Below are 576,716 nucleotides of genomic sequence, written 5' to 3'. Positions count from 1 at the left end.
TTATGAACAGTGAAAGTTTTACAAGCGACTGGGGGATATCAGCAGTTGCTTCTGATCTACGAGGTCATCGAGATTTCAGTTCTACAAATTTAATATTCTTTCTAGGTTAAAATCTTATCGCCCGACGTTTTTTGACGAAGACTGAATGACATATGCTCATCTTCTGTAAGACGGTGGAGGTACAATAAGAACAGCAATTCGTACTCTGGTAACTGAGACTTTCAGTCATTTGCGATTGGGTTTTTGCTTATTCACGACACGAACTTTCTCAGAATAGAGCAGTAGACACAGTTTCAGACGTTGGTGCATCTCTATTAAGTTCAAGTTATGATTACTTCAATTTTAATTGTTTGCTTTTCACGATTAATTACACCTTCAGTGCAATATATCCGCACATACACACAACAATATACACAAACATATAAGGGATACATTGTAATACTTAATTTTATCCTAAACAGTGCTGTCTCTCATCAGCATAACTATTTCCGCTAAAAAAAATAATAATAATAACACTAGTCAAAAGGCATTTTGCATCTGGGATGTGATACGTCCACTAGTATGTATTTTGGTGTGTAGAGTCCGAATATACCTTTCAAAATGTTCTAGCACGTACCATTTTTGAGTTTTTAAAGGTTTTTTATTTTTCGTATCCAGTATTCCGCTTTTTGCTGTTCTTCTGTTTTGATGTTTAATTGTTTGTTTTTGATTTGCAGAGGAGAGCTAGAAGATCTTCAGATCGTCTGTAAATGGTTGGTCTGGTAATGAAGGGGTGTGAAAGAGATCCTCACTGAGTGTTCCCTGTAAAAGACAGTGCAAAATTTTTGTGTTTAAAACTTACACCAAGAAAAATGGCAACTAGTAAATCTTGTTGCTGTCTTAACCACCCTGACAACTTTTGTTATGTGCATGGGAAATTCACTCCAAAAGCCCAAAGAAAATCAATTATTGATTTGGCTAAGAAGGCATATAAATTGTATTTTGATTGTCCTGTTGGTGATCAAGATAAAATTATTGCATCTCATATTGCCTGCATAGCCTGTACTGCAAGGGAAAACGCTGAGCCATGGCATTCGCTGCTCCGATGGTGTGGTGTGAGCCTAGAGACCATTATTCTTACAAATATTTCGGGATATTGAAGCAAAACTAGACTTAAAAGAAAGTATCCAAATGTATCTTCAGTGCAACTTGAAAGCAGTACTACTGCATAAATGGCAATGCATTTCCATCAATACCTCTTTTGTGTGTGTGTGTGTGTGTGTGTGTGTGTGTGTGTGTGTGTGTGTTGTGCGATGGCTAGGGCTCTACCTCCGGAGGAGGTTGGTCCCTCAAGTGTGCTGGGTAGGGTAGCTGGGGACACCAGTTATTTGAAAAAATGGGGCACCTTATTTTGCGATTGGGAGCCTTTGGGCACGGTTTTTTGGTCCTTGAGACCCACAGTCTTGGTATTTTGATATATTCTATGTTGTTGCATCTGGTACGTTGTTGTATGTTCTGATATTGCCAGTTTTTGACTTGCTTCTAGGTTCTTAATCGTACTGTAAGATGGATAACGGAACACGTATTTTATGCCAATGGGCTGGTTCTACTGTTGCCAATTCTTGGAGTTGTTGTCAAGTAGGTCTGAGCCGTTCTATTTTATCAAAGAGTCTTCTTGCAGTGGTGTTGATCTGGCTGTCTACCGTCGGCATGTTGAGTTCTTCGCGAATTTGATTTGTACTGGTCCACCATGGGGCGTTAAGAATGAGTTTGAAGCATCTGTTTTGTAAAGTTTGTAGTGGTTTTCTGTTGGATTTGCTAGTTATGTCCCACGACGAGCAGCCGTAGAGCATCATTGGTTGGACTATTGCTTTATAGATGTTTAGTTTTGTTCTTTGGTACATTTCTTTACTGGCCAGAAGAGGGTAAATTGAGTGGATGGTTCTTGATTTGCGTTGTCGTTTCTCTTCTATGTGTTGCTTGAATATCATTTTGTTATCTATTGTTACTCCAAGGTACTTTATGATGTGGTCCATGGGAGTTCCGTGCCGTTCAGTTCTATTTGGTCGTGAAGTTGTGGTCGGCGGCGTGTGAATATGATGGCGACTGTCTTTTCTGGGTTTATTTTTAACTTGTTGAGTTTGGCCCATTTTTCTGTACAGTCAACTAGTTTTTGTAACCTATTTATTGTGGTTGAGAGTCGTCTGTGCGTTGCCAGAAGTGCTGTGTCGTCTGCAAATTGCGCAATTATCGAGGTTTCTGTAGTCGGAATGTCGTTTACATACACGGTAAAAAGGGTAGGTGAGAGTACCGAACCTTGTGGGATTCCTTCTTGCAGTAGTTTGTGTGCTGATAGTTTGCCATCTAATTGTACGAAGCATCTCCGGTCATGTAAAAAGCTGTCAATAATTCTGATATAGCAGTCAGGTATGTCGGTATGGTCTCGTAGTTTCGTGACAAGGTTGTCTTTCCAGACTTTATGATACGCTTTTTCCACGTCTAGAAAAACTGCGGCAGTATATTTGGAGAGATTCATGTTGTGAGTGATATATTCTGTTATACGGAGTACCTGGAGTTCTGCTGACAGTGTTTCTTGGAAGGCGAACAGTTCTTGTCGGATGATGTTGCCGTCAAGTAATGGTTGTCGAATTCTTGGGAGCAGGATGCGATCCAGCAGCTTTGACGTGGTTGGAAGTAGGCTAATTGATATATAGTTTTGTGGTTTTTTTAGATCCTTTCCAGGTTTAGGAATAGGTACGAATTTGGAAATTTTCCATGCTTGTGGAAAGTAATGGTTAATTAAACAGGCGTTGATGATTCTGGTCAGTAATACTATGGGCTTCCTAGGCAGGTTCTGGAGTTGAGTATTGGAGATCAGGTCCGGTCCAGGAGCGGAGTTTGTGCCAAGTCGGTTAATGATTGCTTTTACTTCCGCAGGAGTGGTTAGTTCTGGTAGGTCGCGAGGTGGTGTCTGACGTATATTCTGGGCTGTAGCTGTCACGTGTTGTTGATATTGGAATATGTTCAAACAACTTACGGGTTTGCTGCCGGGTGACATCGTCGACCACCTCCGATATTTCGACAGGAGCACACCCTGCCATTCTTAAGGCACAAATGGAGGAGGAAGAAATGTGCAAGGAAATTTAATACCTCGGTTCACAGAAGAGAAACAAGGAAGCTACCACACACAGAACAAGTGTCAACACAAACAAAGATGACTAACACCAGAAATATCGATAGTGACTAATCAACAGGTGAGGTAGCACTAATTCTGTCCCTCTATTTTTTGATGAGAGACAGAGCCGGATTCCAAGCAGCATTTAAACAAAATCCACCATCTCTGTTAATAAGGTTGCTAGATAGTTTGATTTCAACAGCTTCCTTAATAACACTATCCCAATAGATGGACGTGCAAGCCAGAATCTCCGTGTTGTTGTATTCCATAGGATGACCGGTGTCAAGGCAGTGTTCTGCAATAGCGGATTTGCTCGGCTGTTGTAAGCGTGTGTGACGCTTATGTTCAGTACACCGGTCTTCCACAGTCCTGATTGTCTGACCAATATATGACATGCCACAACCTGCAAGGAATACGATAGACCCCAGCCTTACGCAAACCAAGATCATCTTTTACGGACACCAACAGGGCCTTAATCTTAGAAGGTGGTCGGAAAACACATTTCACAACATATTTCCGCAAAATACGGATAATCCTGTTGGAAATGCTTCCTGTGTAAGGCAAAAAGGCCATAGACTTAGCTGCCATTTCGTTGCTATCGTCACTCACCCGTTGCACCAAAGGCTGATATCGCAACGAACGTTTGATCTGCCTCTCACTATAACCATTCTGACGAAAGGTGACTTCGAGATGTGATAGCTCAGCTGCCAAACTTTCAGGGTCTGAGATAACGTGGGCCCTGTGAACCAAGGTACGAAGTACTCCTTCACGCTGAGCTGGATGGTGACAACTATCAGCTCGCAGATACAAGTCAGTGTGAATAGGCTTCCTATAAACAGAATGTCCCAACGTACCACCAGTCTTCCTTTTGACCAACACATCAAGGAAGGGAAGGCATCCATTCTTTTCCACCTCCATAGTGAACTAAATATTAGTGTAGACTGAATTCAGGTGTTCCAAAAACCGATTTAAAATCTCATTGCCATGAGGCCATACAACAAAAGTATCGTCTTCATATCTGAAAAAATAGGCAGGTTTCAAAGTCGCTGACTCCAATGCAGGTCCCTCAAAGTCCTCCATATACCCCAGGTTCGAATCCTGCCTCGGGCATGGATGTGTGTGATGTCCTTAGGTTAGTTAGGTTTAAGTAGTTTTAAGTTCTAGGGGACTGATGGCTTCAGATGTTAAGTCCCATAGTGCTCAGAGCCATTTGAACCATTTTTGAACCTCCATAAACAAATTGGCCACAATAGGTGACAACGGGCTTCCCATTGCAACTCCATCAGTCTGTTCGAAGTACTGACCATTGAATAAAAAGTAGGTGGAAGTCAGCACATGTCGAAAAAAATTTGTTAACTCGACACCAAACTTAACCTCAATTAGCTGCAACGAATCAGAGAGAGGAACGCGAGTGAAAAGAGAAACCACATCATGAGTGACTAAAATATCAGAGTCATTCAAACATAATTCCTAAAATCGACGTAAGAAATCTGCAGAGTTCTTAATGTGGTGTTCACACCTACCTACTAGTGGGCTCAACAAACTAGCAAGATGTTTAGCTACACGATAAGTCAGAGCACCAATATTAGAAACAATAGGCCTCAACGGGACAGGCACTTTATGGACCTTAGGGAGGCCAATAATCTAGGTGGTGCACCAAAGTAAGAATTAAGAATCTTGAAAGTCTCCTGTGACAAAGAACTTTTCTTCAGGAGGTTATTAGTCTTTCTCTCAACACTCTTAGTAGGGTCAGCACCGATTTTGCGATAAGCCGAATCAGAAGGTAGATACTTCATTTCATGAATGTAATCGTGCTTGTTCAACAAAACCGTGGCGTTTCCCTTGTCCGCAGGTAAAATAACAATATCAGGATCCATTCTGAGTGAACGTAAAGCAGCCGCCTCAGCTGCTGCAATGTTACACTTGGGTGGACGGGCCCCAGTCAACACACGACAAGCTTCCCTCCTAACCTCTTCCGCAGCCTCGGAAGGTAGCTTATAAACAGCCTGTTCGATAGAACTAATAAAATCAACGACTAGCAAACTCTTAGGCGTCGGTGCGAAGTTCAAAACTTTCCCCAGCACAGACAAAGCTACGTCGTCAAACGTTTTCTCCGTGAGATTGATCACAGAACGTCGAGAATTAAAATTGGAATTAGACACTGAGCCAAGGAAACGTTCAAACTTCGCCGAATGACGAGCAGTTACAGATTGAAATTCCCAGTCAGACTGCGACCAAGAGGCACCATCCACCCTATCCCAAGAAAATGCAGAGACATTTGACGCCATCATTAAATAAAGCTGAAATAATTCCTTAGAAACAAAATCTAATTGACGGCGAGTATAGTGGATCCTTTCACGAACAAGAGATAAACCAGCACGTTGCTTGAAGCGATTGGCGGTAGGAGAATTAATATGATGCATAACTTTAGCAAACGTTGGAACCACACTATGATTTCGACACTTCAGTAAAAACGATAATGCACATTTCAACCTTACTCTACTGATGCGAAGTTTACCCAACCTCCGCAAACAACGATACATTTCCTCCCCGTAGAAGTAAACAATGTGAGACCTTAACTTTTCCCGGCGAATAGAATGTTCAAACAACATATGGGTTTGCTGCCGGGTGACGTCATCGACCACCGCCGATATTTCGACAGGAGCACACCCTGCCATTCTCAAGGCACAAATGGAGGAGGAAGAAATGTGCAAGGAAATTTAATACCTCGGTTCACAGAGGAGAAACAAGGAAGATGCTACACACAGAACAAGTGTCAACACTAACAAAGATGACCAACACCAGAAATATCGATAGTGACAGTTAAGGTCTCATATTGAAATATGTCTTGCTGTTGGTGTTCTTGAGGTTCTATTGCATTTTGTTGTTCGTAGGTAGCTGCAAACAGTTCCGTCTGGCTGAAATCGTCGAAGATGAGGTTGTTGTGGAGTAAGGCCGGTTTATCGTTGGGCGTGGTAGATGCGTATTGCTTTCTGGAATTCTTCACAGCCGCGGAAGGACGCGGGGTGGTCATCTTGTCTGCAGTGTTCACAGGCAGGCTGCATTCTCTTGCTTTATGGTCGGCACCGCAGCGGACACAGCGGGTCGGCATAGAGCGATAGTTTGCGGTGTGCAAAAACCCCTGACATTTTTTACACTGTGGTGGACCGTCTTTATTGTGGTATGATTCTATTATCACCTTTGTGTCTAGGATGTAGCGGACGTGGTAAATGGCATCGTTTTCTGGTTTTCTGTCGAGTGTGACACAGAAGACATGCATGGGTCGCAGTTGTTTTGTGTTATTGTGTGTCGCCAAGTTGGTGTCCTGTTGTATATGTTGTAACATCTGGATTTGCTGTCTCAGTGCATGTTCGACGTCTGTTTCATGTGAGGTGGTGGTGTTCGGCTCAGAGATACTCGCGAGATCTATCTCAGCCCTGTTGCATGTCCTTTGCCTAGAAGACCGCGGACGTACAGCGCGCGGGAGGCCGGTCTGCTCTCGGTCGGGCCCCTGCGTCTGAGGCCCTGGATCTTCGTCGTTCCCTTCACTATCCATCTACCCCCAGTTATTCTGGGGAGGCTCTCCTGAGTCCTATTACGCCATGGCAACCTATCAACACGACAATTCTGCCGTACGTTCACACAGATGCGAAGTAAAAACGCCACCCCTTGTGACCGTCACACAGCTTGGGCTGCTCGGCGCCCGATGTCGATACCTTTGGCTTACGCAGTGGACATGGAAGAAACTTATTAAACCATGGCTTTGCTGCTAGAGACAATCAAATATAAGTATCATGAATGGCAGCTTTGCTGTGATTTAAAAGATGTTGCACTTCTTACAGGCTTACCGGCTGGATTCACAAAATACTGCTGCTTTCTGTGCCTTTGGGACAGCAATGGCACCAAGAACCACTATACAGTCAAGAAATGGCTTATAAAGAAGTTCCTGGGAACGTAAATGTGTACAATACCCCATTGGTTGAGCCAGATAAAATCATTTTGCCTCCCCTTCATATCAAGTTGGGCCTTATCAAGAACTCTGTAAAAGCTCTGGGTAAAGAAGGTGAGGCCTTCAATCACTTAAAATAAAAGTTTCCCAAATTAAGTGAGGCAAAGCTGAAAGAGGATATATTTATTGAACCACAAATAACAACATTTCTGAAAGATCCAACCTTTGATACCAAACTCACAGATATCCAATTAGTTGCTTGGTCTTCTTTTAAGGCAATTGTGGAGGTCTTTTTGGGTAACAGAAAAGACAAAAACAACGTTACCATTTTGAATGATCTGCTGGACAACTATAAGAAAATGGGGTGTAGAATATCGCTTAAAATTCACTTTTTACATTCTCACCTTGATTTCTTCCTGGAAAATTTGGGAGCCCTAAGCGATGAGCTTGGTGAACGCTTTCACCAAGACATTCTTACCGTGGAACACCGTTACCCAGGCCATTGGAACCCTTCAATGATGGGTGACTACTGCTGGGTTCTTGTTAGAGAGAGTGATGTAACGGTAAACAATAGAAGAGCTCCGTCATCACATTTTTTCAAAAACCAAAGACGATTAAAGGTGAAAATATCTTCTGAACTAATTTGGGTCTTTTATTGGCATCATGCGCATATATACATACAAAATAGCATTGATTCCAAACGTTCTGAATGTGTATTTTTGTTTGACTTAATTGTGTCAATTTTCGCTATTACCATTTTTTATCCTGCTGTGTATCTAGGAAATGTGACGTCATAGGGAAAAACTGATTATACGAGTGTATTCAGCACCACAAAATTAGGTAAATGCATCAGTCTACAAACCAGATGCAGAACAATAGTTTCAACTTGTTAACTAGTGTAATAATAAAAACTCTACACTTACAGCCAGATTTATGTCTACCGCTGTTATGATAACTTCAGTTTTTGTATGTCATATTCCACAATGCACACCATCGATCCCTGGTCCATCGGCATGTACTGCCGGTTCCTTGGACGCTTGGAGGGCGTTATGACTGTTATTTGCCTCTTCCATTGCTTGGTGGCTCCCTCATTGCTGGAAAGCATCCCTTGTTCCAAGAGGCATAGCTATTGCTAGTGACGAGCGCAGCCACACGCCTGCTCACCGTCACCGCGATTCTGGTTCCTCAGTTGGCGAGACGCAGCCCACGGCTGCCTTTGTCTCTGGTGATAATACAGTGGCTGTGCATACGGTGTTGGCAGTTCTTCTGTCTCAACTGTTGATAGCAGCTGCCTTCGCTGCCTTGCTTCTCGACCTTCTGTCGAAACCTCTCGCAGTGCAGTGGCTGGCGAGATAACGTGCTACCCAAGCCATCACCGGTTTTGTCCAAAATCTGCTATTATTTTTCGCAATGCAGTATCTCTCTGACATCGAGTCCTCCTCTCTGATTCAGTTGCATGTCGTTGAGTATCAGCTACATCGGCATATGTCGAACATCCCCAGATGGTTTACTCGGGCGTATCTTCTTCACTACTGGTAAACTCGGAGGTCTCTCTTCAACCAAATCGTCGCAAGTAGGGGGCGTAGGGCCCACGACGAGTCAAGAAGTGAGTCAGGCATGTTGAGGGAATCAGGTGCTTCATTCCCGGTTGCGCTTTTATATTTGGCAAGAAACAGTAGGTACGCTTCGCTGTTTCGGCACTATCCCATCGTTCCTCCCATAGGTGGAGGATCTGATTTTGAAATTTCTGGTTCGTTGTGACCCATATCCCTATTACGTTCAGAACTTCATGATGTGTTCCTCGTTGAGCCAACACATCACCATTTTTTCCATATCTGGAGACTGACTGGACACATTCCAAGTATTAATGGCAATCTCGCAATTAATACAGTGCGAAAAGCTCCCGTCAACCGTCCGCGTTGCACTATCCGTGCTCGCGTAATGAGCAAAAGCCTGTGGGCCCCACCATTCGCATAGTCTCCCATGATCGCAGTTAAGACAGCCTTATAATACGTTCTAATCGTTTGCATTGGCAGCTTATAATCGTAACTGGCGAAACTAATAATTTCGTTCACCGTGTTCCTGGCTCTCTTCATCGTTTTCTCAATCTGTGCAACATAATTTGTCGTTCGTCCAAGAAGACGCCCAAGTAACTGGTGATCAACTTTCTCTTTATGAAACCTGTCGCTTAATTTCATGAAGAGATCTTATAGAAGATTCTCTTTTAACGGCATGCACGTGGTATTTTCAGGCGCAAGAAACAACTTGATTCCTTGGCACCACTAATTTAACTGTTGAACGGCTACGGTACATACCTCTTCCAGGTTGTTCAGGAGCTTCCTCTCACAAGGATCATCAGGTCGTCGGCATATGACACTACTCTTACGACCTCTTCATTACCCTGTTGCTTTCCTGATACCGGGTCTAGTACTAGATCCTAGAAAACATATCCGCTTAGGGATCCCTCTGGGCAGCCGTTTGAAATTTCATTTACTAGGGTCTCTCCTGGGCACAACAGTCTTGCTCCTCTTTTCACAGCAGTCCTTAAAGCAATTGTATAACGCTTGTGAGCAGTCCAAGTTCCTCAGGCGGTCAAAAATTGTTGGCCACCACAAGTGATGGAACACTCCGACGATGTCCACCATCACTCGCCTCGTAGATTTGGGTGCATTGTAGGGTTTTCGTAGTGCTTTTCTGTATTTTCTCCTTCACAGTATGAGCCTCTTTATTACCTTAGCACCTCCATTTCATTTCCACATTTCTCCACAGATTGTTACATTACTGGTTAATTATTAATAAATTACTTTTTTAATACAGAAGAAACACTTAAGGTCCTATTGAAAGTCAAGTGGTAAATCTCGAACATGCTTGCTTACTATATTTCACGCGATCAGTCCCAGAGGACCGCACGCTACTACAAGACGTCTCTTTCACAGGATTTCCTTTTGCGCCTTCTTTTGCCAGTCACCCTCTTGGCCAGTCTATATCAAGTACTTACGAATTCCATTCCTCCTTCTTAGGGTCTTCTTCCGCAGGAAATAAAATTAATTCCATAGGCCATCGGCATTTATCTATATAAGCGACGTGTTATGCCCATACTAGCCGGTTGCTTTTCATCTGGCGTACAATGTTTGGTCTGTTGTAGATTTCATGCATCTCACAATTGTGTTGTATTCTCCATTCTCCAGTGATCTCGTCTTCTACCGGAACACAGATATTCCTTAAGACTTTTCGCTCGAAAACGAGAAGATTAAGTCGTTTTCTGGACGCTCAAAGTTCCGCAACCCTACAGCCCTACAGGTTGGGCGAATGTTTTCCTCAGGTGGAGTCTGAAATTCCTTGGGAGTCGGTGAGATTTAAAAAACTGTCTCAGACTGAAGTATATTCACTTTTCGGCTTAGATACTCGCTTTGATTTTTGTCTCACACGATGCTTACCCTGCAAAGATTACCTCCCTCGCCCTCCCCCAATATTTAAATTTATGAAACCGTTAGTATGATCAGGTTCCGTCTACCAGAGTCTGGAGTGGGTCTCTTGGATAGGCATGACTGCTCTCTTCACCAGGTACTCGGTCTTCGCTTGATTCACAAGGAGATAGATTCTGTTCGCTGCCACCACCTCGTTGTCGCTCATCCGCATCAGTTCTTCCTTAGATATGGACAACAGAACCACAACCTCGACAAAGGCGAAGTGTGTGATTCTCTCACCCTCTACCTAATCCCCTCCATGTTCTTGTGGAAAGCTTGCCAAACTATTTTTCGAGCACCAGGTTGAACAATACTGGTGACACACCACAGAGAAATCTCTTTTATAAAAAAAGCTCTCCTTGGCTTGGTTCCCGAGGTTCACTTTGCCTTTGCAATCAGTGAGATAAACTGGAACCAGGCTGAAAAGTTTCTTCGTTATTCCTAACTCTGTCAGGTAGTTCATAAAGCTTTCCCATTGTAGACAGTTATATATCTTCTTGACATCTGCGAAGAGCCGATGTAGGTCCTTACCATATCCCCACACCCGTTCGATGACCTGTCGCAGTACATGGATGTTGTCAATAACGGAAGGGCCATTTCTGAAACAGCTTTGATATTCACCAGGCACTTCTTCTGAAAATGGCTGGGATTCTATCCCGTATATAGTTGGACAAGATCTTATAGTCGGCGTTCAGGAGGTCGAGTCCTCTGTAGTTGGTGCAATTTATTTTGTGTGAGTTTTTTGACTTTATTACCGCTCAATGGAGAGGTTATCAGCGTCCTGGCACATGTTTAAAGGAACGAGTCTGGATAAAATGGCTAAAATTGTTGCACACAGTGAGGACGAAACCTAGAAACGACACTTATGCACTCACTCGCACCTCACCCGCATTCACTCACTCAGTCACTCTGTCACACACGACTAAAGATAACAGAAAGGGCGAAAGTTGCTATCCTTGGGACTAAAACAGAGGAGGAAAACCTCTTCTCAATCCATTTTAGCAATCATATCGCCCAATAGGACTTTACAACTGTAGTTGGGGACGGCATCCATGAAAATCTCCAATACCGCATAGAATTCGTTTTTCACTTGGCATGTGCTTTCTTGTCTAGCTGCATGACAGTTCACGAACAACATTTCACATGTCTTCATATCTGTTGCTAATACCGCTATTCACGAAGTCTCAGACTTGAACATAGGTACATTACCAACTACATGCTTACTCAGACAAAATCCCATACACAGTTTGGGTTCCTGCCTCACAGTTTCTATTACAGATTCTATACTTTTAGCCGTCAAGGGTCCTGTGTGCTCCCGACGAACTTCCTGTAAAGTAACTAAGTCCATTCTATAGCTTTGGTCTCCTTGACTATAATGATTGAGGGGCCAGTTTTATATAAACTACGAATATTTACTGGTCCAAATCGAATACCGTGTTCTGGCACTTATGAAATTGCGAGGCTTCCTTGTAGGTTTTTTTGTCGTTAACACATTTTCTGTGATGAGGTAGTAACACATCGCCAAACCCGAAGCTGGAGGACCAGGGTTTTTGATTTTGGGGTAACCTTCCTCTAGATGAATTGTTTTCTCTACAGCTGTCGAGGCTAATCTCATCGTTTCTTAAAAATATGAAAGGATGAAGGACAAGGAGTGGCAAGATAGGGAGTTGAGAGACGCACTTCATCTGGTTCACGGAATAAGACCGGTCCAACTTGGGAGACCCTGCCAGTAGCTATGCTACAGCCGGCATAATCCTTAGTGCCATATGAACGGGCAGACGTCTCCGACCGCACGGACAGTAATACTTTAAGGTGGTGTCTCATGAATATGATAAAAGTAAATTAGATATTTAATCACAGGATCGCCACTTGCTATTACATCTAGAAAAGAAAGAAGTAAGTTTTGCTGCTCTTCATGTCTGTGTCAGAGCAGCGACTTATAATGTAAACTGGCGTAATTACGAATTGTGATGACACTTTCATAACATGAAGCACAGTAAGATTCATCGAAATATAATTTAAATTAATCTATTGCCACGTACTGACAAAAAAAAATCACCATAGATATAAAGCAGGAGGTAGACAAATCACAGAAAACTGTCTACGCAGCTAATTATAGAGACTCGTTCTTGTGCCATCGCATTTCCATGTAAGTTTTCTGCAGTTAGTTACTTGTAGCATCTTGGGCCAGTTCCCAATCAGATAGTAGCCAAGAATGAGGTCGGCAGGAAAGAGTGCGCCCATTCTGTAACGGCACCTTCCAGGGACAAAACGCGTCTTCATTTCTGGAATGTAATGGACCATCTCCCTCCCTGTCCCCCGTCGCCTTCTCGACAGCTGACAAGACCAGTTTTGCCCTGGTCCGTCACGGTTACAAACTCGTAAAAAAATGAAGTCCCAGTGAACTACTCCAAAACATAAAAGACGTCAAAGCTCAGCTCTAAATGGCCAACCACAAAATTCGGTGTCAACTTAACCAACATATACACGTAAAGCATTATTGCAAAATCCTTTAAGCAGCACACACAGCCATTTATTGTTTTTGGTTTAAAAGAACGTAAAGCTCCTTAATTATTATAGACCAGCGTTTTACTTGTTGCCTCACAAGCATGGGATATCGCACATACAAAAGCAGCACGAACGGGAAACCTTCTAGGTGAAAAAGAGGAATCAGAAGGTGACCCTATATACTCTGGTGAACATTTTGGATATTTTCACAATAGGTATTTGTGAATTCTCATCATGAATTACTTTAATCGCAGTTTGTAGCATTTCACATTTTCGATGATATATGTACCCTTATCTCACAAACGACTAAAGGTATGAAATTCAAATTTTCAGAAATTCTATAAAATATTTAAAGGGTGCCAATGAACTAGAAACATGACATGAACTGGCTTATTCTCTTAATCAGGGAGATTTATATGAACTTTTTCCCAAATAAAATAACTTCAGAGTTAAAAATTCATAAATATTACACAAACCAGAAAGAAGCATTGATTATACTGCCGTTAGCTTACAATACATGCTGAAAGCAGCAGCAAAACTTCAAAGCTCTACGTACAACAGTTCCAAAGAGAAAAGGTACATAAAGTTAGCAAATTTAACAGGGTGCTATTATCTGAACATTAATTTCAGCCGAGTTAAAATCTTTTGCAACAGGAATGAATCAATTCGCAACAATTTGGCTACGTTCCAGCTCCAGTTCGTCATTTAAACGTTGCTTAATATACCGTAAAACAGCTATAGTAAGCCAGATGTCCGAATAGCTATACAAACGACCGCTGCTCTGGAGTAAACAAAAAGCTTTTTACCCCATGTTCCAGGCTCAAAGAGGAACAGAATGCTCCATATGTTATTCAATTTCAGGCCCTCCTTCTTCCATTGAAATTTGTAGGCTGTTTAACAATTTCCAATGCTTCTCTGTGTAATGTTACATTATATCTGCTTCCGGCGCCAGTAATTGAGTCCTATGTGCGTCTGTGGTGATCTCCTGCCATTTCTGAAACAGCTTACTTGCCAGTCTCTCGCCTTCTGCAGTTGCTCCTCTAGTCGTTTTTTGACTGTTGTTTTTACAGTAGCCGCACACATATCGCCCTCAGGGGCTCACCATTCGTTTGTTGACTATAGGATTGTCAACCCTGGAGTTCCTGGTCTGGGGATTCGTAGGGGCCGCAGTTCCCCGTCACCGTAAGCTCTGGGAATGCTTCAGTGACCACTGCATGGCGAGGCAGTGGAACGTTGTGTGTCACAGGCAATGGAGATCTTGGCTTAACCCCCGGATTGTGAGGATGGCAAAAACTTCTATTAAAAAAAAAAAAAAGAACACTCAGTCTCAAGGTGTGCTGCGCAACAATGAGATGCATGCTGATGAGGTGGAACAGTCGTTATCAGGCAACCTCTGGGAAACCTGCAGCAGCCCAGTTGTACGAGGCTTACCTAGGCAAGCAGGACTCTGTCTAGGCGGCCTTTTATTTCTCTAGCTGCTCGTGGGATCTAAATGGACTTTTCGAAATTTTCTTATCCTCCTCCCCATGGAAAGGGTGGGCTGCTGGAAGGTACCAAGGCCCAGTCCAGTAAAATGGCTTGTGAAGCTAGTCCACCAAACTTAGAAGTCTCACACAATATGGCACTTATAGTAACAGATCACATCTTGCAAGTAAAATGTATTTTTAATATATAATATGAAATGGCGGAGATTTGAGAAAGTGTCACCATTTTACTTACAAAAAGGGTTGGAGACATTCGATTAAAGTTTAAAATCTGTCAGTCGCTTGAAAATCGAGACCTTGTTGGTAGAAACATCTAATTCTCAACAGGTGAAGAACATCCAGAAAGCTCAATGCCTCGGGGACTACAGAATAGAAAATTAACTGCACAACACCTTGAACTGTAGCAAAGGTGTTGTGACTTACAGGGATTTGATTGATCTTCCCCGAGAATAACTGAAAGCAGAATGGCCCCAGGAGTGTATCTTTGATGTGCAAAACATAATAAAAAGGGTGGATGGCGATATCGTAAAATAAGACTCATTTACATTAACTTTCAGTAGCACAAAACTTCCAGAGGACTTTGACGCTGATTTCCTTTGCCTCAGCGTGTGCCTTGATTTTGCTAATCTAATGCGCTGTTTCACATGCCAGAGCTTTGAACACACAGCCTTAAGTTGTAAGGGAAAAGCCACTTGTGGCAGATGTGGTAATGCCGCCGATGAAGGTGTTTGTTGTCCATCTCCCCCAAAGTGTGTAACCAGCTCTGGGGATCACAAAGTCTGGAGTAGCAACTGCAGGGTCTTCCTTGAAAAAAGGGAGATACAGGAGATCAGAACAACTAAGCGTCTCTCCTATAATGAGGCCAAAAGGTCTGTAAGGCCATGCAGCCTTGTGTCTGTTCTCAAACAGCCAATTCAGAAGACCGATGTTGCTACACAAACAGTAGTTGCTAGCGTCAGCACTAGTACCCACGTTTGCCAGTGCACTTACGTTGCTGCAGTTACTTTAAAGTCTATATATCCTCCCAGAACTTCAGAATAGGCCCGTCCCTAACACTGTGGGGTCCCTGCCCCTGTAAAGGATCAGTGTTGTCCACCGTCCAATCCTGCTACTACTGCTGCCCCAGTTATGGCTCCGAAAGCTACCCAGGGCAAAAAATCAAAAGCCAGTCATCTACCACCAAGGGAGTCGCGACGTAAGCAGTCCGACCATGTCGACGTCTCTCTCCATTATTCTCTGGAGTTAATGAACCTTGTGTCAGACTGGGACAATCGTCTCGCCTCAAGACTGAGCCTCTCCCCATTATGGGATCCCTTCCTCAGAGGAAAGACAGGGTGAAAGTGCAACCCCATTGATATATGACTCCCATATTACAGTGAAGCATTAATGGGTTCAGAACACATGGAGGAACTGAAACTGATAGCACAGGAACACTCCCTGTGCCTGTGTTTACAAGAAACACATTTTAAATCCTTTGATGTTACTACGATAAGAGGATATACCCTTCATGGAAAGGTTAACCTGACTGGGGAAAGAGCCAAGGGAGAGGCTGCTGTGTTTCTCAGTAACCCACACCACTCCTCTGCTCTCCCCCTGGCTACTGATCTGCAAGCATGTGCCACTGAAATGTTTATCAGAGGATCAATCTTTGCTGACTGTCTCTCCCTCCACAAGACGCAGTAGACTATGAGGCTCTCAAAGATTTTATGGAACAACTCCCCGGAGCATTTCGCCTACTTCGAGACTTCAATGTACATCATGCCTTGTGCAGCTCGACTTCTACTTACTGTTGGGTTTGGGGTTTGGAGAGCCTCACGGTGTCTCAAGAGCTGTGCGTCGTCAACACAGGCATTCACATTCACATCTGTGCTATTACTGGGTCATTTTCAACAACTGGTCTCTCTTTCTGCTCTCAAAACCTCGCCGACTCTGTTCAATGGAGGTTATTGACGATCGCCAGTCCAGTGACCACTTCCCATTCCACATTCGCTTACTGGATGGAGCATTCCCTGGAGAGAAGCCGTCGGAATGAATGGTCAGCAGAGTTAACTGGACGCTGTTCAGCCATCTGGATAATTTTCAACATTTCAGCAGAGTCCAATAATGGATGGACCACATTACACAAGTGATCCAGCATGCCGTTGACTTTTCCATCCCAAAGTCCGCAGGTCACCTTAGGAGGCGACCTGTATCTTGATGGACAGATAGTGCCATTCAGCAATCTGGGACAGGCGCGCGGCTCATTTATGGTTTGAATGCCGCTATAGTCGTGAGAGCCAAGGCTCAATACGTAATTAAGGAGAGAAAAAAAGGTCATGGCAAGCGTTCCTGGACTCTTGCAAGCGTTGCACTTGTTTTACGAATGTATGAGGAACCACCCAGAGGATTTCCGGTAAATACAGTCGTTTCCCAATAGCAGCAGTGGGAGCTCCAGATACAACAGTTCTGAATCCTATAACTCCCCTTTGTCCACGTTTAAGCTGGAATTGGCCCTGTCTGAGACTTAAGACACTGCACATGGTCACTATCAAATCCGGTACTGGATGCTTCGACATTTGCCAAAGGAGATCCTCTTCGAATGTATTAATTTGGTATGGCAGATAGGTCACTTCCTGACGTATGGAGAGAGGCAATTCTGATACCTCTCCTCAACCCAGGAAAGAAGCGCATGTGTCCGAGTAGTTACTGGATTATCGCCTTAACGAGCTGTATAGGGAAGTCTCTGGAGCGAATGGTTACCTGTCGTCTCGTCTGGTTGTTAGAGACAAGGCAACTCGTGACCCTCTCTTGTTGGCGTCAGGAGATTTCAGTCCACTGTCGACAACCTGTGGATGCCGCTATTCAACAGTCTTTCCTACGTAAATATCACTGTATTGGTATATTCTTTTTTATCAGTGAGGCATGTGACACTATTTGGAGATACAGTATTTTCGCACAACCACATCGATGGCGCTTTTGTGGACACCTCCCCGTTTCCATGCGGTCTTTCCTGTCTCTGCGGTTTTTTAGGACCCGAGTTGGTGACACGCTGTCAGGTCGTTTTGATCAGGAGAATAGTGTACCTCAGGGTACTGTTTTAAATATTACCCTCCATAGCCATAAAAACTATCACGTCTCCTTTAAGAAGTCTTGTACAATGCTCCTGATTCGTGGACGTTTTTGTTGTTTTCCGTTTCTCCTCCAGTGTTGCAACAGCTAATCGTGAGTTGGAGCTTACAGTGCAGAGGTTACAGGAGTGGGCTGTAAAGACGGATTTCCAATTTTCTGCAGAAAAGTGTGTGTGTGTTCATTTTAATCGCTCTCATCATATTTTTAATTTGCCTGATTAGCGTATGAGGGACACCATTCTATATTTTAGAGACTCTGTGAGCTTTCTGGACCTTATTTATGACTCCAAACTGTCGAAGTTACACGCCTGAAAGCCAGGACCGTGAAGGCACTGAGTATCACATAGTGGCCCAACCACAAGTCTTGGGGAGAGGACAGGGCACGTCTGCTCCAGCTTTATAGGGCTTTCGTGCGTTCGCGTCTAGACAATGAGTGCACGACGTATGGATCGGCAAGGCCTTCTTATTTCAAGATCATTGATACTGTGCACCGTGAAGTAATTAGGCTCGCTACGATTGCTTATAGAATTAGCCCCTTACCCAATCTATACGCTGAGGTTGGTGAACTGCCACTTACAGTCCGACGATAACTTCTCGTAGTGCATCAGGCATGTAAGTTCCTCGCAGCTCCAAATTCCAAATTCATCTGCATACCATACTGTTGCTAGTCCTCCTCTGAAACGCATTTTTTCCAATTGTCCACGACCAACAAGGCCATTTTGATCCGCGTGAGATATGTGCTGGGGCCAGTGGAGCAGGTACAACCTCAGCTCCAGGGTTTTAATCGTCTGCCATGATTACTGCAGAGACCAGGAGTACAGAAGAGATTGCTCATCTGCATATGTCTTTAATACATTATTCTACGACATTTACATGAGCACCACAACTCCGCTGTTGTTTTTACGGATGGGTCAAGAAAGGAGGACTACGTTGGATACTGTGTGGTTTTCCCTAATCGTGTATTCAAGTCCGACTGCTTTAGGACTTTACTGTCTTTAACACGGAATTATATACGATCTTGTGGGCGCTGGAGCAGATGAGATGTGCTTCGACTGTTAAATTCCTTGTCTGTCCCGATTCTCTGAGTGCCCTCTACTCTGTCCAACGCTTGTACTCAGCAGATACGGTAGTCCAGACTATCCAAGTCGCCCTCCTCCAGCTATAACGATTGGGGAAGGAGGTACCTTTCTGCCGGGTAACAGGGCACATGAGTATTGCGGGGAATAAACGGGCGGATGTAGCAGCCAAGGAGGCTTGTCGTGTTTCTCAGTTATTTCAGTGGGCCATCCTTCTGCATGCTATCATCTCGATGTTGAACTCAAGAGTCTTGCGCCAGTGAGAGGATGAGTGGCTGGCAGTGACTGATAATAACCTGCGTCTCTTTAAGACCACTACGCGGCCACGGCGTATCTCCTTTCAGCCATGAAGACGGGACAAGGTTCTCATCACTCGTCTTGGCATTGGCCACAGTCCTCTGACGTGTGGCTTCTTGCTCCGGCGAGAGGACAGTCCAGTGTGTGGTGCTTGGTCCTCTGACGCAAGGTTTTTTGCTCCAGCGAGAGGATCCCTCAATGAATGGTGCTTGCGGCGGACAGATCTCTGTGCACCACATTTTACTGGGCTGTGTCTTATGTTCGGAGAGAGGGCAGTCGAGTGCTATGCGGCTTTTAAAGTTTTTTGATTTGTCCAACACGTTTCCAAAAATTTTAGGGAGATGTTTCTAACTGTTAACAGGGTGACTGGTTCATAAGTGGTCATCCAGTTACATTTTTCGATGCCTTTATTTACCTGTTCTATGGTTTAACATCAGTTTTTATCCCTACTTTAGGACATTCCACCCTTCTCAATGATGACATTACGACATCACTGCATAATAATGAAATAAGTGCCTTCTATAAATGTAGTTCAAAATCTGACGGCATACAATTATTTATTCACATGGCTCTTAACATTCAGATGTGGAACAGTTTCAGTAATATTATACAGGTTAATTTTCTAAGCATGTTTCGACTGCCATGAACGCTAAAAGGATAGTGTTTAAAAATGGCCCATATGCAGACGAAGTCAAAAATCGTTACCAGGTTTTACTGATAATTAATGTATGAATTTTCTGTCTTTTCATATAAATAATATTGTCTCAGGAGAAGCTGAGTAGCACCGTGGTGTAGTGGTTATGATACTTAACAGTTGCATGGAGCGTCGTGAGTTATAAACTAACCTGGACTGTGTAATTTTAATTTCTATATTAGGTTCGAGTACATTCTAGAAGTATCCACAAATCTACTGGAATGTTCTGTTTCTGTATATGTACTGTATGTGTTCTGGCCGGAGGCAGTTCGCTCCGCGCCCTTGTATGTGCAAGTGCTGAATAAACCTTCTTTAAGTGAAGATAGTGTTCGTCATTCATCTAATTACTCCTTCTACGTGACAAAATAAAGATTTTTCGCCTCTGAGGACCAAAACGTTAAAGGGGTGCACCCCATACGCATCCCCCTGAAACTCACCACTGAATGTAACGTAAATGTAGATGTGTTTGTACTTACTGGGGGAAGTAAGTGGTTCACAAATTTTATTTTCTGTTAGCAAAATCTAAACTTAAAATTCCCGTTCCTATAAGCAATCTCAAATAATTCATATAAAATATGTCGTTCCCAAGTAACATGCTGTGCTTTGTACTTCTCAACAAAACCACCATAGTGGAAAACAAGGTCTTCATCAGAATGAAAACCCTTACATAATATGAGACCTTGTCATTGTAAATACGTCCAGTATTTCGACTAGACATTAATAACGTAAGTCGCCATACGCTAAACTTTGTACGGAATGAGGGAGGGTAGTGGTGCCGAAACAAATGGATCAGGTAGCATTATGTATGTTGCTGCTTGTTGACAGATAAATCTATACAATGTAACTTTATCGTGATACGTGTATATATGAAAGTTTCATGTAAGCAGGACTTCCAAGCGGACCATTATTAATATTCGTTTGTAAAGTGTTTAATTCCCGAAAAGGACTCAACACACACTAACAAACAGATGATTTGTGAGAAAGAAAAATCATTTTTATTACAATAATACAAGAAAATCACACATAACATGTGATTTATAGAATGTAAGTCACTCAACGACTCCACAGTGACTAAGGTCAATAGTGGCAGCCACACTGCTCATAAAGAGCTCTAATATCCCAAATACGCCATCTCTGTATCTCAGGATTAATTGTGCTCAGTATGGTTTGACGAAGAAATTAAATTCTTTAGTCTTTACAGTTTAACTGAAAAGTATCTCATCTGTTTGAAATTAAGGTTTTCCAAAGAAATCACATTTCAGGCTAATGAAATGTACATGTAACTCGAATGCACCAGATGATGGAAGCATGCAGTCGAAACACCTCGTGTTAATTAAATACTACTAAAATGTGACTGAAGCAGAAGAAGTTATTTCATACAGAAACAGTTTTTCTTTCTTTAATGTCGTTGGGAATTATTTGTACACTCTAGGGTGAATTAATGGTATGCTGATGGTGAAAAGTTATTTATGCTGAACTGTAACAGTTTGTTGCACATCAGTTAATTTTTTTTTTGTAGTAAAACAATCTGAACTCTTTCATTTTTTATGTAATTTCCGGAGACCAACAAGAAAACAAATCACACTTATTGGCAAGATGTCTACACAAGTGGAAATAGCGTCCAGCGTAACTGCAAACAATACATACGAACTATGGTGACAGGTCACGCTCGAAGCTTTCTGATGATGTTCGTGGGTGACGCAGTCGACTTCGATAGACAACAGCTACAAGAAGCAGTGAAACATATACATAGTCGATACTGAGACCGAGATTTGCAACTGACCATCAAGATAAGTATGCCCGATTATGGAAAAGGAAAGATGTATCTTTACACTACATGATCGGTGATGAGACACTGAAACTAGTAACAGTCGTGGGAAGTGCTTTCTGAACTTGGCCGTGGATGTGACAGGTACCAGAGTTTTAACAAAAAATAGAGAACAAAGTGTAACTTGCGTCTGAATTATTGATAATCTATTTTTCTTTATTCTTGAACCCTTAACTTAACGTTCAACATAAAGGATAGAGAATATTCGAAGAAGAGTTGGTCGAATCTTCATAGGTTTGTGTGTTCATTGCCAGGGCGACAATAAAGTTCTCAACACTCTGTACTCAGAAAGGCGTTGTGCATTATAGAGGACCTTATTCCCAAATGTCGAGATCTCACTTTTCACCAACTTTCAAGCAACAGTCGTCCTACATAAAAATGACCAAATGTATAAAATTAAAGAAATTCCATATTCACAATTAACACAAGGACCCAGGAAAGCTTATGTTGTACTTCTGTTAGTAGCGGACCACAATAGTTTCACCAGGTTACAAATTTCGGTCTATGGTGACCACCTCCAGCCGTAGAAAACAATAAGTAGAGGTATGTTGCCGTACAAAATGATTTAAACTAACAAGTAAAGGATTTTTGTTTCTCTTTGTCTTTATTGTTATTTCAGTTCCGCCTCAAGGGACAAGCTGACTGCTGATAATGACGTTCTTCACCAAACGGCGACACAATTAAAAAAAAAAAAAACACGTTGGAGAAAGACATCTTTGATTATTAAGAAATTTCAGGAGACTTTGGATTACAGTTATAATATAAATTTATGATAATACCAGTGATACTATGATGTAGTGACGATGCTATGGGTGCATGAAAGTCATCATAATGGGGATGGACTGATGGGTACATAACTACAGAGCCCTTCCCAACTGCAGGGGGGGACAAAAGGTCATGGAGGTAGGTAGAATAATGGGGAGTGTGGAAAATAGAGAGATGGAGTGGCGTGAAGTGTTGTATCTAGGAGTGAAGGGAGTAAAAATAGCTGACAAGCAAAAATAACTAATAAGAAAAGAAGGGAATAAAAAAGAGAGTGGAGGGGGCAGAGAAAATGAGAGAGAGAGAGAGACAGTCACAAACAGAGAGAGAGAGACAACAGAGAGATGGAGATAGAGAGAGAGAGAGACAGAGAGAGAGAGTGAGAAAGAGAGAGTGGGAGGGGGGGTGACTAAATACATGATTAATGAGCATGCTTGCACCTTAATCGTATATATATGGAATTGTTATCGTGCACTTCTGAGATAATCAGGCAGTCAGTGACTTAACACAGTTACTGAATTAGTTTCCTGGATCTTTGTAAAGTTCAGCGATTTATTTTTGCCTGGGATGCTGTGCTTGTTTGGGTAAAAGCAGCACACATTTCATTTTCCTGCATACAAAAATTCGTTGCATATCCTTTCCCCCGAGTTAACGCTTCTAGCTTCACTTTCTTGCTTTGCATAGTTCCCATTCAGAAAGTCTTTGCTTACCACACAAAACTCGACGAGAGGGCGGAATCAGCACGGAAAGGAGGAACCTTATCCGGTCGTTCCAGCTTCCAATTTCATGGCGAATTGCATTTCATTGGCTTAAACGGTTACACCATTGGCATTCCGCCTTCATCAAAGGGTAGCTGATGTAGGCAGCGAGCCTTCCTTTATCCCCGGCTGCGACGTCTTCTGTCGGAACACCCGCTCCTCCGGCTGCGCCTCCGCCTCCAGTTCTTGGCGCCACGAGCGGCCATTCAGGGAACTACTGTGAGAGCCTGCCGTCCGTCCTGTCGACTTCACTCGCTGTAAAGCTTTCTGTTATTCCAGCTGATTACCATGTTTACAAGGAATCTGAAGTCATAGATAGTTACCGTTATGTCTTTTACAAAATGTGGATCGGCTTTAATTTTTTAGCTTTAGTATTACTTTAGAGATAATAACGTATCGATGAATTAGATAATACCAGGGACTTCTTTCTGCAGGCGCAGTGGGAGTAGATTTTCATGCTGTGGCGTAAACAGAACTTTTCATTAAGGTAAGCAGAAACAAAAGAATGAAACGTCGTTATTAAATATGAAATTACCTTACTAGCGAATTCGTTGATCACCGGGTCGTAAAACTTAAACATCGGCTGCCACAGATCCTTTTCATTTGGTAGTGGAGCTACATTTGTAAGCAGTTTTTGAGTTTGATTTTGCGAACGACATAAATAGTTTTTTTCTACATTTGACAATAAGCTTCAAAACAAATCATCAGCACTTTATGACGCATTTCTCCAGGAATATACGCAACAACCAGCTGTGATCTTAAACAGGAAAAACAAAAACTAATCCATAGCAAACTTTTAGCAACTGTAGTGTAATTTCAGGGTAATACTGTTTACCTTCTTGCATCGACTCTGCCATTGAGCAATTACTCAGAGGAATTGTTCTTTCGAAAAAGGTTCTTATTTTCTCTCTACTTTCTCATTCCGTCGCTCTGCTGTTGTTTTTGCTCTTGGATCAAGATTCTTCCCCATATATTCTCTTCTTCTCGAAAACCTTTAAAGCTTTACATCTTTCTTCTAAATATTTCTCTTTTTTAAAATATGTTATTCTGTTACGTTGATCTCTCCTAAGTCTTTTTAGGTGTCTTTCATCTATTCTTTTTTCAATTTTTTATTGAATATTATAATGTTGTTTTAGTTAATCTGTTGTCTCCCATTCTTTTCATTACGGCTAAGGAAACCCACCCACCTCCTTTGCATTGTGTCTAAGAGTGTGGGAGTTCTTTGACAGAGTTCTTTTATTGTGACGCTTTGCCAGGCACTGTTATAGAAATACGACTACTATGCGAGAAGCGATAACTGTGTTTTGTTTCCGAATACTAGTGTTCAGTACGACAAAACGCCTCTGATGTGGCGGCAGCTAGTGTTGGATAAGCTTTCTAATTATTGTAAACTAGAACCTGAATAATCTGAATGTTTAGATTTGACTGCAGCTTAGTCGATCAGAAAATAAAAACTAGACTGCATAACGACTTTGAAACTCTAACATTCCATGAAACTAGTACCTACGTTTTATTAACCACGGTAGAATTACTATTAGTATTTCTTACGTACTTCGGTAAATAATTCTCTGGTACACACTGATCACCAGAACGTTACGACCACCTACCTAATAGCTGGAATGTCCAAGTTTGTTTGACACGGATAACAGCGGCGACGCGTCGTGACATGGAAGCAATGAGTCCTTGGTAGGTTAGTGGAGGAAGTTGGCACCACATTTGCACACAAGGGTCACCTAATTCCCGTAAACTCCAGGGAGGGGGAGATGAGCTCTGACGCCACATTCAGGCACATCCCGGATGTTTTCTATTGGGTTCAGATCTGGCCAGCACTTCAGTTGGGAGTCCCCAGTTTTCCTCGAACGACTCCATCACGCTCTTGGTCTTGTGACGTGGTGCATTTGAAAAAATGCCACTGCTGTCTGGAAACAAAATAGCCACGGAGGGGTGTACGTGGTCTGGTCTGCAACCAGTGTACCATACTCCTTGGTCATCATGGCGCCTTGCACGAGCTCGACTAGACCCATGGATGCCCGCGTCAATGTTCCCCAGGGCATAGTAGAGCCGCCTCCAGCGTGTCTCCGTCCCGCAGTCCAGGCGCCAACGAGCTGTTCACCTAGAAGACGACAGATTCGCGCCCTCCAACAGCCACGATGAGGAAGGTATGGGGATTTGTCAAACCATGCAACGCTCAGCCACTGCGCCAAAGTCCAACGCTGATGGTCATGTACTCATTTCCTTCGTAGTTACTGATGGTGTTGTGTTAACGTTTGCATATCCATGGGTCGTTGGTTGCGAACGCCCATCGTTACAAGTGTTCTCTGAACTGTGTTTTCAGACACACCTGTACTCTGCCCAGCATTCAAGTCCGATGTCTGTTCTGCCACAGCTCGCCGTCTGTATTGTTTTGCCAGTCTGTCCAGCCTACGACGTTCGACGTCTGTTATGAGGTGTGGCTGCCCAACCCCACAACGTTTGGACGTGATTTCACCTTGGTTTTGCCACGTGATGAATACACTCACCACAGCACTCCTCGAATGCTCGACAAGTCGTGCACTTTCCGAAGTGCTCGAGCCTAGCCTCCGGGCCATGAGAATTTGTCCTCGCTCCAACAGATAGATAAAGCGCCTTCCCCATTCCACACACGGACAGCACGCTCACTGATACTATACGCACCGTGCGTGTGTCTGACTAGCAGTCATTCCTTGCCAGAAGACTCTGCTATTACCTGGACGGGTTTATATCGATAGAGCTCGGTGGTAATAACTTTCTGGCTGATCAGTGTAGATAAGTTCGCACAGTGGATCCTTTTATTGATTTCACAGTTACATTACTTTAACATACGTTCCGCATAACTATGTTCAGAATCGGAGGTTGAACCTTTGTCATGAAATAATTCTCATTTGTTCTAATTAGTCGACTCAGCAAACGCTAAAAGTTTACTTAAACTTAAGCAACACTTGTCGCATAAATGGGCCATCAGAAGTAGGGTTCATAAAACGGCCCTTGTGTCTTTTGTAATTCCTAATTGCGAATAGAACGCAAACGATGACAGAGGTGTTTGAACTATATGTGCAAGTGTCTCTGAAATCTAAGTCGTTCGACAGTCAAAGATATGGAAATCGCGAAAAAAACGGTCGAAATAAGATGATGTGTTATACTTACTTACCGCTTAATTTGCACCGGCTGTTTTAACCCATTGTCCGTCCCAGAACTTTTCCAAGATTTCTTCTCACTTTTCATCTCAACTTTTTTCTACTTCTGCTACTTTAACCGTAGGAATACACTCGGTCACATCGAGTGCTTTGCGTCTGCGATTTATATTAACCAAAATTATATACATTTAAAAGTTCCAATGAGACCGAGAGCAGAAGAAGCTTTATCTATCTTGTAACTGCCCCGTCACAGGGTCAAAAATTTTATAAAAGATTTTTCCTAAATTTTTTTTTCCAACTTCATTACAGCATCATACCTATGACGTTTAGTTACTCGTTCAACCGCGTGTTGATCATGAATGTCTCTTTACGATATCTTTTCAACCCTGTCAAGCTTGGTCTCCAACATTTGATGGATTTCATTAATTTTCGTTAGTCATTAGCCAATGTCCTGAGGTGTTGCTTGCAATATATCAAATAACGCGCCTGTGAGAGCGAAAATATCTGTAAAAGTATGTAGACAGAAATTCTAACTGACAGATTCCATCATGATTCCAAATCCATGAGCAGAAGCATAAGGTTTCTTCGTTCCACTTAAATATGTCCAATACGTTTTAAAAAGTGAAATCAGTAGACTGTGATACAAGGTTGCCACAAAACGAGATGAGAATTATAGGACACTGTAGGCACCTCAGGCAACAGTTCCTTTACTCCCTCATCTGGTTCTTTTGGCTGTCTTGGGAAAAGAGTAGCAAGAATATTCAAAGAGAGGGCAAAAACTCTGCCTTATTTCATCTTGGATGCAGCTTATGATGAGCTATAATTCAATCGATGTTAGTAACTGTGAAGTAATGTTGCAGGAGAAAACGTGTTTATCAATCCTACTTTCGACCTATTTAAATAACCAGCCATAACTACAGCTCCACTCTAACTCTCAACACGTCCATGAATTTTGAAAACCTTTCAGGGATTTCACCAACAGCTCTGTCATAGCGAAAAACTGAGGAGATGTGCAAAATAACATACATCAGTTGCTTCATCCAGAAAATCTGAGAAAAATTTCGATTCACTTATCTTCTTTCCTATTTTGTTCATGAGCGTGTTTAAAAAGAAGCAGTGTAGTCATTCTGTATTGGATTTGAGAGTACTGTAAACACAGAAGAATGTTCTAAATGGTTTTCAGCTTATGTCATATTCAGTTAGTATAAATCAGTGAGTATGTATCAATATACGCGTACATAATTGTGTTTATATAGCTTTTGAATATTAACACATCCTGACAGCTACTCATTGCTGTTGTGAAGTTGCATACAGAAACGTCGTATGCAAATTTTCTATTTAAAATGCACTATTCGGTTGTAGGTCTACCAAATGTAAACATGTCCTTCTTCTATTGGAACTTGGTGCCAGGAACGTTGTGCAGTAGAGTGACGTTTACACTGGTACTGCCCTACTTTGATTTCAACGATTTCGCCTCTCAGTGGTACGATGCGCAATGATTTTGGCTGCTTACTTCCCCATCAACAGCAGTATACATAAGCGATGCTTGCGATTTCAAGAAGCTTCCCACCTTACGTTACTGATATTTCTTTCTTAGCCATCAGTTTTCTTATGGTCTCATGCCATCCTCTTTCCGTTTCTCTTTTTCTTAGACCTTTAATATACTTGTACTTAATATACGTGACGTTTTTAAAATAAGTCAAAGTGTCTCAGGTAGCTTGTGACAAGTGTTCTCGGCAATCTTGTTTTCAGATGATATATTTACAAAAGTATCTGTGATATTTACATGACAGATTAGGCATTTTGGACAGGCTTTTCGTTAACAAATCTGTACTCTCTGATTTTAATGTTTTGATTGAGCAACTGTTTGTAATTGAAGTATTAGTCAGGTATATTCGGTACTGCCGACCGGTGTGGCCGTGCGGCTCTAGGCTCTTCAGTCTGGAACCGCGTGACCGATACGGTCGCAGGTTCGAATCCTGCCTCGGGCATGGATGTGTGTGATGTCCTTAGGTTAGTTAGGTTTAAGTAGTTCTTAGTTCTAGGGGACTGATGACAACAGATGTTAAGTCCCATAGTGCTCAGAGCCATTTGAACCATTTTTATATTAGGTACTCTTCGTTTTGTAAATTTCATACTTATTTCTAAATCTCTACTTATTTTCAGATGTTATGGAATTTTCATTCATATTTACCTGCTTCATGAAGTACTTTATGTTGCAATACTTCTCACATGTGTTTTAGTGATTGTCTTTTTTACGTACGGAACTAAGTGTTGCCTCATAATACAGTCAGAAAGATACCAGATCGAAAGGACCTGTAACTAAACCGGGACTAATTCATACTCTGTTGACTTCACACACGTTAGTCAGAAGGGCATCACGCGTAACTTGGAATGAAACCGCCACTGGCTCTTCTGAGAGTCTTATCACAAACAGAAATAATCGTGCTATAGACAGAAGCTGTAGTTCTTACAACAGTGTGCAAAAAACTATAGCTGAGCAGACCAGATCTGAACTGATGGCTGCCTGTTTTACCTTTCAGTTCCCAGTTGTATGGGTACTGATTTTATATTATCATATTATAATAGTGCACTACTACCATTTTCAGTTGATGATGGGACAGTTCATCAGCTATTTATAACATGATTCACTGTCTCCAACATTTTTATTTCGTATTTTTCCATCGGTGGCTCTACAGGTAATCTTGAATGTCAGGTTCTGTCATGGTGGCCTGGTTTCTTGTTCCACTATTATGTCCTTTTATTTTATAGATGAGTACCTTTCATATTTTCTAACTATTTTTCATTCTTACAATGTAACCTTGATAATCGGTTTTATGGTCATAAGCTAGATTAGTTAATAGTTCCTAAGAAAATTAATCTGGTTTGTAGGAATGCAGTCGTGACTGTGGAAGCGAAGACAATTTTGATCTTTGCGTTGCCTACATAAAAGGTAATGAGGAAACATATGGCCTCACCAGGCACCATCTCTCTCAAGCCACTACCACCACCCCACACCCCCTTGACTCACCACTGACTTCTTCTGAGCCATGCTCCTGCCCCTCCCTGTACTGTCCATCTCCCCCCTCCACTCCTCCAATCACGGCCCAGTTAAAACGAAATAGCCATTTCTTAGTATGTACCTCATAGCTATAATCTTTCAGCACTCACTGAAACGACACAGCTTTGTCGGCAAGCAGAAAACACACACGTTTTGTTCTCTCAGTAACATCCTTAATTTACCAACTATTAAAATAAAACACCCAATCCCAACGTACCCCAGGTCCATCCATCTTGTTCTCTGAACTGCACTTGACGGTGATCAAAGTTTGTTCTTCGTACCCCAATTTATTCAAGACAGAATGGACTCTTACATTTAAAATCATAATGTATGTCCATGTCTAAATTGTCTTTATTATTGTTCAATAACAGTACAAAACACACTGGGTTCTCTTTATTTACACTAGTGTACATTGCAGGTTAATCTCCAGTTGATGTCTAAAACAAGACGATGGATCCCAAATTAAGTGTCACAATCTTAATTACACATCTAAATTATAGTTAACATTTACCAGAATATGTATATATTACATTTCCATTTTAATTTTACTTGAGTCTTCGTTGCAGGTAGTTTATCACCTGACAGCTATAGAAGTTGTTCAGTATTGCTCCACTTCACCAAGTACCACATTACAGGAGAAGAAGATATTGCACCATCTGGTACACTAAAAATTACTATAGACATTATTGACTGCCTAATATGGCTTCTGAATATTTGTGATCTAAGTTCTACTTGAGAATATTTTTCACTAGGAGTGCAAAATCGAATTTTCATCACCTGACCAAGCAGCATTTCAAAAGGGGAAGAAGCAATACAGCACCGAACAATAACTAACAGTCATACAACAATGAAATGTTCAACAGTTACACATTAAACACAGTCATGTGCAGGTATGCTAACCGTGTTTCGCTCCGACACACAATTGGCGCGAAATTACGAATGTTCCAGAACTTTTCTTTCTTGTTGTACTGTAATTATGCACATTATTGTTCCTTTGAGGTTCAGTGGATTATTTACAATAATCGTCATTAGGGAATAAATACACTGTGAGGCAGTAGTTGAAATGCCTATTTGCTCTAACAAGTGTCTACGTGATGGTCATGGGTGTGCACCCATGTTATTCTTATAGTACGTTTTTGAACAATGAATGCTCTCTTTCTTAGTGATGAGTTCAAATTGTTCAAATGGCTCTGAGCACTATGGGGCTTGACTTCTGAGGTCATCAATCCCCTAGAACTTAGAACTACTTAAACCTCACTAACCCAAGGACATCACACACACCCATGCCCGAGGTTGGATTCGAACCTGCGACCGTAGCGGTCGCGCGGTTCCAGACTGTAGCACCTAGAACCGCTCGGCCACCTTGGCCGGACAAGTGATGAGTTACCCCAGATCATTATTAAGTATAATATCATTGAGTGAAAATACACAAAGTATGTCAGCTTATTGATTTGTCTCCCCCCAACGTTTGCAATGATCTGTAGTGCAAGACTTTCGACGTTAGCGAGGATCAAACCCGGAGCCATTCACCCTGGTGGGTCCTCGTTTGTGACTACTCGAAGAAGAGTTTCGGAATTCACGTGATACTCTTGATTCCTTAAAAATATAGTACTACACAGTGTACTCCCTGCCGCCATTGGATAAGCAGCTGCAGCAGCAAGTCGTAATCTCATAGCTCACTCATTTGTTACATAGTTTAATTCTTAACTTCTTTGCGTGTTTTTGGTACTTGCATTGTTTAATTCATAAATTTCGGGCGTATTATAGTATTTGAGAGTTGTAGCATCGCATTTTAGTACCTGAATAGTGTAAAATCGCGTAGTCTCCTTCCGCCGCCGAGCAGTGTGTCAGCAGTGCGCAAGTAGCAGCATTACTGCATTTACTAGGCAATCTTGTATTTTAATAACCGTTTAAATTTTGTGTCGATTTGTTTGCGCTCTCTGTAGATTAGTTCAGACGTTCTTTGCACAACAGTTTTTAGCATGGATAGGGACTGCAACTGCTGTGTTCGGATGCAGGCTGAGTTGGCATCCCTTCGCTCCCAGCTTCAGGCAGTGTTGGCTTCGGTCACACAGCTTGAGGCTGTTGCCAATAGGCATCACTGTGGGGGTCCGGATGGGGGTTTGTCGGGGATGGCCAGCTCGTCCCACACATCCCCCGATCGGACTACGACTGTGGCTGCCCGGGATACTGCCCGCATTGAGGCTGATCCCTCACCTGTGGTGGAGTGGGAGTTCGTCTCAAGGTGTGGCAGGGGACGAAAGACATTCCGGAGGGCTGAACGGAAGGCCTCTCCAGTTTGTCTGACGAACCGGTTTCAGGCTCTGTCTCAGGCTGATACTGATCTTCGGCCTGACATGGCTGCTTGTCCTGTTCCAGAGGTTGCCCTTCAGTCTGCAAGATCCGGGCTGCAGAGGGTGGGCTTACTGGTAGTTGGGAGCTCCAACGTCAGGCGCGTAATGGGGCCCCTTAGGGATATGGCAGCAAGAGAGGGGAAGAAAACCAATGTGCACTCCGTGTGCATACCGGGGGGAGTCATTCCAGATGTGGAAAGGGTCCTTCCGGATGCCATGAAGGGTACGGGGTGCACCCATCTGCAGGTGGTCACTCATGTCGGCACCAATGATGTGTGTCGCTATGGATCGGAGGAAATCCTCTCTGGCTTCCGGCGGCTATCTGATTTGGTGAAGACTGCCAGTCTCGCTAGCGGGATGAAAGCAGAGCTCACCATCTGCAGCATCGTCGACAGGACTGACTGCGGACCTTTGGTACAGAGCCGAGTGGAGGGTCTGAATCAGGGACCAAGCAGCAATCGGTATTGTAATTGTAAAATGTCGAAGCTGCGTTGGTAAAGTACCGGAACTTCAAGCGCTGATAGAAAGCACCGAAGCTGAAATCGTTATAGGTACAGAAAGCTGGCTGAAGCCAGAGATAAGTTCTGCCGAAATTTTTACAAAGGTACAGACGGTGTTTAGAAAGGATAGATTGCATGCAACCGGTGGTGGAGTGTTCGTCGCTGTTAGTAGTAGTTTATCCTGTAGTGAAGTAGAAGTGGATAGTTCCTGTGAATTATTATGGGTGGAGGTTACACTGAACAACCGAGCTAGGTCAATAATTGGCTCCTTTTACTGACCTCCCGACTCAGCAGCATTAGTGGCAGAACAACTGAGAGAAAATTTGGAATACATTTAACATAAATTTTCTCAGCATGTTATAGTCTTAGGTGGAGATTTCAATTTACCAGATATAGACTGGGACACTCAGATGTTTAGGACGGGTGGTAGGGACAGAGCATCGAGTGACATTATACTGAGTGCACTATCCGAAAATTACCTCGAGCAATTAAACAGAGAACCGACTCGTGGAGATAACATCTTGGACCTACTGATAACAAACAGACCCGAACTTTTCGACTCTGTATGTGCAGAACAGGGAATCAGTGATCATAAGGCCGTTGCAGCATCCCTGAATATGGAAGTTAATAGGAATATAAAAAAAGGAAGGAAGGTTTATCTGTTTAGCAAGAGTAATAGAAGGCAGATTTCAGGCTCCCAGGTGGATGCTATTTTTCTTGACTTCCGGAAGGCGTTCGATACAGTTCCGCACTGTCGCCTGATAGACAAAGTAAGAGCCTACGGAATATCAGACCAGCTGTGTGGCTGGATTGAAGAGTTTTTTGCAAACAGAACACAGCATGTTGTTATCAATGGAGAGACGTCTACAGACGTTAAAGTAACCTCTGGCGTGCCACAGGGGAGTGTTATGGGACCATTGCTTTTCACAATATATATAAATGACCTAGTAGATAGTATCGGAAGTTCCATGAGGCTTTTCGCGGATGATGCTGTAGTATACAGAGAAGTTGCAGCATTAGAAAATTGTAGCGAAATGCAGGAAGATCTGCAGCGGATAGGCACTTGGTGCAGGGAGTGGTAACTGACCCTTAACATAGACAAATGTAATGTATTGCGAATACATAGAAAGAAGGATCCTTTATTGTATGATTATATGATAGCGGAACAAACACTGGTAGCAGTTACTTTTGTAAAATATCTGGGAGTATGCGTGCGGAACGATTTGAAGTGGAATGATCATATAAAATTAATTGTTGGTAAGGCGGGTACCAGGTTGAGATTCATTGGGAGAGTCCTTAGAAAATGTAGTCCATCAACAAAGGAGGTGGCTTACAAAACACTCGTTCGACCCATACTTGAGTATTGCTCATCAGTGTGGGATCCGTACCAGATCGGGTTGACGGAGGAGATAGAGAAGATCCAAAGAAGAGCGGCGCGTTTCGTCACAGGGTTATTTGGTAACCGTGATAGCGTTACGGAGATGTTTAATAAACTCAAGTGGCAGACTCTGCAAGAGAGGCGCTCTGCATCGCGGTGTAGCTTGCTCGCCAGGTTTCGAGAGGGTGCGTTTCTGGATGAGGTATCGAATATATTGCTTCCCCCTACTTATACCTCCCGAGGAGCTCCCGAATGTATAATTAGAGAGATTAGAGCGCGCACGGAGGCTTTCAGACAGTCGTTCTTCCCGCGAACCATACGCGACTGGAACAGGAAAGGGAGGTAATGACAGTGTCACGTAAAGTGCCCTCCGCCACACACCGTTGGGTGGCTTGCGGAGTATAAATGTAGATGTAGATGTAGTGTAACGGCAGCCGCCGATCCGAGAGGACGCTCAGCAGAACAGTAGCAGCAACACTTTTGTGGTAAACTGTAAATTGATTTAGTCTTTGTTTTTTGTTCACGTGCTTCTGCAAAGAAGTGAACTGTACGTGTGTATTTTACTGTGTAGATTAGTGGTTATAAAATTAATCGTAGTTTTTGTTTTTGCGTAAGTCTTGTGTATATCGTTGTGGAGAGAGACTTCCTAGTGTAATTTTTCCGTGTAGAGAAATTTATTTCTGTTTAATAGCTTGCGATCTCAGAGTTCATTGAGAAATCTGCACACCAACTCTTACTGTTTCTTCATTCTCCTTTGGTATATTTTCAAACTCGGTAGCGCCATTTGAGAACTAATATCTATTTTATACACAGTACGATTTGGCTAGGGACTGTGCTTGTTGTAAGCGGACACAAGGAGAGTTGGCTGCTGTCCGTAAACAGATGGAAGCTGCGTTGGGTACCGTCGACATGCTTCTAGCTAATGCTCGAAGTTGCGGTGACGTCGGGGCGCCAGTAACGAGCCTGCGACGACTTTGGTGTCACTGGAATCCCCTGGTGGCCCAGACGTCTCTGCGGCTTCCGATACGCAACATCTGACCGGTCCGTCCTCACTCCAGAGTGGGTGGCAGACAGTGGTGGGTTCGCGTGTCACTGGGCGGAAGGCGAAAGAGGGAGCAGGCCGTGCGGCTGATTCCCCACGTCTTAGCAACAGGTGCGAGGTGCTTCCCAGAGCTGACGATAACTCCGAGCCAGCACGGGATGCATCTCCTGTTGGGCCAGCGGTCGGTATTCCTGCCTGGTCCAAACAACTACAGACGGTGGGTATGCTAGTAATTGGGAGCTCCAATGTTAAGTGGGTGACGGAGCCCTGAGAGAGATAGCAGGCAAGGCGAGAAAGAGTTCCAGTGTGCATTCGATACTTTTGCCGGGAGGTCTCATCCGTGATATGGAGGAGGTCCTGCCGGCGGCTATCGAGCGCACTGGCTGCAACCGGCTGCATGTAATGGCACAAGTCGGCACGAATGACGCCTGCCGCTTGGGTTCTGAAGCCATCCTCGGCTCCTTTCCCCGGCTTTCTGATTTGTTGAAGGCAACTAGCAATGCACGCGGGTGCAATCTAAGCTGTCTATTTGTAGCATCGTACCCAGGGTTGTTCGCGGTCCTCTGGTTTGGACCAGAGTGGAAGGTCTAACCCAGAGGCTCAGACGGCTCTGCGATGGTATCGGATGCGAATCTCTCCACCTCCGCTATCGGGTACAGAATTGTAGGGTTCCCCTTAATAGGTCAGGCGTGCACTACACGCAGAAAGCGGCTAATAGGGTAGCGGAGTACGTGTGGCGTGCACATGGGGCTTTTTTAGGTTAGAGGACCCCTCCCTTGGGATCAAACACGATTTGCCTGTTAAATCAGCTACAGCAACCTCAGAGAATCTTGGTCCTCACAGACCAGAGATAAAAAAGATTAATATGATTTTAGTAAACTGCAGGAGCATCCAAGGAAAAGTCCCAGAATTAGTATCGCTTATTGAAGGTTATAATGCACAGATAGTATTGGGATCAGAAAGCTGGTTGAAGCCAGACGTCAATGACAACGAAATCCTAAGTTCAGACTGGAATGTTTATCGTAAGGATAGGCTGGTCGCCAATGGTGGCGGCGTGTTTATTTGCAGTAAAAAATTTGATGAAATCTTGAGTTTATCATGGATTGCGAATATGAATGAATCTGCGTGAAACTGAGTATCAAAGAACGGTCAAAAATGGTGATCGGATGCTTTTATAGACCACCTGGGTCAGGATCTGTAGTTGTAGAGCACTTCAGACAGAGCTTGCAGAATATTATTAGTAATTTTCCTGATCATGCCGTTGTAATAGGGGGTGACTTCAACTTGCTGGTATTGGAAGTGTTATGCCATCAAAACTGGTGCCAGAGACAGGAAATCGTGTGGCATTGTTCTGGATGTCTTGTCCGAAAATTACCTTGAGCAGATAGTTAGAGAACCAACTCGTGAGGGTAATGTCTTAAACCTCCTGGCAACAAACAGACCTAAACCTATCGAATCAGTTAACGTAGAGGAAGGTATTAGTGATGATAAGGCTGTGACAGCATCTATGACGGCGGGTCCTACAAGGAATGTTAAGAAAGGTGGGAAGATATATTTTCTGAGCAAGAGTGACAGGATACAAATTTCTGAATATCTCAGCAATCACTATCGAATATTCGGTGATGAGGACGAAGATGTGGAGAACAAATCGAAAAAATTCTAAGGTGTCGTTCAATATGCCCTAGACAAGTATGTTCCGAGTTCAGATTCAAGAGAAGTAAAAACCTAGCCGACAAACAAAAACTGAACGAAGCGAAAAAGAGCGTCAGGAGACCAATGAGAGAAGCGTTCAATGATTTAGAAACTAAGATGTTGTCAACCGATCTGAGTAAAATCCCTAAGAAACTTTGATCGTATGTAAAATCAGTAAGTGGGTCAAAATCATTTATTCATTCTCTCAGCGACCACACCGGCACCGAAACGGAAGATAATAGAGAGAACGCCGCAATAATGAATTCGGTGTTCCGAAGTTACTTCACTGTGGAAGATGGTAACACTGTCGATTAGATTAGATTAGATTAGATTAGATTAGATTTTCGTTCCATAGATCCGTGCTGAGGAGATCCTCGTGGATGTTGAACATGTCAAGTTTTTTTTTAAGCTGAAATAACAATACTAATAGTATGAATATATACAATACATCATTTGTTTCTATTAAAAAATTCGTCAATGGAGTAGAAGGAGTTGGCCACTAGTAAGTCTTTCAGGCTCCTTTTAAACTGATCTTTATTTGTAACTAAATTTTTTATGTTTACTGGCAAATTATTGAAGATGAGTGTTCCTGAGTAGTGGACCCCTTTTTGAACTAAAGTACGTGCTTTTAAGTTCTTGTGCAGATCATTTTTGTTCCTGGTATTGTCTATATGAACTGAGCTGTTTGTTGGAAAAAGAGATATATTATTTAGGACAAATTTCATTATTGAGTAAATATACTGAGAGGCAGTAGTTAGTATACCCAGTTCTTTGAAGAAGTTTGTACAGGACGTCCGTGAATTTACTCTACAAATAATACGTATTACATGCTTTTGGACTCTGAAAACTTTTGTTTGACTTGAAGAGCTACCCCAAAATATTATACCATATGACATTATGGAATGAAAGTAGGCGAAGTATGCAAGCTTTTTCATTTTTATGTCGCCTATGTCTGCTAACACTCAAATTGCAAATACAGATTTGTTAAGGCGTTTCTGCAGTTCTGTGGTGTGCTCTTCCCAACTGAATTTATTATCAAGTTGTAATCCCAGGAATTTAAGACTGTCAACCTCTTCTATCTGCTCTTCTTCGTATTTTATGCATATGCTGGGTGGAAACCTCTTACAGGTTCTGAATTGCATATAGTAAGTCTTTTCGAAGTTTTAATGTCAGTGAGTTGGCTTTAAACCATTTATTAATATCCATGAAAATATCATTAGCAGATCTTTCTAGAACTACACTTGACATACTATTTATTGCAATACTTGTGTCATCTGCAAACAAAACGAACTATGCTTCTGGCAGTGTAACTGATGAGAGATCATTAATGTACACAAGAAAAAGCAATGGCCCTAAGATGGATCCTTGTGGGACACCACATGTAATTTCTTCCCATTCTGATGATGACTGATGACTTAATTCACTAGTCCCTTGCACTGACACCCTTTGTTTCCTGTTAGTGAGGTATGACTTGAACCATTTTGCAGCACTGCCCATGACAGCACAGAATTCTAATTTACTTAAAAGGATGTTGTGGTTCACACAATCAAATGCCTTTGACAAATCACAGAAAATACCTGCTGCTTGTAATTTGTTATTTAATGAATTAAGTACATTTTCACTGTAGGTGTAAATAGCCTTCACGATATCAGAACCCTTCAGAAATCCAAACTGTGTTCTTGATAATATGTTATTTGTGGTCAGATGGTTGAGCAGCTGCCTGTACATTACTTTTTTCTAAAATTTTTGAGAATGCTGGCAAAAGTTAAATCGGTCTGTAGTTTGATGGTATCTCTTTATCCCCTTTCTTGAATAGAGGCTTAACATCTGCATTATTGCAAATGGTAGCGAGCGAACGGTAGTTGAGAGTAGTCGGACGCAGTCTGGTGTGAATAGAAGCCACGTGTCAGGATAGGTTGCAGCCTGCCCTGACAGTGCTAATGGCACCAGAGGAGAGTTTTGTATTAATCGAGGATTTTTTTAATTTGCCTTTTTTGCTGTGTGTAGCTGTTGCTTGCTTTCCACTGGAGAGATTTTGTCAGATTTGTGTATGTATACATTGAAATTAATATTCGTATCTTTGTTGTGACCAGGTATGCGATTACTGATTAAAGGCAATTTTGTATAATTAAAGTTTTCAATCAAACTGTTCAAGGAAAAGAAATGTCTGAGTGGAGTTTGTCAGTGTGTGAATCGTCAATTTTCAGGATACAGTAAATTAAAAGCTTTTACTGATTCCTTTCCTTTTTTTATACCGCTTAAGGCCTGTTGACGAGCCCCTCCTGATCCTTTACTTTCTATAAAGAAGAAAAAGGGGAACAGTTGCATTAGTACAGTGACAATGAATTGCACTCTACATGGATCCCAGTACTTCTTTTCAATTATTTTAGCATGTTGCTGGAAGCAGAATACTCATACATGTGCAGTGGCAAGACGATTTAAGTTGTCTGTTGTGTGCGGAGGCATTATAGCATAATTCTTAGAGGTTGTTAGAGAGTATTTTAAAACTACTTACAGATACAAGAGAATTGATTTTTCGGGATTCGTAGAAATAGTAATCAGTTTCTGGTGTTTTTGGTCTCTATCAGATTACTGACAAAAAAATTGGCTCTGATCACTATGCGACTTAACTTCTGAGGTCATCAGTCACCTAGAACTTAGAACTAATAAACCTAACTAACCTAAGGACTTTACACACATCCATGCCCGAGGCAGGATTCGAACCCGCGACCATAGCGGTCGCTCGGTTCCAGACTGTAGCGCCTAGAACCGCACTGCCACTCCAGCCGGCGATTACTGACATATCCGATAGTAGGATGGTCCAGAAAATGTTTGATTACTGACATGTCGGGTTTTCTATAATACAAGTAAACAAGTTGTACGTTTACATATCAGATTTCATGATAACGATAATAAAGTTTCACTAGATAGCTTAGCAGTTTTTAGGAAAAAAGTATAAATAAGGGTAATATTCTCAGAGGCAGAGTTACACATTTACATACTTCTGTTGCCATAATAATAATTTTTGGTAGAAAAATTTTCACCAGGATACTAATAATAATAATTTTGATAAGATAACTTTCAAGGTAGATGAGGTGCCACCAGGACAGAGCGACTGGTATAGAAATGGACGGACAGAATGGGAGTCTTCCCTTTGGCTAACAGTGTGCTTACTAGCTTAACGGTGAACCCAAGACCAGGAGAGGACAGGACAGCATTTTGTGTGGACGGCCGGATAGCCACCAATCTGGTGCCACGCCATAGACCGCCAGAGCAGAGGACAATACACAGGGACACGACGGTCGTCTTAAGGCACAACAAACATACCAAAAACACCACTGACGGTGATGTAATTGTGTGGCTGATGGCCCTCCGAGCTGACATTAAGACAGTAGGACGTTTTTTATTCTTTTCAGTGTTTTCCCATGGTGGCGAAAACGCGCCAGTGGGAAAAACTTGGTCAGGTGTTGGTAGGTGGTCTGTGACGTAGGTTCCGAGTCCCTCTTTTCAGACTGAGAGTGGCATTAAAGAAATTGATTGGGAGGATATTTTTATGGAGCGCACAGCAAATGGCTGCCAGGCTGGGAAGAGTGCGTTTTTGAACTTTCAGCGACCAACGGTCGAAGGGAGGCTTATCGGAAACAGACTTTGGTGGGTCTTGATTGGTGGAGACAGAGCAATTTAGAGAAGGCACACTCGACTGCTGAAGACGAAGGGCCCCTCAAGTTACGTTGCTGTGGTTCGACGCTGACTGCCTCCGCTTACGGCAGGGCTTAACAACTGGCCGGTTTTGAGCGCGAGTACTCGCGTCTGCTCAGGCACGTGCTTGCGAGCAGGTGCAAGGTCGTGGAGTGGGGAGGGAGGGGAAATTCGCGCGCACGTTTGAAAAGGGCCGCAGCATGCCTATTGAATTCGCGCCGACTGTGTAACGTTTAAAGTACTACGAGCAGCTCTAACAGTCACGTCGCTGGTTAAGAATCATGTCAAGTCGCCGTTGTGTAACCGCAACCATGCTTTCGCAGTGCAACCCTCATTGGGAGGAATTGTGTCTGTTTACAGAAAAAGATGGTGTTGCAAAATGTTTAGTATGTCACAAAACGCTGAATTCTTTTAGGAAATTTAATTTGCAGCGACATTATATGTCGTACCACGCGAAAGACTACGGAAGTGGAAAATATGATGAACCAGATCGTGCACAGGAAGTTATTAAACTTAAAAGGAAGCTATCCGAAGAAGATCTGGACGACGAAGAAAAATCAACTGGGGCAGCTCTCAGAGTGAGTTACAAAATTGCTTTGCTTTTAGCCTGCGCCCCTTCACTGATGGCGATTTAATAAAAGGATGTTTGGTAGTTGCAGCGGAACACTTGTGTCCATCTCAAGTTGAACAGTTTCGGATTGAGCCATTATCTAACATGACCATTATGCGTCGCATACAGGACATGGCAGACGACGTCCAGAGCCAGCTTTCAAATATCTGTAAAGATTTTATGGCGTATTCTCTAGCTCTGAACGAAAGTGTTGATATCACTGGAACAGCACAGGTTGCCATATTTATTAGAGGTGTTAATAGAGATCTTCAGGTGAGGGAGGAGCTCCTCGATGTAGTAGCCATGAAGAACACTACAACCGGAGGTGATATTTTAAGTTTGTTGAAGAAAGTGTTGAAAATATAGGATTGTCGTGGAATTCTTTAGTTTCAGTGTCTACAGATGGTGCACCACCGATGACAGGGAAAAAATAAGGTTTCGTTGCGCTGTTAAAGGAGAAAATGAAAAAACTGACCGTGCCGAATGAAATAAGGGGCGTTCACTGTGTGATCCACCAGGAAAACTTATGTGCAAAGAGTATCACTCTAAAAAATGTGATGAGTGTTGTTCGTACAACCAATTATATAAGGAAGCATGGGCCACAACACACGCAATTTAAAGGCTTTCTTGAGGATGTAGAAAGCCAGTATGGTAGCTTGCCTTATTACAGCGAGGTCCGCTGGCTTAGTCGTGGCGAATTATTAAATCGGTTTTTTTGCCTATTAGATGAGATAAATATGTTCATGGAAATAAATAACATGTGCGTTCCTGAATCGAAAGAGCCTTCATGGAAATGTGATCTCGCGTTCTTAGCAGATTTAACTAGCCATCTGAATGCTTTGAACATTTCACTACAAGGTAAAGATCAGCTAGTTACTCATTTCAAAGATCGAATACGAGCTTTTAAAATGAAATTGACACTTCGGGTGAGTCAGCTGGAAACAGGAAATCTAGCTCATTTTCCTAAATTATCATCCATGCAAGATGTTCACAAAGACTGTGAACGTTATTCACATAGCTTAGTTGCCCTTAAGAAAGAATTTGATCAACGCTTTCAAGATCTGACAGCACTAGACAGTGATTTTGATCTGTTCTCCTCTCCATATTCAGCGAATAATGAAGAGATTTGTCCTGAGCTGCAACTACAAATTATTGACCTTCAGTGTGATAGAGGATACAGAGACAAATTTCAGAACAAGAAAAACATTTTGGAATTCTACAGACACTTCCCTCAGGATAGATTTCCTCGTTTGCACCACCTGGCGGCTACAATAATATCAGTGTTCTGTTCCACGTATGTTTGTGAACAACTGTTCTCTGCAATGAAATGAAACAAGACGCGCCTGAGAAACGCATTGTCTGATCGAAATTTAAACTGTACGCTGCGCCTACAATGCACAAGAACAATTACTCCGAACATAGACGAAATTGTAAAGGGCAAAAAGTACAAGATAGCCGAGAATCCCACACTTCAGTGACACCTTTTATTGTGTAACAGTTCACAAATTAATACGAATGTAGAGGCATACACTAAGCTAATAAAATTATGTGGCACGTGTACATTCTCCTTTATTTGTTTCACTTGTCGCAGTAATAATTCGTGAGTGATATCCCTGCAAGTGGCCGCGGATTTACATTGACTGGCGGCAGCTATTGTGTGCCCCACGTGACTCTCCCCACTCTCCGCTCTGGTCCGGTAGTGGGGGTAGCGTGCTCGCGCTGCTCTGTGCTCGCGCCTTGCTGCTCATTAGAGATGGGTCGAACTCGTTCATTCCCGTGAAGTATTTCATTCATTTCACTCTTTGCCGTGAAGCGTTCAAATAAATTAGTTCATTCATGAAGTACGGAAGCCTGGCGAAGTTGCCCAGTTCGCCGTTCAGCCGCGGCTGCGCTCGCTTCGCCTTGCTCGTACAATAAAGCTTTGTAATACTTCATATTTTTACCAACAGATGGCCGAACTATGCAGTAACGTGCACGCAACGTTTTCGTCTTACAGCGTCTGAGTTAACTTAAATACAGGATGGTCGAAGGGGACAAAGGAAAGATAAACAGAGAAGCCTGCCACATATAAAGAAGGTATTACGTTTAATCTTGCTCGATATTTTCTCATGAAGCGCCAAAAAGAGTCTTCATCTGCCAAGTGAAACCTTATTTGTTGTACAGGGTGTTTCAAAAATGACCGGTATATTTGAAACGGCAATAAAAACTAAACGAGCAGCGATAGAAATACACCGTTTGTTGCAATATGCTTGGGACAACAGTACATTTTCAGGCAGACAAACTTTCGAAATTACAGTAGTTACAATTTTCAACAACAGATGGCGCTGCGGTATGGGAAACTCTACAGTACGATATTTTCCACATATCCACCATGCGTAGCAATAATATGGCGTAGTCTCTGAATGAAATTACCCGAAACCTTTGACAACGTGTCTGGCGGAATGGCTTCACCTGCAGATGAGATGTACTGCTTCAGCTGTTCAATTGTTTCTGGATTCTGGCGGTACACCTGGTCTTTCAAGTGTCCCCACAGAAAGAAGTCACAGGGGTTCATGTCTGGCGAATAGGGAGGCCAATCCACGCCGCCTCCTGTATGTTTCGGATAGCCCAAAGCAATCACACGATCATCGAAATATTCATTCAGGAAATTAAAGACGTCGGCCATGCGATGTGGCCGGGCACCATCTTGCATAAACCATGAGGTGTTCGCAGTGTCATCTAAGGCAGTTTGTACCGCCACAAATTCACGAAGAATGTCCAGATAGCGTCATGCAGTAATCATTTCTGATCTGAAAAATGGGCCAATGATTCCTTTGGAAGAAATGGCGGCCCAGACCAGTACTTTTTGAGGATGCAGGGACGATGGGACTGCAACATGGGGCTTTTCGGTTTCCCATATGCGCCAGTTCTGTTTATTGACGAAGCCGTCCAGGTAAAAATAAGCTTCATCAGTAAACCAAATGCTGCCCACATGCATATCGCCGTCATCAATCCTGTCACTATATCGTTAGCGAATGTCTCTCGTGCAGCAATGGTAGCGGTGCTGAGGGGTCGCCGCGTTTGAATTTTGTATGGATAGAGGTGTAAACTCTGGCGCATGAGACGATACGTGGACGTTGGCGTCATTTGGACCGCAGCTGCAACACGGCGAACGGAAACCCGAGGCCGCTGTTGGATCACCTGTTGCACTAGCTGCGCGTTGCCCTCTGTGGTTGCCGTATGCGGTCGCCCTACCTTTCCAGCACGTTCATCCGTCACGTTCCCAGTCCGTTGAAATTTTTCAAACAGATCCTTTATTGTATCGCTTTTCGGTCCTTTGGTTACATTAAACCTCCGTTGAAAACTTCGTCTTGTTGCAACAACACTGTGTTCTAGGCGGTGGAATTCCAACACCAGAAAAATCCTCTGTTCTAAGGAATAAACCATGTTGTCTACAACACACTTGCACGTTGTGAACAGCACACGCTTACAGCAGAAAGACGACGTACAGAATGGCGCACCCACAGACTGCGTTGTCTTCTATATCTTTCACATCACTTGCAGCGCCATCTGTTGTTGAAAATTGTAACTACCGTAATTTCGAAAGTTTGTCCGCCTGAAAATGTACTGTTGTCCCAAGCATATTGCAACAAACGGTGTATTTCTATCGCTGCTCGTTTAGTTTTTATTGCCGTCTCAAATATACCGGTCATTTTTGAAACACCCTGTATTTATGGACTGAAAACTAGGGCTACCAACGAAATGCAGTCCAAGTTTACGTTCCTTTTAAAATTTAATCCAAAATAGAATGAGTATGTTTACCACTGTCACAAAGTCTATATACCTACGTTAAGTAATTATTCAGAAGTTTTCCTGGAGATTTTATTTTTATTGAGAATAATAACCCTCTAAATTCAAAACGTAAACTGTCACCTGTAGTCATTGGTACGATTTCAGGTAAAATCCCTCTTTATTTTATTCGAAAGCAGTTTTTGTGTCTGTTCACGCTTATACAATGGCTAGCAACACGCGATCGCGTAAAAGTAGTGAAATTTGGGGTTTCTTCGCCGATTTAGGTTATGTGAAAACAAAGTGCAACTGTTGTTCTAAGTGTATTTCACCGCGCGATTCGTCGACAGGCAGTACAGGGAGGATAGAAGTGAAGGGAGAATGAGTGACGTAGCGCCAATGTAGTGGGAGAGGGAGAGGGGAAGAGAGTGAGTGAACGAACTAGAAAAAAAGTGTGGAGCGTACTATCTGTGGACAGTTTGAAGTACCAGTTCATTGAAATTGAGTGGTTAGTTCACACTTCACTGGAGTGAAGCGTTCATTTAAACGACTCATTCACGACCTCAACATCACTACTGCTCATAGCTTGCTCCGCGATAGTGGTGGGCAGGAAATCGCGTATCTGTTAGAAATCACAGTGACTGAGAAGTCACAGATATCACAGTAGCAACTTTACAGAATCTAACTGCGATTTCAGTCACAGTTAGCAGTCGCAAGTAGTATTTCACATTCAAAGACGTGAGCCATCTATTGGTCGAATTTAGCACTGCTTTCTGCGATTTCAGTGACAAGTCGCAAGTAGCAACTAAAAAGCGCGGTTAACAGTGGCATCTGTTGGCCAAAGTTCGTACTACGTCCATCTCTGCGGTACGCTATGGAGTCCAACTGCGATTTCCGTGACAAGTCGCAACTAAGAGTCGCAAGTAGCAACTAAAAAGCGCAGTTAGCACTGCCATCTGTTGAGAAAAGTTCATACTACGCTATTCGCTACCGAGTCAAACTGCGATTTCTGTGACAAATCGCAATTAACAGTCGCAAGTAGCAACTAAAAAGCGCAGTTAACGTACTTTTCCTAGTGTCATCTGTTGACCGACGTACGTACTTCGTTATGAGATCCTTGTGCCTCACGAGATCGATGTGCTGTGTGTGCATATGAAGGGCTTATTTCAATAGTGGTACAAGTCCATTTTTGTTCATTTTGAGATACAGAGTCGTAAAGTTAAATGAGCGCTGAAAAATCTGCAGTTGAGATACCAGAAATATTCAAGCATATGGCTTCTTGCTAGAGATGAACCTTTATTTATGTTTGTTTGGATCACTAATTTCAGAAGCATTATAGACAGAAAAGTGGAGGTAATGGACTTGTACCACTATTGAAATAAGCCCTTCATATTATATGACGACATGCACATTCAGAATCAGTTATGGTTGGTCAAATACTGCTGTGACTCTGAATGTATTATATTAATAAGAAGCAACATTGCCTTTTTCTCCTGAAAATCTCAAGTAACGTAACAAATGTGTTTGATTATGCTTCCAATATGACAGTTTTGGTTAATACTCCACATGCCTACAGGACTTTGCAATGTCAACACAGCAGAACTCAGACATCTGTATAAGTGTAGAGAAATGAAAACAGTCATATGAATGCCTCACTTTTGTTCCGACACAGTTCAAGACTCGGGAGAAAAGTTTTACACCTGGTGTTCTACATGGCAACTTCACACACAAGAACTTTTTGCCGACACTACTACCACCTACATAAGTAAGCTTTTCCTGTGTTACTTTCAAGTAATGCACTTAAGCTATTCCTGATTTAACTGGAAGATCTGTACTTCCCACTTTCATATCAACAGCCTCAAAATGCATATTGTAGACTTCGGGATATGTTACAGGTCAGTGTCACACCAAGATTGTGGAGAAAGGGGGGGGGGGGCGGCATGTCACTCTCCAACAAGTGTTTACCAATAAGTAAGTGGCGGAAAATTATGGGTATAGGACGGCTTAAACATGTGGAAAATAGATTTTTATTATTCACTCACTGTATTTGACATTTATTATTCCTTTAAAATCGCACAACAACTTCAATAAAACACAGTTTAATCATTCACACACTTATTTCACAATTATTTCACTTTTAAACTGCAAATCCTCTAAGAGCTGTCTTGAATCTTCACGAGTCTCTCTCAACAGCCTTGATGTGGATAGATACGTACAGCAACCAGTAATCAGAGTCAGAACTGTGTCTGCAAAAACACAAGGATTATTAAACAATTTTTGCTGTCATTAATTACTAGCAATATAATTGACAGAGTAGATTGCTAATATTTGCTATAATGAATATCACATTTGCAAGAACGATCTCACTGAAGTAATTAAGTCCATCGAAACGCTTAGAAACTAACCTCTAGTCTGACGAAAACGGTCTAAAGATGCAGTGGCAATTTCTTCAGATCTGTTGACAATGATATTTTGAGTTATCACTTTACTGAGTGACTGAAATGTAGTTCAGGTACCTGTGAACATAACAATATGTTAGAATTCATTTTCTAAATACGAACTATTACGGTACTGTACGGCTACTTACATATTAATTACACTATTAATATTTTCACAGTTGTTTCTTTAATACAAAATTAAAGCCAACGGAAGAAAAAACGTAAAACATACTTGCCAATGACAGGTTTGTTGGGATGCAATTTTCTGTGTTGACAGATGTAACTTTTTCATACGGTGGTAAGTCGCAGAAATCGCAGGAATCACAGAAATCGCAGAAGTAGCAGAAGTCACAGAAATCGCAGAAGTAGCAGAAATCGCAGAAATAGCAGAAATAGCAGTGGCGGAGGGATACACGACCTATGTTCCTTAACTGCGAGTCTTAACTGCGACAAATCACAGTTAAGAATAACAGATACTGAAAAGTAGCATTCACAGAAATCACTGATATCGGAAAATCGCAGTTTAGCCCATCACTACTCTGCGAGCACGTATGTTGTGAAGCCCTGGCTTACGGTAAGAGCACTTTGGAGTGAGAGCATGACAGGGGTGAACAGCTGTGCGAACTTGATAAATTTTCTGTTAGTGGTGTACCATCTATCGATCGCTCCGTCACATTATATACTTGTCTTCACTTGCTGTTATCCTCACACCTTGCAATCACTGCATACTTGTCACCTAACTTCGCGATGTAATAACCGTGCTAGCGAATCGCACCCATCCATCTCAGATTGTGGCCAAATATTGTTACTGTCATTAATCTATGTAATACTTGATTCTAAACTGTCTATAACGAATGTTTAACCCCCTTCAAGACTTAATATGCCAATTGTGGAATCCGTTATAAATGTTGTTGTTCACTGATTTTGTGGTGTCACTGCCACACACCACACTTGCTAGGTGGTAGCTTAAATCGGCCGCGGTCCATTAGTACATGTCGGACCCGTGTGTCGCCACTGTGTGATCGCAGACCGAGCACCACCACACGGCAGGTCTCGAGAGACGTACGAGAACTCACCCCAGTTGTACGACGACGTTGCTAGCGACTATACGGACGAAGACTTTGCTCTCATTTGCCGAGAGACAGAATAGCCTTCAGCTAAGTTAATGGCTACGACTTAGCAAGGCGCCAATTGTCACAGTGCATGTATCTAAAGAGTCTCACTTGTATCGCCACAATCTCCAGATGTCACATCAAGAACGATGTATACAAGGACGGATTAAAAGTTAAGTAGTCCAGAAGCTACGTATTTTCTTTATAGCATTCATTAAGTCTCCTGTTTCAGACCTCACTCCATCCTTCATGAGTTAGCGCGTGCATCTTGGCCGCCTCTCTCAATTAGTGTGCGTAGTGTTGGCAAGTCTGCCGACACTACAGATTTTCCTTTCTTAGCTAATGAAACTCATGTGCATATGTAGTAGTCACAGAACGTTAATCAAGACCCGCTCAAGATACTGTAATCAGGTCCCAAAAACTAATCGCAATTTATTAAATTTCATTGCACAGCTTACTTAATCAGCACGGGTTCCTGAGGAATGGTGTGTTTACTTATCTGTATTGGTCAGATCAATCAAGGGAAAAATCAGGCGACTCAAGTGGTCCCGCAACAAAAAGATGAGCTGTTCTGTTTCCTTCGTCACAGACGGTTTTAACAGTAAACCTTTATAACAGGAAAGTTGTATTTATGTGTTATCGTATTATGACTGGAAGAGCCCGCCCGGCTAGCCGTGCCGTCTAACGCGCTGCTTCCCTAGCGGGAAGGCGTGCCGGTCCCAGGCACGAATCCGCCCGGCAGATTACTGTCGACGTTCGGAGTGCCGCCCAGCTTGTGGATGGTTTTTAAGGCGATTTTCCATCTACCTTGCCGAATGCGGGCTGGTTCCCCTTATTCTGCCTCGGTTACACTATTTCGGCAATTGCTGTGCAAACACTGTCTCGTCGTACGCGTACACCATAATTACTCAACAATGCAAACATCCGGGGTTTCACTCGTCTGGTATGAGACGTTCACGGAGGGAGGGTGGGGGGTGTTACTGTTAAGTTCTCACTTAAGCATAATAACACAAAACACACATTTGCAGTAAATGTTGTGGACGGACAAGAGCAGCCAGTCCACAATAAAGTAGCCGATAGGGCACGCGTAAACTCACGCCGTCTTGCGTTAAATCTGAAACAGGATATGTGGTAAAAGCTATAAGAAAAGAACGGAGCTTCTCATATACTTAACTTTAATTTCTTCTTGTACATCTCTATGGTGAATACAAGTGAGACTCTCTCCAGATATGGATAACTGGGCCTTGCTAGGTCGTCCGTACAACTGGGGCGAGTTCGAGTCAGTCTCTCGAGACCTGCCATGTGGTGGCGCTCGGTCTGCGATAACACAGTGGCGACACGCGGGTCCGACATGTACTAAAGGACCGCGGCCAATTTAAGCTACCACCTAGCAAGTGTGCTGTCTGACGGTGACACCACATTCCTCCCCCGCAAATCGACGAACGGTCGTGTTATAAGGCTTCCGTCCGCCGTGGGGAGGACCCCATGTTGACGTAGGCGATGAGGTGGGGAGCCTAACAACAGGCGAGGCTGTGCCACCCGCACCCTGCCATTCGGTCCGAGGGGAGCTAGGAAACGCCTGAAAACCTAGTCCAGGGTTCACGTCAACATGCAGTGTATGCGCCCGTAATGAGACAGGAGGGGCCGAAGGGTCGACCTCCATGGCGTCGGGGAATCCGACGCGCGATGACGACATCTGGTACAGAGCGGGCAAGAGGTCCATGGCAGAGGACGGCTGGTCACGGGAAGCGAGCGGCGGCGCGTGACCCAGGGAGGCGCGTGGCGGTTGCAGCGACGCGTCCACTGCGGGCGGCGCCGGCGGAAGAACAGGTGGTGGCGGCGGCGGCGGCGACGGCGGCGGCTCGTCGCCATGAGGCAAAATGGAAGGCAGCGTCGGTAACACCTGGGGATGAGGCGAGCCAGTAGATGGGTCTCCAGGGCGCTGATCGGACGGCACCGTCGCTGAAAGCAGACGGGGAGCGGCAGAACCCAGGCGACGACAGAGGCGCAGCTGATTGAGATGCCGACGCACCTCACCAGAGGCCCCCAAAACCAAACACATCGCGCGGCCGAGGCAGCGAAGAATGCGCCCTGCGAGCCAACGCCGTGAACTGTGATAGTTGCGATAGAAGACAACGTCGCCAGGAGCAAAAGCAGGAGTCTGCCGCTGCACGGGAACCTGATGCGGCAGATGCAGCAAAGACATCAAGGTTCGATGAGGACGACCATGGAGCAACTCAGCCGGCGAGCGACCATCGCGGGGCTGAGAGCGATACGAGGACAAAAAGAGCAATAACGCGTCCTCCCGAGAATGCGACTCTTTCAACTTCAACATCTGTGACTTGAAAGTCCGGACCAATCGTTCAGCGGCACCGTTTGACTGAGGCGAAAACGGCGCGGATGTCAGATGTTGAATACCATTGGCCTTGCAGAATGACTGAAATTCCGCGGACATGAATTGTGGGCCATTGTCGGAAACAATAGTCTGCGGAAGACCTTCAATGCAAAAGATAGCAGACAATGCATGGATTGTGGCAGAAGACGTCGTGGAAGACATCCGGACAACAAAAGGAAAATTACTGAAAGCATCGACCACAACCAACCATCGAGCATTCCAGAATGGACCAGCAAAATCGATGTGCAAGCGTTGCCAAGGGGAAGTGGCTTTCGGCCATGCAAAGAATTTCCGCGGCGGTGCGGATTGCTGTGCGGCACACGCCGTGCAAGAAGAGCACATATTCGTAATCGCAGCATCGATCCCGAACCAAGTACAGTGCTGACGAGCAAGTTGTTTCGTGCGCACTATACCCCAATGTCCTTGGTGAAGAAGCCGTAAGACAGCGGACTGTAACGAACGTGGGACCACGACTCTGGATTGATCATTATCCGAACGCAACAACAAAACACCACGTCGTACAAAAAGTCTCTCCTTGTGAGCAAAAAATCGGCGAACCAACGGATCCTCGATCCGTGACTTTGACAAGGGCCATTGCGTAGCAACAAAACGCAAAACAGTAGCAAGGACAGGGTCAGCAGCTGTGGCCGTAGCTACACGACGAAAATCAATCGGAAACGATTCGACCACGTCATCGGTTTCCGCATCAATGAACATGCAAGCAAGTTCGGAAGAATCGAATGCTTTATCCTTGGCAACAGGCAAACGGGACAACGCATCAGCGTTTCAGTGCTTAGCAGTGGACCGATACAAGATATCGTAGCGGTACTGCGAGAGGAAAAGAGACCAGCGAATGAATTTCCGCGCTGTACGTGGAGGTACAGGCTTGTTCGGATGAAAAAGCGATGTCAAAGGTTTGTGGTCTGTGATGATGGTAAAGGGACGACCATACAAGAAATCATGGAACTTAGTAACACCAAACACGAGAGCTAACGCTTCTTTCTCTATCTGTGAATAATTGCGTTGCGCAGACGAGAGCAATTTGGACGCAAAGGCAATAGGACGATCATGCGATCCATATTTGTGCACAAGCACAGCATCGATCCCGAAATCCGATTCAACTACCATCAACAAAAGGGGTTTTCGGGGATCGAATGGCGTAAGGCAAGTATTTGAAAGCAACGCCGATTTCAACTGGCGAAAGGCGCGTTCGCATTCCGGCGTCCAGACGAACGGAACACCTTTACGGCGTAAGCGATGAAGCGGAGCTGAAATGGAAGAGGCATGGGGAACATATTTATGGTAGTAATTAATTTTCCCCAACACACTCTGCAGCTGTTTCAAGTTCTGCGGTGACGGCAAATCCTGGATGGCACGGAGGTGCTCTGGACTCGGATGTATTCCTTGGGCATTGAGTACATGGCCCAGGTAGGGTAAGTCCCGAGCAAAAAACACACATTTGTCCTTCCTCAAGCGAAGACCATTTTGTCGCAAGACCTGAAATAACGTTCGGAGATTTTGCAAATGTTCGGCTTCTGTCTTTCCGGAGATCACAATATCGTCCAGATAGTTCGCAGCAGTAGGGACCGACGCACAAACAGTTTGTAAATATTGCTGAAACAATGCAGGTGCGGATGCACACCCGAATGGCAGTCTTTTGAAGCGATACAAACCAAGATGCGTGTTTACAACCAAGACGCGCTGGGATGCTTCGTCCACCGGTATTTGCAAGTACGCATCTGCTAGGTCCAATTTCGAAAAATATTTTCCCGGGCACAGTTTGTCAAAAAGATCTTCCGGGTGGGGCAAAGGAAAAGTTGCAGTCACAAGTTGTGGATTCACAGTTGCCTTGAAGTCCACACAAAGTCTCAGTTTTCCGGAAGGTTTTGGCAAAATTACTAAGGGTGAGGCCCAGAGAGAAGCCTGCACACGTTCAATTACACCTTGAGATTCTAAATCGTGTAATGTTCTTGCGACCTCATCACGCAATGCGTGGGGAACATTGCGCGCTCTGAAAGCTTCAGTTGCGCGTTTGCTTTCAGTTCCAAATGTGCTGCATAATTCTTAGCGCAACCAAGGCCCGGTGCAAAAATGTCTGCAAATTCTTCACATAGACTAGAAACACTGGCGGAAGGCACAGTCTGATTCACTGATAGGACCTGATTTACGATAGACAAATTAAACAACTGAAATAAATCTAAACCAAACAAGTTCACTGCAGAAGAAGAACGAAGAACGTAAAATGACACAAGTTTCGTTTGTCCCTTGTAAGTGGCAAGAAGGCTGCACTGTCCTAACACAGGTATATCCTCTCCTAAGTAACTATGTAACTGAACATTTGCGGCACGCAACGGAGGTGCACCCAGTTGTTTGTACGTGGCGTGATTGAGCAATGAAACTGCAGCTCCGGTATCGAGCTGGAATGGTATCACGTTGCCTTCAAAGTCTAAGTCTACAAAAAGTTTATTGTCCCGCTGACCACAAGAGCGACTGTCACGTGCAATTGGAACTGATACCGGTACAGAAGCACTTGCGACTTTACGGGATTTCCGGCGACGTCGACGCACACGTTTTGTGGGACGAACCCTGTCACTGTTAGAGAAAGTGGCACTGGACGGGGTGGAATGAACTACATGAATGTCCATGGGCGAAGGTCCACGACCCTGAGTGTCCTCGGTTCGATTCCGGCGCGAAGCAAAGGGCTTGGAATTGTTGTGATTGTCTGATCCAAGCCTTTTCTGGCAAACACGTTGTACATGTCCTTTCTTATGACAGTAAAAGCAAATAGCTTGGTGGGATGGGCAATTTTCACGCGAATGTCTAGTTGCACACTGCGGGCATGATTTTAGAACTGCGTTTGCGTGCTTACGCGGCGCACGTGTTTGCGAGCTAGGCTGCCGCTGCGCTGACGGGCGCGAGGGCCGCTTAGCGTCCCGTGCAGCGGGCCTGGCGGGCCGGTTAATGTGACACACTGCTGGCGAAGTTTCAAATGATTCCTGAGCAAAGTCAAGTGTGTCTTGCCTGTCCAATATGTCTATCACTTATTGAAGGGAGGGATTAACTAGTTTCAAAATCTGTTCCCGTATGCGAACATCAGGAACTTCTGTGCTATTGCATCACGCACCATAGTATCTGAATAAGGGAGGCCACATTCACACTGAAATTCACAATCCCTAGTAAGTCCTTGCAATGTTGCAACCCACTCCCTATTAGTCTGACCGGCCATACGTTTTGTACGAAAGAACGTATACCGTTTTGCAACTACATTGACTGTTTCTTTGAAATAGGCCTCTAACGCCGACAAAATTTCTTCGTAGGACAGAGTTGCTACATCGCGTCGGGGAAACAACTTCACTATCACACGGTAGGTGGACACACCGACACAAGAAAGCAAAAACGGCTGCCGCTCATTACCTTGAATTCTGTAGGCGGCTAGATGAAAGCTGAACTGGCGGGACCATTCCGGCCACGTCTCCACGGTTGAGTCAAAATTACGGAAGGGCGGTGCAACGGCGTGTTGTGGCTGCGGTAGCGATGAAGCGGCGGCTGCCGCATCGTGTTGCAGCACACGTTGACCCTGGACGAGCTGTCCAAGGGCATCCAATAACGCCTGCGTCTGCTGATTCTGCAAGCGAAAAAATTCGGACAGTACATCTGGAGATTGTGGCGAAGCCATGACACAAGCAATTCAGAGCAAAGCATGGGAAAAAAGAACAATCCTTCAATCCTAGTCGCCAATGTTGTGGACGGACAAGAGCAGCCTGTCCACAATAATGTAGCCGATAGGGCACGCGTAAACTCACGCCGTTTTGCGTTAAATCTGAAACAGGATATGTGGTAAAAGCTATAAGAAAAGAACGGAGCTTCTCATATACTTAACTTTAATTTCTTCTTGTACATCTCTATGGTGAATACAAGTGAGACTCTCTCCAGATATGGATAACTGCGCCTTGCTAGGTCGTCCGTACAACTGGCGCGAGTTCGAGTCAGTCTCTCGAGACCTGCCATGTGGTGGCGCTCGGTCTGCGATAACACAGTGGCGACACGCGGGTCCGACATGTACTAAAGGACCGCGGCCGATTTAAGCTACCACCTAGCAAGTGTGGTGTCTGACGGTGACACCACAGTAAATACATGGTGTCAGCTTGAAAATGAGTTCAACACAGTCCGAATACTAGTCTGTCGCACCTGTCCGCACAGGGCACATTTCTTGCTGTTCAGTGATAGATAATACTTCGTAAAAATTCAAATTAATATTTGAGCTTGAATTTGGACTTAACTGAGATCATTTTTAAGGACCTGCCACTGTGGATAATGTAGTTGGAAACGTACATGAGTATTTAAACAGTAATTAATGAAAAAAATTATAAGTTTGACTCCATGCCAAGCAATGAAATCACCTCTTGACACAGTTCCTACTCACACCTTCAATCTCACCCTTTATGACCATCTGTTGTTTTGTGGGATGGCGAGTGCTATCAATATTTACTGTTTGCTGTATTACATCAGTGTGAACCATTCTATTCTGTATGATGAAATATCACCAAATGTGGGCTGACATGAGTGAAAATTCACACTACTATGCAATCTGAATAGCCCAGTACTATGAAATTGTACCCGTTTACAGATTAAACTTATGCGATATAGTGTCATTGTAGCTACTGTACTCCGAGATCCAGCAAGTGTGGAGGTCCCTCTCATAATCTATATACTAATGATCCCAATCGATTGAACCATTCAGTTTAAGCGAATCAAGGTTTTGTTTGTAGAAACAACGACGAAGGCTCAAAATCGGCATTCAGATACGTTGGAATGAGACTGTTTCTTACCATGGACAGTTGTATATCCCCTATCACAGGTAGTTTAGAAGCCCAGTTCATCACCTTACCACTAGGTATCCAAGAAACCAACAATGTTGTAATTTCTGATCTTTTGTTATTTTATTACATACAAAAATTTTTAAGAAAACCTTAAAACAGTAAAAAACAAAGGCGTCTTTATCATTTATATTCTATATGATTTAGTAAAGTTTGGAGTTACGTACCTTCAGTGTGGGCGAAGACTCAACAAGTAGCCCAAATACGCGCTCTGACACAATTTCCAAAGGTACCCGAAATTGAGATATACATGCAACTCCCATATATACTTGTCAACTGCGAAGCATTGCCAGATACAGCAGTATATTATATTTGTTTTATTAATTGTGAAACAAATTAAAATATATGGTGTCCAGTTAGTTCATTTCATTACACAATACACACTATCAGTTCTGATACCGTGAAAGGGAGAGATGCAACGGAAATGCGAGAACCCACAATTGAATTTCCGAAAATAAAGTGGAATGTGTAACATAGAAATGACGGTGAATGGTAGGAAAACGATTTTACGGGCAAGAGCATATGGGGCAGCTCTGTAACGCTTAGTGACTGTTTCGGAAATTCGAGAATACAGGAATTCGTCTTTAGCCACTTACATTTCATTTCACATACACGATGCAGCCCATTTATAAGTTCTTAACGACAGTGTATTATCATTTGTTGAACAGGCCAGTTCTCACTCGTCCTCTTACTCATTTTCTGGTTAGTTAGCAGATGATACAATTATGAGTAAAATACTTACCTACTTAAAAATAAATAAAAAAAACATTGTTGGTTAAAGAGCCGTTTCACACACTTGAGGTAAATATTATTTTATATTCATGATTACGTTACTAATGTTACATTATTGTATTTGCACTTGTTAATTATTTCAGTACCTTTAGACATTGTTGTCCACAAAGATATTAAATCATCTATTACATTACGACACTAGTATTTGCTAGTTAAATGTATCACGGAGCTTTCTGCCGGATGTTGAGTACTTGTTCTACATACTGACATATTTTCTTATTTTTCGTTAGAATTATCTCTGTAAGGCTAGTGAAAGAAACTGGAGAGATTACTTTCATTTTGATTAAACAAAACAGATCCAGGAGCTAATGATTTATTAGTTTTACAAAGTTTTTTTTCAGTTCTTCAGCACCCGGGACGTCCTCATGACAAATCTGTCTGACTCAGCACAGTACCTCTGAACCGCGAGACGCCTTGATTCGTAGAGAGAACACTCAGTCTTGGTTTTAGCAATTAATAACCTCTGATGGTCAGAACAGGGCTGTCTCGAGGCCCTTCACCCGGAGTATTGCTATCCTACCGACGTGTACACCGCAATAGCCATAGGTAGGTTACAGGGCAACTGCTTCTTCAGATTGAAAATGGGCAGCTGTTTCCCATTGAAAAAGAAATCGAGGATCGGAATTAAACGTTGAGTGACCTCTTGGTATTTCCTTAACTTGGTGCAACAATATATTTAGTGAATAAAACATATTTCGGGCTCCATTTCAACTTCTTTATTTTTATTTCAAAGTCTAGGAGAGTTTTCCAATATTGCATCAGCTTTGAACTGTCACAACTGAAGAAACAAATATGTGAATAATACTGCTTCATTGCATCTGAGCGCTAACATATACGGTTAGATAAAATTATGTACGGCCTATTATACATCCAGAGAAATAGGACTAAGCACAAAAAACAGCGTACATGGTCCTATTTCTCTGGTGCTGGTAAAACTAGAAAAATATGCAATGAGCACTGAAATTACTCACCTTCGCTATCCAACCACATGTGCCTGTGTTTTGTCCATTAAACTGCACAGCCATAGAAAGCTTCATTTGAACGTACTCCAGAAGTTGTGACAGTTTCTTCTTACAGTCAAATGGATACAAGTGCTCCATACCCTCAGCACGAATTTTTATTTTGGGAAGAAGAAAATGTCACATGCCGTATGGTGTCCAAAGGATATTTATCCGATGTTAACACGAAACACGAAACTCTGGTTTGTGGGTGTGACGTCACGGCGACGGTTTTCACAACCGTGGTCTCTTCTAACGTATTTTCACGCACGGTGGCCGCCAACTAAAAAAATTGTAAGCATCGATTTTGCATTAGATGAAAACTGTCGTACCTTCTACAGACATGGAGATTCTTCACTGTTCCTCTGCGACGCTTAAACTTTTGTCTCGATGACGTAATGGTCCTATGGTTGTCTTCTGGACACACATGCATCGGCAGTTTGTTGGAGTTCTGAGGAAATGTCCATTCAGTGTTGTTTCTGGTCATCTATTATCAAATGAACCATAAACGTTTTTTTAGCTAGATACACGTTAAATTTTTCTGATAAAATCAAATCGCAGGATTCTCCGTTGCTACATAAAAAGTAAGTGCTCCGAAACGCATCTTACAACGTGTGGTGGAGAATGCGTCGTGTTTCACTGTCTTTCCTTCTTCTCTCGACCTCCTCCCTCCGCTTCTCATAGCGCATTCGAGATGTTGAAGGACAAGAACGACATTTGATAGGCCTATGTATAAACTTCAACTTATCTTATTTTACCATGATAGCTGCCTGGTGAAGTTGGTGCAGTAAGATATGATATGTGGTTTGACTCTTCTTTTGTCCTGCGCTAATAGTAAGCCCTCTCTTCTATGGTAGAATCTGTCAGTTCAATTGGAAGGGCAACTCGGTAATATTCTTACGCTAAGTAAACCATCCTGTGACTTAATCTTTGAGAAATCTTTGTCAACCATCTCAGAATGCGGAACAGTACCAAATACATAACCGAACAAGGCTGTTGTAGTGTACCTCCAGCATGTATCCCTTAAAATAAACAAAGACACTCTCTGCTCTTAACGTGCTATCCGTTACCGCCTAGGATCTTAACTCCACATTACTTGAGGAACTCAAGTTTACACAATCATCGTTGTGGCGCGTGGTGAGTCGAAGTTCTTGAATAGTTTAAGTCCATAGGACAAAGCTTTACACAGTCTCTTTCGGTTAGTTGGTTGACCGTACGTAGCTATGTAGTAGGCCTATTGCCACTGTTGTGTACATAGTTCCGCGTAGTCAGCGCGTAGACAACTTTCCCAATAGAGCGTGCCCCGCTAAGCACAACAGCGCAGGCGCAGCGCTCGTCCGTCTCCGCATAACGAGATGGCGCTGTCTTAGAGACGGACCAAATTCTGCTTCCGCCGATCCGCGTATTAATATGTAACGCAGCCAATGAGATTGCTGCTAACGTAGAACCTTTTCTCCTCGCAGATCACACTCACGCAGTGATACCTGAATGCTCGAGGTATTATAACGAGTGTACAGACCTCCGATTAGTCAGTCTGCATTTGTCTGCATTAGTCTGTACCAGTCTGCATTAGTCTGTACCAGTCTATAGTCAAGTTTCAGTCTGCACCTAATAAGATTACTATATTCCTGTACATAGCCATGAAGAGAAATGTATAGACACTTTGTCAAGTATCAGAGACATGTGACAATAAGATTAACGTACCAACACCAAAGGAACTTCAGATTGTCAATTGTAAATAGCATCCAGAACCAAGTTAAGTTATTTTTATGCTGACACTCGGCTTCTTTGTTAGAGCGACAAGTCAAATAATCTGATGGTGTGTGTACCAAAGGTCTTACAGTACGCACACCACAGCCACATACAAGATATTTATGCAATTATAGCTTCCTGTTGCAGATTATTATCACGTTATTTATTTCTTCTAAGCGAATTTAATACACTTGCAGGTCATTTTTCTGAATGAGAAGAGGTCTGAATCTAACTTCATAACTTTTCTATCAATGTTCAACTCAGATTTTGCCGAAAAATGAGAGCAGACTCAAACATCATTCTGCTAAAGTCGATACATGCACATTCGATAGCTTTTACTGTTATTAGTTATTGAGGCTCCTCTTTACAACATTTCTTCTTCTTCTTTTCTCCTTCTTCTTCGTCATCCTTTTTTCCGTGGCGAAAGCCTGTTTTCTTCACTACTCCTCACCCTTCCCTGAGGTTGTCGCGCCATCTTTTCCTTGGAGGGCCAATATCTCTTTTACCAACAGATAATTTATTTTGTACTAACTTCACAATCTTCCGTTCTTCCTCCCTGTTTTTTCTTCATTCCATTCATGCTCTCTCTTATATACCCACTCATTAATGGAGTACACTTTACATCCATTTCTAATCCTTTCACTTGTCTCGCAGCGTCTTCCCTGTAATCCTTTCCCCAATTTTCGTTTCTGTGGTTTCCAAAAGTCTTTTTATTTTTGATGTTTCTGGTCTTGGCCCAGCGCTGTATGTCATAATTGGTTTCACTATTGTTTTGTATATTCTTATCTTTGCGTCTTTTCCACTATGTTTGATTTTCCAAATAGTATCACTTAAACACCCTGTCACGTTATTTGCTTTTGCTACTTCTTCTCTAACTTCCTTTTCGACATTTCCACTGCTAGAAATACTTAAATGACGTTACCAGCTGAATAAAATTTCCATCGGCTTCCAGTTTACATCTAACTGGTTCTACATATGTGGTCATACAAGTCGTTTTTTGAGTGGATACGACCATATTTAGGTTTTTGGCTGCCACGTTAAATATATACAAAAGTTTCTGGAGGTTATCTTCATTGTTTGCCAACAGAATAGCATCGTCAGCGTAATAAACGATTTTTATTTCTTCGTCCCGCACTGTATAACCACTACCAACCAATACCTTTTTTATCACCTCATTAATGGCTATATTAAAGAGTAGAGGGTTCAAAGAGTCACCTTCTCTAATACCACTATTAACTGCTATGCAGCTAGTTACCCTGGAACCAATTTTCGGCTGGGTTTAGTTGTTGGAATAACTGTATTCAATTGTTTTTATTAAGTTAGAAGGAATACCTCGATTTCAGAGCAGGTTTATATCTATTAACTGAATATTTCTGCTTGCAGTAAATTTAACTGAGTGCATGATATCGATCTCAAAAAGAAGTGATATTTCTGTCTCTCATTCTTTTCCCATCAAATAAGACGGATTGTATGTTACTCAACTCCTGTATATTGGAATCCAAGCGTAATAATGCTCACCACACTACTCTAGAGTAAAAGTTTAAATGTCATCATTTTCATTCACTCATAAATACCGTTCACAAAACAATACTTATTCCTGTTTCATGTCATATTCAATTCAAATAGCCGTCCTGAATGATAATCTCTCGTGTAACTAACGCTGCCTTCTAGTATTTAATCTCACATTCAATGTTGCAATACGTCGTTACTGAACACATTTATAAGTGAGATACACGACACCAAATACATTATACACACTTTTCAATGAACACACTAGTGATCTTAACGAGATCTAATAAGAAAATGATACAAAATTAAATTTTTTTTTTTATTTCATGATACAATAATGTCAAAATGTGTTTAATCACAATGTCGCACAGTAACTCTCCCTCTAGCTGGCCGTCTTCCGTCTTCGTATACTGATCTGCACTTACACTCACTTTGTCAGGAGATCATCTCTGGACCACTTCGTCAGGAACTCTTTATCTTGACATGCACCAGACAAAAGGAAGCACAAGAATTGTACATAACAATTTACAGTACAATGCTGTACTGAGCAAGAAATAATTTCAGCTCATGTGACGTCGGTCAGGTTAAAAAAAAGGGCCTAGTGTAGCAGTCAATAAAATTTAAACACCATTCCACCATTGTGTGGTCACAGGACGAGCAACTCATATTTGATCGTTATTTATTCAGGTTTCTGTCACAGTTGCGTACAATTTATAGATGGCGACTGGTTTAGAACATTAACATACGGTCTCAAACGACAGCCCGCATTTCAAGTGTTTCTGAAAGCGCAGTTCCAACTTAGATAGTTACGAGATATCTTCGCAAAATAAATCTCCATGTTAAACGCCGTATAACCCTAAAGCAGAAGTGTTACACTGAGGTGACAAAAGTCATGGGATACCTTCAAATGGTTCAAATGGCTCTGAGCACTATGGGACTTAACATCTGAGGTCATCAGTCCCCTAGAACTTAGAACTACTTAAACCTAACTAACCTAAGGACAGCACACACATCCTTGCCCGAGGCAGGATTCGAACCTGTGACCGTAGCAGTCGCGTTGTTCCAGACTGAAGCGCCTAGAACCGCTCGGCCACACCGGCCGGCAGGGTACCTTCCTAATAGCGTGTCGGACCTCCTTTTGCTCGTCGTAGTGCAGTAACTCGACGTGGTATGGACTCGACAAGTAGTTGGAAGTCCCCTGCAGAAATACTGAGCCGTGCGAAACTGTTGCCGGTGCAGGATTCTGTGCACGATCTGACCCCCCGATTTTGTCCCATAAATGTTCGATGGGATTCATGTTAGGCAGTCTGGCTTACCAGACCATTCACTCGAGTTGTCCAGAATGTTCTTCAAACCAGTCGCGAACATTTGTGGGCCTGTGACATGGCCCGTCATTGTTACGGAATATGAAATACACGAACGGTTCAGTCCGACTAGAGTACCCAGTCCACTCCACGTAAACACAGCTCACACCATTCTGGAGGTCCACCCACATAGCTGAGTGGTCAGCGCTACGGAATGCCGTGCAAAGGGGCCCGGGTTTGATTCCCGGCTGCATCGGAGATTTTCTCCGCTCATAGACTGGGTGTTGTGTTGTCCTCATCATTATCATCATCTCATCCCCATCGACGCGCAAGTCGCCGACGTGGCGTAACTCAATGGACTTGCACCAAGCGACCGGTGCACCCGACGGGAGGCCGTAGCCACATAACATTTGCATTTTACCATTATGGAGCCACTACCAATTTGGGCAATACCTTATTGACAACTTGAATCCATGGCTTCATGGTGACTGTGCCACACTCAAACCCTACCATTAGGTCTTACCAACTGAAATAGGGACTCCTCTGACCAGGCCACGGTTCTCCAGTTGTTTAGGGTCCAACCAGTACGATCACGAGCCGAGGAGAGGCGCTGCAACCGCCGTCGTGCTGCTAGCAAAGACACCCGCGTCGGTCGTCAGGTTCCGTAGTCCATTAACATCAAATTTCATCGCACTGTCCTAACGGATACGTTTTTCGTACACCCCATATCGATTAATGCAGTTGTCACACGCAGTGTTGCTTGTCTGTTAGCACTGACAACCCTACGCTAATTCCGCCTCCCTCGGTCGTTATGTGAAGGCTATCGACCACTCCGTTGTCCATGGTGATAGGTAATATCTGAAATTTTGTATTCTCGGTTGATTCTTGTCACTGTGGATCTTGAATTACTGAATACCCTAACGATTTCCAAAACGGGATGTCCCATACGTCTAACTGCAACTACCATTCCTCGTTCAGATTCTGTTGATTCCCGTCATCCGGCCGCAATCACGTCGGAAGTCATTTCACGTGCGTGGCGGAGCTGTCATTCCCACTCAGGGAATGACAGCTCCGCCACGCACGGCCCTTTTGTATCTTTAAACTGTCGCCATTTTCATATGTACATATTGCTGTCGCATGAGATTGGTCACATCAGTGATTATTCAAAGGTAGTGCTGACCTTTAGTATAAGTTAGTCTGTTGAATGTACCACTTTTGTATGAAGGTCATGCAACATTTGTCATGCATATCTGTTTTATGAAGATGTCTCGTAAGTGTATCGGTGGAACAGCGGTCTAACAAACATTTGAAACGAAGGTTCTGGATTGAAAGTAAATGTTCGAAATTAATCACAATCAGGGTTGCAATTGTGACAGAAGCTTGAATAAATAATAAACTCAAGTTTCCTTCATGGATAAATTTCGGTACTTCCTTAACGTGTGTGTAGACGAAAAACTGCTCAGTGCTATGTCGTCGGAAATTTTCTCATAGCAACCACGACAGTAATGTGTGAGCCTGAGAAATTAAAAGAAGAAACAAAAATTGTGTGTGTCCCAGACACGTTACAAAGACCCTCTGCTGCAACAGATTAGTATCAGGGGATTCTCTACGGACGATCGCATTTAAATGGTAGGACGAATATAATATTCTCTTCGATTTACTATTTAAGCAATGCCGCAAATAATTCTGAAAAGGATTGGGTGAATACAAAGCGACAATAAATAATTGGTATAGAAAAGCCACTGTGTGTTCAGACTGAACAAAAACAGAAAATGAAAACTCTAGCAGTTTCTGTGAAGATAAAAGTAATGGTCTTACCATCCAGAGTACAAATCCTAAACAGAAACATGTAAAGTGGACACAGAAAAGCTATACGTAAGACAGGATTTGTTTGTTTACATGACAGCGGGAACGCGTAGCGTGCTGCTTTGAGAGACAGTGAGTTAAGTGAGAAGTTGATGGAATACCCGCGTACCATTAATGATCATTAGTCGGAGATTGGTGAGTGTGAATATGGTTGTAGGGGGTTTCTCACATTCGTTTGGGCAAAGTCTAATCTAGTCCTCGGTCTCAACGGTAAAAAATACGATGTACAAGTCAAGTTAAACGTCAGAGGTGTGATGGGGGGGGGGGGGGGGGGGCGATGGAGGATGGGAGGTTGAGTTCGATGACTCCGTCTTGGGCGTGACACGAAATTAAAAAATAAGTTGATGTGGAAGTGAATCGATTGCTCCTTTTTCAAGGAAAGCGTACCGGCATTCACCTACTTTGGATCAGCAAAATTATAGAAAACCTTAATCTAGACGCCTAGAGTGGGATTTCAACCACGCGTCTTCTGAACGCATGTCTAGTGCTCTGCCACTGCACCACCATGCTTGATTTAGCAAGACAACGAGAAGATTTAATTTTCGAAGTATTAAGCCTGAGGTGCAGTCATTTGAGTAAAATATCCAACTTTTTACTCAGAAGCGAATTAAACTATCATGTTTCCCATTAAGATACTTAACTAGCCTTGGGAGATGACTTTTTTTGTGGATAAACAAGTACGTTTCGCATTGTAGTTTCATACAATAACTTTATTAAGTTTTGTAATTTGAAGACAGTGAGTGGTACTATGAATGCCAGAAAATAGAGTGCCAAGTACAGAAATCGGAACATTTCAGATAATCCTTCTGTTTGAGGTCTATAGAGGGGTGACAGCAGCGGAGGGAGCCAGAAAAGTTTATACCTTGTTTGGGAATAATGCCACAGGACAGAAGACGGCAAGAAAATGATTTTCTCGTTTTTAAGGAGGATCATTCTGACATTTGTGACTCTCCACGTTCAGGAAGGCCTTCAGGGTCATCAGATTGTTTAAACATATTAATCTACAGTGATCCACATCAGTTTATTCGAGAACTGGCAAATGTGGTGAACTGTGACTATTCCACCATCGTGCAATATTTTCAAGCAACGGGGAAGGTTCAAAAAATGGGTTCATAAATAGGGTGTGTGGGTGCCGCACGCTCTTAGCGAAAATCACAAAAAATCAGCTGGTGGCCATGCATCTCTGTTTGTTCGTATCAGTTGGCTTGTGAACAGCACCGACCATTCCTATTCTGAATCATTACTGGTGATGAGAAATGGTGCCTTTATTCTAACATAAGGAAACGACAGTAGCAGTTGAATTAAAAAAAAAAGCAGCTGTTTCCCGCACAAATACCTGCTTACATCTACAAAATATGTTATGCATCTGGTGGAACAGCGACGGTGAGGTGTAGTGCGAATTATTTCCTTTACGTGTAGCCTTCGCTGCTGACATTTATTGCCAACAACTGAGACGTCTTGCAGACGCGGTCCAGGAACAACGACCAGGAAGACTGCGTGAAGTGATTCTACTCCACGATAACGTTCGCCCACATCCTGCTAGATTGAAAGAAGGAAACTATGTAGGAGCTGGGCACAGACTTCATTCCGCATCCGCCTTATTCACCTGATTTTGTGCCCTCAGATTTTCAACTCTCCTGCTATCTACGGAACATCCTTTAAGGAACTTCTGTTTCGGTTGCAAATGCGCTCCGAACATGACTCGATGAGTTCTTCGCCTTAAAACCACATGAGTTCTACAATCGCGGAATCGAAGCGTTACCCCAGTGCTGGCAAGTTGTTGTAAATAGTGAAGAAGAATGTATTATTGATGACAAAAATCTCTATTATTTGTATCTGTTGTGTTTACTGAACCTATGGAAAAATGAAACGAATCCATACACCAGCTCAACAATTGAGGCCGTAGGTTGCAAATGCTACTCTGAGATGAAAAGGTAAAATAGACAATACGCCTTTTCTATTGTGTATGTCGGTACTTTGAATACTAACTCCAGCGATGGACAAAGGCGACTTTCCACTGTTTCACTATTGGCAATCTAAACTGTGAGAGTTAAGCTTTCGACCTACTTATGAGTTTCTGAAATGAAGTCATTACGGTAATCAAGGGAATACTTTTCTTTGTGTCTCGTTCATTTAGAATTGCCCTATACTCAAATGAGACAGCCATTTGCATAAAAATGGCATCATGTTCGAAAATACACAGTGAAAAATTACGTAGCCTTTACATGAATAGAAGCCAACGTCAAACATAAGCATCATTTCTCCGGAAGTCAAGAATATTTGTATACATATATACACCTCTGTATTTAAGCAGTGTAACATCAAAGTGATGGGTGAAATAGTGTGAGGTTGCATTATTTCTATGAAAGTCAAATATATTTTCGTAAAATTACGTTCTGAATTTCGCACACACACACACACACACACACACACACACACATTGCTGAGTGAAGGCGATGATCATTTATTCAGTGGATAATACTGAGTGGAACACTGATGATCATTTTACAGAGCGACCATCACTCACCTGCATACTGTTTGGTTCGACAGTTAACAGGGTGAGTGCCACGACGATGACAACTCTTCTGACACCTACTTAGTCACGGCAGCGAGTCTTCGTGCTTTTAAAACGTACCACCATGCTGAATCTGCAGCCAGAATGAGATTACTAATAACACAGGTCTGAGACTAAAAAACTACATAGGATTTTTTAACATTTTCTTATAGATTTTGATATCCCAAAATCAGGAAAAATATTCAAAAAGTACTATCACATAGGTTTTTATGTATATTTCAGTATTTATGTTCATTAGTAATAAACGTTTGTGTTTTTTGATTTAATAATTATCAAAAATTTTATCAATTATAATTGATAAAATAAACTTAAATTTTAAAAAATTACAATGTTAACTATTCTTTGTTACTGCTTGCAGGTTTTACCGTGAACTCCTGGGCGTCAGAAGTAAATGCAAACAATGGTATTGTTCAGTTTTATCGTGTTGCGACAAGTCAAATGACGATTTGTATCTCGCATGAAATGAAGAGGAACTCTCAGTAGACATATTGCTATTCAGGTGAACAGTGCTGTTGTTTCTGTATAGTCATGGCTACAAGAAGTTGTGTTATTTCTCCAAACAGGTTTTGTTATATCTGTGGTGAATACACTATTAAAAGTCAACAGAGAAACATAAGTGATTTTGTGAGCAAAGTTTAATTTGCTTACTTTAAATTAAAACTTGATGATCAAGGTGTGTAGAAAATGTGAAGAAGATCTTCGTTCGTGGTTTAAGGGTAAGAAGAATTCATTCTGATTTGTAATTCCTATAATACTGCGTGAGCGGAAAAACCATACCACTGATTGCTACTTCTGTTCAGTTGACGTGAAGGGATTCAATTCAAAAAACAAAAGAAGCATAAGTTATCATAACACTGACTCAGATATGCGTCCAGTGCCCCATAGCTCTGAAATACCTATCCCACAGTCACCTTCCAGTTTGGAGGACGAAGTTACACTACCTCCTCAGGGTGAATCAAGATGAGATTTTTCTTCAGACGAAGATGAAAGGCATCAACTATTTTCTCAAAGTCAGCTCAATGATCTAGTAAGAGATTTAGGTCTTTCAAAAGATGCAGCCGAAATGTTAGGTTCCTGATTAGGAAATAAAAACCTTTTATCATCTGGCACATCATTTTCATGGTACAGACACCGAGAAAAATAATTTACCCATTTTTTCTCAAAAGGAGGAAATTTAGTTTTTGCAGTGATTTGGAAGGACTCGCACATTGCTTTGATATGCAGTATGAGTCATCTGAATGGCGCCTATTCACTGATTCATCCAAAACTCGTCTCAAAATAGTATTATTGCACAATGGAAATAAACTTGCATCGCTTCTGATGGGACATTCTGCGCATATGGAAGAAAACTATAACGATTTGGCCATTATTCTAGAAAAAATCAAATATCAGGACCATCAATAGATGGTTTGTGGGGACTTCAAAATACTCACGATGATTTTGGGTCAGAAGGCACGCTATACTAAATACCCATGCTTCTTATGCTTGTGGGATAGTAGTGCCAGAGAACAGCACTGGACTAAAAGTGATTTGCCACCCCGAGAACCTTTAGAGCATGGAGAGAAAATTTTTATCAATACTACTTTGGTACCACCAGAAAAGGTTTTGTTGCCCCCTCTCCATATCAAATTGGGGTTGATGAAACAATTTGTAAAATCGCTGCAAAAGGATGGGGACTGTTTTAAATATCTATGTACAAAAATCTCGAAGCAGTCAGAAGCAAAGTTGAAAGAGTGAATTTTCACTGGCCCCGACATAAGAAAACTTTTAACCGACACTCTCTTTGTGGAAAGTATGAATGAGAAGAAAAAGAAGCTTGGGTATCGTTCAAGGATGTAGTGCGAAAGTTTTTGGGAAACACTAAAGATCCTGACTACAAAACCATTGTTCAACGGATGCTAGCAGCATACGAAGCTCAAGGTTACAAGATGAGCTTGGATGTCCAGTTTTTACACTCCCATATACACAGCTTCCCGGAAAACCTGGGAGTTTACAGTGAAGGACAGGGGGAGCGGTTTCACCAGGATGCCCGCGAAATCGAGAGTAGATACCAAGGAAGATGGGATGTCACTACGCTTGCAGACTACTATTGGATGCTTAAGCGGGAAACTAAAGATGGAATTCGGAAAAGGACTCGGCGAAATATCAAGGAAAAAAGGAAAGGTTTCATAAAAAAACATGAATGAGTATAATATTGTTATTTTATGTCTCAAAATAATGTTTCATTGGGTGTAAGAAAATATTATGTTTGATAATTTTGAATAAACGAGTGCTTTTACCAGTTTTTTATGTGATAGAAAAAATGGACATCACTTCTGAAATCAGCGGATTCTGAAACATACAATTCATAAAAATATCTCATGCACCTAGCAAAAAAAAATAATTTTTGCAGACCTGTGTAATTAGCAAGTTTGCTATCTTGTTCTTGTTTCAGAGTTTCTCACACTCGCAAAGGACGTGATCTTTGAGGAAGACGTGAGTGTTGAATCGCTGCAGACAGTGGAAAAGTAACCAGAATTCATATCTTTATGTCACAATTTTTTTCTTCTATTTAAGGCGTGCTTAACAATAATTCATGGCATCGTAGTTATTAAAATAAGGCAACACTAGATTAGCAGTTGCTTGCTGCCTGCTGTAGTATGACAGGCCACCTTGTTAGGCACGTTTGCTTACATGCAACGTTTTGTAGATGTAATGCTGGCTTAGCCGATATTTTCAGTTCTTCTACAGAATAAAATACGATACTTTGCCCAGGACTCAATACATGCTGCAAAATCTTATGCAATAACAGCGTGAACTTTCTCCAAATCAGAGAAATGCACTTTTAGCAAATGTCTCCCAAATGATGAAATGCTCTCATACATAACTGCAATTATGCACTCATAAACTTCAAGCAATAATCGATGCCTGGCAAAGTTAACTCTTCTACTGACATTCAGTCTGGCTTACACCAAGGGGCGGACATTTCACTACCATTCGCTTGTACAAGTGTTTACACTAAAAGGAGAGGAAAAGAACACGAGCATACCTTATGAAAACTATATTACACTTCTTTGATGCAAATAATTGACACATTACATACACTCCTGGAAATTGAAATAAGAACACCGTGAATTCATTATCCCAGGAAGGGGAAACTTTATTGACACATTCCTGGGGTCAGATACATCACATGATCACACTGACAGAACCACAGGCACATAGACACAGGCAACAGAGCATGCACAATGTCGGCACTAGTACAGTGTATATCCAGCTTTCGCAGCAATGCAGGCTGCTATTCTCCCATGGAGACGATCGTAGAGATGCTGGATGTAGTCCTGTGGAACGGCTTGCCATGCCATTTCCACCTGGCGCCTCAGTTGGACCAGCGTTCGTGCTGGACGTGCAGACCGCGTGAGACGACGCTTCATCCAGTCCCAAACATGCTCAATGGGGGACAGATCCGGAGATCTTGCTGGCCAGGGTAGTTGACTTACACCTTCTAGAGCACGTTGGGTGGCACGGGATACATGCGGACGTGCATTGTCCTGTTGGAACAGCAAGTTCCCTTGCCGGTCTAGGAATGGTAGAACGATGGGTTCGATGACGGTTTGGATGTACCGTGCACTATTCAGTGTCCCCTCGACGATCACCAGTGGTGTACGGCCAGTGTAGGAGATCGCTCCCCACACCATGATGCCGGGTGTTGGCCCTGTGTGCCTCGGTCGTATGCAGTCCTGATTGTGGCGCTCACCTGCACGGCGCCAAACACGCATACGACCATCATTGGCACCAAGGCAGAAGCGACTCTCATCGCTGAAGACGACACGTCTCCATTCGTCCCTCCACTCACGCCTGTCGCGACACCACTGGAGGCGGGCTGCACGATGTTGGGGCGTGAGCGGAAGACGGCCTAACGGTGTGCGGGACCGTAGCCCAGCTTCATGGAGACGGTTGCGAATGGTCCTCGCCGATACCCCAGGAGCAACAGTGTCCCTAATTTGCTGGGAAGTGGCGGTGCGGTCCCCTACGGCACTGCGTAGGATCCTACGGTCTTGGTGTGCATCCGTGCGTCGCTGCGGTCCGGTCCCAGGTCGACGGGCACGTGCACCTTCCGCCGACCACTGGCGACAACATCGATGTACTGTGGAGACCTCACGCCCCACGTGTTGAGCAATTCGGCGGTACGTCCACCCGGCCTCCCGCATGCCCACTATACGCCCTCGCTCAAAGTCCGTCAACTGCACAAACGGTTCACGTCCACGCTGTCGCGGCATGCTACCAGTGTTAAAGACTGCGATGGAGCTCCGTATGCCACGTCAAACTGGCTGGCACTGACGGCGGCGGTGCACAAATGCTGCGCAGCTAGCGCCATTCGACGGCCAACACTGCGGTTCCTGGTGTGTCCGCTGTGCCGTGCGTGTGATCACTGCTTGTACAGCCCTCTCGCAGTGTCCGGAGCAAGTATGGTGGGTCTGACACACCGGTGTCAATGTGTTCTTTATTCCATTTCCAGGAGTATAGTTAGCACCATGATGAAAGATTGTAAGGATTGTTTTGTACGATACTGTTTTTGACCAAGTAAGCAAAGGGGAACAGGGCAAGAAGAACTTACGATATACGTGGATAGAGTGCACTTAACATTGAATTTGAACTCTAGTTTTCTTTAGCATTAGTCCTAAAGTTTCAACATGTGTTGGTACATGTTTTTCATTACAGGTGAAAAATAAAGTAAAAATCAGAACATTAGCATTTACACTCTGAGTACTAGCCACTTTATTCATTTATGTTAGTGATGGTTTCGCATTCCGGTAGCTGTTTTATCTCAGGTGGTTTCTGGTGTTGCACTTGAATAATTTTACATAAAAGGAAGATAACGTCAGAAAAATTAAAACCAAGCACATATACAACTTGTCACATTGGCTACTTGATAAAATCTGCTTTATAGTTTATTAGAAGGCAAGCTGCATGGTCCCCAGTAACCCACCATCAAATAATCTGTAACATTACAATGAAACATCAACTGTGGCATTATAGCTAGTATGAATGTAAGAATGATTAGGTCTTTTGCATGTTTTCAGTCAGAATAGCAAATACGTATGCCCAATTGTCTCCTTTCAAGGGCAGTTAATTTCCTTTTTTTCTTTTTAATAAATAGAAATAGTAGGGTTGTGCTTATTCCCACCTGATGCAGGCATCTCGTCTTTCTCACATCTCTGGTTGGATCTTTGAGTGACTGGGAAGTTTCCTATTTCTTTTCCTTCGGCATTTTTGCTGATCTTCTCATGGATACCAGAAGCACCCATGTTATCTACATCCTTCCATCAACAATATTACATTTTCTCCATGAATCACGATACTCGTGGCAACAGCAGAAATAGAAAAGGTAGCAGACAAATAACTTCTGTACTGCTACGTCGTGACATTCCTTTAAAGACTGACAACCAGCGGAACACAACCAAACAAGAACCAAATGCACTTTTGCTCGCGCTCGCCTACTGAGAGAATTCCCATTTGATGATACCCATTCGCCTATATAAACCAGGGTCTGTAGAATCCGGAATTTGAGTGAGTCTTGCCCTCTAGAATTATGTCTGGCAGCCCTACCCATAAGGATTTCGTGTGGTTAGTATATAATACAATTAAATGTCTTTGTTTTGATCCAGCATGCCACAACTATGTCTTCATAACTTAAAATTTAACCCAGAACACCACATCCGCTCATAGCTGGAGGGTGCAATTGGCTTGTAAGCAGCAGCTTGGTATGATAAAACCGCAACACTCTGGTTCAGAGTTGTGAGGTCCACTTACCTGTTTCCTGTTGCTTGAGAAAAGTGAAGCAAGTGTAAAAAACTCCTCCACATCTTAATTTAGGGACTGGTAGAGTCTGCTGCAAATTAAAACGTAACAGTATGAATATCACTGTCTGCCTCCTAATTTTTCGACTGGATTCAAACACTAGCCTCGCCTGCCACTGTTCTTAACTGGTGTAATTCCAGCTATTGCTCAAGACTTTCTTTCAGCTGGAGGTCATTGGTACTTACAGTTTTTACTTTGAGCATGTCAAAAGCTTACATCTTTGGTGAATTTACTCCAACACTATACCCTTCTGTAAAACTGGGCCTGTACTTGTCTGCAGATATTGGCTCATAGGACATATCGTTGCGAAAGAAATTCGTATAAAGCTGGTCATTGAGTTGTTGACAAAATATCGATATGTCGACACTTTGACCACAAGTTAGATATATATCGGTTGTACTTTTCACCCAATATACAGATATATCGATATTAAAATGGGTGTCGATTTTTTATTTATTTTAATTTTTTTTTTTTTTTTTTTTTTACATTCGTGTTGACCCTCTAGGATCACGTTAACAACTTCAGTTCCTCTTCTTCCTTTGTTGTTGTTTCCTATTTTACCAGTATTCCCTCATTTTCTCCCCATGAAGTCTCTTCCTTTCTTCTGTCCATGTTGTTCCCGATTTTATATTTCTTCTGCTTTGAAAGCCTTCCCAACTTAGTATTTTGTTTTTAAAACGGTTTCTTTCTGCTATTTCTGATTCTTTGATGTTGTTTGTTCACAGATGATGCTGTAATTTACCATCTAGTAAGGTCATCCGAAGACCAGTATCAGTTGCAAAGCGATTTAGAAAAGATTTCTGAATGGTGTGGCAGGTGGCAGTTGACGCTAAATAACGAAATTGTGAGGTGATCCACATGAGTTCCAAAAGAAATCCGTTGAAATTCGATTACTCGATAAATAGTACAATTCTCAAGGCTGTCAATTCAACTAAGTACCTGGGTGTTAAAATTACGAACAACTTCAGTTTGAAAATCGACATAGATAATATTGTGGGGAAGGCGAGCCAAAGATTGCGTTTCATTGGCAGGACACTTGAAGATGCAACAAGTACACTAAAGAGACAGCTTACACTACACTCATTCGTCCTCTGTTAGAATATTGCTGCGCGGTGTGGGATCCTTACCAGCTGGGATTGACGGAGGACATCGAAAGGGTGCAAAAAAGGGCAGCTCGTTTTGTATTATCACGTAATAGGGGAGAGAGTGTGGCAGATATGATAAGCAGGTTGGGATGGAAGTCATTAAAGCAAAGACGTTTCTCGTCGTGGCGAGATCTATTTACGAAATTTCAGTCACTAACTTTCTCTTCCGAATGCGAAAATATTTTGTTGAGCCAAACCTACATAGGTAGGAATGATCATCAAAATAAAATAAGAGAAATCAGAGCTCGAACAGAAAGGTTTAGGTGTTCGTTTTTCCCGCGCGCTGTTCGGGAGTGGAATGGTAGAGAGATAGTATGATTGTGGTTCGATGAACCCTCTGCCAAGCACTTAAATGTGAATTGCAGATTAATCATGTAGATGTAGATTAAATATGCAGAGTAGGAAGTAGATTGCAGCAACACTAGTTGCAGGAGAGTACAGATGTTATGTCTTAGAAAATACAACACATCACATTTATATTCTTCTGGACCGACTGCATAGTATATGTCTCTTAAGGACATTGTATGATTATAATTCCGTGTATGCTGCCAAGTTTGATTGCTTAAATTTTACAACAGGCGTATTTCAGCTGAATTTCCATCATCAAGCTATGCCTGACAGTTTTGGCCTCTGTGTGACTTTTGGTGGTTCTGTCACCATCTATTTGCTTGTCAGTTCCGTTCCGTTGGTGTTATGCAGTGATAACGGTTAGTTATCACCTTATCTGAGTTATTCGTGACAGCTTCTTTGACAGACAATTGCAGGATTATCAGACTTAGCAGCGTACGTGGAATTATAACTATACAATGTCCTTACGACACATCTGTTGCAACACTGCAAGTGAGCTTGCCTGATGAGGTGTGAAAACAGCTGACACAGCAGTACCTAAGTGGAAGATGGTGGCAGAAGCGTTTCTACATCAGCAGACACTGGCGTGTTTAGGCACAGCAAAGCTCAAGCAACCACAGCCCAAAAGTGCATAAATACCTAGCCATTTATACCAATATCAGTTTGTATCACAGTTTTATTACCAGAGGGCTTTGAAGCTTTGGATGCCAGCCAGAATGCTGTTCATGGAGCACAGTTTGGCTCTGCAGCAGAGCAGTTTGTCCTGAAATCACAGAAGCTGCAACCACCGCCACTTCAGGCCAGCATTAGCCTTGGGAAGCACTTTTTTTCATCTAATGACTTCTACAGTATATCAGGCTGGCGGCTGCTGATTCTGTATGTTTATCCTTTCTGAAACCACACTGCGATGGTATAAAAATTTTGTTTTTGTCCAGATAAACAGCAAGTCTGTTACACATAAGCAGTTCAAGGAACCTCATATCAGTGAAACTGGCCTGTAGTTGTTGGGGTCATCCTCACCCTCCCTTTATTGTACACTGGCACAATGCAGGCTACATTCAGCTTTTCTGGAAAAATTCCATCTTTGAAAGATTTATTTGCTATGTCCAGCAGTGGTATGATTATTGATTTACTATAATGTAATTTGATACTTCATTACCAACAGCTGATTTCTTGACCTTTGGTTTCAATATAGTTTTCCTCACTTCATTTTTTGCGACTGGTTTCAACGAACATGGTGCTGTAATTTTTTTAATACCCTTCTTTTTTGGGCTGTTTCTTTCCAGTTTTACGGCACCTATCAAATCAATATAATCATCAGTGAGTATGTTTGCTATTTCTCTACAATAAGTAACATTGTAGTTTCATTTACCTGATTTCTATTTCTTTGTTTGATCCATCCTTTTGAAGTGTTTCAGGTTGGCATGGGCTGTGTGGTGGTTTGTTATACTTCACATCATGCACCAAACACTTAAAAAGTTGACACCTTAACACTTCTTTTATGTACAATGAATGTTATTTGCTGAATATTTGGTCACCGTTAAGTGTTATTAATCTGGGTCAAGCTAGTCTGTGCCCTGAATGAATGTGCCTACTTCCTGTAACTTGGTTCAGACTTTGCCTCCCTAAGGGCTGCAGATAAAGCTGCTTAAAATTAACATATAAATAAGAAGTGAGATTCAATTCACCTTCTTATATTATCTTAAAAATTACAACTCAATTCATGATAAATGAGGACAACTACCAATTTGTATACTGCCTCTCTGTACTACACATGATAGGTCTAATATTCAACTTATAACTAACAATTACAATATATTTATTATCTTTAACATTTTGCATACTTTGATTTCACGAAGCTCTTTATTCCACACCACTTGTCCCATGGAACTCGTATCTCAACCTCAGCAGATAGGGTTGTCTAACTGCTACCCACTTTCATACAGATACTGGATCGTTAACTCTCGTAACAGCACCTACGATTTAAAATACCTCCCATGTGTGGTGTGCTCACCACTTATCGACTACTCTGTCACAAGTTCAAAATAGTTCAAATGGCTCTGAGCACTATGGGACTTAACTTCTGAGGTCATCAGTCCCCTAGAACCTAGAACTACTTAAACCTAACTAACCTAAGGACATCACACTCATCCTTGCCCAAGGCAAGATTCGAAGCTGCGACCGTAGTGGTCAGGCGGTTTCAAACGGTAGCACCTAGAACCGTTCGGCCACTCTGGCCGGCTCTCTCACAAGTATCTTTTCTTTCATATACGTATTTAGGGATTTGATACCTCTCATTCAAGGAATGGAATGTATCACTACATATCCGTCCACTACGAGAAAGGTGTGACCACACATACAACTTTATTTACTGTACAAGCGTTACACAAACAGACACAATAGCTTCACTATCACTTTTAGTTTTTCTTTAAGTTTATTGTGACAGTAAGCATTTCTTTGTGTTTGGTTTTATCATGAAAATCTCTTTCTTGGAGAAGGTAAATATTATCTATAATTCTAGGATCAAACATCAAAGTACTCTGAGATTACATTGTGTCCTCAGAAACAGGTAAATTGGTTAACTTTAATAATTTCATTTAATCAGCTGGAGGAAATGCACCCTTATTCATGGTCTCTGCCCTTGTGCAAATAATAATACGTGTAAACATTTGTCAACACTGCCCTTCTGGTGTTTAAGTACTCTTTCCTCTAACTTCGAACCCTCGCTAACAGGATGTACTACTTTTCCCATAAAGTGGTTGCGGTCCTTCCTTCCTTGGGTCCACCCAAACCTGGTATAAGTTCCCTTCTCTGTGGCAACTTACCCACAAACTCCTACAAGGTGGTTGGGGTCCTCCCTTCCTTGGGTCCACACGAACCTGGTAGAAGTTATCTTCTCTGGTGTAACTTAGTCATAAACTCCCATAAGGTGCATCACATAGCTACTTTACTATTGTTGTGAGTACTCCAGTGCTTCTCCCTTCCGTTTTTTATTTTCTAATCCCTACATCCACTACCAGACTGTTGGTTTGCTCCGGACAGCTTTCCTGCTCGACTATTCTTCCTATCGCTACTCTTCTCCAAAACCCTTTTCCTTCTACATGTTAGCTTGTCACTCTTATAATTGGGTTATTCTGACACCTGGCCCCTTTATTCCTCCCCTATTTTTCTACAATGTTTCCCACAATGAGTGAGAAGTAAGAGAGTGAAAAGATGGAATTAGAATGTTGGACCCGATGAAGGAAAATAGACTGCTAAGACAGAATCCCTTCCCAACCCCCTACCCCAGGGCGCCCTCTCTGCCAGGTTCTTCATCGAGATGCTGGAGGACGCAGAGTGTTCGATGTGGCCTATAAACTGGTAATGTCCTGACTTCACTCAAACAGACGCCGAACAGTGAGTCCAACACCCTGCTGTGGACGGCCTGCAGTGAGTAAACAATAGCATTGTGTTAATTATGTGCAAATCCCACACCTCCCCTATAAAATGAGCACAAACACATCCACAATACAATCATTACATAAAAAAATTAAAAAGAATTGCTTTATTCACATTGTTCAGAGTAAAAAACAGTGCTCGGTTTGTTTCCAGTTGGATATGCTATTGTTTTAATCACGTTACCGTCTCTGCATTGTATAGCCCTTTTTCTTTTCCTGCAGTTGGTTCTAGTAGAAATAATGCTTTTGGATGGGGAACTCCCTCAACTCTGTAGGGTCCAACATACTTAGTGTTGTAACCACGACCGGAACGGCCACAAGGTTGCCATGAAGGAAAGTGCGGCAGGACCCACAGAGTGGCCCGCAAACAACAACACAAATGGGAGAGGACGGACATGAACAATGAAGGACATTACGAACAACAACAAGATAGAAACAACAGAGTCACACGAAAACCTAACTAATCAACAACGACCACTCGTACACAGAGCAAAGAACGTAATTACACTGTCTGTGGCGAGATGTCGATAGATGCACGCCAAGTTTAGACTGACCAGCTGAGCAAGAGGCAGCCGGTTAAATACATGATCAGGGACGCCGCGATTGGCTGCTGAGACCACGTGTTCCACTGTGGCACCCTCACATTAAACGTGGCCCAGGAGGCGTGCGCCGCCATGACTTACGCCATGATGGTGCAGAAACCTCTAGGGGTCTTTAACGTTCATGCCATCTGGCGCGGATTCAAATCCCGCGGTGTGCGGTACCAGATCCCTCCCCCTTGAAACTTGCACATAGGGGTGAAAACGCCCCGGATGGTGAGCGACAGTGGGAGGAAGAGCTTGGCTCATCAACCACCGTTGGTGGGGAGGAAGGGACGCCCGAGGTATCCACGACGTCCAACCCAGAGTCCACAGTGCGGGAGGGAGCTGCTGATCCATCCAGGGGGGGGAAGGGGGGGAGGCCTGGTGGCAGGCCCGCAGGGAGACGACAAGTGTGGGTGGGGGTGGCAACTCGAGGACCATGTTTGTACCCAAAGAAGGTAGAGGAGGAGGAGGCGGCGCCAGAGCTGGCATCAGCCCCGCGAGGACACACGAGTGGAGCTGATTATGATGCTGGCACTCCAACCCTTTCGACATCTGCACTGACGTCACACCCCGCCCATGGGTCACAATGACCCATACTCGCAGACCCACACAGCCGTACTGGGGGCGTAACACTGAGAGGGCTACAAGTGGGGGCGGGAGGGGTATGACATCAGCAAACGGAGCAGGGTGCGGGACTGTTGTCCATGAAGGAGCTCTGCCGGACTACATCCATCAAGTGGCGTAGTGCGAGAGGTGCTCAAAAACAGGGTGAGGGCCAATGTCGACCACCTTATTCAACTGTTGTTTAAAAGTATGGACAAGCCTCTCCGCCACGCCATTGGATGAAGGGTGGAAAGGCAGGGTACGGATACGTTTGATACCGTTGGCCCGACAGAAGTCGTGGAAGGAGGACACCGTGAATTGGGTGCCATTATCGGAGACCAATGTGTGTGGCAGACCTTCAATGGCGAGAACCTGGGCCAGGGCTGTGAGTGTAGCCTCTGTGGTGGTGGATGCCATGCGGATGACATATGGGTGTTTGGCGTAGGCATCAAGAATAAGTAACCACATGGACACCAAAAACAGGCCCACAAAATGGAGATAGATGCAATGCCAGGCCAGCGAGGGACAGGCTAGGGTGCAAACGACTGAGGGGGCTTGCCTGGTGACACGCACACACAGTGCACCCACGGACCAGGTGGTCAATATCACCATCAATGCTAGGCCAAAACACATGCCGGCTCCCAAAACTTTCATATGGGACATACCCCAGTGCCCACCATGTAACAAACTGAGCACCTGAAGCTGCAAATCCAGAGGGATGACTACACAAAGGGCATCCGACTCCATGGCCAGCACAAGGACATCATCGACCATGGAGAGCCTGTGGGACAGGTGGCACCAGGGGCTGAAATCGGACTGCATCCAATGATTAACAGAGGAGGACCACTCGTGGATCACGTAGTGGAGAAGCTATCCCAAGATAGGGACACGGCGGTCAGCTGCAGCAATGTGAGCAGCCATAAGAGGCAGACTGTCCAGCACAACCCGGCAAGCGGAATCAATGTGAAAGCAGAGGACCTCCTGTTGGTCAAAGGCAGGATTGGGGCCAGCTGGGAGACGTGACAAAGTGTCCACGTTAGCATGGTGGGCGGTGTGTTTATACTGGATGGTGTAAGCATAATTTCGTAAAAATAACGCCCAGCACCTCCACCATGAACCATGGACCTTGCCGTTGGTGGGGAGGCTTGCATGCCTCAACAATACAGATAGCCGTACCGTAGGTGATCACAATGGAGGGGTATCTGTTGAGAGGCCAGACAAACGTGTGGTTCCTGAAGAGGGGCAGCAGCCTTTTCAGTAATTGCAGGGGCAACATTCTGGATGATTGACTGATCTGCCCTTGTAGCACTAACCAAAACGGCCTTGTTGTTCCGGTACTGCGAACAGCTGAAAGCAAGGGGAAACTACATCCGTAAATTTTCCCGAGGGCATGCAGCTTTACTGTGTGATTAAATGATGATGGCGTCCTCTTGGGTAAAATATTCCGGAGGTAAAATAGTCCCCCATTCGGATCTCCGGGCGGGGACTGCTCAGGAGGACATTGTTATCAGGAGAAAGAAAACTGCTGTTCTACGGATCGGAGCGTGGAATGTCAGATCCCTTAATCGGGCAGGTAGGTTAGAAAATTTGAAAAGGGAAATGGATAGGTTGAATTTAGATATAGTGGGAATTAGTGAAGTTCGGTGGCAGGAGGAACAAGACTTCTGGTCAGGTGACTACAGGGTTATAAACACAAAGTCAAATAGGGGTAATGCAGGAGTAGGTTTAATAATGAATAGGAAAATAGGAATGCGGGTAAGCTACTACAAACAGCATAGTGAACGCATTATTGTGGCCAAGATAGATACGACGCCCACACCTACTACAGTAGTACAAGTTTATATGCCAACTAGCTCAGCAGATGACGAAGAAATTGAAGAAATGTATGATGAAATAAAAGAAATTAATCAGATAGTGAAGGGAGACGAAAATTTAATAGTCATGGATGACTGGAATTCGAGTGTAGGAAAAGGGAGAGAAGGAAACGTAGCAGGTGAATATGGATTGGGGCTAAGAAATGAAAGAGGAAGCCGCCTGGTAGAATTTTGCACAGAGCACAACTTAATCATAGCTAACACTTGGTTTAAGAATCATAATAGAAGGTTGTATACATGGAAGAACCCTGGAGATACTAAAAGGTATCAGATATATTATATACTGGTAAGACAGAGATTTAGGAACCAGGTTTTAAATTGTAAGACATTTCCAGGGGCAGATGTGGACTCTGACCACAATCTATTGGTTATGAACCGTAGATTAAAACTGAAGAAACTGCAAAAAGGTGGGAATTTAAGGAGATGGGACCTGGATAAACTGAAAGAACCAGAGGTTGTACAGAGTTTCAGGGAGAGCATAAGGGAACAATTGACAGGAATGGGGGAAAGAAATACAGTAGAAGAAGAATGGGTAGCTTTGAGGGTTGAAATAGTGAAGGCAGCAAAGGATCAAACAGGTAAAAAGACGACGGCTAGTAGAAACCCTTGGGTAACAGAAGAAATATTGAATTTAATTGATGAAAGGAGAAAATATAAAAATGCAGTAAATGAAGCAGGTAAAAAGGACTACGAACGACTCAAAAATGAGATCGACAGGAAGTGCAAAATGGCTAAGCAGGGATGGCTAGAGGACAAATGTAAGGATGTAGAGACTTATCTCGCTAGGGGTAAAATAGATACTGCTTACAGGAAAATTAAAGAGACCTTTGGAGAAAAGAGAACCACTTGCATGAATATCAAGAGCTTTGATGGAAACCCAGTTCTGAGCAAAGAAGGGAAAGCAGAAAGGTGGAAGGGGTATATAGAGAGTCTATACAAGGGCGACGTACTTGAGGACAATATTATGGAAATGGAAGAGGATGTAGATGAAGATGAAATGGGAGATATGACACTGCGTAAAGAGTTTGACAGAGCACTGAAAGACCTGAGTCGAAACAAGGCCCCCGGAGTAGACAACATTCCAGAACTACTGACAGCCTTGGGAGAGCCAGTCTTGACAAAACTCTACTATCTGGTGAGCAAGATGTATGAGACAGGCGAAATACCCTCAGACTTCAAGAAGAATATAATAATTCCAATCCCAAAGAAAGCAGGTGTTGACAGATGTGAAAATTACCAAACTATCAGTTTAATAAGTCACAGCGGCAAAACACTAACGCGAATTCTTTACAGTCGAATAGAAAAACTGATAGAAGCCGACCTCGGGAAAGATCAGTTTGGATTCCGTAGAAATGTGGAACACGTGAGGCAATACTGACCCTACGACTTATCTTAGAAGAAAGATTAAGGAAAGGCAAACCTACGTTTCTAGCATTTGTAGACTTAGAGGAAGCTTTTGACAATGTTGATTGAATACTCTCTTTCAAATTCTGAAGGTGGCAGGGGTAAAATACAGGGAGTGAAAGGCTATTTACAATTTGTACAGAAACCAGATGGCAGTTATAAGAGTCGAGGGGCATGAAAGAGAAGCAGTGGTTGGGAAGGGAGTGAGACTGGGTAGTAGCCTCTCCCCGATGTTATTCAATCTGTATATTGAGCAAGCAGTAAAGGAAACAAAAGAAAATTCGGAGTAGGTATTAAAATCCATGGAGAAGAAATAAAGACGTTGAGGTTCGCCGATGACATTGTAATTCTATCAGAGACAGCAAAGGACTTGAAGAGCAATTGAACGGAATGGACAGTGTCTTGAAAGGAGGATATAAGATGAACATCAACAAAAGCAAAACAAGAATAATGGAATGTAGTCGAATTAAGTCGGGTGATGCTGAGGGAATTAGATTAGGAAATGAGACACATAAAGTAGTAAAGGAGTTTTGCTATTTGGGGAGCAAAATAACTGACGATGGTCGAAGTAGAGAGGATATAAAATGTAGACTGACAATGGCAAGGAAAGCGTATCTGAAAAAGAAAAATTTGTTAACATCGAGTATAGATTTAAATGTCAGGAAGTCGTTTCTGAAAGTATTTGTATGGAGTGTACCCATGTATGGAAGTGAAACATGGACGATAAATAGTGTAGACAAGAAGAGAGTAGAAGCTTTCGAAATGTGGTGCTACAGAAGAATGCTGAAGATTAGATGGGTAGATCACATAACTAATGAGGAGATATTGAATAGAATTGGGGAGAAGAGGAGCTTGTGGCACAACTTGACTAGAAGAAGGGATCGGTTGGTAGGACATGTTCTGAGACATCGAGGGATCACCAATTTAGTATTGGAGGGCAGCGTGGAGGGTAAAAATCGTAGAGGGAGACCAAGAGATGAATACACTAAGCAGATTCAGAAGGATGTAGGCTGCAGTAGGTACTGGGAGATGAAGAAGCTTGCACAGGGTAGAGTAGCATGGAGAGCTGCATCAAACCAGTCTCAGGACTGAAGACCACAACAACAACAACAACAACGCCCAGCACTGGAGATGTTGAGCTGTCCACTCTCGAAGGTGAGAGTGGGGTCTGAAAAGCGTAACCAAGGGTGTATGGTCCGTCAGGAGTGTGAACTTCGCCCCAAAGAGATAGGTGTGAAATTTTTGGACGGCAAACACGATCGCCAGGGCCTCCTTTTCAATCTGGGAGGAGTTCCGTTGTGCTGGGGTCAACGTCTTAGAGGCATAAGCAATGGGCTGTTCAGAGCCATCGGCATCTCGATGCACGAGGACGGCCCCAATGCCATTTGCTGATGCACCAGCCGCCACAACCAAGGGGCGGTCCAGAGAGAAGGGAGTAAGGCAAGGGGGGGCGGACTTCAGCATTGCCTTTAAACGGAGAAAAGCCTGGTAACAGGCAGGAGTCCAATAAAAAGGCACCCCTTTGCGACGCAAGTTATTGAGAGGTTGAACAATGGAGGCAGCCTGGGGCAAGAACTTTAAGTAATAAGTAACCTCGCCCAAAAACACCTGGTGATCAGACAAGTTCTTTGGATGAGGAAGGGCCTCAATGGCCGCGATATTGTGACCCAAAGAACGAATGCCATCTTTGCTAAGCAAGTGGCCTGAGTATTCCACTTCCGTTTGAAAAAAACAACACTTGTCCAGCCGACAGCATAAACCGGCAGATTGCAGAGTGTAAAATAAGGCACTGAGGTTTTGCAAATTTTCCTGGTGGGAACGCCTGGTGACCGAGAAGTCATCCAGATAATTCACACAGGCGGGGATAGGCTGCGTAAGCTGATCCAGGAACTGTTGGAAAATGGCTGGCGCCGAAGAGACACCAAAGGGGAGGGGCTTGTACTTGTATAACCCGAAAGGCATGTTGATAACCATGGTGTTCTGGGACTGGACCATGGATAACTGGTGGTATGCCTCAGCCAGGTCAATCTTGGAAAAGTACTCACCCACGACAAGCTTGGCGAGAAGGTCTTCCTGTCGGGGAATGAGGTAAGTGCCGATGAGAGACTGAGCATTGACAGTAGCACTGAAATCCCCACACAGCCGAAGGGACCCAGTGGGTTTCCATATGACCAACAATGGTGTTTGCCAGGCACTGTATGTCACAGGCTCCAGAACGCCAGCGGCCTGGGGCTGATCAAGCTTGACCGCTGGGCCCAAAAAAACCGAAGTTACACACCCGGCCGAAGTGTGATGTGCACCTGAAAATTGGAAGCACATCTGAGATCCGTAGCAAACAACGACGCTAAAGCAGAGCACAGATCGTCCAAGTCCTGAAAAGGAACAGCCATGGAAACAACCTTAACTTCATCGGAAATTGAAAAGCCAAACAGTTGAAACATATCCAGGCCAAAAATATTCGAAGCTGACTGATGGTCGACGACAAATAGGGTAAGGAGCCAGGGAAGATGTTTGTACATTGCCTGGATGATGAACTGCCCTTGAAGGGGAATGGAACCACCTCCATAGGAGACCAAACGCCAAGAGGGAGGTGAAAACTCAGGAGAGCCCAGGCAAGCATATGTCGCCATATCAATCAGAGAGACAGTGGCCCCAGTGTCGACCTGAAAACTGACATCCTCAGTGAAAAGGCGGAGCGTGAGGAAAAGTTCTACGCGGACTGGTCATCCCTTGGGACGACTGAGTGCAGAGCATGGAAGGTATCTTGAGGCCCAGGAGGGGCAGGACCGGAACAAGTCGAGCGACTACGACAAACCAATCGGATGTGGCCCTCCTTGCGACACAGCATGCACATTTTTCAGGATGGAGACAATCTGCTCGAGAATGTGCGGTAAAGCACAGTGGGCAAGAGGGAAGGGGGTCGGGCGACAAGCGACAAGGGGCGACCGGAGGCACCGACACCATTGAGACGTCGGACAAAGAGTCTCCCCGATGGTGCTGGCCGCTGTCGGCCGGGCCATGGCGACGGCGCGAAGGCAGAAACCGCCGGGACGCATCGATCGCCGCCACTTGCGACCATGCCATAAGACGCTCGTTGGCTGCTTGAGCAATTAATGCCGCAGTGAGGACCTCAGGATCAGGAGCGAGCTGAACCACCACATCGCGGATCTGGGAGTCCACATACGAAGCCTTACACTGCTCACTGGTGCATGTAAAATCGCATCGACGGCTGAGACCCTGCATTTCCATGACCTAGGAACGATACGATTGACCAGGCTGTTTATGGTACTGGTGGAACTCCAGTCGAGAGGCAACCACATGGTAGCGTTGGGAATAATAGTTCGTCAGCAAAAGGCATATCTCCTGGAAAGAGAGTCACAGGAGCAGACAACAGTGCTAACTTGTGGAGCAGAAAGAACGTGTCTGGGGACGCCCAAGACAAGCACAACGACCACTGCAAGGAGTCATCCGTGACTTGAAAAGCCGTGAAATGTTGTTTCAGTTGCTGTAAGTACGTTTCCCAGTCTTCTTTAGCGTCATTAAAAGGAGGGAACAGCGGACGTGGGAAAGCATCCAACCCCCGAGGACTCGGAATCTGTTGTGGCAGTGCGTCCCTAGCATCAACTCTATCTGTAAGCAATCACAGTGACTGCTGTTAGATGTCTACCTGGAGCTGCTGCTGCTGCATGAGCTGCTGCTGTTGCTCCAGCAGACAGACCAACTTCACCTCCATGCGAACAATGACCACCAGTTACCTCGCCGCCAAAAATGTTGTAACCGCGACTGGAACGGTCGTGGGGTTGCCGTAAAGGAAATCGCGGCGGGACCCATGGAGCGGCCTGCGAACAGCAACACAAACTGGAGAGGACGGACACAAACAACGAAGGATCTTACAAACAACAACAAGATAGAAACAACAGAATCACACGAAACCCTAACTAATCAACCACGTCCACTCGTACATGGAACAAAGAATGTAAATACACTGTCTGAGGCGAGATGTCGATAGATGCACGCCAAGGTTAGTCTGACGCAGATTCAAAATCCGCGGCGCGCGGTACCAGACTTAGGAAAAAATTTACTGCTCTCTTTCTTAATAGTTGCACTTACGTGATGATTATTGATTAACACCAGGTCTCCAGTATTAAGCTGTAGGTATTTGCACTTGTTAATTGTACCGCTGTACTTGTATATTTGTGCTGTCTATTAGGTTTTTTGTTACTTGTCACTATATTTCTTCTATTGGCAATGTTTCGTGTTTGGGCCAACTAAAGAATTTTAATGAAGGTTCTATCAACTGTATGTCAAATAATGATTCTGATACAACGGAAATTTCATTTCCCGAGTCTATGTATGCGTTTACTTCACAACTGTTTATCATACCTATAACTATTTGTTTTGTAATTTCGGAACATCTCTGTCGCTCACCGTCTACTAATAGCCAATTTTTAATGGTGTTATTTCGCTAAAAGCTATAAATTTTTTCCCATATGGGCCTATATACAATATGATACATCGTGGATCCAACCATTTGACAGGAAATAAATCGTTTCCCATCCCTAAAATTGTTTAGGTTCATGTAAAGGGTTGTACAGTTGTAGCCCCTACTTTGTTATCATTATTATCATGTTTGCATTTCTTAAGTCATGTCGTTGTTGTTTCGACTTTCCTCTTGGATATTCGATCACATGGCAATAATTTAGTTCTCATTTCTTTTGAATCTTCTGGTTAAACTTGTTATTCTCATGGCCCGTGTCTTCCTGATTTGTGTTATTCTTTTCATTGTTGCTGGTGTTCAGATTTTCCACAAACGATAATAACTTGTTTACAGTAGCCCAACCACAGTACACAATAGGGTAGCCATCCCACTAATATTTCAGCTAAGTGAACTTCAGCCAGTAGGTTGTCTAAATATTTAGTTCGTGTTAAATGCCAGTCAATATACTTTTTAAAACTTTCCCCATGAACTATTTTAGTGCTTCGGATTGAGTAAGATTAAGATAAGTTTTCTTGTATCGTTAGTGACCAGTATTTATGTCCACATTTCTCTTGAAAATCCTTCAGCTCGTGGTCGTGCGGTAGCGTTCTCGCTTCCCACGCCCGGGTTCCCGGGTTCGATTCCCGGCGGGGTCAGGGATTTTCTCTGCCTCGTGATGACTGGGTGTTGTGTGATGTCCTTAGGTTAGTTAGGTTTAAGTAGTTCTAAGTTCTAGGGGACTGATGACCATAGATGTTAAGTCCCATAGTGCTCAGAGCCATTTGAACCATTTGAAAATCCTTTTCTGAAGAAAATTCGTCTGACTGAACATTGCCTCGCTCAGCAGCATCCTTTATTAGATAACTTATTGCAAAATCTGGTTTCCGAGAATCACCCAATTTTTGAGGTAAGTATCTTAAAAAATCTTGTAAGAAATATGTTTGGTGTACATCTTTGTCAGCTTTAAACTTTGGGATATTCTTGTATAGGTTCATGCTACTGCCTAATTGTAGTTCTTCTAATGAAGTATTCGTATCTAAAGATTTCCCTCTACAGTGGTTTTCTGTTATCTTTTTTCTTGTTTTAGTTAACTCATTCTACATCTGTTTAAATTCATTATTTGGATGAGTTACTTCATCCCCAGAAAGCTGTATGCTATTTAAAGTTTGTGTACTCTCTTGAAATTTTTGATCTACTAAGGCCTCTACTTTTTCCTCCAAACCCGTACACCTATCACCGTGAAGAAATGGAATCTCCGTTCACACTCCTTTGCTCAATATTGGTTTGCATATCTGAGATCTGATCTTTTACGATTTTACACTCCTTTACTACAAATTCTTTCAAACTATCTACATCAGTATGAGTTTCCCTAATATGTTCTTGAATTTCGTTACGTACAAGGTTGCATTGATGAAGCATTTCAGTATGAATTTCATTTTCTAAGACGTTTAATTTATGATCTAGAGTATTTGCGCAATGCTCAAGTTTCGCCTCAGTGTGCCCTCTTTGGGCATAAACTAAAATCGTACAAATCCTAAGAATACACTGGTGCCCTCTCTTTGGGTTTACAGTACAAGCATGTGGAATAAAACAGCATAGTATGTTGAAAGGTATGAATCTAGACAGCGGCTTATAAAAACATTTTAACATTATTTATCAAATTGTACATGGCTCTTCTCCCTTTAGCTTGTAATGCAAAAATACTATCCTGTAGTTACTGTCATTGAGAGGCGTACACCTACGGCTCAGCATAAGTGATTTGCCTTCCACGTTTTAACTATTACTTGTGGTTTGTTGTTCAGTACAGTAAAAAGAACTATTTTTCAAAATTATGTAGCTTTTCTATTACACTCCTGGAAATTGAAATAAGAACACCGTGAATTCATTGTCCCAGGAAGGGGAAACTTTATTGACACATTCCTGGGGTCAGATACATCACATGATCACAATGACAGAACCACAGGCACATAGACACAGGCAACAGAGCATGCACAATGTCGGCACTAGTACAGTGTATATCCACCTTTCGCAGCAATGCAGGCTGCTATTCTCCCATGGAGACGATCGTAGAGATGCTGGATGTAGTCCTGTGGAACGGCTTGCCATGCCATTTCCACCTGGCGCCTCAGTTGGACCAGCGTTCGTGCTGGACGTGCAGACCGCGTGAGACGACGCTTCATCCAGTCCCAAACATGCTCAATGAGGGACAGATCCGGAGATCTTGCTGGCCAGGGTAGTTGACTTACACCTTCTAGAGCACGTTGGGTGGCACGGGATACATGCGGACGTGCATTGTCCTGTTGGAACAGCAAGTTCCCTTGCCGGTCTAGGAATGGTAGAACGATGGGTTCGATGACGGTTTGGATGTACCGTGCACTATTCAGTGTCCCCTCGACGATCACCAGTGGTGTACGGCCAGTGTAGGAGATCGCTCCCCACACCATGATGCCGGGTGTTGGCCCTGTGTGCCTCGGTCGTATGCAGTCCTGATTGTGGCGCTCACCTGCACGGCGCCAAACACGCATACGACCATCATTGGCACCAAGGCAGAAGCGACTCTCATCGCTGAAGACGACACGTCTCCATTCGTCCCTCCATTCACGCCTGTCGCGACACCACTGGAGGCGGGCTGCACGATGTTGGGGCGTGAGCGGAAGACGGCCTAACGGTGTGCGGGACCGTAGCCCAGCTTCATGGAGACGGTTGCGAATGGTCCTCGCCGATACCCCAGGAGCAACAGTGTCCCTAATTTGCTGGGAAGTGGCGGTGCGGTCCCCTACGGCACTGCGTAGGATCCTACGGTCTTGGCGTGCATCCGTGCGTCGCTGCGGTCCGGTCCCAGGTCGACGGGCACGTGCACCTTCCGCCGACCACTGGCGACAACATCGATGTACTGTGGAGACCTCACGCCCCACGTGTTGAGCAATGCGGCGGTACGTCCACCCGGCCTCCCGCATGCCCACTATACGCCCTCGCTCAAAGTCCGTCAACTGCACATACGGTTCACGTCCACGCTGTCGCGGCATGCTACCAGTGTTAAAGACTGCGATGGAGCTCCGTATGCCACGGCAAACTGGCTGACACTGATGGCGGCGGTGCACAAATGCTGCGCAGCTAGCGCCATTCGACGGCCAACACCGCGGTTCCTGGTGTGTCCGCTGTGCCGTGCGTGTGATCATTGCTTGTACAGCCCTCTCGCAGTGTCCGGAGCAAGTATGGTGGGTCTGACACACCGGTGTCAATGTGTTCTTTTTTCCATTTCCAGGAGTGTATTTAACTATTCACCAAAACCTCGATACAAAGTACCACATGATTGTGACGTCACATTTTCTTCCTGTTTATCCATGTAAGCAAAGTTAACATTAGACTCCTGCATGCTCTACAACAACCAATATTGTCTATTACGTGAAACTTCGGGCTACTGCCACCTGTTGTTTTACGGTATGTAGCTGTATGGTGCGTATGTCTGCACTTACGGTATGTTGTCGACTGTTTCATATTTGTTTCTGACTCTCTTCTTTTGTAATTTTTAACAGTGAATATGACTATGCAATAGCTGACATCTAGATCCGCTGTAAGAAAAAGACGGATTTCGGGATCGGTTACTGTTCTCTTCTCCATTTCTTTTCTCCGTTGCCTATATTCAACGATCGCTGGCCCGAGGGAATCATATGGCTTCCAATCTTATTATTTAGGAGTATATTAGCCGCAGGTCTTGGGGAGCGAAAAGGGCACGTCTGCTCCAGTTCACTGTATTCGATGTCGAATTAACCGCGATCTTGAAGGCGCTGGAGCATATCAAATGTGCTATGCCTGCTAAGATCCACGTCTGTCCCTAATCGGTCTCTGCAACGCTTGTATCCAACCGAAAAAGTAGATAAGGATATCGAGGACGCAATACTCCACTTACAAAAGTTGGCAAAGAAGGTGTATTTCTGTTGAGTGCCAGGGCACGTGGGTACTGGTGGGAACGAAAAGGGGGGGGGGGGGGGTGGCTAGTAGCAGCCAAGGAGGCATGTCGAGATCCTCAGTTAGCGCAGTGTGTCATTCCCTTGCATGCTATCACTTCACTGTTGAGGTACAGAGTCATGTGTCGATGGGAGGAGTTGCGGCTGGAAGTGACAGACAATAAGCTCCGTCTAGGATGCCCACTACGCGGCTTTGCCATGCCATTCCATCCACGCAGGCGTGATGAGATCCTTTTTGCTTCCCTTCACAGCCCTATGGTGCCGGCGAGAGGATTATCCTGTTTGTGGTGCTTATGGAGTACAGACCTATGATGCATGGCTTCTCGCTCTGGCGAGAAGATTCTCCAATGTGTGGTGCTTGTGGAGTATAGATCAGTGTGAGCCACATTTTATTAGACTGCATTTTATTTCAGACCAGAAAACTGTGGCATACTTGCCGACGGATCTGCCTTGTACTTTGCCGGCCGGTGTGGCCATGCGGTTCTAGGCGCTTCAGTCCGTACGACCGCTACGGTCGTAGGTTCGTATCCTGCCTTGGGCATGGATGTGTGTGATGTCCTTAGGTTAGTTAGGTTTAAGTAGTTCAAAGTTCTAGGGGACTGATGACCTCAGATGTTAAGTCCCATAGTGCTCAGAGCCATTTTTTGCTTTGTACTTCAACTGACGTTCAAACTGTTGTGATGGGAGTTCTAAGATTTTAAGATGTCTAACCTGTTTTCTAAAATTATAGGGAACGTTCTTAACGTGTGACCTGGGTGACTGGCTCATACTTGGTTTTAGAACTGCTCAGACAGTCACGTTTCCCTGTGCCGTTATCTTAGCTCCTCTGTCGTTTTACTTATGTTCTAATCCCTTATTTAGTGCCTTTCACCCATCTGCATTGATTCATGGGGCGTGGCATAGGGTGATTCTGTAGATCAACAAAACTGAGGTGGGAGTGAGAGAGAGTCAATTTTTAGGTTTTGATAAAAAAAAAGGTTTTTATCACCACAGTTCCCAGAACTCCAGAAGATAGACGTCGACTGCGGATGTTGTACGACAGATACAGTCCCTTTGACTGTTCAGAGATGTCAGTAAACTCTCCCAAAGATGTAAACAAACATGCATGAGCAGCGCCTATTAGACAGAGTGGGTCCGACAGCTGGTCACTTCCAGTCATTGCACCAGGAACGAGGTACACGGCTCGTGTTGTCTATAGTTCAACGATACCTAAACGGTCAGTACTGCGGTTCGATCGCGTCCGAATCGTTACTTTGTGCCAGGAAGGGCTCTGAACAAGGGAAGTGTCCAGGCATCTCCCAGTGATCAAAGCGATGTTGTTCTGACATGGAGGAGACACAGAGAGATAGGAAATGTAGATGACATGCCTCGCTCAGGCTGCCCAAGGGCTACTACTGCAGTGGATGACCATTACCTACGGATTATGGCTCGGAAGAACCCTGACAGCAACGCCACCATGTTGAGTAATGCTTTTTGTGCAGCCACAGGACGTCGTGTTACGACTCAAACTGTGCGCAATAGGCTGCATGATGCGCAACTTCACTCCCGACGTCCTCTTTGCAAACACGACACTATACATCGCGGTACAGATGGGCCCAACAACATGCCGAATGGACCGCTCAGGATTGGCATCACGTTCTCTTCACCGAAGAGTGTCACATATGCCTTCAACCAGACAATTGTCGGAGACGCGTTTGGAGGAACCCGGTCAGGTTGAACGCCTTAGACACACTGTCCAGCGAGTGGAGAAAGGTGGAGGTTCCCTGCTGTTTTGGGGTGATATTACGTGGGGCCGACATACGCCGCTGGTGATCATGGAAGGCGCCGTAAGGGCTGTATGATATGTGAATGTCATCCTCCGACCGATAGTGCAACCATATCTGCAGCATGTTGGCGAGGCATTCGTCTTCATGGACGACAATTCGCGCCCCCATCGTGCACATCTTGTGAATGACTCTCTTCAGGATATCGACATCGCTCGACTAGAGTAACCAGCATGTTCTCCAGACATGAACCGATTCGAACATTCCAGGGATAGATTGAAAAAGGCTGTTTATGGACGACATGACACACCAACCACTCTGAGGGAACTACGCCGAATTGCCGTTGAGGAGTGGGACAACCTGAATGAACAGTGCGTTGATGAACTTGTGGATAGTATGCCACGAGGAGTAGAGGCATGCATCAATGCAAGAGGACGTGCTACTGGCTATTAGAGGTACCGGTGTATACAGCAATCTGGACCACTACCTATGTATGGTGGTGCAACACGCAATGTGTGGTTTTCATGAGCAATAAAAATGGCGGAAATGATGTTTATGTTGATCTCTTTTCCAGTTTTATGTACTGGTTCCCGAGCTCTCGGAATCGAGGTCATGCAAAACTTTTGATGTGTGTATTTGTTAAGCTGCTGAGCACCTCGGCGATGGGCGCCCGTAAACTCCAAAAACACACACACTCACTCACTCACTCACAGCCTTACCATTGGTCTTTCTCGGTGTACCCAAACTGTACTGTTTGTCAGCCGAGCTCGTTTATGGGGGAATGCTACGACTGCTTGGCAAGTTTATTGATTCAACTGCTTACAAGGTGAATGACAGCAAAAAATCAGATTTTATTTCTCACCTGAGGGAATGGATGACTCAAATCCGGCCTCATCAAACACCACAGTATGGAACTTCACACACACCACACTGAGTGAAACCTGCGCTGACAAGTCTGTACTTTGGTCATCTTTGCGTCGTTAGCAGAGGTGGAAGAACCATAGAAATTTTGATTAACAGCATACCCAATACTGTCGATTGGGTTCAGCCAGCCATACATCGGCACATATCGTCAACATGCCGTCAGCTGACGTGTCGTCATACCAGTTCTTGCGCCGGCAGCCAGGAACGCTGTGTTTATTCTCTCTCTGCTGCAGTGTGACGCTTCGTGACTGTTGATTTCTCGATAAAGAACTTCAGTTAGTTACCGTTCGAAAATGGTCTTCTATAGCAATTGTACCTGCCATTGTTTCAATTCATGTGAAGATTACAGCTCAACACGACTGTTTATCGAGTCTGTATAAGTTTCTGTGCTTCGTACTAAATTAACGTTGTAATCACAGTATACCGGAACTGATATTTCGTGTCTGTGTCTGGCTGAGTTTTTGAACGATAATAACAATCGAAATAGGAATCCAATCCTCTAGTCTCGCGGCAAACTACCTAACGTCACAGCACCACTTTCAAGTAAACTGAATTATTTCTTTAAGAAGACAAAAGTAAAACTAGCAATTCGTACCGGAATACAGTCAAGAAAGTCCAAAATTCTTATTTTCTCAAATACAGGAATTTACAAATTCTCTTGCAATGACTGCAACGAATTTTTACGTCAGACAACAAGGTAGAAATTTCAGAATAGCGTTTGCGGAACACACCCGGCAATGTGAGCGTAATCAATTTACATTTTACATGCACCTAGAAGACCAAAAACACAAAGCGGGGAATGGAGATATTGTAAATAGAGGGCATACCTACAAGTAATATTTGAAGAAATTTAAATCTACAACCACACAGAAGTGTAAGCAAACGAAATTCTTAATAAACAAACAGAACTAAAAAATAAAAAAATCTGAAAATTTGAATTGATATTCTAACAGAAAAGAGATAATTTTTCTTTTCACGAAATATAAAAAACAATGGAATAGTCAACACAAATACCTTTGTACGAGAAGCGAAAGTATTATAGTTACACAATCACTGTAATGTACCGTTTCGCTGATTTTTCGCAAATAATATTTGTTGTAAACGTTTAAGCATCATTGGAGAAAGCAATCAAATATTTGTAAGTGTTGTTGTAAACGTTTTCGCATACAAAAACTTACTATTATCACAAAAACTGAGAGATAATCTATAGGACGCTCCAGGATGCACAATTGTAGAATACATTGTAACATCTGAGACGTAAAGCAAACAACTACAGTCACACATGTAAGTCATTTCCTATTATGTTATACCGTATTCAAACACAAACGAAGCAACCTTAGAGCTATAATGTAGCATACGCTGTAAAGCTAGCAGCTACCAATATAGACGTAAGCAACATATGCGAAACGTACCATCATTGCATTATCACTTGAAAATGGAAAAACAGTTGAAAAGAGCTCCTTGTGACGTAGATATGACAAATTAATAAAACGTGAATTGCAGCAAACACTTGGATGAAAATATACGAGTATATAATATGTCGTTCTTCGACTTAATACACCCTAAGAGTCTCAATATGTGCCCTGAAGTGACGTCGTGATCACGTGGCCAACTTACAGACATGAAGCGATCCAGCATTACGATCTTAAGCTATTTCTCATCCAAGATATAATACAATGTTTCTCACTGTCATAATCTTACCCACACTTGGCTCAGTTTGCATCTTAGTTGGGATCCAACTGCAGTAAGATTGCTGCTGAATCATAAATAGCTTGGGAGTATGTGTAATCGTTTTCCAAATAGTTTACTACTCTACCAAGGTAAATATAATGATTCCATCGATGTAAAACACAAAACAGCAGTGTTCTTAAAAAGCAGTAGCCAGTGAACCAAATGTTAGCCATAATTTCCCAGATTTCCATGGTGTGAGAAGTGTGGTGGAGGAATTAATATGTTGCATCTGTACATACGGTTGCTTCTGGCTACAATCCATGCTTGTGTTGTCCAGCACAGCTAAACATCTGCACACTAAAGCAAGCTCTTGTAGTGAAATCTACAAGCTGAGTTGTATACTTCTGTCACTCCTCCATTTTCTTAAGCAGAGAATTTCTAGGTATGGTACCACTGCAGCCATTAACAAAAAACTGTTCCAGGAAAATTGGAGCTTAAAGGATACAGTTTCAGTAAGTTGGTTGATGAATTGCAAATAGTGGTGGAACCTGTGTAATTGATTTCCATGTAATTGCAAAGAAAAATACTCATTAAATGTAATTATTCCTCAGGCTCTAAAAACCTAAGCGACGTACGTAAAAAGGGATTGATGGTAAACCTACGTATAGGCTCTAATTAGCGGGATTTTCCCATTGCGAGACTTATGTGAGAGGAATTAATATATTGCAGCTGTAAAGACACATTGCTTCCTGCTATTATCCATGCTTAAGTTGTCTAGCGCAGCTAAATTACGAGCAACTAACAAACCCTTATTCCATCGGGCCCAAAATTATCCACACTAACGGGAACCAAGCTCTCACTGTCTATATCGTGTGTGTGAGTGTGTGTGTGTGTGTGTGTGTGTGTGTGTGTGTGTGTGTGTACTTCTACGTATAGACCGTGGTAGAGCGTACTTACCTACCAGTGGGTCTACTTTATAATTTGAATGGAGGCCTAAAACCTACAGCAAATAAAACTCTTCCAAATTGAGGACATGAAGTTTAGTTGTGTCGAAAAGCCATTACTTCAGCAGGGCAATAACATAGGATGTGTTACATTTCCACTTGTTAGTACCTAGAAGCAGTAAACAGAGTATTGACTACTATCTTCCCACAGTTCATGATTGTCTAGGAAGCGTGTACTTTCGGGTGTTCTTATTACTGCAGAATCACATTAGTGCTACAAACATAGTTTTTTTATACTCAAAAGCAACTAATCGTAATTCATTAATATCCAAATGTTAGACAGTATTGTTCCAGGCAAGTGACCGATTTTAATGTCAGCCAATCCCACTTTGCAGCAAGAGTGTATTCATATATTTAAACAATGCACTACAGCAGTTATTAGATAATGGGACACTAACAGCCTGGCACTGATTGGCTGTCAAATATCTTCGTTGCTCTGGTGTAAGCCTCAGGCACATGACTGCTACGACAACAGCCCTGACCATCTGCGGTGTGCTGTGACTTCGTGGTCACAGTAACAAGTCACACGTTACAGCAGTCTCGGACGAACTACGAACGTGCATCTCTAAAGCAATGCAAACTATCCAGAATATAAAAACCACCCACACATCTCTTATGCACTCCATGTCTGAAGTACCATGAAAATTAATGTGCACATAGTTAAACCACGCCAAATGTCCACTCAGAAAAGAAACTTTCGCCAAGACAGAGTGGTGACTGACGAAGATAACACTTACTGACATGAAATATCACATACATATGGCCTGTGAATAACATCACTGCTTCCCTGGTAGTCTTCCTTTTGTAATCAGAAGCCATGCTGGGTGTAAGGTTGTCACACATCTCCATTTTGATAAAAGAGATCCCGAATAAAATATTGCATAATAGTATTGGCCAGTTGCACTTGACAAGGCATAGCCGTAGGTTTTTATACTTCCTGTAAACGGTTTCCGGAACTTCCCTGCTAAATTGTGTAAGAGAATAAGGCACTTATGTCTTGACACCAAGGCCCTAGAATGTCGTGTCTTTCCACTATTAAATCATATACATGTTGTGTCATCCCTGTCCTATATATAGTGGTTATTTTAAAGTTCTGTACTTAACTACAGTGCTGTCTGTAACTAATCTGGATCTTGTGTTTACCTGGATGAGACTTCATTTGGCTTTCAAACTTGTTCTGAAGTGTTTAGTACACAAACTACTGGGCTGTTGTATTTAGCAACAAAGTATTTCTCACGCTGCCCTGTTCATCTTCATTTCGGTTTACTAGTAAAATTAGTGACTGCATCCACCACTGGTACAGGAACTGTGACTAAACGAACCTTGAGAAATTCCTCGCGCTATTGAATACTTCTGTTTACTATTACAGCCACCACGTTCTGAAGGAACAAATATTGAAAGCTGAATCTGTTCATTCAACTTGGAACAGTTATACAAGTTAATTTTTAATACCAGAATGACCCTGATATGATATTCGTTGACTTCCCTTCAGTACTTAAGACTGTTCACAATTCAGTTAAAGTTAATGCGTATCACTAAACCCTAGCAATACCAACGCATTTTCTATGAAGTGTATTACCAAGGAGAGGCAGGGTAGTGTACCATATGACCACCACAAAATTAAAATTTCTCGTTAATTGTTGTTAACTGTTGTTAAAAACATATTTTTAACAAGACATTAATGTAGAAATAGATCCATAACCTGCTGAAAATATCTTTTAACACAATTTTAATAAAACCGACGCAATTTCCATAATGTATATACTGAGGGGAGGGATACTGTATGGCCACCACAGTTAAAATTTAAAAAAACAGAAATTTCATTATTTCTCGTTGACTTTCGTTCACAACATACTGTTTAATGATATACAGATGTGTAAGAAGGTTCCTGAACCTAAAGATATGAATTTGAAATTTATTGCAAGAAGTCATATTCACGACTAAGATTTAAATTTTTGTGTTAAGTTTGATGTAACAATTTAAAAAGTTACGAAGTCTGGTATAAGAAATCACTAAAGCAATAACTATTTTTTCAAAATTTCAAATATAGTGTACGTGATTACATTACAATATTTTCAAAAGGTGAACATAATGTAGCCCTCCCCCCTCCTTGGTATAACGAGTGTTGATTAAAGAAAATATACTCTTCAAACATTTTAGAAAATGTCTTTATGAAAAAAATTGCATAGCTACCCTCAAAACTACAAAATATTAAGATTCATTAAGAAAACACTAAAGCTAGTGTGGCTGCTGTTACAATCATCATCGTTACTTTTGAACGTAAGAATTAAGAGGAATGAAGCAGATTTTTAAATGAAACAATAACACTCTGTTGATATAAACGACAATATATTGAGCGAAACATGCTTCATCACAGAACGAATTAAATTCAGTCTTATCCTCCTTTACATTAGTGACAATTCAAAAAGTTCGTACCTTGCCTTATTAATTGCAGTACAGTTAATGGTGTGGTGCCAAAACACACATCCGCAAATTCTTCACGTCTGTGGTTAACGCAATATGAGAACGCGGTCGCCAAGGCTGTACATAAGGCGCCGAGAAGCAAATTGTGGTAAATCAACGTTTTCTCGAAAATTGAGGGGCTGCCACCAATTTCTTCTCTTTACTGCCGTTTATGCATTGCGCCTGCAAAACACGATTACAGCTTGTGTCTACCTTAAAACGTACCTTCAAAACAGCCCACAAATGCAAAAGATGGTATGCTCACTTATGATTGCAAAGTAAAAGTGAGTAAACCCATGGTATGATAAAGCAGCAGAACCTGGTATATGCTTGGCAAGCGCCTTTGAGCATGAAGATCTGGAGATGCACAACCCGCTTTGTATTTGTTGTGTTTTTTGTCTGCATAATGGTGTTTTCCAAGCTTATTACTTAAAGGAAGCTAATTTTGAGCCTACGTGTGTCAATTTCGTCAGGTTGTCCCCCTACCACACGCTACCATGAAACAAAAAACTGACTGTTACCTGGCGCATTTTTCTTGGCTTATCTCGCTTGCGAATGAATGGAGAACATTTATAGTATTTTCCTTTTGTCTTTTGATTAAATACCAAGAGTATTTAAACTGGGTCACAAGCCTTGAACATCTGGCTTGGCTCATTATGGACTCAGCTAAGCTACAGAAAAAAATCACATACAAATCCTCTACCAGTAAAAGAGAGGATTAATATATTCGTATACAGCTTGCTCTAACGGTTTCTGATGTTACAGATCACAGTCATTAAACAGGAGTTAAATTCAGATAGTAATGATTATAAATCACATTATGATTGGGTCAATGACATGCGCAAACCTGTTAATCGACTGTCGTGTACCACTGTTATCAAATATAAATTGTTTCTCATTCCAGAGATGAATCTCAAATCATTGGCGTCGATACATGAAGAAGTGCTTGACGGACTCATGTTTGTGGCGTTCGCTGTTGTGTTACGTAAGTCACCAGTAGATTACCCAACGCCCACTTGCTTATTTGCACTGACGAAACTGAAAAGTATTGCACACGAACGCTTGGATCGAACGATACCGGACTACAGCTGCAGTATTTTCGTCCCCTCGGCATGCGTTGTTTAAAATTTCATCATTATGCGAGCTTAGTTTCATTAAAGAAAAACGCTACTATTATAGATGAGAGTGGTGTGAAAACATGACGGCCATTGGGTGTGTTTAACGTTACTAGAACTTTTCAGATAGTGGTCACAGCACTGTCTGAGAACGTACATGTTTAGCTTATTGAATTTTGAGAAAAGTCGAATCATTGACTTCAGAGACATGGGAGCATCGTGCCGACAGACTTCACAAACAGCTGGCTATTCTATAATAACGGTAGAACGACTGGTGACGAGATAGAGTCAGGACAATAACGGAAGGAAGAGTAGGCAGTGGTATTTCAAGAAGAATTTGAACGTGAGAATATCTTTGGACTTGAAAGTTTTCTAAATAAATGAAAATATGTGGCATCTCTGTTTATGATAGTAAGATATTAGCTGTAATAATAAATCAACTTTCGTAATCAAACTTCTACTGTCGTAATGTGAAAGCAAAACTCCATTGTAATAATAATTAATTGTCGTAATGCAAAGGAATGTCTTTCGTACTGTAGAAGTTAACAATCTGACTGCAAAAATTCTGAACAGTTTAAACTGCCTGAATAATGAACTGTGACATAAAACCTAAGATAATTAGTTTTGCAAAACTGATCCCAGATCCCAGAACTAAAAGTGGTACACAACAAAGGAAATCTGTCTGTGAATGACATAAATTGGCCCTGCGTGCATAAAAAAAAATATTTAGTTGTTACCTCTATTCTGCGCAAATCTGGATAACGCGTTTCAATACTGCTCTATCTTGCGCGCCGCTATGCTACAGGTGCAGATTACTACATCTGCACAGAGACAATCGTGAGGTGCAATGAATTCTCTGTTAGTTGTAAATCGAGGTTGTTGTTGTTGTTGTGGTCTTCAGTCCTGAGACTGGTTTGATGCAGCTCTCCATGCTACTCTATCCTGTGCAAGCTTCTTCATCTCCCAGTACCTACTGCAACCTACATCCTTCTGAATCTGCTTAATGTATTCATCTCTTGGTCTCCCTCTACGATTTTTACCCTCCACACTGCCCTCCAATACTAAATTTGTGATCCCTTGATGCCTCAGAACATGTCCTACCAACCGATCCCTTCTTCTGGTCAAGTTGTGCCACAAACTTCTCTTCTCCCCAATCCTGTCCAATACTTCCTCATTAGCTATGTGATCTAGCCATCTAATCTTCAGCATTCTTCTGTAGCACCACATCTCGAAAGCTTCTATTCTCTTCCTGTCCAAACTATTTATCGTCCATGTTTCACTTCCATACATGGCTACACTCCATACAAATACTTTCAGAAATGACTTCCTGACACTTAAATCTATACTCGATGTTAACAAATTTCTCTTCTTCAGAAACGCTTTCCTTGCCATTGCCAGTCTACATTTTATATCCTCTCTACTTCGACCATCATCAGTTATTTTGCTTCCCAAATAGCAAAACTCCTTTACTATTTTAAGTGTCTCATTTCCTAATCTAATTCCCTCAGCATCACCCGACTTAATTCGACTACATTCCATTATTCTTGTTTTGCTTTTGTTGATGTTCATCTTATATCCTCCTTTCAAGACACTGTCCATTCCGTTCAATTGCTCTTCCAAGTCCTTTGCTGTCTCTGATAGAATTACAATATCATCGGCGAACCTCAACGTCTTTATTTCTTCTCCATGGATTTTAATACCTACTCCGAATTTTTCTTTTGTTTCCTTTACTGCTTGCTCAATATACAGATTGAATAACATCGGGGAGAGGCTACAACCCTGTCTCACTCCCTCCCCAACCACTGCTTCCCTTTCATACCCCTCGACTCTTATAACTGCCATCTGTTTTCTGTACAAATTGTAAATAGCCTTTCGCTCTCTGTATTTTACCCCTGCCACCTTCAGAATTTGAAAGAGAGTATTCCAGTCAACATTGTCAAAAGCTTTCTCTATGTCTAGAAATGCTAGATACGTAGGTTTGCCTTTCCTTAATCTTTCTTCTAAGATAAGTCGTAAGGTCAGTATTGCCTCACGTGTTCCAGTATTTCTACGGAACCCAAACTGATCTTCCCCGAGGTCGGCTTCTACCAGTTTTTCCATTTGTCTGTAAAGAATACGTGTTAGTATTTTGCAGCTGTGGCTTATTAAACTGATTGTTCGGTAATTTTCACATCTGTCAACACCTGCTTTCTTTGGGATTGGGATTATTATATTCTTCTTGAAGTCTGAGGGTATTTCACCTGTTTCATACATCTTGCTCACCAGATGGTAGAGTTTTGTCAGGACTGGCTCTCCCAAGGCCGTCAGTAGTTCCAATGGAATGTTGTCTACTCCGGGGGCCTTGTTTCGACTCAGATCTTTCAGTGCTCTGTCAAACTCTTCACGCAGTATCGTATCTCCCATTTCATCTTCATCTACATCCTCTTCCATTTCCATAATATTGTCCTCAAGTACATCGCCGTTGTATAGACCCTCTATATACTCCTTCCACCTTTCTGCTTTCCCTTCTTTGCTTAGAACTGGGTTTCCATCTGAGCTCTTGGTGTTCATACCAGTGGTTCTCTTATCTCCAAAGGTCTCTTTAATTTTCCTGTAGGCAATATCTATCTTACCCCTAGTGAGATAAGCCTCTACATCCTTACATTTGTCCTCTAGCCATCCCTGCTTAGCCATTTTGCACTTCCTGTCGATCTCATTTTTGAGACGTTTGTATTCCTTTTTGCCTGCTTCATTTACTGCATTTTTATAGTTTCTCCTTTCGTCAATTAAATTCAATATTTCTTCTGTTACCCAAGGATTTCTACTAGCCCTCGTCTTTTTACCTACTTGATCCTCTGCTGCCTTCACTACTTTATCCCTCAAAGCTACCTATTCTTCTTCTACTGTATTTCTTTCCCCCATTCCTGTCAATTGTTCCCTAATGCTCTCCCTGAAACTCTGTACAACCTCTGGTTCTTTCAGTTTATCCAGGTCCCATCTCCTTAAGTTCCCACCTTTTTGCAGTTTCTTCAGTTTTAATCCACAGGTCATAACCAATAGATTGTGGTCAGAGTCCACATCTGCCCCTGGAAATGTCTTACAATTTAAAACCTGGTTCCTAAATCTCTGTCTTACCATTATATAATCTATCTGATACCTTTTAGTATCTCCAGGGTTCTTCCATGTGTACAACCTTCTTTCATGATTCTTAAACCAAGTGTTAGCTATGATTAAGTTGTGCTCTGTGCAAAATTCTACCAGGCGGCTTCCTCTTTCATTTCTTAGCCCCAATCCATATTCACCTACTACGTTTCCTTCTCTCCCTTTTCCTACGCTTGAATTCCAGTCACCCATGACTATTAAATTTTCGTCACCCTTCACTATCTGAATAATTTCTTTTATTTCATCATACATTTCTTCAATTTCTTCGTCATCTGCTGAGCTAGTTGGCATATAAACTTGTACTACTGTAGTAGGTGTGGGCTTCGTATCTATCTTGGCCACGAAAATGCGTTCACTATGCTGTTTGTAGTAGCTTACTCGCATTCTTATTTTCCTATTCATTATTAAACCTACTCCTGCATTACCCCTATTTGATTTTGTGTTTATAACCCCTGTAGTCACCTGACCAGAAGTCTTGTTCCTCCTGCCACCGAACTTCACTAATTTCCACTATATCTATCTTTAACCTATCCATTTCCCTTTTTAAATTTTCTAACCTACCTGCCCGATTAAGGGATCTGACATTCCACGCTCCGATCCGTAGAACAGCAGTTTTCTTTCTCCTGATAACAATGTCCTCCTGAGAAGTCCCCGCCCGGAGATCCGAATGGGGGACTATTTTACCTCCGGAATATTTTACCCAAGAGGACGCCATCATCATTTAATCATACAGTAAAGCTGCATGCCCTCGGGAAAAAATACGGCCGTAGTTTCCCCTTGCTTTCAGCCGTTCGCAGTACCAGCACAGCAGGGCCGTTTTGGTTATTGTTACAAGGCCAGATCAGTCAATCATGCAGACTGTTGCCCTTGCAACTACTGAAAAGGCTGCTGCCCCTCTTCAGGAACCACACGTTTGTCTGGCCTCTCAACAGATACCCCTCCGTTGTGGTTGCACCTACGGTACGGCTATCTGTATCGCTGAGGCACGCAAGCCTCCCCACCAACGGCAAGGTCCATGGTTCATGGGGGGAGGAAAAAATCGAGGTATACTTTTGGAAAAATCATAATCAATTAAAAATTATAATGAAAAATGAAATATGTGCATAAATGACAGCACAAAGTTTTTTTTTTTTTGCGTACTGTGAAAAACTGCTCAAGGCTGATGGTAAATTTAATGAACGTCTTAACATACAATCTAGCAACTCTCAGTACAAGAACCAAGTTAGTCCAATGGCCCTGTAATAATGAAAAATGTAACATCAACATAATATATACCTCTCACATTCCACTTCTGGTATACACATAGTTCCATTGAGGTTTCTCCTTCACAAATCAGTTTACGTTACAATCTAGATATAATCATGTTCATTAAACGCATTGGTAAACTGAGACTTTACATTTGAAACATAACCTTACAATTGCTTCCTCACTCTAACACAGCTTAACATTATCTGGTCACTGCGCCCTCACGCATACCAAAGATAAAACCCTAACTTCTGCGAATACAGATTTACAGCATCACTGCTCGCTCACAGTCGATTCAGATACCGAAAGTATACATGAGACCTACCGGACAGTTCGACAGTCTAGTGAATAATCGGATGGCGACAACTGGGATCCGAGCAGAGAGGCAGTATCACAACATGCCTTCTGCAACAGACACGGGAACTGCCATGCGTCGTTTGCCAAAGCGACCATACCACAGACAACAGAGAGTGGTATGGTGGAGGGCCAGAGTCAACTTGCACACTGAATAGCATTCTGCGGTCTTTAGCGATGGTTCTCGCTTCCGTTTGTGACGGTAGGATCGACATGTCTGTTGGCGACCTGGTGAGATATCACATGAAGCAGAGATTTACGAGACCCATGGCTCTGCAATCCTGTGATTACAGTGTGGAAAGTTATTCCATATGACAATTTCTTTGTTAATTGCTTAAGCAACCCTGATTGTTTACTTGAATGCCTCGAGAACGTTAAACCAGTTGTCATAACCCTCAAGAGCAGGGTACATAGTGGCACAGAAACTCCTCAGCATGACATTCTGAGTCATAACGCTGCAAGGAACACAAACGTGTATTCATACACGTTGTGCACACTACTCAAACTGCTGTTGATGATGGACATCATTTCTGAAGAGAACTAATGTTCACTTTGTAACTCTTACATTTTTGTGAGGATAATACACTACTGGCCATTAAAATTGCTACACCACGAAGATGACGTGTTACAGACGCGAAATTTAACCGACAGGAAGAAGATGCCGTGATATGCAAATGATAAGCTTTTCAGAGCATTCACACAAGGTTGGCGCCGGTGGCGACGCGTAGAACGTGCTGACATGAGGAAAGTATCCAACCGATTTCTCATACACAAACAGCAGTTAACCGGCATTTCCTGGTGAAACGTTATTGTGATGCCTCGTGTAAGGAGGAAAAATGCGTACCATCACGTTTCCGACTTTCATAAAGGTCGGATTGTAGCCTATCGCGATTGCGGTTTATCGTATAGCGAAATTGCTGCTTGCGTTGGTCGGGATCCAATGACTGTTAGCAGAATATGGAATCGGTGGGTTCAGGAGGGTAATACGGAACACCGTGCTGGATCCCAACTGCCTCACTAGCAGTCGAGATGACAGGCATCTTATCCGCATGGCTGTAACGGAATGTGCAGCCACGTCTCGAACCCTGAGTCAACAGATGGGGACGTTTGCAAGACAACAACCATCTGCACGAACAGTTCAACAACGTTTAGAGCAGCATGGACTATCAGTTCGGAGACCATGGCTGCGGTCACCCTTGACGCTGCATCACAGACAGGAGCGCCTGCGATGGTGTACTCAACGACGAACCTGCGTGCACGAATGGCAAAACGTCATCTTTTGGATGAATCCAGGTTATGTTTACAGCATCATGATGGTCGCATCCGTGTTTGGTGACATCGTGGTGAACGCACATTGGAAGTGTGTATTCGTCATCGCCATACTGGCTATCAGCCGGCGCGATAGTATGGGGTGCCATTGGTTACACGTCTCAGGCATCTCTAGTTCGCACTTTGAACAGTGGACGTTACATTTCAGATATGTTACGATCCGTGGCTCTACTCTTCATTCGATCCCTGCGAAACCCTACATTTCAGCAGGATAATGCACAACCGCATGTTACGGTTCTGGATACAGAAAATGTTCGACTGCTGCCCTGGCCAGCACATTCTCCAGATCTCTCACCAATTGAAAATGTCTGGTCAATGGTGGCCGAGCAACTGGCTCGTCACAACACGCCACTCACTACTCTTGATGAACTATGGTATTGTGTTGAAGCTGCATGGGCAGCTGTACCCGTACACGCCATCCGAGCTCTGTTTGACTCAATGCCCAGGCGTATGAAGGCCGTTATTACGGCCAGAGGTGGTAGTTCTGGGTACTGATTTCTCAGGGGTTGGGTTGGGTCGGGTTGTTTGGGGGGAGAGACCAAACAGCGAGGTCATCGGTCTCATGGGATTAGGGAAGGATGGGGAAGGAAGTCGGCCGTGCCCTTTCAAAGGAACCATTCCTGCATTTTCCTGGAGCGATTTAGGGGAATCACGGAAAACCTAAATGAGGATGCCCGGCCGCGGGATTGAGCCGTCGTCCTCCCGAATACGAGTCCAGTGTGCTGACCACTGCGGATTTCTCAGGATCTATGCACCCAAATTGCCTGAAAATGTAATCACATGTCAGTTCTAGTATAATATATTTGTCCAATGAATACCCGTTTATCATCTGCATTTCTTCTTGGTGTAGCAATTTTAATGGCCAGTGGTGTATGTAAACTGACACACCGCAGCATGTGGGGCATCTACAGATAGCATACGTAACTGCTCTCTGACATTTGGAAAACATCGTGAAATAACTGAACAAAAAATTAAATCTTGAAACAATATTATCAGAAAGCTGACTGTCACAAGCTAGGGGGCGTAATCAGACACTTTACACATGGTGTCACAATTGATTACGTATTCTGTTGCTGAATACTGCATACTTGCTTGGGTTGGACAGAATCGTTCAACAACATTGGTGTCCAGTTAAAAAACACAGTGAGAATTGTTATTGGCATCAAATCAAGATTAGTTCCCCGGCTTCATATTTTACCTAGTATGTCACCACCAGAACTTGGCCAACAGGCAATGGAAAGAGAATGCAATAAAATATACAAGGAATCAGTTCTTACAATCTCTCCAATCGACAAGATTCTTTCTTGTCTTCTGACATTGCATGCTTGGATTTAGAAAGCCTGTATGGTAACTTGGCAGCCTCCACTGACCTACTCTTTGTGATTTAGAAGAGCACTGTTAAGCTAACTGGACACTGGGTACTTGACAAGGTCTGGCTAAACACACTGCCCCAACTATACCACCAACAGGCTTGCAGCTGCCAAGAAAGATTCGGAACGGCATCAAGCAATCAGAACCTGGTTGCAATATTCAAAGCATCTCTTTATAAAAGGTAGGGTGTACACAGCCCAGAAAAAGAGTATGGAGCAAAATATCAAACAATATACAGTATTATTAGTGAATTCCCATATAAGAAGAATTCAAGGGACTTGAATGACCTCATGAAGTGTTTTCCAAAGGCTGTTGTGTGGTTTACCTTCCTGTACATAGATCTCTGCCATATTAACAACATTTTTGAATGAAACTTCCTGGCAGATTAAAACTGTGTGCCCGACCGAGACTCGAACTCGGGACCTTTGCCTTTCGCGGGCAAGTGCACTTGCCCGCGAAAGGCAAAGGTCCCGAGTTCGAGTCTCGGTCGCGCACACAATTTTAATCGGCCAGGAAGTTTCATATCAGCGCACACTCCGCTGCAGAGTGAAAATCTCATTCTGGGAACATTTCTGAATGTTAAAACGCTGTAATTTTTTGCTAGTTCATTAGTATTCGTACGTTTATTCTATATCTTTCTTCTCTGTTTTACTTCTCACATTTTTCTGTAGTTTCGCCATCACTAATTAAGTACTAGCTACCATATAGGGCAGTAACACAATAGGTAAAAGTATTTAATGCAGGGTGATGCTAGTTACCCAGTATGGCTTATAAGCAATTGATATTTAAGAGGAGTTGACGGCAAAGAAAAATTTCCTTGAAATGGATCAGTGCTGGACTGAATAGGAAAAAGAATCCCGTAATGTTTGAATACTCCATTAGTAGTGCAGCGCTTGACACAGTCATGTCGATTAAATATTTGAGCGTAACATTGCAGAGCGATATGAAGTGGGACAAGCATGTAATGGCAGTTGTGGGGAAGGCGGTTCATTGGTAGAATTTTGGGAAGATGTGGTTCGTCTGTAAAGGGGATCACTTATAAAACACTAATACGACCTACTCTTGAGTAGGGCTCAAGCGTTTGGGATCCCTATCAGTTCGGATTGAGGGAGGACATAGAGGAAATTTAGAGTCGGGCTGCTAGACTTGTTACTGGTATGTTTTATCATCACGCGAGTGTTACGGAAATGCTTCAGGAACTCAAATGGGAGTCTCTGGAGGAAAGGAGGTGTTCTTTTCGTGAATCGCTACTGAGGAAATTTAGAGAACAAGCATTTGAGGCTGACTGCAGTACAATTTTACCGCCGCCAACTTACATTTCGAGGAAAGACCACAAAGATAAGATAAGAGAGATTAGGGCTCGTACAGGGGCATATAGGCACGTCATTTTTCCCTCATTCTGTTTTGGAGTGGAATAGGGAGAGAAGATGCCAGTTGTGGTACGAAGTACCCTCCGCCACGCACCTTATGGTGGATTGCGCAGTATGTATGTAGATGTAGATGTAGATCGCCGTTCATGTGGCAGTTGACGAAGTGACTCTGTCGTGTGTGTGTGAGTTGCGTTTGCGTGAGTGTGTATGTGTTGGTTTGTCGTCTAATTTTGACCGAAAGCTAGATTTGTGACAGTCTTTTCGTAGTGCATTTCTGCGACTAAGCACGTCTGCTATATGATGAGTAGCAACTCTCCTTTTCACAATATTGTTACTTATCAAAAATACAACATACTGTAAAGATTTGTAATTTGTTGTAGTAGTAATAATCAGTAAGACCCCATAATTGTGCATTCCAGTTGTAATTTGTTGTAGTACTAATAATTAGTAAGGCCCCATTACAGTGCATTCCAGTAGAAAACGTAATTCTCGTTAGCACGTAAACACCCAGTTGCAAATTAAGAGGTTTAGAAACGCATTTCGTCTGCTGAGCTGAGCGAGCTAGAGGAATCAGACTTGCCGCCGTCATGTACGCGTTGCGGCCTCTCGGTCCCGCGGGCCTCGTTGCTGCGTGTTTCTTAATTTATTTCTCTGTGGGGTCGTTCACTTTCATGTTTCCACTGGCTACGGATGTATAGTTTTTATATGTCTTTTGTGTATTACAAAAAAGTATTATACAACCTCTTTGGACTTAATTCCAAGATTTTGGAGAGTTATCCGTAACTGTGGAGAGAGACCAAACCTTAACAATAGTAAGTAAATGTAATTTTCAGTACTTACTCAGAGGTGAAGAGGTTGCCCGGTATAGACGAGCGTGGAGAGCTGCATCAAACGAGTCTTCAGATTAACCAGCTCAACAATGACAATCGCGAAGTGCTAAAAACTCAGATCGGCTGCCGTATCCGCGGAAACTCACAACAATGAAGAGCACGTTATAAATAGCGGTTTCCGCGGAAACTGGGTGTTATTTCTGAAACTCTGACTATCTGTGCACAAAGACGCTATGTTTGAGTATTTCAGAAATTTCATTAGTGGAGAGGTTTACGAGGAGGCCCTGCGGCCGCTGGGGAGCCATGTGAGTGGGCTGGCTGAGGGGATGGGCTGGAACGTGTTTTTGCTCTGGAAAGACTCTGATGAGCCTAAGGTGCGGCGGTACGGGCAGCGCGCTGCCCAGATGGCCTTAGAGGGATTCGGGGGGAAGGGAGTGCCGCGCCAGCGGGGGCTGGCCGTCCCCGATGACGCGCCACTCGTGGTGCGAGCAGCTGCCGCGGGTTACCGCGGGGCTACTGACACCGGCCCTTACGGACTCCCTTATAGGTCACTCGCCAGCACCGCCAGGGCCACGTACCAGCAGACGCAGTTTCGGAAGCAGCTGTGAGTGACGTCTTCAGCTGCATTCCGGCACTGCGACACCGAAACCGGACGCCAAGCACCGCGCAGATCGCTCACCAGCACCGCACGGCTATCGGGGCCCACTCCACCTATTGCCCGTGCAACCTAAGTTGACAGCGGAGCTGTGGCGGGTGAGAGCGACCGTAAATGGGGAAAAGCCTTCACAATCGCTCCCATCAGCCATAAAAAAAACGCACCGGGTCTCGACTTAGTTTGCACGGACAATGGCCCTTTTAAACTCTGATGGGTTCATTTTTTTGTGTTGACTGCTATGGGAGTGAGCACCGACAGAAACAAGGAAGGAGAGAAGTTTCAATGGCTGGTGGCAGGAATCCAAAATGCACACTGGCAAACAGCGGGCAGAGCAGCAGTGACAGAAGAGCCAATGACCGTGAAGTCAGCATGTTCCGGAAAAGCCATCGCCCTCCCAACATAAGCGGAAGCTGTCAATTGAGCAGTCAGGGCATCGCCCAACCGGCTCACGTGTTTCTCAATTGTCACATGTGATCACAGGCGCTCTCCTACATTCCAAGAGCCAATGACCGACGTTAAGAAGATTCTTCGAGAAGCTTTCCAACGTGACAGAAGAGGCAATGACCGTGAAGTCGTTCACCTCCAGCAAACTGAACTGAAGATATATGCGAGACGCAGTGGGCCCGACTAAAGAAGAGTAGTTTTCAGTTCAGTTTCGGAGCTGAAGACCGTCATGCAAGAAGAGACTACATCATACACAGACGCACCAAGTCCGCCGCTGTAATGGAATAGCAAGCAGCAGCCTCGGCGCCAGAAGACAGAAGTTAAAAGGTATTTGAAAACTGATTTTTACGTACCCGGGTGACTAGTGAGGACGGGAAGGATACGGCCTCACATCACCAGTCACCTGTGAGTTGGGATGAAGATCTGACAGCCGAAGACTGGCAAGCTGCAGTCCTTTGTTCGAGTCCGGGACACTGGCCGTCCCCCGCCGCGCTGCTCCGCTGGCCGACGCACAACACTGACACACGCGGCCGCTCAGAGAAGAGAAACACTGGGACGCCACATCCAAGGTATCACCATCCGATGCACGACTTCGTTCTCAATAATTAAACGGGACACCGCACGAGGCGCGTCTCCAGTCAACTGGGCGATACGGCGACACGAGATACACACCGCCAGGCGTTATCAGACGCCGCCGCTGCCGCAGCAGAAGGCTTCGCAAACGACACAGCTGCCGCTCTACCCAGCCAGGACAATCCAGTAAGAAAACCGTTGTACAAATCTTCAATAAAAGTTATCTTAGGTAAAAATGCTGTTTCATTCTACCTCATACCCGAGCCAAGGAAGAACCCACCCTGCCCACATGTTAAGAGAGAAAAATTTATTTAGTAGTTTCACCCTGACGTAATGCTTTAGAATCAAATGCCCTTTGCAGTAATGCTCATCCTGACAATTGACTAGCATCAAAAAGAGAAAACCCAGTTACATTTAGTAGCAGAAGTGTTACACTGTATATAACACTTCCAAATTAACAGAATTCTTTATTTCTAAGAAGGGAAGAAACGTAACTTAAATCCTCGTTATGAAGTGGCTTCCTGTGCTTCGTGTGCCTCCTACGTACAATTACTTGTTACTATTCCAACTCGCAGAACGCAGGCTAAGTATCAGCTTCCTATTACTCAGTATTGATGCTCCCTAAGTCTGCTTACCGAACTGGGCCGACCACCGATGGGCGGCTGGTTAAATAAACTCTTCATTAATATACCATTGATTTATGTGTGTTCCGTAATTTATGATAATAAGATAACAGCGTAATTGTTTCCGACAGCTCGTTTAGGGGGCCCTGTAAGTGTGTTGCTGCTCGCTGTTTCCACTTGTGCGCGAGTCAGCGTCGTGTTGATGCCGTTTCTCGGCGCTGCGCTGGTCGGTGTGCAGTCGATGCTTTACGACTCACGTTTATTATAGGCCAGATGCACCAAAACACTCTACATTGAATCGTTGATGTGATCAAGAGCACAGAGTTTGAATTGCTAAACTTTTGTTGCTTTCTGGGTGACCACAGTTTCTTTAAATAAGGTGACCAGGTTCAATCGCACATAGCTCTCACTTTCAGGCTACATAAACATTACTGCTATCAGTATAGCGAAGTTTCATTCAAGGTGTAATATGAACAGATCTACTTCTTTTAGAGTACAGAAAAAGAATAACTCAGTTTATTTCTCCCTCAAAGGTACACACATAATAAAACTCTCTGAAATAGCTATTCACTGAAACACTGAGTTTGAGGCAAAACATTTTTTATCATAGCTGTCAGCCTGTGCACTCAAGAAATGTCTTCAGGAATTGACTTGTAACCCTACATTTCCTTTGACACATTCAAACCTACAGCTGTTCCATCTCCAGACCTACAAAACCTACTGCACAATTCTTTGTATATTAAGGGAACCTGAAAGTAATGTCGTTTATTTGCACTAAATTCCAAACGATAAACTGTTTTTATTTTTAATCGATAATGCAGTCGACCTTCTCATCAGCAATATTTTGTCACTCGGTGTGCAAATTTCCACTGCCGTATTAAAAAAAAAAAAAATAAATCTGTTGGTTTTTGAGCAACATATCTGGAGATGGAGTTTAGGACATCATCTCAATTTTCTTTTTGCTACGTAGAAAGTGATGTAGCGATCTGAATAAATGGTAATCCGCTGGCTCGATATCAGGCGAGAACGGGGGATGAGACAATATCCCCATCTCATTTCATTAATTTTTGTCCAGGGTTCGTCTCGTGCGGAGCAATCTTGCATTATCGTGTTGCAGAATAACGTATTTTCTCTTGAATATCGGTGGGCACTTATCAAGTAAAGATTGATCTGCTTGATCCAGCTGTTCACAGTAAAAGTCTGCATTCACATTTTGTGTAGGTTTCATCATTTCAAAATGAACGAGCCTGCGAATACTCCAACAAACACCCAAAAGCGGCTTGTTGTGTGGTACGATCCTGGCTTAGCTGTGCTTCGTGACAATTCATTTTGAGAGAGACTCTCTTTAACGTTCTGGATTCTCATAGAGGACCCATTTCTCATGTTCTATGATGAAGCTATCGATAAACGGATCTGTATCCTGTCGCTGAAGCAATAAGTTGCATGTGAAGAATCAGTTACCTATCTTTCTCTTTACCAAAATGCTGCAAATATTCTTGGATAGTCGATGTGTGGCATGACGTATTGATACCTTCCCACTGGCGTTCTACAGCGGGTAACGGAATTGCAAGTTTCTGTTACACACCGATAGTTGGTTGGCTGGTTTTGGGGAAGGAGACCAGACAGCGAGGTCATCGGTCTCATCGGATTAGGGAAGGACGGGGAAGGAAGTCGGCCGTGCCCTTTGAAAGGAACCATCCCGGCATTTGCCTGGAGCGATTTAGGGAAATCACGGAAAACCTAAATCAGGTTGGCCGGACGCGGGATTGAACCGTCGTCCTCCCGAATGCGAGTCCAGTGTCTAACCACTGCGCCACCTCGCTCGGTCACACACCGATAGTGTTCGCGCGGGATCTGGCGGACCCAGTGGTGAATGTCCGCTGGACAACGCCTCCAGCGGTCTGGACTTGGAGCGCCCTCTGCCATCGCAGTACAGGATGGTCAGGGGCAGCGGCAGCTTCTCATCATCGCACTCGGAGCTATTCTGCTACAGGATACTTCGCAGACGCCACCTAGTCGCAGTTCCGACTCCATCGTTCGTGCTATGGTCCAGAGAACCTTTTCCTTGTTGTCACTGATAGCTGGACTTTATTTCCTTTCTATATTATTTGTAATGAGTCTTGATACGCTTGGAGAAATACAAGTAAACCGGTTTATTGTGATAGTTTGTTCACTATCCATTTCTACTCCTGTTTAGCTTTCCTACGACGACAGTTGCCCCACCACTCCGTAGCCCATGTCCACATACGAAGTCATACACAACTAAACTAGTTGCGAGTACTGAAACCTACAAGTGGTAGTCTTCAAGTGTAATTCTTCCCATTCTGTCTTTTTTTTTTTTTTTTTTAAGCCTTCGGCGGTGTTCTCAGTGTTCCGCTTTCTTGTGGTCGATTTCTAGGTTCAACAGTTGCTGCTTTCGCAACCCTTTGGTCTCTCTGTGCTATTGTTGCTTTTCGCTGTTTGCGCATTGCTTAATTGTCTAGTTATTTTGCGCATTGCTTAATTACTATGGATACCAAGCCACAATCGTCTTTTGCGCTGCCTTCAAATGATGTAATTGATCTAACTCAGTTTATTCGGTTTCAGAGTCAACAAATGGCGCTACTATTTGAAGTAATGAATCGTTTCGTGAGTTCGACGAGGCGAAGGAAGACTGGACAGAGTATCTCACACATTCAACGCGCACCTCGCAGCATATCACCATACAAGGTACTGACAAACTTTCTTATTTCTTGGCAATGGCGGAAGTCATCATGCACCTCTTATAAGTCATTTCCCGTGTCCCGCTCTGAACTAGTACCATACGAGGACCTATTAGAGTGCGAGCCGGCCGCTGTGGCCTTGCGGTTCTAGGCGCTTCAGTTCGGAACCGCGCTGCTGCTACGGTCGTAGGTTCGAATCCTGCCTCGGGCATGGATGTGTGTGATGGCCTTTGGTAAGTTAGGTTTAAGTAGTTCTACGTCTGGGGGACTGATGACCTCAGATGTTAAGTCCCATACTGCTTAGAGCCAATTGAACCATTTGTACCATCTGCTACTCCTCCACTCAAATTTAAGTCACAAACAGTGTATAGTGTGTTTTCCAAACACCGCAGTGGCGTTAGTGCAAAGAAATAGCCTAATAGTCGTTCTGGAAAGGCTCGCAACTCGTCTGCAGTGCTACTTGAAAACAACTTCTGTGTCTCTATTGCTCGACATTCTGTCCGTCTGCCACTTGACACTGGAGCTTCAATGACTTTGCTCAGTTGTAGCGCTTTCGAGTCATCCACGAAGATGGGATGAGGTCCTCACTCGTCTTTACATAGGCCATAGCCCTCTGACGTACGGTTTCTCGCTCTGGCGAGAGGACCCTCCAATGTGTGGTGCTTGTGGCGTACATATCACTGCACGCCGCATTTTACTAGACTGTGTTTCGTTTTCGGACAAGAAGACAGCGGTACATTTGCCAGCAGATCTGCCCTCTATTTTAAGTGACCTCCAAATGAATGTTGTGTGGGTTTCAAGGTTTTGTGATGTTTCCAATTTGTTTTCGAAAATTTTAGGGAAATGTTTTTAATTCTTTTTTATAAGCGGTCAGTCAGTCACATTTCCCTGTGCCTTTCTTTTTGCTCTTCTATGGTTTTGTCAGTCGTCTTCTGGTGTGTAACACAGATTTATTGTGTGGCTCAATGCTGCAGAGGTGGGAGTGAGTGAATGAGTGTCATTTTACAGAGTTCCTGCTCACTATGTGCAACACATTTAGCGATTTTATCCACTTTCGTGTGCTTTAATGAATGTAATGGAGCTACAACCTCGCTGTTGAGCGTCCATAAGCTACAAACACACACACACGCTCGTTTTTTAGCACTTGAAACATATCATTAACATCCAGGGTATCCACCCAATGCAATCACATTTGCTTGCTCTCTGTGACTCCCCACTCCCACGCATTGTGAGAGAATTGCAGGCTGATTAATTCCTTCGCCGCTCATATCGTGGCTTCACTGGATCACTTGCTCAGGAAGAATGTTCCATTTGTTTACTCGCAAGCGTTCCAGAAGTTGATAGACCCGTTGCTTGGTGATCGATGCCTTGATCATTTTGTTTCAGCCAAACCTGTGGTCTCAGTTGTTGATGCTTCCTCTTATGCGTCGGTGCAGATTTAGAGTAAATTTGGAGGTTTTCACAGATCGACTGCCTTTGCTTCGAAGCTGTGAACAAAGTTCAACGTAATTATTCACTGATAATGGTGTCACTAAGTATCACTAGTATCTTTTTGGCAGAAAATTGTACTTGATGACTGACCACAAACATCTATAACCTTCAACTCGCCAGTGCAAATTCTGTAACAGTGGGCTCCTATTTTTTCAAATTACCAATATGAGATTGTGTGGTGTCACAGCCAGACACCACACTTGCTAGGTGGTAGCTTTAAATCGGCCGCGGTCCCTTAGTACATGTCGGACCCGCGTGTCGCCACTGTCAGTGATCGCAGACCGGTAGGTCTCGAGAGACTTACTAGCACTCGCCCCAGTTGTACGGACGACTCCTTGGCCGAGCAGATAGTTAGACTAGCCTTCAGCTAAGTCCATGGCTAAGACCTAGCAAGGCGCCATTAGAATACCTTGCATGTATCTAAAGAGTCTCACTTGTATCGTCAAGAGCGATGTACAACAATGATGGATTAAAGTTAAGTATTCCAGAAGCTACGTACTTTTCTTTATAGCATTCATCACGTATCCTGTTTCAGACCTCACGCCATCCTACGTGAGCTTATAGCGAGCATTTCGGTCTCCTCAAACCACACTGTGTCGGCACTTCTGTCGACACATCAGATTGTGTATTGGCGGATTTATAGTGTACCAACGTAGATGCTCCTTGTCGCCTCCGTGCTGGTCCAGATTCTTGCTTCTCGCTGCTGCATTGCTGCACAAGACATAGAAGCTGTGCATAGCTATCTGATATATCACCAGAAAATTGCCCAGGCCACAGATGCGGCTTGTGGTTTGTAGATTCTGTTGTACTACATCTGCACTGGTTGACCTCATTCACCCTGACAGATTCGTAGCCCTGTGGCTCGCCGATATTTTCCCTGTCAGCACGAGCTTGGAGTTCACCAGTGTGTCATTTTGCTTCACACCGATAATGATCAGTCATGTGTTGTGGTACCCAGGGCTCTCCAGCCTGACGTACTACATTTGTTACACGAATGTCACTGTGCTGAACATAAGTCAGCACCACCTATGTGGCTCCTTGAATGGCTCAAACATTGAGCACCTTGTCAGTATTTGCACTTGGATTTCACAGGTCTCCCTGGAATACACGGTGACTCACAGTCATTGACACTTTCAGCAGTTTTTCTTTCGTGGTTCCTGTGCACTCAGCTATGGCTCGATTCACAGTCCTGGTCTTGAAATCGATCTTTTGCTTCAAAGGCAGCCTTGTGACGGACCATCACTGGTGGAGTTGTTACATGGATTGCACCACTGCACCTTGCTTCAGTTACTGCACTCGCCACAGCAGAAGACGCCCGCACTGCTCAGACTGGCGTGGCATCAAACTAAAGATTCACTCTTTCACGGATAGTATGATGGAGACTCAGAGGATTGTTGATGCTGTTGTTGTTGTGGTCTTCAGTCCTGAGACAGGTTTGATGCAGCTCTCCATGCTACTCTACCCTGTGCAAGCTTCTTCATCTCCCAGTACCTACTGCAGCCTGCATCCTTCTGAATCTGCTTAGTGTATTCATCTCTTGGTCTCCCTCTACGATTTTACCCTCCACGCTGCCCTCCAATACTAAATTTGTGATCCCTTGATGCCTCAGAACATGTCCTACCAACCGATCCCTTCTTCTCGTCAAGTTGTGCCACAAACTCCTCTTCGACCCCAATTCTATTCAATACTTCCTCATTAGTTATGTGATCTACCCATTTAATCTTCACCATTCATCTATAGCACCACATTTCGAAAGCTTCTATTCTCTTCCTGTCCAAACTATTTATTGTCCATGTTTCACTTCCATACATGGCTGCACTCCATACAAATACTTTCAGAAACGACTTCCTGACACTTAAATCTATACTCGATGTTAACAAATTTCTCTTCTTCAGAAACGCTTTCCTTGCCATTGCCAGTCTACATTTTATATCTTCTCTACTTCGACCATCATCAGTTATTTTGCTCCCCAAATAGCAAAACTCCTTTACTATTTTAAGTGTCTCATTTCCTAATCTAATTCCCTCAGCATCACCCGACTTAATTCGACTACATTCCATTATCCTCGTTTCGCTTTTGTTGATGTTCATCTTATATACTCCTTTCAAGACACTGTCCATTCCGTTCAACTGCTCTTCCAAGTCCTTTGCTGTCTCTGACAGAATTACAATGTCATCAGCGAACCTCAAAGTTTTAATTTCCTCTCCATGGATTTTAATACCTACTCCGAATTTTTCTTTTGTTTCCTTTACTGCTTGCTCAATATACAGATTGAATAACATTGGGGAGAGGCTACAACGCTGTCTCACTCCCTTCCCAACCCAATGTGACAATTACCGAACTATCAGTTTAATAAGTCACAGCTGCAAAATACTAACGCGAATTCTTTACAGACGAATGGAAAAACTGGTAGAAGCCGACCTCGGGGAAGATCAGTTTGGATTCCGTAGAAATATTGGAACACGTGAGGCAATACTGACGCTACGACTTATCTTAGAAGATAGTTTAAGGAAAGGCGAGCCTACGTTTCTAGCATTTGTAGACTTAGAGAAAGCTTTTGACAATGTTGACTGGAACACTCTCTTTCAAATTCTAAAGGTGGCAGGGGTAAAATACAGGGAGCGAAAGGCTATTTACAGGATTTTTGATAAGCCACCAGAATCAAATTAGTTCGTGTAAACTGCATGATTTCGCCCTAGGCCTTGTGCTTTCAGATTCTGTGCCTGCCTACATGCAGCATCCCTCGCTGCGTCCAGCTCCTGAGCTCAACACCATCGGTGTCAGTCCAAGAGACAATGGAAGTCTCGATATCCACGGTCGTCTGGGGATGGGCCCTCCTTCCTGGTGGCTACCCCGTGCAGGGCCTTGGGCCCCTCTACTGTCATCGAAATGCCTCCATCTTAATTTGCTGCCCCATCTCTGGATGTACATGCATGCCTTCTGCCCCATTTGTTGGCTGGTGTCCCAGGTCGGCTCAGAGTGTTTGTCGGGGTGCAGGCAGAATCTCAGCACCAGCATAAATTTCGGCTCTCAACTCATTGCCAGCTGCATCCAGCCCTAACCGCCCCATTTTGATTCACTCATCTTCATTACAGGACGCTGGTGAGGAGGTTTGTTGGGATAGGAATGTGGTATCATGTACTGATACCACCCCACTCGCGTTCTACGGTTGGTAATGGAATTTAAGTTTCCGTTAGATGCTGACAGCAGTCACGCGGAATTTGGCGGACCGAATGGTTTACGCCTTTATGCCTTGCCTCCAGTGACAATGGACTATGAGTGCCCCCTGCTGCAGCAATATAGCCTCTCTCCCGCCAAGTTCGAAGCGTGTGCTGTCTTTCGGGCGATACCACAGTTTGGCAGGGGTACAGAAACTTTGAAGCAGGACATACAGACACTCATGATAAAGGCTGTTAGATAAGCAAGCGTGTATCCCTGAGTATAGCATACGTTTGCTGGATATGGTCTTGGTGACGCCACGTTTTCTGAGCAGGAGACTGGCAAGTGCCACTAGTCCTCTGTAAGCTCTGTGGGCGCTTCAACAACCAACGTGGGGTGTGGCTGTGGAAACCTCTGTGTCACATGGAAGGGGACCTTGGCTTGAGCACCCAGGTCGTGGGGCTGGTATAAACATCTATAAAGAAAGATCTCAGTCTCAAGGTGTGCTGTGTGCTGATGAGATGCATGGCTGTTGAGGTTGAACACTCTTTAGCGGGCATTCTATGGGGAACCTGCCGCACCTCCGTTGTACAAGACTTACCTAGGTGAGTGGGGTTATGTCTAGGTGGATTTTTATTTCCCTAGCTACTCTTCAGGCAGAGGAGGAACCATCTAAATTTCCTCCCCTTACTCCTCGTGGAATGGATGGTTCGCTGACAGGCACCAATAAGCAGTCTCACAAGAGAGATCATGTAGCCAGTCCTCCAGGCTCAGGACTGACACAAAGCTCTTCATTCAACAGTAAGAGAATGCACGCTGCTCGTCAGATCGTGTTTTTGATTGTGAACATAAGGGGTTTGGTTTTGAAAAGTTTTCGCCTTTTTATATTCAAGAAGATTCAGATGGCATTTTAGGTACTATGAAATCAGTCAAGACAGACAAGGCCATGATACAGCCTCCCATATTTGCTACATCTTTTGCTTTGGCCCTTCAAAAGCCTATTTCGACAGCCAACGCTTCTACATAAAAAGAGTTTTCTAGTGTCAGCAGTAATATCTGTGTTTGCCAGTACACTCATCAAGTCGTTGTTTCAGAGCCCATAGCCCTTCTGAGAACATCACATACAGCTGCAGTTAGCACTGTTGTTGAGCATCTGTTTCCACCAAAGGCAGAGCCAGGCAAAAATTCCAGCACTGCCTCCAGTGCTGCTGCTGTTTATCGCACAAAGCCCTCCCAGACCAACCTCCCACTACAGGCGAAAACAGGCGGCAGACCAGATCAGGCCATGTTGATGTCATTGGACTTGACAATTCTACAGCTTCTGCTTTATAGCTGATGGACTGCGAAGTCTACCTGGGGCAACCATGCTATCCCAAGGTTGAAACTTCGTCTGTTACAGGCTCCCCACCCCGGAAGAGAGACAAGGTGAATGTGGCTCCCTTACTAAGTGGAACATAGGTCAGTTCAGGACTCATGTGGAGGAAATGAAACTCCTAGCAGAGGCTCACCGAGTGTGCTTGTGTTTATCTTCCACCAAAACGAAAACCTGACTGCGGCACGCCCCCTGTGCTTGTGTTACCTTCCACAAAAAGCATGACTCGGCTGTGGAAAGGGGCAAGTGAGGGGTTTCTACGTTTGTCACTAACACATACCGCTCCTCTGCTCTCTCTTTGGTTACTAACCTACAATCCATAGCCATTGCTGTTCTTGTGAGCCACAAGATCATTCTCTGCTCACTGTATTTACCTCCACAGGATACAATAGAATTTGAGGCTCTCATTGGTCTTACTCTACAACTACACGCCCATTTCTCCTGCTGGATTGTGGGTCTTAAACTATTCTTGCCCCAGGGATCGAGTCTCGGAGAATATCATGACATCTCAGGAGCTATGCATCTTCAATACTGGCAGTCCCACACTCTACTTACCTGATACTGGGTCGTCCTCAGCCAACGACCCCTGTTTCTGCTCTCCAGTCCTTGGAGAATCGGCACCGTGGAAAGCAACTGATGACCTTCATTCCAGCGATCACATCTCAATGTGGATCACTTAGTGGATGGACGATTGCTTGAACAGAATCACCAAAATGGAGGGTCGTCAGGGATAGCTGCATGCTGTTGAACCAGCTCGCTGTGTTAGAACACCGCAACAGCGTCCAGGAATGGATGGACCACATCACACAACTGATCCATCAAGTCAATGACTTATTCATCCAAAGACTTAAGGTCATCTTAGGAGGCAACCTGTACCTTGATGGGCTCGTGAGTGCCATCCAGTAATCTGGGACAGGTTTGCAGCTCTTCGACTGTTTATATCCGGCCCAGCAGCAGACAACCTTGCAGCCTTTCAAGTCGTGAGAGCCAAGGTACACCGCGTAATTTAGAAGAGAAAGAAGTTCATGCCATGCTTTCCTGCACTCTGTCAACTGTCCCACTTGTCTACAAAAATATGTGTAGCTGTCAGGAGGGTTTCCAGCAAAAACATTCGTCTACCAACAGCAGCAGTCCTGAAACACGTGTGTCTCCGTACAACACCTGGAGACATCTCTCAGTCGATGGCAGAGTATTGTGGAGAAAGTATTGCCAGTGCCAGCTAGGATCCAGCAATTCGTCACTACCTTGTAACTGCAGAGAGGGGCAAGTTGGACTTCAGATGCCACAATTCTGAGTCTTACAACTTCCCTTCCTTCATGTTGGCTCTGGAATCAGCGCTGTCTGACACTCGTGATACTGCAGCCAGTCATGACGAAATCCAGTACAGCATGCTTCGACATTTTCCAACGGCGTCAAAGGAAATCCTGCTCGAATGCCCCGGTAGCTGAGTGGTCAGCGTGACAGGCTGTCAAACCTAAGGGCCCGGGTTCGATTCCCGGCTGGATCGGAGATTTTCTCCGCTCAGGGACTGGGTGTTGTGTTGTCCTGATCATCATCATTTCATCCCCATCGACGCGCAGGTCGCCGAAGTGGCGTCAAATCGAAAGACCTGCGCCAGGCGAACGGTCTACCCGACGGGAGGCCCTAGCCACACGACATTTCCTGCTCGAATGTTTCATCTGATAAGGCAGACAGGCCACTTCCGCAATACTCGGAGAGAGGCGATACTGATGGCTCTCCTCAAACCCGGAAAGAATCACATATGTCACAGTTGTTATCGGAATATCGCCTCGTCGAGCTGTCTCGGAAAGTCCGTGGAGTGAATTGTTAACCAATCGTCTTGTTGTTAGAGACCAGGCATCTCCTTAGCCGCTCCCAGTGTGGATTCAGGAGATTTAGGTCCATTGTCGACAGCCTGACCCTGCTAGAAGCTGCTATTCAGCAGGGTTTTGTACGCAAGCATCCCTGATTAGCTACCTTCTTTGAGGTCTGTAAGGCATATGTCACTTCTTGGAGACGTAGTATCCTAAAGCTACTTCATCAACGAGACCTTTGTGGCCACTTCCCCATCTTCATACGGACCTTCCAGTCTAACCGATTTCTTGGGTCACGAGTTAGTACATGATGTCGGGTTGTCCAGAGCAGGAGAATGGCGACCCTCAGGCCAGTGTATTAAGTCTTACCCTCTTTGCCTTAGCCACAAACAGTATCACGTTCCATCAGTTGCAACTTACATTGGAGAGATAAGAGGCGTGGTCTGAAAATATGGGTTTTCAGTTTTGTGCAGATAAGTGTGATTGTGTGTTCATTTTTATCGTTCTCGTCTATTTTCAGTTTACTTGACTTGTTTATGAGGACTTCATTTTTTATTCCAAATTGTCGTGTTTGCTACACCTGAGAGACCTGAAAACCAGGACCCAAAAGGCACTGAACAGCACTAAGTTCCTTAGACACAGGTCTTGGGAAACAAGACAGGGCGCGTTTGCTCCAGTTTTGTAGGGCTTACTTCCATTCACGTGAGCACATTGTGTGGATCGACGAGGTCTTCTTATCTGAAGGTCACTGATGCTATACACCATGAGGAGATCAGGCTGGCGACGGATGCTTATAGGTCCATCCCCATACCTAGTCTCTTTGCTGAGGATGGTGAACCGCCACTTACAATCCGACAGGAACTCCTCATGGTGCATGAGGCATGTAAGATCCTAGCAGCTCCGAAATCATCTGTATACCATAAAATTGCCTGTCTGGCTCTGGAACGCCTTTGCTCCAATCATCCTTGAGCAACAAATCCGTTTTGTATACGAGTGTGGCGTATGCTAGAGCCACTTGGTGTGGAGCAAGTACAACCCACAGATCCAGGGCTTAAAGCATCTGCAACCCTGGTTACTGCAGGGGCCCAGCGTAATTTCACATTTAATGCAGTACAGGAGAAAGTGCACTGCCGTATATGTTTTTAATACGAGAGTTAAGGATATTTCAACTGAGCACCGCAATTATTTAGCTGTCATTATGGATGGGTCGAAAGAGGGAACTCTGTTGATTGGTTTGACGTTTTCCATGATCGTGTCCGATTGTCTCAAGACTTTACTGTCTTTGACTCGGAATTAAATGCGATCTTGCTGACACTAGAACAAATGAGACATGATTTCGGTACTCGATTCCTTGTCTGTACCGACCTGTGAGTGTCCTTCATTTTATACAAGGCAGATAAAGCAGTCCAGAATATAAGGGATGCCCTCCTCCAGCTACAATGGCTAGGGAGGGAGGTATCTTTTTGCTTTGTGCCAGAGCACATGGGCATTGCGGGAAATGAAAGGGCGGATGTAGCAGCCAAGGAGCTACGACGCGATCCTCAGTTATTTCAGTATGCCAACCCCATGCACGCTATCACCTCGCTGTTGAGGTACAGAGTCAAGTGACGATGGGAAAATGAGTGGCTAGAAGTGACAGACAATAAGCTCCGTCTAATAAAGCCCACAACGCGGCCGTAGCGTACCTCCCCCCAGCCACGTTGACCCGACGAAGTTCTCTTTAGCCGTCCTCTAATAGCCCACAGCATCATGAAGCAGTGGAGCAATGTGTGTTGCTTTCTGGTGTACAGATTACTGTGCCGCACATTTTATTTGTCTGCATTTTATTTTCTGACCAGAAGGTAGCAACAGATTTTCCGTCTTTTAAGTAACGTTCAAACTAATGTGGTGAGAGGTTTAAGGTTCTGTGATTTGTTCAGGTAGTTTCGAAAAATTTTTGGGGAGAAGATTGTAACATGTTAGGGGGTGACAAGCTAACCCATGTTTTTTTATGTTTTGTCACCCAGTCACATTTTCCTATGACTTTCTTTTAGCTCTTCTGTCGTTTTACTTCTGTTTTAATCCAAGGTGTAAAAAATTTCATCATATCTCCGTTGTCTTATGGCGTGTGAGATAGAGTGATTGTATAGGTGAAAACGAATGAGGTGGGCGTGAGAGCAAGAATGTCGTTTGATATCCTTCCTCCTGACTGTGTGACAACTAGTTTCGTAATTTTGTCCACATTGATTTTTTTAAATGTATGAAAGGCGCTGATAACCTCGCCATTGAGCGCCAATTAGCTCCAAACGCACGCACGCGCGCACACACACACACACACACACACACACACACACACTTATTCCCTCGTTATATGATTCTTTTCAGCAAGTGGAATTATCTTTCATCATGACAATACTTGGCCGCACACTGCTGCTGCAACAAAGACGCTCCTGCAGTGTTTTCGATGGGGGAGTGTCAGATCACCCACCATATCGCCCGGAGTTGGCTCCCTGTGATTTTCATCTCTTTGCTCACGTAAGCCGCTGGATATGGTGACAGCACTTTGATACAGACAACGACCTGCAGACCGCAGCAAAGAATTGCCGGAGAGCGCAGGCGACTGCACTCCGTGGCGAGGATATCGGAAATTTAGTACCACGCAAAGACAGTTGTCTCAGTCAGTGCGGCGAATATGTAGAGCGGTATCTAGAAGCACAACTACTTGTTGCAAATAAAACGTTTTTTTAACTGTTTTTTTTTTCTATTTCGCGGCCGATCTGACTTTGAAACAGATGAAAGAAAACGCAAATAGAAGTGCTGTGACGTAAATTGAGCGCTACTCTCATCACAGCAACCACAATATTAACTCGATTTAAAGGTACTTTTTTTACAAACAATCGTATGATAGTTATCCATACGGAATATGTTCAGACGCGGGTGAGTGGTTTGGAAATTAATTGACTAATAGGTCTCAGCGAGTTACAATACGTTTGAGGATGAATACAAGGACTGTTATATTGTCAGTATACGTAATCTAATTATCAAATAAGATCTCGAAGAAATGCTTGAAGACTTGGACAGTGTTTGTACTTCATGGAATGAATGGCGTCTCTGTTCAAATGCGAATAAATGCAAGATGTATCCTATAACTAATGTAGATAACACGATTATATCTAATTACAAGATTAGTAGTAAATATCTTGAGCACGTGACATCGAATATTGAGAGACAACACTAGAAGCGATATTAAACGGGACGATCACGTGAAATAAGAGTTAGGAACGGCGAATGAAGTACATACCGTAGATTCCCGCAGGCGTTAATATATGAGCTGCGTGATCATCCACCTTATAACTCTGACCTTGCTACCAACTTTTTCCATCCCGAAAAAAGATTCTGGTGACACACACATTTTGCTTCCAATTCCATGCCACTGGTATCTAAGATATACGTTAACAGGAAAAGATCCCATGATATTCCAGGTGTCTCAGTTCCAGTGACTTTATATTTTCAAATACTTTACTGGTTGCCGTATTTGTTACTGCAAATATTGCCTAGCGACTGTGATCGCGATTCGCTTAAGCGCTGAAAAAAACCCGGGATTTCAGATGAGTTTAGTATTTACATATAAATTTCCACTTTTATCGTAATACTGCATGATAGTCCAACATTGCACTTCTGTCTGATACGTCACATCGTAGCAACACGTCTATGTGCTTTAGCCGTATTTGCGGTAAGATAGGATCAATGAGTCTGAGATGTCCACTGCCCTGTCTCTCTTGGTTCAGCCGGTACTGGCTTAGATCGCAAGAGGTTCGACTTATTATACTGCAGATTACACGTATAGCTTGAGGTATCCTAAGAGGATACACAGAGATCGCAAACGTTGGATCTCCGCTGACGTTATGCTATACACATTTACAGGATGTAGTAAGTTTTTCGTAAGTAAAAAAAAAAAGTTCATGATAGAGTTAGTGTTGTTGTTTAAGCCGATACAATGAATGATAAACATAATAATACAAGTACTTCTGCCTTTCGTTTTAAAATTGAAAATATTCGTTTCCAGTCATATGTTGCTCATAAAGGCTCCAGTTGGTGAACGCAGAAACTGAAATATATGTAACAGAAATCAATATTATTCGGGCTTTTTACGTTATAACAAAAATCTGCATACACTAATGAGCCAAAACGTGACCACCTCGTTAGTAACCTTTTGGTCTAGCTTTGGAACTCAGTAATGCACTGATTCTGGGTGGCGTGAATCGGACTGCCCTTGGTAGGTTTACCTAGGTATATGACACCGTACGACCACATGCAGTTCACGAAGTTGCCGTAAACTACAGGCCAGTCGTTTGTCGGTACAGAACTGGCGCCTTATAGCGTCCCTTATTGATTTATTTAGCGTATGGCTCATAACATCACAGTAAAAATTACAGAAACAACACGATTTAAAAAAAAAAAAGATCACATATGTATAAACAGAGCAATAAATAACAGTTTGTATATAAGGACACCGCCAATTGTAAATTTACACTCACAGAAGAGCAATCACAAACAAACGTCCAGCTTAGATAATATATAGTCGATTCCCTCTTGGGTCGCCATTAGGAAACCCTGTGGGTCACCCTCATATGCCCTTAGTGGGCATTCCTGCACGACGTGTTTGACCGTCTGTCTCTTAGCGCCACAGTCGCAAGCGGCCGAAGGAAGTTTACCCCATCTGTGTAAGGAGTCGGCGCATCTCCCACAGTTGGTTCTGATGCGATTAAGAGTTGACCAAATGTTGCGAGGGTAATCAAATCCTTTTAGTTTACTGAAGATGCATGGCATACTGTGGCAGTTTACTGCTGTTCTGCCCTCCCATTCCTCTTTCCATCGGTCATTTATTTTAAAGTTGGTTTGGTGCAGCGCCTGTGCGGTCTTTAATGGAGGATGCCTAGACCGGAGTCGGTTTCCTTGGATGTCGTGAGTATCTTCATGGATTTGTAATTGAGGGTTGGTCATGATTTTTTGAAATTCTCTAACCAGAGCGTGTTCTCGGCGCAGGTTAGGAGGGGCTATGTTACTGAGAACGGGCAGCCACGCTGTAGGAGTTGGCCTGATTGTGCCTGAGATAATACGCATTGTTGCATTAAGTTGGCTATCTACCATGTGTGTATGTTTTCTGTTGAGCCACACTGGGGCACAATATTCTACCACTGGATACACCAAGCCCAGTGCGGATGTTCTTAAGGTAGATGCTGTGGAGCCCCAAGTGGTGCCACAGAGCTTCTGCAATATGTTGTTGCGTGTTTTAAGTTTCGCTGCAGTTTTCGTCAGGTGTACTTTTAATGTTAGTGTCCAATCTAGGGTAACCCCAAGGCACTTTGAGTGTTTGTTGTGATTTAGTATTTTCCCGTCTAGATATACATTGGTTCTCTGTTGGCCATTTTGTTGTTCAAATGGAAGGCAGGTACTTCCGTCTTTGTAGCACTAGGTTGTAGCCTCCATTTTCTGAAGTACTCGCTGAGAATCCATAGGTCACTCGTAAGGATATCTTCGGCAGTTTCTGTATTTCTGTGGGCTGCTGCCAGAGCCCAGTCCATTTTACGGGTCCTTTTTAATGTTTTTAAGTCCTTCTTCACTTTTGTTGTGTGCTTTCTATGTCGTGCGGCTCTAGACGCAGAAACTATGCGGGATGCAACCTTGTTGGGAGATATTTCGTCCTTTCTATTTGATCTTTTGGGTTCAGATCAGATGAATTTAGCGGGGAAGGCATCAACATGAGTTCACTATTACGCTCCCCAAACGGCTGTAGCACGATTCTGGCCATGTGGTAGTTATTCTGCTGCGAGGTGTCACCGCCAGCGGAGAAGACATCGAGAATGGCGGGATGTCGGTCAACTGCGATAATGTTCACGTAATCCATATCTGTCCTGATACCGTCTATGCGCAGTGTATATTTCGAGCAACCATTCGCCTGGACGATGGCGTATCCCACACAGCATCGGCCTAACGTGACAAGAAACGTGATTCATCAGCTCATTTGACACGTTTCCATCGATCGACGGGCCATCCTCGACGATTCTGTGGTCGACGCAATCTTAAATGGCGATATCGATGGGTCAAATTGGGAACACGCGGGGGTCACGCGCTGCAGAGTCCCATCTTTAAACTGTGCGCTGATCTGTGTGTTCCTAAGCCCTGCATCAGCGTTGCACTCTGTTGCCAAATTTATCACAGCTCTCCTTTGGCCCCCAAGTTCTGTGATGAGACATGGACTTCCCTCAACTTGTGACCTAATCGTGGTTTGACCCTCCTTCAACGGCTTTCTACGCATGCTCATGATAGTGGCGTTTTACAGCCGACCATCCTCGGCTTTTCTAACAGGCTCGTCCCCAGTCCCCAGTCAGTAGTGATGCTCTGTTCCCTGATTGCGTCAAGTGTTTGCAACGCCACTGGATCTCATCCAGTCTTGCGTGGAGGGGTGGGGGGGAGAGGGCAGTTAATGCGATGTTTTGTCTCATCAGTGCACATGTATCCATTACTGAGTATCGTAGACTCCACCACAGATACATAACTAAACCTTAGTTTCAGCTCCAATTATTTTACTACAAATAATTTTGTTTTTAATTCCTGCTATGTATCATGGGACTTTCTTCAACTTGAGATCATATTTTGCGACTTTGATTCGACCTTTCTCCACGCAGGACGAGGAGTGTGCCGCAGTGAGTTGGCCACGCCTGGAGACGCGCAGGTGAAGGTGCGGGAAGCTGCCGTAGCCTACCGCGGCGCCACCCTCATCACTGACAACGGAGCTCTGTGCCAGTCACCAGGCAGCGCCGCCAGGGCTGCGTACCAGGCCACGCCGTTACTGTGGAATCTGCGAGCGACGTTCCCGGCCGCCAACTTCACCCAGGCCTTTTTTTTTTTTTTGTTAATTAATAATTTCTAGATCGCTACACTTTCTTTAAATAGGGACTTTCAAAAACACTTCTACTAACTTTGGGGACAGGTTCCTTGCAACAAAGCAAGAAAAAGTTCATATGAACATTTGTTCGAAAATCCGTTGTTTTAGAGTTATTACTGAAAGCTGACCTTCAACGGCTTCCCATGTACAAACCAACAAAGTCAGTTACCTGTGGACCGTTTCCACTCATTGTATACTAGACGGCGTGGTGTTCCACGGGAGACTTGTTCCTCTGTCTTTAACGTATCCACTACGTGCCTGTACTACATGTAGTGAATATTCCATTCAGACGTGGGAGGATATTCATTTCGTGAGTAGGCAGACATGATTTTTATGTACGGTCTAGTGAAAGTTAATGGGCATGTATCAGACGATGTTTCCAGACCTAAGACAGCAGAGTCATCGAACATTTGGTGCTGTGTGTGGTTTCGTTGCCCAGACAGGACCCAGAAATCGAGGAAAACTACTTGTTACTCGTACGTCCGACCAGAAACAGATGTTCTACGTGCAGTCGAAAACGTGGTATCAGAGCGAGAGAAGCGGCCCTGGCATGTGATACATCTTCAAGTTCAGCGTGCAGAATACCTCACGAGGAACTCATGTATCCGTATCGACTTCCGCGTGAGCAGGGTCTTAACTCTGTTGGTCACACACCACGGAAGAAATTTGCTGATATGTTTCTTTAAACACAGCCGGTCCGTTGTTTTGTCTTCAGTTTTGTTTACAGACGAGATAGCGTTTGGAAGAGACGGAATAACAAATTTCCACACCAATACATATGGGATGATCGCAATCCTTGTGCTATAGTACAGGCTAGACATCAGGATCAGTTTAAGAATAACATGTAGTTGGAAATTGTAGGTGACTATCTGGCAGAGCAGCACCTGCAACCTACGTCCTCTACTATTTGATGGATGTAATCCAATCTCTGTCTTCCTCTATAGTTTTTGCCCTGTAGTATCATAGAAGCCATTCCCTGATGTCTTAACGGATGTCGTATCACCCTGTCCCTTCTCCTTGTCGGTGTTGTTCACATATTCCTTTCCTCTCCGATTCTGCCCAGAATATCCTCATTCTCTACCTTATCACACCACCAGGTGCTCTTTACAGGGGCTTTATTCATAACAACCTCCAAGACCCTTCAGAAGATGCTCTGCAAATACTCACTGTTCGGACTGGTATCTACCAGGGATAGGTAGAGGAGATCCAGTTCCATGGGCTGTCCATTCCCCCAACCTCATTCCTTTGTATCTTTATCTATGGGAGCATCTTAAGCTTTTGATGCATACATCAGACCACCTAGATGCGGAAACTCTACATTGACGTATCGTGGAAGTCTGCGAAAAATTTCGAAACTTTATTCGAAAGGGCGCGACAATCCATGATTCGACGAATGCGTGTGTATTTAGAAGCAAGAGGACATTTCAGGAATTTATTATGAGTTTATGAGTTGGTGAGCTGCCGTCGCCTAAATTGTAAACTTCATGAATAAGTCGAAAATGAAGTGCTGTATAATGGCTCTTGTTTCACCCACACATCGCGGTTACTTTCTGGCCGTACATTCGCTACCGCAGTAGCCCGTCAGCTTACTGTTCACAGTTCGGCAAGTTGTGATTCAGTGAACTGACTATTTTGTCTTTCCGTTTGTGTTTGAATGTCAGTCGACGTGGTACCCAAAGAGCACAAACTTTGCGTATTTTAGAGATTCATCGACTTTTGTGAAGGTCAGTCAGGTGGCTGCACTCATAATGCACATGAACTTACTCTTTTCAGATCAATTTTTTCTCTTGTAAATGTGGACAAATCATCATCCACAGTAAAATATTCTGAAATCACTACGAATAGAGCTATTCTCCGAAACAACACAGCTAATGCACAAGAAAAAAGTCAGGTAAGGCATCTCTTTCTTGAGTCAGTGCTGTGAATCTGTGGACACAACGAGTGCCTTCGCGGTTTGAAATGTAGATGTAGATGTAGACTAGTCTTCTTGCATACAGACCCTCAGCTGTCGGACCTCCAGGCTTCAAAATCTACTGGGCATTAAAATTCTTTGTGCATTTCCATTCACCTCATTTTGAAAAGAAGAATCTTGAGAACAGGTACTAATAAATAACTTTCTTCTCTTTATGCTGGATGTCGAGACTCGCTGTAGTGTTGCGCTCAATGGGGCATCACATCTTCGCGATCAAGCAGGACTGAGATGAAGATGCATGACTGGCTGCTTCTTTTGACACTGAACTACTGATTGAGATGTAAGTACCTTACAGCGTCCGGCTGTGTCTTGCCATGCCTATCATAGAGTTATTCTAAACTGTACTGGAGGCAGAGATTCTATTGCAGGAAGAATCAATACACTTACGAGCAGCTGAATTATGTCTCCGACTCTGGTATAAAGAGAGCGTTACTGTCACCGCATGGAATAGGATACGGGTTCAGTTTACTTTCTTTTTTGTTAATAATCGTATGATGGTTATTTTTACTGAATATATTCAGAGATACGTCAGTGTCTTATAGATTAACTGACACACAGACCTCGATATGACACAATTTGTCTGAGGAAGTGAAATGGGACCGTTATTATTCTTAACATACGTAATAGAATTATCAGATAGCACCGGCAACACAGTAAGATCAATCGCTGACCCTTCTTTTGCCTATAGGAAAGTACCATGGCAGGACGATCGTAAAGAAATCCATAAAAACTTGGACAATATTTGTCGCTCATGTAATGAATGTCGTCTCTTTTAAAATGTGGATAAATGCAAGATAAGTACTACAACAAGATAAAGAACTAGGTGGATGAATGCAAGATAAAAGTGTGGTGTCACCGCCAGACACCACACTTGCTAGGTGGTAGCTTTAAATCGGCCGCGGTCCATTAGTACATGTCGGACCCGCGTGTCGCCACTGTTAGTGATCGCAGACCGAGCGCCACCACACGGCAGGTCTCGAGAGACGGACTAGCACTCGCCCCAGTTGTACGGACGCCTTTGCTAGCGACCACACTGACGAAGCCTCGCTCATTGGCCGAGCAGATAGAATAGCCTTCAGCTAAGTCAATGGCTACGACCTAGCAAGGCGCCATTAGTAACATTGCATGTATCTAAAGAGTCTAACTTGTATCGTCAAGAGCGATGTACCACAAGGATGGATTAAAGTTAAGTATTTCAGTAGCTACGTACTTTTCTTTATAGCATTCATTACGTATCCTGTTTCAGACCTATCTCTAGCCTGCGTGAGCTTAGCGCGTGCCTTTCGGCTACTTCAGAGTGGCGTGGCTGTCTTGTTACGCTACAACAAAAAGCTTCGACGAAGACAAAGAATCCGATTCTATAAGACTATTAGTGAACACCTTGAGCCATTCACACTGAATATTTAAGGGTAATGTTGAGAAGCGTTATGATCTGCCAACGAATTTCCTTGCGCGTTAGTACGCTGTTTCGGAATTCGGTGCGACACGCCTGCCCCGAAAGGAATACGCACAGCGGAATAACGACGAGAGCCGATGTGCCGGCCACCTTAGATGTTGTTTTTACGCGGTTAAGTAAATACCAGCCTGGTACCCATCTCGCGCATCACTTACACAGTTCGCAAACATTTAGAAAACGCTATCACACTTTCACATGGATAAGGGCCACGAAAACAGGAAGACTAAGAAGCGCTATCAAGTTGGACAATAACGCAAGATCACTATTAGGAAATGTGAATGATGTACTTGCATCTCCTGGACGGTTTCTGGGAAAGTGCAGCTCTTCTATTAATCGTATTGGCGCAAACGATTATGCGGGCGGTAAGATTGAAATAGGAATCACAATGGGCCTCGAATGGATTCTGTGACACATTGATACGATCTTAAAGACGGTTTAGCCCTTCTGTTGAAAGGTTCTGAAAACTTTAATGATTTTTCTTGGAAGAAATCCAATATAGTTGTCGTGAAATTCAGATTTTGATTTAAAGCACCCGCATTTGAGCCAAACAGTGAGATTACAGGTATGTAGCTACCACTGTTGTGCTTGTCGTGCAGAGACCTTGAGAATTGGTCGTGTAAAGACCCATACAGCTGTTTTCCCCTGGATTAATACGGGACTAGTATGGTGTCACTGCCAGACACCACACTTGCTAGGTGGTAGCTTAAATCGGCCGCGGTCCATTAGTACATGTCGGACCCGCGTGTCGCCACTGTGTGATCGCAGACCGAGCGCCACCACACGGCCGGTCTCGAGAGACGTACGAGAACTCGCCCCAGTTGTACGACGACGTTGCTAGCGACTATACTGACGAAGCCTTTGCTCTCATTTGCCGAGAGACAGTTAGAATAGCCTTCAGCTAAGTTAATGGCTACGACTTAGCAAGGCGCCAATTGTCACAGTGCATGTATCTTACGAGTCTCATTTGTATAGTCAAGAGAGATGTATCACAAGGATTGATTAAAAGTTAAGTATATTCCAAAGCTACCTATTTTCTTTATAGTATTCAATACGTATCCTGTTCCAGACTTCAAGCCATCCTGCTGTAGCTTAGCGCGTGCCTTTCGGCTTCCTTCCCAGTGTGGCGTAGCTAGCTTGTTACGCCACAACAACTAGAATAATCGCTAATATTGGTACAAGGAACACTGCTCCATGCTCCAAGCTCTACAGGATGTTCCAAAGTATTTGCGACATAAAGGTAGGGGAAATGGTTCACGGCATGTGCAACAACGTTTGTTAGCACCAAAACGTTTACTTACACATCACTGTGACTCGAGGCTCCTTTTATACGAGTACTTGATCATGCACAAGATAGAAGTAATCTCGCCAGAAGCACATGGTAGGTGAAACACTGTTGAAGTAAGAGCTTGTATGAAAGAGATACAAGACGTGATACTTACTAATCCCTAGCGGTATTGCCAATGCGGTAACTGGAAATGGCGGTGGTGTTTTTTCTCCTTTTTTTAATACGTTGCAAATAACGTCTTTGAGTCGCCGATCGAAAGATTTGAGTCAACTCCCTGCAGATCATTCAAACTTAGAACGGACCACTCGGAACCAGCGACATGCGTCTGTCAGTGCAGGCATTGTAAAGTTCATGGGAATGGTCACCCTCATACGGATCAGCGCAGGACACAGTAGTTTCAATCTGTGAGATGTACGGACATAGCCTTGATCTTCTTACCATGTCTTCCACTTGAACAAAACTTACACAAAGAGGAAAAGGTCAAATGAATACATCACATTGTTTCCACATCCACAAGGCAGACGATGCTATAATACTGCAGGTTCTTCACTCCCAGTGAGCATCATACTGAGAAATAGTTTGTTGATTCTCGTATATATTACAATAAATATTGCCTAGCAACTGTGTTTGCCTCCTGCTCGTGCCCTAAGAAAAAATTCCTTAGTGTAAGTAAAATTTCTACAGAAATATCTGCTTTTATCGCAATACAGAGTGTTAATTCAAGATTTCTATTCTGCCTGACACATCACGCTTTAGTGTCACGTCTATATAAAGCGTACAGTGTGCAGGACTGGCGCAGAGAGGGCTCATACACGTACTGTGACAACTGCCTACAGTGAGATTGTAAGCCATTTAACTTGGAAAGTTAAGTAAAGCAGAGGCATAGATAGAATTCTACAGATGGTACCGACAGCACGTACGAAATTCATTGATATAAGCGACTCTGGCATAGGAAATATTGTTATAGCCTAGCGTCTGGCGCCTTGGTAGAATAATTTCCGAGACAGTGAAACTGGTCGGGTGTTCGCATGTTACTGTCGCAACCACCTATGGACTGTGGTTGAAGGACGCTAAAATTCTGAGTCGGTGGAAAAGTGTCTAATGTTCACACGTCTTTTCAGAACAGGGGCAACTGTTAGCCTGTCCTGTGAAGCAGGATAGGTGGCGATCTATAGAAGATTTGTGGACGGATAAAAACACTGATACAGGCGAAGTGTTTCGGAACTCAGTTTGACATGCTCTGTCGAACATGTTGAACCTATACCGCCTATAACATTAACCTCATTGTATTCCAAAGGCGGACAGAAACGCAGTTGTGGTGATATTGTTTCTGCCCAGCAATGTACGTATACAGCTTGAGGAATTCCACACGCACATGTATCGAAAATATCTCCATCCCAGATGCTATTCCATGCTTTTCTACAGGAGGAAGTAAGTTTTTCTAACGTATAAAGGACGAGGGACGCGAAGAAAGATCTATAAAATACGCCATAGAGAAACGGAGGTTCAGAACTTAAATTTAAATGGTCTTCGCCATATTGCTACGACGGATAAAAAGTAAAACACGGTCGACAGTCCGCTCGTCGTTTGCTAAAACGGCCGATAACTCGGGCGGCAAACCTAAGCGAGAACGTAAACGGTTAAGAAATGGACATCCGTCAGAAATGGCGGACAGTTAAAAGTTGGGGGCAATGTGTACGATGTGGTGGGGGAGTGTCACTTAACAAAAGACGATGGCTAAAAAGGGAGTGCCCAGTATGAGACCTAGTCAAAATGACCTTCTCGCGGTGGGAGGGCCGAGAGGAGGTTGTCCAAGTCGATGGGAGAGGCTGAATAACGTGGAGCTCATTCCCATGAAGGAAGGGCCAGTAGTGATGCCTAGGTGACACCAATTCCTGACAGACGTCAACACAGAGATCACCGGAGGGAATATAAGAACTAGCGAGACGAGGTATATGGACAGCAGCCTTGGTAACAGCGTCAGCGGCCTCGATTCTTGTCAGACCGTCATGACCAGGAACTCACATAAACAGCACAGTGGCTCCATCAAGAGTGAGCAAGTCACAGATTTCCTGGACCCGTTGTACTAAGGGATGGGCGGCGTACAGCGCACAGAGGCATGGAGGGGCGCTGAGAGAGTCTGAGCAGATGACACAATTGAAAAGGCTGTTCGCTGGATGTATTCCGTGGTCTGATACAGGGCGAAGAACTCTGCTGTAAATATTGAGCAGTGTGCCGGAAGCCGATACCGAAAAACGTCGGCGCACCCGACACCACGGTCAGTCCGAGACCATCGGTGTACATAAAGGTACTACCGCGAAGATCCATACAAAGGTCGTGAAACTGAAGGCGATAGAGCGAGGCAGCACTAGCGTCCTTAGGAAGCGAATGAAGGCCAAGGTGAACTCGGGCCGCCGCGCGAAGCCAAGACCGCGTAAGTTGTAGGTAGAGTACAGTTAAGCTGCCGGAGCAAGAGCCTAAAGCAGACCCCAGGAAGTAACAGGGAAGAGGGACACGCCCCATACTGGCGATCAAAGGCGTCATCGAAGAAGGAGGCGTAGGACGGGTGGCCACGCATAGCAGACAAACGGCATGAATACCTGCTGAGGAGAAAGTCCAGGGTAGGACAACGGTAGTTCAGCAGCTTCTGGACTCTCATCCAGGCTAGAGTACAAGGCTCGAGTGGCCAAACTGATGCCACGATGGTGGAGAATATTGAGACGGAGTAAAAGGGACGTACGTGCAAAAAATGGTTCAAATGGCCCTGAGCACTATGGGACTTAACATCTGGGGTCGTCAATCCCCTAGAACTTAGAACCACTTAAACCTAACTAACCTAAAGACATCATACACAACCATGTCCGAGGCAGTATTCGAACCTGCGACTGTAGCGGACGTGCAGAGGCGTAAACAAAGCACCCACAGTCTGTGTAATGTCCTGCACGACGGCTCCATGCACGTGCGATATGGATGGACATGTGGTCAGCATGCCACTCTCCCACGCATTTTTCTGACTTTCCAGACCGTGGAGCCGCTACTGCTCGTTCAGGTAGCTCCTCAGTTAGTATCACGATGTTGAGTGCACTCCGTACAACTCCTCTCACCACTGAGAACTCCTTGCCAGTGTCAGGAGTCGAACCAACTCCATCGGCATAGTAGACGTGTACGCTGACCACTGAGCTACTTATCAATAAAAATCTGTCTAGTGCCTTTTTGACATCATCTTTACTTCATCGATGCACATTTCAGTACACCACTTGATAATCAAAGCTCCAGTTGGTTGGCGAACGACCATCATTCACAATAGAAAACACTGGTCTACTGGTATTTTAACAACAAACTGTACCATATATGTTCTCTGCAATGCTGACGTTTAAATTTTCCTTTCAGGTAGTAATGAAGTAAAGCACGATGTTAGGTCAGTACCTACAGTGAAAACAACACCTGACACTTATTTACCATTCAAGGTATTTGTTATGAATTCCTGTACTGCTCCGAATGACACAGCATGAGAAGTAGACTTCAAAAGAGAATCGAGAATTGACACAGGAAAAGTTCTCAAATAACGTTAGTAGACTGATTTCGGAGCCGGCCGCTGTGGCTCGAGACTGGATGTGTATTGGTAGTCGAGATGATGTGGGCTCTCTGTCGGCTAATGCTCTACCCTGAGTAATGTTGTATGCAAAAAAGGGGTAAAGTAAAATGTTAGAAAGAACAGAATAGTGTAAGTGAAGGAAGAGCTGTGGCCGAGCGGTTCTAGGAGCTCAGTCCGGAACCGCGGGACTGCTACGGTCGCAGGTTCGAATCCTGCCTCGGGCATGGATGTGTGTGATGTCTTTAGGTTAGTTAGGTTTAAGTAGTTCTACGTTATGTAGGACTGATGACCACAGATGTTAAGTCCCATAGTGCTCAGAGCCATTTAAACCATCTTTTGAAGGAAGTACTCGTTGGTAGAAAACAATGGCACAGAACAAGAAAGGCGAATGTATTACAGATATGTTTTGTAATACAGCAATGTATTGTAGCAGCACATGAGCCAGACGTAGAATAAAAAAGGCCTGTGTCTTACAGATAAGTTTTGTAACACAGCACTGTACTGCAGTGGCACCTCACGCAGCTCCGCCTTCAGCCGGGAACGCCAGCCTCGCAGTGTTACCGCACTCTAGGGCCCCGCTGAGCCGCGTCCACTGCAGGCGAGGGTACGACAACGCCTCGTCCCCTGCGCGCCGTGGGTTCGGCGTCCTCTCCTCCGTCTCACCGTCTACTGGAGTTGGACATTGGATCTCTGATGTGTGGTGAACCTAAGAAATAAATCTACTGTTGGAATTTGAGTGTTCTTTATTAGCTCCTGCTGTTACTAGAGAACCCGCATGCCTGATTTGAATAAATCTTATCAACCGCCCAGACAAATCTGCTGCTGGTTTTCCCACCCTCCAACGGCGTATATGCTGCACAGCACTTGGGAGTCAAAAGACAGGCCGTATTCCCTCTAAAATACTGAGAATTTCTTGAGCATCAAATGTTCTACGCAACCCACGAGCAGCTCGTGCCACACGCGTGACAGTCGTGTGATCACGTTACTGTGACGTCATAGACGCCGTGGATTTCATTTTATCATGGTTGTAGTCTTTGACCTCTGCGGCATTTGAGTGCTCTAATCGGCTTGTAACGACATGAACAGTGCGATCAGCTCTTATCGACTCGGAAGCTTTCCCCGCTAAACTCGATTTGTGGTTTCTAGCTTGTTATGTTGATTCAGAAATGAAGGATGAAATTTTAGTTATTGTACACATACCGTACGGTAGGGAGAATTAATAATGAAATTCGTTGGTGATTTGGGGTGCGAGAAAAATGCAAAATCTGCATTTAATGTTAATGGCTGTCACATCTGAAAACAGCAGGTCCAGCCTGTATGGGAATCGAGGCAAACTGAGCCTGGATTGCAGACGTGGATGTATTACTCCACGATGCCTGAAATCAGCGCAAGAGAACATCATTTATAGTGGTTAGTGACTCGTGGTCCGCCAGTGTCTTGGCAGTCCATGATCAGACGTGCGTCAGAGATCTGTAGAACATGTTGCCCACAACAAAAGTGGAACATCGTCTGTGTGCAGAAACTTGCTGCCTGTCTAGTTGGAAGATAACCTTAAGCAGACCTCGAACATAGGGCGCGACCATTGAACTTAACGCACCAGAAATGTAACGTCTGCTGTCCAAATTACGAGGTATATGAACAAGAGATGAGTGTGTTGTGCACGAAATTGTACACAATACCATCACACTAGATGCTAGTTCTGTATAACGATGAAAATCACTGTCTGGTGACAATCGTTCTCTTAGGAGCCTCCACACATTGGTTCGTGCTTTGTGATACTGTACATAGAACAGGGATTCGCCTGAAAAGACGACGTCGTGTAATTTCTGTCTTCAGTGTGTTCCTCTGTGATCCTGCTTCAAGGGAAGCCACAAAATTGTCTCCAAGCGGACAGTCCCTATCGCTTCAGACGTCGTGGCACTCTTCGAGTGAAAATTCGTCTGCTACAAAAAGAAGACACATATCCAGGTTCAAGGTATGTGAAGTAACTCTACGATGATGCACGGGTCAGCGCTCAACGTATGTCCTTCGGACGTAAGTCACGAGCGGCTGATAAGATACTGCATGGTATTGATTAAGGCCCTCATAAACTTTTATTTTGAGCCGTCATTCTGTTTACTGATTTGACAAGACCTGCCACGAATCCCTCTCCTGCGCCAGCCTCTTCATACCAGAGGATCACTTGAAATATACGTCCTCAATTACTTGCTGCATATATTCAAATCTCTGTCTTTTTCTGCTGGTCTGGCCTTCTAAAGCCCCTTACTACCATATATGTTATTTCCTGATGCCCTAACGCATGTTATATCAATATGTCCCTTCTTCTTTTCAATGTTTTCCTATGTTCCTTTGTTCGCTGATTCTGTGGGAAACATGCTCATTTCTTACCTGGTAAGTCCTCTTTAATTTTCAACATTCTTCTCTTGCATATCACGTCAAAGGATTCAATTACCATCTATTTCGGTTTTTCCTCAGTCAATATTTCATTGTCATACCATGCTGTGATCTATACGTTCATTCTCAGAAATTTCTTCCACAAATTTAGGCCTATATTTGGTATTAGTAGAGTTCTCTCGCCCATGAATGCACTTGCTAGGTTGCTTTTTACGTTCTCCTTGCTCTGTCCATCATATGCTATCTTGGCACCTAGGTAGCTGAACCCTACTTCGTCATCGTCAATGCAGATGTTGAGTTTCTCGCTGTTCTTATTTCTGCTACTTCTATTACTTTCGTCTTTCTTCAGTTTAGTCTCAATCAGTATTCTGTAATACTTCTTTAAATTTACTGAGTATAGAAGTGTCATCAGCGAATGAATTTCAGATCCACTCGGGAAAAATTATTCTATTTCCGTCATTGAAAGAAGGGGCGAGAGACTACATCACTGTCTTAGGCCTTTTTAACTCGAGCACTTCGTTCTTGGTCATCCAGTTTTAATGTTCTTTCTTGGTTCTTATATATATATTGGTTATTATCCGTCTTTCCCTATAGTTTATCACTATTTTCTTAGGAATTTCGAGCATCTTACACCATTTCCAAATTTACATTTTGTCATTTGACTTTGTCGAGCGCTTTTTCCAGGTCGACAAATCCTATGGCATTCCTTTACTTATCAACCGCACGTCAGAACAGCCTCCAGGTGCCTTTACCTTTCCTAAAGGTGAACTGAAAGTCGTCCAACGAGTCCTCAATTTTCTTTTCTTCTGTTCTGTATATTATTCTTGTCATCGACTTGGATGGATGTGCTATTAAGCTGATTGTCCGATAGTTCTCGCACTTCACGTTTCTCGCTATCTTCGTGTTGTATATACGATGTTTTTTCGAAAGTTTGGTGGTATGTCGCCAGTCTCACAGACGCCAGCTTGAATAGTTGTTTATTTGTCACTACCACCAGTGATTTTGGAAATTTAGATGGAATGTTATTTCTTCCGAGTTCTTTGATCGCAAGTTTTTGAAAGCTCTTTTAAATTCTGACTCTCGATCCCTGTCTTGCGAAGTACTTTTGAATAAGTTTTCTGAGAGTTGTCTTGAGCAGCTAGTTTGGCAGCCCACTCGCAGCGGAAATATCTTAGATCTCGTAGCTGCAAACAGGCCGAGCCTTAATGATGGCGTCAGTATAGAGACGGGGATTAGTGATCATGATGTTATCGTAGCGACGAAGGTTAAGACGTTTAATAAATCAGCCATGAAGGCTTGGAGAGTGTTTCTGCTAAGAAAAGCAGATAAACAGTTCTTTGTATCTCATTTAGATAGCGAATTCCAATCATTTATTTCCGGTAAGGTGGACATAGAGGAATTATGGGCAAAGTTTAAATACCCTGCAAATAGTTCTCTGGATAAATACATGGGCAGTAAACGGAGTAATGACAGAAAAGACCCACCACGGTTTAATAGCGAAAGTCGGAAGATGCTGCGGAAGCAGAGGCTATTGCACTGACGGTTTAAAACAGAACGAGCAAATGACGACAGGCAAAGGTCAGCAGAGATTCGTGCGTCTATGCAACGATCTGCGTACGAAGCATAGAACTACTACCACTGACATGGCTTAGCAAAAGATCTGGCGGAGAACCCGAGAAAACTCTGGTCCTATGTAAACTTGCTAACCAGATTGAAAGCTTCCATCCGGTCACTTGTTGACCAATCTAGTGAGACAGTTTAAGATGGCAAAATAAGAACCGAAGTTTTAAATTGTACGTTTAAGAAACCGTTCACTCAGGAGAATCTTACAAACATCGATCAGAGCCCCGTATGGATGACATAGTAATAAACATTTCTGCCGTAGAGAAACAACTGAAAGAAACGAAAACAAACAAGTCGCCAAGTCCGGTTAGAATCTTAGTTCGATTTTAGAGCGAGTGCTCTACAGAACTGACCGCTAATTTAACTTGCATTTATCGTGAATCTCTCGCTCAGTTAAGTCCTAAGCGACAGGAAAAGCACAGGTGATTCCTGTATATGAAAGGATCAGGAAACGGATCCGCAAACTTACAGACCAGTATCCCGAATATAGGTTTGTTGCAAAATCCTTGACCATATTCTCAGATCGAATATAATAAATTTTCTTGAGACCGAGAACTTTATGTCCACGAATCAGCATGGTTTTAGAAAGCATTTCTCGTATGAAATTCAGCGTGCCCTTTTCTCGCAAAATACACTCCTGGAAATGGAAAAAAGAACACATTGACACCGGTGTGTCAGACCCACCATACTTGCTCCGGACACTGCGAGAGGGCTGTACAAGCAATGATCACACGCACGGCACAGCGGACACACCAGGAACCGCGGTGTTGGCCGTCGAATGGCGCTAGCTGCGCAGCATTTGTGCACCGCCGCCGTCAGTGTCAGCCAGTTTGCCGTGGCATACGGAGCTCCATCGCAGTCTTTAACACTGGTAGCATGCCGCGACAGCGTGGACGTGAACCGTATGTGCAGTTGACGGACTTTGAGCGAGGGCGTATAGTGGGCATGCGGGAGGCCGGGTGGACGTACCGCCGAATTGCTCAACACATGGGGCGTGAGGTCTCCACAGTACATCGATGTTGTCGCCAGTGGTCGGCGGAAGGTGCACGTGCCCGTCGACCTGGGACCGGACCGCAGCGACGCACGGATGCACGCCAAGACCGTAGGATCCTACGCAGTGCCGTAGGGGACCGCACCGCCACTTCCCAGAAAATTAGGGACACTGTTGCTCCTGGGGTATCGGCGAGGACCATTCGCAACCGTCTCCATGAAGCTGGGCTATGGTCCCGCACACCGTTAGGCCGTCTTCCGCTCACGCCCCAACATCGTGCAGCCTGCCTCCAGTGGTGTCGCGACAGGCGTGAATGGAGGGACGAATGGAGACGTGTCGTCTTCAGCGATGAGAGTCGCTTCTGCCTTGGTGCCAATGATGGTCGTATGCGTGTTTGGCGCCGTGCAGGTGAGCGCCACAATCAGGACTGCATACGACCGAGGCACACAGGGCCAACACCCGGCATCATGGTGTGGGGAGCGATCTCCTACACTGGCCGTACACCACTGGTGATCGTCGAGGGGACACTGAATAGTGCACGGTACATCCAAACCGTCATCGAACCCATCGTTCTACCATTCCTAGACCGGCAAGGGAACTTGCTGTTCCAACAGGACAATGCACGTCCGCATGTATCCCCTGCCACCCAACGTGCTCTAGAAGGTGTAAGTCAACTACCCTGGCCAGCAAGATCTCCGGATCTGTCCCCCATTGAGCATGTTTGGGACTGGATGAAGCGTCGTCTCACGCGGTCTGCACGTCCAGCACGAACGCTGGTCCAACTGAGGCGCCAGGTGGAAATGGCATGGCAAGCCGTTCCACAGGACTACATCCAGCATCTCTACGATCGTCTCCATGGGAGAATAGCAGCCTGCATTGCTGCGAAAGGTGGATATACACTGTACTAGTGCCGACATTGTGCATGCTCTGTTGCCTGTGTCTATGTGCCTGTGGTTCTGTCATTGTGATCATGTGATGTATCTGACCCCAGGAATGTGTCAATAAAGTTTCCCCTTCCTGGGACAATGAATTCACGGTGTTCTTATTTCAATTTCCAGGAGTGTATGTTGCGAACTATGGATGAAAGACAACACGCAGATACCATATTTCTAGATTGCCGGAAAGCATTTTATATGGTGTATTGCAGATTGTTTAAGAAGGTACGAGCATATGGAATAGGTTCACAGGTATGTGATTAGCTCGAACTCTTCTTAAGCAATAGGACACAGTGCGTTGTCCTGGACGGCGAGTGTTCATCTAAGACAGAGTATCGTCAGGACTGCCTCAGGGATGTGTGATAAGACCACTGCTGTTTTCTATATATATAAATGATCTGATCGACAGGGCGAGCAACTACCTGCTGGTGTGTGCTGATGATGCTGCGGTGTACGGGAAGGTGTCGAAGACGAATGTCTATAGGATGATAAAAGATGAAGTAGAAAAAAATTTTTTTTTGTTCTGATGAATAGCAGCTGGCTCTAAATGTAGACAAATGTAAATTGATGCGGATGAATAGGAAAGACAAACCCATACTTTCGGATAAAGCATTAGTAGTGTCCTGCTTGACGCAGTCAAGTAGTTTAAATATCTTGGCGTAACGCTGGAAAGCGATACAAAATGGTACGAGCATATGAGGATTGTAAGGAAGGTGAATGGTCGACTCCTGTTTATTGAGAGAATTTTAGGAAAGTGTGGTTCATATATAAAGCAGACCGCATATAGGACCCTAGTGCGGTCTGCTAGTTTTGTTAAAGGAAGATTCAAACAACAGGCAAGCATTTCGGAGATGCTTCGAAAACTGAAATGGGAATCCGGGGACGGAGGGCGACTTTCTTCTCTAGGAACGCTACTGAGAAAATTTAGAGAACCGGCATTTGAAAGTGACGGCAGAAGGCTCCTGCTGTAGTCAAAATACATTTCGCTTAAGGACCGTGAAGTCAACATACAAGAAATTAGGGCCCTTATGGAGGCAGATAATCATTTCTCCCTCGGTCTATCAGCGAATGGAACAGGAAAAGAAATGATTAGTAATGGTACATGGTACCCTCCACGGCGCAATTTAAAGTGGATTGCAGAGTATAATATAGATGCAGATGTAGATATCTTTTTCATTCTCGATTCCAATTACTTCTTCTATCATGTCATCAGGTAATTCCTTCTCCTTACAAAGGTCTTCAGTGTAATCTTTCCAACTTCCGCTCTCTCTCTCTCTCTATCTATCTATCTCTCTCTCTCTCGCTCTCTTTACGTTTAACAGTAGAACTCCTGTTGCACTTGCACCACAGGAGTGCGCGAAACGGGAGAGCAGGAAACGCATAAATACCATTTTCTGCATCGGCTATTCCCCTGAGGCCTTTTCGTGTTAGTTCTGAGCTGCGGTGTGTGTGGAACGTTTTAGTCGTTCATCCACAGAAAAATGCGTGATTTCATCGCTGGTCGTTGCGGTTCTGACCTCCATCGCTGAGACATCAAGGGAAGGGTGAAATGAGGGTAACGGGTGGTATGATTACGTTCCCATCCCGTGGCACGTCCACAGTGGTACTGGTCAGAAATTTGGTGTCCATGTGATATCATCGCTTACATTCACATGAACTTCTGAACTCTGGTCTTTTTTTCCCATGTGCCGACGACATTTTGCCTTGTGAAGCGTCGCCAGTCCAAATTTGTAACCTCTGCTTCTTAATGGAAGACAATTACGATTTTCGAAAAAGCGACCCTTTAACTGTGTTGCGCAGCGTAGACTGACCGAGGAGAGGTATGGGTTTGCTGCAGAGAAAACGTAGCTTGAAGTACTTATAGCATTTCACGTAACTCTCGTGAAATGTAAATTATTGCTCTTTATTTATTCATTTTGGTTTTGTTTTTGTTATTGCTCGCGTAGTAACGCATGTAGGAAAAGAGTTACGTGAAATACTTTTATTAATGCTGTGCTTTGAAATTCTTTATCGTCATTACCTTTAAATATATATATATATATATATATATATATATATATATATATATATATATATATATATATATATATATATATATATACACTCCTGGAAATTGAAATAAGAACACCGTGAATTCATTGTCCCAGGAAGGGGAAACTTTATTGACACATTCCTGGGGTCAGATACATCACATGATCACACTGACAGAACCACAGGCACATAGACACAGGCAACAGAGCATGCACAATGTCGGCACTAGTACAGTGTATATCCACCTTTCGCAGCAATGCAGGCTGCTATTCTCCCACGGAGACGATCGTAGAGATGCTGGATGTAGTCCTGTGGAACGGCCTGCCATGCCATTTCCACCTGGCGCCTCAGTTGGACCAGCGTTCGTGCTGGACGTGCAGACCGCGTGAGACGACGCTTCATCCAGTCCCAAACATGCTCAATGGGGGACAGATCCGGAGATCTTGCTGGCCAGGGTAGTTGACTTACACCTTCTAGAGCACGTTGTGTGGCACGGGATACATGCGGACGTGCATTGTCCTGTTGGAACAGCAAGTTCCCTTGCCGGTCTAGGAATGGTAGAACGATGGGTTCGATGACGGTTTGGATGTACCGTGCACTATTCAGTGTCCCCTCGACGATCACCAGTGGTGTACGGCCAGTGTAGGAGATCGCTCCCCACACCATGATGCCGGGTGTTGGCCCTGTGTGCCTCGGTCGTATGCAGTCCTGATTGTGGCGCTCACCTGCACGGCGCCAAACACGCATACGACCATCATTGGCACCAAGGCAGAAGCGACTCTCATCGCTGAAGACGACACGTCTCCATTCGTCCCTCCATTCACGCCTGTCGCGACACCACTGGAGGCGGGCTGCACGATGTTGGGGCGTGAGCGGAAGACGGCCTAACGGTGTGCGGGACCGTAGCCCAGCTTCATGGAGACGGTTGCGAATGGTCCTCGCCGATACCCCAGGAGCAACAGTGTCCCTAATTTGCTGGGAAGTGGCGGTGCGGTCCCCTACGGCACTGCGTAGGATCCTACGGTCTTGGCGTGCATCCGTGCGTCGCTGCGGTCCGGTCCCAGGTCGACGGGCACGTGCACCTTCCGCCGACCACTGGCGACAACATCGATGTACTGTGGAGACCTCACGCCCCACGTGTTGAGCAATTCGGCGGTACGTCCACCCGGCCTCCCGCATGCCCACTATACGCCCTCGCTCAAAGTCCGTCAACTGCACATACGGTTCACGTCCACGCTGTCGCGGCATGCTACCAGTGTTAAAGACTGCGATGGAGCTCCGTATGCCACGGCAAACTGGCTGACACTGACGGCGGCGGTGCACAAATGCTGCGCAGCTAGCGCCAATCGACGGCCAACACCGCGGTTCCTGGTGTGTCCGCTGTGCCGTGCGTGTGATCATTGCTTGTACAGCCCTCTCGCAGTGTCCGGAGCAAGTATGGTGGGTCTGACACACCGGTGTCAATGTGTTCTTTTTTCCATTTCCAGTAGTGTATATATATATATTGAGATCTTATTGTTCTGTATCTGGCCTACACTTAAAAGAACGTTTTTTCGTAACTGTAACTCATGCTAAAACTCAATATATCTTCCCTACTTTATAGCTATTGAAAATTGAAATTACTTTGTCATGAACACTGATGTTACATTCGTATGATCGTTCAACAACAAAATTTTGCAGTGGATTTTGTTTCTCGGTAAAACACCATTCAATACCACGACTAGCACAAGAACATGAGACTCTTATTAAAATAATACGTTTTCACTGTAAAGTTTGCCAGACCAGAACAGAGCACAGCAAAATTCTTATTAAATTTTGGAGGTACATTAACTTATTTGTACTGTGAATTATATACTATCAGCAGCCCGCGTCAACCTGCAACACATCATAAAATCTGCTGATCTTCACTGCAAGTCTGGAAGCTAAAAGAAATAATATTGGAAGTAGTTTGAATACGCCGCGGCAGCGGCTCTTTCGTTCGTCGCGCAGCTCAGCACCACAGATAATATTTATATATAACTGAAAAATGTCTCAACAGGATGGGATAATAAGCAAGCAAGCTTTAACAATTAATAATGCAAGTTTTCATTTAAACAACTCTATTAAAACATTTAAATATCTCAATGATTACAGACCTTTATGAATTCACACGTAATGGCGTACATCTCTTAGCCTCGACAAAAGAAAGCTACATTAGCGTTCGCTACTACAATACAGGAGATCTTACTCGCACGACTCTCAGATTAAGAAGACAAAGAAATTAATGTTTATCACGTATTATATACTAGATACTTTTTTAATCTTTGTTCAACATTTATTGTCTGTGGCGTTTTCATTATTCGCCGACGCAGATATTCTCAAATATAAATAATAAAAAAAATACATACTTTTATACAATGACACAATATGATACATCTAATTTTCTAATTCCTACATAATATGTTGTTTTTCTACTAGACGTTACAATGCCCCCTGGCAGCAATTGACTATCGTTAAAATGTTCGGCAATATGCTGCCACTAACGTCTGTTTGGTTATTGTCTGTTACCTTGGTTGGAACATTCACTTTACACTTCTTAGTCCTTTTACACTGTAGGTTTAATTACACTTTTTATACTGTTCTTACACTTTGCGAGGTGACCGTAAACCTAGTCCCAGGGTTATTACATTTATCTGGCTCCCCCATTCGGGCTACGTGCGATCAGAAAACCTGGGAAAACTGCGCCGGAGCCGTGGTCATCTCGCCTGGTTTGTTTTAATACCCAGTTTGATCACAAAAAGTTCAGACTCTATCCAATGTTCACATATAACAAAGGCTTTTGTGAGAGCATGTTAAACCTTTAGTCTCTTTATTACCAATATACTTTCTACCCTTTTTCATACTTGTGTTCTGTATTGTAATGAAAGTCACTTATTACACATTTTTACAGTAGTATAATGAATCGTCTCTGCACTTACTCACGACAATTGTTTTAAAATGTTCTAGCATTCGTGCAAGTATACTTCATTAACATGACGGAAACATATTATATCTATACATCACTGAACCAATGAATACTTTGAGTCTGCATTGAGTAACTCAAGAAAAAAAAACAAATGTTTGTCACGTTATTTCGTGTCCAATAAACCCTATTCATATTAGTGCATTAAACACATAGTTGATAGTTCATTTGAATGACAACAATGTTGTACGGAGCTGGCGGCGCGAAGCAATTGTTGAGTAGCGTCGTCTGGAACGCGGCTTGCCGACGGCCGCTGGGTTCGACGACCGACTCTCAGTAACAGCGACGTAGTGCTGACGTGGCGCCCAAGCAGTCGCGAACCGCGCCGACCCATTCGCTGGTGTCGGCGAGTTGCAGTGGTTTACCGCGACCGGCTGACTTGCGGCACTGCACTCGTCTCTGCTTCTCCGCATGGCTCCCCGTCGTAGTGCATGAAACAAACATTCCACACCGGTGTACTGTCTTTATGGACACAGATTACTCGCTGTGGAAGAAAGTGCAGTTTGTTAAAAGCGTTTATTGTTCAGTAAGCCGTCGCTTCACTGGTATGCACAGGATGTTTTGGCGTGATAACAGGTTTCTTGTGGCATTGTGACACTGGTATACAGGGTTCGTCACACGCACATTGTACTACACTTTTTCACTCACTCTCACGGTTGATACACTGCCATAGCGTCTTTCAACCCGCGAAAATGTTTCGGTACACACATACTAAATGTCTCCGTCGAGCGATGTTTATTTGAATCGACTCCGAACGGATCAATAACTACTGTTTTTATACACTGTCTATTGTTCGTTGAGCACTGCACTAGGACAGTCTGTCACTCAACACTTGACTTATCGACGTACATATTGGTGCAGATACAACAGTCATTTTCTGTCCCTACTACACACAATATTCCGTCCTTTCCTCAATTATTTATGCACACAGTTTATTGTTCATACCTTTTAACTGTTCTTCGCATAATCACTCTCATCTCCATTGCGTCTATTTGTTTTTACCTTGTCACAACACACTTTTAATATTGTTACTAGGCGTATATGGCCCTTTTGTAAATTTTTTAAGGTGTGTGATTTTTTTGTACATAGTTTTCCTTTCCTTCTTTCTGTGTAGCTTGCCTGGTTATCACCCATCTAGCAAACAGATTTTACCATGTGCATGACAGTTTGACTTGGGCATATTGCTCAATAAATACTTTATTTAGCACTAGCTGTATTTTTAATGATTTTTCCTACATGACTACAGTGTAGGTTCCGCATTGGTTGACTTAATTCGCGTATCGCGTAATGAATATTCAAGGGCGTGTACCAAGTACACAGGCTTCAATTGAAGCATTGCTACATACAAAGCGGAGTTTACTCGGAACAGGCTTGTTTTTAATTAGCTTCTGCTCCAGTGTCGTTCTCAAATCACTACTGGCAGCAAACATCATATCACATAATTGTTCCATATTACAAAGTCAATTTTTGGCTAGTAAAGACTCTCTCTCTCAGGGTTCCTTATTCTAATACAATTACAACTGTTACCTTACACTATAAGATTGCATCATTAATTGTACTCACATACTACACATAGAAAATGATTCAAGAAAATAATCCTTTGTAAAATGATTCAAGAAATTAATCCTCACTTTATCAACAAGAAGATTGTTCGTTGCTTGATGAGCATATAATATTTTAATGGCTCTAATTGTCTTTAAACAAAATCTTTCCTGTGTAAGCTATTGTTCACTTTCTGATTCCACTTCCTCCAAGTTTAATTACACACAAATTTCTTTCTTAATACTAGCATACTTATACTCTAAAACATAATTAACATCTTCTTACAACTATTGCTCTTTATATGTGAGATGTCACTGAATAAATAACTTCACATCTTTACGTGGATACAATCCTTTTATCTTCCCCGTATGGGGATGTGCTAACAAATAGCTACATTCATGTGGCACGCTTATTACTTCAAAGGGCCCTGAATATAGCAATTGCCACTTACTATTCTGTTTTAAGGTGGCTGAGGATTTAGGGTGGTTCCGAATAAGTACTAGGTCTCCTACATTATATTTCTGTTCGTTATTATACCTCGATCGTACATCTTTTTTCTCTTTGGCCACTACTTCTCTCCTCGACCAAGGGATGGAGTAAGTTGCGCGACAGTATGTTTTGTGGGGCATCACCTCTATGTGATAGTGGTACCCTTTGACTATTCCTGGTCGGTCGGTAAATGTTGTTGTTGTTGTAGTCTTCAGTCCTGAGACTGGTTTGATGCAGCTCTCCATGCTACTCTATCCTGTGCAAGCTTCTTCATCTCCCAGTACCTACTGCAACCTACATCCTTCTGAATCTGCTTCGTGTATTGATCTCTTGGTCTCCCTCTACGATTTTTACCCTCCACGCTGCCCTCCAATGCTAAATTTGTGATCCCTTGATGCCTCAAAACATGTCCTACCAACCGATCCCTTCTTCTAGTCAAGTTGTGCCACAAACTTCTCTTCTCCCCAATCTTATTCAATACCTCCTCATTAGTTACGTGATCTACCCACCTTATCTTCAGCATTCTTCTGTAGCACCACATTTCGAAAGCTTCTATTCTTTTCTTGTCCAAACTGGTTATCGTCCATGTTTCACTTCCATACATGGCTACACTCCATACAAACACTTTCAGAAACGACTTCCTAACACTTAAATCTATACTCGATGTTAACAAATTTCTCTTCTTCAGAAACGATTTCCTTGCCATTGCCAGTCTACATTTTATATCCTCTCTACTTCGACCATCATCAGTTATTTTACTCCCTAAATAGCAAAACTCCTTTACTACTTTAAGTGTCTCACTTCCTAATCTAATCCCCTCAGCGTCACCCGATTTAATTAGACTACATTCCATTATCCTCGTTTTGCTTTTGTTGATGTTCATCTTATATCCTCCTTTCAAGACACTGTCCATTCCGTTCAACTGCTCTTCCAAGTCCTTTGCTGTCTCTGACAGAATTACAATGTCATCGGCGAACCTCAAAGTTTTTACTTCTTCGCCATGAATTTTAATACCTACTCCGAATTTTTCTTTTGTTTCCTTTACTGCTTGCTCAATATACAGATTGAATAACATCGGGGAGAGGCTACAACCCTGTCTCACTCCTTTCCCAACCACAGCTTCCCTTTCATGCCCCTCGACTCTTATAACTGCCATCTGGTTTCTGTACAAATTGTAAATAGCCTTTCGCTCCCTGTATTTTACCCCTGCCACCTTCAGAATTTGAAAGAGAGTATTCCAGTTAACGTTGTCAAAAGCTTTCTCTACGTCTACAAATGCTAGAAACGTAGGTTTGCCTTTTCTTAATCTTTCTTCTAAGATAAGTCGTAAGGTTAGTATTGCCTCACGTGTTCCAACATTTCTACGGAATCCAAACTGATCTTCCCCGAGGTCCGCTTCTACCAGTTTTTCAATTCGTCTGTAAAGAATTCGCGTTAGTATTTTGCAGCTGTGACTTATTAAACTGATAGTTCGATAATTTTCACATCTGTCAACACCTGCTTTCTTTGGTATTGGAATTATTATATTCTTCTTGAAGTCTGTGGGTATTTCCCCTGTCTCATACATCTTGCTCACCAGATGGTAGAGTTTTGTCATGACTGGCTCTCCCAAGGCCATCAGTAGTTCTAATGGAATGTTGTCTATTCCCGGGGCCTTGTTTCGACTCAGGTCTTTCAGTGCTCTGTCAAACTCTTCACGCAGTATCTTATCTCCCATTTCATCTTCATCTACATCCTCTTCCATTTCCATAATATTGTCCTCAAGTATATCGCCCTTGTATAAACCCTCTATATACTCCTTCCACCTTTCTGCCTTCCCTTCTTTGCTTAGAACTGGGTTGCCATCTGAGCTCTTGATATTCATACAAGTGGTTCTCTTCTCTCCAAAGGTCTCTTTAATTTTCCTGTAGGCAGTATCTATCTTACCCCTAGTGAGACAAGCCTCTACATCCTTACATTTGTCCTCTAGCCATCCCTGCTTAGCCATTTTGCACTTTCTGTCGATCTCATTTTTGAGACGTTTGTATTCCTTTTTGCCTGCTTCATTTACTGCATTTTTATATTTTCTCCTTTCATCAATTAAATTCAATATTTCTTCTGTTACCCAAGGATTTCTATTAGCCCTCGTCTTTTTACCTACTTGATCCTCTGCTGCCTTCACTACTTCATCCCTCAGAGCTACCCATTCTTCTTCTACTGTATTTCTTTCCCCCATTCCTGTCAATTGTTCCCTTATGCTCTCCCTGAAACTCTCTACAACCTCTGGTTCTTTCAGTTTATCCAGGTCCCATCTCCTTAAATTCCCACCTTTTTGCAGTTTCTTCAGTTTCAATCTGCAGTTCATAACCAATAGATTGTGGTCAGAATCCACATCTGCCCCTGGAAATGTCTTACAATTTAAAACCTGGTTCCTAAATCTCTGTCTTACCATTATATAATCTATCTGATACCTATTAGTATCTCCAGGATTCTTCCAGGTATACAACCTTCTTTCATGATTCTTGAACCAAGTGTTAGCTATGATTAAGTTATGCTCTGTGCAAAATTCTACAAGGCGGCTTCCTCTTTCATTTCTTCCCCCCAATCCATATTCACCTACTATGTTTCCTTCTCTCCCTTTTCCTACTGACGAATTCCAGTCACCCATGACTATTAAATTTTCGTCTCCCTTCACTACCTGAATAATTTCTTTTATCTCGTCATACATTTCATCAATTTCTTCATCATCTGCAGAGCTAGTTGGCATATAAACTTGTACTACTGTAGTAGGCATGGGCTTTGTGTCTATCTTGGCCACAATAATGCGTTCACTATGCTGTTTGTAGTAGCTAACCCGCACTCCTATTTTTTTATTCATTATTAAACCTACTCCTGCATTACCCCTATTTGATTTTGTATTTATAACCCTGTAATCACCTGACCAAAAGTCTTGTTCCTCCTGCCACCGAACTTCACTAATTCCCACTATATCTAACTTTAACCTATCCATTTCCCTTTTTAAATTTTCTAACCTACCTGCCCGATTAAGGGATCTGACATTCCACGCTCCGATCCGTAGAATGCCAGTTTTCTTTCTCCTGATAACGACGTCCTCTTGAGTAGTCCCCGCCCGGAGATCCGAATGGGGGACTATTTTACCTCCGGAATATTTTACCCAAGAGGACGCCATCATCATTTAATCATACAGTAAAGCTGCATGTCCTCGGGAAAAATTACGGCTGTAGTTTCCCCTTGCTTTCAGCCGTTCGCAGTACCAGCACAGCAAGGCCGTTTTGGTTAATGTTACAAGGCCAGATCAGTCAATCATCCAGACTGTTGCCCCTGCAACTACTGAAAAGGCTGCTGCCCCTCTTCAGGAACCACATGTTTGTCTGGCCTCTCAACAGATACCCCTCCGTTGTGGTTGCACCTACGGTACGGCCATCTGTATCGCTGAGGCACGCAAGCCTCCCCAGCAACGGCAAGGTCCATGGTTCATGGGGGGGGTCGGTAAATACCATAGTATATTCCGATAGCAGCTGCGTCAACTGTTGCTTTTGTGTATCGTTTAAACCTTCGGATTCCTGCACTTTGGTTTGAAATGCCTGAACATTTGTTTCAAAATTTCGATCCTCTAAATTCGGGTAATAGAGGTCTGCTACATGTGAAAAATCATCGAGTTGTAGTACCCAAGGGTTCCTACCTTTGATATTAATTCGATTACAACACGGCACAAGTACCTCCTTCGATTTCATCATAGATAACTCAATCCTCCTACCTCTATTAACTATGCTTAATTTCCCCACGGAGAGGTCGATCACTGCGTCCCTCTCACGGAGAAAATCTACTCCCAGAATGCAGGCCACCTTTAATCCCTTGACAACGAGGAACGAGCTCACTATGGCTTCGCCCTCCTTACAAATCTCCACCTGCACCTGGTACCTAACTAATTGGCTCTGTGCACTAATGGCTCCAGACACCTTACAATTATTAACCGGGAAAGTCGGAATGCTACGTCCTTTCCCCAGTGCTTTAAACAACTCCATACTCATTACACTTACTGAGGCACCTGTGTCGATGATTATATTCACTGCAACATCATTGATTTTCGCTTCTATTAAGGCTTGCACATTTTCGTTATTATCTTTCTTACATTCGTGCGGTTCGTTCAGTAGATCTTTATCCATACTGACACCGTCGTTGTATCGCAGCATACATATTCCAGGTACATTATCACTCGTGTTGCTCTCACTCCACCCCTCGGCCATCGATGGAGAGCGTATCGAGGCCGATTCTAGTTTGTTGAATTGCTTACTTGTGAGGTACTTGGACGGCTATTGTCCGCGACCTCCACTATATGTACACTCTGATTTGTAGGCCGCCACGGCTGCGCAATAGGCGCGTTTTGCGGTGGTGGTCTATTGTTGTCATACCGGTCATTACCCTGTCGCTCTGGGCTTGTTCGCTGATTCTGGTGCCAATTTGATTACTATCGCTATAATTGCTATGCCACTGACCTCACGCATTTTTCCAGCGGTTGGTCCCTGACATTCCAGATTCGTACCGGTCGTCAAATCGACGCTTTTTGTTATAAGTTGGTTGTCCATACCCGTTCTGGTTTCAACCATTACTACAATTTTGTGAATGTTCTTGCCGCTTGTTACCACCCCCACCATTTCCATGGTTGTGGTTTTGTGCACTATTGTTTCTGTCATGTTTACACCCTGATCCATTATTCCGCGAGTGATCGCACGCTGATTTTGCGTCTTCCTGGATCAAGTCTATTGAATCTAGCACAGACAGGAAGTTTTCCATGTCGCTTTCTGGTACGTGTATTAATTTTTCTTTGATATGAAGGGGTAAATGTGATTTTAGTAGTCTTATTATGTCTCTTGGTGATATAGGCTCGTCCCAGTAGCGCGTTTTGTTTATATACTTTTCAAAATACCGTCTCAAATTCCCAAGACGGGGTGAGTACGGTTCGGGATTATATACTTCTTTTCTTAGCCGCTCTTGTATACAAGGCGACCAATATTTCAACAGAAATGCCCTTTCAAATTGTTCATATGTCATGCAGCTGTCTGCTACTTCTGTAGCCCACAACGCTGCGTCACCTTGAATGTATGACATGACGTATTGAATTTTCTGTGTTTCATTCCACACACTAGGCAAGATATTTTTAAAGCTCTTTATGAATACTACTGGGTGTACTGACTTCCGTTCAGTAGTAAACGTTTGGAACTGCCTATTTTTGATTAGACTTTCTTCAACTAATATTTTTGAACTACATGGGTTTGCTCCTGGGACATATGCTGTGTGCTCCGAACCGAAGCTACAGCTCTTCGCATTATCGACTACCGATTCCCCATTGTTGTATCGGGTATAAGTTTGTGTGTTGCCAAAACCATGGGCTGTTGGCGACATAGGTTCCTGTTCCACATGTTTTCTGCCTTGTGCTAAACCTTTCTCCAGGTCGGATATCCGTTTGTTAATATTCACTTGCCACTGCGGAATATCCTCACTGAGTATTTGTTTGATGGTTTGCACGTCGTTCTGTACCTGACTATTTACTGCGGCACTGAACGATTCGGCATCTCTATTTGCTATGGCTGCTTCTACTTTAGAATTAATATTTTTGTCAATCTCACTCTCCTTCACTTCTAGCCATGAGTTGAATTCGGTTTCGATTTTAGTTGCTTGTTCGTTCCACTTCTGCTCTACAAGCTGTGTGGAATCTATTTCTAGCTTTTCTACTCGGTTGGCTAATACACCTATTTCGTCTACCCTGTTAGCGTTTGCTACTTGCAGGTTGTTGACCTGTACCGTCAACTCCTGCACGGCCTTAGGTATCGACTCATAATTCTGTTTCATATCTGCAATCTCTTTTTTCATATTTTCTAACGATTGCACAAGTTGCTGGTCCCTCTCAGCTTGCTGGCGATCTCGCTCAGCTTGCTGGCGATCTCGCTCGGCTTGCTGGGCAAGTAAATTTTCCTCTAGCCTGCGATCTCGCTCAGCTTGCTGTGCGAGAAAAATCTCAATTTTCTCGTCCTTTTCAGCTTGTTGTTGTGCAAATTTTGCCTGGTAATCTAACACACGCTCTAATATAGCCTGAAGTGAATACCCACCAGGCAGATTACCACTCTCTGGTTCCTGCTTTTCTGGTGGTGGTACAATTTCTTTATCTACATCTCCTCGATCACTAGTGGGTGGTGGCACCACTTCCTGTGCCACTGCCCCCACATTCTCACATGTTATATCCTCAAAGAGAGTACTTGTACTGCTTAAAGTACTCGGTTCTACATTTCCTGCACTAACTAATTGTTGTTCCTCAGTATCCATATTGCTCGGACGTTGACTACGCAACTTAACCATATTCCTAAATTGCTTACTTGAACACAAAATCTGACAGTTTTGCCACTTGCACACAAAATACGTTAATTTATCTACACTACACTGCACACTAAAAATTACTATCTACCATTCAACTTTGTCCTGTCACAAACACTAACATCAAACTACGCACAATATGCACACCACTAGCGATATGAGATCACTTCACTGGAGCTCAGCTTCTACAGACAGGACAACTACACTGTAGTCTTACCTTTATTTTATCTGATCTCGGGGTTCGGCTGCCCCCGGATTACGTAGTCGTTACAGTTTCTCAGTACTATCAGGATCGTCTTCTCTGATTCGCTTGCAGTAGTACGTTTTTCATGAAAGAGTGGTTGCACATTCATTAATACATGGCATTAATCATGATATACATACATACATTTATCACTAAATACATATATATATATATATATATATATATATATATATATATATATATATATATATAACAATCAACACTGAAAGAAAAATACATAAAGTTTTATATTTGTGGCCACTGCAAATTCGGGCTCCGCGTTTTTGGGCGACAGTTTCACGTAACTCTCGTGAATTGTAAATTATTGCTCTTTATTTATTCATTTTGGTTTTGTTTTTGTTATTGCTCGCGTAGTAACGCATGTAGGAAAAGAGTTACGTGAAATACTTTTATTAATGCTGTGCTTTGAAATTCTTTATCGTCATTACCTTTAAAAAAAAAATTATATATATATTGAGATCTTATTGTTCTGTATCTGGCCTACACTTAAAAGAACGTTTTTTCGTAACTGTAACTCATGCTAAAACTCAATATATCTTCCCTACTTTATAGCTATTGAAAATTGAAATTACTTTGTCATGAACACTGATGTTACAGTTCGTATGATCGTTCAACAACAAAATTTTGCAGTGGATTTTGTTTCTCGGTAAAACACCATTCAATACCACGACTAGCACAAGAACATGAGACTCTTATTAAAATAATACGTTTTCACTGTAAAGTTTGCCAGACCAGAACAGAGCACAGCAAAATTCTTATTAAATTTTGGAGGTACATTAACTTATTTGTACTGTGAATTATATACTATCAGCAGCCCGCGTCAACCTGCAACACATCATAAAATCTGCTGATCTTCACTGCAAGTCTGGAAGCTAAAAGAAATAATATTGGAAGTAGTTTGAATACGCCGCGGCAGCGGCTCTTTCGTTCGTCGCGCAGCTCAGCACCACAGATAATATTTATATATAACTGAAAAATGTCTCAACAGGATGGGATAATAAGCAAGCAAGCTTTAACAATTAATAATGCAAGTTTTCATTTAAACAACTCTATTAAAACATTTAAATATCTCAATGATTACAGACCTTTATGAATTCACACGTAATGGCGTACATCTCTTAGCCTCGACAAAAGAAAGCTACATTAGCGTTCGCTACTACAATACAGGAGATCTTACTCGCACGACTCTCAGATTAAGAAGACAAAGAAATTAATGTTTATCACGTATTATATACTAGATACTTTTTTAATCTTAGTTCAATATTTATTGTCTATGGCGTTTTCATTATTCGCCGACGCAGATATTCTCAAATATAAATAATAAAAAAAATACATACTTTTATACAATGACACAATATGATACATCTAATTTTCTAATTCCTACATAATATGTTGTTTTTCTACTAGACGTTACAATGCCCCCTGGCAGCAATTGACTAACGTTAAAATGTTCGGCAATATGCTGCCACTAACGTCTGTTTGGTTATTGTCTGTTACCTTGGTTGGAACATTCACTTTACACTTCTTAGTCCTTTTACACTGTAGGTTTAATTACACTTTTTATACTGTTCTTACACTTTGCAAGGTGACCGTAAACCTAGTCCCAGGGTCATTACATTTATCTGGCTCCCCCATTCGGGCTACGTGCGATCAGAAAACCTGGGAAAACTGCGCCGGAGCCATGGTCATCTCGCCTGGTTTGTTTTAATACCCAGTTTGATCACAAAAAGTTCAGACTCTATCCAATGTTCACATATAACAAAGGCTTTTGTGAGAGCATGTTAAACCTTTAGTCTCTTTATTACCAATATACTTTCTACCCTTTTTCATACTTGTGTTCTGTATTGTAATGAAAGTCACTTATTACACATTTTTACAGTAGTATAATGAATCGTCTCTGCACTTACTCACGACAATTGTTTTAAAATGTTCTAGCATTCGTGCAAGTATACTTCATTAACATGACGGAAACATATTATATCTATACATCACTGAACCAATGAATACTTTGAGTCTGCATTGAGTAACTCAAGAAAAAAAAACAAATGTTTGTCACGTCATTTCGTGTCCAATAAACCCTATTCATATTAGTGCATTAAACACATAGTTGATAGTTCATTTGAATGACAACAATGTTGTACGGAGCTGGCGGCGCGAAGCAATTGTTGAGTAGCGTCGTCTGGAACGCGGCTTGCCGACGGCCGCTGGGTTCGACGACCGACTCTCAGTAACAGCGACGTAGTGCTGACGTGGCGCCCAAGCAGTCGCGAACCGCGCCGACCCATTCGCTGGTGTCGGCGAGTTGCAGTGGTTTACCGCGACCGGCTGACTTGCGGCACTGCACTCGTCTCTGCTTCTCCGCATGGCTCCCCGTCGTAGTGCATGAAACAAACATTCCACACCGGTGTACTGTCTTTATGGACACAGATTACTCGCTGTGGAAGAAAGTGCAGTTTGTTAAAAGCGTTTATTGTTCAGTAAGCCGTCGCTTCACTGGTATGCACAGGATGTTTTGGCGTGATAACAGGTTTCTTGTGGCATTGTGACACTGGTATACAGGGTTCGTCACACGCACATTGTACTACACTTTTTCACTCACTCTCACGGTTGATACACTGCCATAGCGTCTTTCAACCCGCGAAAATGTTTCGGTACACTTTCCCGTCCTGACTACTCTTTCGTTAATTGTTTTTATAAATTGTTAGTCTCTTTGGTTCATTTATTTATTTTTTAATTATTATTATTAGCGTAACAACGCATATATGGAAAGAGTGACGAGAAATTCTTTTAACAATGCTGTGCCTTTAATTTCTTTATCATCGTTACCTTTTAGTAAAATAAAATGTATCTATGGAAGTCTTATTGTTCTGGATCTGGCCTACAATTTAAAGAACGATTTTTAGTAACTGCAACTCATGCTAAGGATCAATATATCTTTCCTACTTCATAGTTATTCAAAGTTGAAATTACTGTTTTATGATCACTGATGTTACAGTTCGTACAATCGTTCAAAAACACAAGTTTGCAGTGGATTTTATTTCTTACTAGAATGCTGTTTCATACCACGACTAGCCCAAGAACATGAGACTCTCATTAAAGAAAATTACGTTATCACTATAAAATTTAGCCAGATCAGAACGGAGCACAGCAAGATTCCTATCAGATTCGGTAAGTACATTAAATTATTTGCACTGTAATTTATATCCTATCAGCAGCCCGCGTCAACCTGCAACACATCATAAAATCTGCTGATCTTCACTGCCAGTCTGGGAGCTAAAAGAAATAATATTATTCTACTATTATTTTACCGCTTCCTTGCGGTATACTCGACGATATTGTAAGTCGTTTAAATACGCCGCGGCAGCGGCTCTTCTTTCTCCACACAGCTCAGCTCCACAGATAATAATTTTTTTTATATAACTGAAAAATATCTTAACAGGATGGGATAATAGGCAAGCAAGCTTTAACAATTAAATAATACACGTTTTCATTTAAACAACTCTATTGAAACATTTAAATATCCCAACAATTACAGACCTGTGTAAATGCACACGTAATGGCGTACAATTCCCAATCTCGACAAAAGAATGCTACCTTCTCGCTCTCTACGACAACAACAGGAGATCTTTCTCTCACAGCTTCCAGATTAAGAAGACAAAGACTTTACTTTACATCATGCATTATATACTAATTCATTTTGTGATCTCTGTACAACATTTATCTTCTGTGTCGGTCTTATTACTCGCCGACGCAGACGTTCTCAGAAATAAATAATAAAGAAAAAATACATAATTTTACACAATGACACAATATGACACATCTAATATTCTCATTATTACACAATATATTGTCTTTGTTTATTACTAGACGTTACAACACACATACTAAATGTCTCCGTCGAGCGATGTTTATTTGAATCGACTCCGAACGGATCAATAACTACTGTTTTTATACACTGTCTATTGTTCGTTGAGCACTGCACTAGGACAGTCTGTCACTCAACACTTGACTTATCGACGTACATATTGGTGCAGATACAACAGTCATTTTCTGTCCCTACTACACACAATATTCCGTCCTTTCCTCAATTATTTATGCACACAGTTTATTGTTCATACCTTTTAACTGTTCTTCGCATAATCACTCTCATCTCCATTGCGTCTATTTGTTTTTACCTTGTCACAACACACTTTTAATATTGTTACTAGGCGTATATGGCCCTTTTGTAAATTTTTTAAGGTGTGTGATTTTTTTGTACATAGTTTTCCTTTCCTTCTTTCTGTGTAGCTTGCCTGGTTATCACCCATCTAGCAAACAGATTTTACCATGTGCATGACAGTTTGACTTGGGCATATTGCTCAATAAATACTTTATTTAGCACTAGCTGTATTTTTAATGATTTTTCCTACATGACTACAGTGTAGGTTCCGCATTGGTTGACTTAATTCGCGTATCGCGTAATGAATATTCAAGGGCGTGTACCAAGTACACAGGCTTCAATTGAAGCATTGCTACATACAAAGCGGAGTTTACTCGGAACAGGCTTGTTTTTAATTAGCTTCTGCTCCAGTGTCGTTCTCAAATCACTACTGGCAGCAAACATCACATCACATAATTGTTCCATATTACAAAGTCAATTTTTGGCTAGTAAAGACTCTCTCTCTCAGGGTTCCTTATTCTAATACAATTACAACTGTTACCTTACACTATAAGATTGCATCATTAATTGAACTCACATACTACACATAGAAAATGATTCAAGAAATTAATCCTTTGTAAAATGATTCAAGAAATTAATCCTCACTTTATCAACAAGAAGATTGTTCGTTGCTTGATGAGCATATAATATTTTAATGGCTCTAATTGTCTTTAAACAAAATCTTTCCTGTGTAAGCTATTGTTCACTTTCTGATTCCACTTCCTCCAAGTTTAATTACACACAAATTTCTTTCTTAATACTAGCATACTTATACTCTAAAACATAATTAACATCTTCTTACAACTATTGCTCTTTATATGTGAGATGTCACTGAATAAATAACTTCACATCTTTACGTGGATACAATCCTTTTATCTTCCCCGTATGGGGATGTGCTAACAAATAGATACATTCGTGTGGCACGCTTATTACTTCAAAGGGCCCTGAATATAGCAATTGCCACTTACTATTCTGTTTTAAGGTGGCTGAGGATTTAGGGTGGTTCCGAATAAGTACTAGGTCTCCTACATTATATTTCTGTTCGTTATTATACCTCGATCGTACATCTTTTTTCTCTTTGGCCACTACTTCTCTCCTCGACCAAGGGATGGAGTAAGTTGCGCGACAGTATGTTTTGTGGGGCATCACCTCTATGTGATAGTGGTACCCTTTGACTATTCCTGGTCGGTCGGTAAATACCATAGTATATTCCGATAGCAGCTGCGTCAACTGTTGCTTTTGTGTATCGTTTAAACCTTCGGATTCCTGCACTTTGGTTTGAAATACCTGAACATTTGTTTCAAAATTTCGATCCTCTAAATTCGGGTAATAGAGGTCTGCTACATGTGAAAAATCATCGAGTTGTAGTACCCAAGGGTTCCTACCTTTGATATTAATTCGATTACAACACGGCACAAGTACCTCCTTCGATTTCATCATAGATAACTCAATCCTCCTACCTCTATTAACTATGCTTAATTTCCCCACGGAGAGGTCGATCACTGCGTCCCTCTCACGGAGAAAATCTACTCCCAGAATGCAGGCCACCTTTAATCCCTTGACAACGAGGAACGAGCTCACTATGGCTTCGCCCTCCTTACAAATCTCCACCTGCACCTGGTACCTAACTAATTGGCTCTGTGCACTAATGGCTCCAGACACCTTACAATTATTAACCGGGAAAGTCGGAATGCTACGTCCTTTCCCCAGTGCTTTAAACAACTCCATACTCATTACACTTACTGAGGCACCTGTGTCGATGATTATATTCACTGCAACATCATTGATTTTCGCTTCTATTAAGGCTTGCACATTTTCGTTATTATCTTTCTTACATTCGTGCGGTTCGTTCAGTAGATCTTTATCCATACTGACACCGTCGTTGTATCGCAGCATACATATTCCAGGTACATTATCACTCGTGTTGCTCTCACTCCACCCCTCGGCCATCGATGGAGAGCGTATCGAGGCCGATTCTAGTTTGTTGAATTGCTTACTTGTGAGGTACTTGGACGGCTATTGTCCGCGACCTCCACTATATGTACACTCTGATTTGTAGGCCGCCACGGCTGCGCAATAGGCGCGTTTTGCGGTGGTGGTCTATTGTTGTCATACCGGTCATTACCCTGTCGCTCTGGGCTTGTTCGCTGATTCTGGTGCCAATTTCGATTACTATCGCTATAATTGCTATGCCACTGACCTCACGCATTTTTCCAGCGGTTGGTCCCTGACATTCCAGATTCGTACCGGTCGTCAAATCGACGCTTTTTGTTATAAGTTGGTTGTCCATACCCGTTCTGGTTTCAACCATTACTACAATTTTGTGAATGTTCTTGCCGCTTGTTACCACCCCCACCATTTCCATGGTTGTGGTTTTGTGCACTATTGTTTCTGTCATGTTTACACCCTGATCCATTATTCCGCGAGTGATCGCACGCTGATTTTGCGTCTTCCTGGATCAAGTCTATTGAATCTAGCACAGACAGGAAGTTTTCCATGTCGCTTTCTGGTACGTGTATTAATTTTTCTTTGATATGAAGGGGTAAATGTGATTTTAGTAGTCTTATTATGTCTCTTGGTGATATAGGCTCGTCCCAGTAGCGCGTTTTGTTTATATACTTTTCAAAATACTGTCTCAAATTCCCAAGACGGGGTGAGTACGGTTCGGGATTATATACTTCTTTTCTTAGCCGCTCTTGTATACAAGGCGACCAATATTTCAACAGAAATGCCCTTTCAAATTGTTCATATGTCATGCAGCTGTCTGCTACTTCTGTAGCCCACAACGCTGCGTCACCTTGAATGTATGACATGACGTATTGAATTTTCTGTGTTTCATTCCACACACTAGGCAAGATATTTTTAAAGCTCTTTATGAATACTACTGGGTGTACTGACTTCCGTTCAGTAGTAAACGTTTGGAACTGCCTATTTTTGATTAGACTTTCTTCAACTAATATTTTTGAACTACATGGGTTTGCTCCTGGGACATATGCTGTGTGCTCCGAACCGAAGCTACAGCTCTTCGCATTATCGACTACCGATTCCCCATTGTTGTATCGGGTATAAGTTTGTGTGTTGCCAAAACCATGGGCTGTTGGCGACATAGGTTCCTGTTCCACATGTTTTCTGCCTTGTGCTAAACCTTTCTCCAGGTCGGATATCCGTTTGTTAATATTCACTTGCCACTGCGGAATATCCTCACTGAGTATTTGTTTGATGGTTTGCACGTCGTTCTGTACCTGACTATTTACTGCGGCACTGAACGATTCGGCATCTCTATTTGCTATGGCTGCTTCTACTTTAGAATTAATATTTTTGTCAATCTCACTCTCCTTCACTTCTAGCCATGAGTTGAATTCGGTTTCGATTTTAGTTGCTTGTTCGTTCCACTTCTGCTCTACAAGCTGTGTGGAATCTATTTCTAGCTTTTCTACTCGGTTGGCTAATACACCTATTTCGTCTACCCTGTTAGCGTTTGCTACTTGCAGGTTGTTGACCTGTACCGTCAACTCCTGCACGGCCTTAGGTATCGACTCATAATTCTGTTTCATATCTGCAATCTCTTTTTTCATATTTTCTAACGATTGCACAAGTTGCTGGTCCCTCTCAGCTTGCTGGCGATCTCGCTCAGCTTGCTGGCGATCTCGCTCGGCTTGCTGGGCAAGTAAATTTTCCTCTAGCCTGCGATCTCGCTCAGCTTGCTGTGCGAGAAAAATCTCAATTTTCTCGTCCTTTTCAGCTTGTTGTTGTGCAAATTTTGCCTGGTAATCTAACACACGCTCTAATATAGCCTGAAGTGAATACCCACCAGGCAGATTACCACTCTCTGGTTCCTGCTTTTCTGGTGGTGGTACAATTTCTTTATCTACATCTCCTTGATCACTAGTGGGCGGTGGCACCACTTCCTGTGCCACTGCCCCCACATTCTCACATGTTATATCCTCAAAGAGAGTACTTGTACTGCTTAAAGTACTCGGTTCTACATTTCCTGCACTAACTAATTGTTGTTCCTCAGTATCCATATTGCTCGGACGTTGACTACGCAACTTAACCATATTCCTAAATTGCTTACTTGAACACAAAATCTGACAGTTTTGCCACTTGCACACAAAATACGTTAATTTATCTACACTACACTGCACACTAAAAATTACTATCTACCATTCAACTTTGTCCTGTCACAAACACTAACATCAAACTACGCACAATATGCACACCACTAGCGATATGAGATCACTTCACTGGAGCTCAGCTTCTACAGACAGGACAACTACACTGTAGTCTTACCTTTATTTTATCTGATCTCGGGGTTCGGCTGCCCCCGGATTACGTAGTCGTTACAGTTTCTCAGTACTATCAGGATCGTCTTCTCTGATTCGCTTGCAGTAGTACGTTTTTCATGAAAGAGTGGTTGCACATTCATTAATACATGGCATTAATCATGATATACATACATACATTTATCACTAAATACATATATATATATATATATATATATATATATATATATATATATATATAACAATCAACACTGAAAGAAAAATACATAAAGTTTTATATTTGTGGCCACTGCAAATTCGGGCTCCGCGTTTTTGGGCGACAGTTTCACGTAACTCTCGTGAATTGTAAATTATTGCTCTTTATTTATTCATTTTGGTTTTGTTTTTGTTATTGCTCGCGTAGTAACGCATGTAGGAAAAGAGTTACGTGAAATACTTTTATTAATGCTGTGCTTTGAAATTCTTTATCGTCATTACCTTTAAAAAAAAAATTATATATATATTGAGATCTTATTGTTCTGTATCTGGCCTACACTTAAAAGAACGTTTTTTCGTAACTGTAACTCATGCTAAAACTCAATATATCTTCCCTACTTTATAGCTATTGAAAATTGAAATTACTTTGTCATGAACACTGATGTTACAGTTCGTATGATCGTTCAACAACAAAATTTTGCAGTGGATTTTGTTTCTCGGTAAAACACCATTCAATACCACGACTAGCACGAGAACATGAGACTCTTATTAAAATAATACGTTTTCACTGTAAAGTTTGCCAGACCAGAACAGAGCACAGCAAAATTCTTATTAAATTTTGGAGGTACATTAACTTATTTGTACTGTGAATTATATACTATCAGCAGCCCGCGTCAACCTGCAACACATCATAAAATCTGCTGATCTTCACTGCAAGTCTGGAAGCTAAAAGAAATAATATTGGAAGTAGTTTGAATACGCCGCGGCAGCGGCTCTTTCGTTCGTCGCGCAGCTCAGCACCACAGATAATATTTATATATAACTGAAAAATGTCTCAACAGGATGGGATAATAAGCAAGCAAGCTTTAACAATTAATAATGCAAGTTTTCATTTAAACAACTCTATTAAAACATTTAAATATCTCAATGATTACAGACCTTTATGAATTCACACGTAATGGCGTACATCTCTTAGCCTCGACAAAAGAAAGCTACATTAGCGTTCGCTACTACAATACAGGAGATCTTACTCGCACGACTCTCAGATTAAGAAGACAAAGAAATTAATGTTTATCACGTATTATATACTAGATACTTTTTTAATCTTTGTTCAACATTTATTGTCTGTGGCGTTTTCATTATTCGCCGACGCAGATATTCTCAAATATAAATAATAAAAAAATACATACTTTTATACAATGACACAATATGATACATCTAATTTTCTAATTCCTACATAATATGTTGTTTTTCTACTAGACGTTACAATGCCCCCTGGCAGCAATTGACTAACGTTAAAATGTTCGGCAATATGCTGCCACTAACGTCTGTTTGGTTATTGTCTGTTACCTTGGTTGGAACATTCACTTTACACTTCTTAGTCCTTTTACACTGTAGGTTTAATTACACTTTTTATACTGTTCTTACACTTTGCAAGGTGACCGTAAACCTAGTCCCAGGGTCATTACATTTATCTGGCTCCCCCATTCGGGCTACGTGCGATCAGAAAACCTGGGAAAACTGCGCCGGAGCCATGGTCATCTCGCCTGGTTTGTTTTAATACCCAGTTTGATCACAAAAAGTTCAGACTCTATCCAATGTTCACATATAACAAAGGCTTTTGTGAGAGCATGTTAAACCTTTAGTCTCTTTATTACCAATATACTTTCTACCCTTTTTCATACTTGTGTTCTGTATTGTAATGAAAGTCACTTATTACACATTTTTACAGTAGTATAATGAATCGTCTCTGCACTTACTCACGACAATTGTTTTAAAATGTTCTAGCATTCGTGCAAGTATACTTCATTAACATGACGGAAACATATTATATCTATACATCACTGAACCAATGAATACTTTGAGTCTGCATTGAGTAACTCAAGAAAAAAAAACAAATGTTTGTCACGTCATTTCGTGTCCAATAAACCCTATTCATATTAGTGCATTAAACACATAGTTGATAGTTCATTTGAATGACAACAATGTTGTACGGAGCTGGCGGCGCGAAGCAATTGTTGAGTAGCGTCGTCTGGAACGCGGCTTGCCGACGGCCGCTGGGTTCGACGACCGACTCTCAGTAACAGCGACGTAGTGCTGACGTGGCGCCCAAGCAGTCGCGAACCGCGCCGACCCATTCGCTGGTGTCGGCGAGTTGCAGTGGTTTACCGCGACCGGCTGACTTGCGGCACTGCACTCGTCTCTGCTTCTCCGCATGGCTCCCCGTCGTAGTGCATGAAACAAACATTCCACACCGGTGTACTGTCTTTATGGACACAGATTACTCGCTGTGGAAGAAAGTGCAGTTTGTTAAAAGCGTTTATTGTTCAGTAAGCCGTCGCTTCACTGGTATGCACAGGATGTTTTGGCGTGATAACAGGTTTCTTGTGGCATTGTGACACTGGTATACAGGGTTCGTCACACGCACATTGTACTACACTTTTTCACTCACTCTCACGGTTGATACACTGCCATAGCGTCTTTCAACCCGCGAAAATGTTTCGGTACACACATACTAAATGTCTCCGTCGAGCGATGTTTATTTGAATCGACTCCGAACGGATCAATAACTACTGTTTTTATACACTGTCTATTGTTCGTTGAGCACTGCACTAGGACAGTCTGTCACTCAACACTTGACTTATCGACGTACATATTGGTGCAGATACAACAGTCATTTTCTGTCCCTACTACACACAATATTCTGTCCTTTCCTCAATTATTTATGCACACAGTTTATTGTTCATACCTTTAAACTGTTCTTCGCATAATCACTCTCATCTCCATTGCGTCTATTTGTTTTTACCTTGTCACAACACACTTTTAATATTGTTACTAGGCGTATATGGCCCTTTTGTAAATTTTTTAAGGTGTGTGATTTTTTTGTACATAGTTTTCCTTTCCTTCTTTCTGTGTAGCTTGCCTGGTTATCACCCATCTAGCAAACAGATTTTACCATGTGCATGACAGTTTGACTTGGGCATATTGCTCAATAAATACTTTATTTAGCACTAGCTGTATTTTTAATGATTTTTCCTACATGACTACAGTGTAGGTTCCGCATTGGTTGACTTAATTCGCGTATCGCGTAATGAATATTCAAGGGCGTGTACCAAGTACACAGGCTTCAATTGAAGCATTGCTACATACAAAGCGGAGTTTACTCGGAACAGGCTTGTTTTTAATTAGCTTCTGCTCCAGTGTCGTTCTCAAATCACTACTGGCAGCAAACATCACATCACATAATTGTTCCATATTACAAAGTCAATTTTTGGCTAGTAAAGACTCTCTCTCTCAGGGTTCCTTATTCTAATACAATTACAACTGTTACCTTACACTATAAGATTGCATCATTAATTGAACTCACATACTACACATAGAAAATGATTCAAGAAATTAATCCTTTGTAAAATGATTCAAGAAATTAATCCTCACTTTATCAACAAGAAGATTGTTCGTTGCTTGATGAGCATATAATATTTTAATGGCTCTAATTGTCTTTAAACAAAATCTTTCCTGTGTAAGCTATTGTTCACTTTCTGATTCCACTTCCTCCAAGTTTAATTACACACAAATTTCTTTCTTAATACTAGCATACTTATACTCTAAAACATAATTAACATCTTCTTACAACTATTGCTCTTTATATGTGAGATGTCACTGAATAAATAACTTCACATCTTTACGTGGATACAATCCTTTTATCTTCCCCGTATGGGGATGTGCTAACAAATAGATACATTCGTGTGGCACGCTTATTACTTCAAAGGGCCCTGAATATAGCAATTGCCACTTACTATTCTGTTTTAAGGTGGCTGAGGATTTAGGGTGGTTCCGAATAAGTACTAGGTCTCCTACATTATATTTCTGTTCGTTATTATACCTCGATCGTACATCTTTTTTCTCTTTGGCCACTACTTCTCTCCTCGACCAAGGGATGGAGTAAGTTGCGCGACAGTATGTTTTGTGGGGCATCACCTCTATGTGATAGTGGTACCCTTTGACTATTCCTGGTCGGTCGGTAAATACCATAGTATATTCCGATAGCAGCTGCGTCAACTGTTGCTTTTGTGTATCGTTTAAACCTTCGGATTCCTGCACTTTGGTTTGAAATGCCTGAACATTTGTTTCAAAATTTCGATCCTCTAAATTCGGGTAATAGAGGTCTGCTACATGTGAAAAATCATCGAGTTGTAGTACCCAAGGGTTCCTACCTTTGATATTAATTCGATTACAACACGGCACAAGTACCTCCTTCGATTTCATCATAGATAACTCAATCCTCCTACCTCTATTAACTATGCTTAATTTCCCCACGGAGAGGTCGATCACTGCGTCCCTCTCACGGAGAAAATCTACTCCCAGAATGCAGGCCACCTTTAATCCCTTGACAACGAGGAACGAGCTCACTATGGCTTCGCCCTCCTTACAAATCTCCACCTGCACCTGGTACCTAACTAATTGGCTCTGTGCACTAATGGCTCCAGACACCTTACAATTATTAACCGGGAAAGTCGGAATGCTACGTCCTTTCCCCAGTGCTTTAAACAACTCCATACTCATTACACTTACTGAGGCACCTGTGTCGATGATTATATTCACTGCAACATCATTGATTTTCGCTTCTATTAAGGCTTGCACATTTTCGTTATTATCTTTCTTACATTCGTGCGGTTCGTTCAGTAGATCTTTATCCATACTGACACCGTCGTTGTATCGCAGCATACATATTCCAGGTACATTATCACTCGTGTTGCTCTCACTCCACCCCTCGGCCATCGATGGAGAGCGTATCGAGGCCGATTCTAGTTTGTTGAATTGCTTACTTGTGAGGTACTTGGACGGCTATTGTCCGCGACCTCCACTATATGTACACTCTGATTTGTAGGCCGCCACGGCTGCGCAATAGGCGCGTTTTGCGGTGGTGGTCTATTGTTGTCATACCGGTCATTACCCTGTCGCTCTGGGCTTGTTCGCTGATTCTGGTGCCAATTTCGATTACTATCGCTATAATTGCTATGCCACTGACCTCACGCATTTTTCCAGCGGTTGGTCCCTGACATTCCAGATTCGTACCGGTCGTCAAATCGACGCTTTTTGTTATAAGTTGGTTGTCCATACCCGTTCTGGTTTCAACCATTACTACAATTTTGTGAATGTTCTTGCCGCTTGTTACCACCCCCACCATTTCCATGGTTGTGGTTTTGTGCACTATTGTTTCTGTCATGTTTACACCCTGATCCATTATTCCGCGAGTGATCGCACGCTGATTTTGCGTCTTCCTGGATCAAGTCTATTGAATCTAGCACAGACAGGAAGTTTTCCATGTCGCTTTCTGGTACGTGTATTAATTTTTCTTTGATATGAAGGGGTAAATGTGATTTTAGTAGTCTTATTATGTCTCTTGGTGATATAGGCTCGTCCCAGTAGCGCGTTTTGTTTATATACTTTTCAAAATACCGTCTCAAATTCCCAAGACGGGGTGAGTACGGTTCGGGATTATATACTTCTTTTCTTAGCCGCTCTTGTATACAAGGCGACCAATATTTCAACAGAAATGCCCTTTCAAATTGTTCATATGTCATGCAGCTGTCTGCTACTTCTGTAGCCCACAACGCTGCGTCACCTTGAATGTATGACATGACGTATTGAATTTTCTGTGTTTCATTCCACACACTAGGCAAGATATTTTTAAAGCTCTTTATGAATACTACTGGGTGTACTGACTTCCGTTCAGTAGTAAACGTTTGGAACTGCCTATTTTTGATTAGACTTTCTTCAACTAATATTTTTGAACTACATGGGTTTGCTCCTGGGACATATGCTGTGTGCTCCGAACCGAAGCTACAGCTCTTCGCATTATCGACTACCGATTCCCCATTGTTGTATCGGGTATAAGTTTGTGTGTTGCCAAAACCATGGGCTGTTGGCGACATAGGTTCCTGTTCCACATGTTTTCTGCCTTGTGCTAAACCTTTCTCCAGGTCGGATATCCGTTTGTTAATATTCACTTGCCACTGCGGAATATCCTCACTGAGTATTTGTTTGATGGTTTGCACGTCGTTCTGTACCTGACTATTTACTGCGGCACTGAACGATTCGGCATCTCTATTTGCTATGGCTGCTTCTACTTTAGAATTAATATTTTTGTCAATCTCACTCTCCTTCACTTCTAGCCATGAGTTGAATTCGGTTTCGATTTTAGTTGCTTGTTCGTTCCACTTCTGCTCTACAAGCTGTGTGGAATCTATTTCTAGCTTTTCTACTCGGTTGGCTAATACACCTATTTCGTCTACCCTGTTAGCGTTTGCTACTTGCAGGTTGTTGACCTGTACCGTCAACTCCTGCACGGCCTTAGGTATCGACTCATAATTCTGTTTCATATCTGCAATCTCTTTTTTCATATTTTCTAACGATTGCACAAGTTGCTGGTCCCTCTCAGCTTGCTGGCGATCTCGCTCAGCTTGCTGGCGATCTCGCTCGGCTTGCTGGGCAAGTAAATTTTCCTCTAGCCTGCGATCTCGCTCAGCTTGCTGTGCGAGAAAAATCTCAATTTTCTCGTCCTTTTCAGCTTGTTGTTGCGCAAATTTTGCCTGGTAATCTAACACACGCTCTAATATAGCCTGAAGTGAATACCCACCAGGCAGATTACCACTCTCTGGTTCCTGCTTTTCTGGTGGTGGTACAATTTCTTTATCTACATCTCCTTGATCACTAGTGGGCGGTGGCACCACTTCCTGTGCCACTGCCCCCACATTCTCACATGTTATATCCTCAAAGAGAGTACTTGTACTGCTTAAAGTACTCGGTTCTACATTTCCTGCACTAACTAATTGTTGTTCCTCAGTATCCATATTGCTCGGACGTTGACTACGCAACTTAACCATATTCCTAAATTGCTTACTTGAACACAAAATCTGACAGTTTTGCCACTTGCACACAAAATACGTTAATTTATCTACACTACACTGCACACTAAAAATTACTATCTACCATTCAACTTTGTCCTGTCACAAACACTAACATCAAACTACGCACAATATGCACACCACTAGCGATATGAGATCACTTCACTGGAGCTCAGCTTCTACAGACAGGACAACTACACTGTAGTCTTACCTTTATTTTATCTGATCTCGGGGTTCGGCTGCCCCCGGATTACGTAGTCGTTACAGTTTCTCAGTACTATCAGGATCGTCTTCTCTGATTCGCTTGCAGTAGTACGTTTTTCATGAAAGAGTGGTTGCACATTCATTAATACATGGCATTAATCATGATATACATACATACATTTATCACTAAATATATATATATATATATATATATATATATAACAACCAACACTGAAAGAAAAATACATAAAGTTTTATATTTGTGGCCACTGCAAATTCGGGCTCCGCGTTTTTGGGCGACAGTTTCACGTAACTCTCGTGAATTGTAAATTATTGCTCTTTATTTATTCATTTTGGTTTTGTTTTTGTTATTGCTCGCGTAGTAACGCATGTAGGAAAAGAGTTACGTGAAATACTTTTATTAATGCTGTGCTTTGAAATTCTTTATCGTCATTACCTTTAAAAAAAAAATTATATATATATTGAGATCTTATTGTTCTGTATCTGGCCTACACTTAAAAGAACGTTTTTTCGTAACTGTAACTCATGCTAAAACTCAATATATCTTCCCTACTTTATAGCTATTGAAAATTGAAATTACTTTGTCATGAACACTGATGTTACAGTTCGTATGATCGTTCAACAACAAAATTTTGCAGTGGATTTTGTTTCTCGGTAAAACACCATTCAATACCACGACTAGCACAAGAACATGAGACTCTTATTAAAATAATACGTTTTCACTGTAAAGTTTGCCAGACCAGAACAGAGCACAGCAAAATTCTTATTAAATTTTGGAGGTACATTAACTTATTTGTACTGTGAATTATATACTATCAGCAGCCCGCGTCAACCTGCAACACATCATAAAATCTGCTGATCTTCACTGCAAGTCTGGAAGCTAAAAGAAATAATATTGGAAGTAGTTTGAATACGCCGCGGCAGCGGCTCTTTCGTTCGTCGCGCAGCTCAGCACCACAGATAATATTTATATATAACTGAAAAATGTCTCAACAGGATGGGATAATAAGCAAGCAAGCTTTAACAATTAATAATGCAAGTTTTCATTTAAACAACTCTATTAAAACATTTAAATATCTCAATGATTACAGACCTTTATGAATTCACACGTAATGGCGTACATCTCTAAGCCTCGACAAAAGAAAGCTACATTAGCGTTCGCTATTACAATACAGGAGATCTTACTCGCACGACTCTCAGATTAAGAAGACAAAGAAATTAATGTTTATCACGTATTATATACTAGATACTTTTTTAATCTTTGTTCAACATTTATTGTCTGTGGCGTTTTCATTATTCGCCGACGCAGATATTCTCAAATATAAATAATAAAAAAAATACATACTTTTATACAATGACACAATATGATACATCTAATTTTCTAATTCCTACATAATATGTTGTTTTTCTACTAGACGTTACAAGCATTACAAATATATTATTTAATATTTGCGGAACTGATAAGAAATTGCTTTCAGAAGCTTTAAACATTTTTGGAGGGTAACTATCAACAGCCGTCAAGTAATGTGTAAAACGCATGTTTGACCATCAGCTGCTTTTTTACTTAAAATCCAGTATTTCGTCCGGTTTCACTCATAGACCACCTTCACGGATTAGGGTTAAAGCAGTTTATACAACAGCATAACGTGTGTCATTACTTAAGTAATGGCAACGTCTCATATGTAGAGTATGAATTACAGTACCACGCAGGACATTTGAAGGCAAACATAAGCTTAGCAGTATTGAAAAGAAGATCAGAGGTACCTGTAGCGGCTCTGGTCTCGTAAACTGACATACGGCCGGGAGAACGGTGTGATGACTACTTGCCTCTCCATATTCGCATCCAGTGACGCCTGTGAACTGAGGATGACACGGCGGCCGGTCGGTACCGTTTGGTCTTCATGGCCTGTTCGGGCTGTGTTCAATTTTATATTTGTTGTATACATACACATACAACTTTGAATTGTTTTCACAGTCACATCTAGGACAAAATTTTTCATTTATCTTTATCAGATTTTTTTTATCTATCTATTCCATCCTTTGTAGCCTATCATCTGTAATTTAAACACAGGTTGTATTGACTCTTACAGAAGTTATGCAATATACATTGATAGTATAATATCCCGGCCAAATATGCGCTAGTCCGCGACATTTTACTCGTTTATCGTTTTAAAGCTGGTCCGATCAGCTGACGGATGCGTTTACTCCGAGAAATATAGTTGCTCCATGGTGTGCGGTCGGTTATGGTAAAAACTTTGCTGTCGGAAAAATGGACTCGATATACTACTACTACTCCTTGGCGGTACAGCCCTTGTAGGGCCTTAGCCTCCTGGACAACCTCCGCCCCCTCTTCTCTGCTGGCTGCCTTGGCTCTCCATCTTCTCACTCCCATCCTTCTCAAGTTCTCTTCCACGCTGTCTAGCTATCTGGTCCTTGGTCTGCCCCTTATACGACATCCACCGGGTTTTCCTTTGAAAACTTTCTTGACTGTGCTGTTCTCCACCATTCTTTCTACGTGTCCCAGCCAACGTAGTCTACTACTCTTTATTTTAGTCACGATATCTGGTTTGTTGTACAACTCTCTGATGTCCTTACTGTTTCTGATTCTCCAAAAATCCCTGTCATTCACTGGCCCGTAGATTTTCCTAAGTATCTTCCTTTCCCATCTCAGCAACAGCTCATCGTTTTGTTTCATAGTCCAGGTCTCCGAAACAGACATCACCTCAGGTGTAACTACTGTACGATACACCGTCAGCTTCAGATTCCTACTAAGGCTCCTTGGTTTAAACACATTAACGAGTGCAAAGTAGCTCCTGTTATCAGCTGCAATCCTTACATGTATTTCTTCTCTCATATCATTATTCTCAGTTACCAGTGACCCAATATATTTAAAACTCTCGCAGCGTCCATATTCTTTTCCGTTCAAAGTCATGCTTCTTTCTCCTTCACTGTGTTTTTCCTAGATGTGAACATATACTTGGTCTTAGATTGATTAATGGTCAGCCTTATCTCCACACCATACCTTTCTGCTGTTTCAAACTTTTCTTCCAGGTCCTGTTTCCTTCTGGATAACAAGTCAATATCATCCGCACATGCAAGCTCCTGAGTCACTCTATTAAACAGTGTTCCTCCAGGGTTGTTGCTTTAAAAACAATAAAGCTCCGGGAGAAGACAATATTACAGCAGAAATGATAAAATATGGTGGAGAAAAACTAGTAAGCGTATTGCATGGGATTATAGTGGAAATATGGCGGAAAGAAAATATGCCGAAACAGAGCAGAGCAGCAATACTCTGCCCTATACACAAGAAACATGACAGAGCTGACTGCTGGAATTCAGAGAAATTGTACTACTCTGTATAGTATATAAAGTATTAGGAAAAATCATAGCTGGCCGGTTAAGAACAAACGTAGAAGAGTATATAGGAGACTAGCAGTGTGGTTTCAGAGCTAATACATCCACTACAGACCAGATTTTCAGTATCAGACAGATCCTTAAAAAATGTTATGAGTACAACATCGATATCCACCAGCCAAAAGGGATCAACTTTGGAAGGAAATGCAAGAGGCAGGAGTCCCTAAAAAACTAATAAGACTGGTTCAAATGACTTTGAGAAGAACAGTATTCAAAATAAAGACCGAGGGCACTTTATGAAACGCATTTGAAGTTAACCAAGGTCTGCGGCAGGGTGATGTGCTCCCACTATTCTGTTTAATGTATCACTGTAAAGTGGAATGCGAATGACACAAAGCAACAACCCTGGGGGACTCGATATAGAGAAGTGTTAATGTTACCCAGATGCGTATAAATGTCGGTTGTTGAGCACCATTTTGTAAAAAATAAACTGGGGCAGAGTTGTACAAAGAAAATAGAGAGAGCTGAGATTTTATCATTGTAAGTCGATGAGACAATGTATGGAAATTCTATAATAAAAGGTAATTCAATCGATCTCAACTACTTTATGAAGTGAATTTTGAAGTAGTTAATTGTGCTAAACGTCTATAGGAACGTCGGACGTTTGGTTTATGATGTTTGCTGGTGGATGTGCTAGCACGGTCAAGGGCATTTAGAAGTCTTTTCCTGTTATTAACACAAATACGCGAACAGCTACGCGCCATATGACCAAATGTAGACTTAGTCGCACAGAATTAGTATCCGAGGATCCTATACAAGTTCCCATTTATGAACAGTGAAAGTTTTACAAGCGACTGGGGGATATCAGCAGTTGCTTCTGATCTACGAGGTCATCGAGATTTCAGTTCTACAAATTTAATATTCTTTCTAGGTTAAAATCTTATCGCCCGACGTTTTTTGACGAAGACTGAATGACATATGCTCATCTTCTGTAAGACGGTGGAGGTACAATAAGAACAGCAATTCGTGCTCTGGTAACTGAGACTTTCAAGCATTTGGGAGAGGGTTTTTGCTTATTCACGACACGAACTTTCTCAGCATAGAGCAGTAGACACAGTTTCAGACGTTGTTGCATCTCTATTAAGTTCAAGTTATGATTACTTCAATTTTAATTGTTTGCTTTTCACGATTAATTACACCTTCAGTGCAATATATCCGCACATACACACAACAATATACACAAACATATAACGGATACATTGTAATACTTAATTTTATCCTAAACAGTGCTGTCTCTCATCAGCATAACTATTTCCGCTAAAAAAAATTATAATAATAACACTAGTCAAAAGGCATTTTGCATCTGGGATGTGATACGTCCACTAGTATGTATTTTGGTGTGTAGAGTCCGAATATACCTTTCAAAATGTTCTAGCACGTACCATTTTTGAGTTTTTAAAGGATTTTTTATTTTTCGTATCCAGTATTCCGCTTTTTGTTGTTCTTCTGTTTTGATGTTTAATTGTTTGTTTTTGATTTGCAGAGGAGAGCTAGAAGATCTTCAGATCGTCTGTAAGTGGTTGGTCTGGTAATGAAGTGGTGTGAAAGAGATCGTCACTGAGTGTTCCCTGTGAAAGACAGTGCAAACTTTTTGTGTTTAAAACTTACACTAAGAAAAATGGCAACCAGTAAATCTTGTTGCTGTCTCAACCACCCTGACAACTTTTGTTATGTGCATGGTAAATTCACTCTATAAGTCCAAAGACAACAAATTATTGATTTGGCTAAGAAGGCATATTAATTGTATTTTGATTGTCCTGTTGGTGATCAAGATAAAATTTTTGCACCTCATATTGCCTGCATAATCTGTACTACAACCTTAACCGACTGGTTGCAAGAAAAACGCTGAGCCATGGCATTCGCTGCTCCGATGGTGTGGTGTGAACCTAGAGACCATTATTTAGACTGTTACTTCTGTCTTACAAATATTTCGGGACATTCAAGCAAAACTAGACTTAAAAGAAAGTATCCAAATATATCTTCAGTGCATTTGTCTGTGCCCCATGATGAGGGGTTGCCTGTTGCTGTCTGTAACTTGAAAGCCTCGGAATCAGACACTATGTCAAGTGCATTACAAAGAATTGAACATACAAAAGAGTACTGCTCTCATTATCATGACCCTTCGCCTCAGCTGTTTCATCAAAAGGAATTGAACGATTTGGTTCGCGATATAAAACTTTCGAAACAGCAAGCTGAACTCTTGGGGTCGAGACTGTAACAACGTAACTTTCTAGCTCTAGGGAAAAAGATTTCCTGCTTCAGATCAAGAGGTGTTTCCCTCGCTCAGTATTTCGATATGCAGAATTCAATGTGTGTTTGTAGAGATGTCAAAGGTCTGATGATGCAGCTGTGTGTGCAACATAATCCACAGGAGTGGCGACTATTTATTGACTCCAGTAAAACCAACTTGAAAGCAGTACTACTGCATAAATGGCAATGCATTTCCATCAATACCTCTTTTGTGTGTGTGTGTGTGTGTGTGTGTGTCGTGCGATGGCTAGGGCTCTACCTCCGGAGGAGGTTGGTCCCTCAAGTGTGCTGGGTAGGGTAGCTTATTGGGGATACTATTTATTTGAAAAAATGGGGCACCTTATTTTGCGATTGGGAGCCTTTGGGCACGGTTTTTTGGTCCTTGAGACCCACAGTCTTGGTATTTTGATATATTCTATGTTGTTGCATCTGGTACGTTGTTGTATGTTCTGATATTGCCAGTTTTTGACTTGCTTCTTGGTTCTTAATCGTACTGTAAGATGGATAACGGAACACGTATTTTATGCCAATGGGCTGGTTCTACTGTTGCCAATTCTTGGAGTTGTTGTCAAGTAGGTCTGAGCCGTTCTATTTTATCAAAGAGTCTTCTTGCAGTGGTGTTGATCTGGCTGTCTACTGTCGGCATGTTGAGTTCTTCGCGAATTTGATTTGTGCTGGTCCACCATGGGGAGTTAAGAATGAGTTTGAAGCATCTGTTTTGTAAAGTTTGTAGTGGTTTTCTGTTGGATTTGCTGGTTATGCACCACGACGAGCAGCCGTAGAGCATCATTGGTTGGACTATTGATTTATAGATGTTTAGTTTTGTTCTTTGGTACATTTCTTTACTGGCCAGAAGAGGGTAAATTGAGTGGATGGTTCTTGATATGCGTTGTCGTTTTTCTTCTATGTGTTGCTTGAATATCATTTTGTTATCTATTGTTACTCCAAGGTACTTTACTGATGTGGTCCATGGGAGTTCCGTGCCGTTCAGTTCTATTTGGTCGTCGAGTTGTGGTCGGTGGCGTGTGAATATGATGGCGACTGTCTTTTCTGGGTTTATTTTTATCTTGTTGAGTTTGGACCATTTTTCTGTACAGTCAACTAGTTTTTGTAACCTTTTTATTGTGGTTGAGAGTCGTTTGTGCGTTGCCAGAAGTGCTTTGACGTCTGCAAATTGCGCAGTGATCGAGGTTTCTGTAGTCGGAATGTCGTTTACATACACGGTAGAAAGGGTTTGTGAGAGTACCGAACCTTGTGGGATTCCTTCTTGCAGTACTTTGTGTGCTGATCGTTTGCCATCTATTTGTACGAAGCATCTCCGGTCATGTAAAAAGCTGTCAATAATTCTGATATAGCAGTCAGGTATGTCGGTCTGGTCTCGTAGTTTCGTGACAAGGTTGTCTTTCCAGACTTTATGATACGCTTTTTCCACGTCTAGAAAAACTGCGGCAGTATATTTGGAGAGATTCATGTTGTGAGTGATGTATTCTGTTATACGGAGTACCTGGAGTTCTGCTGACAGTGTTTCTTGGAAGGCGAACAGTTCTTGTCGGATGATGTTGCCGTCAAGTAATGGTTGTCGAATTCTTGGGAGCAGGATGCGGTCCAGCAGCTTTGACGTGGTTGGAAGTAGGCTAATTGATCTATAGTTTTGTGGTTTTTTTAGATCCTTTCCAGGTTTAGGAATAGGTACAAATTTGGAAATTTTCCATGCTTGTGGAAAGTAATGGTTAATTAAACAGGCGTTGATGATTCTGGTCAGTAATACTATGGGCTTCCTAGGCAGGTTCTGGAGTTGAGTATTGGAGATCAGGTCCGGTCCCGGAGCGGAGTTTGTGCCAATTCGGTTAATGATTGCTTTTACTTCCGCAGGAGTGCTTAGTTCTGGTAGGTCGCGAGGTGGTGTCTGACGTATATTCTAGGCTGTAGCTGTCACGTGTTGTTGATATTGGAATATGTTCAAACAACGTACGGGTTTGCTGTCGAGTAACGTCGTCGACCACCTCCGATATTGCGACAGGACCACACCCTGCCATTCTCAAGGCACAAATGGAGGAGGGCGAAATGTGCAAGGAAATTTAATACCTCGGTTCACAGAAGAGAAACAAGGAAGCTACCACACACAGAACAAGTGTCAACACAAACAAAGATGACCAACACCAGAAATATCGATAGTGACTAATCAACAGGTGAGGTAGCACTAATTCTGTCCCTCTATTTTTTGATGAGAGACAGAGCCGGATTCCAAGCAGCATTTAAACAAAATCCACCATCTCTGTTAATAAGGTTGCTAGATAGTTTGATTTCAACAGCTTCCTTAATAACACTATCCCAATAGATGGACGTGCAAGCCAGAATCTCCGTGTTGTTGTATTCCATAGGATGACCGGTGTCAAGGCAGTGTTCTGCAATAGCAGATTTGCTCGGCTGTTGTAAGCGTGTGTGACGCTTATGTTCAATACACCGGTCTTCCACAGTCCTGATTGTCTGACCAATATATGACATGCCACAACCTGCAAGGAATACGATAGACCCCAGCCTTACGCAAACCAAGATCATCTTTTACGGACGCCAACAGGGCCTTAATCTTAGAAGGTAGTTGGAAAACACATTTCACAACATATTTCCGTAAAATACGGACAATCCTGTTGGAAATGCTTCCTGCGTAAGGCAAAAAGGCCATAGACTTAGCTGCCATTTCGTTGCTGTCGTCATTCACCCATTGCACCGAAGGCTGATATCGCAACGAACGTTTGATCAGCCTCTCACTATAACCATTCTGACGAAAGGTGACTTCGAGATGTGATAGCTCAGCTGCCAAACTTTCAGGGTCTGAGATAACGTGGGCCCTGTGAACCAAGGTACGAAGTACTCCTTCACGCTGAGCTGGATGGTGACAACTATCAGCTCGCAGATACAAGTCAGTGTGAATAGGCTTCCTATAAACAGAATGTCCCAACCTACCACCAGTCTTCCTTTTGACCAACACATCAAGGAAGGGAAGGCATCCATTCTTTTCCACCTCCATAGTGAACTGAATATTAATGTGGACTGAATTCAGGTGTTCCAAAAACCGATTTAAATTCTCACTGCCATGAGGCCATACAACAAAAGTATCGTCTACATATCTGAAAAAATACGCAGGTTTCAAAGTCGCTGACTCCAATGCACGTTCCTCAAAGTCCTCCATATACCCCAGGTTCGAATCCTGCCTCGGGCATGGATGTGTGTGATGTCCTTAGGTTAGTTAGGTTTAAGTAGTTTTAAGTTCTAGGGGACTGATGACCTCAGATGTTAAGTCCCATAGTGCTCAGAGCCATTTGAACCATTTTTGAACCTCCATAAACAAATTGGCCACAATAGGTGACAACGGGCTTCCCATTGCAACTCCATCAGTCTGTTCGAAGTACTGACCATTGAATAAAAAGTAGGTGGAAGTCAGCACATGTCGAAACAAATTTTTTAACTCGACACCAAACTTAACCTCAATTAGCTGCAACGAATCATAGAGAGGAACGCGAGTGAAAAGAGAAACCACATCAAGACTGACTAAAATATCAGAGTCATTCAAACATAATTCCTGCAATCGACGTAAGAAATCTGCAGAGTTCTTAATGTGGTGTTCACACCTACCTACTAGTGAGCTCAACAAACTAGCAAGATGTTTAGCTACACGATAAGTCAGAGCACCAATATTAGAAACAATAGGCCTCAACGGGACAGCCACTTTATGGACCTTAGGGAGGCCAATAATCTAGGTGGTGCAGCAAAGTAAGAATTAAGACTCTTGAAAGTCTCCTGTGACAAATAACTTTTGTTCAGGAGGTTATTAGTCTTTCTCTCAACACTCTTAGTAGGGTCAGCACCGATTTTGCGATAAGCCGAATCAGAAGGTAGATACTTCATTTCTTGAATGTAATCGTGCTTGTTCAACAAAACCGTGGCGTTTCCCTTGTCCGCAGGTAAAATAACAATATCAGGATCCATTCTGAGTGAACGTAAAGCAGCCGCCTCAGCTGCTGCAATGTTACACTTGGGTGGACGGGCCCCAGTCAACACACGACAAGCTTCCCTCCTAACCTCTTCCGCAGCCTCGGAAGGTAGTTTATAAACAGCCTGTTCGATAGAACTAATAAAATCAACGACTAGCAAACTCTTAGGCGTCGGTGCGTAGTTCAAACCTTTCCCCAGCACAGACAAAGCTACGTCGTCAAACGTTTTCTCCGTGAGATTGATCACAGAACGTCGAGAATTAAAATTAGAATTAGACACTGAGCCAAGGAAACGTTCAAACTTCGCCGAATGACGAGCAGTTACAGATTGAAATTCCCAGTCAGACTGCGACCAAGAGGCACCGTCCACCCTATCCCAAGAAAATGCAGAGACATTTGACGCCATCATTAAATGAAGCTGAAATAATTCCTTAGAAACAAAATCTAATTGACGGCGAGTATAGTGGATCCTTTCACGAACAATAGATAAACCAGCACGTTGCTTGAAGCGATTGGCGGTAGGAGAATTAATATGATGCACAACTTTAGCAAACGTTGGAACCACACTATGATTTCGACACTTCAGTAAAAACGATAATGCACATTCCAACCTTACTCTACTGATGTGAAGTTTATCCAACCTCCGCAAACAACGATACATTTCCTCCCCGTAGAAGTAAACAATGTGAGACCTTAACTTTTCCCTGGCGAATAGAATGTTCAAACAACTTATGGGTTTGCTGCCAGGTGACGTCGTCGACCACCGCCGATATTTCGACAGGAGCACACCCTGCCATTCTCAAGGCACAAATGCAAGGAGGAAGAAATGTGCAAGGAAATTTAATACCTCGGTTCACAGAGGAGAAACAAGGAAGATGCCACTCACAGAACAAGTGTCAACACAAACAAAGATGACCAACACCAGAAATATCGATAGTGACAGTTAAGGTCTCATATTGAAATATGTCTTGCTGTTGGTGTTCTTGAGGTTCTATTGCATTTTGTTGTTCGTAGGTAGCTGCAAACAGTTCCGTCTGGCTGAAATCGTCGAAGATGAGGTTGTTGTGGAGTAAGGCCGGTTTATGGGTTTTTGTGCGTCGGAGGTTTTTAATGAGTTTCCAGTCGTCTTTGTTTCGAAGTTGCAGGGTGCTCATTCGGTCTTCCCTCACTTCGGCTCTCCATTCTTGCACACGGCGATGTATATGTTTTTTTTAAGTCGGTATAATTGTCTTCTGTCTTCTGGGTTTCGTGTTTGGAGCATTCGGCGTCTAGCTGCGTTTTTGAGATACTTGAGATCTTGTATAAGCGGTGGGAGAGTGTGAAGGTTTGTTTCAGGAAATATGGTTGTTGTAGATGCTTTCTTGTAGGCCGTTTTGATTTTGTCTGTTAGAGTGCCGATGGCTTCTTCTATTTTTTGAGTAGTGGTTAGGTCTGGTGTGGGGCGAATGTTATTGTTTAGCCATCTCTGGTATTGCTCCCAGTTGATTGTGGTTTTATGTCGTGGGTGAGGCGGTCTATTGCGTTACCGATATGGCCAATTACAGGTAAATGATCAGAGGTGAGATTTTGAAGGGTTCGGAGGTGCAGGTCGGGATCGAGGTTCTTGGTGATGAATATGTCAAGGACGTCCGGCTGATGGCGATGGTTGAATGGAATGTGGGTGACATCTTCAGGAGCGGAAATTGCTCCATTCAGTCGTCCTTGTAAATTATATAATGTGTTCCCGCGTGCATTGTTCCGTCGGGCATTCCACGTCGTGTTTTTTGCATTTAGGCCGCCGACAAGTAAGATTCGGTTGTTCTTGTCAAATACACTCCTGGAAATGGAAAAAAGAACACATTGACACCGGTGTGTCAGACCCACCATACTTGCTCCGGACACTGCGAGAGGGCTGTACAAGCAATGATCACACGCACGGCACAGCGGACACACCAGGAACCGCGGTGTTGGCCGTCGAATGGCGCTAGCTGCGCAGCATTTGTGCACCGCCGCCGTCAGTGTCAGCCAGTTTGCCGTGGCATACGGAGCTCCATCGCAGTCTTTAACACTGGTAGCATGCCGCGACAGCGTGGACGTGAACCGTATGTGCAGTTGACGGACTTTGAGCGAGGGCGTATAGTGGGCATGCAGGAGGCCGGGTGGACGTACCGCCGAATTGCTCAACACGTGGGGCGTGAGGTCTCCACAGTACATCGATGTTGTCGCCAGTGGTCGGCGGAAGGTGCACGTGCCCGTCGACCTGGGACCGGACCGCAGCGACGCACGGATGCACGCCAAGACCGTAGGATCCTACGCAGTGCCGTAGGGGACCGCACCGCCACTTCCCAGCAAATTAGGGACACTGTTGCTCCTGGGGTATCGGCGAGGACCATTCGCAACCGTCTCCATGAAGCTGGGCTACGGTCCCGCACACCGTTAGGCCGTCTTCCGCTCACGCCCCAACATCGTGCAGCCCGCCTCCAGTGGTGTCGCGACAGGCGTGAATGGAGGGACGAATGGAGACGTGTCGTCTTCAGCGATGAGAGTCGCTTCTGCCTTGGTGCCAATGATGGTCGCATGCGTGTTTGGCGCCGTGCAGGTGAGCGCCACAATCAGGACTGCATACGACCGAGGCACACAGGGCCAACACCCGGCATCATGGTGTGGGGAGCGATCTCCTACACTGGCCGTACACCACTGGTGATCGTCGAGGGGACACTGAATAGTGCACGGTACATCCAAACCGTCATCGAACCCATCGTTCTACCATTCCTAGACTGGCAAGGGAACTTGCTGTTCCAACAGGACAATGCACGTCCGCATGTATCCCGTGCCACCCAACGTGCTCTAGAAGGTGTAAGTCAACTACCCTGGCCAGCAAGATCTCCGGATCTGTCCCCCATTGAGCATGTTTGGGACTGGATGAAGCGTCGTCTCACGCGGTCTGCACGTCCAGCACGAACGCTGGTCCAACTGAGGCGCCAGGTGGAAATGGCATGGCAAGCCGTTCCACAGGACTACATCCAGCATCTCTACGATCGTCTCCATGGGAGAATAGCAGCCTGCATTGCTGCGAAAGGTGGATATACACTGTACTAGTGCCGACATTGTGCATGCTCTGTTGCCTGTGTCTATGTGCCTGTGGTTCTGTCAGTGTGATCATGTGATGTATCTGACCCCAGGAATATGTCAATAAAGTTTCCCCTTCCTGGGACAATGAATTCACGGTGTTCTTATTTCAATTTCCAGGAGTGTATTTGTAGCAAGTCATTTTCTTAATATACTGCTCTGGGGCTAAGATATTCGGCCACCAGGGTTATTTTTCCTTGTACTGTTTCTATTGTTACTATTGTAGCTTCTAATGATGTCATTGGTGGACTAATTCAGGATTGTGTCGTATGTGTGAACGAATGAAAATAGCCATTCCGCCTCCCATTCGATTGATTCGGTGGTAAACCATGTTCCGGGGTTTGAAGGATTGTGTCGGACGTGAGTGCGTGTCAGTGACAAATAGTATGTCGATTTTGTTATCTTCTACGAATTCATTAGTAGGTATTTTTTGTTATGTGTACCCGAGGCATTGAAGTTACAAAAACGTAGGTTGTGTTTCCTGGTAGGTCTAATTTCCATTGTCTGTACCAAAGAATTTCATAACTACACCGACAATTGCCATTATTTTTGATACTATGTCTTGCGCAGTCATAAATTGTTGAAATGTGGTAGTGATGATTGATATGATGTTCGTCCACTGAGTATTCTCGCAGAAGTTTTTGATGTGGTTGAGGAAGTCGAGGAAGGAAGCAGGTCGAGTTGTTTGGTTCGAGGTTGAATTTGGTGGTGATTGTGTCTGGGAAGTTGAAGATGATTCCTGATTTGTTTGGAGATTTGCTCATGTTTTACGTCCTCTGCGGCTGGCTTCAGCTGGAGTTGGCATTGGTGTGTTCTTTATGCTTGGTTGTATTGTTGCTACTGTTGGAGTGGTGGTATTTGGTCGTTGGGCGTGGTAGATGCGTATTGCTTTCTGGAATTCTTCACAGCCGCGGAAGGACGCGGGGTGGTCATCTTGTCTGCAGTGTTCACTGGCAGGCTGCATTCTCTTGCTTTATGGTCGGCACCGCAGCGGACACAGCGGGTCGGCATAGAGCGATAGTTTGCGGTATGCAAAAACCCCTGGCATTTTTTACACTGTGGTGGACCGTCTTTATTGTGGTATGATTCTATTATCACCTTTGTGTCTAGGATGTAGCGGACGTGGTAAATGGCATCGTTTTCTGGTTTTCTGTCGAGTGTGACACAGAAGACATCCATGGGTCGCAGTTGTTTTGTGTTATTGTGTGTCGCCAAGTTGGTGTCCTGTTGTATATGTTGTAACATCTGGATTTGCTGTCTCAGTGCATGTTCGACGTCTGTTTCCTGTGAGGTTGTGGTGTTCGGCCCAGACCTACTAGCGAGATCTATCTCAGCCCTATTGCATGTCCTTTGCCTAGAAGACCGCGGACGTACAGCGCGGCCTGCTCTCGGTCGGGCCCCTGCGTCTGAGGCCATGGATCTTCGTCGTTCCCTTCACTATCCATCTATCCCCAGCTATTCTGGGGAGGCTCTCCTGAGTCCTATTACGCCCTGGCAACCTATCAACACGACAATTCTGCCGTACGTTCACACAGATGCGAAGTAAAAACGCCACCACTTGTGACCGTCACACAGCTTGGGCTGCTCGGCGCCCGATGTCGATACCTTTGGCTTACGCAGTGGGCATGGAAGAAACTTATTAAACCATGGCTTTGCTGCTAGAGACAATCAAATATAAGGATCATGAATGGCAGCTTTGCTGTGATTTAAAAGATGTTGCACTTCTTACAGGCTTACCGGCTGGATTCACAAAATACTGCTGCTTTCTGTGCCTTTGGGACAGCAATGGCACCAAGAACCACTATACAGTCAAGAAACGGCTTATAAAGAAGTCATACGTTCCTGGGAACGTAAATGTGTACAATACCCCATTGGATGAGCCCGATAAAATCATTTTGCCTCCCCTTCATATCAAGTTGGGCCTTATCAAGAACTCTGTAAAAGCTCTGGGTAAAGAAGGTGAGGCCTTCAATCACTTAAAATAAAAGTTTCCCAAATTAAGTGAGGCAAAGCTGAAAGAGGATATATTTATTGAACCACAAATAACAACATTTCTGAAAGATCCAACCTTTGATACCAAACTCACAGATATCCAATTAGTTGCTTGGTCTTCTTTTAAGGCAATTGTGGAGGTCTTTTTGGGTAACAGAAAAGACAAAAACAATGTTACCATTTTGAATGATCTGCTGGACAACTATAAGAAAATGGGGTGTAGAATATCGCTTAAAATTCACTTTTTACATTCTCACCTTGATTTCTTCCTGGAAAATTTGGGAGCCCTAAGCAATGAGCATGGTGAACGCTTTCACCAAGACATTCTTACCGTGGAACACCGTTACCCAGGCCATTGGAACCCTTCGATGATGGGTGACTACTGCTGGGTTCTTGTTAGGGAGAGTGATGAAACGGTAAACAATAGAAGAGCTCCGTCGTCACATTTTTTCAAAAACCAAAGACGATTAAAGGTGAAAATATCTTCTGAACTGATTTGGGTCTTTTATTGGCATCATGCGCATATATACATACAAAATAGCATTGATTCCAAACGTTCTGAATGTGTATTTTTTTTTGACTTAATTGTGTCAATTTTCGCTATTACCATTTTTTATTCTGCTGTGTATCTAGGAAATGTGACGTCATAGGGGAAAACTGATTATACGAGTGTATTCAGCACCCCAAAATTAGGTGAATGCATCAGTCTACAAACCAGATGCAGAACAATAGTTTAAATTTGTTAACTAGTGTAATAATAAAAAACTCTACACTTACAGCCAGATTTATGTCTACTGCTGTTATGATAACTTCAGTTTTTGTCTGTCATATTCCACAATGCCCAACATCGCTCCCTGGTCCATCGGCATGTACTGCCGGTTCCTTGGACGCTTGGAGGGCGTTATGACTGTTATTTGCCTCTTCCATTGCTTGGTGGCTCCCTCATTGCTGGGAAGAATCCCTTGTTCCAAGAGGCATAGCTATTGCTAGTGACGAGCGCAGCCACTCGCCTGCCCACCGTCACCGCGATTCTGGTTCCTCAGTTGGCGAGACGCAGCCCACGCCTGCGTTTGTCTCTGGTGATAATACAGTGGCTGTGCATACGGTGTTGGCAGTTCTTCTGTCTCAACTGTTGATAGCAGCTGCCTTCGCTGCCTTGCTTCTCGACCTTCTGTCGAAACCTCTCGCAGTGCAGTGGCTGGCAAGATAACGTGCTACCCAAGCCATCACCGGTTTTGTCCAAAATCTGCTATTATTTTTCGCAATGCAGTATCTCTCTGACATCGAGTCCTCCTCTCTGATTCAGTTGCATGTCGTTGAGTATCAGCTACATCGGCATATGTCGAACATCCCCAGATGGTTTACTCGGGCGTATCTTCTTCACTACTGGTAAACTCGGAGGTCTCTCTTCAACCAAATCGTCGCAACTAGGGGGCGTAGGGCCCACGACGAGTCAAGAAGTGAGTCAGGCAAGTTGAGGGAATCAGGTGCTTCATTCCCGGTTGCGCTTTTATATTTGGCAAGAAACAGTAGGTACGCTTCGCTGTTTCGGCACTATCCCATCGTTCCTCCCATAGGTGGAGGATCTGATTTTGAAATTTCTGGTTCGTTGTGACCCATATCCCTATTACGTTCACAACTTCATGATGTGTTCCTTGTTGAGCCAACACATCACCATTTTTTTCCATATCTGGAGAGTGAGTGGACACATTCCAAGTATTAATGGCAATCTCGCAATTAATACAGTGCGAAAAGCTCCCGTCAACCGTCTGCGTTGCACCCTGTTAACTATCCGTGCTGGTGTAATGAGCAAAAGCCTGTGGGCCCCACCATTCGCATAGTCTCCCATGATCGCAGTTAAGACAGCCTTATAATACGTTCTTATCATTTGCATTGGCAGCTTATAATCGTAACTGGCGAGACTAATAATTTCGTTCACCGTGTTCCTGGCTCTCTTCATCGTTTTCTCAATCTGTGCAACATAATTTGTCGTTCGTCCAAGAAGACGCCCAAGTAACTGGTGATCAACTTTCTCTTTATGAAACCTGTCACTTAATTTCATGAAGAGATCTTATAGAAGATTCTCTTTTAACGGCATGCACGTGGTATTTTCACGCGCAAGAAACAACTTGATTCCTTGGCACCACTAATTTAACTGTTGAACGGCTACGGTACATTCCTCTTCCAGGTTGTTCAGGAGCTTCCTCTCACAAAGATCATCAGGTCGTCGGCATATGGCACTACTCTTACGACCTCTTCATTACCCTGTTGCTTTCCTTATACCGGGTCTAGTACTAGATCCTAGAAAACATGTCCGCTTAGGGATCCCTCTGGGCAGCCGTTTGAAATTTCCTTTACTAGGATCTCTCCTGGGCACAACAGTCTTGCTCCTCTTTTCACAGCAGTCCTTAAAGCAACTGTATAACGCTCGTGAGCAGTCCAAGTTCCTCAGGCGGTCAAAAATTGTTGGCCACCACAAGTGATGGAACACCCCGGCGATGTCCACCATCACTCGCCTCGTAGATTTGGGTGCGTTGTAGGGTTTTCGTAGTGCTTTTTTGTATTTTCTCCTTCACAGTATGAGCCTCTTTATTACCTTAGCACCTCCATTTCATTTCCACATTTCTCCACAGATTGTTACATTACTGGTTAATTATTAATAAATTACTTTTTTAATAAAGAAGAAACACCTAAGGTCCTATTGAAAGTCAAGTGGTAAATCTCGAACATGCTTGCTTACTATATTTCACGCGATCAGTCCCAGAGGACCGCACGCTACTACAAGACGTCTCTTTCACAGGATTTCCTTTAGCGCCTTCTTTCGCCAGTCACCCTCTTGGCCAGTCTATAACAAGTACTCACGAATTCCATTCCTCCTTCTTAGGGTCTTCTTCCGCAGGGAATAAAATTAATTCCATAGGCCATCGGCATTTATCTATATAAGCGACATGTTATGCCCATACTAGCCGGTTGCTTTTCATCTGTCGTACAATGTTTGGTCTGTTGTAGATTTCATCCAGCTCACAATTGTGTTGTATCGTCCATTCTCCAGTGATCTCGTCTTCTACCGGAACACAGATGTTCCTTAAGACTTTTCGCTCGAAAACGAGAAGATTAAGTCGTTTTGTGGACGCTCAAAGTTCCGCAACCCTACAGACCTACAGGTTGGGTGAATGTTTTGCTCAGGTGGAGTCTGAAATTCCTTGGGAGTCGGCGAGATTTAAAAAACTGACTCAGACTGAAGTGTATTCACTTTTCGGCTTAGATACTCGCTTTGATTTTTGTCTCACACGATGCTTACCCTGCAAAGATTACCTCCATCGCCCTCCCCTAATATTTAAAATTAAGAAACCGTTAGTATGATCAGGTTCCGTCTACCAGAGTCTGGAGTCGGTCTCTTGGATAGGCATGACTGCTCTCTTCACCAGGTACTCGGTCGTCGCTTGATTCACAAGGAGATAGATTCTGTTCGCTGCCACCACCTCGTTGTCGCTCATCCGCATCAGTTCTTCCTTAGATATGGACAACAGAACCACAACCTCAACAAAGGCGAAGTGTGTGATTCTCTCACCCTCTACCCAATCATCTCGGTGTTCTTGTAGAAACCTTGCCACATTATTTTTCGAGCACCAGGTTGAACAATACTGGTGACACACCACTGCGAAATCTCTTTTATAAAAAAAGCTCTCCTTGGCTTGGTTCCCGAGGTTCACTTTGCCTTTGCAATCAGTGAGATAAACTCGAACCAGGCTGAAAAGTTTCTTCGTTATTCCTAACTCTGTCAGGTAGTTCATAAAGCTTTCCCATTGTAGACAGTCATATATCTTCTTAACATCTGCGAAGAGCCGATGTAGGTCCTTACCATATCCCCACACCCGTTCGATGACCTGTCGCAGTACATGGATGTTGTCAATAACGGAAGGGCCATTTCTGGAACAGCTTTGATATTCACCAGGCACTTCTTCTGAAAATGGCTGGGATTCTATCCCGTATATAGTTGGACAAGATCTTATAGTCGGCGTTCAGGAGGTCGAGTCCTCTGTAGTTGGTGCAATTTATTTTGTGTGTGTGTGTTTTGACTTTATTAGCGCTCAATGGAGAGGTTATCAGCGTCCTGGCACATGTTTAAAGGAAAGAGTCTGGATAAAATGGCTAAAATTGTTGCACACAGTGAGGACGAAACCTAGAAACGACACTTATGCACTCACTCGCACCTCACCCGCATTCACTTACTCAGTCACTCTGTCACACACGACTTAAGATAACAGAAAGGGCGGAAGTTGCTATCCTTGGGACTAAAACAGAGGAGGAATACCTCTTCTCAACCCATTTTAGCAATCATATCGCCCAATAGGACTTTACAACTGTTGTTGGGGACGGCATCCATGGAAATCTCCAATACCGCATAGAATTCGTTTTTCACTTGGCATGTGGTATCTTGTCTAGCTGCATGACAGTTCACGAACAACATTTCACATATCTTCATATCTGTTGCTAATACCGCTATTCACGAAGTCACAGACTTGAACCTAGGTACATTACCAACTACATGCTTACTCACACAAAATCCCATACACAGTTTGTGTTCCTGCCTCACAGTTTCTATTACAGATTGTATACTTTTCGCCGTCAAGGGTACCGTGTTCTCCCGACGAACTTCCTGTAAAGTAACTAAGTCCATTCTATAGCTTTCGTCTCCTTGACTATAATGATTGAGGGACCAGTTTTATATAAACCACGAATATTCAGTGGTCCAAATCGAATACCTGTGTTCTGGCACTTATGAAATTACGAGGCTTCCTTGTAGGTTTTTTAGTCGTTAACACATTTTCTGTGATGAGGTGGTAACCCATCGCCAAACCCGAAGATGGAGGACCAGGGTTTTTGATTTTGGGGTAACCTTCCTCTAGATGAATTGTTTTCTCTACAGCTGTCGAGGTTAATCTCATCGTTTCTTAAAAATATGAGAGAATGAAGGACAAGGAGTGGCAGGATTGGGAGTTGAGAGACGCACTTCATCTGGTTCACGGAATAAGACCGGTCCAACTTGGGAGACCCTGCCAGTAGCTATGCTACAGCCGGCATAATCCTTAGTGTCATATGAACAGGCAGACGTCTCCGACCGCACGGACAGTAGTACTTTAAGGTGGTGTCTCATGAATGTGATAAAAGTAAATTAGATATTTAATCTCAGGATCGCCACTTGCTATTAACATCTAGAAAAGAAAGAAGTAAGTTTTGCTGCTCTTCATGTCTATGTCAGAGTAGCGACTTATAATGTAAACTGGCGTAATTACGAATTGTGATGACACTTTCATAACATGAAGCACAGTATGATTCATCGAAATATAATTTCCACCGAACTGTATGATTTGGGACTGAGCGAATGCCTTCGCCAGATACCCCACTACGGGACAAGCCACTTCTTCTTGTTACAGATACTGCCTTATTAAGTAATACTTATGAAATATGCTTCTCCTTTGTAGCAGTTTGCTTATTTTTGAAACTGCTTATTATTTCAAGTCACTCACTGTGTCAAAGAAACTATAATTTAGTGTTTACAAATACTGCCTTATTAAGTAATATTTATGAAACATACTTCTGCTTTGTAGCAGTTTTATTATTTTTGAAACTGCTTATTATTTCAATTCGCTCACGGTGCCATAGTCTCTTCACACAGTTTCATTGTTCATTAAGAATCTCCCAGTTCCTGAGGTCGGGAGGAAAGAGTGCGCCCATTCTGTAACGGCCCCTTCCAGGGACAAAACGCGTCTTCATTTCTGGAATGTGATGGACGCTCCCTCTCCCTGTCCCCCGTCGCCTTCTCGACAGCTGACAAGACCAGTTTTGCCCTGGTCCGTCACGGTCACAAACTCGTAAAAAAATTAAGTCGCAGTGAACTACTCCAAAACATAAAAGGCGTCAAAGCTCAGCTCTAAATGGCCACACACCGTTGGGTGGCTTGCGGAGTATGAATGTAGATGTAGATGTAGATGTAGAACCACAAAATTCGGTGCCAACTTAACCAACATAAAAACGTAAAGGATTATTGCAAAATCCTTTAAGCACCACACACAGCCATTAATTGTTTTTGGTATAAAAGAACGTAAAGCTTCCTTAATTATTACAGACAAGCGTTTTACTAGTTGCCTCACAAGCATGGGATATCGCACATACAAGAGCAGCACGAACGAGAAATCATCTAGGTGAAAAAGAGGAATCAGAAGGTGACCCTATATACTCTGGTGGACATTTAGGATATTTTCACAATAGTTATTTGTGAATTCTCATCATGAATTACTTTAATCGCATTTTTTAGCATTTCACATTTTCAGTGATATATGTACCCTTATCTCACAAACGACTGAAGGTATGAAATTCAAATTTTCAGAAATTCTATAAAATATTTAAAGGGTGCCAATGAACTAGAAACATGCCATGAACTAGCTTATTCTCTTAATCAGGGAGATTTATATGAAATTTTTCACAAATAAAATGACTTCAGAGATAAAAATTCATAAATATTACACAAACAAAAAAGAAGCATTGATTATACTGCAGTTAGCTTACAATACATGCTGAAAGCAGCAGCAAAACTTCAAATTTCTACGTATAACAGTTCCAAAGAGAAAAGGTACATAAAGTTAGCAAATTTAACAGGGTGCTATTATCTGAACATTAATTTCAGCCGAGTTAAAATCTTTTGCAACAGGAATTAATCAATTCGCAACAATTTGGCTACGTTCCAGCTCCAGTTCGTCATTTAAACGTTGCTTAATGTACCGTAAAATAGCTACGGTAAGACAGATGTTCGAATGGCTATACAAACGACCGCTGCTCTGGACTAAACAAAAAGCTTTTCACCCCATGTTTCAGACTCAAAGAGGAACAGAATGCTCCATATGTTATTCAATTTCAGGCCCTCCTTCTTCCCACTGAAATTTGTGGGATGTTTATCAATTGCCATTGCTTCTCTGTGTAATGTTACATTATATCCGCTTCCGGCGCCAGTAATTGAGTCCTATGTGCGTCTGTGGTGATCTGCCATTTCTGAAACAGCTTACTTGCCAGTCTCTCGCCTTCTGCAGTTGCTCCTCTAGTCGTTTTTTGACTGTTGTTTTTACAGTAGCCGCACACATATCGCCCTCAGGGGCTCACCATTCGTTTGTTGACTGTAGGATTGTCAACCCTGAAGTTCCTGGTCTGGGGTTTCGTAAGGGCCGCAGTTCCCCGTCACCGTAAGTCTGGGCATGCTTCAGTGACCACTGCATGGCGAGGCAGTGGAACGTTGTGTGTCACAGGCAATGGAGATCTTGGCTTAACCCCTGGATTGTGAGGATGGCAAAAACTTCTATTTAAAAAAAAAAAAAAAACCACTCAGTTGAACTGTAGCAAAGGTGTTGTGACTTACAGGGATTTGATTGATCTTCCCCGAGAATATCTGAAAGCAGAATGGCCCCAGGAGTGTATCTTTGATGTGCAAAACATAATAAAAGGGTGGATGGCGATATCGTAAAATAAGACTCATTTACATTAACTTTCAGTAGCACAAAACTTCCAGAGGACTTTGACGCTGATTTCCTTTGCCTCAGCGTGTGCATTGATTTTGCTAATCTAATGCGCTGTTTCACATGCCAGAGCTTTGAACACGCAGCCTTAAGTTGTAAGGGAAAAGCCACTTGTGGCAGATGTGGTAATGCCACCGATGAAGGTGTTTGTTGTCCATCTCCTCCAAAGTGTGTAACCTGCTCTGGGGATCACAAAGTCTGGAGCAGCAACTGCAGGGTCTTCCTTGAAAAAAGGGAGATACAAGAGATCAGAACAACTAAGCGTCTCTCCTATAATGAGGCCAAAAGGTCTATAAGGCCATGCAGCCTTGTGTCTGTTCTCAAACAGCCCATTCAGAAGACCGATGTTGCTAGACAAACAGTAGTTGCTAGTGTCAGCACTAGTACCCACGTTTGCCAGTGCACTTACGTTGCTGCAGTTACTTTAAAGTCTATATATCCTCCCAGAACATCAGAATAGGCCCGCCCCTACACTGTGGGGTCCCTGCCCCCGTAAAGGATCAGTGTTGTCCACCGTCCAATCCTGCTACTACTGCTGCCCCAGTTATGGCTCCAAAGGCTACCCAGGGCAAAAAATCAAAAGCCAGTCATCTACCACCAAGGGAGTCGGGACGTAAGCAGTGAGACCATGTCGACGTCATCCTACTGTTCAATAGGAAGACGTCTCTCTCGATTATTCTCTGGAGTTAATGAACCTTGTGTCAGACTGGGACCATCGTCTCCCCTCAAGACTGAGCCGCCACCCATTATGGGTTCCCTTCCTCAGAGGAAAGACAGGGTGAAAGTGCAACCCCATTGCTAGATGACTCACATATTACAGTGGAACATTAATGGGTTCACTACACATGGAGGAACTGTAACTGATAGCACAGGAACACTCTCTGTGCCTGTGTTTACAAGAAACACATTTTAAATACTTTGATGTCACTACGATAAGAGGATATGCCCTTCATGGAAAGGTTAACCTGACTCGAGAAAGAGCCAAGGGAGAGGCTGCTGTGTTTCTCAGTAACCCACATCACTCCTCTGTTCTCCCCCTGGCTACGGATCTGCAAGCATGTGCCACTGAAATGTTTATCAGAGGATCAATGTTTGCTGACTGTCTCTCCCTCCACAAGACGCAGTAGACTATGAGGCTCTCAAAGATTTTATGGAACAACTCCCCGGAGCATTTCGCCTACTTCGAGATGTCAATGTCCATCATGCCTTGTGCAGCTTGACTTCTACTGACCGATGGGTTTGGAGTTTGGAGAGCCGCACGGTGTCTCAAGAGCTGTGCATCGTCAACACAGGTATTCACATTCACATCTGTGCTATTGCTGGGTCATTTTCAGCAATTGGCCTCTCTTTCTGCTCTCAAAACCTCGCCGACTCTGTTCAATGGAGGTTATTGACGACCGCCAATCCAGTGACCACTTCCCATTCCACATTCGCTTACTGGATGGAGCATTCCCTGGAGAGAAGCCGTCGGAATGAATGGTCAGCAGAGTTAACTGGACGCTGTTCAGCCATCTGGATGTTTTTCAACATTTCAGCAGAGTCCAATAATGGATGGACCACATTACACAAGTGATCCAGCATACCGTTGACTTTTCCATCCCAAAGTCCGCAGGTCACCTTAGGAGGCGACCTGTATCTTGATGGACAGATAGTGCCATTCAGCAATCTGGGACAGGCGCGCGGCTCATTTATGGTTTGAATGCCGCTATAGTCGTGAGAGCCAAGGCTCAATACGTAATTAAGGAGAGAAAAAAATGTCATGGCAAGCGTTCCTGGACTCTTGCAAGCGTTGCACTTGTTTTACGAATGTATGAGGAACCACCCAGAGGATTTCCGGTAAATACAGTCGTTTCCCAATAGCAGCAGTGGGAGCTCCAGATCCAACAGTTCTGAATCCTATAACTCCCCTTTGTCCACGTTTAAGCTGGAATTGGCCCTGTCTGAGACTTAAGACACTGCACATGGTCACTATCAAATCCGGTACTGGATGCTTCGACATTTGCCAAAGGAAATCCTCTTCGAATGTATTAATTTGATATGGCAGATAGATCACTTCCCGACGTATGGAGAGAGGCAATTCTGATACCTCTCCTCAACCCAGGAAAGAAGCGCATGTGTCCGAGTAGTTACTGGATTATCGCCTTAACGAGCTGTATAGGGAAGTCTCTGGAGCGAATGGTTACCTGTCGTCTCGTCTGGTTGTTAGAGACAAGGCAACTCGTGACCCTCTCTTGTTGGCGTCAGGAGATTTCAGTCCACTGTCGACAACCTGTGGATGCCGCTATTCAACAGTCTTTCCTACGTAAATATCACTGTATTGGTATATTCTTTTTTATCAGTGAGGCATGTGACACTATTTGGAGATACAGTATTTTCGCACAACCACATCGATGGCGCTTTTGTGGACACCTCCCCGTTTCCATGCGGTCTTTCCTGTCTCTGCGGTTTTTTAGGACCCGAGTTGGTGACACGCTGTCAGGTCGTTTTGATCAGGAGAATAGTGTACCTCGGGGTACTGTTTTAAATATTACCTTCCATAGCCATAAAAACTATCACGTCTCCTTTAACAAGTCCTGTACAATGCTCCTGATTCGTGGACGTTTTTGTTGTTTTCCGTTTCTCCTCCAGTGTTGCAACAGCTAATCGTGAGTTGGAGCTTACAGTGCAGAGGTTACAGGAGTGGGCTGTAAAGACGGATTTCCAATTTTCTGCAGAAAAGTGTGTGTGTGTTCATTTTAATCGCTCTCATCATATTTTTAATTTGCCTGATTAGCGTATGAGGGACACCTTTCTATATTTTAGAGACTCTGTGAGCTTTCTGGACCTTATTTATGACTCCAAACTGTCGAAGTTACACGCCTGAAAGCCAGGACCGTGAAGGCACTGAGTATCACATAGTGGCCCAACCACAAGTCTTGGGGAGAGGACAGGGCACGTCTGCTCCAGCTTTATAGGGCTTTCGTGCGTTCGCGTCTACACAATGAGTGCACGACGTATGGATCGGCAAGGCCTTCTTATTTCAAGATCATTGATACTGTGCACCGTGAAGTAATTAGGCTTGCTACGATTGCTTATAGAATTAGCCCCTTACCCAATCTATACGCTGAGGTTGGTGAACTGCCACTTACAGTCCGACGATAACTTCTCGTAGTGCATCAGGCATGTAAGTTCCTCGCAGCTCCAAATTCCAAATTCATCTGCATACCATACTGTTGCTAGTCCTCCTCTGAAACGCATTTTTTCCAATTGTCCACGACCAACAAGGCCATTTTGATCCGCGTGAGATATGTGCTGGGGTCAGTGGAGCAGGTACAACCTCAGCTCCAGGGTTTTAATCGTCTGCCATGATTACTGCAGAGACCAGGAGTACAGAAGAGATTGCTCATCTGCATTTGTCTTTAATACATTATTCTACGACATTTACATGAGCACCACAACTCCGCTGCTGTTTTTACGGATGGGTCAAGAAAGGAGGACTACGTTGGATACTGTGTGGTTTTCCCTAATCGTGTATTCAAGTCCGACTGCTTTAGGACTTTACTGTCTTTAACACGGAATTATATACGATCTTGTGGGCGCTGGAGCAGATGAGATGTGCTTCGACTGTTAAATTCCTTGTCTGTCCCGATTCTCTGAGTGCCCTCTACTCTGTCCGACGCTTGTACTCAGCAGATACGGTAGTCCAGACTATCCAAGTCGCCCTCCTCCAGCTATAACGATTGGGGAAGGAGGTACCTTTCTGCCGGGTAACAGGGCACATGAGTATTGCGGGGAATAAACGGGCGGATGTAGCAGCCAAGGAGGCTTGTCGTGTTTCTCAGTTATTTCAGTGGGCCATCCTTCTGCATGCTATCATCTCGATGTTGAACTCAAGAGTCTTGCGCCAGTGAGAGGATGAGTGGCTGGCAGTGACTGATAATAACCTGCGTCTCTTTAAGACCACTACGCGGCCACGGCGTATCTCCTTTCAGCCATGAAGACGGGACAAGGTTCTCATCACTCGTCTTGGCATTGGCCACAGTCCTCTGACGTGTGGCTTCTTGCTCCGGCGAGAGGACAGTCCAGTGTGTGGTGCTTGGTCCTCTGACGCAAGGTTTTTTGCTCCGGCGAGAGGATCCCTCAATGAATGGTGCTTGCGGCGGACAGATCTCTGTGCACCACATTTTACTGGGCTGTGTCTTATGTTCGGAGAGAGGGCAGTCGAGTGCTATGCGGCTTTTAAAGTTTTTTGATTTGTCCAACACGTTTCCAAAAATTTTAGGGAGATGTTTCTAACTGTTAACAGGGTGACTGGTTCATAAGTGGTCATCCAGTTACATTTTTCGATGCCTTTATTTACCTGTTCTATGGTTTAACATCAGTTTTTATCCCTACTTTAGGACATTCCACCCTTCTCAATGATGACATTACGACATCACTGCATAATAATGAAATAAGTGCCTTCTATAAATGTAGTTCAAACTCTGACGGCATACAATTATTTATTCACATGGCTCTTAACATTCAGATGTGGAACAGTTTCAGTAATATTATACAGGTTAATTTTCTAAGCATGTTTCGACTGCCATGAACGCTAAAAGGATAGTGTTTAAAAATGGCCCATATGCAGACGAAGTCAAAAATCGTTACCAGGTTTTACTGATAATTAATGTATGAATTTTCTGTCTTTTCATATAAATAATATTGTCTCAGGAGAAGCTGAGTCGCACCGTGGTGTAGTGGTTATGATACTTAACTGTTGTATGGAGCGTCGTGAGTTAAAAACTAACCTGGACTGTGTAATTTTAATTTCTATATTCGGTTCGAGTACATTCTAGAAGTATCCACAAATGTACTGGAATGTTCTGTTTCTGTATATGTACTGTATGTGTTCTGGCCGGAGGCAGTTCGCTCCGCGCCCTTGTATGTGCAAGTGCTGAATAAACCTTCGTTAAGTGAAGATAGTGTTCGTCATTCATCTAATTACTCCTTCTACGTGACAAAATAAAGATTTTTCGCCTCTGAGGACCAAAACGTTAAAGGGGTGCACCCCATACGCATCCCCCTGAAACTCACCACTGAATGTAACGTAAATGTAGATGTGTTTGTACTTACTGGGGGAAGTAAGTGGTTCACAAATTTTATTTTCTGTTAGCAAAATCTAAACTTAAAATTCCCGTTCCTATAAGCAATCTCAAATAATTCATATAAAATATGTCGTTCCCAAGTAACATGCTGTGCTTCGTACTTCTCAACAAAACCACCATAGTGGAAAACAAGGTCTTCATCAGAATGAAAACCCTTACATAATATGAGACCTTGTCATTGTAAATACGTCCAGTATTTCGACTAGACATTAATAACGTAAGTCGCCATACGCTAAAATTTGTACGGAATGAGGGAGGGTAGTGGTGCCGAAACAAATGGATCAGGTAGCATTATGTATGTTGCTGCTTGTTGACAGATAAATCTATACAATGTAACTTTATCGTGATACGTGTATATATGAAAGTTTCATGTAAGCAGGACTTCCAAGCGGACCATTATTAATATTCGTTTGTAAAGTGTTTAATTCCCGAAAAGGACTCAACACACACTAACAAACAGATGATTTGTGAGAAAGAAAAATCATTTTTATTACAATAATACAAGAAAATCACACATAACATGTGATTTATAGAATGTAAGTCACTCAACGACTCCACAGTGACTAAGGTCAATAGTGGCAGCCACACTGCTCATAAAGAGCTCTAATATCCCAAATACGCCATCTCTGTATCTCAGGATTAATTGTGCTCAGTATGGTTTGACGAAGAAATTAAATTCTTTAGTCTTTACAGTTTAACTGAAAAGTATCTCATCTGTTTGAAATTAAGGTTTTCCAAAGAAATCACATTTCAGGCTAATGAAATGTACATGTAACTCGAATGCACCAGATGATGGAAGCATGCAGTCGAAACACCTCGTGTTAATTAAATACTACTAAAATGTGACTGAAGCAGAAGAAGTTATTTCATACAGAAACAGTTTTTCTTTCTTTAACGTCGTTGGGAATTATTTGTACACTCTAGGGTGAATTAATGGTATGCTGATGGTGAAAAGTTATTTATGCTGAACTGTAACAGTTTGTTGCACATCAGTTAATTTTTTTTTGTAGTAAAACAATCTGAACTCTTTCATTTTTTATGTAATTTCCGGAGACCAACAAGAAAACAAATCACACTTATTGGCAAGATGTCTACACAAGTGGAAATAGCGTCCAGCGTACCTGCAAACAATACATACGAACTATGGTGACAGGTCACGCTCGAAGCTTTCTGATGATGTTCGCGGGTGACGCAGTCGACTCCGATAGACAACAGCTACAAGAAGCAGTGAAACACATACATAGTCGATACTGAGACCGAGATTTGCAACTGACCATCAAGATAAGTATGCCCGATTATGGAAAAGGAAAGATGTATCTTTACACTACATGATCGGTGATGAGACACTGAAACTAGTAACAGTCGTGGGAAGTGCTTTCCGAACTTGGCCGTGGATGTGACAGGTACCAGAGTTTTAACAAAAAATAGAGAACAAAGTGTAACTTGCGTCTTAATTATTGATAATCTATTTTCCTTTATTCTTGAACCCTTAACTTAACGTTCAACATAAAGGATAGAGAATATTCGAAGAAGAGTTGGTCGAATCTTCATAGGTTTGTGTGTTCATTGCCAGGGCGACAATAAAGTTCTCAACACTCTGTACTCAGAAAGGCGTTGTGCATTATAGAGGACCTTATTCCCAAATGTCGAGATCTCACTTTTCACCAACTTTCAAGCAACAGTCGTCCTACATAAAAATGACCAAATGTATAAAATTAAAGAAATTCCATATTCACAATTAACACAAGGACCCAGGAAAGCTTATGTTGTACTTCTGTTAGTAGCGGACCACAATAGTTTCACCAGGTTACAAATTTCGGTCTATGGTGACCACCTCCAGCCGTAGAAAACAATAAGTAGAGGTATGTTGCCGTACAAAATGATTTAAACTAACAAGTAAAGGATTTTTGTTTCTCTTTGTCTTTATTGTTATTTCAGTTCCGCCTCAAGGGACAAGCTGACTGCTGATAATGACGTTCTTCACCAAACGGCGACACAATTAAAAAAAAAAAACACGTTGGAGAAAGACATCTTTGATTATTAAGAAATTTCAGGAGATTTTGGATTACAGTTATAATATAAATTTATGATAATACCAGTGATACTATGATGTAGTGACGATGCTATGGGTGCATGAAAGTCATCATAATGGGGATGGACTGATGGGTACATAACTACAGAGCCCTTCCCAACTGCAGGGGGGGACAAAAGGTCATGGAGGTAGGTAGAATAATGGGGAGTGTGGAAAATAGAAAGATGGAGTGGCGTGAAGTGTTGTATCTAGGAGTGAAGGGAGTAAAAATAGCTGACAAGCAAAAATAACTAATAAGAAAAGAAGGGAATAAAAAAGAGAGTGGAGGGGGCAGAGAAAATGAGAGAGAGAGAGACAGTCACAAACAGAGAGAGAGAGACAACAGAGAGATGGAGATAGAGAGAGAGAGAGACAGAGAGAGAGAGTGAGAAAGAGAGAGTGGGAGGGGGGGTGACTAAATACATGATTAATGAGCATGCTTGCACCTTAATCGTATATATATGGAATTGTTATCGTGCACTTCTGAGATAATCAGGCAGTCAGTGACTTAACACAGTTACTGAATTAGTTTCCTGGATCTTTGTAAAGTTCAGCGATTTATTTTTGCCTGGGATGCTGTGCTTGTTTGGGTAAAAGCAGCACACATTTCATTTTCCTGCATACAAAAATTCGTTGCATATCCTTTCCCCCGAGTTAACGCTTCTAGCTTCACTTTCTTGCTTTGCGTAGTTCCCATTCAGGAAGTCTTTGCTTACCACACAAAACTCGACGAGAGGGCGGAATCAGCACGGAAAGGAGGAACCTTATCCGGTCGTTCCAGCTTCCAATTTCATGGCGAATTGCATTTCATTGGCTTAAACGGTTACACCATTGGCATTCCGCCGTCATCAAAGGGTAGCTGATGTAGGCAGCGAGCCTTCCTTTATCCCCGGCTGCGACGTCTTCTGTCGGAACACCCGCTCCTCCGGCTGCGCCTCCGCCTCCAGTTCTTGGCGCCACGAGCGGCCATTCAGGGAACTACTGTGAGAGCCTGCCGTCCGTCCTGTCGACTTCACTCGCTGTAAAGCTTTCTGTTATTCCAGCTGATTACCATGTTTATCAAGGAATCTGAAGTCATAGATAGTTACCGTTATGTCTTTTACAAAATGTGGATCGGCTTTAATTTTTTAGCTTTAGTATTACTTTAGAGATAATAACGTATCGATGAATTAGATAATACCAGGGACTTCTTTCTGCAGGCGCAGTGGGAGTAGATTTTCATGCTGTGGCGTAAACAGAACTTTTCATTAAGGTAAGCAGAAACAAAAGAATGAAACGTCGTTATTAAATATGAAATTACCTTACTAGCGAATTCGTTGATCACCGGGTCGTAAAACTTAAACATCGGCTGCCACAGATCCTTTTCATCTGGTAGTGGAGCTACGTTTGTAAGCAGTTTTTGAGTTTGATTTTGCGAACGACATAAATAGTTTTTTTCTACATTTGACAATAAGCTTCAAAACAAATCATCAGCACTTTATGACGCATTTCTCCAGGAATATACGCAACAACCAGCTGTGATCTTAAACAGGAAAAACAAAAACTAATCCATAGCAAACTTTTAGCAACTGTAGTGTAATTTCAGGGTAATACTGTTTACCTTCTTGCATCGACTCTGCCATTGAGCAATTACTCAGAGGAATTGTTCTTTCGAAAAAGGTTCTTATTTTCTCTCTACTTTCTCATTCCGTCGCTCTGCTGTTGTTTTTGCTCTTGGATCAAGATTCTTCCCCATATATTCTCTTCTTCTCGAAAACCTTTAAAGCTTTACATCTTTCTTCTAAATATTTCTCTTTTTTAAAATATCTTATTCTGTTACGTTGATCTCTCCTAAGTCTTTTTAGGTGTCTTTCATCTATTCTTTTTTCAATTTTTTATTGAATATTATAATGTTGTTTTAGTTAATCTGTTGTCTCCCATTCTTTTCATTACGGCTAAGGAAACCCACCCACCTCCTTTGCATTGTGTCTAAGAGTGTGGGAGTTCTTTGACAGAGTTCTTTTATTGTGACGCTTTGCCAGGCACTGTTATAGAAATACGACTACTATGCGAGAAGCGATAACTGTGTTTTGTTTCCGAATACTAGTGTTCAGTACGACAAAACGCCTCTGATGTGGCGGCAGCTAGTGTTGGATAAGCTTTCTAATTATTGTAAACTAGAACCTGAATAATCTGAATGTTTAGATTTGACTGCAGCTTAGTCGATCAGAAAATAAAAACTAGACTGCATAACGACTTTGAAACTCTAACATTCCATGAAACTAGTACCTATGTTTTATTAACCACGGTAGAATTACTATTAGTATTTCTTACGTACTTCGGTAAATAATTCTCTGGTACACACTGATCACCAGAACGTTACGACCACCTACCTAATAGCTGGAATGTCCAAGTTTGTTTGACACGGACAACAGCGGCGACGCGACGTGACATGGAAGCAATGAGACCTTGGTAGGTTAGTGGAGGAAGTTGGCACCACATTTGCACACAAGGGTCACCTAATTCCCGTAAACTCCAGGGGGGGGGGGGGGGGGGAGATGAGCTCTGACGCCACATTCACGCACATCCCGGATGTTTTCTATTGGGTTCAGATCTGGCCAGCACTTCAGTTGGGAGTCCCCAGTTTTCCTCGAACGACTCCATCACGCTCTTGGTCTTGTGACGTGGTGCATTTGAAAAAATGCCACTGCTGTCTGGAAACAAAATAGTCATGGAGGGGTGTACGTGGTCTGGTCTGCAACCAGTGTACCATACTCCTTGGTCATCATGGCGCCTTGCACGAGCTCAACTAGACCCATGGATGCCCGCGTCAATGTTCCCCAGGGCATAATAGAGCCGCCTCCAGCGTGTCTCCGTCCCGCAGTCCAGGCGCCAACGGGCTGTTCACCTAGAAGATGACAGATTCGCACCCTCCAACAGCCACGATGAGGAAGGTATGGGGATTTGTCAAACCATGCAACGCTCAGCCACTGCGCCAAAGTCCAGCGCCGATGGTCACGTACTCATTTCCTTCGTAGTTACTGATGGTGTTGTATTAACGTTTGCATATGCATGGGTCGTTGGCTGCGAATGCCCATCGTTAGAAGTGTTTGGTGAACTGTGTTTTCAGACACACCTGTACTCTGCCCAGCATTCAAGTCCGATGTCTGTTCTGCCGCAGCTCGCCGTCTGTATTGTTTTGCCAGTCTGCCCAGCCTACGACGTCCGACGTCTGTTATGAGGTGTGGCTGCCCAACCCCACAACGTTTGGACGTGATTTCACCTTGGTTTTGCCACGTGTTGAATATACTCACCACAGCACTTCTCGAATGCTCGACAAGTCGTGCACTTTCCGAAGTGCTCGAGTCTAACCTCCGCGCCATGAGAATTTGTCCTCGCTCAAACAGACAGATAAAGCGCCTTCCCCATTCCACACACGGACAGCACGCACACTGATACTATACGCACCGTGCGTGTGTCTGACTAGCAGTCATTCCTTGCCAGAGGACTCTGCTATTACCTGGACGGGTTTATATCGATAGAGCTCGGTGGTACTAACTTTCTGGCTGATCAGTGTAGATAAGCTCGCACAGTGGATCCTTTTGTTGATTTCACAGTTACGTTACTTTAACATCCATTCCGCATAACTATGTTCGGAATCGGAGGTTGAACCTTTGTCATGAAATCTAATTCTCATTTGTTCTAATTAGTCGACTCAACAAACGCTAAAGGTTTAGTTAAACTTAAGCAACACTTGTCGCATAAATGGGCCATCAGAAATAGGGTTCATAAAACGGCCCTTGTGTCTTTTGTAATTCCTAATTGCGAATAGAACGCAAACGATGACAGAGGTGTTTGAACTATATGTGCAAGTGTCTCTGAAATCTAAGTCGTTCGACAGTCAAAGATATGGAAATCGCGAAAAAAACGGTCGAAATAAGATGATGTGTTATACTTACTTACCGCTTAATTTGCACCGGCTGTTTTAACCCATTGTCCGTCCCAGAACTTTTCCAAGATTTCTTCTCACTTTTCATCTCAACTTTTTTCTACTTCTGCTACTTTAAGTGTAGGAATACACTCTGTCACGTCGAGTGCTTTGCGTCTGCGATTTATATTAACCAAAATTATATACATTTAAAAGTTCCAATGAGACCGAGAGCATAAGAAGCTTTATCTATCTTGTAACTGCCCTGTCACATGGTCAAAAATTTTATAAAAGATTTTTCTAATTTTTTTTTTCCAACTTCATAACAGCATCATACCTATGACGTTTAGTTACTCGTTCAACCGCGTGTTGATCATGAATGTCTCTTTACGATATCTTTTCAACCCTGTCAAGCTTGGTCTCCAACATTTGATGGATTTCATTAATTTTCGTTAGTCATTAGCCAATGTCCTGAGGTGTTGCTTGCAATATATCAAATAACGGGCCAGTGAGAGCGAAAATATCTGTAAAAGTATGTAGACAGAAATTCTAACTGATAGCTTCCATCGTGATTTCAAATCCATGAGCAGAAGCATAAGGTTTCTTCGTCCCACTTAACTGTGTCCAATACGTTTTGAAAAGTGAAATCAGTAGACTGTGATACAAGGTTGCCACAAAACGAGATGAGAATTATAGGACACTGTAGGCACCTCAGGCAACAGTTCCTTTACTCCCTCATCCGGTTCTTTTGGCTGTCTTTGGAAAAGAGTAGCAAGAAAATTCAAAGTGAGGGAAAAAACTCTGCCTTATTTCATCTTGGATGCAGCTTATGCTTAGCTATAATTCAATCGATGTTAGTAACTGTGAAGTAACGTTGCGGGAGAAAACGTGTTTATCAATCTTACTTTCGACCTATTTAAATGACCAGCCGTAACTGCAGCTCCACTGTAACTCTCAACACGTCCATGAATTTTGAAAACCTTTCAGGGATTTCACCAACAGCTCTGTCATAGCGAAAAACTGAGGAGACCTGCAAAATAACATACATCAGTTGCTTCATCCAGAAAATCTGAGAAAAATTTCGATTCACTTATCTTCTTTCCTGTTTTGTTCATGAGCGTGTTTAAAAAGAAGCAGTGTAGTCATTCTGTATTGGATTTGAGAGTACTGTAAACACAGAAGAATGTTCTAAATGGTTTTCAGCTTATGTCATATTCAGTTAGTATAAATCAGTGAGTATGTATCAATATACGCGTACATAATTGCGTTTATATAGCTTTTGAATATTAACACATCCTGACAGCTACTCATTGCTGTTGTGAAGTTGCATACAGAACCGTCGTATGCAAATTTTCTATTTAAAATGCGCTATTCGGTTGTAAGTCTACCAAATGTAAACATGTTCTTCTTCTATTGGAACTTGGGGCCAGCAGCGTTGTGCAGTAGAGTGTCGTTTACACTGGTACTGTCCTACTTATATTTCAACGATTTCGCCTCTCAGTGGTACGATGCGCAATGATTTTGGCTGCTTACTTCCCCATCAACAGCAGTATACATAAGCGATGCTTGCGATTTCAAGAAGCTTCCCACCTTACGTTACTGATCTTTATTTCTTAACCATCAGTTTTCTTATTGTCTCATGCCATCCTCTTTCCGTTTCTCTTTTTCTTAGACCTTTAATATACTTGTACTTAATATACGTGACGTTTTTAAAATAAGTCAAAGTGTCTCATGTACCTTGTGACAAGTGTTCTCGGCAATCTTGTTTTCAGATGATATATTTACAAACGTATCTGTGATATTTACATGACAGATTAGGCATTTTGGACAGGCTTTCCGTTAACAAATCTGTACTCTCTGATTTTAATGTTTTGATTGAGCAACTGTTTGTAATTGAAGTATTAGTCAGGTATATTCGGTACTGCCGGCCGGTGTGGCCGTGCGGTTCTAGGCTCTTCAGTATGGAACCGCGTGACCGATACGGTCGCAGGTTCGAATCCTGCCTCGGGCATGGATGTGTGTGATGTCCTTAGGTTAGTTAGGTTTAAGTTGTTCTTAGTTCTAGGGGACTGATGACAACAGATGTTAAGTCTCATAGTGTTCAGAGCCATTTGAACCATTTTTATATTCGGTACTCTTCGTTTTGTAAATTTCATACTTATTTCTAAATCTCTACTTATTTTCAGATGTTATGGAATTTTCATTCATATTTACCTGCTTCATGAAGTACTTTATGTTGAAATACTTCTCACATGTGTTTTAGTGATTGTCTTTTTTACGTACGGAACTAAGTGTTGCCTCATAATACAGTCAGAAAGATACCAGATCGAAAGGACCTGTAACTAAACCGGGACTAATTCATACTCTGTTGACTTCACACACGTTAGTCAGAAGGGTATCACGCGTAACTTGGAATGAAACCGCCACTGGCTCTTCTGAGACTCTTATCACAAACAGAAATAATCGTGCTATAGACAGAATCTGTAGTTCTTACAACAGTGTGCAAAAAACTATAACTGAGCAGACCAGATCTGAACTGATGGCTGCCTGTTTTACCTTTCAGTTCCTAATTGTATGGGTACTGATTTTATATTATCATATTATAATAGTGCACTACTACCATTTTCAGTTGATGATGGGACAGTTCATCAGCTATTTATAACGTGATTCACTGTCTCCAACATTTTTATTTCGTATTTTTCCATCGGTGGCTCTACAGGTAATCTTGAATGTCAGGTTCTGTCATGGTGGCCTGGTTTCTTGTTCCACTATTATGTCCTTTTATTTTATAGATGAGTACCTTTCACATTTTGTAACTATTTTTCATTCTTACAATGTAACCTTGATAATCGGTTTTATGGTCATAAGCTAGATTAGTTAATAGTTCCTAAGAAAATTAATCTGGTTTGTAGGAATGCAGTCGTGACTCTGTGGAAGCGAAGACAATTTTGATCTTTGCGTTGCCTACATAAAAGGAAATGGGGAAACATATGGCCTCACCAGGCACCATCTCTCTCAAGCCACCACCACCTCCCCACACCCCCTTGACTCACCACTGACTTCTTCTGAGCCATGCTCCTGCCCCTCCCTGTACTGTCCATCTCCCCACTCCACTCCTCCAATCACGGCCCAGTATTTCACTAGCCATTAAAACGAAATAGCCAGTTCTTAGTATGTACCTTATAGCTATCATCTTGTCAGCACTCGCTGAAACGACACAGCTTTGTCGGCAAACACAAAACACACACGTTTTGTTCTGTCAGTAAAATCCGTAATTTACCAACTATTAAAATGAAACACCCAATCCCAACGTACCCCAGGTCCATCCATCTCGTTCTCTGAACTGCACTTGACGGGGATCAAAGTTTGTACTTCGTACCCCACTTGATTCGAGACAAAATGGACTCTTAGATTTAAAATCATAATGTCGTTCCATGTCTAAATTGTCTTTATTATTGTTCAATAACAGTACAAAACACATTGGGTTCTCTTTATTTACACCAGTGTAAATTGCAGGTTAATGTCCAGTTGATGTCTAAAACAAGACGGTGGATCCCAAATTAAGTGTCACAATCTTAGTTACACATCTAAGTTATAGGTAACATTTACCAGAATATGTGTATATCACATTTCCATTTTAATTGCACTTGAGTCTTCGTTGCTGGTAGTTTATCACCTGACAGCTATAGAAGTTGTTCAGTATTGCTCCACTTCACCAAGTACCACTTTACAGGAGAGGAAGATATTGCACCATCTGGTACACTAAAAATTACTATAGACATTATTGACTGCCTACTATGGCTTTTGAATATTTGTGATATAAGTTCTACTTGAGAATATTTTTCACTAGAAGTGCAAAATCGAATTTTCATCACCTGACCAAGCAACATTTCAAAAGGGGAAGAAGCAATACAGCTCCGAACAATAACTAACAGCCATACAACAATGAAACGTTCAACAGGTACACATTAAACACAGACATGTGCAGGTATGCAAACCGTATTTCGCTCCGACACACAATTGGCGCGAAATTACGAATGTTGCGGAACTTTTTTTCTTGTTGTACTGTAATTATGCACATTATTGTTCCTTTGAAGTTCAGTGGATTATTTACAATAAACGTCTTTAGGGAATAAATACACTGTGAGGCAGTAGTTGAAATGTCTATTTGCTCTAACAAGTGTCTACGTGATGATCATGGGTGTGCACCCATGTTATTCTTATGGTACGTTTTTGAACAATGAATGCTCTCTTTCTTAGTGATGAGTTCAAATGGTTCAAATGGCTCTGAGCACTATGGGGTTTGACTTCTGAGGTCATCAATCCCCTAGAACTTAGAACTACTTAAACCTCACTAACCAAAGGACATCACACACAGCCATGCCCGAGGCTGAATTCGAACCTGCGACCGTAGCGGTCGCGCGGTTCCAGACTGTAGCGCCTAGAACCGCTCGGCCACCTTGGCCGGCCTAGTGATGAGTTACCCCAGATCATTGAGTGAAAATACACAAAGTATGTCTGCTTATTGATTTGTCTCTCCCCAACGTTTGCAATGATCTGTAGTGCAAATGTGGCTGAACTAAGTTGTCTAAGAAATTTCAAAATGTTGTTTTCTTTATTTTAAATTCGTGTCGATATAGACACATAAGGCTTTTGAAGTTTACACTCCATTCATTATTTCCTCATTAATTTAAAAACCTAAACTGCTTTAAGTACAGTGGGTATGAGGCTTTGAAGGTCTACGGAAAAGAGAAAATTCTGTGGTAAAAAAGGGGAAGCATCTTGAAACATATAATTCCCACTGATTATATGGAAATCGTTCTTTACGTGGAGACACTGGCCGAAGAATCGGTCGAACGTAATATGTCGTACGGTAAGAGGTAAACACAACCATTACAGTGATCTATGCGGATAACTATCGCCGATAGGACAAGTTTCCTTCCTGCGAAGTACGTAACCGTAAATACTGCATCTGCAAATGTCTCGTCGCATCATAAAGCAAGCTTTATGTTCTACAATCGTAAAGGGGAACTCTTTGTTTTCAAGATAGCTACCTGTTCCTATTAATTACAAAACTAATAAGCAACGCACATTTTCTGCCCTGATTTCGTCAATCTGCATAAATAAACGTTCCCTTACCTAGGCGCTATTTAGGTTCTCTTTGCTGTCTGCTATACGACTCTTTTAGAGAGCCGGTTCTCGTTTTAAAGTTATTGAGGCCATGCTTTTGTACATTATTTCACCGCCCTGATCTTTTCTGAAGGAACGAAACAAAAATCTACATCTACATCTACATCATACTCCATAAGCCACCTAATGGTGTGTGGCGGAGGGTACTTTCGGTACCACTATCTGATCCCTCCAACCAAGTTCCACTCGCGAATAGTGAATGGGAAGAACGATTGTCGGTAAACCTCTGTATTGGCTCTAATTTCTCGAATTTTCTCCTTGTGGTCAATACGCGAGATGTATGTGGGGGGAAGTAATATGTTGTCCGACTCATCGTGAAAACTGCTGTCCCGAAATTTCAGTAGTAAATCTCTCCGTGACGCACAACGCCCCTCTTGTAGCGTCTGCCAGTGGAGTTTGTTTAGTATCTCCGTAACGCTGTCTCGCCAGCTGAACGATCCCGTGACGAAACGCGCCATCTTCGTTGGATCTTCTCTATCTCCTCTATTAGTCCTATCTGATAGGGATTCCAGATACATGAACAATACTCAAGACTGGGGCGAACAAGTGTCTTATAAGCCGCTTCCTTCCTGGATGAGTTACATTTTCCTTAAAATTCTTCCGATGAATCTGACTCTTGTGTCTGCTTTTCCCACTATCTGTTTTATATGGTCATTCCACTTAAGGTTGCTCCAGATATTTATGCCTAGATATTTTACGGCAGTCGCTGCCTCCAGACGTTTGTCGTCAATAGTGTAGCTGTAGAGTAGTAAGTATAGTTTTTATCGCTAACGTAACTCTACAGTTATATTGTCTCTATCTTTTTGAATTTACATTTTACCATGTAACAGAAACGAAGCATAAAGTACCGCGAATGTCATCTAAGAAAAAACTTGTTGCTGACGTAATGTAGTACTGCATAATGTCAAGCAATTGAAAATGTGAGTAAGGTATTTAAACGTCTTCAGCGTACTGTATTTCGATAAACACATACACCAAACACAGGGTCTAGAGATCGCTGTTCCTAGCGCAGACCTGAAAACCCACTTTTTAAGAACGCGTCCTTCTGGAGACAATTCGAAACGTACGAGATAGCTGCATTCTTTATATTTCCTTGTCCTTCTTAAATGCTAGTAACTGTGCGGCTGCAGTCGTCTTTCGCAGCAATCTTTCGTGCCATTAGCCATGGGTTCAGGTTGGGATCCTCCATCACCACTGGTCTTACAAAGCACAAAACTAATGCGCATAGACAACATAGAGAATGCATCTGTGGAAGGTCTATTCACAAAACAAATTTATATTAATATACAAAGGTAAAAAAGTCTTCCCAAAAATCTCGAAAAGTTGTTGACCTATTTAATTCATTGTTGTTGTTGTTGTTGTGGTCTTCAGTCCTGAGACTGGCTTGATGCAGCTCTCCATGCTACTCTATCCTGTGCAAGCCTCTTCATCTCCCAGTACCTACTGCAACCTACATCCTTCTGAATCTGCTTAGTGTATTCATCTCTTGGTCTCCCTCTACGATTTTTACCCTCCACGCTGCCCTCCAATACTAAATTGTGATCCCTTGATGCCTCAGAACATGTCCTACCAACCGATCCCTTCTTCTGGTCAAGTTGTGCCACAAACTTCTCTTCTCCCCAATCCTATTCAATACTTCCTCATTAGTTATGTGGTCTACCCATCTAATCTTCAGCATTCTTCTGTAGCACCACATTTCGAAAGCTTCTATTCTCTTCTTGTCCAAACTATTTATCGTCCATGTTTCACTTCCATACATGGCTACACTCCATACAAATACTTTCAGAAATGACTTCCTGATACTTAAATCTATACTCGATGTTAACAAATTTCTCTTCTTCAGAAACGCTTTCCTTGCCATTGCCAGTCTACATTTTATATCCTCTCTACTTCGACCATCATCAGTTATTTTGCTCCCCAAATAGCAAAACTCCTTTACTACTTTAAGTGTCTCATTTCCTAATCTAATTCCCTCAGCATCACCCGACTTAATTCGACTACATTCCATTATCCTCGTTTTGCTTTTGTTGATGTTCATCTTATACCCTCCTTTCAAGACACTGTCCATTCCATTCAAATGCTCTTCCAAGTTCTTTGCTGTCTCTGACAGAATCACAATGTCATCGGCGAACCTAAAGTTTTTATTTCTTCTCCATGAATTTTAATACCTACTCCGAATTTTTCTTTTGTTTCCTTTACTGCTTGCTCAATATACAGATTGAATAACATCGGGGAGAGGCTACAACCCTGTCTTACTCCCTTCCCAACCACAGCTTCCCTTTCATGTCCCTCGACTCTTTATAACTGCCATCTGCTTTCTGTACAAATTGTAAATAGCCTGCCGCTCCCTGTATTTTACCCCTGCCACCTTTAGAGTTTGAAAGAGAGTATTCCAGTCAACATTGTCAAAAGCTTTCTCTAAGTCTACAAATGCTAGAAACGTAGGTTTGCCTTTCCTTATTCTTTCTTCTAAGATAAGTCGTAAGGTCAGTATTGCCTCACGTGTTCCAGTGTTTCTGCGGAATCCAAACTGATCTTCCCCGAGGTCGGCTTCTACTAGTTTTTCCATTCGTCTGTAAAGAATTCGTGTTAGTATTTTGCAGCTGTGGCTTATTAAACTGATTGTTCGGTAATTTTCACATCTGTCAACACCTGCTGTCTTTGGGATTGGAATTATTATATTCTTCTTGAAGTCTGAGGGTATTTCGCCTGTTTCATACATCTTGCTCACCAGATGGTAGAATTTTGTCAGGACTGGCTCTCCCAAGGCCGTCAGTAGTTCCAATGGAATGTTGTCTACTCCGGGGGCCTTGTTTCGACTCAGATCTTTCAGAGCTCTGTCAAACTCTTCACGCAGTATCGTTTCTCCCATTTCATCTTCATCTACATTCTCTTCCATTTCCATAATATTGTCCTCAAGTACATCGCCCTTGTATAGACCCTCTATATACTCCTTCCACCTTTCTGCTTTCCCTTCTTTGCTTAGAACTGGGTTTCCATCTGAGCTCTTGATATTCATACAAGTCGTTCTCTTATCTCCAAAGGTCTCTTTAATTTTCCTGTAGGCAGTATCTATCTTACCCCTAGTGAGATAAGCCTCTACATCCTTACATTTGTCCTCTAGCCATCCCTGCTTAGCCATTTTGCACTTCCTGTCGATCTCATTTTTGAGACGTTTGTATTCCTTTTTGCCTGCTTCATTTACTGCATTTTTATATTTTCTCCTTTCATCAATTAAATTCAATATTTCTTTTGTTACCCAAGGATTTCTACTAGTCCTCGTCTTTTTACCTACTTGATCCTCTGCTGCCTTCACTACTTCATCCCTCGAAGCTACCCATTCTTCTTCTACTGTATTTCTTTCCCCCATTTCTGTCAATTGTTCCCTTATGCTCTCCCTGAAACTCTGTACAACCTCTGGTTCTTTCAGTTTATCCAGGTCCCATCACCTTAAATTCCCACCTTTTTGCAGTTTCTTCAGTTTCAATCTGCAGTTCATTACCAATAGATTGTGGTCAGAGTCCACTTATGCCCCTGGAAATGTCTTACAATTTAAAACCTGGTTCCTAAATCTCTGTCTTACCATTATATAATCTATCTGATACCTTTTAGTATCTCCAGGGTTCTTCCATGTATACAACCTTCTTTCATGGTTCTTAAACCAAGTGTTAGCTATGATTAAGTTGTGCTCTGTGCAAAATTCTACCAGGCGGCTTCCTCTTTCATTTCTTAGCCCCAATCCATATTCACCTACTACGTTTCCTTCTCTCCCTTTTCCTACACTCGAATTCCAGTCACCCATGACTATTAAATTTTCGTCTCCCTTCACTATCTGAATAATTTCTTTTATTTCATCATACATTTCTTCAATTTCTTCGTCATCTGCAGCGCTAGTTGGCATATAAACTTGTACTACTGTAGTTGATGTGGGCTTCGTATCTACCTTGGCCACAATAATGCGTTCACTATGCTGTTTGTAGTAGCTTACCCGCATTCCTATTTTCCTAATCATTATTAAACCTACTCCTGCATTACCCCTATTTGATTTTGTGTTTATAACCCTGTAGTCACCTGACCAGAAGTCTTGTTCCTCCTGCCACCGAACTTCACTAATTCCCACTATATCTAACTTTAACCTATCCATTTCCCTTTTTAAATTTTCTAACCTACCTGCCCGATTAAGGGATCTGACATTCCACGCTCCGATCCGTAGAACGCCAGTTTTCTTTCTCCTGATAACGACATCCTCTTGAGTAGTCCCCGCCCGGAGATCCGAATGGGGGACTATTTTACCTCCAGAATATTTTACCCAAGAGGACGCCATCATCATTTAATCATACAGTAAAGCTGCATGCCCTCGGAAAAAATTACGGCTGTAGTTTCCCCTTGCTTTCAGCCGTTCGCAGTACCAGCACAGCAAGGCCGTTTTGGTTATTGTTACAAGGCCAGATCAGTCAATTACCCAGACTGCAACTACTGAAAAGGCTGCTGCCCCTCTTCAGGAACCACCCGTTTGTCTGGCCTCTCAACAGATACCCCTCCGTTGTGGTTGCACCTACGGTACGGCTATCTGTATCGCTGAGGCACGCAAGCCTCCCCACCAACGGCAAGGTCCATGGTTCATGGGGGAATTTTTAATTCATATTCTTACTTAATACTCTCATATACATTCGGACGAACATGGGCTGTATATTTTTTAATATATTTATATGTAATATATAAAGTAAGCCTCTGTCAGCCATAATTTCGAAAAACTGTTGACTGATTTACCTCACATTGTTACACGATAATTCAGTAAACATTTTGACGGACGTAGACCATCTATTTATTTAAACAACATTGTGCAAATTTTCTTTTAAAACCTCACTGTGAAGAAGTAAATGCTGTGCTGTGTTGTGATCGTTTTCTTTCTCGAGCAGTCGCTTTTAACTACGATAGCAAGCCATTTAAAACATTAGACAAATGGTTTCTCCATTATGCAGCGTGGTCAGAAAGAGCAATAAGTGTTTGTAAGTGCATGGTAAGAGAGGTTGTGTTGACAAATAATTGTTAAGAAAAAAGTCGATCGTTGTGCAGTTTCCGAGTCATTTTGCATTGAAGTTAGCCAACCAGGTCGACGCGTGCGCACGTTCAAGCAGGCTACCAGAGGTGGCGTCGCTAAACATGTTCTTCGTTTGGTGAGCAGAAACTGAAAAATAAAAACCTCGGAAAGGCTTTCGACGTTAGCGAGGATCAAACCCGGAGCCATTCACCCTGGTAGGTGCTCGTTTGCGACTACTCGAAGAAGAGTTTCGGAATTCCAAGTGATACTCTGATTCCTTAAAAATATAGTACTGCACAGAGTGTAGTGGCAGCCGCCGATCCGAGAGGACGCCCAGCAGAGCAGCAGCAACAACACTTTTGTGATAAACTGTAAATTGATTTAGTCTTTGTTTTTTGTTCACGTGCTTCTGCAAAGAAGTGAACTGTTCGTGTGTATTCTACTGTGTAGATTAGTGGTTATAAAATTAATCGTAGTTTTTGTTTTTGCGTAAGTCTTGTGTATATCGTTGTGTAGGGCGGCTTCCTAGCGTAACTTTTCCGTGTAGAGAAATTTATTTCTGTTTAATAGCTTGCGATCTCAGAGTTCATTGAGAAATCTGCACACCAACTCTTACTGTTTCTTCATTCTCCTTTGGTATATTTTCAAACTCGGTTGCGCCATTTGAGAACTAATATCTATTTTATACACAGTACGATTTGGCTAGGGACTGTGCTTGTTGTGAGCGGACACAAGGAGAGTTGGCTGCTGTCCGTCAACAGCTGGAATCTGCGTTGGCTACCGTCGACATGCTTCTAGCTAATGCTCGAAGTTGCGGTGACGTCGGGGCGCCAGTGACGAGACCTGCGACGACTTTGGTGTCACTGGAATCCCCTGGTGGCCCAGACGTCTCTGCGGCTTCCGATACGCAACATCTGACCGGTCCGTCCTCACTCCAGAGTGGGTGGCAGACAGTGGTGAGTTGGCGTGTCACTGGGCGGAAGGCGAAAGAGGGAGCAGGCCGAGCGGCTGATTCCCCACGTCTTAGCAACAGGTACGAGGTGCTTCCCAGAGTTGATGATAACTCCGAGCCAGCACGGGATGCATCCCCTTTTGGGCCAGCGGTCGGTATTCCTGCCTGGTCCAAACAACTACAGACGGTGGGTATGCTAGTAATTGGGAGCTCCAATGTTAAGTGGGTGATGGAGCCCTGAGAGAGATAGCAGGCAAGGCGAGAAAGAGTTCCAGTGTGCATTCGATACTTTTGCCGGGAGGTCTCATCCGTGATATGGAGGAGGTCCTGCCGGCGGCTATCGAGCGCACTGGCTGCAACCGGCTGCATGTAATGGCACAAGTCGGCACGAATGACGCCTGCCGCTTGGGTTCTGAAGCCATCCTCGGCTCCTTTCCCCGGCTTTCTGATTTGTTGAAGGCAACTAGCAATGCACGCGGGTGCAATCTAAGCTGTCTATTTGTAGCATCGTACCCAGGGTTGTTCGCGGTCCTCTGGTCTGGAGCAGAGTGGAAGGTCTAACCCAGAGGCTCAGACGGCTCTGCGATGGTATCGGATGCGAATCTCTCCACCTCCGCTATCGGGTGCAGAATTGTAGGGTTCCCCTTAATAGGTCAGGCGTCCACTACACGCAGAAAGCGGCTAATAGGGTAGCGGAGTACGTGTGGCGTGCACATGGGGATTTTTTAGGTTAGAGGACCCCTCCCTTGGGATCAAACACGATTTGCCTGTTAAATCAGCTACAGCAACCTCAGAGAATCTTGGTCCTCGCAGACCAGAGATAAAAAAGATTAATATGATTTTAGTAAACTGCAGGAGCATCCAAGGAAAAGTCCCAGAATTAGTATCGCTTATTGAAGGTTATAATGCACAGATAGTATTGGGATCAGAAAGCTGGTTGAAGCCAGACGTCAATGACAACTAAATCCTAAGTTAAGACTGGAATGTTTATCGTAAGGATAGGCTGATCGCCAATGGTGGCGGCGTGTTTATTTACAGTAAAAAATTTGATGAAATCTCGAGGTTATCATGGATTGCGAATATGAATTAATCTGGGTGAATCTGAGTATCAAAGAACGGCCAAAAATGGTGAGCGGATGCTTTTATAGACCACCTGGTTCAGGATCTGTAGTTGTAGAGCACTTCAGACAGAGCCTGCAGAATATCATTAGTAATTTTCCTGATCATGTCGTTGTAATAGGGGGTGACTTCAACTTGCTGGTATTGGAAGTGTTTTGCCATTAAAACTGGTGCCAGAGACAGGGAATCGTGTGGCATTGTTCTGGATGTCTTGTCAGAAAATTACCTTGAGCAGATAGTTAGAGAACCAACTCGTGAGGGTAATGTCTTAAACCTCCTGGCAACAAACAGACCTAAACCTATCGAATCAGTTAACGTAGAGGAAGGTATCAGTGATGATAAGGCTGTGACAGCATCTATGACGACGGGTCCTACAAGGAATGTTAAGAAAGGTAGGAAGATATATTTTCTGAGCAAGGGTGACAGGATACAAATTTCTGAATATCTCAGCAATCAGTATATTCGGTGATGAGGACGAAGATGTGGAGAACAAATCGAAAAAATTCTAAGGTGTCGTTCAATATGCCCTAGACAAGTATGTTCCGAGTAAGGTTTCAATGGATGGGAAAGATCCAACATGGTTTAATAGCCGTGTTAGAAAAGCGTTACGTAAACAAAGAGCACTTCTCAGATTCAAGAGAAGTAAAAACCTAGCCGACAAACAAAAACTGAACGAAGCGAAAAAGAGCGTCAGGAGACCAATGAGAGAAGCGTTCAATGATTTCGAAACTAAGATGTTGTCAACCGATCTGACTAAAATCCCTAAGAGACTTTGATCGTATGTAAAATCAGTAAGTGGGTCAAAATCATTTATTCATTCTCTCAGCGACCACACCGGCACCGAAACGGAAGATAACAGAGAGAACGCCGCAATAATGAATTCGGTGTTCCGAAGTTACTTCACTGTGGAAGATGGTAACACTGTCGATTAGATTAGATTAGATTTTCGATCCATAGATCCGTGCTGAGGAGATCCTCGTGGATGTGGAACATGTCAATTTATTTTTTTTAAGCTGAAATAACAATACTAATAGTATGAATATATACAATACGTCATTTGTTTCTATTAAAAAATTCGTCAATGGAGTAGAAGGAGTTGGCCACTAGTAAGTCTTTCAGGCTCCTTTTAAACTGATCTTTATTTGTAACTAAATTTTTTATGTTTACGGGCAAATTATTGAAGATGAGTGTTCCTGAGTAGTGGACCCCTTTTTGAACTAAAGTAAGTGCTTTTAAGTCCTTGTGCAGATCATTTTTGTTCCTGGTATTGTATGTATGAACTGAGCTGTTTGTTGGAAAAAGAGATATATTATTTAGGACAAATTTCATTAATGAGTAAATGTACTGAGAGGCAGTAGTTAGTATACCCAGTTCTTTGAAGAGGTTTCTACAGGACGTCCGTGAATTTACTCTACAAATAATACGTATTACACGCTTTTGGACTCTGAAAACTTTTGTTTGACTTGTAGGGTTACCCCAAAATATTATACCATATGACATTATGGAATGAAAGTAGGCGAAGTATGCAAGCTTTTTCATTTTTATGTCGCCTCTGTCTGCTAACACTCGAATTGCAAATACAGATTTGTTAAGGCGTTTCTGCAGTTCTGTGGTGTGCTCTTCCCAACTGAATTTATTATCAAGTTGTAATCCCAGGAATTTAAGACTGTCAACCTCTTCTATCTGCTCTTCTTCGTATTTTATGCATATGGTGGGTGGAAACCTCTTACAGGTTCTGAATTGCATATAGTGAGTCTTTTCGTAGTTTTAATGTCTGTGAGTTGGCTTTAAACCATTTATTAATATCCATGAAAATATCATTAGCAGATCTTTCTAGAACTACACTTGACATACTATTTATTGCAATACTTGTGTCATCTGCAAACAAAACGAACTATGCTTCTGGCAGTGTAACTGATGAGAGATCATTAATGTACACAAGAAAAAGCAATGGCCCTAAGATGGATCCTTGTGGGACACCACATGTAATTTCTTCCCATTCTGATGATGACTGATGACTTAATTCACTAGTCCCTTGCACTGACACCCTTTGTTTCCTGTTAGTGAGGTATGACTTGAACCATTTTGCAGCACTGCCCGTGACACCATAGAATTCTAATTTACTTAAAAGGATGTTGTGGTTCACACAATCAAATGCCTTTGACAAATCACAGAAAATACCTGCTGCTTGTAATTTGTTATTTAATGAATTAAGTACATTTTCACTGTAGGTGTAAATAGCCTTCTCGATATCAGAACCCTTGAGAAATCCAAACTGTGTTCTTGATAATATGTTATTTGTGGTCAGATGGTTGAGCAGCTGCCTGTACATTACTTTTTCTAAAATTTTTGAGAATACTGGCAAAAGTTAAATCGGTCTGTAGTTTGATGGTATCTCTTTATCCCCTTTCTTGAATAGAGGCTTAACATCTGCATTATTGCAAATGGTAGCGAGCGAACAGCAGTTGAGAGTAGTCGGACGCAGTCTGGTGTGAATAGAAGCCACGTGTCAGGATAGGTCGCAGCCTGCCCTGACAGTGCTAATGGCACTAGAGGAGAGTTTTGTATTAATCGAGGATTTTTTTAATTTGCCTTTTTTGCTGTGTGTAGCTGTTGCTTGCTTTCCACTGGAGAGATTTTGTCAGATTTGTGTATGTATACATTCAATTAATATTCGTGTCTTTGTTGTGACCAGGTATGTGATTACTGATTAAAGGCAATTTTGTATAATTAAAGTTTTTAATCAAACTGTTCAAGGAAAAGAAATGTCTGAGTGAAGTTTGTCAGTGTGTGAATCGTCAATTTTCAGGATACAGTAAATTAAAAGCTTTTACTGATTCCTGTCCTTTTTATACCGCTTAAGGCCTGTTGACGAGCCCCTCCCGATCCTTTACTTTCTATAAAGAAGAAAAAGGGGAACAGTTGCATTAGTACAGTGACAATGAATTGCACTCTACATGGATCCCAGTACTTCTTTTCAATTATTTTAGCATGTTGCTGGAAGCAGAATACTCATACATGTGCAGCGGCAAGACGATTTAAGTTGTCTGTTGTGTGCGGAAGCATTATAGCATAATTCTTAGAGGTTGTTAGAGAGTATTTTAAAACTACTTACAGATACAAAAGAATTGATTTTTCGGGATTCGTAGAAATAGTAATCAGTTTCTGGTGTTTTTGGTCTCTATCAGATTACTGACAAAAAAATGGCTCTGAGCACTATGCGACTTAACTTCTGAGGTCATGAGTCGCCTAGAACTTAGAACTAATTAAACCTAACTAACCTAAGGACATCACACACATCCATGCCCGAGGCAGGATTCGAAGCTGCGACCGTAGCGGTCGCTCGGTTCCAGATTGTAGCGCCTAGAACCGCACGGCCACTCCGGCCGGCGATTACTGACATATCCGATAGTAGGATGGTCCAGAAAATGTTTGATTACTGACATGTCGGGTTAAGGGTTTAGGTAATACAAGTAAACAAGTTGTACGTTTACATATCAGATTCCATGATAACGATAATAAAGTTTCACTAGATAGCTTAGCAGTTTTTAGAAAAAAAGTATAAATAAGGGTAATATTCTCAGAGGCAGAGTTACACATTTACATACATCTGTTGCCATAATAATAATTTTTGGTAGAAAAATGTTCACCAGGATACTAATAATAATAATTTTGATAAGATAACTTTCAAGGTAGATGAGGTGCCACCAGGGCAGAGCGACTGGTATAGAAATGGAGGGACAGAACGGGAGTCTTCCCTTTGGCTAACAGTGTGCTTACTAGCTTAACGGTGAACCCAAGACCAGGAGAGGACAGGACAGCATTTTGTATGGACGGCCGGATAGCAACCAATCTGGTGCCACGCCATAGACCGCCAGAGCAGAGGACAATACACAGGGACACGACGGCGGTGTTAAGGCACAACAAACATACCAAAAACACCACTGACGGTGATGTAATTGTGTGGCTGATGGCCCTCCAAGCTGACATTAAGACAGTAGGACGTTTTTTATTCTTTTCAGTGTTTTCCCATGGTGGCGAAAACGCGCCAGTGGGAAAAAACTTGGTCAGGTGTTGGTAGGTGGTCTGTGACGTCGGTTCCGAGTCCCTCTTTTCAGACTGAGAGTGGCATTAAAGAAATTGATTGGGAGGGTATTTTTATGGAGCTGCTGGACATAGGATGAAAAACATTATAAAATTATAACAGTGGTCAGAGTTGGCGGTGAATCTGATGATTAGCTAGAAATATGAGGCGCACAGCAAACGGCTGCCAGGCTGGGAAGAGTGCGTTTTTTTAACTTTCAGCGACCAACGGTCGAAGGGAGGCTTATCGGAAACAGACTTTGGTGGGTCTCGATTGGTGGAGACAGAGCAATTTAGAGAAGGCACACTCGACTGCTGAAGACGAAGGGCCCCTCAAGTTACATTGCTGTGGTTCGACGCTGACTGCCTCCGCTTACGGTAAGAGCACTTTGGAGTGAGAGCATGACAGGGGTGAACAGGTGTGCGAACTTGATAAATTTTAGTGGTGTACCATCTATCGATCGCTCCGCCACATTATATACTTGTCTTCACTTGCTGTTATCCTCACACCTTGCAATCACTGCATACTTATCACCTAACTTCGCGATGTAATAACCGTGCTAGCGAATCGGCGTAACCAAATTGCTGCACCCATCCATCTCAGATTGTGGCCAAATATTGTTACTGTCATTAATCTATGTAATACTTGATTCGAAACTGTCTATAACGAATGTTTAACCCCCTTCAAGACTTAATATGCCAATTGTGGAACCCGTTATAAATGTTGTTGTTCACTGATTTTCCTTTCATAGCTAATGAAACTCATGTGCATATGTAGTAGTCACAGAACGTTAATCAAGACCCGCTCAAGATACTGTAATCAGGTCCCAAAAACTAATCGCATTTTATTAAATTTCATTGCACAGCTTACTGAATCAGCACGGGTTCCTGAGGAATGGTGTGTTTACTTATGTGTATTGATCAGATCAATCAACGGAAAAATCAGGCGACTCATGTGGTCCCGCAACAAAAAGATGAGCTGTTCTGTTTCCTTCTTCACAGACGGTTTTAACAGTAAACCTTTATAACAGGAAAGTTGTATTTATGTGTTATCGTATTATGACTGGAAGAGCCCGCCCGGCTAGCCGTGCCGTCTAACGCGCTGCTTCCCTAGCGGGAAGGCGTGCCGGTCCCAGGCACGAATCCGCCCGGCGGATTACTGTCGACGTTCGGAGTGCCGCCCAGCTTGTGGATGGTTTTTAAGGCGATTTTCCATCTACCTTGCCGAATGCGGGCTGGTTCCCCTTATTCCGCCTCGGTTACACTATTTCGGCAATTGCTGCGCAAACACTGTCTCCTCGTACGCGTACACCATAATTACTCTACAATGCAAACATCCGGGGTTTCACTCGTCTGGTATGAGACGTTCACGGAGGAAGGGTGGGGGGTGTCACTGTTAAGTTCTCACTTAAGCATAATAACACAAAACACACATTTGCAGTAAATACATGGTGTCAGCTTGAAAATGAGTTCAACACAGTCCGAATACCAGTCAAAAACTGCGCTTTCAGCTATCTTCAGTCTGTCGCACTTGCCCGCACAGGGCACATTTCTTGTTGGTCAGTGATAGATAATACTTCGTAAAAATTCAAATTAATGTTTGAGCTTGAATCTGGACTTAACTGAGATCATTTTTAAGGACCTGCTACTGTGGATAATGTAGTTGGAAACGTACATGAGTATTTAAACAGTAATTAATTTAAAAAATTATAAGTTTGACTCCATGCCAAGCAGTGAAATCACCACATGACACAGTTCCTACTCACACCTTCAGTCTCACCCTTTATGACCATCTGTTGTTTTGTGGGATGGCGAGTGCTATCAATATTAACTGTTTGCTGGATTACATCAGCGTGAACCATTCTATTTTGTATGATGAAATATCACCAAATGTGGGCTGACATGAGTGAAAATTCACACTACTATGCAATCTGAATAGCCCAGTACTATGAAATTGTACCCGTTTATAGATTAAACCTATGCGATATAGTGTCATTGTAGTTACTGTACTCCGAGATCCAGCAAGTGTGGAGGTCCCTCTCATAATCTATATACTAATGATCCCAATCGATTTAACCATTCAGTTTAAGCGAATCAAGGTTTTGTTTGCAGCAACAACGAAGAAGGCTCAAAATCGGCATTCAGATACGTTGGAATGAGACTGTTTCTTACCTATCACAGGTAGTTTAGAAGCCCAGTTCATCACCTTACCACTAGGTATCCAAGAAACCAACAATGTTGTAATTTCTGATCTTTTGTTATTTTATTACGTACAAAAAATTTTAAGAAAACCTTAAAACAGTAAAAAACAAAGGCGTCTTTATCATTTATATTCTATGTGATTTAGTACAGTTTGGAGTTACATACCTTCAGTGTGGGCGAAGACTCAACAAGTAGCCCAAATACGCGCTCTGATACAATTTCCAAAGGTACCCGAAATTGAGATATACATGCAATTCCCATATATACTTGTCAACTGCGAAGCATTGCCAGATACAGCAGTATATTATATTTGTTTTATTAATTGTAAAACAAATCAAAATATAGGGTGTCCAGTTAGTTCATTTCATTACACAATACACACTACCAGTTCTGATACCGTGAAAGGGAGAGATGCAACGGAAATGCGAGAACCCACAATTGAATTTCCGAAAATAAAGTGGAATGTGTAACATAGAAATGACGGTGAATGGTAGGAAAACGATTTTACGGGCAAGAGCATATGGGGCAGCTCTGTAACGCTTAGTGACTGTTTCGGAAATTCGAGAATACAGGAATCCGTCTTTAGCCGCTTACATTTCATTTAACATACACGATGCAGCTCATTTATAAGTTCTTAACCTACCTACTTAAAAATAAAAAAAAACATTGGTGGTTATAGAGCCGTTTCACACACTTGAGGTAAATATTATTTTATATTCATGATTACGTTACTAATGTTACATTATTGTATTTGCACTTGTTAATTATTTCAATACCCTTAGACATTGTCCACAAGGATATTAAATCATCTATTACATTACGACACTAGTATTTGCTAGTTAAATGTATCACGGAACTTTCTGCCGGATGTTGGGTACTTGTTCTACATACTGACATATTTTGTTACTTTTCGTTAGAATTATCTCTGTAAGGCTAGTGAAAGAAACTGGAGAGATTACTTTCATTTTGATTAAACAAAACAGATCCAGGAGCTAATGATTTATTAGTTTTACAAAGTTTTTTTTCAGTTCTTCAGCACCCGGGACGTCCTCATGACAAATCTCTCTGACTCAGCACAGTACCTCTGAACCGCGAGACGCCTTGATTCGTAGAGAGAACACTCAGTCTTGGTTTTAGCAATTAATAACCTCTGATGGTCAGAACAGGGCTGTCTCGAGGCCCTTCACCCGGAGTATTGCTATCCTACCGACGTGTACACCGCAATAGCCATAGGTAGGTTACAGGGCAACTGCTTCTTCATATTGTAAATGGGCAGCTGTTTCCCATTGAAAAAGAAGTCGAGGATCGGGAAGTGCTCCATACCCTCAGCACGAATTTTTATTTTGGGAAGAAGAAAATGTCACATGCCGTATGGTCTCCAAAGGATATTTATCCGATGTTAACACGAAACACGAAACTCTGGTTTGTGGGTGTGACGTCACGGCGACGGTTTTCACAACCGTGGTCTCTTCTAACGTATTTTCACGCACGGTGGCCGCCAACTAAAAAAACCGTAAGCATCGATTTTGTATTAGATGAAAACTGTCGTACCTTCTACAGACATGGAGATTCTTCACTGTTCCTCTGCGACGCTTAAACTTTTGTCTCAATGACGTAATGGTCCTATGGTTCTCCTCTGGACACACATGCATCGGCAGTATGTTGAAGTTCTGAGGAAATGTCCATTCAGTGTTGTTTCTGGTCATCTGTTATCAAATGAACCATAAACGTTGTTTTAGCTAGATACACGTTAAATTTTTCTGATAAAATCAAATCGCAGGATTCTCCGTTGCTACATAAAAAGTAAGTGCTCCGAAACGCATCTTACAACGTGTGGTGGAGAATGCGTCGTGTTTCACTGTCTTTCCTTCTTCTCTCGACCTCCTCCCTCCACTTCTCATAGCGCATTCGAGATGTTGAAGGACAAGAACGACATTTGATAGGCCTATGTATAAACTTCAACTTATCTTATTTTACCATGATAGCTGCCTGGTGAAGTTGGTGCAGTAAGATATGATATGTGGTTTGACTCTTCTTTTGTCCTGCGCTAATAGTAAGCCCTCTCTTCTATGGTAGAATCTGTCAGTTCAATTGGAAGGGCAACTCGGTAATATTCTTACGCTAAGTAAACCATCCTGTGACTTAATCTTTGTGAAATCTTTGTCAACCATCTCAGAATGCGGAACAGTACCAAATACATAACCGAACAAGGCTGTTGTAGTGTACCTCCAGCATGTATCCCTTAAAATAAACAAAGACACTCTCTGCTCTTAACGTGCTATCCGTTACTGCCTAGGATCTTAACTCCACATTACTTGCGGAACTCAAGTTTACATAATCTTCGTTGTGGCGCGTGGTGAGTCGAAGTTCTTGAATAGTTTAAGTCCATAGGACAAAGCTTTACACAGTCTCTTTCAGTTAGTTGGTTGACCGTACGTAGCTATGTAGTAGGCCTATTGCCACTGTTGTGTACATAGTTCCGCGTAGTCAGCGCGTACACAACTTTCCCAATAGAGCGCGCCCCGCTAAGCACAACAGCGCAGGCGCAGCGCTCGTCCGTCTCCGCATAACGAGATGGCGCTGTCTTAGAGACGGACCAAATTCTGCTTCCGCCGATCCGCGTATTAATATGTAACGCAGCCAATGAGATTGCTGCTAACGTAGAACCTTTTCTCCTCGCGGATCAGACTCGCGCAGTGATACCTGAATGCTCGAGGTATTATAACGAGTGTACAGACCTCCGATTAGTCAGTCTGCATTTGTCTGCATAAGTCTGTACCAGTCTGCATTAGTCTGTACCAGTCTATAGTCAAGTTTCAGTCTGCACCTAATAAGATTACTATATTCCTGTACATAGCCATGAAGAGATATGTATAGACACTTTGTCAAGTATCAGAGATATGTGACAATAAGATTAACGTACCAAGACCAAAGGAACTTCAGATTGTCAATTGTAAATAGCATCCAGAACCAAGTTATTTTTATGCTGACACTCGGCCCTCTTTGTTAGAGCGACAAGTCAAATAATCTGATGGTGTGTGTACCGAAGGTCTTACAGTACGCACACCACAGCCACATACAAGATATTTATGCAATTATAGCTTCCTGTTGCAGATTATTATCACGTTATTTATTTCTTCTAAGCGAATTTAATACACTTGCAGGTCATTTTTCTTAATGAGAAGAGGTCTGAATCTAACTTCATAACTTTTCTATCAATGTTCAACTCAGATTTTGCCGAAAAATGAGAGAAGACTCGAACATCATTCTGCTAAAGTCGATACATGCACATTCGATAGCTTTTACTGTTATTAGTTATTGAAGCTCCTCTTTACAACATTTCTTCTTCTTCTTTTCTCCTTCTTCTTCGTCATCCTTTTTCCCGTGGCGAAAGCCTGTTTTCTTCACTACTCCTCACCCTTCCCTGAGGTTGTCGCGCCATCTTTTCCTTGGAGGGCCAATATCTCTTTTACCAACAGATAATTTATTTTGTACTAACTTCACAATCTTCCGTTCGTCCTCCCTGTTTTTTCTTCATTCCGTTCATGCTCTCTCTTATATACCCACTCATTAATGGAGTACACTTTACATCCATTTCTAATCCTTTCACTTGTCTCGCAGCGTCTTCCCTGTAATGCTTTCCCCAATTTTCATATCTGTGGTTTCCAAAAGTCTTTTTATTTTTGATGTTTCCGGTCTTGGCCCAGCGCTGTATGTCATAATTGGTTTCACTATTGTTTTGTATATTCTTATCTTTGCGTCTTTTCCACTATGCTTGATTTTCCAAATAGTATCACTTAAACACCCTGCCACGTTATTTGCTTTTGCTACTTCTTCTCTAACTTCCTTTTCGACATTTCCACTGCTAGAAATACTTAAATGACGTTACCAGCTGAATAATATTTCCATCAGCTTCCAGTTTACATCTAACTGGTTCTACATATGTGGTCATACAAGTCGTTTTTTGAGTGGATACGACCATATTTAGGTTTTTGGCTGCCACGTTAAATATATACAAAAGTTTCTGCAGGTTATCTTCATTGTTTGCCAACAGAATAGCATCGTCAGCGTAATAAACGATTTTTATTTCTTCGTCCCGCACTGTATAACCACTACCAACCAATACCTTTTTATCACCTCATTAATGGCTGTATTAAAGAGTAGAGGGTTCAAAGAGTCACCTTCTCTAATACCACTATTAACTGATATGCAGCTAGTTACCCTGGAACCAATTTTCGGCTGGGTTTAGTTGTTGGAATAACTGTATTCAATTGTTTTTATTAAGTTAGAAGGAATACCTCGATTTCAGAGCAGGTTTATATCTGTTAACTGAATATTTCTGCTTGCAGTAAATTTAACTGAGTGCGTGATATCGATCTCAAAAAGAAGTGATATTTCTGTCTCTCATTCTTTTCCCATCAAATAAGACGGATTGTATGCTACTCAACTCCTGTATATTGGAATCCGAGCGTAATAATGCTTACCACACTACTCTAGAGTAAAAGTTTAAATGTTATTATTTTCATTCACTCATAAATACCGTTCACAAAACAATACTTATTCCTGTTTCATGTCATATTCAATTCAAATAGCCGTCCTGAATGATAATCTCTCGTGTAACTAACGCTGCCTTCTAGTATTTAATCTCACATTCAATGTTGCAATACGTCGTTACTGAACACATTTATAAGTGACATACACAACACCAAATACATTATACACACTTTTTAATGAACACACTAGTGATCTTAACGAGATCTAATAAGGAAATGATACAAAATTAACATTTTTTAAATTTTATTTCATGATACAATAATGTCAAAGTGTGTTTAATCACAATGTCGCACAGTAACTCTCCCTCTAGCTGTCCGTCTTCCGTCTTCGTATACTGATCTGCACTTACACTCACTTTGTCAGGAGATCATCTCTGGACCACTTCGTCAGGAACTCTTTATCTTGACATGCACCAGACAAAATAAAGCACACGAATTGTACATAACAATTTACAGTACAATGCTGTACTGAGCAAGAAATAATTTCAGCTCATGTGACGTCGGTCAGGTTAAAAAAAGGCCCTAGTGTAGCAGTCAATAAAATTTAAACACCATTCCACCATTGTGTGGTAACAGGACGAGCAACTCATATTTTATCGTTATTTATTCAGGTTTCTGTCACAGTTGCGTACAATTTATTGATGGCGACTGGTTTAGAACATTAACATACGTTCTCAAACGACAGCCCGCATTTCAAGTGTTTCTGAAAGCGCAGTTCCAACTTAGATAGTTACGAGATATCTTCGCAAAATAAATCTCCATGTTAAACGCCGTATAACCACAAAGCAGAAGTGCTACACTGAGGTGACAAAGTTCAAATGGTTCAAATGGCTCTGAGCACTATGGGACTTAACATCTGAGGTCATCAGTCCCCTAGAACTTAGAACTACTTAAACCTAACTAACCTAAGGACAGCACACACATCCTTGCCCGAGGCAGGATTCGAACCTGTGACCGTAGCAGTCGCGTTGTTCCAGACTGAAGCGCCTAGAACCGCTCGGCCACACCGGCCGGCAGGGTACCTTCCTAATAGCGTGTCGGACCTCCTTTTGCTCGTCGTAGTGCAGTAACCCGACGTGGTATGGACTCGACAAGTAGTTGGAAGTCCCCTGCAGAAATACTGAGCAGTGCGAAACTGTTGCCGGTGCAGGATTCTGTGCACGATCTGACCCCCCGATTTTGTCCCATAAATGTTCGATGGGATTCATGTTAGGCAGTCTGGCTTACCAGACCATTCACTCGAGTTGTCCAGAATGTTCTTCAAACCAGTCGCGAACATTTGTGGCCCAGTGACATGACGCGTCGTTGTTACGGAATATGAAATACACGAACGGTTCAATTCGACTAGAGTACCCAGTCCACTCCACGTAAACACAGCTCACGCCATTCTGGAGGTCCACCCACATAGCTGAGTGGTCAGCGCTACGGAATGCCGTGCAAAGGGGCCCGGGTTTGATTCTCGGCTGCGTCGGAGATTTTCTCCGCTCATAGACTGGGTGTTGTGTTGTCCTCATCATTATCATCATCTCATCCGCATCGACGCGCAAGTCGCCGACGTGGCGTAACTCAATGGACTTGCACCAAGCGACCGGAGTACCCGACGGGAGGCCGTAGCCACATAACATTTGCATTTTACCATTATGGAGCCACTACCAATTTGGGCAATACCTTATTGACAACTTGAATCCATGGCTTCATGGTGACTGTGCCACACTCAGACCCTACCATTAGGTCTTACCAACTGAAATAGGGACTCCTCTGACCAGGCCACGGTTCTTCAGTTGTTTAGGGTCCAACCACTATGATCACGAGCCGAGGAGAGGCGCTGCAAGCGCCGTCGTGCTGCTAGCAAAGACACCCGCGTCGGTCGTCAGGTTCCGTAGTCCATTAACATCAAATTTCATCGCACTGTCCTAACGGATACGTTTTTCGTACACCCCATATTGATTAATGCAGTTATCACACGCAGTGTTGCTTGTCTGTTAGCACTGACAACCCTACGTTAATGCCGCCCCGCTCGGTCGTTATGTGAAGGCTATCGACCACTCCGTTGTCCATGGTGAGAGGTGATATCTGAAATTTTGTATTCTCGGTTCATTCTTGTCACTGTGGATCTTGAATTACTGAATTCCCTAACGATTTCCAAAACGGGATGTCCCATACGTCTAACTGCAACTACCATTCCTCGTTCAGATTCTGTCGATTCCCGTCATGCGGCCGCAATCACGTCGGAAGTCATTTCACGTGAATCACCTGAGTGGGAATGACAGCTCCGCCAACGCACGGCCATTTTGTACCTTTAAACTGTCGCCATCTTCATATGTACATATTGCTATCGCATGAGATCGGTCACCTCAGTGATTATTCAAAGGTAGTGCTGACCTTTAGTGTAAGTTAGTCTGTTGAATGTACCACTTTTGTATTAAGGTCATGCAACATTTGTCGTGCATATCTGTTTTATGAAGATGTCTCGTAAGTGTATCGGTGGAACAGCGATCTAACATTTGAAACGAAAGTTCTGGGTTGAAAGTAAATGTTCGAAATTAATCACAATCAGGATTGCAATTGTGACAGAAGCTTGAATAAATAATAAACTCAAGTTTCCTTCATGGATAAATTTCGGTACTTCCTTAACGTGTGTGTAGATGAAAAACTGCTCAGTGCTATGTCGTCGGAAATTTTCTCATAGCAACCACGACAGTAATGTGTGAGCCTGAGAAATTAAAAGAAGAAACTAAAATTGTGTGTGTCCCAGACACGTTACAAAGACCCTCTGCTGCAACAGATTACTATCAGGGGATTCTCTACGGACGATCGCATTTAAAATGGTAGGACGAATATAATATTCTCTTTGATTTACTATTTAAGCAATGCCGCAAATAATTCTGAAAAGGATTGGGTGAATACAAAGCGACAATAAATAATTGATATAGAAAAGCCACTGTGTGTTAGAGACATAATTATCTTCAGACTGGAATAAACAAAAACAGAAAATGAAAACTCTAGCAGCGGAGACATAATTAATAGGAATGAAAAGTGAACGGTTACGGGCAGAACCGAAGCTGCGCGCAACGAAGTTAACAGCAGTTTCTGTGAAGATAAAAGTAATGGTCTTACCATCCAGAGTACAAATCCTAAACAGAAACATGTAAAGTGGACACAGAAAAGCTATACGTAAGACAGGATTTGTTTGTTTACATGACAGCGGGAACGCGTAGCGTGCTGCTTTGAGAGACAGTGAGTTAAGTGAGAAGTTGATGGAATACCCGCGTACCATTAATGATCATTAGTCGGAGATTGGTGAGAGTGAATATGGTTGTAGGGGGTTTCTCACATTCGTTTGGGCAAAGTCTAATCTATTCCTCGGTCTCAACGGTACAAAATACGATGTACAAGTCAGGTTAAACGTCAGTGGAGAGGGGGGGGGGGGCGATGGAGGATGGGAGGTTGAGTTCGATGACTCCGTCTTGGGCGTGACACGAAATTAAAAAGTAAGTTGATGTGGAAGTGAATCAACTGCTCCTTTTTCAAGGAAAGCGTACCGGCATTCACCTACTCTGGTTCAGCAAAATCATAGAAAACCTTAATCTAGACGCCTAGAGTGGGATTTCAACCACGCGTCTTCTGAACGCATGTCTAGTGCTCTGCCACTGCACCACAATGCTTGATATAGCAAGACAACGAGAAGATATAATTTTCGAAGTATTAAGCCTGAGTTGCAGTCATTTGAGTAAAATATTCAACTTTTTACTCGGAAGCGAATTAAACTATCATGTTTCCCATTAAGATACTTAACTAGCCTTGGGAGATGACTTTTTTTGTGGATAAACAAGTATGTTTCGCATTGTATTTTCATACAATAACTTTATTAAGTACCACCAGTAAAATTCTAACACTTTTATTTCTATATTTTAATTTTTTATATATTTTACGACAGAGTCTGAAAGTGCTTACCGTTTTTCAAAAAATGTTCAAATGTGTGTGTAATGTTATGGGTCTTAACTGCTAAGGTCATCAGTCCCTAAGCTTACACATTACTTAACCTAAATTATCCTAAGGACAAACAAACACACCCATGCCCGAGGGAGGACTCGAACCTCCGCCGGGATCAGTCGCACAGTCCATGACTGCAGCGCCTAAGACCGCCCGGCTAATCCCGCGCGGCGCTGACCCTTTTTGGTCAGCCAGAGATCGTCTTCATTCTGCAGCCGGTTCCGTTGCGTTCTGAACATTAAAAGTAAAGAACAAAATAGTCAGTCACTTAATATCCACAGATAAAAATGTAAATGTAAATGTCGTGTGACTAGGGCCTCCAGTCGCGTAGACCGTTGGCCGGGTGCAAGTCTTTCTATTTGACGCCACTTCGGCGACTTGCGAGTCGATGGGGATGAAATGATGATGATTAGGACAACACAACACTCAGTCCCAGAGCGGAGAAAATCTCCTACCCACCCGGGAATCCTACCCGGGCCCTTAGGAGTGACATTCTGCCGCGTTGACCACTCAGCTACCGGGGGGGGGGGGGGGGCGGACTATCCACAGATAGTACGTTATTTACTACAAATCCCTCTAATGTGTATCTACAGCAGCTACAGCTCACTTTGACCTTGCAACTTTTGCTGAAAGTCATCACAGATCATCATGTGTACACCTATGTCATAACAAACCTTACCCCCTTTTATCAGTGATGTCATCATCCTTAGAAGTGACATCATAATCCTTATCAATGATGTCATCAAGTCATACCATCTTTCCAATCCCCCTTCCATCTCCTCCCCAGCTATGTTTTTCAGCGCCATTAAAATGAAACAGCTGATCAAAATCGAATATAATGGAACTAGATTGGTTCAAATGGCTCGGAGCACTACGGGACTTTACTTCTGAGGTCATCAGTCCCCTAGAACTTAGAACTACTTAAACCTAACTAACCTAAAGACATCACACACATGCATTCCCGAGGCAGGATTTGAAACTGCGACCGTAGCGGTCGCGCGGCTCCAGATTCTAGCGGCTAGAACCGCTCGGTACCCAGGCCGGACGAAACTAGATTCATTTTACTGATGGGATATTTAAAAAAATTTGAATTCAAGATGGCGGAACTAGCCCAGTTGTCCTTGTTCTATTACCTTTCCTTTATACCGTTGGTGCGTAAGTTGGCAGCAATTTCGCTTTCCATGTTGGTAGTCCGGTTGCTATGAGTTTAATTATCGATTGCCATTTTTTATTTGTAGTTCACTGTTGCTATATGAGTTTGCATATTGCCATTTTGTAATTTGAAGACAGTGAGTGGTACTATGAATGCTAGAAAACAGAGTGCCAAGTACAGAAATCGGAACATTTCAGAAAATCCTTCTGTTTGAGGTCTATAGAGGGGTGACAGCAGCGGAGGGAGCCAGAAAAGTTTATACCTTGTTTGAAAATAATGCCACAGTACAGATGACGGCAAGAAAATGATTTTAAGGAGGATCATTCTGACATTAGTGACTCTCCACGTTCAGGAAGGCCTTCAGGGTCTTCGGATTGTTTAAACATATTAATCTACAGTGACCCACATCAGTTTCCTCGAGAACTGGCAAATGTGGTGAACTGTGACTATTCCACCATCGTGCGATATTTTCAAGCAATGGGGAAGGTTCAAAAACTGGGTTCATAAATAGGGTGTGTGGGCGCCGCACGCTCTTAGCGAAAATCACAAAAAATCAGCTGGTGGCCATGCATCTCTGTTTGTTCGTATCAGTTGGCTTGTGAACAGCACCGACCATTCCTATTCTGAATCATTACTGGTGATGAGAAATGGTGCCTTTATTCTAACATAAGGAAACGACAGTAGCAGTTGAATTAAAAAAAAAGCAGCTGTTTCCCGCACAAATACCTGCTTACATCTACAAAATATGTTATGCATCTGGTGGAACAGCGACGGTGAGGTGTAGTGCGAATTATTTCCTTTACGTGTAGCCTTCGCTGCTGACATTTATTGTCAACAACTGAGACGTCTTGCAGACGCGGTCCAGGAACAACGACCAGGAAGATTGCGTGAAGTGATTCTACTCCACGATAACGTTCGCCCACATCCTGCTAGATTGAAAAAGGGAACTATGTAGGAGCTGGGCACAGACTTCATTCCGCATCCGCCTTATTCACCTGATTTTGTGCCCTCAGATTTTCAACTCTCCTGCTATCTACGGAACATCCTTTAAGGAACTTCTGTTTCGGTTGCAAATGCGCTCCGAACATGACTCGATGAGTTCTTCGCCTTAAAACCACACGACTTCTACAATCGCGGAATTGAAACGTTACCCCAGTGCTGGCAGGTTGTTGTAAATAGTGAAGAAGAATGTATTATTGATGACAAAAATCTCTTATGTGTATCTGTTGTGTTTACTGAACCTATGGAAAAATGCTACGAATTAATACACCAGCTCAACAATTGGGGCCGTGGTTTGCAATTGCTACTCTGAGATGAAAAAGTAAAATAGACAATACGCCTTTTCTATTGTGTATGTCAGTACTCTGAATACTAACTCCAGCGATGGACAAAGGCGACTTTCCACTGTTTCACTGTTGCCAATCTAAGCTGTGAGCGTTAAGCTTTCGACCTACTTATGAGTTTCTGAAATGAAATCATTACGGTAATCAAGGGAATACTTTTCTTTGTGTCTCGTTCATTTAGAATCGCCCTATACTCAAATGAGACAGCCATTTGCATAAAAATGGCATCATGTTTGAAAATACACAGTGAAAAATTACATAGCCTTTACATGAATAGAAGCCAAAGTCAAACATAAGCATCATTTCTCTGGAAGCCAAGAATATTTGTATACATATATGCACCTCTGTATTTAAGCAGTGTAACATCAAAGTGATGGGTGAAATAGTGTGAAGTTGCATTATTTCTATGAAAGTCAAATATATTTTCGTAAAATTACGTTCTGTATTTCGTACGCACACACACACACACACACATACACATACACATTGCTTTGTGAAGGCGATGATCATTTATTCAATGGATAATACTGAGTGGAACACTGATGATCATTTTACAGAGCGACCATCACTCACCTGCATACTGTTTGGTTCGACAGTCAACAGGGTGAGTGTCATGACTAGGGGTCTGAAATACCGAGCGGCTTGTTAGGCTCTGCGCCACGTATATGAAAACATTAAACACTTTCCTGGCAGACTACTCATAGTGTTTTATGCATAAATCTGTAAACAAACGCTAATCCTTCTCACTGGAGAATTAAATTGTTCAAATTTCGTAAACTATAGCTCCAAAGGTGAAAAAACTTTTTCGTAATTTCCGTCACTCGCGTTTTGAAAATGCGAATTTCTAATTCCATAACTCTGAAAGCACTATTTTCACCGTGTAAGTCGCCTTGCATAATTTAATTGGAAATTAGGTACCGTAATTGGAAAGACTGACAATGAATCGAAGCAGGTACTCATACTTGTATCTATGTAGACATGGGTCGAACTCGTTCATTCCCGTGAAGTACTTCATTCATTTCACTCTTTGCCGTGAAGCGTTCAAATGAAGTAGTTCATTCATGAAGTACGGAAGCCTGGCGAAGTTGCTCGCTTCGCCTCGCTCGTACAATAAAGCTTCGTAATACTTCATATTTTTACCAACAGATGGCCGAACTATGCGGTAACGTGCACGCAACGTTTTGCGTCTTACAGCGTCTGAGTTAAATACAGGATGGTCGAAGGGGACAAAGGAAAGATAAACAGAGAAGCCTGTCACATATAAAGAAGGTATTACGTTTAATTTTGCTCGACATTTTCTCATGAAGCGCCAAAAAGTCTTCATCTGCCAAGTGAAACCTTATTTGTTGTATTTATGGACTGAAAACTTGGGCTACAAACGAAATGCAGTCCAAGTTTATGTTCCTTTTAAAATTTAATCCAAAATAGAATGAGTATGTTTACCACTGTCACAAAGTCTATATACCTACGTTAAGTAATTATTCAGAAGTTTTCCGGAATTTTATTTTTATTGAGAATAATAACCCTCTAAATTCAAAACGTAAACTGTCACCTGTAGTCATTGGTACGATTTCAGGTAAAATCCCTCTTTATTTTATTCGAAAGCAGTTTTTGTGTCTGTTCACGCTTATACAATGGCTAGCAACACGCGATCGCGTAAAAGTAGTGAAATTTGGGGTTTCTTCGCCGATTTAGGTTATGTGAAAGCAAAGTGCAACTGTTGTTCTAAGTGTATTTCACCGTGTGATTCGTCGACAGGCAGTACAGGGAGGATTGAAGTGAAGGGAGAATGAGTGACGTAGCGCCAATGTAGTGGGAGAGGGAGAGGGGAAGAGAATGAGTGAACGAACTAGAAAAAAAGTGTGGAGTGTACTATCTGTGGAGAGTTTGAAGTGCCAGTTCATTAAAATTGAGTGGTTAGTTCACACTTCACTGGAGTGAAGCCTTCATTTAAACGACTCATTCACGAGCTCCCCATCACTATATCTATGTCAAATTCTAGTTTCGTATGGCGGATACCTCATTTGGCAGTCATCTACAGTTTTATACTTAAGAAAACATTACCGTACGGAAACCTGTGCAAACTTCGCTGAACCTTCTACATACTACTTAGTTTAAGAGATTTGCCAGTAGAAGACTACGTAGTGTTAAGTTATTAGGTATTATAAATTGACATGGGAACCACACATTAGAATTATTACAAACTTGCCCACTGCAAGCCATTGTTTATCAGCTTGAAAATATTAACTGTTATAAACTTGCACATTTACACTGTTCTACTGTATACAAAGAACAGAATACCAGCTTAAGCAGGATTTACACTCTCATGGAACTGGGGTTTAACTGAAGAATGGGACACCACCCATCAACTTCATGTAATGACATATTTTAAGAACCTGTTATTACTTTTTATTGTACAAACTGATCCATTTATATTCACCCATCCACATACTGATCCCCATCTTTTAATTAAAATACTTGTCATTTGATACACTGATCATTGGCAATGGGTATTATAGCATTGTAAAAATTTAAAATGTCATCTATAGGGCCATTTGTGAAAGCAGATGAGTGGTATCCCAATCTTCAGTAATGCCAGAACTAGAAATAGTAGGCATCTTCACATACCTTACTGCAGATTATCTACATCATAGAACAGTAATGTAGTGAGTATGAAGCTGTTTAACAAACTGCCTATAGAATGGCGAGAAGCTTTATTTGATTTATTCAAGCACAAGAAGTACAGTTGGTCATCGGTAAATCCTCCCTACTCACTTTAATGTATGAGTCTAAATATCACAGTGATAACTGCTTGGTGAGTGTACCATAATTTCCTTAATGATTTCTATTTAAGATGTACTACACAAATAGTTTTAGCTTGAATATTTTACTTTATGGAAAATCTGTTGTAACGTTGTTTTTTAATTTGCGAATAGTAATTTTTGTATACATGGTGTATACTTTTTAAACATTTGTAATTTGACTGTCTATTGCTGCAATAGCTAAATGACAATAAAATTCTTTTATTGTTCACTAATGTTGTCCCAGAGGAAAAAAAGCACTGCTATTCCAAACTCCAAAAACATTATCAAATAAAATTGCATAGAATTTCTCTCCAATGAAGAATGGCTAAAGTTATGTATTGTCCTACCCCCCCACCCCCCCACCCCCTCCCCGAAATATTGGTTGTATTGACAGACTGGACCTGTTCTGCAGATTAATTTTTACTTATGATGATGGTAGACTAACATGCTAATAGTAGCAATGAATTGTTCTCCTTGTGAGAATAAATAATTTACTGACTGGACAAAAATATATACAAAAACTTGTCAACCACAGAGCAGGAGCAGCATTAATTACATATTTACTGATGAACAGAAAAGACTATTTCCCTAATTCTATGAGATTGGAGTTTCACAGAGAATTTGTGGTAACAAATTAATCTGTAGCAAAGCCTCATGTTTACGGCTGCACCATATCGAAAAGAGCAGAAGGGGTCTAATACATAACATTTACCGACAAGATGTATGGGATACTGTGCATGAAATAAATACAGGAAATAGAAATAAACATTTATTTCACATCATCTTCCCAAGCCTCAAACAGTGAAAATACACAACCACAGTATAATTTAACATTTTTTCAATCTTTTGTACACAGTTACTTTTTTAACAGTAGTTTCATCATTTCTCCTCTTGGTGTAATTGTTTAGCAAAATATTTGCACAGCAAAACTATGCAATTCATGACTGAATCAATTGAGTGTGTATTTTTACAGTGAAACCCATAAAAAAGATTGCTGGGAATGTTGTGGGATGCTACCTTCACAAGTACATTTCTCTGATTTGCCTGTTCTAAAAATAAAATTCAGAATTTTCTGTAGAGTTAAATAGACATATGTCATACACACTACTACATCATCTGCAGGATATGTCAACCCTCCTCTATCTTTTACCATAATCAAATCACCACCACCCTGCTTAATTTCATCTGTAGTAAGGAATACCTTACGATATTCACAATGGTTTTTTTTAATAGCTTGGTGTGAGCAGTAACCTGCTATGTAATGCAACAGTGGCCAAGTATTCTCATCTATTCCATCATCATTTTCATCTATTGCTACATTTAAAAATTCTGGTATTGATGTTTCTTTTAATCCCTGAATTTCAATATGAGTAGAAAAAATATCAGTGGTCTTAATAACAACATCCCCAACTACTTTCGACCGAAGCAAAAGGGAAAACATAGACTGTGCCCTTAGTTTTTGTTCAGTTTCAACAACTTATCTTAGATAAACATGATAATTTCCCCCACATAGCTGGCGGTGTTTGCCGAACCTTTCTTCTAAACTGTCTGTCTGTACTTTTCCTAACAGCAAATATGATCTGTTTTTCTCAGAAAGCCAGTAGTCATTGAAGTCGATCAAAGCAGCAGTTGTGTGTTTCAAAGCGCTATGTGTCTCTCGAGTAAGTTTTCTTTCATCACTACACTCTTCCCAAGAACATAACCACGAGATGAAGCACTGTAAGAATTCTTGTATGTGATGGGATTTACTAGTCACAGGTTCTTGGAAAATATTTCTTAACCTCTGTCCCTTGAGTAATGTTTTTACATTTACAATATCCCTCCAACGATTTATTATTTTTATCAATGTTTCAGTACTTTCCCAGTTGCTAATTGCTTTCTTTGAACCAAATGTGTCCAAAGCAACAACTGTCGTATCACTGAAAATACGCAACACTAACTTGACATTTTGGCGCTCAATTGAGTTAGGAAATAGAGACTTCAAAGTTAAGGAACTGCCATATTGCAGTAGTTCATCTTTTTCTATCAAGTGCAATTCTTTCAATGCTCCAACAGAAGACAAACCTCCCTTCAAACTGTCACTGAAGTCAGGAAAACACAAGATCTGCTCCTTTTGGTTAAACCAGTTATGGAAGATACACTTCAAAATATGGACAGTGTCCACAAAATAATACAATGGGCGATTTGGAGAAGACTGTACAGGGTGATCATACTTTATTTTCACAGCTGGAGGAGCAGAAAACTTAGACACTGCTTTCTTATTAATTGCATTATTGTCTGCTACTATACCAACCACCTCAAATCCAACTGCACCTAATTTAAGAATGACTGCTTTAATGTAAGAGAACGGAACATCAACCTGAATAGTATGAACTGCCGGAATAGGTACATCCTTGTAAGGTGATTCCATGCTCTGAACCATAAAAACATAGGCGCTGGTTGCACACAAAACATTTTCAGTGTTACAGGCACATCCTACAACATTTCCAGCTTTGTAATCAAGCTGAGACTTCAGATGAATTTCATCCATCAACAGGAGCACAGTTTTATCATCTGAGGATAAAGTACCTACTTTATTTGTGATGTAGCTCATAAACTGATGACCCTGTTGCTCAATGACACGATTTGTTGAGAGTTTACTACAAAGCCTTGAAAGGGTGTTAGGACTAGGCACAGAAAAACTGTCAGTGTTCCTCAAAAATTTGTAAGCATGTGGGCTTATAGAATGTACTAATGACCACATTATCATAGAGTTAGTATCATACCTAAATTGAGTTGAACTTCTGCACTTCAAAAATGGAATCTGTTCCTTCAAAAATGTAATTTTAGTTTCGTTTCCTGGCAACTTTTCTAATAAATTTTGCAATAACTCGTCAATTAAAGACAAAATGTTATCTACAGGAGCCTCAGAACTATTATATAGAAGATAAATGTTCTTAAGAACATCACTTACCACCTGTATGTTGTTTACTTTCATGGGAAATTTCATGTTTCCAATACATTTCACTTCAATATCATGACTGAAGACACTGAGAATAAACTACGTGGCAAAAAATTCATGGGTAAGGATTATGCTTTAGTAATACTAGGCACACAGTCAGATTTGTTTATCACTACCCAGTCACTGTGCTTTTCACATTCACTCAACTTTGTTTTCATTTGTTCTAAACTATCGAACGATATCGCATCAATCATTTTCGCATGTGTGTCCACACTTTCTTGGATAGCAATTTGAAGAGCACGATTTTCTAAACGCCCCCTGCGAATTTCTGGGTCCTCTCGTACTGCAGTTTGATGACTCGACAAGTAAGATGGGCATCCAGGCAACTTCGATGGGATAGCATCTGAAAAATTAATAACGAAGTATGAAACCAATCTCACAGCATACAAGTGAAATAAAGATAGTTGTTATGCCGCTGTACTTTACTAAGAGCGTGTTTCGTAACTCACCTTTTCTCAAGCGTCGACGATCCAACGGTGCTGTCAAGAGTGTACCAGTTTTCGGGTCATACATGCTGGTACTGCTTAAAATATCGTCCTTGTTGAAATGCAGCTCACATATCTAAAAACAAGCATACAGTTCTCTTTAAAACATATAACGAAAATTAATGAGGTATGAGATTATAAATACATTCTTCTGTTTACTGTATTTTGTTCAGCTGGACTACATTTCAAGTAACTACGACACACTAACCAAACAAATACACTGATACTTACAACAGAGTGCTTACTAGGTGTCCAGTCTTGTCTGTGAACAGCCGATAACCATTTTCGTCTTAAATTCTCGTCAGATGGAAAATAAAATACACTGACTTTAGGTCCATTATCGTAATTGCCCCTGCAGTTCGGCATACAACACCTTCGGGGCATCGTAACTGAGTATAGATCAAATAACCACTCACGAACAGCACAAAGTACAATATGGAAACGCTACCAATCACCTGTGTCGGACTGTCGGTACCTAGCTTCTCAGACCCCTACCCGTGACGCCACAGGCTCATTAGACTCACGATGTGAGGCCTTGTTCCTAGGTGGCGTTGGGTGAGTGCCACGACGATGACAACTTTTCTACAAAGTCACAGCACTGCACTGCACTGTAAGTCTCTGGTTCCATCTACCAGGAGGGGGACAGGCTAAGCAGCGAAGCTGCTATTCCTGTGTGGACCTCAAAAACGAGTGGTTGGCCTCACGGTTAGGATTGGCCTATGTGAGCGGCCGCGCGGGGGCGGACGCTGCGTCAAAAGCGTCATAGGGGCTGCGGAGTAAACTACTCCCGCAGCAGGCAAAGTCACGGCAGCGAGTCTTCGTGCTTTTATAACGTACCACCATGCTGATTCAACATGCCAGAATGAGATTGCTAATAACACAGGTCTGAGACTAAAACACTGCATAGGATTTTTTAACATTTTCTTATAGAATTTGATCTCCCAAAAACAGGAGAAATATTCAAAAAGCTCTATCACATAGGTTTTTATGTATATTGTAGTATTTATGTTCATTAGTGTTTTTTAATTTAATAATTATTAAAAATTATATCAATTATAATTGATAAAATAAACTTAAATTTTAAAAAATTACAATGTTAACTATTCTTTGTTTATACTTGAGGTTTTACCGTGAACTCCTGGGCGCCAGAAGCAAATGCAAACAATGTTATTGTTCAGTTTTATCGTGTTGCGACAAGTCAAATGACGATTTTTATCTCGCATGAAATGAAGATGAACTCTCAGTAGACATATTGCTATTCAAATGAACAGTGCTGCTGTTTCTGTATAGTCATGGCTACAAGAAGTTATGTTATTTCTCCAAACAGTTTTTGTTATATCTGTGGTGAATACACTATTAAAAGTCAACAGAGAAACATAACTGATTTGGTGAGGAAAGTTTAATTTGCTTACTTTAAATTAAAACTTAGTGATCAAGGTGTGTAGAAGATGTGAAGAAGATCTTCGTTTGTGGTTTAAGGGTAAGAAGAATGCATTTCGATTTGTAATTCCTATAATACTGCGTGAGCGGAAAAACCATACCACTGATTGCTACTTCTGTTCAGTTGACGTAAAGGGATTCAATTCAAAAAACAAAACAAGCATAAGTTATCCTAACACTGACTCAGATATACGCCCAGTGCCCCATAGCTCTGAAATACCTATCCCACAGCCACCTTCCAGTTTGGAGGACGAAGTTACACTACCTCCTCAGGGTGAATCAAGATGAGATTTTTCTTCAGACGAAGATGAAAGGCATCAACTATTTACTCAAAGTCAACTCAATGATCTAGTAAGAGATTTAGGTCTTTCAAAAGATGCAGCCGAAATGTTAGGTTCCTGATTAAGAAATAAAAACCTTTTATCATCTGGCACATCATTTTCATGGTACAGACATCGAGAAAAATAATTTACCCAGTTATTCTCGAAAGGAGGAAATCTAGTTTTTTTGCAGTGATTTGTAAGGACTCGCACATTGCTTATAAGCAGTATGAGTCATCTGAATGGCGCCTATTCACTGATTCATCCTAAACTAGTCTCAAAATAGTATTATTGCACAATGGAAATAAATTTTCATCGCTTCCGATGGGACATTCTGTGCATATGAAAGAAAACTATAACGATTTGGCCATTATTGTAGAAAAAATCGAATATCAGGACCATCAATGGATGGTTTGTGGGGACTTCAAAATACTCACGATGATTTTGGGTCAGAAGGCACGCTATACTAAATACCCATGCTTCCTATGCTTGTGGGATAGTAGTGCCAGAGAACAGCACTGGACTAAAAGTGATTTGCCACCCCGAGAAACTTTAGAGCATGGAGAGAAAAATTTTATCAATACTACTTTGGTACCACCAGAAAAGGTTTTGTTGCCGCCTCTCCATATCAAATTTTGGTTGATGAAACAATTTGTAAAACCACTGCAAAAGGATGGGGACTGTTTTAAATATACATGTACAAAAATCTCGAAGCAGTCAGAAGCAAAGTTGAAAGAGTGAGTTTTCACTGGCCCTGACATAAGAAAACTTTTAACCGACACCCTCTTTGTGGAAAGTATGAATGAGAAGAAAAGGAAGCTTGGGTATAGTTCAAGGATGTAGTGCGAAAGTTTTTGGGAAACACTGAAGATCCTGACTACAAAATCATTGTTCAATGAATGCTAGCAGCATACGAAGCTCAAGGTTACAAGATGAGCTTGAATGTTCAGTTTTTACACTCCCATATACACAGTTTCCCAGAAAACCTGGGAGCTTACAGTGAAGTACAGGGGGAGCGGTTTCACCAGGATGCCCGCAAAATCGAGAGAAGGTACCAAGGAAGATGGGATGTCACTACGCTTGCAGACTACTATTGGATCCTTAAGCGGGAAACTAAAGATGGGATTCGGAAAAGGACTCGGCGAAAAGAAAAGGTTTCATAAAAAACATGAATGTTGTTACTTTATGTCTCAAAATAATGTTTCATTGGTTGTAAGAAAATATTAAGTTTGATAATTTTGAATAAAGGAGTGCTTTCACCATTTTTTTTTGAATTTGCAAAAAATCCTTATGTGATAGAAAAAATGGACATCACTTCTGAAATCAGCGGATTCTAAAACATATAATTCAGTAAAAATATCTCATGCAGCTAGCAAAAAAAACAAAAAATTGCAAACCTATGTGACTAGTCAGCAAGTTTGCTATCTTATTCTTGTTTCAGAGTTTCTCACACTCGCAAAGAACGTGATCTTTGAGGAAGACGTGAGTGTTGAATCGCTGCAGACAGTGGACAAATAACCAGAATTCATATTTTTATGTCACAATTTTTTTCTTCCATTTAAGGCGTGCTTAACAATAATTCATGGCATCATAGTTATTAAAATAAGGCAACACTAGATTAGCAGTTGCTTGCTGCCTGCTGTAGTACGACAGGCCACCTTGTTAGGCACGTTTGCTTGCATGCAACATTTTGTGGATGTAATGCTAGCTTAGCCGATATTTTCAGTTCTTCTACACAAGAAAATACGATACCGTGCCCAGGACTCTATACATGCTGCAAAATCTTATGCAATAACAGCGTGAACTTTCTCCAAATCAGAGAAATGCAATTTTAGCAAATATCTCCCAAATGATGAAATGCTCTCATACATAACTGCAATTAAGCACTCATAAACTTCAAGCAATAATCGATGCCTGGCAAAGTTAACTCTTCTACTGACATTCAGTCTGGCTTACACCAAGGGGCGGACATTTCACTACCATTCGCTTGTACAAGTGTTTACACTAAAAGGAGAGGAAAAGAACACGAGCATGCCTTATGAAAACTATATTATAGTTTTTTGATGCAAATAATTGACACATTACATAGTTAGCACCATGATGCAAAACTTGGAAGGATTGTTTTGTATGACACTGTTTTTGACCAACTAAGCAAAGGGGAATAGGGCAAGAAGAACTTACGATATACGTGGATAGAGTGCACTTAACATTGAATTTGAACTCTAGTTTTCTTTAGCATTAGTTCTAAAGTTTCAACATGTGTTGGTTCATGTTTTTCATTACAGGTGAGAAATAAATTAAAAATCAGAACATTAGCATTTATACTCTGAGTACTAGCCACTTTATTCATTTACGTTAGTGATGGTTTCGCATTTCGGTATCTGTTATATCTCAGGGGGTTTCTGGTGTTGCACTTGAAGAATTTTACATAAAAGGAAGACAACGTCAGCAAAATTAAAAACAAGCACATATACAACTTGTCACATTGGCTACTTGATAAAATCTGCTTTATAGTTTATTAGAAGGCAAGCTGCATGGTCCCCAGTAACCCACCATCAAATAATCTGTAACATTACAATGAAACATTAACTGTGGCATTATAGCTAGTATGAATGTAAGAGTGATTAGGTCTTTTGCATGTTTTCAGTCAGAATAGGAAATACATATGCCCAATTGTCTCCTTTCAAGGACAGTTAATTTCCTTTTTTCTTTTTAATAAATAGAAATAGTAGGGTTGTGCTTATCCCCACCTGATGCAGGCATCGCATCTTTCTCACATCTCTGGTTGGATCTTTGAGTGACTGGGAAGTTTCCTATTTCTTTTCCTTCGGCATTTTTGCTGATCTTCTCATGGATACCAGAAGCACCCATGTTATCTACATCCTTCCATCAACAATATTACATTTTCTCCATGAATCACGATACTCGTGGCAACAGCAGAAATAGCAAAGGTTGCAGACATGATTTCTGTACTGCTACGTCGTGACATTCCTTTAAAGACTGACAACCAGCGGAACACAACCAAACAAGAACCAAATGCAGTTTGCTCGCGCTCGCCTACTGAGAGAATTCCCATTTGATGATACCCATTCGCCTATATAAACCAGGGTCTGTAGAATCCGGAATTTGAGTGAGTCTTGCCCTCTAGAATTATGTCTGGCAGCCCTACCCATAAGGATTTCGTGTAGTTAGTATGCAACACAATTAAATGTCTTTGTTTTGATCCAGCATGCCACAACTATGTTTCCATAACTTAAAATTTAACCCAGAACACCACATTCGCTCATAGCTGGAGGTTGCAATTGGCTTGCAAGCAGCAGCTTGGTATGATCAAACCGCAACACTCTGGTTCAGAGTTGTGAGGTCCACTTAACCTGTTTACTGTTGCTTGAGAAAGGTGAAGCCAGTGTAAAAAAACTCGTCCACATCTTAATTTAGGGATGGGTAGAGTCTGCTGCAAATAAAACGTAACAGTATATCACTGTCTGCCTCCTCATGTTTCGACTGGATTCAAATACTAGCCTCGCCTGCCAATGTTCTTAACTGGTTAATTCCAGCTATTGCTCAAGACTTTCTTTCAGCTGGAGGTCATTGGTACTTACAGTTTTTACTTTGACATGCCAAAAGCTTACATCTTTGGTGAATTTGCTCCAACACTATACCCTTCTGTAAAAATTGGCCTGTACTTGTCTGCAGATATTGGCTTATAGGACATATCGTTGCGAAAGAAATTGGTATATAGCTGGTAATTGAGCTGTTGACAAAATATCGATATGTCGATACTTTCACCACAAGTTAGATATATATCGGTTGTAATTTAACCCAATATACAGATATATCGATATTAAAATGGGTGTCGATTTTTTTTTTATTTTTTTATTTTTTTTTAACAATCGTATTGACCAACTAGGATCACGTTAACAACTTCAGTTCCTCTTCTTCCTTTGTTGTTGTTTCCTATTTTTCCAGTATTCCCTCATTTTCTCCCCATGAAGTCTCTTCCTTTCTTCTGTCCATGTTGTTCCCGATTTTTTATTTCTTCTGCTTTGAAAGCCTTCCCAATTTAGTATTTTGTTTTTAAACCGTTTTTTTCTGTTGTTTCTGATTCTTTGATGATGTTTCTTTCAAGATCTTTTCTTACTTCTGTAATCCACGCAAGTGTCGATTTCTTCTTTTAGAAATATAGGAGTATTTGTTTTGTTAGTCTATTTCCAGCCATTCGGTAGAGACGTCCAAAAAAGGATAATCTTCGTTTGGCCATTACTTCAGATATTTTCTCTATATTTTTGTAGATCTCCTCATTACTTCTTATTTTCCAACCATCTGTAGTTTTCATTGCACCCATTATTTTTCTAATAATCCTTCTTTCCAGTACCTCTAGTTTGTCCATCTTATAGTTCATCGTTAGGCATTCAGATCCATATAAACATTCTGGTCGTACCACTGTGGTGTAGTGCTTTAGTTTTGTTTTTCTAGATATACATTTCTTGTTGTAAATATTGTTGTTCAAACCATATGCTCTTTCCATTTTGTTAATTCTTACACCTATTCAGATTTTTCTAGTCCATTTTGTTGTATAGTTTCTCCAAGATATTTAAATTTATTTACTCACTCTATTTTACCTATTTGTGTTTCTATGTATTTTGGTGCATTTTTTATATTTGTCATGAATTTTGTTTTTTCAGCTGAAATTTTGAGACCAGTTCTGTTTGCTAATTTTTCCAGAATGTTTATTTGAGTAACTGCTTCTGTCAGGTTTTCTGAAAGTATTGCGAAATCATCCGCAAAAGCCAAGCAGTTTACCTTAATTCCATTTGTTTTCCTTCCCAGAGTTATTGGTTCAATTTTGTGATTTTTTAGCTCCGAATTCCAGATCCGTACAATTTTTTCTAGAACACAGTTAAACAGTAAAGGTGATAAACCATCACCTTGTCTAACACCACTTTTTATTTCAAAAGGCTGAGATACTTCTCCCATAAATTTGACTTTAGATACTGCACCTGTTAGTAGTGTTTCACGAATTATGTTTGCCAGTTTTTATTTAACACCAAATTCTCTAATGACCTTATCTATCGTTTCTCTGTCTATAAAATCAAATGCTTTCTTGAAATCTATAAATGACACTAGTATTGGTTTGCTGGTTAACATTCTATGGCGAATTATTGACTTTAAGTTAAAAATTTGTTCTGCACAGGATCTTCCCTTTCGTAAACCACCCTGATATTCTCCTAGTTATTTGTCTATAGTATCTACCACTCTGCTGAGGAGAATTTTTGATAATATTTTGTATGCCACTGGCAGAAGTGACACTCCTCTGTAATTACTGACTTTTGTTTGTCTCCCTTTTTATGTAGTGGGTGGATTAATGCTGTTTTCCATTCAACTGGAATCTTTTTAGTTTTCCAAATATTCTCAAAAAGCAGCTGTAGATCCTTCATGATTTTTGGTTCTGATCACTTCAATAAATCTGCTGTAATGGAGTCTTCACCACTTGCTTTATTGTTTTTGAGTATTTTGATGGCTTCATGTATTTCTAGCTCTGTTGGCGGGAAATCTTCCTCTAGATTTTGAGATGTCACTGGAAATTCTAATTTATCTGTTGGAACTGGACAGTTTAACAACTTTTCAAAAAAAATTTGCTAAAATTTCACAATTTTCTTTATTATTTAATCGTCTTTTGTCATTTTCATCTTTGAAACAAATACTTGGTGCCTGATATCCTTTATGTATGTGTTTAAAGGTTTGGTAAAAATTGCTAGAATTATTTTTGGTGAAATTTTCTTCTATTTCAATAAGCTGACAATTTTCAAAGTTCCTTTTGATTCTCCGGATTATTTTTGATGTTTCTTTTCTTTGTTGTCTGAATTGTTCAAGGTCTTCTTGTTTTTTCCAACATCTCCATTTTTGAGCTCTTTGTATTAGTGGTTCTTCACACTCCTCATTCCACCATGTCTTCTTTTTATTCTTGGCTAATCCTAAGGTTTTCTCTGCTGCTTGAGTTATTTTCATCTGGAGTTCACACCAATCACCTTATTTACTTGTCCCAATTTCTTCTCTAAATTTTTCTATATTTTCTTTTGTAATATTAGCTGAAGTGGTGATCACTTTCTTGGTCGCCTTTTTTGGTTTAGAAAGGGGAGAAATTTTATTTTCATCGATATTTTTATTTTATATTTTTTTTTCACAATTTTCGGTACATATTGGAAGCCATTATTTTGAAATTGTAGTAGAACCCGATGTGTAGGAGTCTTACTACTTTTTCAGCTTTCATCACATCCAGTCTTTCTATTTGGCTGTGTGAAGCGCGTACATGTGGCACAAAAGAAGAACTGTTACTATTAGTTACTATTTCTTACTAGTTACTATTTCTAGTTACTATTTCTTCCCATCAGCGTTCTTGAAAAGATGTTGCTGAAAATAGTGAACAAAAATCTAAATGACAATATTGGTCTTTGAAGTGGGTGGGGACGTGTGAGGGGAACTGCAGACGTAATCTGCGCTCAGTGCTATCAACAAAAACTGCAACGTTTGGCTTCACTGTGCAATTTTGACACTACAATTGCCAAGTCTCTAGCGTTGGCAGAAACGAAGAAAACAGGGAGGTCGACATGAAGTGTTCTGGACAAATCTGATGTGTGACGAAAGTGAATGACAGACCCATCGGACAACTTTTATTGTGCCACTTACATGTAGCTACCGTTGTTAGCAAAGCAGTTATCGCCAAGTGTGAACGTGCTTCGTTTTCCTTGCAGTTCTTGCCTTAAGGGGGATAAGCAGGCTGCTCGATTGCTGATGTACAGAATATTTAATAATACATCGGTACTTATATATACAGCTCTAAAGGCGGCTGTATATTTACAATGTGAATCCGATGTTTTTATGGGCCGTTAAGTCGATATTTTTCCCGTCCATATACCGACACCCTTCTGTAAAAATTCGGCTGATCTTGTCTGCAGATACTGGCTCTTGGGACATATCCTTGCGAAAGAAATTCTTGTAACACCGATATGGTACATTTTATATATCGATATATCCGATCCCCGATATTTTTAATAATATCAACACTTCTAGCTCATAACAGAAGGAGATTGTTGAGCCAACATTCATATACAATCTACTATCATTGTTTGAACCTCTGTAATGACTAATGACTCTCCTAGTTTGGAATTTTGTCTGTGTGTTCCCTAACACGGTTCACTGTTGCTTTCCGATATGCATGTGGGCGCATGGAATGCTTACGGTCTTTCACATTGGAATTGCGTGCCCGCTCCAGATGAAATTTCCTTTTGTATGTTCTCCTCATGACCACGATTATTATGTGGGCCACGAATGGCAAGCAAGTAAGTATATCTCTTACGCATATTCAGCTATTTGTAGAATTTTTTAAAAATACAAATCGCGATGTACAGCTCACTTTTCTTCATCGTAAAAAATGGTTCAAATGGCTCTGAGCACTATGGGACTCAACTGCTGTGGTTATCAGTCCCCTAGAACTTAGAACTACTTAAACCTAACTAACCTAAGGACATCACACACATCCATGCCCGAGGCAGGATTCGAACCTGCGACCGTAGCAGTCCCACGGGTCCGGACTGCGCGCCTAGAACCGCGAGACCACCGCGGCCGGCTTTCTTCATCATATTAGAGCTTCAATATAAGGTTCTCATCGTTTCCAGACTTCCATGTACAGTATTTGAGCTTGCAGTTTCTAATGTTGACAAAGTCCTTTCATTATTACTATTATCTCGCAAATCCATTCTTTGCATTGAAACCTAAAATAAAATGCGGTTTATTGTCACCAAAGTTTTCCGCTCTCCGACAGCGAATTCTGTGCCTTATGACTCAGTTTCATAAAGGCGTTTAAGCAGTCTCTCTCAATCTCTGTAGATTTAAGGAAATGTCCTGGCCGACTGATTGATAGATTAATCTTCGCCCAGCTCAAACAACAAAGATAGAAACTTGAAATTTGGAGAATGTGTGGATTCTATACTATAGACGTCGTTTACGAAGGATTTTTCGAAATTTCAACCCTAAAGGCGAGGAATAAGGGATGAAGGTTTGTCTTAAAAAAGTCTCGTTATTCGGTACCCAAACTCATGACAAGCGACTCAGTTCTAACAGGCCCGTTAATGGATGAATCTATTTTTTAACAGACACGTGCTTGACCGGTGGAAGGCTCTACAAAAGCATACTGTATCAAGCTGGCAGCCCAAAAGGCGTTAAGTCTCAACAGTAATTATCCTCATGGCCAGGAGACAACGAATTAGTTTGCTGAAGCAGTGCCCTCTTTGTCATTATTACTGTTAAGTACCTTCTCCCTGGATGACTTATGTTTTATTATCAATCTCTTTAAATTGTTTTGTATCTTCCTATTATTTTCCTCATTAAGAGTTTTTATCTGCTTAGTAAATGCATTGAATTTTTCCAAAATTATTTCTAAATTTATTTCTATTGACATGGTCATCTTTCTTGTGATGATACACACAAAACATATTTTATTTCTCATCTCAACATACTTATTGTCTATATTGATGTTTTTAATTTTAACATTAATTGTATCTTACACTTGTGTTATTGTATCGCTCACAACACATACAACTTTTTAAATTGGTCACAAGCACAGCTCACCATTAATTTTATACTGGGTGCTGTTGACAGACTGTGTATCGACTGCTAGTTGCTCATTTCTGCATGCTGCCCATATGCTGTGCGTGTAGCCTGCAATCTTCAGATGACTGCATGCTGCTGACAAACTGTGTGTAGGCTGCAATGTGCCGATGACTGCGTGTGCACTGCAGTCTTTCAATCAGTGCTTGTAGATTGCATACTGTTGTTGGGTGAATATGATTAATTTCTCCCCAACAGACTTCTTCCTTCTTCACTCAATTTTATTATTCGTTTCTGATTCAGTTTGATGTCTGTGCTATGCAGAATGTCTTGTTTTATTCCCATTGCCCTTGGCAACACGTTTTCTCCTTGGTGCTTTCTTATGAAATTTTCTTGAGATTTGGCTTTTTCGTTACACTTTATTTATCTCTTAGCTGCTGAGATCACCGCATAAAGTGTTCCAGGTTGGCTTGGGCTGCATGGGGGGTTTGTTACACTTCACTTCTTGCCACCTGAACAATCATTTTACGGGTATATACGATGAATGTTGTTTGTTGAATATTTGGTCACTGTTAAATATTATTAATCAGGGTCCAGCTACTCTGTGTCCTGAATAAGTGTGCCTTCTTCCTCCAACTTGTCTCAGACTTCGCCTCCTTACAGGTTGCAGGTGAAGCTACTGAAAATTAACTTCTCATTCACTCCACCCCATAAATAAGAAGTGAGATTCAGTTTCAATTCACATTCTTATATTACCTTCAAAATTACAACTCATTACATGACAAATGAGGATAGCAACCAACTTGTTTACTGGCTCTTTGTACTACGTACATAACAGATATGATATTCAACTTGATAGTTAACAATTAAAATACATTTATTATCTTTAACATTTTGCATTATTAGATTTTGTGGAGCTCTTTCTTCTGCACCCCCTGCTCCATGGAATTCCTATCTCCAATTCAGCAGGTACTGTCATCTGATTGCTACCCACTTTCGTATAGTCAGTGGATCATTAGCTCTGGTATCAGCACCTACGATTTAAAACAACTCCCACAGGTGGGGCGCTCACCACTTATCAACTACTTTCAGTCACGAACATCTTTTCTCTGACATATATATTTAAGGAAGTGATACCTCTTATTCAAGGAATGGAATGTATCCCTAAACATTTCCTTTCAATCTACATCTACGTGATTACTCTGCTATTCACAATGAAGTGCCTGGCAGAGGGTTCAATGAATCACCTTCAAGCTGTCTCTCTACTGTTTCACTCTCGAACGGCGCGTGGGAAAAACGAGCACTTAAATTTTTTTGTGCGAGCCCTGATTTCTCTTATTTTATCATGATGATCATTTCTCTCTGTGTAGGTGGGTGCCAACAGAATGTTTTCACAATCGGAGGCGAAAACTAGTGATTGAAATTTCATGAGAAGATCCCGTCACAACAAAAAATGCCTTTTTCTTAATGATGACCACTCCAATTCATGTGTCATGTCTGTGGAACTATTTCCCCTACTTCACAACAATACAAAACGAGCTGCCCTTCTTTGTACGTTTTTGATGTCATCCGTCAGTCCCATCTGATGTGGATCCCACACCGCACAGCAATACTCCAGAATAGCGCGAACAAGCATGTTGTAAGCAGTCTCTTTAGTAGACCTGTTGCACCTTCTAAGTGTTGTGGCATTGAATCACAGTCTTTGGTTAGCTCTACCCACAACATTATCTGTGTGATCGTTCCAATTTAGGGTATTTGTAATTGTAATCCCTAAGTATTTAGTTGAATTTACAACCTTCAAATTTGTGTGACTTATCGCGCAATCAAAATTTAGCGGATTTCTTTTAGTACTCATGTGAATAGCTTCACACTTTTCTTTATACAGGGTCAATTGCCACTTTTCGCACCATACAGATCTCATTTAAATCATTTTGCAATTCGCTTTGGTCATCTGATGACTTTACAAGACGGTAAATAACAGCATCATCTGCAATCAATCTAAGATGGCTACTGACATTGTCTTCTATGTCGTTAATATAGATCAGGAACAAAAGAGGGCCTATAACACTTCTTTTGGGAATGCCAAATATTATTTCTGTTTTATTTGAAGACTTTCCATCTGTTACTACGAAGTAGTGACAGGAAACCACAAATCCAGTTGCACAATTGAGGTGATATTCCACAGGCACGCAGTTCGGTTTGAAGACGCTTGTGAGGAACGGTGTCAAAAGCCTTCTGGACATCTAAAAATATGGAATCAATTTGGCATCCCTTGTCGATAGCACTCATAACTTCATGAGTACAAAGAGCTAGTTGTGTTTTGCAAGAACGATATTTTCTGAATCCATGCTGACTACGTGTCAATAAATCGTTTTCTTCAAGGTACTTCATAATGTTTGAATACAGTATATGTTCCAAAAACCTACTGTAAATTGACTTTAGTGATATGTGCCTGTAATTCTACGGATTACTCCTACTTCCCTTTTTGGGGTATTGGTGTGACTTGAGCAATTTTCCAGTCTTTAGGTACGGATATTTCTGTGAGCGAGCAGTTGTATATAATTGCTAAATATGGAGCTATTGTATCAGCATAGTCTGAGAGGAACCTGACTGGTATACAATCTGGACCGGAAGCCTTGCTTTTATCAAGTGACTTAAGTTGCTTTGCGACACTGAGGATATCTATTTCTATGTTTCTTATCTTGGCAGTCTTCTTGATTGGAATTCAGGAATATTTACTTCATCTTCTTTGGTGAAGGAGTTTCGGAAAATCGTGTTTAATAACTCTGTTCTAGTAACACTGTCATCAATGACTTCACCATTGTTATCGCACAGTGAAGGTATTGATTGTGTCTTGTGTGCTAAATGTATGACCAGAATCTCTCTGAGTTTTCTGCCAGATTTCGAGACAGAGTTTCGTTGTGGAAATTATTGAAAGCATCTCACATTGAAGTACGCACTATATTTTGAACTTCTGCAAAACTTTGCCAGTCTTGGGGATTTTGCATTCTTTTAATTTTGGCATGCTTTTTTCGCCGCTTCTGCAACAGTGATCTGACCCGTTTTATGTACCATGAAAGATCAGTACCATCACTTATTAATTTATATGGTATATATCTCTCAATTTATATGGTATATATCTCTCAATTTATATGGTATATATCTCTTTGAAAGCATTCCACAACTTTTCTACGCTTAAATGATCAGATCAGAAGGAGTGCAGACACTCTCTTAAAAGGCATTAAGAGCATTTTATCACCTTTTTTAAATAGATATACTTTGTGTTTCTTTTTATGGTTGTAGTAGTTACGGTATTCAGCCTCGCAGCTACTGCCTTGTGGTCACTAATTCCTGTATTCATCACGATACTCACTATCTGTTCAGGATTATTTGTTTCTAAGAGGTCAAATATGCTTTCGCAACGATTTACGCTTGGAGTGGGCTCATGAACTAATTGTTCAAAATTATTTTCAGAGAAAGCATTCAGTACAATTTCAGATGACGTTTTATGCCTGCCGCTGGCAGCATGTCAAGGGTAGATTAAAGTCACCACCAACTACAGTTGTATGTGTGGGGTACCTATTTGAAATGAGACTCAAGTTTTCCTTGAACTGTTCAGCAACTATATCTTCCGAGTTCGGGGGGGGGGGGGGGGGGGGGGAGGGGGGGTCAGTGAAATGACCCAATTAATAGTTTAGTCTAATTGTCAAGTATAACCTCTACCCATACTATTTTGCAGGAACTATCTACTTCAATTACACTACAAGGCAAACTATGACTGCAATAAATGCTTCACCACCAATTGTATTTAATCTATCCTTTCTGAACACTGTTAGAGCATTAGAAAAAATTTCTGCTGAACTTATTTCTGTCTTTAGCCTACTTTCTGTACCTATAACTATTTGAGCTCCAGTTCTTTCTATTAGGGCTTGGAGCTCTGGTTCTTTCCCAACACAGCTACGACAATTTAAAACTACAATACCGATCGTTTCTACAACTAACTTGCTGTGTTTTACCTGCCCCCCATTTAGAAGGACACCCATTCTGTGGTTGCCTGACGCCCTCTAACCTAAGAAACCGCCCAGTCCCTTCCACACAGCCCCTGCTATCTGTGTAGCCGTTTCCTGTGTTTGGTGGACTCCTGACCTATTAAGTGGAACCCGGAAACCCACCACCCAATGGCGCAAGTCAAGGAATCTGCAGCCTACACAGTCACAGAACTGCCTGAGCCTCTAATTCAGACCCTCAACTCAGTCCTACACCAAAGGACCACAGTCGGTTCTATCGACAATGCTGCAGATGGTGAGCTCCGCCTTAACCTCGCAAGCAAGACTGGCAGTCTTTATCATTTCCACTAACCACCCAAAAACAGAGAGAATCTCCTCCGATCCAAAGCAACATGCGTCATTGGTACCAATATGAGCCACCACCTGCAGTTGGCTGCACCCTGTACTCTTCATGGCATCCAAAAGCAGCCTTTCCACATTCAGAATGACTCCTCCCGGTAAGCACATGGAGTGCACACTGGCTTCCCTCCCCTCATTGGCAGCCATGTTCCTAAGGTGCCCCATTACACGTCTACTGTTGGAGCTCTCAACTACCAGCAAACCCACCCTCTGTAAACGCCCAGCCCTTGCTGACCGAGAAGCTTCCTCTGGAACAGAGACATCGTCAGCCACAGATAATGCCCGAAACCTGTTCATCAAATGAAGCATTAATTACATTCCAAACTGCCTTTATCTTGTTCTATGAGTGCTTTATGGTGGTAATTGCTCTTGTTTTTGCCTCTTTTTATTATTTAATACATTATAGTTTTCAGCTTCATCCAGCTGTCTCACTTCCTGCAGCCTCTTACACGACTTTAATATTTCACTAATAATGCACTTTGTTTGATTCTGCAGATTTTCTTGTATCTCCGCTTTGGAACACGTTTTATACTCAAGATCTATGACATTTTTGGAGACTGAAAATCTCGCCTATGAAAATCAATATGAATTCCGCAAACACAGATCTTGCAAGACCCAGCTTGCTCTGTACCTCCATGAGATCCACAGCACTGTAGACGATGGTGCTCGAGCTGATGTTTCTTGACTTCAGGAAGGGATTTGACACTGTCCCAGACGGTTGGTGAAAGAGGAGGAGCAGGAGGAGGAGGAGGAGGAGGAGGAGAAGAAGAAGAAGAAGAAGAAGAAGAAGAAGAAGAGAGCTTGTCAAGTATTGGACCATATTTGCAACTGGATTCAAGATTTCCTTGCAGGCAGAACTCAACACGTCACTCTTAATGGAACAAAACTGACAGATGTAAAGATAATTTTCAGAGTACCTCAAGGAAGTGTATAGGATTGTTACTGTTTACATTGTATATAAATGATCTAGTAAATACTGTTGGAAGCTCTTTAAGACTGATCAGAGATGACGCAGTTGTATATAAGAAAACAGCAACACCAGAAAACAGTATCGATTTCTAGAATGACCTCTAGAGAATTGGTGAATATAGCTGGTTCTGGGGATTGACCATGAACATAAATAAATGTAACATATTACACGTACATGAGAAAAGAAATCCATTATTGAAGACAAACTGCTCAAATGAGTATTTACAGTAAAATATCTAAGAGTAACTATCCCAAGTGACCTTAAGTTGAATGATGACATAAAACAAATAGTAGGAAAAGATGCCAGATTGAAATTCATAGGAAGCATCTTAAGGAAACAGAGGAAGTGGCTCATAAGGTGCTTCTTTGAATGATTCCTGATTACTGTTCATCAATATGGGATCTTTACTCAGTAGGACCGATAGAAGAGATAGATAAGATCCAACAAAGAGTGGCACATTTTGTAATGTGATTGTTTAGTCAGTGTGAGTGTTACAAAGAAACTCAATAAACGCCAGTGGCAGACATTACAAGAGAGACGTTTTGCATCATAGAGTTGTGTACCATTGAAATTTTGAGTGAGCACTTCCAGGAAGAGTTGGACAACATCTTACATTCTCCCACATGTGAAATGACCATGACAAGATGGGTCAAGAAATTAAAGCTAGTACAGGGGCGTAACGACAATTGTTCTTCCCATGTACCATTGGTAAGTGGAGATGGGTGTGGGTGTGGGTGATCAGTTAGTGGTGCCAAAAGTACCCTCTGTCACACACCAAAAAGTAGCTGGCAGAGTATAATGTAGATATAGATGTAAGTAGTTTCTCAAATTCACAACTCCCATAACTAAATTTACCGCATAGTCATTGTACTATCCTGGGTTTGTAGCTCCATGGCTTCGTTTAATGTTTGACATATTGAAAAACAAACAAAACATTTATATAATGTTTATTATTATTATTATTATTATTATTATTATTTCTTTACTTTCTCAGATGTTAAGTCTGGTTAAGAATGGAAAGTGACGCGGACCTTGATCAAGCGTCACTTCCTATTAACTGTAGGGTATGTGTTATATTGCATTTAGGAACTTTCGGGTAATTGAACATGTATCAATAATTACGGATTTCTGTAGTTGTATATATATATGTTTGGATGTAGCTGTATTGCATTGATGTACTGGTGGATATTGTGTGGTATGACTCCTGTAGTTGATACTATAATTGGTATGATGTCAACTTTATCCTGATGCCACATGTTTTTTGACTTCCTCAGCCAGTTGGATGTATTTTTCAATTTTTTCTCCTGTTTTCTTTTGTATATTTGTTGTATTGGGTATGGATATTTCGATTAGTTGTGTTAATTTCTTCTTTTTATTGGTGAGTATGATGTCAGGTTTGTTATGTGGCGTTGTTTTATCTGTTATAATGGTTCTGTTCCAGTATAATTTGTATTCATCATTCTCCAGTACATTTTGTGGTGCATACTTGTATGTAGGAACTTGTTGTTTTAAAAGTTTATGTTGTAAGGCAAGCTGTTGATGTATTATTTTTGCGACATTGTCATGTCTTCTGGGGTATTCTGTATTTGCTAGTATTGTACATCCGCTTGTGATGTGATCTACTGTTTCTATTTGTTGTTTACAAAGTCTGCATTTATCTGTTGTGGTATTGGGATCTTTAATAATATGCTTGCTGTAATACCTGGTGTTTATTGTTTGATCCTGTATTGCAATCATGAATCCTTCTGTCTCACTGTATATATTGCCTTTTCTTAGCCATGTGTTGGATGCGTCTTGATCAATGTGTGGCTGTGTTAGATGATACGGGTGCCATGAAGTGTTTTCTTTTTCCAATTTACTTTCTTCGTATCTGTTGATGTTATGTGGTCTAACGGGTTGTAGAGGTGGTTATGAAATTGTAGTGGTGTAGCCGATGTATTTATATGAGTGATTGCTTTGTGTATTTTGCTAGTTTCTGCTCGTTCTATAAAGAATTTTCTTAAATTGTCTACCTGTCCATAATGTAGGTTTTTTATATCGATAAATCCCCTTCCTCCTTCCTTTCTGCTTAATGTGAATCTTTCTGTTGCTGAATGTATGTGATGTATTCTATATTTATGGCATTGTGATCGTGTAAGTGTATTGAGTGCTTCTAGGTCTGTGTTACTCCATTTCACTACTCCAAATGAGTAGGTCAATATTGGTATGGCATAAGTATTTATAGCTTTGGTCTTGTTTCTTGCTGTCAATTCTGTTTTCAGTATTTTTGTTAGTCTTTGTCTATATTTTTCTTTTAGTTCTTCTTTAATATTTGTATTATCTATTCCTATTTTTTGTCTGTATCCTAGATATTTATAGGCATCTGTTTTTTCCATCGCTTCTATGCAGTCACTGTGGTTATCCAATATGTAATCTTCTTGTTTAGTGTGTTTTCCCTTGACTATGCTATTTTTCTTACATTTGTCTGTTCCAAAAGCCATATTTATATCATTGCTGAATACTTCTGTTATCTTTAGTAATTGGTTGAGTTGATGATTTGTTGCTGCGAGTAGTTTTAGATCATCCATGTATAGCAAATGTGTGATTTTGTGTGGGTATGTTCCAGTAATATTGTATCCATAATTTGTATTATTTAGCATGTTGGATAGTGGGTTCAGAGCAAGACAGAACCAGAAAGGACTTAATGAGTCTCCTTGGTATATTCCACGCTTAATCTGTATTGGCTGTGATGTGATATTATCTGAATTTGTTTGGATATTAAGTGTGGTTTTCCAGTTTTTCATTACTATGTTTAGGAACTGTATCAATTTAGAATCTACTTTGTATATTTCCAATATTTGTAGTAACCATGAGTGGGGTACACTATCAAAAGCTTTTTGGTAATCAATGTATGCGTAGTGTAGAGACCTTTGTTTAGTTTTAGCTTGATATGTCACCTCTGCATCTATTATCAGTTGCTCTTTACATCCTCGCACTCCTTTGCAGCAGCCTTTTTGTTCTTCATTTATAATTTTGTTCTGTGTTGTATGTGTCATTAATTTCTGTGTAATGACTGAAGTTAATATTTTGTAGATTGTTGGTAGGCATGTTATGGGGCGATATTTAGCTGGGTTTGCTGTGTCTGCTTGATCTTTAGGTTTCAGATAAGTTATTCCATGTGTAAGTGTATCAGGGAATATGTATGGGTCTGCAATGTAACTGTTAAATAATTTAGTTAGATGTGAATGTGTTGAGGTGAACTTCTTTAGCCAGAAATTTGCTATTTTATCATTTCCAGGGGCTTTCCAATTGTGCGTAGAATTAATTGCTCGGGTGACTTCATGTTGCAAAATTATCACTTCAGGCATTTGTGGTATCATCTTGTAAGTATCTGTTTCTGCTTGTATCCACCGTGCATGCCTGTTATGTTGTACCGGGTTTGACCCTTCTTATTATTATTATTATTATTATTATTATTATTATTAGACAGCACAAAACTAAAACAAATATCAGCTCCAATTCAGTATTGATTTGCCACCATACTATTTATCAGAATTGAAGATAAACCATGTCATCTGAAGCTTAAAAACCAACGCATGACTTGTCATCCCTGTCACTGCTAGACCTTCTGAATCTAACTGAAAACTGCTCACCTTCAGTTGAGATGGTTTATTTCATTGCTGTGGTTTGTGACATCTTCCTTATGGCACTAATCAAGTCCTGTGTCAGAAAGCAATGTTTCTTTTAATCAGTTTATCATTTGCACCATTTCAAATGACACTCAAGACTAAGATTCAGCATTATTCATTGGATCAAAACAGAATTTGGGGACCCTGACAGATGCAAATCATGGTTACAGACTGCTGATTGAACCCAGCAAGATAAAGATGACAAAAACCTACAAAAATGAAAATCACTAACAGTTTCAAAATAAAAATTAGTTAAATCAACAGCAAATTCAGTCATCAAAAGTTATAGATTTGAGACAGAATTGCTGGGTAGTGTATACTTTCAAGAGGTAAAATGTTTAGCAGTGCTGATAGACACATTAAACTAAAGATGACGTACTAAAAACATCTCTCCCTTCTCTGAGGAAGGAACTATTAGTTCCAAAAGGTACAACAATGATGTCACTTGTATATCTGTCTACTAGCAGTACTGCACATTTCACTTGCTGAAGGTAATTAATAGCCAGCAATTCTGTCTCATTTACATCTATAGTACTATATACCAAAAACCTTGAAAGTTCTTGAGAATTTTAGCGAAAATCTCAGAAAGTTCGTGACTGACTTTTTAAAATATACATGCCATATAAATATTTATGTATAAAAAATATACTCCTTGTTATAACCTTTAAGCACTAATAATTTGCGTGGATATGCAAAAGTAGAAACACTAGCGGGTTACATACTACTGACTCCGCATCTGTCATTTGACTCCCGTGCCGTGACATGCGGCCGGCGCCGTTCATAGCCAGGTGGCGCTCCCGCGCTTGGCCGAGCTGCGGAGCGCCTCTATCGCCGTGTTCGCGTACTAACGTAGCGGCACTTTTGAATGTCGTGGCACTTTTGAATGTCGTGGCACTGTCAACACTTTTCCCCCCCTTGAAAAAAAAAAACACTCACTTCCTTGGAGACACGGACAGTGCGGAGACATCCATGGCCTCTTGGGAGGCCCCGAGAAGATCCCGCGGAGAAACACGAGAGTATGGTCGAAAATGTCCAGGACGGAAGCTTGCGCGTGGAACGTGCCTCCTGGACGAGATGATGGGTGAAAACTCCGGAGCAGCATCCATAGGCGTTGTGGACCTGGGGGTGTGCTCCAGCGAGATGGGTCCCGGAGAAGGCGGCGTCGCGACTGGGGCCGGTTCCGGCGTACTCGGAAGCGGTAGTGACGTCGGCTGCAGCAACACGCCCGGAAGATCGGCAGTAGCGACAGGACTGGCTTCCCGGGCTGGTGGAGACGAAAGAAGGGACGCGGTGGCACCGGCGTAGCCACCACTCGTGGGCGCATCTGGTCGTAATGGCGAACAACCATGCCGTCGTCCGTACGTATTTCACAAAGCCGGCGGCCGCGAAGAGCCTGGACCACCCCTGGAATCCATTTAGGGCGAGATCCATACCCCCGTGCCCACACGTCGGCGCCCACCGGGTATTTTCCCGCACTAGGGGACACAGGACAAGGCCTGACAGGGTGAAGCAGGTGCAGTAGAGTGCGCGGTTGGCGGCCATGCAAGAGTTCAGCAGGGATGCGATCACCCAGAGGCGTGAAGCGATAAGAACTCAGAAATTGCAACAGAGCGTCATCTGTGGAAAAATCACTAAGGAATTTTTTCATTTGGCTTTTGAAACTGTGGACAAGGTGCTCGACCTCCCCATTCGATTGCGGATGGAAGGGCAGTGCTGTAACATGATGAATCCCTTGTCCAGTACAAAAATCACGGAAGGCCTGCGAAGAGAACTGAGGGCCATTGTCCGTGACAATCGTGGATGGAAGACCTTCGAGCGCAAAGATTTTGGACAAAGCCAGCGTCGTCGCCGCAGTGGTGGGCGACGGACATCGAACAACAAACGGAAACCTCGAGAAGGCGTCAATCAACAGTAGCCAATAAGTGCCGAGGAAGGGGCCGGCAAAGTCAGCGTGCACCTGTTCCCACGGCTGCGCCGGATCAGGCCACGGAGAGGGCATTGTAGGGGGTGCAGCCAGTTGTTGAACACACTGATCACACGCAGCGACCATGTGGGCGATGTCCGAATCAATACTGGGCCAATAAACGTGCCTGCGGGCCAGGGAATTAGTCTGAGAAATCCCCCAATGGCCCTCATGCAATAGTTTGAGAACAGCTTTGCGAAGAGAAGCTGGCACCACGACCCGTGGAGATGCGCCATCCATGGCCAGAAGAACAACACCCTCACGAACAGACAGACGAAGGCGCAAGGCATGGTAGTTGCGAAGGGGATCCGATGCCCGGCCCTTGGTCCTGTCCGGCCAACCCCATTGAACAAAACCGATCACCTGATGCAGGACCGGGTCCCGCGCAGTAGCCGACGCGACCTGCGAACCTGTAAGTGGAAAACCCTCGACCGCACGACGTTCTTCCTCATCAATGTGGAAACAGAGTAGTTCATCTCGATCGAAAACTGGGTCGGGGCCCATCGGCAAACGCGACAACGCGTCAGCGTTGGCGTGCTGGGCCGTGGGGCGATAGTGAATCTCATAGTGAAAACGAGACAAGTATAAGGCCCAACGTTGCAGGCGGTGAGCTGCCTTATCCGGAAGCGACGCCGAGGGGCTGAACAGAGAGACCAACGGCTTGTGGTCGGTGATGAGGTGAAACTTAGAACCATACAAAAAAACGCTGAACTTTTTTAGAGCATAAATGATAGCGAGCGCCTCCTTTTCGATTTGAGAGTAGCATCGTTGAGGGTCTTGGAAGCGTAGGCGATGGGTCGTTCCGACCCATCCTCATACCGATGGGTGAGAACAGCCCCTAGGCCATACTGTGATGCGTCAGTCGCCAGAACCAAGTGCTGACCCGGACGGAATGTGGCAAGACAAGGCGCCGACTGCAAATGAGCCTTCAGGCGGACAAAAGCCTGCTCACACTCGTCGGACCAACAGAAAGGAACGTTTTTGCGTAACAGCTGATGCAGAGGATGAGCCACTGCCGCCGCGGATGGAATGAATTTGTGATAATAAGCAACCTTGCCGAGAAACGCCTGAAGTTCTTTGACCGTAGACGGCCGGGGTAGAACGGTAATGGCCGCAACGTGCTGTCGTAGAGGACGTATACCCTCACGGGACAAGTGGAAACCAAGATACACAATGGAGGGTTGGAAAAACTGTGACTTGTCCAGATTGCACTTCAACCCAGCTGAATGCAGGACCCGAAACAGTGAACGCAAATTGCGATGGTGCTCCTCAGTGGAGGCCCCCGTGACAATGTCATCCAGGTAGTTGATGCAGCCGGGAACGGAAGCCGTGAGCTGTTCCAAAAACCGCTGAAAAATGGCTGGCGCGCTAGCGACGCCAAATGGTAACCGCTGGTACTGATACAACCCACAAGGAGTGTTGATGAGAAATTCCTTGGAAGACGCATCCAATGGCAACTGATGGTACGCCTCCGATAAGTCAAGTTTGGAAAAGAACTGGCCCCCAGCGAGCTTGGTAAATAACTCCTCAGGACGGGGAAGAGGATAAGTGTCAACGAGGCTCTGAGCGTTGATAGTGGCTTTAAAATCACCGCACAATCACAGACTCCCGTTTGGTTTAGAAACCACCACGATGGGCGATGCCCATTCGCTGGAGGTAACAGGAAGGAGAATCCCTGAAGCTGTTAACCTGTCGATCTCAGCTTTGACAGGCGCACGCAACGCCATCGGAATAAGGTGTGCCCGGAAAAACTTCGGGCGAGCTGTAGGTTTAAGAGTAATGTGGGCTTCAAAATCCTTGGCCCGACCCAGACCAGCAGAGAACACGGACGAGAATTCAGAACACAATCCATCCAGTTGTTGATACGGAATATCCTCAGATATGAGGTGCACATCATCATCAATGGAGAACCCGAACAACTGGAAAGCATCATAACCCAACAGGTTTTCCGTTCCCACATGATCCACCACATAAAACGTGAGGGGCCGAACAACAGACTTGTAGGCAGTGGAAGCATCAAACTGGCCAACGATAGGAATTTTCTGCTTATTATAAGTTCGCAGATTTCGCGTAACGGGAGACAAGGAAGGGGAGCCCAACTCCAAATACGTGCGAGAATTAATGAGAGTTACTGCAGAGCCCGTGTCCACTTGCATGCGAATGTCTTTATCCAGAACACGAACAGTAACAAACAACTTATTTGTTTGAGAAAGCACACAGTGAACATCCATGTCCGATGCCTCGTCCTCGTCGACAGGAGCTTTAGGGGACTGACACACAGAAGCAATGTGGCCTTTTTTCCTACAGGAATTACACGTGGCCCAACGTTTTGGACACGCGGCCCTGTCAAGCTGTACGAAACAACGTGGACAAGAAGGAAATGCGGAACGAACCTGCTTCTGTGGTTGCTGTTTTCGCTGCGAGCGTGGGGGCCCCACGCGACGTTGTTGACGCGAGTGAACCGCCGCCACATCGTCGTTCCCCTGTTAAACAGGCAAATTGTCCGCGTCGAAAGCGGTCTGTACAGCGCCCACATCACACCATGTGTGTATTTGCGCACCAGCAGCGTGAGACACTTCAAAGGATTGAGCGATGCTGAGAACTTCCGACAACGACGGGTTTGGCAGTTGTAAGGCACGTTGCCGAACTTCTTTATCAGGAGCAAGCCGTAGAATAGCGTCCCAAACCATTGAATCGGCATAAGACTCATGATGAGTGTCCGTAACAAACTGACATTTCCTACTCAGACCGTGTAATTCCGCCGCCCAAGCCCGGTAAGATTGATGGGGCTGTTTATCACACCGGTAGAACGCCACGCGGGCGGCAACGACGTGGGTGTTTTTACGGTAATAGTTCGACAATAATTCACACATTTCTTGGAAGGACAGAGAGGCAGGTTCCCGCAGAGGGGCTAACTAAGAGAGCAGCTGATAGATCCGTGGGGAAATCCAAGATAGAAATAACGACTTACACATAGGAGCGTCGACAACGCCGAAAGCCAAGAAGTGTTGCTGCAAACACTTCTCATAATCCTCCCAGTCTTCAGCGGCCTCGTCGTAAGGAGGGAACGGAGGCGGAGAAGAGGAAGACAGACGATGAGTAAGCGATGTCGACAACGCCTGAATAGCAGCCGTCAGCTGTGTTTGTTGTTGAATGAGCGCTTGCATAAGCTGTTCCATGTCTGCCCCGACACGAACACCCAAGTCCACAACGCAGGAAAAAAAAAATCCGACCTCGTCGCCAAAATGTTATAACCTTTAAGCACTAATAATTTGCGTGGATATGCAAAAGTAGAAACACTAGCGGGTTACATACTACTGACTCCGCATCTGCCATTCGACTACCGTGCCGTGACATGCGGCCGGCGCCGTTCATAGCCAGGTGGCGCTCCCGCGCTTGGCCGAGCTGCGGAGCGCCTCTATCGCCGTGTTCGCGTACTAACGTAGCGGCACTTTTGAATGTCGTGGCACTGTCACAACACTCCTATATGAAGAAAAGTCACAATTTAATGTTGTTACCAAAAACCTCAAAATGTTTGCAACCGATTTACTTCAAATTTTTACACGATACTCTAAGAAATGTTGGGATGGACATACGCTACACATTTTTTTAAATATGTGTGGCTTGTAAGTATATATAAACTACATAAATGGGAAATTATTTTAACAAAACTCTCAAAAAGTTCTTGACGAACTTACTTCCACTTTTTACACAATCTAATAAACATTCAGATATGCATAGGCTATATATCTTTTAATATATGTGGCATAAAGATATATACCACACAAAGGGGAAATGTAGCTAGCAAAAAACTCAAAAGGTGCCTGGCTGATTTACTTCAAATTTTTACATGATACTCTAATAAACATTCGAACAATGGAAAAATCAGGATGGAATGTTGTATGTGTGAGTTGCTTTTGCATGAGTGTGTGTGTGTGTGTGTGTGTGTGTGTGTGTGTGTGAGAGAGATTGTGTGTGTGTGTGTGTGTGTGTGTGTGTGTGTGTGTGTGTGTGTGTGTGTTTGGAGGGGGGGGGGGGAGTGCACCCATATGTGTGTGTATTGTTGACAAAGGCCATTGGCTGAAAACTTTAAGTGTGAAACTCTTTTTGTTGTGCCAATCTGCGACTCAGCATTTCCACTATATGATGAGTAGCAACTTTTGGTCTAATAAACATTTGGTTGGTCATAGATTACACATCTTTTAAATGTATATGCTATATGGAAATCTATTATCTAGACTAGTGCCATAAGATAACTCATTGTTTAAGATAGTTACCAAACCTCCAACAGATATTGACAAATTTACTTCAAATTTTTACACATTACTGTAGTAAATGATCAGACAGGCATAGGCTACATGTTTTTTAATGTGTGCAGTATATAAATAAATGTGTAATGTACTATTTCAATGAGAATAAGAGGTAATTGAAACTTCCAGGAAATGTTAATAATGTTGGGGTACAGGAAACCAAATGCAGGAGCTTAAATCATGTGATGAAAGTTGGTAAGTAGGCTTAAATATAACTACAGAGATTGACAGGACAAAAAAAGAGAGAGATAATTTTAAGCAATTTTGTGTTGTAGCTTAATATGTCTGTTATCCTTTTTTTTCTTGAGAGAGAGAGAGAGAGAGAGAGAGAGAGAGAGATTATATTGCAACAATACGAAACAGCAAGGTCATGTTGTTATTTGCTAATGGAAAGGAATGTTGTATATTGTATTGTCATGTCCAGCCATCAAATTTTTTGTTGTATGTGTCCTTGGGTTACACAAATAGTATTGTGACAGGTTTTGACTTCTTATTAAGTCGTCATCATTACCAGTATTAGTATAGGTGACTACGAGTTGTATATTGTTCAAACAGAAATACCTGATCATCATGACCAACTGATATGCTTTTTTAGAAGTAATGGCAATCAATCACATAAGTTAGTATCATAACTGAGCAAAATATTCAGTCCTTAGAAAAATGTTATGTAGGGCTATCTGGGCTGAAACCCTACCGGTGCATAATGTGAATGAAAAATTTGGTGCATTTATTACTACAATTAAACATCCTTCTGCAATCAGCTATCTTAATATCTGCCATTTCAACATTCGTATGATGAGTGAAAGTTGGTACCATATTATGATCTTCCACGATTAAACAATTTCAGGCCTCTCTCTGTTATCTTCGATTTTGGTAACAGTGTGGTCACTGAATGAATGGATAGAGGATTTCAAACTGATTTGAATGCTTCTCTCATTGCTCTCCTTGTGTTCATTTTTGCTTTATCCAGCTTTTGTTTGTCAGTTAGGTTTTGATTCCTCTGGAATCTGTGTTGAAGTTCTCCTTGTTTACATACTAGTTTCCTAACATGGCTAATTAAACAACAGTGGGTCTTTCCTATCCCTTAGACCTTGCTGATAACATACTTATCTAAGGCATATTGAATGGTGTTTATGAATTTTTTCCATTTGTGCTTTATGTCTTCATTCTTATCACTGAATATTTGATGCTTACTACTCATATACTCTGCAATTTATCTCCTGTCACACTTTCTAAGCAAAAACATCTGCCTATCTTTTTTAACATTCCTTGTAAAACCCATAGTCATAGTTGCTACCACAGCCTTATAATCACTAATACCTTCCTCTATGTTAACTGATACATGAAGTTCAGGTCTAAGACATTACCATCACAAGTTAGATCTCTATCTATCTACTGAAAGTAATTTTTGAACAAGACAGCAGAATAAAGTCACAACAATTCCTGTCCCTAGAATTACTTTTGGCAGCATGACTCTCCCAATCTACACCCCCTACCAGAATGGCATGATCAGGAAAGTTACTAACAATATTCTGCAAGTTCTCTCTGAAGCACTCCACCACTATAGCTCCTGACCCAGGTGGTCTATTAACAGCATCTAATTACTGTTTTTGACCAACCTTTCATGCCAAACTTCAACCAGATTAAATCATATTCAGAGTCCATGACAACCTTGCTAGATATTATTGGTTTTTTACTGCAAATAAATACACCACTACCATTACAGACTAACCTATCATTATGATAAATATTCCAATCTTAATGGGGGAACTGACTTATATGCATGAAATTACGAATAAGTAGACCTCACTGTGAAAGATGCAGTGTAGTGAAAAACTACAGCCTTTATATTTCTCAAGAATATGCAGCAGGCAGTGAATGGTTTTATGACAGTGGGGTCACCTTGGGTAAAATATTCCAGAAGTAAAACAGTCTCTCATTAGGCTCTCTGGAAGTAGACTACTTACAAAGAGGAATGGATATAGGAATGAGGAATTCTGCCTTATGCAAGCATGGACATAACAAGAAGAACTGCACCACCACAAGAGGAATGGATAGTTTGCAAGTAGATACAGTGGGAATTAATGAAGTGCAGTGGACAGAAGAACAGGACTTTTGGTCAGATGGGTATAGGGTTATCAACACAAAATAAAATAGGTGTCATGCAGGGGTAGGTCCAAAAGTGAATAAGAACCTAAGAACACTAATGAGTTACTATAAACAGCCCAGTGAATACATTATCATAGCCAAAATAGATACAAAGCCAACATCCATCACAGAAGGACAAGTTTATATGCCTACTACTTCCACAAAAGATGAAAAAGTATGATAAGATAAAAGAAATTATTCACAACATTAATGGAGATCAAAAATTAACTATGATGTGAGACAGAAATTTGACATTAGTTACTAGTAGAGATGAAAAAATAGTTTAATAACATGGACTAGGGAAAGGAATGAATTGGAAGCCACCTGACAGAACTTTACATGGAGCATAACATAATCAGTTCTTCAGTTCTAAGACTTTGTTTAAGATCATGAAAGACAGCAATATATGCAGAAGAGATCTGGAGACACAAGATGAATTTGGATGGGTTAGGTAATGTTAATTCATAGATTTCAAAATCATATTTTAAACTGCAAAATATTTCTAATGACAAATGCAGACTCTGACTGTAATTTGTTGGTTAAGAACTGCAGATTAAAAATGAATAAATCATGGAAAAGTAACAGAAAGCAACACAGTAGAATATGAATGGGTAGTTTTGAGAAATGGTACTGTGAAAGCAGCAGAGGAACACGTAGGCAAAAGGACAAGGAAAAATAATGCTCAAAAGAAATCCATGGTTACACAAAATATTAAATTTAACTGATGGAAGGAAAAAATACAAACACACAGCAATTGAGGTAAGCAAAAGAGAACAGTGATTTTGGTGATAAGAATCTCAGTAAATTAGCTTACTATGCCTACTTTCATTCACTGCTTTCGTATGGCATCATATTCTGGGGTAATTCATCGTTGAGTAGAAAAGTATTCATTGCTCAAAAACGTGTAATCAGAATAATTGCTGGAGCCCACCCACGGTCATCCTGCAGACATCTATTTAAGGATCTAGGGATCCTCACAGTATATATATTCACTTATGAAATTTGTTGTTAATAATCCAGCCCAGTTCAAAAGTAATAGCAGTGTGCATAGCTAAAACACCAGGAGAAAGGATGATCTTCACTATGCAGGGTTAAATCTGACTTTGGCACAGAAAGGGGTAAATTATGCTGCCACAAAAGTCTTTGGTCACCTACCAAACAGCATCAAAAGCCTGACAGATAGCCAACTAACATTTAAAAATAAGTTAAAAGAATTTCTAGATGACAACTCCTACTCATTGGCTGAATTTTTAGATATAAATTAAGGGGGCAAAAAAAAGAAAGAAAAAAAAACATTAGTGTTATGCAATATTTTGTGTAATGTAATATCTTGTACAGACATCTTTTATTAACCGACACATTACACATCATTACGAAGTGTCGTATTGATGATCTATGGAACAAGTATTAACCTAATCTAATCTAAAAAATGAAACAGAGAGGAAATGTAAAATTGCAACCTAAAGGAAAATTATTGGCGAAATGAGAAGCAGATGTATCAATAACAAAAGTCAGATGACAATCCAGTGCTAACCAAAGCAGGGAAGGCTGACTGGTGGAAAGAATATATAGAGGGGCTGCACAAAAAATGAACTTGAAGACAATATTACGGAGATGGAAGGTGAAGATGAGATGTGCACATTTCTGCAAGATTTCTGGTTATTAACTTTACATAGTTACGTAGAATAAGTACTCATTTCGCTACAGCTGCAATGTTTGTGATAGTTATGGCATAATGAATCACTGGCAAAAAGTCTGAGATTACTATTAATATCGTCTATCGAGTCATTAACATGCAATATGAGTAATAAGGGTCTCAACACAGTTCCCTTGGGCACACCTGGAATTATGTTTACTTCTGATGATGACTTTTTATCCAAGATAACATGCTGTGTCCTGCCCATCAACAAATCCTCAGTCCAGTCACAAATTTTGTATGATACTCTCAAGTAACTATATTTTGTTACTGAAGGTAGGTGGGGTACTGACTCAAATACTTTTCCTCTATCAAAAACTATTGCATCCACCTGACTGTCTTGATCCATAGCTTTCAGGATCTTATGTGAGAAAAGTGCAAGTTGAATTTTTTATGACTGATGCTTTTGGAATTCATGCTGGTTGGCATGGAAATCATTCTGTGCTATATACCACATTACATTTGAGCTCAGAATATGTATTACGATTCTACAAAAAATGAACATTAATGAAAATGGACAGTAGTTTTGTAGAGCACTTCTGTTACTCTTCTTATAGTTGAGTGCAACCGCTTACCCATCTCCAAAGAATTAATAATATACGAGGTCCTGTGAAAAAGTTATGGGACAGTCATAATTTCGCACCAATGGTGTCTTGGAGCAAAATGTGGTTGGCATCGCTGCACACACCTGTGTTTAATGTATGTATAAATGCTAGAACTTTCATTGTTGTGTGTCTGTTATTGTTCCGTGTTGTACTCAGTAGAACGTTGACTCGCTCAGTTTGTGAATTTCGAGATGGCAGAGTTACAGGAGCAATATGTCTGCACTAAATTTTGCATGAAACTCAAAAAATCCTTTAACGAGACACACCAAATAATGCAGGAAATTGCACATGCCAATCAAAGAATGACTGTCTGAGAGGTTGCAGGAGAATTTAACATTTCATTGCATCGCATCATGAAATCCTGACACAGGATCTTGAAATGCATTGTGTTGCCGCAAGTTTGTCCCATGGCTCATGAGTTAAGACCAGAAAGATCTTCCCCTTGCAATCTATGAAGAGCTTTTGCATCACAAAAATGAGAATGAGATATTCCTTACGAGGATCATAACTGGTGAGGAGGTGTGTGTCTACAGTTATGATGTTGAGACCAAGGTTCAATCTTCACAGTGGGTAAGGAAAGGTCTTCCAAGACCAAAAAGCTCACCAGGCCGGGTCAAATGTCAAAGCCATCCTGATAGTTTTCTATGACACTGAAGAATTAGTTTATCATAATTTCGTGGCACAGGGACAAACTGTTAAATCCATGGTACTAGTGGGACATATTGTGACACCTGCGAGAAAATGTGAGAGTGGCCTGAAATGTGGTGAGACAATTTATGGCTCTTTCATCATGATAATGCACCCACACATTCATCCCTGTTGGTCCATGACCATAGCACAAAAAATGAAATCACTGTGTTTTGCCTCATCCTCCATACTCTCCAGACCTGGCCCCTGTGGACTTCTTACTTCCAAAGTTGAAAACCCCATTGAAAGGCTGAAGATTTGCAACAATAGATGAGATAAAAGAAAATTCTCAGACAGTGCTTTATGCAATCCAGAAAGAGGTGCACCAAGACAGCTACCGGAAATGGAAACAATGCTGGAAGCAGTGCATCAATATGGAGAACAGTATTTTGAAGGAGACTATGCACAATAAGTAAAAGGTAAGCGTAGAAAAATTTTGTGGACAAAGTTCTGGAATTTTTTGTACAGACCTTGTACCATGATTAAAATGAGTTACATGAACTGCACATTCAGTATAGAATCTGATATTAATTCCATTGGGCCCAGGAGCCTTGTTTAATTTTAGCAAATTTTAACTGTTTCACAATGCCAATGGTAATAACATCTAATAACTAAAATTTTCAGAGGTGTGAGAAGAAAACAGGGGCAGTGCTTCTTTGTCTTCCTTAGTAAAGGAAAATTTTAAAACATTTTTGCATTGCTACCCTGAATTTCAGTTCCTGCATCACCTATGAATGTTTGTGCTACTGACAGCCTTTGCCTGTAGCCAGAATTCTTTTACATTTTGTGAGATATCTTCTGATGAAATTTTGCTGTTATAGCCATTGAACACTTCATGCATTGACAGCTAAATGTGTTTCATTTAGAATCTCTCTATTCCCTATGCATTGTTTTACAGCTGTTATGCAATAATCTCTGTTTCTTTAAAAGTTTCTTTACAGTGTCTGTATACTGTGAGGAGTCACATTATGAATCATATCTGTCCAGTGCATGGCCTACTATTCTTTTAACCCTGACCCACAGTTTTCTACTTGCTTTTGCCCAGAGGCAAATGTTCTGAGTTCCTCTGTGAAATACAACATGACTGCCTCTTCTCTGAGGAAGTAAATCTTCCTTCTTGTTTTAATTGTCCTTTGCACATTAGTAATCACTGTTGCTAAAACTATCTAATGGTCACTATTACTAGTCTTAATGTGGATATTGTCAAAGAGGAGGCTATTGACTGCAGTCTCTGAATGCCAAAGTCAGACTCAGTAATAATATAATATAATCAAATATAATCAACATAATCAAATATATTTGGATTTTTGTATTCCTGCTAACATTTCTGGACTTGAATATATTCTGCAAGGCATAATAACATGTTTCCACTTGCTATATTTTCTTGAATTTCTGCTGCTATCCTATTATCTTCAGTTATTATCAAGCCTAGGTAATTGAACTTTCCCACTCTTTGGTACTCTTTCCTATTTATATTTACTGAAGTCTCTCCTTATTCCCACCAGGATCACCTGTCATCATATACTTTGTTTTGCCTATATTCACTTCCAGTCCTAACTTTTGCCCTGCTCCACCCAGTGCAGCATAATTATCCTTCAAAGCTCTGATATTCCTTGCAATTAATGATACATCATCATTAGTATATGCCACCACCTGGACCTGTCAGTTAAATATTGCCCCCCCCCCCCCCCTCCCATCCAGTAGGGACAAAACTTAATCTTGGAGAATCTTATTCCTGTCTAGACTGTCATATGCTTGTTTAAAATCTATGTACAACTGATGCAGCTGTTTGTCATATTTATAAAATTTCTTAGCATTTGTCTTGATAAAATATATCTGGTACATTGTGGATCTATTTTACCTTAATCCAACCTGAATCTCCCAGTGTCATTTCCACCCAGTATTTTGTCATAATAAATTTCAACTGCACAACTAAAATGAATTTTCTTGGAATTTCTGACAGTGGGGACTTAAAATAAAATTTAAAAAAACCTGGTATATTTTGATCAAACAATGGAAAATCCAGGATGGAATATAACAATATTATGAAAAAAAAAGTTGCCACTCACCATATAGTGGAGATGTTGCATCACAGAGAAGCACAACAAAGAGATTGTCACAAATAAAGCATTACACACACACACACACACACACACACACACACACACACACACACACACACACACACACACACACACACACACACAAGAAAAACAAAATATACTGTTACTCTATTATGTCATACGGTACCAAATTTTGGGGTAACTCCACAAACTGAGAGAAAGTTTTTATAGTGAAAAAAAGTGTAACAAGACTCATTTGTAATGTACATTCAGAAATGAGTATTAGACTCCAGTGTTCTCAATATGTTTGTTATATTATGTTTCCTGACTTGTTTCACACCATTTTCGGGTCTATGGAATGAAAAATGGGTGTGATTAATCTGAACAAAACAATTCATTTGTTCATCACATATAATGCACAAATATAATCACAATAAAATTTAACAAATTTGCACAAATATATTGTGTTTGCCCTGGGACTATTACTTATTTATAGAAGCCGCAGAAATCTGCACTCTTTTATCTCCCTGGGAAAATTTAAAATACTCTTTGCAATTATAATCAAAATTGATTTCAGTCATAAGCTCTGGCTTAATTAGTTTTCTCCTGTTGCTCTGAACAGTCCACGTAATGTTTGTAAGAGAAATAACCCTTGCGAAATGTTCTTGCGTTGTGCGAGTCAATTGGGAAATGAATAACATAATGAGTATATTTAAACATGAATGTCTCTATACTGGTAATGGCTCTTTCTTGTCTCTTTGTCACTTCCATGCGTTTTTTGTACCACAGCTGATGATCGGTACGATGTGAGCACGTCAGTGGTTTGCCAATACAGTACTGACTGAGGAACAGTAAACATTCCCCCTCTCATGACCCCTCTAGACACACAGGCTGTGTCATTCTTTCTTGACTTCTCGTATTTCCTTCAGCCATACTGTCTTCTTTCCGTAGAAACACGAACTGAAAAAAGATTATATGTCAACAGCAGTATCGATTATTATTTCAAAATTTTTTGAGATCTGTTAGTCAGGGACCTTAAACTATTGACAGGGCTTTGTAGGATTAATATTTACAACATCAATCACAGACAGAATACACGGGAGAAACAGACGGTCGATGAGGGAGCCAGGAGGATTAAGAAAATATTTCTGTATTTTTGTAGCACAGGTACTTTCATACTATACTTATCCATTTCCTTTCTAACTTCCTGCAATTTTCTAGAGCTCTGAAGTGTCCTCACATTCTGGTTGGTTATCATGATATCCATTTTCCTTCGCCATGTCAGCACCCTGTTATACAAATCCTTCCAAGGTTGGTGAGTGGTATCTGCAACAATTCAGTTTTACAAGATTGGGTCATTAGTTCCACATATGCCCTCCAACCTAGAAGTCTGGGATTTTCCCTTGTTCCACAGTCTTGCCGACATTCTTCTGAAATCATCAAGTTGTATGTAAGTCTAACACAAATATCAAAATCACTATTTCCCAATTTGTGAAACTTGTGCCAGGTTTCTTGCAAAGGCAGTATTTGACCTGGCACCACAAACATATCGAGGAACTGCATATGCATCATCCCAATGGTGCAGCAACATGATCTTCCATTGTGTACTGCAAACAAGATGTAGAATTCTGACTGCCTCATTTGAAAAGGATAACAGGCACATGCAGAAACAATGAGGTAGAGGCATCTCCTGGTACGTAGGGCCAAACTACCTGAAATATACCTTAATTGTGTCTGATATAGCTCTTTACGTATATTATAAAATGTAATTTAACTGATGTAAGTAATATTACATTACAATATTTTTAAAAACTGAATTTAACAGAAATAGTGAGTGGCCAACCATACAACCAATATTTTATAAAACTGGCACTGCATTTGGGACTAACTACAACACGAACTCAAACTGCAGAGGGCATTGCATTGTATGTTACAGGCTCTAACCCAGCTAACATTAAACAATTTGTGTCAAATGGATTTTAACTTATCTGACATTATCACTACTAAAAACTAACGGCATGAGCCTTGAAAATTAATGTGCTAACATAAACTGTAAATTCTGCACGCCTTACTGAGGTTTGTTTGAATTGCTGTTTACAAGAGTCATCAATTTCATACAGGAATAAAGAAAGTGATCCATGATCAGGCATGATTACTGGAATATACTGCAACAGTATTAGCAAATTACAAGTGTACTATGGGTACACTGACTTTTCAAAATGGGAGACCCTCAACCAAACATTTGTAACTTCTAAGTAAACACCATCAGCAAGTAAGGCCATACTGAGTCTACAGCAAGACTGCCCCACCACCAAGGGCAAACACACAGAGGGGGCACAAAAACTGGCCGAGAGAACCTCAAAAGACAGTTTCAGAATAACTGGGAAAGATATGAGAGTTCTCTTGTCCCTTGTGAACCTATCTTCTGCCTGTGAAAAGCCTTTCCCTTGACCCGAGACTGTAAATGAACACTGATGTCACAATATCATTTCATCCAAACACACATTGCATGGGCTATTTATCAACAGTCAGCTTGGTTTGCACACCAATGGAGTTTATGCTACAACTTTGCTATGGTACTGTATGATCGCAAAGGTGGCCATCAACAGTCAGCTTGGTTTGCACACCAATGGAGTTTATGCTACAACTTTGCTATGGTACTGTATGATCGCAAAGGTGGCGAGTGGATGCCAAGACAAATTTGCTACCTGGCTGAAAGCTTTTGATTTTTTGTCAGTTTCTGCCAACTGAGGACTGGAATGAAACTGTTTAAGCTACAGTGCTTCAAATTCTTGATAGAGCAATAAGTGAAATGGGAAACAGATCTCTCGCCTAAAATGAGAGCGCTTTATCTTATTTTGAAAAATATGTAACAAACTTTAGTATCAAATAGAGCAGAAATAACAATACAGCTGAGCTAGTTAACAAAACAGTAGGTTTCAAATTCCAGCAGAAAAGGCTGATGAGCACCGAGTGAGCTTCCTATTTGGATATTTGGAATTTTTTTTTAAAACATATGGTTTACAATATGGTAACCCATACATCAAAATAACTTTGAGTACATTTATGACAACTCCTGCGAGTACAGCATCTTGTCAGCGCAGTTTCAAAAATTGGACGTAATTAACTACTTACAGTCAGGTGTAGATGAAGTACACTGCAAATTCAAGTATTCTATTGACAGATTACGACACACTGTTGCATTTGATTTCAGTGTTATAAGGAATGCAAGGAAATGGATACTAAAATTACAATAAAAATGTAATTCCTGAAAAGGAAGATGTTCTCAACACTTATTTTATAGCTCTCTTTCTTTCATTTCAAATTAATAATTTATGCACTATTAATAACTTATGACAGGGCAAATAAAAACTTATTTACTATACATCATACTGAAATCAATTGCTGTCACTGACATAAAAAATAAGATGTGGATTTTGTTTTACTTTCAATTTTTTAAGAAAGTTTATACAATTTGTAATTTCTTTACAATGATACATTTAAGTAGTTACATGCAATATTTTTTCCTCTCTCTCTCTCTCCCTCTCTCTTTTGCGTGTGTGTTCTTCAGTTTCTTTCTTAAGTTTGCTCTGATGCAACTGTCGATGCTAGTCTATCCTGTGCAAGCCTCATCATTTTTGCTTTTGAACCTGCTTACTGTATTCAGGCCTTAGTTTCCCTCTACAGTCTCACCCCCCCCCCCCCTCCACACACACTTTCTTCCAGTAGAATGCCTCAGGACGTCCCCTACCAATCGACCCCTTCTTTTAGTCAAGTTGTGCTTAAATTTCTGTTTTCTTTTTTTCTCTCATTTGATATATTAACTCATTTGTTATTCAGTATACCCTATAATGTTCAGCATTCTTCTACAGCACAGCATTTCAAAACCCTCCATCATCATCTTGTCAGAATTGCCTATTGTCCATGTTTCACTTTCATAAAAGTCTGCACTCTAGACAAGTATCTTCAGAAAGACTTCCTGACGTTTAGGTTTAAGTTAGATGTTAATGAATTGCTCTTTTACAGATGTGCAGTTCTTGCTATTACCATTCTGCATTTTATTTCCTTGGAGCTTCAGCCACCGTCTGCTATTTTCCCACTAAAATAACAAAATTAATAAACTACTTTTGGTGTCTCATTTCCTTATCTAATTCCCTCAACATCATCTGACTTACCTTGACTATATTCTGTTAACACTGTTTTACTTTCATCAATGTTCATCTTATAATCTCTCATTGAGACCTATTCAATCTTTTTGAATGCTCTTCCAAGTCCTTAGCCATCTTTGACACAATTACAATGTCATCAGCAAACCGCAAATTTCTTATCTCTTCTTCCTGACATTAACTTCCTTTCCAAGTTTCTGCTTGGTTACCTTCACAGCTTTCTCAATGTTCAGAAGGAATAACATCAGGGATAGGCTAGAACCATGTCTCTCTCTTTTCTCAACTAATGCATCTCTTTCATTTCATTTGGCTCTTGTAACTACAGTCTGGTTCCTGTACAAGTTGCAAATAACCTTCTGGACTCTGTATTTTATTCCTGCTGTCTTTAAAATTTCAATGAGTGTAGTCCAAATCAACATTGTCAAAAACTCTCTAAAAATGCTATAAAAATAGCTTGCCATTCTTCTAGGCTATGTCATAGTGTCAGTATTCTTTCAAGTTTTCCTACATCCCCCCAGAACCCAACTGATCTTCCCCAAGGTCAGCCTCTATCTATTTTTCCATTCTTCTGTAAATAATTTGACTCAATGTTTTGCAACAAAGACTTCTGGTCCAGTAGTAGTATTCACACTTGTTAACACCTCCTTCGTTGGAAACACAATTATCACATTCTTCCTCAAGTCTGAGGGCATTTTGCCTGTGTCATGTATCTTGCACACCATGCAGAATAATCTTGTAATTGCTGGCTCATCCAAGACTGTCTATAATTCTGAGATAATATCATCCACTCCAGAGGCCTTTTATCCACTTAAGTCTTCCAGTGTTCTGTAAAATTCATTTGGCAGTATCCTGTCTCCCATCCCTCGTTCAGCTACTTCTCCCCTTTCTATAATATTGTCATTAAATTTATTTCCCTTGTAGAGGTCCTGTATCCATTCCTCCCACCTTTCAGTTTTCCTTCTTTGCATATAACTGGTTTGCTATCTGGGCTCTCGACGTTCATACAGTTGCTTCTCTTATCTCCAAAGGTATCTAATTTTCTTATAGGCAGCTTCTATCTTTTCTCTTGCTATGTGTACTTCTTCAGCCTTGCATTTATTCTCTACGCCCTATTTAAACACTCAGGCAACAACTCGGGTGATCTGGTGGGCCAGGGCAAAAGGCTGACATCCTGTAACATCAAGAAGGTGTGTTTGTGCAGTAACATGTAGTTGTATATTGTCTTGCTGAAAAATGGCATCTGAGGTGATGTGCAGCAGGGGTATGGCTACAGGTCTCAGGATGTCATTCAAGTAGGTCACGCTGATCACAGTGCCCTGGGCTCGCACCAACTGTGATTTGTAGTTGTACCCAATATCATCTTGTCATCTGTGAATGCAAGCACTGTAATGCCACTGCCACTATATGTGACAAACCAAGATGTGGCCATCATTTTCAAACAAACAGAACTTGGATTCATCCGTAAATGCTGCCTGATGCCATTCCTGTCCACAGTGACATCATTCCATACATCACTGCCGTCTAGTGTGTCTCTGCACATTCGTCAAAGGTAGGTGGAGAAGTGGATGACATGCACATAACCCATGACATAATAAACGGTGACAGACTGACACCCCAAATAGTGTACAATGTGTTACATTGTTCCACTATTGTACCAAAACCGAGCAGGACACAAATATGCCCTGCAATGCCATTCAGGTGAAGTGTCATTCTTCTTGGGGGGAGAAGGGGGGGGAGTGACCTGACACATCTTGTTGCACTCTGTGGCCTTCCGTGAACCATTCTGCTCACATCCGTTGCACTGCCAAAACACTTGTCCCACTAGAGCAGCGATTTCCTGGATGGATGCATCATATTCTCTCATGCCAATAATGTGCCCTCCTTCAAACTCACTGAGCTGATGGTACAGTTTGCACATACATCTGCGAGATATCCTGCACACCTGCTCAAGTCACACGGATCCATTACCTATGGGTTATAGCGACAAGAGCTGTAGGCACATTTTACTGGTAGATGGTTGTGTGCGCCATGATATCGATATTGACCTTGAATCAACTGGCCTACATTGTTCAAATGATAATCATTTTTCAGAACATACTAGTCTACATGTCCTGTTAATATGAATATCCTGTCTAGTTTTCAAGGTGTTCTGTTTTCTCTGAACATGAGAGTATTTACGCACTTCTGTCAGTCTCAATTTTTAGACATGTGTGCTCTCTTTCAGCTTCTTCATTTGCTGCATTTTTATACAGTAGGTTCTCCTTTTATCAGTTAAATTCTATACATCCTGCACTATCCAAATATTTCTACTAGGTCTTGTCGTTTCAGCTGTTTTTTCATCTACTGCCTTCATTATTTCATCTCTCAAAGCTACCCATTCATTTTCTATTATATTCCTTTCCCTCTTTCAAGGTGTACATTGCCTAACACTACCTCTGGAACTCTCAAAAACCTCTGGTTGCTTGAATTTATCCAGGTCCCATTTCCTTACTTTCCTACCTTTTTGCAATTTCTTCAGTTTTAGTCTGCATCTCAAAAGCAATACATTATGGTCAGTGTTCATGCCTCTTCCTGAAAATGTCTTATGGTTTAAAATCTGGTTTCTAAATCTCTGTCTTACTACTATACAGTGAGATTCATTTCCCTACTGCTGGGTTTTATGCACCCTACAGCATCTTAAAATTCCACGAGCAAGATTTTCATAGTCTGTTGCTTGCTGCATGCAAACTATTAGTGCCACAGAAAAAATGAACAGTACGTTTTTGTAGGAAATTTAATTCGTTAAATTTTGTACTTAGATGTGTTTTCATTGGGGGCCATAGTTTTTTAATTATTCAAGAAAAATACGAAAGTGAGCTCCAAATGCATTTTCCTTGAATAACTCAGAAACCGTGACTCAGTGGAAATGTATCCCAGTACAAAATTTAATTAGATTAAATTTCCTACAAAAATGTCCTATTCATTTTTATTGTAGGACTAATAGTTTGCGCAAAGTGAGCAAGAGAATATGAAATTCTAACGATTGGTATTCGAAGGCATTGTGGGCTGCATAAAACCCAGTTGAAGGAGCAGCTGAATCACCTTGTATAATTTATCTGAAAACTTCCAATACTCCCAAGGTCTCTGCCACAAATACAACCTTCTTACACGATTCTTAAACCAAATGTTGGCGGTGATTAAATTATGCATGATGAAACATTCTACTACGCAGATGTATTTTTCATTCATCCCCCCCCCCCCCCCCCCCAGACACCTTCTCCTTCCTTCTCTTCCATTTCCTACTATCGAATTCTAGTCACACATCACAATTCAAATATCATCTTGTTAAACCATATGAATAATTTCTGTTGTCCCATCGTACACTGTATCACCCATTCCAGCATGCCTTCGGGTGGAGGGGCGGGGGGAGGGTGGGGAAAGAAAACCACACACACAGCTGCAATTTCCTCGTTGCTTTCAGCCATTTGCACTAACCAGCACAACAAGGCCATGTTGGCTAATGTTGCAACCCTGGTTCAGTCAATCACATAGACTATTGCCCCTGCAACTAGTGAAAAGGCTGCTGGCCCTCTTCAGGGACCATGTGTTAATCTGGCCTCTACAGTTACTTCTGCATTGTGGTTTCCCCTATGGTACATTTATCTATTAGGGCTTTCCAAAAGAAAGGAGCTGAAGGCTGTAAAATGAAAACCTCTCAATGGATCACAATTACATTGCCTACGAAAGAAGATGCTGACACTTTAATAGTGCTGAGGCCCTAAACTCGCCATTGGAGGAACATGGGCATACAGCCATATAAAGACAGCACAAACACATGCACGTGTTTACCATTCATTCTCAGTGATGCTGGAAGCAGAGCAATGGAGGCATCCAAAGAAGAGCAAAGGGGCCTAGTGCATCTCCCAATGGCAGGAGGAGTGCAAAGAATGAAAATTCATCAAAGAATGGCATAAGTGTACAGTGACCTAGTTTATTAAACCTATCTTACAAATTACAAAAGTTCCTAAATCTATGTAGAAAACAATGCAGAAACATTGTTTGTTTCTGAGAGGGGAGGGAGATGGGGGTGCAGTGTTGATAGTTCTGCCAAGGGCGCAGGACCACATTGGTCTAGCACCGCCAGCAAGCTTGTATATGACATAGTGTCTGCAGATCCAGAAAGTTCAGCTCTAAGACTATTACTCTTCTTTTCTATGTTATTTAAGTGTGAGCTATTTTGTCTCAATGTATCACTTAAAGGCTGAGAACTTCGGTTGTAACTAAGTGCAAGACCAATGGACTGGAGTCTAATGCCCCATCCACAGAGCGCTCAATAGAGACAGCAATGAACCAGAGAACAACCATGCGGTATTTCAAATGACATTTCAGTGAATACATAAAATAGGTCAAACTCAGTCCACATAATTAAGCCTCTTGTGCAACTCTTGATACCCTTCAAGTCCAAGAATCTCTACTATCCCTAACCCTAATGGATGTGTAGTCTGGGAAACAAATGTGGTCACCAGCTGGCTGCTGGGGTCCAAACTGGTCATTAACACTACAATACACCTGGCACTGTCAGAATTCTAGAAGTCCAGCAATATGCAGAAACTGGTGACATTATAGGCTGCAGCATTCTACAGGGGTAGTTCTTTACTGCTCTTGAGCAGACCATCACCATTTCCTTGTGAAAATAATTGTGCAACATTTATTCATCACAGCAACTGCAAGATAACACTTGGTTGTTCCGATTCCAGTGAGTAATTTCTTTTCTTTTTACAGGTGTATATAAATAATGGGTGTAAATATTATAGTAAGCTGCTGGAGTGAGGTGGTACAACAGAACCACCTATTAGTGAGCACCTGAACCATAGGTGGCACTGGGTGCCAAAGATATTGTGCATGAATGGTTGAGAAACAGTGACAGCCATGGTTATTACAGTGACTGTGAAGAGTTAATGCACTACTACTTTGCCTGTAGAAAAATGTTCTACAATAATTTGTAATGTCAGTGTGAAGTTGGAGTTACACTGGAATTCGATGATGTATAAGATTGTCCTTGTTTACGTCAATATGCAGGAAGATAATAGAAGGGGAGTGTTTCAATTTTTGTCAGATGTGATGTTTGAGTATGATTGGCAGAATTTTGGGTAGCTTCTTACTGGGAGATGTTTGATGATGAAGGTAATGCCAGGTGAGATAAATGTCTGGTTTTGTTTGCTAGGCTGAAAAGTGGCAATGCTGAGTAAGATTAGCTCTGATTTTTGTTTTATTTATTTATTTATTTTTTTGTGATGAGTTGGCTTAGTTCAGATGTATTACAGAAGTAGTGGGATACTTAGACTTTTTTTTAACTCAACATCATGCTAACTAGTGTCAAGGTTTGATGAAAAATAAAGCTTCAGTGGTCCAACATAAATTATTTCATGTTCATAGATATAAAAAGTAATATATTTTGCCAACTACACAATTTTACATTCAACATAATTACATGAAGATGTTAATAATATTAAACAAAAATACATAGGTCAAGAAACAACATTATTAAAAGTCAGGTGCAAATCTCTGGACAAAATAAAAGTTACTAGCAGCCAGCAATGCCTATATAAGACAACAAGTGTCCGGCGTAGTTGTTAGATCAGTTATTGCTGCTACAATGGCAGGTTATCAGGACTTAAGTGAGTTTGAACGTGGTGTTATTAGTCGGTGCACAAGCGATGGGACACAGTATCTCCGAGGTAGCAATAAAGTACAGGTTTTCCCATGAGACCATTTCATGAGTATACCGTGAATATCAGGAATGTGGTAAAACATCAAATCTCAGACATCACTGCGGCCGGAAAAAGATCCTGCAAGAACGGGACCAACAATGACTGAAGAGAATTGTTCAATGTGAGAACAGCAACCCTTCTGAAAATTACTGCAGATTTCAATGCTGGGCCATCAGCAAGTGTCAACGTGTGAACCATTCAAAGAAACATTATCAATATGCTTCCAGAAGGAGATTTTCACTCCACTGCAGTATGAATATCTCATTCTGGAAACAACCCCTAGGCTGTGGCTAAGCCATGTCTCCGCAGTATGCTTTCTTCCATCGCAGAAGAGCTTCTGTGAAGTTTGGAAGGTAGGAGACGAGGTACTGGCGGAATTAAATTTGTGAGGACGGGTCGTGAGTTGTGCTTGGGTAGCTCAGTTGGTAGAGCATTTGCCCATGAAAAGCAAATGTCCTGAGTTCAAGTCTCGGTCCGGCACACAGTTTTGATCTGCCAGGAAGTTTCATCATCAATATGGGCTTTCGGAGCCAAAAGCACACTTGTGTACCCTTGATGACTTGACACAAAGCTTTACACCTCACCTGGGCCCGTCAAAACTGACATTGGACTGTTGATTGGAAACATGTTGCCTGGTCAGATGAGTCTTGTTTCAAATTGTATCATGCGGATGGATGTGTATGGGTATGGAGACAACCTCATGAATCCCTGGACCCTGCATGTCAGCAGGGGACTTTACAAGCTGCAAGCTGGTGGAGACACTGTAATGTTGTGGGGCGTATGCAGTTGGAGTGATATGGGACCCCGGACATGTCTAGGTATAACTCTGACAGGCAACATGTACCTAAGCATCCTGTCTGATCACCTGCATCCATTCATGTCCATTGTGCATTGCAACAGACTTGGGCAATTACAGCAGGACAATTTGACACCCCAAATGTCCAGAATTGCTACAGAGTGGCTCCAGGAACACTCTTCATAGTTTAAACACTTCTCCTGGCCACCAAACTCTCCAGACTTGAACATTATTGAGCATATCTGGGATGCCTTGCAACATGCTGTTGAGCCCTACGTGATATTGGACAGGTGCACCAGTTTCTTTTGTTCTTCAGTGTGTGTGTGTGTGTGTAGACACACACACACACACACACACACACACACCACCTATTATTATACGACTTTTTGTTAAGTTACCAATTTGCCATTTCATATTAAGTTCACAGTTGTTGAAAAATTTTAACAAGAGTGCATTGCATTTCTTGTACCTCAAAACAAAAGTACTAGAATCGTAAAGCATAAATGAATGTTCCTTTGAAACCAGAACATTCATCCAATTAATTTTTTATAGTAGTCCCATACAGCTATCAGACACCACTATACGAGGTGCGACAATAAAGTAGTGAGACTGATTTTCTTTGCAAGATGTGGCAACCCTGCCAGGCTTGCATAGGCACAATATCTTTGGCCTTGGTCTACAAGCTGCTTCTAGTCCAAGCAGCACATCGATGCAACTGCTCAGTCGTGAGTTGTGCTGTAATAAGTTAACACATGTTGGAAATGGAACTGCATAAATTTGTGCAACGATATGTCATTTCTTCTTGCATTAAATTGGGTGAAAACGCGACGACAACTTACGGTAAGCTTCAGAAGGCTTTTGGAGAGGGGGTTATGTCAAGAGCTCGAGATTTTTGTTGCCATAAAATGTTTAGTGAAGGCAGAAAGAATGTTGAAGATGAAGACCGCAGTGGACGGCCATCAACCTCACGAACGGATGTCAACTTGGCCAGGGTGCGTGAACTCGTACGATCTTATCGAAGATTATCCATGAAAATGATTGCAAAGAACTGAACATCAATCAAGAAATGGTTCGTCTAATAATAACTGAAGATCTTGGTATGAGAAAGATTTGTGCAAAAATGGTCCCCAAAAATCTCACACCAAAACAGCGAGAAACATGGAAAAATGTGGCAGCCGATCTCTTAGAGCAAACGGAAATCAATTCAGAATTGTTGAGTCATGTTATCACTGGTGATGAAAGTTGGTTTTTTCAGTACGGTCCAGAGACAAAACGCCAAAGGTTGCAATGGTGCTCAAAGGGATCACCCAGACCAAAAGAAGATTGCATGTCAAAGTCAAAAGTGAAATGCATGCTTGTGTGCTGCTTTGATTCCGAGGGAATTGTTCATAAAGAGTGGGTGTCTCCTGGACAAACAGTTAACCAATTTACTACAAAGAAATTATAGAAAGACTTTATAAAAAAGAGTTCTTCGTGTCCGTGACAACATTGCTCATAATTGGATTCTGCATCACGAGAATGAGCCATCCCGTACTGCTCTGTCAGTACAGCAATTTTTAACCTCAAAACAAATTTCAGTACTACCACAGCCACCTTATTCACCAGATATCGCTCCGTGCGTCTCTTTTCTATTTCCAAGAGTCAAAACAGCGGTCGAGGGACACCATTTTCAAACAACACAACATGTCCAAAAAGCTCTGATGAGGACCTTGGAGGATATTACGGAAGATGAGTTCCAGAAATGTTACCATCAATAGCAGAAGCGCTGGAAAAAGTGTGTACAATCAGAAGGGAACTACTTTGAGGGAGACAATACTAAACTTGACTAATGGTAAGCAACATTTTTTTCACATCAGTCTCATTACTTTATTGTCGCACCTCGTATAAAAGCCATACAGAACTGAAATCATTAATAGCTAGTGGATAAATCTGACATTTGTCGTCACAGCTACTCTTTGTAGTATGCAATAAAAAAAACTATAGCATCTGAGACAACCACCTCTCCCCCCCTCCAAATCGTGCTTACAAACTGATGTCAGCACTAAACAGTAAATGTTCACTGAAACACAATACAGACCACCTGCTTCTGACATTCAATTAATGAATTTGTGAACTTAATATGACAGTGATTAACAGAAAAATAAACTATATAAAGAGTTGCCTGATTTAAAGTTACATAGTGCTGAAGAGCGTAAAAACTTAGAGGGTGGGGGGGTGGGGTGGGGTGGGGTGGGGGGGTGCAGCCAGCCCTGTTGGGAAAATACTTTTGGAAGCACTGCTATTACTGACATGCCAAAAAGTGAAATAACAGAGAGAGAGAGAGAGAGAGAGAGAGAGAGAGAGAAACCTTAGTATACAAACTGTGGTAGGCTTGGACTGCAGCTATCACAATACAAATACACACACACACACACACACACGCACGCACGCACGCTATTTCTTGAATGTTATTTCATTCTGCAGAAACTGTTACTGCAATTTCTAAGTAGATCAGTGGGTTTGTAGCTGTTGTCATTTTCTTTCTGCCACCAGGAGAATAATAAAACAATGTGTTTGAATTTGCTGATTTGAAAAATTTTTTAATCACAATTTGAGAAAAAATGTAAAGTCAGCGTGGGACACACCTACTGTTAGAAATTTCGCTTTACATATAAGGCTGCAAGTGATGAGTAGAAAATCCAGTAGGCTTTATAGTTTTTCAAATTGCCAGTTAAGTAATTTTTGCCTAATCTTAAAATGTGATCTAACTGGCATATAGAATATTTTTATTTGTAACATCCGTCTTATTACTGAATGAGGATGGGCTAAGGATCAAAATACAATTTAATCAAAGCAGCTACAGGTGAGTTTGAAAATGGCTTTTTTTTTTTGGCACCTCTCTACTCCAGGGGTGTGTTTCAAACCAACAAAATACTGTTCAAATGAGGGAACTTAAAACTGTTCTATTCATCACTTGCAAACAGACACGTAACATTTCATTATACAAATTTCATTCTTGTCTAAAAGCAAATATTTTAATGGAATCTGTATACTGGAACTTTTGGGTACTGTGGTGCATATTATGTAAAAATTAAAATTTAGTGCAGAATCAAAAAAGCATTAACCACCCTTATAAAATACCATCTTTGTATTGTTACACCGTACTACTTATACAAAGAAGATAACATTTCATATTTTACAGTGGAATAAAGAATTTCAATCCAGTGTCCTTAACTATCAAGGTAAATTTCTGTTTTACCTTTACCTCTTATACTGCTGTAGAATCATTAATTCTTCCAACTCTTCATATTAAAATTAAACTGAATTCAAATACTTTGTCAGAAGTCAGTGTGTCATGGGAACCTATTTTTTTAATAAACTGAGAAAATCTGTGCTCCTTGTAAATATTTTAATATACATTAAAAATTTCAAGTACATGATATTATCTTTGCCAGGAAAGAAGGGTCTATTCGAGATTCATGTGCATTTTTCATGCAGCCGTTTCTGACGGCTTTGATATTACTGGACAGAGAAGCCAACAGATATGAAGCCGTAAGACTACTCATGCGCCTTGTTCAGAATGCTGCAGTGAATTTAGATGTGGTTTTGTTTTGGAACAGCCAGTCTCACAATTCATACTTTCTATCAAAACCTACTTCTTGTTCCTACATTGTTTTGTAAAATTATGAAACATTTGATTCACAAATATGTTGCTTAAAAAGTCATGACAGTGAGCATGACAAAGGTATCTCACTGTACGTTGACAAGAGAACAATGTAAAGAATATAATCGGAAACTATCCTTCTGAGACTACGAAAGGTAATATGTGACAAATATGCTGTTACTGAGTGAGGGAGAAGGGGCGGGGAGGGATGGTGTTGAGCGGGACATGCTCAAACCAGATGGTGCTTTATCTCAACTAGTACCTAATGCCAAAGGAATGAGTTGTTGACTGTAATATGACAGCTCTGCTTATGAACTTGCAATTTTTCTTCAGAGCACAAACATTTTGTGCGCGCATGTGCTGAACACCGTCCCACCCACCCACCTCACCTAACCCAAACAACACAGGCTACATTGCTCCTGTAGTGTGCTCTGTAGTTCTCACACTAGTTCATAACCTGAGATTTCAAGCTTCAGTTCTTGTTAATTTATCTACCTACTGCTCAATACCTCTACTACTATTGTTATTACTATAATAAACAATTACAAGATGTACAAGCTCTTTGTTGCCAACTTAGCAATATTTTGCCAATTTTGTCTGTTATTACCAGGTCTCTCCAATGAGCAATTTCAGTAAATTTTAACCTTTTTTAGAGAGCAGAATGCTTTCTTGAAAAAATAAAAAAATGCTGCTATGATGAAAATAAAATCACGAGGCAAAAGAGTGCTCTCCACTCGTGAACAGGAAAATCTAGAGGAGTAATAATTGGGAAATAAATGGATAGTGCTTTATTTCTTAGCCTTCTTTCTACCTTTACCTCTGAATTGTTTTTAGCTTTAGTTCTGGATTTTGGCCATTTAAATGGCTACAGCTGAGTTTTTGTACTATGCAATTTGAACTATGATCAATATTGACCAATGTCATGAAAGACGTCATTCCTCCACATTGTCTACCTTCCATGCAAGGTTCAGAGCTGTGTTTCTTTTTATAAAGCACATTAGGTCAGCTCCTTGCTTTTTCATGTACAGCGCGATCAAAAACTACCTGAAAAGCTTTGAAGGGTGTTGCAGGGAAGGCTGTGCCATGAAACAATTGTTAAGACAGAAATTTAATGGGTTCACCATTTCAGAGTTATTTAGCATTGAAGTTAGCTAGTCAGGTCATCACGCATGCAAATTCAAGCAGCCTGCCAAGGGCCATGTCACCAAACTTTTTGTTTCTTCATACTAAACAAACTTAGTTTTTTCTAGCTAGCTTAAATTTATCACTTCTGAAAAACGCGCATTTCAATTAGTAATGAGGATCTGAAAATGGTTCAAATGGCTCTGAGCACTATGGGACTCAACTCTGAAAATGGTTAAAATGGCTCTAAGCACTATGGGACGTAACATCTGAGGTCATCAGTCCCCTAGACTTAGAACTACTTGAACCTAACTAACCTAAGGACATCACACACATCCAAGCCCGAGGCAGGATTTGAAAATGTGACCATAGCAGCAGTGCGGTTCTGGACCAAAGTGCCTAGAACCGCTCGACCACAGCAGCCAGCAGGATCTGAACATGTGGTAACTTACAGACCGACAGAAATCTGTGCATTAGTGCATGTAAGTCCCTGAATTTGTGTGTGCAGAGACCTGATTGGCTAACTTCAATGCTAAATAACTTGGAAACAGTGCAAAGTATACATTTTTTTCCCATAACAATTATTTCTGAGCACAAACTCCCCTACATCATCCTTACTAGATATTTCTCCCCTGCATCACCCTTACAAAATATTCAGATTGTTCCTGACCACCCTGTATACCTCTTTCTCTTGAAAGAGCAGTGGAATAAGCATTTCTGAAAATTTCAGTCACCAGTAGCTTTCCCACTTGTATGTTAAAGTGCAAGTAAAAATAGTATCAAGCAGTATGTTTACAGTTTATTGTACCTACAGTGGGAGATTAAGTTTGTATAAGTTGTTTACTTTTTCAATATTGCTGAAGGTTATCCTTGATTAATGAATTTACACCTTGCTCCAGTTGTTACTGTCTCAGTAGTTGTAAAGTACACATTGCTCATATGATCCAAGTACAATCAGCTGTTAGATTATTAATCTGAAAAAAAGTTATATCTTCCATAATGAAATTCACATTTAAAATGTGTAAATGTACCGTGATCATTTGAATAAAGTCTTTTCACTCATATGAAATTTGAGCACACATCACTGAAAGAAGACATTTTAAGCCAAACCAGAATACATTCCTTAAAATGAAATAGTTGTCTCGAAGTATGTTCCATCTCAAACTGCTCAAATCTGCAAGAGTTGGGAGAACAATTTAACTGTGTCCTAACAGAAGTAATTAACTTGGATCAGTTCACTTTGATGATTCTACACTTCGATTAGATTTAGACTGAGAACCAAATGCATTAGTACTTATCATATATGTGACAACTTGTCTGAAAAAAAAAGAGAAAGTTTTCAAGTGGGGGTTATTTACAGGCAAGGAAGCAACCAGCATGAAGTAGATCTCAGAATTACAACATGATGTTGCATATAAACAATAACAAGAAAGGCAATAAAAATAACCTTGTTATTTAGTTACATAAACTTGCCAATTTAGCAGTGGTTTGAAGGCAGTCACACTCCTGTTATTTATCATTATCTGGCCTTTCTCTCTCTCTTTTTGATCTTCAGTACAAAAATTTTATTTAAAAAAAAAAAGATATAATCTGCAATTATAGTCCCCTAGAGCAAAAGTATACATGAAAACATGCTCACACCACCATGTTAACATGGTGTAAGCAAAGTGACTGGTAAAGTCATAATTGCTGTTGAATGTCAGTGTGTCCCAGAATGACCTTGCCTACTGTTTATTCAAAAATTTCTTGAGTGCTGAAATTTCATAAATATTCCATTTGACTGAATTAAATAAGTTTTATATTTCTTGTATGCAAAATTTACATCCACACGCAAGAAAAGTCATATGTTAAAAATTCTGTAGTAATTAGAAATATGCAACATAAATTATTCACATAATTCTCAGATGTACTTTACATCATTACTCACACTGTGCTTCAAACATATGGGATGCAAAAATACATCCAGTACAAGAACAGCATGAACTGCAGCATTAAGAATAGCTTAATACCAGCAGAAAACCATGCACTTATTTTTATGAGGTGTGTTTTGCAACAGTTTCATGTTGTGTCAATCATACAATCAATAACTGCTGACCAAACAGAACTCTTCAGTTATAATGCAATATACTGATGCTAACTAGTTCCTAGTTTGTATACCATTCTATTTCTCACTAGTGTGTGATGCAATGATTAACTGTAGGCTATTTTTTTGTACAGATAAGAAACCAATATCAACAAAAAAGTTCCATAGAGAGAAATGTAGTTGCATAATACTGATTTTATGAGTTAATTCACACATTCAGGTTAGACAAATGCCGAACAGGAAGGCACTGAACAACAATGATATCATTTATATTTACACTTAGCCCTTTAAAATTATGAGCGACTAAATTCACTGGAGAGGGAAAAAATGACTATTTAATCAACACATGGTTCGCTGTATAAATAAGAGCAAAATATTATACCACATTCAACAATCAATAAAATTACATTATGTTCTACAGAAGATTCATTAGTAGCTCCTACTAATTTCTTAAGAATATAGCAAATATCACACAAAGCACCAAACTCAGTAATGTCCATGCTATAAAATAATGAAATCACTGAATACCAGTTAAAACCACGATGTTAAACTCTGTTATGACATATAAAAATTCTAAAGTAAATATAAAATCTTATTAGAGTAGCTTCAGGAGAGAAAGAGAGGAAAAGAACATGTCTCCACAAAGATCTTAGTAATAACTGAAGCCTCGAAAATCTGTCAGAAGTATAAAAAAAAATGGGTCTGACAGATTTCCCAGTTACAAATAGTTTTCAGTAATGGGAATGTTCCAAAATACTACTGATCTATGTTGCACTTACACAAAAGTAACAGATCTTCTCTTATTTTGAGGAAGAAATTCATTTAACAAACCCTCCCCAAAAAAATAATCTTGGTAACAATACACAAAATAAAATTCAACAACTCGTATTGTGTAAGTATATATGTCAACAATCACTGCAACTGACATTGTACAAAATAAAACAACAATGTATTTAAAAATCCCAAAAAGATAACATTAAAAAAATTGCACAAACAATGGAAAAAGGAACTAGCATAGATAGGTGAAGGATATTTAACAGAAGAACAGTTAATGACCATTAAACAACATGTTTCGTAGCTGATTTGCTGGAGTTCTCCTCTTTTAATTTTGCATATATTTTGCAGCCAGCACCCATTTCTTTCATTCTCTATGTGTTTCTGCTGAATCCTGTCATTTCTGTATGCCTCAATTCTTCAACGTGTTATTACAAATCACAATGTGTGTGTGTGTGTGTGTGTGTGTGTGAGAGAGAGAGAGAGAGAGAGAGAGAGAGAGAGAGAGGGGGGGGGGGGCAGTTTATATTTACGCTCTTTTCTGCTGGTGGTGGAATGACTTTTATGTATAAAAAGTATTGCACACATTATAAAAGTTTGAATGAAACAATTAACTGCATCAGTCACTGATGCAGGTAATTGTTCTATTTGAGCTTTTATTGTAATAAACATGTCAGAAACAGTTGCAGTTCCTTACAAAAGTCCTACATGATTGATATAAGGTTATTGCACGGATTTCCATTTATTTAGTCGTTTATATCTTACAAAAACCTGTTCATTTCTTTCAATTTAATTTCTTTTAAACTCACTTATGGCACTGCTTTATAAACCATTCTACTCCTATTATACTGTGAATCTCCTGACTATTCCAATTCTCTAATATAGCCAGTAAAACATATTTAATGGTAATGTTTGGGTCATTTCTTCAGACAAAATTTATTTTGGATTCTTTTACTTTTAATATTCATGGCACCCTATTGCTTTTTAACATCTCAGTTTCTTGCAAACTTATTTAAAACCCATTCGCCCCCCTTCAACTAACATATTGTATTACACTTCTCAAAAAGCACAATATACTCTCCATGAGATCTTGCCATGCAGAGCACATTCTTAAATGAAAGGTCAACTTTCACATAACTATGGAACAAATTGTTAAAGAAAAGTGAGAAAAGCTGTTAAATGATAAGCAAAATGACATGAACAGCCAAATATCATTGCACATTGTAGAGGCAGAATTTGTAGCACTTCAGAAATTCAGCTTGTCCATCCGAACACTTTACACATTTTTTCTTCATTTTTGTGAACTATTATTTTAGTCTGACTGGAAGAATACAGTAACTAAGAAAGACAAAAGGGCCTACAGAATGGCAGAACAATTACACAAAACAATCAATAGTTAGCACTTATCCCTATTAACTGTTGTGTACAATAAATAAACAAAAGATGATAAAATATGACCTAATTGCCCAGGATTCTTTCAAGTTCATGAATAAAGAATTGCACTCAATAATGATCCACACACTACTGGTGATGTTCACTGAAAGTCAAGGCACATTGTTTCACAAACACCTGATAGGAATACAAAGACAACAAAATAACAAACCATAAACGCTTTCTACCATAAGCAGTACTTTCCCAGGAAATCAGGGTAAGATGACAAACAGCAAACATTAAGACAAAGAGACCAATTTTCAAAACTTTACAAAATAAACATTTTTAGTCATGTAGTTCTCATGATTTTTTTGGAAATATTTCTTTTGCAAGTCATAATCTATACAGGTGTGTGTAAATATTACTCTAAGGACAAATGCCAAGTAATTCATCCTTGATTTCTGTTTGAAGCCACATAAAGACTTTCAAGTCATTTAAAAGTTAACTGACATCATTTACTGTGACATTTTTGCAAATAAAAGCTCCTTTTGAGTGTCAGTGGGAAGAAGTAAAAATCTGACTTTCTGATTATCATTAGCTCACTTAGCTACCAACACAATGCAAGAATGTTAATGTCAAAAATTGTAAGAGAAATATTTATGGAAATGATCTCCTTCATCTGAATTATGATACAAATAGATAAGAGTTTTACATTTATTGGGCAACTATCACTTTAAATACTGTGAAGTTTCTTTTCATCATTATGCATTATAAATAAGTTACACCATAGATGAGGTAAATTAATGTCTTGGTAAAGAAAAATCTGTCAATGACTGGACTTTCTATAGCATGAAAAGCACAGGAAGTATATACCATGCTGCACAGTCACCCTCTCCTCCAAATTACACTGTTCTGCTGTAATATTGTAAAACAAAGACAATTTTCTTTTTAGATACCCTATATTCACTGCTGAAAAGACTTCCCTAAGTGTTTTCTTGTTCGTTTCATATCTGCTTCACAACACTGCTTTTCTTTAGTGTAAGGCAACTAAATTTGGAAATTTTAAGATATGATGCTTTGAGGCAAGGTTGGTGTGTAGTGGGGAGGTCATTTACAACTACAACTTTCCTTTGCTTTGTGGAAGATTAGTTCCACCTCAAGCATTTTTCAGTTTGTGTGTGCCCATTTGGATCTGCTAAGTGAATAGCACAAAAGCAAGTATTGTCTCTAGTGGTAAAAATAAGGTTTAATTCCAATGTATTTAAAAGTCAATCAGAACAATAGTGTAGAATTTGAGTAGTGTTCTTTGAAGTATTTGCTTAAAAGCAGAAAAATTAACCCTGTGGCAGTGCATTTTACAGAAAAGAAAAGAACTGGGTAAGGGCTCCACTGAAAATATGCCACAAAATAAAAGGCAGATACCAACAAATTACAAAATACAATTAAATTTTCAATTTGTAGCCTTGAAAATAAAATCATCATTACATCAAACTTCTTGCATTGGTGTACTTAATGACTGAACTGTTTGACAATGCAGCATGAATAAGCAACGTGCCAATACAAGTAGAGTAAAACTGAGGTGAGAATCTTGTCATTCAACCTGATTTCCTTTGATGTCTCAAAAACTATCAGTTTCATATTTGTATTCAGGCATGTGGCACATAATTATTTTTCTGGGTCATTCTGAAAAACTATATCAATGGCTACAACTACTAAAAAGACTGCTCAAGTCACTCTAAGGAACCTCAAATTGTTCAACAATTTTTAAATATTAAAATGTTTTGTAACTATATTACATAATAAGCATATGACACTTCAAAGTGCGCTTCCCATATATCCACTGTCAAAATTTTATTACTGCTACAAAGCAGGAGCTAACGAGCAGGCTGAACATTACATAGTACTGGACTTGAAGTGTCTTCATCAGCTGTATCACCATTATCAGAGTCATCTGCCACTTCTAAATCAGTTCCACTCCTGAGTTCCAAATCCGTTTCAGTAATGCCCATAGTTTCAGAGTCACTTGCATCACCTGACTCGTGGGTGCCCGATGCATCTGAATGAGTGCACTCTGTTGAATCTTGTCCATCTGTGGTGTCCCGCACAATTGCTGATGCTCCGGATGCTTCATCAGGAGCTGGGCCCTGGTTCTCATTACCTGTTGATAAATTTTCAGTATTCATGTGTCAAACTGAAGAAGTTATATACACAATAAAAAATCATTTTGAAATTCTACGGCATATCGGCAATGACTAAGTGACAGTCATTGTAATAATCAGTAGTTGAGATTATCTGATAAAATGCACATCCATGCACCAGAAAGGTATAAAATCAGTGAAAAAAAGTAAGTTTCTAAATTTTTTAATTAATATTCAGCTCTTAAATTGTGAAGTCTGGCGTGATTATATTCCCAAAATTCTAATTATTTTTTAAAGAGATGGCAGAGTGACTCAGCTGAATATTTTTCATGATAATTGGGAGCTGTAATACTCAGTTTACTAACTAGAGGAAACATACTGGCAGTTTATATAATTCTAGGAGATGTTCTTGAAATTACATCTGGCTCTGAATAAGCTTTTTTTTTATCGGTAGTACCGGTAAAGGGTCAACATGACTGTAAACAAATAAATCATCTCGACTGTTTTGTATGCTGGAACTTGAAACTATCAGTGAATTTCTTGCAACAAATTCTAAATTGTAAGTTGAAATTTAACAAAAATTAAATAAATAACTGTTCATGTAAATAGTTTGTTGCTTCAAACTGATCGTGATGGTGGTGGGGGAATTGGATACATAATGCCTATAAGCACAATACAAATCAAAAATTAAAAGAGGTATTGTTACATTTAAATCAATTGAAATATGAATTATCAGATTTCTGAGTATTAACCCAAACTTTTTAAATTCATGAAATATAATGCCATATTTTTAAAATACGCATAACTAATACGAGTTACATTGATGAGGCACATAATGCATAAGGTCCAGCACAAGAGTGGAGGCTGTTACTAACACACTGACAACTTGTAACAGCGATTTGAGTGAGCGAACTTTTCATGCACTTGTGTCATACATTGCGAGAAAAAGTTTAACAATGGAAAACCCAGGATGGAATGCACCAATATTATTGAAAGGATAGATGCTATTCACTATACAGAGGAGATGCTGATTCGTAGATGTGTGGCCTCACCAGTCAGAGGCTGCAGGCGTGCGTGTGTGTGTGTGTGTGTGTGTGTGTGTGTTTCAGGTTTTATGAAGGCCTTGTTGGACGAAAGCTCATTTTTGGAGAGTCTTTTTGCTGTGCCTATCTACGACTCAGCATCTCCGCTATATGGTGAGAAAAAGTTTAGATATTCTGGACACAAACAAATGCAACCTTTTAAGGAATGTAATCAGTGAGAAACAGATTAGTAACAATGATGCTATTAGTCACCAAAATGAGGAAAAGAAGAAGAAGAAGAAGAAGAAGAAGAAGAAGAAGAAGAAGAAGAAGAAGCAGCAGCAGCAGAAATCTGGGAGAGTTTTTATTTGAGAGGTGTAATCGACAGTCACTAAAATCCACTTAAGAAAATTTAGTTCAAATCCGATAAACATAAAGGTGGTGTGGTTAAACATCAAACGTGTCTTAATCTGACCCTGAAGAACGATGTATGCAAGTAATGCGATAAAAGTCAGTAAATACTCACCTTGGTTTGGCTGTGGCATTTAGAAATCGCGCAAAAGAAGAAATTGTTACATTCTTACTACAAAAGTGCCCTTTCCAAGGATAAGATAAAGCATATCCTTTTTCTCAAAACAATGATATGGTGGAAAGCAGTTTAAAAATGATGAATGCAAAACCACTGTTGTCGACCGATTCAGTTCCCTGGCAGACATCACCTATGTAGTGGGGCTGAAGAAGCTAGCGTAACACTAAAAATTTCAATGAAGCAGAGATTTGCGAGAAAACTCTGCAGAATTTTTTACAAGCTAATAAATGCAGAAACACAGTAGTTGCCACACTTCCTCATAGGCATGATCTGATTTATAGTTCATGTGTAAACAAAGAAATTCGTAAAACCAACATTAAAATAAGGAAACTGTGTTCTCAATACGCTAAGTGCGATGTACTAGATATAAGCAAGCTGCATCGAAATCTGCACACGAAGCACGGAATGCATTTGAACTATGAAGGGAAAAGGTTGGTTTGTGATCGTGTTAGTGAAATAATTAAAGAAAGACTTGCAAGGGATAGAACAATCTATCAGCTTTCTGAACATCATTCCAACAACAGCGAGGACAACAAAATAAACAAGAAAGAAGAATGAAAATACAACACTGCTGACGTTCCTAATTTAAACTAGAGGTATGTGATGCTGTAAATATGATTCTCAATTACCAAATCGTGAATACGCCCGAACTAAAAATTTATCACCATAAAGTGCAATCCCTGCGTAATAAGATCGATGAAATTAACGTACTATTAACACATTAACTTAATGATATCTCAGTGTTATGCATTTCTGAGCACTGGCTTAACCCAGAATTAATCCAGAATACGAAAATAAACAAATTTGTCTTGGCTGCTTACTACTGCAGGAAAAACATCAAGCAGGGTGGGGTAGCAATTTACACAAAGGATAATGTAGATTTTATTACACTAACTGACTTAACTAGGGAAAATGTCGAAAAGGATTATGAAATTGCAGCTATAAAAATTACTCAGTTCAACCTGGTTATTGCTACAGTTTACCGATCACCATCCGGGAATTTTGAACTTTTCTTAAACAAAATGGAGTCATTGCTAAATAAAGTAAATAAAATGGATTGTGAATTGATAATCTGTGGTGACTTCAATATTGACTTCCTCACAAATAGTGGAAATAGGGAGACCATTTTGAATCTTGCAACGTCCTACAACTTAAAAGCTGAAGTAAAAGCTGCTACCCGAGTATCAGAAACTTGCCAAACAGCTCTTGACCAGTTTCTAGTCAAGAAGAGTTTACACAACACCACTAAAAATTTTCAATGCAGGTTTTAGTGATCATCTTGCTCAAATATTAAGCATAAAAGTACAAGGCTGTATTATTAACATGTTTTTCAGAACAGCATATCGAAGTTATAATCAGCATAATGTTAACTACTTCAACAACTTATTACAGAAAGAAAAATGGCTAGGAGTGTACAAAATGAACGATATAAATGAAAAATTCAACAGTTTCATTGATACATTAACCCATTTCTTTGAACTTGCATTCCCACTGAAAAGATTAACCATACGGGGGAACTCTAGAACAAACAGCTGGATCACAAAGGCAATAAGGGTTTCATGCCAGAAGAAAAGACTACTTCATGAAATATGTAACTCGAAAAATTCCTCACCTGCAGTACACGCATACTATAAAAAATACTCCAAAATATTAAGAAAAGTAATAAAAGCAGCAAAAATAATGCATAATGATGAAATCATTTATAATTCAGCTAATAAATCAAAGGCTATGTGGAGTGTTATAAAAAAAGAATGTGGTGAATACAGACAACCTTGCAAAATTATAACACTATCACATAAAAATAAAAAAGTAACAAACCCCTTAGAAGTAGCCAACACATTTAACAACTTTTTCACAGGTGTTGCTGATAATATGTTACAGTCAAACTTTAAGAGCACCCATGCAAATGAGTATAAAATAAGTGCATGTAGAGGATCAATGTACATCAGTTCTGTTTCACAAGATGAAGTAGCTAAAGCAATGAAAGGACTAAAAAATTCCAAATCGGCAGGTATTGATGGTATACCTGCAACAATGTTAAAGAAGAGCGCATCAAACCTAATTGAAGTACTCACACACTTATGCGACTGCTCACTTCAGGCAGGCACTTTCCCCGATGTGTTGAAAACATCAAAAGTTATTCCTGTATATAAAAAAGGGGATAAAGACAATGTAAATAACTACAGACCCATCACAATTTCCTCCTGCATCTCTAAAGTACTGGAAAAAGTTATGTATGAGAAACTTATGAAATTTATAAATAAAAACAGCATCCTATGTAATGAACAACATGGATTCAGAAATAAGAGGTCAACGACAACTGCTGTCTATGAGTGCATCAATTCCATCCTAAACCTGATGGACAAAAAACAGGAAACAATAGGAGTCTTTATTGACTTGTCAACAGCTTTTGACATGGTGGACCATAAAATTCTGCTATCAAAGCTAGAAAGATATGGTATTCGAGGTCTGTCCAACAAGTGGATCAGTTCCTTCCTGACTAATCGTATGCAGGCAGTGTGCATCAAGCACACAAATATTGAACTAAAAACTGTATCAAATCACTTATCTGACTATAAACAAATTAAATGTGGTGTACCCGAAGGATCAGTATTGGGACCCCTTCTGTTTCTTCTGTACATAAATGATCTAAGCTTAAATCTTGATGCACACAAAACAATCAAATTTGCAGATGACACCACGATTCTACTAAAAGCAGATGACAATGAACAGTTACAGCAGACAGTAAACAGGGTCACGAAACAACTTAGCAGCTGGGCACAGAGTAATCAGCTTGTAATAAACAGTAAGAAAACCATTGCTCCAAAATTCCACAATGTTCCTAACAAAGGACATGTTTATCCCATCAGTCAACTACAAAAAAGGGCCATTAGAATCTTGTTTGGGTGCAAGCCTAGAGACTCTTGTAAACCCCTGTTTAAGAAATCTGCTATTCCTCCATTACCATGTGTATATATTATGGAAACTCTCTTGTTCTTTAAATTAAATGTAATAGGCAAGGACCGGAGACTGCAAAAAAACTGTGATATACATGAGCACTTTACCAGACAAAACAGAAACTTACATGTGACTTAAATCAGCACAGCACTGTGCCAAAAAGGTACTTTTCACATGGGAGTTAAGCTTTATAACAAACTTCCAGAAAACATAAAAGCTATCACTGAGGTCAATACATTTGGAAAATCTCTATAGTCATATTTACAGCATCACTGCTTTTACTCCATTGAAGAATATTTAAATTTATGAAATGTGTTATATAATACTTACGTGTAAAGTGTATTATTGTAACCTTAAATATGTATGCCTTGAAATGACTTTCAGCCTGTATATTTATAACTTGACTTGTCTAATGTCTTATGCATAAGCTGCTATGTAGACAACATGACCAATAAAAAATACAATACAATACAATACAAGGAACACATTACAATTCTGTGCACCACTAAGGCTTGTGGGAACCACAAAGTGAAACTCTAATGACTAGAAAATAAAAAAAAAAAAAGCTTGAACATTCAAGGACATCACAGCTCAGGATCTCCCTGTGCATTATTACAACCAAACAGAAGCATGGATGGATAGTGAAACTTTCAAAAAACTGTTTCACACACATTTTGCACAACAAGTTCGGCAATTTCTAGAAGAGAATGGATTGCCACAGAAGGCTGTTCTATTGCTTGATAACACTCCTTCACATCCCGATCAGAAGATTCTCGTGGTCTCATCACAACTAAGTTTTTACCTCCCAACAGCATTGCCTCTGTGCAGCCAAAGGATCAAAGCATAATTGTCTAAGTAAAACAGCACTACTGGGTTTGTCTCCTGAGATTATTAGTTGATGAGGATGATTTGGTAGCATTCTGGAAGAAGTTAAAAATTCTACATGTCATACGCAAGATTTCTGATGCCTGGCAGGAAGTCAAGCCACATACACTAGTTTGATCTTTGAGGAAAATTCTTCCAGATATAGATTTTCAACGTTTCAGTGATAAATAACAACTGCACAAATAATTACTCTGGCAACTGGTTTAAATGGTTTTAAAGGTTTCAAAGGAGAAAACTTGAGAGAGTGGCTGAAGATAAATGCATCTGAACCCGGCTTCCAGTACATGAGTGAAGCCGAAATTGTGGCCGCTGTCATGGCCAAACAAAGAAGAGGACAGTAAATGTAAATGTGCAGATGACTGTAACCTTGTCTGTCACTGAACTGGGTTGAAACATGTTGATACTCTCCCAGATTATATGGGCCAGAGGGGGGTTTCAACTACTATGATATTACCGCTGCATAAAGAAACTTAAAATGGCACACGAAAAAAATGTCAACTTCTCTCAGAAGCTGATCAAAATCACACAATATTTTAAGAAATAAAAAAGGCCTACAGTACCTATGCACAGGGCAACAGTACTTATGCACGGAACTCGGATAAACTTTTTAACTAAGTTTACAGGTTTGAAAATATATCGATTATTCTTATTTTGCAATTATTCATGCACCTTCTCCCCCACTGCATGTCAAATCAGAAATTCTTAGGTCTAAACAAATCCTCTTTCATTCAGAAGTTTAGTACCCATCATAATCTTTCATTCTACAACAATCTTAACTTTTCTTGTTGTTATAACTTTTTAGCCCTTATTTACACACACACACACACACACACACACACACACACACACACAGAGAGAGAGAGAGAGAGAGAGAGAGAGGGGGGGGGGGGCAGGCATGTGTGCGTGTGTACATTTGTTGATACAACCTTTTTTTCTCTCTTTTTTTTTTACCTCTTACCAGACGTACCCGATACACCAGGTATCAGAGACCCTTTAATTCTGCAAGTGTTGTAAGAACCACAGTGCAAACACTTGAGGCCGACAACATGGAACTTAACAGTGGATTCCTGAAAAAAGTCAAGGAAAATATGCCATCAGATTGGTAACAAACATCTAAAATGTGTATAATTAGCATTAGTATGTAAGACACTTACTTTATGACAGTCTTTACACAAAATTTCTGCTCTATAGTTTATGTATTCTGGTGGCATTGGAGTTGCTGCAACCTCAGCATCAAGGAATCCCCAAAGCTGAAATAATACAACAGCACATAATCATGAACTACAACAATAAATGGAGTGACAAAAGGAACAGTACGTGTAAAGAACTTACTAAATAAATTTCTGTGAAGAAACTTATCACCTAAAACACACACACACACACACACACACACACACACACACACAGTGACTGTAAGAAACACTGGTGTTCCATTACCCGAAAAATGATTGTAATAATAAACAGAAACAAAAATATTTCCTGTTACATAACTGGCATAAGTAGGAAAGTTAATAAGTGGTTTGAGTCAAGGGTGATACAGTGGAATACGACAACATATTGTTTTGCCTATTAGCTGATAATACTTTTTGGTTTTCAATAGTTTTACATCATTAGTGGAGATAATATTGCAACAGGTGCTTGTACATGTTGATTTCCTGCAAACTACATCGCGATCTATTATTAGAGCAACATAATGTTACCTAGAGTCTATTGTCATAATGAATTTTTAGTTAAACATACAGAAATTCTTGTGGTTTGCAGTCAAAATAGTGGATTGGTGCAAGCCTCAACAATAGTATGTCCTACACAAGTCTCTTAATACCTCCACAACTGCAGCAACCTACGTCTACTTGAACTTGTAATGAAGCCTTGCTCTCCTTTCACAATTTTTAACTCCCCATCACCTCTTTCTTCCAACTTAAATTATCAGTGCTTTAATGTCTCAGTATGTGTCTTATCAACCAATCACTTCTTTTAGTCATCATTTGCCCTAAGGCTCTTTGTTTCTTCCAATTTGATATAGAAAGTTACGCGATCTAACCATCTAATCTCCTGCATTCTTCGGTAACACCACATTTCAAAAGCATGTACTGTTCGTCATCCATGTCTCACTCCCATATACAGTCATACTCCAAAAAATACTTTCAACAAAATCTTCCACACACTTGAATTTATAATCAATGTTAATCATTTCTTTTTTCAGAAAAAACTTTTCTTGTTATTACAAGTCTGTATTTCATATCCTCTTTCTTACTTCCATTGACAGTCATTAACTGTTCAAATAGCAAAACTTGTCTACTATCTTTAGTGTCTCATTTCCTAATCTAATTGCCTCATCACAACCTGATTCAACTGACTACACTTCATTATCCTTATTTTACTTTGGTTTGGACAGTGCTTTGAAACATAACATGAACAACAACAAAAGTAAAACTTGGGTAAAAGAGCGTATTCAAATTAAATAAGTGCCAAGGGAATTACCAACAAAGTACTAGGCAACAGACGAGTTTTGCTATTTGGGTAGCAAAATAACTGATGATGGCTTAATAAAGTGGAAACAACATACAGAAAGAAAAGTGTGTCTGAAATGAGAAGTTACGAAATCTTTTTTGAAATTATCTGTCTGTAATGTAGCCTTGTACAGAAATTAAATGTAGACGATAAATAGTATGAGGACACAAATTTTTGAAATCTGGAGCTAAGGAAAAATGTTTAAAATCAGATGGGTAGTTTGGACAACTAATGAAGAACTATTGACTAAACTGGGAGGGAAAGAATTGTAGCACAACTGGGTATCACTGAATGCTATTTCTCCTGCAACGTGCAACACAAACCTATTTGGCAATGGAAGTGTCTTAGCAGCAGGCCTTTCGGGAAGCCTGTGCAGTTAGCAGTGACAGCATGAAGTGGAGCGTGCATGCACAACACAAACCAATTTGTGTTTCTCGAGTGTGCAGAAATGATCACAGCAGCATAAGATAGACCAGAAATTTGGCAGTCTGATCATTCTTAGTATAAAACTAGCCAACTGCAAGAAAGATATGGAGTGAAATACCAATGGAGCTTAATACTGACAGCAAGTAAATATTTTTACTGCGTCATTTTGTTCTGACAACTAATTCACAAACATGTCTAGCACTTTTTTGCCACCAGTGATGTTGGTTGCAACAGTTTAAATTGTGTAATACTATTTTCATTTAAAAAAAATTTTTTAAAAAGAAAAGTTGCTGAATTCACTTTTATTGCTTACAGCATGGTAAACTAAGTTTTTTCCTCTGGTGATACAGCTGAATGGAAATTGATGCAGGGCACTCTCAAGTATGCATCAATCTTTCTCAAAATATAATCAAATGTAGACCCAGACAAGCTTGTGCATTCATGGAATTTATCACTATCTAACTGTAAACTTTCATACAATGTATTAAGATCTCCAAACAATTCTCTATGTTTCATTAGAATATTTGGAGCTTTCCTTACACTGAATATATCAACTTTCAGAAATGTACGTCAATCCAGCACCACATCAGATAGCAATGCGTCTGACTATTGTTTGTCTGATTGCTGCAGAATGCTACTATACACTGCTGAACAAAGAACTGCTATTCTGGACCCTACAGTGCCGGTTTGCGTTCTGAGATCATAGAGTATTCTGCCCACTGTAGCTTAAAGAAAAGATTGATAACAGGATACATCATGTGGCATCAAGGAATACTCAATATGGTGCTGAAGGTAAGTGTGATGGGTACAAATTTTAGAGGGACACCAAGGCTTTCTACAGCAAGTACATTCCAGAGGATGTAGATTGCACTAGTTATTCAGAGATGACATGCTCGCATGGGATAGACTAGCATGGAGGGCTGCTTCAAACCTTTGCCATCTCTGGCAGAATTACGCCATTGTCAAAATGTTGAGTTTTTATTTTTCCTTCCTGAAATTTTAGACCTGTATTTTCTGCCAGTGATTCTTTTACTGCTCACTCCATGTATAGACTGCATAACCTAGGGAATATTCTACAACTCTATCTCACCATCTCCTCAATTACTATTCAGCCTGTCTTCTACGATAATCCATATAGTCAGTAGTGTGTCAAGTGTTCCTAGATTTCTTTAAAACCCAAGTTGATCTTTCCAGAGGTCAGCTATTACGTGTCTACTGATGCTTCTCTAAATAATTTTGTTACCATGATTTACGTAAACTGATGTTACTATAATATTCACGCAAACTAGCACCTGCCCTCTACGGTATCAGGGTTATTATATTCTCCTTTAAGTCTTGCAGTATTAGACGCATTGCAGTATTGCATACTAGTGGAACAATTGTGTTATGGTTGGTTCCCCCAAGCACCTTAATAATTCTGAAGGAATGTGATCTATTCCAGGTACCTTATTTCAAGTTAAATCTTTCAGTGCTCTGTCAAATTATTCTCACAGTATCACATCCTCCAGCCCCTCCCCCCATCTTCATCAAATTCCTCTCTCCTTTTCATAATATTGTTCTCAAGTTTATTGCCTTGATATAGCCCTTCTAAATATTACCTCCCTTCTTTGCTTAGTACTGACTTCCAATTATCATCACCCCTTTAAGCTCATATGGCTGCTTCTCTTTCCTCTTTTCAATGTATTACATACAATTTTTCAACAATATCTTATAAACATTAAGATACTGTCATTATCTGGTCCTAGCAACATAATTTTGACACAAAAGATACCACCACCACCACCACCACCACCACCACCACCACCACCACCACCAACAACAACAAGACTGGTATTTTTTAAGAAGTTCCTCTCACATATGACACAAGCCATAGTAAGAACTAGTGATGGGCTAAACTGCGATTTTCCGATATCAGTGATTTCTGTGAATGCTACTTTTCAGTATCTGTTATTCTTAACTGTGATTTGTCGCAGTTAAGAGTCGCAGTTAAGGAACATAGGTCGTGTATCCCTCCGCCACTGCGATTTCTGCTACTTCCGCGATTTCTGCTACTTCTGCGATTTCTGTGACTTCTACTACTCCTGCGATTGCTGTGACTCCTGCGATTGCTGTGACTTACCACCGTATGAAAAAGTTACATCTGTCCACACAGAAAATTGCATCTCAACAAACCTGTCATTGGTAAGTATGTTTTACGTTTTTTCTTCCATTGGCTTTAATTTTGTGTTAAAGAAACAACTGTGAAAATATTAATAGTGTAATTAATATGTAAGTAGCCGTACAGTACCGTAATAGTTCGTGTTTAGAAAATGAATTCTAACATATTGTTATGTTCACAGGTACCTGAACTACATTTCAGTCACTGAGTAAAGTGATAACTCAAAATATCATTGTCAACAGATCTGAAGAAATTGCCACTGCGTCTTTAGACCGTTTTCGTCAGACGAGAGGTTAGTTTCTAATCGTTTCGATGGACTTAATTACTTCAGTGAGATCGTTCTTGCAAATGTGATACTCATTATAGCAAATATTAGCAATCTACTCTGTCAATTATATTGCTAGTAATTAGTGACAGCAAAAATTGTTTAATAATCCTTGTGTTCTTGCAGACGCAGTTCTGAATCTGATTCCTGGTTGCTGTACATATCTATCCACATCAAGGCTGTTGAGAGAGACTCGTGAAGATTCAAGACAGCTCTTAGAGGATTTGCAGTTTAAAAGTGAAATAATTGTGAAATAAGTGTGTGAGTGATTAAACTGTGTTTAATTGAAGTTGTTGTGTGATTTTAAAGGAATAATAAATGTTAAATACAGTGAGTGAATAATAAAAATCTCATTTTCCACATGTTAAGCCGTCCAATACCCGTAATTTTCCGCCACTTAATTATTGGTAAACACTTGGAAAGCGACGTGTGTCCCTCCCCCCCCTTTCTCCACAATCTTGGTGTGACACTGACCTGTAACATATCCCGAAGTCTACAATATGCATTTTGAGGCTGTTGATATGTAAGGTGGGAAGTACAGATCTTCCAGTTAAATCAGGAATAGCTTAAGTGCATTACTTGAAAGTAACACAGGAAAAGCTTACTTATGTAGGTGGTAGTAGTGTCGGCAAAAAGTTCTTGTGTGTGAAGTTGCCATGTAGAACACCAGGTGTAAAACTTTTCTCCCGAGTCTTAAACTGTGTCGGAACAAAAGTGAGGCATTCATATGACTCAATAATACTGTTTTCATTTCACTACACTTATACAGATGTCTGAGTTCTTCTGTGTTAACATTGCAAAGTCCTGTAGGCATGTGGAGTATTAACCAAAACTGTCATATTGGAAGCATAATCAAACACATTTGTTACGTTACTTGATATTTTCAGGAGAAAAAGGCAATGTTGCTTCTTATTAATATAATACATTGAGTCACAGCAGTATTTGACCAACCATAACTGATGCTGAATGTGCATGTCGTCATATAACATGAAGGGCTTATTTCAATAGTGGTACATGTCCATTACCTCCACTTTTCTGTCTATAATGCTTCTGAAATTAATGATCCAAACAAACATAAATAAAGGTTCATCTCTAGCAAGAAGCCATATGCTTGAATATTTCTGGTATCTCAACTGCAGATTTTTCAGCGCTCATTTAACTTTACGACTCTGTATCTCAAAATGAACAAAAATGGACTTGTACCACTATTGAAATAAGCCCTTTATATGCACACACAGCACATCGATCTCGTGAGGCACAAGGCTCTCATAATGAAGTATGTACGTCGGTCAACAGATGGCACTAGGAAAAGTATGTTAACTGCGCTTTTTAGTTGCTACTTGCGACTTCTAGCCGCGACTTGTCACTGAAATCGCAGGAAGGAGTATGGAATTCGGCCCACAGATGGCTCACAGCGTTGAATGTGAAATGCTACTTCCGACTGCTAACTGCGACTGAAATCGCAGTTAGATTTTGTAAAGTTGTTATTGTGATATCTGTGACTTCTCAATCACTGTGATTTCTAACAGGTACGCGATTTCCTGCCCACCACTAGTAAGAACTATCAGCATGAAGAACCTGAAAATTAATTATTTTAAAAGAACAACAGTATTAGGAAAAGGATAGATTTCTCTTCACCATATAGAAGAGATTTGAGTCACACAGAGGCACAACAAAAAGACTCCTAAACAATTGAGGTTTGGCCAAAGGACCTTCTTTTAAAGTGGACAATCACACACATTCATGCAAGCACAACTCACACACACGTGACTACTGTCTTTAAGCTTTTCATGTACCTGGGTCATGTCCAGGAGAGATGTCTGGCAAGTTGGACATGCATAATGCCCCGCTTGAAGCAAATCTTCAAAGCACGTTCTGTGTAACAGATGGCCACATTCTGGAATGTGGCATGGAATCCGAGATGTATGGATGTCCTCAAGGCACACAGGGCAATTTGCTCGAGACACATTTTCTACACACTGAAATGGTTAAAATGAAGTTATTTAACAGACAGTTGTTCAAGTTCTGAAAAGAAACGCTTTTCTGATTACAAGTAATAAAAATAAAAGTGATGTCAGCTGTTATTGTTAATTAAACATACACATTCACAGCAAAATAATGTATCTTAAAAAAGAATACTGGTGTCTACAAAAATTTGCTATGAACACTTAGGTTGTCGCAGGAGGAATAGTCAATATCCAGGGACATGAGACGAACCATCACTGAAAGCAAAAAAATCTGGTAAAAAGTGACTCTCAAATGCATAACTTAACAGCTAAGAGCACTACATCTTCGCTACTATGAAACAAATCTCTTTTACTGAAAGCTCTTTTCTTTCCATATTTTGGGAGGAGGTAGTGTGGACCAAAACCATCCCACAACATGTCAAGGATGATTATAGAGGAAGTTCAAAGAAAGGGTGGCCAACATCTAGGATCAATGAGATTCTGGTCGTATGTGAAGTACAGCAGTGGCAAGACACAATTAATACCTTCACTGTGTGACAGAGTATGTTGATGTAATAGCTCCACACTGAACAATCATATACAAACACTTGCTCAATGAAAGATCTACCCAAAGACTGGAGTGTTGCTTAGGTCACACAAATACTATTGGAAGTAAGAGTAATCGAATGAATTATGTACCCGTATCACTGATGTCAAAATGCAGTATGATGTTGGAACATACACTGCATTCAAACATTATGAATTACATTGAGGAAAACAGCTTGTTGACACACATTCAGCATGGATTCAGAAAACACTGTTCTCGTGAAACACAACTAGTTCTTAATTCTCACAAAGTAATGCTATCAACAGGGGATCTCAAATTGATTTCTAGATTTCTGAAAGACTTTTGATACCATTTCTCACAAGCAACTTACAATCAAACTGTAAGCCTATGGAGTACTCTCTCAGTTGTGCAACTATATTCATGATTTCCAATTAGAAAGATTACAGATGATAGTAACTGCTGGAAAGTAACCAAGTAAAGCATACGTGATAACTAGATTTTCTCCATGGAAGCGTTATAGGCCCTCTGTTATTCCTAATCTATATAAACGATTTAGGAGATAATCTCAGCAGCCACCTTAGATTGTTTGCAGACAACACCATCATTTACAGCCTCGTAAAGTTATCAGAAAATCAAAACCAATTACAAAATTATTTAGACTGTAACAATACCAGAGAAGAAAAGTTGCTACTCACCATATAGCGGAGATTCTGAGTCACAAAAGGCACAACAAAAGATTCACACAATTATAACTTTTGGCCATTAAGGCCTTTGTCAGCAGTAGACACACACACACACACACACACACACACACACACACACACACACGTCTGCAGTCTCGGAGAGCTGATTTCAGCTCTCTGAGACTGCAGACGTGTGTGCAAGTTGTGTGTGTGTGTGTGTGTGTGTGTGTGTGTGTGTGTACTGCTGACAAAGGCCTCAAATTGTGTGAATCTTTTGTTGTGCCTTTTGCGACTCAGCATCTCTGCTGTATGGTGAGTAGCAACTTTCCTTCTCTGGTATTGTTAAATTCCATCCTGGATTTCCACTGTTAAATCTAAAGATTGTCAATTCAACTAAATACCTAGGAAATACAACTGAAATTGGAATGATCACACGGATAATGTTATGGGGACAGCAAAACAAAGATCGTGTTTTAGCAGAACACTTAGAATATGCAATAGGTCTATTAAGAGGTTGCCTACACTACACCTGTCCATCCTCTGCTCGAGTACTGCTGTGCAGTATGGGATGCTTCACAAGATTGCTCCTGGCAGAAGGTATGAAGGGAAAGGAACAGGGTTAAAGGAAAAGGACCAGCAAGGTTTAGGAAATAGGGAAAGTTACAAAAAAGTTGTCCAGAACCCCAGGTCAGGGGAGACTTACTGGACAGGATGAGAAGGAAAGACTGATGGTATGGGACTGCACAGGCCGGGATTTGAAAACCTGAGAGCATAAAAGTGGAAGATAGGATAAGACAGAGATTACTGAAAGCACATCATGCTAGAGTTAATAAAATCAGAAAGATAAATGAATTATACATGGTAGAGAGGTCCCAATGACTCCCACCAACTTAATATGAATGGGCACAGACAGGAGGTGTATACTGGCAACACAGCATCCTGTAGCAGAGCATACTCTACAATATGACAGCTGTGACTAGTTCCTCTGATGTCCAACAGTGTGAACTGATGTTACAACATGTGCTTGGTTCTCGCCACTCACCTGTCCTAAATTTACATTAATTTCTTTGGCCTCAGCAAATCTTCTTCTTCTTCTTCTTCTTCATTCCCTTTTAGTTTTCTGTACCTTTTATTTTCTGACCTGTCTATTCACCCTCACCCCCTCCCCCAACTGCCTACCACATATAAAGCACTTAGCTTTCTGCTCTTATTAACTCTTGCACAATGTTTTTACAGTAACCTTTGTTTTCTTTATTGTCCTATCTCCACCTTTATGCTACCAGGTTTTCAAGTCTTGTCCTGTGCAGTTCCCAAAAATCAATCTTTCCTTTTCACACCATACAGCAAGTCTCCCCTGGCGCAGCATTCTGGGCAACCTTCCTGTAACTCCCCCATTTCCTCACCCTCGTCAGTCCTTTTCCTTCATCCCTCTTACTTTCCCTTCAGTCTTTCTGCCAGAAGGGACCACTGGTTCTGAAGGTTGCACATTTCCATAACTATTATGCATTTTTTCTCCTGCTGTCACTTGATGAGTAAATCTTTCATATTCCAGCCGTATTTGTTATTAGTCAATAAGGCAAGCTGTATTTCCTGAAAGCCTTACATAAGTAATAGTAACAGATTTTTACAAAAGGAGACAGATGAGAGATTTCTAATTACGGACCCATCTCCCTCCATCCTATCTACTCATTTTGTTTTATTTTATTTTAATTTCTTTTGAGAAGGTAGCTTGGACCAGAACATGAACCAACTTTCTTAGAATAACCTTTACACTATATGTTGTTTGAATTCTTTAAAGGCTGCTCTTGTGACAATGTACTATATCATTTCATTAAGATGGTTCTGGCAGGCAAAAGTGAGAAAAATTACAGTGATGGCATTTTCTGTGATACTGCCATGGTATTCAAATGTGTAGATGGAAAAAGAAGGAACTTCTATTGCATGGCTGGAGTCATATTTTAAAAGCCGAAAACCAAGGGTAAAGTTAATATACGGTATCATCAGGAATAAAACTAAATTCAGAGTGGAGAAATATTATATGTGGTGTCTCAAAAGTTCAGCTTATGGGCCACTCCTTGCCTTGACCTACACAAAAGATTTCGGCTCAATGCACATAGGCAATTTATTATTGTGTACTCACATAATCATTTTCTCATGTGTTTCAGCATTACACGTGAAACAATGGAGCCATGCACACTATGACAGTGATGCTGTGAATTCGCTGCAAGGGCACAGCGAGAGAACTGTGCTCGCCAACCACTGCTGCATCGCCTCGATCTAGCCGACTGTTGCAGTGTACCAAGTTTGGACTTGGAATAATTCACTGAAGGGGTGAAAAAATACCCTGAAATATAGAACACTTATTGCAAGGAGTATTATGACAGGATTAACAGGAGAGCCTCAGGGCTTCAAATGTTTGTAAGGTTTTGTGTGGTTTGTGCTGCGAAACCAAGTCAGGAGAGAAATGACAATCATCATTCTGAAACTAGTTAGCATCTGTGTTCTCCAGGTGGTGTTTTTACTCGAACGTGGCTATTTAAAACTTGAAATAAGGCTCAGCAGCAAATGCTTTGCCCCTGGTGAGACCCCCTTCATCTGACTGAACAAATTTTCAGTTAACAATAGCAGATACAGTCTGTTACATTAGCAGGATCGTTGAAATCAATTGCTATATTGTATAGCAGTCACAAAATACAAAACTGCACACATTTCAATAGTGATATTGTCACATAGAAGAAGGTGTAAGTAGATGAATGACGAACACTAACTTCACTTAACGAAGGTTTATTCAGCACTTGCACATACAAGAGCATGGAGAGAACTGCCTCTGGCCAAAACATACGGTATATATACAGTTGCAGAACATTCCAGTACAATGATTCTTGACATTTGTGGATACCTCTAGAATGTACACAAATTGAATATAGAAATTAAAATTGTACAGTCCAGGTGGGTTTTGAACTCACGACCCTCCATGCAACAGTTTAGTATCATAACAACTACACCACAGTGCTACTCAGCTTTTTCTACGACACCTCTCCCTCCTTAAGAGAACAGCGTCTCGGTGTTACGTCCTCCTAGTCTGGGAATGAGTCATTGGTCCTGCATACTCCGACTCCCAACGACCGATGCTTGCCCTGGCAGTGATCTTCTTAGAACTTCGTTAACCTTTACGCTTTTCATCACCTTTCCGCTTGCTGCCTGTCGCTGGAGCTTTGAATTTACCCTGGGCTGCAGGATCCATATAGGGCTTCATTCGAAGGATGTGGAAGGATTTAACAAACACAGCGTCCACGTCGTAGTTGCCTCACACCCACACACTAGGAAAAATGGCGTAAATCCTGTGGTGTCTTGTTTGGCAGTGTTGTAGGCAAACGTCAAGAAAGGTAGCACCTCATCCCAGTTTCTCTGTTCAACATTTTGACAGCATGTTGGCCAAGGTCTTATTAAGGCGTTCAGTAAGCCCGTTAGTTTGTGGATGGTAGGCAGTCATCATGTGATGAGTAATGTTGCACCAACGGTTTATCTCTGTCACAAGATTCGATGGAAAAACTTTCCCTCAATCCATAATTAATGACCTTTTTATACAATACAATGTCTTCCACAATGAATTTGGCTACCTCAGATGCTTCTGCTGTTTCCACGGCTTTTGTAATGGCATAGTGTGTCAGATAATCAGTGCAAACAATAATCTATCTATTGCCACTAGCAGACGTTGGAAAATGTCTGAGGAGGTCAATCCCAACATACTGGAAAGGCATTTCGGCTGATGAAATTGGTATAAGTCGGCCAGGTGGTTCCTGAGGAACTGCCTTTCTCCTCTGGCACTCTCAACAGTGTGACACAGTAACGGACACTCCTAAGTAAACCTGGCCAGAAAAATCTCTTGCAGATCCTATCGTGTGTCTTAATAAATCCTAAATGTCTGGCCTCAGGTGTGTCATGGAATTTCTGTAGAACATCTGAGCTCCTGTGTTTAGGAATCAGTGGTAGCCACTTCTTTCCAAACGGAAAGCAATCCATTAACTACCTTAAATTGTCTTTTCACATCCTATGACTGATTTAGTATAATTTGAGATATCTTGGCGACCTCCTCCTGCTCAGCAGAGAGATCATGGAGTGCAGCGAGACAGTCACTGTCTTCATCCATGTCTTGATGGTCATGCACAGGGTTTCTTGAGAGACAGTCGGCATCTTTGTGTTTTCTTCCACTTTTGTACACTACAGTAATGTCATACTCTTGAAGAAGTAGTGCCCACCTGGCGAGTCGTCCTGTTGGATCCTTAAGACCTGTCAACCAACAAAGTGAATGATGGTCTGTAACAACAGTGAATGGCCTTCCATAGAGATACTGTCAAAATCTGTGCATGGCCCAGATCACAGCAAGACATTCTCTTTCTGTAGTTGAGTAGTTTCTCTCAGCTTTTGTAAGTGTCCTAAAAGCATAGGCTATAACCTTCTCTTTTCCATCCAAAATTTGCACCAGAACATCACCGATCCCACACCCGCTGGCATCTGTGTGTAGTTCTGAGGGTGCTCTCTCATCATACAGACCAAGTACAGGGTCAGTAGTCAGAGCTCTTCACGGCACATGGAAAGAATCTCGTTGAACACCACCCCAGATAAATTTAGCCATCAGCTTTTAACAACTCTTGGAGTGGCATGGCTTTGATACAAAAGTCTTTGATAAAATATGGTAATAAGAACATAATCCGAGGAAGCTCCTCACATCTCTAATACTCTTAGGAATAGTGAATTCCGTTATAGATCTCACCTTTTCTGGGTCTGGCCGCACACCTTCGTTTGACACAAGGTGTCCAAGTATTTTGATTTCTTTTGCTCCATAGAGACACCTTCTTGGGTTAAGTTTCAGTCTGTCTTGTTGGAGACACTTAAGTACGGCCCTCAGACTTTTTATATGTTCATCAAATGTCTCTGAGAACACTATAATGTCATCTAAATAATAAAAACACATTGTCCACTTCAGGTGCCTTAGAAGATTATCCATCATCCATTCAAAAATTGCTGGTGCATTACACAAACCAAACGGCATTACCTTAAACTCATACAGGCCCTCAGGGGTGATGAATGCAGTTTTATCACTATCAGCCTCATCTTCTTCGATTTGCCAGTATCCCGGGTACATGTCCGTGGTTGAGAAAAACTTAGCCCCCTTCAGACAATCTGGTGTATCGTCAATTCATGGAAGGGGGGTAAACATCCTTTTTACTTATCTTATTAAGCTTCCTATAAACAACACGAAAGCGCCAACTGCCATCCTTCTTCCTGACGAGAACCACTGGTGATGACCATGGACTCTGCGAATGTTGAATGACTTCATTTTTCATTTTCTCTACCTCATCACGAATTATTCAACATTCCGTTGCTGACACACGGTATGCTCTCTGGCTTATTGGTTGATGGTCTCCAGTGCTAATCCGATGCTTCACCGTTGATTTGTCTAATTTGCTCTTCACCTGCACATTGAAGCATTCAGAGAACTCTTGAAGAATGACAAGTACCTTCTTCTGATGTTCCTTAGTTAGATATGGTGATAGTCGAGCTAGAAGATCTTGTCTCATAGTGGTAGCGCTAATTTCACCCACAGACTCGGCATGGGAGGTTTCTATGACACTCTGCTGTTCTGCAATTAACACATGCATCTTGGAAGGATCTGCGGTTCTCAGTGACAGTTAACTATCCACAACTCACCGAATCCGTTCTTAAACGAGATGACAGAGGCTGGGATGACCAAGTTATTCTTCAGTGGTATGTTTCTCTTACATTCCACTACAAGATCCATGGACTGATGCATGGCATGACATGTGACAGTTACCTTTCTACTGTTGACTGCAGGAATGATCACTTCATCCAGCACACAGTCACCACACGCTTGGATGTGCATCTTCCTGTCCACAGTATCTCATCTCGTCTAGCAAAATCTTTGAGCAACCACAATCTATAATTGCCTGAGAAGCTTTCAAAAAGTGCCATCCGACAATGACGTCACGTCTACACTCTTGTAAGACAATGAATTCTAAGGGCTGTGTATGGCCACTTATACCCATACGAATGGTGCATCTTCCTGTAGGTTTTACAAATTTCCCATTAGCCACCTTCAGCAGAGATGTTTAGTTGTCGACGAATATGATTTTCTGCAAATGGTGGCAGTACTTCTCTGAAATGACTGACTATGATGCTCCAGAGTCCACAAGAGCTTGGGCTGGTCAGCCATCCATGAGGATATCGATGCAGTTTCTATCATTTTTGCAGTGATCGACAGCGGAGAATTTTTCTCTTCAGCGGCCTCTGAGAAAGGTCACGACCTTGATCGGCATGTTAGGGAGCGTCCTCTCCAGTGGCTAGCTTGTGGCGATGGTGACCTACGTCGTCCTGCACCCACATCTTGTTTATCTTCGTTGTCCTGGAGTTGGCGCACCACATGTCCTGGTCATCCACAGTGGAAACATACTGGTTGGTTATCCTGGGTCCTCCAGACATCAGTCTTCCTTGATACCCAAACAGGCTCCTCATACGACATTGTAGGAACGTAACTCCGCCTGGGTCTTGACCTCCGCCTGGGTCTTGACTTTTTCACTGTTTTAAAGGGAAATGAAGGACGAAAGATTGGGTTAAATGTCTGTTCCACTTCCTCCCTTCTCTTTAAGAGTCTTGGTTTTTTGCTCGCCGTGCAATCCAGGTGCCTTCTGATCTTCCTCTCTCACTAAGTGATGAAGAACACTTGTGAAATCTGTTGCTTCCTCCATCACAGACATAGATACGATGTTTGGAAACTGTTCAAACTTCTTGCATGTAATTCTTTTTTGATGCATTGTCTCAATATACTGGCACCATTTTATGAAGTTGTCTGCAGTCGAAATATCCTTCAGGAGTAGGCTTGATAGATGACCTCAGCAACACCCTTTATGAGATGTGCAACCTTATCTTCCTCCTCCACTATTTAACACAGCCCCAAGATACCTTGAATGTAGAATGCTGTAGTTTCTCCTGGACCCTGTGCCCTGCACTTTATCTTCTGCCCTGCACTTCTGTTGTTGTGTGTCACCGTATACTTCCGCAGTTCCATCTGGAATACCTCCCAGCTTGTGAACTTCTCCTCATTGTTCATTGCTTGGCAGTGCCCTCCAAGTAGAAAAATACATTAGCCAAACACACGGCGTCATCCCATTTGTTAAATATGGCTATACACTCATATACCTTCAGCCACTTGTTTGGATCTTGGCTATCACCACCAGAGAACCTGGAAGAATGTCTCATGTGGTGGCACACAGTTGCTGTCATTGTAACGTCTTCTTCTTCTTCTTCTTCTTCTTCTTCTTCTGTCTCTGATAGATTGCGATCTGTTGAAAATAGCTCGAACTCAGGTTTCTCACCACAGTAAACAGTGGCTCTGTCGTGGCCTGATGGGAGCCACTGTGTCGTCGAAATTGTGCGCTTATCACAATGTCCAATACCCAGTGCCTCCACCAGAATAATGTCACGTAGAAGGTTTAAGTAGATGAATGATGAACACTAACTTCACTTAACGAAGTTTTATTCAGCACTTGCATATACAAGAGTGTGAAGAGAACTGCTCCTGGCCAGAACACATACAGTATATATACAGCTACAGAACATTCCAGTACAATGATTCTTGACATTTGTGGATACTTCTAGAATGTACTCGAACCGAATGTAGAAATTAAAATTGTACAGTCCAGGTGAGATTTTAACTCAGCTCTATGCAACAGTTTAGTATCATAACTACTACACCACGGTGCTATTCAGCTTCTTCTGCGACAGTATAAACTGAATAGTCTTATGTTTGGGAATAAATTGATGCAGTGTTCACTTCCATTGTTACCGACCACATTTCAATACATTTGTCTTGTCTTGCTACTTTGCCAACTTTATAGATAAAGTGATAGGCAAAAACATGATTTCTATTGTTAAATGAGCTTCTTCCTGGGGTTGATGGGATTTCATTGTCTAGACCACACAGCATGCTTTTAAAATCCTGTGGTATTTCTCAGCCACCTTTATTAGCGAATTTTGATGTGCATTCTTTGTCCAAGACTTTCCACACAGCCTTACAAACTTTCATTACTATTTCACACAGTGTAGTAGGGCTGATGCAGATCAGAGCGCATTACTGGAAAAGAACTACTGATGTTACGGCTGTTGTTTTAATGTTAATTCACCAAACAATTGTACACTCATTTGAAAATAAAGAATTTATCTTCATCTTCTCTCATATCGATAATGAGTGCCAAGAATGCTCTTTTCAGTAGCTGTGAACTAACCACTGGGTGGGCCCAAAACTCCCTGTTGCCTTTCTTAATGTATTCATACGTGAAATAAGCAGACACTGCATGGTTTCTTCCGCACTCATGCATATTGGTTGGCTTCCAATCTCGTACTTCTGTGCAACTATCGCTGTGATGCAACCATGTGTGCATCTCAAATGATTTCTAATGCTACAAAGGATAGATAGTATACAGTAAATACCAGAGTTGGCACCAGTATGTGGATAAGTTAAGCTCAGTTCTGCTCTTTTGCCCTCAGAAATACCTCAATGAAGTAAACTGAGGATGATATTTCTTGCATACTTTCACTGTCTTAAGGCATAATAACCTGGGGCATGTTAGTCTCTGAAGCATTGATATCGAGATTGCAATGCGCTTTTGTATGCCATTAAAAGCCCATGTCATGTGATCTCGCCAGCCAGTGAGAACATAGGAGACACGATGGAGTCAGCTAATAGCAACATCATTGTTAAGTAGTGTGAACACACAAATTGGAAAAGTTAGATGTTTAAATTAATGTACGTAGTGTAGCCTCAAAAAAAGCTCAGTTTTCATACATAATATCGGTCTTTTTCGCAAGTGTTTCACTTTAAGATACATCACACAAATGTGCCAGAAAAATTTTAAATGATGACATTAATGTCTGGTATCCTGGGTATTCGTCAGTAGGAAAAGGGAGAGAAGGAAGCATAGTAGGTGAATATGGATTGGGGCTAAGAAGTGAAAGAGGAAGCCGCCTGGTAGAATTTTGCGCAGAGCATAACTTAATCATAGCTAATACTTGGTTTAAGAATCATCAAAGAAGGTTGTATACATGGAAGAACCCTGGAAATATTAAAAGGTATCAGATAGATTATATAATGGTAAGACAGAGATTTAGGAACCAGGTTTTAAATTGTCAGACATTTCCATGGGCAGATGTGGACTCTGACCACAATCTATTGGTTATGAACTGTAGATTAAAACTGAAGAAACTGCAAAAAGGTGGGAATTTAAGAGATGGGACCTGGGTAAACTGAAAGAACCAGAGGTTGTACAGAGTTTCAGGGAGAACACAAGGGAACAATTGACAGGAATGGGGGAAAGAAATACAGTAGAAGAAGAATGGGTAGCTTTGAGGGATGAAATAGTGAAGGCAGCAGAGGATCTAATAGGTAAAAAGATGAGGGCTAGTAGAAACCCTTGGGTAACAGAAGAAATATTGAATTTAATTGATGAAAGGAGAAAATATAAAAATGCAGTAAATGAAGCAGGCAAAAAGGAATACAAACATCTCAAAAATGATATTGACAGGAAGTGCAAAATGGCTAAGCAGGGATGGCTAGAGGACAAATGTAAGGATGTAGACGCTTATCTCATGAGGGGTAAGATAGATACTGCCTACAGGAAAATTAAAGAGACCTTTGGAGAAAGGAGAACCACTTGCATGAATATGAAGAGCTTTGATGGAAACCCAGTTCTAAGGAAAGAAGGGAAAGCAGAAAGGTGGAAGGAGTATATAGAGGGCCTATACAAGGGCGATGTACTTGAGGACAATATTATGGAAATGGAAGAGGATGTAGATGAAGATAAAATGGGAGATATGATACTGTGTGAAGAGTTTGACAGAGCACTGAAAGACCTGAGTCGAAACAAGGCCCCCGGAGTAGACAACATTCCATTAGAACTACTGACAACCTTGGGAGAGCCAGTCATGACAAAACTCTACCATCTGGTGAGCAAGATGTATGAGACAGGCGAAATACCCTCAGACTTCAAGAAGAATATAATAATCCCAATCCCAAAGAAAGCAGGTGTTGACAGATGTGAAAATTACTGAACTATCAGTTTAATAAGTCACAGCTGCAAAATACTAACGCGAATTCTTTACAGACGAATGGAAAAACTGGTAGAAGCCGACCTCGGGGAAGATCAGTTTGGATTCTGTAGAAATGTTGGAACACGTGAGACAATACTGACCCTACAACTTATCTTAGAAGAAAGATTAAGGAAAGGCAAACCTACGTTTCTAGCATTTGTAGACTTAAAGAAAGCTTTTGACAATGTTGACTGGAATACTCTCTTTCAAATTCTGAAGGTAGCAGGGATAAAATACAGAGAGCGAAAGGCTACTCACAATTTGTACAGAAAGCAGATAGCAGTTATAAGAGTCGAGGGGTATGAAAGGGAAGCAGTGGTTGGGAAGGGAGTGAGACAGGGTTGTAGCCTGTCCCCGATGTTATTCGATCTGTATATTGAGAAAGCAATAAAGGAAACAAAAGAAAAGTTCGGAGTAGGTATTAAAATCCATGGAGAAGAAATAAAAACTTTAAGGTTCGCCGAAGACACTGTAATTCTGTCAGAGACAGAAAAGGACTTGGAAGAGCAGTTGAACAGAATGGACAGTATCTTGAAAGGAGGGTATAAGATGAACATCAACAAAAGTAAAACGAGGATAATGGAATGTAGTCGAAAGTCGGGTGATGCTGAGGGAATTAGATTAGGAAATGACACACTTAATGTAGTAAAGGAGTTTTGCTATTTGGGGAGCAAAATAACTGATGATGGTCGAAGTAGAGAGGATATAAAATATAGTCTGGCAATGGCAAGGAAAGCGTTTCTTAAGAAGAGAAATTTGTTAACATCGAGTATAGATTTAAGTGTCAGGAAGTCGTTTCTGAAAGTATTTGTATGGAGTGTAGCCATGTATGGAAGTGAAACATGGACGATAAATAGCTTAGAAAAGAAGAGAATAGAAGCTTTTGAAATGTGGTGCTACAGAAGAATGCTGAAGATTAGATGGGTTGATCACATAACTAATGAGGAGGTCTTGAATAGAATTGGGGAGAAGAGGAGCTTGTGGCACAACTTGACTAGAAGAAGGGATCGGTTGGTAGGACATGTTCTGAGACTTCGAGGGATCACCAATTTAGTATTGGAGGGCAGTGTGGAGGGTAAAAATCGTAGAGGGAGACCAAGAGATGAATACACTAAACAGATTCAGAAGGATGTTGGTTGCAGTAGGTACTGGGAGATGATGAAGCTTGCACAGGATAGAGTAGCATGGAGAGCTGCATCAAACCAGTCTCAGGACTAGGGGAAGATCAATTTGGATTCCGTAGAAATGTTGGAACACGTGAGGCTATACTGACCTTACGCCTTTCTTCTAAGATAAGGCGTAAGGTCAGTATAGCCTCACGTGTTCCAACATTTCTACGGAATCCAAACTGATCTTCCCCTAGGTCGGCTTCTACCATGAGATTATAGTAGGAAATTGTGTTGCCTTATCACGTTTTCAAAACTGGCAAAAGACTAAGCCGTGGCTGTCCGTAAATGACAAAAACATAGTAATATGCACAGTGTGTTCACAAGTTCGTGAACTTAAGGTGGAAAGCAGTGAACGTGTGCGTATCGATAACGCGTTTTTATCTGGTGTTTCTGCTAATAACGCCAAAAAACTAAATGATAAAATCGGGGATCATGCAAAGTGCAAATCACACATGAAGTGCGTAGAAATCATGAGTATAAAAGAAAAGAAAATTTCAGAAAAATGCGTAATTGATGTGCAAAGTTGTGGGGAAAGCGGCATCAAGAAAAAGTAATCGCAACTGCTTCGTTGTTCAGATCTGCATATGTAATAGCTAAACAGAAATTATCATTCAAATCGTATCCTGCAGTAATCGAACTACAAAAGCTTAACGGTTTATCAGTCGGTAATATGCTTCATTCTGACCATGCATGCCGAAATATCATTATGTTTGTAGGAGAAGAAATGAAAAAGAATCTTGCTCACTTCCTTGTAGAATCGGGTACAAACTTTAGTATCATGATGGACGAAGGTACAACGGTTTCCAATAAAACTTGTTTAATAATATATATACGTTTGTCCTTTGAGGGAGTTGCTTGCGATGAGTTTTTGGACATTGTTGAATTAGAAAGTGGGACAGGAGAATGCATTTTCAGCACACTGTTAGCAACTCTTGAAAAGTATGGCATTACGTATGATGAACTAAAAAACCACCTCGAGGTATCGCAACAGATGGTGGCTCAACAATACTTGCACCTTGCAAAGGCGTAGCCCCTCTACTGTGTAGTCATTTACATACGGATTTAACTGTTGTTCATTGTATGAACCACAAAATGAAATTAGCTATCCGCGATGTTATGAATGATGTAGCAGATGTATACCAAATACAGGTATTTTAGATTCCTTATATTCTTTGTTTTCTTGAAGTCCCAAAAATCAGAGACTACTACAAAGTGTTTCACAAGAATTATCATCGCAGCTATTAAAACTAAGCCATATTTTTCGCGTACGTTGGGTTGCTTCCTCATTTAATGCTGTTCGAGCTTTTCTTGAAAGTCACAGTTCTCTTGTCCACCTTTTTGAGAAACTGAGACATGATGGTTCCTGATCAACTCAGGAGAGATCTAAATTTGAAGGCTTACTAAAACATCTCACAAAGTGGCTTTTCTGATAGTGCATACGCATGAATAGTGAGTTTCGGCATTAACATCTATTTATAAATAACTATTTAACCATGGATAACTCCAGGGTCCAAGCTAGTAACATATATAATTATACTAACCCCATAAGACCTCCCCCCCCCCCTCCACACACTGGTAAAAGCACAAATCACACACTGTCTATACGCCATCTCCTTTACAGATGAACCACACTTTCAAAATATTCTCCCAATGAACCAAAGTTGACCATTCACCTTTCCTACCACTGTTCTCAAATGCTCATTCCATTTCATATTGCTCTGCAATGTTATGCCCAGATATTTAAACAAAGTGACTGTGTAAGCAGTACACTAATAATGTTGTACTTGAACACTATAGGTTTGTTTTTTCAACTCATCCACATTAACTTACGTTTTGCCACTTTTAGAGCTAGCTGCCATTCATCACACCGACTAGAAATTTTGTCCAAGTGATTTTGTATCTTTCTACAGTCACTTAACTTGGACACCTTACCGTACACAACCGCAGATTGTTGTCCACCCCCTCTGTCAAATCATTTATATACACAGACAACAGCAGCAGTCTTATTACACTTCCTGCAGCACTCCTGATGATATCCTTGCCTCTGATGAATACTTGCCGTGAAGAACAATATACTGGCTTCTTTTACTTAGCCTTCGAGCCACTCGCATATCTGTGAACTTATTCCACATGTTCGCACCTTCGTTAACAGCCTGCAATGAAGCAGAGCCATGTCAAATAATTTATGGAAATCTAGAAATGTGGAATCTACCTGTTGCCCTTGATCCACAGTTCACAGTACATCATGTGAGGAAAGGGTATGCGAGCTTTGCAAGAGCGATGCTTCCTAAAACCATACTGATTCGTGGACATATGCTTCTCAGTCTCAAGAAAATTTATTATCTTTGAACTGAGAATATATTCAAGAATTCTGCAGCAAACTGAAATTAGGGATATTGGTCTGTACTTTGTGGGTCCTTTCCTTTATACTTCTTATATACAAGAGTAACCTACACTTTTTTCCAGTTGTTTGTGAATGTGTGCTGTGTGAGAGATTCACAATGAATGCAAGCTAGGTAAGGGCCAATGCCAGAGTGCATTCTTTCTCAAAACTGATTTGTGATTCCATCCAGGCGTGGTGACTTACTTGCTTTCAAATCTTTCAGCTGTTTCACTATGGCAGGGGCGCTTATTGCTACATTGTCCAAATAAGGAAGTCTGATGAGCAAGTGACAGTATGTTTGTACGATTCTCTTATGTGAATGATTTCTTGAATGTGAAATTTAAAACTTTGGCTTGCGTTTCACTATCTTCACCTGCCATACCAGACTGGTCAACAAGGGACTCAATGGAAGCCTTAGACCCACTTTACCAATTTTCCACAGGCCCAGAATTTTCTTGGGTTCTCTGCCAAATCTTTTGCTAACGTATGATGGTGGTAGTAGTTGTATGTTTCACACACACACACACACACACACACACACACACACACACACACACACACACCTCAATTAACCTCTGCTTGTTGTCAGTTGTGGATTCTCTATTGAACCGAGACTGCAGCAACAGCCTCTGCTTCCTCAGCATCTTCTGAATTTCATTATTAAACCATGGTGGATCTTTTCCATCCTTTATCCACTTACTAGGCACATAACTCTCACGACCACGATTTACAATCTGCTTCAATTTTGCCCATAATCTCTAAACTTCCGTCTTACTGGAACTGAGTGATATGAATTTACTCTATAAGTGAGATGCTAACAACTGCTCATCTGCTCTATCTAGCAGAAACACTCTCCTAGCCTTCTCGACTGATTTATTACCTTTTGCAACCATAGTTGCTATAATCAAACAATGGAAAATCCAGGATGGAATGTACCAATTATGAGAAGGAAAGTTGTCACCATATAGTGGAGATGTAGAGTCACAGATAGGCACAACAAAAAGACTCTTACAACTAAAGCTTTCAGCCATTAAGGCCTTCGTCAACACTAGACACACATACACATACACGTACACACACACACTCACACAAATGGAACTCACACACACGACTGCAGTCTCAGGCAACTGGAACCACACTGTGAGCAACAGGATCAGTGCATGATGGGAGTGGTGACTGGGTGGGGGTGAGGAGGAGGCTGGGGCGAGGAGGGGGAGGGATAGTACAGTGGAGGTGGTGGACAGTGAAGTGGTGCAGGTCAGACTGAGGAGTGCTGTGTAGTGCTGCTACCACTGTGCTGCATTCTATGTAGGTATGACAACCAACGAGCTGTCTGTCCGCACGAGTGGCCACCGACAAACTGTTGCCAAGAAACAAGTGGACCACCCCGTTGCTGAACACACTGCCAAACATGACATCCTCCATTTCAATGACTGCTTTACAGCCTGTGCCATATGGATCCTCCCCACGAACACCAGCTTTTCTGAATTGTGCAGGTGAGAACCTTCCCTGCAATACATCCTATGTTCCCATAACCCTCCTGGCCTCAACCTACATTAGTCACTATCCCCGCCATCCAGCCTCTTCCCTGTTCCCATTCCCGCACTATACAGCTGTCATTCCACCACCACACCCAGTCTTTTTATTTCTCTCCTTTTCTGCTACTTCCCGTCCCCCCTCCCCACATGACCTGCAGCACTTCACTGTCCACCACCCCCACCATACTATCCCTCCCCCTTCCCCACCCCAGCCTCCTCCTTACCCCCACCCAATTGCCACTCCCATCATGCACTGGTGCTGTTGCTCGCAGTGTGGTTGCAGCTGTCTGAGACTGCAGTCTTGTGTGTGTGTATGTGTGTGTGTGTGTGTGTGTGTGTGTGTGTGTGTGTGTGTGTGTGTGTGTGTGTGTGTGTGTGTTGATGAAGGCCTTGATGGACAAAAGCTTTAATTGCAAGAGTCTTTTTGTTGTGCCTATCTGTGACTCATCACCTTTGCTATATGGTGAATGAAACTTGCTTTCTCATAATTGTTACATATCGCTGTAATTATGGCATGATCGCTAATCTCTGCTTCTATACTGACACTGTCAATGAGATCCGGCCTGTTTGTAGCTAAAAGGTCAAACATATTTCCATTGTGGGTGAGCTGTCTAGTCAGCTGCTGCATAACGGATTAATAGTATTTTGCATGACTGTCTGTTTATACCCCTTCCAATGAATACATAGACATCTCAGTCTATACGTGGTAGGTTAAAGTCACGTCCAACTAGTATTGCACAATCTGGATATTTCTGCACTACTGACTGTAGACTGTCTTTGAATGACTCTAGAACTGTCATAGTGGAATTGGATGGTGAGTAAAAACATCCAACAATTAACTTGGTTTCACCTACACCTGTTATGCGCGACCACATAACTTCACTGACACACTTCACTTTGGCCTCAACAGAGGCAAGATTTTTGTCAACTGCAATGAATACTCCCTCTCCTATGGCCTCTAATCTATCTTTCCGATTTATGTCCCACTTCAGGTTTCAGCCAGTTCTCGGTCCCAAGAATAATTTGACCGTTAGAGCTTTCCAGAAGGGCAGTATTTATCATGTGATCTTTCAACAGTGAGGCACATGCCTTCTATTTTTGGACGGCAGATGTCACAACTCCAGTGTGTCCCCTGTACATATAGTATGCAGGTACAGAGTGCATAGCTCTTGCAGCCATTTTTCTTTGGCTGGTGTAATGCCTTCAATGTTAACCGAGAATTATTAACTGGGACACTGAAAAGAACTCAGATGTATATGTTCCTGGTGTGAAAGGATTAGCCATCATTCTCTGACATTTCCCAGGGTATGCCCAGCTGCTTTTATTGTTTTGATCATAAGCCATCACAATCTTCAGGGAGCTCCTTTTGTGTACCCCAAGAATATTGTGTAAAGTTAACAAATAAACAACTTGTAAACATCTATTCAGACTTTGGGGTTACTACACTTACATGCCAATACAATTAATCTCTAAGATATTTGTAAGTAATAATGAGTGAATTCTGAAATAACTGTGAAATTCACAATCACAAACAATAAATACACATAGGCATGCACATTTCGAGAGCTTACAACAGTTTTTTTTTTATTTTTTTATTTTTTATTCTGGTGTAAAACTCTATTACGGGTTGCCAGCAGAGATTGAATATATCAGGATATTAAAAAAGTTTATTTCATTAGCAACTCCTCCTATAATTCATCAGAATTTTGGGCTCAGGTATGCGAGTTCTGGATAACTTTAGTGTATTAAATAGGTTTTTAGCTATTGCAGTGAAATGGTGCAAATGCACATAGTGGTCAATGGGAGTTGGTGATATGGGCCCTCATTGCTGAACTGAGATCATGAGAATGTGTGTGTTGGTATTTACAGAAATATATACAAGGCTGGGAGTTAGATTGCAAAAGATAAGGTTTAAGTAATAATAGTTATAAGTGAAAGAAAATTAGGTTCTGTAAGAAAATTAGGTTCTGTTCAGATTAGTGTGGTGATTTTTGCTGGAGATATTCTGGGGGCACAAGATCGCTGCTCAGAGTGACATTTCAGGGAGCTACAGTCATAGCAAAGTTCCACGATTGTGGGACTCTGTAACTAAGGAGATCAATGTATAATAAACATAGAATTTTACTCAGAGTCATAATGAAAGTCTGTTCTTGTTATTACTTGATTGTATGAAGTTATTCTCAGAAGTTAAACTGATTTGTAATTGGGATAATAAACCCCGTCTGTGAACCTATCAGAGCATGTTACTACATACAGTAAAACCCCGTATTAATGAACCCGCTTTTAAGGAATACTTTCGTTGGTCCCAGCGATAACACCATAAAAACAGTGTCCCTGAAATTCGGTTTTAACAAATTGCGCTTTCTTTTTTTAAATTCTGCTTTTAAGGAATAAGTGTGTTACAATTTGCAAATTAAAATACGGTCTGCAGCTGCACTTCTTGTTTTTGGACATTAAATCATAATGTTAGGCTTTGATCATCTGCATTCTTAAAATCGATGTCTGTGTTAGCGTTCCGATATTGGTCTCATATCGATAGTTGTGAAGTTATTGAGATTGGTGAATGTTAAACTGATCATTTGAAAACACAATTCTTCCACATTACCGCGCTCCAGCTGTCGTGTCTGACATTATAAAGTGAAAGCTTTAAGTGTATACTGCAGTTGTGTAGTCTACTTATAATAGTGTTTTTGTATGTTTAATATGGCCAGCAAACGAAGAAAACTGACGATACAGCAGAAGCTAACAATTATTCGCGATTTTGAAGAGAATCGCAATACCTGTATGAAATTGTGCAACGTTGCAAAGAAGTACGATTTGGCGCCATCATCTTTGTGCAGAATAATAAAAAATAAGGAGGCTTTATTAAATTTAGAAACACATGGTTCATGTTCATCAAAAAGGAAGAATATTCGTGAGTCGTCTTTCAAAGCCGTAGAAACTGCTCTTTTAGACTGGTTTCAGGGAATAAGAGCCACAAATATTCTCATAGGTGGCAATGTGCGCATGAGAAGGCGCAAGAAATTGCACTGAGGATGGGATATGAGAACTTCAGTGCATCTAACAGCTGGCTAGATCGTTTTACAAAATGTCACAATCTCTCAACCCAAAATTTAAGTGGAGAAAGTGCGTCTGTGGACAACGAAAGTGTGAAACATTGGAAAAGTTATACTTTGCGACATCTGATTCAAGGGTATGATTCCAAAAATATTTTTAATGCCAATGAGACTGGTGTATTTTATAACCTCCTTCCATCTAAAACACTTTCAATTAAGGTGTGAAAAATGTCATGGGGGACAAAAAAGCAAAGAGAGAATGGCAGCATTATTGCGTGTGAACAATGACAGAAGGGAAAAGTTGCCACCTTTAATGACTTGTAAATTTAAAACCCTGAGATGTTTTAAGAACATAAAGAAACTTCCGTGCGAATATGAGTTTAACAGTTCTTAACAGTACTAACCAGCTGGAACGACACCTTCTAGGAGTACGCTATGAAGGAAGGAAGCAACAGACTACTCTTCTAGATTTTTTTCAGAAATAAAGACAGTATAACAGTTTCATTCACTATTGTGATATCTAATTCATTGAGTGACATTAGCTAAATAAAATTTTCTCCTTTTAAATCAAGATACCAGTTGACTTTTGATGTGACCTAACATCCAAAATATCTTTAAAAAAAAAAAGTATTATAAATATATCGAGAAGTTTTAAATTTGCCAAGAAACATTTTCATGTGACTATATTTTAGTATGCAGCACAGGGTGAGTTTGTTATTATGGAGTATTTATATGGCCTAAATAGCCTAGGTTCCAATTTTGATTCTGGAACACTTACTTAGTGCATTTTGACCTAAACCCTTATTTAAGAAAAACCCTCTTAAGGAACAAATTTTTTGGTCCCCTGAGATTCGTTAAAAAGGGGTTTTACTGTAATAGTAGTCATTTCACAGGAAAAGTGGAAAAGTATGGTGGAAGGCGCCATCCCTCTGGAACAAGTTATAAGATCACTTCAAGATGCAAAGAACCCTTGCAGAAGTATGTACACAGCTGATTGTGTTTTCTGGAGTTACATAAATACTTTAATAATTAGTTGATGAACTCAGCAGCCAATTAGTGTAAGGGGAAAAGCAGTTTTTAAAGAAAGTGCTTTTCTACTCATATACATACATACACAGGGTGATTTTGCTAAATGGGGACAAACGGCATGGAAAGATTCTTGAGAAGATAAGGAGCATAAAAGATCATGTGGACATATGGAAAGAAATGAGGTACAGCCACTTGAACATAGATATAAAGTGTTTTCAACAGTATAGGTTTCAATGGTTGAAAGCATACACGGGAACAAACCAGAAAAATGGGAATGTTCTGTCCGTATTAATGTCTTAGGGGCACAATGGCAGCAAACCATGAGCACTGGTTCGGCCCTAATGTTTGGGTGTGGATTATTGGTGACTGCCTCATCACTCTTTCATAATGCCTCACAGGCATGACATATCTGCCTCTCCTTCTGGAAGATGTGCCTTTGGTGATACAAAGGGTAAGGTGGCTACTACATAAAGGTGCTTCATCCCAGTTCGACATTTCCATGCGGAGGTATCTCGACAGCTTTTATCTTGACCATACACTGAGGCTGAACTATTGCTGGAGGTTTGTAGCCCTACACTACTAAAATGTTAGTACAGACAGAGTATTCCCACTGTCTGGAGTGTTCCTGTCTGTGCTTTCAACAGCTAAAAACTACATTGTCAAAGTTCAGTGTGCTTTCAATCATTCATTAAAACCTACACAGTCACAAATATTGTATCTCCATTTTTTTTAAAAAAAGAAGAAGTGGTTGTACCTCCCTTGGAATGTATTTTGGGCCACAGGTACAAACGACCTTTCTTGCTCCTTAACCTGCTAGAGTTTGTTTCCTGCAGTTTGTCTCTATTTAGCAAAATCACCCAGTATAAAGTAATATAGAAGTGATTCTCACGATTATGAGTAGTTTAGCAATAGTTATAATTTGTTGATCCACTTAGAGAAGTTGCATTCAGAGGCTGGCTCTGCATGTTAATGCATAACCTTACTAGTTTCACATTAATGAAGACGAATCTTCATGACAGTATTTATGTATATGATGAGTGAATGAATGCTGGAAAATGTAGCATATTTCAAAACTGACATTGCTGTTGCCTTCAGCTTGAAGAATGGTTTGATGCAGCCCTCCACACTACTCTCCCTTGTGCAAGCTTCATCTCTGAATAACTACTGCAACTCACATAAATTTGAAACTACATACTGTACTAATCTCATGGTCTCCCTTTGCAATTTTTACCCCCACACTTCCCTCCAACACGAAATAAATGACTACTTGATGTCTCAGAATGTGTTTTATCATCCAACCCCTTCTTTTAGCCAAGTTTTGCCATAATTTTGTTTCTCCCCTATTCTATTCAGTACCTGTTCATTAGTTATGCAATTTACCCATCTAATCTTCAGAATTCTTCTGCAGCAACACATTTCAAAACCTTATATTCTCTTTTTGTATGAATGCTTATCGCCTATTTTCACTTCTGTACAAGGCTATACTCCAAACAAATGCCATCACAAAAGACTTCCTAACACTTAAATTTATATTCAAAGTTGACAAATTTCTCTTGTACAGAAACATTTTTCTTGCCATTGCCATTCTACATTTAATAACCTCTTTACTTCAGCCATAGTAAGTTACTTTACTGCCTGAACAGCAAAAGTACTCTACTATTTTCAGGATCTCAGTTTCTAATACAATTCCCTCAGCATTGCCTGATTTAATTCAATTACATTCCATTACCGATGTTTTGCTTTTGTTAATGTTCATCTTAATACCTTCCTCTCAAAACATTGTACATTCCATACAGCTGCACTTCCAAACCATTTGTTGTCTCTGAAAGAATTACAGTGTCGTTGGAAAACCGCAGAGCTTTTTATTTTCTTTTTTTTTTTTTCCTCCTTCCTTTTAAAACGTGGTTCTCCAGCAGGGATACGACTTCCTCAAATCCTGCCCTGAAATGAGATCCATCCTTCATGAAATCCTCCCCACTCCACCAAGAGTGTCTTTCCGGCGTCCACCTAACCTTCGTAACCTGTTAGTTCATCCCTATGAAATCCCCAAACCACCTTCCCTACCCTCTGGCTCCTATCCTTGTAACCGCCCCCGGTGTAAAACCTGTCCCATGCACCCTCCCACCACCACCTACTCCAGTCCTGTAACCCGGAAGGTGTACACGATCAAAGGCAGAGCCACGTGTGAAAGCACCCACGTGATTTACCAACTGACCTGCCTACACTGTGATGCATTCTATGTGGGAATGACCAGCAACAAACTGTCCATTCGCATGAATGGACACAGGCAGACAGTGTTTGTTGGTAATGAGTATCACCCTGTGGCTAAACATGCCTTGGTGCACGGCCAGCACATCTTGGCACAGTGTTACACCGTCCGGGTTATCTGGATACTTCCCACCAACACCAACCTATCCGAACTCCGGAGATGGGAACTTGCTCTTCAATATATCCTTTCTTCCCGTTACCCACCAGGCCTCAATCTCCGCTAATTTCAAGTTGCCGCCACTCATACCTCACCTGTCATTCAACAACATCTTTGCCTCTGCACTTCCGCCTTGACTGACGTCTCTGCCCAAACTCTTTGTCTTTAAATATGTCTGCTTGTGTCTGTATGTGTGTGTGTGTGTGTGTGTGTGCGCACGAGCGCGCGCGAGTGTATACCCGTCCTTTTTTCCCCCTAAGGTAAGTCTTTCCGCTCCCGGGATTGGAATGACTCCTTACCCTCTCCCTTAAAATCCACATCCTTTCGTCTTTCTCTCTCCTTCCCTCTTTCCTGATGAGGCAACAGTTTGTTGCGAAAGCTTGAATTTTGTGTGTATGTTTGTGTTTGTTTGTGTGTCTATCGACCTGCCAGCGCTTTCGTTTGGTAAGTCACATAGCTCTTTTATATATTCTTCCCATCTCTGAAGGACATCGTCACATTCTTTGTACACTACCTTTTCGTCTTTACTCAAAATTTTCATAGTAGCACTTCCTGCTCTGTTTTGTTCCCAAGTCATAGTCTTTACTCTGTTATACAGTAAGTCGTATCTTCCCTTCCTGTCCAGTTCTTCAATTTCATCACATTCCTCTTTTAGCTATTTTTTCCTAGCCTGCTCTGTTTCTCTTCGCAGTTCATTATTTAACCTTCGGTATATCTTTCTTACACTTTCAGTGCTCTTGTTTTTCAATTTTCTTCTCTCCTCCAAAAATTGAAATAAAGGAAGAAAAAAGGATTGCACATAGGGTCTCAATCTCATGACCCTTGTATTACCACTCTGCGCTCTTTTGATCATGTCCACTGTCTTGGAATTATGCTAACAAAAATGACTCATATCTCGCCTGACCCGGGCCAAAAATGACCCCCCCCCCCCCCCCCCCACACACACACACACACACACACAAATGATTGGCCACCTGGAGCTCCCACTTTTGTCACTTTCATTTCTGGCCAAGCTCTGTACAGGCATCATCCCCTTGTTAGTCAAGGCTGGCTCTCCCAAGGATATAACCAGTTCTGATGGTGGATGTCATTTACTCCAGGGGCTTTGTGGTGGCTTAGATCTTTCAGGGCTCTGTCAAATCTTCTCGCAGTATCTTATCTCCCATCCCATCTTCAGCTACTTCCTCCTCCCTTTCTGCAATACTGCATTCAAGTCCATTTCCCTTGTGTAGCCCCCCCCCCCCCTCTATATTCTTTCCACTTTTCCCCTCTTTGCTTATTACTGGGGGGCTCTGAGCACTATGGGACTCAATTGCTGAGGTCATTAGTCCCCTAGAACTTAGAACTAGTTAAACCTAACTAACCTAAGGACATCACACACATCCATGCCCGAGGCAGGATTCGAACCTGCGACCGTAGCGGTCTCGCGGTTCCAGACTGCAGCGCCAGAACCGTGCGGCCACTTCGGCCGGCACTTATTACTGGCTTTCCATCTTGATATTCATACAAACAACTGTTTCTCTTTTCTCCGAATGTCTCTTTAATTTCCCTGTAGGTAGTATCTATCTCTCCTCTAATTATACATGCTTCTACTGACTTAAATTTGTTCTATAGCCATTTCGGCTTAGCCATTTTGCACTTTCGGTCATCTCTCTGATACAGAGAGATAATGTTAAGTTCTCTATACCTTCAAAGAATATCAGCATTAGTGTGCTCATAATCACACAATTAAAAAAAAGTTCATGTCAGTTGCCCCATTAAATATTAAGCTAAAAGCAACGGGAACTCAAAGTTCACTAAATTATTATTTCCACTCTGTCCATGATTTTCCATTTTCATACATTCCAAAATGCTGTTTTGTATTTTCAGAAAAATGCTTTCCATTGGCATAAATTTTTATATAATTTATATTACTTTCAAACATATTTTACATAATACTTCATATACTGCATGTTACTCTACAATGATGAAAAAGATTACACTCTGATTCCTATAAACTGAGACTATATAAATAATATATTTCAATTTTAATTTGTTCTCACCTTGTGCCGGTTCTTTAGTTTGATAGGAAGGCACATGTTGCACTTCTGGCAATGGAAGAATCTATCTCTACCACCAATTCGACAGATTCCACATCCATCACAATGATACTGGTTTTTTTCTTCATCATCAAAAAGTTTGCATTCCAAACATGTATACTGGAAAAAAAAGCAAAAGTCATTATAAATTGTGTTATAAGCAGAACATGCTGTATTATCTTATGAAAGTAATAAAATTAAACTTAACTATAAATGCGTGGACAAACAGAACACATTGTAATACTTTTTATTAAGTAATACAGAAAGATGGTAGTGTACTGCAGTAGATAATAGTGATTTTTTATGATTATATGAACAAAACAGACTATATCACTTTTTTTTTTTTTTTTTTTTTTGTTCAACTGTAATTCATACTTTTAACCATGTTAGACCATCTTCTAATGTAAAATTCAGGAGCATAATTGCTACAGTCTGCAAACAGAAGAACAAGCTAGTGAGTCCTCAAAGCTGGTGAGTTTCCACTATCTACCCTACAATATCACATAGAGCACCACAGGTTACTTCACAAAGTTATTACCATCTTTCTGTGGTGAACTTTTTAAATCAATGGGGAGGCACTGCACAGCATATGGTAGAGGAGTTTTTATTCTTTGCAAGATGCATTAACACTATTCAGAACACAAAATTAGTATCTGATAACAAATACAAGAAACAAGCACAAAAATACTCTACATACATCACCACACAATGCCCCACACTGCTAGGCACTGCTTAGTACTCCTATATAGCTTTTGGAGCATTATTCCAGTAAAGCTCACTTCATCCACCACAAGAACTGCTTGTCCTTCAGTTTACAGACTATACCACTAGCATCAAGCTGTTGTGTGTCGTTGCAACTGAAGCCAAATATGGCAATTTAATTTAATTACAGAAAAACCTGATCTAGGTTGTTTTATTAATATAAAATGATAATACTTAACTAGGAAAGTGTAAAATGTATATATAAAAAAGAAAGAGGCACATACAGGTTGGTTGAACAGTAATAACTTTCAGCAGATCAATCTCCTAATGATGGCAATATACACACACACAAAATAAACGAAGAAAAGAAAAAAAATCATTGGGGGAGTGGAAAGTAAGAATGTGTTCTGAAAGAATTATTACATTCAGCGAGACAATAAGTTAAAAGAACTTTCCAAAAAATGAAAACACACAGGTATTCAAAAATGCGAAGATGATTCCTCCATAAGTCAAAATTCTGTGATATTATGATATATAAATGTTCAAACACGCCAACATTATTAACCTACACCATTCCTAGCTTTCTGTGTTGCTGCTTGCAAGAAAATAGGTTGGGTTCTGGTCACACAAGGCATTTAACCTATATTCTGAGCACCCAACAAAACAAAGAATATGCTACATCTGGTAAAAAAGAGTTTTCGTGAGAGTTTTCTTAGGATTAATATTCCTTGTGAATGCATCAGCTTTTACATTGATCCATTCATACAGTGCCAAAAAGTTGTATAGCGGAAGGAGGCAGCAGGTATTATGGGATAGGAATGTGGGAAGAAGAGGCAGCAGGTGTATGGGATAGGAATGCAACACACAGGCACAGGCACAGGTGAGCTTGTGCAGGGCATGACAATGATGACATGAGGGTGGATTGGAAATGAGTGACATACCATAGGAAGGGGAGACGGGCGGGGGGAGCATATGGATATAGGACGTGTGATGTTAGGGTCCTGGGGGTAGGTGGAGATTGCTGTAGGGCAGAGGGTTAGCAGAGACTGAGGTCAGGATGATTATGGAAATGAAGGATGTATTGCAAGGGAAGCTCCCATCAACATAGTTCAGAAGAGCTTTTTCTGGGTAGAAGGTTGCAGATGACACAGTTTGTGAAGCAGCCATTGAAATAAAGAATATTGAGCTCAGTGCATGTTCTGCCTCTAGGTGGTCATCTCTGCTCTTGGCCACAATTTGACAGTGGTTACTCATTTGAATACAGGCCAAATGCAGTCTCAGCACTGTGTTTTCAGCTGGCAAAATGTAGCTGCAGTGTGTGTGTGTGTGTGTGTGTGTGTGTGTGTGTGTGTGTGTGTGTGTGTGTGTGTGAGAGAGAGAGAGAGAGAGAGAGAGAGAGAGAGAGATCTAGCCCAAAAAGGGATTTGTCCGAAAGCTAGTGATGATTTTAGTCTTGTTTAAGTGCATGTCTATGACTGAATGCCTCTACTATTCTGTGGGTTGTTATGTTTACTCCTAAATTGTATACAAACATAGAATTATGTTTGATGAGTCAAAATAAATGTTCCTATTGAGATTCAGAGATCAAATTGTGCAACAACAACTTTAACCAGAAAAGCAGCTGTACCATTAGCGGTACACCTAAGTGCGTGCCTGATGCTGAGAGTGTAAAGAGAAATATGCCATGTTGTTTACTTCCTAGCAAGCCTCATGGTACTAATAGTATCTCTCCATCACAGACAACTCACTGGTAACATATGTAAATTTCTTGGCTATTGAACATTGTTATATGCATGTAATTAGGCTAGATGTTCCATTTAAAATATCACCATAACACATTTTGACATTGAACACTTGGTGATGATAAAGCCATTCAAATCTAATATACCAAGAAACAAGATAATTTCATCAAATAATGCTTGCAGTTTCTAATACAGGAACATTAGTCAGCACTGTTTTGCAACACACAGGCTCACATTATTCCTGCAGCTCGTAACACATTCCCAGTGATGAGACTAGTGTGCAATGGCAATCCCACTACTTCTAACAACTTTCTCACTACGTTGTGGCAAATGTAAAACACTGTTGAAATGTTCAAACTGTTTCAGTTCTTGTCTTCAGTGTCTTCAAAACGTGTGTATTGCATGTACTGTACAGCTTTACATAAACTGCTTACATTATGTAGTCTACAAAAATTGTCAAAAACATTTCAAACTTAGACATACTGTAAAAACCTGAGCCAGTTGTTACAAAACAACAATACAAACATCTTTGTCACAACCCAAGGACACAGTGGCGGAGGAGGGGGAGGGGGGGGGAGGGAGGTATGACGGAGAGGCTTATTACTAAAAAATTAAAAAAAATTGCTTAATAAACTATTTCAACCAGCAACAGTGTCAGTCCATCTGCACATAATGTCATCAAAAATTTCTCTTCAGCATTTGTGAGAACATGCAGAGCGTCATAAATACAGTGTTGAATGTTTAAAATACAATTACAATGTCACCACTTTAAACTTCTTCACAAAAGAATTGAAGCCAGATCTCCCCTTTTTGTGACAAGCTGCCTCTCTCTCTCTCTCTCTCTCTCTCTCTCTTTTTTCTTTTATCCTCCTCATTTAGCCCATCTTGAACTTCAGAGCACTTCCTCGGCACTAGCCCATTGCTAAATGACACTCTTCTCATGAAATTTTCCCTTCAGGCAGTGGGAGTAACAAGGTGTCATACAACACTGCCAAAGTTCTGTGTGTCTGAAATAATCACAAAAAAATGAAAGCCAACAAAAACTTCTTCAGAACTTCAACTTCTTACAGTTAACTTTTTTTTATGGAAACAAAACTCTTCTTGGGAACTAAGATATTGGTGAAAACTAGAATCATCTTGATCTTTAAAACTGAATTCTTACAAAATCTTGAAAATTAAAAATCTTTGAAACAAAGAGCTACTTTAGCCACATACGTGTAGATTAGTCTGATTAGTCCCATTTTCTGACTGAGCTTATTTTGAACTGCACATTGTTTTTGAAGCAGATAATAGAGGCACTCTTACATGTTTAGGTTCTTTGTGCTTTGGGCATAAGTTACAAAATGTTGGAGTATCCGTGCATACCTCCTTTTTGTACTATGGAAAAAAATTTCCAGTCTGATTTCACAATCACATTTAATGATATGGTGTTTGGCATTGTCCTGGTAATAAAGACCAGTTTCAGATGTGATATTGTGCATCAATTAGGTGATTACTTGGTACTTGCCACAATATGGTTATGTGGCAATATTTAGTAGTTCTGCTTCTTAATCACTCAATCGGATACCAAACATACAGAGCACTGGATAGGGTTGGTGAATATATTTTCCATCAAATCAATGTTTGCCCCCTTAAAACACACCAAACAGCTGGTGCATGAATAATGCATACTACTGGTTTCGGTGGAGGGTTGTGTAGCCATTAATGATTAGGGCCCTCCAATTTATTGCTCCAATTTTTTGCTCTTCGGCATCATTGCATGAAATTTGTGAAAGTTTTTGAAAGATGTTAAAAAGGTTTATTTACGTTGTTGGCAAACTACTCAAAACAAAGTCATGGACTTCCTACTTCTCTTACTGAATTGTTTTCTGTAGTTGAATTAATTTCAGATCCTACATCTTTGGCAAGATAATACACAGAATTTCTATTTACTAAAATTTCAATTTATATCAACATTGGATACCATTTCAACAAGGCATGATATTGGCCATTTGCTGTGCAGAAATCATACTGAGCATTTAGTCTGACACAGCAAGAATAGCAGGCCTAGCATTTTCAACATTATTGTTATGCTGCCCACCTGGAGCCTTTGTATTTGTCATGTTGCAACAGTGTTTGCTGTAATCCAGATGCCAGTGCTGAAGGTCACTGTTTTTGGTATTTATGTCATTTAGCACTCTTTTCCAGTTGGTGGCTGCATATTCTAATGTTATCTTAAGGCAATATCTGTGTTATGTGGAATTAAACCTGTCATATTAACGCACCTCCAAGTGATTGTGTAGATGCTCTTTGGTCAGTGTAATTGATAAAACTGAAATTGCAACATAGTCTGTGTCAAAGGCAAGGCACTTCTTATAGATGAGGATGCCCTAGTAATTGGATTTGAAGGCACTTATATTTCACCTTGTTAATTTTCAAGTACTTTTATGGAGTGTTATTAAGGTTGTAACTTGCATGTGTAGTCACTTCCAGAGTAATTTAATATTGCCTACATCCTAGACATTCTTGTTTGTAGCCTTATTTGGACAGATTTCTGAGCCGGCCGCGGTGGTCTAGCGGTTCAGGCACTCAGTCCGGAACCGCGCGACTACTGCGGTCGCAGGTTCGAATACTGCCTCGGGCATGGATGTGTGTGATGTCCTTAGGTTAGTTGGGTTTAAGTAGTTCTAAGTTCTAGGGGACTGATGACCACAGATGTTAAGTCTCATAGTGCTCAGAGCCATTTGAACCATTTGTTCCTTCTGATGTGTGTTGGTATGGTAGTCAGTGGTTGTTGCATTCCTATTTCCTGGGCCCAGAGATGAGATATGTTTTCTTTCTGCTGTGGCAACACTTCCATCGTCACTGCTGCAGCAACACTTCCATCGTCACACAACGCCTTGGTTGGCCCACAATTCGGCACCTCCACCAGCTGCTTTGTGTTGGTTGAAGTTAAGTAAATTTGATTGTCTGATACATGCCATGGTGGAGTGTCACCAATTAATACTAAAACTACTGATCTATTCAATATTGTGAATTCAGCAAGCACATAAGCTTTAAAGCATGATCTGCGAGCCCGAAGTTCCTTGTCACTATATTTGCTCTTTAACTGCTTGTTTAAACCTTGTACTCTTATTGGTAGTCCTAGAGCGTGTTCAGTTTTAAAGACCTTTACTTGTGAATATTAAATGTTGAGTTTTTCATTTTTTTATCCACAGTCATTAGCTAACTCTATTCATTTCTGAACACCATTTTTTGCATCTTTTTCTGCTTGTTGAGTTCCTTCCCAAAGGTGAAACTGTCAGTGTGATACAATACTGTGGAACACTGAAAAAACGGTGGTGCACAATTCAAAACAAAAGACTTGGAATGCTCACTCAAGGAATTGCATTGTCTCATGACAACTCTTGTCCACATTCCACTAGTGTAGCTCGAAACCTTATTCAGGAATTTGGTTGGGAGCAGTTCAATCACCCGCCATACAGACCGAATCTTATACCTTCTTACTATCGCCTGTTCTCGAACTTTGAGTACGAGTTTGAAATAAGGCGTTTTGATGATTATGACGATGACGATGACACAAAATCAATGATCAGCAGTGGCTGTCTTCACTTGCACCACCTTTCTATGAAGAGGGCATAGAAAAGTTGGTTTCTCACTACGAGAAAAGTCTGAACAATGGTGCCACTATGTAGAAAAATAGTTCAGAAAAGCTCTTTCTTGTAAAAATTTTGGTTTTAAAAAAGATTTATATGAGTTTTTTCCCAAGACGGTACTTACTTTCTGAACATGCCTCTTATTTCTGCATGACTACTGCAATGCTTGGAATTAATCTCACGGAGAAAGCAAATTAATACAGTAATGGTGAAGACCATTCTAAATATCATTAATTAGAGTGAAAAAGGAATGTGCAAAAACAAAGATATCACACTGTCGATTGTTTTGAAAAGGCAAGTAACAGATAAGTCCCGTTCCAAAGCAGCAAGCAAGAACAACTTATTTTAAACAAGAAGAAGCAAAAATTATACGTATGAATCAATTAATTGATGAGATCACTCAATTCACATTTCTAAAACTTACAAAAACAATATACATGGTGAACCAAAATTTGAGCACTCTGACACCTCAGTGCCATCCTTGCATACTGACAGTACAAATAAGACAAACAAAATTTCATCCTGTGCATATTTTCAGTAGAAAATGGATGTAAAAGAAAGACAATTTGGCAACATTTTAATCACATACACAAGTATCTGTAATCAATACTGTGTGTAGAGTTTTGTGTTAGAATACTTACTTGAGTTCAAGATTTTTAACCTGGGTCTAATTGTAATTTATTTTTTCTCATTTTAGACTCTGTAATAAGGTATTTTGCTTCTTAATTGTTACACATCAATTACAGTAGGTATGGTACAAATCACATGCAATTATTTCATACTAACACTGACAGCACAATCATTTTTTATTATTCCACTTTTAAAGATTTATTTTTGCCTTTAAACATTTATTCTGTTCTCTTCCCTGCCCAACACCCCTCTGTGGATTGTCAGCTTTGCTTCCCTTTCATTCAGTCATATCCGCCTGCCCCTGGGAAACATGCCACCCACTCTCTTTCTTGGTCTATCCTTGCTTCTTTTACCTATGGTCGTTCCAATTCCTCTGAAACTATGCAAATTATGTAGCCACATCAAGAAGTGTGTTTTTTCACACTACTTCGTCAACTACATTCAAACCCAGTTTCCAGCATATGCTGCTTTCATTGATTCTATTACTACCAACTATTGTGCTTACTACTTTAATAGCCATTACCTTTCTTTAAGACATTGCATCACCAGCAGGAACTGCAACCCACCTCACAAGTAATTACCAGAATCTATTATTAATTTTATCATCAGATAATGATTAGCTAGTCTTTCAATTATCAGTCTATTATTATTATTATTATTATTATTATTATTATTAGGTACCTCAATGGACACCTGGAGAAAAAAAAAGTGTGTTTCTACAAGCCATGAATATCTCTCTCTCTCTCTCTCTCTCTCTCTCTCTCACACACACACACACACACACACACACAAAACCAACTGCTTGTTGACGTCACTTCCAAAGTGTTCTGAAAATCTTTACATCATTGATTTTTACAAGGAATGTGCTGCTACTTAAAATTCAGTATAAAATTAATCAAAGCTGATCTTCATAATTCCGTATGTAAATACACCATCAGAAACAAGCTGTAAGAAATTTGATGAGTATTACGGAAGCTGTTTTAAGCATCTGCTGTGACGACTATGTATGTTTTGTGAAAGACATGCTGTCACTGATAGTGCGCAACTGGCCACTCATTGAATGTAGGTAATAGGTATGTTTAACATCTCCACATTGATAACCCTTGTAGTTATTTCAATAACACATCAGGTAACTTATCTTTAACTGATTGTTATTCTTCCTGAATATATCTGACATGCCTGACAATCTTTAAGGTTAAAAAAATAAAATAAAAAATATAGTTGTAGGATATGTTATGTTTAAGATGCTGTAGCGCCACTGGCCAGATCTATGTTAGAAAATAAAAAATGTTACAACTAGACTCGAAACTGAACTCTCAAACTCAAGCATGTTAACACAAAATGCTACCAATAGGACTAACTGAACATCACAGTTATACAGTACTGAATGAAGATACTTGTCATACATGTGATTACAGTGATGCTAAATTGCCTTTTTGTGGCTTTGAATGCACCAGTTTCCACTCACCATGTTGTCTTCTTTTTCTTTTGCCTTTATCCTGTACCTACAAAGAGGTTGGTATGGTTATTATCAGATTAATTAATGATTAATGTTAGAGGGTGGCATATGCCCTTCCTAGAGCAGAATTTGTGTATCCCAACTGTCTGTACTTAGTACTATCCACGTGAAAGTATGTGAACATTTCCTAAATGTTCGTGAATGTGTGACTGAAGTGGGATGTGGGTACTATCCTGGTATTCATCTAGTCAGATGTGGGAAAGCACCTAAAAACCACATCCATGCTGCACCTGCCCAAATCCTGGAAGCAATACAATTACATGTGCAGCTATCGGAGCAGGTCATGCATTCTTTAAAATGTTATGGAAAATTAAATATCAATTAATACAGTTGAATGTCACACTGTCATAAAATCATAATTATTTTTCAAAACAGTATTCACCAAGGTAACCTTGATCATATCTGGCTTTACCTCTAGAGGAAGTAGTTTTGTTTTCAACTGGTGCTATTTACGTAATCCGAAGCCTTAGCCTTTCTCTGGCCACCCCCAGATATTTAAACAAAGAAACATTTTTGATGAGTTGCTCTTCCTTACTGAGCCATAATGGTGTGAATATCATTCCCTTTGATATGGGTTCATTACACATGTGATAAACTTGTGTAAAACAATGTTATGCCTAGAAATTGCAGAGTGGTCAAAATAAAACTGGCTCAAAGTGTGTTTTTGGCATATCGTGACATGGTATGGACAGTAAAGAGATCATCAGAGATCAGAACAGACTCCGTTAACATGACAGGCCCAGCACAGCTTTACTGTGGCAACCCTGTAGATAATGTAACATCCCCTGACATATCTCATCATAAATGAATATGCAGATAAACACTGATCACACATGCCATCTCTATCCATACCTTGATTATAATCTACACAACAATTTGGACTTCACAGCATGAACCTTATCAGGTAATGTAAATTCTATTACCTCTTTCTCAAAGCAATTGCACTGAACTAAAGTAGCTTTTTTTAAGTTTTACAGTCACAGCAGAACAAGTGTTTGTTTAGCAGTACCCTGAAAATGTTGGGAGAGCTATGCTAATTGTTTATGTAACTACTTCTACATTCTCCAAATAGATCCCCAAACATTTCCATCTTCTGCAATTCTATGAACTTCTCAAAATTTTTTTCTCCTGCACAGCATACTTTTTCACTCTGCAGCAGCACACATTATGCAAAGAGAATTCTTTAGATGTTTTGCTACCAAATCTGGCTCTCATAAATCTGTTGTTCTGGACATCCAAAAGCCTACCAATAAATTTAATCTCATTTTCATCACGGCAAACATTTGAGATTGGGAAATATACTCTGAAATCAGTTGAACAATTTTGATATAAACAGTGGTTCCGTACACAGTTTACCGTATCTGTCTTGGAAATTTTTACTTGAATCACTTCAGTTGCATGGTTCCAGGAAAACTCTTAGTTTACAAAACAAAACAGACCAATAAAATCCCTGAAAATTGTCATCTCAGCTTTCTTCTTCTTCTTCTTCTTCTTCCTCCTCCTCCTCCTCCTCTTCTTCATCATAGTTGTCCTCTTCATATATAAGTTGGTCCTCACTGCCATAGAGAGTGTTACTTATACCACACTTCTTGAAAGATTTAACAATGTCTTCTATCACATTAGATCACGACTTTTTATCCACTGACACACTTGTATGATTCTAGGTCATTTTAAAGCTTCTTTCAGTGGGAATTCATGTTTTTTTCCCCCAGAAGTTCTTCTTCACTCGTCTGCCAATCGTAAATGGTTTTTTTTTCCATTGGTGAAGGGCCGAAATGCTACTTTATTTCCATGTTGTTCTGCATAGATAATTACTTTTAATTTATAGCCTGCATCATATGATTTTTTTTTCCTTCTACAAAAGAAGCTACTAACAGAAATATTGTACTGTTACCAATAACACAAATCACTTTTAGTTCAAGTTCATTGGCACTGTAGACTGCAGTGATGCATCATAGAATAGAAAGTGTTCAAGGGTTTGTGGTGATGGGGTGGACGGGGACAGTGTTAGGAACCTTGGGAATCCCGGCAACTCGTGTTCATCGCATCAGTGCACTGGTGTTGCCAGTTTAATCCAATGTTGCCAGATAAGAGACAGGTTTCCCTCTGCATCGAACAGATGACCATTTTTAAGACTAGCAGGAATTTTAAATCAAACACTGGACAGTTATATATTAAAGTTGAGTATAAGATGCACCTGAATTTTGAAGGCAAATTTTTGAAGATAAAAGTGCATCTTATACACCATAAAATACGGTACCAGATTGTTAACAACATTGTCCCACACCAATTCAAACAGTTCTTCGAGTTGAGGATGTAATGAATACATGTCCCCACATCCAGGAATAGCAGTTTCTTCGAGTACTTGGCTGCTGAGTACGTTGATGCACCAATGTTGCTGACAAATGGTGCAGTGGCATCTGCTCTTTGTGTTCTTTCAGCAGCCCATATAGTCTAGGTGGAACTGGTGCTCTTTGTTGTAACTGCGACCGGGATGGTCGCGAGGTTGAAATGACGGAAAGCAAGGCAGGACCCGCGGAGAGGCCCGCGAACAACAACACAATGGGAGAGGACGGACACGACCAAAGAAGGACAGAATGAACAACAACAAAATCGAACAATGGAGTCACAAGAAAACCTAACAAATATGTCCACTCGTACACAGAACAAGAAAGTAAGTAAGCTGTCTAATGCGAGGCGAAGTGCCCACAGACATACGCGAGATTAGACTGGCTGGCTGTGCGAGAGGCAGGTGCTTAAGTACTCTATCGGGGGCGCCGCTATTGGCCACTGGAACCACGTGTTCCACTGTGGCGCCCTCACACTAAAAGCAGGCCAGGAGGTGCGTGCCGCCACTGCTTACAGCGTGATGGTGCAGAGACCTCTAGGGGTCTTCGACGCCCATGACGTCTGGCGCGGATTCAAATTCCACGGCGCATTGTACCAGATCCCTCCCCCCTGAAACTGATGGTTTTACGGCGCAAATCTGCTACGGTCATTAGCACACCGGTCTATGACTTAACAAAAAATAAATGAATTGGAAACCAGCAGCAATGGGAGCGAAACTCAAAAAAGTGGGGAAACTAAAACCAGAAGGAAAGCTTAAAAAAACCACTATAGAAGGGGGTTGTTTGTCCCCATAAAGAGCTTCAAATGACCGACATCATCTCACTGACACTAATAAACTCAAGAACGCGATCGGCTGAGCGCGTGTCATCTGCTAAAATGGAAGATATATCAGGTGACAGCTGTAGACGGGCACGTAACGGAGTAAAATAGGGGCACTCAAGTAAAAGGTGTCTCACCGTCCACAGCTGAGAGCAGTGTGGACAAAGCAGGGGAGGATCGCCACTTAACAGATGTCGATGGCTAAAAAGACAGTGCCCTATCCAGAGTCTAGTTAAAAGTATCTCCTGAGTTCGAGACGAAGAGGTCCAAGCACAGATAGGAGCTATCACATCCTGCAATTTATTATTGGGAAGTGTTGACCAATGTGCATGCCATGAAAGAGCAACACGATGACATAAAACACTCCATAAATCGGCGAAGGGAACCATGCAAACAGCAGGCTGAAGAAGAGAGACTGTAGCCTTGGCCGCTATATTGGCCGCCTTGTTTCCACAGATACCAACATATCCTGGGATCCAGAGAAACGCCACCAAGTGGAGGCAGTCCTGAATCCGGTGGACCAGAGGGTGGACAAGGCAGAGAGCTTGGAGACTGAGGAGAGAGCTGAGCGAATCTGAGCAACTAATATATTGTATCCACTGATGGCGACAGATGTATTGGACAGCCTGGAGAACAGTGTAAAGCTCCGCAGTAAAAACCGAACACTGCTCGGGAAGCCGATATCGATTAGTGGTGTCGCCAACAATATAGGCACTCCCAACACCAACTGATGTTTTTGAGCCATCAGTATAAATAAATGTGGCATCCTTCATTTGTGCGCATAGAATAGCAAATGCCCGACGATAAACAAGAGAAGGGGTACCATCCTTGGGAAACTGACAAAGGTCATGGAGCAGGCAGGTCTGGGGGCAGAGCCAAGGCGGCGCTGTACCCCAAGTTGTCAAGAAAGCTTTAGGAAAGTAGAAGGAAAGAGAACTTAGCAGTTGACAGAAGTGGACTCCCGGTGGTAGTAGAGAGGAATGGCGGCCTGCATACCCTAAATCCAAGGAGGCGTCGAAAAAAATGTCATGGGCCAGATTAGCAAGCATGGAAGACATATGGCTAGCATGAAGTCTCAGAAGGACAGCTCGCCGATTGGACAGTGGAGGTTCAGCAGTCTTAGCATAAAGGCTGTCCACAGGGCTGGTGTAAAAATGTCCAGACACTAAACGTAATTCACGGTGCTGGGCAGAGTCGAGACACCGAAGAATCAACGGCAATTTCGAGCGCACTAAGGTGCAATAGAGGCGGAGAAGGACCACTCAGACTGCTCCCCAGGAGGTACCATTTAGGACACGGAGGGTGATGAGGGATCGTAGACAGCAAGCCGAAAGATAGGAAACGTGTGAGGACCAGCACAGTTTTCTGTCAAACATAAGACCCAAGAACTTAGCAATGTCCGAGAACAGAAGGTTGACAGGGCCTAGATGTAAGGAAGGCGGAAGAAACTCCGTACAACACCAAAAATTGACACAAATGGTCTTACTGGGAGAAAAGCGGAAGCCGGTTTCGATGCTCCAAGAGTGGAGGTGATCGAGACATCCTTGAAGACATTGTTCAAGAAGGCTGGTCCGTTGAGAGCTGTAGTAGATCGCAAAATCGTCCACAAAGAGGGAGCCCGAGACATCGGGAAAAAGACAATGCATAATTGGATTTATGGCAATGGCAAACAGTACAACACTTAGCACGGAGCCCTGGGGTACCCCGTTTTCTGGGGAGAAAGTATGGGAGAAAGTAGTGTTCACCCGCACTTCAAATGTGCGCTCTGCCATAAATTCACGAAGAAAAAGGGGCAGCTGATCTCGATAGCCCCAAGAGAACAGTGTGCGAAGGACGCCTGTCCTCCCACAGGTATCGTATGCTCTCTCCAGATCAAAAAATATTGCTACTGTTTGGCATTTCCTGAGGAAATTGTTCATGATATAAGTGGAGAGAGCAACAAGATGGTCAACAGCAGAACGATGCTTTCAGAAACCGCATTGGGCAGGTGTTAAAAGACTTCGGGACTCCAGCCACCAGGCTAAACGGCAATTCACCATAGGCTCCAAAACCTTACATACACTACTTGAGAGAGAAATGGGGCAATAGCTAGAGGGGAGATGTTTGTCCTTTCCAGGTTTCGGAACAGGAACGACGATAGCTTCCCGCCATCTTCTGGAAAAAGTACTGTCAGTCCAAATTTGATTATAAAGGCGAAGGAGGTAGGGCAGACTATGGTATGATAAATGCAGCAACATTTGAATGTGTATACCATCTGGTCCTGGGGTGGAAGAGCAAGAAGAGAGTGCGTGTTGGAGTTCCCGCATGGAGAAAACAGTATTATGGCTTTCGTGATTTTGAGAGGAAAAAGCAAGAGGTCACACTTCCGCTGCATGTTTCTTCGGGAGAAAAGCTGGTGGGTAATTGGAAGAGCTCGAAATCGCAGCAAAGCATTCACCCAATGAGTTAGAAATTGCGACGGGGTCCACTAAGGCATCATGCACGACAGTGAGCCCAGAGACCGGGGAGAAACTAGGCGCGCCAGATAACCATCGAATCCGACTCCAAACTTCCAAGGAGGGAGTGAAGATGTTAAATGAGTTAGTAAAGAAGTCCCAGCTTGCCTTCTTGCTATCCCGGACGACACGACGGCATCGCGCACACGGAACTGCTGATAGCGGATACAGTTGGCCAAAGTAGGATGGTGGCAGAAAACACGCTCACGTATTGCGTCGTGGCATGCCTCATTCCACCAAGGAACTGAGAGGCACCGGGGCAAATTGGAGGTACGAGGTATTGAATGTTCCGCAGCTGTAAGAATAACTCCTGTAATATGAGTGACCTCATTGTCAACGCTAGGAAAGTGACGGTCATCGAATGTCGCTAGAGATGAAAAAAGTGTCCAATCGGCTTGGGCAAAATTCCAGCGGCTCAGGCACATATATGGCAGTTGTGGCTGCAATCTAAGGCGCATGGAAAGTGGTCACTTGAGTGTTTATCAGCAAGAGTGAACCATTCAAAGCACCGAGTGAGCGGAACAGTACCGACCGAAAGGTCCAAGTGAGAGAAATGTGTCGTGGAGGCGGACAAAAATGTAGGGTCCCCAGTGTTGAGGCAAACAAGATCCGCTTGGTGGAAGACTTCTATCAATAGTGAGCTGCACGGACAAGGATGCAGAGATCTCCAAAGCGGGTGGTGGGCATTGAAGTCCCCAACCAGCAAATAGGGGGGGGGGGGGGGGGGCGGAAGCTGACCAAGAAGATGAAGGAGACCAGCTCTTGCCATTGGTGTGGTCGATGGAATGTATACAGTACAAAGAGAGAAGGTGTATGCAGAAAGGGAAAGAGGACAACAACAGCTTGGAAGGAACCGTTTAAGGGGATTGGGTGATAATGGACAGTATCATGGAGAAGAATCATGAGTCCTCCATGTGCTGGAGTGCCATCAACAGAGGGGAGAGCAAATCGGAGTGACTGAAAATGAGGGAAAACAAAGCGATCGTGGGGACGCAGATTTGTTTCCTGAAGACAGAAGATGACCGGCGAGTAGGATCGTAAGAGGATCGACAATTCATCCCGATTGGCTTGAATGCCATGGATATTCCAATGGATAATGGGCATAAGGTGGACAGAAAAGGAAAGAATGTTACCAAGGTTGCCCTCAACTCAACGGCTGCTCAGAGCCAGCGGCCGACAGCTTGGAACGGCATTCAGCCAAAGGCAGAAGATCCGGATCCATAGGTTGTTCGGGAGCAGCTCCTGCCACCAGTGATCGGCCGCCAGCAATGCGCCTTGGTGACACAAAAGAAGGCCGAGGGCAGTTACCGCCAGGTGGTGCTGTAGATGAGTCTTATTAGCCTTCTTGGAAACAGGACGTTGAGATGAGGGAGGAATCGATGGTTGTGAAGTCGGGGTACGTAAAACATCTTCACAAGTAGTGTCTTTTTTGGAAGTCCGGATGTCTGATTTTGGGGCTCGTGATTTAGCAGAACTCTAAGAAGGGTGAGCCATTGAGTGAGCAGATGGTAGTGGGGAGGTTGAACATGCAATCTTTGCGCTGGCCAATCTGACGACCGTGGCACTAAAGATGAGATCACAAGTCTGCGTGGCTGCCTCCTCTGTAGGCCAAGGAGAGGCAAGGATAGTGCTGTATTTACCTGCGTGAGGCACAGTGGGCTTTCGACTGGCGAATAACTTTCGAGCAGCAAAGGGAGACACCTTTTCCTTCACTCTGATTTCCTGAACGAGCCATTCGTCTTTGAAAATGGAACAATCTCTAGAGGAAGCAGCGTGGTTACCCATACAGTTGATGCAACAAGGGGATGGAGGAGGACAAGCACCCTCATGGGCATCCTTGCCACATGTAACGCATTTGGCCGGATTGGAACATGACTGGCTGGTATGATTGAACCGCTGACAACAATAGCAACGTGTAGGGTTTGGGATGTAAGGGCAAACAGAAATTATCTCATAGCCCGCTTTTATGTTCGATGGAAGTTGAACTCTGTCAAATGTCAAGAAGACAGTACGGGTTGGAACCAAGTCCTTGTCAACATTTTTCATGACTCGATAAACAGCCGTTACGCCGTGGTCAGACAGGTAGTTTTGAATTTCCTCGTCAGACAATCCGTCGAGGGAGCGTGTATAAACCACCCCACATGATGAATTTAAAGTGCAGTGCGCTTCTACCTGGACAGGGATGGTGTGTAGCAGTGAAGTACGCAGTAATTTTTGTGCCTGGAGGGCACTGACTGTTTCAAACAGCAAGGTGCCATTTCGTAATCAGGAACAAGACTTTACAGGACCTGCGTTTGCGTCGACACCTTTCTGAATAATGAAAGGGTTGACTGTGAAGTCTTGACCTTCGTCCGACCGAGAAACAACAAGGAACTGTGGCACTGATGGAAGATTTTTCCGTGGCTGAGACTCATTTAACTTTCGCTTGTGAGAAGACATGGTAGATGATGAGGAAACCATTGCGGAAGTATCCCCCATGATTAACGGCATCTCCGATGGCACACTTCTTCCTTGTGGGGGGCCCTCTCTGAGGGCACTCCCGCCTTAGGTGATTGTTCACACCTCCGGTCACACCTCCCGAGAAACGGATGGAGGGATCAATCAGCACTTTCGGAAGGTACCAGCTCAGGTAATCACCCCGCCCCGGGCCTGGACATTACCAGGGGGTATGTACGTGTCCTATCTGTCTACCTGGGGCGGGAAATTACGTGTTACCCCGTCACCGGCTATTCGTGGATTGGCCTTCAGACATGAACAGGGACGAAAAAAGAGAAAGGGAGGAACAAAGAAAAGGAGAGGAAAGAAGAGAGGTCTCAAACGCTGCAGCGGAGAGGAGGGTAAAGAGAAGAGGTAAGGAAACGAGAAGGACAAAGGAAGGACAGAGACTTGCCAGCAGAGAAAGCGAAGAAGAGAGACTGTTTTACAGTTTCAAGCGGGGAGGGTGGGGAGGGGGGGGGGGCGGAAGATAGGGGATGGGGAAGGATGTGGAAAAGAAAGGTATGCAGCCTGGGAAAGGAAAGAGGGCCACACTAGCTCGGGGTCCCGTGGTCGCTACACAAGTATCTACAAAAGAGTTGTGAACCCCCTGGGGGAGGTGGGGGGGCGGGGGGGCGGGGAGGGGGGGGGGAGAGTTGGAGATGTGTCGACCGCCTTAGTCAACTGGTGTTTAAAAGTGCGGACAAGCCTCTCCGCCATGCCACTGGACGAAGGGTGGAAAGGGGCGCTACGGTTACGTTTGATACTGTTGGCCTGACAGAAGTCGTGGAAGGACGACGCTGTGAATTGGGGACCATTATCAGAGACCAACATGTGTGGCAAGCCCTCACTGGCACGAGAACCTGGGCCAGGGCCATGAATGTAGCCTCCGTGGTGGGGGATGCCATGCGGACAACATATGGGTATTTGGAGTAGGCATCAACGATGAGTAACCACATAGACCCCAAAAACGGGCCCGCAATATCAATATGGATGCTATCCCAGGGCCGGCGTAGCACAGGCCAGGGTGCAAATGACTGAGGGGGGCTTCCCTGGTGACGCGCACAGACAGTGCACCCACAGACCAGGCACTCAATATCGCCATCAATGCCGGGCCAATATACATGCCGGCGAGCCAAAACTTTCATACGGGACATACCCCAGTACCCGCTGTGTAACAAACTGAGCACCTGAAGCCACAATTCCGGAGGGATGACAACCCGGTGTGCAACCGACTCTGTGGCCAACAGGAGGACATCATCGACCACGGAGAGCCTGTGGAACAGGTGGCGCCAGGGACTGAAATCACACTACATCCGACGAGTAACATAGGACGGCCACCCGTGGACCACGTAGTTGAGAACCTGTCGCAAGACAGGGTTGCAGCGGGTAGCCACAGCAATGTGAGCAGCCATAAGAGGCAGACTGTCCAGCGCATCCTGGTGGCGGAATCAATGTGAAAGCAGAGGACCTCCTGTTGGTCAAAGGCAGGATTGGGGCCTGCTCGGAGACGTGACAAAGCGTCCGGATTAGCATGGTGGGCAGTGGGCTTATACCAGATGGTGTAAGCGTAATTACGTAAAAACAATGCCCAGCACTGGAGACTTTGAGCCGTCTGCTCTCGAAGGTGAGAGTGTGGTCCGAAAAGTGTAACCAAGGGTTTATGGTCCGTCAGGAGGGTGAACTTTGCCCCAAAGAGATAGGTATGAAATTTCTGGACGGCAAACACGATCGCCAGGGCCTCCTTTTCAATCTGGGAGTAGTTCCGTTGTGCTGGGGTCAACGTCTTAGTGGCATAAGCGATGGGCTGTTCTGATCCATCGGCATGCCGGTGCGCGAGGACGGCCCCAACGCCGTATGATGACCACTGGGCGGTCCGGAGAGAAGGGAGTACGGCAAGGGGCAGACTTCAGCATCACCTTTAAACGGAAAAAAGTCTGGTCACAGGCAGGAGTCCAAACAAAAGGTACCCCTTTGCGAAGCAATTGATTGAGGGGTTGAACAACGGAGGCAGCCTGGGGCAAGAACTTTAAGAAATAAGTAACCTTGCCCAAAAGCACCTGCAGTTCAGGTAAGTCCTTGGGACGAGGAAGGGCCTCAATGGCCGCGACATTACGACCCGAAGGGCAAATGCCATTTTGCTAAGCCGGTGGCCTAAGTATTCCACTTCTGGTTGAAAAAAAACAACACTTGTCCAGCCAAGAGGCAACCACATGGTAGCGTTGGGAATAATAGTTTGTCAGCAAAAGGCAGATCTCCTGGAAAGAGAGAGCCAAAGGATCTGACAACGGTGCCAACTTGTGGAGAAGAAAGAACGTGTCCCGGGCTATAACTTTGTCCATTAGCAACTGCAGCGACTTTTGTAAGATGTCTAACTGGAGCTGCTGCTGCTGCTGCATGAGCAGCCTCCATATCAACAACGACCACCGTTTACCTCGTCGCCAAAATGTTGTAACTGCGACCGGGACGGTCGCGAGGTTGAAATGACGGAAAGAGCGGCGGGACCTGCGGAGAAGCCTGCGAACAACAACACAACGGGAGAGGATGGACACGACCAATGAAGGACAGAATGAACAGCAACAAGATCGAACAACAGAGTCACAAGGAAACCTAACAAACACGTCCACTCGTACACAGAAGTACGTGAGTTTAGACTGGCTGGCTGAGCGAGAGGCAGGCGCTTAAGTACGTTATCGGGGGCGCCGCTATTGGCCACTGGGACCATGTGTTCCACTGTGGCACCCTCACACTAAAAGTGGGCCAGGAGGCGCACTCCGCCGCAGCTTACGGCGCGATGGTGCAAAGATCTCTAGGGGTCTTCGACGTCCATGATGTCTGGCACGGATTCAAATTCCGCGGCGCACGGTACCAGGCTCTCAACCATAGTTCTTTGATGTCCTTGTCAGGCATACCGATATCCTTCAACAGAACCCTGGTTGTCTTGTCCACTTTGTCCGAATAGTCACACGTCAAAAGTCTGTGTGTATGGTCCTCCAGAATTTGGTGCACTCTCTCATCATAATAACCCTCTGCAACTAATTTTCTGAATGGCAGCCAATATTATGAGCAGACAGAAGGTATAGCCACGGATAGCCTTCTGTCTCCAGTGTTTACCACAGAGAGATCTGAGGAGGAGGCATTAGAGACAACTAGATACAAGCCCACATGCTTCTTCAGCATGTGGATGATACCTTTGTGTATTGGCCTCATGGTAGGGAGAGGCTCAATGAGTTTCTGGAACATTTTAACTCAGACCACCCAAATATTAAGTTCATTGAGGAACTAGAAAAGGATGGATAGTTGCCATTTCTGGATATACTTGTTGAAAGGTGAGCCACAGTTTGTAGCACAAACATACACACACTGAATTATATCTACAAGCCAGCAGCTGTCACAACCCAGTGCAGAAGAATGGTGTTCTGAAGACACTGGTCCATAGTGCACATAATCTTGCCAGACCCAGATATGACCTGGGATTACAAAAACCAGGAATTTTTAACATATCATGGCAATGTGGCATGCTGTACATTGTCCATACAACTAGGGTAATGGAAATTTGTTGCAAAGAACATCAGAAAGACACCCAACTGAGACAGGCAACCAAATCAGTTGTAGCCAAGCAGTCTGGAACTTAAATCATTCCATGAACTATGATGCACCAGATCTAAGACAGAGCGGGCCGCAGAGGGAACACCTAGAGTGCACTGGGCCGAGAACAGAATGCCAGCACACAGATAGGAACACTGGACCAAAGACAAAATGCACACCAGACTGCAGACAGAATGCCTGGAACTGACCATGGACGGAGAAGGCTGCAGGTAAATACTGGACCTGCTCCAATCAATGATTAATCTTGTGCAGCACCTGATGAAGGTAACAAGTCACACTGTCGAAATATCACACGTAAACAGTGCTGATATCCAACAGAATACCTGACACCTCAAGATGTCATCAAATGCATTGCTTTCACTATAATGATGACTAGTTTTTCACTGTGCACATATTCTTTAATAAAAATGGTGTATTCTATCAGTTTCTAGGTCTCTGAAGCTCACAATGTACACACCGGAATAGGATATGCTTGCATTTTAGATTCAATTTTACAAACTTACATCCAGTGCCATTTGGCAGTGCAACTAAAACTACTAAAAAGAATGCTGGTGAAGCAGTGAGCAAAAGAAGTGTTCAATTTGTATTTACACCACTATTCGTGTAAGACTTTCCACTGTACTGCAGTACATGTAAATTCAGTGATTAAATATCAGTCAATATCTCCATGCAAAAAAATCAATATTTAAATGTGAATAATTTTCTTCTAATCCCAAAATTATCCAAAATGTTAATACTACCCTAGTAGTCTGTTCTCATAAATACAGCACAGAGATTATGATAGGCACAGTACCTCAGGCATCACTATAAAAGGCTAATGAATTACAGGAAACATTAAACAAATGAAAAACAATCATGATACTGACATTCATTGTCTTTCTGCTGAGAGTCAAGAAAAACACTGTACCAGCATCAACAGTAAATAATTTTCTGCATCAGTAGTGAAGATACTGAAGACGTTATTTGCAATGAATCCATGGAATGGGCAAATTATCAAATATTCCCTCTCAAGTGCATTTTAATTTCACATATATTCAATGAAACAAATGTTTAAGAAAAAAATACCACTGTGAATAACTGCTTCTTCATGCGCTGGCCCAGTTCTGCTTATTTATACGTCAACAAAAATCTGTTGAAAACAGTTTTGAGCCACAAACATTATGAAATAAATACAGTAGAAGTGTGATGTAATGCAGGTGTCGGGGGACTTGCTTTAATCCCACGTTATAGCATACCCGCAGTATATCGAGAGTGAACCACGTAATGACAAACTATGCATGACAAGTTACAAAGAACACATAATGCAACATTATACACATTGTATTTAAAGTTAAAGAACATTCGAAGTAAAACTTTTCAGAAACTTATCAACTGTGGTACAGCAATCAAACTTCGCTCAAATGTCGACCAAACAATGAGTTTCAATACAGTTATCAGATACACTATAAAATACAGAATGATAATTTACAACACTGCCATCAAGCTACAGTCCATCACTATTCTACTGCTTTAGAGAAGTCAGTAAGCTTTCTGTGGTGGGTCACTTCAAGCAGTTTCTTTAGAGTACATTGGTTTATGACCATCAGGTGCAACAATTCAGTTTGGTTTGTTCACTTTGTCTCTCCATCTGCATAATCAATTTATTTATATTATCCAATATTTCATGTGTACTGGGAACGCCATCTATACTTTTCCTTCATCTTCATCATCCTCATCTACTTCCCTACTTTTATTTCAGACAGCATCGCTAATGTCCAGTCATCTATGATTTCCAAAATCAGTTCTTTGTTGTCAACAACTACCCAATGGTTTGAGATTTCAAGATCAGTACTGTACTGTAGAATATTAGATCCACAATGGATGTCACAACTGTTGAAATCTATGCCACTACAGCATTCATCTGTTGTATTTCCTTCAATGGAACCCTTGTTCCAGAAATTCCTAATAGTAGTCAGACTGATGCTCGGTCATGCCAGGCCTACTGGATATGCAATACTCTTAAGTTTTACAGATTTCAAAAACATTTTCATTTCCTCATCCAAGTTTACTATTTAACTAAGCAATAAATGGTGATAATGAAGCTTAAATGCTCCCAGGATGCCCTGATCCAGCAGCTTAATTAATATCATCGTATTTTTTGGAAGAAACAAAGTTTTTACTTTTCCATATTCTGATTGCAATATATCAGCAGGTGGACCTGTTGAACAGTGATCAAGGATTACTACAGCTGCTTCTCTCACCGTAAGTGACCATAGGTGCTTTCTCACTCACAAAATAAACTCTTCTCGAAACCAGTTGGTGAAAATATCACTCGTCATCCAGTTTGGATTCCGTAGAAATGTTGGAACACGTAAGGCAATACTAACCTTACGACTTATCTTAGAAGAAAGATTAAGAAAAGGCAAACCTACGTTTCTAGCATTTGTAGACTAAGAGAAAGCTTTTGACAACATTAACTGGAATACACTCTTTCAAATTCTGAAGGTGGCAGGGGTAAAATACAGGGAGCGAAAGGCTATTTACAATTTGTACAGAAACCAGATGGCAGTTATAAGAGTTGAGGGGCATGAAAGGGAAGCAGTGGTTGGGAAAGGAGTGAGACAGGGTTGTAGCCTCTCCCCGATGTTATTCAATCTGTATATTGAGCAAGCAGTAAAGGAAACAAAAGAAAAATTCGGAGTAGGTATTAAAATTCATGGAGAAGAAGTAAAAACTTTGAGGTTCGCCGATGACATTGTAATTCTGTCAGAGACAGCAAAGGACTTGGAAGAGCAGTTGAACGGAATGGACAGTGTCTTGAAAGGAGGATATAAGATTAACATCAACAAAAGCAAAACGAGGATAATGGAATGTAGTCGAATTAAATCGGGTGATGCTGAGGGGATTAGATTAGGAAATGAGACACTTAAAGTAGTAAAGGAGTTTTGCTATTTAGGGAGCAAAATAACTGATGATGGTCGAAGTAGAGAGGATATAAAATGTAGACTGGCAATGGCAAGGAAATCGTTTCTGAAGAAGAGAAATTTGTTAACATCGAGTATAGATTTAAGTGTCAGGAAGTCGATTCTGAAAGTATTTGTATGGAGTGTAGCCATGTATGGAAGTGAAACATGGACGATAACCAGTTTGGACAAGAAGAGAATAGAAGCTTTTGAAATGTGGTGCTACAGAAGAATGCTGAAGATAAGGTGGGTAGATCACGTAACTAATGAGGAGGTATTGAATAGGATTGGGGAGAAGAGAAGTTTGTGGCACAACTTGACTAGAAGAAGGGATCGGTTGGTAGGACATGTTTTGAGGCATCAAGGGATCACAAATTTAGCATTGGAGGGCAGCGTGGAGGGTAAAAATCTTAGAGGGAGACCAAGAGATCAATACACTAAGCAGATTCAGAAGGATGTAGGTTGCAGTAGGTACTGGGAGATGAAGAACCTTGCACAGGATAGAGCAGCATGGAGAGCTGCATCAAACCAGTCTCAGGACTGAAGACCACAACAACAACAACAACAACAACAACAACATCCAAGCATTCTTTGAAAGCCTGTAGGTGAACAATAATAATGACAAATTTACTTGCTTGAAACATCTCAGGCTTTTATTTTACCCATACAAAGAGGTTTCAGCTTATAGCTGCCCAGTTTATTCGCGGCAAAGAAGAGGATTATTCTGTCTTTATCCATTTTCGAACAGATCTTATTTCCTGATTTTTTTCTGGATTGACAGTTCTGTTTGAAAGTAACCGATAATAAAGCACTATTTCATCACAATTAAAACATGATGATTTAAACAATCATCATCCACCATTACTTTGTGTAGGATTTCAGAAGACAGTGACAGATCACTGTCAGAACACCTTGCTTCTCCTTCAATGCTCATTTGGCAAAATTCATGGCAACTTTCCATCTTGAAAACCACCCATCAGAAGCTATAAACCAGGGCTTCACAACATACGTGCTCGCGGAGCAAGCTGTGAGCAGCAAGGCGCGAGCACGGAGCAGCGCGAGCACGCTACCCCCACTACCGGACCAGCGGACTAGAGCGGAGAGTGGGAAGAGTCACGTGGGGCACACAACAACTGCCGCCAGTCAATGTAAATCCGCGGCCAGCTGCAGGGATATCACTCACGAATTATTACTGCGTCAAATGAAACAAATAAAGGAGAATGTACATGTGCCACATAATTTTATTAGCTTAGTGTATGCCTCTTCCATCTGTAGACACTGAAACTAAAGAATTCCACGACAATCCTATATTTTCAACACTTTCTTCAACACTACTTAAAATATCACCTCCGGTTGTAGTGTTCTTCATGGCTACAACATCGAGGAGCTCCTCCCTCACCTGAATATCTCTATTAACACCTCTAATAAATATGTCAAGCTGCGCTGTTCCAGTGATATCAACACTTTCGTCCAGAGCTAGAGAATACGCCATAAAATCTTTACAGATATTAGCAAGCTGGCTCTCGACGTCGTCTGCCATGTCCTTTATGCGACGCATAATGGTCATGTTAGATAATGGCACAATCCGAAACTGTTCAACTTGAGATGGACACAAATGTTCCACTGCAACTACCAAACATTCTTTTATTAAACTTCCTGGCAGATTAAAACTGTGTGCCCGACCGAGACTCGAACTCGGGACCTTTGCCTTTCGCGGGCAAGTGCTCTACCATCTGAGCTACCGAAGTACGACTCACGCCCGGTCCTCACAGCTTTACTTCTGCCAGTATCTCGTCTCCTACATTCCAAACTTTACAGAAGCTCTCCTGCGACCTTGCAGGACTAGCACTCCTGAAAGAAAGGATACTGCGGAGACATGGCTTAGCCACAGTCTGGGGGATGTTTTCAGAATGAGATTTTCACTCTGCAGCAGAGTGTGCGCTGATATGAAACTTCCTGGCAGATTAAAACTGTGTGCCCGACTGAGACTCGAACTCGGGACCTTTGCCTTCCGCAGACAAGTGCTCTACCATCTGAGCTACCGAAGCACGACTCACGCCCGGTCCTCACAGCTTTACTTCTGCCAGCATCTCGTCTCCTACATTCCAAACTTTATTAAATCGCCATCAGTTAAGGGGCGCAGGGATTTTGCTAAAAGCAAAGCAATTTGTAACCCACTCTGAGAGCTACCTCAGTTGTTTTTTCTTCGTCGTCCAGATCTTCTTCGGATAGCTTCCTTTTAAGTTTAATAACTTCCTGTGCACGATCTGGTCAATCACATTTTCCACGTCCGTAGTCTTTCGCGTGGTACGACATATAATGTCGCTGCAAATTAAATTTCGTAAAAGAATTCATCATTTTGTGACATAGTAAACATTTTGCAACACCATCTTTTTCAGTAAACAGATACAATTCCTCCCAATGGGGGTTGAACTGCGAAAGCATGGTTGGGGTTACAAAACGGTGACTTCACATGATTCTTAATCAGCGAAGTGACTGTTAAGAGCTGATCGTAGTACTTTAAATGTTACACAGTCGGCGCGAATTCAATAGGCACGCTGCGGCCCTATTCAAACGTGCGCGCGCATTTCCCCTCCCTCCCCTCCCTCCCTACTCCACGACCTTGCAGCTGCTCGCGAGCACGTGCCTGAGCACACGCGAGTACTCGCGCTCAAAACCGGCCAGTTGTTAAGCCCTGCTATAAACTATTTGCTGCCATATAAATGAAAGTGAAATTTTTCAGCTTGGGCTTTAATAAATCTTTATTAAAAACCACCTGTAAAGGCATTCATCAAGTTCACTACTTTTCATAATTTAGTCCTTTTTCTGTCCATTTCCACATCACTTGCAACTGTGTTTACTACACTTTTAAGTTTATTCTCTTCTTTCACCCATCCCCTGGTTGTTCCTTCAGGTTAACTATACTTGCTCGATAAGCTTTCTTCAGTTTCATAATTTATATTTTATCACTCACTGAATGCACTTTCCATTTCTGTGACACTGTAACAAGCACACAGAAATCTAGACAATAAATGAATAATTATACTGCAGAAAGGTTATATGCAGACTGAAATGATTTTTTTTTTTTTTCAAGTTTATAAAATTACTGAGTGCAAAACTCATTCATAAATGACATTTTATTTTGGGGACTTCCTTTATGCTGCATTATATCTCCATCCATGGTATATTGGACAGCGGTACATCGGGCTTCTAAGGTAGTTCACTTCTGAATGTCTTAACTGAAGTTCCATGTCTTTAGTGTTAAGTTTAGACAAACTTTTATCAGTTCCATGGTTATGTGTATGTAGTTGCTACTTTCTGCAAATGCTTTTAAGTTTACCTTTGATTTGAACATTGCACATTCTATATTAAAAGCCCAAAATTTGTACAATGCTGCATGACAGGAAGATAAAAAAATGAATAAGCATTATTACATTCTTCTATTAGGCAATATTCGGTGATAACATGAACTGGAAACCCATAAATAATGAAGCAGTTTCCAATTTCAGTCTACAACAAAACTTTATTCTCTGCTAAAATAATTCTTGGAGGGCACAAATTGCATGTACAACAGAAATAATTTTAAAAAATTAAGAAACAGCACTGATTTAGATACTACAAACACACCAGCACTGTTCCCCTGAATTGCTGACACTAAATATTTTCTTTAATGTTTACCTTCCCAAATCGCAGATGACAATTCTCACATTCAGCTTGTACCTTCTGCCGAGTTTCACAATTTGTGCATACTAGCTCAGTGACATCTTTTCTGTTCACAGCATGGCTTTCATTTTCATCGTGGCAAAAGCGGCATGTATAAATTTTGTTGCAGCATGGCGTCTGAAAGTAGCAAATCACTGGAATTATTAAGCCTTGATTAATATAAACAAAAACAGTAAATAATTTAGAAATATTATTTTTAATGCCAATGAAGAAAACAGACCATTTTTTCATTAAACTTAAACTATTTTTCCACATGGCATTATGGTAACCACAGTTGTTAATAGGTTGACTGCTAAGGGTTGTAAATAACTTCAGTTAATTTTCAGATTTTTTTTGTGTGTGTGTTGGGGGGGAGGGGGGGGGGAGGGGGGGGAGGAAAGCACATATAAATCAAATATTTATTTCATCTTGTAGGTGCTCATGATGCACCGTAAATGCTCACCAGTCTACTACAGCATTACTGATCCACTATGAGAAGCCTTCACGACAACTCAGAAGTTAGTTTGCAGAAGTTTTAATATTGCTACAGTTAATATTGAGTGATTAGTGTAAAAATTATTGCTCAATCAATATAAAATTTTTCTCCCAAAGGAAAAGTCACTTGAAAAAATTATGAGACAGAAATGCCGGCCATATCTTCAGAGGGTCAGAACTACCAATAAACACACATAAAAGTATGTTACATTATCCTACCTTTCAGAATTATTAGTTCCTTCATTGAGCAGAAGAATGGGAAACAAAGAACTTTATATCACCCCATCCTAAAACCAAACTGGTCCCTCTCATTCTGGGGTCTGAGTGACACCCCCTTCATTTACAACCTGTCCCAAACTTACTAATCTCTCCTTGCTTTGAGGAAGAACCAATAGGCCCAAAGCTAGGACAGTGTAGTGTACATTTAAGTGTGTCCATCAGGAGTGATAATTAAATTTTGTTTTCTTATTTATTTTGACCTTAAAGTTACATCTAACTGACAACTCAGGAGAAAAAGTTTAATCTTATGTTACACATTATTTTTGGAATGACTAATCATAACACTTTTTCATTGCTTTCTCATGTTGACAGCCAACATTAAGCAGTCTCGTCACTGTACCTGAAGTTGACCTTAACTGTATAATTAAGATTACAGTCCAAACTATTACTTGAACCAACTACTGTTATGGCATGTTTACAAAGAGCTTTTGGTTGAAGTGTACTTACAGTGTTGGCTGCTCTTGAGTGGTGTGCAGATATTGGCAATACTTTGACATTGGTCGTACGCAATCAGGTGATGATATATGGTAGCCAATGAGGACCTCCAAAGCTAATACTTTTTTTCTGTTTTTCGGGGGGGGGGGGGGGGGGGCAAAGCAAAATATACAAGCTGTTTACAATTATTTTCAATATGCATAGCACCAGAATAATTTTTGCTGATGTGGTTATTGTGAATTTTAAGGTTGCTTATTGATTCTTCTATTTCTTTGGTGACTGGAATAACTAAAGTAAAGTCTGAGAGCTGGGTTAAGTTGGGGTATGAGCAGCCGAAACCAATGAATGAGAAAGCAAAAAGTCTGATTGTGTTGAGGCAGGTGCGGTAGTGTAGCCCACAGCCTAGGTCAGGTTGGAATGCGACAACTTGGTTGTGTGTTGGTAGAGCCAACGAAAGCAAAAGTAAAAAATGTGGTTGTGGTGATAGACTGATCTGCACTTTAGCCTGAGGCTTAGGTTAGGTTCGCATGTGATAATTTGCTTGTGAGTTGGTAAAGCCAGTGAATATCAACACAAAAATATGTTGAAGTGCCAAAGAAACTGGTATAGGCATCTGTATTCAAATACAGAGATATAAAAGACGACAAGAGTCTGGCACAGTTGTTAGGTCAGTTACTGCTGCTACAAAGGCAGGTTATCAAGATTTAAGTGAGTTTGAATGTGGTGTTACAGTCGGCGCACAAGTGATGGGACACATCACCTCAAGGTAACGATGAAATGGGAATTTTCCCATTTGACCATTTCACGAATGTACTATGAATATCAGGAATCCAGTAAAACATCAAATCTCTAACACTGCTGCAGCCAGAAAAAGATTCTGCAAGAAAGGGACCAATGACGATTGAAAAATGTTCAACGTGAGAGAAGGGCAACCCTTCCACAAATTGCTGCAGACTCCAATGCTAGGCCATCAACAAGTGTCACCGTGTGAACCATTCAATGAAACATCATCGATATGGGCTTTAGGAGCCGAAGGCCCACTTATGTATCCTTGATGACTGCACGACAAAGTTTTACACCCCGCCTGGTCCCATCACCACCAACACCAACATTGGACTGTTGATGACTGGAAACATGCTGCCTGGCCAGATGAGTCTAATTTCAAATTGTATTGAGCGGATGGGCATGTACGGGTATGGAGACAACCTCATGAATCCATGGACCCTGAATGTCAGCAGGAGACTGTCCAAGCTGGTGGAGGCTCTGTAATGGTGTGGGGCGTGTGCAGCTGGAGTGATATGCGACCCGATACGTCTAGATATGACTCTTACAGATGACACATAAGTAAGCATCCTGTCTGATAACCTGCATACATTCCATTGTGCATTCCAATGGATTTGAACAATTCCTGCAGGACAACGCGACACCTCACAAATCCAGAATTGCTACTGAATGGCTCCCAGAACACTCCTCTGAGTTTAAACACTCCTCCTTGCCACCAAATTCGCCAGAAATGAACATTATTGAGCATATCTGGAATGCCTAGCAACATGCTTTTCTGATGAGATCTCCATCCTCTCGTACTCTTAAGGATTTATGGACAGCCCTGCAGGATTCATGGTGTCAATTCCCTCCAGCACTACTTCAGACATTACTTGAGTCCTTCCCATGACGTTTCACAGCACTTTTGTATGCTCTTGTGGGCCCTACATGATATTAGGCATGTGTACCAGTTTCTTTGGCTCTTCAGTGCATGATCGCCACAGTATACTGACGTGTAGGATAGCCTGAGAATACATTCACCATTGTAACAATCTATTTGTATGTGTTATTTACAGTTTTGCTGAAAATTACAATGATGTGCTTAAAATCTAATCTTATGTAACAATGTATCATCTAATTTCATTTATGAACCATAAGAAGTTACGAATGATGATCTCATCAACTACCTACATCTCACTCTTGATTCATCGTGTTGACTTCCCATGATTCATGATATGAATCGTTACCAACAGCAGCACACAATAGAAAATCCACTAACACCTTAACTGCATTTTTACCTAGCTTTCCCAAAAAGTCTTAAATCACAGGTGATGTCACTGTTTTACATAGTAATAACTTCCCAAAGAGTTACATATGAGTTCTGACATTCTCCTCCTGTAACTACTACTCAGCAATAAGACCTACTTTGCATTTTATAGTCTGTACTATCAGAATGCTTCTGAACTTCTTGAGTTGTCTGAATGGTTTTGTCCTCAGTCACTAAAGCACTGATGTTATTGGACACCGCTAGACTGAAGCTACCAAACTTGCAATGTCTGCTGGATCTTTTCCTCGTTTTGGAAAGCTTGATTGTAATCAAATCTTCTGGTCTACACCTAGTATTACTACTGTGGACTGCAGCACACAAACCTGTTAATCCTTCTTGCACTACAGCCAAACCAGCATGGAGATTCAATATAAGCTGTTCTTTTTCCAGTATTGTGCAGCACTATTGACATGGGTCAACTGAACCTACAGATACCAACTTGGCCTTCATCCCATAACATAATGGCATAGTTTTGTGTGACATCATGGGTGTGCAAGCAGAAGATAACAGCCACTGACAATATTTCTTTTGTACCTGTATTTGTTTTTGATATGTAGCTTGTGATGATCTGTAGCATAGCCCAATATTACCTTACACTGAAAGATGACAATCTGGTTGTGTGTTGGCTCAGCCAAAGAATGTCAAAACAAAATCTTAGACGTGATGAAATACTGATCTGTAGCATAGCTGAGGTCTAGGTAAAGTATTTGACATTGTGCCACACTGCCAACTGTAAACAAAGGTAGTGAGTGGCAAAAGACTTTGTAAGTAGCAGAACACAGTATGTTGTTCTTGACTGGGAGTGTTTATCAGACACAAGGGTATCATCAGGAGCAGTGAAGAGTGGTAGGACCATTGTTATTTTCTATATACTTAAATGATCTGACAGAAAGGATACATATCAGTCTGTGGCTGTTTGCTGATGATGCTATGGTGTATGGGGAGCTGTCGTAGTTGAATGACTGTAGGAGGATACAAGATAACTTAAACAAAATTTGTAGCTGGTATGACAAATGGCATCCATCTCTTAAAGTAGAAAAATTTAAGTTAATGCATGTGAGTATGAAAAACTAACCCATAAAGTTCCAATACAGTATTTATGATGCATTGCTTGCCACTGTCACACTGATTAAATATTTAGGTGTAATGTTGCAAAGCAATATTAAATGGAATAAGCATGTAAGACTGTAGTAGGGAAGGCAAATGGTTGATGTCTGTTTATTGTGAGAATTTTAGGAAAGCATGATTGATCTGTAAAGGAGACCCCACATAGGACACTGGTGCAAGACATTGTTGAATACTGTTCGAGTGTTCAGGATCCGCCTACGAAATATCAGACCAGCTGTGTGGCTGGATTGAAGAGTTTTTAGGAAACAGAACACAGCATGTTGTTCTCAATGGAGAAACGTCTACAGACGTTAAAGTAACCTCTGGCATGCCACAGGGGAGTGCTTTTCACAATATATATAAATGACTTAGTAGATAGTGTCAGAAGTTCCATGTGGCTTTTCACGGATGGCGCTGTAGTATACAGAGAAGTTGCAGCATTATAAAATTGCAGCGAAATGCAGGAAGATCTGCAGTGGATAGGCACTTAGTGCAGGGAGTGGCAACTGACCCTTAACATAGGCAAATGTAATGTATTGTGAATACATAGAAAGAAGGATTCTTTATTGTATGATTATATGATAGCAGAACAAACACTGGTAGCAGTTACTTCTGTAAAATATCTGGGAGTATGCGTACGGAACGATTTGAAGTGGAATGATAATATAAAATTAGCTGTTGGTAAGGCGGGTGCCAGATTGAGATTTATTGGGAGAGTCCTTACAAAATCAACAAAGGAGGTGGCTTACAAAACACTCGTTCGACCTATACTTGAGTATTGCCCATCAGTGTGGGATCCGTACCAGGTCAGGTTGACAGAGGAGATAGAGAAGATCCAAAGAAGAGCAGCGCGTTTCATTACAGGGTTATTTGGTAAGCATGATAGTGCTACGGAGATGTTTAGCAAACTCAAGTGACAGACTCTGCAAGAGAGGCGTTCTGCATCGCAGTGTAGTGTGCTGTCCAGCTTTCGAGAGGGTGCGTTTCTGGATGAGGTATCAAATATATTGCTGCCCCCTACTTATACCTCCCAAGGAGATCACAAATGTAAAATTAGAGAGATTCGAGCGCGTACGGAGGTTTTCGGCAGTCATTCTTCCCGCGAACCATACGCGACTGAAAAAGGAAAGGGAGGTAATGACAGTGGCACGTAAAGTGCCCTCCGCCATACACCGTTGGGTGGCTTGCGGAGTATAAATGTAGATGTAGATGTAGAATGTAGATGTAAATGTACGTCAGATTAAAGGAAGACACAGAAGTAATTTGGAGGTGGGTTGCCACATTTGTTACCCGTAGGTTCGAACAACATGCAAATATCATTGAGATGCTTCCGGAACTCAAGGGAATCACTAGAGAGAAGAAGACATTCTTTCCGAGAAGCACTATTGCAAATAATTAGATAATCAACATTTGAAGCTGAGTACAGAACAATTCTACTGCCGTCAACATACATTCTGCATAAGGTCCATGAAGATAAGATTAGAGAGATTAGGACTTGCATGGAAGCATAGTCAGTCACTCACTCTTCCCTTGCTCTATTTGTGAGTGAAACAGAAAAGGAAATGACTAGTAGTGGTACATGGTACCCTCTGCCACGCAGCATATGATGACTTGCAGAGTATGTATGTAGATGTGAACATGCGAGTTTCATTGTCAGTTGAGAAAACAATATTTAACTCTTTGCATAACTGACGACTATCACTGCATCTCCTACAACACACATTTCTCACAATGAAACCAAACAACAGAAAATCCAGGATGGAATGTAACAACATCGGAGAAGGAAAGTTGCTACTCACCATATAGCAGTGATGCTGAGTCGCAGATGGCACAACAAAAAGATTCTAACAATGATAGCTTTCGGTCATTTTGTCAACAATAGGTCCACACACGCGCGTACACACACACTCACACACACACACACACACACACACACACACACACACACACACACACACACACTCTCTCTCTCTCTCTCTCTCTCTCTCTCTCTCTCTCTCTCTCTCTCAAACGCAAATGCAGCTCGCACACACGACTGCAGTCTCAGGCAATCGAAAGTAGTTTCAGCTGCCTAAGACTGCAGCCATGCATGCGAGTTACATTTGTGTGTGTGTGCGCACGCGCCTATGTTGACAACAGCCTTAATGGCCGAAAGTTATAATTGCGAGAATCTTTTTGTTGTACCACCTGCGGCTCAGGTGTATGTATTTTAAAGCTTTTAAGCTCAAATACTCTGTGTATCAAAATTTACATACACAGGAAAATAAAAATATTTATGACAGACAATTTTATTTACAAAAAAGTATGAAAACTATATATGAAAGACCACAGTAACAGTTTCCAAGAACAGTTTATCTGATCCTATGTGTTGGTTAGGGAAGATTCAATGAGAAATGCAAACATTTACTGCCACAAAAACCAATGTGATGTTTTTTCGCAGCCACTACATAACTGAGGTAAACTGAAGTTAACTTGTCAGTTTATATTCAACTAACAGTTTCGTGAGTTTTTACCAAACCAAATATGTATAAAATATACATCATAAAAGCAATTATAGTTACTTTGATAGAAGTCACAACTGTTGTGTTGCGTGCCACTGCTGATAACGTCTTGAATGTTGAACAATGGGAACTGAACAGTACACATCTTGTCAGCAGCAAATCAGAATACTCATTCACAATTCAGATCGTTAATACTTAAAATTAGCCGGTGTTTCATTCTATTAGCCTAGAATTTAACCATATCATCAGAATTTCTGGCAAAACCTGAAGTAAAGCATGCAAGCAGATTACTGCAATGACAAATTTATATCTCAGGCTACACTACCCATAAATTTATTATGGCAATTGTATTTTCCTGTTTAGATTCACTGATATGGCCAACTCACAAGCAAATTATCAGTGTCCAAGCTAACCTAGACTTCAGGCTTCACTACAGGTTACTCTGTCAGCCCATCTAGTTTCTTTCCAAAATAATACAAAATCAGTAACCAACCTAAAAACACAAAATAACCAGATCAATAAATGTTATTCTGCCACTCTCCACATCAATAACAAGTGTAACCAATTTGGATGGACTCGCATTTGGGAGGACAACGGTTGAATCTCGCATCCGGCCATCCTGATTTAGGTTTTCCGTGATTTCCCTAAATCGCTCCAGGTAAATGCTGGGATGGTTCCTTTGAAAGGGCACGGCCGACTTCCTTCCCTAATCCGATGAGACCGATGACCTTGCCATTTGGTCTCTTCCCCCCAAACAACTCAACCCAAAACTGTCTGACTCAGTTCAATACTCCATCCAACCATGATTCACATCCACTGCCCCCAAATCCTCTCATGATAACTTTCCAGAATTTATTAACCTCAAACCTTGCCTCACCATCATTCCCCAATTTCCTCAACATGCACACTTACCTTACACCTGCAGAAAGAATTGCAATACACCACTTAAAAATAAATCCCAACCTTATATCTTACCAGCTGACGAAAGCTCCATCATTGTTGTTCTTAACTGCAAGGATTACCTGACAGAAGGACTCCACCAGCTATCAGCTTACCCACCTACAAACCCTGCCACAATGACCCCATTCTAGAAATCCAGTAGGATCTCCAGTTTCTTCTCAAATCCTTATGCCCACCCCAGAACCTCTCCCAAGAGTCGATCTTTCTCCTTCTCCCTAGCACTTCCTGCACCCCTACCTTCTGCTTTCTTCCTAAAGTCCATAAACCCAACCACCCAAGATGCCCCATTGTGGCCGGTCACTGTGCCTCCAGTGAGAGAATCTCTTTTAGGCCAACACCAGTCTATTACCCGCAACCTACCCTCCTATGTAAAAGATACCAACCACTTCCTCCTCCTCTCCACAGTTCCTGTTCCTTAACCACATGATGCCCTGCTCATTGCTGTTGATACCAGCTCCCTTTACATTAACATCCCCAATACCCATCGCCTTACCACTACTTAACACTACCTTTCCCAGCACCTCACAGATTCCAAATCTACAATCGCCTTTGTAGTTGACATGACCAACTATATCCTCACCCACAACTACTTCTCCTTTGAAAGCAATACCTACAAACAAATCCAGGGTACAGCTATGGGCACCCACATGGCATCATCCTAAGCCAAACTATTCATGGGCCACCTAGAGGAATCGTTCCCAAACACTCAGAATTCCAAACCCCTCATCTGATTTGGATTCAATGACATCTTTATGATCTGGATCAACGGTGTGGACTCCCTATCTATGTTCCTCCAGAACCTGAACACCTTCTCACCGATTCACTTCAGCTTATCCTACCCAATTGAACAAGCCACCTGCCTCAGTGTTGATCTCCTCCTCTAGGATGGCTATGTCAGTACCTCCATCCATATGAAACCTATCAACTACCAGCAATACCACCTCTTCGACAACTACCACCCATTCCACACCAAGAAATCCCTTTCATATAGTCTTGCCACCTATGGTCATCTCACCTGCAGTGAAGAGCGGTCCCTACCAAAACATACCGAGGCCTTCACAGACAGTAATAACCCTACCAGTCTTGTACAAAAACAGTTCTCTCATGCCTTATCTCTCCAGTCATCCACCACCTCCCAAAGTCCTATTGTCCTGCGACAGAGGAGTATTCTCCTCGTTACTCATTACCACCCAGGACTGAAGTAACTCAATCACATTCCCCGCCATGATTTCGACTACCTCTCATCATGCTCTGAAATGAGAAATATCCTACCCACTATCCTTCCCAACCCACCCACAGTGGTATTCTGCTGCCAACCAAACCCACACAACATCCTTGTCCATCTCCATACGTCTGCTCCCAACCCCTTGCATTATGACTCATAAACCTGTAATAGGCCTAGATGCAAGACCTGTCCCATAGATCCTACCACCACCACTTACTCCAGTCCGGTCACAGGCATCACCTATCCCAACAAAGGCAGGGCAACCTGTGAATCCAGTCATGTGACCTATAATCTAAGCTGCAGCCATTGTGCTGCATTCTATGTGGCCATGACAAGCTACAACCTGTCCGTCTGCATGAATAGTCACTGACAAACTGGCCCAGAAACAGTTGGATCACCCCATTGCTTAGCACACCACCCAATGCGATGTTCTTCATTTAAATGACTGCTTCAGAGCCAGTGCCACCTGGATCCTTCCTAGCAACACCTGCTTTCCTGAACTGCACAGGTGGGAACCCTCCCGGCAATACATCTAACATTCCCGTACCTGTCTTGGCCTCAACCTTTGTTGGTCATTGTCCTTATACATCTAGCCCCTTCCTTTTCCCATTCCAGCACTACTAAGACCTCCATTCCACCAACACACCCACAGTCTTTTTATTTCTCTCCTTTTCCACTATCCTCCTTCCCTGCTCTCTGTCTAGCCTCCTGACTGTATCTAGCTTCCCTACCCTCTATACACCTTGTCCCTGTACTCTCCCACAATCAGCTCTTTACCATTCCCCACCCATATCTGCTATCCCTCCCCCTCCCTGCCTCCACCTTACCACCACCATATGGATGCATCTCCCATCATGTGCTGCTGCTCACAATCTGGCATCAGCATGCAGAGACTGTGGTCATGTGTTTGTAAGTAGCATTTGCGTGTGTGTGTGTGTGTGTGTGTGTGTGTGTGTGTGTGTGTGTGTGTGTGTGTGTGTGTGTGTGTGTGTGTGTGTGTGCGCGCGCGCGCACACACTTCTGACGAAGGCCTTGTTGGCTGAAAGCTAACATTCTGTCAGTCTTTTTGTTGCGCCTATCTGCGATTCAGCATCTCCGCTATATGGTGAGTAGCAACTATCCTTTTCATAATACTTTCAGTATTGTAATTCTGTGGTAAATGAGATAATATTTTGAGCAATGAATATATTTCAGCACAAATAAACTCTTGTTACAGTTAAGGGCACTAATACTATAGTACGTGGGGGGAACCTAGACTTGGGGGTATAGAGTATTTTTAATGTTATCGAAGATGCAGACTTGTGAGTAAACAAAGAAAAGTTCCAGTTCTGACTTTTAAAAATTTGCGTAATACTGACTTTTACAAAGAAAAATATATCTAAAAACAAAGATGATGTGACTTACCAAATGAAAGCGCTGGCAGGTCGACAGACACACAAACAAACACAAACATACACACAAAATTCAAGCTTTCGCAACAAACTGTAGCCTCATCAGGAAAGAGGGAAGGAGAGGGAAAGACGAAAGGATGTGGGTTTTAAGGGAAGAGGGTAAGGAGTCATTCCAATCCCGGGAGCAGAAAGACTTACCTTAGGGGGAAAAAAGGACAAAAGGATGGGTATACACTCGCGCACACACACACATCTCCATCCACACATATACAGACACAAGCAGACATCTCACAAGCAGACATATTTAAAGACAAAGAGTTTGGGCAGAGATGTCAGTCGAGGCAGAAGTGAAGAGGCAAAGATGATGTTGAATGACAGGTGAGGTATGAGTGGCGCCAACTTGAAATTAGCGGAGATTGAGGCCTGGTGGGTAACGGGAAGAGAGGATATATTTCATTATCCCTATGAAATCCCCAAACCACCTTCCCTACCCTCTGGCTCCTATCCTTGTAACCGCCCCCGGTGTAAAACCTGTCCCATGCACCCTCCCACCACCACCTACTCCAGTCCTGTAACCCGGAAGGTGTACACGATCAAAGGCAGAGCCACATGTGAAAGCACCCACGTGATTTACCAACTGACCTGCCTACACTGTGATGCATTATATGTGGGAATGACCAGCAACAAACTGTCCATTCGCATGAATGGACACAGGCAGACAGTGTTTGTTGGTAATGAGGATCACCCTGTGGCTAAACATGCCGTGGTGCACGGCCAGCACATCTTGGCACAGTTTTGGTTTGATTTTGGTTTGATTTTGGTTTTAGGGCGCAAAACTGCTATGGTCATTAGCGCCCGGTCCGTGACTGAGGAAAGAATAAAAACTGAAAATGAAAAACAGCAAAAATGGGAACGAAACTCAAAAAATTGGACACTAAAAGCAGAAACAAGGCTTAAAAGTCCACTACAGAGAGGGGTTGATGGTCCCCGATAAAACTTCAAATGACTGACGTCATTTCACTGTCACTAATAAACTGGAGAACGTGGTCGGCTGAGCGCGTGTCATCTGCTAAAATCGACGATAGATCAGGCGATAGCTGTAGACGGGAGCGTAACGGATTAAAATAGGGGCATTCAATTAAAAGGTGTCTTACCGTCCACAGCTGAGAGCAGTGGGGACAGAGTGGGGGAGGATCGCCGCTTAAAAGATGTCGATGGCTAAAAAGACAGTGCCCTATCCGGAGTCTAGCTAAAATTACCTCCTCCCGACGACGCGTTCGGGAGCAAGAGGTCCAAGCGCAAGGAAAGGCTTTCACTTCCCGCAATTTATTGCGGGGAAGTGTTGACCAATGCGCATGCCATAAATGAGCTACTTTGCGACATAAACCGCTCCGTAGATCGGTGAAGGGAAGCGACTGAATAGCTGGCCGAGGAAGAGAAACTGCAGCCTTGGCTGCTATATCAGCCGCCTCATTCCCACAGATACCAGCGTGTCCCGGGAGCCAGAGGAACGCCACCGAGACGCCCCCCAGGTGGAGCAAGCGCAGACAGTCCTGAATCCGGTGGACCAGAGGGTGCACAGGGTAAAGAGCTTGGAGACTGAGGAGAGAGCTGAGAGAATCTGAGCAGATTACGTACTGTATCCGCTGATGGCGGCGGATGTAGTGGACAGCCTGGAGAACAGCGAAAAGCTCTGCAGTATAAACCGAACACTGGTCGGGAAGCCGAAAGTGATTTGGGGCGTCGCCAACAATATAGGCACTCCCTACACCCAACGATGTTTTCGAGCCGTCGGTGTAAATAAAGGTGGCGTCCGTCATTTGTGCACATAGAGCAGCAAATGCCCGACGATAAACAAGTGAAGGTGTACCATCCTTGGGAAATTGACAAAGATCACGGAGCAGACAGATCCGGGGACGGAGCCAAGGCGGTGCTGTACCCCAAGTTGTCAAGAAGGTTTTAGGAAAGCGGAAGGAAAGAGAATGGAGCAGTTGACGGAAGCGGACTCCCGGGGGTAGTAGGGAGGAGGAGCGGCCTGCATACCCTACATCAAAGGAGGCGTCGAAAAAAGGGTCATGTGCTGGATTAGCAGGCATGGAAGACAGATGGCTAGCATAACGGCTCAGAAGGACCGCTCGCCGATTGGACAGCGGAGGTTCAGCAGTCTCAGCATAAAGGCTTTCCACAGGGCTAGTGTAAAAAGCTCCAGACGCTAAACGTAAGCCACGGTGGTGGATAGAGTCGAGACGCCGAAGAATAGACGGCCGAGCAGAGGAGTAGACTATGCTTCCATAGTCCAATTTCGAGCGCACTAAGGAGCGATAGAGGCGGAGAAGGACCACTCGGTCCGCTCCCCAGGAGGTACCATTCAGGACACGGAGGGTGTTGAGCGTTCGCAGACAGCGAGCCGAAAGATAGGAAACGTGGGAGGACCAGCACAGTTTTCTGTCAAACATAAGACCCAAGAATTTAGTGACGTCTGAAAACGGAAGGTTGACAGGACCTAGATGTAAGGAGGGCGGAAGAAACTCCTTACGTCGCCAAAAATTAATACAAACGGTCTTACTGGGAGAAAAACGGAAGCCGGTTTCGAGGCTCCAAGAGTGGAGGCGATCGAGACATCCTTGAAGACGTCGTTCAAGAAGGCTGGTCCATTGAGAGCTGTAGTAGATCGCAAAATCGTCCACAAAGAGGGAGCCCGAGACGTCAGGAAGGAGACAATCCATAATTGGATTTATAGCGATGGCAAACAGTACAACACTCAGCACGGAGCCCTGGGGTACCCCGTTTTCTTGAGAGAACGTACGGGAGAGAGTAGTGTTCACCCGCACCCTAAATGTTCGCTCTGCCATAAATTCGCGAAGAAAAAGGGGCAGCCGTCCTCGAAAGCCCCAAGAGAACAGTGTGCGGAGGATGCCTGTCCTCCAACAGGTATCGTATGCTCTCTCCAGATCAAAAAATATTGCTACCGTTTGGCGTTTCCGGAGAAAATTGTTCATGATATAAGTGGAGAGAGCAACAAGATGGTCAACTGCAGAGCGATGCTTTCGGAATCCGCATTGGGCAGGTGTTAAAAGACTGCGTGAGTCCAGCCACCAAGCTAAACGGTAATTCACCATACGCTCCAAAATCTTACAGACACTACTCGTGAGAGAAATGGGGCGATAGCTAGAGGGGAGATGTTTGTCCTTTCCAGGTTTCGGAATGGGAACGACGATAGCTTCCCGCCATCGTCTGGGAAAGGTATTGTCGGTCCAAATTCGATTATAAAGGCGAAGGAGGTAACGCAGACTATGGGTTGATAAATGCAGCAACATTTGGACATGGATACCATCCGATCCAGGGGCGGAGGAGCGAGAAGAAGAGAGGGCATGTTGGAGTTCCCGCATGGAGAAAACAGTATTGTAGCTTTCGCGATTTTGAGAGGAGAAAGCAAGAGGTCGCACTTCCACTGCACGTTTCTTCGGGAGAAACGCTGGCGGGTAATTTGAAGAGCTCGAAATCTCAGCAAAGTGCTGACCCAATGAGTTAGAAATTGCGACGGGGTCCACTAAGGTATCATGCGCGACAGTGAGCCCAGAGACCGGGGAGAAACTAGGCGCGCCTGAGAACCGTCGAAGCCGACTCCAAACTTCCGAGGAGGGAGTGAAGGTGTTAAATGAGCTAATAAAGAATTGCCAGCTTGCCTTCTTGCTATCGCGGAGAACGCGACGGCATCGTGCACGGAGTTGCTTATAGCGGATACAGTTTGCCAGAGTAGGATGGTGACGGAAAATGCGAAGAGCACGTCGCCGCTCACGGATTGCGTCACGGCATGCCTCGTTCCACCAAGGAACTGGGGGGCGCCGGGGCAATTCGGAGGTGCGTGGTATTGAACGTTCCGCAGCTGTAAGAATAACGTCGGTAACATGTGTGACCTCATCGTCGACGCTGGGAAAGCGACGGTCATCGAATGTCGCTAGAGACGAAAAAAGTGTCCAATCGGCTTGGGCAAACTTCCAGCGTCGCGGGCGCATATATGGCAGTTGAGGCTGCAGCCTAAGGACACATGGAAAGTGGTCACTCGAGTGTGTATCATCAAGGGCGAACCATTCGAAGCGCCGAGCAAGCGGAACAGTACCGATCGCAAGGTCCAAATGAGATAAATTTGTCGTGGAGGCAGACAAAAACGTGGGGACCCCAGTGTTGAGGCAAACTAGATCCGCTTGGTGGAAGACGTCTAGCAATAGGGAGCCACGTGGACAAGGATGTGGAGATCCCCAAAGCGGGTGGTGGGCATTGAAGTCCCCAACCAGCAAATAGGGGGGTGGAAGCTGACCAAGAAGATGAAGGAGATCAGCTCGTGCCATTGGTGTGGACGATGGAATGTATACAGTACAAAGAGAGAACATGTATCCAGAAAGGGAAAGACGGACGGCGACAGCTTGGAAGGAACTGTCTAAGGGGATTGGATGATAATGGAGAGTATTATGGAGAAGAATCATGAGTCCTCCATGGGCTGGAGTGCCGTCCACAGAGGGGAGGTCATATCGGACGGACTGAAAATGAGGGAGAACAAAGCGGTCATTAGGACGCAGCTTTGTTTCCTGAAGACAGAAGATGACCGGCGAGTAGGATCGTAAGAGGATCGACAATTCATCCCGATTGGCGCGAATGCCGCGGATATTCCAGTGGATAATGGACATAGGGTGAACAGAAAATGGAGGAATGTGACCAAGGGTGCTGTCAACTCAACGACTGCTCAGAGCTTGCGACCGACAGCATGGAATGGCATTCAGCCGAAGGCAGAAGATCCTGATCCATAGGTTGGTCAGGAGCAGCTCCTGCCACCAGCGATCGGCCGGTTGACCGGCCACCAGCAGTGCGCCTCGGCGACACAGAAGACGGCCGAGAGCGATTTCCGCCAGGTGGCGCTGTGGATGGGACACGCCTTGGCGGAGAAGGAGAGGAACTGGGTTTCTTTGTAGCCTTCTTGGAAGTATGAAGTTTAGAGGACGGAGGAACCGATGGTGGTGAAGTTGCCGTACGTAAAAACTCTTCACGAGTATGCTCTTTCTTCGAAGACTTGGTGTCTGACTTTTGGGCTCGAGATTTAGCAGAACCCGACGAAGGGTGAGCCAAAGAGTGGGCAGGCGAAAGTGGTGAAGTTGAACGGGCGATCTTTGCGCTGGCCGATCGGACGACCGTGGCACTAAAGGTGAGGTCGCAAGTCTGCGTGGCCGCCTCCTTTGTTGGCCGAGGAGAAGCAAGGACAGTGCTGTATTTGCCTGTCTGAGGCACGGTGGGCTGTCGACTGGCGAATAATTTCCGAGCAGCAAAGGTCGACACCTTTTCCTTCACTCTTATTTCCTGGATGAGCTTTTCGTCCTTAAAAACTGGGCAATCTCTAGAGGAAGCAGCGTGGTCACCCATACAGTTGATGCAGCGAGGGGATGGAGGTGGACAAGCACCCTCATGGGCATCCCTGCCACACGTAACACATTTGGCCGGATTAGAACAGGACTGGCTGGTGTGATTGAATCGCTGGCACCTATAGCAACGCGTAGGGTTTGGGACGTAAGGACGAACGGAAATTATCTCATAGCCTGCTTTGATTTTCGATGGGAGTTGCACTTTGTCAAATGTCAAAAAGACAGTGCGGGTTGGAATGATCTTCGTGTCAACCCTTTTCATAACCCTATGAACAGCCGTTACGCCCTGGTCTGACAGGTAGTGCTGAATTTCTTCGTCAGACAGTCCATCGAGGGAGCGTGTATAAACAACTCCACGCGAGGAATTTAAGGTATGGTGCGGTTCCACCCGGACAGGGAAAGTGTGTAGTAGTGAGGTACGCAGCAATTTTTGTGCCTGGAGGGCAACTGTGTGTCTCTAACAACAGGGTGCCATTCCGTAATCTGGAACAAGACTTTACAGGACCTGCAATTGCGTCGACACCTTTCTGAATAATGAAAGGGTTGACTGTGGAGAAGTCGTGACCTTCGTCAGACCGAGAAACAACAAGGAACTGTGGCAACGATGGAAGAACTGACTGTGGTTGAGACTCAGTGAACTTACGTTTGTGAGCAGACGTAGTGGAAGGTGAGGAAACCATTGCGGAAGAATCCCCCATGATTACCGGCGTCTCCGATGGCGCGCTCCTCCCTTGTGGGGGCCCTCTCTGAGGGCTCTCCCGCCTTAGGTGATTGTTCACACCTCAGGTCACACCTCCCGACAAACGGACGGAGGGACCAATCGGCACTTTCGGAAGGTATCAGCTCGGGTAATCACCCCTCCCTGGGCCTGGCCGTTACCAGGGGGTACGTACGTGTCCTACCTGTCTACCCGGGGCGGGGAATTACGCGTTACCCCGTCACCGGCTACGCATGGAAGTGCGTGGGTCGGCCTTCAGACACGCACAGGGAGGAAGAAAGAGAAAGGGAAAGGGAAAGGAAAGAAGAGGTCTCAAACGCCGCAGCGGAGAAAAGGGTAGAGAGAAGAGGTAAGGAAAAGAGAAGGACAAAGGAAGGACGAAGACTTACAAGTAAGGAAGGCGAAGAATGTGGTACATTTACAAGCGTCCGTCTCCGGACGTAGGCACAAACCATTCCCCCAGAGTGGGAGAAAAGGAAGGAAAGAGCCAGAGGTGAGGGGGGGGGGGGGGGGGGGGCGAAGATGGGGGATGGGGAAGGATGCGGAAAGGGAAGGTATGCAGCCCGGAAAGGAAGGAAGGCCACATCAGCTCGGGGTCCCGTGCTCGCTACGCACGTATCCACAAAAGAGTTGTGGATCCCCTGGGGGGATCTTGGCACAGTGTTACACCGTCCGGGTTATCTGGATACTTCCCACCAACACCAACCTATCCGAACTCCGGAGATGGGAACTTGCTCTTCAATATATCCTCTCTTCCCGTTACCCACCAAGCCTCAATCTCCGCTAATTTCAAGTTGGCGCCACTCATACCTCACCTGTCATTCAACATCATCTTTGCCTCTTCACTTCTGCTTCGACTGACATCTCTGCCCAAACTCTTTGTCTTTAAATATGTCTGCTTGTGAGATGTCTGCTTGTGTCTGTATATGTGTGGATGGATATGTGTGTGTGTGTGTGTGTGCGCGCGAGTGTATACCCGTCCTTTTTTCCCCCTAAGGTAAGTCTTTCCGCTCCCGGGATTGGAATGACTCCTTACCCTCTCCCCTAAAACCCACATCCTTTCGTCTTTCCCTCTCCTTCCCTCTTTCCTGATGAGGCAACAGTTTGTTGCGAAAGCTTGAATTTTGTGTGTTTGTTTGTGTGTCTATCGACCTGCCAGCGCTTTCGTTCGGTAAGTCACATCATCTTTGTTTTTAGATATATTTTTCCCACGTGGAATGTTTCCCTCTATTTTATATATATGATGATGTGACTTACCCAATGAAAGTGCTGGCAGGTCGACAGACACACAAACAAACACAAACATACACACAAAATTTAAGCTTTCGCAACAAACTGTTGCCTCATCAGGAAAGAGGGGAAGGAGAGGGAAAGACAAAAGGATGTGGGTTTTAAGGGAGAGGATAAGGAGTCATTCCAATCCCGGGAGCGGAAAGGGATTGGAATGACTCCTTATCCTCTCCCTTAAAACCCACATCCTTTTGTCTTTCCCTCTCCTTCCCCTCTTTCCTGATGAGGCAACAGTTTGTTGTGAAAGCTTGAATTTTGTGTGTATGTTTGTGTTTGTTTGTGTGTCTGTCGACCTGCCAGCACTTTCATTTGGTAAGTCACATCATCTTTGTTTTCAGATATATTTTTCCTACGTGGAATGTTTCCCTCTATTATAACACACACACACACACACACACACACACACACACACACACACACACATTACTTTTCCTGCGAACTGAGGGTTGGGGTGCGGGATGGCGCCCACTTGCTTCCTATGCTGCCATTTCACGAGAATTAACAGCATGAAGCATCAAGAAGCATGAAAAACACATTTAAAAGGCAGGGTTTTCATGCTTCCTCAATACTCGGAAACCATACAAAGTAAAAAATTCTTAAATAAAATTCAAAATGAAGGTAATATTGTTAGTTTGAGGTCATATTTAAGTGGTATTGTTAGAACTTAAATTTAATGTTAAATTTCACAACTTTTCTTATTTTTTTCTGAGCTAAAATTTTAAATTGAATAAAAATTATACCATAGTTCAGCATTTGATTTAAACACTGTATTCCTAAACTTTTTACAGCATATTTAATTAAGATCTGTAGAAAAAATGAAATAAAATAAAAAGTAAACAAAAGCTGCAACAATAGCCATGAATTATGATGTGACTGTTCTTGGACGCCCTGCTGTTTAACTGCAGCCCATTCAAGCTAAGTACAGTGCAGATTTAATATTTATAATTTAATCACTTTTTCCATACTTCCAACAATATGCTCCATAACACTTAAAACTGAAGTCAATGTATAATAAAAGGAGATGAACCCTATGTAAGTTTCATCTTTATGAAAACTGTGGTTATGATTAATACATCATGAATAAAAGGTACTTACAAATGTATAAATTATTGTTATGTTATGTTATATACCTGCGTCAACAACAGATATTCAGTTTCAAAATGAACTGTAGTTCACCAAAATCTGATATAAGGTTCTTTAGTTAAAGCAAACTTTACTGAATTATAACTCAGACTAGTAAAGATTTAGGAGATAACTTTGACAGTTTTTTTACAGTAATTGACATATGTAAAATTTATTTATGATTTAAAAAATTAGGTAAGTTTTCTCACTTTTCATCCGATTTGAAACGGAGTAGCCTATGTGTACTATCTTGTCTTTCAATTAACAAATACAAACTAGGCAATTGGATTGTAGCCAACAACTGTGCATGAGCAGCCCGTTGTGAACTTTAGCCGACGTACAATGCTCATATAACTACCCACTAGCTGTTCTATGTGATTGTGCTCAACACACTTTCATTTCATATCACAACTGCTGAAGGATTTCTTACATAGATATAGCAACTAGATTTGGTCTGTTAGGGCAATGTATCTAGGTAAAAAGTTTTCCACATTTCTGCCAAACCTGTGTTACAGAGCTGGTAATGTTATACTTTCACTTTACTGCCTCTGAAATCATCCACTGACAAACATAATTTCCTTCATATTTGCACATCCAGTCACATTACACACAAAAACTATGGAACTTAGTTAATAAGAATTAAAGCACACAACTGTTTAGGTTACTGTCAACAAAATAATGCAATTGAAAAATATAAAAAAAATACCTATTTCATACTGCATCACCTCATAACCAAGAGAGAAAAAGAACTACAATTTGGCTACTTCAATTAAAAACGGAGCAATATGGAAGTTTTTCTTTGATCCCTTGAGTAATGTGTGTAGAATAAAAATTGGAAACAAATGTTCAGCCATTAAGTTAGAAAACAAATATATGACAAATTCAGCACTGCACTTAGATATGGGGATGATTTATTTTTCCTTTATTTAACTAGCTGCCACTGCCATAACACATGTGATACATTGCCCACAACAGCAATCACACAAACAAAATACAAAGTCTCATACGAAATCTGTGAGCCCTTTTTAACTTGTCTGTATACTGTATATCCAAGTGGAGTGGATTATATGACATCATAAAAATATGCCAAGGAACTGATATGCTCACAATAACGAAGGATTTAACAGGATATTGCGCGTATCTTTTGCGGCAAATATTAGCTATGTCTTTCTCAAATCAGTTTGTTCTCAGGCATCTGCTTCCTAGCAGCAGCACACAGCTGTTTCCTGTGCAAATCTGGCAAACATAATTAGCTCAATCACATGTCTGAAATTAGGTAAAGATTATACGCCTTGAAAAATAAAACAAAACTAAATAAAATTAACACCTATTTGACAAAACACCCGCATATTGATACACGTAAGAAACCAAGACTGGTATAAGAAACTGATCCACATAGCGCGCGTAATCACACACGTCAGACGACACAATTTAAACTGAACAGTGAATATGTTTTCACATTAAACACACACACACGAAATTTCCCACAGTAGATCGCAAGAGCAACACGGAAAGAAGAAAAGAGAACCCAATTTACGAATAATCAAAGAAAGTTTTTTTTATGCCTTCATCATATTGAAGCCACAATTTTTTTCAGTAAAATGTAAATTACATGCACTTCGTTCTAGATAATCATTTAGCATTAAATATACAGTCACAACATAAAAAACTTACAACGAATTTTGATTTTCTCTTGTAGTGTGAGCACCCTACAGCTCCTGCTTCTTCCATTTTGATGATGCTGAGGTTTGACAACTATCGACAAAATCCAAATATTCAAGAATCGCACAGTAGCAGTCGATGTCATCCATCGATATGGTGCACAATGTGTTTATCGTATTTGTTTACTGTTTAAATGGTGGATGAAACAATTCAGCGTGGTAAGGAGGAAATAACAAATTGTCATTTAAGTGATTACACGTCACTGTCAGGTATGTATTTTGAGGTTTACATAATGTATAGAACTTAAATAGCGTACGTAATTCTCCGTCACGTCGTAGTACAATCACTTGGAGCGGTACTTTTTAAATGGAATACTAATGATGAATTTCCATTACTGTGTACGTGCATATTAATGTTGCAATACGTTCAGTTGAATTTCCAGATCTATATTTGCACCTGATGAGAGGATGCTGCCAAGGTAAGGGAAGGGGTTAACGTCTTGAAAAATCATTCTATTGATGGCGATATTTTTTCCCCCCTTCCCAAGGTAGGGGTTGGTTAAAGATTTTCGTTTTTGCTAGTATACAGTTTGAGGCCATTCATTTTCTATGCTGCAGAGAAGTCATTCCGAATTAACACTAGTTCTTCTTCGAACTGAGCTACAGCTGCATTGTCATCAGCATGTTGTATCTCAAATAATACTGCAGAAAATGTTATATTCCTTACATTTAAACAGCTCAAATTAAACAGCTTCCCATCCATTCTGTTAGTTAACCGCATTCCTTGGGGGAGATCATCTTTAGCTAACTGCCTGGTAGTCATAACATAGAAGGAAAATAATTTGGTGGCAATCATGCACCGTTACTTAACACCAATATTTCTTGATACGGATTGGCCTACCACCAGAATCGTTACTAATGACAGCTGCTGTCGTATCTGTGTAGAGCAATTGTGACATGACAAAGCATTTCTGTGAAAAACTATATAGATCTAAGATTTTTCATAAAACTTCTTGGTTTACAGAGTCAGATGCCTTAGTGAGGTCAATAATGGCAATGTATGGCCTCCTGTTTTGTTCCCGTATTTTTCCTGAAGCAGACGATCTGTGAATACCACATATGTGGTTCCTCTAGAAAGCCCGAAGACTCACTGGTTCTATAGTAGTAATTTTTCGACTAAGGATATATTACAATTTGCGAGAATTTGAGTAATTAGCTCTTTCCAAGCCAGACAGCAAAGATATTCCACAGTAGTTATTGCAGTCTTCTTTCTTAAATGTGGGAACCACCAGACTATTTCTGAAATCGGGAGGCAGTTCAGTGTTCCAGATTTTGACAGTTTGTTCATGTAGGCCTATGTGTCTTATGAGTTCCTCAGCACATTATTTGAGAGCTTCCATTGGTATAGCATGAGAACTCGTGGCCTTGTGTTGCTTTGCTTGATTGACAGCATACTTAACTTCATTTAATGGTGATAGGGAGTTATCTTCTTTGGTGGGTACTTTTTGTATAATATCATACATTTGTTCATCAATAACTGATTCCTGGTCTTCAAAATGATGCTTCCACATATTCACGAGGGAGCATTGATATTTTTGAAGTGTACACTTGTCATTGGACCACAGTGGTTTTCTACCAGTGATAGCTGGACCATAAATTGTGTTTGTGGCTTGAAAATATTATTGCATATCTTTGCCTGTTAGATATTGTACCTCTTTAGCTCTTATATCTACATTCTTCAGCATACATGATTTCTTTTTAAATTTTCGTTGGCAAGACGAAAGACTTCTTTCTTAGTGATGAAGTTCATGTCCTTTCAGCATCTTTACAAGGCTTTGATCTTCTCTGAGATCAGTGCTTCAATGTCATCATCATTTTCATCAAACCCTCCTGATACTCCCTGGTCTTATATTCTAATGTTTCTTTGGGGACACCCAAAATAGTGACCGTCAAATTCTCCCAGTGTTGTGTTGCATCACGATGACATCCCATACCCAGTGTCTGATGAAGCTCTTTCTTGTAATGTGAGGAATATTCTAACTATAAACTTCCCAGTATCAAATGTGTGTTTATCATTTTGGTCAGATAGTGACAAATACACGGTGGGTCTAATAAGTCAGTGATCTGCCCAATAGTCATTGTGTCCTGTCATTTTTAGTGGTGAAAATATCATATACATCTTAAGGACAATTACATAGTCAGATATGAGATTATATTGCTACAATCTAGGGTGCTGCCGTGATCTTTTGAAGTGATTGTTTTGCCGAAAGATGGTGTTAGTAATTGTTAATTCACATTCAGCATATTTTGCAAGTAGTGTAGTACCACTAGAGTTTTTGCTTCCACCACCCTCCTTGCCAGTGGCACCACTTCACACTGTGAATGATGTATTGGTAGTTGTCATAGTTCCTAATATCATCAATCAATAAAAAAAATATTTCAGTACTCCACTGCAGAAATTGCCAGTGACGATTCATACAATGATGTAACTCCATTATATACAATTATCAATACAGTGTTAATTAATCAACTCAACTAAAGATGATCATGTAATCTTAAATCTGGGCAGATAGCCTGTGTTGCTGTACCAAAGCTGCTCTGACGCAGCACTGTCAAGAACTGTGAATAATGTAATTTCATGAGTGAGAAAGTGACATAAATGAAGTCAACAAAGTGAAAGAGGTCATTCCATGTCATTTCAACCAAAATAAACATTTTTTCACCCATCTTCACAAACTTTCATGAAAATACTTTCTCCATCCTCCCTCTCTCTTTTCCCCCCTCCCTCCTCTCCTGCTCCCCCTCTCCCTCTCCCCCACCTCTCCCAATTTTATGGTGTTTCAAAGTAAAGTTTTGAATCTTTAACACTGAAAACAATGTGTAATACTTATAAGAAAACTACTAGTGTGGGGGAACAAATGTAGGCCTATACGTAAATTTCTAAGGTTTTTTTAAATGGTTCAACATTACATTGAATATCACGTAAAGGTAAAATGATATCTAAAGTTCCTAAAATAATCTTCGAAGAATGAGCTATCACACGTTAAATTGAAATTAATTTGGTGTGTGTTCTTTTATTGTGTTTTCCTCCATTATTGGAAAATGTAGGTGACTCTTTATTCAATTTTTTCACCAAGTGTATTATTGTTTAATAATTTGTAAAAATAAGTTTTTGTATGTTTTTATTGTTTTCAGTTTCTTTCAATAAATGATATTGAGTTTGAAAACTGATGAACAATTGACAAAATATTTGTGGATGTTGTTGTTGTGGTCTTCAGTCCTGAGACTGGTTTGATGCAGCTCTCCATGCTACTCTATCCTGTGCAAGGTTCTTCATCTCCCAGTACCTACAGCAACCTACATCCTTCTGAATCTGCTTAGTGTATTCATCTCTTGGTCTCCCTCTATGATTTTTACCCTCCACACTGCCCTCCAGTACTAAATTGGTAATCCCTTGATGTCTCAGAACATGTCCTACCAGCCAATCCCTTCCTCTAGTTAAGTTGTGCCACAAACTCCTCATCTCCCCAATTCTGTTCAATACCTCCTGATTAGTTATGTGTTCTACCCATCTAATCTTCAGCATTCTTCTGTGGATAAGTGGCAGCAAATGTGGTTCATGCTTGAGGATGCAGGAAACGGGCAGTTCGGAGTCGTGCTCACTTGGTCATTTGTTTCTGGTCATGATTGTACTGTATAACATTTGTCTAAATTTTAACAAAACAATGATGAAAAATGTTTTTAGATCATAGAGAAGATGAAGAGCGATATTTTTTTCTGTAAGAAGATTATTTGAATTTGTAATAAGATAACATATGTGAATAGAAGATGATACATTTAACCTGTGCATAAGGGAAGACAAGTGCAGCATAGATATGTTAACACTGACTGACTGTCTCAACAAACAAGTTATGTTAGAAACAGAACTGCAGAAAATGTAAGTAATTTATTGCAAGATGAAATTAATAAATATAAATTACATAGAGGAAAAGATAGTGATGTCGAAACTACTTGTCTCCATGGTAAATATTTTTTTCAAAAATATTGATTTCTAAAAGAGAGAGAGTGAGAAAGAAAGTTAACAACACACAAAAACCACGAGAAACTTGTTAAGAAAACACTAACGATACTCATTTACAGCAAAGTAAGGACAAAGCTGTTCCAAAATTATTAGGCCTAATAGTAAAACTAGAATGAAATCTGTATCTTGTTGCAACATAAAACTTTGTTTACATTGCTCAGTGGTAATTGTATTGATGAATATTTGAGCAAAATGACAACTCTGAAATGACAGAATAACAAAATGACAGTGCTATGAACTCCAATGGCTTTCACAGAAGTAAGATGCTCATCTTTGGAATTTTATACATGTAATGACAGCTGTGAAAATGGATATGTAGGCTAAATTAGCGGAAAAAAGAAAATAGAAATTATTTTAGATTGAAGTGCCAGAAAATGCAACTGCCTGCCTTAGAAAAGACAGCAGAAGAAAAATTGTTGATATGGGTTTTCTGGTTGATAACATAATGAACAGTGTGCACTAAAACTGTTGGGACAGTTGCAGTCTTTTCTTCGTTTGATGTGTTGCCCGTTGGTGCATCTTTGTACAGAGGTCGAGCAGTGCTTTTCCGATGTTTTGTTACATCTACATCTACTTGCATACTCCCCCTGTCACATGGTGCACACTGGACAGTACCTTGTATCACAACTTTACTGTTTGAGTTGTAAGTGGGATTATGGAACCATGATGGTCTATATGTCTATACATGAACCCTAATTTCTATTATCTTGTCTTGGTGGTCTTTACACAAAATGTAATTTCTGGCAGTAGAATCATTCAGCAGTCAGCCTCAAATAGCTATTTATAGTTTTTCTCAATAGTGTTGCATCCACCATTTGAGTTCATGAAGCATTTATGTAATAGTCACATGTTAATGGAACCTGCTGGTAACAAATCTAGCATCATCTCTCTTAATCACTTCAGTGTATTTCTCCAATCTGATCTGGTGGAAAACTCAAACATTCAAACAGTATGCAAGAATGGGTTGCACTGGTGTTCTGTACACATTCTCCTTTATAGATGAGCAAACTTTTTCTAAAATTTTCCCATTTCCTCCATTTGCCTTCCCTACTACTGACCTTACATAATTGTTCCAATTCATGTTGCTTCACAACTGTTTGCCTAAGCATTTAATTATCTTGAGTGTCAAGTAGCACATCACCAATACTTTATTCGAACAGGGTTGTTTTTCCACATAATCTGCAATAACGTGCATTTTCCTACATTTGGAACATGCTGCCATTTGTCATGCCATATAGAAATTTTGTCAAAGTCATCTTGTATCCTCTTATATTCATACAACGATGACTTACTGCTCACCTTATCCATCAGAAAATTTATATATATGTGGGGTGTTTTGTGGGTGGTTGGTTGTAGATGGGTTTAAAGCTCCCTTTGGCGTGAATTTATGTTGAGTTTCATCCATCATCCATTTGTTCCATTCCCCTCTCATATACACTTAAAGTGGTTTATTTATCGAGGCATCAAGAGGTTGCAATTGTGAGGCAAGTCCTCCCGGAATAACAGCAAGCTCTATATTTTCCTGTGGTAATTTTTCTTTCAGGGGATTTTTCTAATGACTACTAGACTGATCTAGCACAAGAAGAGAACTTTTCTTCAACAAAGCATCTTTCCTTTTCTCCTACACTCTCTTAATCCATAGCCTCATACCAGCCTCACCCATCCAACCCTTGTCACATACGTGAACAACAACACCTGGCATTATTTCAGAAGTTTTTGGCATTGTTTTGCAGTTGAAAATGATCAGTGAGTTAAGTTCAGCACCGTCAGTGCAACATGACAGAACAACAGTGTAGTGCATTTTTTCATGTCCACTTGTTTTTATAATTAAATAATGGAAAATCCAGGATGGAATTTAACAATATTATGAAAAGAAGTTGCTACTCATCAAATTGCAGAGATGTTGGGTCGCAGATAGCCACAACAAAAAGACTGTCACAAATAAGCTTTCAGCCAGCAAGACCTTCGTCAAAAATAGATGACACACACACACACACACAGACACGCGCGTGCGCAAAACTCATACACCCATGTACAGTCTCTGCCAACTGAAGCCACACTGTGAGTTGCAGCACCAGTGCATGATGGGAGTGGCGACTGGGTGGGAGTAAGGATGAGGCTTGGGCAGGGATGGGGAGGGAAAGTAGGATTGTTAGTGGGCAGCAAAGTGCTGATAGGGAGCACACAGGGATGAGATGGAGAGAGGGTAAGTATGCTGTGTGAGGTCGGGAAGTTAGGCGGAGGGCAGGGCAAAGGGGATGGGGAGGGGGGTAGTGGAAAAGGAGACAGTTAAAAAGATTGAGTGCGATGGTGAAATGAGGGCTGTGTAATTCTGGAATGGGAACAGGGAAGGGGATGGATGGGTGAAGACAATGACTAATGAAGATTGAGGTCAGGAGGTTTATGGGAACATAGACTGTATTGCAGGAAAAGTTCCCACCTGCGCGATTCAGAAAAGCTGGTGTTGGTGGGTGGGATCCATATGGAACAGGCTGTGAATCAGTCATTAAAATCAAGAATGTCATGTTGGGCAGCATGCTCAGCTTCAGGGTGGTCCAGTTTTTTCCTGGTGACAGTTCGTTGGTGACCATTCAAGCAGACAGACAGCTTGTTGGTTGTTATGCCCACATAGAATGCTGCACAGTGATTGTAGCTTAGCTTGTAGATCACGTGACTGGTTTCACAGGTAGCCCTGCCTTTGATGGAATAGGTGATGTTAGTGACCGGACTGGAGTAGGTGGTGGGTGGAGGATGTATGGGAAAGATCTTGCATCTAGCTCTATTATAGGGATACGTGCCATGACATATGGGGTTGGGAACATGGGTTGTGTAGAGAAGGATGAGTATATTGCATAGATTCCGTGGATGGCGGAATACCACTGTGGGAGGGATGGGAAGGATAATGACAAGAGGTAGTCGGAACCCTGGCAGAGAATGTAATTCAGTTGCTCCAGTCCTGAAGGGCACTGAATTACGAGAGGAATGCTCCTCTGTGGCCGAACAGTGGGACTTTGGGAGGTGCTGGGAAACTGGAAATATAAGGCACAGGAGATTTGTTTTTGTACAAGGTTGGGAGAATAATTGTGGTCTGTGAAGGCTTCAGTGAAACTCTCGGTATATTTTGAACAGGACCACTTGTCACAGCAGGTGCGACGACCATGGATGACTAGGCTGTATGGCAGTGACTTCGTGGTATGGAACGGGTGGCATCTGTCGAAGTGGAGGTCTTGCTGGTGGCTAGTAGGTTTGATATGGACAAAGGTATTGATGTAGCCATCATTGAGCTGGAGGTCACATCTAAGAATGTGGCTTGGTGGGTTGAGTAAGACCAGGTGAAGCAAATGGGGGAGAAGCTGTTGAGGTTCAGGAGGGATGTGGATAGGCTGCCCTCACCCTCAATCCAGGTCGCAAAGATGTCATCACGAATCTGAACCAGGTGGGGGGATTAGGATTTTGGGTGCTAGGGAAGGATTCCTCTAGGTGACCCGTGACTAGCAGGTGCCCATAACCGTACCTCAGATTTGTTTGTAGGTAATGCCATCAAAGGAAAAGTAATTGTGGGTGAGGATATAGTTGGTCATGGCGACTAGGGTGGAGGCTGTTGGTTTGGAATCTGTCAGGTTGTGGGAAAGGTAGTGTTCAATAATGTTAAGGCTATGGGCATTAGGGATATTAGTTACAGGGAGGTGGTGTCAATAGTGACGAGCAGGGCACTGTGTGATAAAGGGATAGGAACTGTGGATAGTCATTGGAGGAAATGGTCGGTATTTTTTATAGAGGAGGGTAGGTAATAGGTTGAAGGTGTTGGTCTGCGAGAGCAGAGATTCTGTCTGGGGGCACGGTTACCATCCACAATGGGGTGTCCGGAGTGGTTGGGTTTATGGGCTTTAGCAAGTGTGTAGAAGGTAGGAGTGCGGGGGAGTCATAGGGGTGAACAGAGAGATGGGCTTCGAAGACATGTTCTGAGATGGGCCTAACGATTTGAGGAGTGGATGAGATCCAGGTGGATTTCTGTAATGTAGTAATTGTGGTAAGACTTATTGGTGGATGTATCTGACAGCTGGCAGAGTCCTTCTTCCAGATATTATTATGAGGTCGGAATCAGTTTTAAGATGGTGGACTGTGATACTTTCTGCAGATGTAATGTTAGTTTACGTGTTGAGGGATTTGGTGAATGATAGTGAGACAAGGTTCTTGGTTAAGAAATTATGGAAAGTTTATAGGGGTGAGTTGGGGAGCTGTGGAGGTAGATCACAGTTGGATGGAGGAGTGAACTGAGTCAGGCAGGGATCAACATCGGTTCTTGATTGAGTCTGATTGGTAGGGTTGTTGGCGAAAAAGTGTTTCCACTATAGGGACCGGGAGAAAGTGAGAAAATCTTTAACAAGCCCTGCATGACTGAATTTGGGAGTGGGACAAAAGGTGAGGCCTTTGGAAAGGACTGATATTAATGTGAGGATAATGCTTCTGGTGGAAAGATTCACGACCGGGTTTCAGGTCTGTTTAGGTTCTGGATTCTGGGTGTTGGTGCGAGGGAGTTTTGGAGGGTGGAATAAGTGTAGTAGGTTTGTGATACAGCTTTTTTTAGCTATGAGGGGATGTGGGAGAGGTTTGGATGTTGTTGTAGAGGTGGTGGACAGCACTCCTCATCTCACCTTTTCCCCACTTCCAAATTCGGTCATGCAGGACTTGTTAAAGATCTTCCCACCTTCTCCTGATCCTTAGAGTGGAAACATTTTTTTTTGCCAACATCTTTACCAGTCAGACTCAACCAAAGATCAATGTGGAATCCTGCCTGACTCAGTTCACTCCTCCACCCAGCTGTGATCCAATCCCACTGCCCTTAAATCACCCCTATTAACTTTTCAAAATTCCTTAACCAAGAACCTTGTCTCACCATCGTTACTCAAATCCCTCAATTTGCAATCTAACCTTAAATCTGCAGAAAGAACCACAGTCCACCATCTAAAAACTGATTCTGACCTTATAATCCTATCTGCGGACAAGTGCTCTACCACTGTTGTTTCTAACCGCAAGGATTACCTGGCAGTAGGACTCCACCAGCTGTCAGATACATCCACTTGCAAACCTTGTCGCAATGACCACATTCCAGAAATCCAGCTGGATCTCCAGTCACTCCTCAAATCCTTAGGCCCATCCCAGATCCATCTCTCTGCTCACACTCCCCACATTCCTACCTTGTACGTGATCCTAAAATCCATAAACCCAACCATCCAGGACACCCTATTGTGGCTAGTTACTGTGCCCCCACTAAGAGAATCTCTGCTCTTGTAGACCAACACCTTCAACCTATTAGCCAGAACCGACCCTCCTATGTAAAAGATACCAACCATTTCTTCTGCCAACTCTCTATAGTTCCTGTCCCTTTACCACACCACGTCCTGCTCATTACTATTGATGCCACCTCCCTGTACACTTAACATCCTCAATGCCCATGGTCTTACCATTACTGAACACTGCCTTTCCCAATGCCTGACAGATTCCAAACCAACAACCTCCTTCCTAGTCGTCATGACCAACTATACAATCACCCACAACTACTTCTCCTTTGAAAGCATTACCTACAAATAAATCAAGGATACAGCTGTGGGCACCTGCATGTCACCAACCTATGCCAACATAATCATGGGCCACCTATAGGAATCCTTCCTAAACACCCAAAATTCTAAACCCCTCACCTGGTTCAGATTCATTGATGACATCTTTGCAATTCAGATCAAGGGTGAGGACACCCTGTCCGCATTCCTACAGAACCTCAACAGCTTCTCCCCCATTTGCTTCACCTGGTCCTACTCAACAAGCCACCTTCCTGGATGTTGACCTCCACCTCAAAGATGGCTACACCAGTACCTCTGTCCATATCAGACCTACTAACCACTGACTAGAGTCATGTGTGTGTGAGTTGCATTTGCGTGAGTGTGGGTGTGTCTATCGTCCATTTTTGATGAAGTCCTTGCTGGCCAAAAGCTTATTTGTGACTGTCTTTTTGTTGTGCCTTTCTGCAATTCATTATCTCTGCTGCATGGCGAGTAGCAACTTCCCTTTTCATAATACTGTTACATTGCATCCTGGATTTTTCATTGTTTAGTTTTTGCCTGATTACTTTTCTTCGATCCTAGCCCAGTGCTGTTTTCCTTTGTTACTATTTTCTAATGCATTACTATATTCAGTGTCCATCTTTCTTGTCTTTCCTGTGTTTTTCTTGTCGTCTTATAAACCACACTGCATGCTCTGCTTATGAGCCACATTGTATCAACCGTCTCAGCTGTGCACAACATATGGCTACAAGACCATGATGTTTGTTGGTGCAGCATCTTATGTCTCTCATTACTCCCGCCGATATCATTAATCCTATACCTTCAAATTGATCACTCACCCTGCATCAATCTCCCGTATATTTGCGTGTTATTTCCCGCACCTTTCCGGTGACACATGATCTTGTATCTCATTCTATGAGACCCTCCCCACCCCCTACTCTTTCTCCGTTCTCTCTCTGTTCATATATACAGGGTGTTACAAAAAGGTACGGCCAAACTTTCAGGAAACATTCCTCACACACAAATAAAGAAAAGTTGGCCCAATTGAAGGAAGGTAATGTTGACTTCAGTGCTTGTGTTGACATGCGACTCATTGCTCTACAGTACTAACATCAAGCACATCAGTACGTAGCATCAACAGGTTAGTGTTCATCACGAACATGGTTTTGCAGTCAGTGCAATGTTTACAAATGCGGAGTTGGCAGATGCCCATTTGATGTATGGATTAGCACGGGGCAATAGACGTGGCGCGGTACGTTTGTATCAAGACAGATTTCCAGAACGAAGGTGTCCCGACAGAAAGATGTTTGTAGCAATTGATCGGCGTCTTAGGGAGCACGGAACATTCCAGCCTATGACTCGCGACTGGGGAAGACCTAGAACGACGAGGACACTTGCAATGGATGAGGCAATTCTTCGTGCAGTTGACGATAACCCTAATGTCAGTGTCAGAGAAGTTGCTGCTGTACAAGGTAATGTTGACCACGTCATTGTATGGAGAGTGCTACGGGAGAACCAGTTGTTTCCGTACCATGTACAGCGTGTGCAGGCACTATCAGCAGCTGATTGGCCTCCACGGGTACACTTCTGCGAATGGTTCATCCAACAATATGTCAATCCTCATTTCAGTGCAAATGTTCTCTTTACGGATGAGGCTTCATTCCAACGTGATCAAATTGTAAACTTTCACAATCAACATGTGTGGGCTGACGAGAATCCGCACGCAATTGTGCAATCATGTCATCAGCACAGATTTTCTGTGAACGTTTGGGCAGGCATTGTTGGTGATGTCTTGATTGGGCCCCATGTTCTTCCACCTATGCTCAATGGAGCACGTTATCATGATTTCATACGGGATACTTTACCTGTGCTGCTAGAACATGTGCCTTTACAAGTACGACACAACATGTGGTTCATGCACGATGGAGCTTCTGCACATTTCAGTCGAAGTGTTCGTACGCTTCTCAACAACAGATTCGGTGACCGATGGATTGGTAGAGGCGGACCAATTACATGGCCTCCACGCTCTCCTGACCTCAACCCTCTTTACTTTCATTTATGGGGGCATTTGAAAGCTCTTGTCTACGCAACCCCGCTACCAAATGTAGAGACTCTTCATGCTCGTATTGTGGACAGCTGTGATACAATACGCCATTCTCCAGGGCTGCATTAGCGCATCAGGGATTCCCTGCGACGGAGGGTGGATGCATGTATACTTGCTAACGGAGGACATTTTGAACATTTCCTGTAACAAAGTGTTTGAAGTCACGCTGGTACGTTCTGTTGCTGTCTGTTTCCATTCCATGATTAATGTGATTTGAAGAGAAGTAATAAAATGATATATATGATCTCACTGTGACTTCATGCCAGTTTTAGTTAATTTTTGCCTTCCGCTATTGTCGACTCCTTCAGATTTATTATTGTTCCCCCCTTTCGCATCCATTTCATCCTTCTTGTGATTTTTCCCAAGTATTTGGGTGTATTGTTGCATATTTTTTCTGACGTAATTCTTCATTAGTTATGTAATTATTCACATTTTTCCACCACCATGGATCCTTGCTCCTTCCATCTGCAGCAATACAGAAATGTTTTCTTATCCCTAAACAGAACCCTGTCCCACATACTGTTTCTGTGTTGTTGCTTTGCTCATGGAATCCCCCCCCCCCCCCAAATGGCCTTACCATAAAATTACCCATCTCCAGCTGCCGCTCCTCCTTCCACACTCCCCCAGTCCTTAGCCCTCACCTACATAGTCCTGCCAAACCATATCAACCAAAGCCAAACCTCCTTGCAGTACCTTCTCTTCAGCCATAAAATTCTCCTGCTATGCAATCCCAAATTCCTGAAACCCATAACACACTTTGAAACTCTTGCCCACCAGGAACTAGAGCAACATGCACAATGCCACCTCAAAAAACTCTCCACCCTGCTCTTGGCCTACTCCCGCCTTGGAGTAACACTATCCGCCACCTCTACGACAACCTCCAAACCTCCCCCACATCTCCTCATAGATGAAAAACCCTGTCTCACAGACCTACTACATTTACCCCACCCTTCAAAACTCCCTCCCATCACCACACAGAATCCAGAATTTAAACAGATTTGAAACATGGTCATGAATCTTTCCTCCAGAAGCATTAGCTCTGCAGAAATATCACTCATTTCCAAAGGCCTCACCTTTTGCCCCACTCCCAAATTCAGTCATACAGGGCATGTTAAAGATCCTCTCACCTTCTCCCTGTCCCTACAGTGGAAACACTTTTTCACCACCAACCCTACCAATCAGACTCAACCAAAGAACCCTGCCTGACTCAGTTCACTCCTCCATCCAACTGTGATCCATCTCCACTGCCCCCCCAAATCACACCTGTTAACTTTCCAGAATTTTTTGAACCAAGAACCTTGTTTCACCATCATTCCCCAAATACCTCAACATGCAAATTAACATTACATCTGCCGAAAGAACCACAGTCCACCATCTTAAAACTGATCCCAACCTTATAATGCTATCTTTGGACAAATGCTCCACCACTGTTGTTTTGAACTGCAAGGACTACCTGGCAGAAGGACTCCACCAGCTATCAGATACATCCACCTAGAAACCTTATCACAATGACCCCATTCCAGAAATTCAGGAGGATCTCCAGTCACTCCTCAAATCATTAGGCCTCTTCCCAAAGTCCATCTCTCTGCTCACCCCTACTACTCCCCCCACTCTTACCTTGTACATGCTTCCTAAAATCTGTAAACCCAACCACCCAAAATCCCCATTGTGGCTGGTTACTGTGCTCCCACTGAGACAGTTTCTACTCTCAGAGACGAACACCTTAAACCTAGTACCCGAAACTTACCCTCCTACATAAAAGGTACTAACCATTACTTCCACTGACTCTCTACAATTCCTGTCCCTTTACCACACGGTGCCCTGCTCGTCATATTGACACCACCTCCCTCTAAACTAACATCCCTAATGCCTATGGCCTTACCGCTATTGAACACTATCTTTCCCAATGGTTGACAGATTCCAAACCAACAACCTCCTTCCTAAACATCCAAAATTCTGAACCCATCACCTGATTCAGATTCATTGATGACATCTTTGCAATCCGGATCGAGAATGAGGACTCCCTATACACATTCCTCCAGAACCTCAACAGCTTCTCCCCCATTTGCTTCACCTGGTCCTACTCAACTCAACAAGCCACCTTCCTAGATGTTGACCTCCACCTCAAAGATGGCTACACAAGTACCTCTGTCCTTATCAGACCTACCAACCACCAGCAATACCTCCACTTCAACAACAGTCACCATTTCGATACCAAAAAGTCCCTTCCATACAGCCTAGCCACCCATGGTTATCGTATCTGCAGTGATGATTGGTCCCTCTTGAAACTACCGAGGGTCTCACTGAAGCCTTCACAGACTGTAATTATCCTCCCAACCTGGTACAAAAACAAGTCTCCCATGCTCTATCATTCCAGTCTCCCACCACCTTCCAATGTCTTACCGGCCATCCACAGAGGAGCATTCCCCTCCTAACTCAGTACCACCCAGGACTGGAGCAACTGAATTACATTATCTGCCAGGGTTTCGACTACCTCTAGTTGTGTCCTGAAATGAGAAATGTCCTGCTCAGTATCCTTCCCACCCCTCCCACAGTGGTTTACCAAACCTGCACAATATGCTCATCCACCCCTACACAACCCCTGCTCCCAACCCCTTATCTTATGGCTCATATCCCTGTAATAGAGCTAGATGCAAGACCTGTCCCATACATCTTCCCACCACCATCTACTCCAGTCTGGTCAGAAACATCACCTATCCCATCAAAGGAAGGGCACCCTGTGAAACCATCCATGTGATCTACAAGTTAAGCTACAACCACTGTGGTGAATTCTGTGTGGGCATGACAACCAACAAGCTGTCTGTCTGCATAAACAGCTATACAGCCCTCATTCTACCATTGCAACTAGTCTTTGCACTTGTCTTCTTTTCCACTACACTCAACTCCCCCCCCCCCCCATCTCCCTCCCACCCCTCTCTCCTTCCCTTTGTCTAACCTCCCGGCTTCACATAGCAATCCTACCATCTCTTCACCTCGTCCCTGCATGCTCCCCAGCAGCAGTTCACTGTCCCCCACCAACCCTACTATCCTTTGCCCTCCCTGCTCCAGCCTCCTCCTTACCCCACCCAGTTGCCACTCCCATCATGCAATGGTGCTGCTGCTGCTGCTCCGAGTGTGGCTTCAGTTGCCAGAGACTGGAGTCCTGTGTGTGAGGTGTTGCATGAGTGTATGTGTCTGTCACGTATTTTTGATGAAGGCCTTGCTGGCCGAAAGCTTATTTGTGACAGTCTTTTTGTTGTGCCTGCCTGTGAGTCAGCATCTCCACTATATGGAGAGCAGCAACTTTTCTTTTCATAATATTGTTTTTATAGTTACATTTGCAGCACTTTTCATAGCAAGAGTCCTCGTGCTTGGCCATCAGATGTTGAAGGATTTTCGTCCAAATTCTCTATTGGCTTAGTTTCACACTGGTTTGCTTTCGATGTTGAATAATAAAGTGATGGAAGTATAATATATTCTCTTTATACCCTTGTGGCATTTTCTGAGATATTTAGGTTTTGGTTCACATGCTAAGTCCATAGCACTTCATAAACCTGTAGCACTAGCCAACTCCACCCTTAAAGTCTGTTAAGTTCTACTGTACCGCTAGCTTATGAGCATGTATTTGAATCATTTTTGTATTAATAGCATTGCCATTTTGGTAGTGTCCTTGAGTTCACTTCAATATGTCATCTTCTAGTTTTGGCCGTTTTACTTTCAATCCTCTATTTGCACATTTAATCTTCACCCCCTGCGGGTATGGGGGTTAGAATAGGCCTGAGGTATTCATGCTTCTCGTAAGAGGCGACTAAAAGGATGGCCTTTATGTGATGGTCCCCTGTAGGGTTTGACCTCTATTCTTCAAAATTTTCCCAGAGAGTGAGCCAATTGGGGAAGGACAACTTACATGGTGAAACATGTCCATTGTGCATTGAGATCTTTAGCCCACTTTCTCATCGTCGCATTGCGGTCCCACTCATTCTCCATCTCTTGGGTGGGGACACCTTCCTGGGTGAATTTTCCACCATGCACTATGCACTGTCGCTTTCTGCACCGACGATGGCCATGGACTAATTTGCACCTCATATCCAGCATGGTAGCCAGTCCGTTGTGGTGGGGCCACCATGTATCCTGTTGGTTGTAGCCCCTGACCACACAGGGATTGCTCTGCTGCTGCCTGTACTGTTAACTCCCCACATATGCCAAGGGGTAGATGCCCATCCCCCTGGAGCATCGGGACTCCCAAAAAATGCCATCCTGCCAGGTGGCCTTTGCTGCAGTGGGCGGTGCCCGTGGGGAGTGCCCTTGGTCGGAGTGGGTGGCATCAGGGGGGATGAGACGCGATGAAGTGTAGTACATCATCTCTTGCTGGTGGTCAAACACCTGCAGTCTCTAAGCGTTCACAGGCTCAATTCAGTACACAGAAGTACGACCCTAAATCCTTCCCTGCCCTGACCACATCATGGGAGGAACGCCAAGCTAAGGATGGCAGCGAATCATATTCTCCCCGGTACCTAGTACGTACGCGAGCTGATAGGGAATCATTCATGTCCATGAAGCCTCAGTTCTTTGTAGAGTATTTAGAGGACAAGTTTGGGGAGGTGGAGGGCTTGTCCAAAATGCGGTCTGGGTCAGTCTTGATAAAAACAGCCTTCTCTGCCCAGTCACAGGCATTACTCACTTGTGACAAGTTGGGGGATGTTTCTGTTACTATCATGCCCCATAAGAGCTTAAATAAGGTCCAGGGTATTATCTTCCACAAGAGATCTTCTTTTACAGTCCGATGACAAGCTGCGTGCCAACTTAGAGCGACGAGGTGTCCATTTCATCTGGCGCATCCACCAGGGTCCGAGGGATAATCAGGTTGACACCGGTGCCTTCATCTTAGCTTTTGAGGATGACACATTACCTGAGAAGGTGAAGGTGATGGTCTAACACTATGATTCTAAGCCCTATATCCCTCCCCCAATGTGGTGCTTTAAGTGCTGGAAGTTTGGCCATTGTCTTCCTGCTGTACTTCCAGCCTCGTATGTCGAGATTTTGGTCATCCATCCCAATACTCCATGTGCCCTGCCTTCTATCTGTGTCAACTGTGGAGAGCACCATTCTCCTTGTTCGCCAGACTGAAGGATTCTACAGAAGGAAAGAAAAATAATGCAATACATGACCCTGGACCCACTGACCTAGATTGAGGCTAAAAGGAAATTTGAAAGACTTCATCCTGTGCGCATGACAACATCTTATGCTGCCACTATAACTACTGTTACAGCCTCATCCGTTGCACCACTTCCAGTCAGCTCTCAGAGCCGTAAGACTACATCTGCCCCCTTGATGGTGGGGGCACTTCCCTTCTTGTTGCTCCCACACCACCTACTTCAGGAGCAGCCCCCCCCCCCCCCCCCCCCAACTATCTGGGACATCAGTCCTCACTTCTAAGCCAGAGAAGTGTAAGTCTTCTTCGGCTCCTCTCATTAGGAAGGGGTCACTGGGGTCACTTCCTTCCCAGGTTCCTACCAGCGACAAAGCGGACACCTGCCAGTGGCTGAAGCAGCCACAGGTAGCTGGTTGTAGGGCTTCAGGGTCCTCCTCAGTCCTGGAGACTGAATCAAAGAAGCCCTCCCAGCTAGAAAAAATCAAGGGACAGTGCAGGAAATCGAAAAAGAAGACTCCAAGGACAAGGAAATTGTGGTGACATCCACACTACCACTACCTACAAACTCTGCATCTGAGGATGCATGTGAGGATGAGGTGGAGATTCTGGCATCCGCTGAGGAACTAGATCTCACCAGACTCTCAGACACAATGGATATAGACTGCTCAGGCAAAAAGTCGGTGGCAGCAGGTGACCCTGCATCATTGAATGTTCCATGCCTTCCCAGTCTGACGATGAATTCATCCTCCATTGTAATTGTCGTGGTTTTTTGTTAAACTTTACACCTGCTTTCTGAATTGCCCTTCAGGAAACCTGGTTCCCAGCAATGCGGACCCCTGCCCTCCGTGGCTATAAGGGATATTACAGGAACTGTAGCAACTGTAATCGAGTGTCAGGTGGAGTTTGCGTTTATGTCCTAAACTCAGTCTGTAGTGAAACGGTGCCCCTTCAAACCCCTCTTGAAGCTGTGGCTGTCACGATAAGGACGATGCGGGAAATAACTGTCTGCAATATATATCTCCCTCCATATGGTGCAGTACCCCTGAATGCATTGGCTACACTGATTGCTCAACTCCCTAAACTCTTCCTACTTTTGGGAGATTTTAACACTCGTAACCCCTTGTGGTGTGACACCATGCTTACTGGCCGAGGCAAAGATGTAAAACTTTACTGTCTCAGTTTGGCCTCTGCCTCTTAAACACTGGGGCCACTATACACTTCAGTATGGCTCATGGCAGTTACTCAGCCTTTGATTTATCACTTTGTAGCCCAGGACTTCTTCCATCTGTCCACTGGAGAGCACGTGACAACCTGTGTGGTAGTGACTACTTCGCCATCTTCCTGTCACTGCCCCGGGGCATCAGGCCCACGGACGCCTGCCCAGATTGGTGTTAAACAAGGCAGACAGGGAAACTTTCACCTCTGCTGTCACTGTTGAATCTCCCCCACACGGTATCATCAATGTGATGGTTGAGCAGGTGACTACAACAATCGTTTCTGTGGCGGAAAGCGCGATCTCTCGCTGTTTAGTGTGCCCCCGGCAAAAGGCAGTCCCTTGGTGGTCACCAGAAGTCGCTGAAGCAATTCAGGAGCGTCGGCAAGCTCTATAGCAGCATAAGCGGCACCCTTCCCTGGAGCACCTCGTAGCCTTTAAACGGCTCCATGCCCGCTTTCACCAACTTATCAGATGACAAAAGCAGGAGTGTTGGGAGAGATACGTCTCGACCATTGGGCGCCATACGTCACCTTCCCAAGTCTGGGCAAAGATCAAATGTGTTTTTGGGTATCAGATGCCAACAGGTGTTCCTGGTGTTAACATAAATGCCATGTTCTCTACCCTCACAAACGCGACTGCCAAGCACTTTGGTGAGCACACTCTCGAGCCTCTGCATCGGAGAATTACCCCCCAGCTTTTTGCACTCTAAAATGGTGGCTGGAATGGAAAGTCCTCTCTTCACTACACGCCACAGTGAATCCTACAATGCCCCATTTACATTGACCCGACACATCTCGTGAGCCAGATCAGATCCACAGTCAGATGATTAAACATCTGACTACAAGTGACATCTCCTCGTCATCTTCAACTGGATCTGATGTGATGGCATCTTTCCATCACAATGGTGGGAGAGCACCATCATTCCAGTGCTCAAACCTGGTAAAAACCCGCTTGATGTGGATAGCTATCAGCTCATCAGCCTCACCAACGTTCTTTGCAAGCTGCTGGAACGTATGGTGTGTCAGCGGTTGGGTTGGGTCCTGGAGTTATGTGGCCTACTGGCTCCATGTCAGGGCGGCTTCCACCAGGGTTGCTCTACCACTGATAATCTTGTGTCCCTCGAGTCTCCCATCCGAACAGCCTTTTCCAGGCACCAACACCTGGTTGCCGTCTTTTTTGATTTACAAAAAGCATATGACATCACCTGGCAACTTCATATTCTTGCCACATTATACAAGTGGGTTCTCAGAGATCTGCTCCCAGTATTTATCCAAAATTTTCTGTTGCTCCATACTTTCCGTGTCCAAGTTGGTGCCTCCCATAGTTCTCCCCATATCCAGGAGAATGGGGTCCCTCAGGGCTCTGTATTGAGTGTCTCTCTATTTTTAGTGGCCATTAATGGTCTAGCAGCAGCTGGAGGCCATCCGTTTCACCTTCTCCATATGCAGATGACTTCTGCATTTCGTACTGCTCCACCAGTGCTGGTGTTGCTGAGCAGTGCCTACAGGGAGCCATCCACAAGGCCGAGTCATGGGCTCTATCCCATGGCTTCCGGTTTTCAGCTGTGAAGACGTGTGTCATTCATTTCTGCCAGTGTTGTACCGTTCATCTGGAACCAGCACTTTACCTTATGATGATCCACTAATTGTCATGGAGACATATCGATTCTTAGGTCTGGTTTTCAATGCTTGTTTGACTTGGCTTCCTCATCTTCAATGCCCTCCGCTGTCTGAGCAACACCAACTGGGGTGCAGATCGCTCCATGCTGCTGCAGCTCTCCAGAGCCCTTGTTCAATCCCACCTTGATGATGGGAGTGTGATTTATGGTTTGGCGGCACCCTCAGCGTTGGGTTTGCTCAACCCATTGCACCATTGTGGAGTTCGACTAGCGACAGGAGCTTTTATGATGAGTCCAGTGACCAGCGAACTGGTGGAGGCTGGAGTCCCTCCATTGAAGATCAGACGTGCACAACTGCTCGCCAGTTACATTGCACACAATCATAGCTCTCCTGAACATCCTAATTACTGTGTTCTTTTCCCAACCAAGGCGGTTCACCTCCTGCATAGGCGGCCCAGGTCAGGGCTAACGATTGCGGTTTGTGTGCGACTGCTTCTGTCTGAACTGGAGTCCTTGCCTTTACCACCTCTCCTTGAAGTGGTTCACTCTGACGGCTCGATGGCTGATGGTCATGTTGGCTCCGCCTACATTCAGGACGCCCATATTGAACAGCATTCCTTACCCGATGGCTGCAGTGTATTCACTGCAGAGCTGGTGGACCTATCTTGTGCACTTGAGTACATCTGTTCATGCTCTGGCGAGTCGTTTCTCCTCTGTACTGACTCTGTGAGCAGCTTACAAGCTATCGACCAGTGCTACACTCGCCATCCTTTGGTAATGACCATCCAGGAATCCATCTAAGCCCTGGAACTGTCCAGTCGTTCCGTGGTGTTTGTCTGGACCCAGGACACATCGGCATCCCAAGCAATGAACTTGCTGACAGACTGGCCACACAGGCTATGTGGAAACCACTTCTCGAGATGGGCCTCTCTGAAACTGACCTGAGTTCTGTCTTATGCCGCAAGGTTTTTCGCCTTTGGGAGGTGGAGTGGCATAACAGTACGCACAGTAAACTGCGTGTCATTAAGGAGACTGTGAATGTGTGGAAGTCTTCCCTGCAGGCTTCTCTCAGGGAATCAGTTGTCCTTTGTCGATTCCACATTGGCCATACGTGGATCACACATGGTTACCTCCTCCATCATGAGGACCCACCTCACTGTCGCTGTTGCTCCCAAATGACGGCCATCCACTTCTTGCTGGACTGCCCACTTTTAGCTGCTCTGCAGCGGACTTTTAACTTTCCCAGCACCCTACCTTGCAACAATGCTTCAACAGCAGCTTCAGTTTTACGTTTTATTCTTATGGGTGGGTTTTATCATTTGATCTAAGTTTTAGTGCATGTCCTTTGTCCCTCTGTGTCCTGCACCCTAGTGCTTTTATCGTGGAAGTTTTAATGTGTTGCAGAGTGGCTGGCTTCTCCTTTTTATTCCCGTGGTCGGCCAGCCACTGTAATCTGCTTTCTTGTTTTACTCTTTGCTAATTGTTTCTTGGGTCTCTCTGTTGTTTCCTTGTCCTCTTTTGTTCCTTTTAGTGTTTGTTGCCTTTTCTTAGTTTGTTTTGGTTTTTTGTTTCTTTCAGTATTATGCTGAACATGTCTTTTGTTTTATTCTACTCCTTGTGGACTTGTTTTATATGAACAAGGGACCGATGACCACGCAGTTTGGTCTACTCTCCCCCCCCCCCCCCCTCCTCCTCTTAAACCAACCAACCATTTAGTCTTCCTCATCATTTTCAGTTCTTCTTTACTAGCCCAGCAATAGCGAATGGTTTTTTCCTACTGATGAAGAATTGAAATGCCACTCAGCTGCTCTTTTTCCATGTTGTCATGTTGTTGTGCATATGCTGTTACCTTCAATTTATGACTGGAATCAGAAGAATACCTTCTACTTTTTTCCATTATGAAACTAGCTACTAACAAAACTGTGTACAGTTACCAGTAACACATATCACTTTCAGTTCAAGTTCACTGGTACTGTAGAGTGCAGTGACGCACCATAGGTTAGACAGTGTTCTGGATTTGTGAAGAAGGTGTGGGAGGGAGACAGTGTTAGCAAGCTTGTGAATCTCCCCAACTCACGTTCATCGCATCAGTGCACTGGTGCTGCCAATTATTCAATGTTGCCAGGTGAGATTGGTTTTCCTCAGCATTGAATTTATGGCCATTTTTAAGACTATTGGGAGTTTAAATCCAACACTAGATGTTTGTATAAAAATTTTGAGTATAAGACACACCTGAATTTTGGGAGCAGTTTCTTGAAGAAAAAATTTTGTCTTATAGTCCATAAAATATGGTGTTTATGTGCCACAGTTTGATGTAAGACTACATGGAGTGTGATTCTGCACATGTCCACCAAAGCTGAGAAACTTTGGCAGAATTCATCAAAGAAATGTATTCACATGTTACAAAAACTGACTACTTCAGTAATTGTTGTACCAACCTGACACAAAACTAAATTTAATTTTCTTAAGTTATGTTGGCATCAAAATTATTTTAAGATAATTACTGAATAAAACAATGGAAAATTTAAAATGGAATAATGACTGTATTAGGAAAAGAATAGCAATCTATACTTGCTAAATGGTTATTCATGTTTTTTACAACTCTCGTGACTTGCACAGTTTGTGTTTTTTTGATTGGGAACCTCCTTCTCAATAATCTATTGATCAGAGGAAATTGTTTAGTACACCCACCTATGTTATTGTGATTAAAGTAAACATTCATATGCAGTGCAGTTTAGCAGGGCGCGCTGTGTCTCAAGTTGTAAATGTAACATGATTGACCTACACTAATCCGTCAACAAGTGCACATTTTAACTTTACAGCAAAAGGGGTTTTCAGCATAGATGGTTGGCTCCCCTAATTGATGTACACTACAGTGACATCATTCGAACATTTATCCACTTTCATCAACACTGAAGAAATGTAACAGTATTGTGAAAAGGACAGTTGCTACTCACCCTATAGCGGAGATGCTGAGTCGCAATAGGCACAACAAACAAAAAGACTGTCAGAAAATGAACTTTTGTCCAACAAGGCCCTCATCGGAGAGGTGCGCGTGTGTGTCTGCACACGCGCGCACATGCACACACACAGCCACATACACACACAAAACAACTATTCGAAACATCAGAACTTTGAAATATCATAAAATGGAATCAGAGAGAGAGAAAATGTTAAATTTGGTGTTGTGGTGTTATATTTTTCCATTTATTGCAGTCTTCCTCTTATTCGAGTGTCAAGAAATGTTCTGTGGAACTTTGTTCATGTACATTCTGTGTTGGCATTTTGTAATTTGTGTTGAGTAATCTTTCTCTCTCTCGCGCACACACACACACACACACACACACACACACACACACACACACACACACAAGAACAAACAAAATGTGTGTTGGGGGATGTGGATGAGGGGAGAAAGGAGGCTGGTTGTGGAAGGGTGGCTAATGGCTCAAAGGAAGGCAGTGGGTGCACAGGATGGGAATACAGCACCCCAGGACCAGCAATGATGACTTTGACACATGATGACAATGACCTGGAGGAGTGGATTGGGAGGGTATGGCAGAACAAAGGAAAGGGAGGCTCTGTGGAAGGGTGTATGGATAAATTAAGGGAAGTTGCAAGGGCAACTCCCATCTACATAGTCCAGAAAAGCTGGTGCTAGAGGGAAAGATCTGGATAGCACAAGTTCTGAAGCAGTCATTGAAATCAAACATATTATTCTCAACAGCATGTTCTGCCATTGGGTGGCCAGCTCTGCTCTTGCCTGCAGATAGGCAGTGGAAATTCATTTGGGCAGGTAGCCAGTTGCTGGTCAAGCATTCATAAAATACTATGCAGAAATTGCACGAGAGCTTGTATATGATATGACTGCTTTAAGTGGCCCTCCCTTTGATGGGATAGCATAAGTCTGTTACACAACAGGAGTAGGATGTGCTGGGTGGGTAAATTGGTCAAGTCTTGGACTGGGTCTTTCACAGTGATATGAACCATGTGGCAAGCGTATGGTACAAGTATCCACAAGGGTGTGGTACAAGTATCCACCAGGTTATTGTGTAGGTTGGATAGGCAGTGGAGTGGCAGTTTAGGAACCATGAGAAGGATTGTGAATAAGATGTTCCTCATTTCTGGGCATGATGATAAATAGTTGAAACCCTGGCAAGAGATGCGTTTCAGATTTTCCAGTCTGGGATGATATTGGGTATGAGAAGTATGTTTCTTTGCAACTGGATCTTGAGGTAGGTGGGAGAATTAGGAATGTGTGAGGATGTGGCACATGAAATCTGTCAATGGACTTAGTGAGATCTTCAGCGTACTGGGCAGGAAATTCTTGTCACTGTAGATTAGCCATTCATGGGTCGCCAGACTATTTGAAACTAATTTTTGGTGTGACAGATGGCAGCTGTCAAATTGCAAGTACTGTTGATGGTTAGTGAGCTTGTTATGGACAGTGATTTGAATGGAGCTATCAGAGAGGTGAAGGTCATTGGCCAGGAAGGTGAAAAGTTGGGCTGAGTATGACCAGGTGAAGTGATCAGGAGAGAAGGTGTTCTGGCTGAGGAGGAATGAAGCTAGGGTGCCTTGGCCTTGTACTCAGACCATCAGAAATGAGTTGGTGGGTCTATAGTGGAAGGACATTGGGACAGATATTGTTTAATAGTAGCAAGGCAGTGTGCATGAAAGGATGTTAGTGTATAGGGAAGTGATGAATAGTGTACCAGTTGGTAATGGGGTGGGAATGGTTGTGAGTCGGTGAAGGTCATAGCACATTTCTTTGATGTGAGAGGATACGTTACATAGTTTCTTGCTAAGAAAATATATGCCTCATGTTTTCTTTTATGTGTTATGAAGTCTACACTTCTCTTATATTATATCCATACAACTTACATACGTTGCTATGTGTTCATTCTATACTGACTTATTACTGTTCTCCCTGTACACAGCTATTTTACACTTCTCATATGACAAACAGTTACTGGCAGAAAAAACTTTTTTTTTTTTTCCTTTCAGAGTAACACTCTTTCTGCATCATTTTTTCTATCTGCATAAAGATAAAATCATTGAATAAGTTTTTAACTGACATAGTCCACACCAGGGTATTTTGAATCTCGCTGTTAATTGAGCAATTACAAAAATGTGAGTGTGCCTCTCTTTGTGTCCTCTCGGTTCAGCATCTACCAGGAGACCAGGAGAAGACAAGTCAAATTTGCATCTGAATTTTTTCCTTTATTTTTAGTGAGCTGAAAATGAGACGGCCACAGAAATAAAACTGGCCAAGTGAGTGCCTAATTAATAACCACAAAACTAAATAGAAGGAGCTATGTTACAGCTAGGGGAGGTGCGATGTATTACACACTGTTGCATACTTACATTATCATTAGGCTATGAATTATCTCCCAACTGTCCTTAGGTCAATTAACTACAGTAACACCTAATTGAAAATGAACTATTGTGAGAGCTTTGAATATTTAATATCTGTGAAACAAAACTTGTAGTAGCTAAGGGGAAAGATACTCTCTTTAATGATTGCACACTTTAGAGACTCCCTTGATTCATAAAATTAAAACCAGTTCTTGTTTTTAATAATGTTTCGTGAAAAAATACTAATTAGAATTTCAGGTGAAATTGTACTTAATTCTCGACTGATTTACTGTTGAACTTCTGTGACAAAGTCTTGTAGTTCTTTCAGCAACCTCATTTAGAATCTGTGCAATCTGTTCCTAGGATCTTCATAAAACAGTTACTTTCATATTCGTAGACTGCCCTGAGTCTCCACATGGGCTGATATGGCACTCCCAATGGAGAGAGGATGGTAGTCATTGTATTGCCATAAGTTAAAAAATTGCAGAAATAAAAAAATGTTTCCTAAAAGGAATATGATTGTATTTTCAGGTTCTAATTATCCATCCATTTTTCATCAGTCCACAGAATCTACGAATTGCTGAAATATCTAGGATACATAAGGTTTGACCCACACAATTAACACTCCCAACATACCTTTAGGAATGTTGTTGTTGTGGTCTTCAGTCCTGAGACTGGTTTGATCCAGCTCTCCATGCTACTCTATCCTGTGCAAGCCTCTTCATCTCCCAGTACCTGCTGCAGCCTACATCCTTCTGAATCTGCTTAGTGTATTCACCTCTTGGTCTCCCTCTATGAGTTTTACCCTCCATGCTGCCCTCCAGTACTAAATTGGTGATCCCTTGATGCCTCAGAACATGTCCTACCAACTGATCCCTCTTCTAGTCAAGTTGTGCCACAAACTCCTCTTCTCCCCAGTTCTATTCAATACCTCCTCATTAGTCATGTGATCTACCCATCTAATCTTCAGCATTCTTCTGTAGCACCACATTTCGAAAGCTTCTATTTTCTTCTTGTCCAAACTATTTATTGTCCATGTTTCACTTCCATACATGGCTGCACTCCATACAAATACTTTAAGCAACGACTTCCTGACACTTAAATCAATACTCGATGTTAACAAATTTCTCTTCTTCAGAAACGCTTTCCTTGCCATTGCCAGTCTACATTTTATATCCTCTCTACTTTGACCATCATCAGTTATTTTGCTCCCCAAATAGCAAAAATCCTTTACTACTTTAAGTGTCTCATTTCCTAATCTAATTCCCGCAGCATCACCCGACTTAATTCGACTATATTCCATTATCCTCGTTTTGCTTTTGTTGATGTTCATCTTATATCCTCTTTTCACGACACTATCCATTCCGTTCAACTGCTCTTCCAAGTCCTTTGCTGTCTCTGACAGAATTACAATGTCATCAGCGAACCTCAAAGTTTTTATTTCTTCTCCATGGATTTTAATACCTACTCCGAACTTTTCTTTTGTTTCCTGTATTGCTTGCTCAATATACAGATTGAATAGCATCGGGGAGAGGCTACAACCCTGTCTCACTCCCTTCCCAACCACTGCTTCCCTTTCATGTCCCTCGACTCTTATAACTGCCATCTGGTTTCTGTACAAATTGTAAATAGCTTTTTGCTCCCTGTATTTTACCCCTGCCACCTTCAGAATTTGAAAGAGAGTATTCCAGTCAACATTGTCAAAAGCTTTCTCTAAGTCTACAAATGCTAGAAACGTAGGTTTGCCTTTCCTTAATCTTTCTTCTAAGATAAGTCATAGGGTCAGTATTGCCTCACGTGTTCCAACATTTCTACGGAATCCAAACTGATCTTCTCCGAGGTCGGCTTCCATCAGTTTTTCCATTCGTCTGTAAAGAATTCGTGTTAGTATTTTGCATCTGTGACTTATTAAACTGGTTGTTCGGTAATTTTCACATCTGTCAACACCTGCTGACTTTGGGATTGGAATTATTATATTCTTCTTGAAGTCTGAGGGAATTATGCCTGTCTCATACATCTTGCTCACCAGATGGTAGAGTCTTGTCAGGACTGGCTCTCGCAAGGCTGTCAGTAGTTCTAATGGAATGTTGTCTACTCCCGGGGCCTTGTTTCGACTTAGGTCTTTCATTGCTCTGTCGAACTCTTCACGCATTTCATCTTCATCTACCTCCTCTTCCATTTCCATAATATTGTCCTCAAGAACATCACCCCTGTATAGGCCCTCTATATACTCCTTCCACCTTTCTGCTTTCCCTTCTTTGCTTAGAACTGGATTTCCATCTGAGCTCCTGATATTCATGCAAGTGGTTCTCTTTTCTCCAAAGGTCTCTTTAATTTTCCTGTAGGCAGTATCTATCTTACCCCTCATGAGATAAGTCACTACATCCTTACTTTTGTCCTCTAGCCATCCCTGCTTAGACATTTTGCACTTCCTGTCGATCTCATTTTTGAGACGTTTGTATTCCTTTTTGCCTGCTTCACTTGCTGCATTTTTGTATTTTCTCCTTTCATCAATTAAATTCAGTATCTCTTCTGTTACCCAAGGATTTTTACTAGCCCCCGTCTTTTTACCTACTTGATCTTCTGCTGCCTTCACTATTTCATTCCTCAAAGCTACCCATTCTTCTTCTACTGTATTTCTTTCCCCCATTTCTGTCAATTGTTCCCTTATGCTCTCCGTGAAACTCTGTACAACCTCTGGTTCTTTCAGTTTATCCAGGTCCCATCTCCTTAAATTTCCACCTTTTTGCAGTTTCTTCATAGTTATAATGGAATTTTGTCTACTCCCGGGTCCTTGTTTCGACTTAGGGCTTTCAGTGCTCTGTCGAACTCTTCACGCAGTATCATATCTCCCATTTCATCTGAAGAAACCTTTAGGAATATTTAACAAAATACATTCTTGAAGAAACAGTACACTTCAATGACAACTGCCAATAATGCGTGGACTATGCAATAGAATCTAGTTACGATAACATCCACCAGCTACTACAAGCATTTGAACATAATTTGATTTATTATTATTATTATTATTAAAAGAAAGAAAAATATCTTGAACATAAGTCACATAAATTTAAGTTCCATTTTGGTGAATTATTTGTTTCATGGAGTAAATGTCACAATGCAAAGAGCAGTAAGCTCTCTCAAAGGTGAACTGACAGTCTTCATCTCGTATCTCTGTTGCATAACTCGTGCAATATCATAACAACATTGTTCAGATTTCCCACACGGCAACAAAATAATGTTACACAAGTAGAGCACAATATACAATATATTACAGTTATGATCCAGTACTTACCTCCACGAGGCAAAATATTTAGTACAGCTGATAGACACATAAAAAAATTAAAGGTACACAATACTATCCCAACTTTCGGAACTATTAGGCCTTTCGTTAGGGAGGGAATGTTAAAGAGGAAGGGTATATCACTCAGTGGCCAGGTTGAGAGAGACCAACCTGTAATGAGGCTTAGGGCAGACGGAGATGAAGGGGGGATAGCAGAGAGAGCCTGTAGGACACTGTCATTTGCTCCTACTGTTTTATTTGTTTCTTAATGGCAATGCTAAATATTTTGCCTTGTGAAGGTAAGTACTGGCTAGCAATTCAGTATCATAATTAAATGTTTCTTTGAGTGAATTTTCCTTTTGATGAAATTAGTTCACTGTTATTCTATATAATATATTACAATGCTGTGTCCTAAAAAAAGCTATAATAGTAATTATGTGTCAATGTGTGTATAATATTAGCAGTTAGAGACTACATGGTATTTGTATTGAAATGTCTCATCTAGGCAACTACATACTTACCAATTTTAGGCACTCTCAGCCTCTTCCCCATACAGTTGTACAGTACTAACAAGGGGAACTTCCCATCGCACCCCTCCCCCCCCCCCTGCCCCCTCAGATTTAAGATGGCCCAGTGGACAGCCCATCAAAAATTGAACACATTTCAAGCATGAAAACAGGAAGATGTGCCAAACTATGTGGTAAAAAAAAGCAACACAGAAACAGTGAATGGTCCAAGAAGAAGTAGTGCAATTAGATTTTAGAGATTAGATTTACTTTCATTCCGATTGATCCGTAGTGAGGAGGTCCTCCAGGATGTGGAACATGTCAGAAAAACAACAATACATGACAAATATTTACAATTAAAACAAATAAGCTAATGTACCATTCCACAGGTCCCAAGTGGAATGATCGTCATTTTTTAATGAACACTAAGAGTAATTTTACAAATACTAATGCACTGAATTTAAAATAAAAAAGTTTATTTATTTATAAGGTAATACAACTACTGTAATACTTATTTACAATGAACACATTACTGCACTGAAATGGTGCAGAAGTTAGATTATACTAACACACACACACACACACACACACACACACAAATTTTCAATGAACACATTACTGCACTGAAATTGTGCAGAAGTTATGTTGTACTTATATACAAATCAGTTGGTTTTACTAAGAAATTCATCAATGGAGTAGAAGGAGTTGGCCACCAATAAATCCTTTAGGCTTCTCTTAAACTGAATTTCATTGGTTGTTAAGATTTTTATGGCTGCTGGCAAGTTATTGAAAATGTGTGTTCCTGAATAATGTACACCTTTTTGTACAAGACTAAGTGACTTTAAATCCTTGTGAAGATTATTCTTATTTCTAGTATTGATTCCATGAATTGAGCTGTTGGTTTGAAAAAGTGATATATTTTTAATGACAAATTTCATTAAGGAATAAATATATTGGGAAGCAGTAGTTAGTATCCCTAGTTCCCTAAACAGGTTTCTGCAGGATGTTCTTGAGTTCACACCACATATAACTCTCACTGCACGTTTTTGTGCCCGGAAAACTTTAGCTTGGCTTGATGAATTACCCCAAAAAATAATCCCATATGACATTATGGAATGAAAGTAAGCATAGTATGCCAGCTTTTTCATTTTTATATCCCCTATGTCTGACAAAATTCGCATTGCAAACAGAGATTTGTTAAGACGCTTCAGCAGTTCTGTGGTGTGCTTCTCCCAGTTGAATTTATTATCAAGCTGTAATCCCAAGAATTTAACACTGTCCACTTCTTCTATCTTCTTGTCATTGTATGTTAGACATATACTCTTGGGACACCCCTTACAAGTTCTGAACTGCATGTAGTGTGTTTTTTCAAAGTTTAGTGACAAAGAATTGGCTAGGAACCAGTGATTAATGTCCACAAATATTTTATTGGCTGATCTTTCTAAGACTACATTTGACTTGCTATTTATTGCAATGTTTGTATCATCGGCAAACAAAACAAACTTGGCATCTGGTAATGTTACTGATGAAAGGTCATTGATATACACAAGAAAAAGTAAGGGCCCCAAAATGGAACCTTGTGGGACCCCACATGTAATTAGTTCCCAGTTGGATGAGGCCTGATAGCTTGATACATGTCTCTTTCCTAATAACACCCTTTGTTTCCTGCCAGAGATATAAGATTTGAACCATTTTGCAGCATTTCCTGTTATACTATAATATTCTAGTTTACTTAAAAGGATATTGTGATTTACACAGTCAAATGCCTTTGACAGATCACAAAATATACCAGTTGCCTGCAATTTTTTGTCTAATGAATTAAGCACATTTTCACTGTAAGTGTAGATAGCCTTCTCAATATCAGAACCTTTTAGAAATCCAAACTGTGACTTTGACAGTATGTTATTTGAGATAAGATGGTTATAAAGACGACTGTACATTACTTTTTCGAAAATTTTTGAGAATGCTGGCAACAGTGAAATTGGACGGAAATTTGATGCTATTTCTTTATCTCCCTTCTTAAACAGTGGCTTAACTTCAGCATATTTCAGCCATTCAGGAAATATTCCACTAATAAACGACTGGTTACACAGATAGCTTAATATGTTACTTAGCTCAGAATCACATTCTTTAATTAACTTTGTTGATATTTCATCATACCCACTAGATGTTTTTGATTTTAAAGATTTTATGATGGACATTATTTCTGTTGGGGTAGTGAGGGTCAAATTCATATTAAGGAAGTTACTTGAAATGTCTGGTCTAAGGTAATCCATAGCAGCATCTACCGAACCTGACAACCCCATCTTGTCAGTAACAGTTATAAAATGTTTGTTAAAAAGTTCTGCAACACTATACACATCTGTCACCAATGTATCATTTACTCTTAATGCTATTTGTTCCTCTTCATGCCTGGTTCTACCGGTCTCCTCCTTCACTATATCCCATATTGTCTTTATTTTGTTATCTGATATGACTATCTTTTCCTTGTAATATATTTGCTTTGACATCCGTATTACAGTCTTTAATATTTTGCAGTATTTCTTATAATGTGCTATAGCATCAACATTGGAAATGTTTCGGAGTGACAGATACAGTTTTCTTTTTGTTTTACAAGATACCCCTATTCCTCGAGTAATCCATGGCTTCTTTGTAGACTTTGCTCTAACCTTGGTAAGTTTTGGGGGAAAGCAGTGTTCGAATAAGGTAAGCACTTTATTAGCAAAAATGTTATATTTTTCATTCATGCCATGAACGCTGTAAACATCAGTCCAGTGAATGTCTCTGAGGAGTGTCCTAAAATAATCAATTTTTGGCTTACTGGTTACCCTTTTGAGCTCAGATTTAACAGATTTTATATCCTGTTCAGTATTAACATTTAACAGAAGGAACTGCATGTCATGGTCTGAGAGGCCATTGACTATTGGTTTTGTAATATAATTTTGTTCATTGGACTTTTCTATAAAGATATTATCAATGGCTGTTTGTGAGCAAGTGGCTATCCTAGTGGGGAACTTTACTGTGGGAATTAAGTTGAATGATAGTGTTACTAACTCAAACAAGTTCTTATTGGGAGAGTCTTTAAGGAAATCTACATTGAAATCACCAGCAACCACTATTTCTTTGTTTTTGGTTGTTAAATGGGCCAGTACAGCTTCAAGGTGGTTGACAAACAGATTAAAGTTACCTGCAGGTGCTCGATATACACTTAATATTATGAAGGATTTTTTGTGAAATTCTAATTCTGTTGCACATGCTTCCATATGCTGTTCTAGGCAAAATTTATGAATGTCTATGTTCTTAAATTTATGACAGTTCCTGATGAATGTGGCAACTCCTCCTTTCTCCATTTCTGATCTACAAAAGTGAGATGCTAACCTAAACCCTGTAACCCTTAAAAGTTCTATACCAGTGGTCACATGATGTTCAGAGAGGCAGATTATGTCACCTGGGTTTGAAGACTCTAATTCATCTATGCAGATAGTTAGTTCATTAATTTTATTTCTCAGTCCTCGAATATTTTGATGCAATAAAGATAGCTGACATTTCTCATTGACTGAGTTAAGATTGGGTGGAGTTAAAATATCTGCTGACAGTTGAAAATTCTCAATAAAGAGCAACATCTGGCAGCAGCAATGTCATGGGTAAGTGGTCACGGTGTTGGATTGCCTAGCATGCAAGTCATGTTCAAAACACACTCATTCAATTCCCCCACCTCACAACATTTGTACCTATCCATCCAGTCATTGAAAAGTTTGTTCTCTTTCTGTAGTCTTGGCGGTTGTCATACTATACACTGGTTATAGAATATGAGTCAAGTGGTAAGAATATGTTGCTGCCACAAGTAAATGTAATGAACAGTGAGAGCAGGCGAGATACCACATAGACATCACACAGAAATGAAAACAACAACTAAACGAATATCAATTATGTTACAACCAAGGAATTCACGAGTCAAGACTTCCAAAATGAAATGCAACTTCAGAAACATTGCTTGACATTCATACGGACGCCTATATCAAGCAAGGAGGCATATCTCACTCGCTTACCAGTACAAAGCAGATGCATTGATAGGAGATTCCTATCATATGACACAGATACCGTCACTAATGCTATGTATGACATACCAGATGTGTTTTCCGGTGGAGGATTCCATTCAAAAGCCACTGCCTTTCTGCTAATAGAGGTGTTGTGCAGAATCAACTGTCATTATAGGCCCTTACATCTAGCTGTTGTTAATGGACGTTATGACACAGCGCAGACACAAATCCGAATAGAGTAAACAGCGGAAAAAAAAGAAAGAAGGAAAGATTGGCACAAGGAAGATATGAACATGGCATGACCATTTGGCCATCCGACACCCTAACCATTTAACAACAAAGCCATTTGTCTTCCTGGCTGCTTTGTATTGCAGTTCTTGTTCTTGGATGTTCACTGTTTCTGTTTTGCTTTTTCTCACAGTCCAGTACATGTTCTTCCTGTTTCCATGCTTGATCTGTGTTCAGTTTTTGATGGGCTGTCCACTGGGCCCTCTTACCACTAAATTTGAGGGTGGTGCATTGGGGAGTTTCTCCTGTAAGCAGCTACCTTGTATAGCATTTTATATACCTAACCTGACTGATTAGCACTCAATTTGGCATCGCCTACAAATCTCATCACCAAAGAGTCTGTCAATTGGTAATATCTTTAGTTACAAGTGTGGTTTCTTGCACACTAGTGCCTCTCTTGTGGATGCTAGTGCATTGTCATCTGATGACCTAATATCCAAATACTGGTTCATAATAGACAGATATTAATGTTATAAAATGCAGTTTGTTTGCTTTTCACCCTTGAATATGAAACTGTTATGCCAGGAAGTGTTGTATTAGTCCATTTATTAAGACATTATATTGTGTGGTAATGAAGGCTGGGTAACTGCAGTGGTACTGCAGTACCTGTGTTTGATTTAATCTGAAGTTTCCATAGACAAACAAAATATCAATGGAGTGCTTCAGTATATCTTAGTAGCGGCTCAGTCATAGACAAGAAAACTAGATTAATCATTGAGTACTAATCAAATAAAACCCCATTCACGTGAGGTGTTCCACAAGGTCTGTACTGGAACAGCTCTTTTTCTTATCTATATTTAACCCCTTAACTGATTCACTTCAGGACACAGTTGCATTCACCCGTGATGTATTCTGTGGGCATGAATGGGATGGAGGAGATGGGTGTAGCATAATTGAATTTGTATTTGACATTGCAAACATGCAGTTTATTCGAAAGGTGTTTCAGAACACGATAATGACAGAAACGTTTATCAGAAAGTTAAAAATTTCTCTGTGTATAGCAGATTGTGGCAGGCAGGCATCACATAGTCCATCACACTCTGGATTTGTAATATGATTTTCCTCTGATATTTTTTGATGCATAAACTGTGCACCTTCTTGTTGCGTTATCTTTCTTCTTTGTAGCTGGCACATATGCCGGAAAATGTCTTTCAATAAGTTGTAGAGGATCATCATTTGACTATTGGTCCCACTTTTCCTGCACTTCCAGTAAATGAACACTTTGCTGGTACCGCATTAATATCATTAAACACATCCATTTCAAATGTCGTACATCCTAACAATCAGCAATGTAGACAATTCAACTTCATCATCAAACTCACTGCCCTCTGAGTAACTAATCTCACCGCTACTGCATTATCTGTAGTTTTGCAGGATGTTTCAGTAAATTCCTTATTACTGCATGCTTCTGACCATAAAAGAATACATTCAGAAGCACCATAAGCACATCGCTTCAATTACCCAGCCATGTTTACATGCACACAGAGACACTATATTTTAAATAGTCATTTTATAAACCTACTCCTTGAAGAAGATGGAGAGAATACTGAGCTGTCACTTGATGAGCTATGATGTCAAAAGCAAACAAAATGCAAGGCTGTGTTGGTCCCACATAAGCCAGCTGAGTATTTTATATAAGTAAAAAAAATAGCTCTACATTTTTACTGTGAGTATAATAGAAATACCTCAAACCAATTGTCACCTTAAAAAATAGCCCTACATTTTTACTGTGAGTATAATAGAAATGCCTCAAACCAACTGTCACCTTTAATAATCAACCTGTTGCAGACAATAATGAGGCTAAATCATTAGGCTTGTAGATCCAGAGTAATATGAAATGGGAGGTACATGTGGCACAAGTTAAGTCAAAACTGAATAAAGATTCTAATGTCATAAGAAAACTAAAATTAAATAAATGGGCAAGCAATTGTGTGGCATCGATGCATATTTTGTTGGCATACAAAATATGGAATCGTATTTTGGGGTACTGCCATGCTACACAGAGTACATTAATAGCGAAAACATTAAATATATGTGCAGGACTTATCTAAAAATACCCCCATTGACCTGTATGTATATCTGGGAAGCATTGCTGCCTGTCAAGAAACTTGAAATTAGTAAGAGTAGTGTGGAAAAAATTAAGATATTCACCATCACTGCATAAAACTGCAAGATAATCTTCATGTTATGCATACAAATACTAATAGATGTAAAAATAGCAACCCATCACATGGGGATAAAAGTGCACAACAAACTTTCCTAATAAACATAGATGCAAAAACATTTTGAGAGACAAATAAGACATATCTATAGTAGCACTCCATCTTTTCACTAAGAGAATATTTTGATAGCCCTTTAATGGTAATATGTGTTTCTTCTATTCACAGTATAAAAATGTGATGCTGTGGTATGTTATACAGGGTTATTCTAAATGATGGACCCATTTTCAAAACTTTGTATTTATTCAAGGACCAATCCAAAATGAACAAGCTTTATACCAATGAAAAGAGGAAATTTCAAAGTTTTTTTCATAATGTTTGATATCAATTTAATAAATGTAATAATTTGTAATTAATTCGTTTTTTAATAATTATTTAATGACTAGAAATGTTATAGATGTTCGATGTGGCCACCGTTGGTTGCATGGCAAACATCGACGCGGTAGCCAGACTCGTCCCACACACGTGGAAGGGTATGTGCTGTTACTGAGTGCACGGTAGCAGTGACACGGTTCCACAGATCATTCAGAGTGGTTGGTAGAGGCAGGACATAAACAGCTTCCTTCACATATCCCCATAAGAAATAGTCACAGGATATGAGATCAGGACATCTCGGTGGCCAGAATGCAGAGCCAGGCCCTCAAGTCCCCTGCGACTGATCCAGCTCTGACGAAGGGAGTCATTCAAAAAGCCTCATTCATCACGGAGCCAATGGGGGGAGCTCCAGCCTGTTGGAAAATGAAGTCCTGGGGATCTTCCATAAATTGAGGGAACAGCCATTGTTCCAACATGTCCAGGTACGCAATTCCCATTACAGTTCTTTCTGCAAAGAAAAATGGTCCATAAACCTTTGTATGGGATACGGCACAGAACACATTGATCTTCAGTGAGTCTCTTTCATGTTGCAATGCTGAAAGTGGATTTTCCAAACCCCATATGCAAACATTGTGCCTGTTGACTTTTCCACTAAGGTGGTACGTCCATCGCTAAAAATTAAACACTGTAGAAATGTGTCATCCTCCATCTTTGGTAGCACATAACCACAAAATGCGAGACCGCATACAGTTAGTTGGGGTACTCCAAGTTCTTGACTGGCTCTATCAGTAGACTTAATGGGACTGCGCACAAAACTTTCTTGAATCTGTCTGACATCTTCCTCTGACACATACAGTCGGCCTGTGCTTGTTTCTTTGCACGCACTCCCAGTTTGTTTAAATTGCTTAAACCAATGACTAATGCTTTTGCGAGTTGGTGGTTGAATACCGAATTTAGTACAGAATGCTTGCTGCACTGCAATTTGCGACTCACTTTCTGCGAACTCAGGATCGCAGAAAACCTTGTGCTCCACAGACATCATCTCACTCACAACTGACAGTGAAACGGAATGACAGCCCTATTGCCACTCGAACTCTACTGGCTGACTCTGAAACCATCGCTGCCTGCCCGCTGCCATCCACCAAAAAATTGAAACTTCCTCTTTTCATTGGTATAAAGCTTGTTCATTTTCGATTTGTACTTGAATATATACAAATTTTTGAAAATGGGTCTCCATCATTTAGAATAACCCTGTATCATTGTATAGTTGAATTTCTTTAAATCTGTTTAGCTGTGAAACAGAAGGACATTATAATCTTATGTTTAAAACAACCAACATCATAAAGTATGCAGTTCTGTACATGATCCAATGAGCAGAAAATAAATGAAATAAATGTTATGGTCGCTTGACGTGTATTTTGACTATTTCAGAGTTGAATATTTTAGACAAGTGATAAAACATTGGTAACTGCAAGACACAATTACAGGTAAGATTGAGGATGCATTTGTAGAATTTGTCACTGTACATGTAATGGAAACTCCAGGCTGGAATATCAACAAAGTAGGAAAAGATAGGTTGTTACTTACCATAAAGATGACACGTTAAGTTGCAAACAGTTACAAAGCCTTCTTCTGAAAAAGAAAGAGAAAGAGAAACATGTACCATTCATCCACACAAGCATGCACACCTCACACACACGACAGCCAGCTCCAGCAGCTCGGACCAGAAAGCAGTTATCATGTGGAATGGAAGAAGTAATCTGGAGAGGGTAGGAAGGGAAAGGGATAGCAGTGTATGGATGGGGGAGAGAGGAGCACTGTCTGACGAAGTGTGCAGGGATTAGAATGCCAACAGGCAGTGTCTGGAGATCGTAGGGCAGGGGGTGTGGTAAATGGAGCAAAAAAGGAAAGGAGTGGGGAAAGATTGGTGGATGCATTGTCAGAGGGTGACAAACAAAGATGGTGGGAGACAAGATTGGGGAGAAGGTGATAGGACAGAGGGCGTGGAAACTGTTAGGTGGGGGAGTGTGCAGACATTATGTTACCACAGATTGAGGCCGGGATAATTATAGTAGCGGAGAATATGTTGTAAAAATAAAACCCACCTGCGCGGTTCAAAAAAGCTAGAGGTGGAGGGGAGGATCCAGATGGCTCAGGTGGTGAAGCAGTCATTGAAATTAAGCCTGTTATGTTAAAGCTGCGTGTTGTGCCACAGGGTGGTGTACTTAGCTCTTGTCCAGAGTTTGGTGGTGGCCATTTGACCTGGTGGACAGCAGGTTGGTAGTCATACCAATATAAAAAGCTGTGCAATGTTTACACAGTGCAGGTAAATGACATCGCGGCTTTCAGTGGTGGCCCAGCCCCTTAAGGGGGTAGGATAAACCTGTGACTGGATTGGAATAGGAAGTGCTGAGTGGGTCAGTTGGGCATGTTTTGCACCTGGGCCTTCCACAGGATATAATCCTTGTGGCAAGGGGTTGAGGTTGGGAGTAGCATAAGGATGGACTAGGATGTCGTGGAGGTTAGGTGGGTGATGGAACGCCACTTTAGGAGGGGTAGAAAGGATCTCAGGTAGGATGTCCCTCATTGGCATTGTGGTCCAAGCTGCTGGAGTTCGCTAACAAGTGTGCGATGTGTGCTTGCTTGTGTGAATGAATGAATGGTGTGTGTTTCCTCTTTCTTTTTTGACAAAGACTGTAGCCAAAAGCTTATGTATAAGTGTCTTAATTGTGCCTGTTGGCAAATTAACATGTCATCTTTACAATAAGTAGCAGTCTGCCTTTTCCTATATTGTCAATGTACACACAGACTTTTAAAACCTGTTATCCTATGGTCTTGAAACAGAGTAAGACAGACAACAGCAAATATGACTCCAGGTCTGTGTGAAAGTGGTCATCAGTCATGCAGAAGCTTAGTATCACACTTCTACATCCATACTCCACAAGCCACTTTATGGTATGTGGTAGAAGATACTTTGTGTACCAGCGTCACTTCTCTTATTTTCAGTTACAGTCATGAATGGTCCTCAGGAAGAAAATTGCTGGAAATCATCTTTGTACACTTCTGGAAAATGTCAAAGAACACCATGAATTCGTCGACCCAGCAGAGGGAAATTTTATTGACACACTCTTGGGGACGTATACAACACATGATCACAAAGACAGAGCCATACCCAAGTGAGTAAAGTCAACAGTGTGTGCTCAATGTCGGCGCTAGTACTGTGTATACATTCCTTTTGCAGCAATGCAGGCTGCAGTTCTCCCATGAAGACAATCATAGAGGTGCCGAATGTAGTCTTGAGGAATGGCCTGCCATGCACTGCCCATCTGGTGCCTCAGCTAGGCCGTATTCCATGCCGGTTGTGCAGACCGCACAAGACGATGTTTCATCCAGTCTCAAATATGCTCAATGGGGGACAGGTCTGAGGATCGTGCTGGCCAGGTTAGCTGGTGTACACCTCGAAGAGCACATTGGGTGGCACAGGAGACTTGTGGACGTGCATTGTCCTGTTAGAAAAGCATGTCGCATTGTTGGTGCATGAACGGTAGCAAGACCAGTTGAATAATGGTTTCAATGTATCTTTCACTGTTCAATGTTTCCACTAATGTCACCAGTGGAGACCGACCAGTGTAGGATATTGCTCCCCACACCATGATTCTGGGTTTTGGTCCTGTGTGCCTCTGTCGTACAGATTTTTGCGCTCCCCTGCACGATGCCACACATGCGTTCGATCGTGATTGTCACCTAGGCAGAAGTGACTCTAATCACTGAAGATGGCATGTCTCCATTTGTCCTTCCATAAATGCCTACTGTGACACCACTGGAGGCGGACTGAGCGATGTTGGGGCGTGAGCAGATGCCCTAACGTATGCGGGATCATAGCCATGCTTCACAGAGACAGTTGCGAATGGTTCTTGGCGATACCCCCGGAGCAACAGTGTCCCTAATTTGTTGTGAAGTGATGGTGCGGTCCTGGATGGCACTTTGTAAGATGCGATGGTCTTGGCGTGCATCTGTGTGTCGCCGCTGCCCGGACCCAGGTTGATGGGCATGTGCACCTTCTGCTGACCACTGGCAACAACATCTATGCACTGTGGAGGCCTCTCGCCCCATGTGTTGCACAGTTGTGCCATATGTACATCCAGCCTCCCACAGGCCCACTATACGCCCTCACTCAAACTCTGTCAGTTGCTCAAATGGATCATGTACATGCTGTCACGGCATGCTGACAATGTTGAAGACACACAAGGAGCTCCGTATACCACGGCAAACTGGCTGCCACTGACTCTGGTGGTGAACAACCGCTGAGCAGCTTGCAATATTCCACAGCAGATAACGAAGTCCCTGGCGTGTCCGCAGTGTGGCGTGTTTGATCATCGCATGCACTGCCCTCTCATAATGTCCCATGCAAATATAGCAGCTCTTATTCACTTGAGTCATTGTGTTGTTTTTTCATTTTCCAGGAGTGTATGCTCAGATTTTACATTCATGGTCTCCTCATGAGATACGTGTAATGGGAAGCAATATATTGGTTGATGTTTCTGGGAATGTACACTGTTAGTAAACCACATGATGATGCATAATATCTTTCTTATAGTGTCTGCACTGGATTTGGACGAGCAAAATATGCTGGCTCTCTTACTCAATGAACCTATGATGAAAGGAACTTCTCTTCTTTGCATCTTCTCTGTTTCCTTTGTCAACACCATCTGGTAAGAGTTCCAGACTGATGAGCAATATTCAAGTACTATCCAAATGAGGGTTTTAGAAGCCTTTTTCATCATGGGTAGATTACATTTCTGGAGGATTGTTTCAGTGAAACTCAGTCTGGTTTCTGCTTTCCCTATGATTATTTTTGAGGTCATTCCACTTTAAATTGCCCAGCGTAATCCTAGATAGTTAATGCGTCTGACAGCTTCTACTGATTGTTCGGCAACCTTGAATCGTATAAAAATGGGTCTTTCTGCCTGTCTTTCCTCCTATGTATGAGCCAGACATTACATTTGTTTGTGCTGAAGGTGAACTACCAATCCCTGCATGAAGTGTTGATCCTCTACAGGTATTCCTGTATTTCACTATAATTTTCTAACTCTGTGATTTGTCTATATACAACAGCTACATCCACAAATAGTCTTATTGAGCTACCAACATTATCTGCTAGGTCACTTATATGTATATTGTGAAAGCACTGGTCCTATAACACTCCCCTGTGTTATTTTTACATTTGAAGATTTGTTTCCATTAAAAATATCATGCTGCATTATATTTGCTAGGAACTCTTCAGTTTAATCACAGAGCTGATCAGATATTCTGTATGCTCATATTTCATTCATTAGGCAACGGTGTGGAACTACATTAAATGCCTTCTGGGAGCCAAAAAACACATGATAAACCAGAACATCAGTATCTACTGTCCACTGGGTCCTGTGAATGGACAGAGAAAGCCCGATCTCACATGTTCACTATTTGTGGAATCCTTGTTGATTCCTCCAGAAATGTTATAATACGCCAGCATAAAATGTGTTCTAAAATTTGACAACAGACTGATGTCAGCTATATATTCCTGTAGTCTATTTGACAGTCCATTGTGAAAACAGAAATGACCCACGCATTTTTCCAGTCACTAGGAATACCTCGTTCCTCCAGTGACATGTAATAGATTGCTCAAGATCTTCCCCAGCTTTGAGAAATGGTATTTAGTACTTCAGCCTTCCCTCTATCATCCTCCATTTTGGTGCAGTTATGGTCATCAGTTATCTGTACAAATATCTTTGATCCCTTTACTGAGTTAACACAAAACCAGTACTTCTTTGAAGTTTCTGTCATACTGGTGCATAAAATTCTAGTTTTGAATTAATTGAATGCTCACGACAGGGCTCTCTGTACACAAATTTTGAATTCATTCAGTTTTTGTTTGTCTATGAGGCTTTGGCTTTCTTTAAATCTAAGATGGAACTCTCTCTGCTTTTGGAGCAACTTTCTAGGGACAGCTGTTGAACCATAATGGAGGCTATGATAATTATGATAAATACAAAACCAGGAACCAGATTCTACAAATTACAAGTTAAAAAGAAAATTCGGGTTAGAAATTGTGTTAGGTGAGTGGTGATAACATTTAAAACTCCCATAATAAATGTAAAACCGTAAAGAGGTCATAAAGATTGAACTTGGTGGAAATAAATGCTATAAAAAAGTTTCTCACAGTGTTAGGATGCATGCGTCCATGTCTGTCAAACTCTTCTGATGCAGTGAATATTGATGGACTCCAGACAAACTCTCCTTAGTTATTCATTCCTTAATTATTAGTAGCTCTATTGAAGGAGAAATTCAACCAATTGTGGATAAAACACTATTTTATCTTCATACAGTGACTCACTCTCATTGCGTTTTACGGACAAGCTCTTAAAATGGACATAGAAAGAACCTCTAATACTGTCAACATTCTTGTCCATCGGTTGTTCAAATCATCGGTATTCCTTGGAGCAGTTTACTAAGGATGAAGTTACACCCATCAAAATGTTGCCACACTTTGACAAAATTACACTCTGGAAAGCTGATAACTTGTAGTGGGCTGGGGTTTTGTGATACTAGATATTGAGCATCAGTGGCAGAGGGGAGCAAAGGTCTTTTTTTGTCAGGGTTGGCGAGAGGGAAAGCAACACTTTGTGGGCAGTGGAATGGGTTCTTTACTTGGCTCAGTAGGTGAGATGTGATTGAAACATTGGTAGTTTCACTATCAGTCATTTATTGGCACATAGGAGCCTTTAAACGAAGAGAGTAATATAGTGTTTTAACTTGCTCAGTTCTTCACGGCAGTGGTGAGGTGTGGAGTCGTAGCAAGCAGATTCCAGTGACTGCTGATATGGCGATGGCTCATGTTGCAGCAGGCGGCATATTCTTCCATTCAGTACCATTCCCATGACCTTCTGTGGTGGCAGCACAGTCTTCTCCTTGTTAATTTGCTTGTTGCGTTGTTAACAAGTGGCTACTGCATGGCGTGGATTGCTCCGTCCTGGAATCGAACCAGCTTCCCCCAGGTTCGGCATCTTCTGGCGGAATTCGTCAACCTCTAGGTTCACAGGTGACTCATTTGGTGAAGCTGCAGTCCCATTGTCCTCACCAGCCACCTGGGTAAGTACCATGTGAACTCCTTTCTGGTAATATCTGGGATAGCATCTTCTGCGTTGACCTATTGGTATGGTACTGACATCATCTTCTGTCAAGCAGTGTAGTGACCAAGTCATTGCAGTGAAGAGTGACGTCCGCTGACTAACCATCAGTTTGTCTGTCCAGGTGATGTTTCTACATTTCTTCTTTCTCCCCTCAAAGGACCCCCTCATGCCCATTTGTTTTTGCCAATGTCACAAAGTTTCTAGGGTGACAACTGACTCTTTGGTTGTTGATCTATGCTTCTCACGTTGGGCAAAATGTGACCAACGTCGACACACGTACCAGCTTTCCTTGTTTTACATCTACGCTGGCGTGGCCAGACATTGCCCTGTCATCCTCCTCGGCGTCACCAGATACGTCACGCACAGGAGTTCAGTATGATGACAGTTCCTGGAATGCTGAATGCTGATGTGTGAACTGTACTGGTCGTTGTTCTCCTGGTAAGCATTGCCCATTCTGCTTGGTCACTGATCTGCCAAATTGCTGACTGCTGCTGTGCAAATTTCGTTGGTCATCGGCCTCCTTGTTCAACTACTGCTGCTTCCGAATATTGTGGCTTAGCATTCAAAGACTCTAAAATGTTCACTTAACCTATAATAAGTTTTTACATATCTTTCTGCTGGATCTCTGCTTTGAACAACCATAAATAACACATAATTATTATGCACAACAATAAATAACAAGTAATTATTATATACAGTTATTATATAACTTCTAAATTCTATATTAATTATTGTCCTGATTCCGTAACACATATCATACAAAAAGTAGTAGTCCTAATCCACCATCTGTAAACAACATTCCTATTGCATCTCATTACAGATTTAAATCTGGCTTAGCAATGACGAAAGCAGTTGAAATTATTATTTTTCTCACATTTTCTTCATCTAAATCCAACTTTCTGTAAATACCTTCCTCTTGGACCACAGTAAATCATGTGGCTCTGCCAACCAAGAAATTCAATTAAAAAAAAAAACTCTGTTGTTGTAGTTTCAAAGGCAAAGAATTGTTTCTAATTAAATCTTTCCAGAGTGACAGAAAGCAAATATTATTTTTAAAAATAACAAATCACACAAGGTATGCCACATGTCTCCTTGCTTTGGCCTTTGTTGTTGTTGTTGTTTTTTTTTTTTTTTTTTTTTTTTTTTTAACAACAAACCTTATAATATGGGCATCCGCAGCTGAAGGTATGCATTCTTGAAAAATAAACTGCAAACAGCTGTTGTATGATCCTGTAACAGTACTACCGGTTTCACAATGTTAGAGTTGCATCTTCAGGTACATCTAAATGAAGAAGACTAGCACATGAGGGAATTAAGAATTATAAAACTATTTAAAAAAATAGAATGGCAAGAATCTAGGGGAAGGATATAACATTATATACAAAGGATATAACTGACAGAAGCAAATTTAAATTAGAAGTCAGCTTACTCGTTTTCAAATTATTTACTGGCAAAAATTAAGCACACACAGTGTTCCATCATTCCTAGTCAGTTTGTAATAATTCATCAAAATATTGATGAAAGTCAGAAGTCAAGAGATGCAGAATGAAGAATATTGCCATAGAAGGAAGTCAACTCTGAAAAGGACTTTAAAATTGTAAAACCATAAATGGGGGCTTACAGGTGAAAGTGAAATGAAATAATAATTGAGATAATAGACAGGATTTAGTGAAAAATACCAGTAATGGGCCATAGAATAAAATCAGAATGAATAAAGGAACAATAAAAAGCTGCAAAAAAAACTTGTTATTTTAAAGTCTTACCGGAATGGGTCTGTTAACTGTCAGTGAGAACCATCATGGCCAGATGTTGGCAAAATACCAAGCATATACATGGATAAAAGGCAGATGCGGCTCAGCTGGAAGGGACAGAAGGCATGTGAAATTGAGGCATTACCTGGAAAAGCAACTTAATGATCATTAGGTTGTTTTTCCATTTCCTGCAGTAACTGCATCTTTACGAAGCAGTCTTTGTGCTCACAAATTATTACTCTCCGACATACACAGCACCCTCTAGGAACATTTGACAGCCATGCTGCTCCAAGTCCTCATCCCACTGACTGCCATAGCCAGTAGACAACTTCCTTGCGACCCATACCAGTGTTGCGTGTGTGCTGTGCTGAGATGTATTGGTCAGTGATGGGATATCCGTACTATGGAATTTATATTTGCCAACATCACATTGGAAGAAAAATAGTGATTGTCAACAAAATATGGGAAGTGATTGTGATAGTATATCCAGTATGGCGTGTGATTAAGAGAACCATAAACCACGAGAAACATAAAATTCAGAAAGGGACGTGAAAGAAAGAGGTCACTAAGAAGAGAAATTCAGGACAGTGTTATGTTTTGCCAAAAACTGGTATGAAAGTCTGCTCTAAGATATTTCTAGTCTGTAAGAAATGTTGCACAAAGGAATGCTATCTAAAAATATGCCCAGTGGATCAAGAAGAGATCCATGAACAAGTTTTTACTTTAGGTGACAGAAGAAAACATCACCTAGAACATCTAACACAATTAGGTCTGGTTAGAATCAAAGCTCCACTTATATTTACCATCTAAAATGCAACAATTATAAGACAATAGTCTGTAAATTCAAATTCCAAACTATCTTGCAAGTTACCGAGAGCAGTTTGAAAACAGTTTGTAAAGGTGTCAAATGCTACTACTCTTACAGTAGAGAGAAACAGAACAACAGACCGCATAAAATTGCAACAGAAATTTGGGACTTAGTCCACTCTCACTGGGACCAGTTTCATTTCACACTATTGTCAATGCAAGTCCAAAAGGAAATATTTTGACAACACTGACTAGTGTTGCAAAATTATTCACATCAGTTAGAGATCATTTTCTCCATGAAACAAATACAGTACTCCAGATGAAGTATAACATTTATTATAAGTTCTGTAGGGAGAATAGTCTGTGTTGGTTTCAAAAACCTGAATTGATACCTGTGATTTCTGCCGGGTGTGTGAAGTTATATTGAGTGTCAATGCAAATGACCCTCATAAAGACATGTATGAAGAACACAAACTAAACGTTGTGGAATGCAATAAACTCAAGGACAAGTATTCGGAGACGGCCAAACTTGACAACGCAGATACCTTAGTGCTCGAGTTTGACTATGTACAGAACCTGCCTCTGCCTAAACTGAGCATAACTGCACAGTTCTATAAGAGATCATCCATACTTCACTTTCTTTCAAGGCTACTATACAGACAAATACCTCCAGAAAAGACTATTAATACTTAGATTGATATTAGATGTAAACAAATTCCCCTTTTTCAGTAAGACCTTCCGTGATCTAGCCAGTCTGCATTTTATATCCTCTCTACTTCAGCCATCAACAGTTATTTTGCTACCCATACATCAAAACTTATGTCGCACTTTTACATCTCATTTTCTAATCTGGTTCTTGCAGCATAAACTGATTTAATTCAACTACGTTCCATTACCCTTTTCTTAGTTTTGTTGATGTTAATCTTATAGTCTCTTTTCCAGCCACTAACCATTCCATTCAGCTGTTCTTCCAAATCTCTTGCCATCTCTGACAGAATTACATGTCATGGGCAAACCTTACAGTTTCTGTGTCTGCTTTCTTAATGTATATATTAATTAACATTGGGGTCAGCTATAACCCTGTCTCAAATCCTTTTCAATCACTACTACACTTTCATGAACTGCTACTCTAATAAATGCAGTCTGGATAACATTTCACTCCATGTATTTCACCTTTGCTACCCTTAGAATTTTGAAAATTGTATTTCAGTCAACACTTTCAAAAGCTTTCTCTAAATCTACTTATGTGGTTTGCCTTTCTTCAGCATATCTTTTAGGATGAGTCATTGGGTCAGTATTGCCCCACATGTTCCTACATTTCTCCGGAGCTCAAACTGGTCTTTCCCGAGCTCAGCTGCTGCTAGTTTCCTCCTTCTCCTGTAAACAATTAGTGTCCTGTAAATAATCAGGGCATATTAATCTGGTGATTTAGTAGTATTCATTCCTATCGACAACTCTCTTCTTTGGAACTGGCATTTTTACATTCTTCCTGAAGTCTGAGGGTATTTTGCATGTCTAATGTATTTTGCATACTAGGTACAATAGTTTTGTTATTGCTGCCTGTCCCAAAGATCTCAATAATTCTGAGGGAATGTTATCTATTCCAGGGGCCTTGCATCAGATTTCAGTGCTCCTACAAATTCTTCTCTCAAAATGTAATGTAACTGGATATATACAAAATCTAATCACCAAGGACTAAACATATATAAATGTGCAAACTTTCAGAGCCAGTAGCTCTTTCTTCTAGCAGAAGGGTTGAAGGGAAAGGAAGAGGGGTGGAAGAAAAGGACTAGAGAGGTTCAGGAAATGGGGGAAGTTTGGAAAAGTCGCCCAGAACCCTGGATCAGGCAAGAGTTACTAGATACGATGAGAATGAACAGTCTTTCCTTCTCATCTGGTGTGGTAAGTCTCCCCTGACCCAGGGGGTTCTGGGTGACTTTTCTGAACTCTCCCCATTTTCTAAACATCGCCAGTCCTTTTCCTTCAGTTCTCTTCATTCCCCTTCAACCTTTCTGCCAAAAGAAGGAAACATTGGTTCCGAAAGCTTGCACATTTACTTAACCTTTATATATGTTTTCTCCTGCTGCCACATGGTGCGTAGATTTTTTTATTTATTCAATTATATTGCAATTATATTTTATAAGATTGATCATTTTCATTTGTAAGTTCTTCTCTTAGTGCCATAGCTCCCATTTCATCTTCATGTACTTCCTCTTCTCTTTCTGTAACGTCACCCTCAAGTTTATATATACAGGAAGTAGGAGAAGATGAAATGGGAGATTTGGTACTGAGAGAAGAACTTATCAATGAAAATGATCACTCTTAGAAAATATACAGTTGCTTTTTCTTTTTAATTTTCCTATAGGCAGCATCTATCTTTTCTGTTAGGCTGTAGATACTGTAGCAATGATACACAATAGGCAGTTTCATTGAGAGACATGGCCATGGAAGAAGGAAATAAAAAAAATGTTCTGACAAGGTGTGAATACAGCAATATAAATCACATAGGAAAGAAATAAATAGTAAACAGAGATAAGCCAAGCCAAGGTAGCTGCAGGAAAAAATTGAAGAATTGGAAAAAGAAATAGTCATTGTATAAATTGATTCAGTGTATAGCAAAGTCCAAATAGCAGCAAATTAAAATCAAACACATTGACATGAAGAGTGCAAAAAGAATTACATTGTTACAGTCAAAGGAGAAGGCAGATAAAGTGGAAAGAGTATGTTGAAGAACTCTGTGAGAGAGAGGAAGCGTCTGATGATGTAATACAAGAAGAAATGGGAGTCAATATGGAAGACATAGAGGAACTAGTAACAGAGCTCTGGAAGACTTGCAAGCAATCAGGGCAGAATTTCTAAAATCATTAGGGAAGTGCCAACATAGCAACTATTCAGTTTGGTTTGTAGAATCTATGAGTCTGGACAAATACTATCAGATAAAAAAAAAAATCATCCACACAATCCAGGAGATAAGCAAGATAAATGCAAGAACTATCATAGAATCAGCTTAATATCTCACACATCAACGTTGCTGACTAACATAATATACAGAAGAATGGAAAAGAAAATTGAAGATGTCTTCATGATAATTTTGGCTTTAGGAGACATAAATGCGCTGGAGAGACAGTTCTGGTATTTGACTTCACATCGGAGGCAACGCTGAAGAAAAGTCAAGATGTGTTGACCTAGAAAAAACGTTCAGCAATGTAATTGTGTAGATGTTCAAAATTAGGTACAAACTACAGTGGAATAGCGATAATAGACACTATGTGCAAGAATCAAGAAGGAAAAACAAGACAGCTACATCTACATCTACATCCATACTCTGCAAACCACCTGACGGTGTGTGGCGGAGGGTACCTTGAGTACCTCTATCGGTTCTCCCTTCTATTCCAGTTTTGTATTGTTTGTGGAAAGAAAGATTGTCTGTATGCCTCTGTGTGGGCTCTAATCTCTCTGATTTTATCCTCATGCTTTCTTCGCGAGATATACATGGGAGGGAGCAGTATACTGCTTGACTCCTTGGTGATGGTATGTTCTCGAAACTTCAACAAAAGCCCGTACTGAGCTACTGAGCGTCTCTCTTGCAGAGTCTTCCACTGGAATTTATCTGTCATCTCCATAATGCTTTCGCGATTACTAAATGATCCTGTAACGATGTGCGCTGCTCTCCGTTGGATCTTCTCTATCTCTTCTATCAGCCCTATCTGGTACGAATCCCACACCGGTGAGCAGTATTCAAGTAGTGGGTGAACAAGTGTACTGTAACCTACTTCCTTTGTTTTCGGACTGCATTTCCTTAGGATTTTTCAAATGAATCTCAGTTTGGCATCTGCTTTCCCGACAATTAATTTTATATGGTCATTCCATTTTAAATCACTCCTAATGCCTACTCCCAGATAATTTATGGAATTAACTGCTTCCAGTTGCTGACTTGCTATATTGTAGCTAAATGATAAGGGATCTTTCTTTCTATGTATTTGCAGCACATTACACTTGTCTACATTGACATTCAATTGCCATTCCCTGCACCATGTGTCAGTTTGTTGCAGATTCTCCTGCATTCCAGCACAATTTTCCATTGTTACAACCTCTCGATACACTACAGCATAATCCGCAAATAGCCTCAGTGAACTTCCATGTTATCCACAAGGTCATTTATATATATATATTGTGAATAGCAACAGTCCTACGTCACTCCCCTGCAACACACCTGAAATCACTCTTACTTCGGAAGACTTCTCTCCATTGAGAATGACATGCTGCTTTCTGTTATCTAGGAACTCTTCGATCCAATCATACAATTGGTCTGATAGTCCATATGCTCTTACTTTGTTCATTAAACGACTGTGGGAAACTGTATCAAACGCCTTGCAGAAGTCAAGAAACACGGCATTTACCTGGGAACCCATGTCTATGACCCTCTGAGTCTCATGGACGACTAGCACAAGCTGGGTTTCACACGATCGTCTTTTTCGAAACCCATGCTGATTCCTACATAGTAGATTTCTAGTCTCCAGAAAAAGTCATTATACTCGAACATAATATGTGTTCTAAAATTCTACAACTGATTGACATTAGAGATATAGGTCTATAGTCCTGCACATCTGTTTGACGTCCCTTCTTGAAAATGGGGATGACCTGTGCCCTTTTCCAATCTTTTGGAATGCTACGCTTTTCTAGAGACCTACGGTACACCACTGCAAGAAGGGGGGCAAGTTCCCTCGCGTACTCTGTTTAAAATCGAACTGGTATCCCATCAGGTCCAGCGGCCTTTCCTCTTTTGAGTGATTTTAATTGTTTTTCTATCTTCATCTATTTCGATATTTACCATTTTGTCATTGTGCAACAATCTGGAGAAGGAACTACAATGCAGTCTTCCTCTGTGAAACAGCTTTAGAAAAAGACGTTTAGTATTTCGGCCTTTAGTCTGTCATTCTCTGTTTCAGTACCATTTTGGTCACAGAGTGTCTGGACATTTTGTTTTGATCCACCTACCGCTTTGACACAAGACCAAAATTTCTTAGGATTTTCTGCCAAGTCAGTACATAGAACTTTACTTTCGAATTCGTTGAATGCATCTTGCATAGCCCTCCTCACACTACATTTTGCTTCGTGTAAATTTTGTTTGTCTGCAGGGCTTTGGCTATGTTTATGTTTGCTGTGAAGTTCCCTTTGCTTCCATAACAGTTTTCTAACTCGGTTGTTGTACCATGGTGGCTCTTTTCCATCTCTTACTATCTTTGCTTGGCGCATACTCATCTAATGCATATTGTACGATGGTTTTGAACTTTGTCCACTGATCCTCAACACTATCTGTACTTGAGATAAAACTTTTGTGTTGAGCCGTCAAGTACTCTGAAATCTGCTTTTTGTCACTTTTGTTAGACAGAAAAATCTTCCTACATTTTTTAATATTTCTATTTATGACTGAAATCACTGATGCTGTAACCGCTTTATGATCACTGATTCCCTGTTCTGCGTTAACTGTTTCAAATAGTTCGGGTCTGTTTGCCACCAGAAGGTCTAATATGTTATCACCACAAATCCGTTCTCTGTTTAATTGCTCAAGGTAGTTTTCAGATAATGCACTTTAAAAAAATTTCACTGGATTCTTTGTCCCTGCCACCCGTTATAAACGTTTGAGTGTCCCAGTCTATATCTGGTAAATTAAAATCTCCACCCAAAACTATAACATGGTCAGGAAATCTACTCGAAATATTTTCCAAATTTTCCTTCAGGTGTTCTGCTACAACTGCTGCTGAGCCAGGGGGCCTATAGAGACATCCAATTACCATGTTTGAGCATGCTTTAACCGTGACCTTCACCCAAATTATTTCACATTTCAGATCTCCATCAATTTCCTTCAATACTATTGCACTTTTTATCGCTATAAACACGCCTCGCCCTTCACTGTCCAGCCTGTCTCTGCGGTATACATTCCAATCTGAGTTTAGAATTTCATTACTGTTTACATCTGGTTTCAGCCAACTTTCTGTCCCTACACTTCTTTGTGTTACTACTATTCATTATTGTTTCATTACTATTAATGAATTATTATTGACACATTATTTATTCAACACTGAATAAAATATTCATTTATTATAACATAATTACAAAATTGACCTAATTACAGTGCAGCACCCATATATTTTATGATACAATGGACACTTGTTCCAATTTGCATGTCACCACCTTCAACAGACTATAATCTCCTGATATAAAAATAACAACAAACAAGCACCATACAATGAAGGCTTCCACGACCAGATGTCGTAGCTGCTGGTGAATCTTCTGTGTTGTGTTGTGGTGGCCTGTGAAATCTTTCCATTCTAATGATTTCACCCAGAGCTGTACTGGACATCTTCAGAGGTGCTCCTTGTTCCACTCAGCTTTCCCAACTGATATGTCAGACATTGGGAAGTGGCATAAATACTGTGCTAAAGGGGTGTGACCAAAGCTTGAGCATAATCCTTGCTGCTCCAGCTAACTGTGATAAACTGCTACTAAAAGGGGAGCAAGATCTTTCACATAATCTTCGTAGAATCTTACAGGTAACTCATCAGGTCCCGACGCTTTTCTATTCTGCGAACAGTTATCTCATTATGTGACATTTTGATGTTCTTATGATGATTGAAAAGAGGAACTGTATTATGATCTACTGCAGTGAAAGAATTTTGGAAGACAGGATTCAGTACTTCAACCTTCTTTCTGGTATCTTTAGTTTCACTGTCAGTGTGGTCACAGAGTGAGTGAATTGGTGATTTGGAACCACTTACTGATTCTATGCAAGGACAAAACATCTTAGAGTTTTGCTTCATTCATTCTTAATTTCTCAGCTAAGTTTAGACTTCTGTTGAATCTGTGCTGAGGCTCTCTTTGTTTATGTAGCAGTTTTCTGAAACCTCTATTAAACCACATCAGGTCTTTCCCATTCCTCATGACCTTGCTTGGAGTGTATTTGTCCAAGGCGATTGAACTGTGCTTTTGAATTTTTTCCATTCGTGCTCCACATCGCCATCCTCATTACTGAATATTTTATGCTTGCTACTCAGATACTCTGTAATTTATGTCCTGTCACTGTTGCTAAGCAAAAATTTTTTCCTACCTTTCATAATATTCCTTGACATACCCGTAGTCATAGTTACTGTCACAGCATATGATCACTGATACTTTCCTCTGTGTTAACTGTTTTGATAAGTTCAGGTCTGATTGCTGCTAAGAGGTGTAAGATGTTACCTTCTCTAAGTGTCTGATTGAAGTAATTTTCAGTCAAGACTTTTACAATAATGTCCCACTAAGTGTCTGATTGAAGTAATTTTCAGTCAAGACTTTTACAATAATGTCCCACTAGTCCCTGTCTCTGGCACCAGTTTTGATTGCATAACTCTCCTAATCTATACCTGGAAAGTTGAAGTCACTCCCTATTAGACTGATGTGATTAGAAAAGTTGCTAATGATATTCTGCAAGTTCTTTCTGAGGTGCTGTACCACTACAGCTCCTATCAGGTGGTCTATAAAAGCATTCAGTTACTGTTTTTGACCCACCTTTGATTCTTAATGCTTAACTTCATGCAGATTAATTCACATGCGAATCCGTGAAAACCTCCCTAGATACTGTCAAATTCTTTACTGCTACAAATGCTCTGCCACCACTAATGACGATAAATGCACTGCCACCACTGATGACAAACCTATCCTTATGGTAACTATTTAGTGACAACTTATGAATTTGGTACTATTCACTTTTGGTTTCAACCAGCTTTCCATTCCTAATACTATCTGGGTATTATAACCTTCAGTAATCGATACTAATTCTGGGATCTTCCCTTATCTGTTCCTACAGTTCACTAATTTCGTATTAACCTTTTCTATATCCTATATGGGAGGACAAGCGTTCTCTGAGAACATTGCGGTTGATGTTTATTTGTTTTTGCAGGCAATTCATCTCTGATCCTATGGGGGGATTCCTTTAAACTAAAAAAACTCCCATATGCATGCCACACATACTCTGCTATCTTAGTGGCACGCTTCCTGCCTGCATTGCATACTTGACTTATTAACAGAAACCCTACAATCCTCAACTCGATAGTGGAGGTCAAGAAATTCATCTAAGGCTAGTTGCCTTGACCAAATCAGCCATTTGCCATTTGCCGCAGAACCCAAGTGGCACATGTCATTTGTGCCAACAACTTCAGAGTTTGAATTTGCTTTCTGGAAAAATTTTAGACAATTCCACTGGCCGAAATCTGCTTCAAAACATAAATGCAATTTTTAGATACAGAAAGCATGTTATTTCTAAATTTTCACCTGACTACTGGACATAGTTAATTGTAGAATTAAACCACAAGAATACTTACCGAGCGAGGTGGCGCAGTGGCTAGCACACTGGACTCGCATTCGAGAGGACGGCGGTTCAATCCCGTGTCCAGCCATCCTGATTTAGTTTTTCCGTGATTTCCCTAAATCGCTCCAGGTAAATGCCGGGATGGTTCCTTTGAAAGGGCACAGCCGAGTTCATTCCATAATCCGATGAGACCGATGACCTCGCTGTCTGGTCTCCTCCCCCCAAACAACCCAACCCCCACAAGAATACTTGTTCTCTCCTTGATGACACACTAGATTCTAGATGATGTGAGATTTCATGCTATTTTCTCTTTGCTCCTTCCTTCCTGGCTGATATAATACTTGTAGTCAAACTGCAAGGAATTAACTATGAGTCTTTTTATTATTTTCCTATTAAAATATTGCTGAGAAATGCTTATTCTACTGAGCAAAATATTAATTTATCTAAATGTAACTCCAGTTCTCAATGACTTTATTTGTGTTTACTAAGTCAGTTCACATTTGGTGCGGACTGAATCAGTGATTAATAACATTATGAAAATGATAGGTTACTAGTCACCACAAAGATGACACATTGAGTTTTCACCATGCCTCACTGCAGCTGAACTTGTCGTCTTTACATGAGTAGCAATCTGTCCTTTTTATAATATTGTTGATATTCCAACCTGGACTGTCTATTGTTTGAATCAGTGATTAATCACATCTCCTGTTCCTTCAACACTGTGTGTGAGGACTGAGTAAGGTGATGCTGTGGTTAGCACACTGAATTTGACTAGGGAGGATGGTGATTCAAATCCGTCTATGGCCATCCAGATTTAGCATTTCCAAGGGTTTCCCAAAAACTGGTATTGGTACTTTTAGGACACATCAGATTGCCTTCTTACCTTGTGCCCCATCTGTCATGACTTCATTAACTACTAGACATTAAACCTTAATCTTCCTTCCTTCCTTATATGTGAGGATACTTTGCAGATTTAGAATCAGATCATGCGAAAACATGATAAATTACTGAAACTTGGGAATCAGGAACACCACAGACGTTGAAGCAGAAATGTGTTAGATAAGCTTACAGATGTATGACATTTTTCATGATTCAGAGAGTGCAATTGCAATTTCATGTAGATAATCAGAAGTTGTATTTATAATAATGTTATTTGCCCATTGCATTTCTATCTAGAGTTACTGTGTAGTATTGAATCGCAATAACTTGCCATTTGGCAGGTATTTGTTTATTAAGCTGTTTAGACAAAGAAAAATTAAAGCTGTGCAGGTAAAGAAAAAAATATAATCGTCCTTATTTTTTTTATGTTTCATTTTTTTAGACTACTGTACTATTACCACACTATTGTGGTACATTTTTTACGTGAAATGAGTAATGACAAAATACACCGAATAATATCAACAAGAACAATAATAAATAATAATAATAAAAATAATGTTAATCAATACTGATAGGACAACAAAGAATGTGAAACAAAACTGAGCAAGTGTGGGAGATATCAGAGGATTAAATAAGATTAGTGATATCATATGGCAGCTATTTTGTTTTGTAGTGGATCAGTTTCCAGATAAAGAGACACACACACATGCAGTCTTGTACAAAGTCACAAGGTAACATACAGTAAGTGATTTCTAAAGGATCTTCAGCTTATGGTAAGACACCTTTTAGAAGTAGATGGCAATAAAATATCTCTCAAACACACTGTCTTGTAGGATTATAATATTATGATGCAATATATTCTTCAACATGGTAATAGAAAGACAAGGTGTGTGAAAGAAATTGCTGTTTTCCCTCCATTACTTATCATACAATACTCTGATCTGTGGTGTATTGGGAAGTGCCGTCTTCCATGCACTTCATCGTGGTTTGCAGAGAAAGAATGTAGAATCAGTTACATAGTTAAACAGATGTAGGAACAATACAATTTTATAATTATTCTGCCTCTTTTTTTTCAGACATGGATCCAGGTTCTCTACGTGCTGAGATTGAAGAACTGAAGAAACAACTCCATCAGAAAGAGAAACAGTTAAATTTACTTGAGCAGAATGTGGTAAATTACATATTTTAATCTTTCATTTCTATCATTTGAATGTGTGCGCCTCTCTGTCTCTCTCTCTCTCTCTCTCTCTCTCTCTCTCTCTCTCTCTCTCTCTCTCTGTGTGTGTGTGTGTGTGTGTGTGTGTGTGTGTGTGTGTGTGTGTGTGTGTGTGTGCATTTTTAATGTGAGTTATGGCAATCTATCTTTCCCTACTTTGATAAATTCTTTATTTTTATTGCCATTATTGCTGCCAGTTTGTTGTATTTTTACTAATTTCCAACCCTGTATCTACTTAATTGAAAAATATGTGGACACAATTTCAAGAGGATACAGAATGATGCAAGCCTATGGTACTTGTTGTTGCTGTGGTCTTGAGTCTGAAGAAAGGTTTGATGCAGCTTTCCACTGTAACCTGTCTATCCTCTGCAGGCTTCTTCTCTGCATAGCTACTGTAGCTTACATTATTGTGAACATGCTCATTGTAGTCAAGTGGTATAATTTTACGTCCTGCCACCATCACCACTCCCCACCATTACAGCATTAATTATTCTCTAGCACCTCAGGATGTCTCCTATGAAATCATCCTTTATTTTAGTCACATTGTGTAACAAATTTCTTTTCTCATAATTCAGTTCATTACCTCTTCGTTAATTATCCAGTCTGTCCATCTTTGGCATTCTTATGTAGCACTAAATTTCAAAAACTTCTGTTCTCTTCTCATCTGTAGTATTTGTCATACACACTTCACTCCCCTACCGGCTACACTCCAGGTACGCACTTCCAGAAAAGAATTTCTGACATTTTTAAAAACAATACCTTTCTTACTATTGCTATTCTGCATTTTGTATCGAATCTATTTTAGCATTGTCAGCTAATTTTCTGCACAAATAGCAAAGCTCATCTTCTACTTTAAGTGTGTGTTTTTCTAATCTGAATCCTCCAGCATTACACGATTTAATTCAGCTATGCTCCATTAATGTTGTTTTACTTTCGTTTATTTGCATGTGACAACATCTTATCAGGACACTACCCCTTACATTCATTCAATATTCGAAGTCCATTGTTGTCCTTTGCAAAACTGTAGTACCAATAGCAAATCTTCAAGTTCTTATTTCTTTTCACTGAGCTGAAATATCTTTTGTAATTTTCTGTTTGATTGCCTTCACTGCCCAGATTGAACAACAGAAGGGATATAGTATAACTCTACCTCATTCTCTTTTTGACTATTTCCTCCCATTCTGCTCTCCCCCCCCCCCCCCCCCCCCCACACACAATCTCTAACAACTAGTCTGGTTTCTGTGCAAGTTATAGATAACCTTTCACTCCCTGTATCTTATCCCCACTGCCCACTGGTTATTCCAGTCACCATTGTCAAAAGCTTTCCTAAATCTACACATGCTACAAACATAGGATTGCCTTTCTTCATTCTGTCCTTTGAGATGGGTCTTAGGCTCAGTATTGCCTCATGTGTTCATACATTTTTCTGGAACCCAATGTGATCTCCAAAGGTCAGCATATACAAGCTTTTACTATTGTCTGTGTTGTTGTTGTTGTTGTCGTCGCTGTTGTGGTCTTCGGTCTGAAGGCTGATTTCATGAAAGTTTCCATGCTGCTCTATCTTGTACAGACTTATTCAGCTCCAAATAGCTATTGCAACCTACATCTGTGTGAACCTGATCATTGTATTCATCCCTTGGTCTCCCTCTACAGGTTTTACCCCTCCTCCTCCTCCTCCTCTTGCCATAGCCACGGCCACCCACCCACCCATGCCATGCACACACACACACACACACACACACACACACACACACACACACACACACACACACACTCACTCACTCTTACTTCCCACCATTACCAAACTGACTATTTCTTGATGCCTCAGGGTGTGTGCTATCAAATGATCCCTTCTTTTAATTAAGTTGTGCCAAAAATTTATCTTTTCCCCTAGTTTGATTCAGTACCTCCTGTTTTTAAACTGTTTAATCAAGCAGTAATAAAATAAATTTTCATTGTGTCACTGATAGCATGTACAGTTGCTATCCCACAGAAATGACCCACTCAAAGCATTAAACAAGGCAATTACATCAGATTACTGCCAACCTCTTATTTGAAAATGCTGTTTATCTTGTAGACAGCTGCCTCATTGTGTGATTGTTCATTTTTTTCTCACCTAGCTCCCTGTGTATTTTATATTACTGGTGCCCACTGGGACGTATGACAGCACAACTTAGCACTGTGTTAGCTCAAGCAAAAATGAAGCAATAGGTACGAGCTCACAGCTGTAAAGCAACAATGGAATGGTCCAAGGCGTTGTTATTTGTAGATGTTGCACTTAACGAATATTTCATCCATAAGGGACAGCATTATGAGAGCTGCAACTGTTGATAAATAGATACATCTGTACTGTTCACCAACACCAGTGATGTAAATAAACAATTCTCCACCTGAAGATGCTGGTGTGAACCATCGAAACACGTAGTGGCAAAATAAACAAGTGACCGATGCAGAAACTGTTTAATTTATATGGTGAACTTTATACATTGGTGCACCCACTCAAGGGTTAATCTTCAGCATTCTCCTGCAGCACCACATTTCAACAGTTCTATTCTCTCTGCAAGGCTAGAATCCACTTTATACATTGGTGCACCCACTCAAGGGTTAATCTTCAGCATTCTCCTGTAGCGCCACATTTCAACAGATCTATTCTCTCTGCAAGGCTAGAATCCACACAAATACCTTTAGTAATGACCTTCCTAGATGTTAATAATTTCATATTTTACAATTTTATTTTTATTTTTAGCCAATTTGCCATTTACATCCTCTCTGCTTCAGCCATCATCAGTTATTTTGCTACCCAGTTATCAGACCTCTTCTAGTACTTTTAGCATCTCAAGTCCAAAAGTAATTCCTTTCCACATCACCTGATGTAATGCAACTACACCCACTTTTACTTTTGTTGCTCTTCATCTTATAAACTCTTCTCTATCTGTGCCATTCAGTTGCTCTTCCCAGTCCATTGTTGTCTGTGACAGAATTACAGTGTCATTGACAAACACCAAAGCTTTATTTCTTCCCCTTAAACTTTAATTCCCCTAAATTTCTCCTTGATTTCCTTTACTGCTTGCTCAATATATATGCCGAATAATATCAGAGATAAGCTATAACCCTGTCTCACTCATTTCTTAAGCACTATTTCCCTGTCCTATCCTTTGATTCTTATAACTGTAGTCTGGTTTCTGTACATGTTGTATATAATCTTTTGTTTCCCATATTTTACCCCTGCTGCCTTCATAAGCATCTCCCATGAACCATAGACCTTGACGTTGGTGGAGAGGCATCCATACCTCAGTGATACAGACAGCCACACTGTAGCTGCAACCACAATGGAGGGGTATGTGTTGAGAGGCCAAACAAATGTGTGGTTTCTGAAGAGGGGCAGCAGGCTTTGCAGTAGTTGCAGGAGTAACAGTCTCGATGATTGACTGATCTGCCTTTGTAACATCAACCAAAATGGCCTTGCTGTGCTGGTATTGGGAATGGCTGAAAGCAAGGGGAAACTACAGCCATAATTTTTCCTGAGGGCATTCTGTATTGTTAAATGATGATGGCATCATCTTACATAAAATATTCCGGAGATAAAATAGTCCCCCATTCAGATCTCAGGGCGGAGACTACTCAGGAGGACATCATCATCAGGAGAAACAAAAGTGGCGTTCTATGCGTCAGAGCATGGAATGTCAGATACCTTAATTGGGCAGGTGATTTAGAAAATTGAAAAAGGGAAATGGATAGGTTAAAGTTAGTTACAGTGGGAATTAGTGAAGTTCGGTGGCAGGAGGAGCAGGACTTCAGGTCAGGTTCTCCCGTATCTTCCTTCGTCGTCGGCTTTGTCATTGTGGCCGTGAGGCACAATTATACCAACTGGAAAGGCGCGTTGATCTTAGAGCATGACATATCGTAACCTTAAGTCACTGACAACACACAACGGTCATGGTAGCACCTGATTCCAGAATAGCTGCAGCTACGAACTACCCCCTCTTGACCAGGTCCCCAAAACTTAACTCATAACGAGATCCCTTCGAAGCAAATTGTCATAAAGATCATCTATAAAGGCTTCATACAACGATAAGAAATGTTACAGTTTATGGAATAATAACAGATACGACCAAACTGTCTTGTTTCTTCTCTTTTATTTAACGTAACTTTGTTCACAGTTTTATTTCGCATTCACCACTCATCCACACTCTGATGTGGAGTATATGCGAGTGTCTGAACCCTAACTCCCAAGTTCCATCGAAACCCTTTGATGAACAGTTTTGGTTGCTTGACACCAACAGTCAATGATAATGATACAGTATTTTGTAATTGTCTCTTCTAGTTTAGCCACTGCCCTCCACGAATATTTGTTAGGCGTAAGACAATTACACACTTTTCTCTCCAGTCCGCTATTATTAAGAGTTCACATAAAAGTTAATGTTTTTCTCCTTTTCATAAATTGGAGCCAGCTCTCCGCGATATAATTAAAGAAAACGGTCTCAGTACCGCGTCCCTCATGAGATGCGTATAGATTTATCCCGGAATTGACCGCCCTGTACGTGTATTCAATTTAATGACCACACTTCGCTATCTGCAATTTCGTGTAACTTTTGTTACTCTGATCATATACCATAGTTATTTAAAACTCGCCCCTATATTTTTTTCATAACACACAATTAGCACTTCTTTACTTGTTTATTTCTAAGAGTAAACGAAAAAATGACACCGTATCATCGACTTTGTCGATATAAAGCAGAACACCTCAATATGCCCAATTTTACCTCTTCTTAAGGGATCAGCTACCTTACTCATTAATTTACTACATACTATTTCCAATAACACTAAACAGGTATCGCCGTTATATTTTAATTGTATTCAAAAGCATGTTATTATTATTATGACCGACCGAATCGTAACAAATCGTGCGGCGTGCGTTTTTAACGATAGCTTTACACTCGCCCAGCCTTTATTCATGCAATATGATATATAAATATACAGACAGAACTGAAAGAGCGATCTCTCTACCGTAACCAATAGAGGCAAATACGCTATTCAAGTTCCGTTACATCTATCTTGACTTGTATTGTTACAAGGTGCACACAAGGTTATAAATACAAAATCAAACAGGGGAAATGCAGGAGGGCGTTTAATAATGAATAAAAAAATAGGAATGTGGGTACTATGAACAGCATACTGAATGCATTATTGTAGCTAAAATATAAACTAAGCCCACACCCCCCCACAGTAGTACATGTTTATACGCTAACTAGCTCTGTGGATGAGGAGGAGATTGAGGAAATGTGTGATGAAACAAAAGAAATTATTCAGATAGTTACGGCAGACGAAAATTTAATAGTAATGGGTGACTGGAATTCAATAGTAGGAAAAAGAAGAGAAGGAAAAGTAGTAGGTGAATATGGACTGGGGGGAAGGAATGAAAGAGGAAGCCACCTGGTAGAATTTTGCACAGATCATAATTTAATCATAGCAAACACTTGGTTTAAGAAACTTCAAAGAAGGTTGTGTGCATGGAAGAGACCTGGAGACACCGGAAGGTTTCAGATTGAGTATATAATAAAGGTAAAACAGAGGTTTTGAAACAAGGCTCTAAATTGTAAGACATTTCCAGGAGCAGATGTCCAGGGGCAGATGTGGATTCTGCTCACAATTTATTGGTTATAAACTGCAGATTAAAACTAAAGAAACTGCAAAAAGGCAGGAATTTAAGGGAATTGGTCCTGGATAAACTGAAAGAGCCAGAGGTTGTAGAGAGTGTCAGAGGGAGTGTCAGGAAATGATTCACAAGAACAGGGGAATGGAATACAGTAGAAGAAGAATTGGTAGCTTTGAGAGATGAAATATTGAAGGCAGTAGAGAATCAAGCAAGTAAAAAGACGAGGGCTTGTAGAAATCGTTGGGTAACACAAGAGCTATTGAATTTAATTGCTGAAAGGAAAAAATATAAAAATTGCAATAAATGAAGTGGTCAAAATGGAGAATACAATCATCTAAAAAGTGAGGTCAACAGGAAGTGAAAAACAGCTAAACAGGAATGGCTAGAGTACAAATGTATGGATTTAGAAGCGTATATCATTAGAGGTAAGATAGATGCTGTCTACAGGAAAATTAAAGACCAGGAGAAAAGAGAACCACCTATATGAATAGCAAGAGCTCAGATGGGAAACCAGTCCTAAGCAAAGAAAGAAAAGCAGAAAGATGGAAGGCATATATAGAGTATCTGTACAAGGGAGATGTACTTGAGGGCAGTATTTCGGAAATGGAAAAGGATGTAGTTGAAGATGAGAAGGGAGATCTGATACTGTGTGAAAAATTTGACAAAGCACTGAAAGACTAAAGTCGAAACTAGGTCGTAGGAGTACCGTATTTACTCGAATCTAAGCCACACTTTTTTTCCGATTTTTGAAATCCAAAAAACCGCCTGCGGCTTAGAATCGAGTGCAAAGTAAGTGGAAGTTCTGAAAAATGTTGGTAGGTGCCGCCACAACTAACTTCTGCCGTCGAATATATGTAGCGCTACACAGGCATGCTTTGCAGGCACAAAGATAAATACTGGCGCCAAAACCTCTGTGCCAGTAAATAAATTTAAAAAAAGGTGGAAGACGAGCTTTTTTCTCCACCCCGAGTTTCGACCACTGCATTTTCATACATTATCTAACGAAGTAAATACAAATTCCGTATTGTTCATCTTCGAATGTAGCAGCATTTCAATGTAATACGAAATTCCGACTGGCAAGACTGTTCAGGATGTTTGTCAATATGGCCAACTCTACGTTCTGAATTTTTTCCTACCTGTGAGAAGATATAGTTGCTAATAGTAACTTTTATGAATTGTGAATCACATGCAGTATTCTCTTCACCAAAAGAATAATACAAACATAAACATTTTGCCATGTATTGTTTCGTGTTTGCTGCTATCTCATTTAAATCCTGTCTGCCTAATAAACTACGAACCTAGATGAGACAACAGCAAACGTGGAAGAATGTACATATCATGTCAAGTTTATATTCGTATGATTCTTGTGCCTAAAAGTGATACAGCCAGAAATAAAGTACGGCAATTGACTAGATTTTTAAATCTAAGATGACTAATTTCTGTGCAGTATGTTATGTACTAAAGAGGCGTGTGCAAAAATTTTCGCTAAACTCTCGTTCAGAACATCTTTGATCATACGCAGTCTATTATTTGGTTCTTGTTGATCATTATCAAAGAAAGCAGCAGTGTAAGTAACAACAAATAGCAGTCTCTCTCTCTCTCTCTCTCTCTCTCTCTATCTATCTATCTATCTATCTATCTCTCTCTCTCTCTCTTTTTCAAGCGGCTGTAGCACGCACAAAAGCAAGCCATAAGCCATGCCGCGAGCGGCGACAGGCCGTAAACACTCATTATCAGAATGCGGCAAACAATGCATGACACAGTACAGTAACGCGTTTTCATTTTAGAGTGACTAAACACCTATAACAAAGAGAACGGCAGTTATCAGATCAAAGAAAAATAAGCAATCAATTCAAACCTGATGATGCACGTGAAAAAGGAAGGGTACCGGTACCCGCATAAATATGGACGGAGCGCCTGACGCATGGCAGTGGCTACCTGGTAAAGCTTAACTGCTAAACTTACAACTCGAACCACACTACTGTAGCTGTATCGTCATTGATTCGACCTAAATTGTGTCTAATATTACAATGGACCAACTTTGTTTCGATTTGGAGGTGCGACCTAAAACTATTCTCTACCCTTGAATTTCGAGTCTCAAATTTCAGGTGCGGCTTAGATTCGGGAAAATTTTTTTCCCTTGATTTCGAGTCTCATTTTTCAGGTGCGGCTTAGATTCGAGTGCGGCTTAGATTCGAGTAAATACAGTAGACAACATTCCGTTAGAGCTACTGATAGCCTTGGGAGAGCCAGCCGTGACAAGAACTCTTCCATCTGGTGAACAAGATGTATGAGACAAGCAAAATACCCTCAGACTTCAAGAAGAATATAATAATTCCAATTTCAAAGAAAGCAGGTGCTTGGCAGGTGTGAAAATTACTGAAATATCAGTTTAATAAGTCATGGTTGCAAATTAATAACACGAATCCTTTACAGGAGAATAAAAAAACTGGTAGAAGCCAACCTCAGGGAAGATCAGTTTGGATTCCGGAGAAATGTAGGAACACACAAGACAATACTGATCCAACAACTTCTCATAGAAGATAGGCTGAGGAAAGGGAAATCTAAATGTGACAGGGGTAAAATACAGGGAGCGAAAGGTTATTTAAATTTATACAGAAACCAGAAGGCAGTTACAAGAGTCAAGGGGCACAAAAGGGAAGCAGTCATTGAGAAGCGAGTAAGACGGTGTTGTAGCCCATCTCCGATGTTATTCGATCTGTATATTGAGTAAGCAGTAAAGGAAACAAAAGAAAAATTTTGAGTACAAATTAAAGTCCAAGGAGAAGAAATAAAAACTTTGAGGTTTGCCAATGACATTATAATTCTGTCAGAGACAGCAGAGGACTTGGAGGAGCAGTTGAATAGAATGGACAGTGTCTTGAAAGGAGGATATAAGATGAACATCAACAAAAGCAAAATGAGGATAATGGAATGTAGTTGAATTAAATTAGGTGATGCTGAGGGAATCAGCTTAGGAAATGAGACACTTAAAGTAGAAGATGAGTTTTGCTATTTGGGAAGCAAATTAACTGATGATTGAAGTAGGAAGGATATAAAATGTAGACTGGCAATGGCAAGGAAAGCATTTCTGAAGAAGAGAATTTTGTTAACATCAAGTGCAATAAATTTAAGTGTCAGGAAATCCTTTCTGAAAGTATTTGTATGGAGTGCAGCCATGTATGGAAGTGAAACATGTACAATAAACAGTGTAGGCAAGAAATGTGGTGATACAAGAGAATTCTGAAGATTGGATGGGTAAATCATGTAACTAATGAGGAGGTATTGAATAGAATTTGTGAGAAAAGAAATCTGTGGTGCAAACTCACTAGAATAAGAAATCTGGTGTTAGGATGCAGCCTGAGACATCAAAGGATCACCAATTTAGTACTGGAGGGAAGTGTTGGGGGGGGGGGGGGGGGGGGGGGGGGGGTTATAAATCATAGAGGGAGACCAAAAGAGAATACAGGAAGGATGTAGGCATCAGTAGTTATTTGGAGATTAAGAGGCTTACACAGGATAGAGTAGCATGGAGAGCTGCATCATACCAGCCTTTGGACTGAAGGTCATAACAGTCACCACCTTCAGAATTTCAAAGACTGTATTCAATTTAACATTGTCTAAAGCTTTCCCAAAATCTACCTTTCTTCATCGTATCTTTTAGGATGAATTATCGGGTCAGTACTGCCTCACATGTTCCTACATTACACCAGAATGCAAACTGGTCTTCTTCAATACCAACTGCTGCCTTCTTCTGTAAATTTAATTGGTGATTCTGTAGAATTCACTCCTTTCAGAACCTCCCTTCTTTGGAATTAGCATTATTAGGTTCTTCCTGGAGTCTGCAGGTATTTCACCTCTCTCATATATTTCACATACCAGAGGAATAGTTTTGTCATGACTGGTTGTCCCAAGGATCTCAGTGATTGTGAGGGACCTTGTTTCATCTTAGGTCTCTCTCTTCTCTGTCATATTTTTCTTGCAGTGTCATGTCTCATTCACATTGCCCCCTCTGGCATTTTTTTAGAACTGGAATTATTACAGTCTTCTTGAACCCTGTCTCATATTTATTGCATACCACATGAAGTAGTTTCATCATGGTTGATTCTCCAAGAAACTCAGTAATTCTGAGGGAATGTCATCTACCCGTGTACCTTGTTTCCACTTAGAACTTTCAGTGCTCTATCAAATTATTCTTGCATTATCATACGTTCCATATTATCTTTCCATACTTCCTCTTGTATTTTGATAATATTGTCTTTGAGTATTTTTTTGTATAGCTTTTTTATATATTCCTTCCAACTCTCAGCTTTCCCTTCTTTGCTTCTGTGCTCTTGATATTCATACAGGTGCTTCTCTTTTCTCCAAACATTTCTTTAATTTGCGTACAAGCAGCATCTATCTTTTCCATTCGTTCTTTTACAGCTTTGAATTCCTCCTTTAGACATTCCAGCTTTGCCATTTTCCACTGCCTATCATCCAAACAAGCAGTTGCTTCTGTTTATTTATTGCATAGTGTCTTTGTAGATGTTTCACTTACCTGAGCTTCAAAGGTAGCAGTCATTGTATCCATATCAGTCATTGTATCCGTATCAGTGTTAAACAGACTGTAATAGCTAAAAAGCAGGTATTACAGTAAAGTGAAAAAGACAACACTTCTCATAAAATGAAGTTTTTGAGTAGTAGATAAACACATGTGGACAAGCTCAGCTATCAGAACACACACACACACACACACACACACACACAGAGAGAGAGAGAGAGAGAGAGAGAGAGAGAGAGAGAGAGAGAGACAGACATGTAACTGTTTCTAATTATTAAGAACCAGATTTATTCACTGTCTCAGCTTCTAAGTGCCATTTATCTTCTTCTGTTTTCTTTGTTTTATTAATCAGTTGATGGAGCTTTTGTTTGTTCTAGCAACTGGAAGAGATGGTGAAGAATTTTGAGAGGACAAAACTGAGTAATGAAGAAATTTCAAGGTTTAGCAGACAAATAATAGTTCCTGGCATTGGAGTTAAAGGTAAATTATGAACAACAGGTGTGTGTGTGTGGGGGGGGGGGGGGGGGGAGCATCTGCATGCATGTGTGTAAGTGTATGCTGAGGGGTTGGGGGAGCATGTGATTGTGTGTATGTTTATCACAACCTTCGCTTAATTATAACAAAAAGTTTTATTTATCTTTTACTGATAAAATGTTAGGATATTTATGTTCTAGGCAAGTTCTTGTACAATGTAAATGCTGTAGATTAAAGGAGACCACACACTGACAAGCAGAAGTGTTGAGTTGTCAATAGGTGCACACAAAAGGAAAAAACTTGCTAGCGTTTGGATTGTTCCTGTGATGAGGTAGAGTAAAATACACAAACACTCACTGTACCCCTACATGATGCTAGCTAGACTGACAGTCCCGATGATATTTTGTGGCAGATGGACTGATTGTGGTGGAGGTAGTGTCAAGTGGGGTGAATGGAGCGAGGCAGTAGACAGGTAGAGGGACTGGGAGTGAGTGGCTAGCAGCTCTGAGGGAGTTGGTGACTCTGCTGGCTAGGAATGCAGGAGGGAGGAGTGACAGGTATATGGGCTGGTAGGATTCTAGCAGGTGGTGGAAAACAGCACACACTGAAGGTGACGTGGGGACATGAATCGGTCGGGTGTGATGGGATGGAGGAAGGAGAAACTGTTGAGTGGAAGTGTGGAGACAGTGGGTTTCCTGAGACTGAGGCCAGGATGATTACAGGAGCGGAGGATATTCTGTAAGGATAACTCCCGTCTGCATAGTTCAGAGAAGCTGGTGGTGTATGGAGGGACTCAAATGGCTTAGGTTGTGAAGCAGCCATTGAAATTGAGCATGTCATGCCCAGCTGCATGTTGTGACATAAGGTGGTAAGGTGTACAAGAAGTGAAGTGATGGTTTTAGAGTTTAAGAACATTGGAAGAGGTAGTCATTGTACATAATCGAGAGGTCAATTTGTACACAACATCCTGCACTGGCACAATCACCAATCATGGTTGGCTATAGAGGCAGCATGGCTCAGTATCTCTGCAGGAGATGCAGTAGACTTCCAACAACTTTTGAGTCCATGCCACGTGGAGTTGTTGCACTATGCCAGGCAGAAGGAGGTCCAGTACAATATTAGGAGGTATCCCATGACGTTTGTGTTACCTCAGTGTATGTGATGTATCTAGGAAGGGTGAAAGGAGAAAAAAAAAATTCTTTTTTCTTGGTGATAAACTTTGTTATTTTGTAACCACTTACAGTAAATAGTACATGGTAATGTTAACTAATAAAGTATATCTTTGAAGTCATAACGAAAAGTCGAGCATTCACCAAAATTTATTCTTTTGATTAGTTTCTTCTGTCTGTATGAGTCATTGGTGAAATATGTTGAGCGAATCAACCATATTAACACTCTGTAATAATAACTCGAACTTCGAGGGATAAGTATAAGTGTGTTTATAAACTCAATTAGTTATTTAACTAATTCTTTATCAATCTGATACAAGAAAAGAATTGATAAAGTGATAGTGTACAGGAGTTGCAGCACAGCAAGGTGAGAAAGCACCTCCAACTGCCAAATTCTGGTGACACAGGATTGACACATGATTCATTTTGATGGACCATGATTAATTTACAGAGACTGGAAGACCACAAAATGAAGAGGTAAGATGTTGATCTTAACTAGTTTCAGAAAAGTCAGTACCTACAATTACTCTGAAAGGACAATACATTTAGCTATTAGAATTGTATATAAATCATTGTTAAAAATAAAAGGAAGAAGTCCATTATTTTTTCAGTGTCCATAAGGGTTACCTGAAACACTTAATTGATTGCAACTTGAAGACTACATCTTGCTACGGGGTGGCGTCAGTTCTGGTGTACTGTGTATGTTGTGTGAAGACTCATGAGAGTTGTAGCATTATCTAATAGTGTGGTCTTGCAAAAATTTTCTTTTACCCTTTAAGGGATAGATCCTAATAATAATGTTTACTGATGTAGCATCAAGAAGTGTAGAGCCGTGGAGAGTTTGTAAATATTTACTATGGTCTTAGCATACTTTGTCCTCTGCACAGGGAAGTACCATCTTTCCTTATTACAGGGAAGTACCAATTTTCTGGTAGGAATTTAGCATGTATAACACCTTACCAACTTCATCCTTATGCACAACTACTTTTCTTTTGAACTGAAGGTTTACAAAAAAAGTGAAGGTTTGCAAAAAAATCTTCAGCACAGCCATGGGCACCTGCTTGGCACCCTCCTGTGCCAACCTCTTTTTCGGGCCATCTAGAGGAAACCTTCCTAGCCTTTCAAAACTCCCAAGCCCTAATCTAATTTAGGTTCATTGAAGGATTCAGAACCAAGACATGCTCTCCATATTCCTTCACAACAACAACAACACCTTTTCTCACATCCACTTCACCTTGCCCCCTCTAATAAATGCACCACCTTCCTGGACATTGACTTCCACCTCTCTGATGGCTCCATCTACACCTCCGGCCACATTAAACCCACTAATCACCAACAGTACCTTGCATTTTGACAGCTGCTATCCCTTACACACCAAAAAATCCCTCCCCTACAGCCTAGCTGCTCGGGTGGATGACATATCTGCAGTGACAAGAACTCCCTTACTCAGTATGCTGAAAGCCTCACAAAGGCCTTCACAGACAGCCAGTCCCCCCCCCCCCCCCCAAACCTAGCCCACAGACAGATTTCCTGTGCCATATCTTGGCTCATAGCTAATCCTCCCTCGACCCCCAATAATCAGCGACAAAAGAGTGCTCCCCTCGTCAACCATTATCACCCCTGACTGGAGCAACTGGACCATATCTTTCACCAGAGTTTTGATTATCTGTCATACTGCCCTGAAATGAGGATCATACCCAAGATATTTCCCATCCCTCCTAATGTGGGATTTCATCACCCACCCAACTTTCTCAACATCGTAGTCCAACCCTACACTTATACCACTCCCAGCCCCTTGTCTAAGGGCATAATCCCTGTTGCAGACCAAGGTGCAAGACCTGCCCAATCCACCCACCTAGCACCTCCTACTCCTGTCCTGTCACAGGCTTATCCTACTCCATCAGAGGCCGGATCACATGTGAAAGCAGCCATGTTATATACCAACTCTGCTGCAACCTGTGCACACCTTTTTATGTTGGTATCACTACCAAGCAGCTTTCCACCAGGATGAACGGCCACTGCTAAACTGTTGTGAAGAACAAAGCTAACCCCGGTGACACAGCACATAGCTTAGCACAACATGCTCGGTTTCAGTGGCTGCATCACAACTCAAGCCATCTGGATTCTCCCCTCCACCACCATCTTTTCTGAACTGCACAGATGGGAGTTATCCTTGCAACACATCCTCCACTCCTGTAATTATCTTGGTCCCAGTCTCAGGTAAACCACTGTCCATTTTCCAATCTATGTTCCAGATCATCTTTTGTGTGTGCCGCCTCCCACTACCTGCTACAATAGTACCAGCTCATATACCTGCCACACCTTCATCCCTCATTCCTAGCCACCAAACTGGCCGCCTCCCTCCAAGCCTCTAGCCACCCACCTGCAGACCCTCTCCCTGCCTCCCTCATTCCTCTCTCTCCACCCACCCCACACTACACTACTCCCACCTCAACCAGGCTGTCTGCCACAAAATAGCAGTGGCACTGTCAGTCTAGGTGGCACCAAGCAGGGGCATAGGCGTGTGTGTGTGTGTGTGTGTGTGTGTGTGTGTGTGTGTTACTCCAGCTCATCAAAGGAAAAATCCTAAAGGAACCAGCTTTCTTTCTTTTGAGTACTTAGTTAATTTATTTCTTTTTCACATTTACATAAAAATATTTGCTTCATATTGACAAACACAAAATATTTTAATGTGAAGATTGGTATGATTTCTTATTTAGATAAATGTTATGTCCTTACCAACTACACAAAATATTTCGGCTAGAAGCTATTTGGACATTGGTTCAACTGAAGCAGAGCTGTGAAAACAGGTTTTGAATATATCAGAAAATAGAAGACTTCATTTGATGGACCATTCAAATAAGAATTGTGGGACCATAGAACGGTACCCCATCAGATTAAGTAAGAAAAGCAAAGGAAGATTAGGACTACTAGAACCAAAGACGAATAGAAGACAGTCCCCAAAGAAAGACCTTCCCCTCCCTGCCACAGGGCCCATCTGCGGGGAGGGGAAAGGGGGGGGGGGGGGGTGCGGAGTAATTCACTGGTGGGCCAGAAGAGAGAGGTGTTCATCAATTGCTACAGGATGAACAGCTCCATCTTCACTCCCACAGACCTCTTCTTAAATTCATTGTGTATGACTAAAATGAGAATAAGATTGACTTATGTTGCTATAGTTAAGTTAAGTATGCTTACAAAGTTATTCATATCCAACCATATAATTGATCAGAAAAATCTAAAAAGTACAAATTCCCTTTGCACAAAACTTACACCATTTTAATGTTACCAGCCTTTAGAGAACAGTTCTAACCCTTATCAGATGCCACCTGTTAATAAGAAGATCTACAAAATACTATAAAAATTAATAAACTATGTTCTAGTAACATTAATCTAGGAACTCGTTAGGACATTGATGCAATCATCAATCCACACCAGGTCTCTTATGGTGGAACACTCACAGAGGACGTTCTTTGTACTCCAGAATTGCCAGTATTAGCATTACCATTTGTTTTGGACTCTCCTGTATGAGCTAAATTCCAGCCAGAAAATTGGTACTTCCCTGTAACAAGGAAAGATGGTACTTCCCTGCAGAGAAGACAAAGGGTGCTAAGGCCATGGTAAATATTGCAGACTCTACATGAGTCTACACTCCTTTGTGGTACATAATTAGACAATATTTTTGGAGTCCACCCCCCAAAGGATAAAGGAAAATGTTTGCAAGACCACACTATTAGATAATGGTACAACTCTCATGAGTCTTCAGACAACATACACAGTACACCAGAATTGATGTCACCTGCTAGCAAGGTAAGTGTTCAAGCTGCAGTCAGTTATATTATTTAGGTGTCCCTTACAGAAACTGAAAGAATAACTGATGTATTTTTTTACAATGATTTCTATACAATTTAATAGTTAAATGTATTGTCCTTTGTAAGCAACAGTAGGTGCTGATTTTTCTGGAAATTAACAGATCGATATTTTACATCTTCATTTTGTAGCCTTCCAATCTCTGTAAATTAATCGTGGTCTGCCAAAACAAATCATTTATTATTCCAGTGTAGACAGGATTTGGTAATTGGACATGCTATTTCGCCTCGTTGTGCTGCAACTTCTGTACACTATCAATCCTTTTTCTTGTATCAGGCTGATAAAGAAATTAGTTAAACAACTAATTATGTTCATAAAAATTTGTGTATTTATCCTTCAAAGATGGCAGAATGTTAATATGGCTGATTTGTTCAACTCATTCCAGCAATGACCCATACAGGCAGAAGACACTAATTAAAAAAATTAATGTAACCAATGCTTGACTTGTACTTATAAGTTCAGAGATATTATGTTTCTTTAGTTACTATTATTACTATGTACAGTTTGCTGTAAATGGTTACAAAATAACGAAGTTTATTGTGAAGAAAAAAGGAAATTTCTTTCTCCTTTCATCCTTCCTAGATACATGACATACACTGAGGTGGCAAAAGTCATGGGATACCTCCTAATATTGTGTCAGACCTCCTTTTGCTTGGCATAGTGCAACAACCTGAAATAGCACTGACACAACAAGTTTTTCTCAACAAGTTGTTGCAAGTCCCTTGCAGAAATATTGAGTCATGCTGCCTCTGTAGTTTCCCATAATTGATGAAGGAGCTGGTGCAGGATTTTGTGCAAGGGTGACCTCTCAATTATGTCCCATAAATGTTCAATGGGATTCATGTTGGGCAATTTAGATGGCCAAATGATTTGCTCGAATTGTCCAGAATGTTCTTTAAACCAGTTGCAAACAATTGTGGCCTATTTATATTGTGCATGGTCATCCACAAAAGTTCCATTATTGTTTGGGAACATGAAGTCCATGAATGGCTGCTAATGGTGTCCAACTAGCTGAACATAACTATTTCCAATTGATCAGTTCATCTGGACCAGGGGTCCCAGTCCATTCCATGTAAACATGGCCCACACCGTTACAGAGTCGCCATCAACGTGCTTTGTCCATAGTGTGACGTAATGCCTGGTATTCTGGCACACTCTTGGTACTATGGATCTTGGAATATTGAATTCCCTAACAGTTTCTGAAATGGAATGTCTATGCATCTAGCTGCAACTACCATTCCACATTCAGAGTCTGTTAATTCCCGTTGTGCGACCATAAGCACATTAGAAACTTTTCACACGAATCATGTGATTACAATTGACAGCTCTGCCAGTGCTCTGCCCTTTTGTAACTTGTGTACACAATACTGCCACCATCTGTATATGTGCGTATCTCTAGCCCATGATTTTTGTCACATCAGTGTATGCCTCCACTTGATACTGACATTGATCAGTTCAGTTCCATTGATGACAGTATGCAGAGATAGATATTATAACACTGTACACAGGAAAGTTGCATTTTATATTTATGCCGTCTTACAGTACAAAAGTCTTATCATATTATATGAAGATGGTATCTGTTCTTTTGGACGTGTCCGAAAGAATAGATACCATTGGTGACCATGCAGCGCTCTGAAAATGAAATGATAATTAAATCAAGACCCTAAGCTGTCTACAGGCATTGTACGTCAACGGGGACAGTTTAAAATGTGTGCCCTGACCGGGACTCGAACCTGGGATCACCTGCTTACATGGCAGACGCTCTACCCATCTGAGCCACCGAGGGCACAGAGGATAGTGCGACTGCAGGAATTTATCTCTTGCATGCTCCCCGTGAGACCCACATTCCCAGCTTAATGTCCACACACTACATTCGTAGTGCCCCTGCCCATTACACTCATTACTCGCGGCAGACAATCTTACCGAGTCCCGTAAGAGTTTGGGCAATGCGTGTGCTTCCAGCACAGAAGAAGAAGGCCAATGGCCGGTTAGCCTTAACTATACGAGGTGCGGCTAGAAAAAAACCGGACTGATGCTGGAAAAAAACATTTATTTACAATTATTTACAATTTCATGTTATCTCCTTCAATGTACTCTCCTCCTCGGTCTCTACACCGCTCCATATGAATTTTCCACTGTTCATAGCAATGCTGCAGATCATTTTCGGTAAGTCCATACATTACTTCCGTCGCTTTTTCTTTTACTGCTTCAACAGTCTCAAATCTAGTTCCTTTCAAAGCTGACTTGACTTTAGGGAAAAGAAAAAAGTCACAGGGGGCCAAATCAGGTAAGTAGGGTGGATGAAGGATCCATGACTTTTTTCTCCACAAATCGTTCCGTTTTCTCCATACTCGCTCACGTAGGGTAGCCAGGACGCTAATGTAGTAATGCTGATTCACTGTTTGTCCCTCTGGTACCCAATCAATGTGCACAATCCCTTTGATGTCAAAAAAAAAAACAATCATCATTGCCTTGAATTTCGATTTTGACATTCGTGCTTTTTTTGTCGTGGAGAACCAGGAGTTTTCCAATGCATCGATTGGCGTTTAGTTTCGGGATCGTAAGTAAAAAACCACGATTCATCGCAAGTAATAACATTTTGTAAGAAGGTGGGATCACTTTCAATGTTTTCCAGGATGTCAGAACAAATCATTCTTCGGCGTTCCTTCTGTTCAGTTGTGAGACACTTTGGAACCATTTTTGAACACACTTTGTTCATGTTGAAACTTTCATGAAGAATCTGCCTAACACTTTCCTTGTCAACTCCTGTTAACTCGGACACTGCTCTGATTGTTAAACGGTGATCTTGTCGAACAAGTTTACCGATTTTTTCAATGTTTGCATCAGTTTTTGCTGACAATGGTCTGCCAGTGCGAGTGTCATCACTGGTGTCTTCGCGGCCATCTTTAAATCGTTTAAACTACTCAAACACTTGTGTTCGCGATAAACAATCATCGCCGTACACTTGTTGTAACATTACAAACGTTTCACTTGCAGATTTTCCTAGTTTGAAACAAAATTTGATGTTAACACGCTGTTCTTTCTCTACACTCAACATTTTCCGACGCACAGAGAAAACGTCAACTACTTAAAACAGATGCCACGGGCAGACTGAGTGCAGGAGGCAGATGAAACTCGAGCAGTAGGCGGAGCGAGTCACGTGACAGGCCACGCGACTTTCAGCCTTATTGCATTCGTTTTATTGTTTCACCAGTACTAGTCCAGTTTTTTTCTAGCCACACCTCGTATGAAGATGGTATCTGTTCTTTCAGACATGTCCAAAAGAACAAATCTGTGTGGACATTAAGCTGGGAATGTGGGTCTCACGGGGAGTGTGCAAGGGATAAATCCCTGCAGTCACACTATCCTCTGTGCCCTCAGTGGCTCAGATGGATAGAGCATCTGCCGTGTAAGCAGGAGATCCTGGGTTCGAGTCCCGGGCGGGGCACACATTTTCAACTGCACCCGTTGATGTATTTCAATGCCTGTCGACAGCCTAGGGTCTTCATTTAATTATCATGTCTTATAATATTGCAAGAAAAAATGTTATTCATCTGAAGCAGCATTATGACTACATTCTCCTTCTCATATTTTATCAAAATCGTAGTATGTGCCAGGAATTTATTCCTTTATTACTAGACCAGAAGAGGAGGTTTGGTTGTTAAGGTTTATTTTGTCACTGGACATGCGTTAGCCCTTTTTGAAAATTTAAATTTTAAGAGTACAGTTTCATAAATTACATTTACACATTTCATAATTACATAAAGTTGTCTCGAGAGTACCATCATATTTACACGTTTGGTTTTTACATGAAATTGTCATTCTTTTTACTACATATACATTATTATATGACCTTTATTGTCCATCTTTCATTTATGAAAGTGTTTATGACCGTATTAATCTGCATCAGTACATTGTTTCGTTGGCAGTGGTGGTGTGTTGTTTGACTTTCATTTCAGTTAAGTTGTATTGTTTGGTCCAACTGCTAAAACCACACACAGTGTTGTCAGTTTGCTAACAGGAGTAAGCTTGCAGTTTTAGACTGTCTGACTGTATGCTTGTAATTGTCTTTTCCAATAACCATTTCTTCCAAGGACTATGATGGCTCATATATGGCAGAAAGACTCGAAGAATACACCAGAAGTGATACATACAACCAAAACTTTTATAAAACAATCAGCCAGAAGGGTTGAAAGGGAAGGAAGAGGGATGAAGGAAAAGAACTGGAGAGGTCTAGGAAAAGGGTAGATATCGGGAAAGTGACATAGAACCGCGGGTCAGGGGAGACTTACAGTACAGGATGAGAAGGAAAAACTAATCGTTGGGGACTGCATCAGACAAGATTTGATAACCTGAGAGTTTTAAGGTGGAACACAGGGTAATATACAAGCAGACATTACTGCTCAAACATATTGCATAAGTTAATAGGAGTGAAAAGCTAAGTGCATTGCATGTAAAAGAGGTGGGAGAGGGGCGGTGAAAAACAGACGGGAAAGACAATGAAAGATGTAGAAAACTAAAACAGAGTGAAGCAAAGAGTAGTTACCACGTGAAGAAATGCCGAAATGGAAGAAATTAATGTAAATTAAGGTCAGTTGGGTGACGAGAACCAAGGACATGTTGTAGTGCTAGGTCCCACCTGCAGAGTTCAGAGAAACTGGTGTCTGGGGGAAGAATCCAGATGGCACGTGTAATGAAACAGGTGCGAAGGTCACAGTTGTCATGTTGTAGAGCATGCACTGCAACAGGATATTGCAAGTTGCCAGTATACACCCTTTGCCTATACCCATTCATCCTAATTGACAATTTGGTGGTAGTTGTGCTGATTTAGAAGGACGAACAGCATTTACATAACAGCTGGTATATGATATGTGTCGTTTCACAGGTGGCTCTCCCTTTGATAGTATATGTTTTGCCAGTTACAGGGCTGCTATAGGTGGTGGTTGGAGGGTGCATAGGCCAAGTCTTGCAGTGGGGATGGTCCCTGGGGTAGGAGCCATATGGTAGGGAGATGGGTGGAGATTGCGAGAGCAACAGAAAACTAGTCTAGGTGTGGTAGACAAAATTTCACACAGAACGGATCTCATTTCAGGGCATGATTTTAGGAAGTCATGACCCTGTCAAAGTAGCTGATTAACACATTCCAGACCAGGATAATACTGAGTCAACAGGGTGTGCTCTAAAGTTGTTCTTTGGAGTGATCAGCAGTACCAGGATTGGATGTGACAGCCTGGGAAATCCGCTTTTTAACTAGGCTGGTTTGGTAACTACGTGCAGTGAAGGCTGAAGTGAGGATGGTGGTGTATTGCTGTAAAGAGTCTGCTTCCAGGCAGTGAAGGCTGAGGTGGGGATGGTGGTGTATTGCTGTAAAGAGTCTGCATCTGAACAAATACGTTTGCCTCGGATGCCAAGGCTGTATGGGAGGGAACATTGGACATGGATAGGATGACAAATGTCAAAATGTAAGTGCTGTTGTTTGTTGGTAGGTTTAATGTAGACAGAAGTGTGTAGCTGTCCTTCAGTGACGACGAGTTCATCATGAAGGAAAGTGGCATGGGATTCGGAATGGGACCATGTGAAATTTAATTGGGAGAAGGTTTTCAGAGATTCCAGGAATTTTAGCAGCTCACCCTCACCATGAGGCCATATGGTAAAGATGTTATCAGTGTATCTATACCAAACCAGGGGCTGAAGAATTATGCATCCCTTGAAAGTACCCTCCAAGTGACCCATGAAAAGGTTGGCACAGGATGGAGCCATGGGCTTACCCCTGGTCTGTTTGTATGTCTGCCCCTCAAAGGAGTAGTAGTTGTCAGTAAGTATAAAGTTGATTAAGGTGAGTACGAAGGATATCATAGGTTTGGAATCAGGTGGGCCTTTACTGTGGAAATTTTCAGCAGCGGACATACCATGTACATGGGGGATGTTGGTATAGAGGGAAATGGCATCAATTGTGACAAGCAAGGTGGGTGGTGGGAGTGGGACGGGCACAGATTTCAGATAATCTAGTAACTGGTTTTATCTTTGATGTAGGAGGGGAGTCTTTGTACTATGGATTGCAGGTGTTGATCAACTAAGGCAGCGCGGAATTAGCCGAGGGGTCTAAGGCGCTGCAGTCATGGACTGTGCGGCTGATCCTGGCGGAGGTTCGAGTCCTCCCTCGGGCTTGGGTGTGTGTGTGTTTGTCCTTAGGATAATTTAGGTTCAGTAGTGTGTAAGCTTAGGGACTGATGACCTTAGCAGTTAAGTCCCATAAGATTTTCACACAAGTAAGGCAGATATACCTTTGTTAGCTGTTTTGAAGCCAGCAGCTATAGGACGGCCAGGATGATTGGGTGTGTGGATCTTAGGAAGAAGGTAAAACGTGTGGTTATGTGGCTTGGGTGGGGGCTTTAAGGAGGTACTGGAGGTCAGTTAGAATCGCAGGGATGGGATCTTGATGACAGACGCTATATTTAGAGGTGTCAGACAGCTGGCTTTCAATCAAGTGCTATAGTGGTAGATCCTTTGTCTGCTGGGGGGGGGGGGGGGATAGTGGTGTAGTCATCAGCTTTTAGGAAATATAGAGCCTGGACTTCTGCAGGGGACAGGTTAGGGTCATGTTGTAGAGACATGAGGAAGGGTTGTGAAGTAATGCTGGATGTGAGGAATTCTTGTAAGGTTTGTAAGGGATGATTTTGAAGTAGTGGTGTCAGATCAAGCTGGGATTGTGATCTGAGCTGTTTGAGTCAAGGTTCATTGTCAGGTTTGCTGTTGGAAAGGTTTTGAGATTAGATTGCAAAGTGATTTTTCCAATGTATATTACGTGTGAAGGAAAGTAAGTCCTTCACCAAAGCAGCATGATCAAATGCAGGTTTTGGGCTGAAAGTGAGATCCTTAGACAATACAGGAAGGGGGAGTGCTTTATATGAGAGTTTAAGGACACCTTACTGTTGTGATTGGTTCTTATGATTGGATTTTTCTTGCTCTGGGAGACAGTGGTGAAGGCTGTGTGATGTTAAGGAGGTTGGCCATGCTTAGGAGGTTGGCCATACTTGGTTTGCAGGAGAGGAGTGGTGGCTGATGATGGGGCTGTTTAAGGAGCTACAGGGGGACACAAAGGGAGACACTACTGTTCAGGTAATTTAGGAGAAGGTGGGATAAATATTTGAGACGAAATCCAGCATGTTGTTGCAGTTTGAAGTTGACTTGGTGGATGATACCATTCAAGGAAACATGAGGGGCAGATATCTACAGTATTTTGTAAAAGGAGAGAAGTGTGGTAGAGTAGAAAGTTTGCTGATGAGTCATATAGGTCACAGATTAGCCAGGTAAGAGCAAGAGATTGCTATATTTGAAACTATAAAAGAGCCTGGTGTAGATTAGGATTACATCCAGAAACAGGGACTTTCAATGTTAGACCTATTGGAGTGACTCCAAGGGACAAGCAGGTTTCAAGAAACAGAATGTGGTACCTTAGTTTTGATAGTGCAAAAGCATGTTTTCGTAAAGAACGGAGGTAATATGAGATGGGATTCATCATGGCAAGAGAAGACAGTTTGTAGAGTTAGAAATTGTGGCAGTGGCACAAAGAATAATAAATAAGCTGAGGGTGGAAAAGATTAGAAAAACACAATTAAAGCAAGGGAAGAATAAGGAAAAAATTTGCAAAAATCAGAAAAATTTGTACAGAAGTCCTTAATAAGAGGTAATGCATGGGAGATCTATATGATAGGAAAAAAAATGATTGGAAAATAAGAATGGAAAAAATTGATTGAGAAAATTGTAAAAACAGACAAAATATTAAAAACTGGGTAAACAGAAAGCGAAAGTCATAGGAGAAAATTTAAACTACTTAGATTGGCAATTAAAGTGATGTAAGAGACAGCAGTAAAAGTTGATTGAAGTTGATAACGTCTCAACCTGTAGAATTTCTCACCCCACTCAAACCATGCACCCCCACCTTTTACCTTCTTGCCAAGTTCTACAAACCCAATCATCTTGTCCATTGTATAGCATCTGGCTTAAAAGCATCCAAAAAAAAGTATATCTGCCTTAGCTGATCAACACCTGCAACTCTTAGTACAAAGACTCCCCTCCTACATCAAAGATACCAACCAATTACTAGACCATCTGAAATCCGTGCCTGTCCCACTCCCACCACACACCTTGCATGTCACCATTGGTGCCACCTCTCTCTCATGGTGTGTATAGCATCTGGCTTAAAAGCATCCAAAAAAAAAGTATATCTGCCTTAGCTGATCAACACCTGCAACTCTTAGTACAAAGACTCCCCTCCTACATCAAAGATACCAACCAATTACTAGACCATCTGAAATCCGTGCCTGTCCCACTCCCACCACACACCTTGCATGTCACCATTGGTGCCACCTCTCTCTCATGGTGTGTCTGCTGCTGGACACTGTCTCAGTCAGCACCCACCTTATTCCAAACCTACTTCACTTTCGATGGGCAGACATACAAGCAGACCAGAGGCACGGACAAGGGAACCAGGATGGCTCCTTTGTGTGCCAACCTTTTCCTATGTCGCTTGGAGGGCTCTTTCTTGGGATCCATAAACCTTCAGCCCCTGGTCTGGTTTAGATACGTTGACGACACCTGTACCATATGGACTTGTGGTGAGGCTGAGCTGCTAAAATTCCTGGAATCTCTGAAAACCTTCTCCCAATTAAATTTCACATGGTCCCATTCCGAATCCCATGCCACTTTCCTTCATGATGACCTTATCCTCACTGAAGAACAGCTACAACCTTCTGTCCACATTAAACCTGCCAACAAATAAAAGTACTCACATTTTGACAGTTGTCATCCTTTCCGTGTCCAACGTTCCCTCCCATACAGTCTTGGCATCCGAGGCAAACGTATTTCTTCGGATGCAGACTCTTTACAGCAATACACCACCATCCCCACTTCAGCCTTCACTGCCTGGAAGCAGACTCTTTACATCAATACACCACCATCCTCACCTCAGCCTTCACTGCACGTAGTTACCAAACCAGCCTAGTTAAAAAGCGGATTTCCCAGGCTGTCACATCCAATCCTGGTACTGCTGATCACTCCAAAGAACAACTTTAGAGCACACCCTGTTGACTCAGTATTATCCTGGTCTGGAATGTGTTAATCAGCTACTTTGACAGGGTCATGACTTCCTAAAATCATGCCCTGAAATGAGATCCATTCTGTGTGAAATTTTGTCTACCACACCTAGACTAGTTTTCCGTTGCTCTCCCAATCTCCACAATATTCTTGTCAGACCCTATGCTCCTTCAGCACCCATCTCCCTACCATATGGCTCCTACCCCAGGGACCATCCCCACTGCAAGACTTGGCCTATGCACCCTCCAACCACCACCTATAGCAGCCCTGTAACTGGCAAAACATATACTATCAGAGGGAGAGCCACTTGCGAAATGACACACATCATATACCAGCTGTTATGTAAACACTGTTCACCCTTCTACATCAACACAACTACCACCAAATTATTGATTAGGATGAATGGGCATAGGCAGAGGGTGAATACTGGCAACTTGCAATATCCTGTTGCAGTGCGTGCTCTACAACATGACAACTGTGACCTCGGCGCCTGTTTCACTACATGTACCCTCTGGATACTTCCAGCAGACACCAGTTTCTCAGAACTCTGCAGGTGGGACCTAGCACTACAACATGTCCTTGGTTCTCACCACCCAACTGGCCTTAATTTATGTTAATTTCTTCCATTTTGGCATTTCTTCACACAGTACCTACTCTTTGCTTCACTGTGTTTTTCACCGTCCCTCTCCCACCCCTCTTATGTACAACGCACTTAGCTTTTCACTCTTATTAACTTATGCAATATTTTTAAGCAGTAATATCTGTCCGCATATTACCCTGTCTTCCACCATCAAGCACTCAGGTTTTCAAACCTCATCTGATGCAGTCCCCAACAATCAGTCTTTCCTTTTCATCCCGTGTGGTAAGTCTTCACTGATCCGTGGTTCTGTGTGACTTTCCTGAAATCTACCCCTTTTCCTAGATCTCTCCAGTCCTTTTCCTTCACCCCTCTTCCTTCCCCTTCAACCCTTCCGCCTGAAAAAGGAGCCACTGGCTCTGAAAGCTTGCCAGTTACAAATGTCATTTTCTGTGTGTTCTGCCGCCACATGATTACAGGTAACTTTCTGAAATGATAGTTTACCCCCTCATAATGGTCATAACTTCACTACTGTCCATGGCACACTTTGTACCTACTTTGCGGATTGTATTACTGAAGTCTGTGCACTGCAGTTTAAATCATTTATCAAATTTTCAACACAATAACTGTAAATGTACTTTATTGAGTTACTGTTCTGGTTTTTTAGTTAGTGTTCTTCTAGAGGCATAAGAATCACTTCACATTTTTTCATGCAGCTCTGTGCAGCTTCTACACAAAAATGTGTGAAAATAAAAGTCTCATTACATCTTTATCACAAAGTATACACTACTGTATACAATTTGTGGCATTCATATTTTCTTTCAAACCAACTGTTTTAAAGAGAGAGAGGCCTCCCATGTGCCAGTTTGCTTTTATGTTACATCATTTTAAGGTTAGAAAGAAATTTGTAAGTTAGTTAAGGTAATTTGTGCTTCTTTTCGATTTCAGGCAAATGAACATATCTTATTTGTCAATTCTCCACTGAACATCACAACCCTCATCAGAATTGTATCATATCTAAATCTATAACTACATTTAGTAGCCTCTAAGGGAAGATTTGTGCAGTACATACTTAGAAACTGCATCAGAGTTGCATGGATAAGAATGTATATCACAGTAGAAAATGTGATTACACTGCAAGAAAAATATATCGTAAATAAACAAAGGAAAAAATAATGCAAAAAATGTTCAAATGTGGGTGAAATCTTATGGGACTTAACTGCTAAGGTCATCAGTCCCTAAGCTTACACACTACTTAACCTAAATTATCCTAAGGACAAACACACACACCCATCCTCGAAGGAGGACTCGAACCTCCGCCGGGACCAGGTGCACAGTCCATGACTGCAGCACCTTAGACCACTCGGCTAATCCCGTGCGGCAAAATAATGCAGTGTAACTTAATCAAACAATAGGAAATCCAGGAATGTAACAATATTGCAGTGTAACTTAATCATGATGTACTCTAAGGTGTATTATGTACATATTTATGTGGATGAGCTCAACAAGGAATCAGCTTTGCACCGTCTTTCTGTTTTGTCGAAGTCTCATTTTTTCTATTTACCTAATGGTACAATTCACATTGTCTCAGTCTAATTTTTCCTCATGTATATCCTTAAATATTCGTTCTTATTTCTTTATGCTCAGGTAGATGAATATTTGTTGAGTCGGTTTAACCTTCACTATACTTGTCACTACAAATATTTACAGAGTTAATGCCATTGCTTATGTGGGAAGTTATCTTAAAGCAAATCCCCAATTCATATTCATACATAATGTGTGTTTGTCTATGCTACTATGATAATATTTTCATATACTGACAGTGCACAGTATTTGAACTTGCATAATGTAACAAACAGTGCAAGAAATTGAATGTATCTCATGTAATCCTTTCAAAATACATAGGTGATTCTTGAGTGCTTTATGTAAATAAGCAGATGATCATATCTGTGTTAGGAGAGACAGAATTGACATTGCTCTGTGTAGTGAAATATTTTCTTCTCTGATCTGCGAAAAGATTGTTATCAAGTGATTTGTATCTCAATGCTTTCAGGACCTACTGTGTGTATCATTTCTTACGTCACTCGTTTCTCACTTTTTCATTACAATTACTGCTACTGTGTCGTGCTCTGTAATGAGTTTTCATATGTACTTCACTACTCCACTTTGCATTCATTTTCACACTCATTCACACATAAATAGTTACGTCAGTCGGACCCTCCTTGTACCTACCACCATACATATACCTATTTTCCTATAATAATCAGGATGTGCACTTGCATCATTCCCTTGAACCTTTTATACCTTAATAAACTTACGAGATGCTTAACTACCTGTAGGTTAGCCAACATAACATGCAGGCCTACTGAAATTATACTTATTCCATCAAGACTTACACTCGTGAGCTCATGCATTGGTCTTCATGTTGTAATCTTATATTGCCAGCATGTCATATTCTACTTGGGTCAACTTACGTTCTGATGATTTTTATTCAGTAAATTAAATCACTTGCCTTTTGAGTTATTACGTGTGTTGTTGTGTTCATAGTGGTCAGTGACTCCCCTTCTCTGTATTAGTTCTTATTGTTGTTACATTCATTGTGTATAAGACTTTTGTAACTGTTTGTGTATAGCATAGATTTAGTTAGCTTGTACTCCTGTGTAGTGTGTATTTCGTGGAGAGTAGTTCTCTTGTAAACTGTTGAGATAGTCTAGTGTAGTTTGGATTACTTGTATAATAGGTCATTTGTAAACAGTCACGATCTATACTCAATAAATGTAGTTAGTCCTTTTAGCCTGTACATTTTAGTTGCATATTTATCCTTTTATTCTCTTCCTGTCCTTTCTTATTCCGAAACATAAAACTAATATTTACATTTGTACTTCGTCTAAATATAACTCCCTTGCATCCCAGTCTTTATCATAAAGTAAAAAGTACATGTTTTGGTGTTGCATGCCCCCACTATCCCATTCGGTCATTGGCAGGGGGCCTAACGTGATTGGTTGTTGTTTCCGTTTTGCTCTGGACCAGCAGTTACTGGTTTGTACTCATTACATTTCACATCATTTCGTCTCCTATGGTGTGTAACTCCTTGCCAGTTGTTATACCTGCGTCTTTTGTTCGGATTTGGTGGGTTCCAGTATCTTGGCTCATATTCATAGACACCTCTCTTTTGATAATCATTGTTCCCATAGTAACCAAAATTTCAGTGCCTATTATCTGGCAGTGATGCAAATAGGTGCCAACCTACAGTAGTAGTAGGAGTAGTAGTAGTAGTAGTAGTAGTAGTAGTTGTTGTTGTTGTTACTAGGTTGGTTATTTCCTTTGCTTTGAACATTTGATCATCCATTCAAGTTGTTTCCTTGACCTTGGTCATCCTCATGTATGAGATCTACAGTGTCCAGTAGTGAGGTCTGTCTCAGGGATAGTGATCCTTTTCAGGATGTTTAACACATCTACATGTGAGATGGGATTACTCCAGTATCTCATTTTGTTTATATATTACTTGAAATATTTTTGCAATCCCCTTTGTTTACTGTTGAATGGTAATCATTTTTGACCACCAGTAGACCAAAATTTGTCTAGAAAGACTTGTGCAAATTGATCATATGTTTGACACCATTCTGCCACATCCACTGTCCAGAGCAATGCATCTGCTTGGGTGAATCCTATGATGTTGCATATTCTTTGTGATTTGGTCTAGCTACATGGCTGTACATTGCAGAACACTCTTATACAAATTAATTGGTGAACTGCTTTTGACTCTGTAGAAAACACCTGAAACTGGTGAAACTTTCCAGTCTTTCCTCCACCAGTATTGATGAAAGACAGGGTCCTGTTCCCAGTGAGTGTTTAATGACGTGTGACAATTGCTGGGAGGGTGGTGAGGGGGGGGGGGGGGTGTGTGACTCATTTGGTTTGTCATTGGCATCAGCAGTTGACTATATGTGCTGAATCTCTTTCAGTGGCATCATTGAATCTGCGGAGGTGAAAATGTATTTCTTCTTTGGTTTTCTAAACTCTCCTGCATGTTTCACTTGTTAACAGCACCCATTTTGTTCAAACTAACTATCAGTGGCCAGTTCAGAACAAATTTGTTGTACAGTACCCTCAGTGTCGGCATCTTCTTTGGTAACAATTTTACTTTCCTTTTTAGACATCAATTTTTTGACTTCTTCTACATACGTTCAATGATGCGGGACAAAATTTTCTGCAAGTATGGTGTCAGTCTCAACATTTTTTTTTTTTCTAGTTTCATAAACCCAATGTCTTTTGAGTTTTTTTCATTTTGTCAAGCACTTCATTTCAAACTGATAGTAGTTGTGAAACATCTGTCTGAATTGCAGGTAAGGTCTGAGCTAGCTCATTGTGTCAGTGTGCAAATTATTTTGCTATTTGGTCAGCCCGCCTAACCTACCAGCAGTTTTCTTTTGTTCTTCAAGTAATTTCTAATTAGAATCTTTTAACATATTTGTCAATCTTTGATCAAAACTGTTCCACATATTTGTAAATTCTTAGGCAGATTTCAGACTGAAATCATTTGACATATTTGTAAATATATTTTTTAAAATTTGCATCATCTCATTCATGTCACTTGGCTCAGGTATTGTAGTGTTTGCTGACATTTGTGATGTCCTTTTGCCCATAACTGTTTTTTGTTCTTGTGATATCGGGTTGTCAAAAATTTCAGCGTCAGTTACAGTGCCTCTTTTGAAATTACTAAGTGAAAAAGCTCTCTCTGTAGACAGTTGTGAGTTGTGTCAGCAGTCTATTGTCTGCATTGAAATATTTCCTAATAAAATATTTCCGTCTTTCATTTTTGTGAAATTGAAATCATAGCTGTTACTCACATAGTCTCATCGGGCACTTTATGCCTGGTCTTTTATCAGATATTTTCAATTTTGTTTTTGTGACATGTAACTGGAGTCAACCCTTATAAATACTGCTCACCACATCCTTCATGCAAGCCCATCATTGATGGAAAGCATCAGTTTATTTCCTGTTACAGACAAAATTATTTTTGAAGTGGAATTTTACTTGCCCATTCAACAGAGCTGTCCCAGATTAGTTTAATGCAATATTCATTTTATCAATGTGTATTAACAGGGACACGAAGAATAACTAGTACTCCAGCAGCAACAGAACCGTACTGGCCCGTGCTGTTGCTACCGCCATGCAGAAGTGCACTGCTCAGTGGCTGCTGGAGTACTGATTACTCTTTGTGCTTTGCTGTTCCTGTTAATACCTATCAATGAAACGAGTATCATGCTAGTGATTTGGGACACTCTATTGAATGGGCGTGTAAAATTCCAATTTAAAAATTATTAAGTTTGTGATGAGAAACAAACTGACACTTACTGTCGATGATGGGCATTGTACAAAAGTTGTTTTGAGCAGGATTTGTTTGGGCTGACTATAGCTACAGACTGCAAAAACGAAATTGCAAATTTCTGCCAAAACACATCTGCCAAAATACCAGAGAAAATGCACCTGATGACACATAGGAGAGACATCTGGTATGTTCCCATTGTTATTTCACAAGGTTCCTACTTTTGCTTGCATTAGCATGAACAGTTCCTTAACTGCTAGAGCACCCCATATTAACTTCTAATTTTCTCAACTCGGGCATTGTCATGGGAAAGGTAGTAACTACTGAAAGGAAAATCTTGCAGGTGAACTGAAAAACAAATTTATCAACTAGTTTTCACTAACATTATCACAGAAACTGATTGGAATGGAAGGCATACACGCATACTTTGTGTTACATATCACATTTGAAAAATCTGGCGTGTTTATGTTTATCAAATCCTACGTTCTCAATATAAAACGAACAAAATCACTCCTCATCCAAAATCAGAATTATGTTATTTGTATTTTATGCACAAATTTTGCTGTAAAATGCATGATGCTACTCCTCCAGGAAGTTCTACATAGATATTATTATTATTATTATTATTATTATTATTACATCCGAGATGTAAGGCGTTGCAAACATTGCAAACTAGTGACTGACCTGAAAGGCTGTCCTTTCTTAAAAATTCTGTGCCCTGCTCATTATTTCGATGTCATTCAATGACTGTCTTGTTTTTATTTCAGGAAAATAGTATCTTGACAGCCTAATCAAGATGAGGGAGCTGATATTTTAAGGATTTGTGTTCAAAACTTGTCACATTTTCCAGAAAAGTCAAAGAAGTCCGTCACCCTTCATCTCGTTCCTTCTTTTCTCAATGATACCAAATTCTGAATTCATTATCACAAGGCATGTAGGAATGCCCTGAAACTAGAAATTTCAGATACACAAAATCAAAATAGTTCTTTGCAATGAGGTAAATCAGGACCATTACACTCACTTAATTCTTAATCTATCCAGCAAAGTTGTCAGCCCATATTTGTAAATGTAATTTGGTGGTGAAATACAACGGCACTTTCAGAACACAAGATGCGATGTTGTTTCCACCATGATCAGCTTTGCCCTCATGCCACAACCACATAATACTTTGTGGAGTGTCACCAACATATAGGTACAGCTTGTAATTTGATAACTGCCTGCTGCAAAACTTATTTTCATGAGTTAATATCAATGCAAACAGTACAGGTTGTACTTGAGGGCATACAGGACATCTTGTTATCAATGCTGAGAGAGTTTGTTGTTTTTTCTGCCTTTTACAGATGCAGCTCTTTGTTAGCAATAATGCACAGTTTGTTTAAGGCCTACAGAGCAAGTTGGTGTCTGATGTATCAATCAGTCATATGTTGTGCAGGTGTCAGCATGAGGCCAATCGAATGACAACTTAGGAAACTCTCACTTAAACACTCTCCTTTAGAATCTGTGATCTATATAACTCTCAGGGTGCAACATTTTGAATACCTGGTAAATTCTATCAATATTGAGATCTAAAGAGAGGTAACATTTCATTGATTTATGCCATGCATACTGACGTTCCTCTGTTGGAGACAACATTGTATGTGACTTGATCAGTTCTTTATCAACAATGGTATATTTTTTCTTGTGAACATGTGAATTAGGATTTTTACCCTGGTGATCTTCAAGTATCTGCACTCCTTAACAGCAACATATTTTTAAAATATCTGCTGCGAACTTGCTCATGGGCACTGTTGGCTAGTAAGCAATATGTGACAGAAACGTGCCACCTTCTTATTAAGTAGGATCATCGTATTTTCCATCCCACCTTCTCTGAATATTTATGATATTAATGAAACCCATCAGATACATTCCTATTACATCAACTGTCTGTTTCCAAAATTCGGTATGAAGTTTTCTTATAGCCTCTACAGTGAATTCACAACACTTATAATGACACTTACATGTTGCCTAGGAAAGAATTTTGTGAATAAACGAGTTTGGTTAAACGCACACAAAACAGTAAAGTAAGAGAAAAGACTGCGTAATTTCAACTTACCATTCTAAATGGAAGAATTGTGGAAGTATACTGATTTATAAACGCAGATCTCTACCGTAACAAACACTACCACTTGTTACCAGCACATCTAGACATGCTCTGTTGCCGAGACACTGTGAAAGGAGATGCTACCTTGCCCACATCATTAGCACTGCACATACAATTTACACTATCTAGTGATTACATTTTCATCCAAGTTTGATTATATTGAGGCATACTATCTTCTATGTGCCTTTGGCTTGGCCACATACTACCTTCTCAACATGAAACCTCAGAATTGGAATTTTTGATTATATTATGAAAAGGAAAGATGCTAGTCACCATGTGATGGAGATGCTGAGTCGTACATAGAGGCACAAAAAAAGATGGTCAAATAAGGATTTCAGCCAAACAGGCCTTCATCAGAATTAGACAGCACACACACACAAACACACACACACACACACACACGAATGCAGATGCAACTTGCATACATGTGACCAAAGTCTCAGGCTGCCAGAGCCATGGGCTGGCCTAGGCAGCCAGAGACTTTGGCCATCTGTGTGTGTGTGTGTGTGTGTGTGTGTGTGTGTGTGTGTGTGTAATTCTGATAAAGGCCTTTTTGGCCAAAAGCTTTGTTTGACAATTGTTTTGTTGTGCCTATCTGTGACTCAGCATCTCCACTACATATGGTGATTAGCAACTATCATTTTCATAATATTGTCATTATTCCATCCTGGATGTTCTAATGTTTGAAATGGGAATTTTTGGCAGTTATGACTTTACCCAAGTCAATGCCTCAATTGTGATTGCATTTAATTTTTAAACTCCTTAAATGTTTCTATATTCACAGATGTAACTTGGTCTTAATTACCCTTTGTCTCAGTTAACTCTTCCTCTAATATTTACACGTCATTCACTAGCCTTGTCCACTTGCACTACAAATAGACAAGTGGCCTCTCCTTCAGCAGAATCTGAGCAGGCACACAAGGGAGAGATTGGTTTGCTGTTATCAGGAGCTCCAGTGTAAGGTGCATTATGGAGCCCCATAGGGAAATAGTGTCCAAGTGCTGGAAAGAAGTCCAGTGTGCACCTGGTATGTATGCTGGGAGCCCTCATCCGAGATGTGGAGGGGGTCCTGGGTGCGATGCAGTTATCTTGTTGTGGTTCGTGTCAGCACCCTCGACATCTGTCACATAGGTTCTGGGGCCAACCTTAGTTTGAACAGGCAGTTGATAGACGTAATGAAAACTGCTGGCCTTACTTTGAGGGAGGGGAGAAGGAGGGGGGGGGGGGGGGGGGGGTTTCCAAGCAGAGATTACAATTGGCAGTATCACACCCAGAATTGATCAGGGTACTTTGACTTGGAGGTGAATGGAGTGTGTCAACAATGGCTTTATTGATTCTGTGACAGTCTTTGTTGCAGATTTCTGGGCCTGTGTTATGTAGTGGAGATTAGTAGGATTCCATTTGATAGGTCAGATGAAGCAGTTACTTGGGAAGCAGAATACTTGCGGAATGCACATGGTGTTTTTTTGTGCTTGATAATAGTTTGAGGTCCTCCGATGAATTCTCAGCAGTTGATATGCAGAGAAAAATCAGTTTGCATATGAAGTAAATACATTTTGATTGTCAAAATTTTAATAGCAAATTGCCAAAAAATTCATGACGAAGTCACTGAACATACTGCCCTCCAGGCAAGTTATCAAGTTATCACACTCAAATTATTCTTGGAATTGAGAGCTGGATGAAACCTGGTGTAGAAACCTCCAATATATATATATATATATATATATATATATATATATATATATATATATATATATGGATATGTGTGTGTGTGCGAGTGTATACCTGTCCTTTTTTCCCCCTAAGGTAAGTCTTTCCGCTCCCGGGATTGTAATGACTCCTTACCCTCTCCCTTAAAACCCACATCCTTTCGTCTTTCCCTCTCCTTCCCTCTTTCCTGATGAGGCAACAGTTTGTTGCGAAAGCTTGAATTTTGTGTGTACATTTGTGTTTGTTTGTGTGTCTATCGACCTGCCAGCGCTTTTGTTTGGTAAGTCTCATCATCTTTCTTTTTAGATATATTTTTTCCACGTGGAATGTTTCCCTCTGTTATATATAACAAGGCTTAAAAAGATGCCATAGGAGGGGGGGATGTTCATTGCAGTCGACAAAAACTAAGTCTGACTGCGAAGTTTTCTGATTACTTAACCAGCCTAAGCGAAATCAAGTTAATCATCAGATATTCTTTACCAGCCTGTAATTCCACTGCAACAGTTGTAGAACCATTCAAAGAAAGTCGGCAGAGAGTAATGCAGAGTATCCTGATCAAGCAAAATTAATTGGAGATGACTTTAACTGATTACAGATTGAGACCTCTATGGATTTGTTGCAGGTGGTGTAGGCAGGCAATTCTATAAAGTAGTTCCAAATATATTTTTCAAAAACTGTCTTGAAGAGCTTTTAAATCTCATAGCTTTGAACAGGAATGACTTAAGGGAAAATGTCAGTATAGAGACAGAGATTAGTGATCTTGATGTAGTGAGTCTTCAGTTTCTTCCTTCTTGCTCGAACAGTCCATGGGTGTACTGCCGGTCCATAGTGTCCAAAGGGCACAATATTTCGGCGATCAGACATGTCGCCATTGTCAGGTGTGCTGACGAACTGAGCTCCTGAGGGTGGGCGGCCGTCTTAAATCCCCTCCCCCTGCGAGGCTTTCTCTCCACGGTCCGTGCCCGCGGCCACATGTTGGTGGTCACTGAGACACTGGTATCGGCATCTGTGGTGGCGTCAGAGTAATTGCCTCGTCCTCCTTGGTCACCAGTTCATTTTCTTTGCTGAACATCGTTTTAAGACTCAATGGTGGTTCCCATGCCTTGCTGAGGTTATAGCCACTATCTCGGTTGATGAGTGTGTCCCTGGTATGAATTTCCATAGTCTCTCTAATGACGCTGTCCCAGTGTTTAGATGTCTGTACCAAGACCCTGGTATGTTGGTAGTCCATTTCGTGATTTTCGGACAAACAGTACTCTGCGACCGCTGACTTGTTGGTGTACTTAATTCAGTGTGCCTGTGATATTCTCAGCAGTGATCTTCGATGGTGCGCACTGTCTATCCAATATAAGTCTTCTCACACTGACACAGAAACTGGTGTATGCCAGCCTTCCACAAACCGAGATCTTCTTTGACACTTCCCAATAATGCTCGTGTTTTATTGGGTGGGCAAAAGACAGTTCCTACTCGGTGTTTCCTCAATATTCGTCCTATTTTCCCTGATAATGTGCCAGTATACGGTATATAGACAGTGGCTCTCTCTTCCTCCATGACTTCTTCCATCTTCACACGCTGTACTGTAGAGGTGTGGCGGAGAGCGCATCTGATCTGCCATTCTGAGTACCCGTTTTTCCGGAATACAGTTTTGAGGTGTTCCAGCTCATGGGGCAGACTCTCTGCATCAGAGATGGTGTGCACCTTGTGCACCAGTGTTTTTAGCACCCCATTCCTCTGCGAAGGGTGGTGGCAGCTATCTGCATGCAAATACAGGTTGGTGTGCGTTTTCTTCCTGTATACCCCGTGGCCCAGGGTGCCATCCGCTCTTCTTTTGACCATGACTTCCAGGAATGGTAATCTTTATGGCTTATCTTTGGCGGGTGATGGAGCATCTGATGCATTTGTCAAGCCCATGGTAGTTATGTTTGTGGATGAATCAGTACCAGTGTGAGGGAGGTACTAAAAACTGGTTTGAACATGTCAGTGGTGATGGTGGTTGATGGACTCATCACTTCAGCCTTGAACATCTTTTACAGATAATGTGATAAGGTCCATTGTAAGGTGGCTGCTGTGGCTTGCAGACTGTGTCATGACTTACAAAATCACATCTCCATAGCTCATTGGAAACAAAGGGGCAATGGATTTGCCGGTCCCTCGGAGCAGTGGCATATTTCTACCAGATTTGTGCACCTAGCTTGTGTACAAAGTTTGACAGTTCATTGTGGTTGTCTGACATGTTGAAGAACTCACCAAGCAGTAGTATTGGCATGATATATTTATCAGTTCCGTAGATGTGGCTTTCAGATCTTCTTTACTGCTGCGTGGAGACCCAGGAGGATGATGGGCAAAGTCTCTGTCCACTGCTGCAATTCATGACATCGAAGAGACACTTCCAATTTCTGGTGCATTCGCCAACAAAGCCATTTACTACCAGAATGATTCATACCCAGTAGAAGGATGAGTGCTTTCAGTAGGTTATGACTCGGATTGCCTTCCTTGGTCTGTTGTAACTCATAGTGGTACACTGAAACAGGCGATCCATTCCCGGAAGATTGCAGTCGCGGTCACGTCGACCTTAGGGAACACCTCCAGTCAGCATGTGAAATGATCAGTGGCTGTAAGATAGTAGGTATACCCTTCCGATGGTGCAAACAGTCCAACGATGTCCAGATGAACATGTTCAAATCTTTCTTTCAATTGAACGACTGTGCCACGAGGTGCCCTGATGTGCCAGCGAACTTTGTTCCATTGGCAGGCCTTATCTTGGTGCACATATTCCTTAAGTTCTTGTCCATGGTTGGACACACAAAAGCTCGGTGTACTCCATGGTGTGACAGGTCATGTAAGGAGAAGTTTGACTGCTGCCGAAAGTCAGCTGTTACAAACGGTTGCAGTTTAGTATTTACAATGTCACAATACAGCAGCTTGTTTGATGATGGTAATGTAACTTGATGGAGCTGTAGGTCTGATGGTTGTGCTAAAAAGTCTCATGGCTTGCTGCCTCCTTGTTGCACTGCAGCAAGAGCTTTGAAATCAACTGTGTCAGTGATAGCTTTGATACAAGCGAGAGCATCCATCGGCATATTCAGGTCTCCCTCGACATGGGCTATGTGGGTGGTGAACTGTCCAATATAGTTGAGGTGGTGGAGCTGACATTGTGACACTTTCTCCAGATGCTGGTGGAAAGCATATGTCAGTGACATGTGATCTGTGACTAGGGTGAACTGCTGTCCCTCTAACATGTGGAACTTCTTAACGGGGGCATATGCAGTGCACAGTTCAAATTGTACATGGAACAGATCTGCTGTGATGGGGATAATTTTTGATTGAACAAGGCTAAAGGCTGTGTGTGTTTGCATACTTGCTATTGCAGTGGCAGACGTATCAACCATTAGGACGATAGGCACATGTGGAACTGGGTGCACTAACAGAGCAACTTTCGCGATGATCGTCTCACCTCGGTAAATGCCAACTCAACATCACTATTCTGGGGCAGTTTGTCCTTTGACCTCAGTGCACCTTGCAAGAAGCCTCTTAGTGGTGCAGCCAGGAGGGTGTGGTTGCAAATAAAACGACGATATAAATTGGTGACACCAAGAAATCACCGTAATTGTCTAACTGTTATATACAATGGAAAATTAACTATAGCTTTGACTTTCTCCTGTGGTGACCGTATACCATGAGCATTAATAGTGTAGCCCCGGAATTGAACTTCAGTTTCTCCAAAGATGCTCTTTGACGGGTTGGTAAGCAGACTGTGTGCATGAAGATAAGTGAAAATCTGCCGTAAGTGTGACAGGTGTTCTGCCTCAAAGCTTGACATAACCAAAACATTGTTGATGTACATGTAACAAAAATCTAGGTTGCAAGTAACCTCATGTGTGAATTGTTGAAACATTTGGGCAGCATTAAAAAGCTCAAAAGAGATTCTAGTGAGTTCAAACAGTCCAAATAATGTGCAGTCAGCAGCTTACAATGTTGTCTGGTGCCACAGGCATTTGGTAAAACACACATACTAAACCCAAATTAGTAAAAATGCACTTACCGTGGATGTTGAATGCAACTCTTCGATGTGTGGTATCAGGTATTGGTCCTAGTGGTTCTGGCAGTGAGCTTTCTGTAATCTCCACATGAGCACCATGTGTTGTTCTTCTTTGGGACCATATGCATTGAAGATGACCAACTAGTGCTCTCGGTGAGCAGTAAATTCCCTGTACGAGCATGAATGGGAACTCCTGCTTCACTGCCTTCAGTTTCTGTGGTGTGAGGTGATGCAATCAAGCACAAAGTGGTGGTCCTGTTGTGGTTAATATATAGTGTACTGTCAAGTACTGCGCAGATGTTAGTGTGGGCATCTGGGCTGTGATCTCTGGGAACTGCTTGGGGAGCTCTACTAATGGAGAGTCACCACTTATCATCTATAATCCATACTTTCCCCTGAGATTTACCAGATTGGTAGTGGTATCAAGGAGGCACCGATGGTAGAGGTCATGCAGGTGCCCATAGGATGATAGGAAGTCCACTCTGAGTATTTGGAGTGTTATGTTTGCTATAATGAATTGTCACTTGAATTTTCATTGAAGACCTAAGTTTAACGTTAACTTGACTTGACCATATTTTGAGATTGTGGGACCATTGGCGATGAAAAGGTGGCAACCAACATAGCTACAGTGTAGCAGACAATCTTCATCGGTTATTAGGCTCAGTTCAAAGCAGGACTAATCACTGAAGACAGTTCTCCTTGAGTGAATGAGATTCCAGGCTGAAGACATGTCTGGAGATGCCCTAGACAGCGATGGGATACCAACCTGACTGCCACCCCTAACACAGCATGACAACCAGGAGTGATCATCTGGTGTGCCATTTCTTTTCATAGCAGGACCCCTTTGGTTGTCAACTGCTGCACTCTTACAGCACAGCAGTATGTTGACAATTTTCTTTACCCTGTTTTGTTGCCCTTCATGACAAGCCATACTGGGCTTACATTACTGCAAGATAATGCCTGCCCGCATGTGGCTAGAGTTTCTGCTGCTTGTCTTAGTGCTTTCCAAACCCTACTTTGGCCAGCAGTGTCACCAAATCTCTCCCCAATTGAAAATGTTTGGAGCTTTATGGTCAGGCCCCTTCAGCCAGCTTGGGATTTTGATGATCTGACGTGCCAGTTGGACAGAATTTGGCACAGTTTCCCTCAGGAGGTCATCCAATAACTCTGTCGATCAATACCGAGCCAAATAATTGCTTTCAGAGGTGGACCAACACATTAGAGACTTGCTGTTTGAGAATCTCTTTCTCTTGTATAAATCATCCAATTATTCTGAAATTGTGATCAATTGTTTGTCTGTACATGTACATCATGTCTAGCAATTGCCATCCCATTCTAATACTTCCTTCATGGTGTATCGTTCTTTTTCTTGGAGTGTATGTACTACAGGACAACACACAGAATTATTCTTTGTTACTACAAAATTTAAGTATATATGTAGCATTCAATTGGAAGTATTATTGGGTCACAGTATGTTGATGCTATTGACTACAAGCATACTGTATGTGTGCTGATATTTCATCCAGTAGCCACAGTTATTTAATATTAACTGTACAAGACCCCTGCCTCTCCCTCTCTTACTATAGTAGATGTATTACTTATCAGACCAAACTGATAATGTGGCCACAGGAGCAGAACCATCATTTTCACACCCAAGAAGCAGGGAAAGGAGGTAGCACTTGCATGCACTCTAGTACTTTTACGAATCGAGTACTGTAAAACTCTACATGTCGTTATGCGCCACTGAATGAAGTGCCTATTTAGAACAAGAACATAAACAGAACATACAATATTTCTCACATTAGCTGCTCACTACGCTTTGCTGACAGTATCCATAAAAGTACATTCTCCACTGATGTAGCTATTTTTCACATTGGTGACTGTTGCTTTGTTGCCTACTGCTTCAGTATTGGATGGTAATGCTGACTCTTTGTTTGAATCTACACCAGCTAGTCTTATTATATTTTCAGATTACTCTTCCATCACAGTACGTGCCATCCAGTAGTCATCATGCCCTTTTTTGAAGTGATACCCTTTCAAGTCTTCTAATGTCACAACTTCAAAAGCTAATAAAATAGCTGTAAAAGTAAATTGTATTAAAGCTGAGAATGAAATTGTCTGCATCATCTAGCAATTGGCATGTATGAGAAGTAATGCTGAGGTCCTGTGTTTGACCTTTAGTAACCATTTCAGATTTTTGTGCAAGTGGAAAAGTCTGGAAGGGGGTTCACTCAGGCTTGTGAAGCCACATGAAAAGCCACTTGAATATAAAAGCAGTGAAATTCATATGCAAGTCACCGAAGTGGCATCACATTGAACGGCATGCATCGGACAAGGTGATGTGCTGTGTTTGTTTATTAGCAGAAAAAGCATCAACTGTTAGTTTTTTTTTTCAGATTCAGAGCAAGATATGTGACTTATTATGTCTACAGATCTTGATCTTTGATAGATTCCAGACCAGTTTGATAAGCATGAGGTCTAGATTTGTGGTGTAACATGGTGATTGCATGGAACATCATTTTCCACTTTTAACCACTTACACCAGCTGAAGACGTTCATCGAAACTGAAAACGTAGTTTAGGTAGTTGTTAAGTGTGGAACATTCCACTATGTGCACCCTGGATGCTGTATTTTGCAGATGAATGTAAAAGGAAGTCATCTCAGCATGTCGATAAGGCACAATGGCGAATGCCTCTCTCCACCTGCTGTGGGAACCCGCTTATGCTTTGCCAGTGGCAATGCCTTGGAAGCCATGGAGGAAAGGGTGTGGCCAAGACTATAAATGCCTGAACAAATGAAAAATACATGAAAACTGTCAGTCGAGTATCTAATGTCAAACCAATACAGCAGTACACGTTACTCGGACTGTCTGTTGTGAGCTACGATATATTAGCGGTCCATATCACCTCCAATTGTAAAAGTAATTGTGCAGAGAATACATTGTAGTTACAATACAGAAGAGTTGTCGTAAAATGGTTTATATTATTTAGTAGCTTGAACAAATCAGAACTCTCTTTCATCTCCTGCTGCAACTGCAAAAGATGAAGAAGTCACAAAGCATAGTCTAGTGGCATTGCATAGTGGGTCCACTCAAGCAATTAACTTTAAGAAAGGTGACTGTAAATTATTTATAAGGTAAAGTTGCTGCACACATGCAAGTGGGTATGGAGTGGAAGGCATCGTAACCAAATCCACACCAAGTAGCACTCCACATTTTCTTCCTAAAGTAAGAAGGAGAAGGTTGATGCTCCTTGATTAATGCCAAAAAGTTTGACTTTCCTTGTCCCTGTGTGTTTTGAATTTTTTTCTGTGCATTTCTACTCGTTATTCTGAAGTTGTCCTGTTATAATCATGGAGGAGAGATGATAATGGATTGAAACTCAACTTTCACAACAATGAAATTTTGCCTGTCACTGTTCTTTGACAATACTTGCCAGACACTGTCACTTTTCAACATTTATTCACAGTGTAGTGTGCATGAAAAGAAAATAAGACTTGTTTTCTCAGGCACCTTGTAAAATCAAATTCCATAGGCGGAACAGTTTTCTCATGGTTTTTTTTTTTTTTTTGCTAGACTGGAAGTCCAGTTTTGTGTAACAAAATCTGTGAGTTTTGCAGACAGTTTTCTTTATATTGTTCATAATGTAACAAAAATTGCTGTCTAAGTTATCTATATCACCAATGAAATATTTACTGTCTGCATTTTACTCGTGCTGCTGAGGACAGATACTTGAATCCTATTTCACAAGAGATTTGTACCTCCTTCCGTAATTTGCATACCACTGACTACTTAACTTTTGTTTGTCTACATGTACATGCATCTTCCGTCATCTTCTCTCTCAGCATTATCACATCATTCTTGTTCTCATTGTCAGTAAAATTAATGACATTAACAGCAAGCTATGGCTTCTTGTGAAGGTATTCTACATGATGGTTTTTCGTACCACTTTTCATACTTCCACTGTGAGGAAACAATGTGCACTATTTTGTATTGGAATGTGACTGTACCTAGTCACATGACCAATTTAGTTCCTGGTACGGGAGCTGTACCACTTTGCCTTGCTGACTAATATGATAATGCTGTTGACTTTGCATTCACTGCTTAGTTATAAAGGCTCATTTGAAAATCAGTGTAGCAGTGTTATTTGTTACAGTGATTTTAACTAGTCTAATAAGTCTTTACCACTGAGCTGTGAATACACTGCTGCTTTTTGACATAAATACTGTCCATCAGTACAGTCCACATTAAATCATCATTATTTCTGTATTAACCATTTACAGGAATATCTGACTGCCACTTGTGAAATATCTTGTAGTATTATCAACATTAATGAAACAGCATCTTCCAGACATCTCTGCATTATGATCGTCCGTTATACACATCCAGTTTGCACCTGCTTTCCTGCTTGCTGTGTAATGTCATCTTTCCACCTCACATTACATCACCGTATCAATTCTTTCTTCCCGCTTGGAAACCAGCATTTGGTTATTTGCTGATGTGATCTTGCACAATCATTTCCCTGTCTCTCAAGATATTGTTTGAGTAATATTTTTACATGCTGTTTAAGAACTATCGAAGTAACGTGTTGCCATTTCTGTTTTTACAGGTCAGCTTGCACTGAAAACATCATCTGTTCTTATTGTTGGAGCTGGTGGATTAGGATGTCCTTCTGCTTTGTACCTTGCAGGAGCTGGTGTTGGTATGTAACATGTAAACTTTTTATTACTATTTGTTTGTTGGCATGTGTGTGTCTGCTGTGGTGTGTGTGTGTGTGTGTGTTGGGGGGGGGGGGGGGGGGGTGAGGTTGATTATGTGAAATACACACTCTACTTATTGTGTTAAGCCATACTCATTGAACAACAAGGGATAATTTTCATTTATTTAAATCGAATACTCACCTGTCTAGGGAAAAACATTCATCATTCACATCAGACATTTGAAATTACACACCATATCATAGCTGATAATAGAAGTAAATAAGTCCTAGCCATCACCTCAAAATTTAACATTGTCAACAGCTAAATAGAAAATAAAGAGATACTAACATATCCACTGTTCAGCCACAAATACCACCCTTCACGTGACTCAGTACCACCCAGGACTGGAACATCTGATCTACATTTTCCTTCAGGGTTTTGACTATCTCTCATCATTCCCTAAAAGGAGAATCACCCTTCTCACTATCCTCTGCAGCCCTTTCGCAGTGTTGTTGCACCATCCATCTGACCTGCATAATATCCCTATCATTGTCAATCATAAACAGCTCTGATGTAAATGCTATAGATGATTACAAAACATACGCAAAATATTGAAGGTAGTAATACATACATCAAAGCAAATGCATTATTGATAAGTATAGTTGCATCAGATAACAAGATCAAGACAATATGGTATATAGTGAAGGAAGAGACTGGTAGATGAAGAGGAGCACAAATCATTAAGAGTAACTGATACACGAGTAACATATGTGTGCAGTGTTACTGAGCTTTTCAGTAAGCACTTCATAACTGTTACTGAAAAGTTGGGGTTGTCAGTTTGATAGACGCTGCCATGGAACATCTCAGACCTGTCACTATAGATAACTATGATAATATGAGTATGACCTTCACAACAGCCAACAAAGTTGATTAAACAGTGTATCTCTGAGTTTAGTGACATTTTAAGTTATTTATTTAACCAGTCTTTTATCAATGGAACATTTCCTGGTTGTTTGAAATATGATGAAATTAAGCCTTTTTATAGAAAGTAGATAAAGAAACGTCATTAACCTTCTATCCAGTTTCACATTTGCTTACATTCTAAAAAATTTTACAAAAGATAATATACAATTGTATTCTTAACCATCTGACCGCAAATAAAATATTATCCAGGTCACAATTCAGATTTCTAAAGGGTTCCGATGTTGAGAAGGCTACCTACACATACAGTGAGGATGTACTTAATTCATTAGACATTAAATGACAAGCTACTGGTATAGCCTGTGATCTGTCTTAGGCATCTGACTATGTAAATCACAATATTGTTTTAAGTGAATTAGATTATTATATAATGTGAAATGCTCCAAAATGGTTCAAATCTTATATCTCTTACAGAAAACAAAGAGTGTCAATACAAAAGCAAAGTGCTCTACTGGGAAACAGTAACACGTGGTTCCGTTATCGGGCCCTTAGTTTTTCTTGTGTATATTAGTGATCTTGTGTCTGTAACATTAGCAGATGCCAAGTTTTGTTTTGCTTACAAATGATACAAAATTTGCAATAAATATTAAATCAGGTATAGCCATAGAAATTTTCATGGACATTAATAAATGGTTTCTGCCCAAATCTCTGTCACTAAACCAGGAAATAATATACTATCTTCAATTCAGAACTTGTAAAAAGTTTTTTTGCCAGTATATTCCTAAAATATCATGACAAGCAAATAAAAGAAGTTGGCAGTGTTAAATTCTTAGCATTACAGCTTAATAATAAATTTAACTGGAAGGAGCATATTGCAGAATTTCTGAAGTGCATAAAAAAATCTCTCTCTGTGATGCAAATGTTGTCAGACATAGGTAATATAAAAATAAAAAAACTAGTGTAATATGCTTACTTTCATTCATAATGCCATATGGGATTTTATTTTCTGGGGTATCTCATCAAGCCAAGCTACAGTTTTTTGAGCCCAAAAAATTATACGTGGTGTGTACTCAAGAACATCTTGCAGAGGACTGTTTAAGAAACTGGGGAAACTAACTGCTGCTTTCCGATATAGGCTGAAGAGCCAAAGAAACTGGTACACCTGCATAATTTCATGTAGGTCCCCTGTGAGCATGCAGAAGCACCACAACACAATTTGGCATGGACTCGACTAATGTCTGGAGCAAATTGACACCATGAATCCTGCAGGGCTATCCATAAATCCGTAAGAGTACGAGGGGGGCAGAGATCTCTTCTGAACAGCACTTTGCAAGGCATCCCAGATATGCTCAATATTTTTCATGTCTGGAGAGTTCGGTGGGCAGTGGAAGTGTTTAAACTCAGAAGAGTGTTCCTGGAGCCACTCTGTAGCAATTCTGGCTGTGTGGGGTGTCACATTGTCCTGCTGGAATTGCCCAAGTCCGTCAGAATGCACAATGGACATGAATGGATGAACTTAAGTATGTGTCACCTGTCAGAGTCGTATCTAGATGTATTAGGAATCCCATATCACTCCACTGCACATGCCTCACACCATTACAAAGCCTCCAACAGCTTGAACAGTCCCCTGCTGACATGCAGGGTCCATGGATTCATGAGGTTGTCTCCATACCTGTACATGTCCATCTGCTCAATACAATTTGAGATGAGACTCATCTGACTAGGCAACGTGTTTCCAGCCATCAACAGTCCAATGTCAGTTTTGACAGGCCCAGGTGAGGTGTAAAGCTTTGTGTCATGCAGTTGTCAAGGGTACAAGAATGGCCCTTCGGCTCTGAAAGCCCATATCAGTGATGTTTCATTGAAAGGTTCACATACTGACACCTGTTGATGGCCTAGTACTGAAATCTGCAGCAGTTTGCAGAAGGGTTGCAATTCTGTCTCATTGAATGATTCTCTTCAGTCATCATTGGTCCCATTCATGTAGGAACTTTTTCTGGCCACAGCGATGTCAGAGATCTGATGTTTTACTGGATTCCTGATATTTACGGTACAGTCGTGAAATGCCAGTACGGGAAAATCCCCACTTCATCGCTATCTCGGAGATGCTGTGCCCCATCACTCATGCACCAACTATAACACCATGTTCAAACTCACTTAAATCTTGAAAACCTGCCATTGTAACAGCAGTAACCAATCTAACAATTGTGCCAGACACTTGTCTTATATAGGCGTTGCCTACCACAGTGTCGTATTCTGCCTGTTTGCATTTCTCTGTATTTGAATGCACATGCCTATACCAATTTCTTTGATGCATCAGTGTATTTATTCCTTAATGAAATTTGTCATTAACAATATATCTTTTCTTCAAACCAACAGCTCAGCTAATTGAATCAATACTACAAATAAGAATAACTTTCACAGAGATTTAAAGTCACTTGCTTTGGCTCAAAAAGATGTCCACTACTCAGCAATACACATATTCAATAACATGCCAGCAGCCATAAAAAGTTTAACTAACAGTGAAGTTCAGTTTGAGAAGAGTCTAAAAGATTTATTAGTGGTCAACTCGTTCTACTCCATTGATGAATTTCTTAGCAAAACCGATTGATGCATATGTTATTAATAATACCACATAATGTGAATATTCCATACAGTCTGACTTCTGTACAAATTTTGTGCAGTAGTGAGATCATTGTAAATAAGTGCTGCTAAATGTTTTTTATTTTATTTTTTTATTTGATGGTGCGTGACTACAATAGCGTAAGAATTATCATATGCACCAAAGTGTATTGAACATTTAATACTTGGTGATAAGTTGTATATCCTTTTAAATGTAATTTTTCTTACCAATTCTGCATCCACAAGGGCAATTTTATTTGGGTTCTGTGAATGGTACATTAGCAGATCTTTTTTTATTCTGTAAATTTGCATTTTGTGTTCTTGTTTTCTGACATCTTCCCCATTCCTGATTATCTCCTCACTTTGGATCGATTGGAACAAAAAGTAGATGTAAGACCTGTCCTCTGCAACCTACCACTACCACCTTGCTCCAGCCCTGTCACAGGAATCTATTGCTCCATCAAAGGCAGGACCACCTGTGAAAGGTGCCACATGATCTACCAACACAGCTGCAACCATTGTGCCGCATCCTACATGGGCAAATAACAAGCTGTCTGCCCACATGAATGGCCACTGCCAAATTGCTGAGCATGCCATCCAATGCAAAGTGCTTGACTTTAATGACTGCTTCACAGCCTGTGCCATCTGTGTTCTTCCCAGCAATACCAGCTTTTCTGGATTGCACATATGGGAACTCTACTTGCAAATATCCTTTGTTTTCATAATCTGTGGCCTCAACCTTTGCTAGTTCCTGTCCTCCACCTACGTATCCCTTTCTCTCCTCCCAGTCCAGTACACACATGCCTTCTATCCTGACAATCCCCCTTCTCTACTCTATCCCCCCTCCAGAACTGTCTCCCAGTGCTGCACCCAGCAGCCCTATCCTGTTCCCAGCACGTCCTTGAATCCCCTCCCCACAGCCAGCATCAGCATATTCCTCCCCACGCCTCCTCTCCTCACTTACACTGTTTTTCTTCAATCTCCCCACCTCACACCACCTCTGTATCCCCACAACCCATTCCAGAAAAAATTACTGCTTACTTCAGACACAGTAGCAGTTAGTTGTCCAAAGATGACAGTGACTGTGTGTGTGTGTGTGTGTGTGTGTGACAGAGAGAGAGAGAGAGTTATGCTTGTGTGAATGTGTGTTTGTTTTCTACATCTGATGAAAGACTTAGTCTTATAGCTAAATACATGGTGGCTATAATTAAATTTATACTACTTGAGAGAGCCCCTTGAAAAATGAGTGGTTGTAGGACAATGGAACATTTGTAGGGATATGTGGAAGAGAAGAGAAATAACAGTTAAACTATTGAAAGAAACACATTTTAAAGAGGGTGATGTTTAATTGTGTATCATGTTTACATTCCATGATACAAATGTTGCTCATTGTGACGACTATCTGCATCTTGACAGCCTGGAACCACACTAGAGATGGCTCTCCTGCTGTCCAAAATATCTCAGGTTGGCTACCTATGTTGCTGTCCTCACCTTCAGCCTCAATGTGTGTTAGAGTCAACTGATAAGCCCTGTCCTTTAGGTAATCCCACAGCTAGAAATCACACAGGTTCAAATCTGGGGATCTTGGTGACCACACAGTATGTAATAATCAGCCAATGATTCTGTTTTGTCCAGATGCATTATGGAGTAAGTGAGTGACCACATGAGCAATGCGTGGTGGAGCTCCGTCAGGCATCAAAATAAAATGCAAAGCACTTCTCTTCAGTAGAGCAGGAATCACATGTTGGCGAGTCAGCTCGCAGTACCGTGCCATTCACGCTGCATATCCTTGGTCCTTCGGGTCCAAGTTCCTCAAAGAAAATCTGGCCAATTATGAACTGTGACATCAAGCCACACCATATAGTGACATGTTTACTATGCAGAGGAACTTCGTGAACATTTGTTGGTCATGATGGTCCCCAAATGCAACAATTGTGAGTGTACACTGCCCCATCGAATGTAAATGTGCTTCATAACTTCACAAAATGTTACAAGGCCACATATCATCAGCTTCAACCCTTGTAAGAAATGTAAGAACAAAGGCTACTGAAATTTCTGTGTCATGTATCAAAAGTTGGGGAGTAACGTGAAATTTGTACTGATAACAACTAACAATTGTTCACAGAACTTTTCAAATGGTGAACCACGGAATGTTTATTTGTTATGACATAACTCGTGCACTGCTTGAAGACAAAACATTGTCTCCAGCATTCTCAGCCATGGTAACAGTAACTTCTTGAACAATTTGTGGTGCAATTAGCCATCAGCTCTTCCAGCAGCAGTTCCCAAATCACCAGTTAATTTGAACTTCTGAATTGTGTTCTCCAATGCCAGTGTGGGAAGAGGACCTCTCTGTTTTTCCTTAATGTATCAATACTCGTGAATAGCTGCAGCAGTCTTGCTGTTGCATTGATAAAACAGCTTTGTGTGTAAAGCCCTGCTCACCTTGTCCAGACCCATGTTGACTGTCTGCAACTGTAATGCACAGTGCTCATGTTCCAACTCTATGTCGCCGTACCAGTACTGGTGCCTAAAAGGCAAGACATAACACTAACATTACTAAAAATGTAAATCCTACTGTGCACAGTCAGAACATAATTCCTATAAAATTGGGTACCTATACAGTAAATAGTTTTCTGTCTATGCTGGTTCTAGTGGTGAAAGTTTGTGTATAATAATTCCGTAGATCTAGCATTCTTTTTTGTTGTGCCTGTCTGTAACTCAGCGCCTCCTCTATGAGGTGAGTAACAGTCTGTCCTTTCCTTATTGTTATTAAAGACTTTTATTTGTATCATGTCTGGCAAATGGTGCAATAATAGAACGATATCACATCTCATTTGTTTATTGATTTTTACTTTTGGTGACACATGCTTTCGAATTCTGAAGCATAAGTAAACATCTATTGCTGTACACAAGTTAAAAATTTATTGGAGAGCAATGTTTCTCCCTTGTGTCTTAATCAAAATTGTTGGTTAAAGTGTAGTGAAGATAACAATGTAGATTACACATATACATGAGATTTTATATTTGAACAACACAATTTATTGCAGGACATATTGGTATAATAGATTATGATGAAGTTGAACTGAATAATTTACATCGACAGTTACTCCATTCCGAAGCAAGCTTGGGAACACCAAAGGTTGAATCTGCTGTGGAAGCCTTGAAAAGGTAAGCAGTATTAATGCAACTCTTCCAGAATTAAACACTTCTTAAATTAAATTTATTTTACTCTATCAAGAACTCTATACTTTGACAGTTGTCATACTGTTGAAACATGTGTTACCTCTGATGGCTTCCTCTCTCTAATCTATATGTATAAAAGGCAGTGTCCTGACTGACTCTTCATCACCCAGCCCAAACCGCTAAGGACAGAAACTTGTAATTTGGAGATGATGTGGATCTTATACTGTAGGCATCATTTAAGAAGGGATTTTTTTAAATTCCAACCCTAAGGGTGGAATAGGGATTGGAGGTTAAAAAATGAAGGGGGGGGGGGGGGTCACTATTGTGGCAATTCTGAAGGTAGGCATACAAAATTTGGTATTTGGTTTCTTGATCAGAAATAAAGAAATATGTGTTTCAGAATTTTTGGAAATTGAACCCTGTGGGGATGAAATAGTGGGTGAAAACTTTTTTTGAAACTATGTCATTATTGAAGAACCAATAAAATATTTTTAAAGCTACATCTGTGAACATTGGTATTTGACTTCTTGGTTACAAATACCGAAATGCGTGTTTCAGTGTTTATGGAAATTAGACTCCTAAGGGGGTAAAACAGGAGATGAGATTTTTTATGAAAATATTTTAATACAAAAGCATTATTAAAGCTATGAAATTTTGTCTTCTCAGTTAAAAATAAAAAATATGTATTTCACTGCTTTTGGGAATTCAACCCTTATAGGGGTGAAATGGGGATGAAAGCTTTTATGGTAGTCTGCATAATCCTACAAGAAAGATAATTCTTAGGTGGCCAATATCCTACCTTCAAAGCTGCTTTAGGAACTGTGACAGCCATGATAGGGTTTCAGGGGTCTGTACACTTGTTCACTTGGGTGTCCATAATGAATGGATACCTCTTCATGTAACTCTCGCTGCTGCAGCTGTATGGATTTGGATGACCACTGATATCACTCTGTGTGATTTTTGCTTACCTCTGACAGGGAAATTGTGAATCCCGAGATGATCAAATTGATGCAACAACTGCCTCCATCCTTCCTCCTACTGACAGGACTTCAACAAACATGATCTCCTTTGGGGCAACACTAACCAGCCTCAAAGGGGTTTCCTTATAGAACAACTACTTTCTAATTATGACTTGTGTTATCTCAATGATGGAATGCCTACCCTTTCTAGAGCAGCTCTTAGCATACTCTAATTCATCAATCTCATGATTTGCTCTTCTTATCTTTTTCTGTGGATAAAATTATCTGTGCACAATGATCTCCATGACAGTGATCCATTTTCCATTGGTCCTGTTGATTCAGTGCCTATTTTCATCAGACAAGTCAGCACATTGGGCGGTCCAAAGGGTGAATTAGCAGATTTGTACCCCCAATATCATCTTCACAGTCTCTCCATGAGGACTCATCAATGATGTCTACTTAGCCTATTCTATGATATCCAGGCTACCAAAACAGTTGTCACTCTCTTCATAGGGATATGACATGGGTGATCCACTCTGTGGTGATCTGAAGAAAGTGTGACAACAGTCTGGTATCATTGAAGAACTCTTCAAAAATATGGATGATATCTCTTGATCACCAACTTCATAAACTTGAAGCAGCTGCATGTTTGGGCTCATTTTTTCACTTGGTAAAGGAAGAAAAAATGGTTGGAATACTGTGTGTCCTCTCTGAGAATTCATCCATCTTCTTACCAGGTGTGGGCTACACTGTCTGGCCTACCATCCCTGGTCTCTTATTATATATTAGACATCTCTGGTGACCCATCTATTCTTTCTGATCATTTTGTGACCCAATTTGCAATGGCTCCAGTGTCTGTCTGTAAACATCCCAACTTCCAAGCATGTAACCAGTGGGTGAACAACACTTGCCTGTCTAATACTGTCCAAGTCTTATAACAAGCCTGCCCTCTGTCTAACCTCCCGAATGCACATAGCTGCCCTACCCTCTCTCCACCTCGTCCCCGTGCACTCCCCAGCAGCACTGCACCGTCCATCCCCCTTAACCTACTATCCCTCCTCCTCCCCACTCCAGCCTCCTCCTTACCCCCACCCAGTCACCACTCCCATCATGCACTGGTGCTACTGTTCGGAGTGTGTCTTCTGTTGCCAGAGACTTCTCTCGTGTGCATGAATTTTGTGTGTGTGTGTGTGTGTGTGTGTGTGTGTGTGTGTGTGTGTGCGTGTGCGTGTGTGCTATTTTTGATAAAGGCCTTCTTGGCCGGAAGCTTTATTTGTGATAGTCTTTTTGTTGTGCCTATCTGCAACTCAGCAGCTCCTCTATATGGTGATAGCAACTTTCCTTTTCATAATATTGTTACATTCCATCCTAAATTTTCCATTGTTTGATTTAAGCCTATTAATTGAAATTCATTAGAGTATTCAACTCCAGGTCCTGTCTTGATTGACATTCAGCTGAAAAAGGGTCATAAACACAAGCTTCTCATCATTTTCAATTTTAACTGACTACAAGATAAATTCCTCTCACAACATGCAGGGTAAGGAGGATACACAGATGTATAGCTATACAAGAGAGGAGAGTTAGGGAACAGGGGGATCTGAGTGGCAGAGGAAAATGGGACAGTGAAGGAATGAAGCATGAGAGAGAGAAGAGAGAAAGTTAGTTTGGTACTGTGCACCGCGAAATTTGAATCCGCGCCAGACGTCAGGGACGTCAAAGACCCATAGAGGTCTCTGCACCATCGCGTCGTAAGCTGCGGTGGCGTGCACCTCCTGGCCCGCTTTTAGTGTGAGGGCGCCACAGTGGAACATGTGGTGCAGCGATAGCGTACTTAAGCACCGGCCTCTCGCTCAACCAGTCAGTCTGATCTCGCTTACGTCAGTTGACACCTCGCTTTGTGCTAGACAGCCTACTTCCTTGTTCGTGTACGAGTGGATGTGTTTGTTTCCTTGTGACTCTGTTGTTCGGTCTTGTTGTATTTGTTGTGTCCTTTCGTTGGTCATGTCCATCCTCTCCCGTTGTGTTGTTGTTCACGGGCCTCTCTGCGGGTCCCTCCGCACTTTCTGTCATTGCTACCCCGCGACCATCCTGGTCACAGTTACAACATTTTGGCGACGAGGTAAACGGTGGTCGTTGTTGGTATGGAGTTGAAGTAGGTCTGTCTGCTGGAGCAACAGCAGCAGCTCATGCAGCAGCAGCAGCTCCAGTTAGACATCTTACAAAAGTCGCTGCAGTTGCTAATGAACAAAGTCGATGCCCGGGACCCGTTACTGCACCAGCTTCAGAGTCCTCGGGTGTCCAATGCTTTCCCGCGTCCGCCGTCGTTTCCACCCTTTAATGACACTAAAGAGGACTGGGAAACCTACTTACATATGCTGAAACAACATTTCACGGCTTTTCAAGTCACGGACAACTTCTTGCAGCGGTCGTTGTTTTTGTCTTGGGCCTCTCCGGACACATTCTTTCTTCTCCGCAAGTTGGCACCGTTGTCCGGTCCTGTGGCTCTCTCTTTCCAGGAGATCTGCCTTTTGCTGACAAACTATTATTCCCAACACTACCAGTAGTCGCCTCTCGGCTGGAGTTCCACCAGTACCATAAACAGCCTGGTCAATCGTATTGTTCCTGCGTCATGGACTTGCAGGGTCTCAGCCATCGATGCGATTTTACGTGCACCAATCAGCAGTGTAAGTCTTCGTATGTGCACTCTCTGATCCGAGATGTGCTCGTTCAGCTGGCTCCCGACCTTGAGGTCCATACTGCGGCAGTGAAATTCGACAACCCCTCCATGGAAGAGATTCTCCGCATTGCCCACTCCTTTGAAATTGCTCAAACGGCTAACAAGCGTCTTATGGTGCGACCGCAGGTGACAGCGGTCGTGGCGTCACGGCGGGTGCCGCCCTCACGACGTCGACATGACCCGGCCGACAGGGGCCAGCGCCGTCGGCACTCCTCGTGTTCTGACGTCTCTATGGCATTGGCGCCTTCGGTCGCCCCTCGTCACCAGTCGCGCGGCCCAGTACTGTCTTGCCCACAGTGCTTTACTGTCCATTCGTGGGCTGATTGTCGCCACCGCTGGAAAACGAGTACGCTGTGTAACAAGGAGGGCCACACACGATCGGTTTGTCGTAGTCGCTCGACTCGATCCAGTCCTGCCCCTCCTGGGCCTCAAAATACTGTCCATGCTCTGCAATCGGTCGTCCCACAGGATGACCCATTAGCGCGGAAGCTTTTACTCACACTCTGCATTTTCACAGAGGATCTCAGTTTTCAGGTCGACACTGGGGCCACTGTCTCCCTGATTAATATGGCGACATATACACGACTGGGCTCTCCTGCGTTTTCGCCTCTTTCTCGCCATTTGGTCACCTACGGAGATGGTTCCATTCCCCTTCGTGGGCAGTTCGTCATCCAGGCGACATACAAGCATGTTCTTGTGGCTCCTTATCCTCTTTGTCGTCAACCATCCATTGGCTTCAAATATTTTTGGCCTGGATGCATTTCAAATGTTTGGCTTTTCAATTTCCGATGAAGTTAAGGTCGTTCCCACGGCTGTTCCCTTTCAGGACTTGGACGGTCTGTGCTTCGCTTTTGCGTCATTGTTTGCACCGGATCTTGGATGTGCTTCCAGCTTTCAGGCGCACATCACCCTCCGGCCAGATGCACAGCCTCGCTTTTGCCAGGCCCGGCCCCTTCCGGTGGCCTTACGGCCAGCGGTCAAGCAGGAACTTGATCGGCTCCAGGCCGCTGGTGTGCTGGAACCTGTAACTTACAGTGCATGGGCGACACCACTGGTGGTCATACGGAAACCCAGTGGGTCCCTTCGGCTGTGTGGGGACTTCACTGCTACAGTCAATTCTCAGTCCCTCGTTGACACCTACCCCATTCCCCAGCAGGAAGACCTTCTTGCCAAGCTTGCCGGGGGAGAGTATTTTTCCAAGATCGACATGGCTGAGTCATACCACCAGTTGCTCTTGGATGCCGAATCTCAGAACATCATAATTATCAACACACCTTTCGGATTGTATAAGTACAAGTGCCTTCCCTTTGGTGTCTCTTCGGCACCGGCCATTTTCCAGCGATTCCTGGAGCAGCATACACAGCTTATCCCTGCATGTGTGAAATATCTGGATGACATCTTGGTCGCCGGGCCTTCCCGCCAGGAACATTTGCAAAACCTCAGCGCCTTATTTCACGCTCTGCAGTCTGCTGGTCTACACTGTCGACTGGACAAGTGTTGTTTTTTTCAACCGGAAGTGGAATACTTAGGCCACTGGCTTAGCAAAGATGGCATTCGCCCTTCGGGTCGTAATGTCACGGCCATTGAGGCCCTTCCTCGTTCCAAGGACTTATCGGAACTACAGGTGTTTCTGGGCAAGGTTACTTATTACTTAAAGTTCTTGCCCCAGGCTGCCTCCGTTGCTCAACCCCACAATCACTTGCGTTGCAAAGATCCGCCCCTTGCCTTACTCCCTTCTCTCAGGACCGCCCCTTGGTTGTGGCAGCTGATGCGTCGGCATACGGCATTGGGGCCGTCCTCACGCACTGGGATGCCGATGGCTCCGAACAGCCCATCGCTTATGCCTCTAAGACGTTGACCCCAGCACAACGAAACTAATCCCAGATTGAAAAGGACGCCTTCGTGATCGTGTTCGTTGTCCAAAAATTTCACATCTATCTCTTTGCGGCAAAGTTCACGCTCCTGACAGACCATAAACCCTTGGTTACACTTTTCGGACCCCACTCTCACCTTCCCGAGCAGACGGCTCAACATCTCCAGTGCTAGGCATTGTTTTTACGTAATTATGCTTACACCATCCGGTATAAGCCCACCGCCCACCATGCTAATGAGGACGCTTTGTAAAGTCTCTCAGCAGGCCCCGATTCTGCCTTTGACCAACAGGAGGTCCTCTGCTTTCACATTGATTCCGCCCGCCAGGATGTGCTGGACAGTTTTCCTCTAATGGCTGCTGATGTTCCTGCGGCTACCCGCCACGACCCTGTGTTGCAGAAGGTTCTCAACTATGTGGTCCACGGGTGGCTGTCCTATGTTAATCGTCGGATGCAGTCCAATTTCAGCCCCTGGCGCCACCTGTCCCACAGACTCTCCGTGGTCGATGATGTCCTTCTGTTGTCCATGGAGACAGATGCCCACCGGGTGGTCATCCCTCCGGAATTGCGGCTTCAGGTGCTCAGTTTGTTACACCACGGTCACAGGGGTATGTCCTGTATGAAGGTTTTGGCTCACCGGCATGTGTATTGGCCCAGCATCGATGGCAATATTTAGTGCCTGGTCCATGGGTGTACTGTCTGTGCGCGTCACCAGGCAAGCCCCCCTCAGTCGTTTGCACTCTGGCCTTTGCCTCGCCGACCCTGGTATCGCATCCATATTGATTTTGCGGGCCCGTTTTTGGGGTCCGTGTGGTTACTCATCGTTGATGCCTACTCCAAATACCCCTATGTTGTCCGAATGGCATCCACCACCACGGAGGCTACACTCACGGCCCTGGCCCAGGTTCTCGCCATTGAGGGCCTGCCCCACACGTTGGTCTCCGATAATGGTTCCCAATTCACAGCATCCTCCTTCCACGACTTCTGTCAGGCCAACGGTATCAAACATATCCGTAGCCCCCCTTTCCACCCTTCGTCCAATGGCGCGGCAGAGAGGCTTGTCCGTACTTTTAAACACGAGTTGACTAAGGCGGTCGACACATCTCCAACCACGTCGGCCCTCACCCTGTTTTTGAGCACCTATCGCACTACACCAATTGACGGACGCACTCTGGCAGAGCTCCTTCATAGGCGACAGCTGCGGACCCTGCTCCATTTGCTGATGCCATCCTCCTCCCACCCCAGGTCCCGGCCCTCGCAGTGGTATGCCCCTGGCACGGCCATGTGGGCCCGCGAATACGGGCGCAAGGCAGGTTAGACACCCGCCATGGTCGTCACAGCCCATGGGCGGCGTGTGATGTCAGTGCAGACATCGAAAGGATTGGAGCACTGCCATCATAATCAGCTCCGCCCTCGTGCTGCTACGGGTCCCGCGCCTCTTTCGCTACCTCCATCGGGTACGGACGCGGCCCTCGAGTCACTGTTCCAGCCCCCGGTTGCCGTCTCTCCGTGGGCCTGCCGCCGGCCCTCTCCGCCTCTGGGTGGATCGGCAGCTCCCTCCTCCACCCTGGAATCTGGATCGGCCGTCATGGATACCTCGGGTGTCCCTTCCTCCCCGCCATTAGGAGCTGATACACCCAGTTCCTCTTCCCACTGCCGCCCACCTCGGCATCGTCCAGGACGTTTCCGCCCCTACCCGCAAGTTTCAGGGGGGAGGGATCTGGTACCGCGCACTGCGGAATTTGAATCTGTGCCAGACATCATGGACGTCGAAGACCCATAGAGGTCTCTGCACCATCGCACCGTAAGCTGTGGCGGCGCCGCAGTGGAACACGTGGTCCGAGCGGCCAATAGCGGCGTCCCCGATAACGTACTTAAGCGCCGGCCTCTCACTCAGCCAGTCAGTCTAGTCTCGCTTATGTCGGTTTACACCTCGCTTTGTGCTAGACAGCCTACTTCCTTGTTCGTGTACGAGTAGACGTGTTTGTTTCCTTGTGACTCTGTTGTTCGGTCTAGTTATATTCGTTCTGTCCTTTCGTTGGTCATGTCGTTGTTCGTGGGCCTCTCTGCGGGTCCCACCGTGCTTTCTGTCATTGCTACCCCGCGACCGTCCTGGTTGCAGTTACAACAGTTAATTAGTTAGATGGATGGAGAGAGGGGGGAGGCAGAGGGAGAGAGCCGGAAATACAGAGGAAAGATGAGTTTTCTGCAAAAACTAGGGGAATAGCATGAAAAATAACAGGTTAATAAAAGGTGAGGCCAAAAGAACGGGAAAGGGGGCGCTTGCACATAGGGATTAGCAGAAATTGAAGCCAAGGCTGTTGTGTTAATTGAGGGTGTGCCACAGAAAATATTCTCACCTGCACAATATAGTGGAGCTTGGGAGGGGAGGATTGTACAGATAATGAAGCAGTTGTTGAAGACATTGGTGTTCACAGAGGCCATTCATGTGAGTAGACAGAATTCTCCTACCCTCATACATCATTGCACAGCAGTAGCAACAGAAGTACTATATAGAGTAACTGCTTCCAGATGAGACACTAACTTTTATTAAATAGGAAATGCCTATTACTGTAATGCTGTGGAAGTATATAGGTGGATGGGATAGGGCTTATGCATATTCAGCTGCAAGAGAATAACGCCTGTGATACAATGTTGATAACAGGGAAGTTATAGAAGGTGTTACAGATGTTGTGCATGAGTGACAAAACTCTACTTTGTGGGATCCCTCCTCTCAGGATATGACAAGAAACAGTCGAAGTCCTGGTAAAGGATGTAATCTAGTTCTTCATTGTTGAGGTAGTAAGGGGAATATTCATCAATAGCTGGTTCATAGTGGTGACATCTTTTTCGAATCATGAGAAAAAACAGGAGAAGAAATTTGTTTGTGGATAAACTGACCACAGTACTGTCTTTCTGCAAAGGCTCTGGAAAGCTTATTAGCATGTTTGACTAACTACATACCATCAACCACAGTTAATAAGGATGTAGAGGAGGAAAATATGACATGAAATTGATGACAGCTTTGATATATGCAGGGTGTATCGAAAATGAATGTAGAAAATGAGAGTGGGTCATAACAAGCATATTTCACACAGCAACCCATGTCCGCAGGCGCACAACATGCTGTTCGAACCATCATGGTAGCAGGTCTGCAGGACAACAATTTCAATGCATTTGTGACATCAACGTAAAAAAGTCAGCAGGTTGAAGTTTTATTTGCAAATGCTGTTGTCGATATAGTTGCGAAGATTCCAGGCAGATCAACGCAATGGGTTTTCCACCTCTTACTGTGGCACGGATGTAATTCTTTGTCCTGTGCGAATGCCTGTTTGATAGGTGTTGCAGAGAGAGTGCATACTGCAGAGTACGGTTCACCCTGCTTCAGTTTGCCATCAAATGGGGACACTCATGTGTTTGCTACTGTGTGGAGCAGATAGGAAGTGGAGAGCTATTCTTGGGAGGAAAGGGCATGCACTTTACTTATGTGACATCAGATGGAATTGCTCATACTGCCCAGCATTTGTATGTTCGGTGGTTTTCGAATAGACAAGTGCCAGATCTGCACACATTTACTGCCATTCACAGGTCCGTACGAGAGACAGGTTCACCTGAGGTACATTTTCCGCCAGCACGTTCTTATAATAGCACATGTGCATTTAAGGTCTAGTTTGAAACCCAATGTATTCATTTTGTGTTAGTGGTGTGAAGCACAGACGCACGTGGTTGTCAGCACACAATGTGTACACCAGGTTTTGAAGAGAAACCATTAGCGCTACTGGAAAACACACTCTCAACAGGCTCACAGTGTGTTGCATGGGAAATGGGTGTAAGCAATTCCACAATTTGGTGTGTATGGTATGAAGATGATTTGCACCCCTACTGTTTTCAAAAGGTTCGTGCCCTTAACCCAGACAACTTTCCACATCGAATTGAATTCTGCGAGTGGTTTTTGCAAAGGTGTACCATTCAAATGGACTTTCCAAACCAAGTACTTTTTATGGATGAGGCATCCTTCACACGAGAGGATATGTTCAACAGCCATAATCAACAATTGTGGACATGGCAAAATCTGCACACCATCTTTGCTCATTGTCATCAAGATCACCTCACTGTCAACATTTGGTCCGACTTGGTAAGCGATAATCTAGTTGGTCCATACATGTTTCCCCATTGACCGAATGCAACAGATACTTAATCTTTTTATGAGAAAGTCTGCCAGAGTTTTTGTAACATGTCCCACTCAATGTGAAACAGTGAACGTGGTACCAACACAGTGGTACACCTGCACTCTTCACACACACAGTGCAGATGCATTTGGATGAAACTTTTGATGAGAACTGGATAGGGCATGGCATGGCCTGCATATTCTCCTCGATTGAGACTGATGAAGACCTGATAGCGTGCATTATGGTAGCCTCCGGTGTAATTTCCATTTTGCCAGAAGTGTTTGAAAGAGAGCGACAGTCACTTTTGCTTCATTTCACAGTGTGCAATCAAGCAGGAGCTTGTAATTTCATGCACTTTTAGTAACTATTTTCAAATAAAGGTTATAAAACTCCATCCCAACTACTCATTTACCTTGATGCCACAAATATATTGAAAATGTTGCCCTGCAGACCTGCTACCATGACAGCTCAGATGGCATGTTGTGTGCCCATGACAGCTCAGATGGCATGTTGTGTGCCTACCCTCTGAGTGGGATGTTACGCTGTTCAATGACACCAAGTGCCGTACACTAATGTTGGTTGTGATGTGAAATGTGCTTGTTATGACCCACTCTACCAGCCCTCTCATTTTCTACACTCATTTCAGGTAAACGCTGTACACGCTGTTGGTGGTTGTTACATTTGTTCTTAGTTGGGCAGAAATCCAGTGACTGCCAGACAAGGTAGGATTTGTCAAGCACGAAGATAAGCAGTACAAACTCTTGCCCTCTGCCAGGCATTTAAATGTGACTTGCAGAGTATCCATGTAGATGTGTGCTGGGCAGACATTATCTGGCTTAAATGTGAGCCCAGGGTGGCCTACCATGAAGGGCAGCAAAACAGGGCATATTGTCACGTAGAAGAAGGTATAGTTAGATGAATGACGAACACTAACTTCACTTAATGAAGGTTTATTCAGCACTTGCACATACAAGAGTGCGGAGCAAACTGCCTCCAGCTAGAACACATACGGTATATATACAGTTACAGAATATTTCAGTACAATGATTCTTGACATTTGTGGATACTTCTTGAATGTACTCGAACTGAATATAGAAATTAAAATTTTATAGTTCAGGTTATTTCTTCAACTCACGACCCTCCATGCAACAGTCTAGTGTCATAACCACTACACCATGGTGACTGTGCTACTCAGCTTCTTCTGCGACATTACTCCCTCCTTAAGAGAACAGCGTCTCGGTGTTATGTCCCTCTAGTCTGTGAACAAGTCATCAGTCCTGCATACTCCGACTCCCAATGACTGATGTTTGCCCTGGCGGTGATCTTCTTAGAACTTACTTTGCCGCTACGCTCTTCGTCACCTTTCCATTTGTTGCCTGTTACTGGAGCTTCGAATTTATCCTGGGTTACAGGATCCTTATAGGGCTTCATTCGATGGACAGGGACTGTATCTCTGATCTTTCATCGCCTTGTGTCAGAGTCGAAATCTTCAACTTCATAAGTAACATCAGACAACTGTTTTACAACCTTATAAAATCCAAAGTAGTGCCTGAGGAGCTTCTCAGAGAGACCAACCTTCCGAACAGGAGTGAAGATCCAGACGAGGTCACCAGGCTGGTAGACAACAGGGCGGTGGCTCACGTCATACCTTCGCCGATCATTTTCTTGAGCGTGTGGAGTCGAGCTAACTGCCGAACTTCAATGTAGTCATCGTTCACGTCATTAGGATGTAACGGAAACACAGTGTCCATCATCGCAGTCGCCTCTTGCCCTGCGCCACGAAAAATGGCGTAAATCCTGTGGTGCCCTGTTTGGCAGTGTTGTAGGCAAACGTCACGAAAGGTAGCACCTCATCCCAGTTGCTCTGCTCAACATTGACGAACATTGATAGCATGTTGGCCAAGGTCTTATTAAGGCGTTCAGTAAGCCTGTTAGTTTGCGAATGGTAGGCAGTCGTCATGTGATGAGTAATGTTGCACCGACAGTTTATCTCTGTCACAAGATTCAATTGAAAAACTTTCCCTCAATCCGTAATTAACGACCTGGGGGCACCATGTTTTAATACAATTTCTTCCACAATAAATTTGGCTACCTCGAATACTTCAGCTGTTTTCACGACATTTGTAGTGGCATAGCATGTCAGATAATCAGTGCAAACAATAACCCTTCTATTGCCACTAGCAGACGTTGGAAATCATCTGAGGACAATCCCAACACGCTGGAAAGGTGTTTCGGCTCATGGAATTGGTATGAGTCGGCCAGGTCGTTTCTGAGGAACTGCCTTTCTCTCTGGCACTCTCAACAGTGCGACACACAGTAGGGGACACTCCTAAATAAACCTGGCCAGATAAATCTCTTGCTTATCCTATCGTGTGTCTTAATAAATCCTAAATGTCTGGCCTCAGGTGTGTCATGGAATTTCTGTAGAACATCCGAGCTCCTGTGTTTAGGAATCACTGGTAGCTACCTGTTTCCAAATGGATCAAAGGTTTTCTTGCGAAGTTATCCATTACCTACTTTAAATTGTCCTTTTACATCCTCTGACCGATTTAAGGCAAGCGTAATTTGAGATATCTTGGCGTCCTTCTTCTGCTCAGCAAAGAGATCCTGGAGTGTAGCGAGACAGTCACTGTCTTCATCAAAGTTTTGATTGCCTTGCACAGGGTTTCTTGAGAGACAGTCGGCATCTTGGTGTTTTCTTCCACTTTTGTACACTATGGTAATGTCATACACTTGAAGAAGTAGTGCCCACCTGATGAGTCGTCGTGTTGGATCCTTAAAGACCTGTCAACTAACAAAGTGAATGATGGTCTGTAACAACAGTGAATGGCCTTCCATAGAGATACTGTCGAAATTTGCACATGGTCCAGATCACAGCAAGACATTCTCTTTCTGTAATTGAGTAGTTTCTCTCAGCTTTTGTAAGTGTCCTAGAAGCATGGGCTATAATCTTCTCTTTTCCATCCGAAATTTGCACCAGAACAGCACCGATCCCATACCCACTGGCATCTGTGTGTAGTTCTGAGGGTGCTCTATTATCATACAGACCAAGTACAGTGTCAGTCGTCAGAGCTTTTCACAGCTCTTCGAAAGAATCTTGTTGAGCACCACCTCAGATAAGTTTAGCATCGGCTTTTAACTAATGTTGGAGTGGCCTGCCTTTGATACAAAAGTCTTTGATAAAACAACAGTAATAAGAACATAATCCGAGGAGGCTTCTCACATCTCTAATACTTTTAGGAATAGGAAATTCCATTATAGATCCCAACCTTTTCTGGGTCTAGCCACACACCTCACACCTACATTTGACGCAAGGTGTCCAAATATTTTGATTTCTTTCGCTCCAAAGAGACACTTTCTTGAATTAAGTTTCAGTCTGCCTTGTTGGAGACACTTAAGAATGGCCCTCAGTCTTTTTACTTGTTCATCAAATGTCTCTGAGAACACTATAATGTCATCTAAATAACAAAGACACATCGTCCACTTCAGGTGACTTAGAAGATTATCCATCATCCGTTCAAAAGTTGCTGGTGCATTACACAAACCAAACGGCATTACCTTAAACTCATACAGGCCCTCAGGGGTGATGAATGCAGTTTTCTCACGATCAGCCTCATCTACTTTGATTTGCCAGAATTTCGAGTACATGTCCATGGTTGAGAAAAACTTAGCCCCCTTCAGACAATCTAGTGTACCGTCAATTCGGGAGTAAACGTTCTTTTTACTTATCTTATTAAGTGCCAACTGCCATCCTTCTTCCTGACAAGAACCACTGGTGACGGCCATGGGCTCCGCGAAGGCTGAATGGTGTCATTCTTCATCATTTACACTACCTCGTCACAAATTATTTGACGTCCCGTTGCTGACACACGGTATGCTCTCTGGCTTATTGATTGGTGGTCTCCAGTGCTAATCCGGTGCTTCACCGTCAATTTGTCTTATATGCTCTTCACCTGTAGATTGAAGCATTCAGAGAACTCGTGAAGAATGGCAAGTAGCTTCTTCTGTTGTTACTTAATGAGATCTGGTGACACACGAGCTAGAAGACCTTGTCTCATAGTGGTAGTGCTAATTTCGCCCACAGACTGCATGGGAGGTTTGTATGACGCTCAGCTGTTTGTCAATTAACAGCTCAGCGTTTGCTACGCACATGCATCTTGGAAGGATCTGTGGTTCTCGGCGACAGTTAAGTTATCGATCCACAATTCATCGAATCCATTGTTAAATGAGATGACAGAGGCTATGATACCAAGTTATTCTTCATTGGTATGCTTCTCCTACATTCCACTACAAGATCCATGGGTTGATGCATGGCATGACACATGACAGTTACCTTTCTACCGCTGACTACAGGAATGATCACTTCATCCAACACACATAGTCTCCACACACTCGGATACACATCTTCCTGACCACAGTATCTCATCTTGTCTAGCATAATCTTCGAGCGACCACAATTTATAATTGCCTTAGATGCTTTTAAAAAGTCCCATCCAAGAATAACATAATGACTTCACTCTTTTAAGATGATGAATTCTAAGGGATGTGTATGGCCACTTTGTTGTTTTGATGTTTTGTTGTCGATAAATACAGTTTTCTGCAACTGGCGACGGTACTTCTCCGAAATGACTGAATATGCTGCTCCAGAGTCCACAAGAGCTTGGGTTGGTCAGACATCCATGAGGATATCAACGTAGTTTCCTATCATTTTTGTAGTGATTGACGGTGGAGGATTTTTCTCTTCGGCAGCCTAACCTCCAAGGAAGGTCGCACCCCTTAGTTTTCCAGGTTGTGGCGGCTAGGTGATCAGCTGGAGCTTCTAAACGGCAATGGAGACCTGGATCAGTGCGTTGGGGAGCGTCCTCTCCAGTGCCTAGCTTGTGGCAATGGTGTCCTGCACCCTCATCTTCTTGTTCATCTTCATCGTCCCGTCTGCTAAAATCAGTCTGCTGTCTTCTGGCGCGGGCATCATCAAATATCCACTGTATTTCTCAACAATAGTGCACCACATGTCCCGCTCATCCGCAGTGGAAACATACTGGTTGGTTGTCCTGGATTCTCCAGATGTCAGTCTTCCTTGGTGTCCAAACAGGTTCCTAATGTGGCATTATAGGAATGTAACTTCACCTGGGTCTCGACTTTTTCACCGTTTCAAAGGGAAATGAAGGATGAGAGATTGGGTTCAATGTCTGTTCCACTTCCTCCCTTATGTCCTCTTGAAGCGTCTCAGTGTTTTGCTCACCATGCAATCCAAGTGCCTTCTGAACTTGCTCTCTCACTATCTGATGAAGAACACTTGTGAAATCATTATTATGAAGATGCCAGCCGTAAAAGCTCACATGTTATGACTTGTGAAATCAGTTCCTTCCTCCATCACAGACATCGATACGACGTTTGAAAGCTGTTCAAACTTCTTGCGTGTAATTCGTTTTTGATGCATTGTCTCGATATACTGACACCATTTTATGAAGTTGTCTGCTGTCGAAACCTCCTTCAGGAGTAGGGCTTGATACATGTCCTCAGCAATACTCTTCATGAGATGTGCAACCTTATCTTCCTCCTTCATTCTAGGATCCCCTATTTTACACAGCTCCAAGACGCCTTGAATGTAGGATGCTGTAATTTCTCCTGGACGCTGTGCCTTGCTCTTTAATTTGTCTTCGGCCTTGCACTTCTGTCATTGTGTGTCGCCGAAATACTTACGCAGTCCCGCCTGGAATACTTCCCAACTTGTGAACTTCTCCTCGTTGTTCTCATACCATTGTGTGGCAGTGCCCTCCAAGTAGAAAAATATGTTAGCCAAACACATGGTGTCATTCCATTCGTTAAATTTGGCTGTACACTCAGATACCTTCAGCCACTTGTTTGGATCTTGGCCATCGTCTCCAGAGAACCCGGAAGGATGTCTATGTGGTGGCACACAGTTTCCGTCATTGTAACATCCTCTTCTCTTCTGTCTCCGGTAGATTGCGATCTGTTGAATATGGCTCGAACTTGGGTTTCTCACCACATAAACGGCGGCTCTGTTGTGGCCTGATGGGAGCCACTGTGTCATCAATAATGAGCGCTATCACAAATTCCAATACCCAGCATCCCCACCAGAATAATGTCACGTAGAAGAAGGTGGAATTAGATGAATGACGAACACTAACTTAACTTAACGAAGGTTTATTCAGCACTTGCACATACAAGACTGCAGAGCGAACTGGCTGCAGCCAGAACACTCACAGTTTATATACAGTTACAGAACATTCCAGTACAATGATTCTTGACATTTGTGGATACTTCTAGATTGAATGTACTCAAATCGAATATAGAAATTTAAATTTTACAGTTCAGGTGAGTTTTGAACTCACGAGCCTCCATGCAACAATCTAGTATCATAACCACTACACCACAGGGACTGTGCTACTCAGCTTCTTCTGCGATAATATAATATAGCGAATGTACCACTGTGCTGTAAGGATGTCATGGATGACCATGAAAGGGATCATATTGTACACATTGTTTTGTTGCCCTTGATGGCAAGCCGTCCAAGGCTTACATTTCAGCAAGATAATGCCTGCCAGCACATGGTGAGAGTTTGTATTGCTTGTCTTTGTGCTTGCCAAAACCCACCTTGGCCAGAAAAGTTGGTGGATCACTCCCAAATTGAGAACATTTGGAACATTATCCCTCCAATCAGCTTGGGGTTTTGACAGTCTAATGCTCCATTGGATAGAATTTGGCACAATATCTCTCAGAAGGACATCCAGGGATTTGGTGAAGGGAAGTGGAGCCAAATGGGAGTTTAAGAATTCCCGTAATGTTACCAGGTCATGATTGGTTCAAAAAGGATGTAGATCATAAGTGCAGGGTGTATGAAACTATTTAAGATGAAGCCCATTGTGTACATGTAGGCTGTCTTTGATTGGTAATGTGGGTGATGAGAAAATGATTCAGCTGAGGGGAGTGAGTAAATAAAAATAAATTCTTTCCAAGTTCAGTATGGTTAAACTTTATCTTAGAACTGAGACTGACTCCTTTTGAAAGAGCAGAGCCTTCTACAATAGTCAAAGTTTTTTCAAGATAGATTAACAATGATGCTGGTATTTTTGAGAGTGTGTTCAGGCATAGTGTGTTTTATAGGACATGAAGGAAGTTTCTGGGGATGTGGAAGCTGCCAGAGCCCAGCAACACCAAGAGTTGGGAGCTATGTCATGTCCACAAGGCAAGTGTGTGGGAGTGAAGGGTTCTTTGGTGGGGAAGTGGTAGTGCCAGGCAGGAGTAGCTTAGATATCTTCCTCAGATGTTATTGAGAATGTTGCTCCAGCTGTTGGAAGGCAAGGGTCTCGGTATCAGAGATGAGATGCAGTAAATTATTGTCACAAAGTTGAAGGATGTTGCGAAAGGAGTAACTTCTATTTTGTGACAAAGATTTCATGTATATTATCTATTAGATTGAAATCGTTGCCCTCCAACAGTTGAAACAACATTCTCAGAGTTCAGTGTTAAAAAAATTATTCCTGTGCAGCATTGACACTTGTTGACTGGGGAAAAACAGCAAGTACTGCAGAATTGAGCCTAATGTTTTCTCTCTGTATAGTGTTACCACAGAGGGAATCACATCACCTTATGCAGGCACTCAACAGGAAATAATAATTTTCTAGATATTAAATGTAATCAAGCAAATACTTAACAAGACAGAAAGACATAAAACATGTAACAACACATTCTTTGAATATTATCAAGAAAAGTGACACAGTGGTAAGACACTGGACTCGTATTCAAGAATTGGTGGTTCAAATCCCTGTCTGGACATGCAGATTTAGGTTTTTCATGATTTCCCCAAATTGAGGCAAATGCAGAAATGATTCTTGTGTAAGGTCATCCTTTATTTATCCCAACTTTGTTTGTGATGACATCATTCTTGATGGGATATCAAATCCCATCTTCCTTCCTGCCTTGAATATTTCCACTGCTAATTGGAGACATTCATTAATACTGAACGCCATTTGACACTAACTCAGTTATATAGACTGTTCAAAAGAATTAGGGGAACATGTTTATCAATGTCCTGTATGTTAAAACTGTTTTGATACAGAAGGTACTTGTGATCTTATTTCATGGCTTCAGATATTCACTTTCAATGTAGGCAGTGATTAAAATCGTTCACCATGTATTGGCTGTGTTATGCAATACAGTGTCACATGACCCCTCAAAAGGATGTGACTGTCAGTGTCCCAGTGTTTTCTAGTGAGGTACACATATGGCAGTTGTCATTTGCGGATGTTGTATTCAACCAAGGACACATCAATGCAACATCTTATTGCAGTGCAAGTTGCAAGGGTGGTCTGTTCGATCAAAAAAGAATAGGCTTTCAGTTGTGTTGCTGCAGATGCCAGTTCCTCTCCATGTGTCAGTCTTAGGTTGTGGACAGGGGAAGACAGATCAGTACACATGGCGAGTTGGACAAGATCATCGATGCATTACAACCCCACCTGAAGACCAATATCCTGCCGTCTCTGCATTGTGGTGTCACTTGGATAAAGCCAGAGCACTGCAAGATGATCTCATAAGGATCACTGGAGCCATTGTGTCCAATCAGATTGGAACGAACAGGATGCGAGAAAGGACTTTATGACCCTGTTCAAGTACCCTGCTTGACATGGCAACATCTTGCAGCTTGCCTTCAGTTCTGAAGCTCCCATGTTAACTGGCAACTTTGTCACTGGTGAAATGTGTTATTCACAGACAAGTCCGGGTATCCTCGGACGCAAGTTGATTCCATGTTCACGTGCAGAGACCCTTGGTGAGTGGTAACTAACAAATGTTATCCAGGATATTACAAGTTTCCATGGTTCTCTGATATTGAGGGGAGGCTTGAATGTTGACAGCCATACAGATCTTGCCATTGTCCATGGTTGCCTTACAACCACGCAGTACATCAAACAGACCCTGTTGGACTATTTATTAGCTACTGTTTAAGATGGTAGTCATGAATTCCTTCTAATGCCAGGGCCTGTAAGATGTGCAGCAGCACAGATGTCTTGCAAAGCCTGGACACTAAAGTAATGGAATGGCTGGTAGTGATTCTCGACCTAAACCTCATATTGCATATGTGAGACACACTTGACAGATGTGATCAGGGCCTGTAAGATGTGCAGCAGCACAGATGTCTTGCAAAGCCTGGACACTAAAGTAATGGAATGGCTGGTAGTGATTCTCGACCTAAACCTCATATTGCATATGTGAGACACACTTGACAGATGTGATCATGGTCGTCCTGTTCCACACAGACTTCCCAAGAAATCTCATGAAGAATGGCAATGGATATCACAGGTTGACTTCCATTATCTGGAGCATCCCACATATGTATCAGGCAGACATAAATGCTCACAGAGGACATACATGTTGCTGAAGCTCTCAAAGTCCAATGTAAAGCACCCAGGATGATGGGATGAATGATTGATGCCAATTTGTTTTCAATGTAAGTGATTGAAGGTGTAATGATGTTTTGTGTATTTAATTTTTGGAAGATAAAGGTATAATTTGGTTACATACTGAGTCCCCAATTATCTACATCTACATCTACATTCATACTCCGCAAGCCACCCAACGGTGTGTGGCGGAGGGCACTTTACGTGCCACTGTCATTACCTCCCTTTCCTGTTCCAGTCGCGTATGGTTCGCGGGAAGAACGACTGTCTGAAAGCCTCCGTGCGCGCTCTAATCTCTCTAATTTTACATTCGTGATCTCCTCGGGAGGTATAAGTAGGGGGAAGCAATATACTCGATACCTCATCCAGAAACGCACCCTCTCGAAACCTGACGAGCAAGCTACACCGCGATGCAGAGCGCCTCTCTTGCAGAGTCTGCCACTTGAGTTTATTAAACATCTCCGTAACGCTATCACGCTTACCAAATAACCCTGTGACGAAACGCGCCGCTCTTCTTTGGATCTTCTCTATCTCCTCCGTCAACCCGATCTGGTACGGATCCCACACTGATGAGCAATACTCAAGTATAGGTCGAACGAGTGTTTTGTAAGCCACCTCCTTTGTTGCTGGACTACATTTTCTGAGCACTCTCCCAATGAATCTCAACCTGGTACCCGCCTTACCAACAATTAATTTTATATGATCATTCCACTTCAAATCGTTCCGCACGCATACTCCCAGATATTTTACAGAAGTAACTGCTCCCCAGTGTTTGTTCCGCTATCATATAATCATACAATAAAGGATCCTTCTTTCTATGTATTCGCAATACATTACATTTGTCTATGTTAAGGAACAGTTGCCACTCCCTGCACCAAGTGCCTATCCGCTGCAGATCTTCCTGCATTTCGCTACAATTTTCTAATGCTGCAACTTCTCTGTATACTACAGCACCATCCGCGAAAAGCCGCATGGAACTTCCGACACTATCTACTAGGTCATTTATATATATTATTGCTCAATAGAGTATGGCAGATACCCAAAATAATGTTCCCCTAATTCTTTTGGGCAGTGTCTTTGTTTTTTGGGTTCCGTGCCTCAGTAGGTAAAAACAGAGCCCTTATAGGATCACTTTGCTGTCAGTCACTCAGTCTGTTTGTCTGCCTGTCTGCCAGCCCAACTGTTTAGACCCTTTTTTGCAGGAACAGGTAGAGTATCAAGTTGAAACTCATGTCATGTACCAAGATCTACGGTCCCTTGGCGGAATGAAAAATTTAAGTTTTTATGTCACCCACTCGAAAGAGACTGCCATTTATGCCACATATTTCGATACTTAGAAACTCGTTCCTCAAACCCTATAGTGTACATCCTGGTAATGTAGTATCATGAAATATGACAAGAAGCTAGGTTTCACAGTACAAGTAAAAGAAAAATAACTGAAAATTGTTAACTTGTAATTCTATCACATCAAAAAAAATATTTTTGTGTCATTTTTGTCTGTCTGCCTGTCTATCCATCTGTCTCTCTGTTAAGACCTCATTTTCTCAGAATGGGTAGAGATATCTAAAAGAAATTTGTCACATGCTAAGGTCTATGGCCCCTTGGCGGTGTAAACAAAAATTCAATTCAATCAAAATGTACAGCCATATCATACGAAAAACATTCTTTTACTCTGTGTTGTCCATCTATCCATCTGTTGCCCCTATTTCTCAGAAATGGGCAGAGGTATCTAGTTGAAATTTGTGTCAGATACAAAGGCCTTTGATCCCTTGACAGTGTAAATAATTTAAGCATCTAAGTCAATGAAGTCAAAAGATATGGATATATATGTCACATATTTTGATAGTCACATAATGACTCATCTAAACCGTTAGATGAACTATCTACATACATGTCGGGCCTGAAGTGCATGCCTGGAAACCAAGAAGTTACAGGATTAAATCTCGATTTAAACATGGGTTTTTCAGCCTTTATTTTAATCTATCCAAGTCAATGAAGTCAAAAGATATGGATATATATGTCACATATTTTAATAGTCACATAATGACTCATCTAAACCATTAGATGAACTATCTACATACATGTTGGGCCTGAAGTGCATGCCTGGAAACCAAGAAGTTACAGGATTAAATCTCGATTTAAACATGGGTTTTTCAGCCTTTATTTTAATCTATCCTTCACCTCTCAGTGATGTAAGGAGTCACCAGAAACATGTGGTTCAGTTGCCACATTAAACTGTAGGTCTTCTTTCCTCAGTTGGATAACTAGAGTAGAGTTAGGAACATGCAAGTCGCTGCTGTCCCGTAGAAAGACTTGCACCAGGCCATTAAGCCACATGAAATAATAATAATAATAATAATAATACCAACTATTATTATTATCATTATTATTATCTATGTACATGGTTAAGTTTGTATGGAACCCAAAAGTGTCTTAATCACACTTGTCTGGATTTTTGTTATTTATAAAGAGAAATTACTGATGATTTAGAAATAATTAACATGATAGTGATAGTTTATTCAAGTGACCTGGCAGTTGATTATGGCAGCATATCTGAATAAAATCTTAACTGAATGTTCAAGTTGTACCATTTCAAATAGAATTCTCAAGCTACTGACATCTGTCTTCGCCATTATGTTTAGTAGAAAAGCTACTGATTGTCGGGGCTGTTAGTGAGTCTTGTCTATACAAGCAGTGTCAGCAACTTTCATGATACAAAAATTGAAGGTGAACGGCAGAGAAAGGAAAGGGAAGGGATTATTGATGTCACCTGCATCAGGTATTTACACAGAATCAGTGGCGATGAGCGAAAATGTATGCCAGACTGGGATTTGAACCTGGAATCTCCTGCTTACTAGGCAGTTGCCTTAACCATTGCACCACCTAGGCACAGACTATTGTGGTACACCTCTCGGCCAACCCACACTCCCGCCTAAAGCCATCCATCTACAGTCCCGGTCCACGTTCACCATGCTCGCTGTTTTGAGACTCCCACAGGAGGTCAGATGTAATCTTGCATCCACGCTGAAGACGGATTTGTTGCCCATTGAGGCAAATCAATTATATGAATACATGGTGTCTGTTCTTTAGGACATACCTCTCTGTTGGTCGTGGTTTTACCGCAATGCACACACACACACACACACGTTTATGGCAAAGTAATTTACTATTGAATAAAAGGTGAGGATGCATGAGTATCAAGGAAACCGTATATCAGATGTTGAATAAAAGGTGAGGATGCATGAGTATCAAGGGAACCATATATCAGATGTCCTGCAGTTATTGTGCAGAATTATCTGAGGATATGACAGCTAATCACCCATCTACCCACCTGCTGCAAACCAATCATATTCTATTGATTAAAAGTTAGGGATACATTTGAAAGAAACCATACCATATACTAACTGTGCTGCAGTTACTGTTCAGCATTCTTTGTGGAAATGGCGGCTAACCAGTTGTCTACCCACATGAAAACAGCTCAGCTGCTGTTAACTGGAAACAGTCACTAAGTTGCTAAACATGCTGCACACTACACCACCAGTTCCCGCAACCACAGCACCAGCACCTATAATTTGTACCACTGGCAATTCCAATCCCAGAGCCTGTACCAATGTACAGTCTTGCCATTGCCACTGAGTCAGCTGGCCTCCTCCCACGCCTCACTACATTTAATTCCTTATTATTTCAATTTCTTTCAGCTCATGTTTTGTGCCCTCCCTGCTGTCACATTGATTTCCCTGGCCTAATCCTCCACTAAAACCCATCTTCATCTGCCCCTCTCTACTCTCTTTTCCTTGCCCTTTCCTCTACTGCCATTTTGCACCCCCAGTCTCCTCTATCCTGAACTGTATTCCTCTTTCCTCCCTGTTTCCACCTCTTTATCTTCATACTTCATGCCTCTCCCTCTCCCTCTCCTGCCCCCCCCTCTCTCTCTCTCTCTCTCTCTCTCTCTCTCTGAGATAAAATCCTGGTTTTATCATAATTCATGGTATACTCAAGTTCCAAGGAATGTTCTGCTATTGCTGATTTAGTAGCTTGTTGTAGCTTGCTATGCCTTTGGTGCTCTTTACATTTTATATCAACGGTCCTGGTGGTCTGGCCAATGTAAGAAATTCCACATTCACATGGTATATGGTAGATACCAGGTTTTCTCAATCCCAGATCATCATTAACCATTCCAAGAAGTGCCCTGATCTTGTTCAGTGGGCAGAACACACTCTTAATATTGTGCTTTTTCAGTATTCTGCTTATCTTAGCAGATATAGGCCCTGCGTACGGTAGAAAGGCTACCCTCCTGGTCTCTTCTTGTTCATCTTCCTCAGTATCAGGTTGTCGGGAGGGATGTATCGACTTGCGGATGTCCCTTGTTGAGTATCCGTTGTCTGCGAACACTTGCTGTAGGTGTTCTAACTCTGCTGCCGAGCTGTCTGAGTCATAAAGTGTTTTGGCTCGATGAACAAGTGTTCTCAGCACCCCATTCTCCTGTGCCAGATGATGGCAGCTGTCAGCCTGGAGGTATAAGTCAGTGTGTGTAGGTTTCCTATACACAGTATGGCCTAATATGCTGTCTGTCTTCGTTTTCACCAGGACATCCAGGAAAGGAAGTTGACCATTATTTTCTAGTTCCATTGTGAACTTAATGCTGGGGTGTCTCGAGTTCAGATGGTCAAGAAACTCGTGCAGTTTTTCCCAAACATGTGGCCAGATGACAAACGTGTCATCAATGTACCTATAGAAACAGGTCAGCTTGTAGACAGCGGTTGTAAGTGCCTCATCCTCAAATCTCTAATTAATCTATTTAAATGGTTTGTGAGACAATAATAATTTTTAACATTAAACACCTAGTGTTAATGCATCAAATTACTATGTTTATGCAGCCATGCTTCTTCCATGCAAAGGGTGTGGAAAGGTACAGATGTTTCTTTGTCTAGCACTTAGTTTCAGCCTCTAGCAAAGTGACACAGATCCTGTCTCTAACCCTTGGGGCCATTGTGTCGAAAAGAAGAGGATTTGTATATCTGGCACAGAGCCACAAATCTCCATCCACACCTTCTCTTGTCACAATGCTCTCCTTCAATGTCATTTCACCCCAAACTACCTCTCTGTCCGGCCATGATCCCCAATCTCTTTAGGCTTTGGTGATGGAATCCTGATTTTGCCACTGCTCTTAACATTCAAAATTGAAAGTTTAACAAATAATGTAATTCTCTGGACTCTTACACTAACCATTAATCAACTGTGGGGGAGTGCTTGTGTTTTCTCATCTTGTTAGTTGTTTCTATCTTAGAACTTCAATTGTCCTACTATCTTCATTATAGATGTACGTCTTATGGTGTACAATGTATTACTTTTTGTTTGGGAAGATGTTTTGATTTGCCTTGGATGCAGCAGCGTAAGTTACAGTTATGCTCAAAACTGATACTCACCTTGACTAGTTTCCATAATCGCACTTGAGTGTTGCTACTAAAGTCAATACAGATAGTTTCTATCTTTCTGGGTAGTATCACATTTTTAGAATGAATTAAGTGATGAGATGGAGTTTGATTTTCTATTGCTCAGTTTTTAAGTCTAATCTGCTACTGTAATTATGATTGTACTATCAATATTTTCTCTGATGGTAAGGATTATAAGAAAATATTTTAAGTTTTTTTTTCTTTCCATAGGCTAAATAGTGGGGTACAAGTAACTCCCTACCACATACAGCTGGACAGTCAGAATGCTCTGGACATAGTAAAAAAGTATGATATAGTTGTGGATGCCACAGATAATGTTGCTACACGATATCTTCTTAATGATGCATGTGTCAAAGCAGGAAGACCACTTGTGTCAGGCAGTGCTTTACAGTTTGAAGGGCAGCTTACTGTTTATAACTATGAAGATGGGCCTTGTTATCGCTGCTTATTTCCTGTGCCACCACCACCAGGAACTGTTACAAATTGTGGAGACGGTGGAGTCTTAGGAGCAGGTTGTATGCACATAATCTACTTTTGATTGAAGATTTGTATCCAAAGACCTGTCAGATAAAGTAACATAATATGTTAAGCAGCTAAATGATCAAAAATTGTGTTATGCACTAATTGACACCCATAATTTACCGCACAAAAAATTTTTGGTAATTATTGTACATATGGGTAATCACGAAGTTTTAATTATCATGTAAAAGAGTTATGTAATTATTTTTTGTTTCCTTTCATGTACAAGTCTGCAGTCCTGATACACATCAAAATCCCAGTACCATACTACCATAGCATGCTGCTAGTGGAGACAAACAAAAATGGTGCAGCACTGTGATAAAGTGGAGCACTTTGCAACCCTTAGAAGTGTACAGCAACAGTGCACCGTCATATGTCAAAGTGGAGACAGGTGACATGCAAGCATCCAGTCTGATCAAACAAGTATGAACGATGTTGAACAAAATGGAAGACGATCTCTCTGTGAAGAAACAGGAATTGCAAGATAAGCAGAGGCCCAGCACACCAGAATTGAGAAGATAGTGAAAAAAGTGAAAAAGGTGTCAACAACTTGCCAGCCATTTTAAATGAAGGGTTCCATGACTGCTTACACCCACTAAAAATGCCCAACAAACCAAGGCAGCAGCAGAATTATTGCAGCTGTGTCAGGCCGGTCCAGGTGGCTTCTTTAGCCACCTAATCACCATGGACAGGTGTTGGGTGTATCACTATGAGCCTCACAACGAAGGAGTGGAAACATGCGGATTTACCTCTGCCAAAAAAGGCAAAGACCCAACATTATCACGAAAGCTGATACTGAGCGATCTTTTCGAATTGTCATGGTGTAATGTTAATGGATTATGCTTGCAGGAGACATACCATCACAGGAGCATATTACTGAAATCTCCTGACAAGGTTATGGAAAACTGACAGGGCAAAGTGTCATGAGAAGCTGCCTTAGAGGGTGTTTTTTGTTCTATGGCAATGTTCCATCTCATTCTACACCGGACCCAGTACATCCCACACCTATCCCCTTGTATTCTCTTGATTTCTTCCTCCTCCCTCAGGTGAAAAGACCATTGCATAGCAGACATTTTCAGAACAACAGTGAGGCAACTTTTGACAAGATGGATTGTTTTCTGCACAGTGAAAATGCAGATTGCTACAACAGAAATATCCACCAAGTAATCCACAGTTAGGAAAAATGTGTTGAAGCATGACTATATGTAGGAGTAACATTATCACTATGTGTCAGGATCACACATTGATTTTTTTGTTGTGGTAATTAAAACTTTGTGATTACACCACATAGAATTGCAACATGTGTAACAAACTACAAATTTTATGGTAGCCATTAGTCTCGTATATCTCAAGTAATGCTAACCCTATTGCTTTACAGCCTGAGATGTTCTACCAACATTTTGTTGACTTCCAGCCATGCTTAAATCATGTTTTTCTGTGATTATATTCTGAAGTGTACATTACAAAAACATAAAGAAGACTTCTGTTTAGTGATTAAAAATTCCTATTTAAAGTTCACGAGCTGCACAAATAATGGCCATTATGGACAAAGTGCCGGAAGACTTGCATGTGGAAGTCACATCACATGCCCATTAAAATGCCTGAAAAGTTTTAAAAATTAATTTTGTTGCTATGGAAGCTTCATATAATATACTTGAAAGATAGATGGAGATGTAGACGTTAATATCTGTATGAAATAGTGCTGAGGAAAATGTTCCTTGCTTAATGAATGCTACAAATTTCAATTCTAATCAGAATAGTAGATTGGACTTGGGGAATGTTTTCTGAAAAGACAGAGATTTCAGCCAGGAAAACAGTAGCTGCTGATCTTTGAGGTTGTACCAGAAAGAATGCAAACAGGAACAGGACACATTATAAAACCTTTACAAGCCATTTGAACACAGAACAGTTCTCAAACTGTTCTATATGTTGTGTGAGGAGGAGATATTTCACCAGGACATTGTTTCAGTCAAACTGCAGTGGCCAAATGCCATGACCTGCAGTAAAAATCATTGCCTCATGTAACTTGTCCTCCCTGTTTGCTCAGTCAAGGATTACTTTTCCTACTCCCTCATGAGAAGAACAGATTCATTGGACAAATTCAATACCAGTTCTTCTGAAATTGGTACTGTGTAGGCTTTAGTGGTGGTAAATGGACAACTGTGCAAACTGCCACAAAACTGTCAAAAACTGCACTCAGTGAGAGGAATGTCAACATTGTACATTTGGGAAGTGATGCTGCTGGAAGACGAGCTGGATGAAGAGCAGTGTATCCTGAAGCTGATGCCCTGTGAAGTTACAGAGAAAGATACAGCCATAACCTTTATAAACATTTTGATGTGCTAGTGAGAAAAATCAAACAAATCATCAAAAACCGCTGAGTCTTCTGCTTGTTCAATAAAATGTGGACATTACTGGGGTGTTTCAAAGATGACCTCAGCTTACAAAAGTTAACATGCCAATGTGGCGAGACATATTGGACAAACAATGTGCACCATCAAAGGTCAATGCATAGAACACCAGCAGCACACTAGGTTGATGTATCCTAACAAATCAGGAGTCACAAGAAACTTCTTATCCCAGACACATGTGATGGAATATGAACACATAAGGATGTTACTACAAATATGAAAATATTGTGTTGGCATCCTTAGAGAAGCTATCAAAATATGTTCCAGGCAAAATCTTATCATCTGGAACTGCAGCTATTGTCTCAACAGGGCTTGGAACCAGGGCAGCCAGGGTGCCTACGTTCACACTGCTGCATCTGGGTCACCCTACTGGATGTCATCAGCCACACTCACCTCTTTGGCTCCCAGTGCATGTTATCAGGCTAGGACTGCATGCAAAGCTGTCCATGGGCAAGGGGATGTAAGTTGACCTTGTGCCGCCAGGTGGTCAGTTCTGTAGTCCACATGACATGAACAATATGTATGATTACTGAAGTATTGTGTCCACTAGACACTATATGTTGGAACTTCATCTGTAAACTGTTTCGATTTTTGGGAAGTAATTACAGAATGCATAGAGTTATGGTGTAAACAGTGCTGTACTACAGCTTGAACAAAGCCAAGCCATGAATATTAAAGGAAATGCGTTTAATGCTTTTCATAAAACCATAAGAAGCCTTGGTAATAAAAAGGATTAACTTCTCATAGTTTTACAGGAAAATTGATTGGACACATTGGAATGTCAGCAGTGAGTTGTGTGTATCAGAATATCAAATGAAAATCACTGAAATTGGACAGTTAATATTACTACTCTAAAACCAAGAAGAAGAAATGGTGAAGGAGAGGCTGTATATGGGGGGGGGGGGGGGGGGAAGAGAGAGAGAGAGTCGTAGGCGCTTTACACTAATACGTTAGATGGCTCTTTGAATACTGCACTGAAATTGGCGATCAGGACACACAAGCACATAGAACTGTCTATTTTTGGCTTCATATAGCATCTAGAGACATTTTCTATAAAGATACGTGAACTAACCTGGAGCATCATCATATGCCTGTATTTTAATATTGATTCCAGCTTTTAACCATTTGCAACAGTAAAATTTCCTATGAGAATTGAAGGACATAGTGCAACAGCTATTGACAGAATGTTTTTAGACCCAGTAATCTTCTTTGATGTAGATGTAAACCAGTACTTAGTGATTTATCTGCCCATGAAAGTTAAATGTTAACAATAAAAATATCCTAATCAGTTAGCTACAGATAATAGAAGAAAATTTGCGTGTCATAGTATCATAAGCAATGCTTCAATCACATTGATTAGGTATAGACTACAGGAAGAACATCAGGTATCCGTACCAGATAGGGTTGATAGAAGAGATAGAGAAGATCCAATGGAGAGCAGCACGCTTCATTACAGGATCATTTAGTAATCGTGAAAGTGTTACGGAGATGATAGATAAACTCCATCCACTCTGCAAGAGAGACGCTCAGTAGCTCGGTATGGGCTTTTGTTGAAGTTTCGAGAACATACCTTCACCGAGGAGTCAAGCTCCCTCCTATGTATATCTCGCGAAGAGACCATGAGGATAAAATCAGAGAGATTAGAGCCCATACAGAGGCATACTGACAATCTTTCTTTCCACGAACAATGCGAGACTGGAATAGAAGGCAGAACCAATATAGGTACTCAAAGTACCCTCCGCCACACACCGTCAGGTGGCTTGCGGAATATGGATGTAGATGTAGATGTATAAAGGAAAAAGCTAGATGGAAAACTCAACTCTTTTATAAACATATTCCTATTTCATCATGTCTTGTTTCTTCCTAAAACAAACAAAATTAACCACAAACAGTTACAAAGATTGGATAATTTCTGGTGTTAAAGTATTGTGTGCTAGGATGGAAAAGTTAATTATGTTGTGCATAGAACATATTAACAATAAATGTTATGATGTGGAACATGTCAGCTGAACATAAGCAGGAATACGTATTTGAGATGATGAAAAAATATTTATTTAGCTACATGCTGGACATTTACAGTTTTTTCTATATCAGTGGCTAAATATTTCTGTTCAAGAATTCCTCTGTGATGTTTAAAGAGTTGTTAAAGAGAAATGTCTTTAGTCTACATTTGAAAACACTTCTGATATCTGCTTACATAATTCAGAGGACAAATGGTTGTTAAGTGCTGCAACTCCATTACCACCAGTATTGTAAAATACTACTGTCAAAAAATTTGAACATATTATATGTTAAAAAATAAAACACTCAAGAAATAAGTCTAAAACATTTTGGACATCATTAAGCTAGAAATAAACAAAAATATTGATCCAAATTAAATTGAGCACCCGAAAAAACTGTGGTAAAAATGGTGTCACATTCAAATCACTGGACAGAAAATGCAGTTACTACTTCCACATAGTGGCAGTAAACATTGCACCAACTTACAGCTAACCACAGAAAGATGTAAAATAATCCAACATTCTTGTTTTAGATCAGCATAGTGAGAGACACTTCTATGACAAAACATGCCAAACAGAGCTCTCTGATTAATTTATGTGATGACTCCATTTTAACATGTAATGCAGCTGGACACAAGGAACCTTACACATATTATTTGATGTAGTGTAAGTCATTTCAGCTCATGTGCATGCCTGGAGCAGCTAAGTAGGCACAGACACAGGTTGGAAAGTGGCTGAAATGCAGGCAGTCTTGTATCCAGGTCATAGCATACTCCTCAGCCAAATGGATGCAGGTAGGGGTGTTTAAGCAGCTTGCCTGTGTGTAGAATTTATGCAATAGAACCATCTAATGAGTAGCCGTCACTACTTGCACACGAGTGTGAAGAGGAGCACCCTCTCTCCTGGGCCAGCATGATTCAATGTATGACCATAATGTCAGCTTCTGGTGTTAGCGGGTCATTTTTGCTTGAATGAAATCACATAATACCGGGTGGTGCAAATGAAAATAGCCCACGAAAATAAAAAAGGAATGCAGTGAAATTACAGACAGAAAGAGCTGAAATGGACTTACCATTTATTTACAATGAAAAATACATTTGTCAGCAACTTCACAGATGATGTCTTGTAATACCTGTATTTTGTATGGATTTATTTAATATACCTTGCTCTTCAAGTGCCTCCATAGGAAGAAATCAAATGTCATTAGATCCACCAAACATGGTGACCATAAATGTTTGCTGACAGTTTGTTCCTCAGTGAAGACATCATGGACTCATTCCAGAGGTACCTTAGATGTGTGGCATTTTGCCCATCTTGCTGGAAGAATCAGTTTTCTCTTTCGTATTCAGTGAGTTGTGTACAAAATTTATCTAAAATTTCCATACATGCAACCATGTTGAGAGTATTATCAAAAAATATCAGTCTGACCCAAATGTTTCTGGTACACCACACTAAACGCTGTTTGTTTCATCGTGAAGTGGTTGCTGACTCACAGTATTAGACCTCTCCATTGCCCAGTAGCTTGTGTTCTGTGAATTCACATGACCAGAAAGATGAAACCATGCTTTGTCACCCATGCTGTAACAGAAAGGGTTTAACAAACCATCGTTGATGATATTCAAAAGCCACATTCCATAATCTATACATTTCTCACTGTCAACCTCCCATAATTTCTGCACTTCCATCACACGGTATGGCTTCAAATTAAGGATTTTCAATATCTGCTGGTAACGGCTACTTACATACATCTGTTGGGCCAATATATGTGTAGACTTCTTTGAGCTCTGAATAATTTTTCAGCAAATGTCTGCAATAACTTCTGGTATGCAAACTGAAGGAATTCTGTGTCGTTTTACAGTTTGCACAGATTCATAAGTGCACCAACTTTTATACAGACTCTGTATTTCCGTCTTTGCTGGTAGTCCTCTATGCAGATACTTGACCCCAAAAATTTTGCAAGTTTTCTTAACTGAATCTGTTTTCCCATATCCTTCCACAATTTCAATTCTTTCTTCTATCGAGTAAGTCATTTTGCGGACCACAAAGAGAAATTCTAACTTCACTTATAAAATAAACTGAAATGCTGAAAGAAGAATGCTAACAATCGATTGTCACATAAAACTGTCCACTGTTGTAACTATTTATTCTATTTCAGAACTCGAAATATTGCATTGTCATTCAAGGGGGAGGCAGGCTACTTTTAATTGCATCACCCAAGTATTAGTCTTTGGGAGAGTGACACTAAATGTTAGCCATGAACCAGATGTAAGCTTGTTCAGCTATCACCTGAGCTAAGTTTGAGTTTGTTGATGACTCAGTCATGGTCTACAGAGAAAGTTGCAGAAGAGTCAAAATAGTTCCAAAATCACTTCGTTTTTTCTGTGCAGTGTGTATGATTTTTCTCATGTTGATCATAAAATAGTCATACAAGTTCTTGATTATGATGACTTAGTTTTTCACATGACATTCTTAAATAACTGCTTCACAGATTTGTTGCTGCGTTAGATTTGTCAATCTCGAGTTTTTGTGTGTGCTGCATCCTTCATACAACTAAAACACACATTTTTTTTATTTTTTATTTTTTTTTACTCCAAACATGTTCTTGAAAAGGCATTTTTTAAATTGTTTGTATATAGAACTCCTAATATGTCTCAACCTTGTTTAAATTTCAGAAATTGTCACATGTTCATACCAGTATTGGCAACTGAATTAAGTTTGACAATCGTCTTTTGTGTTCATCGTATTATGCTTGTGTGGTGTCTAACAACTTAAAGAGCATGCTCTTACCTGTATTTCACATGTCTTCAGATTAGTGATCTTTCTATCTTTTTGGCGGATTTTATATTACACTGTCTTTCTTTTTGCATTACTCAGAACTTTTGTTTTTCATTTCATTGACCACACCTTTGAATCCATTAAGTTTACATTAAAATGCATTTTGGAGCTCTACATGCTGTCATTTGAATAGAACAGGGAGTTCTGTTTCCAGATCATGGAAAGCTTCCCTCAACTTTTTGTTATTTTCCTTAATATCCTCAACTCCCACTAGTTGTTTCCTCAATATTTTTATTTCTTTAGGCCTCTTCTTGCCCTTATTAATAATTTACAAAATTTTTGCTAACACAACATTGTTCATTCATCATTGATGATTAGAGACTGGAGTGCAATTGAATTGAACAGTGATTGAAAAATTGACTTCACAAAATATAATTGTTATAGCAGACCAAGTAACTTTTGTTGAATGGTGTACTACAAAGTGACCCAGATACAAAACACTAATTTTCAACATAATAACCAACTGTCTTTAAACAATGGTCAGAACATTCTAGCTATTATTCAATTCCTCAATGATAGAAATCTGCTCCTTGGTCATGGAGCCATCTGAGATCTGCTGTGTGGATGTCTTCATTGTCAGAAAATCTCTTTTCTCAGATGTTTTTCCTTGGTTGCATGGACATTGTCTTCTGTGGTTGCTGTTATTGGTTGTCTTTCCCGATCAGCATCACCCATGTCTGCATGGCCCTGGTGAAATTGTTGGCATCATTTCACTGTGGCAGGATATGACATTGCATTTGCTCCTTATACTGCCGAAATTTTGCAGTGCAATTTAGATGTTTTGCTCTCAAGAATCTTACTGGCCCATGTACTTCAGTTTTGGAGTATGTTTCCAGTTGCTGTGCTGTTTCACTTGGACACTGTAATGCACCTGTTATTCGTTTCACAGCAGAACTTTATCTGCAGGAAACTCGCAACATGTATCCTATCTGACAAGGTGCCACTCATCTTACATGATGGTCTTAGTGTGGTATGATGTGTAACTCATTTTCTGACGTTGCTATAATCATTAATAACATGGCTTAAAGATGATTCTGCTCGAACCAAAATGTTTTTATTTTCCTCAGTACTAGCCATTTTAGGTGACGTCTACTATTACATTGCCTACAATAGATTTTGTGGTTTATGTACACACAGTTAGAAATTTAATTTCCTACTACACAAAAGTGTAAGAATATTATCGCTCAAAATTTTATGACAGTGTCAATGGCAGTTGCACTAATCAAGTTTCTTTTTTATGATGGGAAGATAGCTTATGTGTAGCTGAAACTAGTAATTACAATAAAATTTGTTTGTGATCTTGACTTCAAGGTTTTATAATCCATAATATATTTAAAAATAGTTTCCTTAACATCAGTGAGTTCAGATTTACTCATTGCAGTGTGATGCAAGCTTCAGTTACTCGTACACTCATCATAGTCATTTTGTTGGTTATTGACCTTTTCTGATGGCTTTGCTAATCACATTGTATTGTAATGATCATCAAATTGACGATGGATACGTCATATTCCCAGTGATCCAACTCATCAACTTCTTTAATTTTGCTGATAACTTAAGTTGGGAATGAATTTTGGGCTAGTATATCTCCTTCATATAAACATCTTACAAACATTTTAGGTAAATATTATGAGTACACTTATCAAAAGCTTGATTCCATAATATTAATTGAAAGTGTTCATCAGTTCTGCGAAACAGCTTATAGTAGAAATAAAGACAGACTATTGCAGAGGACTCTTCTCAACCATGCTTCTGTGACCAACCCAAGAGGAAGTCATATGCTCGACAACTGTCCTAACAGATACTCCTTTGCTGACATTTTTTTTCCAAAAACATTCTTTGTATTATTCTACCATTTTGCCTACAATGCATTAACATACTTCACAAAAATGTGAACATACTCTCAAAACACACACACACACACACAGACAGAGAGAGAGAGAGAGAGAGAGAGAGAGAGAGAGAGAGTGTGCGGGGGCTACTCACAAAGAATCACATGGCATGACAGGTCAAAAGAATCGAAATCCTTCTAACAGTCATGTTTTATTTATGTATTTAATAGTATGTAATACTGATACATAAAATTTATGTGAATCAATTTATGGTTCTTCTTATGTTTGCGTAGGTTTCTTATGGTGCACATATGATTCAGAAACATTCGCTGGTTGATCCATTCAGGCACCTAACATAAGTTTTCTGTTCTGTGAATTTGGACTGATATTTTGCATCTTTTAATCTTAATTCATTATGATAAAAGTGTGTGTTTTGTGATTACTAAATTTGTAAATAACCTTCAGAAACAATTGCTTTGATAACAAGAAAATATTCGTAAGCTACATATATGCATTTGTTGAAATGGTAGTTGGAATTTACCATCTCAGTTATGTGAATATACTTAAATAACACTTCTAACAGTAACAACTGTGCTCCCATTTAGCAATTAAAGCAATTATATATGTACTAATATAAACTTCTTGTGCCTTTCCAGTTCCTGGGGCTATTGGTGTGTTACAGGCACTAGAAGCAATTAAGATAATACTGAAGATACCAGGTGTTCTCTCACAAAGATTGTTATTATTTGATGGATCATCTGGAATATTCAGAAATGTTCGCTTAAGGAAAAAGAATCCAGATTGTGATGTTTGTGGAGAAAAACCAAAAATTACAACTCTTATTGATTATGAACAATTTTGTGGATCAAGAGCCAATGACAAGGTTAGCTGATTTCATTCCATTTGAAGACATAGTACAGTTTCAAATACTGTACAGAAGCTGCTTGTTGGATAGCTGAACTTTAATTCAAGATTTTGTAAATATACATAGCAGTGTAGGAGTTGGTAAACAGTAGCCCAAGTAAAGCAGAAGTAGGTAGGAAATATCTTGCCGATTTTCATGTATTGTTACTTAAGTAGTATTACTAGGTATTCAGCCTTTGGTTTGTGATGTTCTAAAGCAATAGAGCTGTTTTTCCCCTTTTTACAAAACAGATTGTTCTTAATTTATTTGCACAAATGTATTTCAGTACATCTGTTCCCTCATCATTGAGCTATTATGTTTGTTATGTAGCCTGTGTTAACCGAAAAATTTGTTTGTTTCCTAGAACAGTGTATGTGGTTAATAACAATGAAGGGAAGAAAAAGATTGGCTACCCATCCAAGACAAATGAATGATTTATGCCCAAAGAAACAATGAATTAAGATATACAATAAGAAAACGCTGATCCTCTGATGAAGGACAGATATGTTAAAACATATTTGGATAAGAAATAAAGAAAAATGGATATTTTGCAAAAGCTCGCAGACTCGGTTGTACAATAAAAAAAAAAAGTTAGATGAGCTCTTTGATATAGATGGCATGTAATAGTTGACAGTCCCACTTATAGAAAGCTGTAAATTCAATCTTAAGAACCTGCATGATCCTTTGATAAAAATAAATTAAATTCTTGGAATAAACAGGATGTGTATTCCATAAAATTTACTTGTACTCATAACATCATTGGCACAGGAGAGACATGAGGGTGTTTTTGGCAGTAATGTTGAAGTCAGGAGCTAAACAAATTCTTCAAAATAATTATTAATTTAGCATCAGACATTTCAGAGGCAAAAGTGAGATGGTAAGAGGGGCAGATATTTAAGTGTGATGGCTGGTGATGGGTCCTAGCCATGTCGGGGATTGCGACAATGAGGTTAGGATGACACAAATCTTGAAGATGGGTTGTGGATGAAAACAAAATGTGAAATATAATAACATTTAATAGGTGGTGAGCTATGAATACGTTAGTCGTTCCCCCAATTTACAGTCATAGGATATGTTGTACACTGGCCCTAAAAGCATGGGGGACATATTTTAAGGTAGCAGGCTATATAGGGTGTCCGAAAAGAAAGCTTATATTTGAAGAGCTCTGTATGCATGTGCAAAAAATCAGAGGAGAGTGTGGAGTACATTCGTCGCTTGCTTGGCCTGTAGGTATTCCGTTGACATAGAGTGCTTCTCGGGAGCTGACCATCCATTATGTGTGCAAGAATTTTACAAAAACGGTGATTCAGTGACTATAGCACAGAGGCAATTTTTCAGTGATTGTGGATTGCATAATGTAAGTGATGCTCCAAGTGTTCCCCTTACTCAGGATTGGATCAAAACATTTGAGCAGACCAGTTCAACACTGGCTAAACTAGAATCCGGGTGACCAAGGTCATCAGGAATGAGCAAATCCATGGAGAGTGTAAATCGGTCTGTTCATGATGATCCTAACCTCTCCTTTCTTAAGCATGCAAGGACTTTAAATGTGGATACATCGTCATTGCGCCAAATTCTGCAAAAAGATCTTAAAGTTCACCCTTATAAAATTCAATTGATGCAAGAATTAAAACCTCAGGATGCCAGACATAGACTGCAGTTCATTAATGATGTGACTGAGTGCCCTTCATTTAACATCATCTTGTTTTTTGACGAGGCTACTTTTCACCCAGACAGTCACATCAATAAGCAAAATTGCTGCTACTGTAGGGCAATGAATCCTAAACAGAAGCATTAGAAACCTCTTCATTCACCTAAAGTTACTGTATGGGCTGCATTGTCAGATCAAGAAATAATTGACCCGTACTTTTTCGAGTACAGGAACAGTCGTGGAGTTACAGTGAATTTGGAACATTATGTGATAGTTTTAAATGACTTTATGGTGCCTGAATTGCAAAACTTTCGTGGTTATAACCAAAGAACATGATTTCAGCAAGATGGATAATGATGGTGTTTGGTTTGGGGGCGCTCAGCTGCTTGGTCATCGGCACCCATACAAAGTCCCAATTTTTACATAGTCCAATTTGTTTTTTACACAATCCAATCTAGCCATGATCACAAATGGTGGTGGTGATGATGACGAAATGATGAGGACAACACAAGCACCCAGCCCCCAGGCAGAGAAAATCCCCAACTCAGCCTGGGATCGAACCCTGGACCCCATGATCCAGAGGCAGCAATACTAGCCACTAGATCATGAGCAAGATGCCACAGCAAGATGGAGCCACAGGACACACATTCAATGTGACTGTACTGCGAGTTCATGAAATTTTCCCTGCCAAATTGATCTCCAGGATGAATGACATAAATTGGCCACCATGTAGTCCAGATTTGAGCCACATTGATTTTTCATTATCTGGTATGTCAAATCTAAAGTGTATGTCAATAGTCTGACTTCTCTGGAGCAATTGAAGCCATCTCAGTGCCTACATGCTGAGCCGTCATGCAAAATTTTGTTCGTCATTTAAATGAGTGCCTTTGGCATTTGGATTGTGTTAAATGACATGATTTGTAAGAAGTAAACTCCTAAGCTGTATATTCCAATAATAAATAAAGATTTTGTCAAAAGACTTCAACCTCTATTTTATTTGGCACATCAAATGTAAAGTTTCTTTTGAGACACCCTGTATGTCTTGAGCATGCTACTCTGTCCGTGCACACTCTACAAGTCCAACTGGAAGCTTGTATTAGTAGCCATATGTAAGTGTTGAGTATTACAGGAGCTAAATTCCAAATTAAAGGCAAATAAAAAAAAAGTAATTGAATTGTGTCCCCCATGGGATGTTAGTGTAGGAAGACAGATTGCCAGGAATAGCGGAGCGTGGAACTGTTGCCGGCAGAGATCTGGCCAAAGGCAAATAATTACTTTGCACAAATAATCTGTAAACATATCTTTATTCAACTTTGATCAGTCCTGAAGTACCATCCAATATCATAATCCAATGTTCACAGCAACATACAAGAACATTAAACACTGTAAGGATGGCAGGACATGATGTAATCTGGTCTTCAGCCCATGACCAAGTGAACTGAATCTGCTTGGCTGCTGTGGGGCATTCCTATGTCCCATCTGCAGAGGTCACCTGTTTCGGCAGCTGGGGGAGACCTATCCCTGGTGCACATCATTGGCCATGGCACTGTCCTGTGCAACTGCTATCGGCATTCTCAAAAATTTTGCAGTGTTTTACCAACTATCGCCAGGCTCCACCTTTGCTGGTATTGATACACATGAATAACACCAGAAATTCCTTGGGGCTGTTGAAGGATGATACTTTTGTATTTGCTGGCATCACAACATTACAAAATTGCAGCAAAATGCAGGCAGAAGTGCAGAGGAATCAATGCTTGGTGCACAGATTGGTAGTTGACACTCAATTGTAACATATTGCATGTAAATAAAAGTAAACCATTTTTTCTATAATTACATGATTTCTGAACAATCGCAGGAAGTAATAACAACCATTAACTCTTTAACACGTATTAGCTGTACAGTGTGACCTCACATGATGAAGCACTGCTGTGTGCAGAAACAATGTTTCAGGGAATGGATGCATGATAAGAGACTAGGTGTGATGAAACAAAGGTCATGTTTCCCGTCCTTCTTTTGACTCTGGGCTTTGAAGCAAACTGGCTAAGTCAGAAGTATGTATTTCCATTGGTTGTGAATTTCTAACCTAAAAATTATTTATGCACATTATTATTTGACACATGAATTACTTTTGTATAACAGTGACGAGAATGTGTTACCACATCTCCATTCTGAATAGGAACATCCAGCTTCACTCAATAATAAAAAATGTTATTTTATATTAAGTGATCGATGGTTTAGTCAGGGTTTTTTCTGACTTATTATTGGTTATCAGTTTTATTATGTACAGGGTGATTAAAAAAAACTTCTTTTACAACTTTGGGGGCTGTTTCCTTGCACCAAAACAAAGAAAAAAATTCAAATAAACATATGTGAAAAAATCTTTCATTTTTTAGTTGTTATAAAAGTTTACAATCAGCAGCTTTCCAGATCAACCCAAAAGGGTCAGTTTAGTCTTTCAAAGAATGCTTTGACTCTTTGTATGCATTGTGTCCTAGGCAGTAGTGTCTTGTACTCATTCAAAGAATGCGTTGATGGTTTGTGTCATAGATGGTGACGTGGTGTCGTTGAGAGTTGTTTACATTTGTCATTAGTCTGCCTTCAAAATTACAATTATTTCCCATATAGTGAGGTAACTAAAAATGTTTTGTTTAACCATGGTGAGATATTCATTTTGTGAGCAGGCTGACATGATTTTTATGTGCATCTGTGCAAGTGGCAATGCCATTGAGGCTGTATAGCTGTACCAGATGGAATTTCCAGCCCGAAGAGCTATCCAAATTTTCCTACTAATTGAATGGAACTCTTTGTTATCTTAATATGTGTACACAACTGAAATGTTGAAGACAGACTAATGATGAATAACAAAAGGTAAACAACTCTCCATGACACCACATTTCTACCTGGGATACACTGAATACACTGCATCATAGCCTTCTATGAATGAATGCAGAACACAACTATCTAGAACACAATAGATACAGTGACAAAGCCTTCTTTGAGGGAGTGCATTGAACATATTAGGTAGTATCTGGTGAGATTTTGAATGTAAATTTTCATTAATAATACAAAAAATTCTTTAGTGTAAGGAACCTGTTCCTGAAGTATGTAAAAGTATTTGTGGATCACTCTATATATGTCGTTACATTATTGTGCAATCTACTGTAGTATAGAAAGAGAAATGTGACTCTAATTTATCATTTCAGTGAAGATGTAATTCTCAAAATAAATCATCCGCAAATTAAGGAACAAAGAAAGGAAAGAACTGAAACTTTGATTAACTGAGTTACATTTTATAGCTCTGTGGTGGTAATGATGGGTAGCTTGAAAATTTTGTTTCATTTTGTAGTGAAAGCATGCTTTCATTGGTCCATGATATGATGGTCCTGGTAATGAGGCCACACTTGTATTGGTCCACCAAATGACGAGTCTCATGCTTAAAAGCTTAAATATCTGTGAGTATGCGTGCGCAGTGATTTAAAATGGAATAACCACATAAAAGTAATCATAGGAATGCTAGATGGCAGACAGAGATTCATCTGAAGAATCCTCTGGAAGTGTAGCCCAACCATGAAGAGGTAGTTTACGAAACCCTCATTTGAGCTATCGTATTGCTTATCGGTCGAAGACTCTCACCAAATAGGATTCATAGAGGAAATAAAGAGGATTCTAAGATGAGCAGTGTGTTTCATCACAGTTTCATTTAATATGGTGAAAGTGTTTCAGAGGTGCTCCTTCAGCTTCAGTATCAGAACTACAGGAGAGGCATTTTTGTCCTTGTGTATACCTCATAAAAACGCCATGAAGGTAAAACTAGAGATACTACAACTCATGTGCAATCATTCTTCCTGCACACCTTTTGTAGCTGGAACAGGAAAGAGAGAAGGTGATAGTAGTATGCATAGAACTCTACCTAGCGACATACCATAAGATGGGCTGTGGAGTATGGATGCACATGTAGATGTGAGGGTGACATTTGTGATTAGGATAAGTTGGATATCAAATTGATCATCACTCTTTGATCCAGGTGATTTTTTATTTCAACTATTTTAGCTTTATACTGTTTTATTGTCACCAGTTTTGTTCTCACGCTATTAACTATATTAACAGCTTAATGCTCTGTGTTGTATGAGGGTTGAATGAAAAGTAATGCCTCGACCTTCATTAATTGGGTTTGGATGGGAATGTCTTAGTAAATCAAATGGAGAAATAATCCTTAGAATGTGATCTTTAATTACCAATATTCACTTTTCCACATAATCACCTGCCAGTTGGATACATTTCTGCCAAATATGAACACGTTTTCTGAAGCCATCATGGAATAAGTCGACACTCTGTTTCCGCAACCACAGTCTCTCAGTTCTCTTAAGTCTTCATCAGAAGCAGAATGATATCCCACAGATCTTCTTTCATTATCAGGAACAGATGGCAGTCAGACGGTGCTAAATCTGGACTGTATGGGGTTGCCGTATGGTGATGAGATCCAGTCTCTGGAGTTCTGCTGTGGTGGCATGTGAAGTGTGTGGTTTGGCATTGTCATGCTGCAGGAAAACATTTCCCTTTTCCTTTCGGACCCTTGTTAGCCATAGTTTCAGAGTTTGCAGCGTTGTGATGTAATGCTCTGAATATATTGTTGTTCCACGATCAAGGAAATCAACGTGGATAACACCATCTTCTTCCCAGAACACTTGTTCCACGATCAAGGAAATCAACGTGGATAACACCATCTTCTTCCCAGAACACTGTGGCCATTATTTTTCCAGCTGAGGGCTGCGTCTTGAATTTCATTTTCTGGGGTGAGTCTTTGTGTCGATATTCCATAGACTGATGTTTCGTCTCCAGGTGGTAATGGTGTACCCACATTTCATCTCCTGTCACAATTGAATGGACAAAGGCGTCACCTTCATTCTCATAATGCAAATTTCAAGTCTGTGTGCTTTCATTTCAGGAGTCAGCATCCAGGGTATCCATCGTGCACAGATCTTCCAATGGCCAAGCAAAGCAAGAATGCGACCCATTTGTTCTTGTGAAATGCCGATGTGCTTGCAATTTCTCTCTGAGTGATACGACGCTCGTCCTGAATCAATCTGTTAACATTTTGTTCGTGAAACACAGTGGTTGCTGTTACAGGATGTTCAACTCTTTGTGTGTCACACACGTAAAATGTTCCCACCTCAACATCTTTAAACTTACTCATCCAATGACACACAGTACTCACATCAACACAATCACCATAAACTGCTTTCATTCTCTGATGAATCTCGTTTGGGGTGACACCTTCTGCTGTCAAGAATTCAATGTCTGCACGTTGCTTAAATCGCATTGACCAACCGTCTGCACAGGGTTCCATACTTTACAATGTAACAACACAACCGTTCAATGCTAAGGCTTCCCGCCAACTGGAGCTGTAGAGAAGAGGCTACGGAACAAGCCAGTACCTGCCGCATACCAATACTGCCAACTGTTGAAGAGTTACTATGTATCACTTGAACTAGAGTGTATTTACAGACAACAGTGCCCTAGCACAGAGATTTATCAATCCCCACAGATTATTTGTTTTCGACTTCCAGTTTGCAAGAAATGTAATTGAATTACTTAAAAGAAACATACCGTGGGTACTGCACTTGAAAGTTATCTCTTTGCATACAGTATTGATCACTGAAATGGAGCTTATCGCGGACTCTGCATTTAAATTGATTTTTCTGCTTACTGTGTTAGATAGTCTACGTTTTAAAAAAGAATAATACCTGATGTCTGTAGGGATGGCAATCAAAGCAGCTGTGCCCCTGTACATAATACTGTGTTAGATAGTCTGCTTTTTAAAAAAGAATAATAGCTGATGTACATGTAGGGCTGACAATCAAAGCCGCTATAATCCTGTATGTAATACTTGTAATACTTGGATATGCGCCGTAGCACAAGGCCGCCAGTGCAATACACTTTGGGGGGGGGGGGGGGGGGCACATGACTTCCGCACTTGGCACAACATCTGCCGCACCATCTACCAGAGCCCTCCTCTATATAAATACATTGCAGCAGGCTCTTAACCTCATATTGTGTTCATACTTATTGTGAGAAACTGCTTGTATCATTGCCTGGATTCTTTCTGTCTGTGTGTGTGTGTGTGTGTGTGTGTGTGTGTGTGTGTGTGTGTGTGTGTGTTCTCAACTGTTGTTCATTTGTTTGTGGTCACAACTCTACCTCACTCTGCAGTTGTCAAAGAGCTTCAAGCATTTTTATATAAAATTTCTTACTATCACAAATTTATTCTGGGTACAGCCGCATTGGCCCATCCCCTTCATGAGTTGCTCCACAAGAACATTCCTTCTCAGTGGACACCGGACTTCAAATGCACATTTACATTTTTGAAATCTAAATTACATTCTGCTCCTTGTTTGGCTACTTTCCATCCTGGCCACTACCTGGTTTGGCTATGGACAATTCTTAGTATGGGCTCGGTGCCATTCTTGCACATCAGTTTGAGGATGGTTCCGAACATCTGATAGCTTAAGTGTCAGAAATGCTCAACTCCACTGAGCCATGCTACTCCCATGTTGAAAAGGAAGTGCTTGCTATTGTCTATGCCCTCATAATTTCATGTGTTCTTGTATGGTACAAAGTTCCAACTCATTACTGACCACAATCCTGACAAAGCAGCACATTTTTTCTGTCTCGCTACAACTGTGAAATACTTTTCAGCATTCCAATAAAGTGGAAGGGTTTCCTGTTATCAGCTTCTGAGTTGCAGCTGCTGTCACTGCTGATCTGGTTTTGCTTCAAGTTATTCATCTCATTCAATATGGTTGGCCTGACAAGCCGCTGGAGAGGGATTCTGATCCTTTGCACAACTATTTATACCTGTGTCACCGCCTATGATGGTGCTGTTCTCTTAGCTATGTTTGGGCTGTAATGGCAGCCACCCTACAGTGGGGTGTGTTTTGTCTCCTACGTCAGGGTCACTGGTGGTGGGGGTCTCATGTAACAAGTTATTGGCCCATCAGCACGTTTTGGACCGGCATTAACGGTAGTATGCTGCTCACCAGGAGGCACCATGAGCGAACCTCTGTCTTTGTCTCCCACCGCAGTATCCATGGGAACTAGCCCTTTTTTGATTTCATGGGACCTTTCATAAATACTTCCTGGATGTCGATTGGTGATGCTTTCTCTAAATTTCCATAAGTTATCTGCTGTCCTGAGACATCAGCCACAACCATGATTCAGGCCCTCTCCAAAATTTTTTCTGTTGAGGGATTGCCATATGCACTTTTGATGGGTTATGATCCACAGTTTGTGACTTACGTCTTCAAGGATTTTGCACACAATTGTTCCTCCTTTTGACCCTAATCTAACGGCAAGGCAGAATGTCTCATCTGCATGTTCAGGGTGCAAATGAAGAAGTATGCCATGTACTCCTCAACGGACAATGCCTTGACACACTTCTTGAGTTGCTACAGGTCTCCAACCATACACCCTCCAGCATCTACTCATGTCACTCAACTAGCAAACTTCGGCGTGGTCCTCATCATGACCTGCTCCTGGCTCCACAATGTGGGCTTGGGGGTTTGACCGCCCTCCAAAGTGGATTCCAGCCATGATCCATGGTTGGCAAGGTCACTGCTTCTGTGTGCTGCTCACCAGTGACAAGCTGCCGGTGTGCCGCCATGACCAGTTGTGTCCTTGCACCGCATCGAGGGAAGTGGATTCACCTCTGCTGCCTCCACCTCCTTCTTCAGCACTTATCTTCGTGGCATGGGGTGTCCCTGCTACAATGGCAGACCCACCTTCATTGTGGATGTCACCGTCTTGTGCCTCTCCTCTGGAGTCCTGCCCACCAGTGCCTGCTGCCAGGCCTTCCCATGATAATTTGCTGTCACTGGCAATTTTGCTGGTGACTGGACCGGCACCTTTGGACTCTTCGACACTGGCATCCCTGGCACTCTGACTTAATAGCCAGCACCTTCACCATTGGCACAGTTGCACCACATCAAAGAACCAGATGTCGAGATGCTACCAGGGCCCTTGTCTCCGGTCCTCTCTTATGGTACTGGGACAGCTGCTGGCCATGCCTCTACTCACTGTTTCCGGCCCGGAATCTCCTTCTGCCACCCACATCACCCTTTCCCCGAGAGGGGAGGGGTGCTATAACCATGTATGTAATACTTGGATACACACTGTGGCACCAGGTCACCTGCGCACTACACTTCAAATATTCCACCAACAGCATCTGCATGTGTCGGCCGCCAGAGGCCACCTTTGGTGGGCCACATGACTTGCAAACATGGCACGGCATCTGCTGCACTATCTACTAGACCCCTCCTCTTTATAAGTGCAGTGCAGCAAGCACTCACCCTCATATTGTGCATACTTACTGTCAGCAACTGCTCATATCAGTGCCCGGATTGTTTCTGTGTTTGTGTCTGTGGCCTTAACTGTTGTTCACTTATATGTGGAAGAAAAATAAGCTTGGTTCATTGTGGCCGTGCTGTTGTTTGTGTCTTACGGTATGATACAAAAGTAATGTCAACTCAAATGTGAATTGGTTGTCTCAAAATATTTGCTTTTGACAGTTCCATCTATTACACACTTTGGCAAAACCTCCAAAATGACCTCAAGTAACAAAAAGAAACATTGAAATAATGAACTTTTTCAGGCAGATATTGTTGGCAACCAAGGATCTTATTAGCTGCTGAAAGTAACAACATTTTTCGCTCACTTATTTCGCCTTATCTTTGCTACTTGGTGACATGAATTTTACCATATTCAGCACCCTCTAATAAAACATTTACGAGGGCCGTTCAGAAAGTAACCTCCAGTTGATTTAAAAAAATACACCAAGTTAAATAAAAATATTTTAATATATACATCTTACAACTACATCTTTGCACTATTTTTCTACATAGTCTCCATAGCGATTGAGGCACTTATCGTATCTCTTCACAAGCTTTGAAATTCCTTCTGCATAAAAATCACCCGCTTGTGCCTGGAGCCAGCCTGTGACCACATCTTTGAGCTCTTCGTCGTCATCAAACCGCTGTGACCCGAGCCATTTCTTCAAATGCATGAAGAGGTGATAATCACTTGGCGCCAGGTCTGGGCTGTAAGGTGGATGGTTGATAACGTCCCACTTGAAGGACTCAAGAAGGGCCGTTGTTCTGCGAGCAGAGTGAGGACGGGCATTATCGTGCAAAAAAACGATACCGGAAGTCAGCATACCACGGTGTTTGTTCTGTATAGCCCGTCGTAACTTTTTTATTGTTTCACAGTACACGTCTTGATTAATGGTCGTACCACATTCCATGAATTCAACCAACAACACCCCTTTGGCATCCCAAAACACTGTTGCCATCAGTTTTCTGGCAGAAAAATCTTGCGAGGCTTTTCTTGGTTTGGTAGGCGAATTTGAATGTGCCCACATCTTTGATTGTTCTTTTGTCTCAGGGTTCATGTACTTAATCCAGGGTTCGTCACCGGTCACGATTCTGTTTAACAATGGTTCTCCTTCGTCCTCATAACGTGACAGAAAGTCTAATGCAGAGGCCATTCTTTGAGTTTTGTGGTAGTCGGTAAGAATTTTGGGCACCCATCGTGCACAGAACTTACGGTAACCCAATCTTGCTGTCACTATCTCGTACAAGAGAGTCTTAGAAATCTGTGGAAAACCAGTAGACAACTCCGACATTGAGAAACGTCGATTTTCACGAACTTTTGCATCAACTGTCTGAACGAGTTCGTCAGTCACCAATGATGGTCTACCACTCCTCTCTTCATCATGAACGTTTTCTCGTCCACTTTTTAAATAAACGTACCCATTCACGGACAACTCCTTCACTCATAACTCTTGGTCCGTACACGGCACAAAGCTCACGATGAATAGCTGCTGCAGAATATCCTTTGGCTGTAAAAAACCTTATGACAGCACGCACTTCACATTTGGCGGGGTTTTCTATTGCAGAACACATTTCAAACTGCCACAAAAACTAAACTAGCGCAGGTACAACGTTCACTCGACCACGGCTTGATGCCGACTGACCTGTTGAGTGCGTGAACGCACAGATGGCGTCGCTACTCGCCCCACAACCCGCACTGTGACCAATCGGAGGTTACTTTCTGAACCGCCCTCGTATAAACTTAGCATGCTGTTACATGCGTTTCAAGGCATATGTGTTAGTTTACTACCTGTTTGAAAAACAGCAGTTGATACCAAGTCTTCTAAAAATCTTGATTGTCAGTATTTAAATGTGAGTGGGAAATGTCTAAATCGACGTCTCCGTTTATACTCTGCAAACCACCTTGAGGTGCATGGCAGTGTGTACATCCTATTGTACCAGTTATTAGGGTTTCTTCCTATTGCATTCACATATGGAGCACGCGAAGAATGATTGTCTGAATGCCTTTGTGCGTTCAGTAATTAATCTTATCCTCACGATTTCTAGAGTGATCTTTTAAAGCCAGTTTTTGAAACTTTGTTAATAGACTTTCTGGGGATAGTTTACATCTATCTTCAAGAGTCCTCCACTTCAGTTCGTTCAGTATCTCTGTGACACTCTCCCACAGATTCATCAGACCTGTGACAATTTGTGCTGACTTTCTCTGTATACATTTAGTATCCTGTTAGTCCTGTCTGGTATGGGTCCCACAAACTTTTAGCAATATTCTAGAACTGGTCGCATGAGTGATTTGTAAGCAATCTCTTTTGAGACTTGTCTTCCTCAGTATTCTACCAATAAACCAAAGTCTACCATCTGTTTTACCCACAACTGAATCTATGTGGTCATTCTATTTCATATCCCTACAAAGTGTTACACCCAGGTATTTGTATGAGTTGGCAGATTCCAACAGTGACTCGTTGTTATTATAGTCATAGGACACTACACTTTTTTCCTTTTGTGAAGTGCAAAATTTTACATTTCTGAACATTTAGAACAAGTTGCCAATCCCTCCACCACATTGAAGATTTGACAATATTTATGAAGCTTCTTTCAGATTGTACTTCATTATAGATAACTGCATCATCTCCCTGATGTTTCTTTTAATATTGTCTGTAAGTTCATTAATATGCAACACGAACAGCAAGAGTCCCAACACATTTCCCTGGGACACAACCAAAGTTACTTCAACACCTCATGATGACACTCCATCCAAGATAACATGCTGTGTTCTCCCTACCAAAAAATCCTCAATCCTGTCACAAATTTGACTTGACACCCCATATGATTGTACTTTTGACAATAAGTATAGGTGCAGTACTGGTCAAATGCTTTTTGGAAATCAAGAAATATTACATCTGCCTAGGTGCCTTGATCCAAAGTTTTCAGTATGTCACATGAGAGAAGCGCGAGTTGAGTTTCACATGAGCAATGTTTTCTAAATCCATGCTGCTTGGCATTGGGAAGGTCATTCTGTGCAAGATACCTCATTATGTTTGAGCTCAGAATATGTTCTATGATTCTACAACAAATTAATGTTAAGGATATTGGACAGCAGTTTTGTGGATCACTTCTACTACCCTTATTGTAGACAGGTGTGACCTGTACCTTTTTCCAAGAAATAGGCATGGCTTTTTGTTCAAGGGATCTATGCTGGATTATAGTTAGAAGAGGGGCTAACTCAGACACAAATTCAGTACAGAATCTGATGGAGATTCCATCGGGGCCTGGAGCTTTCTAAAATTTAATGATTTCAGGTGTTTCTCAATACAACTGACACAAATACTTATTTCATTCATCTTTTCAATGGTACAAGGATTAAATTGGGGCAGTTCTGGGTTTTTCTTTGTAAAGGAACATTTGAAAATGGAGTAAAGCATTTCAACCTTTGCTTTGATACCCTCAATTTCATTTCCTGTCTCATTTGCTAAAGACTGGACACTAACTTTGGTGCCACTAACAGCCTTTATATACAACCAGTATTTCTTTGGATTTTGTGAAATGCCATTTGACAATATTCTGCTACGGTAGTTATTGAAGGCATCACACATTGCTCTCTCGACAGCCAAACATGTTTCATTCAACATCTCTTTATCTATAGCCCTATGCTTTGTTTTACACCTATTATGCAGTAATCTCTGTTTCCTTAGAAGCTTCTTTACAGTGACTGTATACCATGGAGGTTCCCTCCCATTATGAACTATTCTACTAGATACATATCTATACACTGTGTGGTCAACTGTTCTTTTAAACCTGAACCAGAGTTCCTCTATATATGCTCCCGAAGTGTGCTGAAAGTTTCAAGTTTGTCATTGAGATATGACATTACTGATTTTTTATCTAGTTAACTGAACATATATATCTTTCTGCTTGTTTTAGTTGTCCTTTGTACTTTGACAATCATTGTGCACAACCACATCATGGTCACTGACACCAGATTCCTTGTGGATATCCTCAAAGAGGTCAAGTATACTTGTTGCCGTTAGACCCAGTATATTTCTATTATGAGTGGTGTTCCTTATTATCTGTTGTAGGTAGTTTTCAAGAGGGCATTCAGTAAAGTTTCACTGGCTGTCTTATCAAGCACACCACTAACAAAACTGTAATTTTCCCAATTAATTGTTGGATGATTAAAGTCTTCACCCATGATTACAGTATGATTGGGGAATTTACATACTATCACCTACAGTTATCGTTATCTGGATTGAATGGAGAATCACCTAAGGTCAAAAAAATAAAAAATAAAATTAAAAAACCTTATGTGCTTCCTGATAATGTGAATTCTATAATACATGATTGAAAAATAGAATTTAATATATATGTTGGGTGGCTCTACCTCAGAATCTTTAACTGTGATCCACATCTGAAATACCAGTTGCGACCAGCAATCTTAACAATCACACTCCAGCTGATCTCAACAGTGAACTGCATGCAGTGCTAGTGACAGTGTTGATGGCTTGACTTCCATATTTTCAAAATCCCCCCCCTCTCACCTCCCCCCCCCCCCTCTCTCTCCCTCTCTGTCAGTGCTGATCGAGGTCTCTCGGTATCCCCTACCTTCTCAGTGGCCTCAGCCATGGCCTATCTGGCCTGTCCATAAATCCAGTTCTGCAATGGAGCCATCTGTGCTTACTTCATAGACTGGTTCGAAGTTTCAGCCTGCCAGTAATTCTGTCCTATTTTTGCATGATGTATGTAGGTTCTTTTATTGGCCTAGCATTCCTGAGAGAAATGACCTGTGGGGAATAATTTAAGCACAGCTTAGAGGTTGGATCCAGAATGATACATTCACTATGTATGTTGCAAAGAACCGTCATGACTGGTTAAAACTGATTACATGCCTGGAAAACAGTTTTAATCTGATAAGAATGTTAATATCACTGTAACCTCATGTAAAATGAAACTCTCATTCTGGAAATGAACATAGTCTGCAGACTAAATTATTCTGAAGTATCACTCTTATACCATAAATCCTAGTGTAGCAAGATATGAAAGAGTGCAGACTGTGGAGACTTGTGAGAACTTACAAAATACCCATCAACCCAATTCACACTAGAGCTAAATGTACTGTTGGTTAAGTGGATATAATAATCTTCAAAACTTCAAGCAAGAAGTATGTTTCCTGTAACTGTGGTTCTTGACGAGTGCTAGGAGCTACTTTCTGTTTCAAAAGAATTACTTTCTTACCTGTACTCATTGAAATGTGACCCTGAAAGAAGAAGAATTGCCACATATCAATTGCAGTTTTTCAATACTAGTTCACATTCCAGTTCACTATGAAAACATGTGAAACAATTGCCTAAATAAATGTTTGTTCTTCCTTCAGTATTGACTTTCGTGGTGCTGCTACATTTTGAGAACTGTTGTCATATAGCATTATTGTCTCAGTACTTGATAACCTGTGGTTGTGTACGTGAAGCCAAAACTGGGTGCCAGACCAGGAATCAGTATCTGGGTTCTATATGCCTTATGGAGTAACTCAAGGCTGCAGCCTGTTTCAGAATTTTCCCCATTTCTTTCAGATTCCACTTTGTCTCTCCCATGATGCAGTGGCATAAACAACTTCTGGAGAATGACTGTTGAGGTGTCACTGTGGTGGTATTGTTATACTCCGTTGTGTTCAGAGTAACTCTCACTGTATTACCCATGCAGTAACTATGTAACCTCTTAAAGGTCTATTAGCAGTCACCATAATTAAATTTCCTCGGCAACTAACATTTTGTGATTTGTCACTTTATGAATTAGCACCTGACAGTTTCACGCTAAAAAAAAAGCTTTAAAATAATGAAGGGGCCACTGTATTCAATCATGATGTAGGGCTTGACGGTAGTAGTTTGCTGTTGCCATCATACAACCTGTGGATGCTGTGGCAGACATGTAAATGTGTATGGTAGATCTCCATTATGAGTTCTTCTACGTATATTGCTTTGTTTACATATTAAATGAAACTAAGGTTGTGAGGGTGCTGAAAGGTGACCTACTTCTCTCAAAAAGGACCACAAAGCTTAACATCTTTATCTGGTGAATGTCTCACAATCAACAATGTGTCACTCATACTGAGAGGTTTGAATGCAACCCAGAACAATGGTGTAAGACCTGACACATGTACGACAAAAAATATAATAATGAACTTTTGGTCCACATGATAAGTAAAAACTTGCTCCCTACAGCTCATGTACTACTATGTTCCGACAGTCTTGCGCCATCATACAAGGAGGCACATATCACTAAGTCTATTTGTGAGTGATGAGTGAAATGTTTAATCTTCAGTATTGATAATATATAATTTAAGGGCGTATATCACATTTTTTTTTTTGTGCTTCATTGTACTGATTTATCTCTCTTGCTTTTTCAGGATCATAAGCTTCAGTTACTAGATGCTAGGGACAGGATCACACCTTTGGAATACAGAAGATTTCTTAATGAAGAGAAACCACATATTTTAGTAGATGTAAGACCTCCAATGGAGTATGAGATATGCCACTTAGACAACGCAATAAATATTCCACTTGATACATTAAACAATGAAACTGTTCTGTGTGACATAAAGCAACTTATTGATGCAAAAAGAAATAAAAGTTCTTCTCTCCCAGGTCAGTATTGAAACAACAGGAAAAACATTTTGAAGAAATCTACTTAAGTCATAAATATATTGAGTTTTTTCTATAAATGTTTGACTATCTTTAATAAGCCTATTAAATTTGTATAAAGCTCATCAGTAAAGTATCTTCAAACTTAACCATTGCTCATCAGCTTCATGAAATCAATAGTTTTTGCAAAGAAGCTCATAATATTTGTGTCTTTACTGCCAGAAAAGCTGTTTAAATGATAGTCCTCTCGGCTGACTGCTAATATGCTATCCCTCTTACCACACAATATGACTGTGTTGGGAAAATAAGTTTTGAAATGAAATAGCAGCTGTCAGTCAGATAGTATGAAAACAGTTAATGGAATGAAATTGTGCTCTTCAATCAATTTCAGGTGCTGCAGTTAGCATTTTCTCCCATCAGCCAACTGCTTTGTTTAATGTAGCTTACCATAATTTTCTCTCCTGTGCCGATATCTTCACCTCAAAGCAGCACTTACACCCAATTTCTTCAATTATTTGTTATGTATATTCCAATCCTATCGTCTGCTGACATAAGTACACTTTCCCTCTTCTTCTTCTCCTCTTGTTGTTGCCCTGTACGTTGGAATAAGAATCTAGAAAACAGTGAAGTTAGTCAGGTGTTTGTGTGCTGTGTCATATGTATCTATGGAAAAATCCCGATTAGGCAACAAGATATTGGACGTCTATACCTCATCACAGAAAGTGGAGGTCAGAGACTTTCCTGATCTGTGAAGTAATACAAACAGGGATCTGTGGCATATCTGATGACACAATGCTGGTATAGCCACAGTTGTTTTGGAGCACATTGTTCAGTGCACATTGTTGAACATGGGCTCCACGGCAGATGACTCCTATGTTTTCCCATGTTGGTCCAATAACATTGTCAGTTACAGTTCTAGTGGGCACAGAATCATTAAGAGTGCACTGTGGCTCTCCAGAAATGTGTTTTGGACTGTGGATCAATGGAAATGTGTCAGTTGTTCAGATGAATCACATTTCTTGTTACACCAGACCAGTGGTTGTGTCCAGATACGCCATCATCCAGGGGAACAGCTGCTTGAAACAGGTATCATACTACAGTTGCAGACTGGCGGGGACAGTATTATGCTATGACAGACGTTTGCCTCGGCTTACATGGGAGCTGTGGTAATAATTAAAGGCACCACAGCTACTGTGAACTATTTGAACATTATTGCACACCACCTACATCACTACGTACTTCATGTCTTCCCCGTTGGTAATGTGGCATCTTGTAGTAGGAAAAATGTTCATATCATGAGGTCATAATCGAGCTACAGTGGTTTGAGGACCATGATAGTGAACTCACCTTGCTCTTTTGGCTACCAGATTTGCCTGGTAGGAACCCAGAGAAACAGCTGGGAGGTTGGCGGGTGCCATCTCCATGTTCAAAGATCACCAGCCCATAATGTATGGGAAATCTGTGAACTATGCATAAACATCTGGTGTGACATTCCATAAACCTAGCAAGGTCTTGTTGAATCCATGCCACAAATAATCATTGCTGTATTGCATTCCGAGGATGGACCATATGAGCAACAGCACTGAATGTTTTATCTGTTTTTCATTAGTTCCATTGTTTTATATTTCTCACTACATCTACACCCATACTTTACAAGCCACCTTATTTATTTATTTATATTTTCCCCCATGGAGTCATTGAATCAGTGGTTTGTGCAAACATCATAAACAATACTGTTATAGTAATTACACCGGAAAGTATGTGTTGCATACAACTGCTACATCTTATATCTGTTTTACACAGTTATTACCATACAATTCAAATGCTACTGCTGTTTATTTGGACTTGTTTATAACATATGCAATATGCTACAGTTGTCTGAGTTTTCGACTTTCCATTTAAAATTTTAACCATACTTTCAAATGCTACTGCTTCTTATTTGGAGTGTTTTACAACATATGTAATATGCTACTGTCGTCTGAGTTTTCAACTTCCCTCTTAAAATTCTCAGAATATATTTAAACAATTTTATATAAAAAAAATAATTTTGTGTTTAAATCATTCTCTTTTCATGGCTTAGTGATGTTGACAAATCAAACCACAGTCATTTTAATTTTGTTCTTAAAAGTTATTCTGTTTAAGTGTACATCCAGTGCATAGCACCATAAATAGGATATGTTATTTTGTTGTATAAAAGTCCTAATATGTGGCTTGGGACTAGCTTTGACAGCTGGCTAAGCCAGGGATATAAGACAGTACTGACTTTCCCACATTATCTTCATCATTACCTATTGTATTAATGGGCCTTTAATGCCTACAGAAGGAAACAGAAGAAAAAATGGAAAAACTAAACACTATAAAATATTATAAAGGGACACATTACAAAAGCACAATAAATAAAGGGAAGTCAGTCAGTCACAACAGAGGTGCAGATAGAATTCCACCATTGTTGGTCTCTAGCTTCATCTTCCGTCATTGTCAGTCTCTGGCTTCATCTTCCATCACTGTTGGCTCCACTTGTTTAAGGATTGTTAGTACTCAATCCTTCCATTGAATCCTGAGATGTCCCATAGGCCATTTTTCAGCAGATTGAGAATGGAGGTCTTGGTTAAGGAGGGATTCGTCACTTCAAAAGAAGTGGACAAACCACTGTATCCTTCTCTGACCTAATATTCGGCCAATGTGTGGCTTTCCAGACACTTGGTTTAGGTCTTCCTTCATTATTCATTCCCATTTACCTACAATTGTATCGCAGACAGTTCATTGATCTTTCGAACTACCTTCCTCTTGAAGTTGTAGCTAACATCACCCAACTTTCTCAACCAATCTCTCATATAGGTCATCTTGCACTCTTCATTCCCACTTACCTTCCATGGTATTATAGATGGGTCTGTAAGTCTTTTGAAGTACCTTCTTTTCAAAGGCACTGATTGTTTCTTCAGTTGTTGCTGATGTCGCACAGGTTTGGCCACCATATAAAAGTACTGGCCATGCTACTGTCATGTACAGCTGAATCTCTTTCTTCCATTTTATTAGACATGACTTGAATAGAGTGTTCAGACTTAAGAACATGCGATTTGTGTTTATTATTCATTGATGGTCTTCTTTTGTCACTTCATTTTTATTAGTCAGTATGGATCCCCTTGAATTCTTGAGCTCTTTCAGTGGTATGCCTATCAACAACAACAAACAGAAGGAGAGCTTGACAGCATTACACACTATGAAATCATCATTCACCAACAATGCAGTTTTCTTTGCATTGTGGAGTAATCAGGAGGTATCAGCACACACTTGCTTCTTGGTGTTGCCAGAATCACAGAGTCATCATTGAATGCCAGGATTGTGTCTGCCCCCACCACCTATTTTGAATACTTCATAGTGCCAATAGTGGTTCATGGTGTGGGTTCCTGTTGTCATGTCCTAGTTCATGAACCACGGGCAACATATGAGTGGCCAAGTAAGTGGTCCTGACAGTCAGGATACCAGTTACTTTGGAATAAGGCTGGGCATCTCGGACATATTCTGAGTCATGGTCACCTTTGTGCTCACACGGCAAAGACTATCAAATCCACCGGTTAGTCCCTCAACCGTTAGGGGTAAAACCCAATGGGACCCGGGGCAAGTAAGGCTAGCAACCTGCTTCCCTGGTACTTTAAATATGATGCTGGCAACAATCAGAGCAAAATGCCTCAGATCTTTAGAGGTGATGGAGCCCCACCTCCAATTGAGAAACCAGGGACTCCTAAGATATGACTCGCAAACGAATGGTAACGAGATGGGGAGCTATTAATATCAATGGGGGCTACTCTGGGAAGAAGGTAGAGTTGGCAGAGGCTGCAAGTAAGATGGGGTTGGACGTTTTAGCTGTTAGTGAGATTCGGGTAAGGGGTGAGAAAGAAGAGGGAGTGGGAGAATACAAGGTTTACCTGTCAGGAGTCAAAGCAGGAATAGCACAATGGGGTGTAGGGCTTTACATCAGGAAAGAAATGGAATCCAGCGTAGTTGCAGTAAGATACGTAAACGAACGACTGATGTGGATAGATTTGACAGTGTCTAACAAGAGAATTAGGATTGTGTCAGTATATTCGCATTGTGAAGGGACAGATCAAGATAAGATGGATAGTTTTTATGGTGCACTCAGTGACATAGTTGTTAGAGTAAAGGACAAGGACAGTGTTCTGCTCATGGGTGATTTTAATGCCAGGATTGGAAATCGAACAGAAGGGTATGAAAAGGTTATGGGTAAATTTGGAAAGGATATGGAGGCCAACAGGAACGGGAAACAACTCTTGGATTTCTGTGCCAGTATGGGCTTAGTAATCACAAACTCATTTTTTAAACATAAGAACATTCACCGGTATACTTGGGAAGGCAGGGGAACCAGATCTGTCATTGACTATATAATAACAGATCAGGAATTCAGGAAGGCTGTGAGGGACACACGTGTATTCAGGGGATTCTTTGATGACACTGATCACTATTTAATCTGCAGTGAAATTGGGATCGTGAGGCCGAAAGTGCAGGAGGTCAGGTCCATATGTAGGAGGATAAGAGTGGAGAAACTTCAGGGTAAGGAAATCAGGCACAAGTACATAACAGTGATCTCAGAAAGGTACCAGTTAGTTGAATGTAGTCAATTACAGTCATTGGAAAAGGAATGGACAAGGCACAGGGACACAGTACTAGAAGTGGCTAAAGAATGTCTTGGAACAGTAGTGTGTAAAAGTAGGATGAAGCAAACAGCTTGGTGGAATGACACAGTCAAGGCAGCCTGTAAAAGGAAAAAGAAGGCGTATCAAAAATGGCTACATACTAGAACTCATGTAGACAGAGAAAGGTATGTTGAAGAAAGAAACAAAGCCAAACAGATAATTGCAGCATCCAAGAAGAAATCTTGGGAAGACTTTGGAAACAGGTTGGAGACTTTGGGTCAAGCTGCTGGAAAACCATTCTGGAGTGTAGTTAGCAGTCTTCGAAAGGGAGGTAAGAAGGAAATGACAAGTATTATGGACAGGTCGGGAAAACTGCTGGTGAATCCTGTTGATGCCTTGGGCAGATGGAGGGAATATTTTGAAGAGTTACTCAATGTAGGTGATAATACAATGAGCAATGTTTCAGATTTCGATGTACAATGGGATAGGAATGATGATGGAAATAGGATCACATTTGAGGAAGTGGAGAAAATGGTCAATATATTGCAGTGCAATAAAGCGGCTGGGGTGGATGAAATTAAGTTGGAACTCATCAAATACAGTGGAATGTCAGGTCTTAAATGGCTACACAGGATAATTGAAATGGCGTGGGAGTCGGGACAGGTTCCATCAGACTGGACGAAAGCAGTAATCACACCAATCTTTAAACATGGAAACAGAAAAGATTGTAACAACTACAGAGGTATCTCTTTAATCAGCGTTGTGGGTAAAATCTTCTCAGGTATTGTTGAAAGGAAAGTGCGAGTATTAGTTGAGGACAAATTGGATGAAAATCAGTGTGGGTTTAGGCCTCTTAGAGGTTGTCAGAACCAGATCTTTAGCTTACGGCAAATAATGGAGAAGTGTTACGAGTGGAACAGGGAATTGTATCTATGCTTTATAGATCTCGAAAAGGCATATGACCGGGTTCCTAGAAGGAATTTATTGTCTATTCTACGAGATTATGGAATAGGAGGCAAACTTTTGCAAGCAATTAAAGGTCTTTACATAGATAGTCAGGCAGCAGTTAGAGTTGACGGTAAATTGAGTTCCTGGTTAAGAGTAGTTTCAGGGGTAAGACAAGGCTGCAACCTGTCTCCACTGTTGTTCATATTATTTATGGATCATATGTTGAAAACAATAAACTGGCTGGGTGAGATTAAGATATGTGAACACAAAATAAGCAGTCTCGCATATGCAGATGACTTAGTTGTGATGGCAGATTCGTTTGAAAGTTTGCAAAGTAATATTTCAGAGCTAGATCAGAAATGTAAGGACTATGGTATGAAGATTAACATCTCCAAAACGAAAGTAATGGCAGTGGGAAAGAGATATAAACGGATTGAGTGCCAAATAGGAGGAACAAAGTTAGAACAGGTGGACAGTTTCAAGTACTTAGGATGCATATTCTCACAGGATGGCAACATAGTGAAAGAACTGGAAGCGAGGTGTAGCAAAGCTAATGCAGTGAGCGCTCAGCTACGATCTACTCTCTTCAGCAAGAAGGAAGTCAGCACCAAGACTAAGTTATCTGTGCACCGTTCAATCTTTCGACCAACTTTGTTGTATGGGAGCGAAATCTGGGTGGATTCAGGTTACCTTATCAATAAGGTTGAGGTTACGGATATGAAAGTAGCTAGGATGATTGCAGGTACTAGTAGATGAGAACAGTGGCAGGAGGGTGTCCACAATGAGGAAATCAAAGAAAAACTGGGAATGAACTCTATAGATGTAGCAGTCAGGGCGAACAGGCTTAGATGGTGGGGTCATGTTACACGCATGGGAGAAGCAAGGTTACCCAAGAGACTCGTGGGTTCAGCAGTAGAGGGTAGGAGGAGTCGGGGTAGACCAAGGAGAAGATACCTGGATTCGGTTAAGAATGATTTTGAAGTAATAGGCTTAACATCAGAAGAGGCATCAATGTTAGCACTGAATAGGGGATCATGGAGGAATTTTATAAGGGGGACTATGCTCCAGACTGAATGCTGAAAGGCATAATCAGTCTTAAATGATGATGGTGATGATGATGATGAAGATGATGATGATGAATAGTGCCAATAGTTGGTTGCCAAACCATTCTTGACAAGTTGATTGAGAGTAGCAACCTGCAGTATTTGGATACATTTCAATGGGATGTCTAATTCCTCAACGTCTTCCATAACATGGAGCAGTTAGTGCTGCTATAAGCTTGTCAAAAATCAATGAAGGTGAGGTGTAATTCCCAATCAAACTTAAAAAATTTTTCTATCAGCTCCCTCAAGGTAAATATGACTTTCCGACATATTACATTAATATGACACTTACCAAAGATTTTCACACATGTACACATCAAAACATTTCTAAGAAGCAATTTCAGTTGCTAAGATGAACATCAACAAAAGCAAAACGAGGATAATGGAATGTAGTCAAATTAAATCGGGTGATGCTGAGGGGATTAGATTAGTAAATGAGACACTTAAAGTAGTAAAGGAGTTTTGCTATTTAGGGAGCAAAATAACTGATGATGGTCGAAGTAGAGAGGATATAAAATGTAGACTGGCAATGGCAAGGAAATCGTTTCTGAAGAAGAGAAATTTGTTAACATCGAGTATAGATTTAAGTGTCAGGAAGTCGTTTCTGAAAGTATTTGTATGGAGTGTAGCCATGTATGGATGTGAAACATGGACGATAACCAGTTTGGACAAGAAGAGAATAGAAGCTTTTGAAATGTGGTGCTACAGAAGAATGCTGAAGATAAGGTGGGTAGATCACGTAACTAATGAGGAGGTATTGAGTAGGATTGGGGAGAAGAGGAGTTTGTGGCACAACTTGACTAGAAGAAGGGATCGGTTGGTAGGACATGTTTTGAGGCATCAAGGGATCACAAATTTAGCATTGGAGGGCAGCGTGGAGGGTAAAAATCGTAGAGGGAGACCAAGAGATCAATACACTAAGCAGATTCAGAAGGATGTAGGTAGCAGTAGGTACTGGAAGATGAAGAAGCTTGCACAGGATAGAGTAGCATGGAGAGCTGCATCAAACCAGTCTCAGGACTGAAGACCACAACAAACAAGATACTATTGTGAATTGTGTTTTATTCATCTGGTGACTTATATTTGCAATCCATTTGGTTTGCGTACAGGAGACGTATCAAAAATTTATAAAACAGTTACAATGATTTTTACATTAATAAATAATAGCACTATAATAAATAATAGCAGTATAAAGATATTTCTTGGAATGTGTAACACATTGTATCCAGATCAAATTTCTGGTTTGTTCCACATGAATTCATCCACTGAGTAATAACACTTCATTGTCAGTACCTCGTATAGCTTTCTTTTAAGTGAACCTAAATTCATCTGCATCAACTTGTTCTCTTTTAATTTGTTACGAATTTTCATTCCCATGTATTGAGGTCCCTGGGCAAACAGTCTGAGGCAGTGGGTGGGGAGCATAAAATTTTCTTTGTTTCGAGTATCATGTGAATGGACAAAATGGTTTCCCTCAAATAATTCATGTCTGGTGTGCAAAAATATAATAATCTCATATATGTATAAGGATGGCAGAGTTAATATTTTAAGTTTTCTAAATAATGGTCGACATGGTTCTTTGTGATTTGCAGTGCACATATTTCAAATGATTTTTTCTGTATTTTTAGTATCCGCACTATATTTGTCAAGTTACCCCAATAAACAGTACCATACCTAATAATGGATTTGAAGTAGCTTATATATGCTACCTTTTGTGTGTCCTTGTCAGTTGCAGTTCATAATATTTGCATTGCAAATGAAAAGCTGCTCAGTTTGTTTGCCAGGTATTCAGTGTGTGCCTGCCAGCTCAAATTTTTATTTACATTTAAACCTAAGAATTTGACTGAGTCAACTTCTATAACTTGGTTTTTGTGGGCATTCTTAATCTTACAATATAGGCTTTCACGGCCGGTGTTGTCTTCAGTAGAAACTTGCGGGCTGAGAGGCCGTGGTCGATGTATACAATTTCCACCTAACATTTCGTCTCCATCTGCAGGAGACACCTGTTTACTTCATCTATGATGCTTTTCCCCTGCTGAAAACGAAATTGATTGTTTAGAATAACAGAATATTTTGCAATGAAGTTTTTTATTTGTACAGCAGCAAGTTTTTCATATATTTTAGATAGGGCCGGGAGAATCAAGATAGGACAATAATTTCCCATGATCTCTCTTGATCCCTTCTTGAAGAGTGGTTTGACTTCAGCATATTTCAGTACCTCTGGGGAACAGCTCTCTTCAAGACATTGATTTATTATTTGAGCTAGTGGTTTTGCAATTCTGTTGTGTACCATTTTAATAACTTTGGTGGTTATTCCATCCTAACCTGCAGATTTTTTGTTTCTTAATGTTAGAATAGCATTTTCTACATCCTTCACAGAAACTTTTAAAAATTTTGTAAAGTTTTCAGAGTTTTCACCTAGGCCAAAGGGATTTACTTTGTTGTGATAATCTGTTACATCTACATTGACTTTGCTACATTTATAAAAAATTCATTAAAGTACTCTGGTATTTGAGTTGGATTTACAATAGTATTTCCTCTGGTGTCAATTATTGAAATTTCTTGGTTACAAGCTTTAACACCTAACTCAGTTTTAATGACTGACCACACAGCCTTTTTCTTATTTTTATGATTTAAAATTAGCCTGTTTTTTGCCAGTTGTTTTGCTGCTCTGGCAACTCTTTTAAATATGGTTTTATAGAGTCTAACATATTTAATGAAATCAATATCTTTATTATATTTTAGTTCTCTGTGCAGTTGCCTTTTCCTTACTCTGGAAATTTTTATGCCCCAGCACTTTACTTTATTTGTTATTTTATTGCTGCAGAGTCTAGGTGGAAATGTTTCATTAAAGACACCAAGAAAACTGTTTAGGAATTTCTCAAAGTTTTCGTCTCTTGAGTTACAATGATCAAAAGGCTATGTTTTCTGTTTTAGCTTCTCACTAAATGTTAGCACGTTTTCTTTACTAAAGTTCCTGCTCATATAGGTTCTCATACATGAAATGTTCCTGTCTGTCTGTGGCAGCTCAATGAAAAATGCACAGTTATCTGAAATACCTAGATATAGACAAAATTTTCACACATCTTCATGTACATAATTAGTTAGAACATTGTCAATACATGTTGCTGATTGCTCATTGTCTCTGGTAGATTCAAAGAAATTCAGTTTGAAACTGTAGTAACACTGTTCACGTTTACGTCACACTTCACTTAGCGTAGACCGGGACTGTGTCCTAGGCATGGCCGATGTTAACTGACTGGGCACGGCCCATACTGCCAGAGTTGTTGTTGTTGTTATGCCGGCAGAGGTCGCGTCCGAATTCTCGCGTGCCATCTGGTGGACGGGACTCTACTTGCGGCAACTACCGTCTGTGACGCGCCGTGCCAATGTGCGCCTCCCGCGATCTTTCTGGTGGCTACTGCACTCCTCCTCCTTCGGGGGGTGAAGTCACTGTGATCCACTGCGTCGGAAGGTGGAGCGTTGGGCAGGAGTGATGACCCCCACATCCATTGGATGGCCGGAGTCGAGGAGAACTGCCAACCCTCGAGCCGGAACCTTTGAATACGGCTGGAAGTGACCCACACGAAGAGGCCCCCGTCGTCCCACAACCGGAGCCTGGGACAGAACGGGCGACAAGCTGTCGAACTCCAGATCCTGTTCCACCTCGGAAGGGGCAAGACCCAGTGGTGGGGACGAAGGGGAAGGGACGACCACAGGTGAACCAGCCTCCTAAGAAACCGGGCCTGCTAGGGGGGCCGGCTCTTGCTGGGGCATCTCGAACGATGGCGATGCCGGTGCTGGAGCTACTGGAGGCTGCCAAGGCTGAGAACCATCGCAGTGCGGCAGAGTCACAGCGGGGAGAGGAGGTAACGTCCCCTGTGAAACCAACACAGGTGCTGGCAATGGGGAAGCCGGTGTCCGAGAGGTCAGAGGGTGGGTGCCCGAACGTGGACGTAGCTGATTTTGGTGACGATGTACCACCCGGTCCCCCGCCTGCAAGGTATAGAGCCGGCGGCCATTTCGGCGCAGGACCACTGCCGGTATCCAACGTGGATTGCGACCAAACCCACAGGCCCAGACCGACATACGCAGTGGAAAACCAGGTACTCTGTTTTGTGAAGACTGGCGAGGACCAGGCCGGAGGAGGTGCAGCAGAGTCCTAGGTTGACGCCCATGGAGGAGCTCTGCGGGGCTGCGTTCTCCCATTGGTGTGGTCTGGTATGCCGTCAAGAAAAATGTCAATGCTTCCTCCGCAGGAAATTCGTGCACATACTTTTTCATCTGCGTCTTAAATGTGCGCACCATGCGCTCGGCTTCCCCATTCGATTGTGGATGGAAGGGGGGAGAGCAAACATGCCGAATACCGAAGCGCCTACAAAAATCCTGGAAGGTCTGCGAAATAAACTGCGGTCCATTGTCCGAGACCAGGGTGATTGGCAGACCTTCCACAGAAAAGATTTTTGCTAGTGCCTGGATGGCAACTTCTGAAGTGGTTGAGGAGCAGCGAACCACATATGGGAAGCGGGAATAAGCATCAATGACAATGAGCCAAAAGCCATTGAGAAACGGGCCCGCAAAATCGATGTGAACACGTTCCCATGATTGGGTTGCCGGCAGCCATGAAGAGAACGCTACCCTGGGAGATGCTTGTTGGCTCGCACACTGGGAACAGGCGGCCACCAAGTGCTCAATTTCTCTGTCAATACCGGGCCAGTACACATGTCTGCGAGCCAAGGTTTTAGTACGGGAAACACCCCAGTGCCCCGCGTGTAATAACATGAGGACCTCCCTTCGTAAACTTGCAGGAACAACCACGCAAGGAGCTGTATCATCGGTAGCCAAAAGGAGAACTCCTTCCAAGACCGAGAGGCGGTCTCGTAGAAGAAAATAATTACAAAGAGGGTCCGAGGCCCGGCCCGGAGGGCGGGATGACCACCCCTGCTGAATGAGGCGAATACTTGCTGGAGAACCGGCGACTCGAGAACTAGTGATCGGGAAGTCATCAACCGCTTGGCGGGACGCCACATCCAAATGAAAACACATAATCTCTTCTCGATCGAACGTAGGATCCGGGCCCCCGGAAGACGGGAAAGAGCATTGGCGTTGGCATGCTGTCCTGTAGGGCGAAAATGAATGTCATAATGGTACTTAGAGAGGAACAAGGCCCAGCGCTGTAGTCTGTGGGCCGCCCTATCCGGAATCTGAGAGGCGGGATCAAATAACAATATTAACGGCTTTTGGTCAGTGATTAACTGAAACTTCGTGCCATACAAGAAAGGGTGAAACTTGGTAACAGCGTAGACAATGGCCAAAGCCTCTTTTTCCACCTGGGAGTAATGGGCCTGCGCGGGACTAAGCGTTTTAGACGCAAATGCCAGTGGTTGCTCGGAACCATCTGCGTTGCGATGGGCCAGGACCGCCCCCACCCCATACTGCGAAGCATCTGTAGCCAGGACCAACGGCTTATGGGGATCAAAAGTAGTCAAACAAGGGGCTGACGTGAGGAGGCCCTTCAACAAGGTGAACGCTCGCTCGCATGCAGGCGAACAATCAAAAGGAACACCCTTGTGCAGAAGGCAGTACAGGGGGTGGGCTGTAGTGGAAGCCCTGGGAATGAACCGCTGGTAATAGGCTATCTTGCCTAAAAAAGCTTGTAACTCTTTCAGCGAAGCGGGCCGAGGAAGGTTGACGATACCTTGGACCAAACTTCCTAGTGGCTGGATGCCGTGCCGAGAGATGGTGTAACCCACATACTCAATGGACGGTTGGAAGAAGGTTGACTTATGCAGGTTGCAATGCAAGCCCACAGACCTGAATTTGAGAAAGAGGGTGCGAAGGTTGTGCAAGTGTTCCTTCGTGCTGCGGCCTGTGACGATTATGTCATCCAGGTAATTAATACAATGAGGGATTGTCGACGTGACATGCTCAAGATAACGCTGGAATATTGCCGGGGCACTGGATATTCCAAAGGCCAACCGCTGGTATTGGTAAAGGCCAAACGGGGTGTTGACGACCGCCAGCCGTTTGGAGTCCTCATCAAGTGGTATCTGATGATAAGCCTCCGACAGATCAATTTTCGAAAAATATTGGCCTCCCGCCACGGCGGAGAACAATTCATCAGCACGAGGCAAAGGATAGGTGTCCACCACCAATTGGGAATTAATGGTGGCCTTGAAATCGCCACAAAGACGTAATTTTCCCGAGGGCTTCCTTACAATAATGAGGGGCGAAGCCCACTCACTGGAAGAAATGGGAAGAACGACCCCTAGGGCTGTCAGCCGGTCTAGCTCTTCCTTTACCTGAGGGCGGAGAGCCAAGGGGATCTGCCTCGCGCGTAGAAAACGTGGGCGAGCCGACGCCTTCAACGTTAAGTGAGCTTCAAAATCTGAAACACGCCCCAGGCCCTCCTCAAAAATATCTGGAAAGTCTGAGATCAAAGATTCCAATGATTGATAGGGAACGTCTTCGGAGACCAACTGTATGGTGTCAGCGATAGAAAAACCGAAAGCTTGAAAGGCATCCAGGCCAAAAAAGGTTAGCGGAGCTCGCATCACTGACAACAATAAAAGTAATAGGCCGAGTGACTGATTTGTAAGTCACATCAGTAGTGAATTGACCCAGTAGGGGAATGAACTGTTTACAATAACCGCGTAGACGCCGGTAAACTGGCACCAATGGGGGCGATCCAAGGTCGGAATAAGTTTGTGCATTCAACAACGAAACTGCCGCGCCCGTATCTACTTGCAGTTGTAACCGGCGCGACCGAACCGACACCTCGATAAAGAGTTTGCATGCCGATGCGTCGGGAGCCTGGCCCGATGAAACTTCCTGAATGTCAACGTCCATGTCCTCTGTACCTGCTTCCTTTGATTCTTTTGAGGCTGAGCGGCAAACTTTAGCAACGTGACCTTTTTTATTACATTTGCGACAAACGGCCCAACGCTGGGGGCACTCTGACTGATCATGATGTATATAGCACGACGCACAGGACTGCAACAGGGGCTGGCAGCCGGAATTCTGTTTACGCGCCGTGCGGGAGCGGCCGTAACGGCCGGATTGTACCGCTCACACGTCATCCACCCAGGACACAGTGGATGCGGCCGCGCCGCCCTGAACCTCCGCGACGTCGCACCACGCTTCCAGCTGTTGACCTGCTGCGTGAGAGACTTCATACAATTGAGCAATGGACAGGACTTCCTCGAGGGAAGGGTCTTCTAACTGCAGGGCCCGTTGCCGGACCTCCCTATCAGGGGCCGAACGAACAATGACGTCGCGTACCATAACGTGGGCATACGACTCTCGCGACTGCTCCGTGACAAAATGACACTTGCAACTAAGACCGTGCAGGGTAGCGGCCCACGCCTGGTAAGACTGATGGGGCTGCTTCTTGCATTGATAGAACTCGACCCTAGCCGCCACAACATGCATGCGGCGGCGATAATATGAAGACAGCAATGAACACAATGCGTCAAAAGACAAGGACGAGGGTTCCTGCAACGGCGCTAGCTGCTGCAAAACTTGATACAGCGAGGGAGATATCCAAGACAAGAAGAGAGCACGACATACCTCCACATCGGCAACATGAAACGCCTGGAAATGCTGCCGAAGGTGATGTTCATATGCGTCCCAATCCTCTGCCGTCTCGTTATACGGGGGAAAGGGAGGAGGGAAGTGCGCCGGAGCAGACAGCGTGGAGAGCAACGCCGGAAGCACTTGTTTCATGGTGGCCATGAGCTCCGTCTGCTGCGCAACCAAAACTCGCACTAAATCCTCCATGCCGTGGAGAAGCTGCGAAACCGGAGCAACGACGCAACACGCGAAAGAACGACCCTACTCGTCGCCAATTGTGTAGTAACACTGTTCACGTTTACGTCGCACTTCACTTAGCGTAGATCGGGACTGTGTCCTAGGCATGGCCGATGTTAACTGACTGGGCACGGCCCGTGCTGCCGGAGTTGTTGTTGTTGTTGTTGTTGTTGTTATGCCGGCAGAGGTCGCGTCCGAATTCTCGCGTGCCCTCTGGTGGACGGGACTCTACTTGCGGCAACTACCGTCCGTGACACGCCATGCCAATGTGCGCCTCCTGCGATCTTTCTGGTTGCTACTGCAGAAACCATATTTCTTTACTAACTCATTGAATCTTGAAGCATGGCTACTATCAAATGTGATATCAATATTAAAATCAGCAGCTAAGACAATTTTTTTTCTCTACAAAGGTCTTCTAGCATAATTTGAAGCTTATAAAAGAATAGTTCCATTGTTTATGTCCCTGGAATTCTGTCTATTGAGATTATTCTAACCTTTGCTAGTGAGTCCACTTTTTCTGCACAACAGCTCTCAAACTCACATTCTTCATTTAAATAATTAAAACAGATTCTGTTCTCAAAATTTATATCACTATGTACAATTATACATGAGCCTTGATGTGGCTTGTTTCTTCTGCAAAAGCTATATGCTAATACGAAGTTCCCTATTCTGCTTAGAATTTTAATTGTGTCCTCAGTAAACCAGTGCTCATTTAAACAAACAACTCTAATCTTTGCACATTCTGACAGAATGATTTCCAATTCATCTATTGTGGAGCTTTTATTGTTCAAAGCATCAGTGTTTAAACCATTTACATTCCAGGGAATAACATACCTACTTTGACTATTAGTTATAGGCTTTAGCATATTTCTTGCAAGATAATGGTTTGGTTTTGTCTTTCTTAATGCTACACAAGTTTTTTCACCCTTGTCGCTACTTATCAGTTTCCCTTATTTTTTATGACCTGGCAAGTATCTATGAACATCTTGCTGAATGAAACTTCCTGGCAGATTAAAACTGTGTGCCGGACCGAGACTCGAACTCGGGACCTTTGCCTTTCGCGGGCAAGTGCTCTACCACCTGAGCAACCCAAGCACGACTCACGCCCCTTCCTCACAGCTTTACTTCTGCCAGTACCTCGTCTCCTACCTTCCAAACTTTACAGAAGCTCTCCTGCAGCAGATAGTTGCTACTCACCATGCAGCGGAGATGCTGAGTTGCAGATAGGCACAACAAAAGGACTGTCAAACAGTATTGTGAAAAGTGTAGTTGCTGCTCACTGTATAGTGGAGATGCTGAGTTGCAGACAGGCACAACAAAAAGACGGTCAGAAAATGAGCTTCTGCACAACAAGCCCTTTGTCGGAGGGAGAACACACACACACACACACACACACACACACACACGACCGCAGTCTCTGGCTGTCAAGGTCTGTCTGGCCTCAGCAGCTAGCGACCGTAGTCGTGTGTCTGAGCTGCGTGTTGTCTTGTTCCGATAAATGCCTTTTTGGCCAAAAGCTTACATGTTTAACAGTATTTCTGTTGTGCCTATCTGGGACCCAGTATCTCTGCTATAAGGTGAGTAGTAATCTATCCTTTTTATGATATTTGTCATTATTTCATTCTGGAGTTTCAATAGTTTCTATCTGAGAGATGATACAATAGTATAATTAATAATTTCATGATACACTGAGGTGATGAAAGTCATGGGATCCCTCCTAATATCATATTGGACCTCCTCCTGCCCAGTGCAGTGCAGCTGGTAGATGTGGCATGGACACAACAAGTTGTTGGAAACCCCTGCAGAATTATTGAGCCATCTGCTTCCATTGCCATCCATAACTGCAAAAGTGTTGGCGGTGCAGGATTTGGTGCACGAACTGATCTCTTGATTATGTCCCATAAATGTTAGAAGGGATTCATGTTGGGCGATCTGATCAACCAAATCATTAGCTCAAATTGTCCAGGATGTTCTTCAAACCAATCATGAATAATTTTGACTTGGTGACAAGTCATCCATAAAAATTAAATTATTGTTGGGGAACGTGGAGTCCATTAATGGCTGCAAATGGTCTCTAAGCAGCCAAACATAACCATTTACAGTCAATGATCAGTTTAGTCTGAACGGAGAACACAGTCCATTCCATGTAAACTCAGCCCACACCACTATGGAGCCACCAGCAGCTTGCACAGTGCCTTTTTTGGGTTGATGGCTTTGTGTGGTCTGAGCCACACTTGAACGCTACCATCAGCTCTTACCAACTGAAATTGGGATTCATCTGATGAGGCCATGGTTGTCCAGTCATATAGGATCCAACTGATATAGCCAAGAGCCCAAGAGATTCACTGCAGTCCACATCATACTGTTAGCAAAGACACTTGTGTCAATCGTCTGCTACCACAAACCATTAATGCCAAATTTTCCTGCACTGTCCTAACAGATACGTTCAGTATATGCTCCACATTGATTTCTGCAGTTATTTCACATAGTGTTGCTTGTCTGTTACCACTGACAGCTCTACACAAACACCAGTGCTGTCGATTGTTGATTGCTGGCTGGCTGAAGCCAGACTGCTAGAGACTGTGGTCATATATGTGTGTGGGGGTGGGGCGCATGCTCGCTTGCACCCTTGTGTGTCCGTTGTCTATTTTTGACGAAGGCCTAGATTGGCCAAAAGCTTATTTTGTGACAGTATTTTTGGTGGCCTATCTGTGAATCAGCATCTTCACTATATGGTTAGTAGCAAGTATCCTTTTCATAATATTGTTACATTCCATCCTGGATTTTCCATTGTTTGATTTTGTTTCTGTTGCAGTTATTGTAGTCTGTCGCCGTGGGAATGCTTCACAGAAAGGTGTTATTAAACTGAAAGAACACCTAACAGAAGAGGCAGTGACAATACGGGACATTATAGGAGGCCTGCATGGTTGGGCAAATGATGTGGACAAGTTGTTTCCTGTTTACTGATGTCATGCATGCACTTGTTGTTATACGAAAATAAATGGTGGAAGCCTTTTATTCAAACAACCAAGATTATTTTTAAATACAAATAAAATTTCCTGACAGAGCTACTTGGAGGGTTACTTTAGCAAAAAAAAATGTGATTCCTAAATTACACTTTCCCATGGCAGAGAATTAACCAAATTGTACAAGGTATACAACTTTGCTTCTGCCATTTTTCCCCAACATTTGAGGCTTTAATGAAACAAGTTGATTACACATGTATTATTCAAAGTATTTTCCATCGCTGGCCACTACTTTCTCCCATCTTTTGGGCAGTGTATGAATCCCACGTTGAAAAAATTGTTCGTCTTTTGAAGCGATCCACGAATCGATCTAATTTGTGGCTCCTTCATGAGATTGGAAGTGTTGGTCAGCCAGGCCATGCACCATTGATCTAAACAGGTGATAGTCAGAGGGAGCAATGTCTGGAGAATACAACATGTGGGGTATGACTTCCCATTTTAACATTTCCAAGTATGTTTTGACCTCTTTTGCAACATGGGGTCGAGCGAAATCATGCTGCAAAATCACTTTATCGTGCCTCTCGCTGTAATGCGGCAGTTTGTCATTTAATGCTCTGCTCAAACGCATTAATTGTGTTCAATAATGAGCACCTGTGATTGTTTCACTTAGTTTTAACACCTCATAGTACATGACGCCGAGCTGGTCCCACCAAATACAGAGCATGATCTTGAAGCCACGTGGTAGCATGGCCGGGATGTCCTCATGATTTTTTTGCATTTAGGGTTACCATAATGAACCCATTTTTCATCCCTGGTCATAATGCGATGCAGAAATCCCTTCCGTTTTTGCCTCTGAAGCAACTGTTCACAAACACACAAACGCCGTTGAATGTCTCGTGGTTTCCGCTCACATGGGACCCAAGTTCCTTCTTTCTCAATCATTCCCATAGCCTTGAGACATTTTGAAATGGCTTGCTGTGTCACTCCCACTAATTGTGCCAATTCTTCTTGAGTTTGACACGAGTCTGCACTCAACAATGTCTCCAATTCTGCATCTTCAATAACATTCTCTCTTCCACCACTATGCCGGTCTACGACATTAAAATCACCATTCTTGAAGTGTTGAAACCATCCAAGATACATTCTTTCACTAGTAGCGTCTTTACCATACGTACTTGAGAGCATTCGATGAAGCTCAGCTGCTGTTTTCTTCATATTGAAACAAAACAGTAACAGCTCCCACAAATGATGATAATTAGGCTCGAAAACTGACATTTTCAATCAAGAACAACTTTATGATGCAGACACAAATCGACAAATGTTTGAATGAGGTTATGTTGACCGAGGTCCAAGCTAACTGCCTGACGTCTGTGATCTGTTTCTTTCAGCCACTACTTACCATTGTCACCATCTGTCGGCAAACAGCAGAAGCAGAGTTGTACACCTTTTAGTTTCCCATGTCAACATGCATAACACACCTTATTTTTGCAGAGAACCAATCTCACTATCATTGCATATACACTTAACAGCTTTTCAAGAGAAACTACAGACACACAAATTTACAAGCAGCTGTAAACAAACTACATCCAGTAAGCATAAATTGAAACGAAATCAGGAAACATACATTATTACACAATAAACATACGTAATTAAGGAATATATAAATAAACAATAAAAGTCAGATTTCTGTATTCAAAGTTAAAGGTGTTAATATAATAATAACTTTCTTAAATGGTCTGGGCATTTCCTTTTGTATCCTTGTTGTACATACTTCCTAATCTTAAGGATTTGTCTACATTTGTATACGTGGGATTTCTATGTAACTTACATTTACTTGTATCAATGGTACTGAGGTTTTGTGACTTATGTAACTTCCATTACACAAAATAATATTTAATATATATGTAAAAATACCAAAATATGTGTATTTGTAGAATGGAGTCTTCAGGTGTCATGTTAATATATGTTGGAAGGATGGTGCTGGATAGTTGGCTTTTTAAAATGTGTTTATTTTCTGTATTACAGGATCATCTGATACCTTGTTCATGTGTGTATTTGTGTTTGTTCATGAAACAGGGTGATTCACTTCAGAAAGCATTCCTCATTATGCACTGAAGTGACAAAAGTCATGGAATAGCAATATGCACGTATACAGATGACACATACAAAAGATATGAAAGGGTCATGCATTGCCAGAGCTGTCATTCGTACTTAGATGATTCATGTGAAAAGATTTCAGATGTTATTATGACCACCCGATGGTAATTATTAGATTTAATGCAGAGTGATGGTTGGAGCTGGATGTATGGGACATCCCATTTTTTAAATCATAAGGGAATTTCAAAATTTTGAGATCCACAGTGACAAGAGCATGCCAAGAATACCACATTATCTCGCAGCACGGACAACACAGTGACCAACAGCCTTCCCTTAACAATTGAGAGCGGCAGTGTTTGTGTGGAGTTGTCAGTGTTAACAGACAAACAACTCTGTGGGAAATAACTTCAGAAATCAATGACATATGATGAATCTCTCCTTTAGGACAGTGCAGCAAAATTTGCTATTAATGGACTGTGGTAACAGACAGCTGACATGAGTGCCCTTGCTAACAGCATGTCGTTGCTCGTGACCATATCAGCTGGACCCTAGATGACTGGAGAACCATGGCCTCATCAGATGAATCCCAATTTCAGTTGGTAAGAGCTGATGGTAGCGTTCAAGTGTGGCTCAGACCCCACAAAGCCATCAACCCAAAAAAGGCACTGTGCAAGCTGCTGGTGGCTCCATAGTGGTGTGAGCTGAGTTTACATGGAATGGACTGTGTTCTCCGTTCAGACTAATCTGATCATTGACTGCAAATGGTTATATTTGGCTGGTTAGAGACCATTTACAGCCATTAATGGACTCCACGTTCCCAAACAATGATTTAATTTTTATGGATGATAATGTGCCATGTCACCAAGCCAAAATTATTCATGATAGGTTTGAAGAACATCCTGGACAATTTGAGCGAATGATTTGGTTGATCAGTTTGCCCAACATGAAACCCTTCTAACATTTATTGGAAATAATCGAGAGATCAGTTCGAGCACAAAATCCTGCACTGCCAACACTTTTGCAATTATGGATGGCAATGGAGGCAGATGGCTCAATAAGTCTGCAGGGGTTTCCAACAACTTGTTGAGTCCATGCCACATCTACCAGCTGCACTGCACTGGGCAGGAGGAGGTCCAATATGATATTAGGAGGGATCCCATGACTTTCATCATCTCAGTGTATCATGAAATTATTAATTATACTATTATATCATCTCTGAGATAGAAACTATTGAAACTCCAGAATGAAATAATGACAAATATCATAAAAAGGATAGATTACTACTCACCTTATAGCAGAGATACTGAGTCCCAGATAGGCACAACAGAAATACTGTTAAACAAGTAAGCTTTTGGCTAAAAAGGCCCTCATCAGACCCAGACAACACGCAGCTCACACACAAATTACTGCTGAGGCCAGACAGACATCGACAGCCAGAGACTGTGGTCATGTGTGTGTGAGTTGCATTTGTGTGTGTGTGTGTGTGTGTGTGTGTGTGTGTGTGTGTGTGTGTGTGTGTGTTTGTTTGTTTGTGTTTGTTCTACCTCCGTCGAAGGCCTTGTTGGCCATAAGCTCATTTTCTGACAGTCTTCTTGTTGTGCCTGTCTGCAACTCAGCATCTCCACTATATGGTGAGTAGCAACTATCCTTCCCACCATTTTGTATGACAGTCTTTTTGTTGTGCCTATCTCCAACTCAGCATCTCTGCTATATGGTGAGCAGTAATCTATTCTTTTCACAATATTGTCTCTGAGATATAGCTGCACAAAAGACACAACTGTAAGAATAATCGTGTCCAGGATCTGGAGTATACACTTAAAACTACCTATATATGAGTGTATGTACAAGCAGTTATAGTGAACCATGATAAGTGAGAGATTGATTGTCTTTTGTAATGCATAACTTGCAAATGAAATTTAATGGAGGCCTGCAAGAGACAAACTTTCAGTAACATGTAAGTGACATAATTCAAATACAGTGGAAAATCAAGGATGGAATGTAACAATAAGAAGAAAAGTTGCTACTCATCATATAGCAGAGATACTGAGTCACAATAGGCACAACATCAAGACTGTCACAAGTAAGCCTTCGGCCAGTAAGGCCTTCATCAAAAATAGACAACACACCCATACACACACACACACACACACACACACACACACACACACAAATGCTACGCACACACACGAGTGCAGTCTCTGGTGACTCGGTGGTGGTAAGGAGGAGGGTGGGGTGGGGAGGGGAAGGAGTAGTAGGGTAGGGGTAGGGGACTGTGAAGTAGTGCTGATGGGGGAACGTGCAGGGCCAAGGTGGAGAGAGGGTTCACTTAGCCGCTGCAGCTACGAAAGGCGGGTGACCTTGAACGAGCTTCGCCTGGCTGCCGCCAGAGCTGGAGGATCGTACTCTAGTTTTAACAGAACGCGATCCGCTGCTAAAAATGCAGGAAGTGGCCGCCATTGCATTTATCAGGGCCCTTACTTCCGGCCGCGCCCATCTTATCAGTTACTTCGTCACTGCTCATGAGGCAGCTGCACGCTCATTCGACTCGAGGCAGCCGCACAGTACAGACAGCCATGCCTTACAGACGGAGGAGATATAGAAGATCAAGACTACCAGTGTACAAGAATGTAGACACATTTGACATGAAGCCTAAGCAAACTCAACAACAGCAATTGCTTGGAGGACCTATAACTTTTGTAGGATGTAAGATTAATTTTTCTTGCACGACTACAGAGGTTGTTAGTGGTAATTCTTGGCTTACAATTGCTTTACTACGAGGAGGTGATTCACCACTTGCAGGACTTGAGAGCTACAATGAGAGAGATATTATCAGCTACCGTACATTTTCTGTTGGCGTTATTCCAAACAAGAGTTATGGTAGTTGTATAGTAACAACAGACAAACCATTCTCTCTTTATACGAAGGTTAGGAGGTTAGACAGAGGGCAGGGGAGAGGGGAGGGCAAAGCAGTAAAGGAGAGAAGTAAAAAGACTGGATGCGATGGTGGAATGATGGTTGTATAGTGCTGGAATGGGAACAAGGAAGGGGTTGGATGGGTGAGGACAGTGACTTAAAGAAAGGTTGAGGCCATGAGGGTTATGGGAACATAGAATGTAATGCAGGGATAGGTCCCACCTGCGCAGTTCAGAAAAGCTGGTGTTGGTGGGAAGGATCCATATGGCACAGGCTGTGAAGCAGTCATTGAAATGAAGCATGTCATATTGGGCAGTGTGCTCAGCACCAAGACAGTCAATTTGCTTCCTGGCCATTGTTTCCTGGTGGCCATTCATATGGACAGACATAGAATGTGGCATAATGGTTGCAGCTTAGTTTGTAGATCACACGCCTGGTTTCAAAGGTAGCCCTGCCTTTGTTGGGATAGGTGATGTTTGTGACTGGACTGGAGTAAGTGGTGGTAGGAGGATGTATGGGACAGATCTTGCATCTAGGTCTATTGCAGGGATATGAGCCATGAGATAAGGGTTTGGAGCAGGGGTTGTGTAGGAATGGACAAGTATATTGGACAGTGGAATACTACTGTGGGAGGGGTGGGCAGGATATTTCTCATTTCAGGGCACGGCGAGAGGTAGTCAAATCCCTGGAGGAGAATGTAATTAAATTGCTCCAGTCCTGGATAGTAATATCAGGGGAATGCTCCTCTATGGCCGGACATTGAGACTTTGGAAGGTGGTGGCTGACTGGAAAGACAAGACACAGGAGATTTGTTTTTTTTACAAGGTTGGGAGGATAATTATGGTCTGTGGAGGCTTCAGTGAGACCCTTGGTATATTTTGAGAGTGCCATTGCAGATGTGACGACCATGAGTGGCTAGGCTGTATAGAAGGGACTTCTTGGTATGGAATGGGTGGCAGCTGTTGAAGTGGAGGTATTGCTGGTGGTTAGTAGGTTTGATATGGACAGAAGTACTGATGTACCCATCGTTGAGGCGGAGGTCAGCATCTAGAAAGGTGGCTTGAGTTGAGAAAGACCAGGTGAAGCAAATGGTTGATAAGCTGTTGAAGTTCTGCAGGAGTGTGGACAGGGTGTCCTCACCCTTGATCCAAATCACAAAGATGTCATCAGTGAATCTGAACCAGGTGAGGGGTTTAGGAATCTGAATGTTTAGGAAGGATTCCTCTAGATGGCCAATGAATAGGTTGGCATGGATTTATTTGTAGGTAATGCCTTCAAAGAAGAAGTAATTGTGGGTGAGCATATAGTTGGTCATGGTGACTACGAAGGAGGTTGTTGGTTTGGAATCAGTTGAGCATTGGGAAAGATAGTGTTCAATAGCAGTAAATCCATGGGCATTAGGGATGTTAGTGTGAAGGGAGGTGGCATCAGTAGTGACGAGCAGGACACAGTATGGTAAAGGGACAGGAACTGTGGAGAGTCAGTGGAGGAAGTGGTTGGTATCTTATATAGGAGAGTAGGCTCCGGGTATTAGGTTGAAGGTGTTGGTCCATGAGAGCAGAGATTCTCTCAGTGAGGTCCCAGTAACTGGCCACAATGGTGCGTCCTAAAAAGGAATTTAGGAAGCATGTAGAAGGTTGGAGTAACAACCATTTGTCAGTAAAGTTAACATGAAGAGTGAGATCAGAATGCGTTTATAGACTAAGTAGAGAAATTGCCACTAACTGGGGGTCTGTATTTGTCATTTAGTAAAGTGATTCCAGTGACATAAAACTTAACAGCTGTGAAGACTAAAATTTAAGTTAATAACATGACTTGACTGGAAAGTTGTTTCAATTCACTATGCAGGCTATTCATTCAGCATGGTACTTGCAGGTCCATTCTACATTGTGTGTGAATTCACAACATGATGAGACCAGATCGTGACTCACTGCAGTGCAACTTGTGGTGGCCAGGTGTCCTCTAGTCTGCAACAGGGGCCAACCAGAGTTGATTGGCGTGTGACAGTGTGAGGCACACTGTGCCAGAAAATGCAACCAGGACTAGTGGCAGGATGCAGAAATAGCAGCCGGAGCATGCTGTATATGCCTTGGCTCTTTCAGTAACCATGAGAGATCATGAAAATGAAAAGTCTGTAACAGCATTTATAAACTCAAACGACCACACAGGTAGCTGATGAGTTTCATGAGTAAAACTGCCCTATGAACAGTACCCATGACTTCAGTAAAAATATCTGTAAAATACACCATTTGATCAAAAAGTATACAGACAAATGTATGTAATGTATAATTGACTACTTGATTTCATGAGAGGCAAGGAGTATTGTGTTATACTAGAGAAGCAGTAACAGTGAATGGGTTGGTCAGGAGAGAGTGACTTCAAATACGGACTAGTCATTAGATATCACCTGAGTAATACATACATCAGGGACATTTCAACCCTACCAAATATGTCCAAGTCGACTGTTGGTGTTGTGATTATCAAGTGGAATTGCAAAGCAATAACCACAGCTAAACCAAGACCAGGCAGATCTCATGAACAGGTGAACAACGACCATTAAGCATTGTGGAGAGAATTTGTAAAAAATTAAATGAAATCAGTGGAAGGAATCACTTGTGACTACCATAGTGCTAACAGTTGTTTAGCTAGCACAGTGACTGTGCATATGGAGTTAGAAAGAATGGGGTACAACTGTCGAGCAGCTGCTCTCAAGCAACACATTTCTGTATTCAGTGCTAAGCAGTGCTTGAGGTGCTGTAGAGAGCAATGCTACTGGACAGAGGATGACTAGAAATGAGGAATTTGGAGTAATGAATCCAATGGAAGGGAGCAGGTCTGGTGAATTCCTGGAGAACATTACCTGCCATCATATGTATTCCTAACAGTGAAGGACCGATGAGATGGTGTTATGGTAATGAGATGTTTGCCATGGGGTGGGGTGTGGTCCATGTATTGCTCTTCAAAAACATTAAAGAATGGGGTACAACTGTCGAGCAGCTGCTCACAAGCAACACATTTCTGTATTCAGTGCTAAGCCATGCTTGAGGTGCTGTAGAGAGCAATGCTACTGGACAGAGGATGACTAGAAATGAGGAATTTGGAGTAATGAATCCAATGGAAGGGAGCAGGTCTGGTGAATTCCTGGAGAACATTACCTGCCATCATATGTATTGCTAACAGTGAAGGACCGACGAGATGGTGTTATGGCAATGAGATGTTTGCCATGGGTTGGGGTGTAGTCCATGTATTGCTCTTCAAAAACATTAAATATGGAAGTATATGAATACATATTACAGCATTATATTCTGGTCCAGAAGAGGAACAGTTTGGAGATGATGATTGATTGTATCAGCATGATAATGATCCTTGTCATTAAGCAGCTTCTGTAAGGCATTGATTTGTGGACCATAAAATTCCTTAACTGGACCAGCCTTCCAAGACTCCTGACCTGAACCCAGTGGAACACTTTTGGTATGAGTTTGGATGTTTACTTCGCTCGAGACCGTAGCATTTAACATCACTACTTCCTCTGATGAGGAAGAATGGGCTGCCATTCATCCACAGACATTCTGACAGCTCACTGAAAGTGTCCCCAGCAAAGTTCAAGCCATCTTAAAACTGAAGTGTGGACACATCCTATATTAATGTCCACTATTATGTGCCTGGATACATTTGTCAGATAGTATATTGATAATGATTTAACAGGCCCAAAGAAACTTCCAGAACAAAAGACCACAGAATTTAAAAGAAAATTAGGAACTAGGAGAACCAGAACAGTTACAACATAATCTTTATGGGCGATAGAAAATGAAGCAATTTGAAAGTTGTGTCCATGACCGCTAAAATAATTAATTCATTAGATGAAAATTTGATAAGGAAGTAAAGGCTACAAATGAAATATTCACTGACTTATAGAGAGAGGCTGTGTCCTGTAACCTATTGATTTTGATAATCGTTGATGTACTAGTCAAGTGCCACTCTTTCGGTTTTTTTTTTCTTTTTTTTTCGAAAAATCTGCAGTCAAAGTTTATGAGGAAAGATCCATTTTTATTGTTGACCAGATGGAATCTTTCAAACACACGAAAACAAGGAAATTTTATTTATATGTATCAGGCCTACAACCTAATAGTTTGTGAGAAGTCTAAGAATTAGTGATTTCCTTATATTGGAGACACACTAGAGGATGATAGCCTTTGTTATCTGGGGTGGTGGCCATGTAAGCTCAGATCACAGTCACTTTGTGCACTTAGGTTCAACCCAAAATTTTTGCAATATTTTATACTCTTTGAAAGGGAATAATATCAGTCATGAAATTTAGATGTTATTTTAATGATACGAATATAATAGAGGGAAACATTCCACATGGGAAAAATATATCTAAAAACAAATATGATGTGACTTACCGAACGAAAGTGCTGGCAGGTCGATAGACACACAAACATACACACGAAATTCAAGCTTTCGCAACAAACTGTTGCTTCATCAGGAAAGAGGGAAAGACGAAAGGATGTGGGTTTTAAGGAAAAGGGTAAGGAGTTATTCCAATCCTGGGAGTGGGAAGACTTACCTGACAAATGTCTGCTTGTGTATGTGCGGATGGATATGTGTGTGTGTGCGCGAGTGTATACCTGTCCTTTTTTCCCCCCAAGGTAAGTCTTCCCACTCCCGGGATTGGAATAACTCCTTACCCTCTTCCTTAAAACCCACATCCTTTCGTCTTTCCCTCTCCTTCCCTCTTTCCTGATGAAGCAACAAGATGTTATTTTAAGTTAGACAAATGCTATTGTGAGCAAGAGGGGGGAGGGGGAGGGAACGGGCTGTGTATAATGAATGTGCCTTTGAAGTGTAATGATGTGGTTGATTCTTGGTACAAGCTGTATCCTTTTTTGTGTCATGCTCACCAACAGATTTGGAAATTGATGGTTCTGAAGGCAGGCCTCCATCCATATTTTGCTGGCATAGTAAGGGCTTTCCTCCGTAAGTATATTGCTGTGAGCTGTTATGCATGCAGTTTGGTGTAGTGGTGCAAGTTTGAACATGACCACCAACAGTTATTTATTTAGTACTTAAACATTTATAGAAGGTTAACGAAATACTATATGTTTGTACATTCTGGAATATTCAATGTTTGTATAAATGGCAGAACTCTCCATCCTCTACTTCAGTTCTGGTCTGGCTGTGCATTACAGCTGTTAATAAGTGGTTTCAGGTTTATGTATTGTACTTCATTGGCAAGTCTGCTTCCAAATTTCAATTTGATTCCAGTCACAATATAACATTGTTTGGTGGAGATGCTGAATGCTTGAAAACATCTAAACCACTTTAGTAGCTAGTTCGAATTAGGCAAAGCAAAAGCCATCACCTAAATGGACAGAATCCATAATACAAGGAGTACATGGTTCCCATGGTCCACATTTTCAGGATACCAAGGAATTACTAAACAGCAACAAGTCAGTTGAATATCAGGCATCCATCAGTGCGTTCCAGAAAAACTGGTCAGGGCACAACGAAATGTCTGAAAGGATTTGACCGAGTCATCAAACACAACTGGTGTTGGATGACATAGTGTGTATGGTGCAAAATATGTGCTTTTACATGGACCACAAAGCAGTGGTTTGAAACTACAAAGAGAAGCTCAGGAGCTGGCATAAATTCCAGGCCAAACTGAAGAAAACATTTGGTGACAATCAGCAACAAGTTCACTTAACACAAGAACAATTGACGAACAGATCCCAGTTTTATGGAGATAATACACAGCCCAACTCGCAGAATGTTTTAACACTATGCACAGAATGTTTTAACACTATGTCACAATGTGAATACGAATGTGGCAGAAGCTAACAAAATGTCACACTTGATGAAAGGAGTTGCAGAAGACATGTACCAAGCTCTTCTGGTAATGGATGTCACAATAGAGGAATTCCTCAAGTAGTGCCAGCACAATGAGGAAATGCAACAGAAAAGGCTCGGGTGAAAGAGGTGTGATCAACTCCAAAATGTTGTCCCCATGGCAGATTTGAAAGACCCCTTTGATCTCACCTCGCTTATTACATGCCAGGGTGAAGAGAAGAGCTATAGCATTTTATAGCAGCCAGAACTGAGTACACAAGAGATAGCAGCTGTGGATGTTGACCCCATATGGTAGGAGGTAATAGAGAATGTTGAAGAAGAGGTGTGTTTATATGTAGCACTATTCTTCCCCATCAATCAAATATGTCAGGAAGAATGGACTCGGCCAACTGAGAATTATGCTGCAGTTGTCAAATGACAACCAAGCATGCAACCAAAGCAGATACAGTCAACTCCTCGACTAATGGCCTAATACACTGACCTCAGTCAAATTTAAAATGTCTCTATGGTGAATCAGTGTTAATTCCCAGTCATCAAACCATCATCAGCCAACATGCATTTGACCATTGTTAACGCCATGAATTGCGATGGAAGGCACCCTGGAGATGCAAAGATGTTAAAAGACTTATGGATGTACACCCAGCTGCCTATTTACGTAAGTTTTTTAGATAGTCAGTGGTGAGTGATACCACAGTCACTTGCTTTCACCACAGTCTAACACATATTTAGATTCTGCTCTCGCTTTCATCAACAAGCAGAAGTGTGTGTTCATTTATGTTTGACCATGTGGAAAACAAAACAACAAGATGGATATACTTCTTGAATTGGTCGGCGTGAATGCATCGCTTCTTGAAACTAAAGCTACTGACTGCTGCAGAATAAAAGAAGGAATGTGCAGTGTCTCATTTCAGTCATTATTTTTCCATTCAGTTTGAATACCTATCTCATTTACATAAAAAATTCATCATATATATGCTAATTAATATATCTAATTGTTGTTTTCAAGAAAATGCTTGTCTTCTTGTTTCTAGCCATACTAGTGTCCTAAACCTTTCAGTGAAATTGAATCGGGTAACTGTGGGTCCGCAACTGATTATATTTGGAAATGCATATTTGTTATATTATGGACATACAAAGCGTACATCGCATAACAACACCTTAGCTCCGGTGACTTTTCAGGCATTCCCAACAGATCTGTTGCAAACCCTCCTCTCGTATTTGCCTTTGTATCATATTGTGCAAATCACACAATATTTTGTGAAGACAACTTTTAATATGTTCAGGTGGTGGCAGTTGCTGTTGTTCCTGCTGCAGGGCACAACTTAGGATAGGCTCATGCCAGTTTTGAAATTTATCAGTCCAGGAGCAGGCAATGTGTGTGCGTGTGAGGAGACACTACGGTTGGAGGAAAGTGGTGCTCATAGTGCCGCCTGCCGAAAGATGTAAAATGACCTTTCATTCATGCATTGTGGGCAGTGACTGCTGCCAGGTGCTCCTATGGTTAAAAGCTGAATTAAATATCAACAGTGTGCTGCATCAAGTCATGAATCAGAAGTTCTTGTTCCTTCTGTTTTCGTTTAAAGGAAGCCAATGCTTGGTTCCAGCTGGCATTTAATTGAAAACCTGCACCCTTTTTGATGAGATTGTCTGCTTTACAGATATATATGACATCCTTAAAAACACAGTCCCAGAAAGAAGATGCTGAAGATAAAATTATGGAGTTCTTGTAAAACATTTGATGCCTTGTATCCAGGCAACACTCCACTGCCTCTGATTTTTGACCCAGATGTCTATGATGATGGTGTTTATCTCAGCGTTCTTGTATAGTTCGGCACGTCTGCCCAATATAAGATTTCCCACAATGGCATAGGATCTTATATATGCCATGTTTCCTAAAGCCAAGAACTTTTTTGACCAAATATTACAAAATCCTCAATTTTGCTGTTTGCTGGGGGAAAAAAACACTTGATTGTTTCTTGAGAATTCTATCAATTCTTGATGACATGCTGCCAAAATGCGGCAGAGAGGGCCATTGCAGGGGGTTCCTCCACACGTTCAATTAACTCCCTGCTTTGAACTTGCTTGTAACAGAATGCATGGCATATCTCTCTATCAGAATAGCCATTCTGTTTGAACACCATTCTTAGCTGGCATAACTCACCAGACATACTGTCAGTATCTGAGATCACAAGTGCTCTATGTACAAAAGAGCACTACTACTTTTGCAGCTTGTGGCCTGCAAATATAACTGTGTGTGAAGTTTGTGGTAGTAGGTCCAAATGTACTATTGACTTTTCTTCTAAACATGATACCCAGGAATGGTAAAATGCCATGTTCTTCAACTTCCATGGTGAACTGTATATTCGGATGGAGTGCACTTCGGATGTTGGAGAAACATAAGGATCTCACAACAAATGTGTTATCTACATACCACCAGAAGCAGGAAGGTTGGAGATATGCTCACTGCAGTCCTTTTTGCTCTTATTGAATCAGAAATAATTTGACATGAGCCCATATTTAAACAATGCCACAACATATTTCTCAAAGTTGCAGCTGATAAGCCCTAATGTGTCCTGCAGGGATACTTTCATGAATGAAGGTACACCATCGAAACCAAACCAAGATCTGACAGTTGTTGCTTAAGTGTCTTCAAGCATCCTACAAAGTACTCCAAGTTCTGGATATGACAATCACATTTGCCTACTAGAGGTCCCAACAGCGAAGTGAGATGTTTAATGAGGAATTAGGTAGGGCCTCCAATATTGCTGCTACTCTGCACTGAATGGATACATCCTTATGTATCTTTGGTGGGCTTTACAGTTTTGAGGGAACTGCAGCCTGCTGGCGCATGCCCTTAATGGCTTTAGTCAGAATAGAACTCCTCTTTAGAAGATCTAATGTTTTTCTCTGAGTCTTACTATTTGGGCCCTATCTTAGTGTGCTATAGGCAGGATCATCAAACAGCACCCCTATCTTGCTGTTGTATTCAACCAGTGAGTGAAAGACATTGGCATTCCACTTGTCGGCAGGTATAAAACGAGGTCTTCATCTGCTCTATAGTCTTGCAAAGCCTTCCTTTCTGTTCAATTGACATTAAACATTTTGGCAGGTGTCCCTCTTAATCTCTTATGCAACATCAATTGAAAGTTTCAGATTTGCTTGCTGTATCCCAGCTGTCATATCTCGCATTGGAGCTGTACCAGGAGTTGCATAGTTCAAACCTTTCGAGCACCATAACTGCTGCATTATCTAAGAGCCCATCTGTAAGATTAAATATGGTGTGTAGATGTGGTGCAGTCTGTTCTTGTCATTGGGCATCAAGACGAGGATACTGTGAGTGTGTGGAACATTACCTTTTTGTTTAGACAAGTCACCTAGCACCCAGGAGCTCCTACCTACCCAATCCTAACAGTTGAGAAGTTCGAAGAGATCTTGTCCAGAAAAATTGGGGTATTTTTACTTTTCTTGATGATGGGAAAAGAATAAAGTTGATAGCTTTTAATCCTGTTCATGTATTAAAGACAAAAATTTATCAGTTCATTAGTAATATTTAGTTCTAAATCCCGAATTTTATCATGAATTGGAGTAAATAAAGTATAATGTACTTCATAGTGTTGGACTTTCAATGTGAAGCTTAAATGAAGCAATAATATTACTTTCACAATAAAAAGTATCGTTTTTTTTCCCAAACATTTCGTCAGAGAAATTAAAATTATCGTTAATTAATTCAGATGGAAGTATTTTAAAAATATTAAGAGCAGTTGGTTTTTCATTAGCTGCAATAATTTTCTCATTAAATCCTAACACACTTCCAATCTATCTTTTACGTGCATACACATTTTAACATACTAGACTCTAGCTACAGCGAAACACGGGAAATGACGTATTCACAGAAGTTACCACATCCAGTTGAAGGGGTTGCGATTATAAACTTTGAAGACGAAATTTTTCGCGGGAAGAAAGATCTGTGTTTGCTATTGTTTTCGTCGAGGTGGTATATGCCGCATCGAACTTTTGTAGTAACTCAGTAATATGATTTGTGGTATTGTGATTTCTAAGAGACGAAAAGCGGAACGCAAAATTGTTGGAGAGAATACAGAAAACGTAATATACATTCGCATTCTGGGAGGCAAACAAGCGTATGTACTCAAGCTGCACGTGTAGTGTTGTACTCATGAACGTTATAAACGGCAGATTTAGTTTCATAGCTGTGTTGTATGCAACTTTGTACTGTTGTAGTGGCTTTTGGAAGGCTTCTTCAAATGTAACTCTCGTTTAAACACGTTGGGATGTTAATTAATGGAGTTGTTGGGCTTCATTTTTAGTCACTGAAATATATGGCGATGAAATTCGCCAAAAACAGGAAGAGAAATGCAGCAAAACTGGAGATACTGTGAGAAATACGCATTTGCAAAATAAGGTGCTGAAGTAGCAGGTAAGGATTCATATGAATGTCTCGCCTGACATTTAGAAAATTTGTGAATTAAATTAGTGTCTAGTAAATTCACTCTTCATTATTAATCATAAGGACCATTAGTGAGTAAATGGTTTAGGATGTAAGTATTAGAATTTCAATGTTAGAATGAACAAGTTTTAGATCTTAGCTGCACTACTTACAAAGAAAATGCTGTAGGACAGATTGAATAAAAGTATTCTGTTTGTGGGCCAGTACAGTGAGAAACATCTCCTAAGTGCAAAGCAGGCATTACTGGCCTTTTTGGGTTGTAGCAAAAAGATGCAAACTCTGAACAAACGTTTCCAACAGTAATTAAGTTTGATTCTTTATAATTTAGCCCTATTTTCTTCTCAATTGGCAGTCATGGCCTCATCACTATTTTCTACCTCAAGGTAATGTGAGGTTATTCACACAAGGTCAGGTGCTGATGCTACACCCTTCTGCTTTGACCCATGGTGAGCCTTGATGTTTTCGAGTCTTTGCGTTTGTAAATTGTGTGTTGTTGTATTTGGTGGCTCTCTGTTGTGATGTATGTATTTAGTAAGTAGTTTGACATGAATTGAATGTTTAATGTTGGTATTGAAAGAATTTGTGCTGGCTTTCTGGCGAGTTACTTTGAATTTGCATATTTTGGCTGATGGATTCATTTTTTGTCTGTAAATATTAGTGCCATGTCTTTCTTGTGGTCGGAGATTTAGTATTTTTCTTTTTTCTTCTGTGGTAAAGAAGATATAGATATTTACGAGTAGCTCATTGCTTATTGCAATGGGCGAAGTTGTTTATGTATATTGAAATTGGTGGTGGTGAAAGTTTTCATGAATTTTGGGGATTTCCTTGTTAGTGCTCGGTAATTGTTGGATCGTTATTGGTAGGTATCATGGGTACTGACATACCATCGTTGTTTAGGATACATTTCTGATATTAGTCGTATGAGCATGGTTCAAAAAATTGGTTCAAATGGCTCTGAGCACTATGGGACTCAACTTCTGTGGTCATCAGTCCCCTAGAACTTAGAACTACATAAACCTAACTAACCTAAGGACATCACACACATCCATGCCCGAGGCAGGATTTGAACCTGCGACCGTAGCAGTCTCGCGGTTCCAGACTGTAGCGCCTAGAACCGCACGGCCACTCCAGCCAGCCATATGAGCGTGGTTTGGTTTGTGGTACTGAGAACTTTAGTTTAGATAGAGTAAGTGAAAGTGTTGTATCTATGGCTGTGTTTGAGCTATGTGGGTGAAGTGAAATTTGAAACACCATGTTTTAGAGTAGTTGGTTCCTGGTATTGAGAGCTTTGTTGGAGCTATGTAGCTCCAGTGAAAATTGTGTTGAGTTTGTGTGTTCTGTATGGGTTACTGGTATTGAGGTCTTCATTTGAGATATATAGGTCACGTGAAATATACAACACCAATAGTTTTCATTTTTGTAATTTTTTGTTACATTTTTAGTATTTTGTGTATTTGATTTTTGGGTGAATACTTGTTTTGCAGAGAGGTCATTATTGCCAGGTGAGTGGAAGAAATCACTATTCTTTTGAAATTGTGGCTATTTATGTCATGCCACATTAGTTAATTTATATATTGTGAAGGTGCTGTGAAAATGCTTAATGCCTTGAAGATGCATCCACAAAATGACAGTTGTTAAACACTAGTATCTATCTCAAGCTTCTCACTTACAATTTGATGCAATACGTGATAAGATTAGCTGGATATGTGCTTCAGCATTTGACAACTAAATCTTTGTTCACATGTAGAAGATTTTACTCATAGGTACTTCAGTGGATGTTGATTTGTATCTCATTGGCGACAGTGGTGTACTCTACATACAATATTCATGTTACTAATAAGTATGTACTTAATACTTCTCTAATTTGACATGTAGTGATGATATTCCACTTATGATTGATCTTTTCTATACTGACTGGTTCTATCAAAAAGTATTTGATAATTCATTCAGTATACCTTTGATTTATTTTCGGAAACACATCACAAATCCAGTACCACACCAGAGTTGCGGGATTGTACAACCAAACATTCTCTGCCACCACCATATATTTTTTGGGATGGTTACTAAGGATAGGCCACGGCATATATTGAGGATCATTATTTTATATTTTACCATCTGTGCCAAATTAATGTGTCTGGCAATATATTAATATTATGGCACTGTCAATAGTAGTATCACAGATACATACAATGAGACTGTTTACATTCCACTGTGAAAACCCACTGTCATATAATGTTTACTGAAGTGGATGACACTTGTATATCTTGTGTTGGAGTTACTGTTGCAATAAATGTGAGTTTTTTGTATGACATGTTAAAAACAACTGCAGTAAAATAAATTTGTTTATTGCAAAAGGAGTTATGTCATTTACATGTGTTGTATTGTCCCATTTTATATGTGTGTTGTTCACAATCCCTGCACCCATCCCCACCCAGCAAAAGTAATTACAGATTCATTTCATAATGTTACATCATGTGTGTGTATGTTTTGGAAGGGGAGAGGGGGGGATGCACACACCTTAGAGAAGAGTTTATTGGTCCATCCACTAATGATTATAGGTCCAAGGATAATATTTTTTGACTGAGTTGCTTACATTTCTTCAAAAGTAAAGCTGTGAAAAGTATGAAATTAAAATATTTTGTGATTGGCTCTGAATAGAATATTGAATGTTTTGTTATAATATATTCAATTACTCAACATTTATTCTATTACTGTGAACTGTTGGACATCAGAAGTATTAGGTACAAATGTAATACCTATTAGTGACATGAAAATTTCTCCCAGACTGCGACTTGAACCTACATTTCTCTCTTGTTGTGAGGGAATATTCCATGAAGTTCTGGGTTTGCAGTCAGATGTTACTGAACCAGTCTTTCGACTGCATAACTTCCAGCAATGTGAATGGAATATTCATCTGTCCTAGAAACCTCATCAAAGATTCACTGTGTATATGTTTAGAATAAGGTATAATAAGCCAATTGTAACACATTCAGCCAGTGATACACAGCTTCTTATTTGGCATGTGTTCAGTTCTTTTCCTTTGATTCTTTCCACACATCACCTCTCCTGTGCCTGTAACTTCAAATTGATCAGCCTGTGAGAGTACACAATGGGCTCTGAAAATGAACGCTTAAGTTCTTCTAGATATGTTGTTTGGTTTTGTCATTTTGGATATGACATGATCTTGAAGAAATACAACAAGCAGAAGTAGCAACCGCTATGACCAGTGCTTGATTTGTAAAGAAGTAGTAGTACCAGTACTGTGACCTACCATGGACTGTTCTTTATTAATGTCTTAAAACACTATTTCAATGGTTTTGTATCATAGGTGTCAGTATGGTATACCATCACAAATCAAGCACTGGTTATAACAACAAAATCAATTGTCTGCTTTAAAATAGTTACACTGACTGTACCTGGATTGCTTTGTCATCTCGCAGCAATAAAAAAGGAAGATTGTTTGACAATATTATAAAAGGGATAGGTGCTATTCATTATATAGTGGAGATGCTGATTCACAGTTAGGCACAACAAAAAGATTGTCAAACAAAACTTTCAGCCAAACAGTCATTCGTCACAATTAGACAACATATATTCAGTATCTCCACTATATGGTGAGTAGCAAGTACCCTTTTCATAACATTGTCATTATTACATAATGGATTTTCCATTGTGTGAAGATTAGTGTTAATGTACCGTTGACCACAGTAGTAAGGACAGAATATCAGGTTTCTACCAACAGACAGCTTATCTCAATAATAACTCTGTTGAAACTTTTATCTGCTTTAATGTATATATTAGGTTTTTTTGTACAAATACATTTTTCTAAACTTTTTAAACTACATTGATCAATAGGAATTTCTATTGTTTTCCCATCACAACACAGTTTATTATTTTTTGAAGTGACATTCTGAGTTAAAAATGTTGTATAAAAGCCAATTTGCACAACATTTTTGTAAAAGCTCTTATAGGAACAAATAATCTCTTCTTCAGTGCTGGTGAGTTATCATTTAATTGAAATAATCTTTTCATGTATTATCAATAAAATGGGAATTGATTGGTATCCAAAAGTAAGAATATTAGACAAGAAAAAATGAAACATTGTAAGCGTTTACCTAAGTCAATTTGATGCGCAATAATAGGATGAAGAGTGTGTGGAAAAATCAATGTTAATGATGGATAATTATATTTTAGCTCCTTGATGGATTATCTGTGATAAAAACAATTATTTATATGTTTTATAGAAGTTTAGATCAACCAAAATATCAAGAGTTTATGAAAATGTGTAAAAAGCTTAAAGAGAATATCTCTAATTTTATTGAAATAATGATGAAATTGTATCATTGAATTAATGTGAGGATAATTCATTTGTTTTATTTGATGATATGTACTTGTTAATCAGCTTGGACTTAGTGAATATTCTACTAGAGATAGACATAATGGAATCGATTGTTTTTATTTTGCTCAAACATATTCAAAAATTGTATATATGGTTCTCGGGCGAGACGTCGGATGTCATAGTGAAAACTCCACAATATTTCGTCAGCGCAACTGGCCGACATCTTCAGGTGCGACGAACACACTGCTAAGGCAGGACCAGGGCTCCCCATTTATGCCAGTTTTAGGCAGGAAGTGCGCATGCGTGGAGGCGCCAAATTCGATGGCCAATAGCGACGATATCAACTGATAGCTGGAAGGACAGTAACGCCACCTACAGGATGAAGAACCAAATACTTCGGCGCACGCGCGGAGGCTGCCGCCGCTGCTCTGCGCTGCCATCGGCAGCCCCAGCGACCTCTGTCGGAAGCTGCAAGCAGTACTGCGCGTCCACGTAGGCGCCTTGATTATCCTCCCGTTGTCAACAGAATATTTATGTTGCTGGCGTATCGTCGTCCGTCTTATGACCAAAAGTATTCCTCTCTGCTCGAAGCGACTTCAATATGGCCAGTGCTGGATCCCATGCTGAACTAAGCTGAAAGCCCGTGTCTCTGTTTACAAGATTCGTCGAGCTGCGTATTTCCACTGCTTCCTTAATAACACTGTCTCAGTACGAACTCGTCGATGCGAGAATTTTTGTATGTAGGTAATTCATAGAATGGCCTGTACTGAGACAATGCTCGGCCACTGCAGACTTTTCTGGTTGCTCCAGACGAGTGTAGCGTCGGTGTTCAGTGCATCTC

At 41.6% G+C, this 576,716-nt stretch overlaps 2 protein-coding genes across 3 annotated transcripts; one reads left to right on the top strand and one right to left on the bottom strand.

Moving 5' to 3' along the window:
• Positions 1-287,231: 287,231 nt before the first annotated feature.
• On the bottom strand, positions 287,232-381,096 carry LOC126262255 (RING finger and CHY zinc finger domain-containing protein 1). Of its 2 annotated transcripts, none has more exons than XM_049958741.1 (7): positions 381,040-381,096; positions 360,319-360,480; positions 333,688-333,843; positions 308,481-308,663; positions 302,419-302,514; positions 302,223-302,331; positions 287,232-295,830 (listed from the first exon to the last, which is right to left on the bottom strand). In XM_049958741.1, exons 1-7 carry the CDS (start codon positions 381,094-381,096, stop codon positions 295,547-295,549), a joined length of 1,047 nt encoding a protein of 348 aa, XP_049814698.1. In that variant the 3' UTR covers positions 287,232-295,546. The 2 variants fall into 2 exon arrangements, with proteins under 2 accessions (XP_049814698.1, XP_049814699.1); XM_049958742.1 differs by having other exon boundaries at positions 302,232-302,331.
• Positions 381,097-381,166: 70 nt separating this feature from the next.
• Positions 381,167-556,272, top strand: LOC126262359 (adenylyltransferase and sulfurtransferase MOCS3). The gene is made up of 9 exons (XM_049958944.1): positions 381,167-381,296; positions 436,797-436,891; positions 447,513-447,615; positions 480,144-480,236; positions 486,828-486,948; positions 511,782-512,083; positions 521,822-522,048; positions 538,499-538,736; positions 556,061-556,272. Exons 1-9 carry the CDS (start codon positions 381,221-381,223, stop codon positions 556,210-556,212), a joined length of 1,407 nt encoding a protein of 468 aa, XP_049814901.1. The 5' UTR covers positions 381,167-381,220; the 3' UTR covers positions 556,213-556,272.
• The last annotated feature ends 20,444 nt before the right edge of the window (positions 556,273-576,716 follow it).

The sequence above is a fragment of the Schistocerca nitens genome, chromosome 6 (assembly GCF_023898315.1).
Source record: "Schistocerca nitens isolate TAMUIC-IGC-003100 chromosome 6, iqSchNite1.1, whole genome shotgun sequence".
Lineage (NCBI taxonomy): Eukaryota > Metazoa > Arthropoda > Insecta > Orthoptera > Acrididae > Schistocerca > Schistocerca nitens.
The sequence above is the reverse complement of the archived record's forward strand: the minus strand, read 5'-3'. Positions and strand labels throughout refer to the sequence as shown.

Excerpts from the sequence above, each read along its gene's own strand:
- LOC126262255 (XM_049958741.1), bottom strand. The coding sequence starts at position 381,096 with ATGGAAGAAGCAGGAGCTGTAGGGTGCTCACACTACAAGAGAAAATCA. Across the intron at positions 360,481-381,039 it reads AGAGAAAATCAAAATTCGTT|ACGCCATGCTGCAACAAAAT; the intron begins GTAAGTTTTTTA and ends TGCTACTTTCAG. Across the intron at positions 295,831-302,222 it reads TGGTGTATCGGGTACGTCTG|GTAATGAGAACCAGGGCCCA; the intron begins GTAAGAGGTAAA and ends ATTTATCAACAG.
- LOC126262359 (XM_049958944.1), top strand. The coding sequence starts at position 381,221 with ATGGTGGATGAAACAATTCAGCGTGGTAAGGAGGAAATAACAAATTGT. Across the intron at positions 486,949-511,781 it reads GCTGTGGAAGCCTTGAAAAG|GCTAAATAGTGGGGTACAAG; the intron begins GTAAGCAGTATT and ends TTCTTTCCATAG. Across the intron at positions 538,737-556,060 it reads TAAAAGTTCTTCTCTCCCAG|TTATTGTAGTCTGTCGCCGT; the intron begins GTCAGTATTGAA and ends TTTCTGTTGCAG.